This window comes from Rhyacophila brunnea, unplaced genomic scaffold, assembly GCF_057557595.1.
Source record: "Rhyacophila brunnea isolate RB1 unplaced genomic scaffold, BYU_Rbru_1.0 scaffold_9, whole genome shotgun sequence".
In the NCBI taxonomy this organism is placed as follows: domain Eukaryota; kingdom Metazoa; phylum Arthropoda; class Insecta; order Trichoptera; family Rhyacophilidae; genus Rhyacophila; species Rhyacophila brunnea.
Genome location: NW_028233361.1, coordinates 20,470,719 through 21,047,434, shown reverse-complemented (window position 1 = coordinate 21,047,434; position 576,716 = coordinate 20,470,719). Strand labels below are relative to the sequence as shown.

The following is a 576,716-nucleotide window of genomic DNA, read 5'->3' as shown; positions in this document are numbered from 1 at the left end:
AACATAATTCATTCAACCCGAAAAATATGCGTATAAAACCAAAACAATAAAAATATATGACGAAATGATATTTTTTTTGTCATTCAATGTAAATATATTAGATTAGAATAAATAGTTATTATCTGGCGATGCCGTAATATTAAGTAGGTAGGTTTAATAGCAAATACGTAATATGTTCTGATCACAGGGAAAATCATGACTGTAACTATTGGTAATATTTTTTGCTGACGTTTCTGACGAAATTTCAACTAAATCTAGGTTTAATACATAGGCGTCCCTTGGATAATCATCAAAAAAGGTTCTAATTGCTATGACTTATGTCGTTTTTTACTTATCGTTGTTGATTCATCGACTAAAATTGCTATTTTTTGTTTCCATAAAACAATATCGTTACATATTGATTTGTTTATTTTTGATGAAATGTGAATAGCAATGTCTGCACACGTTTTATCAGAATGCAAATTTTCCCAAGATGCATTCCATTCAACGTCTGTAAATCAACTACCACCGGTCGATCTGAAAATGGCCTCTGACGTTTAAGTATACAGTTCTAAATAATCTTTCGGTAGTAAAAAAGATGCTTGTTGTGCATTTTGTACACATGTAATAATTGCGTTATTATTAGAGGTTTGGATTATTTCCGATGCAGTGTTATGCGCTGCTGAAATTGTATGTTCATACTTATAAATTTTTAGATGATGTTGAATCACCGTTATGAAACACAGAACCTTGTTGCCACTGTACTGTCAACCCTGTATTTTATCGGAGTAGATTCTTAAGGTTTAAACAGATGTACATAAAATATCATCATCATCAACCGAGGTCAATCCACTGCTAGATGAAGGCCTCTCCAAATTTTCTCCAATTCTCTCGGTTTTGTGTCGTTCGTTGCCACGTATTTGCGCCGAACTTTACCAGTTCGTCAATCCAGTGGCTTTAAGGACGACCCTGTCGCCGTTTCATGCCCATAGGGTAGCACTGGATGATGGCATTAGTCCAGCGGCCGTTATTTTGGCGAGCAATGTGTCCCGTTTATCTCCATTTCAGCTGTTTGGCAACTTCTATTACATCGCGTACTCCTGTCGTTTTGTTTCCATTCGTTTCTCTCACGGTCCTTTCGCGTGATGTCCAACATACACCTCTCCATGCCTCGCTGTGTGACTCTTAAAATATACATAAAATATACACAACCTAAACCTCCCTTATTTATATATAACCAGTCATAATCATTTTTAAAACGATATAATTGTACTTACGACCGGCATGATGGTAAATCTATAGAATATTTTTCAATAGTTTCGGTTAAAACTTTGCGATCGTCTAATTATTTTTTTTTGTGCATAGATATTTTCCTGTGTAATGTTATTGTTTGCTGAGATTTTTAACCAACTTTTAAGAGAACCCATTTTTATTAATATGTAACTTAAACACAGGTATTTTTTTAAATTAAAACACAAAACTTTTCAGAATGTCGTACTGTCAGCACAAAACTAATTATTATAAACAATCAAAAAAAAATACTTTTAGTTAAAATAATTACAAAAAAAGTATAAGTACACAAAAATTAATAAATAATTACACGACACAACCTTTAAATATATTATAACCGCAATGAATCATTATTTCCGTTTATAAATTTAATATTTGTTAAATAATAAAAGAAGTTTTAAAAGACAAGCGATAATCACGAATAGGTATATTAATGGTGAAATTATTTGAATTCAATTATAAATAATGTATTATTGTACTAATTTAACACCACAATTCTTTCAACCCGAAAAAATATACTACTTATGTAGTATATTTTATAAGGGAAAACAAAACTGTATTAACTATTAACTATTAAATTTGAAATATTTCAACCCCTTAGAAAGTTAGTAGGTTATTTGAAGAATTTAAGCTTTTAAGTAAAATGTTTCGATGACACAAATTTTGTCTGTAATAAAACAATAAAATTTAGCTCACACCTGTGAAGATCTAACTAGGTTTTTTCATGTATGCAATATTTATTTAGTTTACCTTTTTATAGATAATGCACTTCTCGCCCGGAAGACGTAGGTACGTAAAATATTGGTGAACACAAAATTTTCCACATGCGCACTCTACTCATATTTTTTTTTAACACGTACCTACGCCCGTCCCTAATATTTCGGTGCGTGATATGTGTCGCTAGATTTCAAAATCAGCCAAGTCCATAAAAGATGAATAGGAGACTTAAACAGCTTTTTGTTTTTTTTTAATACACAGTCACAAGGGTGAAAGTTTGTATTATTTCGAGTATAGAATATTTAAATTTAATAAACTCCACATTTTGATAATGCAGAAATGTTAGAAAGCAGTAGTTCTTCAGCAATTCACAAAAAAGTCAAAAATACCTAAAGGTGGACTTGGCTGATTTTGAAATGTAGCGACAAATTTATTCTTTTTAAAAATGCAATATTTTTTCTGTGACTATAAATGAAAACAATTGAGAGAAAAATTAAACAACACTCTCAAGTACGTACTTTACGTAGGTTTAAAAAAAAGGCTTTTTCGGAGGCCCATTTTATTAAATAGATCATTTATTGTCTTGACCGTTAAACCGCACATTTTTAAGTACATGTTATTATGTATGCGGGTCACCCAGTTAAACCAGACATTCTAAATCAGTAAAAATATTCTTTAACAACAAAAACAATATTTTTGTTTTTTATTTACCTATCAATTCAGTTTCCTTCATTTTAATTAAATCTTAACCGGAACGTATTTTGTGAAGTATGACGCTTGAGGATTTTACGCTGTCCGCCGGATATTTCACGAACCGTTACGCCTTCTTCGGAGTTTTTACGAACAGGAACGGTATTCTCGAGGAATTCACGAACCGAAACGGCGTTTCTTGCATTTTGCTCCATTCCTAGCGCTGTATTATTATATTAATACACCCAAAATGGCCGTGCGGCTTAAACGTTGGCCTATTGCGTCGTGGGTCCCGTGTGAGAGTTTTTCAATTTGTGAATGAGTCAGAGTATGGACCTTATAGGTTGAGCAAGTTGCTGACATCAATTTCTCGTAAAAACAATATTTGTCAATACAAACCTCCACTATGTGGAGGCCCATATGATTCTTTTAGGATCGGACGTGGTTGGAAAATAAAATTAATACATAGTTATGCCATCAGGGTCAGTAAGTCTGCTAAGGCATATATCGACTTCTTTGTAACGTATAACCGTAAGTGGCGCATGAAGGGTTTTTCCCGAAATAGCTTTGAAAGAAAAGTTGCTGTCTTTAGGCGTCGACGTGGTGATATGGAAACTGCAATCTGAATTAGTATCTAAGATAGGCGCTTAGCAGCGGAAAATATTTAAGCTTGGAAACTGCTACTTCATTATGGCGCTAGAAAACCAACAATAGGAAGCAAAAGATGATCAATTTTGAATTATTTCAATATTATTAGAATGCTCTGCCCTTGACCTTAACAAAAAGAGATACTTCGATGGAGAGTCCATTCATTGATATCGATATTTTAATTTCCAAAAAAAAAATATGTTGCCACATAGAAATAATGTAGGAATAAATTTTTATATCGGCAAATAATACAAAAGAAAGAATTTCCTTTTTTCTGTTGAAAAATTGCAAAATGATAGAAAGTAATTCTAGACGCTATTGTATAGTCAAGCTGTTTCTCATCTTACGTTTTTTATGCAGGGACCTTTTATACCTAGCCATACAAATAGCTTGCCAATATTGAAAATTGGTTTTTCATATGATCTTCTTTTAAGAATGACGCGACCACCTCAATAGCTTCGGTGAAAAGATTTTTCATTGGCACAGAGAATAATAAATGATTTACGCATTTCAGCAAGTAATATTTTATCGTAACAAGTTATATAGTTATGACACCCCGGAAGTCTGGGTAGGGAGGAGAGTCGGGGCCGCACAGCCCGATCCGACCTCCGCGTTCAACTCTCCGGTCGACCTGACGTTATTGACGCCCTCGGTAGCGTGCCGTCAGTCAGTACGCGAGAGTCACACGACCAGCTTCCACCCTTGACTAGCTCAGTGATGTACATCGTTCAGGGCGGTCAATTGAAGCTGGGTTTTGAGTTGGTAGAGCACGTTCAGTGTAAGGTTAGGTCTTGACAGTTGATTATGGTGGATATTCAAATTAAAACACAGTTTAGGTTCACAAAAAAAGGTTACTTGCTATAAACACAGATACACAATATCAATACACAGGACACAATTATTAAGTTTTACACAGGTTATAATTTTGCAACAGCCCTAAATTTGTTAATGATGCCGTAGGCTGTGGCAATTAAAATTTAAGGATCAACGGGACACTAAGCCCTCTTTCAGACGGGATTCCGGTGTCGAGCTACCGACGTGGCTCGATTCCGCATTTACACATAACTAAATGGGAGCGTTCAGACGGAAGACACCCGTATCGCACTTTTTTTAAGCCACCTGTGTGGCGGAGATTCCGCATTTACACATAACTAAATGGGAGCGTTCAGACGGAAGATACTCGTGTTTACGAGAATCGCACACTTTTTCTTTGCCCGCCACAATGTCAAGCCGCTCGAACTCATTATTATTTGCGAGCGCGGTTTTTATTACCTTTTTTTATTCATTGCCTCGGCCGAAACTCCGGTGATCGTAATAATAATAATAATTAATACAAAGACCGCTTTGATGCGGCGACACGTGTGCTATTATTATTATTGAAATTGAATTTATCATTGAAACATAATTAATATTAAAAGGCATGTTTTTTAGCTAAATAGGAATTTCTTCAAAATAAAATGCATAAATAAAAACAGTGTTTCATACTGATCCAGATTCTGAAAAAAAAATTTAATATTATTCTGTTTTCAATAAAAAAGACAATTTACAGATGGTGGTGTTGGTGAGAAAATTTCTTACGATCTATTTGATGAAATTCATTATTGACAATAGTTTATAATCAAATAGATCAGTTTGGTCGAGCATCTTCAAAATACCTGCTTAAGTAGGTATGTAAAGAAATAAATACAAACAAGTTTTTCTCTCAATGTATTTGCCATACTTTGTCGTGTAATAATTTTTATTGCTAAAGCCAGCTCTAATTACCTATTGTCTTTTCATTGAACGCCTCGGCGCTATTTATTTTGTAAATTTTAATTTATCATTGACGCATGATTAATATGAATAGGCATCTAAAATATCTAAAATTATGTGATTAAATTATAAGTAGGTACATAACTTTGGTTATTTTATAGATATGATAATATTTTTTATTATTTGATTAGGCAGAGCAAAATGAGCAGAATAAATTTTAAATTATTGTTTATTGTTATTAAATCGTATTTAATATTATTCTGTTTTCATTTAAAAACACTACAATTTGCAGATGGTGTACTAAGTTTTTTTAAATTCGATGAAACCTGCGAAAACCATAGCTAATAGTATAAATTATGCGATTAAATTATAGGTACACAACTTTGGATACTTTATAGATAGGAAATATATTTTTTTATTATTTGGTTAGGGTGGGAATAATGAAGTTTGTATTTATCGAGCGTTCATAACTACAATGTACAAAACAAAATTTGTCATGGATAGGGAACCTTTTTTTAACATACGGTTGGTGAATTTTAAACACAGCAAATTCTTCTATGATAAAATTAGGCAATCTCACAATGTATATAAATCAGTTATTTAATAAATAAGTACAAATATCACCAACAAGTTAGTATTAATTTAAGTAAACAATCGAAACCGACGTTCTCTATAAATTTTTTTATTCAATAATATGAACCCATATTTTTTACTGTTATTCAATTGAAAATTTACGCTAGGATAAAAGCGCTTGTATATCAAAATTATAAAATAAAATAAAATGAGGGAAAAGTAAAAAAAATAAAAACCTCTTATTTTCTAAAAGTGTTTTTTGAATGAAATATGTAGCAAGGTACCTGCCGTTGCATGTCATGAATCATGTGTCTTTCCACGTTATATATATTTAAATCAAATAATAATACCTCAGTAGCGAAAAGTGGAGGTAGGCTGTTAAGATCCACTATATATAGTGCACACTAAACTTTATCAGGTATTAGTATTTTTTTCATTGAAATAACACCACAATTTACAGAAGCTGTTGTTTCGTTTTTTTAATTCAATTAAACCCTGCGAAACCAAGCCATAATAGATAATAGTAAAAAAATACCTATCTATAAAATATCTAAAATTATGCAATTAAACCATACATAACTTTGAATATTTTAAAGATAGAATATTTTTTTTAATCTTTTATAGTTTGGTTTCGACAAGGCTTAATGAATTTAAAAAAACAACCAACAAAATGTGTAATGATATTTATTCTTAATCCAACGAAAACAAATAAGTATGAATGAAAAGGTATGCACAATTTTGTCGTATCGCCCAAAATATACCAAAATTAGTATGGTTTGGTTTAGGCAGGGTTTAATTGATTTTAAAAATCTAACCAATAATATCTGTAAATTGTTCAATAAAAACAAATACGTATGACTAAAAAAGTTTAATGTGCACTAATTATGGCGGATCTTAACAGCCTACCTTCACCCTTCGCTCCTGTAATACCTAAATACATGATTGAATAGAACGGGCGTGTGTTCTTTTAGAAATGAACGTTAGCCTGTTAAAAGTCAATTTAAACCATGTGAAAATCGTTGACAAAGTTCATTGTTGGTGTAATAATATGTCGTATATTTCAAAGAATAGAGTTTTGTCACCAACGCCTTCCTAACCAATCGGGGAGCTCTATTTCTCATAGTATGCTGTATGTCTGCAACGTTAGGAGTATTAACTAGTAAAACTTGATTTTTGGAATATGTGAGTTATGATTCTAAGCGACTCAAATATTCTAAATCTAAATAAATTAACGTTTAGTATATTTAAGTTAGTTATAGTATTATTTTAGGTATATATTAGTTGGTATTTGTATGTATCTATATTAGTTGTAGGTACCTGCAAAAAAGCTATTAGATATAATATAATTATTAAACAACGTATTCTATACGCATTGTATAAAATAAATGGTTTGTTATTGCTGCATCGACTAAAGAACATTTTTATTGCGGCAAGTAATTTCTTTATGATTCAACGTCGTAATAATAATACGTAATAATAATAATAGTATTGTATTCGTCGACCAACACGTGATTATTATTATATTATTTTTAATTAGATGGCGTAATGAAACCGCACCATTTAAATTAAACCGCCTAACGCAAAATTGGTTTTACCTTTCACATTTTTGTACTGTGCTTTCGAAATATATTTAGAAATTGAACGATCTTTTGATTAAAAGATATGAAATTTTCGGTACATGTAGGAAAAGGGTGTACAAAATGGCATAGTGTTTAGTTTAATAAAAAAAAGAATATCAAAACGTATAATTTATTATAAAAACGGAGCACGAATAAAGTAAAACTACAAGGGTGGGTCAATAAGTCCTTAGAAAAGCCGACAGGTGGCGCGACTAGTACTGTAAGCGGTTTGTTTTCATGCAGCGGCACTACCGATTCAGTATGCTACGAAGTTTCAATCAGATTGGTCGGGTTGTTGTTAATTATTTTCGTACATTTAAAAAAAAAAATGCTTGTTTACAAAAATGGAGAAAATTGAGTTTAGAGCTGTTATTAAACATTTTAATATAAAAGGGTTAACAGCAGAGGAAATAAAAAAATGAGTTGGATTTAGTTCACGGCATATCTGCTCCTTCACTTGCAACTATTTATAACTGGTTAAATGAATTTAAACGTGGTCGTACATCAACAAAGGATGAACCATGCTCAGGACGTCCTGTAGAGGTGACTACACCAGAAATGATCAATAAAATCCACGATATGGTGTTAAGTGACCAAAGATTAAAGTTGAGTGAGATAATTGAGGTTACAGGGATCTCAAAAGGTAGCGTCATTTCTATTTAACATGACAAATTGGGCATGAAAAAAGTTTCTGCAAGATGGGTGCCGCGTTTGCTCACAGTCGTCAATAAACGCAATAGGGTGGTGGCCTCTAAAGCCCTGTTGTCGCTCATGCAACGCAATCCGGATGAATTTTTTCGTCGCTTTGTGACTGTAGATGAAACATGGATACACCACTATACTCCCGAGACGAAAAAACAGTCAAAACAGTGGATTGCGAAAGGCGAACCATGTCCAAAGAAGGCGAAAACCGTAAAATCAGCTGGTAAGGTTATGGTTACTGTATTTTGGGATGCACGTGGAATTATTTTCGTTGACTATTTGGAAAAAGGAAAAACAATAACAGGGGATTATTATGCATCTTTATTATTATTATAATTAAACTGGCGCTAGGGGCCGTTCAGGTCCATGGCCGACTGCACAACGTTTTTCCAGGCATCTCTGTCCAGCGCTCTCTCTTCCCAGTTGACTATCCCCAGCCTTTCCGCATCCCTTTGAATGTTGTCCGCCCATCTCCGTCGAGGGCGGCCAAGAGGTCGAGTGCCAGCTGGTGTGCCTTTGTAAATCCTATAGAGAGTTCTAGATCGTTCAGATCGTACAACGTGGCCCGCCCATCTGAGCCTTCTTGACCTCAGAATATTAGTGATTCTAGGTTGGTATCGGTCGAAGAGCTCAGCGTTTGTGCGGATGCGCCACCGGTGGTTCTCATTGACGGGTCCAAGTATTCTCCGGAGGATTCTGTTTTCAAACACTTGGAGCACCTTTTCTTGTTTTTCTGTTAAACCCCATGTTTCACATCCATACATGACGATTGGCTTGATGACCACGTTATACACCCGGAATTTCGTTTTGATGGACAGCATTTTGGACCTGAACAGACGACTCAGCGCGAAGTACGCTGCATTTCCACTTCTCAGTCGGTCAGAGAGCTCTAGGGACATTTCATTTTTAGAGGTAATGTTGGAGCCCAAGTACTTGAAGAGAGAGGTTCTCTCGAACGAGGAGTTTCTTATTCCAATGTTTCCAGAGGGTTCAATGCCTCTTGTCATTTTCAAATACTTGGTCTTTCCCACATTTACTCGTAGATTCAACCTTTTCGCTGTGTCCTCCAGAGGAGTGAAAATATCTCTGACTTCTTCTTCAGATTCTCCGAGCACCACCAAATCATCTGCGTAGCCCAATATTTTATGGGACCCATTCAGGGTAACTCCACCTTCTGCTTTCAGAGCTTCTCTAACGGCTTTCTCTAAAGCTAAGTTGAACAGCATTGGTGATAAGGAGTCGCCTTGTTTTAGTCCTGCTGTCACCTTAAAAGATTCTGATATACTACCTTGCATATGAATTCTACTTCTGGATCCGTCCATGCATACTTTTATTATATTTATAAGTTTTGACGGTATTTCAAATTCTTTCAATATATTCCAGAGAGCTTCTCTATCAATAGAGTCATATGCGGTTTTAAAATCTACAAAGAGACAGTGTACATCTTGGGCGTATTCCCATTTCTTTTCAAAGATTTGGCGCAGTGTAAAGATTTGATCGGTAGTACTGCGGTTTCGTCTAAAGCCGCATTGGTAGTCACCAAGAATGTTTTCGGCATATGGTAGAATTCTTTCGAGAATAATGTTCGACAGAACTTTGTATGCAGTAGGAAGAAGAGAGATGCCACGGTAGTTTGCACAGTTGAGTTTGTCCCCTTTCTTGAAGATAGGACAGACCAGTGATTCTTTCCATGCTTCAGGGATCTTTTCTTCCTCCCATATTTGTTGCAGTAGCTCAAGCATGGCACTAAGAAAGGTTTCTCCTCCATGCTTGAGAAGCTCCGATGGAATATTATCGTTTCCTGCCGATTTGTTATTCTTTAAATAACTCAGTGCTCCAGGGTTAACCACTCTCTCCCGTGAAATCACCAAAGGTTACTAATACTACACAATGCCTCGGATGCATCTTTATTGGACCAGCTAAAAAACAAAATTGAAGAAAAACGGCCTCATTTAAACAGGAAAAAAATCCTCTTTCATCAGGACAATGCCCGTGTTCACACATGTTTACGATCAATGGCTAAAATTGAAGAATTGAAGTTCGAATTGGTCGACCACCCACCGTATTCGCCAGATTTAGCCCCCAGTGACTTTTTCCTTTTCCCAAACTTAAAAAAAATGGCTAAGTGGAGAACGTTTTTTTTCAAATGAAGAAGTCATCGATCGGACAAATGCTTATTTTGAAGACCTTCCGAAAACTTATTTTTCTGACGGTTTAAAAAAAATGAGAAACGTCTAACCAAGTGTATTGAGCTCCAAGGAGATTATGTTGAGAAATAAAAAAAAAATACAAAAATAAAAACTGTTTTAATGCTTTTTTCTAAGGAATTATTGACCCACCCTCGTATTTTAAAAATAAGAAGTAAAAACGTGTAGTTAAAAATCATTTCACCCCTCCGGTTCTACAAAATGGCAAACGACAGAAATATTTGTCAAAAATAGAAACAAAAATATATTATCAAATAAAAATTTCATATTTCGACATTCAATTTCCACTGGAAAAGTAGTCATAAATCTTCCAAGATGTTTATCTCCGTTTTTATTGTTTTATTTCTTTTTAAAAAATGCCTTCTTTAAGTTCTTCCATTCATTTTCACAGCTAAAACTGCCTGATTTATTTTCATTGTATCCCATGTCTCTTACAGAGTTTTACGTAGGTTTTTTCGGTACATAATCTTTCAGAAACAATAAAATCATAAATCACATAATATGCCGTTTTAGCCTACCATAATGTAAGCCATTTTATCCCAATCAAATGAATTTGGCAAATTCGTTAAAAAATGCAGTTTACACTTCAGTAATTATGATAAATTTACATCGTACATGAACACTAATAACGGCTACTTAAGCTGGTTTATATATATATATATATATATATATAGATTTAATAATATAAAATACATGTAATATGTATTTTTTTCCTTCTCCCTTCCTTTCTTTCCTTCCTTTTGTCGACAAGCTGCAAAAATATTCGTTTGGTTCACAAATCTTTCCACTGTATCTTCTTGTACGGCTGTTTTGAGTAAACTCAATATAGCTGAATATTTAAAAGAAGGGGCATGCATTGTTCCTGAGCTAGTTGCATCATGTAAGACTGCACCATTTCGCCAGTAGAGCAAAAGTTTATTTTTCCCCACTGTGCCATTTTGAACACATTTCCCCTACTATGAATTATAGACTATTAATCCTTACAGCGCTGACAGCACAGCTGTTGTATCCTCATTTGGTGGCCATTATATATAATAAGCATGTTATTTAAACGTTGTATTTAAATAGTAATTAAATGTTCCGCGGTAAAGCGATTAAACGTAAAAATTAACTCAAATCATATAATTTTGCACTTGTGGCGGTTTAGTTGTGTAGAGTGGCTGGATTCTTCGGTGGCTCGACACCGGAATCTCGTCTGTGAGAGCTCTAAATCCGTCACGTATTGGAGGCTTTGGCTAACTAGCGAATTCTATCCTTCCACGTACGTAACAAGTGAACTCTCAAACTATTTTTGACAATCGGTGAAAACACTAGGAGTGGTACGCGGAGACACCCTGTCCATCCTACCCAACGGCCTCGGTTTTACTGACTTTCTTCTCTCTTTTTCGACCCCTCGTATCCTTAGATGGATTAGGCGCGAATCTCGCACCTCTCTGATTGGCCGATCAGATCAGGCGTAGAAACCTTGTTCCTCAATTTTAGACTAGTTGTAGGTATACCCCCGAAACGGGACTTACGCCATTCGATTATATGATATATGCTTGATATGTTGCTTTAATAATTCGTTTAGAATTAAAAGATCGAAAGCCAGAACTATTTATCTACAATAATTAGATTACATGCGTCCGACGCACGGTCACCCAACGCATTTCCCAGAAGTGCCGTTCGCAGGTTAACCCAGCCTGCTTATGCGCCTACGGCTACCGACTTTGCATTGGGCAGGGGTATAAAATCCTGGACTGAAAATTTCGCGAACACACTTTCTTTCACGACGTTTTACATATAACGGATTACAAACAAAAAAAATAAAATAATACCTATTATATTTGTTATGGGTTGGTTTTATTAAAAGATATTATTAATTATATTTAACGTTTTCTTTTATTCCGATTTATAACACAAAATCACATACAATTATTATTACTGAAGTTTTAATACAAAGTTGAATATTACAAGGTACACAATGCGTCTTTCTTGTGAGACGTCCAGCAGTAGAGTGTTTTGTTATTCTGGAATACTTCTAGGAAGAAAACAATAAATATGATGCAAAAAAACTTAAGAAACTAACAAGATGTAACATGTTTGAGTCGGTCGAACCCGTGGTTGACAAACTAACGGTACAAATTTGAATGGCACATAACATATTTAAAAATATTTATCAGAAGAACACTTTCGCAAGGAAATTCCGCGATACATAATTCGAGGTCCTTATTGACATAGGTACACAAATTTAATTTCACTTTTCACCAACAGTTTTACTAATTTTGAAATACCTAAAATAATAGTTATCATTACTACAATCGATACAGAAGGGCCGTCGGCTTCAATCGAAAGTTATAAAAATTAACATCGGAAGTATATCAAAACCAAATGTAAATAAAAACAATACCTTCCACGGGGGCAACATAATAAAACAATTCACTAGTAAAGTTTTGTACCCCTTGGTTACAATTAAGTACTTACAATTCAAAATTTTGTTAAAATTTTAATTTAAATTCTCGCGCCGTCGACATATTATACCTACCTAACTTACCCTTTCGCGTTACGGTATTGTTTGAAAAACAAAAAATTATTTCTTTAGGTGTCCTTTAAATACGTACTCATTACATTTTGTTTTGAATTATTATACATATCAATCTTGCGTGATCAGCCTCTATCTCGCGTATCTGGTAATTAGTATATTTATAGTTAATTAAAACAAAGCATCTTATTCATAGAGCGGCGATAGAAGGACTTTGGCTTGGCTGACTATAAGAACCATGAATGTGGCATCCATGTCTTTGCTCGTACTTTACCCTAAAGGGGTCCTCCATTCGCGTAGAAACCTGGAGGTATCAAGCGGCCCTATTCAGATTTGAGCGAAGTGCTCATTCTGTTTCCCGCCATCGTCCCTCTATCCTCGCTCGTATTACCGCGTCTCGAATTACCCATACATTGAAACACAATTTTGAACAACATAGCGGTGTGCTCCTTGTTCCGTTTACTTTATTGATGGTGACATGACCAAACTCAATAAGTTTACATATAATGGGCCCTTCTTAGGGTCAGTTTACAATTATGTTCTCGCAAGTAATTCATTACAATTCAACAAAGGCATCAGGGCGTCGCCATGACCTTTAAATCGGCCATGAGCAACCTAAGTTTACATAGATTTTTTCAGACATGAAATATTATTCGTATTAGAAATTTACATTACAAGACCGGATGTCATTGTCCGCCTCCCTATCCTGCCTGAAGAGCTTATTAATTATTCTTATTAATAACGATCCTCTTCCATTACAAAAATTTATTTTTAAACAATGCCTTTCGCTACATTTCGTGACTTCTATTTTAGGCTTACAACTTTCATGGTTATAAACAAACACTAAACAGCACTCACACATGGTTATTCTAGGTCCTCGCCATTTGGTCGCAACACCCAACCGTTTACCATTACCTTGGGCTTACCAACGAGACTATCCCCCACCGTTCATATCCCGAGGGAGGGTCGACAGACGCCCCTAGCTGAGGCGAGTGGTTCAGACAGACATTTGCGTGGTCGATCCCTCGCCCACATGCTCAGAGCGTGAACATCGCCCTCCATCGTTCAACCACCAGCAAAGTATACCTTGCTGCAGCGCCCTTGCGGTGGACAGTGATAATCAGCCTCAGTATATCCTGTCTAGGGAATCCAATCCCGAGCCAAATTTCTGATCCCGGGATTTCGGGATTACAATTTGACAATCCCGGGACCAGTCCCGGGATTGGGATTTTTTTCCATTGTTAATATAAAATTTTTATATTTACAAATAACATTGATAAAATCGGTCAAAAATAAATCTAGTATAATTTATACTATTTAAGACATTTATTGTTAATATTGTATACGTTAAATCTTGGAAATACACAAGTTTAATGGAGTTAATAATATTGTAATATAAATAATAATGTGAATTTAATATGAGATTGCTATTTCTGATAGTAAAGACATAATGAATAGATCAGCGAGATTTAAAATAGTAAAGCAAATAATCATGGCGTACTTATGGCCTTTCCGCTTCATAAATCTAATAAGTCAGCCAAATATGAAACTGCCGTAAAACGTATGATATCATGGTGGAATTACTAAGTGCGAAGCATTGTTTTTTTTTACCAATCTTTCTCCTACACATCAAACTTCATTCAAACTCAGTTTATTTCTAATGTAGTTATTTTGTGTTAAAAGTATTTTTTCTGTTATATTTTCCATAAAAATTGATAAAAAAATCAATCCCGAAATCCCGGGATTCATAGGTATCGAAAATAGCTCGGGATCCCGGGATTGGATTCCCTAATCCTGTCACCTAAGTAGCGGTTACAAAAACAAAAACATAATCATACAAGGTGGAATTTGGCATGAACGACATCGTTACAGGCCCATCACCTTCATATCGCTACCAATCACGCACACCGGTATCCTTACGCGGTGACGCTACATTCGCGAGCCCTGGATTTTGTTTTGACATAAATAATCACAAAGCAACATCCATTACACATTACAATAAAAGAAAAAAAAAGAAAACAATTTAACTGCAATCAACTTCTGGGTGGAACTCTTTCATTCCTGCCTCAGTACGCTAGTCACAACATATTTTTAAATTACAACAGAAATTCAAAATAAAACAAGGATGAAAACCACAATAACATTCAATAAACAAAGTATAAAACCTTAAAAACTCATCCCTCCGCCATGAAGTGACCCTGATGCACGCTACGTTTCTAACCATAAAAAGAAGGTGGGCTACTGAAGTACCCACATCGCTAGGTTGCGAGCAATTGCGTCAATGACGTTTTTGGCTTGTATGGCGGCAGTTCATGCTTTTATTGTTTCTACCTGTTTATTTCTACGCACCGTTTTAGGTCGCGTACGTTGACGGCGGCTATCTCCACCCGATTTCCGTGGTCTAAAACCTCCTCAATTTTTATACTTTTAGATGAAGGCCTCCCCTCGCACCTTTATAAAAATACCTTGAATTCCTAACTATAAGGGTAGATCCCGCACCACCCGTATCCACTCTTCTGCGAAAGAGTAGATGGTGGAGCATCGCCCGTTTTAACTCCGCTGAAGGCCTATCCTCATCGCCTACTTTAATTCTACACTACTGCACTACTTCGCTACTTCACCCCCCCCACTACTTATTTTGAGAAAAGATTTTTTTTTTTTTTTAATAAAATTAGATTTTCTGGTAATTCGGGTAGACACAACGACGCACGTTCTGTCTCGCGGCTAAGCGAGTAAACACTGAGGCGTCACTTTTTCTGACACGGCTGAAGGCCCATTGTTATCTACTAAGTTCGCTAAGTAATCACAGCAATGCTTTGGATTCACATCTGGTAGCTCTTAAAGATTCATCCTCACTCAGCGACATACAATTGACGAGAGGGTTGTGGCATTCCGACCCTGCATGTCGAATTACTAGAATATCCAGCCACCGATTGATAAGGGACCCTCAACACATAATAAAAATACACCTCAATACTGCCCTCCGCCAGTCGTATCTCGACGAAGACTCGACAAGTGACCCCTGCGGTGGTGAGAGGGTCTGTGCCGACAGAAGTTTACCAACAGACTCTCACACAAAGGGGTGAGGGTCTTACCGAAGGCATGCAAGCCGGCCTCCCACACACTCGCCGGAGTGACGAACGGCGCTCCTCAATCAATCACTCCCGACAGAAGACAAAACCAAGGTGCCACAATAAAAAAAAAACAAATTAAGCTACGCCTCGCTACCCATTCATGCACGGCGGAATCACTCGGCCGGCACTACACTTCGCGATCTAGGCTTCCTTGCAACACACACGCCACGTTAAGTCTCCCGCTCACGATCGGTACTATTACCTAGATGCAGGTTACTCCCACAGTGGGCTTTTGCAAGATGACGCGCGTAGCTAAGACTCACCTTGTCGACCCGCGGCAGCTCATTCTAACACATCTATTTTTACCTTACGAACGCCCACACTAAAAATCGTACCCTATTTTCATCACCCGTATCCACATGCGTACAAACATGCGTCCTTTCTGACACGGCTAAGGGCCTATCGTTATCTTCCACGCGCGCTAAGTTATCACAGAGATGCTGCGGATTCACGTCCGTTAGACCTCAAAAATATGTCCTCATCACACGACATCTCAACTCACGGGGCAGTTGTGGGGGACACACCATCCATTACTAGAATATCCAGCCGCGATCGACTATTGACTCGTGACATAAAGAAAATACAAATAAAATACAAACACAATTACGGCGTACCTGGTGCGAACATATTCATTACACATCGACGCTCTCCGCATCACTACTCTATCGCGCACACTGGCACTCATGCTCAGCGTCACTACATTCGTGAGCCCGCCTTAATCCTGACAGAGAGACGACAGATGCCTCCTCGATCAATCCCCGATCGAGTGACATGGTCCTACCTCAACGAGTCAACCAACCAACCGACGGCGCCATCATCTAGTCAACCACCCCGTAAGAATAAGCGCGTAGCTAAAACCTATTCCGTCGGTCCACGGCAGTTCATCCCAATACCTCTATTCCTCAAAAGTTCCTCGCTAACGACCGTTATTATCTCTCGTCACACGCTTATACATGAGTCGTCATTAAGTAAATTAAACAAGGCAAAATTTATGGGATACAATTAACAAAATGTGCTTACAAAACAAAATTCAAAATTTAAAATAAGTATTCATGGTTATCATACTTAGTACACCATTCCTCCGTACTAAATACGCAATACAGAGTCATCAACCTGGCCAAGGTAGATTTATAAATGATAATTAAGATCCATTTTCAACTTTTTCTACCTCAACTTAATTGAGTGAATAAGGTCATTGATATTTAAATAATCTATTTTATTCCATCGTATTTGATGACATCAGTCGGCGTAGTATCAAGCTACGGCATTTTCAGACATTAAATCGTAATGCCAGCAACATTACGCTACATCAATAAGACATACACGGTAATGATAATAATACACAAGCATTACAATACGAAAATAAACAACAATAATAAATATGAATTAAAATGAAAGTGTTTTATTGGCCTGGTCGTTCCTCCTTTGGGGGTCTCCTTCCTCCATATTCTTCAGTTAGGGCCTGACAGGCGCTAACCGGCTGTGTGGCGGTCTGTTACCCCGTCGTCCGCGCCGCAATGGCATACCACGCCTCTCCACGGACATTTCGTGGCCGGCATCCCTCCTTGTCCGCGCCGTCTTCTCGCAGATACACTGCACGGTACACTCAATAACTTCCATCAAGTTCGTATCCTAGTTATCCATCGTATAGTTATAAATAAAATTTATTATTAGTGTTGATCCTTATTTGCACGTACTGGCAACTGTTCGTATTGCAAAATTAACCGAAAAATATAAACTTGAAAAAATATGTCCAACTGTCAAACTGACAGATGACAGCTGTCAAAAGCAACAAATGACAACACTCACAGCCAATCCAAGATGGCGAATGTCAACAGACTCAGCTGTTTCAAGATGGCGGACTATCACAACAACACAAATGTCAAAGTAACGGTTGAAAACCTTCACAGCCGATCCAAGATGGCGGATGTCAACAGGCTAAGCCGTCTCAAGATGGCGGACTATCATCTTACCACAAACGTCAAAGTGACAGCTGTCAACCACAACAACTGTCTTCCCACTGTCACAAATGTCAAAATGTCACTGTCCACGTCAACTGTCAAACGCTTTAAGCACACTGTATTTATTACACTGAATTTAGCATTGACTATTTCTTAAGTTGTGGATCCGGCAAAGCTCCTTCAGTTCTTTACTGCCCTATTTCTGACAGATGCTTGCCAACATGACAAGTACTGTCAAAGGTCCACGTTGGGCTCGCCAAAGTTGACACCCCGGAAGTCCGGGTAGGGAGGAGAGTCGGGGCCGCACAGCCAGATCCGTCCTCCGCGCTCAACTCTCCGGTTGACTTGACGTTAATGACGCCCTAGGTAGCGTGCCTTCGGTCGGTACGTGGGAGTCACACGACCAGCTTCCACCCTTTGACTAGCTCAGTGATGTACATCGTTCAGGGCGGTCAATCGAAGCTGGGTTTTGGGTTGGTAGAGCACGTTCAGTGTAAGATTAGGTCTTGACAGTTGATTATGGTGGATATTCAAATTAAAACACACGTTGTTCGTAGCACCAAGTTTTATTTTAACAGTTTAGGTTAACAAAAAAAAGGTTACTCACTATACACACAGATACACAATATCAATACACAGGACACAATTATTAAGTTTTACACAGGTTATAATTTTGCAACAGCCCTAAATTTGTTAATGATGGGCGCCGTAGGCTGTGGCAATTAAAATTTAAGGATCAACGGGACACTAATTACACCGTCACGTATCGGAGGCTTTGGCTAACTAGCGAATTCTATCCTTCCACGTACGTAACACGTGAACTCTCAAATTATTTTTGACAATCGGCAAAAACACTAGGAGTGGTACGTGGAGACACCCTGTCCATCCTACCCAACGGACTTGGTTTTACTGATTTTCTTCTCTCTTTTTCGACCCCTCGTATCCTTAGATGGAGTAAGCGCGAGTATCGCACCTCTCTGATTGGCCGATCAGATCAGGAGAAGAAACCTTGTTCCTCAATTTTAGACTAGTTGTAGGTATACCCCCGAAATGGGACTTACGCCATTCGATTTTAAAAAAATAATTTCATATGCTGGATACGTTGCCTTAATAATTCGCTTAGAATTAATAGATCGAAAGCCGGAACTATGTATCTACAATAATTAGATTACATGCGTCCGACGCACGGTCACCCAACGCATTTCCCAGAAGTGCCTTTTGCAGGTTAACCCAGCCCGCTTATGCGCCTATGGCTACCGAATTTGCATTTGGCAGGGGTATGAAATCCTGGACTGAAAACTTCTCGAACACACTTTCTTTCACGAGGTTTTTTACAAACAAAAAAAATTAAATAATACCTATTACATTTAAAAATATTTATCTGAAGAACACTTTCGCAAGTAAATTCCGCGATACATAATTCGAGGTACTTATCGACATAGGTACACAAAATTAATTTCACTTTTCACCAACAGTGTTACTAATTTTGAAATACCTACAATAAAAGTTATCATTACTTCAATCGATACAAAAGGGCCGTCGGCTTCAATTGGAAGTTATAAAAATTAACATCGGTAATCAACAACGAAAATTCACGGAAAGAATGTAATCTATAATAATCAATAAATTATTAGTTAGTTGCGAAGTATATCAAAATCATATGTAAATAAAAACAATACCTCCCACGGGGGCAACATAATAACACAATTCACTTGTAAAGTTTTGTACCCCTTGGTTAAGCTTAGCGTTTTATTTACCTGCGCTTCCCAAGGTATATTATTTAAAAAATAACCTGCTTTTTCTTGCCTTAATAACGACGAGAGGTTTACTAAGTACTTACGATTCAAAATTTTGTAAAAATTTAAATTAAAATTCCCGCGCCGTTGAAATATTATACCTACCTAACTTACCCTTTCGCGTATCTGGTAATTAGTATATTTATAGTTAATTAATACAAAGCATCTTATTCATAGAGCGGCGATAGAAGGACTTTGGCTTGGCGGACTATAAGAACCATGAATGTGGCATCCATATCTTCGCTCGTACTTTACCCTAAAAGGGTCCTCCATTCACGTAGAAACGTGGAGGTATCAGTTAAGCACCTAATTTTTTGACAGAATCGGTTGCCTTACAGAAAAAATGATGAGTAATATATCATTTATTTTAAACATAGATATACCTACTTGTATAGAAAATACTCTATGCCTGTGGTTCCTTCCATTAAGGCGAGTGCTTTTTTTTGATTTTTGGAGAATAATTTACATATGGTAACATTGGTAATCGTGATAACTATGTGTTCTTTTTTTAAAGTTAATATTTGCTTGCCTCGCTTCTAGTCTTTGGTTGTTTTATGACAGGTACATAATAGTTTATATCAATATACGAAAAGAAGAATGACTACTGTCCAACAACATTATTTAGGCGACAACAGGAAGTCGCCCTTGTCGCGCATAGAATATTTCTCAGTGTTGTCATTTTTTGAGAAAACAAATCCCGCGAAATTAGGTTTTTAATTTATATCAATCAGTAAGTTCTCAGTAAGTAATTAATTTAGGAGTCCAATTATTGTTCGGTAGGTATCAATAGTAAAATTATTTTAAATAATTTCACCTCTTAATTATTACTATTATATTAGGATAATCAATACAGCGTTATTATTGAATTTGGAATGAAACATATCATTGAACCTACATTAACTGATAATATTGCTGCATGTATTTATTAATTAAATAATTAGGAGACCACAAATTATGACTAAATAAGTAGAAGTGAAAGATATAACATATTCAATATTATTTTGATGACCCAATCACATTTTTTTATAATTTACAAATGATGTCTTTTATATCGTATTTTTAGTAAAATTGTTGTCGAAACACATACCTACTATGAAAATAATTTTCTATAAACTAAATTATATCCACCTAACATTATAAATTTTAAAATAATATGTACCTGCTATCGGTTTAAAAATACAAGGACAATTAATTAACTAACCGTAAATACAAATAAGATTAAAATAATTGATAACGTCATAAGGTCATCAACACAACTTTTAACCAATCATCATGTGTGGTATTCTACACCAGACATATTGGTTTCATCATCACTCGATACTAATTCACTTTCACTACTGCTGTCAAAATCGACACTAAAAACTAAACTTTGGTCACTCATAGTCTCACAACGTCTATCTTTTACCGTATAATCCACTTCCAAATGTATTGTGTGTTCACATTGTTTTATCCAATCGTCCGGTGTTATCGTTCCAAAAGCATCTTCTGTTTGCCTCTGCGTGTCAGCTGTTCGGCAATCAACATTATTACTTGCAATTCTTCTTTTCACAAGTGACCAGATAAATTCTATTGGGTTAAGATCACAGGGGTATGGTAGGAGACGAACTACTGTTGAGCCTTTTTCTTTAATCAGCTTGTCGAATAAATACTTTGGTGGTGGTTTATTTCTATCAATTATTTCTTTGAATTTAGTTTTAACCATATTTTCTTCGAATATAATATTATTGTCTTTCAGCCATTCTTGCATAACGCTTTTTTTATTGGCCATAGTTGGCGGTTTATTTATTATAATGCTATGGTAAGGGGCAATATCCATAACTATTATAGAATTTGTGGGAATGTCTCCACGCAACTATGCTATGTCTTTCCTCTCTATGATAACATTTCTTTTAGAAATGCTTTTTTTTTAATTTAAACCCTAGCGTATGTAACCGTCACCGTAAAAAATCTTTGCTTCCTTGAAAATCCATGCACTCTCTTAAGAAAACCAGTAAGTTTTGCAGCGTCGGAACATGTTTGTGGACAGTATAAAACTCCTACACTTTTTGACGTATAGTACATAAATCCATACTGTCCAATGCAATCTTATTTTTTCCAGGCCTTACGATTTTTGAAGAGGAGGCACTCGCTGCATTCATTTCTTTCGTGATTCTAGAAACTGTTCTTGGGATATTCTTGTAAATTAATGATACACTACGTACAAGTATCTAGATAATATTAAGCATTTTTGTAAATTTTACATCTCCGTAATAATTTATTTAATGACAATAATGTTTATTCTTGAAAATATTCTTCTTGCCAATTTATTATTACACTACCAGTGTACTTAAATGATCATTTATACTTAATTATTATACGTCAAAAATATTAATAAAATAGATTACAATTCACACAACTATATAATATACAAACATAATTCCCAGTTTTTGGGGAAATATTTCTAGTATTACAACACTGAATTTGACATATCTGATAATGACAGCAACCCGTGATATGGTATTGTATAGGCTAGCCTTTTAAATGCGACTCTTTTTCTTCTTTACAATAAATCAAAAGTTTACTAATAATAATTCGAACATGACTTTGTATTGTTTTAGACATCTTTTGAATATAAAAAGCTTCAAATTACGTAAATTGATAGATGCGTCCAATACGACTGTCAAAAATGTAATAAATAATTTGGGGGCGTTCCTTTTTTGAAACCAAAAGTTCGATTAGCTGATTGTAGTTCACAGTTTTGCCACGTAGCCAAGATGAAGTTGCCGGACAATAGTCAAAATTCTTTAGACGAAACGGCTTAGGTAGGTATTATCTTCTCAGATAAAAAGGGAATAAATTAACCATTTTACATGGAGTAGACGTCGTTCTCTATGATTACCACTGGTCTTTTATTGAATATTAAGTTAGAGAATTCTGCACTTTGGTAATGTATCATCATCATCAGCCGGGGTCAATCCACTGCTGAATGAAGGCCTCTTCAAGCTTTCTCTAACTTTTTCGGTCCTGTGTCGTTCGCTGCCACGTATTTTCGCCGAAATTTAAAAGTTCGTCAATCCAGCGGCTTTTAGAGCGGCCTGTGGCCATTTCATGCCCCTTGGGTACCACTGGATGACGGCATTTGTCCAGCGGCCATCCTTTCGGCGAGAAATGTGCCCCGCCCATCTCCATTTCAGCTGTTTAGCAACGTCTATTACATCGCGTAATCCTGTCTGCATCTTAACCCATTTGTTTCTCTTACGGTCCTTTCGCGTGATGCCCAACATACACCTCTCCATGCTTCGCCGTGTAACTCTTAGCCTTTGGACATCTCTCGTGTTGAGGGTCCACGTCTCGCAGCCATACGTGAGCATGTACCAGCACACACGTACCAGTGAGAAACATGACGCTCCCAGATATCAAGAACTACACATGACCGCTCGAATATCCACTCCTTTCAACTTAAAATTGTAAATAATTAATGTTCGCGTACGCTGGCAATAAAAGATACACCAGCATCTTTCAAATATTGAACTCTTCCCGCCGCAATTATCGGATCTCAAAAATGGGCATCCTAGCGACATCTCGCGGCGAGTAGCGGCGAATCCTGCCAGCAACGCGAAGTTCCCGCCGGGCGGTAAAAATGCCCTCCTATGCAAAGGGAGGCGGCCGCCAAAAACAAAACTCCAGTACCAGTAAGGCAAGGTGTACGACATCCCAGAAGACCTTCGGCTAGTTTAAAAATCCCGCCGACATAGACATGCATCGTTCTCGAATGTACAAATCTTTTTAAACTAATCTATATCCATTGAACGAATCGGTTCCGTGTCACCAGGCGCTTATGCAGTTCGTCGTTCGTCTACTTACTACGAAAAAACGAAGGTGAGACTGGTGAGAGGACGCGCTCCTAGGCGAACTGAATATTTCGTTCAGCTGAACTAAATTGGCGAGAGTGCGCGCGCAGTATAGGAAGAAACGTGGGTGCGAAAGACACGCTGCCAAACGAACTGAATATTTCATTCCGTTGAACTAGAGTGCGCGCGCAGTATAGAAAGAAACGTATGTGCAAAGGACACGCTGCCAGACGAACTGAATATGTCATTTCATTGAACTAGAGTGCGCGCGCAGTATAGGAAGAAACGTGGGTGCGAAGGACACGCTGCCAGACGAACTGAATATGTCGTTCCGTTGAACTAGAGTGCGCGCGCAGTATAGAAAGAAACGTGGGTGCGAAGGACACGCTGCCAGACGAACTGAATATGTCGTTCCATTGAACTAGAGTGCGCGCGCAGTATAAGAAGAAACGTGGGTGCGAAGGACACGCTGCCAGACGAACTGAATATGTCGTTCCGTTGAAATAGATTGGCGAGAGTGCGCGCGCAGTGTAGGAAGAAACGTGGGTGGGAAGAGCACTGCCATAGTTTAGTTCGACTATTTTTTTCATATGTAGTTTCATGAAAACGAGTCCAGCAAACTAGTTACCTACCTAGTTTGCGAACTACCGTATTTTTTAACATATAATTTCATGGTTACGAGACGAGACAAGCGATCGAATCTTATTTCTTTGCCAACTGGATTGTGCACCTTTTTTATAGGTACGTTCAGGTTGAAGGTTTCATAAAATCTTTCCGTGCATACATTGCCAACGGTTTTTCGAATAAAAAATAAGTAGATTTGTAGGATCTAATTTACTAGTATGACAGTTTGGATCTGTCATTTTTTGATAGATTTATATTAAAAATTGGGTGTAATTGAATAAAATTAAGTTTTATAAAAATTAAAACTAATTCAATTTAATTATGTACAATGTTAAATAGGTATAACAACATGCACATTAATTATTTTATAACTAGCTACTACCAATAACGAATGTAACGATAATACAACGGTGTCGGTAACCCTTTTACAATAATAAAGTAGTAAAGTATGATTTGACCATTCATAAAATTAATAGAAGTCCAACACACTTATTATAGTTCAAACAAAAATGTGTACTTGCTAAAATAAATATTATCCACAATCTGTGTGGGTATAACGGATTTGTTTTTTATACAGGTTTCCACTCATCGTCGGTATAAGATTTGTTTCCCGAATAGACCAAATGTCAATTTAAAACAAAATAAATTTTAGGCAACGAGATTTCGTAATTCGTACGCGCTAGTACTATACATTTTATTTTGGCAACAAAAGACACAATTGACCTAATCTGTCCGAACAAATCACTATCAGTAATTGACTTATTCGGTTGGAGTCCTCATTAAGTTACTCATTTCCCATATCTACCGGCCGACATACCTGGGCAAAATAAAAACAGCCGGTACCTACCTCAGCGGTGGATAGCGGAATCTACGGCCGTCGGTAGAACAACCCCCTCTATTCTGGCAGCGCGAAAAAAGACTTTAAAGGGGCTTGCGCAACCGGAAGAAGCTCTCTTTTTCTGCCCCCCGACGTTTCGAGGACCTCACCTAGGTTCCCGCAGCACTTTCACCCGAAGGCCCCGAAGATCACACTCATCGGCCCACCATACAAACCTAAGTACCCAGTGTCGATATTTACTGTTGATTTCTTCTTTGCTTATAACATTGTATATTATTTAATAGCTTCTGTCTTTCCCTTTGATTTCATGCCAAATTTGTGTAAATTTATTTAAAAATAGTGCCTCTCATTGGAGTTAAACAATATTAAACCCATGCTCTGTTAGGGTAAAATTAATCCCAGTTGCCGTTGGTTTTGTGTTTAACTATTATTAATAGATGGAGTCACAGGCCAAGGTCTTGCAGTAGGTGGTGACTACATAAGTCACCGGAATAAAACTCACAGCAAAATTAAAAGGTCTCTCCTAAAACACTCCTGTGCAAACTTGCACAAATATATGATTTTGTATGCAGCTGATCAAAGCGCGCTCCGACGTGGAGACAACGCTGAGATGATGAAAAGGCTGGAAAATGAATCTAAAAATCCTGGGTTTTTATCTAAAAATGCAGATTTCATCCCCCTGGATCAGCGTTCTGTTATAATGAGACATCACATCTGTTTGATTTGCAATACTATTTTAGCATCACATAAATTTAAAGCTTTTAAAGTAAACAACGTAATATAACATAAACATTTATGTACCCACTTGACTTTGTCAATTTACGAAATGTTCAAAGTGATCTCACAGCATTCAAGTCACCATTTAAAAGCAGTAAAATAACTAAAATAACGTCTTAAAGCACACCTACAGTAATAAATAGAGTGATATATGTATCTTTTTATACAAATAACACTTTAAAACCAAAGTAAGAAAATCTCTCAACAAGTGCATCTTTCTCACCCCCTTTTAAAATACTGACACGAGTTAAGACATACACTTAACTAATATTATTTACGGGTCATGCAAATCTGTTCTCACCCTTTTGGAGTAAACAGCTGCATTCACCCTTATTCTAACTATGTTGATTTAAAACAAGTACATCATTACAAAATTGCTCCCACGCTTTTGCGTGTTATAGAAATGGACCAGAAAAAGCACTTAACTGGTAATTATCAGTTTTATTTACGAGCTTATGTTTTATACTTGAAGTAAAGCAATTTGTTATCTACATTAATTGCACAAATGTGCATCTTTTTGGGTTAGATATTCAGATCTTACACACTCTTTAACCTTTTGACCCGAACTAGAAAACTCACTAACCATTATTAGTGTTATTTATTGTTGATGTAAGTAGATGCGATTATGGACACCTGCACAGTCGAAATATGTCATAAGTGTTATTTCTTGTTAATGTAAAAGCATATATTATAACGGACACGTGCAGTCTGTTCAAGTCAAAAACCCATTAAAGAGAATATTATAAAACCTCAGGGAATGTTACCCCTGTTTGTCTTTAGTCTCCAACCATAGTACTGTATGTAACTTATGTCTGTCAAACACTTTGTACTAAAATTATTACTGAAATAAATAGTAATGTTTTACTTCGCGTAAAACCCTATTCTTCATCGTGTTCATAATCAATTATAAACGCTCACCGCTCAAAGCATCCTAGAAGGTAAATCCCCTGACAAAATTACCTTCAAGACGTACAGTCTATAACCGTACAAGAAAACTGTGAAGAATTACATCAAGGAGATTCACAGAGTGTCCCACTTCTGGTAAGAAACTTAAGGAAGGTTAATATCATCAAACCATACAGGACCTACCAACCCAGATCTCCTACTCCATTAAGCTACTCATCACTGGAACATAACATTTGGTGTCAGAAAATATGGAATGCTGATTTAGCAAAAAACAGACGCTCTCCGGAGGACGGATAACCGGGAATCTTAAACCAGAAGACCGAAAATCCAGGTCCAGAAGAAAGAAGAAGAAGCTACATCCAGGGACCTTGGAAGACGGAAAGAACTATAACCTCAAGATTCCAGGAGATCAGGAGAACGCGTCCCCACAAGGACAAATCTGCCAGAACTTCAAGAAAAGTCTTCACTGCTGTGCGGGACTGATCACCCTGCCTGACAGGCCTCTAGAAAACTAGAGCAACTCTAAGAAATTCGCCACATAATCGATAATGAATGCCTATTAATGTGAGTACTTATTGTTTTTGATTTTTTTTTATATATTGTATATTTGTTTGGAACACTAGACCTGTGCAAAAAAAATTTATAATACGAGGGTGGGTCAATAAGTCCTTAGAAAAGCCAACAGGTGGCGCGACTAGTACTGTAAGCGGTTTGTTTTCATGCAGCGGCACTACCGATTCAGTATGCTGCGAAGTTTCAATCAGATTGGTCGGGTTGTTGTGTGTTTCTCGTACATTTAAAAAAAAATTTGCTTGTGGAAAATGGAAAAATGGAAAATGGAGAAAATTGAGTTTAGAGCTGTTATTCAACATTTTAATATAAATTTTAGCAATAAAACCTGTCATAAACTGATGTTTTCTCCCCCTATTTTAAACTACTGATAATAATAATAATAAATGAAATGTCAAACCAATGTCTTAAAACATATTGAAGGGATCCATAAAAAAATAATTTATTACAAACACTTATCTCCCGTTTTCTCTTATAAATAATTTTTGAAAACATTTAATAATAAAAAAACTTAATAGACAAGCTTCTTTCACGGAAACACATATCAAACTTAACTTTAATACAGACTTTAATATATTTCATCAAAATGAAATCGTATAATTAACAATTTATATTATATTATATACACTTAATAATTCAACAACCAATTCGATAGTAAATAATATTTAGAAACGCATTCTAGTTGGTACAAGAATTCACTTAGTTAGAATTTAAAATAACTACAACAAATTATCAACTTAAATAAAACCCAAGGTTTAGAAAAATTCATAAACCTATTCAAATCATAACCTTATTGAAAATTAAATAAATTAACACTCAATATTATAAAGAAAATACATAAGTACATGAAATTAAAAATACTAATGATAAAAAGTAACCAATCAAAAAAAATTGAAAATAAACAACTAAATTAAAATTCATTAATATAATAATATAAATAATGAAATTATCTACCGGAAAGTTAACAAACAACAAATAAGTTTTTATAGTAACTTAATTAAATAATTAATTAATAATAACATTAAAATTTAAAGCAAATAAATTAATTAAAACGTCAAGAGAATCACTTTATGAGATGATTATAAATATACTTTCTATAAACAAAATTAAAATTATGCCGTTTACTATAATAACGCAATGAATAAACTTTCAGAAAATAGCTATCGTATAACTTCGTTATCAATAGATCAGACGCAAGTATTTATAATCATAATCACGCATATAAAAAATTATAAAGTTTCACTATTTAATACTTTATAGTTTCACCTATATTTTATATTTAACCTAAAATATTTCTCAGAAACAAACCCATAGATTATCTCAGAAGATAAATAGAATATATTTTAATACCTTATAAAAAAATATATATACTTATGTCAATAACTCCTCACTGTTTTTATGTAAAATAGTTTGTTAGTAACAAAAAATATTTTAGAAGATTAACACCAACTGTATAAAAAAAAACACCGTCATTCACCGCTCTTGTGTTTAATGCAGATAAACTCATAAGGCACAAAAAAAATATGCCTACTGAAGAGCGATAACCGCAGATGTTTAAAACGAAACACCTGTTCCCAATGTTTTGAAACTGAACTCATATTTAATAATAACAGGAAACCAAAATCAAATATTAATAATAACAAAAAAATTATATACATATACCTATATATAATTTCCAATTTTAATAATAAAATGATATAACGTATAATTAATTCCTCCTATACAATTGCATGAATTTAATTTAAATAAACATCTACAATTTGTATAAAACATAAAAAAATTCTGAATCTCCATTATACTAAATATCACTTCATAGAAAAATTATAATACCTATATATTAAATTACATCTTGATGAAATTAAGCAGCTATATAAATTACAAACAAATTTATAAAATCCGAAATAATCAATGAATATTTGTACAGTCTAATCAAACAAAATTAACAGTACAATTGTCAGTTAATTTAAATAGATAATATTAATATAACAACTATTATTAAATTGAAACCTAGATATAAAACTTATACCAAACTATTGAAATTCACTACAGATTACGATATATATATATATCTACCTCATCTTATTTTATCTATTACAAATCTAAAACTAAATAACTTTCGTGTATGTAACTACGCATAAATTTAATAAATTAAAAGACGATTTAGCAAACTTATTATACGCTATTCACATACGTTATAAAAAAATTATAAGAAACGTGATACGTCATTGTTGTAATCAAATTTCAATCATTATTATACAAGATACTTATGATTACAGGTTAGATACTTTAAATACCCTGCAATTTCATTATAAATTAACATAAATTCGTAAATTGGAAGTAGTATGGAAGGCTATCTAAAAGCTTCCAAAAGCCAAACTTCAGAAAGGCTTCTAAACAAAAACCCTATGAAATTGGGAAATAACACGTATACCTAAAATGGACATTAATAATAAAATTTATAAGCCTCAGATAAAATTTGTATTTTCACACATGAGTTAGTTTTCAATGGAATTCCTTGAGCTCACCATTATTTATTTTTGGAATTCATTGTTTGTGGAGTTCGTAAAACATATGTAGAATTCCGATATTTTTATATGCATATGGCAAAAAAGCCGAATTTTTATTGTATACAAATTAATCAGGAGACAAGCAGTAGACTTGATTTATCCGATTATAATTTAGGTACGTACCGAATAAATAAAACTTGGAAGTTTACCGAGTAAATACAATTTGGAAGTTGATATCGCTTACCGAATATTAGGAAGATTCCATCACTTACCTAACAAATAAAAATAGGAAGATAACATCATAACCTATCAATAAATAATGTTTAACTATAGTATACTATTATTTCGCAACTAGTAAAGGTATAACATCAGAAACTATTGTAATATAATTAATAAAATTCTATAACAACAGAATACTGTTACGGTACAATTAAGGAAGCTAACATCGCTTACTTGGTATTGAGATCATTGAAAAAACAACATCACTATACGTAGTAATAAAAATGTATCTTACAAAATACTATTTACTTTAATTTTAAACCTATTGTACAGTACAGTACAGGACAGTGAAGAGTTCACCTTACTAATTATTGCAAAAAGAAAATCGGTAATAGAAAAACATCACTTTAAAACCGTAAAATATGGATTCATTAAAATATGGTACCTACAATACCTAGTATATACTTTCGATATATTTTTATTATATAAACTAATGTTGCAACACAAAAAAAAGAAAAACAAAACAAATATATATTGATACCGGGGGGAAAGTTTGAAACTCACATGTCTTCTGGGTAGATGTCCTGATCCGGTATCACTTCGGGTTGCAGGTCATGTGTGGACATCAGGATGCATAATTCAAGATAAAACACGTCTTTAATTTGACAGTCCCACGTAGAACTACATTTATTTAAGCTAGGGCATAGGCAATCATTGATAATATTACATCATTTTTACATCTAAAGAGGTCTTAAATCAGTTACCGCACTGTCTTTATATTAGGGGTCGGTTTATTATTATTATCCTGCGCACTAAGCACTGATTCACTTCTTTGCTCACAAGGGAATTGATTAACTTTCGTTGAGTTTTTGCGCGAGTCACCGATTGGTATTACAACGATTATGGGTTATTAACGATCGATTTAAAAATGGGCCGGGAGCGTCATTAATTGCGCGGGAGCACGCCCCTCCGGCATGAAACTTATTTCATGTTATCGCTTTGGTAGGTAGGTCCGGACTGTCCGCAAAAACTATTTTTTCAAGGGACGCTTCCCCCTCGCGGGGTAAGGGATGAAGTTGCTTAACAAAAACTCGCACGAATTACGGTATTTTTCAGTGCGGAGTGAGCGACTGTAAATGCCCTTGGTCGTAGGCAGGTACTTCCTTTTGTGACCGTGGATACCCGAGATTCGCATCGTCGTTTTGAAAGATAATGTTTGTAAGGTAGGGCTGTGCAACCTTTTAGTTGGGGAGGTGTTTTGATATTAATGTTAAATCGTTGATCTAGAATTTGAAACTGTCACGCCGGGGCCTTCTCCTTTTTTTGTCTGGTAACAATATATATATCTTATTCCTATTATAATATAAAATAAAGTAAGTAAGTAAGAAAATATGTAAGTTATTATTATATAACCATTATATAAGAAGAAAATAACCTTAATTACATGTCACTTTCCAAAAATTTATTGGTTATCAATACTATAACCATATTATGAATTAATAATATTATAAAACATATGTTTGCATTATAAGGAAATACTATTTCAATATAAAGCAATATGTAAACATTACAATATGAGAAGAGAAACCTTCAGTTCATGTTATATTCCAAAAAGGAATATTGTTATCAATATATTCATTATATAAACCTCAAAATATGTTTATATTACAAGTGAATACTATTTCCATATAATTTATTAATAATTAAGCACTACTTAAACATTACATAAGAAGAAAAAAAACTTTATTTTCATGTCACATTTCAAAAAGATTTATTTATCAACGATATACTTATTGTATGAATTAATGTTATGAATAAAATAATGTGTTTTACATTATAAAGGTAAAGTTGATATAAAATAAACGTAAATTAAAGAAGAAAACCTTATGTGTCCTGTCACACATTATAAAAGATTTAATATTTTAAATTATTTAACACACTCATATAAATTTGAAATGTTAGTAGAAAAATATATATATGTATGTTTCATTACTTACCAGTAACTATTTGAATAAGAAATTCTATTCAATATAAATCATCAATTTAAAACACAATATAACCATTATTGTAATAAAAGGAAAACCTCATTTTATACTAAATTATAAAATTCTGAACTCATTAATATATCTACTTTATGAATTAAAAGAAATACCAGTAGCAAGAAAGAAAATACATACATAAATTTTATAAAACAGAAATACCTATCTCAACAAAGAGTACTCTCCAGTACCTACACAATAACATAATAACAACAAATCTTTATTTACCTGTATCACTTTAAAACAAATTATTATTCCAATTATATCAAGTAACAGGAGAAAAATAAATCCTTTAACCTTTCAAATAATTGCATGTTAAAACCTAAGCATAATTAAGATTATTAAGGTTAAAATAAAACCTTTTCTATATTTAAAACAAAAAAATAGAAAAAATGAATAATTGTACAACAACCTGGCATACACTACGTATTAAATAGAATATACCAAAATTGTATTGTGTAATTGTGAGCTGTTGATGATTGAATGTTTCACCTTTTAATTTAAATTTAATTATAGGGTTCAACATTTTTTTTGATGGGAGGTGTTATAATGAGACATCACATCTGTTTGATTTGCAATACTATTTTAGCATCACATAAATTTAAAGCTTTTAAAGTAAACAACGTAATATAACATAAACATTTATGTACCCACTTGACTATGTCAATTTACGAAATGTTCAAAGTGATCTCACAGCATTCAAGTCACCATTTAAAAGCAGTAAAATAACTAAAATAACGTCTTAAAGCACACCTACAGTAATAAATAGAGTGATATATGTATCTTTTTATACAAATAACACTTTAAAACCAAAGTAAGAAAATCTCTCAACAAGTGCATCTTTCTCACCCCCTTTTAAAATACTGACACGAGTTAAGACATACACTTAACTAATATTATTTACGGGTCATGCAAATCTGTTCTCACCCTTTTGGAGTAAACAGCTGCATTCACCCTTATTCTAACTATGTTGATTTAAAACAAGTACATCATTACAAAATTGCTCCCACGCTTTTGCGTGTTATAGAGATGAACCAGAAAAAGCACTTAACTGGTAATCATCAGTTTTATTTACGAGCTTATGTTTTATAATTGAAGTAAAGCAATTTGTTATCTACATTAATTGCACAATCTTTTTGGGTTAGATATTCAGATCTTACACACTCTTTAACCTTTTGACCCGAACTAGAAAACTCACTAACCATTATTAGTGTTATTTATTGTTGATGTAAGTAGATGCAATTATGGACACCTGCACAGTCGAAATATGTCATAAGTGTTATTTCTTGTTAATGTAAAAGCATATATCATAACGGACACGTGCAGTCTGTTCAAGTCAAAAACCCATTAAAGAGAATATTATAAAACCTCAGGGAATGTTACCCCTGTTTGTCTTTAGTCTCCAACCATAGTACTGTATGTAACTTATGTCTGTCAAACACTTTGTACTAAAATTATTACTGAAATAAATAGTAATGTTTTACTTCGCGTAAAACCCTATTCTTCATCGTGTTCATAATCAATTATAAACGCTCACCGCTCAAAGCATCCTAGAAGGTAAATCCCTTGACAAAATTACCTTCAAGACGTACAGTCTATAACCGTACAAGAAAACTGTGAAGAATTACATCAAGGAGATTCACAGAGTGTCCCAATTCTGGTAAGAAACTTAAGGAAGGTTAATATCATCAAACCATACAGGACCTACCAACCCAGATCTCCTACTCCATTAAGCTACTCATCACTGGGACATAACGGTTCCATGCGTCACAAAATTGCGTAACGGTTTCGCTATAAAATTTGCATTTAATTGCCGATTACGCGGGATCGCGAACTTGGAACGCTCTCAAAACAATTGTATTCGGTGCAAGCGGGCGGTAGGTACCCATAGGCCGATATCACGTCTCATTGCAAGCCTGGTTTGTGGGGTATGTGCCAGTACTGTAAGTACAATTTGTAAAATGTATTGTTATCTACGATTTTACTTAACCCCTCCCACGTACGGAGGTGTACGATACGTCAAAATGTTTGTCTTTAAAAACACTACCATATAAGTTCACCCCACGTGACGTGAGTCTCGTCATGGCTGAGCGGCACGAGTTGCAAGCTCGTACCTATAAGTGGGCCGCCCGCGCACACCGCATACAGTAGCAACAGAAATTAAAATTTTTAAATTACTAGGTCACCTTTGCTACGTATATGTATGTATCTTATATCTAATTACCTTATAATTACTGAGTGAAAATTAATCCTAGTCCTGAGCCATATATGATTAGATATCTCGCAAACCCTTGTTATGTACGAGGTTTAATAGTCAGTTAAAAGCTAAGAATTAAGTATAGGTGCCGGCTAGCAGGTATTAGAAGGACTCAAACCCCCGGGCCGCGGGTGCTTTGAGTGTCATACGGCCGTCTTAAAGCCTCACCCCTCCGAAACCTCATCCCACAAGTCGAAACATAATTTAATAAATGATGTACTGGGCGCCAGCTCCTAGATCTAATAAGGAAGGAATTTGGATACTAGGAGCGAAATAAAAGTAAAGGTTTAATTCAATTAAAGAATTTATATTATCGCCAGAGTTAGACATTGGATTTTACAGGTTAGAAAAAGAACTTTACGCAACGGATCAAACTGACTGGCAAGAAACAAAGAAAACCTGGCAATCTTGCGATAGGTCTAATAAATAATAGGACAAAACATGGAACGATACAGCTTACTATTGTCCGATGGCTAATGTCGATGGAATCTCTCCTATTTAGTTACGCGAACGCCATTTCTTCTTGCGGCGGACCGTGATTGCCAACGGCCCCCCATGACGTCCGTCCTCCACCGTGGTCACTAACGTTAGCCCCTTCACACCAGCCTCTCTTCGTCTTTATTGATTATTGATTGTCCATTTCCGCACAAATTTGCTTGTCACCCACCAAACAATGACAAACATCCGTCGCCAGCCGCCATCTTGCTAGCTCCTGCTTCTCGGTGTTGCCAGCGTAAAAACTTCGCTTGGCTTAGTGTATCGTGTTAAAATAACATGACACCCTTCTAGTTACGCAGGCTATGGAATAACTGAGTTCACCGCAATCTAGAGACGCTCACGTCATTACAAATTTCAATCTCATCGGATGCGTGTAACTCGAGTTATCGTTTATGATTCGTTACGGTTCGTGCGTATGGGATGGGGCCGTACGTGCGAGCGATAAAGCTGCCGCATTACCGGTTTGGAGACGCCGCTCTCAGAACGGCCCTCGCGGCTTGAAAAACCGCGAGAAAATCCGCGCTTTATTGCGCGCGGGATTCGTCTACTCCGCGTATGATATTTAATATGGACGTGATGAGAATTGAAAGTCGGGGATATTAGGTTCCCTGTAAAGAGTTTAGATATTACGTTGATGTTTTGTATGGGGCTTGGGCTCGGATTGATTTTCGGCTAATTAAATTGTTACAATAGTGATTAATTAACATCTAGCTTAACTCGAGATTTTAACTATGCTAATATTATGCTCTAATTCTTATAATGATTTTACATATCAATGCCCGCCTACAATTCTACACACTGATAATACTTTATCCTTGCAAACTATACAGTACATAGTTTATGTCATATTAATTACATTTTTTTATCATTAATCGAGGTCCAATACAAGATTATTCTATTCCTAATTTTAATATTTCTTATCACCTATTTATTTAAAGTTAAAAATACCTATCACTATTATCTTGTACATTCAATTTTATTCATTAGATTGTGTGTTTATTTATCCTTCTAACCATTGTATTTCTTGGTCTTTGTGACCGACTTACATCATCCACAGTTTACCCTGAGAAGTAGTGGGATCTGTCAGAGCGAACTGCGGGACTTCTACATATATTACATATTGCTCTGCTTTGTCGCGGGTCGTAAGCACATAACCGGTGGCACATTGACTACTAGGATCAGATCAAGCGGCTGGGTGGCACTATTCCTTATGGGAGCGCCCCCACAGGGGTACGTAAATTAGGTGCACGTCAAAACTCCCCACTCAAATCCAAACTCCGCCAGCATCTGATCTCAATGCCCCATCGACTTGCTCGCCTCGCTTTTGCATCGACAATTATTGACATTAATTATTGTTTCTTCTTTTTATGCTGTATATTAATGCCCCTCGGCGATCACTTTGTTTTTTGCTTCGATTCATCCAAGTTATTTCGAATCAATGCACTACATTGTGTTGGTTACCATTAAAACCATGCCCTGCTATTATTAAATCAATTCTAATTGAAGTTATCATTGTTATAATTATTATTATTTATTTAGCTCGTTATTCATAGCGTCCTCTTAATCTTTAATCGTTGTATCCCTGATTTATTTAAGATTATCCGGTTAGTGTGATGCATAATTAAGACCCGTAGTATTATAATATGTTAGATTGTGCCATATTGCGTTAATTAATATCTAAATTGAATAATGACTGTATTAAGTTTTTCCGCGTGGCATTCGTCTGATTTGAAATAGTCGCAAATATCGATAAGCGCACCGCCATCTATAAAAGTAAGATAGAGGCATATTTATCTAAGGCGCGACCCGCCCGCGTCAGTGTATCGATTTATATATTGAGCTATTCATTTAATATGTTTACCCATTTCATTGTCACACGCGGATAAATTGATCTTAATAAATAAAAAAACTATATTGGGCTAATTCTTGGGGTACCGAGCCTCTCCTCCCGCCCGCAAAAGGACATTTCACCGGAAACAATTGTTCTGTAATTGGCAAGTTTATGGCACAATATTTCATCAAACACGCATAGATATAGGGTTCCTTTTGTCCCTGGTTGTATTAACGGCCAATATAATCATATCCGTATGACTAGCAGGTGTTTGAAAGCTCCCAATCCTCGACTTTGAATTAATGTAATTTTATTCGCAAATACCACTGCCACCTGTGATCCCTTCATACAACATATTAATTCTTAAGGCGAAGTCTTTGGCTCAATTTACGATGAAATGTGACTTCAACGCCATCTAAAAGCATCGTACCATGAATTTCTAAAAAATATTACTAAATTAGGCTCGAGGATTGGTAAGTCGCTTTGCGTAGCCAAGTCTTCATAGGTTCGACCTGTGGTTTTCATACTGGGTATCTTAGGCCCAGTACTCTCAAACGAAGCCCTATATCGGTCAAATTGTATAGGATTAAATTAGTGTACAATTTTTCTTTATAAGAGTGAGATTTTCATGTGTTATTTGATGTGTCCCTATTGTAGTATATTCTATGTTGTACGTGTATAATTGATTCACCCCTTCAGGCTCCTACCATTAGCTAAGTAAATTTGTGGTGTAACTATTTGATTATTTTTGTTTATGTATAACTTTATAATTAAACCTGTCTTTGTTATTAAATAATATTGTAACCCATATTTCTATTGTCGATTGTATTAAACGGATCTCTGTTAAGACGACCGAGTGTTTCATTTCAACCACCCGAGTCACCTTCATTCACACTATATATTATTATATTGTGTGAATGAAGTAAATGTATTTATTACAAATATATTTACAAACATATTAATAAAATGTTAATTTCTTTTTAATAAATGTTAATTATCAATCTCTCCAGCAAATCGATACAGGTAAAAATAAAACATTTATAACCTAAGTAAAGTAAAGTTAGGTCAACGGCTGGTCGGCACCAAGGGGACACATTGACGCCAGTAGATGTGTTCATAGTAAAAGTTGGAAATGCCAAACTGCCAGCAAGTCCCATCTGCTAGCCTCCCCGCGGCGACCTCCGGGCAATGCAGCGCAAGCTGTGGCTAACAGCAGGGGACAAAGAGCGAGTGACTGGTACCATAAAACTGGCCTTCTGGCTAAGGGAAGGAAATCCCCGACATAAAAACCCGGTCGAGCCGACCCTCAGGGCTCTTGTGGTTCAGGCCTAATTCATATATAATAATAAATCAGGGCTAATCACCTTGCCTCCTTAAACGAAACAGATTAACACAACACCTACACAGCAGCCTTGGACGACAACCGGCTCTGTAAAACGACGACCTTGCATGGAAATGGACAATGAAACAGGTAGAGTAATCTTCTCTAACAACTCAAGTATGCGCATTGGGACATATAATGTTCGCACCCAAAAGAAATCATAGGTAGTGTAGTTACATTTTTTTTTTTAAATATTTTAATATTTTATCAACACATATGTAGGTACATAGGTGGTAATAATTTTATAAGTGAGAAGGATGCAATTGATTTTTAGAAAGAATTCTGTCAAAACCCGGTTGGATAAACAAACATGTAACTCCTCATCTACCATCTTTAACCGCTCTCGTTTTTTTGATTTGATTTCCACGAGCACTGAAAAACCAAATTTGCTAGATACAAAAATCCAAATGGTAGCAGAGATTTAATTGCTGTTGTAGCCAATCGAATGATATTGACTCAAAAACGATATTTAAAATGCTAACAACTCTACCTCAGAAAATGTGGTTTTGCACACAAGGTCGTTCTTAAATTTATTAAAATTTCTTCCTCTGTTAGTGTCAGGTGTGTACCGTCAAATCTTGCGAATGGATTAATGACCCACTGGTACATTATTCGATAATCAAGTAATGGAAATAAATAAATTTAAAATGTTTAATTTCTCAAAAAGATTATTAAGAAATGTTTCTTCCAGCCACTAATTGTCCTCGTGAAGAAAATTATAACTCATATTCTCAGCATCGAAGAAAAAAAATATTTCTGCTCGCTTCTTTGCGATAGTACATTAATCGTGATAGTACTTTTCCTTTTGAGATCCAACGTACTTCAGTATGAAGCAGCAAATACTTTAAATCAGAATCCATATTTTCACACAGTGAAAGTGAAGTGGCAAGTATTTATTTGAATATATTATGTAGATGTTGAATTTATTTAAAATTGAAGAAAATTTAAATGCTAATGCCTTTAAAATGAACAGTTTGGAGGCTTCTGCTTTTGCGGCACACCTAAAACTTCTTGACACACAGTTTGGCAGACACTGCTCTAGAGACCGTAATACCAAAATATAATATTAATACTTAAATTATTATTTATGCCAATATCCATAAGCCAAATTGGTTGCTAAATAGTACATAGTCTAATGGGTGTTTTTGATATTCTGATAAAATTCAATTAAGCTAATTATCACATTTAATTATCATGCTAATAGTATCTAATGGCTACGCGCCTAGCGCCTCTTTAGCGGTGAAAGATTTGAGAGTTCCTAGGGTCCACCCCACATCTCTATCATGTCAAAAATATACGACTGATATTTTTTATTAGAGATAATATGCAAAATACTTACATCATTACATGATTAAAGTTACTGGGGTATTTAATTTATTTTGTATATCTAAGCCCGTCGCTATTTTATAAAGATATTTATTATTACTATACAAATAAATAAAGCAATGCTTGTTAATTTAATTATGTAATAACATAATGATTACGAGATCACATCGGTTCCATCCCGCCTTCGCGGTACAAACCTCGCTCTACAAAGGATGTGAATGCACTAAGCGTTAAGTTAACCCGTATTTAGACCAAACGAGCGAATGTTTGTTCTTCCCCCACTCCATCGAAATTTTCTCGCTTTTTGTTGAGTGAGTATAAAAATTTCGACGGAGTGGGGGAGGAACAAAGATTCGCTCGCGTCGTCTTAATGTGACTTTAGTACCCGAGCTGTATGGCGTTGTTCAAAATCAGTAAAGGTAAGTCTATAACAATTATTATTATTATTAATTAGGTTAATATTTGTAAACACAATTTTTAGGTGTTATTTAGTAACTCAGATAATCATAGTATTTATTCTGTAAAATTACTCATTTCCCATTAACACAATCGTATAAAATGGTACATAATGTAAATTAATTATGAGGAAGTAGGTAGGTACCGGTAGTCCCAGAAGTACCCGACCTGACTTATAGATAGCAGTTGTTGTTTTAAAATATTGACCATGATAGAAAGTACCAACCTTATAAAGCCTAAGTTTGAAGTTTTACGACGCTACGTTGTTCAGTAATTATTTGTCAGCCATCAACAGTGAACGCTCTCAGTGAATTTGTAAACATGGAAAAAATTGGTCATAGTTATGTGATACAATACTTTCATTTGAAAAGCTTCAGTCCAACCAATATCAAAGCTGCGCTAGATTCTACTCTGGGGGTGTCTGTTCCTTTGTTTACAACATTAACATATTGGGTGGCTGAGTTTAAGTAAGATCAGACGAGCTGCCAAGATGAACATCGCAATGGACGACTAAATGAGGTGACCACGCCAGAAATTGTGACGAAAATCCACAAAATGGTATTGGATGAACGTTGACTGAAATAACAAGATAGCAGACATAGTAGACATTTCAAAAAGTGCTGTACATCACATATTGACAGAAAATTTGAACATGAAAAAGCTGTGCGCAAGGTGGGTGCCGCGATTACTCACAATGGAACGAAAGCAGCATCGTGAGGATATTTCAATCGAGTGTTGGGCGAAGTTTCACAACAATAAAGCTGAGTTTTTGCGTCTATTCATAACCATGGATAAAACATGGGTCCATCACTTCACACCTGAGATGAAAGAAGAGTCGAAACAATTGACTGGAAAGGGAGAATCGGCTCCAAAGAAGGCGAAGACAGTTCAATCTGCAGGCAAGGTCATGGCGTCAGTTTTTTGGGATGCGCGTGGGGTAATTTTCATTGATTATCTTCAGAAAGAAAAATCAGTCAACGGCGTGTATTATGCAAACTTATTGCAGTATTTGAGTGATGTGTTTCATCAGGACAATTTATCAGTTTACACATCCGTTATCGCGATGGCCAAAATCGATGAGTTAAAGTTAGAATTGCTTTCTCACGCACCTTATTTGCCAGATTTAGCCCCCTCGGACTATTTTCTGTTTCCAAACTTAAAAAAATGGCTCGGTGGTCAAAGATTTGCCAACAGTAAAGAGGTAGAGTCTGCGGTAGATGGCTATTTTGAGGAGCTCGATGATTCTCACCATAAACAGGGTATCTAAACTATTGAACATCGCTGGGAAAAATGTATCGACCTGAAAAAAGACTACGTAGAGAAATAAAAAAAAGTTTAGCAATATTTCCGTGTTTTCTTTGTTAGGTCGGGTACTTCTGGGACTACCCTCGTACTTATATTTAATTAATAATGGCTAAACCTCACCGCCTACGCTAGAAAGTAGTCGAGCTGCCACCTAGATTGCATTTAAACTTATTAAAACCACACATTTGTCGTTGCCATTTGAAATAATATTTAAATGCAATCCATTCATTTTTGTCCGGCCAAAGTATTGGTCACTGTCACCTGCTAAGGATCATGATAATTTTTAAAGAGGCACACTGCCAAATCTGTATAATTCTGACATTACTTGATATGCATGCAAAAGAAGCTTTCTTCTTTCCAGGAATTTGCTCTCAAAGGCCAAAACAGAATGATGACAATAACACCAATAATTAATTTTATTAACAAACAAGGCTTCAATTATTAATCAACTTTGTTGCTCACTTCAATTATTATTGGATTCAATATCAATCTTCTTCTATCTATCCGTTATATCACTGCCTTCTTGGTACAAAGCCTGAACCTATCTTTTTACACCAGCATATTCCTCAAACGAGTGGTTCGTTCAATTCATAGACTAATATACTATATACTTAGATACGCCACTTCAATGTGTAGAAGTGGTTCAAAATCATTCTATATAGGTAATATTATATCTCTCTCTAATTTGGACTGGAGGTCTTCGTTTTAAAAAATGGCTTGAATCTTGAACTGGAGGTCTTCGTTTTAAAAAGTGGCTTGAATCTTGGACTGGAGGTCTTCTTTTAAAAAAAAAATGGTTTGAATCTTGGACTGGGACTTAGTCGGGAATTAAAAACAAAAAAATATTATATGTTTGACATTTTATTTTTTGAAATACACAGAACAGCATATAAAATAATAATATAAATACATAATATTACAACAAAATATCATCAGATTATCGAAAACAGAATGTAATATGACAAATTCAATGGAATCTTAAATCAAAGTAAGGTTTAACATTTTTCAATTAATCACAAGAAATTTTACTGAAGGCTTTATAATTTATATTAAATGAGATAGCATTTAATTGGAAGAACTCCATTTGCAATGCAATATTGAAACTATGTAAACTGATAACTGAGCGGAAAACATTGCAAAAATAAAAAGGTACATTTTCATTATAAACGATTAACGCCATATTAATTTAAATACACAAATTAATTAATGTAGTTTTATTTTATAGATAATATAGAAAGGTTCAAAATGTTAAAATGTCATTTACTCTTAAAGAGTAGCATTTTTTGAGGAACACAATAGTTTATTTAAAGTACCCCTTAAAATATCAAATTTATCAAAAATTATGAGAATTTTTATCCTTACGCATAAGTAGGCTACCTACATAATAATATATTCATTAACTTTAAGTTTGTAAGAATACATTGAAAAAACAGTAAAGCCACAGCTGTTTTAATATTATTAAGGTTGAGAAATACAAATTAGTATTATTTATAATCAAGCTGCATTTGTGTGGTAACTTGCAAAGTGGATTTGATGTTTTGATATGATTATTGATAACTTTAGAAAATAGTAAATAAATAATAATAAAGAAATAGTAAATAAATAATAATAAAAAAATAGTAAAAATAATTATAAACTAAATAATACCATACAAATACAAACTTATTTCCTATTTTTGTAATTATATTTAGTAAAGCGATCCCTGGCGGCAGACTTAACAGGATCATTGCCATTATAACTGCTATTACTACCGCTCAGTAGTCGGCACACATCGTTACACCACCAGTGTAAGAGAATCCTTATGCTTAATGAAGATATATAATTTATAAAAACATCCTTATGATTTTGATAATTAATAAAATCAAAATTGACATCACGCAGTATCTGAAAATGAATTTTCTTTTTCAAACCTAATGAGTGGCATTCATTTTTTAAATAGTAATTAATAATTTGCTACATAAGGTTAAAGGTATTAATTAATAATATCCGCAGATGGATATCGAAGCCAATGTTTATGGGAATATTCGCGAGCAGTAATGATGGCCATGCCTGACGCATTAGGGTCGCCAAAAGAAAAAGCATTGCACAGAGAACATTCTTTAAAAAAAAAATGTATCTTTCTTATTACATAACTAGCAACGTAAGTTGAGCTGCTGGCTTCCAAAGATGTCATACTCTCAGATTATATTGTAGATTCAGAAAATAAAATGTTGTTTTCTGAATTTGTACATGTATCTTTCGCAGGGGTAATGTCTTGTCGATCACTCAAAAGTGCTCTTAGTGGTCGTAGACATTTTCCCGCATTATCTTCCTCACAATTCAAACCTACTGAGTGAGACGATACCATGTTGTTCATCAGTAACGTCTTGTACGAGGCTTCAAATCCTGAGCAGCTTATACGCACCCCCTGACTTCAAATAGATCCGCAAAAGTTCTCCAGGGAGTATTGGTAATTAAAATGCCGAAGAAGCAATGATTTGAAACCGCGACCGTTCAGTTCTCTCCATATGTCTCATAATGCCTTAATAGTAAAAATCCAGTTCCCCAAGGAAAAATGTAGGGCTTACTACATTTACCATTGTCATCAACAAAATCCATAGAGCTGAGTATGGCGATAGCCTCTGACCAAAATTTCAAATGGTTTGACGTTTCAGTCAGGGCGGCTCGTAATTCTTTATCTTTGACGGAAATTGTGAAACTACTGTTGACAGACTCAAAGAGTTTATCAAAGAAAAGTAAAATTCGAGCTGTTTTGCGTGCTTCGCGTGCTTCGCTCGGGATATAGTTGACATCTGAAAATAAATAAAGTCAATCATAGGTAATAATATTGTTATTTGGTATCTACTCGTTTCACTATATGAGTATGTCGCATTCGATTATATTGTTATAAGGAATTATAAGTTATTAAAATATTTATATTAGCTTAATTATTTTAAATTTTCAGAAGTGATGATTTCAGATATTTACATTCATAATATGAGTAATTATTTATCAACTGAAATGGCATAGGTATGCGAAAATCTTTAACATGTAGGTAATCAAACAAAATTAATCTGGGAAATCAGAAAGCACTATTAAATTTCAAACATCATTCAGTAATAGGCAAATAGGTACATACCGGCAAAATGTAGCATTATCGCACCCACCGTGTGACTAAAAATCTCACAGGCAAATTTGACTTTCATTTTGTAAATCTTATCAGGCTCTACATGATAATCTGTCAATTTTGGTAACACCCTCATATCATTTTTTGTAACATCACAATGATATACTTGCTGTAGGTGTTCCCATTTTCCAACTTAACTTTGTTCTCAATTTTGCACCTTATAGATTTACCGATCAAATTATTTCTCATTCCTTTAAGTAAATGAGGAGGATCAAATAATGGTATTACTTTTTTCCCCTCAACCTCAAAGAAACTATCCTCTTCCTTCCATAGTGATTTACGGTTTTCGTCGCTTAAATACGATCTTTTTGTCTGCTGGATGAGTTGCTTAATGGCAGACTCATTACTCTTGCCTTGATCGCAAACTGTTGCAATAACTCTTAGTCCAGTTGAGTTGACAGCTTTAATAACGGCTCTCAACTAAAACATGAGTCCAAGTGTTTTCGTTGACCCTGTACAAAATGTGTAGGCAACAGGTTGTTTAAATTTACGGCGTATGCCCCTTATCATGAAAACAATTAACATGAATTTGATTGCTCCTTTCATTATTGCCAAAGTCTTCAAAGCCTTCGATTCTGTCTTTCCTTTCATCATATAGTAAACGGGGAAGTCAAAGTCGAAGTCAAAGAACAATGTGCAATATCGATGGTGCGGTGGTATTCTACGCACCATCTGTTTGAGGTGGGAAAATAATTGATCATTTATGCCAGTGGAGATTGGTAGTCTGTTAAGGTGATGTCTCTAGGTAAAGTTGTTATCGAAAAATAGCTAGAAAAGTTTATTAATCGGTAAATATATATTCAAAAGTAATGAGAAAAATAAAATAAAAAATTAAGAAGTATCATGGAGTTCTATATACCAAATTACGTGTCAAATTCGGTACATTTCTATCGGGTGGTAAGAATAAATGACATAAGATTTATTATCAAAATTACGATAAAAATGTAGGTACGTAAATCTATTACCCAGGGAAACGCTAAGCGAAAATTGGAATTTATTATATCCTTATATCTTTTTTTTCAAATTTAAAAAACATCGATTTAGAGGTTAGAAAGCACGCAATAAAATCGAAAAATCTCGGCTTAGACGCAATTTATCGCAAATAACGCTTAGCGTTTCTATTAAAAATATTATTTATTAATTTTTACGGTAGTTATTTAAATTTAATCTTGTATTTTTGTATATTAACGAATCGATAGAAATCGAAACCATAATAATTGCTCAAATTGGCAACATGTTGACAACACTTAGCCGACGCTTGGCTGTATGGTGCAGCCGTTGTGGAATTATTTGGAAACAAAATATCTCCATACAAAACACACATACCATAACATGACGTTGAAAATGAAACTCACACATAGACAAGACAAAATAACATTTCTCTGCATTTTGACAAAAATCAGTTTATCAGTTTGAGGCGAAATTGCCATATGAATAAAAATAACTTAATAATTGAAATTACAATATTAACTTAATTTACGTAGAAACCTGCCTATATTCAAAATTTGAAACTGCGAATTATTTGCAATTAGTATTTGCTTAAATTACAACTGTTTTTTATCATTATTTATAATAAAAATAATCAACAAAATAAACAAATCTCGCATTTTAACAATATATAATACGTGCTCTCGATCGAAGATCGAATATCGGGTTTATGACAATTCTTCTTTATTTGGCCATTATTAGGTATATTGTTTGAAAACAGGAAGGAATCGACTCATCAGTAACATTTTTGTCAAGTAAGTAAACTTTTCAGTGTATAATAAATAATATTATTATCGTACATCAAAATGACAAACCATGTCACGCAGTTTTGATTGTCAAACAAACATTCAAAAATTATTGAAAAGAGTTACATATACTGTATTTTCAATCACCATCATGCATTTATCATCAATATATATTATTTTAGGCGTAGACTCATCGTTTTCGTAGAATTATAAAAACTTTACGTTAGTTTGAGGTTATGTTTATGACAAATGTCATCGAGCCCATCTTGTACGTTTTGTAAATTATCTAATAGATAGTGAATTTCTTTCATTCGCATAATATGATTGTAGAACCGAATTTAATAAAAAAAAATTTAATTTCATTCAAAATTACTGAAACTTGTCTCGAAAATGTATCTCATAATCATCATTATAATTATTCACAATGCTTATACAATGTAACCAATGATTGATTATAATCAAATATTTCATGTGCTTTCAAACACGTGTCCGTGTTTTTAATACAACATAATCGTAAATTGAAAACATTATCTACAGTGATAAACTGATAAGTTTGACACGAGTATATGACTGTAATTAGGTTATGTTTTTTTGTTTACATATAGATAAATCTTTTAATACTGATGAACTCGACGAAATATTGGACGACAGACTGCGAAGTCAGCGACGGTTACGAGTCCGACAACAGCGACGACATTTACAACCTTCGACATCACAATCCAGGGTTCTTCCCTGGCTCACAAAATGGTAGGTTTACAATTTTCTTAATAATATATTTATTGGTTTTATATACCATCCGGTCATACACTAGATTCATTTTCATTACATGCTTTGGCATAAAAACAAGAATTCATTACATCTTGTACACATGATGTAGCGATTGTCTCGAATGAGGAGTTGACATATTATTGCCCATCATTATTTGTATTTTTACTGCTAAATACTTGAATTAATGAGGAAATATGGATTATGTAATAATATTTTTTCCTATTGTATCAGTATGCCGAATGCTGGTCCGGAATTGGAGGAAGATTTGTTGGTGAGAGGGCATGTTGCTGACAATATCCTCAGCTCCTTTTTCGAATACTTCAACCTCACTCTCTTCGAAAAAATAGCTGAGCAGACAAATTTATATTCAGCACAAAAAAGGGACTTGTGGTCGGTGAATACGAATTCGAAATTCGTATTCACCGGCATCAAAATTATGATGGGTACATTAAGGTTTCCGCAGACTCGAATGTACTGGTGTTATGATCTAAGCATTCCAATCATTAATCAAGCAATGCCCAGAGACGGGTACTTCGAACTGCGGAATCACTTTCATTTTGCAGATAACACTGCTGACCGCACGGGCTGCACAGATAAACTTTGGAAGATTAGTCCCTTTTTAAGTGAGGTTCTAAAAAAATGCCAAACTTTGCCCAGACCTGCTCATAACTCCATCGATGAGCAAATGATGCCGTTCACTGGCCGCTGTAGACACAGGCAATTTGTGCTTAACAAGCCAAATTCTGTAGGCCTTAAAAATTTTGTTCTCGCGGCCAGAGATGGATTAGTGATAGATTTTCACATATATGTAAGGAAGGGAACGGTATCAGATGGAGATATGAAGCAGTTCGGTCTGGGCGCAAGTGTGGTCAAGTTACTCTGCCGGACTCTCCCCAATCCTCCTGTATTGTCTATACTGATCGTTTTTTCACTAGTTTGAAGCTCGCCGATTCGTTACTTCACGACAAAATGTTCTTAACTGGAACTGTCGGAAGTAATAGAATCGGCGATGTGATTAAGAAATTAAAAAAACGATAAGGCAATGCAGAGGGGAGATTGGGATGAGAAGGTTCGGTAGGATGACAAAGTCTGTGTAGTCAAGTGGAAAGAAAATAAATCCGTGTTATTATTTTCCACTTAGGTCGGCAGTACGCCTGTTGGTACCTGCATGCGATGGTCGAAGGAAGTAAAGAGGAAGATCAGTGCCACTCAGCCGGCCATTGTAAAGCACTACAATATGTCGATGGGTGGCATTGATCTTTGCGATCGGATAATTGCTTATTACAGGACTGCGATGAAGACATGCAAATGGCCTGTGAGGGTTTTTAACCACTTTGTGGACTTGGCGGTGGTAAACTGTTGGCTAATGTATATGCGGAATTGTAAACTAGAAAATGTACCCCGAAAGGATATTATGGGACTGTTGTCGTACAGAATCAGATTAGCGAAAGCTATCATTCGGTATGAAGATTGGGTAGCCAACATTTTAACACTGCCAGCACGAGGTCGGCCAAGAAACATGTCGACATCGCAGGTAGACACAGAGCCACCAGCTCGCAGGAGAACGGTTGTCCCCCAACCGATCGCTGAGGTATGTTTGGACAGCGTTGGCCACCATTCAGCATCCGTGTGCAGATACCCTGGATGCAAGTCCCGCACCAGGTATATTTGCATAAAATGCAATATATACGTGTGCACAAAATTTTGCTTTGAGCTGTATCACACAGTATAGGATGCAGCTCAAAGCAATTTTAAAGTACATATTTAGGATTTTATTTCATAATTTTAACTAATTTTAAGTGTAAATATATTTAATTATCCTATTTATAATGTTTTTGTATTATTTTTATTGTGTAATGTTCTATTAAAATTGACCACTCCTATGAACAAGTTGTTTTCTTTACCTTCCCTAAGTTTATAGAGTAGGTAATATTCATCTGCAGTGTGACCTGGTATGTGCATATAGTATATTTTACTTTATAAAATAAAAATAAAAAATTTGTCAAAAGACTAATACTTCTCTTCCATATTTTCATTCCTTTGGCCCTATATTGGCCTTTTGTATTCTAAATTTCTATTCAAAATGAAAAAAGAAGTTGGCAAGTATAAATTGATTTCAAACTTTTCTTTTAAATCATAAAAATGTCAATACGATATAATAAAATATTGTACTTATTTAAAAAAAATTATAATTATTTGAATAGGTATATATATATAATAATATTATAGTAGAATATATTATTATATTCTTATAATATGTAAATGAATTTTTGTCTAGCGATTTTTTTCATCTGGCAATTTAATAATACTTGCAACTTATTATGGTAACTTACTGCCATCTGGTTAGAATTGACCAAAGTTTTTAGTAACAGATTTTTAGTAATTCATGGTAGATGCCTTTAAATATAAAAAGATTGCGTAAAAGTCACATTATATGTGTTATTTAGGCCAAAGACATCGCCTTAAGAACTTTCAACAATGTTCGTGTGGCAGGCAACACAAATATCTTGGATAAAAATCTGTATGCTTTTGGGCTTTGCTTATAGATTGACAGCGAAAGTATTTTTTCGTCTTCTGTAAACCGTCTTCCTCTGGCCTTCTTACCAGACTGGAGCATTTGAAGATTAGTAAAGATCTTTGCAGAAGCTTTCATGTTCTCCGTAACTTGCATAAATTCTGTGTTTTTCCCTATTACTTTCGCTGCATGGAGTCTACTTCTAAAACTAGAATGAAGAGAACTAAACTATAATGAGAAGTCTGTAAGTTTTAAATTTTATATAATGAACCTTTAACCATTGACAAAAAACTAGAGATATCAGTTAGTAGGTATGTACCTATACCTAGAATGTTTTCCAGAATTTCTTATAGGTACCTAATCCTTCTCACACAATATCTTTAACATATTTTTGAATCTAACGAATGTAGAAAATTGTATCATCTTTACTTGGGGATAAAAGTTACAGCATCCTGGCTCCCAGAATGCAACATTGGTATTCATGATAATCTGGTTCCATTATTTTAAATTTTGTAAACTATCTACCTACCTATATAATAAGCGTTTTTTCAGTTGGCCTTTTATCTGATATAAATGTATGTCGCATCTTTCTTTTTAGGAGATATGGATCTTAATCACTTGCTGAACCTATTAGGTTCATACATAGGTAGGTACATTGAATAATAAAATGTAAATTTTCCAAACTTGGGATTCAAATCAAAGATTTTATGCTTACAAATAGGTAAATGTAAGTATTTATTTAGCGCTGATAATGTTAGGGTTAGAATCACAAAATCTTACTTACGTTTCTTGTCCAGGTTATTCGAAGTGGTAGAACTCTTCACTAGCGGTACCGGTTGTTCCTACCTTACCTGCTCCGGAAGCATTTTTTATTATTAGGTAAATGGGGTATAGGTGTATATTTCCATAATTATATAGACAGTTTTCAAAACTTTTAAAACTATTTGTTTTCTAACATTTGAATACGTATAATACATATTAAAAGTTGATAGAGCTAGAGCAAGTAATAGGGAGCGGTCCGCTCCAACCCCTTGGATTTCACCATCAGGGCTACCGTGGCAGACGGTTGCCTTGAGAATTTTCCAATGTAATATGCGCTTAAGTAAATGCCAAACATGTTTTCGACATATGAGAGTAATATAGACAGATTAATAATAGTAACATGGTCTGTCGGGTGAGAAAAAAATATGACTAAGAATGGTTCTGCTCATTAGAAGTGTAAGACAGTAAGCTCGATTGTGGCAGAAGTACTTCTGCTGACTCCCTGGACCGAACAAAACAATCCTCAGAACTTCGTTTCAATGGATCATCATAATGTGAAACTAAAATTGTGCAAAAAAATAGGTGGATCTAAATCGTATTTGTCTTTTATTCTACAATTTGTTTAATTTTATTTAACTTCTATTTAGTTTTAGAACCTAAAGTCAATTAAAGTCTAGCCGTATTGTTCCTTTTTCTCAGTGTATATTATCCCGCTCTCTTATATAACCATCACTGAAATTTGTAAAACCAAGACTGTGTTTATAATATGGTGTATGTTTAAGTTTTAGATTAATAGCAATTGCGACCTAGTTATATAAATTACTTTGTTTCTTTTTCTTGTTTTCTATTCTTGTTGGTGTCTCTAATGCCTAACCCTAAGAGGACATACACCCTCTGTAATGATTCTATAAGATCATTATAATTCTGTGTTATTTTTATAACCAAGTGTCAGTTATTGTTAATATTGATTGTTTAGTATTTTTGTAAATCACGGCTTCGACCTGCCTACTAGCTACATCTGCATTTCGAACCTTAATAATAATATATCAATTGTTTATTAATACTTACCTGGCTATCTATCTGTATTTAATTTTCCCAAAGGTAAGTAAGTAGATTTATTACCTTTTTTGCACATGAAATGTGGGTCTAGCTATGTAGTTAGGATTTGAGGAAATTTAATTTGCATTACTCCCACATAACAGGTTCCCTGATTATTTCAAACCAATAATAAATAATAAGGATAATTAATTTATTTGCTCTATTGCTGCGCTATGCGGTTGTTCTATTTTTTTGTTCGTACAAATATCTACTTAGAATTTGATCTGTTAACCGCGTAAAATTACCCGGTTTTCTTTTAGTTTAGAAATACGCGGTTATCCAGTTTGCCGGTTTAGGTTTGGAAGCGCTAGTAGGGCCAAGCTAGGCCATTCGATACGCCTTTTTCCATAGTTGAAACATTTAAATGCACATGACAACAATGCAATACCCTAGCCATTATTATCAGTAAAATAGAACGTATTTGTTTTAAAAAGAATATTAAATTTGTTGTTTACCAATAATAATTACGTAAATAATAAATCGATCAATAATAAATTAATACTAATACTGTTTTAAAGATAATAATTTAACAGTATCTGGGATTTGAGTGGAGGTGTTAAAAACATCTAACCCGCGTAGTGTGATCAGTAGGTAACATTACGTCGCTATAGGATTGGTTTCCCGAATATCCGTTTTTGTCGAAGTCGACCTTTTAATACAGAAAGTTTTTTTGTATCTAATTGTAGTAGAACCATCCCTTTCTTTAAATTACTTTGTAATGGTAATGAATACATCATTCATATGTTGTAAAAATAACAATTTAAATATCTCCATGTATTTAAATATAGGATTATGAAATTTGTTTTTCGTCTACTGAACATTTGGTCTATTCGGGAAACCAATCCTACAGCAACGATTAGCTATTTTTTAACGCATTACAAAGTAAATACTGATATGTAGGTACCGTAAAATGATATTAAATTAAGACAATACTATTTTTAAAACTTGTTTCACCCAATAATTGTTTTTTGCTGAAAAATTTGTTAGATAGTGCACTTACCTATACAAAATCATGAGTATTGTTTAATATTGCATTTTTATAATATAAGCATGTCATAATATGACGCTCTATAAGCATGTATATTTTGTTTAATAAATTTTAACTCTGTGAGGCCAGGTTTGCAGGCTGCAATTATTTATATTGTCTATATTAATTTATCTGATCGCCCCAACAATTCACTTAGAATTTTTTTGATTTAAAATCAGTATCGATTTGATGAAAACAAAGACTTGACAGGCTTTAATGCTTAATAGGACCACATTATTTTTCACAGTGCGTAAATACTGGCTGGCGTTTGTTACTATAGTTACTCACACCAGGCACCAGGGGTGTGCCGGAGTGGTAATGTTAAATAAAAAATATTATTAAAGTTTCGTGATTGTTGACTGACTCTACACAATAATATCCTCTTATAGAAAACGATTGGTACAGTACTTCCACAATTCAGCTTAAGCATACAGAGAATAATATATTATAACATGTCATAGACATAGACGCACCGATGGACTTACGGACTTTGGACGGAGAAACATTATATTATGTAAAAACATAAAATAAATACTTAAAAGGATTAAAATTATCCAACTTGCACTGTCTTTTATGTTGTAACATGGTTAATTACATATAAAAATCATTGTTTGCTCCATTATAGACACAATTTTATAAAAAAAAATATTATTAATCTAATATATAAAAATTAATATTTGTTTGTTTGTTTGTTTGTTCGTATTTTATGCGCTGCCATACCGTTCATCCGATTGCAATTAAACTGTGTGAACTTATTACTTGCACTTGCGCAAAGAGTATAGGCTATATCTTATATATAAAAATTAATGCCTGTCTGTCTGTGTGTCTGTCTGTCTGACTGTCTATCTGTGTGTCCCGTATGCGTTCCTATACCATTCATCCGATTGCGATGAAATTTTGGTAAATGGTTGTATGCACACCCGCAAAGGTTTCTGAATTAGAAAAATCATCATATTCTTCTTATTCTTCATTCTATTTTCTTTTATTCGTATAGTTCCTATACCATTCATCCGATTACAACGATACTTTCGTCAATTATTGTACGCACACCCGCAAAGGTTTTTAAATTAGAAAAACTATCTTCTTCTTCTTCTTCTATTTGTATGCGTTCTTATTCCATTCATCCGATTGCGACAAAACTTGTGTCAGTTGTTGTGCGCACACCTGCGAAGGTTTCTAAATTAGTATTGTTTGTTGTTTGTTTGTTCCATTAATTTTTTTTTCCCCAACATATTAATAACATTAATAACGTTTTCATATTTTGGATTCGATTTTAATTTAGTGTTCTTTTGTTAAACCTTAACTCCTATTAGAATTATTTTCATATTGCCATATTGTATTACACAGATATTTTAATATTAAAAAAATAATTATCTCTTATTGTTTTATAAATATCTAAGATAAATATAACCACGAAGCGACCCTGTGCGAAGCCGGGTACTTCAGCTAGTTATTAATATAATCAATATCAATAAAAATCCATTAAAAGAGAATTTAATTATTGTGAACTTTTGACGTTTTAAATTTTTATTTCTAAGCCCCCCATTTGTATTACGCTCTAAAAATAGATTTTTATTAAATTACACGTGCATATTTTATATCGTGGTAGCTGCCTTAAATAATGGGGAGCATTTTGCAAAACTTGAAAAAGAATTATGCGTACGTTTTAAAAAAAACGTTCTGGGCATTTTCATGACTTTATTAATTGATAATTTATTGTAGAAATAATACTTCTACATTAGCAAGAAATTTTCATCGACTGCAGGAAACATTATTCAATTTTAAATATATTTTTTTATTGTCAATTGTTTAATCTAAGCAGGTCTTGATGAATTAAAATACATGTTAATAATTAAAATCAATTAATATAAATTACCTAATAATTTAAGACATACTAAAATACTAATAATAAAATGCAAAAAAAATGCATCTGCCGAGAATCGAACACCTGATGTCCATGTGGCAGGCGAGCATTCTACCACCGAACCATTTAAGGATGTGGGTGATTGTTATATTTTATAATATAAAGGAAAGAACAACTCGCAATTTTATTTTCATATCACAGACATATTATTCACTTAATTATTAATTAGGAAATATGTATTAATAATCTATATACCTATATAAAAGTCGAGTTAGTTACACCATTTATAGCCCAAAGACGGCTGGATCGATTTTTATGATCTTTAATTTGTTGGATTTCCCTCCGCCCCGAATAGCAGAATAACTATTAAAAAATTGGATAAAATCACGAGGAAAAAAATTATGAAGAAAATTCATTTTCTCATACAGTTCTCACAACGGCTTTTGACTGACATCGATGAATTTGATCAATGAACCTCGCGCATTCAAAAACTAAGAAAATTACAAAAAATTAAATCCGTATACAACGCCATCTCTGATACATGACAGAAACAAACAAACAAAAGAAAGAATGAACATGGCGTTGTGTGCATTATCTTTTGACAGTTGATTCAGTTCAGCCTCAGATAATCCCGAAAGACTTTGTTGTAGACCCCGGCTAATTTTGGAGGAAGTAGTCCTGCCTGAATCTTCTCTGCTTCTTTGACTGCGTCCATCAAATAAATCAAACAAATACAAACGTCCCAAAATTTACAAAGTCGTGATCAAAGCGGATAAATGACTCACTGGAACACACGAACGCCTATTCAACGCTCCAACAATAGATGAAGTCGCAATTGCGATTGTTGGTCAAAACTTGGAAACGCGTGATTTTGTGCTTACACGTCGTGACACTGGACAACTGAAACAAATATACGAAACACACCATTCATACGATGCATTGCAATTACCCACTGATGTTTTGGCAAGGAGACGATGGATATCATTTCAATATCAAAATGATAAATCCATTGAGCGGTGAGTATCGATATCATAATTTTCATTTCAATATGACAATAAATTCACTGATTTCATTTCAGGTGTGGAAATCAAGAAGGATAGCTCGATGAATTACTACGCATATCGTTTGATGATTTGTCAACATGCTGATACCTATTTGCTGCGATTTTGTCAATAATGCTTCAGCAATATTGCGTTGACATTTCCGTCAAAATCGAGACAGAGCGTCTCACTTTCATTCTGTTGAACCAAGCCAAAGTGCGTTCGAAAGATTATATTTATTTACGCTAATGTTGGTCGATTGACTGTTCTGCCGGTGACGTACATTGGTAGCCCACGTCATATGCATGGATGTGCGCAAGTTGCTATGACATATTTTTGTCATTACGGTCGTCCAGTTCTATTCATCACCTTTATGTGCAATCCGAAATGGATAGAAATTGTTCAACTAGGTACTGCTCCCCGGATAAACATCAAGTGATCGGCACGACATCACCACACGTGTCTTCAAATAAAAAATCCTGTCGCTGATGAACTACATTGTTAAGCATCGCGTCATTGGGGATACTTGATGCTGGATGTATTCGATTGAATGGAAAAAACGAGTCTTGCCGTATGCACACATTCTTATTTAGTTAGTCGAAAGAATTCGACCAGACCAAATGGATGATATCATATGTGCCGATATTCCCGATCCTAAAACCGATCCAGACCTGCATGATGTTGTAATTACTAACATGATTCACGGACCGTGTGGTGCCATCAACCCCCAATCACCGTGCATGTTCGACAGCAAGTATTCCAAGCGTTATCCACAAAATTTGACGGCAGAGACTTATCACTGCCAACGATGGTTATCTACTGTATAGGCGTCAATCACCCAATGATAACGGTAGAACTATCACAACGAAAGTGAAAGAAAATGATATCGTGGTTGACAACACTTGGATTGTTCCGTATTCGCCACTTCTTTCAAAGACATTTAATTGCAACGTGGAGTATTTCAATTCAGTGAAGTTCATCAAATACATCTGCAAATATGTCACCAAAGGCAGCAATATGGCGGTTTTTGGCGTTCAAACTCCCAATACCAACGATAAAATCACGTACTATCAACTTAGTCGATATGTGAGTTGCAATGAAGCGATTTGGCGTATTTTCTCATTCCCCATTCATGAACGTCATCTCACTGTAGTACATTTGGCGGTGCATCTGGAGAATGGTCAACGAGTTTATTTCAACGCATCAAATGTTGTTAAACGTGCTGAAACACCTCCAGCAACAACATTGACCAGTTTCTTTTCGATTTGCTAAAGCAATCCGTTTGCACAAACGTTGCTCTACTCTGAAATGCCACGTTATTACACTTGGAACGCTTCATCGAAGAAATTTCAACGTCGGAAGCAAAGCGATGCGGTTCCTGATCATCCGGATGTGTAGTGTACCCAACATTTCATGCTGCATGTCAACAGCTCAATTTGCTGGAAAACGAAACTCAGTGGGACATGACAATCGCTGAAGCAATTGTTTCTGCATCTCCAAGTCAGATACGCCCATTATTTGCTATCATTATTTCGATATGCTTCCCATCGAATCCACCTGAACTGTGGAACAAGTACAAGGATGACATGTCAGAAGACACCTTAAAACGAATTTGTGTCAGTTCAGGGTATTCCGATCTCGAGATGAATGAGAAGATAAGTAACCAGGCTTTGCTTTTGAGCGAAGACATGTGTTACCTCATGTGTGGTAGTTTGTTAGTCAAGTTAGGAATGCCAACGCCTCATCGTGGAATGGACGACGCTTTCAATCGAGAATTGGAACGAGAACGTGAATATGATCGAGATGTATTGTTCGATCGAATGTACCACTGTTGAACTCCCAACATAAGGAAGTGTACGATACGTTAATGAAGGCAATAAAATTGATGATGGAAATGGTGGCTTATTTTGCTTCGCGCTCGGTGGAACTTGAAAGACATTCCTCATATCATTGATTTTGGCTACTGTTCGTGCGAGATCCGAAATTGCTGTAGCAGTTGCTTCTTCTGGGATAGCGGCCACGTTGCTATAAGGATGCCGAACGGCTCATTCAGCGTTGAATTTGCCGTTAAACCTTCAATTGACGGAAAAACCGATATGCAACATTGCGAAACACTCATTAATGGCCAAAGTTTTGGTAGCAAGTAAAATCATCACCTGGGATGAATGCACAATGGCGCACAAACGCGCATTGGAAGCACTCAATCGAACTATGCAAGATCTGCGCAATGACTCAAGATGTTTTGGAGGCGTAATGATTCTACTATCTGGCGATTGCCGCCAAATACTACCAGTCATTTCAAGATCAACCGCTGCCGATGAAATAAATGCTTGCCTCAAATCATCGACTCTGTGGCGCTATGTTTAACAAGAAACTTCAGCTGACAACAAACATTCGAGTTGTATTGCTAAAAGATCCATCTGCCGAAGATTTTTCCAAGAAATTGCTGACTATCGGTAACGGCCGTGTTCCTGTCGACGAATCGAACTGATTGATTTTTTCTTTTCCGCTGAATTTTTGCAATTTCGTCTTCCGAAAATTACCCCACGTTTAATTTTTTGAAAATGCAGAAAATTATTGGTCACTTAACGCGTACTATATTTTTTGCCAAAATACTATAATTTTGAAGGCACTGTACTATAATTCCACTTTCAAAATATGACAACACTGGGTGAGGAAGTTCTCATTCGGAGCATTCATTCGGGTGTAAACGAATTCAATGTCCGATTCGTTTTTCATTCGCCATGGCGATCAACAAATCACAAGGCCAATCCTTGAGTGTCTATGGCCTGAATCTAGAAAATGAATGTTTCTCTCACGGGCAATTGTACGTAGCATGTTCACGTGTCGGCAAAACATCCGCTTTGTTCGTTCTCGCACCTGACAACAAAACGAAAAATGTTGTATATCACAAGGTGCTTCAATGAAGGGAATTGATCCGAGTGCAACCCATCCAGCAAATAGTTTAACAGAAAGTAGTGCAACAATGCTACGCGAATCATTTCGATTCGCTTCAATAAAGCAAATACGTTGCTGCCACGTGAATTACATTCATTTCAATGTAATTAAAGTACTTTTCATTTTGCTTTGATTTTTGAATATTCATTTTGAGTATTCATTTTAACTTCATAAAAAACTGAATTTAATTCAGCTGATAAGTTAAGATAAGATTTATTGATTCTGAGGCGGTACAAAGTTTGCCGGGTCAGCTAGTAATAATATAAAATATAAAAATATTTGTCAGAAGTGTGATTCGAGCCTAAACCTTGGCAAAATTGTTGTATAATCCAGTTGTAAAATTTGGCTTTGTACAGTTAAATCGTCGTCACTGCAGTCTTGTCCCGTGGCGCGAAGGCTGAGCATACGGCTAGTAAGCGAAGATCGATGGTTCGGATTTAACTGAGTGCGTTATTTTTTTTTTTTAATTTCAACGAAATACAATGATTAGTGATTATTCAAAGTTAATTCAATGTTTCGACTGAGCGTTTTACAAATATAAAAACATTGAAAATTCCCAAGCGGTCACCCATCCAACGAGTATCCGCGCGCAATGTTGCTTAACTTCAGTGATTGGACGAGACCGTCAGCCACTCGTCTGGTAACGTTCTGCGTTAACATTTTTTCAAACTTGTGCACAGAATTTTATTTTCATAGTCACGGCGAGCGGTAAAACATATACATATTAAAACCATAAATTCCAAATCCCATTCCATAGAAAAAATAAGAATGTATCTATTATCTGATAATACAGTGATGGCACATAATAATATTGGTGGTTTATTGTATGATGATTACAATAAACCTTATTGATGTTAGTTGCAGCGATATTGTTACGCTTTGGATAATTTTCTATACTCAGATTTTGCTACAATTTAATAATTGTACGACTAGTTTGAACTGTTTCAAGGCCCCTTTTCAATTTTTTTGACAAATCTATTGAATTGTTTGCGTTAAAAAAAACCATCGCTGCATAAACATAACAAATATACATTAATAACAAAACATAATATAAAGGTTTTCAGATTATACACTGATAGCATGTGGATATTGTACTGTGATAAATGGCACAGCCTAGTTAGGTATACCATACAAAAATGATTTAGAATCAAAAAAAATAGTCGAAGAAAAGTTTAGAAAATAATCACCTAGAATATTTTAAAAACAAAATGACAAGTATAATTCCTGGTCCTTTGTAATTTCTCATATTTTTTGAAGATTTATCATATCTCGTTATTTTCTCATACATATCATTTATCTATGTAGGTGATATAAAAATAATACAAAAATACGACCGTACTGTAATAAAAAATATAAATTTTCTCTACAAGGTTTACTAAGAATTTTAAAATGTGATATATTTTTATTATAGAAACATACCTACCTATAACAAAAACCAAATAAAATATTAGTGGCTGAGGATAAATATTATTAATGACGCTGCATTTACTGAGTATAACTACTGAAGTTTCATTTATTTTAATAGTGAAGTGAGTTTAGGTGTTTAAGTATTAAAAAAATATTAAGAATTTGATAAAATTTTTATTAAAAATTATATTTTCAAGAAGTTATACATTAATGTCCTACATTGTCATGAAACCGTTTTATGTTATGTCATGAAGACAAGAAAATAGGTAGGTAAGTATATTTGACGCCCACGTTGGCCGAGCGGCTTACGCGACGGTTTATAATGTCATGGGTTCCTGTTCGAATACTAGGTCTGGCAAATACACATTTTTTTTTCAATTTGTGTTTGGAGTTAGAGTATGGACATAATAGGTTGAGGAAGTAGCTAACACCCATGTCTCGTAAAAAAATGTAAATACAAACCTCCACTCTGTGGAGGCCCATATGATCCATACATTTATAACGTATAATATACTATACATTAACATAAATACAATAATATATTACATTTATATAAATTTCTTAATGATTCAAAATTATGTTAGCAAATAGGTATATTATGGTATGATATTTAATACGGATGTCTTTTGTACCTATATATTACCAAGGAAGCTGATTATTTATTTATAACAAGATTTTATGAAACATAAATGATTTAATCGCCTTTAATTATTAATCGCCTGATTGTTGTATGTCCAATAATTTAGAAAAAAAAAAACTATTATAGAAATAATCAAATCGAAAATTGGTTTGAATAATAATATAATACATATTATGATGTATTAGGTACCTTGTAATAGCTTAGAAATAGAATAGTAGAAATTAATTAAAGTAATAGAAATTAGTAATAGAATTTGCAATATGAATCAATCAGCCAGCGTTGTTCTTTTATATAGGTACGACTCAACCAAATAAAATATTGAATAGGTAAAGGTAAAATGTACCTAATTATCTACTCTACTTACTCAGGGGATTCCTCCTCTCCGTTACTACTTTACTATCACGACGCTGTTTTTTATTTCTTGATGTGTAATACCTATATTATGATTGACGACTTTGTGTTTATTATTTTCTTCGAATACGGGAACTACCGTTTTTGTCGAAGATTTTGTACAAGATTACGACTTTTTTTTAAATATTACAATTCGAATAGGTTTTTTTATTGATTAATTTTTTTCTTTGTTGTAAAGTGTTTATCTTTATTTTAACTAGGTACTTATGCAAAATATAATAATGCTCTGGTTAGGCTTATTTAAGCATGTAATCCCGATGTGACAAAACATAATCTTTTTTTTAAATATTTTTTATTTACATCAACCAACATGATCAATACAATCACAGAACCGTAAAATAAGTATAAAAAAAGATATTGCGATGGTCCCAATATTCCCAATAAGAGGCGGACAGAAAAAAACAAATTTAGTTCAAATTAAATCAAATACTAAATCCAGTTATAAAGAATATTATATTAGACATTATTATTAAAAATTATTAAAAGAGACATTTTTTTCTGCAATCTATCTTATTTTCTTATCCTATCTGGCATATTCTAATTAATGACAGTTGACAACTCTGATCAAAACGGCGTTGGCCTTCGTATAAAAGCGGCGAGATCAACTCGAATTGAATTGAGATCAAAACCACGTGCGCGCCACTACTAGCGCTCGAAACATTGATACAATAGTAATTAAAATATTCGGAACTGGAAAATTTGAGAACTTTCCAAAAATAGTGGGTCAATAAGTTTTTAACTTTCTAACGATTGTAAAACTTGTGTTAGTATTTTCTTACTTTTATTTTCCATCTTTAAGCGGTGCATGATCTACGCCGTTCCTAAAAAAATTCCACCTTTACAAAGAGCCTAAATGGCTTTTGTTGTTCTGGAATATTTTGTAATCATCCTATACAATTTAATTAATATACTCATGTACTGTCATGTTATTTTATAACATAACACACTATTTTTACAAAGGCAACACTACGCAAAAGATCGACCGGATCACGCCTGCGCACGGGATAGTTTGTACGGAGTTCGTGATACTATTTCCGGCGCTAAACGAGATAGCGGGCTTTGTACATGAAGGCGAAGCAGGAGTCGATCTCTCAGTCTTGATCATTCGAAGGAAGCAGACGTCTTGGCCAGTTCCGAGCCTCGGACCCGGGGGCACAGGGCTTTCGATTTCCTGACGTTTTGGAGACAAGGACGATGGCCATCCGAAGGACGTCCCCCCCACGCCAGGAGATCGGAGGAACTCTACGGTCCCCACACGTTTGAAGACGCACTCCTCAATTCCGTCCTGGAAGGAATCAAGGGCAGCGAAGAGGCTGAAGAGCCCTTTGTGTAATCGGTATTTATTGTTCTTTTATGTTACGGTTCACCGAACTAACTTTTGGGTTTTTGTTCTAATTTGTTTAAATATTATATCGCATTAGGTGCTCGTGATTCACTTGAGTAATTATACATCTTTATACACTGTAGCCCGCAAGTTAACTTATTTATTAATGTACATTTGTTGAAATTTCTCTACTTGCTTTTCATTTAATTATCTTTATCACTATTGTCTCTATGCATCATCATAGAGTGGCGCTCAATCTGAGATTTTATTATTACTTCCATATTTATTATGCCTTTTTATTAATCTAGGAATATCACACGAATGAGTATAGTAACCGGACAGGTAACTGAGGTCATAGAGGTAAAAGTCAAACCATCCACGACCCTTCCTCCTATTTCCCCGAGTCTCATGCTATCCCCATTCCCTATCCCATATCCACTCCTCTTTTCCCTACGTGACAATCTGATCAATTGTCACAATTCCCACCTATTCCCTACATATTATGCTATACAGTACACTCTCGAGGCAGTGATATAATATAAGCCGCAAAGGCGGTTGACAGCCAACCGTCTGTTCTAGTAAATTAAATAGGTACTTAATAATAATTTAAGGAACCAAAAATAATATGATTTTGAAAGATTCAAAACAAAATATATTATGTGTGTTCAAAACGTTACAATTTTACATCTTTGTTTTATATTCAACATCTCTATAATAAAAATCTCGTGTCACGATGTTTGTGGTCGAACTCCTCCGAAATGGCTCGACCGATTTTTATGAATTTTTTTATGTATATTTTTTAGGTATGAGAATAGGTCAACAAGTATATTTCATACCACTAGATGATTAGGGTATCTCTATCCAGAAAAAAATTCTTTTATTTTTTTGACAATTTTTTTTTGTATTTTTTTTATTATTTGACATAAAAAAATACCTATAACCCCAAATTTTCATTCTCCTACCCTTACCCTCATATTTTTTAATCGCGATTTTAATATTTTTGTATGAACAAATTTAACCGTCGTTCGTATTTCAAACAGAACGAAATTATTTATGTTGTTGAATGACAGATGGCGCTACGTCCGAGAAGAATTCAAGAAAAGCGTCGCGTCATTTTGACATTTCATTCGGCATATCACAACGCAGTGCGTGCAAAATTTTGTACGATTTATTTTAATTTATCTATTTTTATGTGCGTGTATTACAGTGCACAATGCCAGCAAGACGCAAGGGGGGCTATTTGGGCCGTCGAACGAATAAAGCAACAAACATGCGAAATAGTAGAGCATAAAAAACAGACGAACAAATCCAACAAGATAACAAAAACGTGCGTGTAAGCATGTCGCAATTGCGTGCATCTCAATCGCAAGAGGCACGAGCTGAACGAAATCAACAACGACAATTGGAACGGATCCAAACGCGCCGGCTTGTAGTTAACACACGCAGAGATGACCAAATGACCGACAACGCCAACAAGTACATCGAACATTTACATCCGCTTCGTTCCTTCGTCTCGCATTCGAATACGAGCCAGATATTGAAAATTCTGCTCATCCGAAAGTGCTGATTGGTGCTATAGACAAAGAATATCCCCATTGTCATGCACTCAAATTCAAACATGAGTCAGCCGGGATGTGTTGCGCATCAGGAAAAGTGCAACTACCAGAAATTGAGATACCAGAACCATTGAACGGCTTGCTCATCGGCACGGTTCCAGATTCAAACCTGTTCCTGAAGTCCATTCGCACATTCAATTCATGCTTCCAAATGACTTCGTCCAGAGCAACAGAAATAGTTCACAATACTGCGGCAAATGGTCAACAATTCTATTCTACATTCAAAATCAAAGGCTGCCAATGCCAAACGAACCACATACATTTTTACAAATCTACTTCATGGGTGCGGCGGTGAGGACATCAATCATGTGGATGCACGTTGCGGCTACAATAGCTTCAATTCGCCTAATACCAGGCGCATCGTCGGCAAACTGGACGCCCTGTTGAATGAGCACCATGAATTATTGAAATTCTTCAAAGCACACATGCACGAATTGCAAAGTGACAATCACGCTATTGTCATCAATCCTGATAAAACACCAGCTGGAGAGCACATACGTTGATTCAATGCGACTGTTGTTGACGACATTGCTGGAATCATGGTTTGGCGACCGCACATCGACGCGAGAAATCGTGATTCGAAGAAGAAACAATAATCTGGAGTTCATCGCTGACACAAACCGTTCATACGACGCTCTCCAATATCCGCTAATTTTCTGGAAGGGACAAGACGGATATTGCATAAACATTAAACAACGAGATCCTGTCACAGGTCATTCATTCATTATGAACATCATTACTAATTTTGAATTGTAAAAATGAATGGTTGATGTTTTTTTGTTTTTATCGGCGGTTATCGTCTACAGCGCTCTATTCCTCTTTCTGTCATAGATCCCATCCCCACACACTTACGATACATTCGTTATTTTTTATTTAACAACCAAAATATTCACTAGAAACAGCGCTCTAAATGGAAAAATTTACAAACCGGAGCGCTCGACAGTTTTCTGAAGATTTTTACATAGTAAAGTTATCAAAGTTTATGTGTTTTTTTCATAAAAATAAGTGTTAGATTTTCTATTATATGGACTATCCAGCTCAGACGGTCAAATTATCTATTCCACGAGACGGAGCGAAAATTTTACCGATTTCACGAATAGGAACGGCGCTCTGGTGCGTTCCGGTTCATTTCGAGCCCTGACTATAAATAATTTATATCGCAGAACAACGTTTGCCGGGTCAGCTAGTATTATTATAAAAAGATGACAACACTGATTTTTTTGACAATTTAAAACTGTTTGACGTACAAATTTTATGTAAACAGTCGTCGAAATGCGTACAGCACAATCACAGGAATGCGCAAAACTATTCGGTGTTAAAACACAGAATTAAAAAGTTGATGCAAACTGGAGGACGAAGTGAACATGCGGAGACAATATATCTATAGACAAACAATGACAGTCCGCTGACAGCCTTTGTGTTTTTGTCTTGTCAGTAGGTATCTTCCTCGTTTTGGGGCGTGCGTTTGTTAACTCATATGCCTTAAGTATCCGCAATATGTAAATAACGTTTATAATTTAATTAAACTCGGTATTCTTTTTTACAGTTACTTGCGCAAATGATTGTGTGGCAGTATGTTTTCCATTAATGGGTTCGTGCACCGCTATTAATGTTTGCACGTGCACATAATGACCTATATTTCCATGGAAGATGAATATAATAATGCCAGAAGTTTTCTACAAGTACAATCTTATGCATACTCCATCGATTTTATGGTCAATTCTATAAATATTATGTGAAAATAAATGTTAAATAAAAAATATTAATAAAGTGTCTTGATTGTTCTCACCCTATACCAGGGGTCGGCAAACCGCGGCTCGCGAGCCACATGCGGCTCTTTGCCAAATTCCCAATTCACAATTTTTACAAAAACTTTTGCAAAAATTCCCAATTTTTATTTTTTATCATTGATTTGTACACTATACTATTTATACACTTATTTGTTATATCATTTATAATTACATTATCGCTAGACTAATTTTTCCTCCGTGATGTTTGATGGAAAAAGGTATGATTGTTGTTGTTTTAAATCCGCCCATTGCAAAAGTCGAGAAATTAAATTTTTCTACATTTGATATTGACACGAGCACTTTTGAAATAAAATTAAGCAATTATACAAGCAAAGAGTTATGGAGATCCAAATTTCTAGGTCTTGCCACCAAAATTAAAGATTTGGAGAGAGAAAAATGCAATTTAATTTCACAACACAAGTGGACCGCTCTAAAAGATTAACATAAGGTAGATACTACGATTTTTAATACATGGAATAGCTTTTCTAACTCAAATTCGAGTCTACATAATATGTATGTGAACAATCATTTTAAAACATGAACAATATAAATAGCATTTAGAGAAGCCAAATATCCAATGAGAATTTGGAGTCGCGCCTGAAATTAAAAACTACAAGTTATATACCAAACATACATAAACTCTCCAAAGAAATGCAAGGAAGGTCATTGTTCACATTAGTTTTAAGGAATGCGTGTAACTCATATTCTGTAAAAATTATATTTATACTTTCAACAATAAAAACATATATGTACGTTAGTTTTATTCGGGATGTAATTAATTCATTTAAATAAATCATATTTGACTAAAAATATATGTATGGTTCTCGAAATTTTTTTTAACCGTTGTACCACTCATATTTGGCTCCTTTGGTCCAAAAGTTTGCCGACCCCTGCCCTATACAATAATATCCTCTTATTGAAAACGATTGATACAGTACTTCCACAATTATTCAGCTTAAATATACAGAGAATAATATATATTTATATATATATATATATATATATATTTATATCCGACCACATTTAGTGGCTCATGTGTGAATAGACGACCTTCGTCGATCACTATTTCACATGTCATATATAATGACATGGATGAGGTAGCAACTTGCTGTCTTTTTCGTTATATTTAAAACATGGTCAGCTATCACTTAACTATAAATATTATGTTTATACCCAAAAAAATATCATCTATTTTTAATGTCTCTACATTGATCATTTTGATCAACACACTTGTTCGTTCATGCAACGTTGCCAAATTATCTTGAATTCAGAACACACAGAACTGAGAGCTAGCTTTGTTCAACTAATGTTTTACAGCTGTTGTATTGTTATGATGGGAGTTTTTAAGACCATTTTATATTTGAATGTAAATTACAAGATAATAATATTAGAAAAATAAATAAAATAAATTTATTATAAGTATTTTGACAATTACAAAAAAAATCAAGTTGATATATTATTTTGGAATGAGTTTGTTGCTTTGAAAAATGAAATTTGACTATCGATAAGAAAAATATCTGTTTAGTCGGTATCTTGATAAAATCATGAATAAAAGTATTTAGAAATGATTAAGACGATAGGTATTGTACCTAAATGAATGATTTACATGCGTGGTGTACGGTGTGGTGTACCTTAATTATTAAGGTAAGTAGGTACATGCAAAAAAATAATTCGTCCACACCAGGGATATGTACATACTATTGGAGAAGACAGATGAAGGTGTGAACTGTAATAATTCTAATTAGTTTTTCGGCAATTTTAAATATGTCTCCAGTGCCAGTGGCACCCATACTACCAAATAATATTTTGTATGAATAAAATTATCTTGTGAAGTGCATGTAAAAACAATACATAGCATTATGAGCACTGTACTGCTTGGGCTTATTTTTTTTTCCACTAAACAATGGCTACCTTTTTTTGTTTACTAATAATTGAAAAATTACTCAATTTACGAGATTCTCATTTTATGCCGTGTTTATTCATAAAAACTTTTTAGATTTTAGAACTGTATTAAATTTTATATTTGGCGTTTTTTAAATCATTCTGTTATTATGCCTACTGTTAATCTTTTCGATGCACCCCAACTATTTTATAACTTATTAATATAAATTCTCCACCTAAAAGGTACATATTAATAAAATAACCATACAATTTGAATTTGTGAAATGATACCATCTTATTATTAATTTTTATTTTATGGTTATGTTTTTCACCCTATGATTATTGGTTTTTCTCTTGTGCAGCACAAATTCAAATGATTTTGAATAATTCATTTTTTTGATTTTTTAGATAAATAAAAATGTGTATAACGCGAAATCCAAATCTGTACCTTAGCGTCAACTTGACCCAAGATTTTTTAATATTTGTATGTATGTGATGCAATTTTATGTGATATAATAAATTATCTAAATTTGATGATAATTCACATTTGGAATTTTATTTTATAGTTATCTGTAGTGTGTTTCCTGACTAATATAAATAGCTATTTATCCAATATGTAGAAGGGTCGCATGTTACTATGTTACCATGAAAGGAGGTCGCGATCAATGGTTCATAATAAGCCAACAACTCAATAATTCAAGTGGATTTATTTGAAAATTACAAAAAATACACAGAATACCATTCATTTTACCTCGCCAAACCCAGGGATTCTACGGAATATCATTTGGGGATAATATGGGGAATACTACTGTAGAACATCATACTGCCCTTAACCTCAGTGATATGTAAAGGGGCACGCCAAACATCCTGGCATGGGGCCCCGGTTCGGGATGTGGGGACCATGGCCAAAGCATAATAAAGCAAAAAAAAAACTGTCTACGATGAGAATTTTCACATTCAATGACTGGTGTAATTTTGTCAAAGAATGCGGAAATTCATTGTATCAATGACGTTTCAGGTTTTTAAATCATTCGCATCTAAATATGATAACCCAACGCACCATTTAATTTATATTACAAAAAAACATTGTGTGGTAAAATAGTTCCCATATACAATATGGCGTGGTTTCACGTTTGAAGAGATGATTCTGAGAGACTCTTTTTATATAAACATCATTTGAAGAAAATGATTTTATGGTAGTTGGTTAACGACGAAATATAGAAAGAATTCCTGTTATTGTTCCAGATATACCTATAATAATTAAGAATCCAAAGAAATCATATTTCTAAATTAAAATATCGTGATTTAGTGACAACGCTAAATACATACCAGAGGAATACCAAGAGTATTTTCGTGGGCTTTCCAGACAGTGAAGATTATGCCTGTTTTGTACTATTATTTTGTTGATAAATGCAAACCTAAAAAACAACGAAGATCTTAATGTTATCTAGCTTATGTATCTACCTACAGAACCCAAATCATTAAAAAACAAGAGATTATAATATTATTTATCAATAGTTATATTTTTTGTTATTTTAACCAATATGCAATATTTGAAAAAACATGAGAGCCAAAATTTCTTAAAAACCCTAAATACAGTCAAATTTACAGGTACCAAAACAAAACATTTTTCACATCATTTTTCAATAGTGCACGAACTGTAAAATTTTTGTTTTTTCAAGTGAAAAACAAAATACCTTTTTAGTGATGCGTGTGTGTAAGTAAAGTGATTGGTATTATTTTGATTACATATATGTAATTATTTTCGTCGGAAATAATTTTCGAAATTTCCATGTCGCGCCAAGTTGCATTAAATCCATTAACCAATGGTTATACGGGTTCAAATCTCGTCGAGTTTCGTATTTGTTTTCAAATATGATTTTTCTAGTGGGTATATATCTGAGGTGTTTTCAAGTTATGTATGTTCAATATATGGAATGTTACATTCTCAAAATCTTGTGAATTATTCATTGAATAAAAGAAATGGTTAATTCAAAGATGTTTATTTATTGAGTGTATTTATGTATTCATATTGGATCAATACAAGCAAGCAAAAAATAAAACATCTGGTAGGTCGTGCCATTTATTTCAACTTTAATAGTATGCTTATAGTTAAGCACATATCTACTAAAGTGTAGTCTATACAATTATTACGCACTTTTTTGCTATTCAAATCATTTGACGACCTCCGTGGACGAACGGTTAAGATTCTCGTCTACGAATCCGGAGATCGCGTGTTCGAACGCGGCGTGCTAAGTCAATTTTATTTGATTCATATGTGTTATTTTACGTTTAATTACTATAAAATATTATAGTATAGTATACTTGCGGCAAGTTCCGGAGCGGTGGATACTCTCAATATCGTGAAAGACAACAATTCAGAATCGAAACGTTGCTTGAAATGACTTCTAGTCCAAATACTAAACAAAAAAGTATCAAAATACTAAAAGTATTTTGATATCCATTAAAAACCCACTTAGGGTTTTCAAAGTATTTATAATATTACAATTAATAATAAGTATACAAAGTCATAATATTGTTTCAACGAATAAGAAAATGTATTCTGTCTTCATCTATACGTATAGTATTTAAGCAAAGGCAAACGGCCTATCTGAATAGTCTTGATAATGGTGTCACTTTATTCAGGTGTAAACAATGGACCCGTCTCCAGCACCTGTACCTACAGTAAAAAATATTTCTTATGCAGTTTACGCAAAGGATATTTTCGCATATCATTGAAATTATAAAATTTCACGCACCGTTCCCTCACCTCCCTCGTCTCACCTTCCTATCACCTCTTCCTTGCAGTGGCAACGTCGCACTCTCTGATCAGCTAAAGGCGATTAATAATGAACGGAAATAATCAACGAAGTCACGTTCTATATTCAGGGATAAAAAAGTATATAGGAGCCTATTTACTGCCTTCGAAATTATCACTTACCTTATCAAATTGAGTTATAGGTACCTACGGTACCAGCTCGTCGAGCTGGTCACAACTGCATATAAATCTATACCTGACAATGATCAAGTAAGTGACAAATGAGCCAATAAGTCGAAATGATCAGGTAACTCCGGTAATTTGTGGACGGTTTGATTCACTAACTGCCCTTAGACATACTTATATATATATATATATATATATATATATAATATTATTATAACATGTCATAGACACGGTGAGTTTAAGGACTTTTAGGCTCTGACTGATTTTGTAGCAACATTATATGTTAAAACATAAAATAAAAACCATACATTCCAACTACCAACGTACCTAAAACAAATAAGAATGTAACTTTTATCTATATTATTATTATTAAATAATATGACAGTGATGACGCATAATAATATTAGTGGTTTATTCTATGATGATTACAATAAACCTTATTGAAATTAGATAAGTATTAGGTACTCAGATTTTGGTAAAATGTAATAATTGTACGAGTGGTTTTAACTGTTTCGAGTCTTCTTTAAAATTTTCTGATGAATCTTTTGAATCATTCGCGTTAAAAAAACCATCGCTGCATAAACATAACAAATTCACATCAATAACAAAACATTATTATAAAGGTATTAGAATTATACACTGATGGTATGTGGATATTGTAGTGCCATAATATTATCCTATCTAGGTAAATTATAAAAATGATCTAGAAACGTAAAAAAAAGTTTATGAAAAAATTTGGAAAATAATCACCTTGAAAGTTCTAAAAACAAAATGAAAGTATAATTTATGGTCCTTTGGAATTTCTCATAGTATTCGAAGATTTATCATGTGCCTACCTAGTTCATATCAAAATAATATAAAAATACGACCGTACTCGAATAAAAATTATAAATTTCCTCTATCTATACGATTTACTAAGAAGTTTAAAATGTGATATATTTTAATTATAATAGCAACATATAACAAAAACCAAATAAAATATTAGTGGTTGAGGAAAAATAATGAACGCTGCCTTATTTTGAAATGAAGTTTCATTTGTTTGAATAGTGAAGTGAGTTTAGGGTAAGTGTAAAAAGTTTGAAAGTTCTTGACAAATATATTTTTAAGAGGTTACACGTTAATTTCCTATATTGTCACGAAACCGTTTCAGTCACTAAAAATATGCATACCTACATATTTTTTTGTCTAATAATTTTACGTTTTTTATTATTTTGTGTGTAAAAATCATACATAAATGTAGTTCACAGTTTACCGTATTGTATCGGAAACAGAATCGGGATTGGTATTTTTTTCAATAGTTAATATTATTTTTTTATGTATACAAATAACGTTGATAAAATCGGTGAAAAATAAATCAAGTATAATTTATACTATTTAAGGCAATTAATGTTAATATTGTGTACGTTCAATCTTGGAAAAAACATAGGTTTAATGGAGTAAATAATATTATAATATAAATAATGCTGATAACCGAACAGTACTAAATAATAACATGTGTTGACAATAAATAAAATAAGTAATTAAAACATTATTCTGTATAATATGCCCAAAGAATTAAGTGTTTCGTCATTTAATCTTTATTTAATTTTGGTCCCCAGGCAACCTGTGATTTTTTGTTGATTCGTCATATTTTCAAATTTCAATTGTTATTATTTTAAAAGGAGAGATAATAAATAACGTTTTTATGACAAATGCAATAATTATTTTTTTACATATATATTTATTATATATATTTTATATTTTACATATATATATATATATAGTATATGAGATTGCTATTTCTGATCGTAAAGACGTAATGAATGGGTTAGCGAGTTTTATAATAAGTAAATAATGGTTAATGACCTTTCCGCTTCATAAATCTAATTAGTCAGCCAAATTTGAAACTGTCGTAAAACGAATGAGATCATGGTTGAATCACTTTGTTGAAAGTGCAAAGCATTGTTTTTCCAATCATTCTCATTTTTATTAATTTATGTGAAAAAATAAAATTAATTGGCAACACATGGGTAATAAATCAAACTTCATTCAAACTTAGTTGATTTCTAACGTAGTTATAATTTAATAAAAGTATTTTTTCTGTTATATTTTAGTTTTTATTTTATTTTATATAAAAATTGATAAAAAAAATCAATCCCGAAAGTTTCGGGATTATGTTTACCAATTCCGGGATTCATAGGTATCTTAAAGATTTCGGGATCCCGGGATTGAAATCCCTATACTAAATAACAAATAATTTTCAATCTGCGATCGGTCCATATTTAGATTTTAAAACTAAAATGCATTTTTCACAAATAATTGCATTATTGTTTATTGCATGTTGCGTTATTTGATAAAATGCATTAATCAGATCGACTGACACACATACTTCATTTTATTTATTGATGTTTTTAATTGCTAATTTACTCATAAGATAGTCTCAAAAATTATACTCCTTTAACCTACAATTGTTTTGACAAAATGTATTCATTATTTACGTTGATTACTTAATAAATATTATATTTTAAATATCTCTTTAAAGGAGCATGACAAACAATCGTTATTTTTATCAACACACTTCTTTCAATCAAAAGGAATTGGGTAGCACCAAAGAGATTAAACTCTGCCATGCAATGTCTTTGGGTAGCACACTAATTTTAAACGAGCCAACTAAATTTAACTGCCTTGACGTTTTTTATCATTTTCACTTCGATTTTTAGAGTCCCTAACTTATTTTACCTTAAATCGACCACAACATTTAAAAACTTTAAATTATCACAGATATTATACCATTTTTAGAAACGCGTTTCGTATACATTTCGGTGGTTTTCTCTACATTTAAATCCGCTCTGTCACATTTGTTTTATGTGTAAGTACGATACATATTGTTTCTTCACAATATTCGATGAATTTATTTAAATCTAATAAGGCAACATTGGCATTGTATGATTCAATGATTATTTTAGGGAGAAAAGGATTAAAACTTGATATAAAACTCATTGATGAATCAAATCCTTCACCCAAAAATGTTACTTCACGGTAATGACGGTAATGATCATTAATTGACTGACTACATCGATTTCGTTTGTTTTTAGGCGTAATATTTTTTTACTTTCAAAAATCGAATCATTTTAGCTGTGAAAATAATTCATAGTAATGTGACATTATAGGTAGGTAAATTAAATTCATATGACGTTTTATTTAGTTAATTAATACACAACGTTTATATTCTTCTATTAATAGTAATACTTATATAATAATATATTTCTAGTACAAATATTACCTATTCAATGTTTATATTTACTAATCTGCAATTATCTCTCTTCTTTTTTTAGATTTTAAATATTTTATCACCTATTTAATAGTCAACCTAATGGTCAAGTATGACCATTTTATGCCATAATCAGTATGAGTAAGTACCTACACAATATCCATTATTTGCATTCGTGTGGTCATATAAAAGAAAAATTAATATGGGTCACTATGCTTATTAGGATTCTATTGCTGGATGAAGGCTATCCAAATCTGATTCTATTCCTCTCAATAATTCAACGAATTTTCATAAGTATCAAAATTGGTGATAATGTAATATCTATCTATTTATATCTTCACTCAAACCTGGATCAATCCACTGCTGGATAAAGACCTCTCTAAGCTGATTATACTTTTATCGGTCATAAAAATTGTTATATGTATCGACATTGGTGATTTTATTTCACATATTATCAGCGTCGATTGATCCACTGCTGAACGAAGTCCTTTCCAAGCTAATTCAACTCCTCTCAGATCTATGCATCGCTTCATTTATCCACATTTGTGTCGATATGAACGTCCGGCACCGGGAAATATTATATTATTTAAGGCTCAATTAAATGGCAAACTTTCTTCTATTACCTCAAGGGGACACGAGGGAGATTTATATTTACGTCATGGTGGTGTCAGCCAATAGATATCTTGAATGACAAAATCCAGACTAGAGTACACATATGACCACAAATTTATATCGGCAGTAATGACTTGCAAATCATAAAAGTGACAAATTAGCGAAATGTCAAACTGTCTTAGGTGAATAAAAATCAATCCTGAAGGGAAATCTGCGGTGCCATTAACGCCTTTTATTTTTCTAGATTTACTTCACAATTATAATAAAATTCACATCCACATAGTAAGGACACCAGGCTGTCTACACTCTACATGACCTAGCGTGAGAGCCGACTGTCGTCAGCTGGCTCTGCTATTATAGTTATTATTTTTGACATCGAATAATGCATTTAGAGAATTTGATTGTTCCGTTACAAAGATATACAAAATAAAGCAGGTAACTAAATATGTCAAAATGTTATGTGGAATACAGTTGTTTAATTGTTTCTCCTTCTATATATTTAGTAATAGTGTATGTGAAACTGAAAGGAAAATTATACATTTACAATTTTCAAAAATGTTAACAAAAATGTATGTGTATGTATGGTGGTTATCCAGAACTGAAATTTAGCAGGAACGTAGCCCTCATTAAATATACGTAAAATATGTTTAAAAGGTGAATATTAGAAGATATTATAAACTACCAGGTTATTGCATAGATTTTGTATAAAAGGTTAGTGTTTGCTAGGGAGATAATTAAAAAGAATATTTTATTTTTGAAATATATTATACTTAATCTAGCTTTTGTTTCACGAAATGAAAAAATAATAACAAATAATTATATACGAGTAGGTACATAACAATAGTCACAAGTCACAAGGATAGTTTTCCCAAAGCAAATAAAGTTATATTGTATCACATTAATTTAATATTTATTGAGGAATGTTTGGTTTTGTTGTAGGTACCCCAAGGTTATGAGTATGTTTTTTTTAAATTAGTGGTTTTTGCATGTGCAGGTGCCACCTCTGCAGAATCCTGTTGAGAATCCTTTGGTAAATAACAAATTTTATGTTATATTCGGATATACATAAAATCAAGATGATCAAGGTGACTCAGCGGCAGTGTATAATATAATATATATAAATCAACGTGTCGCGAGTTTTTTTATATATCCAGTGTATAAGCACACTATGTTGGGTGAGTGACCAAAAACTACTTCTCGTAAACAAATATTCTAAATACAACCTTTTTTTTAAGGGCCCATAATATGATCTAATTATCAGCGACAATGGTAATTATCTTTTTCAAAAATATATGTATCTACAAAATTTAATAGAATATTTACAATTTAGATACCAGTAAAGTGAACAAGAAAACCTAATATTAAACCCAAATTATTAATAACAATGCTTCAAACATTTATCAGAATGAGTATATAATACCTTTTCCAGCTCCTTAAAACCCATTTGCTGCTTCCAACGCAACTTGTGCGTTGCCCATCAAGTGGCCAATAGATACAATTAGCATGTTATTTAATTGTCGTAATTAAATATTAATTAAAAGGTCGACAGCGATTGGAATCTCGCTCAACAAAAAGCTTTACGTCAAGAAAATTTCGCTGAAGTGGGGGAAGACAAACATTCGCTCGCTTGGTCTAAATGCGGCTTTAGGTAGGTACGTCAAGTGTACCCAAAAAGGTACTGCGTCACCTATTTGAATGTCCAGATTTATTTGGTGTCTCGGGCATTCACCAAAATAGAACTCACCTGTTCTGTAAGCCAACTAGTGACCAATGGTTTTCATAATAACTAGGTAAATATATATGTATAATAATATATATTATGATGCATTTAATATATATAAATATATGGATCTAATATTGACAGAAAAATAAACAATATTTGGTATCATTTAGGTCATTAAAAATTTACCTAAAATACCATGGATACTGATCACAATAATAGGGATGCCAAAAATAGTATTCACTCCCTTTGATTACATTATCAGGGAAGCTGTATATTAATGTAGGTATAATAAAGTTTGATTAATAAGAAGAAAAAAAATATTTATACAATTTTAAAATTATGGTTATCCTTAGTATTATAATGATGTTTCAAGTATTCACTCAAAAATAAAATAAAAAGCTTTAAAAAATCTTATAGAATAATATATTATGTATTACCTTGCAATTGTTCATCGTGTGTAATATGTCCATCTTCCTGCTGCAGTGGAGATGCCCAGCAGACAGCAGCCAGGAGGAAAAATGCGAAGAAAAATAAGAATTTCATCTTAGTAGAGGATTTATTTCTGAATCACAACAAGAACAAGGAATGATTTCGATATGAATGAATTTGACAGCGCTGTTCTTTTATATAAGACTCAACCAAATAAAAAAAAATTAGTAACTACGTAGAGCCAAAGTAAGGCAGGTAGATACATACTTATCTACTTACTCAGGGAATTCCTTCTATCCGATTCCTTCTCTTCTCGCGATACTGTTTTAATTTATTTATACATGTGTCAGACTTATTATTAACCCTAAAGTGGATGCTTTTTAAATTAAAAGTAAATTATGTATACGAGTCTAATGCAGAAATGTTGTTAGAAGAAAGGTAATCATAAAAATATTTAATAAGTATATTTTTTATTAAAACACTATTAAATTTATGCCACCGTACATTAGAGACTTAAAATGTGATACGTATAACATTTATAATAACTTTAATATTCAAATGAAAGTAACACCATATCTATGAGGCTATTAAGTTTAAAACCTACATACTACAGTATAATAAGAAATTATGTAGAGTTGATTGTACCATAAAAACCTATGTATATTTTACAATTTTCATAATGTGTGTAGGTAGGTAAGATTTTTTTATTATAAAAAAGAATTTTCATCAGTATTAGATAATATAAAATTCATGTCAATATCTGCTACCGTCTCGTCAGACAGCTTTTATGAAAAGGCAGAAGGTCTCTAAGTTTAGTTGTTTTGAAAAAAATCTAATTATTTATTACAAACTAGATGCAATTGCAGTTTTCTAGCTGACTGAGACCTTTCTCATGTATGTGCATTATAGTATACGCCAAGGTTGCATAAAATAGATGCTACCTCAAACCTTATAAAATTATGGATATTTTAATATTTTGTCCAATATTTTAAATGTCCTATGTAATAGCCATGGATTAATGAATATAAGGTAGTAATGGAGATGAGAAAAAAAAAGAAATATTTTCATTTTAACACTTCATTATAGTGAATAATATGGGAATAAATTATTATTATTATAAACTTCCTCCGTCTAATGATTAGGTCTAAGGATTACCTAACCGATTTTTTTACGGTACATGTTTAAACACGCGCGTTACTGTGATCTTACTCCTTACTTCATTTATCGTTTGTCAATTTATGGCTTCGGCCGTATGTTGTAGCTTAGCCACTGGGAAATGCCAATAGAAAAATAGAGGCGTATTTCAAAAAAATACTACCTTATTTTTAGGTCAATAATTATCATAAGGCAAACATTATTCGTAGAATTTTTATCAAATTTGAATAGTCAAAGACATAGCTTAGAATCAGTATCTTCAGAAGTATCTTTAAAGGTGTAAATCTTGCCTATTTTTTGAATAATAAAATGCCTAATTCTTGTCAAATTTGGGATCACAGTTCACAGAGATAATCAATATATTTTTTTATTGTAGATATTTCACTATAATAATGTCGACATAAATTTTACTAATAGTTTTATAAATGCTTTTAAAAATAATAAATATAAAAGATAATAAGGCTTCAAAATTATGTAAATAGATTATCTACAACGTTTAAGGAATGTCCAGGATCATGCTTTGAAAATAGCATACAAGCTCCATATTGACAAACGCTGAGCATGTCCCCCCTTTGAGTATGCTAGATTCATTAGATACTCATTTTATTTTTGGATTTATAAACATATTATGCAAAATACTTTTTCTGTTCCACGTAAAATGCTACATAAAATTTTGTACTAAACTTACAATGTGCATTTTAGGGTTAATAATTATTCTGTGATTGATAACTTTGTATTTATTAGATTCTTAGAAAACCGGGGAATACCTTTTTTTATGTTGAAGATATTATGTACTTGCGACTTTTTTTTCAATATAAAAATTCATATACTATGTTTGTATTTATTAAATATGTCCTTGTTAGTACTTGTTAGTTTTTGTCTATGATTTTAACTATTTAGTATGACCAAGATAATAATGTATCGGTAAAACTTGTATTCAGGATTTAATGCGACAAAACATAACTATTTTAACATACTTACACAATTTAAAAACATGTCATACATATACTTGCTAGAAAAAAATCCTGTAACTTTGTGCTTTTCCAATTAAACTACAGACACCCTACTTAATTAGGATAATTTTAACTAGTAAGTGTTACATAAAATGCTTATCAAATTGCGTTAATAATGTTAACTATCGGTTTTTTGTATATTAAATAAAGATATGTATCGTTTTAATTCAATGCCATAATTCAAAGTGCAAGTCCCGTTGGGTGTCCCGTATTTTTTTCTAGTGGGTATACATGAGATGTCTTCAAATTACGTTCTTCCTGCCTTCCGACCAAGTCCGATCCTAATATATTCATATGGGCCTCCATAGAGTAGAGGTTTGTATTTTTAACAGATTTTGTTTTTACGAGAAATGGATGTCAGCCACTTGCTCAACCTATTAGGTCCATATTCTGACTCATACACAAATTGAAAAACAATGTGTACTTGCCAGACCCAGCGTTCGAACCTGAGACCCACGACGTTATATGCCGACGCTTAAGCTGCGCGGCTATCGTTATCGTTATACACTGTGATGTTCAAATTATGTATGATCAATATATAGAATGTTACATTCTCAAGTCTTGTGAATTATTCATTGAATAATAGAAGTGGCTTATAACATTTTTCATTCTTTATTATTTTCCATATATTTTCGGTGAATGGACAATGTTTTGCATTAAACTTATTAAATATTCCTTTTTCAGCTCATAAAATCTCTGTGCTTAGATGAGGTGGTTATTTTAGTATATGTATTTAAATATATCAAGCGCATGGCCCCCACAAAGGGGGGGGCTGACAGGGCTCTAGCCTGGGGGCCCGGGTTCAGGAGGGGCCCGGCGTGATGATTTGACCAGATAAGTGAGATCACAAATTGCCTCTTAAAGTATATAAAGTCGCCTGCGGCGCTATTTTCCTTCAATAATGTTATTTAAACCATGTGGTTGTAAAATACAATTTTTGATTGTGTATCGTTACTCAACAATTCCATAATTCAAACGGATGTATTAAAATTTACAAAAAACACTAAACATACTCATTAATTTTACCGCGAACACCATTTGGAAAACGCTAATATAGTGCATCACACTGCCTTTATCCTTAACGATAGGTAGGGGAGTCCGCCAAAGACATTAGCCTGGGGGCCCGCTTCAGGATGTGGGGGCCATGATCAAGCGTCACACTTCGCAATCGTTTACGTCATACTGGTTGGGAAGCTGGAAATTGGACCGATAATGAAAATTACATCCAATTTACTTATCTAGGTTCGTCTACTTCTAGAGCGGGCAGGAAGCGATGGAAAAATAAATAACACGGATAACTGGAAGTCTGTTGTTTTACACTAATTAGCGACAAACAGGCGTTACAAATGAAAGATGACACCAGAACAGAAAATTCGCAAGATATCCTCCTGATCAGTTCCGGATTAAAAGCTAAGTTAGTTTTATAGCATTCAATTAAATTGCGTAAACTGGTTGACGTGTGTAAGTTGTAGTATGTGTTTCTATATTATGGTTAGTATTGTATGACAGGTTTGTGGAGTGTGTGATACGCCTGGCAAGTCAGAAATATTTTTTAATTTTTGTATTGTATGCGTGTGGATCATAAGCTAATCTGAGTCAAAAATATATTTTTCCTTAAATTACTATTCCGTGATAGAAAATACTTAATTGAAAATAGCTCCGTCAGTATCTACTTATTGTACATTGATTTATGGCAGATTAGAATAATTCACGTACTACTCACATATTTTTACCAAAACTTTGTAGACCAAAAAATGCTATCAAATGGTTTTAAAAGCTCATTATTTGTGATAAAATTTGACTTATGCATATTTAACAAAATTAGATTACATTAAAAGACTAATATGGTAAATCTTTCACTACCTACTAACAATTGCATTCGTGAGCAAGAGGCCTTATGATAAGTTTTTATGTACATTAAATACAAGCTTTACAATTTCTAATTGACTATATCTTTTATTCAACGAATAATTCACAAGATTTAATAATATACCATATTAATTATTGAACATATTACATATTTTGAACACTAATAACTAACAAAAAATATAGCCAATAGAAAAAATATTTTTTCGAAAAAAGTAAGTGAGTAAGTAAGTGCGTCTCTTGGGTATCGCGCCCTGCGCAACACCACTATGCGACGACTGCCATGCTTAATTGCGACAAATTTTAACTATTAGTCTGTCATAAGCCTGACCAATACTTGCTCATAAGGGCTCTTCAAATTGAGTTACTATAGGCGATCGGCTTTTGTATTTTAAATGAAAGTGGGTATTACTTTAATTACTTACAAACATCACGGATCAGTCCAAGACTATTTTTTATTGCAACTTACTTGAACTTTGACACGCTGACAAAAATGTATGTAGATACCTACCCATTACATAATATGAGATAAGGAACTGATCTTTAGCAGGAACGTAGGCCTCATAAAATATACATCAACTGTAATCTTTTTTTGAATTTAATACTGAATATACAAAAGGTTTTAATAGGTAATGGATTTAATAGATAATTTTAGAAAAAACACAATTTAAAAAACCTAAGAAACATACAAATTAGAAAAAAGTTGGACCGAGCGTTGAGTGCCTTGGTTCCTAAACTATTGATTTGTGGGTATATTATGATTTATGAATATTATTTCTTAAATTTACGTAACTTTTTGTATAGGTAAATCATTCTACAGTGGCACCATAGGCGATTCGCGCGTGTATTGAATTGCTTGCGATAATGCCTATTTCAATGCTAGCAAACAATACCACTACAACTGCAAGGTGCATTTGCCGCACCCATGGTGCCACAGTAAAACGATTTACCTATACCTAACGTAATTTGAAGTAGGGAGGGACCTCAGTTAATTAGTAAATTTAAGAAATAATTCACATGAAACATAGATGGATCGAAAGTTAAGAGACCAAAGCACTCACACGGAAAGTGAAAGACGTGAGTTGGGTCCCACTCTAAGTCCTACTCGGTATTTTTTTTTCTAGTATGTATATATTATGTTACTGAGGTTTTTCAATATTGTGTTTTTCAGAAAATATAATTATCATATATATATAGATTAAAGGTTTTGTATAAACAAGTCGTTTTTGCCAGGTTGATAATTAAAAAGAATGTTTTATTATAAGTACACAGTAAAATTTATTTTGTAAAATATTATATTACAATGAAAAACATTTTAATGTTGTAAAATCTTGCCTAAATTGTCTGAAATAAAAGTATACGGTAAGTATCACATCACATAAACTTAATAATTATTGAGAAATGTTTGGTTTTGTTTCACCATTATTACTATGGCTATAAGTCGTTTTTAAAATTAGTGGTTTTTGCATGTGCAGGTGCCGCCTCTGCAGAATCCTGTTGAGAATCCTTTGGACCTGCAGTGAACCTCGCAAGCACTTGGGAACCAGGGGCATGTAGCTCTTCTGCTACGGTGCAGTATTTCTGAACCTGAAAAATTAATAAAAAAAATGTATGTTAAATTCAAAAATATACATAAACTCATGATGGTCATGTTGATACAGCGTCAGTGTATGAACCAACGTGACGCGAGTTATTTTATAAATCCAGTGCATAGGACGATCGTCTATGAAATACGGTAAAACAATGATTTATTCAAAAATAGTTTTGTTACATTATAAGAACTTATCTAACTACATTTTATTAATAAACATAATTTATAAAATACGATGCACTAAAATTGGACTTCCGAATAACAATTATTACATACTTAATTATTACTATATGAATGACATTAACATTTTTTTTATTAATATAAGCTTAATTTTTAAATAGAAAAATAAATGTTTTTAGATGAGTATTGATTATTTACGGCCCACGATAACCGAATGGCTATCGTGTCGAATTATAATATGGAGGGTCTCGGATTCGAATCCAAGGTCTGGAAAGTTCATGTTAATTTTCAATGTGTGTTTGGACGGAATTGGTTGAACAAGTGACTAATATTCATTTCTCGTAATAAAAACAAAAATCTGTGAATGAATACAGCCACCACTCTGTGAAGCTTCTGTTAGGATCGATAGGGTATAATATAGTAGGTAGTAGGTACTAATAATAATAATTACCCGAAATATCATATCGGTATAATATTTAATACGGATGTCCTTTGTATATATTACCAAGAAGCTGATTATTTATTTATAATAAGATTTTATGAAATATAAATGATTTATTCGCCTTTAATTATGAATCGCCTGATTGTTGTCTGTCCAATAATTTAGACAAAAAAAACTATTATAGAAATAATCAAATAGAAAATTGGTTTAAATAATAATATAATACATATTATTATGTATTAGGTACCTTGTAATAGTTCGTCGTGGGTAAAATGTTCATCTTCCTGCTGCAGTGGATATGCCCAGCAGACAGCAGCCAGGAGGAAAAATGCGAAGAAAAATAAGAATTTCATCTTAGTAAAGAAGTAGAAAATGTCTTACTGATTTATACTAAAGGCAATGAATTAATTTGCAATATGAATCAATCAGCCAGTGTTGTTCTTTTATATACGACTCAACCAAATAAAAAATTGAATAGGTAGAGGTAAAAAGTACCTAATTATTTGCTTACCCGGGGGATTCCTCCTCTCCGTTACATATTATTATTATCACGACGCTGTTTATTTTTTGTTTAATGATGTATAATATTTAATATTAATAATAAACAATACTTTATGATCGACGACTTCGTATTTATTATTTTCTTCGAATCCGGGGACTACCATTTTTTGTTGAAGATGTCATATTGTACAAGACTACGAGTTTTTTTTTAAATATTACAATTCAAATACAAAATAGGTTTTTTATTGATTATTTTTTCTCTGTTGTAGAGTGTTTGTCTTTTAATTTAACTAGGTACTTATGACAAATACAACAATGCTCTGGTAAGGCTTATTATTTAGGATGTAATCGTAATGTGACAAAACATAATCGTTTTTTTAATATTTTTTTATTTAAGGTCTTTATTGATCATGAATCACAGAAAATTACAATTAGTACATATTTATTATTAAAAAAATATGTGTTCGTCCCAATAACAGGCGGGCAGAAAAACATAATAAAATTAAATAAATCAAATATCAATCCAGTTATAACGAATATATTAGAGATAGTTATTAAAAATGACTAAAAGAGAAAATCACATACTTGATTAGTACTCCTGAGAGAATGAAAAATGGAAAAATACTAAAAACAAAAAAAGGTATTTTATGGTATATTATGAAGAGAAGACAAGACGTATAAGAAATAAAGCAATTGTCTAGTGACAAAGAGCCGTAAATTTTGGAGTAACTTAAATTAAAAGAGGCAAGAGAACAAAAGAGTTCTCCACTCGATCACTCTGCAGACTAATTATAGACTAATTCTATATTTTTTGTAGTGAATGGCTAATCGTGGGTTTGCTGCCAATAGTTGTTAACTCTATAATTTACGTATTTAGAGTTACAACGAATCATAATAATTATTGTGTCTACATTAAAAATAACTAGCTGAAATACCCGGCTTCGCACAAGGTCGCTTCTTGGTTATATTTATCTTAGATATTTAAAAAATAATAAGAGGTAATTAATTTCTTAATATTAAAATATCTGTGTTATACAATATGGCAATATCAAAATAATTCTAATAGGAGTAAAGGTCAAACAAAAGACCACAAAATAAAATCGAATCCAAAATATGCAAACGTTATTAATGTTATTAATATGTAGTAAAAAAAATCAAAATTGCAGAGAACAAACAAACAATGAACGTTGTATTTTATATAATACTAATTTAAAAACCTTCGCAGGTATGCGCACAACAACTGACAAAGGTTTCATCGCGATCGGATGAATGTTATAGGAACGCATACGAATAGAAGAAGATGATGATTTTCTAATTCAGAAATCTTCTTGGGCATGCGCACGACAACTCACAAAAGTTTCATTGCAATCGGATTAATGGTATAGGAACGCATACGGGACAGACACACAGACAGACAGACATACAGACAGACACACAGACAAAACAACTGACGAAGGTTTCATCGCAATCGGATGAATAGTGTAGGAACCATACGAATAAAAGAAGATATAATGAAAAAGAAAAAGAAGATGGTTGTACTAATTCAGAAACCTTCGCAGGTGTTGGCACAACAGATCACCCGATACATAGAATATGCACATAAAGTAAAAAGAATAAGCATAATGCCTGATTTTAGAGGGCATGTCAAACTTCAAATTGCAATTATGGGCCGTCCATATATGACGTCACGATCTACAGGTGTTTGATATAATGTGATGATTTGTGGCGAAGGGGGAGGGTGGTAAGAAAAAAATGCGATTTAAGGATAAACATTTAAAAAAAAATCGTTTAGGGTTTTAACGTTTAGGGGGTATCAAAAATGTGACGTAATATAGACAGGGTGGTAAAAGGTAATGTGACGATGGGAGGGGGGTTAAAAATAACAAAAATCATGTGACGTCATATTATATGGACGGCCCCTTACTCAAGAACATGATTTCGAGACTTACCAACTTTTGGCAGTAACCAAAGTGTTCTACATAAAACAAATGTATCCATTATTCTTTTTGCATCTTATAAAATCTTTAAAAATTTTTGTTGTCAATTGAGATGATTCAATTCACTTTTACTGTGTAATTATTTATTGGTACCATTAAATTTTACTGTACCTACTCAAGATTATTATGAAAGGCACTTGAGGTTATTAGTTTCAAAGTGGGTAACCTCCATTTTTATGCATATCTATATATTTTGATTCTAATTTTCAAAGTACTTTTTATTCGTATGTATATTCATAAAATATCTATTGCTGCTCCATTTATTAGATAAATAAAATTTAACCGGAGGTTGATTTCAAAGTCGATTATACCCATTAGCAGCCATTTGTTTTGGACTAACTTGAAACAATAAGATTTTTTATTAAAACTAGCTGAAGTACCCGGCTTCGCACAGGGTCGCTTCGTGTTTATATTTATCTTAGATATTTGAAAAATAATAAGAGGTAATTATTTTTTTAATATTAAAATATCTGTGTAATACAATATGGCAATATGAAAATAATTCTAATAGGGGTAAAGGTCAAACATAAGAACACTAAATTAAAATCGAATCCAAAATATGAAAACGTTATTAATGTTATTAATATGTAGTAAAAAAAAAAAAACTGGATGGAACAAACAAACAACAAACTTTGTATTTTATAAAATAATAATTTAGAAACCTTCGCAGGTGTGCGCACAGTAACTGACAAAAGTTTCATCGCAATCGGATGAATGGTATAGGAACGCATACGAATAGTAAAAGAAGATGATTTTCTAATTCAAAAATATTTGTGGGCATGCGCATGACAACTCACTAAAGTTTCATTGCAATCGGATTAATGTTATAGGAACGCATACGAATAGAAGAAGAAAAAGATGGTTGTACTAATTCAAAAACCTTCGCGGGCGTGCGCACAACAACTGGTCAAAATTTCATCACAATCGGATGAATGGCATAAGAACGCATACAAATAGAAGATGAAAAAGATGGTTGTACTAATTCAGAAACCTTTGCGGGCGTGCGCATAACAACTGGTCAAAATTTCATCACAATCGGATGAATGGCATAAGAACGCATACAAATAGAAGAAGAAAAGATGATTGTACTAATTCAGAAACCTTTGCGAGCAAGGGCACAACACTTGATCAAAATGTCATTGCAATCGGATGAATGGTATAGGAACGCATACGAATAGGCGTAGAAGATGATTTTCTAATTCAGAAATCTTTGTGGGCATGCGCACGACAAATCACCAAAGTTTCATTGCAATCGGATGAATGGTGTAGGTACGCATTCGAATAGAAGAAGAAAATGATGGTTATACTAATTCAGAAACCTTCGCAGGCGTGCGCACGACAACTCGCCAAAGTTTCATTGCAATCGGATGAATGGTATAGAAACGCATACGAATAGAAGAAGAAGAAGATGGTTGTACTAATTCAGAAACCTTTGCGGGCTTGTGCACAACAACTGGTCAAAATTTCATCGCAATTGGATGATAGGATAGGATTGGAGGATACGAATAGAAGAAGATAGAATAGAAGAAAAAAAAGAAAAAAATGGTTGTATCAATTCAGAAACCTTTGCGGGCGTGAACACAACACTTGATCAAATTTTCATTGCAATCGGATGAATGGTATAGGAACGCATACGAATAGAAGAAGAAGAAGAAGATGGTTGTACTAATTCAGAAACCTTCGCGGGTGTTGGCACAATTACTGACGAAAATTTTATTGCAATCGGATGAATGGAATATAAACGCATACGAATAGAAGAATATAGAATAGAAGAATATAGAATAGAAGAATATAGAATAGAAGAAGAAGATAGTTGTACTAATTCAAAAACCATTGCGGGTGTTACCACAACAACTGACGAAGGTTTCATCGCAATCGGATTAATAGTATAGGGACCATACGAATAAAAGAAGATAGAATGAAGAATAAGAAGAAGAATATGGTTGTACTAATTTAGAAACCTTCGCGAGTGTTGGCACAATTACTGCCGAAAATTTTATTGCAATCGGATGAATGGAATAGAAACGCATACGAATAGAAAAATATAGAATAGAAGAAGAAGAAGATGGTTGTACTAATTCAAAAACCATTGCGGGTGTAACCACAAAAAATTAAGAAGGTTTCATTGCAATCAGATGAATGGTATAGGGAACATACGAATAAAAGAATATAGCATGAATAAGAAGAAGAAAAAGAAGATGGTTGTACTATTTCAGAAACCTTTGTGGGTGTTAACACAACAACTGACGAAGGTTTCATCGTAATCCGATGAATGGTATAGAAACCATTCGAATAAAAGAAGATAGAATGAAGAAGGAGAAAAAGATGATGATTTTTCTAATTCAGAAACTTTTATGGGTGTGCATACAACCACTTACCAAAATTTCATTGCAATCGGATGAATGGTATAGGAACCATACGAATAAAATAAGATAGAATGAAGAAGAAGAAGAAGAAGATGATGATTTTTCTAATTCAGAAGTGTGTTTGTGTGTTTGTTTGTTCGTATTTAATGCGCAGCCATACCGTTCATCCGATTGCGATAAAACTTTGTAAACTTATTGCTTGCACTTGCGCAAAGAGTATAGGCTATACAAATATATATAAAAATGAATGTCTGTCTGTCTGTATGTCTGTCTGTCTGTGTGTATGTCCCGTATGCGTTCCTATACCATTAATCCGATTGCAATGAAACTTTTGTGAGTTGTAGTGCGCATGCCCACGAATATTTCTGAATTAGAAAATCATCTTCTTCTTCTATTCGTATCCGTTCCTATACCATTCATCCGATTTCGATATAACTTTTGTCAGTTGTTGTGCGCATACCTGCAAAGGTTTCTAAATTAGTAGTATATAAAATACAAAGTTTTTTGTTTGTTTGTTCCATCCAATTTTGATTTTTTTTACTTCATATGTGCTTGCCCTATGCCCCAATGTTGGGACGTGACAGGGTGGAAGAAGAAGAAGAAGAATAACATTAATAACGTTTTCATATTTTGGATTCGATTTTTATTTAGTGTTCTTTTGTTTGACCTTTACTCCTATTAGAATTATTTTCTCATTGCCATATTGTATTACACAGATATTTCAATATTAAAAAAATAATTACCTCCTATTACCATCTTTTTCTTCTTCTTCTTCATTCTATCTTCTTTTATTCGTATGGTCCCTATATAATTCATCCGATTGCGATGAAACCTTCGTCAGTTGTTGTGTTAACACCCACAAAGGTTTCTGAAATAGTACAACCATCTTCTTTTTCTTCTTCTTATTCATGCTATCTTCTTTTATTCGTATGTTCCCTATACCATTCATCTGATTGCAATGAAACCTTCTTAATTTTTTGTGGTTACACCCGCAATGGTTTTTGAATTAGTACAACCATCTTCTTCTTCTTCTTCTTCTATTCTATATTTTTCTATTCGTATGCGTTTCTATTCCATTCATCCGATTGCAATAAAATTTTCGGCAGTAATTGTGCCAATACTCGCGAAGGTTTCTAAATTAGTACAACCATCTTCTTCTTCTTATTCTTCATTCTATCTTCTTTTATTCGTATGGTCCCTATACTATTAATCCGATTGCGATGAAACCTTCGTCAGTTGTTGTGGTAACACCCGCAAAGGTTTTTTTATTAGTACAACCATCTTCTTCTATTCGTATGCGTTCCTATACCATTCATCCGATTTCGATGAAACTTTTGTCAGTTGTGCGCACACCTGCAAAGGTTTCTAAATTAGTAGTATATAAAATACAAAGTTTGTTGATTGTTTGTTCTATCCAATTTTGATTTTTTTTACTTCATATTAATAACATTAATAACGTTTTCCTATTTTGGATTCGATTTTAATTCAGTGTTATTTTGTTTGACTTTTACTCCTATTAGAATTGTTTTCATATTGCCATATTGTATTACCTACATAGATATTTTAATATAAAAAAAATAACTACCTTTTATTATTTGTTAAATATCTAAGATAAATATAACCACGAAGCGACCATGTGCGAAGCCGGGTACTTCGGCTAGTATAATATAAAATATAGATCGTAAAATATTGCAATTTAAAAAGAACGAGTCAATTTCAAACTCCAATGTAAAGTTAATCGAATATACTATAAATAGAAATACTATACCCGCCGCGAAACACCGAACCACGGTGCTGGGGTTCCAATATTCGACATGATAGAGCTGAACGTCATTCGATTTTTCACTCGAACAGAAGCTTTTAAATTTTTTTATTTTTTATTAGGGTTCTAAACCTGTATAAATAAGCGTGCATGTCTCTGTTTTGGGAGCAAAATAAACGTTAGAAAATCTCATTACATAATTTTAGAGTAAGTTGTAGACAATATAATCTATCTGAAACGTATTTTCTGTGCTAAATAATAATGATCTTGTTTGTTATTAACTTTATAATGGTTAAGTTGATGATATTGAACTTAAATATTCTTTAATAATTAACAATAAAAAAATATTTCAAAACTTATTATAAAAGAATAATATTCTCCGGTTCTGTCACAAATTAGTAGTGTTAGTGTTGGCTGCTGGTAAAAAAATCATCATTAAATACACGCTAAGATATTATGCACATGATTTTTGATTATATTATAAATAATTCTATGATAAAAAGAACTTTTTATACACCACGTTTTTAAATTTTCTGTTTAATAATATAAACTTGACAATTCCATGTATTAATAAATATAGAATACTGAAATGTCATTTTGACATTTCATATTGATTTCCATAGTAATGCTCGTATATATTAATAATTTAGTTGCTACGACCCCCTTAGCAACCAACTTGTGTTTTACTTTTTACGGATTTTTTCCGAAATAACTTTCCATACAAAACAGAATCAACTGAAAATGAATTCAATTCTACTTAGTGATGGCTAAAAGTATTAAAAATGCATTGATATATTCTAAAAGTTTCAAACGTCTAGGTAGTCGGGAAGTTAGTTAACAATCTTCAATCGTCCAATACAGATCTTGGACAAACAAGAAAAAAAATGTACTGGACAAACAAAATTATGAGCTAATAAAAACGTGGTAAAATACAGTATTATATTATTATTTTAATGCAATATAAATACAATGTCAATAATATGACTTATCAATAATACGTAATAAGAAAGTGTCATTCGCTACTGTAAGAATTGATAACTCTATTGACCCAGCAATGTTTACACAGTTTTTATAGCGTAAAAACAAGGAAGGAAATACCCACTTCTAATTGTATTATTAAAAGTATTTATTTGGCAATAAAAATAGGGAACTACCCCAGTTTCGCATTGAAAGGTATGTACTATATTATTGAAAATGTATAAAAGTGTGTAGAATTTATCATTCAAGACATTAATAACTTGTCTTTCCTTGACACAACAAGTGAAGATAATGAAGTCGTTTATTATATATTTTAGTTAATTAAATACTACCCAAAAATGAAATTCCTCTTCTTCCTAACTTTCTTCGTTCTGGCTGCGGTTTGCTACGCAGGAGTGGTGGGCGAAGAAGAAAATACAACTGCTAACCATTTAAAAGGTATACACTCCATTAATAATTTTTGTTATACTGATGTTAATATTGACTTAATAAATAATATTGGTTGACTTTATATTGCACATATTTCGCCTGTATTTTATCCGTCATAATTTCATGATATTATCGTTTTGTCGCTCGACATACTATAATAGTGTGGAACGATTTCCTGAAGCGATACGATGGGTCAGGGTTCAAGTACGATTGCTCATGTTGTGTAATAACTGACAAAACTTTACAATTAACTCCACAATACATTTAAAATCAACATATTATTATGTGTATATTCATCCAAGATGTGGAGATTAACGAACTTACAGTAGTTATCTTATTAGCTACTCCTCGTTTATCATCTTTAAAATGTACGCGAACGATATAATAAAATTATGCCCCGTCTAGAGATATCAACAAAAGTAATAATAAATGACCCGATAATGATTTTAACTCGAAAACTATCATGTTTTTATTATATTTAAAAATTATATTCTAAATGATTGTACCCTAAAGTCGATAATATTATTTTTTTATTTACTTAAAAATACTACTTACTATTGTTCAATTTATCGAAAATTGTGAGTTATGATCGAATTTGGCCGGTGGAAAAAACAGTTTTTTTTCGATCAATAAAAATATAATAATATATTTTTATTTAATGCATAGAACTAAAGGTTTAACAAATGTATACCAACCAAACTGTATAATAATCTGTTAAAATAACAATCGATCCTCATACAAAATAATCTATTCAGAAACATTTACATATTACCTGTAATCACATCGGAAACATATAAAAAGTATTTCTTATCAACAGGATCATCGCATTCCGCGTAATTTATTTTACCTGTTATTTAATCGGTGAAATCATAGGATAGATATTTTATTTGAGCAACCCTTGTGGTAGAGTACGTCGCTCTGTAGACTCTCAGCCCGGGCCTCCGGGCTCGATGCGATGAGGTCACAAATAATAATATTCATGTGGTTTCTCAAAGCCTGGATGTATGTATGTGAACGCTTCGCTTCTCCTAATGCATTACTGTATTATAGGTCTACTCGATCACCGTTCGGCCATCATGAATGTGTACCAATTATACACAATCCAAAATTATATGTATATTCAATACTGAATATTATATTGTTAAATCTTACATACCTACTATTAAATTTAATAAAAAAATGGTAATATTTAGAAGTCAATTTCTATAATATTAAATGGGATTATCTTTTTTAGATGAACATCATAATATGGAAACATTACATCGCGTAAGAAGAGCGACCTGCCCTTGGTTTCCCAGCGCATGTGAAGTTCATTGCAAGTCCAAAGGATTTTCAACAGGATTTTGCAGAGGAGGAACGTGCACCTGTCAAAATTATTAGCCTTATTTCAATTTGCAAAAACTATACTATGGAATTGTATAACTTTTTGATTATGTATTTTACATTAAAAATGTTATTATTTCCATTAAATACCCCTAGCTAGATTATTGTATTGATATTTATATACTTAGCCTATATTTTTGGCAAGCATCAACAAAATTTAAAAAATGTAATTTGTATAACATATCTTATTAAAAAATAAAAGTTTTCCAACAAAAATATGTTGATATTGGTAACACATAAACCTATTAAGCTTGTTTTGTCTTCTCTGTTCTCGCTTACACTAATATTATGTATATATTTCAATAATACCTGTTGCCGATATAGTATGTATATTATTATAAAAATGATACATTTTCATTTATCAATCGTCTCAATATTTCGTTTCAATATTTTTTATGTATTGTTCTTCTCCAATTTTATTATAGATTTACGATATATTTTAAATAATTATTATTTATATCATAAATGGAAACTTTACCGGTTACAACTGCATCTCTTTAATCGATTTTATACAAATTTATAATAAATGTAGGTACCTGTTTATTTCCTTTAATAAAATAAACTAAGTATGACAATAAAATAATATTACATTCTAAAACTTCGTTTTTTAGTTAATACATAGTTTTAATGTTATAATATTACAAAAGTAAAATAGCGGCTTACGCATCGGTTTATAATGTCATGGATCTCATGTTCGAATCCTGGGTCTGGCAAATACACATATTGTTTTTCAATTTGTGTTTAGAGTCAAAGTATAGACCTAATTGGTTGAGTAAGTGGCTGACATCCATTTCTCGTAAAAACAAAAATCTATTACCTCCTATCCTCCTATTACCTCCTATTACCTAAAACCTCCAATCTGTGGAGGCCCATATGACCCTATTAGGATCGGACATGGTCAAAAGAAGAAAGGAATCGGACATGGTCAAAATTTTCACTAATCAATGGTCATTCGGTTTATGTTCATGTGTTAACTGTATTATATAATTTATCAAGAACTAGCTGAAGTACCCGGCTTCGCACAAGGTCGCTTTGTGGTTATATTTATCTTAGATACTTAAAAAATAATAAGAGGTAAAAAATCTAAATTGGATGGAACAAACAAACAACAAACTTTGTATTTTATATAATACTAATTTAGAAACCTTTGCAGGTATGCGCATAACAACTGACAAAAGTTTCATTGCAATCGGATGAATGGTATAGGAACGCATACGAATAGAAGAAGAAGATGATTTTCTAATTCAGAAATCTTCGTGGGCATGCGCACGAGAACTCACCAAAGTTTCATTGCAATCAGATTAATGGTGTAGGAACGCATACGAATAGAAAAAGAAGAAGATGGTTATACTAATTCAGAAACCTTCGCAGGCGTGCACACAACAACTGGTCAAAATTTCATCGCAATCGGGTGAATGGTGTAAGAACGCATACGAATAGAAGAAGATAGAATAAAAGAAAAAGAAGAAAAAAATGGTTGTATCAATTCAGAAATCTTCGCGGGCGTGCGCACAATACTTGATCAAAATTTAATTGCAACCGAATGAATGGTATAGGAACGCATACGAATAGAAGAAGATAGAATAGAAAAAGTGGAATAAAATGGTTGTATTAATTCAGAAACCTTCGCGGGTGTTGGCACAATTACTGACGAAAATTTTATTGCAAACGGATGAATGGAATAGAAACGCATACGAATAAAAGAATATGGAATAGAAGAAGAAGAAGAAGAATATGGTTGTACTAATTCAGAAACCTTTGCGGGTGTGCATACAACCACTTACCAAAATTTCATCGCAATCGGATGAATGGTATAGGAACGTATACGGGACAGACAGACAGACAGACATTCATTTTTATATATAATATATAGCCTATACTCTTCGCGCAAGTGCAAACAATAAGTTGACAAAGTTTTATCGCAATCGGATGAACGGTATGGCAGCGCATAAAATACGAACAAACAAACATAATATATTGATTTTTATATATTAGATATTCCATGTAGTGCCATAATAAAATCCAAGTTCTTGAGAACGACGTGTAATAATTGATTGTTCTGGATTTTCATCTACAATTTGATTCACAACATCGATATTTTCAACAGCATATTTACGTATTGGACGGGTTTGATTCTTATCATTACAAATATTACCATTTGAGTCGTATTTTACTATTAAATTATGAATGGTAAGCTCTATAGATTCATTATGTTGACTATAAATTTCCCGTAATGCCCAAAATGCTGCTCGAATAGATTCATTATTGATATAATAAATTTGTATACAATGATACAGTGTACAACTGTATATTTCTATGATGATTTTACAGACAATATTGAAAACAAATTTAATGTCAATTTTGGTGGGAATCAGAAAAAAAACTGCTGCTATGACGTTCATCTAAAAATCAATAATACTAATTCGATAACCTCTATGTATGAGAGAAAATAAATAAGAAATATATACATTCCTTCAATCGATTCTGCGTTTGCAATAATTATATGACGTGGACTGTGGACATCAATATCCATAATAAATAATTATACGCTTTATTAATGAGAAGACATTAATTATGAAAAGCTCTACAATTTTCTTATGATGTATGGATATTTGCTTGTCGCTACGAATGAAAATTTAGATTATGTATCCTAATTAAAGTGAAACTTTTTAGGATGTCGATAAAAGATATTGATGATAATAATGAGAGGAAATGAAATGAAAACGCGACAGTCTATAATGATATGAATTTTAGATCAATTTACAATCAAGTCAAAAAATATTTATAAAAATTACCAATCTTGGAATTATAAATTAGGGGCTCAATCTAGAAACTTTTGAAATGTGGCGTTATACAAGATTAGAGATTTCATGCTTGAATAAACTTTGCAACAGATTGGCTGACGTCAATTAAGAATAAAATATGACTTTGAACATAATCCTAAAACCAAACCAAACCATATTAAATTAAATTGTTAATTAAAGGAATAATCAACAATATTTTACCAATTATAATTTTTTTTATTGAAATTATGTTCTGAAAATGTATGTTAGAAAAAATTTGCTATGTGCACAAAAACTATTCAATATGCACAAATTCTCAGTTTAAATACAAATTCACAGTACCACCCTTGGGCAGACTAAGAATGCCATTCCCTTTCAGTTGTAGTCTCAAATTGTATAACAATTCGTTAGGTATCTGCTGGTAATCTTTAAAAAAAATCACAAACACATCATCTACTGAGGATTAGAGCATTTCACGAAACCCACTCTCAAACAAAGATATTTTTAGTTACGTAGCGATCTGAGGCGCGGACAGGTTTGTAGGTCCCTTTGCGGAATTTTTACCTCTGTGATAAACCGCCATTGGGTATCACAAAACAAACATTCGATAGTTTACTAGGATTTTCTATGCTTTTATTATTGTTTAACGTATCGCCACTTTTTAAGGAAGCGACCGCATCACCAGCTTCATGGAAAACGGTCACTGATCTGAAAAGTTGTAATTGTTCCTTCATAATGAGCTACCCTTAAGCAACAAATGACGTGCCTACCGATACGGGACGCCACTGAAAATACATAATTATTATGTTATGAGAAATGGTATCAGCAGGGCGTGGAATCAGAGTATGAAAACTCGACCAATACAAACTCTTTTATTTTTAATTATTAAAAACGGAGTAGGACTCAGAGTCAGAACCGTGGTCGAATTTTCAATTCTTCTTGAATTCTGAATTCGAGCCAAAGTCATCTATAAAATAATCCATCGTGTACTATCAGCTTAATAGTTCGTTTATACGTACATGGGCTCAGCGGCTTCTGAATTTTTACGTGATAGTTGCAATTTGCATGACACATGCGCATGCACAGTAGAACGATGGCGGTGAACCTGCCGGTAAAAACACGAACTACACCGCGCAGAGTATTTTGACGTTTACCAATTTTTACAACTTGTCAAATAACGCCACAGAATGACAACACCGCGTCTAGCGTACACTTGATGGGTTTGGCGAGACAGTCAGAACTTTTGCTTGTTTTGTAACAGTTATTATCGTGACAGTTTAATTTACGCGCTACTGTTGGCGATAATTTCATTAACGTGTACTGGCACTATTATATTATGTACTCAACTTCACATAGCACTCCATATATTATAATATTATTTACTCCTTTCACGATACAGTATTTATTTGTTTTCTTCGTGTTGGTCTCAACTAAATTATTAATATTAATTAATAGTTATTATAAATGTACTGTAGTGACTATTATTATAGATATATAAAATATTTGTCATTCTGTATTCCGTTAAACAACATGCAATTTTATCGAAAAATAATAAATTCTAATATAGCGAAAATCTCCATTGAAAATTGTGTTTATACAACGGCACATAACTCAAATATCTGCAGTGTTATTTTGCTCGTGAAGCGGTTTTAATGAAAATAATTCATCATAAGTGTTTTGGCGCCATTTTTAAGCCTTTTGAAAAATATTTGACAGAAAGGCTGCGCATAAAAAATGCTCGGCATAATCATTTCATGGCCGTGCTTTTTTGAGTGTGTGATTATGTAGTAAAAACTAGAAAGTCGTATTATGGTAAGTACTTTTCATAGAAATTATAAAGTCTCACATAGGTAAAATTTAATCAGTGGTTTGCGGTGACTCTCACTTGTAGGGATTCTGTTAAAAATTATACACATTCCTAATATTTGCTACATATTATATACCTACTTAGAGTTTCATAATTTATCAAATCATGACGGATAATAAGTTACGTGGTATTATGGAGTCATAGCTCCGCTATATATTATACTGATCAGTGATCATTTAATATTATAACATTTGTAATAAAAATAACAATCAACCCTGTAAGTAACAATCAATGTGCATGTATTGTATTGAACCTTTAGGAGTAAATATAGTAACAACCTGTAATTGGATATGCCAATTGGGATTATAATAACTTTGTTCAACCAAATCCCTTCGGATAATAATATATTCCACTTACATGAGTATGAGTTTAGGTTTTATAAATAATTCATAAAATAGGGTCTACTTAGCTCATTCGGCAAACTTCCACTCGTGTCAATCTGCTTGATAAATTTTATATTTACTCTTTATACCCCTTTTAAACTGTTTTTTTAATACTGCTTCTTTTTCTTTGTTTTTTAATAGTGTTTACTACCGTTTCTTTGTTTTTAAATTTCATATCGTGAACGTCTTTAATTTGTGATTTGTAAAGTTCACTACATACTTATATGTAAATAAATAAATTTTAATTTAAAAAAAAATTGATCAATAAACAATTAATTATTGACCGAATATTATAAGAGGAGGTGTGCACGCCACTTGATTTGATAATGTGTGAAAACCGAATTTTCAGATGTTTCTCCTCAATAATAAAAATACTCAATTCCATCCCAGAAATCTCTCATCAGGATCATACTAAAAAATATATATATACAGTGAGAAACGGCTAGATATTATTTTTTATATTATAAGAAAGTAATATCTTGAGAATGGTATTCGTGTGACTGTAAAATAACAAGTGACTTTGACTGTAGATACGAGGAGTATGAGTGGTGCAATGATCACTTCATCGTCTCACATGTGAACGTGGGGCAACTCCGTTAGGACATGGTCTGTCTCAATGATGTTAAGCAGGTATCGAATGGAGGTCATCTTTAATATATCGAAATGCAAAGCAGAGTGGGGAAATAGGCATTAGGCTGCATACCTAAGACGGATGGTCAAAACTCCAAATCCCGCCGCCCAGCTTCCTCGCATTCAAATTTCCCTAGCATTAAATTGTAAACCTACGATTTCGTACGGTTTGTTGTCCGTTATTGAAATCCGTCGTAGTTGGTGGGGAAGGGGGCTTAGGTGCATTAGTTGGACTGTATAGACAGACAGGAGTAGATACATTTCCAGGAGCCAACCAAGTAACACAATGGATTATAATGACGAAGAAACTACAAGAAGTGCCCGTTGTATGTCGATCCTTCCATCGTCTCAAATGTGAAAGTAGATGATACTATTGAGCAAGCCATATCTCAAGGATAGAAAGCACTAAAACTTTCAATGTATTATCTTCAATATACCGACCAGTGGGTCTATTCTATACTTATCGATCGCTAAAGTGATAAAGACGTGATAAATATTATCAAACTTAGGGTAGGTTTGTATCAAAGTATTACCACGTATTATAACAATTACAATAAGTTGGATGTAATTGTTGCAATAAGTGTTATATTTTTACAGCACCTCTCTTGCTGCTGTTAAAATATAGCACTTATTGCATCAATTACATCCAACTTATTGTAATTGTTACAATAAGTGCAAATACTTTGATACAAACCTACCCTAAGTTTGATAATATTTATCACTTTATCACTTTAGCGGTCGATAAGTATAGAATAGACCCACAGGAATGGGAGAGAATACTAATTCCGAAATACCGGATTGAAAATTGTCTTCGAGAGTGCAATCTGTACGCAGTAGTAACTATAATTACTGTATAATAATATAATATATAACTGGTATATTATTTCTCTTGTTGTTGTATACTTTGCTGAAGTATATAATTATATGTTTATTAACTTTTAGTTCCATGCACAATAGCTGTGCACTTCTAACGATTTGGCGAGAAAGTCAAGTACCTACCTATCTCGTTTTCAGCGAGTCGTCGATGTAGCATTTAAAATTATACGAGGAAATCCTGGAAGTGACATAATATTGTTGAATGCACCTGTAGGAAACTCACCTCGTTAAAAGTTACCTTCAAAGTAATACGGGGCATATCATATTATTATTGACGGTTATAAATAAACAAGCCTTCATGGTATAATATTGCTGTGAGAAATATTATTACTTTGGTTTACTCTCGTTAAATTTTAACTTTATTTTAACTTTTATTTTAAAAGGATAAACTAGTAACGTTGCAAAAGCACTTTTCGAAAAATTGTTAATTGGCATGAAGCAATGTGTTATAGTTATTATATTGCTTAGCGCGCCACCTACCTAAATGGATGTCAAAAAAATCAAATTTAGGAATTTAGTTTTAGTCTAGATTGAAGTTTTAGTAGGTATAACAAAAAGTTAAAAACCGTTTCTACTACAATGGTAATATGCGCCACTTTTCAGAAGATATAATTAAAATTACTTAAAATTCGTTATTATTTCTAAACTTTGACATTCATTCATATTATTTATCATTCCTGCCTTGTTCACATTATGATAGACAAATCAATATATTAAGTAAAACGTTTCTAAAGAAATATCAACGATAACGATACAATAAACTAGGGCGCATTTCGTGGATGGAAGAACCTCCGTGATTGATTCGAGTGCGGCTCCGCCAAACTGTTTCGGGTAGAGTTAACATCACCTTAATGGTGGTTGTCGGCCTTCAATAAGGAATGGGACGAGAAAAACTCTTATTCCTCACAGTATTATATTTTATAAGACATAAACCTAACCTGTATTATACCTATATCCCAACAATAACAATTATCTACCTAAGTTATATTATGAAGACTTTTGACCAAATCCAAAAACAAGTACCTATAATTATTCGCCGTATTTTAAAATAATAAACTTAAATGAGTATCATCCATATATATATATATAAGTATGTCTAAGGGCAGTTAGTGAATCAAACCGTCCACAAATTACCGGAGTTACCTGATCATTTCGACTTATTGGCTCATTTGTCACTTACTTGATCATTGTCAGGTATAGATTTATATGCAGTTGTGACCAGCTCGACGAGCTGGTACCGTAGGTACCTATAACTCAATTTGATAAGGTAAGTGATAATTTCGAAGGCAGTAAATAGGCTCCTATATACTTTTTTATCCCTGAATATAGAACGTGACTTCGTTGATTATTTCCGTTCATTATTAATCGCCTTTAGCTGATCAGAGAGTGCGACGTTGCCACTGCAAGGAAGAGGTGATAGGAAGGTGAGACGAGGGAGGTGAGGGAACGGTGCGTGAAATTTTATAATTTCAATGATATGCGAAAATATCCTTTGCGTAAACTGCATAAGAAATATTTTTTACTGTAGGTACAGGTGCTGGAGATGGGTCCATTGTTTACACCTGAATAAAGTGACACCATTATCAAGACTATTCAGATAGGCCGTTTGCCTTTGCTTAAATACTATACGTATAGATGAAGACAGAATACATTTTCTTATTCGTTGAAACAATATTATGACTTTGTATACTTATTATTAATTGTAATATTATAAATACTTTGAAAACCCTAAGTGGGTTTTTAATGGATATCAAAATACTTTTAGTATTTTGATACTTTTTTGTTTAGTATTTGGACTAGAAGTCATTTCAAGCAACGTTTCGATTCTGAATTGTTGTCTTTCACGATATTGAGAGTATCCACCGCCCCGGAACTTGCCGCAAGTATACTATACTATAATATTTTATAGTAATTAAACGTAAAATAACACATATGAATCAAATAAAATTGACTTAGCACGCCGCGTTCGAACACGCGATCTCCGGATTCGTAGACGAGAATCTTAACCGTTCGTCCACGGAGGTCGTCAAATGATTTGAATAGCAAAAAAGTGCGTAATAATTGTATAGACTACACTTTAGTAGATATGTGCTTAACTATAAGCATACTATTAAAGTTGAAATAAATGGCACGACCTACCAGATGTTTTATTTTTTGCTTGCTTGTATTGATCCAATATGAATACCTACATAAATACACTCAATAAATAAACATCTTTGAATTAACCATTTCTTTTATTTAATGAATAATTCACAAGATTTTGAGAATGTAACATTCCATATATTGAACATACATAACTTGAAAACACCTCAGATATATACCCACTAGAAAAATCATATTTGAAAACAAATACGAAACTCGACGAGATTTGAACCCGTATAACCATTGGTTAATGGATTTAATGCAACTTGGCGCGACATGGAAATTTCGAAAATTATTTCCGACGAAAATAATTACATATATGTAATCAAAATAATACCAATCACTTTACTTACACACACGCATCACTAAAAAGGTATTTTGTTTTTCACTTGAAAAAACAAAAATTTTACAGTTCGTGCACTATTGAAAAATGATGTGAAAAATGTTTTGTTTTGCTACCTGTAAATTTGACTGTATTTAGGGTTTTTAAGAAATTTTGGCTCTCATGTTTTTTCAAATATTGCATATTGGTTAAAATAACAAAAAATATAACTATTGATAAATAATATTATAATCTCTTGTTTTTTAATGATTTGGGTTCTGTAGGTAGATACATAAGCTAGATAACATTAAGATCTTCGTTGTTTTTTAGGTTTGCATTTATCAACAAAATAATAGTACAAAACAGGCATAATCTTCACTGTCTGGAAAGCCCACGAAAATACTCTTGGTATTCCTCTGGTATGTATTTATCGTTGTCACTAAATCACGATATTTTAATTTAGAAATATGATTTCTTTGGATTCTTAATTATTATAGGTATATCTGGAACAATAACAGGAATTCTTTCTATATTTCGTCGTTAACCAACTACCATAAAATCATTTTCTTCAAATGATGTTTATATAAAAAGAGTCTCTCAAAATCATCTCTTCAAACGTGAAACCACGCCATATTGTATATGGGAACTATTTTACCACACAATGTTTTTTTGTAATATAAATTAAATGGTGCGTTGGGTTATCATATTTAGATGCGAATGATTTAAAAACCTGAAACGTCATTGATACAATGAATTTCCGCATTCTTTGACAAAATTACACCAGTCATTGAATGTGAAAATTCTCATCGTAGACAGTTTTTTTTTTTGCTTTATTATGCTTTGGCCATGGTCCCCACATCCCGAACCGGGGCCCCATGCCAGGATGTTTGGCGTGCCCCTTTACCTATCACTGAGGTTAAGGGCAGTATGATGTTCTACAGTAGTATTCCCCATATTATCCCCAAATGATATTCCGTAGAATCCCTGGGTTTGGCGAGGTAAAATGAATGGTATTCTGTGTATTTTTTGTAATTTTCAAATAAATCCACTTGAATTATTGAGTTGTTGGCTTATTATGAACCATTGATCACGACCTCCTTTCATGGTAACATAGTAACATGCGACCCTTCTACATATTGGATAAATAGCTATTTATATTAGTCAGGAAACACACTACAGATAACTATAACATAAAATTCCAAATGTGAATTATCATCAAATTTAGATAATTTATTGTATCACATAAAATTGCATCACATACATACAAATATTATAAAATCTTGGGTCAAGTTGACGCTAAGGTACAGATTTGGATTTCGCGTTATACACATTTTTATTTATCTAAAAAATCAAAAAAATGAATTATTCAAAATCATTTGAATTTGTGCTGCACAAGAGAAAAACCAATAATCATAGGGTGAAAAACATAACCATAAAATAAAAATTAATAATAAGATGGTATCATTTCACAAATTCAAATTGTATGGCTATTTTATTAATATGTACCTTTTAGGTGGAGAATTTATATTAATAAGTTATAAAATAGTTGGGGTGCATCGAAAAGATTAACAGTAGGCATAATAACAGAATGATTTAAAAAACGCCAAATATAAAATTTAATACAGTTCTAAAATCTAAAAAGTTTTTATGAATAAACACGGCATAAAATGAGAATCTCGTAAAATGAGTAATTTTTCAATTATTAGTAAACAAAAAAAGGTAGCCATTGTTTAGTGGAAAAAAAAATAAGCCCAAGCAGTACAGTGCTCATAATGCTATGTATTGTTTTTACATGCACTTCACAAGATAATTTTATTCATACAAAATATTATTTGGTAGTATGGGTGCCACTGGCACTGGAGACATATTTAAAATTGCCGAAAAACTAATTAGAATTATTACAGTTCACACCTTCATCTGTCTTCTCCAATAGTATGTACATATCCCTGGTGTGGACGAATTATTTTTTTGCATGTACCTACTTACCTTAATAATTAAGGTACACCACACCGTACACCACGCATGTAAATCATTCATTTAGGTACAATACCTATCGTCTTAATCATTTCTAAATACTTTTATTCATGATTTTATCAAGATACCGACTAAACAGATATTTTTCTTATCGATAGTCAAATTTCATTTTTCAAAGCAACAAACTCATTCCAAAATAATATATCAACTTGATTTTTTTTGTAATTGTCAAAATACTTATAATAAATTTATTTTATTTATTTTTCTAATATTATTATCTTGTAATTTACATTCAAATATAAAATGGTCTTAAAAACTCTCATCATAACAATACAACAGCTGTAAAACATTAGTTGAACAAAGCTAGCTCTCAGTTCTGTGTGTTCTGAATTCAAGATAATTTGGCAACGTTGCATGAACGAACAAGTGTGTTGATCAAAATGATCAATGTAGAGACATTAAAAATAGATGATATTTTTTTGGGTATAAACATAATATTTATAGTTAAGTGATAGCTGACCATGTTTTAAATATAACGAAAAAGACAGCAAGTTGCTACCTCATCCATGTCATTATATATGACATGTGAAATAGTGATCGACGAAGGTCGTCTATTCACACATGAGCCACTAAATGTGGTCGGATATAAATATATATATATATATATATATATATATATATATATATAAATACGGTGATTTCTATGTATTAATAATTCGTTTTAATCATGTTTAGAAGATACATCGACAAATGGAATGAAAAAAAAATGATTTTTATATAGATATCAGTGACGTACGGTCTATTTATAGATACTGTGGATCGCACCCATAAATTATTCCATGATAATTAAAATACATTAATATATCTTTAAGATCTAAATTTATAAATAAAATCATTTTATTTGCAATCATGTAAATAATCTATGATTATTATAACATATTATAGATAAAAAAATATTTACTATACATACTTAAAACACGTATGTTTTGCCAATATAGCTTTAAAATGTACATTATTTTTTATAATATCTACTTTCCATATAATATATCACGCATTGGGTATATATATAAACATATAGCTATATATGTTAAACGACTAATTTTCCGAGTAAGCACCCCTCATATTAAAAATCACCAACCAATCACGTAACTGGTAGGTATGTATTATAATTTACGTCATCAAAAAATAAAATAAATAAAAATAAATCAAGTTTTTTTTGATATACCTACAATGAAAAGCATACATACATCGACGCAAAACAGAAAAGCACTTAAGCCCAGCACTTTCATTGATAAAAACGTAAAAAAGATAAATACAGATCTACCTGGTGCATTTTCATGATTTTCAATTAGATTTTTTAGACTGAAATAATATTTTCTTTAAAACGGTTAGAAGAGTAATATGGAACATGAATATTCCATGACAGCAATTAAAACGTTTCGTTTGAGTGCTTCGCTCTATTTTTTTTTTGCTTGTTGGTTGTCCATTTTTTATATCCAGATGCCTGAATACCCGTATATCTGCAATATAATATATTAAATAGTTTTAAAATCCAAAGTCGCGATTTTCAGTTGCTCTTCCATATTAATACTTGGATAATCATGACAATCAGTATATTGAATGTATTATCATAAGATACATCAAAATAATTACCAGTATTGATTTAAAAAAAAAAAAAAAAAGATTTGAAGTATGAGGAATATACGGCCATAACCATGCGTCAAACAAAAATCAACTCACCTGTTATATCACACGTAAAAATGGGATGACTTATTTTGGCAAGATATCGACTCTTCCAAGCCAAAAAGGCGTTAGTGACAAATCGCTAGATTTGCTCGAAGAGCAAACAGAGTGAAAAAGTTCATGTTAATACGAACAACTTCTTTCTTAGTATTGGAGTTTTTTCTTTTATTTATGGTAGAATAATATTATTTTGGAGTATGAACGTAGTGTTAATCTATTTATTTATTTGCAATTAGAATTTTTAAATCACTTATAATTCTTTTTGGCTATCCAAGAAAAAATACAAAGTTCGAATACGAATTGTTTGTTCTTTCATTATTTTATTCTTGTTTTTGTTTGTATTTCTGTTATATTTTTTTTTGTTTAGGTATTATAATCATTTTAATTTTGGTACGTTACGTTAGTGGTAGGTTAATTCTTATTGGCTTTCTGTAGGGTTATCACTTACACCCAAATTGGAAAATATTAACTTTGTTAGCAATTATCTATGAAGAACACCCTTTTGCTAGTCTGTAGATATTTTTTTTTGTAAACCTAACCTCATATTCAACTCAAAATCTCAAAAATGTGACTTATGCCGGTTTGGCTTGGACCAGTCGATACCAACAATTCGTAGACTTACATTATGATGGTTGGGTCGTAGAAGGCTAATGCGATGTTGGGAGTTGTGGCAAATAGAGTGTAGGGGAGACGTTATTTTATGCAATTCTATCAACATAGTTATCTTGACGAGGTAATTTAGTTACTATATGTGTCGGGGATTATGTTACTTCTCTCCAAAATATTTAAGCACATATTATTATCTTGTCATTCGTTTTTAGCAATAATTTATCTTCGTTTCATATGAACCAGATACAAAGGATGACCACCGTATGATGACTGACGTACTGCACCTCTCCATACTCATAATATGAGACGTCACCGTTCGCAGGCAGACAATTAAATTATATGTTTAAAAAAACTTTTAATAACCATAACGCAAGAAAATTGATTAAATTTTGAGTAACGTGGGGTCACATTACTCAAAAACTGATCATCGTTAGACTAATCTCTTCATTTAGTGATACCCAATAGATATTAACAGATGTAAAAATAGACCAAGATGCCACTTAAAGACCGATATCAAGGAGAGACCTTCATACAGCAATCCATCAAGAGTGGTTAATATCATGATATTTTAAAATATATTATATTTAAATCAATGTGTTTGTATAAAGTTAATGGTGTAAAAAGAGATGTGCTTATACAGTAGCTTTCAGTTTTAAATTAGGAACATTCCGAATTGTTTTAAATGATTATATAACTCGATGTACTTTGTAGTGGCGTTAGTTGGGTGTTTTTCACCCAGAGAAATAATAAGAGAAAAACGTTTTGTATTTTTAAAGAAAATAAATATACACTTTCCGCATGGTGCGAATTTTCACTTAAACAGATTGCTGCCAGGTCTTTATTAATGCCTCAGTGTTTATACAATTTAAACAAGCAAGCAACGCGGTAAACAATACTTAGGAAAAATCCGCGAATTTTCACTTAGTAATTTAAACTTCATATACCCATAATATTTATATGGAATACAAAACAATATATATATAATATAATAAAGCGCTTTTATAGCTCATCAAATGAAAACAAGGTTTGACATTGTTTTTAGTTTATATTATATAACATTAAAAAGTAAATAGACAAGATCCAAATATTGACGTGAAATAATTAATGGATAATAACTATTTCTTCGTTAAAAAAACTTATTAATATAACCTCAAAATTGTTGAGTCTTATTTATACGCTATGGAGCAAAAACTGTATAAGGTTTTCTAGGAGGTAGATATCATATTATTCAAGTAGTATCAAAACTGACAGTGATTTACAATCTTCTACCTTTATCATTCTCCAACTTGAACAAACATAATATTTATATTTAGCTAAAGATACTGAAGCAAAAAAAATAAACAATTACATTGTTGTCGCCTTCACTATTATAAAAAAGTGCTCAAGTATCAATTATTCGTCATAAAAATGATAAGTTTTGGTCTTATTTTAAGCACACACGGCACTCATCGTCAAACTATGTAAAGATCCCACTGAGCGACGGCAAGGGGAAATTATTCTTTAGTTTAAAGCGAGGATTCACATCATCTCTTTTACTCACTCCTGCGATAGGCCATGAGTAATCCAATACGAATCAAGTGGTATGGGTAAATCAGTATACACACAATGGCACCTTGGGCATGGTAAAAGCGACATATTTTGCCACGTTTTTTCCGACATATACGCGGTGACATTCTTGGTAGGATTGACCTGGGCGTTCCTGATAACTATTTTAGAAATCGGGATCATCAGTTGTTTGTTATATCAAGATGCAGAACTAACCTGCCATTTGTAATGTCAATTGGGAGGACAATAACTCAACTCAAATTCAACCAAGTCGCTTCGGATGTGGACATATCCCACCTACGTGAGGATGAGTATAGGTGGGCATTGTTTTATAAATTTTAAAATACGCTTTACTTAGCTCATTCAGTATAATACTTCCTTGTATCTATATTTATAATGGGTGTATTTCTTTCTACTGTTTAATAACTTAATACTGCATGTATTTCTTTTTTATATATAATATGTACTATTTTACAAATATTTTTTTAATGTCATGTTGTGAACGTCTTAAATTAATAATTTGTTAAGTTCACTATAAGTAGGTTTACATAAAATAAATAAAATTTTATTGATTGATTGATTGCAGCAAACAGTTCTAATACACCTGCGAATTGCATAATTGGTTCCATTGTATACTGATTTACCTTTATGACGAGTCACGTGGGCTTCCGCGCGGTTCATTTGAAACGGACATTCACCTGAGGTGGTTAAAGAACTAAAAATAGGATTGGTTAACGCTTCCCCTTTAAATTTTTAATCACATAATAATATCTCCAAGTGATACGGACGTAGTTATTTTCTTCGCTCCAACTTTTTAAAAACCGTAAATAACGTCACATCCCTCGACCTCTACGCAAAGGCGGGAAATATAGTTTAAAAATCGAACACATGAAATGACGGCGAGTGCAATTTTGCCGCGTCATTTGCACACTTTTGATAAATTGGATCGCTTGGCCAAACAAAATAAAAACTGCAGGTCGAAAAGGTCAACAAAAAATACGTGTATTAAATTTGATTTTACAACGTGCAAAATACATATTGCACCGCAGTTTTACTGCAACTTTGTTCGTAAAAGTGTGGAGTTTTATATATATTATTTATTATTTTATTTAGCAAATGCATTAAACAACAATATACCTTGTATCATACGTTATGCAACTATGGTCGTTTAACCCTCTTTTTTGTCGTCGTCGTTGACCTTTCATCTGGGGGGTCCGGGTTCGATCACAATATGTATAGGTATGTGATTTTCTCAAAGCCTGGGTGTTTCATATGCATTACTACGTTTAATGCACTACTGCCATTGGGTTTAACGTCCTGTTGTAGTATTAAACAGAATATGAGTCATATATTAGAGATATTAAATTAAAACAAATATATATTTAGCGCATTAAAACCCTTTCATTCCACAATCATTGTAATATAGTCAATAATAATAAATTAATAATTCGTAAAATTTAATTCAAGCCACATAACTGGTGTTGGGGGGCCGTACCTAATATTTTTCTAATAAACTATGTGAAGTAGTTTTTTTTTAAATTGAAGGAAAATTTTGTAATAGGTAATTATTCTTTTAAACGGTATTATCAGACCGAAGGATACATGGCAAAAACAGGCTCATCGCATTTTTGAGATTTAAATGTCAATTTGTTCAACAGAGGAAGTGATCAAGAATAGTATTAAAACTACCAAAATCGATTTCATTGCTTCATAAATGAAGGGAGAAGAAAGTGTAGCCAAGACAAAAATTACCTCATTGTGTATGAAACTCCACAAAAACGTAGGATATGTTTTTATTACTTTTTTTTTTACTATACTTCAAAATAAATGAGATCAATAAAAATTATTCTTTTATTTAATATTAAACCCATTTTTCAACGAATAACGATTTTATTCTTCTTTTTTTCTCTTGGATAATTATCATTTTGTCGATGATCCTGGTTTTGCAGTGTACCTATCCTTTCTATTATCGAATGCTTAAAGAAATAGTTAATTCGTGAAATGTCAATCAGTATCATATTTTATTGACTACAGATTTATAATCTTAGTTTTTATGTGAAATTAATCGACTTCAGTTTCAATAAAAATAAATATTAAGAAAACCAGGTAAGTCCGACGCGTCGATCATGGGATGTATTTAGTTGGATCGCAACATATGTCTCTTTGTAGAAATAGAATTGTAAAAATATACAAAACATGTACCTATATTCAGTTGTAATATAATAATAAATGATGTCATTGAAATGTAAACTTAAAGTAGATGCATTAACCATTTTTTTACTATCTTAAACAGCTTACACGAAAGTCATTTTTAAATTATTAATCGTGATAAACCCCGTGTGGCAATTTCGTATCACTTGATTCGTATTATAGCATTGCCTGCCGAAGGAGTGATAGAAGACAATATGCAAATATCCCCGCTTTGAGCAGATTTACCAGCATGCAGTAGGCTCATTGCACAGAAAGATAAAGACTTAACAGTAAGCATCTAAAAGAGGACCAAAATTTATAATTTCCACGGCGAATGGTAAATTGAGTATTTCCTTGTGATGATAAAATACAAGTGTGTTATATAAAGAGTTTCGCGGTTGTTACTTATCGTAATACATTTTTAGGTTATCACTGTTCCTTCTTTCCTCAACGTTTAAAGCTCGTTTTACAGGCCATTCTTAAGAGATAATGTGTACTGTACGGTGTATCAACGCGAACCCCGCTCTAAGTACGTTAAAAAGGGATCTATTTAGCAAAGCAACAAACTTTGCTCACAGTAAAATGGAGATGCTAGTGTATTATGTCAATTGTGATGGCCTGAAATATAATATTGAATTAGGCTGAAAGCCACGATGTTTTAAAACGTAGTTCATCGTTTTACTATTACAATAAAATTACAATAATACATTAATACACCCACGACGGCCGCGTGGCTTAAGCGTTGGCCTATTACGTCGTGGGTCTCAGGTTCGAATCCTGGGTCTGACAAGTACACGTCATATTGTTTTTCAATTTGTGTATGAGTCAGAGTATGTACCTAATAGGTCGAGCAAGTGGGTGACATCAATTTCTCGTAAAAACAATATTTGTCGATACAAACCTCCACTATGTGGAGGCCCATATGATTCTATTAGGATCGGACATGGTCGGAAAATAAAATTAATACATAGTTATACCGTCAGGGTCAGGAAGCCTGCTAAGGCATATATCGACTTCTTTGTAACGAATAACCGAAAGTGGCGCATGAAGGTTTTTTTCCAGAAAGAGCTGTGAAAGAAAAGTTGTTGTCTTTAGGCGTCGATGTGGTGATATGGAAACTGCAATCTGAATTGGTATCTGAGATAGGCGCTAAGCAGCGGAACATATTTAAGCTTAGAAACTGCTACTTCATTAGGGCGCTATAAAACCTACAATAGGAAGCAAAAGATGATCAATCTTGAATTATTTCAATCATATTAGAACGCTCTGCTCTTGACTATAACAAAAAGAGATACTTCAACGGAGAGTGCATTCATTGATATCGATATTTCAATTTCAAAAAATACAAAATATGTTGCCACATAGAAATAATTTAGGAATACATTTTTATATCGGCAAAAAATACAAAAGAAAGAATTTTCTTTTTTCTGTTGAAAAATTGCAAAATGATAGTAAGTAATTCTAGACGCTATTGTCTGTCCAAGCTGTTTCTCATCTTACGTTTTTTATACAGGGACCTCTTATACCTAGCCATGCAAATAGCTTACCAATATTGAAAAGTCGTTTTTCATATTATTTTCTTTTAAGAATGACGCGGCCATCTCGATAGCTTGAGTGAAAAGATTTTTCATTGGCACAGAGAAAATGATTTTCGCATTTCAGCAAGTAATATTTCATCGTAACAAGTTATGTAGTTAAGCACCTAATTATTTGACAGAATCGGTTGCCTTATAGGAAAGATGATGTGTAATCGATCATAAATTTTAAACTTAGATATACTTACCTACTTGTATAGAAAATACTATATGCCTGTGGTTCCTTCCATCGGCGGATCGAGTAAGGCGAGTGCTTCTTGTTGATTTTCGGAGAATAATTTTGATATGGGAACATTGGTAACCGTGATAACTATGTGTTCTTTTTCAAAGTAAATATTTGCTTGTCACGCTTTATAGTCTTGGGTTGTTTTATGACAGGTACATAATAATTGATAGCAGTACATGAAAAGAAGAATGAGTAGTCAAAATTCTTTAGACGAAACGGAGTAGATAGGTAGATATTATCTTCTCAGATAAAATGGAAAGAAATTAACCATTTTACATGAACTAGGCGTAGTTACTACGATTACAGTTGATCTTTCCTTGAATATTAAGTTAAAGAATTCTCAACTTTGGTAATGCATTATGCAGTCGAAATAGGTACTTACTATAATATTATATAGTTGTCTGATTTTGTTGCAATGCATAACTTCCCAGGACTTTCCAATTGGTTAGATAATATCAACATTATTTTATGTCTCTCTGTTAGACATAATTACTAATAGTCCATGTCATCTAGCTAGATATACCTAGTTAAAAATAATTACAAGATAAAAAGAACTTTTTAAATACAACGTTTTTAAATTTTCTGTTGAATCATATAAACTTGACTTGACTAGCTTAAACGGTCAAAAAAATGTACTTGATAGAAATAATACTGAAATGTCATTTTGATATTCATAGTGATTTCCATATTAACACACGAATATATTAATAATGTAGTTGCTAGAACCCCAGACCCCTAGCAACTAATAATAGTGGATTGGATTACGGATTTCTTCCGAAATAACTTTTCATACAAAACAGAATTAACTGAAAATGAATTCAATTCTATTTAAAGATGGCGAAAAGTATTTAAAAAATGCAGTTTCAAATGTCTAGCTAGTCGGAAAGTTAGTTAAAAATCGATTGCAAGATTTGTGCCGGATAAACAACCACCGGACAAATAAGAATACGTCCTAATAAAAACGTTGTAAAACGTATTACAGTGTTCGGCTGTAACTGCAGAATGTATACTATTATAGACCAGTGGCGAAACCTCTATACTAGATGATTATAAAGCGAATCTTCAATGAAAAATAGACTAAAGACATTATAAAGTTAAAATAAACAGACCCATATGTCGTCATAATCTTTAGTATTGAATTTCAGGGCCATCTGTCTTCAACTATTGTATTATTTATACGGTTATTTTAAAATCGTTGATAAAACTTCATCAGGAGTCGGCTAAGATCCACAATGGATTATACTGATTATAGAGATATTGATGATGACAAAATTTATACTATTCGGGTTAATATCTATGTTTAGGAAAATACACAATTAAAAATTGCTCAATTTTATATCGTCAGTGAGCTATTAAAAAGTTACCGATTTTGTGGGTCGTTGTCATTAGTGTGTACCTATTCATCAGTAGTGATATCGTATAATCTTCTTATTCTCCCGTAAGTATACATGACAAGTGTGCTCTTTTTGATTTCCTCAACCAACCTCTTTCCAAAAATAGCCCTTCGCCACTGCAATAGACAAATGAATAGTACATATTTCAATGACAGCATTGGTTGTAAGTTTAAAAATTTAAGGGACCACTTATTTTGACTTTGTAGTGTTATTCTTCTTCTTTAAGTTCTTTTATTAGCAAATTTATGTGATTTTTCATCAAAATAATGGTAACTCATTGTAAAAAAAAAATTTTTTGACTCAGGTATGACACAGCTACACTGCGTATGATCTTAGAAAATAATAAAAAAATAAACCACACAAGTGAGCAGCCTAGTTCAGACTAATTAAATCTGTAGGTACACGAACAATGTTTTCCATCAGCGTTGGGATACAAAAATATATGGAAATTTGTATCACAATATATTATTTAATGTTGGTTAATATACGTAAACGGTTTTGATATAATATTGGAACATTGTTCATTAGTTCACGAACCGATGTATCATGGTATGGACTAGGCATGAAACATGTTACAAACTAATCAATGATGAGAAATGCACTCTAAGTTACGTTTGTGTTCTCCTTCTTATTTTTTTTTAACCCGCCCATGGTTATTTTACTTTATAATAAAAGTGGTGGGCTTAATTCAATATTAATTAATAAGTCATTTTTATTATGATAAATTATTATTTATGTACCTACCTATATGAGAAAGCGACAAATAGACGCACACCTAACATTAAATGTTATTGATAGATATTTTTTTCAACGAACGGTTTTTGCCATTATGTCTGAAGAATTATGTAAAATATTTTATGCTGAAAAAAAATATATATAGCAAATCTGTAATAAGTACTTCATTTGCTACGTATATAGGTACTAAGAGTACGAGACGTCAAAAATAAATTTATAGTTTTAGTATTTTTAATACCGATTGCAAACATTATTATCACACCGTAATAAATATTAAATTAAAATTACATTTAAAAAGAATTTATCAGTAGGTGCTGTTTTAACAATATCTTTTTTAGTTTTTTTGGCACTTAGCATAAAAAAGTTCGCCATCGCTGATAGATATAGGATAAGACATAGCTATATATTATTATATATATGTAGGTATTTATTACAAATATATTTACAATCATATTATTAAAATGTTAATTTCTTTTTAATAAATGTCAATTATTAATCTCCCCAGCAAATCGATCCAGATAAAAATAAAACATTTATAACCTAAGTAAAGTAAAGTAAACATAACATGGGTCACGAAAAATATAAATTCAGTTTTCACATAGTTTTGCCCCCGAATAATATTAATTTCGTCAGCATCATTGTCTCTATAATCCGCTGACTCCCGATGAAATTTTATAACAGATTTTAACCATTCGTCAAAAATGTCAAGTGCGTAGGTACTAACTCTAAATGCCAATATACAATGTAAAAATAATCTGTAAATTTTCCAGACGCGTGATTTGACACCGCAACCCACGGCAACAGAAGTGACCAATCGTCTACTTTAAGACGACCAAATTTATAATATACCTAATACAGGTTTGAATAGATTATATAACATTAGATTTCCACCAAATAAATAGGTGCACATACTAATAACTTACTATTTACTGTATAATACTATTGTGTTCTGTTTCTCGAGTCGATTCATAGCATAGTTTAATGTTAGCAGACAAGTTTATTACATAGTTTGTTGAGATATTTGGTTTTAAGTGACATTGTTCCTTATGATATTCGTACATTGTATGGTTTCAGCGTATTCGAACAAAATAGAAACGAATAAACTACTCATTGGTATATATTATACTATATTTTGTAACACAATAGCATTACTACAATATTATTATTTTCACCATTATAAAAATTTCAACAACTAGCAAAACTGAAAAATAGTTTGAATCAAGAATAATTAAATCCGTTTCATGAAAACGTTACGACGAGATTATGACAGACGTTCCCTCTGATTATTTAATTGTGTGTGGAAATCACTAATTTAAGCAATAATTTTGTTATAAAAATATATTTGCAATATTTACTATAAATCTTTGCGTAAATATATGAACTCTTAAAATTAATATGCCGCGAAAGAATCGCTTAATTCAAATTGTTGTTTTGAAGCATTATGCGTAACATTACAAAACAGGCGGCTCTCGTGGTAGAGTGGGTAAGGTGCTGGCCTTCGACCCGAGAGTTCTGGGTTCGATTCCCGGTCATGACAAAAACATTTATGTGTTTTTCTCAAAGCCTGGGTGTTTGTGATTGTTCAAAATTACTAACAACCACCTTGTACGAAAAAGCAAGGACATGGTTATTAATAATTGTAAAAAAACACATTACAAAACAATTATACATTATTTCCTGTATTTCAAATCGTAATATTGAATATTAATTATACTACTTTCAATGTGTGTGTCCTACTTGTGCTACGTATATTCTGTGAGAAATTAGTCTATTCCAAATGTGAAAAATAGAATAGTTTAAAAAAAATATACTTTCTTTTAAACTGGTTTCTCTCACTAATTTATATGCGCGGTGATGGAAACATTAATTTGTAAGGACATGTTTTTACAAGGGAACGTTGGTTGCCATCCTAACAAGTGGATTCATTGTTCATTATTGATAATATTTTTTAAATATTAATAATTGAGCTGTTCAATAATTTGACATTATCCAAATCATTATAGCACACATTCTACGTTTAGTGTAATGACCATAGCGATAAAATTTAAATGTAAATACTTATTATCATGCATGTAGTAAGACTGCATGCATGGATGAAAAAAGTTTGGCGGCTTATGAATTTTCACGCGATAGTTTCAACTTGCATGACGTATACGCATACAAAGTAGAACGAGAGTGGAGAATCTGCCGAAAAAATACGAACTACACCGCCAAACACCGCAATCTGCCAAATAGCACCATACAATGACAACAACGCGTCTCAATTCCACTTGAAAAATGAGACTGAAAAGACTGTCATCATTTTTGCGTTTAAACAGTTATTATCGCGATAGTTTAATTTACACATTATTAGTGCTAGTAAATCTATGCACATGTACAGGCACTATTAGTATAAACAATATTGTATTGTCACTCTTTGATGCGATAAAATCCCTTAAAAAATCTATTACTACTAATTCAACTACACTAATACTACCCTCTGAGAAGTGTGGCGAGAGACCAGAGTCAGTGGAGAGCGGTTGTGGAGTAGGCCGAATCCCACCCCGGGATGTAGCGCCGTGGAAGAAGAATACTACCCTCTAGTCATAACACAACAGTACAACCCCGAATCCAAAGTCTTTATTTCACATAAACTGAAATCTATTTTTATATATCTGATACGCATATAATAATATGTTATGTAAATGTAGGGCATATAACATAACAATATTGTGTATTCGAAAACTTTCTATCGAAAATACTATTTAACAATGTAACGCACAAAGAATAGCTGACAATATTATTCGTATTATTTAGTTAGAAATTATTAATTTAGGAGAATAAGAATGACAGCACTAAATATGAAGCCTATTGTGTTTCTTCATATTATTAGGAAAGCAGAGTGGTTATTTTTAGAAATCTTGTTACGTTATAATATTTAGACTATTTCGAGATGTAATATTCTTAGATATAGTGTTTATTTATAAAATATACTGAAATAAAATAATATAATGAATTACAGGAATATTTGTATCGTAAATAAACAGTTGTAAACAGCATCTCCTATATATTATTATCCTAAGAGATTTTGGAAAATACACCAACAGCTCATTTAAGCGACATTTTATTGTTATTTTTACATATTCACTTCGAAATGTGCGCTACCGAATTATCTACCGATTGAATTGACCAAATTTGAGAAATATCCGATGGTTTTCGAGAAACGTGACGTTTATAACCGATATTTTCTCATATAGCGTATACAATTCGCCATACTTCTTTTAACGCACAACAGAATGACGTCTTCGTCGCTTAAGACCTTCTAATCCTTTATTTGACAAACGAATTCGATTATTTTTATTCAAATATCGTAATGTAGGCATTGGCGCACTTTTTTCCGGTGAAAAAACCATAATCCTGGTACAATTCACTACGTATAATATCTTTTGACAGGAGCGTGCGCCACTGTCCGCCATTTCATAGATAACATGATATTCCAAATTTAATTTTTTTAAATACTTCTTTGTGGCTGTTACGCACTATTTTTTTTATTGAATAATTACCTAGGCTACTAATTTCCATAGATCACAATATAGTCATATTAAACTAACAAAGTTGCCATTGCAAACAATGAAAGAAATTAATACGAATTGTTATAGTTATCAAAATGAGTCATATTGTATAATATCTACCTAATATTATCGTCCCTATCATCATCAATCTTGACCTATCCACTGCTGGATGAAGGCCTCCTCAGCCTTATTCGACTCCTTACTTACACATGAATTGTTATATTTATCAAAATCAGTGATATTATATTATTACCCATTATATTACTACCCATTTATTATTACCCATATATACATGATATTATATTATTACCATTAGAACCCATCTACTGCTGGATAATGGCCTCCCAAGCCTGATTCTACTCCTTTCTGTCATTTGAATTGCTGTATTTATCAAAATCGGTGATATTATATTATATCTATTTATATTTCCATTATCATTATGAGCCTGAATCAATCCACCGGTGGATGAAGGCCTCTCTAAGTTGTTTAAATTTCTGTCGGTCATATGAATTGCTATATTTATCAAAATTGCTGATAATATATTTACCCATTCATAATATCGTCATTATCATCATCAATCAAGATTAATCCACTGCTGGATGAAGGTTATCCCAACCTAATTCTACTCTTCTTGGTCATATAAACTGCAATATTTTTTATACCTACCCATTTATATCGTCATTATCGTCATCAACCTGTATCAATCCACTGCTGTATGAAGGCCTCTTTAAGCTGATTCCACATTTTTAGGTCTTATAAATTCCTATTTTTATCAGATATAATATGTATTGCTTCATTATTTATCAACATTTGTCTCGATATGAATGTCCCGCACCGGGAAACTATATTGTTTAAGGTTAATTTTTAAATCAAAATATGATTTTTTAAATATTATTCTATGGCTCCGAGCATTTGTTTTTTATAGACAATGAAACAAAATAATGTTTAAATTAATTTTTTATGCTGCTAACCTTTTTCTATTATGTAAATGGGACCCGAAAGAGATTAATATTCGCGTTATATTGGATCGCTATTTATGATAATCACGATTGAGATGTATAATTATTTATCATATTTAAATGCACATACTCGTACCTACACATATATTGTATTAAAGTTAAAATGACAGTGGTAGCAATCGGCAATTGCCAGCTGTTCTGCTAGGCTTAGCAGCCTGAAATGGTGTCAGACGATATTGAGAAGGCCAGACTCCAGAATAGACTACGCACATGACTGCAAATTTGTATTGGCAGTGACGACATGCAGATCGTAAAACTGACAAATCAGCTAAATTTTCAATTGTCTGACGTGAATGAAAATCCATCCCGAAGGGAAAACTATGGCGCCGTCTATACACGCTTTACAATTTTTATAATAAAATCCCACACCAAGTCACTATGACGAAAAGCTGTCTGCAAGACCTAGCGAGACAGACTGGCGAGAGCCAGCTGGCTCAGCTAGTACTATATTATTGCGTATTTGGTGTACATATTGATACATTCATATAATAAAGACAATTATTTAGTTGTTAATACTGTGGGGTGGATGACTCCAGTAATCAAACTTGGATGGTGAATGGTTTATATTTTACAAGTCAAACAGATAGCTGTTTTGTATATATGTTTATATTTTTTTCTTTATAAATTATGAATGTTTATTTTGGTAGTGCTAGTTATTGATGATTACAACGTTTTTATTGGGTCGTATACTTATTTGTCCGGTGGTTGTTTGTCCGGTACAAATCTTGCAATCGATTTTTAACTAACTTCCCGATTAGCTAGACATTTGAAACTTTTAGAATATATCAGAACACGATGCCAATGCATTTTTTTAAATACTTTTAGCCATCTTTAAGTATAATTAAATTCATGTTCAATTAATTCTGTTATGTATGAAAAGTTATTTCGGAAGAAATCCGTAATCTAATCCACTATTATTGGTTGCTAGGGGTCTGGGGTCCTAGCAACTAAATTATTAATATATACGTGCGTTACTATGGAAATCAATATGAGTGTCAAAATGACATTTCAGTATTATTTCTATCAAATACATTTTTTTTGATCGTTTAAGCTAGTCAAGTCAAGTTTATATGATTGAACAGAAAATTTAAAAACGTTGTATATAAAAAGTTTTTTTATCTTGTGATTATTTTTAATCCAATGAAGTAACCTGGTCACAGTAAATAAATATTTCAGATTGAATATTTTTTTCAAATCAATTAATGTATCATACTTAATGTATTTCAATATGAAACAATCATCTTTTTCTAGTAACCGTTTACCGTATTGCACATCAAATATGAGCAATAACTAGCACTGTGATCAAAATTTACAGCTTCATGTTATAATGGGCGTTGATTAAAATCAAACCAATCTCCCTTATAAAGACGAGATGCGACGGCGATTTTTTCCTATTCCCCACGCATGGAACCTTGATTTCTCAGAATTGTGGAATCAGATAAAATGTTCGTTATAGACCTTATAATATTAATTGTCTACGTTACAGCCATTCCTTGTCATAAGATCGTAAAAAGCTGATTGATGTTAATATACATTAAGTAATTATTATTAATCATCTTTATAGACCACGACCCAGCCAACAAATCTGGTCGCCACAAAGCCCAATAATTTTATTGCATTAAAAAAGCGGCGTCATAATTCAAACATAAAGTTATCTTTACTTTGATCATTTGGCTGTTTATATTAGGATTCGATTTGTATTTTTTATTCATTTTTATCTATTCACCGTATCTAGTATGTACATGTAGGTACTTTTAACTTAAAATCACGTAGTTGCAACTATGGCGTGAAAATTTAGAAGCCACTGAACTTTTTTGACCAATGCATGCAGTCTTGAAACTTGCAACATAATAGGTGTTTATACTTTATTGATATTGTCGCGATAATACGTACTGCCAGCAGTAAGCCCACGTCTAAACGGGCTATAAGGTTTTTCAAAAAATATGTAAGTATGTATTATGTAACCTACATATAATAAATAACATGAAACTAATGAAAACATTATACAAAGTAGTAACAAGCACTGTGCAAGTAAAATAATTAGCTCCAGTACACTGTCAACCTTGTATGAATAAGGATATGACGTATTTGCTTTCAAATTGGACTGTATTTTGTTACATTATTTATGTGTGACTGCACCGAGTAAGTAAACAGCAGAAAATTACGAAGGGTAGTGGACAACACTGTCGTAATAAAATAGCAACAGGAAATTGCAACAACAAAGTCAACTATGTCCAAAGAACTTACTATTTTGACCACTGCTGCATTTCATACACATATTTCGCTGCGCCAAATTAAATTCTAAAAATGTTAACCACACTTTGCTAACTACAGTTCGCCCCTTGATATTAAAAGCTCAGGTACTGTAAACATAATCAAATGAAAGCTCCGAGAAAAAATATATTCGCTGTATATTCCGTAGTTTATCTACACTTTTTTTTAAATAGATAGTCATCCATATATTTTTCTGTGTTGGTACTTTTTTCACAAGAGTAAAAAAAAATATGTTAGTACCTACAGAAAATTGTATTTATTACGTTAAGCATACATACGTATATTAAGCATCGCAATAAACTAAACGTAATGTGTACCTACGTAAAAAAATATGGCTAATAAAACCATCTCACAATCGATCCGAAATACTAAAACAATATATAAATTAATAACAACTCTTTTCTTGACTGTAGCCACCTTTAAATTCACTCACATTCACACTTCTGAGCGACTAAGACCCACTCGATCCACTGCTTTTCTTCAGCAAAATCCTTCTCTTGATCGCTCCAGCGCGCCGACGGTCTGTCTTTAAGTTATTCATTACGCGACGAATATGTTAAAAAAAACTGCAGAATGCGTCTCAAATATATTGTCGAGAACCAGTCCTTCACCTAGAGTCAAGTACGAATTATTCGACGTTTACACCACATTTCGAAGCCATCAATTGCTTTCCGATTCCTTGCCCACAGGCTGCAAGACTCGATACCCTACAAAAATATGAAGAACAATAATGTATATACGAACATCATTTTCATTATAAATAACACATAGTAAAATATAAAGGAAGTATTTAAAAAAATCTATTTACGAAGATACTGATGAAGAAAATCGTTGACCAAATAAATTATTCATTTAGTTATTAATTGATTTTTTAATCGACAATAATATACTTTTGATATGACTGTATTTGCTAGTGAACAGTTAGTACATATCTCTATCTATGTTACTTGTCTTAATATTAATATTATTAAGTTAACTGGCTTCATAATAAAGCATGGTATTGTTCCTTAAGGCAGGTATGACACACCTTTTGAATTCTCGCCAAAATAATAATTAACTTTGGCGAAAATTAGTTTCGTGTTAATTCAAAGGCTGTATAAAAGCTCCCAAGAGATTACGGCATGGACAATACATTCTGTGATCCGCATAATGTGTTGACAAATATACTGGAACATACCTTTATTGTAAGAAGCTTTTGAAAATCTACCTTGATGGTAGGCTGGTGCTTGATAATAATAATAATAATATAGGTAAGTACAGTATTATTGACAATGTCAGAGTTGTCTACCTTTATCAGTAGTCAATAAATTCATAAAACATTATTATTATGGAATTATAATAATATAATATTTCTGTATGAATGTAAATGCGTTGTCGACTTACGAACGTGAAAGCCCGACGAACTGACTGATTACACGACCCGAACAGGTTTAGTCATTTATGTGAGTACATTGATTAGAAACTCATTAAAAAAAATTATTAAGATGGTTTTTTGTTAGTGACAAATATACGATAAAATCAATAAAATTCTCTCTTCAAATTATTGCTCTCCTGTAAAGTTGCTAATTGACAACTCACACACAAATAGATATAAATAAGTAATCACATAATATGTAGTTGTATAATCTAGTGTAGGTACTACATGTATATAATGTCGAAAAACATTTTCTTAATTGGTTATTTTATGTTTTTTTTTTGTTTTCAACTTTTTTTATTGGAATATCGTTTAAATTTTACAAAATTCCATGCATTATATAAAATAGTGTTAAATCATCTGTAAATGTTATATACAAGAAAACTGCATGGGAACGTTATGATCATTATTTTTAGGCTTTAGATTAGAATTTAGGCTTCTAAGTTTTATATAATTTAATCATTCAGAATGATATTTATTATTAGTATGTATGTGATTATTAAACATAAAATAATATAATAATTGTAATATTACTAATAAATGAAAGCTAGATAACACATAAAATATTTGAATTATTATGATGAATTTTATAATTACTATTTCGTAACCATAAACCCACACCCACGGTGGCCGCGCGGCTTAAGCGTACGACTATAACGCCGTGGGTCCCAGGTTCGAATCCTGGGTCTGGCAAGTACACATATTGTTTTTCAATTTGTGTGTGTCAGGGTATGGACCTAATAGGTTGAGCAAGTGGCTGACATCCATTTCTCGTAAAAAACAAAATCTGTCAATACAAACCTCTACTCTGTGGAGGCCCATATGATCCTATTAGGATCGGACATGGTCGAAAGAAAGAAAAAGAACTATAAACCCAGGTTATACAATAATTGACTTAATTATTTTTAACTATCAATAATAATTATTGCCTATCATTAACAATATTTTACTCGTTGCTCTATTAAATACACAAGGCGGCTATCGACAGCTAAAGTGATATTATCACTTTATCATATTTATATATCGCGGTGGATAATTGTTACAATAAGTTAACCGTCAAAACTGTCTATCGCGCTCTAAAAGTTAACACAGCCAAGAGATAAGCTGTTAAAATATATCATTTTTTGATAGTTTAGACGGTTAACGTATTGTACAGATTAACCTCCTCAATACATAAATATGATAAACTGCCGTCGATAGCTGCCTTGTGTATAGAAAAGCTTCGCAAAAGTGGAGCATCATTCTATGAATTATAGCCCTAATAGTAGTAGTAGTATCCTATAAATAGTACTAATCCTATAAATAGTACTAATCCTATAAAGTGGAGCATCAACAGAGCATCATTCTATGTTTACGTAGATCGGATATTCTAATTCCATGGCTGACAAAAATTCACATGATATTTTTCAATATGCATTTAGCTCTAAATACATAATAGGTACATTGCAATCACAGTCATAACTTAAACTTAATCCCTCGTAAACAGTATATTATTAATATAGCACCCTGTCTATAAATACTCATATACTCCACTTTGAAATGAAAATGGTAATTTTATTTTATTGAAATTGGGATTTGGGAATTGGTGAGATTTAATTTTATAAAACACAGTTTGTCAAAATTTCCGCTCTAAATTTTATTAATGCATAGCAATATGACCTCATTAGTTCAGGGACGTAGAATTATGTTCACAAACCTTTGCAAAGTTTGATTTATAGTTAAAACTGTTTACATGCAGTTTTTTGACATTAAATCTGAAAATATAACGGTGATTTTAGAAAGGCTCATCGTCAGCGGAATTATCTAGGATTCACGAGAGAGACAGCTGAGGTCTTCTACTCAATTATCCAATCAGCTGAAGGACGCATGGGCGTACCTGAATTAATAGCTTCAACCATATGGATATCGGAATACCCAGATATGCAATAACGGGAACTTTTGAATGAAATCACGATTTAAACATAAAATTAGAATAAGTCCAGTGCGATGGATCTAAACACACATATTTATTTAAAAAACAACAACACGTCAATTCGATCCAGCTTACAGATGTGTGAACATAGCTTTCTACAGTCGCTCCAATTTGGTCTGCCCGACATTTCACCTAGGCAAGGGAAGTGTTTCCTACAGATGACCCATGTTACTACTAGACTATTTTGATGTTTGTTTCCTAATCAAAACACACACATCATGCCTCCTCCTATTTTATCTAAACTCGAAAAAAAATGGGTAAACGCTGAAAAAGAAAATTACGTGCTTTTCTTTTTACTGCACGCCACATCTCCACACCCGTTATACAGGCATATGGACGTATCTTGACGTAATTAACGTTAGGCGTCCTTCAAAGCAGTACTGTGTTCCTAGGAGCAACTTCCCAAGATCATGGTTGGCGTGCACTAGAGCGTCCGTCATTCCTATTATAATGTAATAGAAAAGACTTTTTTGCTCGCCGTAAAATACCGTTGAAAACTTTTCCCTCATAGATACTAAGTCGCAATGGCCGACCGGTCCAAGTCTCTTCCCGTTCAACCAACATACAGGGATACTCCCAGAAGACGTGATCGGCATCTTGCAATTTCACAGAAAATTACTGGGAAAAGTAGCGAATTGAACGACAAAACATATTCATTACGTATTTTCGTAAACATATTCGTACCAGCTGATAGCAAGCCACCTGACAACGAAGCAGATAATATGATTTTGGTCAGGACCATATACACATTATATTACTAAACTTGTCAGAAGTATGTCTGACGACACGCATACGAACGACCTGCTATTACGTCTGATACAATCAAATCAACCCGACTGCCTGATCAAATCAGAGCGCTTGCAGCGGATGTAAATAAATTAATGTTATATAGCCACATACTACATTAGGTAATAAATAATATTTAGTTTACTTAATAATGCTTCTATAATGTACCAAGCTATAGGCATTCATTCAAGTCTTATTAATTGTATTACCGACTGAGTAAAATTATAATTAAGATTTTCTATTAAATGTTATCAAAATTGGTTTGGAAGAAATTCTGTGAAGTGAAAACTTCCCCAGTTAATTCGTTAAAAAGTTGACATTGAGTTACGCAAAATGCCCGTAAAATTCCCTTACATTTATATACAACCCGCATACTTACTGATTCAACAAATTTTAGACTAATCAAAGCTCTAAAGTCGTGGAATTTATTAGGAGCGGATTGGTGACATCATAAAGTATAGATAATATTTTTAACTAACAATAACTAAATAATTACAATTACAAGAAGTGTGACGTTATTTAGATCGATAAATCTTACCACCCAGATTGGAATAGGTGTGATAAAAAATTAATAGATGATAACTTGGTTTTTCCAAATTATGGTTGTTTAATGACATAATTATTTTGCATTATTATGCTACGTCGCTACGACATTGAGAATTTAATTTTTTTGAGCACGCGTGCAACATACAATTTGAAAGGACATTATTCTAAATTCTCTATGGTACCCAATGAAGTAGTGGTATTGAATGTGTATTCTTAATTCATTCACTCGTATGGTGGCAGAATATAAATGACAATATAATATAGATCCACAAAAACATATTCGGAGTCCCCAACACAAAATCTAATTTTCAATAAACAAAATATTACTCTCACTAGGAACTAGAGATATTCTCAATCAATATCAGCTCATTTCCATTAGTTTGATGGCTGGCGACAATCCTCCAGGAATGACATACATGATGTTGGTTTCCACAACATCAGTGATTTTCATGTATCCACTCTAACACACAAGAGAATAATTTATCATATTTATATATTATACACATCAGATATGTCCACAATATTATTATACACCTGTAGTGCACAACTTATTTGTGAGAAGGGCCAATTTATCCATTTTCTATTTTTTACGGGCCTCATTGGGTAAAGTTGTTGAAAAATAATGATATATTATAATACTAAATAAAACATACATTTTACTTTTTTTAATTTAAAAGTTACATTTATCAGCTAGGTACTCCAATCAGTCTCAACTCTGCATTACTTACATATTATGTATTTGCACGATAGAACTTAGTATATAGGAAAATACAATTTTGTCGTATTCAATGAAAAGTTTGGTGATTAAGTACTTGTTATTTCGGGCCGCGTTTTGTGTTACATTCTTACATCACTGTAAGTTATACTGCCCTGCTTAGTAAAAAGACAGTGTTTTTGATTTGAGTGAAATGAGAACGCGAGTTTTAAACTACTCTTTTATTATATTATATAAAAAAATATTGGATTGTTTTGAAATAATCTCTTAATAGTCAGCAGATTATGTCAAAATAATTCAAATATTTTACATAATATAAGAGGAAAGGAAGTTTAAACTCTGGTTCTCATTTCACCAAAATCAAAAACACTGTCTTTTACTGAGCAGGGCAGTATATACCTTAGGCCATGAGCGTACACGAAGGGGGAAGGTTTGGATCTGGAAGAGATGTCCAGTTTATTGACATTATATCTGCTAAGCGGTCTCTCTCACATCGCATAATTTTCTCTGAAACTGAGGAATAATATTTATTCCAAATGAAAACTTACACTCATGAAAATCTCTTTTTGGATGCTATTATTTAGTGGCGTGCGGTAAATTAATCATTTATTGTACAATTGTATGATAAACTTATAAACTAGATATCAGTATGTCGCGATACATAGGCACCTATATAATATATTTCACCCAATAGCTTTGTGCGTTAATCCGCTCCTGGTGTAAGATTGTATGTAAATTAATTGAAATGTGTCGCAGCCACAACACCGCTTTGTAATATCTTGTTTAGTAATTATGGTATGGAGGAGTTTATTGGAATCCTCGAGAGGCAGGTGTTGTTAAGCCGAAAATCTAATACGACTTGATTCAGCTGGTAGCCACAGAATATTAAACAGGCGAAAATAATACCGATAAACAACAAATATTGGCTTAATATACAAAACTATTAATAATATATTACAACAAGTGGCGTATTGGGACAATAATTAAAATTTGATATGTACTATATTACTATTTAGATTCTAGAGCTTGTTCCTTCGTTTAGCTTTTAGCTTTTTTTCTTTTTATTTTTTTAGCTTTCAAAAAATGTTTTGTATAGAAACAAATAATAGTAGATACTAACAAACCTCCGTCTGATAATTTCCTAAAATACTCGAGGCAGCAAAGGATTGGAAATTTTTCATTAAATGGAGTTTATCGGGATAAATGTTGGTGTTTTGGAGAACGGTTTTATTATATGTATATAAACACAATGGAAATATAATCAAAATATAAATATAAAATTATCATTTTAGATTGTTTTTTAGTTATAAATTAAAACGGTAATATTTTCAATAGTGTTAAAATCTGGACTTTCAGAGAATTAACCCTTTCGAGATGTGGTGCTGGTGTGGCATCAAAGAACGTATCTCGTACTTCTCGACTTGTAAAGCGATGCATTATATAGTGAAGGAGATAATTTGACCTAACCAGGCTAATTTTATTTTTATAAATTTGAAAATATGCGCTGTTTGTGTCGCAAATTGAAAAGTATATAAAGATCATTTGAGATGGCGTGCTAATAATTATAAGGCGACGGCTATCATGTAAAATTATTTAGAAAAACGTAATATTTAAAATTTAATGTTACCGATGATTTTTGTATTTCTCGGGGGGAGAGAGGCTATGTGTATTTTTGCGAATCTTTCTTTAATGTATTTAAAATCAATTATTACATAACCGTGTAAATACATGATGGTAATGTTTATGTTAAAATGTGAAAGCTGTTCATATATTATATAAAAATATTGTGACCGGACGGAAACTTTTGTTTTTTTTCATATACACCAAACCTCACAATCTCGCATTGTATTCTACTGTCTCCTATTCGAAAATAACCCCCCCCCCTCTACTCATGATGTTACACGACTTTACAATAATTTTATAAGACATCACGTCCTTCATTAAAATAGACTAGTACTGAAAATACATAATGTACATAAATTTTATAAATAAAAAAAATAAAAACCCATTACCTTCGAGTATGTATCTAAATAAATAATCTAATTTTATTTTACGACTTACATAATATCATACTTACTGACTGCCATTTTGAGTAAAAAGGAAAAACGTGCATAAGCATATTTTATTAAATCCTTGAAATATTGCCGCAATATAGCGATGAAATGTTTGACATATTATTTTGTCAAAAATAATCCCCATGACAGAAATTCCCCTCAAACATTTTTGTTGACAGAAAGTTTAAACGGCGACTAATGTGTCCCTTGACTAATGACGGCATAGCTGATGTTTTTATTGACAAATATATTATTTATTTAAAAATGAAAACGTTTCGAGAGGCCAAATTCAAATTAAAAATATATTAAAGATATTATTAAATAATACCCCAGGGTAAAATTCAAGAATATTTCTCAAAATTTTCTAAAGCCACCACGTCGCTATAGCATTGGTTTGTCGAATATCCGTTTTTTTCGAAAGCGACCTTTTTATGCAGAATTTTTTTTTGTATCTAAATGGACCAGAATCATAATTTTCTTTAAATTGCTTTGTAATGACTACAGCATTCATATGCTGTAAAAACAACAATTTAAAAACCTACATGTATTTAAATATAGGATATTGAAATTTGTTTTTCATCTCCTGAACATTTGGCATTAGATCTATTCGACAAACCAATCATACAGCGACGACCGGTCATAGTGGTTGTTTATAAATCAATACCGTATTTAAAATAAATAACGTGGTTATATCTTCTCTATATTATATAAAAATCTCGTGTCACGATGTTTGTGGTCGAACTCCTCCGAAATGGCTCGACCGATTTTTATGAATTTCTTAATGTATATTTGATAAGTATGAGAATAGGTCAACAAGTATATTTCATACCGCTAGATGATTAGGGTATCTCTATCCAGAAAATTTTTCTTTTATTTTTTTGACAATTTTTTTTTGTATTTTTTTTATTATTTGACATACAAAAATACTTATAACTCCAAATTTTCATTCTCCTACCCCCACCCTCCCATTTTTTAATCGCGATTATATTATTTTTGTATGAACAAATTTAACCGTCGTTCGTATTTTCAAACAGAACGAAAATATTTATGTTGTTGAATGACAGATGGCGCTTCGTCCGAGAAGAATTCAAGAGAAGCGTCGCGTCATTTTGACATTTCATTCGGCATATCACAACGCAGTGCATTCAAAATTTTGTACGATTTATTTTAATTTATCTATTTTTATGTGCGTGTATAAAAGTCACAATGCCAGCAAGACGCAAGGGGGGCCATTTGGGCCGTCGAACGAATAAAGAAACAAACATGCAAAATAGTAGAGCAGAAAGAACAGACGAACAAATCCAACAAGATAACAAAACTGTGCGTGTAAGCATGTCGCAATTGCGTGCATCTCAATCACAAGAGGCACGAGCTGAACGAAATCAACAACGACAATTGGAACGTAGCCAAGCGCGCCGGTTCGTAGTTAACACACGCAGAGCAAATGACCGACAACGCCAACAAGTACATCGAACATTTATATCCGCTTCGTTCCTTCGTCTCGCATTCGAGTACGAGCCAGATATTGAATATTCCGCTCATCCGAAAGTGCTGATTGGTGCTATGGACAAAGAATGTTCCCATTGTCATGCGCTCAAATTCAAACATGAGTCAGCCGGGATGTGTTGCGCATCAGGAAAATTGAGATACTACCAGAACCATTGAACGGCTTGCTCATCGGCATGGTTTCAGATTCAAACCTGTTCCTGAAGTCCATTCGCACATTCAATTCATGCTTCCAAATGACTTCGTTCGGAGCAACAGAAATAGTTCACAATACTGCGGCAAATAGTCAACAATTCCATTCTACGTTCAAAATCAAAGGCCAAGTATACCACAAAGTAGGCTCATTGCTGCCAATGCCAAACGAACCACATAAATTTTTACAAATCTACTTCATGGGCGGTGAGGACATCAATCATGTGGATGCACGTTGCGGCTACAATAGCCTCAATTCGCCTAATGCCAGGCGCATCGTCGGCGAACTGGACGCCCTGTTGAATGAGCACAATGAATTATTGAAATTCTTCAAATCACACATGCACGAATTGCAAAGTGACAATCACGCTATTGTCATCAATCCTGATAAAACACCAGCTGGAGAGCACGTGCGTCGATTCACTGTGCCTGTTGTTGACGACATTGCTGGAATCATGGTTGGCGACCGCACATCGACGCGAGAAATCGTGATTCGAAGAAGAAACAATAATCTGGAGTTCATCGCTGACACACACCGTTCATACGACGCTCTCCAATATCCGCTAATTTTCTGGAAGGGACAAGACGGATATTGCATAAACATTAAATAACGAGATCCTGTCACAGGTAATTCATTCATTATGAACATCATTACTCATTTTGAATTGAGAAAATGAATGGTTGATGTTTTTTGTTTTTATCGGCGTTCATCGTCTACAGCGCTCTATTCCTCTTTCTGTCATAGATCCCATCCCCACACACTTACGATACATTCGTTATTTTTTATTTAACAACCAAAATATTCACTAGAAATAATTTATATGGCAGAACAACGTTTGCCGGGTCAGCTAGTATTACTATATAGATTGTAGATATTTATTATAAAATATTTTTTTTGTAAAAATGTATATTTTCGTTCTTTATGAGTCCCAGTTCAAGGGTACCTACGTACAAAGGAAGTATAAATTCCTAATTGATAGCCTATAATTATGCCTAAGTAATATTATATTTGAATAGTATTACATTATATTATTATATATTTGTCTTAAACTATATGCAACGCATTAGAGAAAATATATGAAAATGTGTAAGAAAGAGAGAGACACGTATTAAATATACACGTATAAATGCAAATTCAAGATAGCTAATATAAGGTAAGGGTGCTGTAAGATACTGTAACATTGGGTGCCGGACGAAATCCCGAAGGTCGAAATCCCGAAGGCCGAAATCCCGAATGCTGAAATCCCGAATGGCCAAAATCCCGAAAGCCGAAATCCCGAATACCGAAATCCCGAACGCTGAAATCCCGAATGGCTGAAATCCCGAATGGCCGCAATCCCCAAGGCCGAAATCCCGAAAAATAAAAAAATACAAACATCAGTAATTTCGCAATCTCGAATTGCTCAATTTTTGAAAGAGAGACAAAACCCATTTTTGTGGAAATATAAAAAAAAATTAAAATACAAACATCAATAATTGCGCAATTTTTGCAAGAGAGGCAAAATCCACTTGTTCCACAAAATTGTCTCTCCTGCAAAAATTGCGCAATCCGCAAAAACCCATTTTGCGCATTGCGCAATTGTTGATGTTTGTATTTTTTATTTTTCGGGATTTCTGCCTTCGGGATTCCGGCCATTCGGGATTTCAGCGTTCGGGATTTTGGTATTCGGGATTTCGGCTTTCGGGATTTCGGCTTTCGGGATTTCGGCCATTAGGGATTTCGGCCATTCGGGATTTCAGCATTCGGGATTTCGTCCTTCGGAATTCCGGCCTTCGGGATTTCGACCCAAACCCGTAACATTAGGTAACATACAACATCAATCAAAAATTATTATAAAATGATGGCTGAGGTAGAGCCATCTGCTAAATGTCACCACTTGACAAATAAACGAGTTCAGCGATGGCACGGTTGGCAAATTCAGGAGACCCTACAAAGACTTCGCGAGGCTGATGCAGCAGCTCACAGACAAATTATTGAATCTGAAATACCAGAACAAATACAGTAAGACATAATGTACACGTAAGCGTATGAAAGAGAGAGGAAGAGGAATAACAATGTTGACAGGTGGTACTACTACCTGATAATATATTTTTTTTTGATAATTCAATCAATAAAAGGTATTTATTACAATAATAATTATCATTCATCTTTTATGTAGGTACACCATGCAACAGGCGACGAAGCTCAATTATATTTTCTAGTAAAATACATTACATCAATGCTAAGCTTTAAAAAAAAATCATATTTATTGACTACTTATACTAAGCAATTATTTAGCGACGATAATAAAAATACTATATATTCGGCAATAAAAATCTTTAACATCGACCTTCGATGCTTCACGTGGTCCAATTGAAGGTGATGATCCATAAAAAACAGCAAACAGTTAAATAACTCGTAGAGTAGAGCTTCAGTTGAGTTTAATGATATTAGAATGGTTGACAATATAGTATACAAACATGTAAATATATTTCGAAGACACTTCAGAAACAAGCCTATTAGAATGCATATCTATCGGATTCTGGCCAATGTGTTTTACCAATAATGTCACCTCTCTCACAGGATCCCTCAAAATTAGCATATTTGCACTTGCTAATAATTGTATTAAATATTTTTTTTATTCAATAAATAATTCACGAGATATAATATGAATGTACCATTATTTCAATTAACATAAGTAATTATCATTTTCAGCACTACCAAACTTATATTACATTCAATTTAATTTATCTACATTATTTTTCTAACAGGTAAACTATCAGTGCTGAATTAATCTTGATTTTACAAGTTAGTAGCCAATAGCTAGTTATCCAAAAACATTTTATCGCTGAGATCCAACATAATAATATGTACATACCTATATATTATTCAGGCATAATGAAAGCATTTTGAAATTTCTGTTACATTAACTACGTCCTTACTTCGGGCGAGAATAAATCTTGCAAATTTCTTGTTCGTTGAATCTAAATCATAAAATGTCTGACAACACATGCGTTACTTCAGGCAACACATGAGTATGAAGTCATGAAATTTATTGAATCATTGTATAGCTACAAAATTGGGTTTTCATGTAATATATTATAGTCTATCAATTCAATATTATTCAATTTACTATATTTCGGCAATATTATAGTACATACTATAACTTCCAAAAGAGTGCCTGTGAATAAACGTTAAGTAACCAAAAAAAAATAATACTTTATTTACGGGCAATACTAACAGGACTGTAATAATAATATTATACATATTGCTGTTGATCCATACTGTTTGGACTAGGAGTGGCAAATCTAGTAATCAACAGGTTGAGACAATGACGTATTAATTTTAAAACTGACACCCAACAACAAGAAATCGGCGATAACAGGAAGTCACTGTAGTCGCATAAAGAATACTTCTCAGTGATGTACCTGCCATGGAGGCAACGCGTGCTTAAAGCGGCGTGTTTATATAATGTATCAGCTCTCCTTTTAAATGAGACTTTTTTTCTTCTTTGCAATAAACTAAAAACATTACTGCTGATCGTTTTAGACATATTTTTATTATAAAAAGCTTCAAATTACACAAATTTATAGATCCGTACACTACGGGAGTGTAAAATGAAATGATGCATTTGGGGGAGTTTATCATTTGATAACGGAAGTGCGATTAGCAGCTTTGGAGGGGATTGTTAGTTCACAGTTTTAACACGTGGACAAGAACTTCTTGTTTGACAATATAGTGCAATACAATAATATTTAATGTAATTTTATAAATTTAGTCCGCACTGAGTGCCGCTTTTAAATAAACCTTAAGCGTGGGTGCCATGTTACATTCTCAGAATTTCGGTACGTTAACATTCAACTGAGAAGGTGATTATAATTGAAAATTCTTAAAGCTAATTAAATTTATACAGAAACATAAAATACAAATAATTAATCATAACATAAGTATTACGCCCGCAGGGATGCCCTAACACCCGCCGGATAGACAAACTCATAAAGTTGTGAAAGGTAAAAGGTGAATGTACGTGGCAGGAAATAACTAGGGACGCAGTGGAAGGAGCTACGGGAGACCTTCATCCAGCAGTGGATTGATCTTGGCTGATGATGATGATGGTGGTGATAAGTGTTACTACATTTAAATTAGGTAACTCTATTTAATTAGTAATATTTTATAAGGCCACCAGAATCTGATTCCGACCCAAGAAAGCCAATTTAGTGGATTTAATTACATACAGCCAATAAAAAAGATATACAAGATCGAAGAAAAGGATCACTGTTTGTGCACATTTTGTACCATATATTTTTTAGATAATATCGCCACTGTTCTGGCAGAAGACACTAATTCGAAAAAATGACATATTGAGTTAGTTGTACCAAAATGTTCCTTATTTCAAACTTAACCGTCTGGAAACCTTCTTAATAAATAAACAGTCTTTATTTTAAAGTCATCTTTTTTACGATTATTTAATAAACTCACATGATAAACTATTTAAAACATTTTAACAACTTTAAAGTCAAATTACTCAATACTAGTATTCTCCAGTTAGTATGTTCTGCCAGAACAGAGACGATATATAATTACTTCAAAATTTCTTGGACTGACCCGGACGGGGTGACAGAATGTTGATGTTGTCAATCGAACTTGTCATCCAAGGAAAGATCGTCAGTAAATGTAGAAGACAAGACAACTTAAGCACTTCCATGATCGGTAAGAGTGCAGTTTCACTGAACTGCTACGGGTAGCAGCCCGATTGTTGAAACGTGCAGTAGGTATCATAAATATGAAAACTTTCTTGAAAATGTGAAATAGCTTGAACAGTAGGTAAGCATAGCTTCGAACGCATGTTTTTAAACATTTATAATAAGCCAGTGCAATCCTGTTAAGGTAGGTATCAATAATTATTATAAACATAATATTATGGAGTAATTTTAAATATGAAGTCATGCTAAAATAAAATTGTTAATATTCTACTAAAGCTCGATCTTGTGGCGTAATTGAGATTTATATTAAAACTGCGGTGATATAAATATTTTCATCGGAAATTTAATAAATTGGGGTTAAAATCTGAAGAGGCAAACCGTGCTGAGAGTGACGGTAAATATTTTTTGGTTAAAATCCTTCAACTTTAATATTCTTGGAACAACATTGTTTTAAAAAGCTCGCGAAGGTCATTCAATATTTGGTTTCCCTTAGAAAGCGTAATTAAATATTTATCGACGTTCTGCTTTTTCCAATACAAATGATTTCAAATTAATTACACTTTGAAATATTTTTTTCATGTTTAACTTTGCTTAAAACGTCTCAATATATTATTATTTAATCAAAAGTCGAATGTTTCATCAAATATATTATAATCTTTCATTAAAATTTATATTGCGACTTCCTGCTAAAGCGAATTTATCTTAAAAAATATCATTCCACTTTGTTCACTTCGGGTGTAGCACTTAAACTGTTTAAAAATATATATAATTTGCCAATATAAAACTAATACAACTAACATAGATATATTATTTGGAAAATAATGATTACATAATGAATTTACATATATACACAAAAATAAAAAGAGTAGAACAGAAGGACCAAAAGTTACAATGTAAAATTAATATAACTATGTATATAAAATAATATTTATAAAACTATAATGTAAATATATCAAAATTAACCAAAACTGTGGATGTAATACCTCTTTGAATTTAAATGCTTATTCGCTGTTAAGCGGTACTCGCCTGTTTTCTCAGTCAAGCGACAACTGATCTCAGTCACTGTCTTTATAGTAAAGGATTCTTAGGAGGCGGCACATCAAGTCTCGAAACCCAAGAGGGAGTGATATTATAACTTGGTGACAGGCCGTCGTATTTATTTTATTTTGTTGACGTCAATCGAAACAGCTGATGAACACAATGATTCAACTGATTTATTCAGGTGAAAAGCTGCGGGTTCATTTTCATTGCCTTCGTGGTATCATCGTGATTTCATCAGGCTAATTGAGAAACACCAAGAGGGTCCTCCCTTTCCTGCCGTAACGTAACTCCATCTGAAACCAAAGAGCAGCAGACTTTATCACTCATGGCAAAATAACGACTGTCTTCTGGTAGCTTAATCCATGTACCCTTAGTGTCAACTCGACTGCTGCAGTTACATTGGTATATGTACATGACGCAAAGGCGAACCAAATCGGAGAGGAAAATAAATGGGTAATACATCATCATTCAGAAGGTTACCGAGACTAGGGATAAAAGAGCACCAATAATACGTAGTTAGCTTGATTCCATGACAGTGCCATGATCTCTCCGTTTTAACATATGTACTTTAATTTGATAATCAAGGTACCTACTTTATTGGTACCACGATTCAAACCTCAAAATCCAGTCACCAATATTGAAAATCTTTTCAGTTACATGACCATTAGTTAATTTTGTCACAATTAGGTAGGATGCAGGTGGCTAAATTGGTAGAGCATATAGACCGAAAACCGATGGGCGTGATTTCGAGTCCCGCTCGGCACCATATTTTTTTCTATTGGGTATGTTTCTAAGGTGTTTCAAGTACCTACTAACACACTCTTTTGATGGCGGCACCCATCTGGACGCTCCCCGCCTGCTCGTGGTCGTCGAAACTAATTGGCTACGGCTTAATTGATTGACGTTATCCTGCATACGCAGAGTTCATTCCTCCTTATTTACAAGTATTTTAGTATTTAATATCTGCCTTTCAGCTGCGGGATCAAGACGCGTTTTTGATCATACTCCTTTCCTGTACACTTGTACTTATTTCATTGTTACGACGCGAAGTACTTATGTTTATAATTTATACGATGTCGATAAATCCATTTGTAAAATCAGTATTCATTCTGAAGTAACTCATCCTACCAAAAACATTTCACCCCCCTCTCTCCATATTCGTCCGCATTCAAAGCTAAAGTATAACTACTCTATTAACTTTGTGGTAACACATACATAACGGTTACATGTATAAACAGAATATTATGAAGAAATATAACGGTGACAAAACAAAACACCGTTAAACAGAACTATGACATTCAGGAAAAATATAACATTTAATATTAAAATTTATGTATCTCTGTATTATGTTGTATACATTTTTAATAACACAGGTTTTGAATACGCCGTAAAAAATCAAATTATATAATTTCGGCATTCCTAATCGCTGGAAAGCCTAAATTCAACGGGACTCAACTCGGTGTTGCCGGCAAGCTATGTTAGTATATCTCGTCGTAATCAATCTAATATGTTGAAAATATTTGGGTGACTAGGTAAGACGAAATAATGAATTTAATAATTCTGTGAAGTTGTGCTTGATTATCAAAATCAAGCAGATAAATTGAAGTTTTTACGCCGAATGGCCAACATGCAATGATTATATAATATATTATATTTATTTAATATACTTGGTTTTTAATTAATAAATAAATACGACAAAAAAGAATGTTTTACTTTTCCACTGGCTGTTCTGTTTCTTCATGTCGTGCTAGTCACCGTTCTATTTACTCATGTTCTGTTTTGTCCGGTTACCACAATAAACATAATATATATAAAGTCCAAAGTAAAGTTAATATTAAAAAGTTAATAAAAATCGCTGTGTGTACTTCAGTAACAACTGTCACTATGACGTTTACGTAAGGAATTGCAAATGGCTGACAATAATAAATTCGTTGGATAAAATAAAACGGAACAATTCTACTATCAAACTTGCGTTTGTATACAGCTGACTGATTCGCAGCTAACTTCATACTGTCGCGCACTTTCGTAACGCCTACCGAACGCCCCAAAAGAAGTATAACTTCAAAAAGACATTCATTTTTCTTGGATCATAAATTCACACCTTTATAAATAACAGAGAACATATCAAACTTATAATAGTAACATGAGGTACCTGCTTCAAATAGTATGTATCATATTTAAAAGCTACTCGATCGAACGATAACGATTCAAGCACAATTGCGTGAGAGCTTTGGAAGCTGCATAGGTACTGTGATTGATTTATTACCCGAGTTTTGCTTCAAACCACTTGAAACATGTTTCGCTACATACTGAAACAAAGGCTCTATAACAGAACACAGTGACTCCCTGATAAAAAATACGGGTAGCAAAGTTGCCACAAATAATCTATAAGTACTAGAAATAAAACTGAAATGCTTTCTGTGATTTCATTTCTCTTTTGATCAGCGTTGGCTATATTATTATGAAACACACAATGTTACTTAATTTAATATACATTATATCTCAAAAACTACTCAAGCAATATTAATAAAACGTACACAGCTTATAGATTGTATTACTGTTTCAAATTAAGAACAGTTCCATATCTGTATCTCAAAACATTCTGATGCTTCTAGATAAAACTCATCGAATATAACGCACTTGAAAAAATCCATAACGAGTAGGTAAAGTAGTTAAATATCAGCGGTGAAGTAGTGAGGTGAGGTGTGGATAAAGGGCTGCTCGTAAATATTTAATTTTGCTTCCGCTGTGTCCGTGCGAGATATGCGCCTAGACTCTTCACAACCATACATTAGCCACGCCATTGGCTTCTAACATAATATCATCGATGGTGCGGTTAGTTGCAATAAGTGAACAGACCATCACGTCATGTTCTGCAGTTTCTTCGGTGCAATATTCTTAATTTGAAGAATCATCAAAGTATCCCACTATTATTCATTTTCTTTTGGTTTTAGTTACTCCGGTTCGTATTCGATTAATCTCCCTCCAAACTGCAAAGTACTGCATACCTCCAAGTGGCAGCTTCTCATCGGGCAACATTGAAAAGGCTGCGAAGTCACATTTGTCGTTTCACCTCGTCATCCTTTCCGAGCAGATGGCTCCGATATCTCCTTGAATGACCTAAGGAAGCTCTTCCTATATTTTAGGTGTGATTGCGCCCGTGTATGCCTACATATTATATTAGATGTCTTTCATCACACAATAATTAGGCTGTTTCGCAAATCATTGGGCCAGGTTAACTTCGAATCGATTGAACGATCAAATTAAACAGTGCTCCAGCTATTTCTATTCGGATAGCGAGTTCTCCTTGCGAAGTGCCATCAAGTACATCGTATACCCCCAAGTATTTAGCGCTGATTAACTAAGATATCGGAAAGTTCTCATTATTATACTCGTAAACAAATAAAATACTAAAAGATTCCTCTATGTAAGATATCGACAAATTGCTAAGCCGTGTATATTGGAGTAGAGAGACGTTGCGATAAAATGTGACTCCACAGACTTTCCATTTTTACCAGAAGAAACGCTACTGCTGGGTAATTTGCTATAATCTTGAGATGAGCATTGAATAAAAAAGTTCTATGCAAAGTTGTAATCTCTTTAGCTGGCATGTTATAAGACTTGACGTGGGGAAAACGATAATGACTAAATAGGTTGAATTGCTGCAAAAAAACATTTCCTTTTGTTAAAGTTTTAATTTTTTCTTTCAATATTTTTATTTCTTATCATCATATTAATCAGTAGCGGAGATTCAATGCCACTCAATTAATATTATTTTTTAATTAATTATTTTTAAATACTTACTAAGAAAAAAAATGGTAACCATGAGAAACCAATAAAAACTTTAAGTATAAAATTATTACTCAGTATTCAAACTAATATATTTTGTATGAATGGTTAAATAAGAAAAATTCTAAGAAAATTTAGAGCTAAGCCGAATATTATAAAACAAATTAACCCGCGTTATTTTACGCTATTAGCAACTTTAAGTAGGTACTTCTATTAATTTAACATACGGTCTTAGTATAATATTATGTTGTTATTCTGTTCATTGATAAAATTATTAGTGCTTACTTTCGTCGCGGAAGTCCAAAAACTGAAAAAATAATCGTGAAGAACCGGCTCTCCAAAACGTGTTTCCAGGGAGTTATGTAATAATTATTTGGCTACATAACCAGAAGAGAAAATAATAATCTGGAAACAATCGTTGTCAGCGGTAACATTGATGGTTGACACGGAAGAGGGAAAGAGAGAGAGAGAGTACACTTACATGATGGTCTGACCAAGTGAAGTACACTCCATGTGCAGAACGCAGATAATATTAGGTATGGGGTTTAAAATAGAGTGAATAAAATGAATAACAGGCAACATTAAGGGGGGACATGCTCGTCGAAGGTCAAAATTGAGTTTTTATTGTATTTTCAAACCATGATCCTAGACACTCCTTAAACGTTGTAGATAATGTATTTATATAATTTTGAAGCCTTATTATCCTTTATAGTTATTTTAAACATTTGATGACTGCATAAAGTATTTTTGTTACATAAAATAGTATTCTTTTAAACCTCTCGCTCTAATGTTTTAGAATATAGTCATATTTCGGTACATAACTGTGCAGTGGTGTTAAGATTTTTTACGTTTATTAATTTTTAAACGCATTTATGAAACCATTAGTATAATTTTTGTAAAATATTCATGATAAAAAATTATATTAATAATCTCTGTGATCCCAAATTTGACAAGAATTAGGCATTTTATTATTCAAAAAATCGGCAAGATTAACACATTTGAAGATAATTCTAAAGATATTTATTATAAGCTATGTCTTTGACCATTCAAATGTGATAGACATCTTATGAATAATGATTGCTTTATAATAATTATTGACCTAAGAATAAGGTAGTGTTTTTTTGAAATACGCCATTTCTTTTGTCATTCCCTAGTGGTTAAGCTACAACATACGGCCGTAGCCATAAATTGACAAACTATAATTAAAGTAGGGAGTAAAATTATGTTAACGCGCGTGTTTGAACATGTACCTAACCGAATTTTTTTTAAATTTTTTTTTAAACGGTACATGTTCAAACACGCGCGTCAATATCATTTTACTCCCTACTTTAATTATAGTTTGTCAATTTATGGCTAGGGCCGTATGTTGTAGCTTAATCACTGGGGATTGACAAAAGAAATGGCGTATTTCAAAAAAACACTACCTTATTCTTAGGTCAATAATTATTATAAAGCAATCATTATTCATAAGATGTTTATCACACTTGAATGGTCAAAGACATAACTTATAATAAATATCTTTAGAATCATCTTCAAATGTGTTAATCTTGCCGATTTTTTGAATAATAAAATGCCTAATTCTTGTCAAATTTGGGATCACGGAGATTATCAATATAATTTTTTATCGTGAATATTTTACAAAAATTATCTCGTAATAAATTATACTTATGGTTTCATAAATGCGTTTAAAAATTAATAAACGTAAATAATCTTAACACCACTGCACAGTTATGTACCGAAATATGACTATATCCTAAAACATTAGAGCGAGAGGTTTAAAAGAATACTATTTTATGTAACAAAAATACTTTATGCAGTCATTAAATGTTTAAAATAACTATAAAAGATAATAAGGCTTCAAAATTATATAAATCGATTATCCACAACGTTTGAGGAGTGTCCAGGATCATGGTTTGAAAATACAATAAAAACCCAATTTTGACCTACGACGAGCACGTGGGCCGTTAATATGATAAATAATGACAAATATTGATAATTTTTAAAACCAGTTGGCAGTAAAAATGCATTATAGAACATAACATATAATTCGGAAATACCTCAAATACATGTTAAGACCAACATTTGAGAGGATACTGAAGGTAGGAATCAAGAAAAGTACATAATAATAATTGATATCAAGATAATATCAATACCACAAAAGCTGTCGTCATAATTTATGGCGTAAATGGTCATTTTTTATATTCTTTATTATTAGATTTTTTAATGGGTGACGGGTGTACTGATTGATGTACTTCGAATTATGTATGTTTAATAATGATTGTTACATTCCTAATTATTGTAAATTTCGTTGAATAAAAAAAGTATACATACTTTTTAGTAGTTACGACGACCAAATATTAGGTACTTCATGTACGCCATAGGTTATAAATTTATCCTATCACATACCGACGCTCTGACAACGAAGCTAATGGCTGAGCGCCGCTAACGCCGCCCGTTACAACGCCGTTATCGGATAATTCCAGCCGCATCGTGTCGACCGCGCCATCTATTTTTCACTTTGTTAAGTGCCAACAAGGAATATAAAACTAACTTGATTTAATGCTAACCATCGCAGCCGTACGATTAAGGCATAAAGCCCACCAAAAAAGCGTTCGGTGCGCTCACTACTGAGTAGGCCCCCTCCCACCCGCGCATTACCCTTCACCTATGTAATAAGGGGCCCAAGAAGCACAAAATAATTATTATTATCAGCGTCCTCATAACAAAGCAATACAAATATTATATTATTTCTCGGGGCTTGTAATTACGCAATAACTAAACAATGATGTTATTAAATAATGACTTCTCGCTCGTCTATCGATGACGCTTCGAGGAGCGTGATTTTGCTTGCCGTGTTCAATGAATGGACTACGTTGTATTTTCGTTAATTCATATCGTTGAGAAGCTAAAACGGTGACTCATGGGGCAGGCGGGCACAAGGCGTCGTCACATCCAGTGTGCGCTGGCGTATTTGATTACGTTGTATTTTCGATGATTCACATAGAAAATGCGCGAGCGCCCCGTAAGCCTGCTTTAGTGGACTTTATGCCTAACGCGCCATAGCGTAAATTGCAATACAATCAAAGAACTTCATAATATATTCCTAATATTTATTTATTTTTTCGACCATGTCCGATCCTAATAGGATCATATGGGCCTCCACAGAGTAGAGGTTTGTATTGACAGATTTTGTTTTTTACGAGAAATTGATGTCAGCCACTTGCTCAACCTATTAGGTCTTTATCCTGACACACACACAAATTGAAAAATAATATGTGTACTTGCCAGACCCAGGATTCGAACCTGGGACCCACGGCGTTATAGTCCAACGCTTAAGCCGCGCGGCCACCGTGAGCGTTAAATATTCCTTATACATATTCATTATTAATTACATTATTTTTATTCAATACACATTAAATAGTAAATATTATGATATTTATAACTACCTAAGATTCTATTCTTTTTTTTGGTAATGACATAAATGGTAAATAATAATTAAATATTTTTTATTACATAATAATATTATAATTCTTTTTGTTGAAAATACATAATTCTGGTAAGGTAAAAATTAGTCGCGGTGTACGACAGGGGTGTATACTGTCACCTCTGCTATTTAACCTGTAATTAATGGAAGCCTTAAAAGATGAATCGGTGGGTATTTTGGATAATGGGAAACCTATTAACAATATACGGTATACCGATGACACCGTGCTGATTTCTGATGGCTTAAAGAGTTTGCATAAACTGGTAGAAAGTGTTAATGAGGTCACCAGTTATTATGGTTTAGAAATGAATCTCAAGAAAAGAAAACTATTATTAGTATCAAAAATATCGAAACCAAATACCAACACAAGTTTTGTCATTAACAGGAAACCAATTTTACGTGTGACCCATTATAAATATTTAGGTACCTACACGGGTCAATGAGAAATCGGACCAGTCTCAGGAAATAAAAACTAGAATTGAGATTGCAAGAAGTACCTACCTTTCTCAAAATGAGATGCCTCCTTAGCAATCGAGACCTTAACCTAGGTCTGAGACTGCGAATGGTACGTTGTTATGTTCTCCCAACTCTTTTCTATGGTATGGGCGCTAAACCAAGAGATGAGCACGTAGAGTTGAAGCTTTTGCGATGTGGCTGTATAGACGCATCCTAAAAATTCCTTGAACTAACTGGGTGACAAAATATGTTGACATTCTCAATCGAATGGGAAAGTACTGAGAAGTTCTGCATAGTATCTAAACCAGAAAACTACAGTACCTCGGCCACATTACGAGATGCCAAAAGTACAGCATTCCCTAATTTGTCATTCAAAGAAAAGTCAATGGTAAGCGTAGCAGAGGACGACGCAGCATTTCGTGGCTTGAGAACCTCCGTGATTGGTACGAGTTCAGCTCCACTGAATTGTTCCGGGTAGCAGATGACAAAGCTAAGATCGTCTTGATGGTGGCAAACTCCTGTAGGGGGTGGCACAATAAAAAAAGAAGACATAATTCTAAAAAACCTCAGGAACATACGTAGAAATATCGATTTTAATTAAAAGTATATATTATATATTTTTTTTTAATATTTATCACATTTTAAAGAACTTATGTAACTACATTTAAATGATGAAAATATTCAAAAAATACGATGTACCTACCTACAAATGCTCTTTTCTCTAAGTTGGAATTTTATTTTTTAATCATGTTTTTATTATTTTTAGAGATACGTTGACTACCTACTTGAAATGAAAATTATTAATAAAATGTATCGAATTGCAGTTTTAGTATTTTCTCGCAAAGCCGTAACATTAACTTCACCGTTAACGCATGTTGTAGTGTTAAATAAACAACAATTAGATATGAAATGAGATATTCCACTATTTGCAATAAAGATAAATATAACTGAAACATTACTAGGTATTCCAGGATGTTCACAAACATTTCTGTATTATTAACTATATTACATATTAATTAAAACACACAACTAGCGCAGTGAAATGATACAACCCCCCCCCCCCCCTTTCAATGTTGCAATTGAAGCAGTTTGCAAAATTATTAATATGTAACGGAATGCAATTTCAGAGCCGCCACGAGAAGCAGTCACCGGTGAACGAAGAAAATGGCGCCCGTGGTTTAAAATATTCCACTAATATTTAATAAAAAAAAACGTACTGATACTCTTTTTACACTATATTTTATTCCAGTACGTATGCATAGTCTAAAGATGACAGTAGCTAATTGGTTAATTGCTAATGATAGCCATTATCAAATTAATGTATACCAGATATTATTTGTTCATTCATTCATTTTAACACTACAACAGACCATAATAATTATAAATGGCAATATGTGGAACAACTTTACATTGAAATTGCGCAGATTGCGATTTCTTCTACTGAGCACGAACTACATAGGGTAGAGTATATTATGCTTCATAACTTTTCACTCCGGCTCTAGGATGAAAATAATGATGCAATATAATATATATTATCAATTTATATGTATTTTTTACTTTCTATTATATGAATACAAGAATATCATTTTATCTAATCGGGCAAAGAGGCGTATCAGTGTAGTAAAAAGTGCCAAAAAGAGCAAAGTTATAAAACGTAAACATACTCTACCTAAATTTAATTATTGTATTTGTGTGTATTATTAAAAAAATAGTGGCAATATATTTCTAACATGTGTACCTATTCAATTTATGTATGTACATAACTAATCAGTTGAGTCGCTAAGTATGATAATCATAATATGCCAGGGAACACAACATTAATGGGAACTAGCTTACCCAACTGGGTATAGTATATTCTGGCTACGGATGTCGAGTGTGGAAAAATATGGGACAAATTTAAACACGTGTTAAATAATACGTCGTTTTCAATAGTTATGTCTGTATGATAATAATACTATGCAGTAAAGTTTGTCAGGTAAATGTAACGTGCATTCAATATTGAGGCAGTCGGCACGATTTGTTATACTTAGAATTTATGACCTGACCGTCACAAAGAAACCTGCTTTATAACATTGGTCTATGGCGATGACTTTTACATTTATATGTATTAATCTGTTCTGTGGCCTATGCAATCTCAATATCAGTAAAAAAAAAGTAGTTTATCGGTCGTTACTTGAGAAAATACAAAATTAGTTATGTTTATCAATATCTACATTAACGTCACGTACTTCAATAACTCTTACGTTATTAATATTCAAACTAGTATCATTTTCATAATATATTGTAATTATATTACGAATGAATCATTCATAGGCGCAGAGGACAAATAATTCAAGTGGCAGCCTTGGACCGCTTTGCCGTTTGGTTCGGAAGCACGTATCTCTAGCATACTCATTGCCCATCAGGATGATTCGCCCCTGTGAAGGTTCACATTTGTAATTGGTATTGCACATTTTTATGCACTCTGCTAGTGTTGAACTAGTACAGAACTACCTGCATTGATAATTTGCAATAACGACAAGCGAGTGTCAATTTTAATTATAAATTTCTCTCGTTATCAACCTTCCGAATGACGTCACATTTGTTATTTTGTTTGTGAATTCGTAAGCATTACATTTTCCAGGGAGATGGAAAGCTATTTTTCCGCGTCTCTTGACAAAGATAATAGAACTTTATATCCACTCTAACTTAGTTTGAAAAAATACTTCAGTAAGTATGTCTATCGGCAACAGTGGTGAAGGGTTGCCTATTGAGGGTCGGTAGGCTATGGTAGATAACTGAAAAAAGGTCCTAGTACAGCCATATTCATAGTACCTACCCACTTGAATTTTCACTTTGTCCATCTTCAGTATTTTACTGAAAAAAAAATATTACATTTTACCTTTTTATAAAAGATATTAGACGAAAAAAATAACAGGCACTAAAATACATAATATTATAAAAAAATAATGCCAAACCGCAATTCGAACTTGGGTTATAAAATTGTACTGTCACAATAGTATAATAGGGTGTTTTGACCGCGAAATTACTTGGCACCGAATCCAGCGCACAATGAATATATATTTTGCAAAAATTACATCGCTGTATGCACCAGGGGTTCCGTTAGGCTTTAATACAAACAGCCTCAGGTATCGTGATAGTATGCCATTGGGTTGACATTGTGTGTGTATTTTTTACAATACGCCTATAATCGTGTGTATGTGTTGTATGCGTGAAATATTCGAATAGCTGGTTATGTATTAGTGCCACATACGTATCCGGTCGGTCTGATTATGCAAGAAGGCAATCACTTTATCATACATACCCTACATACTCTTCAGACAGATGTCGTTGGAAAAGTATATTATTTTTATAGGATATAAAATAACGAAGTTATTATTTAAATTCGTTATAGGCAATTAAAAAATATTTTTCTTAAGAAACTTTAAATAATTGCCTAGTATGGAGTTTTCACTCCGATCAGTAGGTAGTATAATATTATATTCCCTGTAAGTTACTCGGTTCTAAAACTCATTCCACTACCCCCAGAGTTCTCGGCGCATTATGATAACAATTAATAAAATATGGCATACTAATTATTATTGTAATGTGTAACGCACACATTATAATTGTATGCCAAATTTATTATTATTAATGGTGTAAATTACTATTTATTATGTATCAATAAATGAGTTGACAAAATTAAAAAAAAAAAAAAAACATATTACATAAGTATATTGATTTAAATATTTTAGTCACAATACATTTAAAACATTTATATAATTGACAGAAATTTCTGTCCATGTGAATATTTGAATCCAGAAAAAGAAATTGATTTTAGATTATTTTGACATTTGAAGGCGAAATTAGTTTCACGTTCGCTATCTTGTAAGACAGACAGGATGTATTATTTTGATTGATATGATAAGGAAAATTCGTTTTTGAACTGTGAAAAGTAAAGAGAAGCTTTAACATAATTTGAAATTTGTTGAGTATATTATTATAACACTATAAATTTCTTGGAGTTCTTATTCAAGGACTGTGTGTATATATGTATATCTTCTTCTTTAGCGTAATATCTACTGATGGAATTTGAATTTTTCTTCCACAAGCGTTCTCTACTGTCTCATATCTCTTGTTAGCCAACTCAAATTTCCAAACCTTCCCGTTGCTCATCCATACAGACAATCCACCTAAATCTTGGTCTCCCTACTACAAGTCGCCTCCTTTATGATGAACCTACACCTTGTCAGAATCTTGGTGTCCTATCATCAAAAAAAATATATATTTAGCAATTATTATTATTATACAAAGAACAAAGCATATTAATCATTTTTTTTTTATATTAGATATCATTGATAAACGTGCAGTAGTTAGGGAAAACAATAGGATGGTTTTTATTTTCGTTAAACACCTACATGGAATTGGGCTCGATAGTAATTATTGTCTAAACGCACATTATCGAGCAAATTTGGTTAGAAAATATCTGACTGAAAGGAAATTCAAAATAATGTTCCTTGTTCCTAAGGAAATTCTATGAAATTGATAGCACGCAGTGTCAGCGATTGAACTGGCTCTAACACTATGTTTCATCTTGTAAACAATACGTAAATAAAATAAAATGAATTTTTTAGAAGAAATATGTGAATTTTATTAAGATCGAAATTGAAACACGAAACCCACTTACAGTTAACTTATAGTTAACAACTTAGACATTATAACCTGAGACGTAATCGCTCGGCCATTATGGGCAAATTTCAGGGATACCGTTTTATACAAAAATCAGTAACTTTTGGCAGGATTCCGTTTCAAATTCTCTTTGCTATTTCATTTCTTATTTTTTCTAGTAATAATATAATTTCTTGTATTGTCGAATAATTGATAATTTCTCGAGAAATGAGAAATCTCTACATTTCTTAAAAAAATCTCGAGATTCGAGAATTATCTTTATTCCTGGAGAATTCTCGAGTAGAGAAATTTCGATCACACCCAATAGTCCTACTGAACAAAAAGGTTATGTCTCACTGCTTTACCTTGTCATATTTCAACATTGCAATGAAGAATAATACATATCGATTATCGGAAAAAATAGCTGTCTGTTATTTCATATTATTTGCATTAATTTTTTAAATATAAAGGATTGATTTTTAATATTTTTTTGTTGCAGTATATAATAGCTGACAAAGGAAATTTTAGTGTGCGTATAAAATATTTTTTTGATGAAATTTGCTGATAGTTGAGTGGAAATATGATATGTTCGCATTGAATGATTTCATATTTTTCATCAGTTTCCATTTTAATGGAAAGCTTTTGAGAGCTCAATGATAATATAATATGGTCTGTGAATTAGTGAAACAATATAAAATGTACTCAATGATTATTTTACTAAATATTTATTTAAATATATATAAATTTAATTATTCTTTTACTGAAAAAATGTCATTTGTTATCTGTTAATTATATTTTTTGATTTTGATTTATTTTAATAAAAAAACTTTAGTATACTTGCAATAACAATCGTTTACATACCTAATTAAAATTCAGTTAACAATGTTTGAATTTAAATTTGTAGCCAATTAAATTAAATCTCATTGGATAACTGCGTTTTATAAATTATCATTAATTATGAATACGTTGGTATATTACATCTTCTCATAATGAGTCCGTTGGCTAAAACTGCATTAAAATTCGTTAAATATTTTTCAAAGACCCGTTATTAGTTTTCATATCAGCACTGTCCACTCCTCACCAATTCTGTAAAATAATAATTAAAGCATTCAAACAAAACGTACGCATATCTCTGATCCTTCAAAACGCGTTTTTATTCGAATAATAATTCATACTAGATAAGTATATTTCTATGTTTGTATTTAACTAACTATTTTTATTTATTATATGGACCTACGATATCGGCATGGAGAGGTCTTTATACAGCAGTCGATACATCTGGATAATGATTACTTAAATAGTTTCCCTTGTAATAACACGAGTGATTATTAAAATGATATTTAATAAAATAAAGCATCTGTAACCATAATACAAAATGGTAGGTAACATCAAAAATATAGATTGTAACGAGCTTGAAGAAGACACATTACTTAACTGAAAATTGTACGCTTGATTTTTTCACTGCGCTCACGATGATCGTCCACCTTTAATTTGGACAAACCTGCATCATAACCCCATTGGCTGAATACCATTCCATACGATTCAGCCGATACCTTATTGGCTGCATACCATACAAATATGTCTACCAATGAACGGCTTGGATTTTATTACGATTAGTCGACCAAAACACAACAATTTCGGTTAGAGCAATAATAATAATAAAAAGATTAAAAAAAAAACTCAACAGTCTCTCTCAAAAATGTTCCAACATTTTAAATGTGCTCTATCAAGCATTGAACTATGATAGCTCCCAAGCTCTGTCAAGCATCGACCCAGGCAAATAAAAAAACGTCCGTCAATATGCAATTTTATAGCGTTTGTTGTTTTTATATAATGTATATTGGAATAATGTTTATTAGTATTGAAATCCTGTATTGGTTCATTTTTCCATAATGATAGTTTAAAAAAAACTGATGAGTATTCCTCCGTCTGACGCGAAACTATTATATTTTAAATTGTGTACCTACCGAGGCGCGAAAAGGTTTCGAACCGCAGAAAAAGAATAAGAAAATGAACACTTTGAGTACCTGTACCTGATTATTGAAAATCCGACTAAAAATTTCAAATTTCAAAATTATATTTTAATTAGCAATTAATATGCACTTTAAATTGTGTATTTACTTTTGATTTAGCTTGATGAATAAATTTATTACTGTCGATTGACAGTGGTTAATGGAAATTGACTTCGTATACGCTCTGAAGCGACAAGAGCGTACCCTGTAAGGTTTCGGTGGCTAAACACATTCACCATTATTGACAAACAAAACAGTATCACAACCAAGGCCTGAACAAAAACGATGCATGAGTGCGAGTGAGAAAGTATTCGGCACCCTTACGATCTCTGAGACACGCGCTAGAGTAAGATAAAAGGTCTACACATGTGTTGGTTAGTTTCCAACAATGTCGCTGGCAAATAGTGGTGAAACGCTTCAGAAAGCATCCATAACCGCGAGCTCGTGTTGCTACAATTGCATTTTTTTGTGGTAAACATAAAGTCAGTGGTAAATATTTTTAGTTAATTAAGTAGAAAAGATGGTTCTGTGTGTTGTCTTAAAATGTGGTAGCCGTACTGATAAGCAAGAAGATGGTATTACGTTTCATAGGTAAGTTGATACATGTTCGTGATAATTTATTTGTATATTATTATATATTTTAATATAAAGTGACCTAGTGTTTTTTTCGAAATAACTTTAATTATGCATATCTTTATCGAATGGTTGCATTTTCACCGCTTAACAATACTATATAATGTAAAAAAATAGAAAATTATATTTTAATGCTGAACGTCTAGTGCGAGCACTTTGGGCGAGCACTAGCGAAATGATTATTCATAGGCGTCCGCAAAAAGTGGGTATGTGGTTAAAATTGAAGTAACAAAAAACTGAAAAAAAATATTAGTAAAGATTACCTATAGTAGGCAATCATTTTATTGTTTTGCTAAAGAAATGGAATTTAGTATACATGTTGAAAAACTCCCGAGGAATAATCGATTTAGTGCCCTGTTTGTTAACATTTTTGCTTCGTGATTTCCTAAATGTAATTGGTTTATGAATGTTATTGTAATGTTGCTCCCTAATGGATTACAGATTCCCAAAATATGAACCAAAAAGGCAGAATTGGATAAACGTGGGGACGTTATTCGTTATCATGAAAAAAGAATTTCAACATAAAAAAATAAATAATTCTTTAACGCATTCGCTGCTGAAGAGATAATGAGATTTTAATTGCCCCCTTTAAAATGCACGTTAATTACATCGATCGGCCGCCTGGTCATTACGCGCCGTGTGCGTCTTCCGCGTCCAAAGTATTATAGCCAACAATTTAATGAGAAGAATGAATAAGAACTGTTTTATATTCTTCAGCATCATTTTAATTTCAGATGTTAATTTTTAAGATTCTTAAAACTGCTTGTAAATGTTTATCAGTGATGTTTGATTGTAAAGAGTTTGTATTGATAATCATCCTAATTGAAATTGTTTGTTCACATAATTATATAAGTTGATCTAGAAATGACCAACATTTTTCGATCAGAATCTTTATTTAAGTTGTTCTAATTTGTCCGAATTAAGAGTGTTGTAAAATTTGCAGATATCTTCTCGACGGTGCAATTTATGTATTTATAAAATTTTATTTTTAACAAAGCGTTTAATGTAGAAAAAAGTATTTTTTTTCAAAAATACGATTAAAACTCGCGGGTCCCGCAGAAAAACTTGGCGGGCCGCTTGCCCAGACCTGTTCTATATAATCCAAATATTATAATTTGTATAGGTTTTTTTTGCACGTCCTTCAACTTGTGTTTTAATAATCTGAATTTTTCAAAGTGATTTTCTTTGATCCATATTTTGTATTCGATTCGCTATTGTGCATGTCTATTTATATACTCTGTAGGTATATATTTTTAGATGAATTTGAATTATTGATACTTGTAAATTAATATGATAATTTGTCAGTTTAATATTGATTATACTCATGTACCTACTTAGTTATTTACTTTGTTAATTTTAATGTAAGTACCATATTATTATGATAATTAAATAATAATACATTTTGAAGTTTCTGTATTTATTATATTGAAGATATCCACCAATGAACATCAATGAATATTAATAATATTCCGTTTCTCCCGCACGCCTATGGTCTCGAACGTTTGTATTCGTATATGTCCACTCACTCACACAACCAAACACACGGCAAGCAGCTTCACGTACCAAGGCAATGTGAAGCGTCTATCTGTATCTATTGTCTAAGATCACAACGCAGACATCACGACAGTAAACTCTTCAGAATTCTGGCAACGGATACCTATAAATAATGTCATTGCGTTGATACCTAATTAGGGATTGCAATACCGGTATTCCAGTATTTTTCGATACCGAAACACCGGTTTTAAAAATCAGACAATACGGATATATTATTCGGTATTGAAAGTGGAAAGTATGTATTAAGTAACTCAACAGGACTGTAAGTTTTTTGTCTGGTTTACTTCCGTGGCTCTTCATCGTCAATGGTGACCAGCAATGATACGTGCTATAAATTATTAATATTTAAAGAGATTTTTATATAGGTACCGATATATTTATTGGTAAATACTTCTGTTATTTCCAGTTATTTTAAGAATACCAGTATTAATACCGGTATTCAATAAGAAATACCTGAATACCAGTTGTATCATTCGATATTGTAATCCCAAATCATAATATTATATAGCTATATATTATTATACAGATACATCTCTAGTAGAACAAAGGCTACATAAACATGGACTCTCCAACCCAAACCGCCCCACACCACACTCGGTATTAATCGAGCATTTTTTGTTTCCCTTGTAAAATTTGCGTAATTCAAAATAAGTGTCGATTGCGCAATTTTTTGCAGGAGAGATAAAAAACCATTTTTTTCGTGATTTTTAGTTTCGTCCGGCACCCCGATTATTATTAGCTAGTGCTCTTATAGGTTGCCTTGAAGTTATAAAGAAAAAGTATGAAACACTTAGTAATCGAGTGGCAATAGTCCTGCATGATTATCAAAATCAAACAGATAAATTGAGGTATTTACGCCAAATGGCCAATATGCAGTGATTACATTATACAATTTTATATACTATATAAATATCAAAAATGCATTATTTTCAAAATAACGGTATTGTAAAAAAAATGAAAGTATATATTATACCTTGATGATTTCACTTAAAAATTGTTTTATTTTTTAAATATTAAATTTATATATATAAGTACATGACGTATTTCGTTTAAAATTTAATTAATAAATAGATTCCACAAAAATTAATGTTTCATTTTTCCCCTGGCTGTTCTGTTTTGTCGTGTTCTGTTTTGTAATGTTCTGTTTTGTCGTGTTCTGTTTTGTCGTGTTCTGTTTTGTCATGTTCTGTTTTGTCGTGTTCTGTTTTGTCGTGCTCTGTTTTGTCGTGTTCTGTTTTGTCTTGTTCTGTTTTGTCATGTTTTGTTTTGTCTTGTTCTGTTCTGTTTTGTCCGGTCACCCTCAGGAACAGATACCCACGACTGAAGTCGCCAAGCTCTCAAGTGAGCTTTGACCGAGTTTGATGAAAGACATTAAAGCTTTAAATCAATCGCATCTAACCCCTTCTTCAGTCTTCACACCCTCAAGATATTGACTTCAATTCTTCGGATGACTAAGCATTCACACTGATGCACCACCTTTCGTTGTCTTTAACCGGTCCAAGTATTCTTCGGGGAATTTTATTTTCGAATATTTGAATAGCGCGCCAGATTTGACTGCCATTCCTAACAAAGCGATTGGTTTCACAGTAACATTGTATACTTATCTGGAACTTTGTCTTTTTGATAGTAACATGGACTTGATTAGAGCACTCTTTAATATCCGCTAGTGAGTTAGAGGTAGATAATAGGTACTATTAATTAGTAATAATTTATGTTGTTAATAAATAAAAATATTTTTTTAAAAACGTTTCTACCATAATTTTGACGACACTTTTCATTCGTTATTCCCGAAAAGTTATAAAAACATTTGATGGAGAAATTTGCAATCGGAACGAGACAGACTTATTATAATGCAGTCATAATTCAATGATTTTTTTAAAAATAATATTAAATGCTAAATGATCAGCGACAGGTTAAGAAACATTGTTTCCTGAGGCATCGACTGATTTTGAGGCCCCATACGAGAAAAAAATAAAATATAAACCATAAATTCCTACTTCCATCTATATCAAAAATATCAATGTATCTCTTTAGTAGATACACGTGAAGAAAATAAAAAAAAATATATTTGACAGTTAAGTAGTGATGAATTATTGGCATATTTTTATGTAGATACATCAAATGTGTATCTATTTTTGTACATACCCATTATTGTAGTCCCCGATGATGGGCATTAGTTGTAAGGATTTTTTTATAGTTTGGGTTATATTTTATATTCACAAATTTGTGAAAATAAATCATCTTTTCAATATTTTCGAGGTCCCCTTTTAAATCTTTTGACGAATCGATATGAAATGATACGATGTAAATAATAATAATATCGCTAGTTCTTGAAGTGATTTTCCACTTGCGTCGTCTCTCGGTTCATCATCACAGATAAACGGCTTTCGGTATACGGCTTCAAGTCTTCTCAGAGACTGCTAACTTCCCGTTTGTATGTTAACTTGTTCAATATGCTACGAGTGGGAAAATCCTTGTTATGAGTTTGCCTGCCGATGCGTTCGTTGCTATGTTATTTACCAGCAATCTATAGAGAAGGTTCTTTTACGTTAGATTTGGTAGTTATACGAAATTTATAATAATAAATTAGTCAATGTTTGGAGGGAAGCTTTTAATTTGAAACATCAGTAAAATGAAAAAAAAGTCGCCACCTACGCTTCTGTAAGAATGCGCAAATATAATATAGACAACTTCTTGACATATTTATGTTTACGTAACGTGAAAATTATTATATTTTCATTATTTCGATGCAACAACTGCAAAGAATTTTCAATGGACATATCCACTAGCGTAACTATATTATTATAATGCATTTGTAATAAAAGTAGACTTACCCATTCATTTATTTTATCAGCTGTCGAATTGCAAAAGCTTTTTGCCAATATGGTTAAATGCCGAACATCAATATAATTCTGACACTATCACAAAATATTATATTTTATTTTAGTTACACCAATTTCACCTCGAAAAAATAATGCACGAATGCTTTTGTTTTGAAGATAGGTATCATGTAGAATTGCCATGAAATTTAAAAAGAATGACATGACATAGTGACGTCTCGCAGCTTGTATGATGATTGGCTGGGCCATTTTTGAGCTCTGATTGGTCATTGAACTAGTCTTGTATCATTGCAGTTTCGTATGTGACCCATAGATAACAGACGTATATATTATATATATATACATATAATAAAAACAAAATTGTGACAAAAATGAATAAAAGTCTATATTTTAATTCAGATAGGTACATTTTATTGCAATGATAATCATATTGACAAATAATGAATAACAACATAAATTTATAAAGACATAATTATGAAATATTAATAATAGTAACGCACTCCCACCATGGAAATTATTTGTCAGCACTTCCTGTCAGATTGATGACTTCATTAATTATTTCATATTGTTTCATTATAAATTTTCATCGCTTGCTGTTATTCTCGCAATCAAACCCTCAACGATCGACAACATATTGATGTAGATTCTGAAACAATAATTTTAAAATGTACTTAATGTCAAAATATAAAATGACAATGGTCGTACACTTTTGTAAGAATGCGCAAATATAATGTACACATTTTATATAGGTAGGTACGTAATTTACTCAAATATAATCGTCTTTATATACCTACCTATTTTTTATGTTTGCCTTGGTAGATTTGCAAACGTGAAAATTACAATAGGTACCTAGGTATCATTATTTCCATGCCACGACTGCTAAGAAATTTCAAGGGTATACAAGCGTATATACCTATAAACATAATATAATAAAAGTAGACTTGCCCATTAACTTATTTTATCAGCTATCGGATTGCAAAACCTTTTTATCAATATGGTTTAAAAACGCCGAACAGCGATATTATTCTGACACTTGACATTATGTCAACTCGAAAAATATTACAAGACGGCTTTTGTTTTTAAAATATCACGGGGTACTTTACCATCTATTTAGATATGAACACAGGGGATCACGATAGCTGTACGGAAGATACTCCCCCCTGATACACCTTTATTGCTGTCAAAAAAACCCTACATAATCAACGACAATTATACAGTTAGTAATACTGCTCTCAGATTACAAAAAGTATAATCAAAATTAAATTATTAAAAATAAATTATTAATATACGTGGCGTTATTTCGATAATAGTGTATGAACGTAGCTAAGTCAAATAATGTGTTTTTCACAGGTAGGTACCTATTTCCACTTTATTTGTTTCTCTAGTAATGGCCCGTCACTTTACGAACAATCTGTTTAGACGAGCGTAAATAAAGCACTCATACAACAGAATCGAATTAGGTAAACTTACATGCAAAATAGATATAAGTAACTTATTTAGTATTTTTTTTCAGTATCAATCTTATCTTACCTATCCACGCCATCTCGTCGGATCAAATTACTTCATTTTTCCGTCCAATTTGGCAGTTGGTGGAGAAAGGAAAAAATCTTCTGACATTACTATCACGACGAAAACACTTTGAAAAGTGTCACTTGAAAGTAACAATAGTCGCTTGCACTGGCAGAATAATCTGATACCATTATACCTAGCACTTTTTATCCAATCTCTAAATAGTTTGTTTTGAAGTATGTACTATGCACTATTATAAAGAGCTGATTGAATCCACTATGTTTCTAAATAGAATATACTTACATTTTTCTCGCTGTCATTTTGTCTTACTCTATTATTGTAATTGTTATATATCTATTTATTAAATCCCCACGTACTTCTCTATCCAATCAATGATTTTTATAAAAAAAAATATAAAAATAAAAAATAGACGATTTTTCCATAACATATAAAATAGATTGGTTTGGTCCCGATAGTCGAAATCTTGAAGGCTGAAATCGCGAAAATGATGAAGGTATCCACTTTAAATATAGCTAGAGTGCAATCGATTAAAATGTCAATTTTCACAGATTTATTAAAAAATACGAAATTGGTATTCGCTGTAAAAAATAAATAAAAAGCGTTGTTGTTTTGTAACCAAATACCTAATTATGTAGATATGTAGATAATATTATTTACAAGTAAATTACAATCTCATTTTTGACTTGTATAGGGCCCATAATATGATGCTACTTAACTCAGTGGTGAACGCATTTTTTAGATTTTAAAAGGATACGAAAAAAAATATTTTTGGCATTCGGGATTGCGGTTTTCGGGATTTTGGCTTTAGGGATTTTGGCCATTCGGGATTTCGGCATTCGGGATTACATATCTGCAGCAGCACCTCAAATATATGAGTATTCACGTTTTTCATAAATAATATGGCAATGATACCTATATGTATTTAAAAACACGTATCCAACGCACTTTATACTGAAGGAGAAAATATTATAGGTACACTGAATAAATTATAATAATTGTGAGTATTGGTTATTAATTTCATTGAATCATTTTATACTATTTAGTATTTTAAATATGTATATTAATTTATTATTAAGATGAAAAAACAAAGAAATATTTCGAAACTAAAAAAAATTGATTTATTCAAAAGATCGAATACAATAATTATGGCTGCAGGTTTCCTACGTCCAAGATAGATTAATCAGAGATTATTTAAAGTAGGGTACGCAGGTAAAAATAGCTATCTCTCTAAAGTCTAAAAATTCACGTGCGTGAATTTGAAATATACCGAAATAATTAGTATAAATTGATTATGATTTATGAGTCATAGAAAGTAATTTATCTAGCACGAATGATGAATATCCGAAAACAATTCGGCTCTGTGCAAATCTCTATCAATCTGTTACGATTGATCCTCTCCAATAAACCAAATGCTTTGGCTGTATCTCTACTTGTTGAGCTGTAAAATTACATCGGAGCAGAAATAGAATACCAATACCACCAACTGTAATGTTTGTTTTATTCTTCTGACTCTTCTTCAATGGTTCTTCGATTCAGGTCGTGATCTCTTCCATTGACTACCTTCATCCATACTGGTGGTCTGTATTCTTGTCGTCCCAATGCATGATCTATTATTAATAACAAATGTCCAAATACTAAATATTATGTAATTCAATTAAAAGGATACGCGACTGAAACACAAACATCACAATGTTTCGAGATAATTATTTTCATAACAAACAGGTTACTTATATAATTCTTTTAAAAAAATGGACATATTTATGTAAGTAAATATTAAGTCGTGTAGTATTCTAATGGTTACCGAGCGGCTTAATGCGTCGGCTCATAATGTCGTGGGCCCAGGTTCGAATACGAAGACTGGCAAATTCACATATTGTTTTAACCTAATAGGTTGAGCAAGTGACTAACACATTATATTTCTCATAAAAAACAAAATTCTATTATTGCAAACCACTACTCTGTGGAGGCCCATATTGTTATGATCTCAGTAGGATTGGACATGGTAAAAAAGAGCTATTTTATTTTTTGATTCACTTAAAAATTATAACGATAATACAAATATTATTTTCATTATTCTGGATTATTTTTGATTGGGTATAGAATCCTGGAACCCCGTCCCATTTTTGGGGTTTTTACGATAACGCTCTATGTGGAATTGCATCAAATTGTTCATTTGAATTTTAATAATATAATTATAAAATCACGACAAAAAATTTTTGGTATTAAAAACGGCATTTCAATGAATATTTATCCCAGCATGAAAATAATGTATAATGAAAGAATCACTTTAAATCTACTATTGAACAAAAATTAGGATTTAAGAAATCATAATTTATTATTACATCGTGTGGCAGTAAATTTAGTCACCGCGAAGGAATTCTTTTTTATTTTAATTATCCGATATACTCCGCATTTTTGCGCTTTGTTCTTGTGCACAAAGATCATTTAAGTATTTTAAGTAATCACTTTATTATGTAGTGTCTCAAACAATAATTGTTGATGTACCTACTAAATCTAAATTAAACTTACTTTTTATCATTGCGAGTTGGGAAAACTATTGATTGAAACGAGGGCAGGCATAGAGTTTTTATTCATTTTACTATAAAATTTTTGATCATACAAAAAAAAAATAGCGCAAAGAAAATATGTTAGGTCTTTTTATTCCGACCATATCCGATCCTAATAAGATCATATGGGCCTACACAGAGTGGAGGTTTGTGTTAATAGAATTTGTTTTTACGAGAAATGGATGTCAGCCACTTGCTCAACTTATTAGGTCCATACTCTGAGTCATACACGAATTGAAAAACAATATGTGTACTTACCAGACCCAGGATTCGAACCTGGGACCCTCGACACTATGGGCCGACGCTTAAGCCGCGCGGCCATCGTGTAATTACCGTCTGTTTGGTCAGGCTGGCAAGGAGACAACGGTGAAATATTAAGGAGTTTTTTTAGTAAATCAAAAATATAACAGCTACCACATATATGTAAGGAATGCTACAAACATTCAAAATTGATTATTTAATATTAATTTTCCATTTCATCAGGTCAAAGGTTGGAGATAACGACAAATATCGTCTCTATGGACGGACCAAATTTAATCAAGAATGCCATGAGTTTACGTGCCGTTGAATGTGGAGGAAAGTCATAGAGAAGCCTGCCCGTCGCCTAAATCGTTCAGGTCGTGATCCGCATAAAATATAATTTTATTGTTTCATGGTGTTTTTATTATTTTTTTTTCTTCTCTCTTCTTATATTAATCTTTGATTTTCATTTTTATTTACCTTGTTTATTTTAACTAGTTTTTTTTTAAATGTTGTAACTACCTATAAAATGTTTTAAAAAAAGAGTTATCTATAAATAATATAAAATACAAATTATGTTTATTCGTTCCTTCCAATTTTAATTTTTTACCGAGGATGAAAACAAAGTTTGCTTATTTTATATTCGATTTTAATTTGGTGTTCTTTTGTTTAACTTTTGCTACTGTCAGAATTATTTTATACCTAGATTATACAGGTGTTTTATATTGAAAAAAATAATTATTATTGTTCTGTTTAGTAAGACAAAATAAATAACGCGGGCACTTCAGCTAGTTAATAAATCGAGTGCTTAAAGTCAGACAACGTTATCTACAAAAAAGTGTTTTTTTTTTTTTTTGAGATAACGTTATTTTACATTTACGGCTACATGATAGTCAAACAACGTTATGTCAATCTTTTCTAATTTCTTATTAAATCGTCAGTAAAGTTTAACGCTAATTACATAAGTTACCCTTGTTTTCATATTTTTTAAAAACTATCCCTATAAATTTTAACATCATCATAAGCAAGATAAATGTACAATACACAATTAATTTTAAAATATTAACATTAGGTTTTAATTAACATTTCCCTTGTTAAGTTACAAGAATCTAAAATAATGATTTTTGGCTCTCCTGTAAAGTTGCACTTTTGTAGATAGTGTTGTTTGACACTAAGCCCTCGAAATAAGAAAACAAATCCATATTCAACCGAGTAACGATGTTGCCTTTTTTATAAAATAATAATACAATTTTATTCTATAATAGTTATTACGTTCTTTCTACCAAGTGGGAAATATTCTGACTAACAATATAAGAATAAAATGTATCATGAAAAATCCTTCTTTGTTCTCGACGTTTTCATAGAAACAATATAATTATGCCGGATACATTTCTATTTTTTTTTTTGAAAAACTATTTGTTGTCAATTTATTGTTATCTTATAATAAAGGTACCTATTGATTGGTCTTAAAGGATTTAAAAACAAATAATAATAAACAATATGATTAACGATTTGAATTATTGCTGTAAAAAAAACATTAAAACGTAGCGTAGAGACCTCCGGATAGAGAAAACATGGTCTTCAAATACCTGGGGTGTGCAGTAGTGAGAGGTGGAGGTAGGCTATTAAGATTCGACATAAATAGTGCACACTATATATAAATCTTCTTTTCTTTTTTGCCCATATCCGCCCCTTAACTGGAGTATATGGACACCACGCGGTGCCTCCAAGAGTCCCTGTCGCTCGCCAGTTTTCTTGCTTCGTTCCAGGTCAAACCAGCACCCCGTAGCTTCGCCGTATACACTCTGTAGATTGTATTTAGTGGCCTCCCAGGACGCCGGAATCCGGTCGGCTTGAAGAACAGGCAAGCCAGGTTAAAGTTCTCTTCTGGCATCCGCAGCACGTGGCCGAGCCAGGTCCAACGTCGCCTCTTCACTTTCAGCGTAATGAGAGGCTGCTTGGTACGTTCTCTTATCTCCTCGTTGCTCCTAAAGTCATACCCACCGCACACCCAGTATTCGTCGCAAACATCTGTTTTCGAAGCTCAGTATACGGTTGCTCTGAGCCTTCGTAAGGTGCCATGATTCGCTACCGTAAAGCAGCACCATCAGAATGCAAGAGTAGAATAGGCGGCATTTGGTTTTGACCGAGTACAATCGTGAGTCCCAGACATTTCGCATCAAGTTGAATGTTGCTCCAGCCATTCCCATTCGGATAGCGAGCTCTTTCTGCAAAATGCTATCTCCCGTGGTGTGTACCCCCAGGTACTTGAAGCTGTCGACACTCTCGATGATTTGTCCATCGCTAATCAGAGGGAAATCTGGATCAGGACAGATACTATTGCACAAGACGTTGGTTTTCTTCGCGTTGATTTCCAAACCAACGCGAGAGGAGTTGTTATGCAACCTGTTGATTGTCTCTTGAATGCCCTCGATTGAGTTGTCGAATAGGACAGCATCATCGGCGTATTCCAGGTCGCATAGCTTCACCGTGGGGGTAACAGGTATGCCTCGGTCGGGTGGTATTGACTTTCGTAGCATGAAGTTAAAGAGAATGATAAAGAGAAACGGTGCAAGGACACAACCCTGTCTGACTCCGGTCGTGACCCCGAACCATTCCGTGACAGTGTCTCCAATTCTGACACAGCATTCGCTATTCTCGTGCAGGCTTTTGATTATGGCAATGATTTTGGGAGAGATCCCGTATGCTCCCAGTATCGTCCAGAGGGAAGGGCGGTGCGGACTGTCGAAAGCCTTCTCATAATCCACAAAGCAGCAAGCCATCGGTCTGTTCAACTTCGCCGATTTTATCTCGGTGTGCGTGGGCGGGCAATCGGAAATGTCGGTCGCTCGGGGAATGTCCAAAAGTAAAGCTTCCGCAGATATGTCAAAGGGATCCAAAGGGGGTGGGTGGTTCAGCACTCCGCAGAAATGATTCTTCTAAATCTTCTTGACGCATTCTGCGTCAGACTTTATTGCTCCACTGGGACCACGAATGGCTCCGGGAGTCGGTGGTCGCCTGCCGCAGACTTCACGGGTGATTCGGAAGAGTTTCCTGGTGTCATTTCTGCTTGCTGCCTCCTCTGCCGCTTCAATTTGCCGGTTCATAAAATTGCGCTTGTCCAACCGCACGGATCGTTTGACTACCCTGTCTTGGGGCTGGTAGTCAGTCCGGCGGTCCTCGGTTCGGTCGGGGTCTGTCTCCTCGTCTCTCAGGGATTTCAGTATGGCTCGTTCACCAATTTCAACCCACGTTTCGTCAGACATCCACTTTGGCTGCTCACTCCTTCTGGTACCAAGGACGGTACAAGCCGACGACACAATCGCACTCTTTATGAGGCTCCAATCCGCCTCAATGAGGTCGGATTCAGATTTGTGCCGCTCGTAGATACGATCTACACTATCTCGTACAGGAGTTTTGAATTGGATCCGAATTTTTTGGCGTCGGAGCTTCTCAACGTCAATTCGTTCGCGCTTTGGAGGCCTCGCCTGGCGACTGAGTTTTACTCGGATGTTTCCAATAAGTAACTCATGATCGCTATGGATATCGGCGCCTCTGTAAGTACGCACGTCGAGAAGTTCCTTTCGGTGCTTCAAGCTGTACAAGAAGTGGTCAATCTGCGTCCTCGTGCGTCCATCAAGAGACGTCCACGTATATTTGTGAATGTCTTTGTGGGGAAAAACAGTGCCTCCGATTGCAAGCTCGTTGAGAGTGGCGAATTCTACGAGCCGCTCACCATTATCGTTGGGGTCACCAAGGCCGTGTCGTCTCATCACCGTGGGGCCAAGCACCGGGTCTGCTCCTGCGCTCGCATTATAATCCTCCATTACAATCACGCGGTTTCTTCGGGGGATGGCGGAGACTGCCACGTGGAGATAATCGTAAAAAGCATCCTATGTCTGCGCGTCGGCATCCTCAGTGGGGGCGTAGCACTAAAAGACGGTCAAGGAGCTACCAGGCGTTTTAAAGGAGGCACGTATCAGTCTCTCCGTGATTGGTTCCCATTTCACGAGGCAACGGGCCGCTCTTTTTGACATCAATACTGCCACTCCTTGGCGATGGTATTGCTCCTGACCTGAGTAGAAAATAGAGTAACCCTCAATCAACTTTTTCCCGGCTCCTTTCCAGCGCAATTCGCTCAGCCCTAGGATGTCCACACCGTAGGTGTGCATGATGCGTGTGGCGTGTAGGTCCTTTCCGAGGGTACGCAGGGTGCGAACATTATATGTATGTCCAAATGCGCATACTCGAGTTGTTAGAGAGGATTATTCTACCTGTTTTATTGACCATTTCCATGTAAGGTCGTCATTTTACAGAGCCGGTTGTCGTCCGAGGCTGCTGTGTAGGTGTTTTTTTAATCTGTTACGTTTAAGGAGGCAAGGTAATTAGCCAGCGCTCCCGAGGCCTGAGCCACGAGGGCCCTGAAGGTCGGCTTGACCAGGTTTTTCTGTCGGGGATTTCTTTCCCTTAGTCAGAAGGCCAGTTTTATGGCGCCGGTCTCTCACCCTTTGCCCCCTGCTGTTATCTACAGCGTACGCTGCATTGCCCGGAGGTCGCCGCGGGGAGGCCAGCAGATGGGACTTGCTGGCAGTTTGGCATTTCCCAACTTTTTCTATGAACACATTTACTGGCGTCAATGTGTCCACTTGCGGCCGACCAGCCGTTGACCGCCAATATATTATTATTAATTATTTATTTTCATTTAACAAAGAATACAGTTTTCAGATGATGCTGGTTAGTTTTTAAATTCAATTAAACCAAACCATAATACTGCTGGTATTCTATGGGTGATCCGACAAAATAGTGCACAATTTTTCAGTCATACTTCATTGTGCACTATTTAAATCGTATCGTAATAGCCTACCTCCACCCTTCGCCACTGGGTGTGGGCCCTGGCATCCTCAAGTCCTCTTCCCACGTCCGGCCATCCTCCATAATCCTCATCCAATCCGGGATTCCAATAATTGATCGTGCATTCTGGATGACGCCATCTAACCACCGCAATTTGGATTTCTATTTCCGCCCAGATGGCTTCGCATTAAAACTTCTCAGACTGGTCGGCCCATGTAGGTACATTTGTTTCATCTCAGTTTACTCAAATTATTCGCAGACTTCGTGATTGTGACGTATGCGCCACACTTCATATTCATTATTTGCTCCAACTATCGCTCTCAACATCATTTATTTTAAAATCAGACGACAGTTTTCAGACTAGTTGCTAAGTGATGACTCTACATTCTGATCTATATAATATGAGGACTGACCTCATGAGAGATAGCACTTTGGATCTCAGATGTTTATGAATTCCAAAGTCACACGTCTGGTTAGCTATCTGTGCTCGTCATCTGATTTCTGCATCCATATCCAAAAGTATTTTGAGACTTTGCAGACGTGAAGATCTCTTCACATAGTTTTGTATGTTCATATTGTTCTACGTGTCCAGTCCATTTCCACTTTAGGCTCTTAGCGAACTCTATTACATCGCAAACCCTTGAATGTTTCCTTATCCACCCATTCCTCTTTTTGTCCTTTCGCGTTAAAAGTAAGTGTCTGGATCTCTCTTTTACTTCGGGTCCACGTTTCACTAATAAATTTAGTTTTATATATTTATTTTAATTTAATATTGTTAATTAAATTATGTCACCTTAAACACATTTGAGTACGTGGTGACCTCAGTCTTAGGTATCTGCTCCTGAGATATTCCGAGGCGTAAACAAGTAGGTAGGTACTGAAGTTTCATAACCAAACGTAGAGCCTAGTGATACATTCGATTAAGACCGATTATGATGCGAGGCGGTTGATTTGAAGGGGTCCAAGTTTTTTATGATATAAATAAAATATCACGTAAATGTTGAATCTCTAGAAAATTAGTTCGTAACTTTTGCCTTCGACCATTAGTAGATTTTGTAGATTTACTATGCGTAGAATATTACTTTACTCTACTCTCCATAAATTTAAGTGACCGCAGGGGGTAGCGCCTAGTTTAAGAACCGCGGTTCTATCATATTGTAAAAATGTACAATGTCGAGAAATATATTAAATTGTTTGTGCGTCTACAGTTTGTCTCCCTCTCTCGCCATAGCGGTATCTGCAGTCATACAATATTCTTTCCGCTGTTACTCGTTCACTTTGATACTGCATTTTCATACATGCAAGTAAATAGTATAGTATTATACCTCCATCAATTTTATACCGTTCATTTCGCTGCGATGTATCCAGATGGGAAAATAAGGCAGCCAATAAAAGCGTCCATATATTGGCTTCATATTCATTTTTGAACGTAGAAGAAAAGCATACAATTTTGCAATGAAAACAAACCAGCCATATTTTAATAACAATGTTCAGAATTGTATGTATTTTTCTCTCTTATATAGTCGGTGTTTAAATTAAATCTATTTTTTAGAAAGCAGCCAGTATATAATTTGGGCGAAAATAAACTATCATGTTATTTTAACATGTTTTTTTTCACGTTTTGCATAAATTAATTAGGATCCCTCGTTCATACAGATATAATTTTTATTGATACATAATGAATGATATATTATGTCATAATATTAGATTTGTAAAAACAATCCCACTACAACACTAAAATAACAAAACAATACACTAAAAAAATACTAAAACATCTTAAATATTTGTTTACTTTATAGGAGTGTAGTTTTAAATAATCACACCTAACACAAAAGTGACAGTTCCTCTGTTAGTGTTCTGTATGGACAGGTTGCTTTCTGCATAAATACTCTCAATTTCTTGAGAGCAATCGTATGCATACTGAGCTTCGAGAACAGATTCTTGTGGCGCAAATGTACCTACCTACAGTATGTGCATCGGTATAGTTTCACGAGTAACGAAAAGATTAAAAAATGGACAATTTTATTTGGATTCTTACCACATTAATAATGAAGAAACGACGTTGGACCTAACTCGGTCATATGCGACAGATACCTCAAGAGAATATCAATCTGGCTTGTCTGTCTTTCAAGCCAATCAGATTTCAGCGGCTCTATTCTAGGCCGCTATATTCCACCCTCATGATATATACGACGAAGATACGTGATTATGGTGTAACCTTGAAAGACGAAAAATGACTGATTCTTGGAAGCATAACATGGTATTCATATTCTCCAAATGTTGAGCGAACATGGATCAAGAAGAAGAAACATTAAATAAATAATACCAACGACTCTTCGTTACTGGGATTTATATTAAAAAAAGAAAAATTTCATTTTCTTCAAGAGGACCTAAAGCTCTGTAAACTGAAATAGCTTTTGATATTGATATTACTATACAATTAAGCCCCACCACTTTGAGCTTTATAAAGGCTTGAAAAAGTAAATATTTATTCAGTGTAAATAATTTCTAGATGAATATTGTCGACTGGATACTTGAAGTACATTTTGTACGAAAAGTATGTAGGTACCTATAAAGTTCTTAGAAATTCGAATATAATCACAACTTTGTATATTTTTTCGACCTGTTTAGATTTTTCTTTGTCTAAAAAATAATATACGTTTTAAATAGTGAAAATTGAATATAGCGCTGATGAAAAAATGTGTGAAAAATATAACACATTTCGCCATATTCGTTTACTAAATGAGTAGGTACATATACTTGTTACGAAGTCAAAAAAAATGGCTGTAAATAAAGATATATCAGCTTACAAATGTGATACTTTTTATTCAGAATGGGGTAAATGCTTTATCGTTCGAAAACCATTATAAAGTTACAAACGACGAACGACAAACCGGTTAAGTATATTTGCGAATAAAAATTTAAAAAAAAACAAGATAATATAATATAATATACATACTATTGACACCCCGGATGTCCGGGTAGGGAGGGGAGTCGGGGCCGCGACCTGACGTTAATGACGCCCTTGACAGCGCGCCTTTGATCGATACGTGTGAGTCACGCGACCAGCTTCCACCTTTCGACTAGCTCAGTGATGTAAATTGTTCAGGGCGGTCAATCGAAGCTGGCTTTTGGGTTAGTAGAGCACGTTCAGTGTAAGGTTAGGTCTTGACAGTTGAGTTAAGATGTAGGATTGACGATGGTGGATATTCAAAATGAAACACACGTTGTTCGTATCACAAACCTTAGCAGAAAGTTTTATTTTTAACAGTTTAGGTTCACAAAAAAGGTTACTCGCTATACACACAGATACATAATATCAATACACATGAATAATTTTACAACAGCCCTAAATTTGTTAATGATGGGCGCCGTGGGCTGCGGCAATTCAAATTTTAGGATCTATAAATCACTTGGTTCGTAACACTAGCGAATTCTTCCTCAACGTACGTAGCACGCGAACTCTGAAATTATTTTACAATTCAGCGAAAATTATCACTAGGAGCAGTGCGCGGGGACACCGTGTCCATCACGGATCGAAAGGCTACGGCGTACTGCCTGCCAGATTGGTTATGTCCCCCTTTTTTGGCTTTATCGCTGTCCCTCTCGATCTATCCTTGAACGCTCATCCCTCTCTGTCGTTCTCGCTTGCAGCAGAATGCTGGGCCTTTACCTGGGTTTTACCATAAGGGTCGTCCAAGTCATCTTTTTGCCAGGTAGTCGAAAGTTACAGCGATTTCGGAGGAATTGAGCCCAAAAGAAACAACATTAGGTATCTTAATACACGATTTAAAAACTAAAATTATTTCCTTCGAGTCTCGATCATACCAATTTCGCATGACCAACTTTTATCTCGCTATCTAGCAATTTGTACATTTTTTCAGTTAATAAATAAAAGTACAGAGCATTCTACTTGATCAAGCGGCAATGGACGGAAATTTGGCTTGGCGGACTATAAAAAACATGAATGTGGCATCCATATCTTTGCTCGTACTTTGCCCTTAAGGGGTCCTCCATACACGCAGAAACGTGGAGGTATCACTATTATATATGGACTGATAAAACGGAAAGTCACAATTTTATATTATGCCAACAGTGAACAGAGTATAGACATGAATTAAAATGCCTCGGGCATCTAAAACTTGGGGAAAATGGCTTTGGACGGAACTGGATATAGGCAGATGCTAGATGAACCTAATATAATATACACAATGTAGTAGCGCCAGGAAGACATTATAGCTCATTAGGCGCAATGACAATACCGTTGTGAAACAGTAGTGTATTCCAAGTGAAACGATCACAACTGAAATCGGGTCCGGAGCAGCTGGATGTGCAGTCAGTGCCTTCGGCATTGAACTACGAAGGCCGCACACGTTCCTACGCTCATGTGATCATATTGTCAGCGCTGCAGGCGAAAACAGCTCATTTATATGTCCGGCTATATACATACATCTCCATGGACACATAGCTCAAAAAAAAGACAATCTTTGCACAAATTTAGTCATCCAGTGGTATCCAAGAGGTACAAAACATCCGCAAGGTCTAGAAACCACTGGATTGATGAAGTAATAAAGTTTTGCGGAAGTACGTCGCAACGCAACGCACAGGACCGAGATAAGTGGAAGCAGCTTGAAGAGGCCTTCATCCACCAGTGGATAGATTCAGGCTGACGATAATGATACATTCATATCAAGCACAAGTGAAGTTAATAATATTATCTCTGCTTTGTCGTTTACTCATGGCTGACCATCCTGAAATGCAGTCATCAATATTATCTACCCCTCACGGTCTTCTGCTTTTTTCATGGCTGGGCGAAGGCTACCCCCAGTAAACTACTTTACTTAATAATAATAAAGATAGTTAGAACATTTATTTTCATTCGCGAAGATTAATGGATACATCGTCATTATTCTGTGCAAGCACTGCGGTGCTAAAAATTATACAAACTAAGCTTTTAAATCTTCAGTAAACCCATTTAAAGCGTATTACATAATTTAGAGTTTCCCGAGCGGAACCGCGACACATTTTCCATATACATTTATCAGCAACGCCAGATGTCGCCGGAAGATATTATTTTATTTCCAACGCTGCGCTCTGAGACGCCACGTAAAAATGCATTTACGAAGTCTCGAACGCTAAATCTAATAATCACCAATGCAAATTACCTCACAGTGTATATTTATGTAAATTCTGTTCGAGATCACTTCCCACACAGCGTCCATTTTGACAAAATGTTGATCAGATGAATAGATAGGCATGAGGTGACTCCAGTAGCGTCATGTAAAAAATAAATATGTGTGTGTATACGAACCAAGATAGTATTTTTTTAAATTCTTATACTTTTCGTATTTAATATTTGATTTATTATGATTTGTGTATCCACCTGTATGTGAGAACATATTATGTCTACGTTCTCATTTTTGAAAATATTAATACCACAGAACAGATTAATAAATAGAAATGCAACAAAGTTCTGAAACAGGGTAGCTTATGACCAGACAGCCATATAACGCAAGCAAAATAAACCGCATCGACTGTTCCCAAAGGTTGATACGAGTAGCTTGATTGATTAAATTAACGTGACAAACTAAAATGCATATTATGAACTATTTAAAATAGCATGTTCTTTAACACGTATTTAAGTTTATCCCATATTTTTTCACACTGGTGATATTTAGATTGTTATTTTACATCCCGTAGGGTAAGCCAGTTCCCATTAATTTTGTGTTCATACATTAAAATGAAGTTTTATACAGTAGTAGGTACCTATGTAAATAAGAACTGCCTGTATTATAATGTATCATTATTAACTTAAATTAAATACAAAACAATCAGTTTTCATTGCAAATCGATTTATATAAAACATAATAGAACCTACCCTTTTCCATATCCGGATACGGATGTTATTTGGGCGGATTACAAGGTGAAATATGTGACGAGAGGGGTATGTAGTTTTACAGGCCTGGAAATATGTTGGTAATTGAATCCAAGACTGAAGTTACCTACTCAAGATTTCTTTTACTGAATTCATTATTAAAAAAGCTCTGATAAATAGAATTTCGGATGCCAAAGCCGGCGCTGGACGAGTCTGGGAATACGTTGCTAATGCAGAGATCATTGAGTAGCATGTTGACAATAAATGGAAGTAAAAGAAGATAGGTAATATAGTTACAATGAAGAATACCGATTGGTTTTTAGACCCATTCTCAGGTGCTAAAGAACTAGAATTGCATTTACGAGATGTATTAATTTATTGAATCATCAACAATACAACAAATTTTAATTGAAATTTATGAAACGGGTACCAACAATTTTCGTTTCATTAAGAAATGTTACTTCCAGCCACTTTATTGTCCTCGTGAAGAAAATCATAACCCATATTCTCAGCATCGAAGAAAGAAATTATTTCTCCTCGCCTTTTTGCAATAGTACTTTAATCGTGATAGTAACCTTTTGAGAGCCACCGTACTTCAGTATGAATACTTAAAATAAGAATCCATATTTTCACAAGTGAAGTGACAAATATTTATTTGAATGTGTAGATGTTGAATTAATTTAAAATTGAAGAAAATTTAAATGCATAGGCATTATTTGAAATGATCAGTTTGGACGCTTCTTCCTTCGCGGCGCACCTGAGACTTCTTGCGGCACACAGTTTGGCAGACACTGGTGTAGACCGTCAATTTATTATTCTTGGTCAAAAATCATGACAATACACAACATAAAAATAAATAAAACATACAATAATCAAACCACATAATCTAATAAAGAGATCTCTTTACTGAGGCTACTCAATAAATTATATATGAGATAATTAAATGAAAAATTTCCTTGGGGCGCGCCACTGCCGTTACACACGAGAAAACTTTGAAATGTGTGTCAAAATGCGGAAAGTTTTCCGTCACATTGTTTCGACGCGTAACTTTTGAAGTTACACACATAAAACATAAGATAACGTAAGCAATAAAGAAGCAACTTACGCAAAAGACGTGTCGGTTCGCTGTTATCACATCATTGCCATAAAACTGAAAAAAATTTCGGAAGTTTGTCTTTGGTTTCGAACAAGTAACATGGTTTATACTCATATCAATGTCACTATGGATACTTCTATTTAGTTCTACCACATGAATCAGTGTTGCTTTTACCTTTTTCTTCTTGAAATAAAAATATTAAATAACACAAATTGTACGCTCTGCCATGATATGAAATTAAATTTAGAGTTAGTGTTTTTGGATACTGAAAAATAGCATTATTGGAATTTTCTAAACGCCACCATTTTAACATGCACTAATTCTCCACGCATCGTATCCAACGCTACAATGTTGCTACAAGAATGACCTACAAGCTATTGTTAGATGCTTCAGATACAAACTATCAATATGCTCTGATGCTGGAGCGTGATAGTGTATTTTGATCAAGGTTAATAATATGGTATACAATATAGGTCTCTCCGTCTGCGGAGTAAGATAATTTGTCGTAATATTCTGTATAGATCAATGCTTTTTGTATCTCTTGTATCGTTAAGTGACTGAATAAACAAAGGCGACACTGCCAAATATCGTGTTTTCATTTTATAACAACATTTGTACCTTCAAAACGTTTGGTAATGGCATTTGTAAAAAGGTATCGCCAGTCAGCCCTCTGTCAGGTCTGGGAGCTATCATCATAATAAGTATAATGTGATTACACCTTAGAAATGAATAATATATAGACGTCAAACGAAGAATCCTGGAAGATATTCTAATAAAAATATCTTTATTTAACATCCAAAAAAATAACAGAACCGATCTATATGACATTCATAATATTTTAAATAGGTTTTACATGGTTCAGAGTTGCAGCACAGTAATGAAGAAACTTGTGAATACGCTGGCTTCTTTTGGGAGAAAAGTTGTTCAAAAATTGTTTAATGAGATAATGTGTATGTTGACAACCCTAAAGTTTCAAAATAACATACAAATACATTGTTAGGGGAATAAAGAAGAATAATGCAAAGCTTTCGACGAATATCAAGAACAGCTAACGTCGTTTGTGAGAGAGAATAATATGCCAATAGAAACGTATGTATTTTTCGATAAGACATATCGCTATCCTGTAATGGTACTCATTATGCTACGATTGTATCTACAATATCGAGATGTAAGTAATATAAATAGACATAATAATAGATTGGATTGGAACGGGATTCCTCAAAAGGTTACGTATTTCATATACGGAATATTACTGTATTATTATTTATACCGGTTCTGTCTATCTCCGATTTGGTAGTTCACAAACTTTTTCTTCAAAGGGACAATAATTATTCTAAATTCAAAAATATTCGCTGGGACTTGATAAATATTGCGCGTACATATTTTTAAAATATAATGTAAGTAAATCTTAAATTACTGCATCTTTAAAAGTGTAAATTTGTATTTTTATATGTACCTAGGTAGGAAAATTAATAGTCTTGTAATTTTATAATTCATAATAAGATCTAATATTGTTGTTTAATTTAATAAAACGCAACTTCGTCTCAGAAGGACATTTTACAATAATTTTAAACAAATTATACAACAATACAATGCAGTTCCACCATGAATTGACAGTTAACAAAATAAAAGAAAAAAAAGATCTAATATATTTTGTTTATTAAAAGCATATTATATAGAATGTAATAAACTATTTCTTTTCTTCAACGAATAAGACACAAGATTTGAGAATGTAACATTCTATATTATTATACTGAATAATGGAGTGGTCCGCGACGTCGATTAGTAATTAAGGAATTAATTGATACCTACCTTAATTTAATATAATAAAACTGATAGCCAACATTATATCGCAATTCGATAGGTAAGCATTTCACGTAACAACTACTTGTTAAAATCGTCGTAGTTCAATAAGATGCCTGTAGCTTAATTGGAAAACCATACTGGCGCGAATCCAGCAGATACAGGTTCAACTCCCGTCGAGTGTCGTATTTTTTTTTCTAGAAAATGATTTTTTCTAGTATGCATGAGATGTTTTTAAATGATGTATATTCATTATATAGAATAAGTTACATATGATTACATAGAGAATTAACATAATATTATAATAAAAAGGGTAAAACACTATAATTATTTTGTATAAGATATAACTATATTATATATATTCTAGATGTCCATTAGGATATAAAATATTCCAATATTAGGTACCCAAATCAACGACTACATTATCATTTTAGATTTGTATGTTTGTTCGCTGTCTCTGGTACGCAGCTGAACTGCACTCATCCGTTCTGTCAGTCAAGTGACGACCGATCATAATCAGTGTTTATAAAGCAGAACAAATTATGTCTCAAAATTCAGGGGGTAGTCCGTATAATTTGATGACAAGCAGTCGTATATATTTAATAATTAATTTTCTCATTAATCCAATAAACAATGTTATTTAGTATTACATACGAAGAACCAATTAACAACAAAAATGTAATCGTAATTGAACCTCTTACTAGAGTATTACAAATTATTATTATATTATTGAAAAACAAATGTTTTGCTAAACCTATAACTGACAAGATAACCCCAAATCTTTGTATAACTTTCTGTACATTTCTGTCTAGTGTACTTGTTGAATGCTGTCATAATAATTATTATATAAAAGAAAACCAGAAGAAAGGTAACTCAATATCTTCTCTATATTTTTGTTAACAATTATAAAGTTTTCACTGTTGAGGAATTTACAAATTTATACAACGTCACAAAAGTCAAATTATTTGCCAGTCACGTGAAAAAGCATTCATTATTACGCCTTGTTTTACACGTGCATGGATTTACTGGCACCAATAGTGTGTATTTTAAACTATCGCGATAATAACTCGTCAGCTGAATGCATGCTATTCTAACTCACATTTGAAATATTTTACAGAAGTGTTCTTTGAAACATCCTATTTTTTAAGTTATTTATTATTTATATAGAAACATTTAGGCTTGAATAAATTAATAAGTATACTTTTTTACGTGAAATAATTGTTAGCTAAAGGTCCTTACTCTGCTACAAACACATTGCAAAGCATGTGATTTTTGCCAGGCGCATGATTCAAAGATGATAGACACTCTTAATACTCGTCAGTTGAGCTATTTATTTTATTTTAATTTAAAAAAGACAATACTATAATATAGTGCGTACAAATTGTCCATATAATTTGATAACAATTTGGACGCCACTTGACGTTGATAATTGTAATTTATTTTAATTAAAATAATATCTTTCCACCAAGAATAATTTACAGTTAACACCATTAAGTATTTAAAACTTAATTCACTGCTGAGCCATTTTCAATAGACGTAGGTATCAAGTGTTCGAAAAGTTTTCCTACATTTAAATTATCTTCATTGCAAAATGTCCCAAAGTTCCAACGGAATGTTGTTAGTCAGTCGAGATGACAAATTTATTTTATAAACCAATAAAAATAGATGAATAGATAGATGCCCGCGTACAAAATAAACACAGAAACGTAGAAACATTTCTTGCTAACAAAGAGACTTGAATTTATCGGAAGAAATTTCCAGAGTAAAATGTCTTTTTCAACTTAGGTACTGTAAACGTATTATTAATCTCTAGATTTTCCTACAGACTCGCCTTTCTTCTTTGTAACATTTTAATTGAAATAAAGTACCCATCTACATTCTAGAATCTAGATTTTTTTTTAAGTATTCAATAATCTAGGATTATTTTGTTCGAAGGCATTTAGATAACTCAGTTGTCATTTTCTAACGATCTAGAAACGTCGTTCTTCGGCTGCGTCGCACTATGGAACGCCCTAAACAAACGTAAGTCATAATTAATCAATAATGGTGAACACTTTTTATTAGCATCGTCATCAACGATCCACTGCTGGCTGAACACCTCCCCCAGCTCCTTCTACTGTTTTTGGTCTCTAGTTATTCGCTGTCATTAATATCCGTCAAACTTAGTGAATTTTTTAATCCAGGAGGTTTTAAGTAACTTTTTATGACCAGTTACTGGTATGAAGAATGAAGATGTCGACGCGCCAGTATACAACGCTTCGTTAGATTTCGGCGTGTCAAAAGTGCGATTCAAGACTCTCAGAGACTCAGAGAGGACGTAATAATATAATACATATTGGTATAATTAAATATAAATGATCGAAAGTTTCCAAAGTTTGTTGGTTTGTTGAAATTGCCATTCCTGCCAATTTCAAATTTTAATTTTTACGTAAGATCAAGATAAAGTTTTTATAGTTTGGTTACGATTTTAATTCGATATTTTTTAGTTTCACTTTGGCTGTTTATTTTAATTTTGACATATTATTGTATGCCTAGTTACTGATAGTTTAATATTGACCATGTACCATTTAAAAAAAAATCGGTTAGGTACATGTTCAAACACGCGCGTTAACATCATTTTACTCCCTGCTTCAATTATAGTTTGTCAATTTATGGCAACGGCCGTATGTTGTAGCTTAACCACTGGGAAATGCCAAAAGAAATGGCGTATTTCAAAAAAACACTACCTTATTCTTAGGTCAATAATTATTATAAAGCAATCTTTATTCGTAGGATATTTATCACAATTGAATGGTCAAAGACATAGCTTATAATGAGTATCTTTAGATTTATCTTCAAATGTGTTAATCCATCTCCAATGCCCATTTTTTGAATAATATTATGCCTAATTCTTGTCAAATTTGGGATCATAGAGATTATCAATATATTTTTTTATCGTAAATATTTCACTATAATAATTTCGATATAAATTATACTGATAGTTTTATAAATGCGTTTAAAAATTATTAAATGTAAAAAATCTTAACACCACTCCACAGTTATCTACTGAAATATGACTATATTCTAAAACATTAGAGCGAGAGGTTTAAAAGAATACTATTTTATGTTATAAAAATACTTTATGCAGTCATGAAATGTTTAAAATAAATGTAAATCATAATAAGGCGTCAAAATTATATAAATAGATTATCTACAACGTTTAAGGTATGTCCAGGATCATGCTTTGAAAATAGAACAAAAGCTCCATTTTGACCTACGCTGAGCATGCCCCCCCCTTAACGAAGACGGGTACTTAAGCTATTTTTATATATTTTTTGTTTAATTTTTTGTATGCAATATACATATTTTGTTTATTTAGTATATTAATAATAAATGTACTTACAACCATTGTCGTCATCACTATGAGTGGCTTAACAACCCAAGGCTTAGGTCCTAAACTCTAGCCCTTCCAAGAACTTACTCCATCTCCCCCTATCCTGGGCCAGTATCATCCAGATATCTGCACCGACCGCTCTAGCATCCTTGTTGACACCATCCAACCACCGGAGTCGCGCCAGTCGAATTCCGACCGTCCGGTCAGGTATCCAGGAATGTGCCGATCTAAAATTTCGAGATTTATATGTTTTTTTTGTTCTTGTACACTTAGTGGAAGTCAGCGGCAAAAAACTTTTGAAAATAGCCGATATACAGGATTATTTATTAGGTTAGGTTATCATTCTCGAATTCATGAATTCTGCTAAAATCGATTCCAGTAAACAAACTTGTACCTACCGTTTTTTTATATGGTAATAAAAATATATAATTCGGTATAGAATATAGATTATCTATTTTTCTATAGGATATTTTTTTTGTGCACAAACTGAGTATGTATCCGGGACCATGGTGCGCCGTGCCGCCCACGACTTTTTATTCGTTTGAACAAAAACTAATCATCGGAAATGTCTCTACTTTTTTTATATGTACTTAGTTAAATACGACATTATCTTGTGATTACGAATTTCTTTCATGACGTCTTCTACGGATGATCGGAACCGCAGTGCTTAGCCATATTTTGTGCTGATAATATTATAGGTAAGTATATCCGGATCACTTTTCCAACCTTCCAAAGGTTAAGTAAGCTAAATCTGTTTTGAGCAACCAAAATAACTTCTTCTTACCCGAGCATCTGCTACCTTATATCTTTACCTACATGGTCAGTCGCAATAGATTGTATTTTTAATTATTTTGTTATCTTAAATAATATATCCGAATTCCTGTGTATGCTATGCATGGCCTCTAGCCTGGAGGCCCGGCGTGGCGGATCGACCAGATAAGTGAGATAAACACACTTCACACATTTTCATCTAATAATAAAAAAGGTCAATTTATTGAGATGCTTTAACATCTTATTAAAACACGTGGTTTTGCAATGCAATTTTTGATTATTATGTGTCGATACGCGACAACATAAAGTGGAAAAATACAAAAAATCATTAAAAAATACTTCCTGACACAACATTTGGAAAACGTTACTTTAAACTGTCACACCATCTTTAATCCTAGCAATAGGTAGGGGTCCCGCCAAAGATCCTGGCCGGGGGGCCCGCTTTAGGATGTGGGGGCCGTGATGCTATTATCTAGCAGTTATCTTTAATTGTCACTTATCTGTCATGTCACTATCAATAATAATAATGTTCATAGATATTGTAGCCTCCACACTGATAAAAATGATTTTTAAATTTCACTTATGAGCAATGAACACATCTAGTTTAATATTTTTCTATTTCCTGAAGTAAGGAACCTTCCCAATTAATATTTGTTTTTGTGTAAAAATACATAAAGTACTACATGTACTTACTAAGTTTGTTTGATAACTAGCAATTTTATAAAATGCTCCTTTTAAAACAAGATTCAGATAGACACACTGATATCCGAGCAAATTTTCAAATGTTTGTTATACAAAACGTAAACTAGTTTCAACTAATAATACAGCTAGAAGTCAAAGGACATTTCTCAAACGCCAACTAAAAAGTACAAACAAACTGTACGATATTATAAAATCCAGAGTTTTCAGAACAATGAAAATATTCTCAGCTCAAAATAAAGAGGAAAAAATCAGAGCGACACGGAGTTTTAATGCAGTGATCGGGAACGAGCGGCGTGCGGGCCAAAATTACTTACTTTGACGATAGTTTTTAAATTTCTAAATGTAACGAAAGAATTCATCTAAAATTTCGCAGTTACGTCAAAAAGAGTACCACCAAACAATAACAATAATAAGTATTACCGTATTTAGATACAAACATTATTATTTTCATATAGCTTTCCTACAGTTCTGCGGAATTTTACATTCATTGTCTTCTTAAATTTTATAATTAAGAATATAAAGATAAACAGAGTAAAGACGCTCTGACTCCGAACCATTCTGCCACAGTACCTATAATAATTACTACCGAACAAAATTATTTATTTCGATAAATAAGTCACAAATCGATTGCCAAATTGCTTACTTATGAGTGAACGGCGTGATACTGGTCATTTGTGGAGCAACATTACAAAAATTGATAAGCTATTACCTACTAAATTAAAACATCTGAATACCTACTTACATCATTATAAATAAATAAATTATAAGAGTTCTTAATGATTATGACCTTGACACTATTGACTCCGTGTGCTATTATTCTAAAGTAATTAAATCGGAGGTGGAAAAGAATGGAACCGGGACTGAACCGTAAAACCAGAGAACCCTTCCATAAATTTTGAAACAGAGCATATGATTAAAAATCTTGAAACACCAATACAGGTCTGGTAACCCTTATAATATCGGGTAATATATTGTGTATTTTATTATCTTGGTTATCGACATTAACGGCCCACATGCTCAGCGTACGTCGGAATGGAGCTTTTATGCTATTTTCAAAGCATGATCCTGGACATTCCTTAAACGTTGTAGATAATATTATATTAATACAATTTTGAAGCCTTATTATCCTTTATATTTATTTTAAACATTTGATGACTGCATAAAGTATTTTTATTACATAAAATAGTATTGTTTTAAACCTCTCGCTCTAATGTTTTAGAATATAGTCATATTTCAGTACGTCCATGTGAAGTGGTGTTAAGATTTTTTATATTTATTAATTTTTAAAAGCATTAATAAAATCATTAGTAAAATTTATGTCGACATTATTTTAGTGAAATATTTACAATAAAAAATTATATTGATAATCTCTGTGATCCCAAATTTGACAAGAATTAGGCATTTTACTATTCATAAAATGGGCAAGATTTACACATTTAAAGATAATTTTAAAGATACTGATTATAAGCTATGTCTTTGACCATTCAAATATGATAAACATTCTACGAATAATGTTTGCTTTATAATAATTATTGACCTATGAATATGGTAGTATTTTTTGAAATACGCCATTTCTACAGGCATTTCCCAGTAGCTAAGCTACAACATACGGCCGTAGGCATAAATTGACAAACGATAAATGAAGTAGGGAGTAAGACCATATTAACGCGCGTGTTTGAACATGTAACGTTTAAAAAAATCGGTTAGGTACATGTTCAAACACGCGTTTTTTTTTTATTATATACTTTTGTTGGGGTCACTCGTGTGTGGTGTTCGATGTGAAGGTAGAGGATGATGATAATGACGAAGTCTACGATGTAGCGGGGTGAGATTTATTAGCAGCGTATCGGTACAATAGTACATTATACATGATAGTTACTAGCTAAGTACTCTGATTCGAGTGACATTGAGATAAATTTTTCTTCGTTATTTATACAATAAAAGTAAGTACATTAACATTAAATTCTGTTACATAATCATATTAAACTAAATATAGAATCAGCGTTTTAAATTGAGTAGCGAAAAGAAATATTATTTGTTAATACAGTTGTAAGAAAATACTATGAGAAATGTTTATTCAGCTCATACACCGTAATGATGTAATAATACACCGTCTCTGATTTCGCCTAATCGACTTGCTGTCTAGCTGACTTGTTTAAATGGATCGCTGGGAATACATTGCTGCAAAGTAATTTGATATTTTTATAAACAATAGATATCTGATCGCTTATTATTCTGCAGCTACACTTTTTTCTTCCAATACCTACAAGTTGTGCTGTCATAATACCGTCTGGTAAGAATGTTCTTGAAACGATAATAGGTAGACATACATAAGTTTATGTTTTTAGTTGTTAAATTAATTTAAGATATCCACAATCTACCTATAAATATGCAAATAGGTATATTGTTTATTTGTAGAACCCATTTGTAGATCCTGATTTTTCGATTTCGTTCGATTTTCCACTGGAACCGAATCGGAAATGGACCATTGAAAAAGATGGGGTTTCTGATTTAAATAGGTATTTTCAGATTTGGTGGATGTGATACCACTGCTTAGCGAAGAAAGAAAATGTCAAAAATCCTCGATATAAAAACATAAATAAATTCCCAATTTGGTTCGCGGCAGCAAAGAGTTGCCAATCACTGCTTCAAAGCAAACAGATGATAGTCAATTTGAAAATAACAGGACGGGTATAATTAATCTCTTACAAAACAAGACATTTTGTGTTTTTAATATTGCAATTTCCTATAGGAACTTTCATATTTATGACATTTCGTTTTCAAACGACGTGATTATGACGGTTTTTTTATATAATATCTACCAGTTATTTTCGTGCAGTGATTCTCAACCGGTTTCGCGGAACCCAAAAACTCCGTGAGATGTCTGGGGCTCCACGAGAATTCGGAAAGTTAAGCTTGTTTAGATTTACATATATATATTATTGAATTAGAGGAAATTCTACATGGGAAGAGAATTTTTATAGCACTGCGTAGCAGAGAACAGTTGTATGAAAGAACAAAAATTATTGAGAAATTCAGTTGTATCTATTTAAAACTGTCAGTAAATTCGGATGAATTGCTGTTGATAGGGACATGTCGTTCCGGTAGGTAACTTGTGTATTGCTTACGGCAAAACATTCTAAGAATGCTGCAGATTTAGGAGGAATGCAAATAATATAATTTTTGGTGCTAGATTACATGGAAACAACAATTACAAATTTTAACCTTATTGTATGTCAGTCGAGTAGGGGTTCCGCGAGATTAAAAAAAATATTCCTAAAGTATTCTGGCAAACAAAAATCGTTGGTGATCACTGTCTAAGTTACCAACCTAATACAATATATCACAGTTTATTTGTTACTTCTTCTTCGATGGCGCTACAGCTCAAGTCGAGCCCTGGCCTCCCGCCGTCCTCCAGCCGGAACGGTCCTCCGCACGTCTTTTTCAGTTCATGATTTTTAGCAGCTGGTTGGCATCTTTTGTAATGTTGTCACCCCATCGTGTGCGTGGCTTTCTCACTGGCCTTTTCCCCCCTGGGTTTCCTTCGAGGATCTTCTTCGGTATCCGTGACTCAGGCATGCGCTGGACATGGCCTGCCCAGTTCAGCCTCTGGAGTTTTATGAAGTTTATTTGTTTATTACACCGTAAATTATTTCAATCCAGTACCTATTGAGTAAGTTAATCTTTGTTGCCATTTTGTTGGAGGGCTTCCTTTTTAGCCACTACTCAACAATAATATTTTAAATAAACAAATATGTAGTCAATATACTAAATATATGAACATGTTTTTGCAATTTAATAACCCTTCATTAATCTTCATCCAGTAGTGTAGGTAGAGATATAGAGCCTCATCAAATCATGCAACGACACCCCTGTTTCTAAAAAATAATAATCGTCGACAATTAAATTCAAGAACTTTTTTTAGCTATGCCTTCCAAATATTTCTCCGATCTAATCGACTTTCCACTAACAAACAGAGATATAACAATGATTCATTCCTTTCAGATCCAGTGACTACAGTCATATAAGTATTCAGGAATCAAAATGTGTTACAGTGGCGCACCCAGGGGGGGGGGGGGCAAGGGGCCCTGGCACCCCCCAAACATAAAAATTATCACAATGATTTTAAAAATTGAAATTGAAAGCCAATAAACTATAAAAAATGATGGCAAAAAAATGATTTGTAATTCTCCAGCACCCTTTTTAGAAAAAATTCTTAGATTTTAATTTCTAACACAAAAATTTCGAAACACTAATGTTGGATTTTTTTAGAAACCCAATCCCAATCTAATGGAACTGATAAAAAATTCTCGGTGTCCACCCGAATTCCGAAGTGGTGTAGGTCATGGCTGGGAAAGGCTGACAGGGCTCTAGCCTGGGGGCCCAGGCTGTGGGGGGCCCAGTGTGTCGGGTTGACCAGATAAGTGAGATAAACACACATTAAATTAGCTTTAATAGTAAAATCGTAAATAGTAAAATAGTAAAGTCGATACTCCACAGCTCCATTATTAAAGTAGATGTATTAAAAATCGCTGATAATTCACAGTAGGTATAAGTACCCTTAATTTTAACGAAAACACAATTTGAAAAACGTTAATGTAGTGTTTCACACTGCCTTTAATCGTATCGGTAGGTATGGGGCCCGCCAAATATCCTAGCCTGAGAATGTGGGGGCCATGGTATAGGTACACCGAGTGCAATAGACAAAAGACCTATAAACGAGAAATTAGGCTGTGTTGTGTTGAGTAGGTTTGTGTATTAGTTAAATGTAATAATACTTTTTTTTGTCCATTTTCAATTAATATTTTGGGACTTTTTGGATATTAAAAAACCAAAAATCGTCAATAAACATTCGGCGAAAAGAACGACTACACCCACTACAGTCAGTAGTGGCGTAAATCAAAAGGACTTTTTTCAGTGGAATTGAATTTGGAAAATAAATATTGTAGCTCTCGCCTAGACCATGCAGGTAGCACAGTCGATATTATTTGAGTAATGTTTTAACATAGGTACTAGGCGCACATGTCCAGCATGGTTGCTGGACGGTTCAACGGTTACCGCCACTATGCCTCCAATTTAATAAAAACTAGGAGAAACTGTACAAATATGCCGCTGTGTATTGTGAAAATATCTAAAAATAATTATATGAAGAAAAAAAGCCTATGGGACTAGTTTATGTTCTCCTCCTTGGGCCCCCCCTCAATATTAAATCCTGAGTGCACCACTAATGTGTTCCATACACTATATCTCAGTAGTACGTAGTATTCTTGAATATGGGTCGCTTACGAGGTTTCATATACCTAAGCTTATTTTAGAACGCGTCCAGGAGAAATTTCTTCGATGTCTTTATTTTAAGACATATAACTATTTTCCTTTCGATAATTCGTCAAATGATTATTTTCCAACTGCTTTCTACAAGGCATGCTTACTTTTCACTCTTTTGAATCTCGTAGGTCTCTTTTGCTCTTGAAACACTTTTGCCTGTTATCGCGAGAGATGGTTTCCAATCCTGGTGTCCTAATGAATTTGAATTTACACGTGCCTGTCAATTATCTGCGTGTATATCGCAGCCAGGATTTATTCTGGATCAGAACCGTTTCCTCGTGTCAAGCCTATCAGGCTCCAATAACGAAGGGTGCAAGACTAGTCAATGCGCTCCCCAAAGACGTAAGTAGATATTTTCGGTGACGTGTTATGTATTTTGTATTCGAATTTATTTTTATATTTATATTTTATTTTTCTGTATAAGTAACATTGTACGAGGGTGGGTCAATAAGTCCTTAGAAAAGCCGACAGGTGGCGCGACTAGTACTGTAAGCGGTTTGTTTTCATGCAGCGGCACTACCGATTCAGTATGCTGCGAAGATTCAATCAGATTGGTCGGGTTGTTGTGTTTCTCGTACATTTAAAAAAAAAATTTGCTTGTGGAAAATGGAAAAATGGAAAATGGAGAAAATTGAGTTTAGAGCTGTTATTAAACATTTTAATATAAAAGGGTTAACAGCAAAGGAAATAAAAAATGAGTTGGATTTAGTTCACGGCATATCTGCTCCTTCACTTGCAACTATTTATAACTGCTTAAATGAATTTAAACGTGGTCGTACATCAACAAAGGATGAACCACGCTCAGGACGTCCTGTAGAGGTGACTACACCAGAAATGATCAATAAAATCCACGATATGGTGTTAAGTGACCGAAGATTAAAGTTGAGTGAGATAATTGAGGTTACAGGGATCTCAAAAGGTAGCGTCATTTCTATTTTACATGACAAATTGGGCATGAAAAATATTTCTGCAAGATGGGTGCCGCGTTTGCTCACAGTCGACAATAAACGCAATAGGGTGGTGGCCTCTAAAGCCCTGTTGTCGCTCATGCAACGCAATCCGGATGAATTTTTTCGTCGCTTTGTGACTGTAGATGAAACATGGATACACCACTATACTCCCGAGACGAAAGAACAGTCAAAGCAGTGGATTGCGAAGGCAAACCATGTCCAAAGAAGGCGAAAACCGTAAAATCAGCTGGTAAGGTTATGGCTACTGTATTTTGGGATGCACGTGAAATTATTTTCGTTGACTATTTGGAAAAAGGAAAAAAAATAACAGGGGATTATTATGCATCTTTATTGGACCAGCTAAAAAACAAAATTGAAGAAAAACTGCCTCATTTAAACAGGAAAAAATCCTCTTTTATCAGGACAATGCCCGTGTTCACACATTTTTACGATCAATGGCTAAAATTGAAGAATTGAAGTTCGAATTGGTCGACCACCCACCGTATTCGCCAGATTTAGCCCCCAGTGACTTTTTCCTTTTCCCAAACTTAAAAAAATGGCTAAGTGGACAACGTTTTTTTCAAATGAAGAAGTCATCGATCGGACAAATGCTTATTTTGAGGACCTTCCGAAAACTTATTTTTCTGACGGTTTAAAAAATATTGAGAAACGTCTAACCAAGTGGATTGAGCTCCAAGGAGATTATGTTGAGAAATAAAAAAAAAATACAAAAATAAAAACTGTTTTAATGCTTTTTTCTAAGGAATTATTGACCCACCCTCGTACTTAAGTATGTTTTTATTTTTATTTTATTATTATTTTATATATTCTCTTCTTCTCTCTTGTGAGGGTAATATTTGTTATAATGTAAATCCCATGTTGTGGACGTCTTGAATTTAGATTTGTTATGTCCATAATGTTTTGTTTTCTTAAATAAATAAATGCTCAGAAGATCAGTCCTATGCGACATTTTCTTATTCAACGGAAAAACGCGTCTATAAATCCCAGTTCTCAGGTTCACCATCTGTATCGACTTTAAACTCAAACTACTAGTCACTGTCGATTGATTCGCATAATCTAAAAAATTAAACACACAGTGACATCTGTTTGAATAATTATGAATTACAAAGCCACATATAATTATCGATATTACAGCAATTTTAGTAAGAGCTTCGCTCTACATTCAACGTGCGTCGTTAAGAATCTGCAGCCTGTGGGATACTGCCATAGTAATATATTGAGACATAGAAAAGATCTTGAAAAAACATAAGAAATGCTAGGATATGAAAGGAAGTTGTTGAAACCACAAACTATCTACAAGATGTATTAAAAATAGTTTGTCATCTTATTCGTGTCTTACAAAAGCACACCTACACTTAAATATCTATCCACATAAAGTATTATAACTAAATTACTAAATAATTACACAATATAATAAATACAAGAAAAATAATATTCGTACACTTCGGCGACACCTGTTGAATAAGTTTAAGCTTTCTTTACTTGGCCCTCTATTAATTTTTTCTTGAGTTAGCTAATACAACAGGTATGTTAGCTCTGCTACTACATAATAAATAATATTATTATAAAACATAGAAAATGAAACAGCTCACAGAGGGTACCTTCAGAATTTTTTATTTAAAAAAGTTAAATAACAAAGTTAAGTATTTTTGAAGGATTATTTGCAATAATCTGTCAATATAATAATGCTATTGTTCTCGTATGCTTGTGAGGACATGTGAATGATCAAAAGTATCAACAATAATTATTGATATTGATACTTTCATCCGATACAAGGTATCGATACTTTTTTTATATCTTATTGATTAGAAGATAACAAAAACATTATCACAGTGACTTCGACACGCTAAGTGAGATCTCTTATATTCAAGATTTCTATATTATATTCTTCCTAGATTTACAACAGTGAAAGTGAGAGAAAGAGATGGTAGATGTATTTGAAATTTGTTGCTGGATACGTATACTAAGTCTCATCAGAGAACTCCAGATTCAAACCAAATCTCCAGTTTGCCTTGTGCCGAACAGATCACAATATGTGAATAATATACAAATGAACGTACACACAAACCAGATAACTGATAAAAACTGTATAAGTTAGAGCCTGCCTGTTTATCAGTTGCACACTGTATTCTATGTGCATACACTATGATCTCACAGCTAAAAAAATATGTTTCCATCCAGAAACGTCGCTTGTGAACACTTTTAAAACTGGAGCGAATTACGAGCTCTCCCATGTAAAATTGCGATTATAAAAGATTTATATAAATTTTGAATTTATTTAATATACTCACCAGATCTTGATTTTTCAGATGAATTGAAATAGATTTTTTGGTGATATTCCCAGAAGAAGCTCCTGACCTCAGACAGCAATGCTAAAAAAGCACCCACATTTTTCTTAGCTAATTTTTTGGTTACACTTAATTTGTTCAAACAGACCTTAACATTTTTTTCTTCAACAAATTGACACCTACATAAATGGTTGGAACTGCATTTTTGGCTATTTTGACATAAATGCCTTAAGTTGTAAGTTACCATTATGCAGTTCCGACCTTGATGTCGAAATGATATTCATATTTTGTTTACCTTCTTAGGAATCATATCATTTTCCTGCTACTTAAGTTTAAGTTAAAACAATCGATTGAACAATAAAGGCCAACCCTACAGAAAAGATATCATTATCCATCACAATAACGACAGACCTAATTCAGTACAAAGAAGACCCTCTCAAAACTGACTCAGTTTAAATAGGAGTCATGGCACAATCCACCATATTCTACTAACCTGGCACTATCAGATTATTATCTTTTCTGCAGTCAACAAAACCATATTAATACTTTGGACGCGGAAGACGCACACGGTGCGTAATGACCAGGCGGCCGATCGATGTAATTAACGTGCATTTTAAAGGGGGCAATTAAAATCTCATTATCTATTCAGCAGCGAAAGCGTTAATGGGAAACAGTTCAGCATAAAAAAAAAATCGAAAGGGAGCTTAATTTATTCTTCAGCTTAAAAGTGCAAGATGGAAATAAATCTTAAATAATAATGTAAATTGGAATAAACTTGAAAAAAAACATTTTTATCCTTTTATTTTACTGCATTATTTACGAGATGACCTAATAAAGTTTTGACACTTAAAAACATAATAGATACATGCACAAAGAATTTTCACATTTGATGTTGTATTGGAGGTTAAAGATAGATCGCTAAATGGACAAACGCTTTGATTGTCACTGAGATAAATATCCGTGACAAGACTCCTCAGTTCACCTGCGCTACACTCTTCATTTTTATGGTTACATTACCCACAGAGAAGATGGCAGCTTAGAAAATCCCATGATATTGAAGGTTGTAAAGAACATGCAAGAACTGCTATCAGATTGGTAAACCAATCAGATTTCATGAATGTTGTGGAGTTCTGTGAAGAGTTATTCTTAGGCCCTCCGCCGACGCAGCAACTAAAATCCTGCAAACTGGCTGGTGATGGAACTCATAAACTGGTCTGTGACCAGTCACCAGTGCTTCGCACACAGCGCTACTGGAACTCATAACCTCAAATGTCAACTGAGTCAAACTGTCAAACTGAGCCATCAGCTGTTTGTTCACGATGCCTGTCTTGCAAATCGTACCAAAAATATGACAACACGCACGCTGACGCAATTATTAGAATACATCACAATCTACTGATATTGGGACCACTGTTTAATGGATGACTGGCAACTGAGAGACTGGGAGCCTAGCATGTCGCGTTTCCTCAATTTCAGTTGCGGATACTTTGAAACTGAGAGACTCCAGCTTACCGTCAGCGAGCCGCCATTAAAATACATTTGCTAGATACTGGAGTTTCAGTTCCGGCAGATTTCAGTTGCTGCGTCGGCGGAGGGCCTTAGGGGGAGATGAAAATCTCAGTTCCAGAAATCACGTTTTATACATTGCAAAAATGAGTTGCAACATGCACATTGCAAAAGTACTTTAAGGTTGGAAATCATTTATTTATTTAAAATCATAAACAGTACAATTGATTAAATCAATATAATTCATATAAAAATAAGGATAAAAAAAAGTTAAAAGGGGGTCCACTGAAATAAATCTCAATACTATAATTAAATGACAATAACATAATAATTAAGTAATTAACTTGAAAAAAAAAAGAAAATGACATCATTTTCCCATTGGCTTTAAAATTAATTGATGCCAGAGTAATAACTCGACACTAAGTTCTTAACACAGAACATCATATTAATTACACAGATGACACAGACGATAATGAAATAAAAAATAATCGACAAAAAAAAGTTCACTTTCCAAAGGATATCAAAACTCAATGTCACTCTTAGAACGAAAACCTTATCGATTATTATTAGGCGAGATCAACCCGACAGATGCCGGTTACTTTACTCAGTTAATATAAACTACAAACAAATTATATCTTGTTATATTATGGTTAAATTATGACAACATTAACAGATAGGTGAATATTTTAAAACCAACTGAGGCAATGTGGAGTGATTACGACATGGTGATATTAAGTCGTAGAAAGATATTTACGATAATTTCCAATCTCTTTTATAAATTTATATGTGACGCGTGATTTCCTATCGGCTGACGCGATTCATAACAAGAAGGAGGGATCGATTATTGGAGAGCACCACTCGTTTCATATTAGCTGACATGAAAGAAATCTACTAAGTACTATGATGTGAATGAACAATATTAAGGTATGCCTGATAATTATCTCCGGTTAATGAAATCCGGAGGACTCAAAGAAGGTAGAATAATATGTATAGAAATATAGAGGGATGCTAAAGAAGCGGGAGGCGCTTAAGAGATGAGGCCTTTGGCCCTGCAGAGGTCACGCATAAGCCCCTTGAGGCATTTGACTTCGCGGAGCAGGTCGTCGCGGCGCTCGGCACAGCGGTCGCGCTGGTCACGCAGAATCCGCTCCTCCTCAGCCAAAACCTCCACCTCAGCTTTCTTTTTCTGACGGTAGCGGGTGGCTGCGTTCTTGTTCTGCTCCTTCTTGCGCGACCGGCGGTCCTCAGGACCCCGAGTATAGGGCCCTGCCCGTGCCGTCCGCGATCGCTCTCTCGGGCTCCAGTCCTCGCTCTCGGAGTCCGCCGACACGCTCTCCGAGGAGGCGGAGCCAGACGGGGGCGATGGCGGGGACGGAGGATAGTTGGCGTCGAGATCGGGGACGACGGTTGAGGGTACAGGAGCGAAGGCATTGAGCTGTTCCCAGGAGAACTGCTGCGCAGCACGGTGGACGCACTCCTCGACGGCAGCCAGTTCCTGTGCCACGTCAGTGGGCTGCAGTTGCAGTAGGGAAGGCGGAGGGCTGCCAGGCGGAGTCAGGTGGTGAGAGGGCTCCGGCTGCCATTGCGGGCGGAGGAGTGCAGAAGGCGGACGGTGGCCGAGAGACCAGGTCTCCGGCAGAGGCAACGGTTGTGTGCCGAAGTCTACTGGGACGGCGTCGAAGAGGTGAAGATCGATCTTTTCGTCCAACCAGCTGGGGAATGGTTCTGAAATATGAAAACCACAAATCAAAAAACAGCTCTAAAATTGAGAAAAGTGACTTTATTATAATGACCATTAATGTAGAAGTATAACAGCACATAAAATAATAGATACAAACATTTTTTCTTTTTACTCAAAAACGTTTAGAGTGACATGTTTAGTAAGAATCGTGAAGATTCGGATAATTGAAATTGATATTAAATTAAGAGTTACTCACATAATGACACCACGATTCTTCTACTAATAAATATAGGTACCGTGGATATGTGATTAGCAATTAAATGTAAATCGGCATTTCCACTCCAGCCAGTGCATAATATAGAGCCCACATACATATTATAGAAGGTACCATAATCCCCCCCCATAGTCCCATAGGGGCGCGCATGTAGTTTAATGCGTTGGGTACATTTACTTCCCATCTGAGGGCTCTGGGTTCCACTCCCGGTGAAATCACAACACACCTGGCTGTTTCTGTGATTGTTTCACTGCTACAACTACACTACTGTCATTGGCCCTCATGGATGGTTGAGTGTTAAAATGGAAAAAAATAATGAGGAATTTCGCAAGCCATTTGTCAACCCCATCCCCAATTTGAGTAAGAGTGGAAATAGTCAAAGATAATCCCATGCCAGAATGAAAAAAAACATCCTAGTGTCACCTTTATGACGAGCATTACACGCAAACTCTATAGTATGGTGGCCAAAAACTGAAGTATCTGTAAGGAAATAATTCCTTAGATCACCACTATAAGGCAGGACTAGGGAATCCAATCCCGAGTCAAAATTCTGATCCCGGGATTTCGGGATTACAATTTGACAATCCCGGGATCCCGGGACTGGTCCCGGGATTGGCATTTTTTTTCCATTGTTAATATAATTTTTTTATATTTACAAATAACATTGATAAAATCGGTCAAAAATAAATCTAGTATAATTTATTCTATTTAAGACATTTATATTGTATACGTTCAATCTTGGAAATACACAAGTTTAATGGAGTAAATAATATTGTAATATAAATAATAATGTGAATTTAATATGAGATTGCTGTTTCTGATAGTAAAGACATAATGAATGGATTAGCGAGATTTAAAATAGTAAAACAAATAATCACGGCGTACTTATGGCCTTTCCGCTTCATAAATCTAATTTGTCAGCCAAATATGAAACTGCCGTAAAACGAATGATATCATGGTGGAATTACTTTGTTAAAAGTGCGAAGCATTGTTTTTTTGAAACCTTTCTCATTTTTAATAATCTATGTGAAAAAATAAAATGAATCGGCTACCTACACATGGGTATAAATCAAACTTCATTCAAACTCAGTTTATTTCTAATGTAGTTATTTTTTATTAAAAGTATTTTTTCTGTTATATTTTCGCTTTTATTTTATTTTCCATAAAAATTGATAAAAAAATCAATCCCGAAATCCCGGGATTATGTTTATCAATCCCGGGATTCGTAGGTATCGAAAATAGCTCGGGATCCCGGGATCCCGGGATTTGGGATCCCGGGATTGGAATCCCTAGGCAGGACCTCTACAATGCGGGAGGTACCTATCTTAAATACACTTTTTAGGAGGATTGATTCAATGGCCAAACACATGACATTGAATGAAAAAATAAAGTGTAAATTCGACTGCGTTGCAAGATTCGAACTTCGAACCCATATAACACAATATGTGCGTCCCTGCCCAATCAAATCGATACAACTGAAGTCACAAATTTCGATTATTTTACGAGTTTCATTTATTTATTTGACGAAATAATTTTAGCCTTATAATTCCTGACAGAGTTTCGTGGAGAATTTGCGAAACTTCCGAAAAAAAAATGTAACTTAACATCTTTTTTGTAATAATCGAGTATTAAACAAACAAAAAAATCAAGGCTTTTTCGTGACCTATTAATAAAACAACGAAGCATTGTGAAAGTCTAATTCGGTTGAATATTCGAGCGATGGTTGTTATTATTAAAAAATATATATATAACTCTACTTTGGTATTTTATTCTATATTATATAGGTTGTAATCAAGTAAGTATCCTGCCTCGAAAAAATTTATATCAGTGATTTCGAAATCTCATTTCTCGAAAAATTGATGAAGATGATGGATTCTGTAATCGGATTATTTGAAGGAAAACTAAAAAGAAACCGTAACTTTGATTAATTGGCGGAAAAACATACTTAAATCAATTTTTCGAAAATTATTTAATTCAAGTTCTCCAATCGAAAAAAGTCGAGATAATATCACAAGCATTATTATTATAAGCACACACACAATGTATGTTTGCAACTGGTAACCAAACGAAAAGTGAAAATGTGTATTTTTAAACCCCTCTAGAACCACGTATAACCCAGGCGGAGTTTCCCCGAGATACTGCAAAATATTTCAAAGATTCCCCTCAGCACAAAAAATGTTGAGAATCGCCGAGTTAGACATACCGCTCGGCGACTGGATAGCCACTTGACAAAGACAATCATACACCGATATCCAATGGAACGAAACGACTGTAAGGCCACCCTAAAAACCGCTAGATCAACGAACGAATCAAGTTCGAACTGATCGAGAAACTAGGTACTTACCAAGAATGGGTTCTAGGGGAGGTTTAAACGGATTTTATAGGACGATAATGAAACCCAATATTACAAGTGGAAATTTTAACAGGATAATATGACAAAACATTTATCACAAAGTTGCAATAAAAACACAGATATTTTTTCAACTACACACAATATTGTGTAACCACTGTAACCATAAAATATGCGGACGTATGCAGATACTTTAACAAAATCGAATAACAGTAATGTAAATACATGAATGCAGATTTCCAATAATGACCCCCTATTGCAGGGATGGGAAATAGGATTTGATCGGCGTGCCACAATAAGCAGATTTTTTTTTAAATTCGTGGCGCGTGCCAGTCCTTTTCAAGTGTACCTACACATAATATAATATAAATCATATTTATTGAATCTAAAAAAATGGGTACATTGGTAACTATAAGTACTTATTGTATATTGAATATATAAAAAATATACTCATAAAATGAATGAAAATAAGGAAATATAAAAACATTTAATAATATATCTACTAGGTCATTTTTGTTTGAGGTTTTTTGTTTCATGATATTTGCGAGACTTTTTATATCATGCTGATATGTCGTTGATTGGAAATTAATACATGGTGCTGAATCTTCCTTTGTCAACTTATTTCTAGCCTTTGAATGTACACGATTAAATAACATCAACTGTCCAGTGTTGCCACAATATACATATATATCAAAATCACATCGTTTGATTGTATATTTTTCCGGTATAAACATTTTGAATATTAAAAAATAAAAGGAATTTATTTTTTTGGCGTGCCGTCGAAAACTATCAGGGTGCCAAGTTGGGAACACGTGCCACGTATTTGCCATCGCTGCCCTATTGCAATGTATGTCTTCAATAAACAGTCAAACACAACCTATCTGTTTACAAAATAATGAACAAGGTTCTTTTATTAAGCTGTGTCCATAAGTAAGTCAATAAAATACTCTGGCGCAAAATATACACCATTTTAAGCAGACAGATTTCTCTTCATACATAATATTATAAATTAATGTAATATTATATCCACGACTCTACATTGTATAGGTCGGTCTACGTTTTGTTTATGTTTTAAAATAAGTATTCAAGGATTTCAACCAAAAGTGGTTGGCTTTGATTTTGATCAAAGCAGAGGGGGGGAGGGGATCAGTCGACGGTCAAAAGTCCAGCGCAATAATTTTGTAAATTAAATCGAATAACCGTGTGCTTGAAAAATAATCCAAGTCCCTTGTACACTTCTTACAAGGGACTTGTATGACAAGCAGTGTAGATAAAGTTTATGTAGGTGCAAAACGAAAAATTAAATGCCAGATTAGTCATTTTATATATCACGTAAAACCCCAAGCAAATTTATATCGATCTTATGATATGATTCGTGTTATACGTTGTCTTGTCATCATTTGAAATCGATATGTGGACAGATTTGATACAGCATTTTTGATTATAAGTACTCGTACCTTAAAATTCCATAACATTTCAAAAATATCGTTATATGCTAAATATGTATGTAGGTATGTACATGTTATTGCCAGCTAGAAAATTTAAAATACAGTGGAAAGACGAGCTAAAAATCGACACTGTATTACAGAGAATATCGCACAGAATAAACGGCGATAATATCTAATAAGTACAAAATGATAATATAAATAATTATATTCAAATCTACGGGTTGCTTTAGGTCAGGGGTCGGCAAACTCTTGAACCAAAAGAGCCAAATATGAGTGGCACAACGGTTAAAAAAATTCGAGAGCCATACGTATATTTTTATAAATATGATTTATTTAGATTTTATAATTGTTTATAACTGAAGAAGATTTCCCGAATAAAACTAACGTAAATACTTAATATTATACGTTTTTATTGTTGACATTATAAATATAATTTTTACAGAATATGAATTAGGTACATACAATTTTTACGCATTCCTTAAAACTAATGTGAACAATGACCTTCCTTGCATTTCTTTGGAGAGTGTGTATGTTTGGTATGTAACTTGTAGTTTTTAATTTCAGGCGCGACTCCAAAAAATTCTCATCGGTTATTTGGCTTCTCTAAATGCTATTTATATTGTTCATGTTTGAAAATTATTGTTCACATACATATTATTATGTAGACTTGAATATGAGTTCGGAAAGCTACTCCATAATATGTATTAAAAATCTTAGTATCTACTTTATGTAGATCTTTTAGAGCGCCCCACTTGTGTTGTGAAATTAAATTGTACTTTTCTCTCTCCAAATCCTCAATTTTGGTGGCAAGACTTACAAATTTTGAGCTCCATAACTATTTGCTTGTTAAATCCACCAATAAAATTGTATTTTAAAAGTGCTCGTGTCAATATCAAATGGAGAAAAATTTGATTTGTCGACTTTTGCAATGGGCGGATTTAAAACAACAACAATCATACTTTTTGCATCAAACCTCACGGAGGAAAAATTAGGCTGGCGTTAATGTCATTATATAATATAACAAGTGTACAAATCAATGACAAAAAATTAAAATTGTGAATTTTGCAAAAGTTTTTTGTAAAAATTGGGAATTTGGCAAAGAGCCGCACGCCAATACCCAAAGAGCCACACGTGGCTCGCGAGCCGCGGTTTGCCGACCCCTGCTTTAGGTCGATAACTGTTTCGGTTGTAACACCATTGTCAAATCAAGACTACAAAAATAAACGACTTAAAGTATAAAACTCAAAGAATGAGACGGGATGATCTCTACCCCTCATTTTGTGACTATTCAAGAATAAACGCGCACATATATATGACGACCCCTTTGTATCCCGCGCAGACATACCACACCGACCGGTTTCCACACTACCTGGCGAGAGCAGGGGGGGGGGGGTTGGCTGCATTGTGTGGTGTCATTAAAGTTTTTAAAACTAACTTTATAAAGCTTAAACTATGGAAGCTTTAGGTAGGTACTCTCATTATGTTGTTGTCCGTCTCCATAGAGTTGTAAATAATACCTACAATATCGTTATATTGTATCCGCAGTGGAATTAATAGGGGTCGTCTGCTTAAAAGTGAGATATATCCCATAGCTGGATCAAATTAACATTCTGTTCTTTCGATGTTTGTTTGGAGCCATACCATGGACTTAATCTTCAGAACGATTGGCCAACCATTCATCGCCAATAAGCCTCTTACATAACCTCCACTGGTGGAAACCTATAATTATGCCTTAAACCAAAAATGGTTATCTACCATAATGCTATACAAATATATTCACAATTTAGGAAACCATTAAAATACCTACCATCTTTAACTTGGTTTTAACATTAATTGTCATTCCTACAATAAGTTTTTTTACATGTCCGGTATTAAGATCGTATAGGCCTCCGCAGAGCTAAGGTTGTATTAACAAATTTTTGTTTTTATGAGAAGTGAACGTTAGCCACTTGCTCAACCTACTTGGTCCATACACACATTCCAAAACAGCATGTGTTTTGTCAGATCCGGGAATCAAACCCGCCACCCACGACAATGCCCAAAGGCCGACAAGTTACCAGTTTTTACGGTGTATAAAAGGTTTGAGATTTGCTGGTGTAGAAAATGTTGAGATTCGCGTTAATAATCGAAATTAACCTATATTGAAGTTTATATACTAATATTATGTATGAGTGTGTACGATGTTCTCCTATATATAAGCATCTCCGAATACAGCTGGGCTAATAAATCATTGATAGTCAATCAATAATATGCCAACACGTCATAACGCGTTAGCAATATGCTCCAACAGTGGGTATTTTCTATACTTATCAACCGCTAAAGTGATAAATATTATCAAACTTAGGTTAAGTTTGTATCAAAGTATTAGCACTTATTGCAACAATTACAACCAACTTAATTGTAATTGTTACAATAAGTGCTAATACTTTGATACAAACCTACCCCAAGTCTGATAATATATATCACTTATCACTTTATCGGTCGACAAGTATAGAATAGACCCACTGGAATTGTTGTTGAAAATGTATGTAAATAGGTACCTGATTAATTAAATTCATACAAAGGGTCTATAGCAGACGTGGGCAAATGCGGTTCTTCGTTTGGTTAAGTGCGGCTCCCAATATCTCTTGAAAAAAATATAGGTATTTTCTTTACCCATTATACTTGTATTTTTGTAAGTTTTTTTCTAAATGTTGCAAGTGACAAGATGCGCGTATATGAATGCAACAGTCAAAGACCGTGCTGCGAACGGTTGTAACAAATTTTACACCAAATTTATTTTAGAGATTTAGCTGAAAATGATAAATAAACTTTTTATTACGTGTATTTTATTTATAAACATGTTTTCTTTCTAATTTTTTTATTTCCTTATATTAATTGTATTTTTTATACTTTATATAGCAATTAAGATTTGTGTAGAAATGTAATTAAATTTTAATTTGTGCACTTAATACTATGTGAGAACGTGACTATGGTGTGGCTCTTTATATATATGAAAAATCAAGAATGTGGCTCTCGTTGACCTCATGTATGCCCATATCTATAGATAGGATGTCTCTGAACATCTAACTAGATTCTGGATAAAAACTATACAATGCTAAAAGGGTATCGAGTTGAACCTACTGTTGATCGCAGAGAATTGACAGCGGAAAATGTTTTATTCATTTCGAAATTACTCCGAACACAATGTAGGTACGGGGACCTAAGATTATAACGCCTGTCTATTACAATCAGTACATACGGCTTACTTTCCTTATAATTATCCAAGAAATACTTCGATAAGTTAGAGAAGAATAATTGTTTACTTAAAAAGTAAACACTAACAAGTAAAAGTTAATTTTTTACACTTTCTTTTATCACTTAGCCTTGTGCATAAGTATGGATTGAAATCATAATTATTGTTTTAAACTATAAGATACCTAGAGGTCCGATATAAGTATATAACAACGCGTTATGTCAGTCAGACACGGGTAGGTAACCATGGGCACGCGTACAAATTCGTGGTATGCAAAAAACTTATCTATAAAAATATTATGTTGATATGCAAACTTCACGTAGGTAGTGAGAAAATTTCTAAATTATTGCCAATAATAATAATTATCATTCGAATATTAAGTAGTTGGAATAGGGAGTCATGTAGGCAGGTACACAAAGGTTAATGTAGGTAGGTACCTTTTCTAATAAAATAAACGCAAAATATTGAGATTAAAAATTCACACATATGCTAGGCTAAATCAGGTGGGAGTAAAGGGGTTAATATGTATTAAAAATGAATTAGATATTTGCAATCTACTGAAATTACTCTCGCGATCTATGACCTATTTTTTCTGCGACGAACTCGTCGCACGATCAAAATCATTTATGAAGAATTTTCCATGAATCGCAAGGAATTGGGCTTCTTTTCTTAAAATTATTGTTTGCTAAAGGTGTCACGTCACATAAATGGATTTTTTTATTAATTCCTTTGCGGTAACGGGCATTTCATGTGACCCAGATGACATAAATGTGAAAGAAGAATTAAAAATATATACGAGTGCGACGGGTGACAGGCGAAGACAAGAGGTGACCTATTTCCAAACAGTGATAAGAAATCTCGGATAAGACGGCAGGCGGTCATACTAATATTATTTTCTCTTCTTTGTACTACCGAGCTCCATTTGCCGAGTTTGATACTTATAATGTAACTAACTGGGTGCATACATCCATCTAACTAACTAACTGGGTGGATCCATCTACCCACAATGCAGTTGTCGGTAGAATATAAGCCTTTACATTGTTTGGATACAAGTCACCTGAATACAGCAATTATTCTTCATCCCCCTTTATTCTGGGGTCACCTTTTTGTCAAGTTAAACGGTGGTCTACGAGCTGCACAGGTTGTTTTTATGACCTAAAGCCGAGAGAAGACGTACAGCGAACAGCAAGGTCATCAAGTTAATGGCTCACCAAACCACACCAGGTCATAATCGGGTGTATCACAGGATCCTACGTTTGGTGTGAAGTGAAGCATAATTTGTTATGACTGGAACTGTCTCAGGAGCAGTTACCCAAGACTGAGGTTGCCATGCAGTCAAGTGTGCTTTGACTGAATTTACATTACTTTAAGTTAAGTGCAAGGGTATCAGTGATGATGCTAAGTCGTACCAAACATAGTCGCCGTCATGTCGCGCCGAGTTATGTATCTTCCTCGAGCAGAAAGCGGAGGTTCCGCGGGCGGCCGGTCTCTCGGCCGGAGCGGAAGGAGCAGGAAGGCAAGAAACGTGTCACTGAATTCCTAGGAAGCAAAAGTCACAGCGGCCTTATTGCCGAAGCGAGCATCACAGTTCATGGGGGCACTGTAGTCAAGTCAGTCTTTGGGCGATCTGAGATCGTAGGGCGCCCGTCCGCGGGTCGCAGCCGGACGAGAGAGATGGGCTGCCCTAGCGGCCGCTTCGGCGTCTCTTCACCAGCTTTTGTGAGTTGAAGACGATCTCTCTGTTCCACTTGCACCGGTACACGAACTTCATTCTAGCTGCGACGTCAGGCAGAGGAACGGCGATTCCCGCCGCCGAGGGTGGCCTGCGGCCTCCGGAGCCCGCCCGGGGGGACCTATCGCCGGCCCGGAAACTCGACGGAGAAATAATTTTGGCGGAGACCGGTCTCCCGACGACGACCGTTCACTCGGCAGACTCGAACTGGTTTAGTGACACTACGGCCGGGGACAGGGCGAAGAGCTGAGACGCGGGTCGTGCGATAGCAAACGAGAGCGCGATACAGACACTGAGAGACGGACACTACAAGACAAGACGGACAGTGGGGGTTGTGCGACCGGCGACGCTCAGATTCGAATGCAGACTGAAGTTAATGGATCGCGCGCGGAGGCAACGTCTGCATCCGAGCGAGAAAATCGAGGCTGACCCGCTGATTAGTCTGCGGACAGAAGGTGTTTACTATTTAGTATCCGGCAACCGGAGAGTCATTTCAACATCAAAAGCGCCATGTCTTATTATTACGTTACAACATTTTGTTCTGATTTACAGTGCGATAATGCAAGTGTTGTACATATTTGCCGCCAACGCACACTACCGTCCGTGCACGGTATGCACGGAAATGTCGCAGGTAGCGCGGCACGTGTAATATTAACTCACACAATCAAATATGCGGAAATATAAGTGAATAACTGATAACAGTGATAACAAAAATAAAATTATGTACCTAATTAACATAATATCACCACGTTGTAAATTTATGAGATTAATTAGGGAAATAATTCATAAAGGCTCGCACAGACCAGTGCTAATTATTCGCAACACGTGCGAAATTAAACACAGCCGCTGACGTTCATATCGGTTTACTGACAAGCTCAAATTGCGACAGTCTAGCGTCGAGGGTGCAAATTCACAGCGAAAAAAGTCCACTACGTTTTTTTCGCTGCCACACGAATCCGCAACTTGAAAAATGATAGCAACGACGAGAAAGTTGACAAAAATATTCCCAAATTATGATATTTAAAAGATAACTGCATATTATTTAGTATGTATATGTGGGCAAATCTTTGTCAAATCTCAAATAAAGGCAAAGTATGATTCTGACAGTTCGAGACAATGCGATTGTCGCAGTCGTCAAAAAACGTTGTTTCAGTGAAGAGAAGATTAAACGCAGTGATATAATTTGGCTGCAATCGTGTTTTATCATTTTCAACATATTCGTCAATGAAAATAACGCGCCGGTGCAATGTTACATGCGAAATACGCTGCGCAAAGATTTCGCTGGCGGTGGTGGTGCGAACCTTTCGAGGCGATCTGAGAGGGACCTCAAATCTCCAATTGAAGTAATAATTTCGACTTCTGGATTTCAATGTACACGAAGGTTCCCTATCCTGGTCACAGTCGCATTAATTATTCAATAAAGTGAATAACTTGATTATAAATCGACCGAAATAACACTATTTCTTCTTACCGATGCCATGTATATAGAAATGTGTTTAATTTATTAAGCGTACGAAAGCAATATATTTTTCAGTACCTACCTATTAATTAATTAAAAGCTTTCAATAGAAATTTTATTCATAATTGATACTTGTGGCTTTCACTAACACAGTGTAAATAATATGTAAATAGCAAAAAAATACCGTCCATTCAAACAAATTGAAGTGTCACTATACATATTGTCTCAATTAATAATTGATAATAACCAGATTTTAGTCTACGTTTGTGACATATGCGGGCGATAACAGCGAGAAGTTTGTAACAAATAAATCTTTAATGATAAATTACTATTATTAAGTATAGTAACATTTTTTCCAGCTCAATTTAAATTTATTTACATTCATCGTATATAATAATATAGATAGGGTGTTCTTTAACGCCAAACTTATTTTATTTTACAACGTTTTTCTTAGCTCGTATTCTTATTTGTCCGGTACAAATCTTGCAATCGATTTTTAACTAACTTCCCGACTAGCTAGTCTAGACATTTGAAACTTTTAGACTATATCAGAACACGATGCCAATGCATTTTAGCCATCTTTAAGTAGAATTGAATTCATTTTCAGTTAATTCTGTTTTGTATGAAAAGTTATTTCGACACCATTATTGGTTGCTAGGGGTCTGGGGTCCTAGCAACTAAATTATTAATATATACGTGCGTTACTATGGTAGTATTATTTCTATCAAGTAAATTTTTTTTTGATCGTTTAAGCTAGTCAAGTCAAGTTTATATGATTCAACAGAAAATTTAAAAACGTACTTATATAAAAGGTTCTTTTTATCTTGTAATCATTTATTACTAAATCTTTACAAAATATTACTATGGGAACTCCAAGCATTTACTTTTAAGACACACGTAAAAGAAAACACTTATTTTAATTTACTTGGCACGTACGTAGAGTTACCCCAAGCGTGAAAATGCATCGCACGCCGCTGCGGCCGTGTTTTGACAAATCATAATATTTATCATTTTTATCACACGGGCCATGAAAAGCGGTGGAAAAATAAAAACCTTCGTACTGTTATTCGATAGTGCGGTCGGGGGGACGGGGGCGGTCCGAACAGAAGTCAACACTGCGAGCTAAGTAATGCGGCGGTCCCAGCCGGCACGTGACGGACTTTGTGGAGTACGTGATCGATTTTTTTAGGTCAACGTTCCGAGAGGAGAACCACTGATTCTGTATGCACATTTTCAACCCATTTCCAAGTGACATGATGCATACGGCGTCGTGGTTCTCGCATGTCGAACGACCGCCAACCATCTGAAAGTGGGCCGCCGTAGTTTTTCAGCAATTTCAATTAAATTAGGGGTACCATTAGCGACGTTTAGCAAAAATGTGACAATACACATTTAAGCTTTCTTTCTTTTTAAATATGTAAGCAAACTGACGCTACGGTGTTTAATAAGAAAACATTCAGACGTTGCGATTTGGTTGTGCGTATGGGCCAATCTGGATGGTATCATGACGTCTGTAGATGGGGTGAGGTGATATGATTCTGTTGAGTTAGGTATGTAGGGTGATGGAGCCATCCATCCAACGATCAGTCAGGCATGTGGCATGTGGCTACGTTTTTTTCCTTCGCTTACATTAATATCTATCCAGCTAAAATATAACAAACATCAATACATTCGTTTTATCCAGGAAGCAAAAATCAACTGATAAAAGTAAATGACTACTCATACGCCATATTATCTATATTATTATAGTCCATAACGTAAATGCATGTTTTAAAAAAACCTACTCAAATAATTTTTAATAAAAATAAAAAAATGTGACAATGTGGTAAATTGAGTTTTTTAAAACTAAGATACTACGATATCTCGCTTGATCAGCTGCCGTTTTTATTAATGTGACCTTAGGTTACTTTACGTTAAATAACTGTTATAAAACTACCCCAAGTGCATGGTTGAATCATTTCAGTATTTAGGTCAATATTTTTCTATAAATGGTGTATGATATAATCAGCAAAGTAATTTAAAACTCGGCACATGCATTGCAACATGTGGGTAATACAATCAAATTTCCGAATCGTCCATAACAAGTTAATAATTTAGGATTATCCGAATAGCCTCATGACCAGAATAGCCCCCAGTCAGCTCTCAACAAGACACTGTTCACAACATGTCGTATTCTGAATGAATTTGTGTAGCGGCGTAACCAGAAAGTCACGTAGACGTTTAATTACATAATCTCCGTCAACAATACGTCGACATTATAAATTATAACATTAACTCTATCGACAAACTCAAGTTTCGCATGTGCGTCCAACGCATAATTCGCAGCCGTATTTAATGTGTGGAATACCGTAATCACAATTTTCATTATTTCGTTGACAGATGAATATGATGGAAAAAATAGTTTACCAACATTTCAAACTCGCACCCACGTCTGTGACCACTATGTTACTTTTAATATTGAGATATAATGCAAGGGTGCGTTTTTACATTCAGGTGGAGTCGTTTTCGCTTACGCATACGGATTGCGCACGTACAAAATACCTTTGTGTTATAGCATCTGAGAAATTAGGGGCAGAACAAAAAATCTATTGACGTATGTAGCCTATATACCTACATAATTTAATGACGATCAAACAATTCATTAAAAATATTATAACTAACCAGCGATAGCTTGCGACTTTGTAAGCGTGAAATGCGTAAATAAAAATTAGACATACAAAAATTAAGAAAATTCGATACGACCATTTAACCTACAGGCGAGTCAATTTTAACGAGCGACCTCTACCTACAACCCACCTCACCACTACAACACTGCTATTTGATTACTTTACCTACTCGTGATGAATTGTTTTAAGTGCGTTATTTTCGAACAGTTATTAACTTTGGTGCCTTTTGAATTATATCGGTATATATTATGATATAACACACATTCGAACACAATTTAAATATATATATATATTGTGCTTAGGCAGCATGTCCGCTTATAATGACATGTATCTTGGGTTCGATTCCCGGGTCTGGCAAATTCACATGCTTTTCAACGCGTATTTAGACCCAGAACATGAACGTAATAGATTGAGCAAGTGGCTAACATCCGTTTCTCGTAGAAAAAAAATCGTCGTGATCCTCGTCGGATAGTACCTAAATACATTTATATTTTTATTAGGTATCATGGAAATAGTCAAAACGCTGATCAAAATTGTAATATTTCGAAAGCAATAATTGTATTATAGGTACATAGAATTTATTCTTACATATTATTAAGTATTTCTTTGTTCATTTACCAGAAACGTTTAATTAATAAAACAACTTAAAATGATAAATAATTTATCTATACTTATGTAGATTTGTGTCGCATATTGCATTGTGGAGGCTGTTAAACGTATGTATATATACAGATATTTAAAAGGCTTTTCCGATTGACGGTCATTCGCTACAAAGGCGTAAATCTGACGGTAAAACGAATCTTGTCCCACTGGCAAGTGGCAAGCCTCCTCGCACAAAATGCTGTTTCTGAAAGTGAAATCTTTAATACTGTGACGTATACAATTTTAATTCGAGGCAACTTATGTGTAGAATAATGTAATCGGAAATAATTTCGTTTCATAACACGACTGATTAGAACGTCGTCTTAAAAATACTTCATCATCTGTCGTTCGGTAACGGCCAGATAGATTTTAATATGTATTTCGATTTCGCTCATTTCGATAATTAAACCTTTCAAGCGAGAGGTGTTAGGTAGGTACTTTTATAAGTTGTCGACACGAATATTTTCTTACTAGTATGTATACCTATATATCCGTGTGTCTCTGATAACATAACTGTGTTAGAAATTGAGAACATAAATAATTATTGTTTGTTTTTCCATTTCCATTATGTTGCCATTGGCAAGGAAATAACAGTGTTCAATCAAATCGCTTCGGGTATTGATATATTCCACTTACGTGAACGCGTGTTCTTAAACTAGGATCTATTCAGTTCACTCAGCACACTTCTACATACTGATTTTATGATTTTTTTATGTAATATTTTCTTTAGAATTCCATGTCTTGTTGTAAACGTTTTACATGTTCCAATGTTCGCTTCGTGTAAGTAAATAAATTTTAAATACAATTGACATTTCTTCGAGTAGGTAGGTAACTAGGTACTTACTGGAAGATTTTTAGATATCATTCTCAAGAATAGCAAAGCTACGGAGCGCACACATGAACTGGAACGAAAGAAAAAGGCCAGCTCGCGATATTGATTCTTTTAGGCGTCTCGACACATGTACCCACTCTCATTCCCAGTGATATTTGGCACCGAGCTTGAGAAAACAGCAAAGAATATCCATTCTTAACTTATATCTAAGGCATAAAGCCCATTGACGCAGTGAGTGCGGCGCTCGCGCAAAATTTCTACAAGTGGCGCGTAAATCAACGAAAATACAACGTAATCAAATACGCCAGCGCCCACTGGATTTCACGACGCATTATACGCGCACGCCGCATGAATCATCGTTTTTTCGCGAATCACCGCTTCTCGGCGATACGAATGAAAGAAAATACAATGGAGTCCATTCATTGAACACGGCTACCAAAATTACGCTGCTCGAGGCGTTGTCGATGGACGGGCGAAAAGCAATTATTTAATAACAGAGAATCATTGTTTAATTTTATTGCGTGTTCAGTTTATCGCTGGTTGAATAATGTCGTCGTAAATTTTACAAGCCCCGAAATAATATAATATTTTTATTGCTTTGTTATGAGAGGCGCTGTAATAATATTTATTTTGTGCTGCTTGGGCCGCATATTACATAGGTGAAGGGTAATGCGCGGGAAGAGACGTGTGATTATGGTTATGAATAAACACTGCATTCGCCGACTTCGCCCGCTCGACGCGTTCTGTGAGCGCTATCGCTAACACTCAATCAGATTGGCCGATCATAATATTTGCAGTGGTATGCATACAGCAGCTGATAAAATCGGGTTATCTGGTATGAGGGTTTTTAGATATTTGCATCCCAATATGTCACGTAGTAGGAGACTAATAAAATCATTTCTTGGTTATTTAGAATTTATTTGCTGATTTTTATGGACATGAATTGTTCTGATGATTGGTTTCACTCTGATTATTAGGTACCATGTCCACGAAGAAAACAGTTAGGTACCGAAAGATACGAACGTACCGAATAGCGTCTTGTCAAACCATGCTTATTTATAATAAAGCAAGGCAAAAAACTATTTTCGCGCCTAAATCAATGTAGCTTTTGGCGACCGTGTGTTCACCCATGAAGTAGTCGATATGTCATTGTTTTGGTTGTATTTTTTTAAATACATCAAAACAGGTATCATCTAAGGATTATAATATTACGGTAATAATGGAATTATAGATAATACTTATTACATATTATGATCAGTTACAGTATTATTTTGTAAAAATGAAAATAAAAAAACCACTATCCAAGATTTTTTTGAGGTTGTGCAAGTGCCTACTTAGGTTGGGTTTGAATTATATTTAGTCATACATAGGGATTCCAATCCCGGGATCCCGAGCTATTTTCGATACCTATGAATTCCGGGATTGGTAAACATAATCCCGAAGATTTCGGGATTGATTTTTTTATCAATTTTGATATAAAATTGAAATAAAATAAAAACGAAAATATAACAGAAAAAATACTTTTAATAACAAATAACTAAATTAGAAATAAACTGAGTTTGAATGAAGTTTGATTTATACCCATATGTAAGTTGCCGATTTATTTTATTTTTTCACATAAATTAATAAAAATAAGAAATATTGGAAAAAATCAAAGCTTCGCACTTTAAACAAAGTAATTCCACCATGATCTCATACGTTTTACGGCAGTTTCATGTTTGGCTGACTAATTAGATTTATGAAGTGGAAAGGCCATACACCACGATTTGCTTTACTATTTTAAATTTCGCTAACCCATTCATTATTATCAGAAACAGCAATCTCATATTAAATTCACATTATTATTTATATTACAATAATATTTACTCCATTAAACTTATGTATTTTCAAAATTGAACGTACACAATATTAACAATAAAAATGTCTTAAATAGTATAAATATACTAGATTTATTTTTTACCGATTTTATCAATGTTATTAAAGTAAATATAAAAAAATTACATTAACTATGGAAAAAATGCGAATCCCGGGACCAGTCCCGGGATCCCGGGATTGTCAAATTGTAATCCCGAAATCCCGGGATCAGAATGTTGGCTCGGGATTGGATTCCCTAGTCATACACTAATATCAGTTTAATCAATACGGTTTGCGTATTAAATAGAGATTGCCTGGAATTACTCCCACAGTGCGGCGGGACGTACACTTTGGAAACGTCTGGTTTTGAGACTAAAAAAAAGGCCTATCTTACCTGCTACACATTTCAAGTACATAAAACAACTAATAAAACATGACAATTGAGCATTTTTTGTCATCACAACGCCGAGAACCTAAACAAAAGATAGAGCTATTTACACGACAAAAAAATGAACATGAAAAGGTAAATCCAAGTTACGTTACATTAATATGATATAAATACGCTGATAAGTTATTCCATGGCCGCCAGGCGAGAGCGACTCGCAAGTGTCGGTTGACGACAATCTCGCCTCCCCTCTGCTGGACACGTTAATCGATAGCGATATTATGATACTGATAAATGACCTTCAGCTCCGCATTGTAGACCGCCACTCTATACACTTTTAATTTATTTCATTTGAATTCTTTCTACACATTTGATTTGCTTTGACGTTCACAAGTGAATTTCCAATACGGAATCGAGAAATTAATGTCACTGCAATGTCAGGCTCAGCCACTATCAAAAGCCTCCACGGATAGATAATTAATTGGATACAGCAGCTAGAATAGTTTTGTGTGATAAGTAACATTATTCTTTACGAAGATCAACAATCATCAAAGCGATCTCAACTTGCAAAAGGTGGTGCTGTTACAAAACCACGTCCTTAAATTCTTAAGTTATGTTATTCGTCTTTAGCCCGGATCTCTCTTTCCTGGAGTTCTCCCCTGTAGTGGTGGCATGTTTTACCACATATCACCGATACTAATCATAATCACATGAATTAATTAGGTAGGTCATTACTATACTTATATTTTGTTGAAAACATTGATGTACCGACGAGTAACTCTCTAAACAGTCTAAACAATGGAGGAAAAGTATTTTTTTGCGTCTAAGTACTTAGTTCAAAATGCAAAGATATCAACGTTAAATTAACAAACTAAAGGCAAAATTCATAGGCATATATATGCACATGAGTGGCGCCACCACTAAATAGTGGCAATGTTAATTAATCAAGTCGGTCAAACAAGTTGTCGGGCGCATCGGTCCGTCAGATCTGGTCGCCACAAAGGCCAATTGTATAATCTACTTAAAAAAATTCGGCACTTTAAATTAAATAAGTGAATTTGAACTCAGTAAAAGCACACTTGAGTGCGTACCGACCTCAAGCTTGGGTAACTGCTCCTGAGACATTCCCAAGCGTCACAAACTGCTGATGCTTCTCATCAAACGTAGGGCCTCGTTATGCGCTCGTTAAGACCGATTGTGGTGCAGGCCAGGTTGCTTTGGTGGGTTTTTGTTTCTGTTATCCATACGTAGATCGAAATTCAAACGAAATATTATAATATGTAACTACTATTTGCTTAAATTTATCTATTTGATTATTTCGACATCTGACACTTGCGTTTCTTTATTCTGCCACCGTTTCGTGGCGTCTCTATTCTATAGATAGCCGCCTACCATTAAACGGTAGTTAAAGTCTGCTGTCTACGTTAGTATGACGAAACATCTGACTCTTGTCATAAAATCCGTTCAACCTCTACGCCAAAATCCAACAAGCAACACTGCTATCATCCAATTGAATCGAACCTATACTGTCTTTGTGGTGGAGGTGTTTCATTTTCTTCCAGCACATGTGTTTCTTATTTTTTGTTGTTTTCTTGTCTAAAAAGAGTTTGCCGTTAAGAATGTCGATTTGCATGCAAGATGTTATTTTTGAAAAGAAAACAGGCTGCGTACAAAATGTTTATAAATAATTCTCACGAATAACCGGTTATCTCCCATACCGCACGTACATATTGTGTCGTTTCATATAAAGTATTGCAAATATAGTAGTATTGATAACAAAGAAACACGACGTTAGCTCATTTCAATTACGCCAAAATAGGTTTATTTTAAATTTTCAAATTCAGATTCATATCAGACTGCAAATGGAGAATACGGCCTAGGACAGGGATGATAAACTTTCAGGCGAATAAAAAAACTAAAATAAAAAGAGCATATACCTACGAGGGTGGGTCAATAAGTCCTTAGAAAAGCCGACAGGTGGCGCGACTAGTACTGTAAGCGGTTTGTTTTCATGCAGCGGCACTACCGATTCAGTATGCTGCGAAGTTTCAATCAGATTGGTCGGGTTGTTGTTTTTTATTTTCGTACATTTAAAAAAAAAATTTGCTTGTTTACAAAAATGGAGAAAATTGAGTTTAGAGCTGTTATTAAACATTTTAATATAAAAGGGTTAACAGCAAAGGAAATAAAAAATGAGTTGGATTTAGTTCACGGCATATCTGCTCCTTCACTTGCAACTATTTATAACTGGTTAAATGAATTTAAACGTGGTCGTACATCAACAAAGGATGAACCACGCTCAGGACGTCCTGTAGAGGTGACTACACCAGAAATGATCAATAAAATCCACGATATGGTGTTAAGTGACCGAAGATTAAAGTTGAGTGAGATAATTGAGGTTACAGGGATCTCAAAAGGTAGCGTCATTTCTATTTTACATGACAAATTGGGCATGAAAAAAGTTTCTGCAAGATGGGTGCCGCGTTTGCTCACAGTCGACAATAAACGCAATAAGGTGGTAGCCTCTAAAGCCCTGTTGTCGCTCATGCAACGCAATCCGGATGAATTTTTTCGTCGCTTTGTGACTGTAGATGAAACATGTATACACCACTATACTCCCGAGACGAAAGAACAGTCAAAGCAGTGGATTGCGAAAGGCGAACCATGTCCAAAGAAGGCGAAAACCGTAAAATCAGCTGGTAAGGTTATGGCTACTGTATTTTGGGATGCACGTCGAATTATTTTCGTTGACTATTTGGAAAAAGGAAAAACAATAACAGGGGATTATTATGCATCTTTATTGGACCAGCTAAAAAACGAAATTGAAGAAAAACGGTCTCATTTAAACAGGAAAAAAATCCTCTTTCATCAGGACAATGCCCGTGTTCACACATGTTTACGATCAATGGCTAAAATTGAAGAATTGAAGTTCGAATTGGTCGACCACCCACCGTATTCGCCAGATTTAGCCCCCAGTGACTTTTTCCTTTTCCCAAACTTAAAAAAGTGGCTAAGTGGACAATGTTTTTTTCAAATGAAGAAGTCATCGATCGGACAAATGCTTATTTTGAGGACCTTCCGAAAACTTATTTTTCTGACGGTTTAAAAAAAATTGAGAAACGTCTAACCAAGTGTATTGAGCTCCAAGGAGATTATGTTGAGAAATAAAAAAAAAATACAAAAATAAAAACTGTTTTAATGCTTTTTTCTAAGGAATTATTGACCCACCCTCGTACATAGGTAAATTTACACACCGGTTTATTTTTGATTTGATAATAATTTAATTCATCGACGAAAATAGTTGTTTGGAAACACATATTTTAAATATTGTCAAAAAACGGTTGCTAGTTAGAAACATGCTTTTATTTTCTAATACTGTAGGTATATAATATGTGTATGTATATGTATAAATTAAACAAAATTACTTTTCCTAGTGAAACTATATTGAAATTCAACTCCGTTTCCAAGTTAACAACTTAACCTAAACTGATCGAATTAAATAATGATAGTTTGGGAGATACTCATGTTTTAGAATCTCATAATGAAAAAATGAGAAACTGCAAGTTCTAGTGAATATTTTTTTGTGTCTTTCACTATTGAAAAATACATTTTTATTTCGAAGTCATACGTTGTCAATTTACGTGCTTCTCCAAGCATTAGGTCTCTCACATCAGCAAGCCTATGTTTTACCGCATGTCATAGATTCCCCACCCATGTACAGTAAAAACGAAACAATAATGCGGTCGGTCGATAGTGCGCGTGCGTATGGGGAGCCGTGATAAATTCCTGGCAGCCGATGACCGCGTATTCGTACGTATACGTACATATACAATCGACGAACCGCATCATTGTTTCGTGTTTACTGTACCATAGTTTGCAATCCCGAATCCCTTGCTCATTTTTTTTTATTTCTAGCCCTCCGTATCGAAAATGTTGGAATTCATAGATAACTTTTATATAATTACATTTGAAAAGCCGGGTACCTACATATTTATCAAGTAAAGAAATGTAATTTAAAACTTGCAGTTAGTTGATAAAATATTAGATTCTCAGAAAAATATCTACTATTAATCTCATAATTCTCGCGGGAAAATCTACATTTATGAAAACTTATATAAAAAATCAGCAATCAACACCACTAAATTTATTGTATGGAATTTGCTTTTTTTTTTTAGAATTATTAATAACCATGTCCTTGCTTTTTCGTACAAGGTGGTTGTTAGTAATTTTGAACAATCACAAACACCCAGGCTTTGAGAAAAACACATAAATGTTTTTGTCATGACCGGGAATCGAACCCAGGAACTCTCGGGTGGAAGGCGAGCGCCTTACCCACTGCACCACGAGAGCCGCCTATGGAATTTGTGTTGGTATAAAATCATATCACGTCGGTAGGTAAGTACTAGTCTCCGTAGATTTATTGCAAGAATTGCTTGTCAGTTATTCACTTATCAGCAAACAGAAAACATAAAAACCAGCAAATTCAAAATATTAATATTGCCTCGATTGGCATGGAGCTCAGGAGATTCTCCATGATCGCTGTTGCGAAACAATCTTTAGTGATACAATATAATTGATTAAAATGATTATTCTAAAATAATAAGTCCTTTATAATAAATATTGTATCGATATAATATTATAATAAATGTCAAGCTACAGACTAAAAAATTAGATTTATAAAAATTGTTGTCTACTCTACTATACATCAAAAGGTTTCGGAAATACCCAGAGTCACCTATAGAACACGTAATATCATAACATTTGATATAATATACATAGTACAACTCCACTAAGTTTTTAGTATGATAAAATTAAATTGGTCACTATAGAAAGTTAGTAAGTACCTCACATTGTACATCAAGTGGAATTATAAAACCAATAACTACCTAACTACCTGCTGTAGTCGCTTTTGCTTTGGTATGCACTGCGATTTGAGATTTTACGCGATTGTCCATTTAAACAAAAATAATGTTAGAAAATCTAACATTTATTAAAAAAAAAAAAAAAATATGCTTGTATAAATAAATAAAAGGCATTTTTATCTGAATGCGGTCGTCGGAAATAAATCTTAAAGTACAAGTATTAATCTGGCTGCAAATTAACATTCAATGCGAAATAGCTCGCAGCTAATTTAATCATTATCGTTAGTAATACTGTTAGCAGCACACTTTCATAAATGTATATATAGACTGCCACCTCTATAACATCTTTCATAATATATTAACATAAATAATAACAATTGAAAGTTACGCATCGGACGCATATATCCAAAAACCTGATTCTACAGTAAGGCTGTTTGTCATTCAAGACAAGCGTAAGGTTCAATGGTAGGTATGTATATTATATTTAAACATGAATTCATGTTGATTGTTTTGATAAAATTATTTAAATAACTTAATAGAATTCTTTAAATTAGGAAAAACGATAATATGCACATATTTGAATTTCAAACAGCTCAATAATTATAAAATTTTTCAACTTTTTAGACATACTACTTTGTGCGTAGAATGTGTACCGCCTCCTGTCGTCCAGTGCCCCCTGAGTATTTTAGCGCTAGGGAATCGATTGCCCCATTTCGGAAATCACTAGTACCTATATATACATATTTAAAACAGTTAATTTAAAAAAAAGAGACCGATTTCTGTTGCATCATGCTAGGATAGCCTACGCCAGGTATGGCAAACCTATGGCACGCGAGATGATTTTACATGGCACGCGAATGTTTCATTTTGAAGAGAAAAGAAATTACTATTTTAAGTATATTTAAACAATGTTTTTTTTTTTTTAAAAAGTTTTACAAATTAATATATGAGTAAGTACTCACTTTTATAATATAATATTAAAAAAACATGACACCATGGCCATGCGTATTTTCTTCGATTTTTCATATTATGTTCACCAATCGATGCGCAAACGGAAACGTCAAAATACATGCATAAATAAATGACAAATCGCATTGTATAAAAAATAGCAGGCAAATCTTTTTCAATAATAATCATGCATAATGTAAATATACAATTGCATAGTCGGTCCTTAGGATCGGGCAATTAAAAATATTCAATCAACAAACCTTATGAAATTAATTATCGGCAATCATTCAAATATAATAACTGCCTGTTATTTTGCCTCAAATATGATCTCTAAAAATGGAAAACCGTTCAGTGATAGAGAATATAATATGAAAGAAGAGTGGTTTAAATGCTTCCACGATCTCTTTGAGGACTTTGAAAACAAGGAACAAAATATTCAAAGAATAAAAGATATGCCGTCGGCTACAAATACGATGAAAGATAGAATATCAAGAACTCAATTGTAATTTTAAGCTATTTTAATAGAATTCTTAAAAACTTTTTTTTCACTATGAAAAACTGCTAACACGTCAGACAGTCGAAAAATATTATTAGGGAAATTTTGGCACGCGTGCGTAAAAAGGTTACATATACGAAGTGCTAATTTTTCCCCGGCGTATTATACCAACTTAATGACAAGGGATACTATAACTGAAATTATCGGTGATCGACAGTCGGCTTATCGATTGCAGATTCGACCTACGACCTTCGCTATCTCTCAGCGTGCGACGACATTTTCCAGAACAGGGTAAAATATGCAACAATCTGCTTATACCAAGAGTGTTTCTTTGGTTTTGATGACGCGAACGTTGGAATTTTCCGCTTATCGAAAGAGGTCGGTCAGAATGAGCAAGTGTCCGCCTACTTACCCAACTGCATTGCGCACATACTTGTTATCAGTTGGCATTATTTATAAACTATCGAATCGTTCATAATCAATCTGCCGCCGTGCGCAATTCGATCTGTGTAATAATTTATCTCGATATACGTCGCACGCTCTTCAGTTAAACGAATGTTAAGTGAATAAAAAATAACTGGAATATTGCCAAACCCTACTTTTTACACAGCCAGAGTGGTCGCGGCACACGTCGATGTAGGTTTTGGCGACTTTGTTTCAATACCTCCCATACACACTGCATTGCCAAACCTTACTTATATGCCATCAGTACACCACTGCACGATTTGGCAAATACGTTTCTACGCCGCCTAAATATTATAATGTAATGCCAAATCCTACTGACTTTTCCTACATTTTCTTTTAAATGGAATTTAACTGGACGAATTTTATTATATTTTATGAATGTTATTTTTTTGTGATTTAAGCAATAACCTGATTTTAAAATCAAACACTCTCCTCCTGTCCAGGAAATGGTGACGATTTTAAACAGCACTAATAGATAATATCTGTAGAAAAATACAGAACAATTTCGATTACTTCCGATAGAAAATTATGTATTTATATAAGTATTGTTTATTGAGTCAGTACCCACCTACAAATAGCTGTCAGTGATGTGCTTATTATGTATTTATCCACTCATATGGCGGCAGGCTGTAATAAACAAAAAGTACAGTGTATGGGAGGCATTGTCGACAAAAACTACAACTGCAGTGAGATAAGTAGGGTTTGGCAATACTCAGGCCGTTGTATGGCCTGGTCGCTTCCAATAGTACCCCCTTACTTCGGGGTTAGGTTACGTTTTTGGAGGTCTTTTTCTACTACGCCTAGTCACTCGAGCCGTGTTCCCCCCTTCTCTATTAACACTAAGCACCTCGACGACGATGCACTTCGGGGTGTGAGAAGTAGTAAATATTTTGCAAAGCGTATAATTTGCCCTCGGTGGTGCAGTGGCAGAGCGTACGCCTCTAAACCTGCGGGCCACAAGTTCGAATTCAGAGCTGACAATTTATCATTGTGTTTTTTTAATGTCTGTTTGATCAAGGCCCAATTAGTTAAGCGAATGAGTAACAGATTATACCAAGTGCAAAGTCTAAAGCGAAAATAGTATCTCGCCTCGTTTATCAAACGAAATACATTATATGCAGACTCCAGATATAAAAAAGAAAACGATAACCGCAAACTACATCTAAGATATCCTCATATTATATTGTAAACTAAGAACATTTTTCTGCATGGTTTTCGTTTGATAAGACATGGGCCGAAATGCACATGCGGGACTGCCCGTTGATGGGATCTGACCGAGCGGAGCTGTTTGCCAGGGTCCGTCCACACACGACCCCGATTGGCCACGCCGACTTGGTATCAACCAAGGCCAACTTTGAGGCATTTGAAAAAATTGCTACGTCATATGGAGAACGGAATAATTTGGATCCCTCCTTACATGGGCGGCTGGCTCCTAGGGTCAAATAGTCAATGACCTCCCAAAAATAAATATCTTACAATCTATATACATTATACAATGTCAATTATCTCCTATATATTATTATCCTACGCCTTTTTCCGTTTTGGCGAGCGATTGTAACGTGACGCACGCTAATTTGTATGTACGTGTATCTAACCACCATACACACACACGTATCTCAACTCTCACAAGCGTTTCTCGGTCAATTTCATGAACGCCAAGATTCATATTTCTTAATAATATTTCTTTCTCTCTCATTTCCCATATGTGAGACGGAAAGAAAGCACAAAACACGCCTTTTTTTCATATTGTTTTATCGCTTGCATACACTAAATTTTGGACATTGCCGAAAACGAGACAGCTATACTATTTTCAATATGTAAAATGAAACAGAATGATATAAATTTTTCCTTAAATGTTTCAAGAGTTTTGTTCTGTGGTTTCAAGGTCTAATTTGTGCGGCAAACCTTTTTATTCTTATTTGTTGTCGCTTATTATTTCAAACTGACCATTGTTCTCTGAAAGTTTCATATTATTATGTTATTAATTTGTAGTTCAGTTTAATTCCAACCTTTGAGTAAAACCCATCGACTGCATTTTCTGTATTAAACCATTGTGTACAAGTTACCGATTAAAATGTAATCTGCTATATTAATCATAAAGTTACCTTCTAATGAGATCAGTGGAAATATAAAAAGTGTTTATATATAAATGATCCCGCCATTCCATAACACTAGGTATTATAACGGAGTTTTTATTAAATGTGTTTGATTGTTTTAATCTTATGTTCTTAAATAGTATAAAGTACAACAGTTATTAGGTGTATAAATAGACACACAAAGTTTATTTTTTGACCTAATTTACAAAAAATTATAACGTGTTGGGTGCAATTTCGGTTAACGATGAGTTGACAACGTGAAAAATGGAATTTTTTTAAGGGTAAGTAACCTACATATAAAAATTTATAGTACTTCTTCTATAATGTATAAAAAGCTAATTTGCAATACGTCTTTTAAGTATACAACGAAAAGGCAAATTAAAATAATATATTCATAATTGACCTACCCCGTTGCCAGGCTTAAGGCCGCTATTGCCTCCTTAGATTCATCACTTTCAACTCCTGACTCCGCTGTTTCGGCAGAGTTTCAGTACACGGGTACAGAGGACACTTCATGTCATTAAAGATAAATGACGGCAGAGCAAGCAAGATTCTTTTTATTTTCTAAAATTATTTCTTTAAGCACTGATGCATGGTTGCTACATCAGTCCCGTGCAGCATCGCTTCGAGACAAGGAAGTGTGGCACTAAAATATTTTCATTCTGACACGTTTATAGCGTCATGGAAGGCGGCCGTGCACAAACCGCGGCCGCATATACATGGCGGGTGGTGATGGGGCAACTCAAATCAATGTCGTGAAAATCATTCCGCAAAACTCCATATTATACTATGTGAAATATCCATATATGTATTTATTTATAACATGTAATTTTATATCTCAATTGCGACCCCGAGATTAATTTAAGTGAGTGTGTGTGCTTTACAAATTTATACATATTTATATAGTTGAGAATGTAATACCCGCTAGCGGCTAGATTAATGCTGACAACTTGGTTGTTGACGACGAAACATGTATTTTACAAAAATAAACGCGATCGAAGGCCGTAAGTCAATAATTCCTGACTCCTCATTTCTAGGCCAGCTACAAAACAGATAACCTCATTCTTATCCAATAAATTCAGTGGTGTGAGACCAGATTGACGAGACCCCACTAGCAACCGTAGAAATCAATGAAAGATAAGTGATGTTACATACAATTACCTAATAGATATCTATCTCATTTTGGGTGAACTCCTAAGAGATGGTTACTTTGGTCAACCCCATGGCCCCCACAAGGGGAGGGCTGACAGGGATCTAGACTAAGGGCCCGGGCTCAGGAAGGGCCCGGCGTGACGAGTCGACCAGATGAGTGAGATAAACACAGACCACACATTTGCTCTAACAGTAAAAAAAAGTCGCCTGCAATTATTAATAATTAAAATATTTGATTGTACGATGCAATTTTTAACTGTGTGCCGATACTCGACAACTCCATAATTCATATGGATGTACATATTAAAAATACAAAAATCGCTAAAATACACCTTAATTTTAACGCGTCCTCCATGGAAAATGCTAATGTAGCGCGTCACACTGCCTTTACCCTTAGTGATAGGTAGGGGGGCCCGCCAAACATCCTAGCCTGTGGGCCCGCTTCAGGATGTGGGGGCCATGGTCAACCCCCATGTATAAAATAAATAGTTAGTTCATGAAGATATTAATATACAGACGTTTTCACTTTTCCCCGATGACGGCGATACACGCGTAGATGCAACTAAGGAAAATTAGATGTAATATTATTATCTCTTTCAATTGAAGATCTTGGCATAAAAACAGCAAATGTCACAAAACACTTTTTTTTCAGGAGAGGGTAAAAACATAATATCTTGGTTGTCAAGTTTTTTTTATTAATTTGACAATGAGAAATTATAGAGATACCGTATATGCACTATATGAATGTAAAAAAAATATTAAATCTATTTCGGTTAAATAGATATTTAAAAAAGAATGAGTGTGACATTTGCTGTTTTTACACAATTTTTGGACATTTGTTGTTTTTATTGCAAAATTGAAAAGATCGAAATGTAAATAGTATGACTAAAACTATAATTTTATTAAATAAAATAAAGAATATATATTTCTGTTATTTTTTAATCATAATACAACTTTTAATAAGGTTTGGACATATTATTTACCTATTAACAAACGACTTCAATGTTTCTAAAAAATCAAGAATTAAATATTTGAAAAAATGTTTTTATCATGTGCGGGTTAATACTGATTAGCTTCATATTATTATTATTGATTTAATTTAATAAAACACATTTTTTAGTATCTACTTATTCCACTTTTAATAAATAAATCTGGACCGCCTCTGTTTTTCTGTTTTTTGCATTTATTACATTTATTGGGTTTTGTAAATTTTAAGCTAATTTTAAAATATTTTTTTATTTAGTTCCTTTCAATGGAACTAATCCACCATATGTTGTTTTAAATGCAATCGTGACTTGCATTTGATTTTTATTCACTACATTGAATCTATACCACAGCCTAGAGAGACACTGAAATGTTCGCAAAGCACTTCTCCCTTACTAGCCTGGTCTATTTTGTACATTATAACTAGCCTACAAATTTTTACGGACAAATGCCTAAGTTTTAACCTATATTTCATATTAAAAAAATCTTTTTCTCCGGTCTCTTTAGATTTTATAATGAAGGGCCCAGAATTTTCCTTATTGCATCCAACTGAACAATAATGAAAGTCACCGTTATTTGGTAAAAACGTTGCATGGTTTTGTTATTTTTTCTCTTTCGAGACGTTTCAGATGTCTATGCTAGTAATATCCATGATAAAATATAAAAACAGTCACAAGAAAACGTTATAAAAAGCAATAATTAAACGAATCAAGGATAATTTGACAGCTCAGACACTAAATTGTATTGAATGTATACTAACATTACTAACGCCGCCTGGTGATAAAAGTGTAGAACAACTGGACCCTTGCTGTTTTCACACAAAAATGCCTGGACTATTGCGGTTTTTAGAAAAGTGGCATATGTTTGAGAGCAGATTTGCGAGACTTTTTTTTAAAAATATATCCTTGCACAGTTGTATGTAATCATACACAGGGAATATAGAAATGCAATAAAATGAAAATGGAAAAAAGTGGACATTTGATGTTTTTATGCCAAGATCTTCAATTGAGAGAACGCATAACATAGATATCCAACCGTTTGACTTCACTGGGCTTAAACTTTTTTCAACTCTCCAAAACAAAAATCTTCAACAACTCAATGTGTAGGGCTTGTTTTAGTAATTCTTTCAAAAAATACTTTCTCCTCAATACGTCAGCTTTCCGCCCTGATAGATCGACAGCTCTTTTTTAGCAAAAAGTACGATTTTCAAAGAACAAAACTGGGCTTTTCAGAATAAGATAATTCTTCAGGACATCATGCTTGAAGTAAAGAACTGTCCTCTTAAATAATGGACAGAGGCTAGATACTTAAATCTTTAGAAATATCATTGGGAATATATTATTTTAAACGGATACTAGTGTCAATCCGAGCACGTTAGGCCTGTCTCGTATAGTACGTATTTTTCCTAAGTTCCGTCCCTCAGCCGCCAGAGCGTACATTTTCGTCCCTTCGCTATTCGCGCAAAACGACGGCACGCATAACTGGAGTGTTTAAATTCCATTATTTCGAAAATTAAATCGACATTTTTTCACATTTAAATGAGGAAACCGTAGAACCGGAAATATATAAGTGTAGGTATACTGTTGATCGATAACAACATTAACAAATATTTTTTTAAGAACATTGTAACCTATGATTGGGAGTACCGAATCGCTCCTTATAATAGAATATTTCGTTATAGCATTATCAATTGTGTAGTCTCTAAGTATATGGGAAATACGATAACAATGAGCGTGACATAAAAACGTTGCAGCTTTTAGCTTTATCTTTTTAAATTATTATAGAGTTCATTTTTCCATGAAAACGGTTTCGTTGGAATAAAATTATGGTCCAATTGATTATTAACTTTATTCATTTAGCTTAGTTTTGTAGTCTGCGTGAACAAACATTATTAATGAAAACACAAAATCTCACACAATAAGTGGCTGTACTTTTGCTATCGCTCCACGTTGTTTGTATGCAGAAATGGTCTATCAGAGGCGGACGGACAATAACATTTAATTGTAAAGTTGTCGCGTACACTTGTACAAAAATGTACAAGAGAGATATTTATAATTTTTGTATTTTTTTCAATTCGCCGTCATTTGACGAACATTTAATCATCGAGCGGCAATTAAATGCGAGGACATTCACTTGGCAGAGGTTATCACAGCCACCGTCTTATCGCTTTTGCGCGAAGAGTCGCAGCACAGGGCGGCGTGACACTGCACACAGCGTGACCACTTATTGACACTTCATCATTATATTATGATTGACACAATATCACAATATTGTTTTGTTCATTCTTTTTCGACACCCGAATATCGTCCAGGGATTGCAATTTCGGAGAGATCATTACCGGGTTAAAACATTTTATTTGCACTGGTACTAATACATACTTCACACCGACACACACAACACATCTATCCTAGAAACAGATTATTTTTTTAGAATTATTAATAACCATGTCCTTGAATTTTCGTACAAGGTGGTTGTTAGTAATTTTGAACAATCACACATAAATATTGTGTCCTGACTGGGAATCGAACCCAGGGCTCTCGGGTGGAAGGCAAGTGCCTTACGCACTGCACCACGAGAGCCGCCCCTAGAAACTAATTGTACCGCAAAGAAATTGTTGAAACAATACAGTTTTGAGTTACCTAACAATACAGCTTTTCTACACTCTATCTATGTCGTATTTATTCTGGAGCAATAAAGAAAAATACAGTTTTACTACCAAAAAATAATGGAAAGTGGATTGTCTTCCGAGTTAGACTGCAATATAAGGTTTAACTTTAAATCTTATGAGTGTGGAGAAATATGAAATAGTAAACATAAACACGTGTAAAGAATATATTATTTTTAATAGCGATTTTCAATAATTAACGTCTGTATCACAATATGCAATTAAGTTTGTCACGTGTACGAAACGCGCATTGATATTGGTAATATGTGTTTTGGTGCGTTTTATTTATGACCTGGCCGTCATAAAGTAATAAACCGAACCTGGCTTCAAAGTCAGGCAAAAATGACGACTGGCGTATTTCTATATTATTAATCAGTTATGCGCTTGGGTATTACTAATTATACATAGGTATGTACTGGGGTAGACTGTGGTAAAATAGTTACTACAGTTTAGCCGTGCTCACTACTGATTACTATTTAACTTGCTACATTGACACAACTGTAATACGTCAATTCTAAAAGAGTGGTCTCTGGGCTCTTTATTTGAGGCTAAAATCTTTAGATTCTATTATCTAACTAAAACTATGACTGTTCATATACTACTAGTCTGGTTCCGCCCGGAAGTCAATGTATCCGACGCTGGATATTATGTAGGTACAGCACTGATTTCAATCCCTTTTACTTTTTCTTTCATTTCATTTACATTGCCATAAAATATTTTCTCTCATTTTGTTTGGATGTGTATTAGCAATAATCACATTTCCTTTCATGTTAAATTATTTTCACGTAGCTCCAATGGTTTGCAGACAAAGTATTTCTTAATTTTATGATACTGAAACATTTACATCGGTTATGTCCCCATCTACAGAATACGAGAAGATAAGACGTAGAAGATGAAGAAAAACATACTAGTGTAATATTAAATTATCAGTCTACGGTTAGCTAGTGTAAAATTTTGGACTATGGTAAAATACTAATACACTACCTGATGAAAGCCACGACTAGATCATTGTATGCTCCCAATCCGTATTCTTTGAGAATATCGTCAGTTTGATGGACCAGTAGGTTTAAATCCAGATATTACATGTAAAGATCACAAAAGAAACAAGTGAGCAAGGCGCGATAAAATAGATGTCAAATCAGTTTTGTCAGATAATATTTATCGATTTTCCCATACAGAGATTTGATTAGGATTTTCTTACTATAAATCAACCACATCATCTGCCAAAGCGATTAGGTTATGTGTGTTTCTCAAAGCTGGTGGGAATTGAAAGATAATTTTCTTTATCAATATCATAACGCCCAACCCTTTTCCCAAGCTTTCGATGAATAAATACTTCGCAGCTAAAATAATGTCAAGGAAGTTTTATAATAAAATAATAATGCACCTAGATATTATGTACAACTAATGGTGCGTTTAGTGAAGCACATGCTGATTTTGAGGCCCCCAATGATAAAACAATTTCACGTCCACGAAAGTATAATATTCGCAATTTCTGTGTTAATTTGCTGTATCTTAGCAACGCATGATCTGCCTACTCTCACGGGAGGTAAATTTGTGAGAAATACGCATCTTTTATAGATTTCCGTATAGGTGTTAATAATTTCATGACTGGTTTCAACTAGTCTGTTGCGTCATTTGCGTCAAAGAATGTCGCCGCAGGGTACATGTGAGTACTGAAGGTCCTAATGTCTAATTTTAACATATAAAACGCGCAAAGCAACGAGACCAACAATTTTGAACAGTTGTTGTTGTCTCCCGAAATGGTTGGTCACACGTTTGTTTTTATTTATCTCACAAATAAGACAAGATAAATTTAATGCACCGCAATGACTTCGGATTCAGTCTTGCTGGAACTAGAACAATAAACAAAATATAACGATAGCGGGTTCTAATTTAGGAAAACGCATTAGTAACCTTAGACTTAGTAGACACTGTTACGAAAGAACCGCGAAAGTAGAAACAGACATAACACAGTTGGCGCTGCTGCGGAATTGCATTGACCCGATAACCAATGATTTTTCTCACCGAAAATCAAGTAAATTATGTCGTAGCGATGACCCCATTTTATAGTAGGTTTGCGGTGGGGTTACATTCAGTAACAGAGACCGTAAAAATGCAGTAGCAGTTGTAAAAGACCAACCCTAATTATAGAGCAAAATTGGATATAACAATACATATATCCACACAAATAATTAAAGGCAATTGTGTATTTTGCATTACGGTCTTTGTGCAAATAAATATTTGAAGGCTTCCCTTTATCAACATAATTATTTAATGATAAGGAGGAAAATGATAGAGCGTCCAACTATAAATCCGTAGGTGATTCAAAAGGTTGATTGATCATTCCCCATAAAAAAGTACTATTAGTAATTATTCACACCGCAATTTGCCACAAAAACGAGGCATCTGTGGCAGCTTGCGGTAACACGTGTACTTAACTTGGCTAGACTTGCAATGCGAAGATATCACCATTTTTGGACATACTGCGGTACGTGGACCACACCTTACGTACTTTAAATATCTAATAATGTTATACACAATATTAATTAAATCATCCATTCTAATGGAATCAAATTGATTCTATATAATAGGTAGGCCGATTTCCAATAGTAACCTTCTGCGGTTATATTATTAATTAATTATACCAGCTTCTATTATGATTATGCATGTATGCAAGAAAATAAGTAGTTGCATGCATACCTTTAAGATAAAGCTGCATTTACTCGTGCAGCAAGAAAATACCTGAGCTATATATTATAATTTATTTGCATTAAATGATAAAAATCAATCATTGCGCAGATACTTGAAAACTATGACCGAGTTACAAAGGTATATAATATTTTATGGAATAACACACCAAGTCAAAATAGTGTGTTTAACACATTCTTAGCTGTTTCGTAAAAAAACACATATTATCGATTTTTTCCCAAAGACAATTGAGACCTATACAATTTCAATAATTAGTAGACATAAATAGACTTATAATTATTGTTTTTTTTTTTAAATATCCATAGTGGAATAAAAATGCATTGATTGCGTTGACATGCCAATAAGAAGGTGACATTATGTTGAGTTTGTATAGTATTGTAGGTATTATATGCATGTCCTACACGTGAAATAAACACCAACATCTCAAATGCAGCATAAATTTTACAAAAACAGAATATAAGTACGGGAAAACATACTGAGTATAGTACAATAATTTTTATAAATATTAAATCTGGGTATAATATTTTTATAGTGAAATATAGCGTGAAGAATACATTTAGATGAATAATATCGAAAGTCGTGATAATGTTAATAATCTAAATCAGGAGTGCGCTACCTCTTCAGACTCATGGGGCACATCACATTCAACGTTTAGTTTTATAAGCGCAAATGGTTGAGTGAAGATAGGTGGTGTAAAACGATACTCTGGGTCTGACAGACCATAATACAATACATACGTCGGATTATTGTGACTCTTTTCACTATCTCTTCTTAACCAAATTATTTATATTCACTATATTATAAACTGCTGTGAAAATTTGAATAGTTGAAGTATGAAAATATTCACTAGTCTTATTTCTAAAACTCATTGCAGAAAATGCGTATTCGAAAATGCAAGTGCTTCCAAATGCGACTAACAAATCGATAACAATCACATAAGTCGAATATTAAGATCTTTTTTAAATTGTATTTATTATTGCATTATTTCATGTTTTGACATTTTTATGACATATTTTGAAATGATAATTTTTACAAATTGGTGAAAGATTTCTTTGTAAAAATGTCACCAGACTGCGCCCTGAAAAACGTATGTCGATTTTCTTCAGCGGGTCGCGTGGTATTTCAGTATGATCACGAGTAGCCGCGTGTGGTCCACGGAACGCCGGTTGCTAACCCCTGAATTATCGGCTAATGCAATATTTGTGATTTTTGCTAGACGTCTATTTAGATGTTTTTTGTCGGTGTCTTAATAAGAAGTTAACATTTAGTTGGATATTCCATAAGATAGTGTCGATATAAATAATTTTATGACGTCGATAATAAACGTATTGAAGGCGGTCGCACACAATAAATATTGCATCGGTCGTTTACAGGTTGTTATTATGACCGTAAATGTAGCGGAACGATATCGCGGCTGCAGTTCAACTATTTCAATTTGACTACCTACTCTCAATTATTATCGATAACAATAAACGAATCTTGTTATCGGGAATGTGTAAAAAATTGTGTGCATGCAATACAAAACACAATAATTCTGCTTGTGTGAAATTATTTTTAATTTATCAACAATATTTTATTCCAAAAATAAGGTGACGAAATAAAGAAGTTAAGTAAAACCATAATTATATTAGGTATAACCTAAATATACGACATTGAAGCTAAGCCGTCTAATTCGACCCTACATCAACATAGCAATAAATCATAACCAGCAATGTTGCAAGTATCTCCTGCGTACACAGCCGCGACACGAAATAGCTGTCATTGTACATCCGACAAGAAAAACAGTGATTTGTATTCGCGTTTAAGAAAATAGATATGCAGAAATATTGGATACTTTCATTATCAGTTAGAAATAAATGAAAGCGTCCAATTATTGTTGAAAGGATATTTCTTAACCTGAAATGTCATCTTTCCATTGTGATCGCTGCCATTAATTGTCATTTTTCTCTCCTGTGATCTGACATTGACAGGCCCCCACAGTCGCTGTAAAATAGTATTATGTATCGTAGCGGCGACCTTTTCAACTACACAAAAGCGACATTCGAGCAAAATTAAGATGTGTATTTATCTCATTTATCTGGTCGACCCGTCACGCCGGGCCCCTAGGTTAGAGCCCTGTCAGCCCCCCTTGTGGGGGGCATGATATTGATAGTTAAACTGAAAACGTGGTTACTAATTCCGATGATCAAATTAACTGCAACTCAGTTTGTATTCTGATTCCTTTATAGCAAAATAAAATTTCAGGTATTTTTGTACAAACAGTTTGAAACCCCTCATCTTGGAAATATATTCAATTCACATATTATGAGAAACGTTTTTAACCCAATCTATCGCAATCCGGACGAGTGCTTTTTCAATTAATCTACTCAGGAAATTTAAGGACACTTTAAAAATTCTTAACAACTACATATATGAGATGTTTTCAAATTCCATCAACAATGGCAGTGTTGTCAGTGGCAGTGGCCATACATAGCGGTCAAGATATCTCCAAATTTTAATTGTGATGTATGTACTTGCAATCAAGGCACTTAAAAAGTTACGTAATTAAAAATACATATTGTTTAACAGTCACCGAAACATGCATTTTTGAGAGAAAAACAAAGTTACGCCATATTTTTTTTTACATAACTAACTAGGGCTAAAGTTATCGAGATAGGTAAAGTCAACATAAATATAATCTTTGGTAAATATCTTATCTTTCGGTGCAATAATGAATATCATTAGTATTGCAATGTAAAATGATATGTTTTTGTTTGATCTGGTAGGTGGTAGTGCTCAAATGTATGAGAAACTTGGAACAAGAGTCAGAATTGATAAGAAACTGGTATTGCTGAGCAAAACCAAATCAAATCGGCATAATAACGTTCCGTCCGTTGCCGAGCGAAAAAATAATTTTATTTGTGCATCATTCGATAAATTAATAAAAAAAACCGTTAAATACGTAAACACAATTTTAAAAGATATTTCAATAATTAATTAAGTTAGATGCTGAGTATGGTATATTAGCTAGGCAACTGTGTGATTATCATTGTTTATTATAAAACAAATTTCAAAATCGCTAGAAACGCAAAAAATAAATGTACATAATATGTATAATTAATAATAAATGTGTTTATTGAACGTATGTATATTAAATGTTAAGCAGATGTTGAAATATTATAAGATATTAATGTCTCGTATGGACGGTAACCCCAATGCAGATGTCATATCTGTATTTTGCAATGATACCCTCCGTAATCTGTAGTAAATAGGTACCTACTAAGTTCATTATGCTCTTCTTATTTTTTTTCGTTCATGTCCGATCCTATGAAGATCATAATCAGGTTTGTGTTTTTCGAGAAATGGATGTTAGACACTTGCTCAACCTATTAGGTCCATACTTTGACTGATACACAAATTGAAAAACAATATGTGTACTTGTCAGACCCGGAATTCGAACCTGGGACCCACGCTTCAGCCGCGCGGCCTTCGTGGATGCTTAGAATACTACAAACTTGAATGTTAAAAAATATAACACAACGTATAGTCAAAACTAGTAGGTATTCAAAATAAAAATTAGATTAGGTCAGATGAGAAATACAAAGGGATGAATTTTCGAAGTGTACGTTGACATGATAAGGGATATTAGGCTTCCTGGCATTTGGGAAGCTGAGAATTAACATCGTACCCTCAATGAACCAAAGATGTTGAACAGAGAATCGCATCAGGGAACCGGAATCAATGCTACTTCTCGGCGAACTAATAAAATAACACTTGCAAAACCTGTACCTACTGACAAAGGGCTCAGTATCGACCACCAGTGTTGAAAGAAAAATCCTCCGACGTACCTATTCAAGATCCAAGACAGGAGGAAAATATACAGTGCTGAGCTCTAAGCTCTAAGGTAGATCGCGATCTAATTGTCAATCGCGGGATGGATTTTGATCGATCGTATGGTAGGCCGATAAGAATTGAGTCGAGAAAGTGTTCAGATTCAGTTGTAATATAATATGACTTCGTGGAGATTTTGAAGGGGAAGCATTAACCATTCACACGTTTATTTCCTCAATCAACTTACGTAGAAGCCCGCGTGACTAAAATGTTATCAGACTGATGCTCCCATCCCGTAGCACATTTTGAACCTTTAACCAGGGGTAGTCAAACTGGTCCCTACCGCCCACTATGGGCGTTCCAGCTTTCATGGTGGGCGGTAGGGGCTTTAAAAAAAATTTCATTGTTTTTATAAAATTACCCGTGACAATTTAAATTTAAGAAAATATACTATTAGTATTGCCCTCGTATAATGATACATATTCAGTTTATTGATACCTTTTCCTACCTCACATCTTGTGGAATCAGGTTTTAGTGCTGTTAGTCATATTATAGCCAAAGAAATAAACCTCCTGAATATTTCCGAAAGAAGAGACCTTCGTTTTTTCCTCACAAAAATTGAGCCAGATGTACCGTATCTAGTTTCGCAGCATCAGCCTCAGGGATGTCATTGATAATTTAATTAACTAAATGTAATTTCATCAGACTCCATGCTTCTGTGTATGCAAAGTATAAATAAAAAGATAGATTTAACTACAGTAGGTTGTTTTATAAATATATATTCTACCAAACTAAGCGAAAGTATGTCATAAAGTATTTGGTAAGTAATTATTATTATATGCTTAAACTTGCTGTAACTCCGCTTTAATTTTATAAAGTAAAGTTACTTCCCTACTTTATAAATCACCATTACTGTGGAACCGGTGGGCGGATAGAAGATTTTACTACTAACAGAGATACAAAAGTGGGCGGTAGGTATAAAAAGGTTGACTACCCCTGCTTTAAACTAACATTACATCGCCAGAACAATGAGGTCGCCTCACGTTGAACTGCACTGCATCTACACCTGCATGACTCAACGAACGTTTTTATCATCTTTTACATGCCTACACTTTTCGACTGTCATGTCAACATCACGTTTTTTTCAATTTTTAGCGGTTGGCACTATGTATTTTCTATAAGAATGTTGTCTATTATCTTTGGTGTGCAGGTTAGGTTCTGTTCAAAATATTATCTATGGATGTCATGTCGCGAGTAATTTTAACATACGCACACGTAGAAACTGTTAAAATTAATTGAAATTAACATGAATAATTAAATTACTAAAACATTACAGTTGGCACTCCTCATCAGTGTCATTCTTCAGTGAATTTACAGACATGGTGCTCGTTCAACATATTCTGCAAAATTCGCCGCGATTGCGTGACAGTAGGCGACATGCACCTCAATTTGATTCGTGCTTTAGCGTCGCGCAGTAGGATAATAGTTTGATTATAAGTATACAAAAGAAAGCGACAAGTTATAATTTTTACGACGAAAGGGAAATTGAGAATTTCTTTGCGATGGTGAAAGACATTACCTACGGTTGTTTAATTTGTAACACATAAGTATCATCAGCCAAATATAATACGTTTGTTGAAATTACATAATGAGTAATAACAATGGGAGTGTGGTCGATAACTGCCAGTTTTGAAAATGGATAATACATCACAGCCTACTGACATTGTTATTAGATGAGAGGCTGCACTGGGAGTAATCCAGCAACTTAACTGCAGTAGAGGCATGTCAAGAAAGCACCAGTTAGGTAGATGGAGCTAAGCTCAAGACGTAAGAATTAAAAAACGACAATTTCTTAGGCCGGTTGATATTATGACTTATGACTATCAAATACCTTTTATGAAGAATATTTTTATAAAATCTTTCACAAAAGATATTTTATAAAATGTCTTTCACAAAAGTTATTTTATACGATAATACCTTCCGTCAAAAAATAGTCTATGGTAAAGATTGTTTTCGGTCACGTCAATACGTCACATCGACGTATTCGGCACGTTGCCGACGAGATGAGTTTTGATATGAAAACCGGCGTATAGATAAAATTGGAAAGAGTTGTTAGAGAGAACCAGGACCCATTCCAGTGGGTCTATTCTATGCTTATCGACCGCTAAAGTGATAAAATGAAAAATATTATCAAACTTAGGGTAGGTTTGTATCAAAATATTAGCACTTATTGTAACAATTACACGAAGCCGGTTTTTATTGTTGCAATAAGTGCTATATTTTAACAGCACCTATCTTGCTGCTGTTAAAATATCGCACTTATTGCAACAATAAAAACCGGCTACGTGTAATTGTTACAATAAGTGCTAATATTTTGATACAAACCTACCCTAAGTTTGATACTATTTATCAATTTAGTGTTCGATAAGTATAGAATAGACCCACAGGTAGTCGTATCCCTGATGATTATAAAATATATTTTAAATACATTTAAAAAATAATTGATTAGTAAGAATGCATTCACGGTAGTTTTTTTTTAATAATTATATAAACATAAACACTACTTATTGCTTATATTATTTTGTATTATGAATCAGTGTAATTAACAAACAGGTGAACAACATAGCAGCATCATAATTTACGAGAGAATTGAGGTGAGCTACGTTCTTGTGCAAGAGTATGTTCAACAGACTAATTTATCTATTATTTATCTTACTTATTACTTATTATTTAAGACTACAACACACAGATACACGTGAAACAAGTAAACAACATAACAAGGTCAGTATTTTATCGATATTATTTAGTACGCAAGTCGCAAACTAAGTATTTACCTAGCTAGGTACTTACAATATAAATCACCTTCGTCCTTACAATATTAGGGCCAAGTGAACAAATACGTGTTCACTTTTACTTAATATTTTTTAAGCAATTACCTAAACGCTACATAATATTATAATATATTAAGAAGTATGTTTGACTGAAACAAAATCATGTACCAATAAGTATTTTTATTGTGTCTATAATCCTATGTGAATCTGGGCCTCCTGCCGAAGAAGTTTCTCAACAGATTTTTGATTTACGAAAAATGTTTACGGATGTTAGCCACTTACTATACCTATTAGGTCCGTGCTCAGGGTAAAAATAACAACATGATAATTTGCCAGACCCGGGATTCGAACCAGAGACACACAATTTTATTATACAATATCAATTTAGATAATTGTATTAATGCAGGATGCTTTCACTTAAATATATTTCCTATAGGTATTGTAATTAATAAGTACCTATATACATATAGCGAAAAATGTGTAAAATTTGTGCCTTCGAGGTATAAGCGTATAAGGCCAGCGAAAATGACTATAACTTCAGGTGCGATGCTTAGGAGAACTAATAGCTCTCAATACACAGACAATACTCATATCGTGACACTAGTATCAAGCCTCTAATTCAGGGATTTTCAACCATGAGTATATTAAAATCGAAATGTAGATCGCGACTCACTGACGCCAATTTAAATAACAGTTAAGTATATAAATATCAAAATACATTACTAACTACTCAAAATTTAATGAAGAAATCCAATGCCAAAGACCCCATTAATTAAAATGTCATTCTGATTTTTTATATAGGTACGACGTTCATATTATATATTGTTATTAATAATTACACATTTCTAATTATCTGTTTCATTATATTATTGAACAATGTTTTAAATAATATAACTAATATTTATTCGTCAAATATATGTAATATTAGTTTCATTATAAAAAAAATGTGCCCGCCATTCCATTTTTGGTGAAAATAGGGTTGGTAAGTAAATAATCTAATGTATCCATACTGAATGCAGTAAAGGTGAAGGAATGGGTACCTATTTAAAGTATGTCTTCAGAACCTTGTAATTCTTTGATTTCATCGTCAAAAGAGATTATAATAAATATTAAAAGAAAATCATTGTCAACGGAAGCTTCCATTTCGATAAGTAAAGGGCGCAATGGGTCACTAAATACATTCAGCAAACCTGCTAAGCTAAGCGGACCGCGGAATTTTTCCAAACACCATAAAATTAAAAAGTGCTGTTACTTGCGCAAATACCTTTACTGCCTACGTGTATCAAGTCACATAAATGGGTTAGAAGCAATGTAGTACCTACTGGGGATTACCCCTCAAAATGCACATTTCAACAATAAAAAAAATGTTTTGGTGTTCAAATTACAATACATACTTAAAAACTAATTCGACCAATGTAACTAAACAAGCCTACCGGTCCTGCTTTATAAAATTCGTGCTAAATAAGTAATAAAGTTTTACAAATTCAGCACTCCCCAGCATTTATACATAGGTTGTTATTGTTGCCCGAAGACGGCAGGTGGCGAAGAAGTCAAAACCGCGAACTTAATACTTTGTACAGTAACCACCCCCCAATCGTCTCACTTAGGAGGCTCTCGTAGTGTAGTGCGTAAGGCGCTGACGTTCCATCCGGGAGCTCTGGGTTCGACCCGGTGAAGACACAATATATTTATGAACTCAAAGTTTGGGTGTTTGTGATTGTGAGCATGGACATGGTTATTAAATAATTTAAAAATCACATCTCAAGGATGGAAAACGGTGACCACTCACCCTATTCTTTTTATTTGCTGTCTTTTATACTTAGACCGGAAGAACAAAGGGACGAATGATCGTAAGACATAAACTGAAACCGTTGAACTATGTAGAAAAACAGAAGCACCATCTTTATTAACTTGGCAATGAACATCATCCAGAGTTGCTAATTTAGCTCGACTTAAGCGTGTCTTGATCGTCCTAGCCGTAAGTTAAATGGTTTCATTCTGGAGCAATGCCTTTTTTCGTAGATTTACTACCTGTTTTATGAAGTATTATTGTGCATGGATACTGTAGACGACGCAATCTAAGTCGCCGATATTGGCCTCCTAAAGATAGGCGCGTATCTTAAGGACTTACGATCCTAAGCATGGTCTGTATCACGCTCTAAAACGATGGAGAGTTTGTGGCAGACCGAGAGAAGTGCAGATAGCCAAGGCCCAACCAAGATCCAGATTGGGTTGTAATGCCGATACGACCCCTATCCATCGATAATCTCAACGATCATAATTGGGAATAAGGGAAACTCAGTTTTATAATTACGTCATAGTCGTGTGTATGAATTACATTTGACTGTAGAAAAGATTTAGGTAATCCACACAAATCAAATTTTACAGGAGGCACAAAAACGTTTTTGTTATGGTTTTCGGTCAAAGTTAAAATACAAAATATACATAACCGTGAAGTGCATGATAATTTATAATTTGGTATGTATTTATATTCCTAATCTGATATTAATTATATATAGAGTTAATTAAAGAAAAACCAACAAAAATGATGGTAAAGTCGTTTCTTCCAGCTTTTATTTTAAATTGCCAGCTAAATTTAGATAATAAATCGGCATTGCAGTTTACCTACATCCTTTGGACACAACGTGTATTTAGTCGTGTACAACGTTATTATCCAGTAAAACTTATTTTGAAAAAACTGACGGTTACTTCCTTTTTCCTATCTAAAGTCGATACTATTATGGGTAAATATTAACAATGAAAATTATATTTTGCACCCAGGGTGGCCTAGTTAGTCGAACGCCACTTTCTGAAGCCGTGGGTCGTGAGTTCGATCTGGCAGTTAACAAAAACGCACTTTTTTCAATATGCTTGATCCAACGGTGACCCAATGAATTTGCAAATGTCTAAAACTTCCACTTCGATTTATCCACTCCCTAAATCTCTTATCATTTAAATCGTTAATATTCTAATAGAAATTGTCATTTTCAAAAATAAGTAATTTTCAAAATCGTGTTTGCTATCTGACAATATATACTTTTTTATACTTAAGAATAATAGTTTAATGTTTTATTTATCGATTATAATTATATTTTATAAGTGATACATACTGATAACAGTGATAACAGTAATAATGGTTAAAATATCTGGCGAAACAATGCCAGTGTTTTTCCTTCGTGTTATTGTTCTATTGTTTTTGGTTGCTATGGTTTCCTGCTCTCCTATTTTACGCCTGTCGCCGGTGTTGCCATCTTTACTGCCACAATACCTTTATGTCAATCTATCACAAATCAATAAATTGTACCTATCTATATCGTTTAATAATTCGTATATAATCTATATGCTATTACCGCACTTTAAACATCTGTCAAACTATTATGAGGGCATCATTTGTTTTCTTTCACGAGCCGATTTAAATAGACGATTACTATATTCCTATATTTTTTAAATTTGAGAATTTAGGTTTACGTGTATTTTTAATACATCTTATAAATAAATATAAGTAAATATATTATAGTAATGGACGTCGTCGTAGCCGGCCCTCTCTCACCCTGCAGCGGTGCTACAAAAGCGATATACGCGCTGCAGGTCCGGAATGGCGGGAGGCGCAAGAGTTGGCGATGGATCGAAGGAAGTGGCGCGAACTTGTGCTTGCCCTATGCCCCAATGCTGGGTCGTGACAGGATAAAAGAAGAAAGAAGAGAAGAATGGTCAAATTCTGTTAATAATTTCTTTCTATTTTAATTTAAAAAAATGCATGAGAATTGTATGTTATATTGTTTGATTTAAATCACTCACTTTTCGTGGATTTCGAAACATTATTACGTAAGTGAAGTGAGGCCAATGTTATCCGAATTTAGTCTGATAAACTTCTCTGAATATTTGGCAGTATCGAAAGAATTATCCATACATTCCAAAAATCAATAAAAACATCTAGAGACATATTTTATAAGTAAATAATTAATAAACAAGGAAGTAACAAAGAAGGTCGAGTGGCTGGATATTGTATACTTACTAAAGTAGTATAAAATATAAATAATATCATGGCATGGCATTGGGACTTATTTATGATGAAGTTGTAAATAAAATTGATACAGAATCCGACTTAGCTGTAACCTTTTAGCAAGCATGTATGGCTGTCTATTGACATAAAGCGCAGGGTCAAAAAATAGAATTACGCAAGTGTGTCTACTGGCTTATCGTAGCTACTTGGTGTGTTCTTGATTCGATTATTTGGGTATCACGCGAGATGAGGAACCACGGTCAAATGGACATCTAAGGGTCGAAAAAGTGGATTAATTGAGATGGGTCTTTTCCCAGATTGTCGCGTTTTAAAAATAAATTAAAACACACCAAACCAAGATCGATATTGTTTATTTCTGCTACTTAACTTAGATTAGATTTTTACAAAATTATACGTTATTTTTCGAATATAAAAGCAAGAAGAAAAAATACTCCGTCCGGATTGCGAGGGTTGTACCGAATGATATACGTCATGTTTTAATATTCTGTTATTTAAATTTAAAAATATATATATACTATTTATTAATACTAGCGGAGCCAGCTGGCGGTCGCCAGTCTGTCTCGCTAGGTCTTGCAGACGGCTTGGTGGTGTTGGATATTAATATAATTGTAAAGTATGCACAGACGGCGCCATAGTTTTCCCTTCGGGGTGAATTTTCATTCGCCTCAGACAGTTTGACATTTCGCTGATTTGTCAGTTTTACGATTTTCATGTCGTCACTGCCAATATAAATTTGGGATCATATGAGTAGTCTATTCTGGAGTCTCGTCTGACACCACCTCAGACTGATAGGCCTAGCAGAACAGCTGGCAATCGCCGATTGCTACCACTGGCATTTTAAGGTGACGCATCAGTGAAACGGCAAATAATTTTCAACTGTAGGCGCGACGAAGTTTTGGACTCGCTCGCATTCAGTGAGAGAACGTCGAGCTAGAAACACGTCACTTCGCTTCGTGATGGCAACGGGCCAATTAATTCTTAAATCGTGTAAAGATGACTAAAAACGTTACCCATTTACTTTAAAAAGAAAACATGTCAATGAATATATTATTATTGTTACTAATAGAACATACGTTAAAGTGCCCACCACCACCCGTCATATATGCACAACCGTGGATATGCACGGCCGCTTTCTATGACGCTTTAAACGTGTCTGAAAGAAGTGATTTTAAGTGCTCATTCCGTCCCGAGACGGAGCCGCACGGGACTGATGCTGCAACCATGCACCGTAGTGCTGAAAGAAGAAAGTTAAGAAAGAAAATGTTTGTTTTTGGACTGGCTCTGCTGTCCGCTGACGTTAAGCGCTTTGTGTACCCGCATACTGAGTGTCACGAATTGAAATGGATGAGTCTACAGAAGAGTCGGGACTATCCCGCTCCCCATACGACGCTGCAAATTTCTCAAATGCCGCAAAGTTGGCCTCGGTTGCTACCAGATCTCCATGACCAATTGGGCCCGTGTGAGGACGGACCCTGGCAAACAGCTCCGCTCGTTCGAATTCCATAAGCGGGCAATCCCAGAGGATGTGTTCAACATCTTGGTGGTCATGCCCGCAGGTACAACCCGGCCCATCTACTATCAAGCCAAACTCGTGGAGTCTGGCGGCGAAGTTGCCATGGCCGGTGAGGAACTGGCTAATCCAGTGCGAAGGTTGGAGTCTTCTAGTTTGGTGCCTGCAGAATACGTCTGGAAAAAAACGGTAAGTGTGCCGCCCCTTGGGGGAGGCGGTCCACCTCGCCTGCCATGCCGCAAATGCGGTCTTGTACACAATGTCACTTACAGTCTTCCTGTAAGGAATAAACAGAACATAAAATGGACGTATGTTGAATTTATATGACAAATAATATTTCGTTTGACAGGCGTCATTTGCACCCGCGACCCGCAATCCGCGCATCGCCCAGCCACGATCTTTTTAGACCGTGCCTCAACAGATGTACGGCCTTAATAGAATATACCTAATATGTACTTTTTCATTCATACTTATTTGTTTTCGTTGAACTAAGAATACAAATTACACATGTTGTTGGTTAGTTTTTTATAATTCATTAAACCCTGCCTAAACCAAACAATAGTAGTTAAACTATTATTCTATCTATAAAATATCCAAAATGATGTATGATTTAATAGCATAATTTTAAATATTTTATGGACAGATACGTATTATGGCTCGGTTTTCCCCGGGTTAATTTGAATTTTAAAAACTAACCAACACCATCTGTAAATTATTGTAGTCTTAGTTCTATGTAAACAAATACGTATAACTGACAAAGTTTAGTCTGTACTATCTATGGTGGATCCACCCTACCTCCACCCATCGCCACTGCAGGATAGTTTTATTTTTCATACATTTAGAGTATGGCGTTATAATACGTTTTATTTATTCATGTATATGGGGGAAGATCCCATTAGATTGAAAACATATAAAAACTATTTCTCATAATGTCTTTTAAGATACTCGTAATTGCCACCCTGAAAGGGTGTCCATATGCTTTGCTTAGGAACAAAAATGGTATTTTATTTTAAAATTCGTAAGTACTTAATATATCTACTAATGAATAAATTCCAACATAATAAATTTATTATTTAGCCAATTATCTGGGTGGGGAAATAAAAAAAATATTATTTTTATAATGTACAAAAATGGAAAAAGTAGTAGGTACTTACTTATTGTACCTAATTGTATCGTAAAAAGGTCATAATTGACTATATTTGACTATAAGTAAGTACATTATATTTCACGTATAAGTGATCAATGCTAAAATAGTAATAAGAAACATTATTGGAATTTAATTTTTATATTACTAATGATATAAAAGAAGAAGAAAGGTTACTGTAATTTTATATATAATAATTATTATTATAAAATATATAAACATCATTAATTTTTAATTACTTGTATTAAACGTTACATCAATTTCATTTACTTACCTAAATGTAAAAATAATACAATTGTTACCTACTGAATCACGATAACTACCTATCTATTTTATATGGAAGTATGTGATACTATAATATTGAGAAGAACGTACCTAATATGTATAATATATTGTAGTTTCTTATATTACTCGTAAGTCTGAAATTATTAAATTTATTGATAGCAGTATTAAAATTATCTTCATCGTACAATAAATGTCTTGATTGAAATTGATTATTTATGGGGGCTAATAGAAATGTCACATTTTTTCGATTATTCATGCAAATTCTAAATTTGAATTCTGACACGTCAAATGAACTTGTTATAGGCGGTTTGCGAAAGAAATCAAATGACAATCATTAGTCTATTAGTTTGACAGATAAAAAACAGTGAAGTGGTTTTAGATTATATTTTAGTAGTAATTAATGAGGAAATATGCATTTATTTCTTGTTAAAACTTACAGTACGCCAATGTGCCTCTTACAGATTTGAATAGTTGTGTGGAATTATCATTGTGATTTGTGAAATATCGATTATATAGAAAGTATTAAGCGACATTATAATCAATTTGCCGTAGATGGCTAGCAAGATATGAAAATGTATGGTGACGGATATAAAACCCGATTTAAAAATGATATTATCTGTGATTGTGTCGAGTTTTATCAGATTTGTGCCGGATTCAAATTGAAGTAAATTCGGGACTCTAAGAAATGAATTGAAATAGTTTGAAAATCAACAAAACAGTATTTAAATTTAAAAAAATGGTGCGTTTTCCAAAATCTCTTAGGATAATAATATATAGGAGATTCTTATCACAAACACCCAAACTTCAAATCACATATCTACTTAAATATATTGTGACTTCACCGGTATTGAACCCGGAGCCCCCACCAGTTGAGAGGCAAGAACCTGACGCACTGGATTACGTGGGCCAATAAATAATGCTACATTCTTAAATCTTGTATATTATTCATTGAATAAAAAGACTTTGTTAATTGGGCAGATATAGGTATTTTATTAATAAACGTTTTGGACCCACTGCATGCTTCCTTCAGCGTACAGACCTACAAACTTATCTGGAGAATGGCCAAAAATGGAACTACGAACTACCATAGGACGCCATATTGAAAAACGTCATTTGAATGTAAAATTTTGCCAGTTAAGAGTCGTGATTGGGTAGTTTTCGACAGTGGCTCCCTCATTTCATTCTCCAGATAAGTTTTGTAGGTCTGTAATTTTAGACCTGTGTAAGTAGGTCTACTTACTAACCAGCGGCTAAGACTGCCTGTTGGGGGGAGGTAAACGATTAGTAAACGAAAAAAGTAATTCATTGAGCATTAGTGTGCTGGCAAAACCGCACAAATACCTGCATCGCGCAATATGCAGTATTGCTACAAGAATGATATATTATGCACTGCATGTCTGACCGGACGATTAATGCTGGACCGGGGTAAATGGCACAACCTTATACTTATCCTATGCACTGATACTTACACCCTGTTTACACATGCATTGATTTATCGCGGCCATAACAAAAAGATCCATTGTCTAAACACATATTATCGTGAAAATTACAAGATTGCATGCATGAATCAAAAAATTCAGAAGCTTTTGAATCTTCACGCCACAATAAAAATTGGACCGTGCAATATCTGCGCCTGCGAAATAGAACGATATTAGCGAACCTGCCGGTAAAAAAACTAACTACACGCACAAAGACCCATTTTGAGGTTAACCGATTTTCACAACCTGTCAAATAGTACCAAACAATGATAACATCGCGTCTTGCTTACTCTTGAAGAATTATATTGGCGAGACAGTCAGCACTTTTACGTGTGTAAACAGTTATTATCGCGATTGTATAGACGCTATTAAGCGTGACAAGTTGAAGGAAGTCAGTGGATAGACAAATGTGTATACACAAATAAATTCATTCGAGTAAATGGTCAATAGTCAGCTTGTGGAGTTGTTTGCATACAATTCCTAATTACTAATTAACGAAGATTACTAAGTATAGCTGAACAATTACATAGTCCCAGAACAGTATCATTATAAATAACCAAAACAAGACGCCTACAAACCGCCACCATTTTCTTTTGATCTAAAAACATGCATTCACTGCTACCAACTCAGAGAATATTAATTTATCTATAGTAACCAATTGAAAAACATACAAAAACGTTCTGGAATCGTTACCAAATATTTCCAATAGAAAAAGTACATATTACTACTCTTTATATTACAGTATAAGATTTTAACTGCCTTGTAACCTCTTGACAGAACAAGGAGGCGTTTGTTTGTCAAGCAAAAGCAAAACTGCGCTAGCAAATAAAATCTGTCTTTTCACAAAGATAACCAAGTAATTTTCTCTTCATGGAGCAAATTAGATGCTCATGGCATTGATTATTATACCCATATAGCAGTGGCCAGTATGCACTGGTTCAAATCTTGCAGCGGGATAAGAACAATATAAAACTTTATAGTTCAAGTGAGTATTGGTCTTTTCGGTAACAACACATTTACCTACCTCCAGCAGGAAAACATACGTTAAAGAAAGTTAACCTCCTTTTAAGAAGGTACTTATTATAAAGACCAAGTTTATTTTGGCACCCTTACATGCTCAGAGAAACACAACCCCAATGAAAAGTATACTTACACGCTTATTTTTTTTTAGCATTATATTAAGCTTTGCTAAGGTTACCACTCTGTGGAAGCATGATCTTATTAGGATCAGACATGGGTCAAAAGAAAAAAAAGGTTACTGAGATCTTTACTATGTATTTGTTTTATTTCATATTTGGGGTTTCCCGATAACATTCTCATATCTTTAATCTTTTCAATGCTAAACAATGAAATTAGTATCGTTATCCATAACGCCAGCAAGAAATGCTAACCATGATCATTATTGATGTCACAATACTTAGAATGGTAAATTATTTTGGGAACATCTTTTAACTTATTCACCACTTCTTTTGCAGGTTAGATGATATATTTATTGTAAATTCAAGTTATTTATACAAGAGAAAAATCGTGTATGTTAAAACTTCTAAGTGACATTAAAACGTTATCCATTTTACAACATACCTAATATTATTATTGCGTCATATTCTGAATATAATACAATCTAAACATAAAGACTTAACAAAATCAAGTGTAAATGATTTGAGGTTATTGACAATTATTGAATCAATATAAATTTTAAGCTTTATTTGGCTCCGCTCACAAAACTAATAGAATAAACTTAGAAGAAACATCAAAATCGAGCAAAGGAAAGATGCATGTATGAAAAAACATAAGTGTGAACAGCAAATGTAGATTAATCTACCCTTAATTGGCAAGTTTTCGGGCAATCTTTTATTATTATATTATTTATATTATTATATTCTTTATATTACTATATTGGTATATTTTATTATACCAAAATGAGAGTAATTTTTGCTAGCATTTTGTTTAAAAGTTTCAATAGTTGAAGATGCAGACATAATGGCTGAGTTAAACGGAAAAGTTTTGATAGGACGCAAGATAAATATAGCTAATCTTGACAACACCGCACAATACAAATGAAGACCACAAGCAAATATAATTCTATGTGACATCTGTATCATTTTGAGTAAATCGATTTTTAAAGTTTCAAACTCTGAATAGTTAATAAACGATTTTTATAATTATTTAACATAAAAATATGATTAATAAACACTACCATTTATTTGAAAATTTACTCAAATGACAAAAATACAATACATATTCCCCAGTATTCATGCACATGGAATGATCTTTCCCTGACCACCTTTATTAGAAACACGTTTTTATAGGACACATTTATTTTTCCGAAAATGATATTAAACAGAAAAATACGTTAAAAAATTCTCCACAAGATAGCATTAACAGTTCATTTTATACAAAAAATGGACTTGGAATGATATTTGCTTGTGGTCTTCAAATGGGTACTACTCCATTGTGAAATAGAGAGTTCCATCTAGGTCTCGAGATCGATTCAAGACCAAAATCATGATAATTGACTGAAATCACCAAATAACAATATGCCTGCCAACTGGTGGAGAGTGAATTTGTCTATATGAGTTTTGTATTATCGATAAGGCTTTGTGTACCTACCTGAAATATGGATAATATGAGCATAAAATGACCAATGCTTTTTCGTTTTCGCGTATGTTGAAAACAGGCAAGCAGTGTCAGTGTTGGCAACCGTATTATAATTATAGTATGTACACTATGTACGATTTTAAAAAGGTATAGTACGCCCAAAATACTATAATTTTGAATATCGGAAAAATACGCAAAAGGTACAAAAATTTTGATATTTCCGTTCCAAGCCATGGTGCAAAGTACTATAATTTTGCAATAGAAGAAAATTTGGGGAGCCAAAAAAAAAATGAGGTAGAAAAAGGCTTTGACTTTGGTTTAAAATGAAATTTATTGAATTCATCAGTAAGTATTTTTGGTCAGAAGAGCTACCTAAATAAAAAAAAGCCTCAGAATTTTGAAATTCTGTTATTTTTTTTGGCGAAAAACCAAAATCCTGTATATTTTCAATAGGTGATAAGGCGTACTATCATTTTTGCGGAAATACTATAATTTCTTGGACCGTGTACTATAATTCAGTGACAAAAAAATGGCAACACTGAGCAGCGTACAAAAAAAACCACCCTTTAAGAAATAACAATTAAAAACATGCTCTCGAGACATACCCATCTACCTCGAGGATTACCCTTTAAGAAATAACAATTAAAAACATGCTTTCGAGACATACCCATCTACCTTGAAAGGATTTATTTAGTTAATAATTAACTAACTACTTAATTAACAACGTTTTTAAATTTTCTGTTGAATCATAGGTATAAACTTGACTTGACTAGCTTAAACGATCAAAAAATTTGTACCTGAAGAAATACTGAATAATGAAATGACATTTCATATTGATTTCCATAGTAACGCACATATATATTATTTAATAATTTAGTTGCTTGAATAATGAAATGACATTTCATATTGATTTCCATAGTAACGCACATATATATTATTTAATAATTTAGTTGCTAGGACCCCCTAGCAACCAATAATGGTATCGAAATAACTTTTCATACAAAACAGAATTAACTAAAAATGAATTAAATTCTACTTAAAGATGGCTAAGTATTAAAAAAATGCATTGGCATCGTGTTCTGATATATTCTAAAAGTTTCAAATGTCTAGCTAGTGGGGAAGTTAGTTAAAAATCGATTGCAAGATTTGTACCGGACAAATAAGAATACGACCTAAGAAAAACGTTGTAAAAATAGGCTCTTCATTAATGTCAAGCCCGTATCCGGTAATTTATACATATGCAGTTGGCCGTAACACAGTTGAGCATAATATGTTGTGATCAAATTCATGTCTAAATAAAACATTTAAAAAATATGTAATAAAGAAGAGAAAGACAGAAGAAAATAGGTAGATAAGTAAATCATAAATACAATCATATCATATACCTATTTTTATATAAAATTTGGTAGGTGTTACTTAGTAACAAATATCTGATAATATCAGATATTAATTGAAACCAATTAATATCAAATTAATGTTCTTATTGAATCTAGTAAAAATGGAACATTATTGTCTACAATGGATGCTCCATGAACACGCAATATTTTCTCGATGCTATACGGCAATCTCTTTCCGGTAAGATAGCTCGCGGTGAACTGAGATATAGCGAAATGTAATACGTACAAGTTCCATGTAACCGGTAAACCAACCACAGAGTCCCGGGACAACTAAAGGAGAAAAATGAGCAGAGCCGGAACTATTTATGACAACTACAAGCTGACATATACAGGACACACCCTAGCATAGAAATCTCAATATTTAAGTGGACACATAAAAAAGTTTTCAAAAGTTTAAACGCAAATATGTACTAGACATTTTTCAACCATATACAATATAAATTTTATAAGACATTATAGTCTGTGAACTCATTAGCAGAATAGGACAACACGCTGTAAAGACATGAACACAAATTTGTAATACACACCACTATTACAAACTAGGTAAAGATTATTATTCAATCACATCCATGTATCCATCTCTTTATAAAACAATGATATTTGTCTGACAAATCCCAGCTGTCCGGTGTGTTGGACCTTTCTAGTCTTCAGATGCTGCATCCATTAATAAGTCATGCTCTACTATAGTTTTAAAGTGTATACAATGGTGACAAACCTTCCTGGCAGTCGTCCAGCAGATTAAGCAGGGTGGATGCTAGATGGCTCCGCGAGGGTTTCTCCTCAGTGCTGTGGAGGGGGGAATCGGCGGGTGAATAGAGTGGGCTGCTGAATGTATCTTCATATTTGATGTCGAAAGTAGGTTCATCTTGAGATGAATCCGAATGTGTGTCATAAGATTTCTCTTGCTGGATTTCCGACAGTGGTAAAGATGGGAATAAGTCTGCAATGAAATGAAAAAGAATATTTTATTATGGAGGGATTAGGTACCACAACAATATTTTACAGGATGACTAAAGAAATTAACGTTTTAATTTCCAATCGGGTTAATTAAATGCAATGCGGCCTACCCAGGGAACACAAAAATAAGTGAGTTACGTTGTGTGTCTGTACAAAGGCATAATTCTAGAGTGTGGAGAAATATATATTGGTAATATTTGAGAACATTCCAAATAGTAAATAATGGTAGGACCGGACACCATAATCTCTACCATATTAAATGATCAACCGCAATTTATGCAGTACTATTCTACAAACAAAATGTCATGAGATTATATCATGTACATGAAAGAAGGTGGAGAATTTTAGTTCAACAAATTGCTGCAAATACCTAGTCCAGACCAAAATACATCAGTTCGGTGAACATTGAACACTGTATACAAACTGTTCGAAAGTTATATCAAAATTGTTTCCAAACATGTACATATATTTAATAATATGTTCTTATACAAATGACTTGTTTTCTGACGCAGATGGTAAACATTGAACATAATATGTTTTTAGTCTGGACTGTTAGAGCATAATGCGTATAATGTATATGCTTTCAAATATTGTTAAAATAAGATGATTTGGTAACTAGATTTACAGCTTCTCAAGACAAGAATATTTATTTACTATTTTGCAAGGAAGTATACCAGTGCAGTCATTTACATACATACAATACTCTGCAACTATTTATTGACAATAAAGTATATTCGGTATAACAGTAATTTCATATTATCAAAAGAAAATAAATTCATCTTTCGAATGATGCTGATGAGGTATTTTCTAAATTATCCGGATAAGAAAAATATTCTAAATATTTCAATTGTATCATATTATAAACATAAATGATTATTTATTTTAATAAAATGAGGTGAAGATAGACGTGAAACAAAACTGACCTCATTTAATGAACATAAGTGAATTTACTAGTACGAAATTTGACACAAATCATTAGCGAAACATTCCACAATAAAAATATAACAAATAAAATGTTGATTTAGTAAAAAAAAAGATAACCTTTGCTTGTCTACAAAATGATGTAAAAAATACAACGTATTTTAGTATGCTACAATATATGGTTGCAGCCATTACCTATTCTGGATCAGATCCGTTTCCTCATGTCAAACTATCAGCCATGATTATCGAGGGTATACAAGACTAGTCAATGCACTCACCGAAGACATATTTTTAGTCTTGAGTGATATGTGCTGTGTATTTTGTTTTTGAAATATTATGTTATTGAATAACATTGTTTTTTTTATTTTTTTCTTCTGTCTTGTGAGGGTAATATTTGCTATATTATATAAGACAAGTATGAATTTCTATTCAATAATCTCATGTTGTGAACATTCTGAATTTTGATTCGTTATGTCCAATGTTTTATTTTTAAAAACCGAAATGAATATTCAATAGACAATGTTATTGTTAAATATTTAATAAATAAACATTTAAGACTCCATTTTAAATATACATTTATGGTAGATGATAAACAGATTAATGCAACCATAGATGAGATATGAATTACAGTAAAACTTCAGTTTTTAAGACCTCGGTTCAATGTACAAATTTTCCTATTAAAATTCTCGTAAACAATGTTCAATGCATGATTAGCAAGTAATCACACAGCATTGCGCGCGGTTATTAATTATGTTGTCGCGTGGCGTGACTTTCTACAGCTGATGCCACCCAATGTCTTCATGTGTAAATAGGATTTTGTGTTTTTATAAAATTTTCAAGACCATTGTTTATTTAAATGCATATTTAGTAAAATCGACTAAAACAACTAATTTTTTAACGTAAATGCTTTCGGAAAACCTGCCTTATCATATAAGAGTATCTTGGCTTTAACAGACACCGCCTTGTCCAAATCAACTCATTACATTACATTCAATCAAAGATCTTGGACGACGTACAACTACAGGAATCATAATTTTTTTTTCTATTATAACACAAGATTTCACTAGGTTTTTAGTATGCTTAATTCTGTACTGTTGAAATATTAATATTCTGTATGTTGCCACACTGAAAGACTACGGCTGTAAACTCTTGTTTATTAGCAGTCTTTTTTAGCAAACTATTTTGACATGAATGTTGTATCATACAATGTATGTCATACTATGTATGATACAGTTACGATACGCTAGTGCCGCGATGTGAGTGTTGCCATTAATTCATTAACTCTCCAAATAGACAGAGTAGGTACTATTTATTCAAATTTAAAACCATATTATAAGCATTAATTAAAGATATTATAATATGGATATTTTCTTACATCTACTTCATATAAATTATTTCATGCTATAGTATCGTAGTTACTGCAGAATATTTTGTCTATTCAGCCATCTTTCAAATTAAATGATAATTAGAAATGATGAAAAGCAATCTAAAATGCAAACGATGATAACGGAATATTTTTAAGGTCACTAAGGGTCTTCATAAAAAAGAATAAATGTCTGATGCAAACACACTTTTATAATAATTAATAATGTACTTTACTTGAAATCACATAAAATACTTGATAATCCGATATCAAATTATAATTTTAGAAAATCACTTTGGATGAACAGAGCAAATTATTCTAGCTTATTGATACCATGGCAGATATGATACATTTGTAAAATGGGAGCAGTATTTTATGAGAGGTTTTGATATTTCAAGTCTTTATTGATTATATATTCCCTAAAGGGGTGCACCAGCAGACTTGCAGACCCAATCAAATTCAAAGATCGTTGGGAGCAATTGTTAACTTTAAACAGCAATCACACGGACCGATTCAGCTACCAACTCGATCGTGTTAACACTTGATTTGAATTTCATAATATACGCTCAGTTGTTAGGGTTAACAATAATATTATATTAACCAAATAAATTTATTGGTCAGCTTGGCGGTAACACTTAACAGTCTTCTCTCATTATGTTGTTAGTTTAAATACCAATTGGAGATGGCATTAAGAGAAGTAATGAGTTGCTGATTGTATTTACTGGGATATTATTTTTGTTTTGTATTACTATTGTTTGTTAAAATAATGCATTCATTTCATTATGTAAATTTGTGTTATGTCAAAATACAAACAAAAAACGCAAGACAGGACACACATGTGTGGTCACACGTGGAAGCTCAAGGTTAAGTCAGATATTTCCATACATTCTTGGTAATTATTAACGCGATCGTGTAAAAAAATTCGGTCACGTCACGATTCCAAGGAACGAATAAAAAGAGACTTTGTGGCAGACGATCGGCCTATCAGACCAATATAATTTGAGCTTAAGGGCCCACATGCCCCACGTAGGTAAAAATAGAGTTTTATGGTATTTTCAGAGCATAATCCTGGACATTTCTTAATCATTGTAGATAATCTATTTATATAATTTTGATCTATCAATATAGAACAAATTTTTTGACATACACCCACAGATCTAATTGCATACCACTGATCTCCATAAAGAAAAACCGCTCCAAATGAATACCTGCATTAATGTCGCACAAACAATATGAGGACTATATTTTTATTAATTGAACATAGACAGCCGGAAAGGATTTGAAAAAAATTCTTCAATTATTTGACTAGGGGGCTATTTTAACAAATTGCATGGTGCACATTGGTTGCAGTTCAAATTTTCCATATTGTAGTTTGTAAAGAGTCCTCTGAATCAGGTGGGTGCTGGTTTGAATCTCACATCTGGCAAATACTACATGTTATTTTTTTTCAATATGTGCTTAATTCAGAACAAGGACCAAATGGGTTTATCAGATCGTTAACAATCATTCTTCGTCAATATTTTAACATTACCTTAGCCCTGTACTCTTAAAATAAAATGGTAATTTACCTTTTTTTACATTTCAATGGTAGTAAATTTATGGCTGTATGAAAATTTATAAAGTTATTGATACTACACTCAATATTGCCTACGCATCGGTCGTCTGCGAGGGTAGTTGCATACAGTTGCATTTTTGTTACCACTGGAACACATTACGGCTTGCGTATATAATAAAAAAAGTGACAAGCAAAATAAAAAAATGTACCTGGATCATGTAAAAACGGAAGGATCAACCAAAATTAAAATCAATAATGCATTCGATGAAGTTACAATACGGACTTCAAAATAACGGTCGCCCTAGAGTAGTTTCAGCCATTTTACCCAACAGCACACTGGAGAAGGAGAATTTGTTTCGTGGCACACTAAATAAAAATCCCCCAAAAAATTTTACCTACCTACTAATATAAAAAAAAATTATGTATAGCTAGCAATAAAATAATATTGATTGTGTAATATAGACAATCTCTTGCGAAAGGAATGATGATCCAATCTAATATTTTTTGATTTTCAAATGATGGAAAATACTTAGAATATGATGTCTTCTGCACTTGTAACAAAAATAATGAAAGATTCACAGAAATCTTTTACGGCACACCTGTGAGGCTACTCTAACATACCACTTAACATCCAAAAAGAGCTACATGTGATAAATATATCACATTTATTACTTTATGTATTCAGGCAGTTAATTATTACAATAAGTTAACCGTCTGAACTATGATTTGAGTTTCCCCATCTCCACCCGCCATGTATATGCAGCTGCGTTTTGTGCACGGCCGCCTTCCATGACACTATAAACGTGTCAAAATGAAAAGATTTTAGTGCCACACTTCCTTGTCCGGAAGCGATGCTGCACGGGACTGATGTAGCAACCATGCACCTTAGCACTTAAAGAAAGAGTTTTAGAAAATAAAAAGAATCTTGACTTGCTCTGCCATCATTTATCTTTAATGACATGAAGAGTCCTCTGTACCCGTGTACTGAACTGTCAAAAAGTGCTATCTTTAAACAGCTCCTCTCTTGGAGATGCAAGATATGACTGTTTTGAAAAATAATTACGTCACGGCTGCAGCCTCCCGATCCAGCAAATATCGAGTGACTAGTAGTAACATAATATTTTACTACATGCTGCAATCGCAATGACATAATATTACGCGTAAAATATATACGCATAAAATTGAAGGTTATGCTAATATATTTGATATTTCAACACAAATTTTTGGGGTTCGGGTGGATATGCCAGCAAGAACATACCGAAACTTGACTGACATGTCTACTAACCTAAATTTTCGCCATATTACGAATTTACCAATTATTGTCGACAACCGCCCGGTACCTCTAATGCATGGGTGGCCAACCCGCGGCCCACTGGGTGTCAACTTGTGGCCCGTGGAGCAGTGAGAAAATAAAAATAATATCAAATGCTGCCGCTAGTTGTGCTAATTTCGCAAATTGAGATTCGATATTGGCTCAAGATTTTAAAAAGCACGCCATTCTCCGTAGATGTGAATTTATTACCGGGAAATTTACAAATGGAATATTGTGAAATATGTTGCGATGAACAGTTACAGGAGAAATTCCATCAGGTTGGTTTGGAAGAGTTTTACTAAACATATTTGGGCAAGGAGAAATATCCTGCATTTTACAAACATGCTCTATTTCGCTATTTGGAAACACGTGTGAACAGCTTTTTAGTCGGATGAAGCATATCAAATCCTGAGTGAGATCACAAATCTCTGATGTGCATTTGGAAAACTGTTTGCGTGTAGGAACAACCTCACTCGATATCGATATTAATGCACTTAGTTCTGCCACACAAAATCAAACTTCTCACTAGAATTATTTATTATTTTTATATTATTTTGTTTATTTTTTATTATTTAAAAAAAATGTCTAATGTAATAAATATGTTTGATTCTCATTTTTGTTTTATTAATATAGATAATATATATTTCTTTTTTGTTTTGTATAATAAAAAAAAAAACAGTTGTGCAGCCCGGTAGGAAGTCTCATTTTTAGAATTTGGCCCGGCTGCTGAAAAAGTTGGCCACCCATGCTCTAATGGCACACCAATGTGCCGCAACACAGTTTGGCAGACATAGCTCTAGAGTCAGAAGCTGAAGAAACAAACAATTTGCAAGCTTTAAAAATATAATCTAGCATGTTTTGAAAAGATTTTCATTTAAATTCTTAACCTGATCCGTGCCCCGGACGAGTTAACTCGCGGGTTCTTGTAAACGTCATAACTTCTGAATAAACATTCTGTGTATATTTTCTAAACAATATTTATCATTTTATTGTGACAATATTCAGGATAAACTCGATAAACATGTTGTGTTGGTAAGTTTTCACAAATATTTATCATTCTGTTCCGTTTTCATGTTTTTTAAGGGATTTATTTTATTCCGAAAATAGCTGGCCTACATGTCGCACTGTGAGTAAAATCAAGGCAAGTGCAAAAGACATATTTTGGATATATTAGGGTTTGAAGTCTTCGTTTTGTTTAGGACAAATAGAGTATCAAAAAAAAAAACAATATTTAGTTTATATCTACATTATATTGCATGTTCTTTCAGTTACTTCACTTTTACATTATCAAGTTTACGACTTTTGCAGTTGTTTTGCATTTAATCTCGAAATTGAAAAATTTGCAGATGCCTTGGTTTTACACTCACGGTGCGATGTGTCCACCTACTAAAAATTGGCTGTTGATTGATTTGTTTTCTATTCTTTTCTCTCAATCATTATCGATAACATAGTAGTGTTATATTCGAGACCATGTTATATTCACACTAACACGGTACTGAAGGGAGCAAAATTTCAGACAAACCTGTGTTAAAATCTAAGTTGTCATCGTTCAGCCAATAGGAATGGTCAATGAAGGGTGAAAGAGGTTCCGCCTTCGCGGAAAGACTCTGGAGTGATAAGTCCATTGTGCTTCTTTGTTATGCTCTGAAAAATCAACAAAACAGTTTTAAGTCATTTACTCCTGGTAAAGGAAGAAGATTTTCTCACACTAGATGCCACTATTGTGAAAGATAAAGTGACTTTGGTTAACGGAAAAAACCAAATTTATTTCTTAGTTTTCGTTCATAATCCGTTTAATTAGCATTGAATATTGTTGCACAATTTATATCAATATTTATGCATGCATTTTCATTGTAATTGTATATCTCAGGTACAGATAGGATGCCATAAACATCAGCTACTGATCGAACCAGTGTCGGATGATACCCACATAAAACTCTCTCCAAACATGTACATAATTTTACTGCTTCATACGAAATCTGCTAATTTCCATTTTCTTTGCAATTGTACACAATCTATGCAGAAACCATGAGACGTTTGGCCATCCAACATTAAACGATAATTTGTGTCCAGGTTAGCAGCAAAGAGTAGAGGTAGGCTGTGAAGATCTGACATAATCTTATACTGTACAATTTGTTCGTTATACATATATATCTGTACACTAGAGGATGAACCACGGAAGTCCAGTTTTTACCGTTTCTGAGTTAAATATGCAGAAAATTTTCTTTTATTTCATTACACAAATGAATGAAACACTGAAGTCCATAAGTAGTAAATTAACCGATATAGCTAATTAAAAAATCACTGAAGTCCAATTCACTTTAGTGCATAAACAACGGGTGTTCATTTTACGATATTTATGCTCTAAGAAAAATGTTAATAAACCATTATAATAATTCCATAAACACGGAAGTCCAACAAACGTTAGGTAGGTACTAGAGGTGGGAAAACTGGTCGATTTTGAAGACTAAGTATACTTACTACCAGTATAAAAAAATACTTGGTATCTAAACTTGTTCCAAAATACTTACTAGTATTTGAAATATCAGCTTTAATAGAATCGTTAAAAATACGTCAACTTTTTGAAATGTCCCATTTTCGAGACAGGTACAGCTGGAACTGTGGCGCTAGTCACTCATGTTTCAGTAGTTATCCATTTATACAATCACGCATATAATTTGAATTCAGTTTATGTTTACAAATTACAATTATAACACTAAAAAATCGAGAAACTTGACGTGACGAAACCAGATAAACGCATAGTCAGTTAGCGTTATCAGAACTCCGTTATTCCGGCTTGCGACTGACGTCAATTCGATGTAAATGTCTTACTCAACTAAAACTAAAATTAAAACCCGTCGCATACTAAACATACGCGAGTCGCGACGCCGAAGCGATGATTTCATACGTGGCAAGACTACGAACTAGCTAGCGGTCGGCGAGATCTCATACCATGCGTCGAACTCCTGGACTCGATAAAGTTTCATACTCAACTAAAACCAAAAACTCTTAAACCTAAAACCCTAAGGCAAACTCAAAAGTATACTATAAAACGAACACGTGACCATTTCTGTCCTTCACTATACCAACTTTACAACAGAGGAGAAAGGGAGAACAATGACAGTTGAGTATAATATCACGGCTAGACATACGTGTATCATGATATCTCGCTCGCGCGCATTTAATATCAATAGCGCTGAATAGCGAGTCACGGCGCATATATTATCGAATGCGTTCGAATTCGAACATCTAATACGTTTCAAGTTTCTTGAAACAAGTTTATTGGGCAACAAATACTTAGTATGGGTAGTTTCATCCGAAACTTAAGTACACAAACTTGTGACAGTATTTCCAACTCACCTCTAGTAGGTACGTATTATCTATACTATCATTTTTGTTTTTCTTTGTAAAAATCCACACGCGCGTTTCTGAAAACCATTCCTACGCTGAAAATCATAAATCACAAATTCCTATTACGAGGCCATACACACATGGAGATAGACACTGACCACTCTATAACATAACGTCAAAAAAGATGCTGAACGGTATGCAGATTGTTACTCCATTGGATTGGGTTCAGTTTGTAGGGACATGTAAAAAAAACAAGCCTTTAAAGTTATTAACATGGAGTTAAATGATATAAAAAAATATTGCTCTTTGTATGCATCATCATCAGCTCCTTTTGTGGCTCGAAAAAAGAATATTGATGGCACACCTTTTTTTCTTTTTATTTATATCTTAAGATGGCGCTGGTTATCTACGTTATAAGGCGAAGTTCTCCGATGAAGATTTCCAAACTGTGGACCTCCGACCTTTTCGCTCGCCGTAAAACGCCGCAAACTTTTTAAAAGCTGACAAATTTTCCCCCGTAGATACCAAGTCGCAATGGTCGACCGGTCCAACTGAGGGTCAAACCGACTTGAGAAGCTCTTACCTTTCAACCGACATAGTATGGGGACACTCCCAGAAGATGTGATCGGCATCCTGCAATTCGACACATAAGCAAGTCGGAGATTCTATTAGGCCAAGAGCTTCGAGGCAAAACCACCGTGTCCGGTTAATATCTGCAAACTATGAAACAATGGATATCTCCAGAATTTCAAGAATTTTATGATAGAATTCCACTTAATTCCTCATCAGCTGATGTCCCGGAGAATGACCAGGAATAATTCTCATTGCGTTGATTTTTTTCTAGGGCAATAATAAATTTCAAATAATCTTGTACTTATCTAAATTAAAAAATATATAATTCCGTTTCATATTTAGACTTACTGAAATATTTTGTGTATTTATAATAAAATAAATATTAATAATATGATGCACAGGAAATAAAAATAATTTATACCTACTTATATGGACTTCCGTGTATTATCTATAGGTGAAGTATTGCTTAGTGGTACTTCTACATTATATGTTAGAACATAAAACACGGAAGTCCATTAATTTATTAATTCTAAATAATTTGGTATTTCTATCTATACCAGTGGCGAAGGGTGACTTTTTGAAAGAGGTAGGCTGTGGTAGTAACCATGCATGTCAGATATATTTGCGGGAAATAAGAAGATAACCCAATATGAATAGGTACGCTAAAACGTAGAAATTTCAAAAGCTTAATTGGTTTGTTATAATTAGTTCATAAAACTAAGCAATTAGCTTGAATTACTTATGTATTTTCCTAAACATTAATAAACGTAACATACGCTCAAAATATATTACCTATCATGTATGAAAATATCCGTTGTTGTATATGTATTATGTTCCATAACAATTTATAATTTGACCCGTAAAACTAGACATTTTAAAATACTTCTATATTTAAAACACAGACTTAGGTAGGTACAATATCAGATATCTAAATTGTCTAACGAGTGAACTAATGAATAAATAAAAATCACGAGATAAATTATTTTTTATTTTTATCAATACATATTTATGTGATTTAATGGCATAGAAATTATTTTTTTAAATTATCTTTTTATTAATTATTTTGAATAAATGCGCTCTCGCGACGCAAGCGCTAACGAAACAGCTTGCACATTTGTATGCGGGACGCCAGACATTTTGAAATTATGAGAAAAAAACTTCATATTGAAAAACCCGTCGATTAACGCAAAAATAATCCTATACAATATGTGAAGTGAAACGCGGCGTGTTTTATTTTTTTAAACTTTCAAGAGATGCCATAGATGGTGCTTATTGAAATATGGGAAAAGATCGTAAAATTATGACAATTAAACGATAAATGTCTTTGGGGCATATTGAATATATTATTATTTGTGATTATATAAATAGTTAATATGAAAATAAAACTATTTTTCTTAAGAAGGTAGGCTTTAAATAATCGCCTAGTATGGAGTCTTCGCCACTGATCTATACCATGGTCAAAAATAAATTTAATTATGAATAATACCGTTTACAGGCCCTAATTACTATAGTTCTTTAAAAAGTTATAGAGTTTCAAACATTTAACATACACTAAAATCACTCTCCTGAACAAAAGTCCAAACGTGACTTCCGTGGTTCATCCTCTAACGTATTGATATGATGCACAGGAAATAAAAATAATTTATACCTACTTATATGGACTTCCGTGTATTATCTATAGGTGAAGTATTGCTTAGTGGTACTTCTACATTATGTGTTAGAACATAAAACACGGAAGTCCATTAATTTAATAATCCTAAATAATTTGGTATTTCTATCTATACTATGGTCAAAAATAAATTTAATTATGAATAATACCATTTACAGACCCTAATTACTATAGTTCTTTAAAAAGTTATAGAGTTTCAAACATTTAACATACACTAAAATCACTCTCCTGAACAAAAGTCCAAACGTGACTTCCGTGGTTCATCCTCTAACGTATTGATATGATGCACAGGAAATAAAAATAATTTATACCTACTTATATGGACTTCCGTGTATTATCTATAGGTGAAGTATTGCTTAGTGGTACTTCTACATTATGTGTTAGAACATAAAACACGGAAGTCCATTAATTTAATAATCCTAAATAATTTGGTATTTCTATCTATACTATGGTCAAAAATAAATTTAATTATGAATAATACCATTTACAGACCCTAATTACTATAGTTCTTTAAAAAGTTATAGAGTTTCAAACATTTAACCTACACTAAAATCACTCTCCTGAACAAAAGTCCAAACGTGACTTCCGTGGTTCATCCTCTAACGTATTGATATTTATATTGATCTTAGAATACAAATTAGTTAGTTTTTTAAATTTAAATAAACTCTCAGTTGGTAAAGCACATTGGTGTGAATCCAGCGGATGCGGGTTTGAGTCCCACCGAACATCATAATTTTTTTCTTGTGGTAGATGTTTTCAAATGATGTATCTGAAGCTTTGGCTAAGGCAGGGTTTAATTGAATTTTTAAAAATAACTAACAGTGCACTATTTTTGTCAAATTCTCAGACTACCTGTACTCTTCGCCACTTGTCCATGTTAATGTACTATTAATTATTTAGATCCTTTTCTGTGGAAATCGATAATAACAGCTATGTAATTATATAATATTTCAACAAATAGGTACTTAATCACATAATGTTATTTATTATGAACTACAAGTATCTTGCTTACATACTGCAAGCTATTTTCCTCTAGCAACGGAGCATACAATGTGTCTTTTTAAAATACAGTAGAGCCTAGCTTATCGGTAAAAAAAATTCAAAACATCTCATAAGTAAAATCACCAATCAAGTGAAAAATTATGTACCTTGTATGATGAAAATAGAACGTCAGGTGACAGCTCGTAGAGCGATGATATGATGCTGATGTCGAGGGGTATTGATGAAGTTTGAGTCGAAACGACTAAGGTTTTGGGTAAAAACGCCATGATGGCTCTGGAAACAAACAAATAAACATTTAGACACAATTATTCAAGCAATCACTAAACAGGTAACACAGTGCTGGATAGATAAATTTCAAAGCTCTTAGAACCCTCAATGTTTTTAAAGGTTCGATTCTATCAAATCAAACGTTGAAACCAGTTCCAGTTTTAAAGAAAATATATACTTACCAACTTACCTAGGTATATTACCTATATTATTATATTTTAAATTCAAAACACAAAACTGTCGTTACCTGGATATGAGAACACTACTTACAATTTATAATCATTCAATCACATTAATAAAAAATATAATACATATAACACTATGGTGGAATGTATAATATAATTAATATTTTCTTTAAATAATTGGCTCCAACATAAATGAACAAAAATAATAGAATATTACAAAATTAAAAATAAAGACGCTTTGCTTGATAAGGAGGCAGACAAAACTATGCAATGTGATAGAGGTCGCTAAGTAGATGACACAGCAATGGACTGGACATATCGCTCGGCGAGTGGACAACCGCTGGACAAATACCGTCAGACAGTGGTATTTTTAGAAGTATTTAATATTTTATTTTTTAATGCCGCACTGCGCAGTTAAAAATATTTTTTACATAATTATTTTTGTATTTACTACAAAATACCAACAAAATTTGGTCGGTTGATTGAGCAAAATTGACCAGTTTTCGGCAAATTTAGAATAGCGGGGTTACAGAATTCGGTTTAAACTGGTCTATTGAAGGCTCTGAAATGGCATGCTTTAATGAGTCAAAATATTTACTGCTTATTATTCACTCCACCAGCAGGGCTATTCTAAATAGTTAATACCCAACATGTTTTTGTAGAATCGAGTAAGACAATATATTGTTAACTGTGCTACTCAACAAAATTTGACAGCTTGCAGTAAACGCGGTACGAATGGCTGTGTTAAAAAAATATCACGCCCGACAGTTAACTTCCCTGGATAATTAACTACCTGAATAAGATATATCATATTATTAATAACATTTTTTATTGATTTTTGGAGTTAAGTGATGTTAGAATAGCCCTGCTGTCATATTTTTGTGAATGACAGTAGGCAAACACTATCCTGCCATATGTTCAACAATATATTATTACATGCATTTCTTACAAGAAATGGTGATTAGTTCTTCACTCAACTTAATAAAAAATAAATTGCGACAAGAAAAATTATAGAACACCGTTGGAAATCTATATAAAACAGCTAGCATATAGGTACATGAGCATGTCAACTATTATGATAGTAAACAATATAAAAGTAGGTCTTCATTTAAAAAAGTCAGCCACTCGTGATCAGAGTAGACAGGTAGATTTTGATCTACAATTGCAACTCGTTTCCTTGTGAAAGTAGGCCAAAGTGCCTGAGGTATTTGCTTATTATAATACACCGGAGAATGTAGCTGCCATGCCCATTTCTGTGGTATCCAATTATCCCGTATACAAAATAGATAGTACTATTATGTATGATTTTCCGCAAAAAAAATAATAGAGTTGAGATATTCCGTCGAAGAAACATGTGCAAAATCGATTTTGACGTATTATTGTGGACAAACAAATAACAAAAAGACATTGCCAGTCACGTGACATACTTTTGGTTTGACGTTTGACTTTTCTTCGCATTCGAAGATAGCGAATTGAAATTCGCTGTCAAGCGGGCGCGGGAAATTCATTTTTATCACAATTATACATAGAATAATGCGCGAAAACGTAATTTATCATACAAAAATTAAATTAATTCACCGAAACTATTACGTCATCAAGTCGAAATTCTCGGAATGCCAATATGGCAGACAATAATCCAGGCTGTGAGGATGGACGTAAGATTGATTGACATATTATTAGGTAGAAATCAGTTATAATAACTTAAAGCATTTGTACTTACTCCATGATTTTTAAGTTTGCTGGCACACTTGCGTGTGCAACGAAAGACACAACTAGTAATCCATGTTCACCGAGGTGATAACGAGAGAAAAAATTATATACGTGCTCTGTAGTAAAATCATGGATAAAGAATGAGTCAATTTGAGAAAATGACAGATGCAGTGTTGCTAGGCTAGGCGCTAATATTATTCCCGTCTTTTAAATTTGCCTATTTCTCTAAAAATATGTTAGTACAGTAGTATACATAAATAATTTTATTATTTATGTACCTACGATGTGATACGTTCTAAAATCTTGTGAAATTATTAGATGAATAAAATTTTTTTTTTTATTATAATAATAAAATTATTAGAAAGTGCAAATGTGCACCAGGTACATTATAACTAAAATGTATGAACTAGGGGCGGCAGGTTATATGAAGGTATGGTAAAGCAGGCATGTTCCCATAAAAGTATGGTGAGGTAGGCTAATAATCAAGTTGCGGAAAAAGTTCCACGTGGTACGTTATAATGACTGTCAAAAGGCCAAAGTAAACCCTCTGTGATGCCCAGCATTTTTTTTATCGCGTCGATATTATTTCTCGTAAGTTATCGGGTATTGTTGGCCTGCCTCATTCAGTTGTATGAGAAAGCCGATTGCTTGACCCTCTCTTTATTTATTATCGCTATGTCTATAAAGATCCTAATGTTGCCTAGTAATTATTTAGTAAGCACCTAATAAAAATATTATTGCTATCTATCTACCTTAATTATTATTCAAACAATAAAAATCGATTGACAAAATCAACGCAATAATATTAATATTTTAAGCGCTTCAAGATGTCAATACCTACTAACATTCTAGTTAATTTCCTCGTAATTGGATAGTACAAACGTGACTCAATCGGTTAAGCATATTGATGCGATTCTAATGGATCGATGGATGGATTCCGATGGAGCGAATGCTGTTTACCAACCGATACAATAATCATGAAAATGCATATTCTCAAACTACCTAGATACGTTAACATTAAACATATATTTTTTTAGATATTTTGAGACAATAATACATTGGAAATATATTACGGTTTTTCGTACGAAGGAGTTTTTATATTTAGCTGTGCCTGCATGGGTTTTTCTTTCAACACTATGGCAGCACTTCATGTTTAGTTTGAGCGCGAATTTTAAGTCTCGAAAATTGCAGATTGCATTATATTATTTTTATCTTTTAAATTAAAATAATAATTATCTGACTTGACCTGTAACCTAAATCCAATACACTAGCTATGAAACAAGACTTGTTACTTAATCATTTTTAATGTGTTTTTTATTACTTTCCACGATATGAATGAATTATTATTATTGTTTATCAAACGTAACACGTGTTGTATGATAAGGAATTTATTATGTAGATATTTATATCATATTATGCGAATGCATAAAGGTAAATACAATTTTATAAAATCAATGATTTATTGATAAACTCTGAGACTATCGAAAACTCTTTTTTGGTGGCTGTCCAATCCATAATGATCATTCAAAATCAGGTACCTACCACCGTCATAATATTATGCTAGTTATCAGCGCACGAACTGGAAAAGTTTACGAACCGGAGCGCTCGACAAATTTCTGAAGATACTTAAGATAGAAGAGACATACTTACCTATCAAATTTTATAAAAATAAGTGTGTTAGATATTCTATTATATGGCCTATCTAGCTCAGACGGTCAAAATATTTTTTCCACGAGAAGGAGCGATGATTTTACCGACTTCGGTCCATTTCGAGCACAGTATTATAATATTTATAATTAATAGGTACATTTTAACTTTTTTAAAGCCATATTTAGTAGAAATATCTATCATAATATGACCCTTAATAATTGTAAAGTGGTAAGCAACCAATTATTATTTATAAAAGTTTCTATGATATCCATATTAGGGCATTCAAAATGTTCGACATGAATCGGATAATATGTAGGTATGTCAGAATAAAGTAAACCTACTAAATAAGTTATTGAGTATACAATTGCATTAAACGTCATGATAAAAACCAGTCTCGCATTTTGTCGAAAGTAAAGATTCATACATAACAGACATACCTACATACATCAGCCAAAAATCAAATATACCTACATTGTATAAAAACTGTTCATTTTCCATGTTTGTTTGTATGTATGTGTAAGTGCACTGAAAATCATGCTAGTTAAGTTTGAAACGTTTCTGCACAGTATTAATTAATTATAGAGGGGGGAAAGTTTACAAACTATTGTATAATTATTTGTTTATTGGAATATATTACAATATTATATAGGCCTATAGGCTTCAGACCGTATACTGATTCAGGGCGCCGTATTGCGATGTAATATTCGAAGTTGATATTTAATTTGTTTTATATACCTATCGCCGAGGGAATGCAAAAATAAGGGAAACGGGTTATTTTCGGAGTATGGATGTAATAAGGTACGATTATCGTCTATTGAGTGTATTAAAGGTTATCACGTTAACGGAACGAGTATTTAATATTGGTGATATTTATGGATATTCAATTGGATTTGTAGTTCTTGCATATAATGACCTTATCATCATTAAGTCATAAACGAAAACTGTTTTCAAAGTCTTGGTGTATGGTGACTGGTTTTTGCATTTATATCTTATAAATCTGTTTTGTGATATCGCCAATACAATACTTGATTGAACATAATATGCTTTAAATCTCTAATTTTCTAATAATGGAGTGTAATAATTTATTTACTATAATATTTCATTTAAATAATGGCGATAATAAAAAATGGTTAAAAGACATTAGAAGACATCATTATTATCCTTATTCGAAGCAACCTTCGAATAAAAATGATCGGGGTGATTTGGTAGAAACCTACTTTACCTACTAAAATTATTAATATATGTTAATGAAACTAGCGTCCATTGGTTAAGGAACTGGCTTCCAATTAAATTATTAGTTCCATTTTTAGGTTTTATTCAATTCTGTCTACTACCAACTATTTTTCGTTTAATTATTTTGTATCACAATATAAATGCATTATAATATTATTATGCATGACTGTGTTCTCTATATAAATTCAATAAACTATTTTGAATTTAAATCTCTTTTGAAAATCCGAATTCTATAGTAAATCACTTTCAACTCGAACGTATAATATCTTTGCAAAAAAATATATTTTGGGGTACCTAACAGGTACTCGAAAAAAAATCTCGACCCCTGATGTAGTCCAATACCTGTGCAACTATGTGTACTTGTACATCTTATCAAGGGTCATCGACTTACCTCATTGAGCAAATTGAGATAAATAATATATACCTACACTGTAATAAAATCCAGAGGTGAACTTACTAATCAATGTAGATGTTAATCTCTCTTTAAGTCCTCTCTTAAAGCCTGTTTAATTATCAAAGAAAATTTATTTTGGTAGAAGTAAATCTTCCTAATGTAATTTATTATTATTATTTATATGAAAACACTGCCACGGTTGTGTGTAAGGGGGGAAACAAATAATATATTATGTTAACTTCTGTTTAACATATTATCTTAAACAGAGTACCAATATCCTCTCTTTTTGACATAATTCGAGGATAGATGTCTTTGGATTGTTCTGAGGATTGCTTTACAGCCCGAAACAACTATGGACATACATAACTCAAATTTTATACTGTAGAATATTAATTTAAGATTGTCTTTGAAAATTATTAACATTATTAAAACAAGTCTCTATCATTCTTACCGAATTTATGCATAGTTTTTGGAAGAGATACATTTATTGGCTTTTTGTAATCTGTTCTCTATCCGATTTATGTCGTGGCTTAGAGCAAGAAACCGTCGAATTCTTTAGTTACGGTTACCTACTGTTTGGATGTTTATTCTTTTTTCGAGGTTTTTTTAAGACGTGACGAAAATATACACGTTTTTAATGATGAAAGTTCATAACGTGAATCGGTTTTCATATAAATAACTTTAATATATTACTATTATTGTGTCGTTAGTCGGGTTGATGTTGTGTGAATAAACGATGTGGGAGCGCGAGCGGTTACTGAGGGAGGGCGCGGCGCCTGCGCGGCCACCCCGATCGGCGCGTGCGCGTGCGCCCCACTGCGCGTCCACCCCAATCCATACGTCACCCTCCGCATTATCCGAAAGCACAACACGAGCCGACGTCCACCGTCACAAGGCGCCGATTCTCCTCAGTCAGTCGGCGTCTCGCCCTCCGAGTTCGTTCATCGCGTCGCGGCGCCCCAATTCTCGCGAACGGTCGAACGATTTTTCCATTTTGGATCGACGCCGTAAGGAGCATGTCGTCGCGAAATATCGATCGCGCGATGACGCGCCGCGCGACAATGTAAATACGGTCGGTGGTGAAAGTGGTCACGGTGATTTGTTTACTTTACAGTAACTTGTGCTTATCATATTAAAACCACCCCTTTTGACGAGTGCTTTCAAAATATTACTCAAACACACCGTGAGCTTGTGGAAAATAAGGATTACCTGAACATAACATATTAATATTATTAGTAAAACACTAATCGATTCTTCTCTCGATATGATTACGTTGAACTGCAAAGAGTGGGTTTTGAAGAGATAGGCGGACGGGTTGTCGCACGCGACCGCAGGCGTCCGCGAAAGATGCGACCGCAGAGTCGGGTAACCGCGATCGGGCGACGGGGCCGGTGAACGTCTCCTCGCGTACCGGCGGCCGTGGGCCGCGAGCCACCATAAAGAAAGTAAAGGTAAAGATGTCCTCGATGTCCGCTCAAGGGGTGGTGGAGCGCGCCTCGGCGGAGCTCTCCAAGCGGATCAACGGCCTCGGGCTGAGAGGTAGTAAACACCACCCTGCGGCAAGCGGAGCGAGGGCCAGTGTCATGGAGCGAGTGACGAGCGCCTTCTGCGGAGGCTCCGCCGCGCTAGCCGCCCCCGACAAGCCAGCGCGGCAGGCCACGAGGCGCCCCCCTCCGCCGCCTGACAGGCCCGCTCTCGTACCTCGCAGACCTCGGGCTCAGCCTCCGCCGGGATACTTACCTTGGGACCGGCTGATACTCGACGAGAGATTCCTCAACAGGTTCTTTCTGTACTTTAGTCCGGGAGAGCGTCGTGCATTGGCGCAAGTTTGCTCGCGGTGGCGGGACACGCTGTACCGACCGCGCTGGTGGAGCGGGCTGGTCCCCGTACTGCGATGTCGGGAGCTTCGCGCCGCTCCCGCTGCTAGTAGAGCCAGGCTGTACGCCTCCTTATTGAGGAGGGGCTTCCGTGCCCTCAGTCTACTCGGGGCGACGGACGAAGATGCCCTGGAGTTGCCAGCCAGTTTCCCTCTGGCTTCAGCTCACGTTCACTCATTGAGTCTTCGTTGCTGTAGTCTCGGTGATCGCGGACTGGAAGCTTTGCTAGATCATTTGCAGGTTTGACCCCTTTCTATTTTTACTTAACTTGACAATCACCAGAAGTTTCATATAACATAACTATAAACAACCCGGTAGGTATATACTATTCACACAACGACCCATTTATCATCGTCAAATTTTAATCACATAAACACCAGCTGTCTCTCCAGTCTGACAGCTGTAATAAATTCAAGACATTAATCAGTACACCATTTAGATACAAAACAAAGTTTTTATAAGTGAATTTACTTTGTGTTAGCTATCTAAATGCACGATATATCATTTTCCTCGCTTATCAGGTTTTACTTACATAAAGTTTAGTATTATACGTTACTCTAATCTAAATATAAGGAAAAATTATTACTGTCACCATATTATTATTATTATCCTCTTCAGACAGAATATACGGGCTCTCCAATACCAATTTATTTCAATAATATTTCCAAAGGTTTTCTATGAAAGTAAGGTGTTAGAAAAATGTAAAACACCATGCTATGGATGTTCTGTATTTTAACATACAGTATAGTTAATATTCTGATATAAAAACAATAGGTACACAATACATAAGAGACATAATTTCCTTGTAAGGATTTGAACTCGATATGTGCGCGTATCCATATGCTAAACAAAACCTATTCAACATTAACTAATCTATTCGGGCGATAAAAAAAATGACCATGGATGTTCGATTATTGAGTCATCAATATAATTCAAATTTATTTATATACACGAAATAAACATTACAATGCATAAGTTTCAAACGTTCACAACATGGAATATATTAAAATGAAATTATTATAGGTACAGAAAGAAAAATATGTTATTATTTTGTAACCTACTATTGTAAATAGGGAATCCAATCCCGAGCCAAAATTCTGATCCCGGGATTTCGGGATTACAATTTGACAATCCCGGGATCCCGGGACTGGTCTCGGGATTGACATTTTTTTCCATTGTTAATATAAAAAAATTATATTTACAAATAACATTGATAAAATCGGTCAAAAATAAATCTAGTATAGTTTATACTATTTGAGACATTTATTGTTAATATTGTATACGTTCAATATTGGACGTACATAAGTTTAATGGAGTAAATAATATTGTAATATAAATAATAATTTGAATTTAATATGAGATTGCTGTTTCTGATAGTAAAGACTTAATGAATGGGTTAGCGAGATTTAAAATAGTAAAGCAAATCATGGTGTCCTTATGGCCTTTCCGCTTCATAAATCTAATTAGTCAGCCAAATATGAAACTGCCGTAAAACGTATGAAATCATGGTGGAATTACTTTGTTAAAAGTGCGAAGCATTGTTTTGTTCCAATCTTTCTCATTATTAATAATTTATGTGAAAAAAATAAAATGAATCGGCAACCTACACATAGGTATATATCAAACTTCATTCAAACTCAGTTTATTTCTAATGTAATAATTTTTATTAACAGTATTTTTTCTGTTATATTTTCGCTTTTATTTTATTTTCCATAAAAATTGATAAAAAAATCAATCCCGAAATCCCGGGATTATGTTTATCAATCCCGGGATTCATAGGTATCGAAAATAGCTCGGGATCCCGGGATTCGGGATCCCGGGATTGGAATCCCTAATTGTAAATCAATGATATTTTAAAGCAAACGCAGCGTAGGTAAAGTTGCTTATCTAATATAAGAATAATATAATATACAACATATATAATATACACCGAGTGAGCTAGGTAAATCGTATCTTAATAATTTCATTTATAAAATAACGTTCATCTCACTCACCACACACAAGTGGAAAATATCAATACCCAAAGTGATCTGATAAAACTATAGTAACATATCCGCAGAAAATAAAACTAACTGTCTCGAGCGACAATAAAGACACACGTCACCGAACAGTCAGTGCAACTAGACGTAGTCCATCCGCAAGTGATGTAAAACTAATTAAATGTATTTTGTTATATTATAATCAACGCAAAGAAAACCAACGTTTTGTACAAAAGCACCTGCCCTGATTCAGAATTCCCTCTAATTAGCGACGGGCAAAACATCGAGAGCGTCGACAGTTTCAAACACCTGTGAGTACACATCACGGGAGATGGCATTTTGCAGAAAGAACTCGCTAACCGAATGGGAATGGCTGGAGCAACATTCAAGTCGATGCGACTCGATTCAACCAAATGCCACTTGTATTATGACGGTGCTGCTTTACGGTAGCGAATCTTGGCATCTTACGAAGGCCGTATACTGAGCTTCGAGAACAGGTGTTTGCGACGGATACTGGGTGTGCAGTGGCACACACCCACATGGAGAACGCACCAAGCAGCCTGTCATCATGCAGAGAGTGAAGAGGCGACGTTGGACCACGCTAGGCCACATGCTGCGGATGCCAGAAGAGAATCCCGCTTATCTATACAACCGGGTGCTAAATACTATGTATGGAGTGTATACGGCGGAGCTACAGGATGCTAGTATGACCTGGAACGACGCAAGAAAAACAGCGACAGGGATTCTTGGAGGCGCCGCGTGGTCTCCATATGCTCCAACTAAGAGGCGGATATGGCCGAAAAAGATAATATTATAATATTGCAGTTCGAAATATGATTGACAAGGCCAAACTATGTTACATGATATGTGTATTATCTTAACCTTTCGTAAACGAATTTGTATACCTATTAGAGTATACTATTACGATTTATAACTTTGCACTTTTTTTTGTACTCTTTACTACACTGATATCCCTCTTTGCCTGATTACCACGCATAAAGTTAGATCAAATTTTAATCATATTCAGTTGTAATAAGAAAATAAATAGATAACATATTATGTAAAAAAAATATTTTTTAAATTTGTATTACACCATTTTCATCCTGGAGCCGGAGTGCGAAGTTATGAAGCGGCAGCTCTACCTGGACTTTTGGTTGGTGACAGCACTCAAAATGAAATTTAATATTTTAGCGCTCGATAATTTTACGAAAATATTATATATCTAATTGCATACGTATTTTATAAAAATAAATGTGTGATTTTTTCATTATAATAATTATTGTTAATATGTACCTAAATCTAGCTCAGACGGTCAAATTAAAATGTCCACGAGACGGAGCGACAATTTTGGAGATTTTACGAACCTGAATGGCGCTCCGGTCCATTTCGAGCCCTGGTTGGTGATATGAAAAAGGAAGTTATTACATAGTGTGCATAATATGCATTTCATATTTATTATTATCGTGATGAGTAGGCGGATAGGGGTTTTGCAGCGTTTCACAGTAATAATTGGGGGTAGAAGCACTGCTGACCAAAATACGAAACTATTATAGTGTTTTTAACACGGACATCGAATAAAACCTATATGTATAAGGTTCCCAACCTTTTCGATTACTCTCACCCCGTGATTTTTTTTGTTGATCAATGGTTGTACTCCCTATAAAAATAATATCAATCAAATTCGAAATTTTTTAGAGCTTTTACTTCGACAAAAATAATGTCTAATTTTAATTTTAACACCTGTAAAAAATGAAAATTGCTTTATTTTAATCTCACATTTTATTTTTATATGCAGATTAAAAATGGAGTCTCTGCTATATAATAAGGGTCAATTTCTAATCTAAGCCAATTTGTATATACGTCTATTTTATTGTTTCTTAAGAAAATAATTTAATTGTATGAAATATTTTAAAGAGAATTGTTATTCCTGAAGACATAATTGTACATACTTAAAACTAAACTTTACCTACATTGCAATAAGAGTGATTCTTACAAATTTGAGTCAGATGTACCTATATAACCTTTTCTTAAGTACCCACCTATATTCAGATTGTATTGTATGGAATGGTGTATCATTATTATTATAGATACTATTAGGTATATCATCGAAGCACATATTATTTAGGTTGAATAAGATTCACCTTTGATTTGAGTATTGCTAGAAGGTGATGTGATGACTGATGAATTTATTAATTAAATCTCTATTTTAAAGCCATTGGCAGTGAATAATTATTTCGCCTGTCACGATAACACATCAATAATTCCTTTACTCAGTATAATACGACAAACTGAAGGGAGATAACTGATTAATATTTTAGTAAAACATCGATCCTACATAAAATTAATACATTATGTATTATAGCAAGCTATCTTACCCATATTCTATAACTCCGTGTGAATTTTTCAATTAATTGTGCATCAGATCAGTAGCAGATTTAGACACTGGGAGGCCCCAGATATAAAAAAATTAAATATATTTCGAATCAAATCAAAAATCACAGTGCCGGAGACAATAATGTTTCCTTTCTTTCAAAGTTATGTGACACAGAATAATTCTGTCAGCGAGTTAAACTGGTTTTATTTTTTTTCCCTAAAATATTTCCCATGACTGTGTAAAGCAAATTTTTTTAAATGTTTATTTCTTCCTGTTATACATACATATTATAATATATTATTTTTAATACTACAACAGGTCATTAAGCCCAATGACAGTAATGTGGTGAAATAGTAGCTTAATTCAGAGCGTTGGAGCGGGAGCACGGAGCACTGGAGCAATGGGATTTTACCCGGAGCAGGAGCGGAGCCGGAGCACCAAAAATTTGTTGTGCTCCACTGCTCCGGATGTTTTTTTTATTATTAAATTTTCGTCCTAAAATCCAATGAAAATAGTATATTTTGACACTTTGCAACACTGGAATTATTTGAAATATAAACACTGCCGAGTGATAAATAACCTCACTTCTTTGACAGAAGAGGCAAATAATGAGAGACGATTTGCTGTCTGAAATTTGTTCAATAGAATTAATAATAAAGATGACGATTATTTTAAAACTACTTTTTTTATTTATTTTTTAAACATTTGTATACATATAATACCTACTTATTAAAACTTTTTACCTGGAGCGGAACCGGAGCAAGTATTAGGTCGCGGAGCGGAGCAACTCAAAAAAGGGTCCGCTCCAACGCTCTGGTTTAATTGGTAATAGAAAAGAAACACTCACAAACAGACCAGCTTTGAAAAAAACACGTAGCCGGTACAAGGTAGAAACACGGCCGTGCTGATAATTATTAATGTCCTTCGCCCATGGCCCCCACATCTTGAAGCGGGCCCCTCTACCCATCGCTAGGATTAAAGGCAGTGGGATGCGATACAGAATCGTTTTCTAAGTATTGTTTCAGGTCAGAGTAAGGATATTCGGTGTATTTTTAGCGATTTTTTCGTATTTTTGAATACTTAAATCCACTTGAATTATGGATTTGTCGAATATTGACACACACTAATCAAAAATTGCACCACACAACTAGACAATTTAAAATTTTAATACTCTTAAAGCAGGCGACTTTTTTCCCATTAGAGCAGATTTGTGATGTGTGTATATCTCACTTATCAGGTCAACCCGCCACGCCGGGTCCCATCATAGACCAGTCAGCCCCACTGGTTGGGGCCATGCCATCGACACCACGTGTTTTCAATCACACAACCCCGCAGCGGTGTAAATGTTTCTTTATGCAACGCATTTTCTGCTAACATTTATGAGTCACATGAAACATCTCATGGTGATGTTATCAATTAGGTCTGGTCTTACATTGAATGTACCGATTGGGTCCAATTGGACCTCACGCACCGGGTGGATTCGGGTGTAGCAGAAATAATATTATAACATAAAAAGATAGTTTTAAATTTAATTTGAATTTGTACGTGGTTGTGAAACATTTAAACAGTAGAATCAAATATCTAAGGAAAATTAGACCTCATTATTCAAAATTATTTCAAGATGTTTCTCATAAAGATATTCACTTGAGAAATACGTTCAAAACAATATTTGTAAGCAAAAAACGACCATATTAAATTTTGCCGTCATTCCTAAGTGGATAATCGATATTAACCACAGGTGATTAAAATTGTCATTGACAAAATTAAAATGAATATGTCTGATGTATTTTTGTCTTATAATTTGTATTAATATAATTATATATCATTGTGAAGTTAGTGCTATACCGTGGAAAACTTGTACACTGTAGGCATGTCACTGAGCTACGAATGTGGAAAAATGTGAATATTAGTACTTACAAGATTAAATGTCAGAGTACTTACGTCTCGTGTAGAAAAGATTTTTTTACGTATCTAAGGCATTCTTGTTTAGTTTGGCTTATTTTATTTGGATACATATTTCATTATTAAACACAGCTGTTTTTATGGTTGTTTATTGTTTCATGTCTATTTTAAAATTACACGATAGTATAGCTTTATTATTTTGATAGTTTTATGTCTATTGCGGGCAAACACAGCATGCGAGGAACGATTATTCATTTGAGAGATTATTTGTGAACTGCTTGATTGAAAGGTTTGATATTGACTGAGATCGTTAGTTCTATTTCATGTCGATAGATGTTATTATAGAGGAGAGCATCGGGAGACAAATTGTCACGGAGGCGAAGAATTCATGAATCCAGAGCTAGGGTTGGATTATAGTACAAGTCGAGTACCTAATAAAAAAGTTTGCTAGTCGTTCACTCAATCCATTGAGAAAACAATGCGCGAACTTGAACCCGCCTGCACTGATTTGAAGGCGAAATTTTTGCCTACTAATATTTTATTTATATTAGAGATGTGTGATTGATACTCAACTGCCACCGCTAGCGTCTCTACTACACAGCCTAAATAATGCACATCTACAGTTGAATGTGTAGGTAGGTACGTCAATTCTTAAAACGTAGATTATTCTTATTAGTTGCTAAATTTAAGCATACAATTTACCTACTGACACCTTTCAGCCCCGGCACTCTTTAAGAGAACGGGAGAGATCGGAGTGGCGGTGTCTCATAGCCAAGGTGGTTAGCAAACAGTTTGAGAAGACGGGTTGTTATATAATGAAAACACGATATTTCGCGGCGTCATCTTGGTTTATTAAGTCACTTGACGTATGTAATAATGAAAGATACAAAAAATATTGTGCTACATAGTTTAGGAAAAATTATTAATTATCCCCGTGTGCAGACGTGTATGTTTGAATCGATCCGCGAAGGAAGGGATGATCGACTGGCTTGGGAAAATAAAGTCAGTCTCTTCAACATTAAACAAACAAAGGCAGCAAAACTACTTGTGAGTACAAAGATGGGTTGTTATGATGGATGCAGAAAACGTGTCACCAGGTATAAATCTAGGTCCCTTTTTATAAATTACGAGTTACAGCATACACTTTGAAATAGGTACCTACATTACAAAATTTCAGTACATAATTATTAAACTGACTGAAACTAAAATTATATTGTCGGTGGCATTCTGATTTATTCATTTGGTGATACTACCTAGAGAACCATGCCGTATTAGATTTTTGTTCTCTTTCTCCTTCTTCATCTTCCGTGCGAGAGATACGCCTAAACTCTTTCTAGCCACCCGTTAACTACCGTGATAGCGACAATTTAAACATAATATTCGAAGATGCAGTTGGATGCAACGATTGGACAGATTATAATATGTTCTACCAAGAGACATAACTAACTAACCAATTGGAAGGGAAATAACTGACACCCACCAAATAATTTTAAATATTACCTACTTAAATAGATCACGTGCCGGTCGATCGAAAACGTGCATAGAATGTCGGAGGATATACCAACAAGGCAGGCTGTGTATGCAACCCCCGAGGGTAAGAGAATACCTGGACGGCTTAAATTGAGATGGCTGGACTGCGCCACAGGAGATTTAAGAATTCTCGGTCAAAGCAAGTGAAGAGTGTCAGCGCTGGATCGTCCAGGATGAGGGAAGTTTTTGAAGAGGACCAAGATCCGCCAAGGGTTGTAGTACTATTTATAAATGATGATAATGATATTATATTTGCTTGAGAGTGAGTTTCGATGGACTTTTATAAATTTAATTCTAACGATTGGGTGTAGGTACTTAGCGCACTCGTATTTTCTTGTACTTTTTATGTTGTTGTATACATTTTTCACATGATGTTGCTAAATTTATACATATGTAGCTAATTTGCGGAAAATTAACGATGACCCCCAAGGTTGAGAGAGACAGACAGAGAGGGTGGTTCAAAGCAGAACCCAATTGAGAGAAAACCCCTCTACCGGTTCTCCACAAGTGCCGGATTAACTTCAACATACCCTCAAACCTGTACACCTTCGTACAAAACACAAATAAATTCTTAAATTTATAACCTAAACTACCGATACTTAACCAAAGAGAATGGGGATAAGGGCATTCGTCCATGTGCCCCATAAAACAAGGAATATATAAAGTAAGAACAATGTAGGTATGTAAGGTACCCACTTATTTTTTCATATTATGAAGTAAATGCTTTAAACGTAAAATTACCAATGTTCTCTTCACGTGTGTACATCAGTCATTGATGTACATAGATAAAGATTTGAATTTGATTTTGAAAAAAAAGCACCGCAAGCGATATGTTTTTTTATCAAAGGGCCTCTGTATCCTACGAACATGCGTCGAATTTACGCTTCGCTGACGTACGGATAGAAAGCGTCGCGACGCGTGGTGTGCGAATAAATAAATTGTTGACATGTTTTGCGTCAGAAATAGCTTACCAGATTGACGTTTCTTGCGACATAGGCACGCAGGTATCTATCAGGATAGTTATGCACAACCTATTTATCAATTTTCGAATTCTTTGAGTTTTGCCTGAGGGTACAAGTATCGCGGTATTAATCTCTAGCGAGGATATTATTATTTAAATACGTATCTACTAGTGACGTGCGATCCACAGATGCTGCAGATACGGAGCATATCTAGCAATATTAAATAAATTACTATCAATAATATTATGAATATAAATAATCCAGAAGAAAAAATCATTTTTAGAAAAAATACGACACCCGACAGGTCGTGAACCTGTAACCGCCGAATTCGCGCCAGTGTGCTTTTCCAATTACGCTATGGGCATCCTAAATAATTACGACGAATTTAATTAGTAGTTCTTACACGAAATGTTTATTAAATCGCGTAAAAATATTGGCTATCGGTTTTTGTAAGTATATTAAATCAAGGTACGTATCAAAAAGTGAATTAGTTTTAGAAGTGCGAAATACAAATACGCCATGCTAGATGTTTTATCATGGAGCGGATGGAGCTAGACACCTTCGATATTTAGTATTGGTGCAGGATGCAGGAACAATAAAAATCATAGAACTCTTCATAATAATATATTGTGCTAAAAGGGAAAATAGTGAATTTCCAACATTAGATATAATTAACTATACCCACCTACGAAAAATTAAATAATCAACAACGTAATTTTTCGTATTACATACACACATTTTTTTACGATAAAACATTACTTTTTATCATAATCATACGAAGGTTCGTACCTCCATAATTTGATCGTTTTAGGATGGATTTTTCGTTCAGTTTCTATTCTGGCACGTTCACCGTAACTGCACTTCTACGGCCCTCCCCCGCTCACACACGCCTTGTTACGAAACTTTCTGAAGTAACCATATACGCGCAGAGTCACTCCAAATGGAAGGATATATTATGTACAAACCCCAGTGTTGCCATGTCTACTGAAATTTCAGTAGATCTAATGAAATTTTGGTCAGGAAAAGACGAAATTATGATATTTGTGATGAATAAAAGTCACTTTTTACACGATTTTTTAAATGACACTTGTAAGATTATGTCAATATACACGCTTTCACCAAATACAATCGTTGAATTTCATACATTTTTGTCATTCTACCGATATTTTCAAGAAAAAATTAAAAAATCTACTGAGTTTTGAAAATTCTAGTTGGCAACACTGACAAACCCTGTAATTTTGGTAGTCACTATCCTCAGTAATGAAACAAAAGATATTGAGACTAAAATAGGTATCAAATACTCCAGTCATTTTCCACCACTTATGTACAAAATGGCTCTCGTTAACTCGGAACAATGCATGCCGGGAAAGAGTCTTGAGGCCAGGCAGTAGCGCATTTAGTGACGTAAAGATCCAACGTATAATACGATAAAAATGACAATGTATTTTTTATTTTCCAAATAATAAATGTAGGAATTTTGTTATGGTTTGGGTAATATTTTACATTCATTTTTTTAGAAATGTGCATCTTTCTTAAATTTAATGACGTTGTGACTGGTTTTAACTCTTCGGAGGCACCCTTTTCAATTTTCTGACGAATCGGATTCATCATGTTCGTCAAAGACACGCGAAACTGAGGTCAGATTCAATTTTTATGGTTGCTACCATCAGTGTGAAAATATAATTCCGGTCATCGGTTTTTGTGTGATTGCTTACACACATAAATTAGCCTTAGTAGGAAGATTAATATACTGAGCATCAATATGAAACTTATAGAAATAGATTGTATCGTTTGGCCACAATAAATAACATGGCGGGTTATGCACAACTGTGCTAGGACATCCAATACTATTTGCAATCAATTGGATATAGGAACTGCGTCTCCGAAAGCACTTTGCCAAAGCTCATAGAAAAGATAATTGGCGGAGAGCAGTGTTACTCAAGTCGTCTCTTTTAAGAAATGACTGTGAAACTATAAGGACACATTTCGTTATACTGTATTAGGCTTTTGAGTTTACACCGTGTGGTCTTCCTCCTTCTTTTAATTGCTTTCGGATTAATTGCGGCGGCTATTCTTACGGCTTCTTTTATTTCTGCATGGCGCTGTTTTAGACTGCCAGGTCCGTTATATTCAGATTTTTGAAACGTCGAGTCCCAGGTATCTTTCGATCTTTCGGGAGGTCTGTCGAGAGGACAACGGCCGGTGGGGTTTCCTATTTTTCAGATTTAAGAATAAGTTTAAGTTTCTTGTATTTTGGCTGTTTGTTATACAATAAGGACATCATAATATCATAATGTTTACTATTCTCCAAATTACTTCAAAATACTATGAAAAACTTTAGTTAGGTATATAATTCAACACAACAAGGAGAGAAAATTTTTAGTTACTTAAGTATTTTTTTTATTCATGACTGAATATTCACATTATTGATACAAAATAATTAACATGGAATGCATTAAGTATCTATTTTAAAAATCTTAAACTCGAATTACATTGGCAGATTCTTAGGCCAACCGTTTGCCACGATCGCTCCCGATCGTGAAAAGTCACTTTTGAGTCATTCCCTGGAGTCGTGACCGAATTATAAGAATTCTTGCTTTTTGGGCACGATCATGTCGAAGATTACCGAGAAAGTATGAAAATATCCGAATTAACCTCGAGCTTCCAAGAGTGACCGCACGTGCGTGTCTTGTCTTGCGTTTGATATGCCAACACAAATTTTACGTTTTCATGATGAAATGAAGGCTGCCTGACTTTATTCATTATTTTAACAGACAATAATAATACAAAACAAAAATAATATCCCAGTAAATATAATCGAGAATGCGTTACTTGTCTAAATGTCACCTTCAATTGGTATTTAAAGTTATTATTGTTAACCATAGCAACTGAGCGTATATTATGAACCAATCAAATCAATCGTCAACACGATCGAGTTGGTAGCTGAGTCGTTCCATGATATTGCTATTTTTAAAGTCGACGATTGCTCACGACGATCGTTGAATCTGGTTGGGTCTGCGAGTCTGCTGGTGTAATTTTGCCTTTCGACAGACTGGGATTTGATCATACATCTTTCGCTTATGAGGCGATCCTTTTAAATTAAAGTTTATAATATCTCTTAATTTATAACAATTTAACTTATATTGTGCCGTTTCGCCCATTTCGGGCTCCATCTCGGACATAACGTTACAGATGTTGTCCTTAAGCGTGCCAAGAGTTTGCAGATTGTTGGTACCTATATACGGTCCTAATATCCTTTCGCGTAACCCCACAAAAATAAATCCAACGGTGGCAAATCGCACAATCTTCATGGCCAATGAAAGTCGCTAAATCTTGAAATTAAGCGGCCATCAAACTTTTTTACGCAGTGTTTCACGAGCAGTAATATGCCTTGTGGCCTCATCCTGCTAGAATCATATGTTTTCCAAATCAAAATATACCCGGCTACAAATCGTCAGTTAAAATTTTCCTACTGTGGATGCCATTGACGGTAACAGTCGATTTTTCATAATTTTGAAGAATTACGGCCCGATAACGCCTCCAGCCCAAAAACAGTACCAAACAGTAACTTTCGCAGCATGTAACGGCCTCTCTTAAATCACTTACAAGTTTTTTTTCTCCTCAAATACGCCAGTTTTGCGTATTCATACCCATTGATGTTAAAATATGCCTCATCTGGTATAGGTGTAAGTCTTTAAGTAAAATTCGCCATAAAGAACCGTAGGTATGAGAGGTCAAGTTGCTGCAATCTCCTTGGAATCGACATTTCTGGCTCTCCGGTTACACTTTCGTGTAGGTACATCACAAATGGTTTTGCGTAAATGGGCTGGACAAACATGTCCAAGTGTCAGTTGATCCAAAACAATGTCAGTCTTTACTAATTGTCAGTCAGTTTTTAAAAAACCAGATTGCAAATACAGCCTTCAGTTGTGCGATCATTTCTACCGAATTCTGACATTAGTTTTCGCTGTATGACTATCAAAGAGTTACCATTTTAGTAGAATGGTTGTACAACTTTTATGCGTTATGCGGTAGAGAAACAATCAATTGTGTTAAATGGTAAATTTTCAACTGACAATGTGTCAAAAAATACACGCAAAATATTTGACCGGTAACAAAATGAACTGTAAAAATCGTACGACGAGTTGAATAAGGTTGGATTAGGTCACAATCAACTGAAATGATTACGTGATGGCAAAAAAAGCCAAATGAGCAGCTTCGTTTGAATAATTTTGGTGCTTGCAAAGTTGATTAAAAGTTAATATTTAAACTATTAAATTAAGCAAAGGTAAATCGATAGATAAATGGAATAAGATTATTTTATCTTGACAATTGTGTAGTTTCAGCATTATTTAATAACCATTTTATATTCAGAATACAAAAGTAGCCTGTAATAAATTTGTACAGATTCAGCGCTAACTTTGTGTTAAAAAAAAGTTTATATTATTTATTTCGAAATGTGAATAATAATTCTGTATCTGAGAGTAATTCATGTAATGCCGTGAAAAGACTAAATTGTGGGATTTATTAAATAGGTGACGGGGTGAAATTAAACGTATGGACAATGGGCCAGGCCGCAGGTGGAGAGGATCCGCAATATAATATTTATTTATACGCTGCTTTATCCAACCAACTATGGTGAGCTTCTAAGTTGTCACAATATCTTCTTCTTCCTCCTATCTTGACGTTTTGGGCTCGTTGCAGAGGCCATTTTCAAGAGATGCTATCGCTTTAGAATACCCGCTGTAATGAGCACGAATTAATGTCAAGGAAATACGACAACGAAGATTTCACGGCGACAGTCAAGCTAAATATATCAACAAAATAAATGACTGTGGAAGTATGTTCCAGTGGCGAAGGGTGGAGGTAGGCTATTAAGATTCGACATAAATAGTGCCCACTAAATTTTGTCAGTCATACTTATTTGTTTTCGTTGAACTAAGAATACAATTTGCAGATGGTGCTGCTTAGTTTTTAAAATTCAATTAAGCTCTGTCTAAACCAAACCATGATAGTTTAGGTATGCTATGGGCGATCCGACAAAAATAGTGTACACTTTTTCAGTCATACTTATTTTTTTTCCATTGAATTAAGAATACATATCACAGATGGGGTTGGTTAGTTTTTTTAAATTCATTAATCTCTACCTAAACCAAACCATAATCGATAAAAAATATTCTTCTATCTATAAAATATCTAAAATGATGTATGGTTTAATGGCATAATTTTAGATATTTTGACTATCATCTACTATGGCTCGGATACTATCTATGCATTGTAGTATTAGTTCAATGAAAACAAAAAGGTTTGATTGACAAAATTTAGTCTGCAGTATTTATGTCAAATCTTAATAGCCTACCTCCACCCTTCGCCACTGGTATCTTCCATTGGGCCCCATAACCTGGTGTAGTATTTAAAAATAAAAAAAATACTTACATACTTCTAAAATATCGTTTTATGATAAGTAATTTTCCGACTTACACGATTACATACTATGCATGACATTTGTTCTACCAAGATATTCTCAATTAGGTATTGAGATTTGAGTTTATGATATTGAGTTTTAAATAAACTGTGTGGTTAAATATAGATGCTCGATGTTTTCATAGTACCTATATTCTGTAGATTCTTAACTATTCTCTGTATACTTACTCATTGCTCAGTATTATCGTATATATGCCAATCGTTACATTATTGTGTGTGTTATAGGCTCTGTTCGAGTTGGAGCTGGCTGGCTGTAATGAAGTAACGGAGGCTGGTCTCTGGGCGTGTCTCACTCCTCGGATTGTCTCCCTCACGCTCACCGACTGCATCAACGTAGCTGATGAAGCCGTAAGTTTTTCACTGCATTCCGTACCATTAATTCTGGACCCAAAAAAAAAACTCATTATTTAAGTTAAAACAAATTCGAACTACAATAAATCTTGAATTATTGGCATGTGCCAGATGTTGAAGAGACCCCTTTTTGAAAGTGGAGCGTGAATGTATGTAAGTATCGCTGTAGAAAAATCTTTTTATTATTAATTTAATGGCGATATATCCCGGTCGCCACCTGAAAAAATATTACTGAGGTAACTAAATTTTTTAATATTAGCAAGCTTAACAAGTTTATTCTGAGATTTATTTTCTTTCTAGGCCTGTCATGTACTGATACTAAAACGCCTTATATATTGAATCGATTTTAGTCGTGTCCGGAAATTTGTAAATATGCAGTTCGCCGTATCACACTTCACTGTGAAATGTTGTATCAGAAATATATGGTCGTATATTAAAGACCGTCCAACCTCTTTGGGACGTATAGTACTGAGATAAAATTCATGTCATAGAATTTTGAAAATAGCCGATATACTGGATTATTTGTTAGGTTAGGTTTTTATTCTTGAATGAACATTATTGTCTGCATTGCTCCACGAACAACGCATATTTTTTTCACCTCAGTGCTATAACGAATAGTATACGGTCATCACTTTCCGATAAGAAATCTCACGGTGAACTGTGCTACGGTGAAATATAATACGTACAATTTACATGTAACCGATTTCAGTAAAGATCAGGCGTGTCCAACTTCAAGTAGTGTGTGATCTACTATCCAGTATAAAAACTGACAGTGATCTACCACGCTCTCACATTGTCATTCTTCAACTTAAACAAGCGAATTGTAGCAGAGGACATCAAAGCATTACAAATTAAACAATAACACATCACCATTGCTAATAAATATTCAATTTTCCGTGATTCCTTATGAAAATTATAAGTTTTGGTTTTCAATTGGGCATTCATTGCACTCATCATCAAAATATTCTCATATTTGGCAAAAACGAATCAAATGATATAACAAAGTCACGCGGCATCTTTATGGTAAATTTGAAAAGAACTTTTACGTATAAGCTGGCGAATAAAAACAATTGAATGGTCAACATCTCAATGAAACTTTATTTTAATGATTAATTTAATAAAACGCAAAGTTTTTTAGTACTTATTCCACTTGTATTATATATTAAATTTTTATTTATATATGTATGCAATAAAAGTGGAATAAGTACCAAAAAAATGCGTTTTTTTAAATTAATTAATAATACAATGCAGTTCCAACGTAAATTTACAGTTAACACAATAAAAGAAATTTTATTTACATATTAAGATGCGATCGACGCGTTTAACATGTCTGGTATAGATAAACAATCACGAAAAATCGTAGAATTTAGCTTAAATCAGTAACCAAAGCGAGGTGTCAATTTTAGCAGTTCGCCATAATAATTTTACATTAGGTACCTACATATTCACGTTTAACAACATGGTCATACACGCACTCCGAGAAGTATAATTATTGGGTTTCCAATACGTAGAATAATATTATAATCATTTCCATAATCCGACCATACTAAAATCGTTGAGAAATTGCTGCCAAATGTTGCCACACAAAAAAATACCCTCCGAATCCCTCCTTCAGTCCAAACTATTACGTATAAAAACGTATTTTTTCCAGTCAAGGCAAAATAATAATTCTTTTGTTGTTTTCGCCCTTTCGTTTGTTTAACGATGAATGTTGGTAGATACGTCAGCTTATTTCAGCATAGATGATACGTATCTTGATTAAAATCAAATGCGTTTGAAATGGGACAATTTTTTTTTTGACTCGACCAGAAAGATTGCAAATTTTCGATTAACCCAGTTTACCTCTCGGCTGTGGCGAGGGGTGGAGGTAGGCGGATCTTAACGACATAAACAGAACACACTAAACTTTGTCAGTTATACTTATTTGTTTTCATTGAACTAAGAAGACAAATTGTAGATTAGTTTTTAAAATTCAATTAAGCCCTGCCTAATCAAACCATAATAGTTAAGGTATGCTATGGGCGATCCGACAAAAATAGTTCACACGTTTCCAGTGGTTCTTTAATTAAGAATACATATTATTACAGATGGTGTAAGATAGTTTTTTTTTTTAAATTCATTAGGCCTTGTCCACATGGCGCGTTTTGACTGGCGCATTCCGGGTACATGTGACCTCATTGAGCCGTTTTTAGACATTAGATAGACGAATATTTTCTGACTATTATCTATCTATATTATGGCTTGATTACGCAGGGTTTAATATAATTTTACAATTATTAACTAATGAACACTATCTGTAATACGGTGACATACATTGAAGTTAAACTCCCTCCACCAAACCCGCCCCGTACCACCCTCGGTCTTAATCGAGAGTATCACGGGACCCATCAATTGGTGATGTGAAGCATCTAAGAATTGGCCTGGGAGTGTCCTGGGAGAAGATGCCCAAGACTTAGATTGCTACGCTCAAAGTGAGCTCTGACTGAGTTTACTGAGTTTACTCTAATGCAAAGTGCCAGGGAGAGAAAAAGCACATGGAAATTACTAAAAAGAAAATGAACCTACTTGTTTATTAAATTAAAGAACGAAGCTAATCATACAGGCAGCAAAATTTATGTGAAGAGATCTTCACGCCCGTAGTAAGACGCCGCAAATTTTTTGAAAGCAAGATAATTGGCCTTAGTAGCAACCAGGTCGGACGGGCCGATGGGTCCAACAGCTGGTTGGACCGACCTGAGCATTTCCTCCCGTTCGGAGCACATACTCAGACACTCCCATAGGATGTGGTTGGCATCCTGTATTTCCCCTCCGCATGGACATGTCGGACGGCTTACAAGTCCAAGCTCGAAGAGCTTGCCAGCGAATCCACCATGACCAGTCACAAATTGACTGGTGTAATGGTCTGGAGTCAGATATTTGGTTATCTCCATTCGCCACTGTATGTTTGGAAAAAACGTATATGTGTGCCGGCCCTTGGTCGATTCGTCCCACTTTCGCTGCCAGGTCGTAATGGCCGCGTTAAGCGACATGAGTCTAATTCTGCGCCTCAATAATGCTACTCCTTCGCCAGCTAGCCGAGGGGGAGGGACGAGGTGAAAATCACCAACGTCGGCCTCCTCGCCCTTGAGGAGCAATATTGAAGCACCGCTGACCTGAATATGCAGGTCAAGTGGGAGAATGCCGGCCAGGACCGGGAGCGCGTCAGTTGAGGTAGTACGGTAGGCCTTGGTAATGGACAGAAGCGCGATGCGCTGTCCTCTTAAAAGAGAGATTCTAAGTTTGACACTTTTGGGAATGCGCGGGCACCAAGCACTGGCGGCATAAGCCGCGATTCCCATAAAAATGGCGCCGTAGGCGATCTTGAGCGCCCTTACTTTTAAGCCCCATCCTTCACCAGCCATGCGGCCGATCCTCTGGAAGGCCACCCCAGCCTTGTGGACTTGGGTTTCGGCATGGTGTAGGAAATTTAACATTGTGTCCATTTTGACGCCTAGATAGGTGACGATCTTCGACACTTTCACTCTCGTGTCACCGAATCGGACTGTGGGTAGTCTCGAACAGCTAAGTCGTCTCGGTCCTTTAAGGACAATGGCTTCTGTCTTGGAAGGTGCGAATGATAGTCTAGTTAATCTACCCCAAGCCTCAATTGATGCTAAAGCTTCGCCAACGGTGCTCTCAATCTTCGCCCTGCTGTCGGCCTCGACCAGCAGCAGCGCATCGTCTGCGTAGGCAATGACAGTACAGTCGGTTGGAAGCGGAATTCTAAGGAGATCGTCGAAGAGTGCGTTCCAGAGAAGGGGCCCGAGGACTGAGCCCTGGGGACATCCCATGCTGGTGTTCCTCTTTATTGTGGTTGAACCAACTCGAAACTCGATCGATCTATTGGTGAAATAACTTTGAATTGACGCAAACAAATTTCCTGATAGTCTCTTCAGCCGGAGCTTTCGAAGTATAAGAGGCCAAGACGCACTATCAAACGCACCTGCAATGTCCACGAAAACTCCTAGGACGTATTTACGGCGAGAATTTTCAGCAATGGCAATCACGTTCCTTATGGCGTCGACTGTTGATTTGCCTCTTCTGAATCCAAATTGCTTATCGGAAAGCGGCGAGTGTGTCTCCAGGTGGGCTTCAATCCTGTGGCACAGTAGCTTCTCCAGCACTTTGCCCAGAGCGGGCAGAAGTGTTAGAGGGCGGTAGGCTTTGGAGCTAGACGGTTCTCGGCTGCCAGTTTTGGGGATTACCTTAAGTAAGCCCCTCTTCCAGCAGTCGGGGAACGTGCCGCTTCTGATGCAGTCACTGAGGAGGGCTGTAATCTCTGGCGCGGCGATGGCCCATGTGCGTTTGACAAGTAAATTGTCAATGCAGTCCGGGCCCGGGGCCTTGCCAGCAATCAACGTTCGTATGATGTGGTTGATCTCCTGTTCGGAAGGCAACGATGAGTGATCCGTGTCGATGGGAAGAGAAGCCTCAAAGCGGGCCATCCTCATGGCGTCATCATCCCTGGATTCGTCATCCAGGGGGATGAGGGCCTCGAGTAGGACCGCAGCCGTTTCAGACTCGGTACTGGTGAATCCGCCACCCGGTTTCTCGATGCCGCACAAGAGGCTCGTCGGTCTGAGTCCCAGCCTCAGTGCACGGTATGGAGGACCCCAGGGGTCCGAACCTCCCTCAATGGTGACGAAGTTACGCCAGTAGTCTTTTTTGGCTTGAGTAATCGCTTTCTTGTATTCCATTCGGGTGGATTTGGCCATGGTTGCAAGGGGATCGATGGAGGCAGGTGGTTGCTTGCGCAGGCGTGCACGTTGATGGGCCTTGCGTGCTTTTCTGAAAAGGTCACGCAGACGCGAAACATGCTGCGTCCACCACGGCGACTGGCTTGGTGGCTTGGGCTTGCAGCGTCCGAGTGAAGCTTCGGCTGATCCGGTGATGTCTTCAGTCAGTCGTGAGGCGGCCGAGTGTAGGTCCGGAAATCGGGTTCTAGATGTCCTGTCAAGCTTTTTGGAAAGCACCTCTTCAAACTTTTCCCAATTCCCGTCGCGCGTTCTAAATCGCGTGGGCGGGGGTGGGGATACGTCAGAGACGCCATCGTGCGAGGAGTCAGAGGCCAGCTCAAAAGTGATCAACCGGTGATCACTCATGGAAGCGCTCTCATGGACTCTCCAGCCGCTGATTCGTCTCGCGACGGACTCAGTGGCCAGGGTGATGTCGATGTGGGTGCTTCCGGAGTTTGCGTGCGACACAAAAGTCGGCATGCTGTTGGGGTCGTTGAGGACGACCAGGTTGTGCTGGTGAACCAACTCCTCGATGACGTCCGCGTCGCACAGGGGGATATCCACGGGCGCCCAGAGGGGGGATTGCGAGTTTGCATCCGCACAGATGATGACATCCCTGCCACCAACTGCGCGTAAGATGCCGTCGAGCACTGATGCCACGTGTTCCTTTGTGCTCTTAAAGCTGAAGTAGGCGGAGATAACCACCACGCTGCCTCCTCCGGGAAAGCTTATATCTGCACACGCGACTAGCTCAGTTGACAGGTGCGAGAGCGACAGCACGCCAAGGCGAGGGTCAAGAGCGAAGACGCAGGCCTTTGGCTCTAAACATCTGGCGCTGACGACAAGGCCCGCGCACCCGAGTCCCTTTTCAGTGACCTTGGGGCCCTTTTCAGAGCCCCAGTGGTACGGTTCCTGCACCAGCGCCAGAGACAAGCCTGTGGCCCGCATAGTCTCAATTAGCTCCGCCGAGCCGGCGTCGCTCAGGTTGACGTTCAACTGAGCGAAGGCAATCATCGCGTGGCAGTGTAGTCCACCATCGCCCTCTCGCGCAGCTCAGCGTGTAGCCTTGCTGGGCAATCGAGATTGCCGGTGGAATGGTCAGACGGCTGCTTGTGTTTATGGCAGGCCACGCATTTGGGTGGGTTTCCTTTGTTGGGGCAGTCCTCGCGGTCGTGGCCGGAGATGGCGCAGTGGCTGCACGTCGGTGTTTTGTTTGAACATCCTTTGGCCATGTGTCCGAAGAGATGGCATATGTTGCAGTTTACTACCCCAACGTAGTCCCTGAGAGGGAAGGATTCCCACCCCATGTAAAGTCTGTCTTCTGCCATTAGGGCAGACCAGATGGCCGCCGGGGCGAAGACCACAAAGTGGCATCTGCCTGTTCTAGGCCCGGCTTTGTGACTCAGTCTGATATCTTGGTATGCCCTTTCTGGCAGGCTGGTCTGTTCCTTAGTGGAGTTGAAGATAGCTTCCCGGAGTTGTGATTCTGTGAGAGTCGACGGAAGGTTAAAGATAATTACACGAGGCTGCTTTTTCCCGGCGAGCTCGGCTCGTAGGGCAGCCTCCGAGGTCTCCAGGGCTTTCATAAGGGCCTTGGCCTCGACTTCAGAACGGGGGTGAACAATTACGCCTCCGTTCCTTATATTACGGATACCCGTAATTTGAACCCCAAGGGACCTGGGGTCGAAGGCCTTCTTGAGGATCTCCTTCGTGGTATCCGATTTCTTCTCCCCAGATCCGGTCGGGAAGAAGAGAACTCCCGGTCTGGGGGCGAGGGGAAGCAGGGACGGAAACTGTTGGTTGGCAGAGGCGGAGGAAGTAGAGGGTGCTGCATGTGTTGCTATCGTGGCCGTAGGAGGGCGGCTTTTCCTGCCCAATGCTGTGGCCCATGACATAAGAGCAGGTGTCGTGGCGGTGGGTTGGGCATTTGTGGGCGCTTGAGGCTGGATGGTCTTTAATATTTTAGTTTACGCGTGCAAGTCCTTAATAGCCTTCTTCTGTATTTTGAGGCCAGAGGTCCTATCTTTCAACATTTCTTCCAAGTGCAGTATTCTAGCCTCTTGGACGATAGATTTCCGTTCAAGCTTGGCCATGGCTAGATTCTGCCGGCTGTGGGCTTCCGATAGGCTCAGCAGTGCATTATTTATTCGTTCCTTGGCGCCGGCCTGTTTGCCGCGGAAGGCCGTTATTACCTCGTTCAGGCAGGTTGAAACGTCGGTATATATATCGTCATGCTGGTCGGGGTTTATCCTGGAGAAGTCCATCGGTATCTCAATGTCCTCACCAGAGGAGGAAGAGTCTTCGTCTTCTTGTGGGGGGGGGGGGCGCCTGATGGTTTCTTGATTTAGGTTTTTTTGCCTCCGGTTCCGTGATTGTGGTTGGAGAAGTAGTTTTTGTCGTTTTCTTTGTGGGTGTTTTGGGCGAACGTTGCTTTGTTTTGGCAGTTCTGGCCGAAGATGGTGCGTAGGCAGTGGATCCTGAAGTGGATGCCGCGAGGGTTGGGGAGTTGTCGGGGTCGATAGGATCAGGGTCCTCCTGGGGAGGAGTGCGCATCATTTTGGGCATGCGATAGCGTGATGGCGAGTAAATAGGGATAAAGAAGCGAACGGATGGAACCTGTATTGAGATGGATTGTCCGTTACACGGCCGGTAGTTTGGCGTCTATACAGTGTTAGTGTTTTAACACTTTGGCACTTTTTGGGATGGTGTGAGCGGCCGACGCGAGGCGGTAGTAATGCTATGTATATAACGCGGCTACCCACCTGGCTATCAGGGGTGCTCAAGTCGGGGGTCGGGGTCCAGATAGGGTCCCTTGACTTCCAGTCAGGGAAGGTCAATTTGGGCCCGCGGTCCAAAAATGGTCCCTATCCAAAATTGGACAGGGACACGGAGGGGGGTAGAGCGGACCTCAGAAACGATGAGTTGTCAAAATTGACGTAGGTATATCGTGTATAGAATGAAAAAATGGGGTGACGGGAGAAAAAGCGTGATTTGGCTAAGTGCGGTAGGTATTGAGATAAATGACTGAAAAGTTTGAGAAAAAAGTCCAAAGTGGGCTTGATGTAGGTATAGAGGTGAGGTGATGGATTGAGAAAAAATTGCAAGTCCAAATTGAGAATACGATGAAAAAAAAAAAAATACGATGCGCGTAGGGCAAAGTGACCGCCCGCTTTGGACGGCCGCCGAAATGCGACTGACGCAAGAAATTTAAAAAAAAAGGGCGTGGATTTTGGAATATGGATTTTTGTTGGAGGGGGCTTAATGATTTTGTTTACTTCTGCAGTGTTGGTTTGTCAATCGTTAGACGGTGATTGCTTGGTAATCACTCGGCGGTCTTGATCGTTGATTGGAGAACACTTGTAAGTTTTTTGTAAGTAAGTTGTTAGTTGTTGATAATTGTTTTTTAATGTGGTAGCGATGGCAGTAGACGGGGGTTCAAAGTTCAATGTTATAAGTTTTTGGCGGTGAATTACATGAAAACCGTGGAAATCCTTGTGGTTATCACACATTCACGTATGGAAAAACCGTTGCTTCGTTGGGCAGACGGTTGCTCACTCGCCATGCGAATTTACATTGTACATGTGACCTCATTGAGCCGTTTTTAGACATTAGATAGACGAATATTTTCTGACTATTATCTATCTATATTATGGCTTGATTACGCAGGGTTTAATATAATTTTACAATTATTAACTAATGAACACTATCTGTAATACGGTGACATACAAGGCTATACCTCAGTTGAGGCACGGTCTAAAAAGATTGTGGCTAGGCGATGCGCGGATTGCGGGTCGCGGGTGCAAATGACGCATGCCAAACGAAATATAATTTGTCATATAAATCCAACATGCGTCCATTTAATGTTCCGTTTATTGTTATATTAGTAACAATAATAATATATTCACTGCAATGTTTCATTTAAAAGTAAATGGGTAACGGTTTTAGTCATCTTTACACGATTTAAGAATTAATACTCCCGTCACCATCACGAAACAAATTGACGTGTTCCCAGCTCGACGTTCTCTCTCCGAATGGCAGCGAGTCCAAAATAAGTTGAAAATTATTTGCCGTTTCACTGATGTATCGCCTTAAGGCCATGCATTAGTCGAGACACGGTCTAAAAAGATCGTCGCTAGGCGATGCGCGGTTTGCGGGTCGCGGGTGCAAATGAAGCATGTCAAACCAAATATTATTTGTCTTATAAATCCAACATGTGTCCATTTAATGTTCTGTTTATTGTTTTATCAGTGACAATAATAATCTATAAAGTCATCTTTACACGATTTAGGAATTATTACGGCCGTCGCCATCACGAAGCAAAATGACGTCCTTCCAGCTCTACATGCTCTCTCAGAATGGGAGCGAGTGCAAAATTTCGTCGCGCCTATGGTAGAAAATTATTTGGCGTTTCACTGATGAATCACCTTAAATGAAAACAAATATGAATGACTGCCAAAGGCTTAGTTTGCACTATTTATGTCTGATTTTAACAGCCTACCTCCAACCTTCGCCACTGCCTCTTGGTCACAGAGATAATATAAACTGTAATATTATTTGTTCATGTTCTGACTATTGGATAATTATTAATAACATATTATATTTTATTGTTCAACCTTACTGAATAGATACCTATATTTTTTACAAAAGACAATTATTTATAAGTATCGTAAAACAGATGAGCATCGTATCCAATATTTACGTCACAATTGAAAGAAAGCTGTTTTAGCTGTACGATATTTTTGTCGAATAGAACTTTTCGCGGTCAGTTGAGATCGAAAGCTTATGTAGCTTATTATGATGAATTGTTTAGTTCTTAGATAACTTGGAAATATCTGAGAAACATACACCATTATAAAAATCCTAGAAAATATCTTGGGACAGATGGTTTTTGAGCATACATCATTCGCTTAACATTCTCACCTACTTATAGAAAAAATAAAAATATTATTTAAATAAATCGTCAATTAAAATTTTAAAATATTATTATTTCGGCATACATATCAAAATATAATGAGTAAAATTGCATTTTTAATACTTAGATGTACCTAATTTAATATATTACTGAACAAAAAAACACACTCACACATAAAAATTATTCCCACAGTTTTCAATCAAATCATCAATCAGGATCCATATCTTTACGAACCTATTCTATAATAATAATAATATATAACTATACATAAATGTATAACTAAAGAAAACGTCGTTTTTAATACCAATGTTGATTGGTAGGTATCCATTTCGATAAAGCCGGTGTATTTACGTGGGTAAACGTGCGAAAAAAATGAATATCCGTGACTAAGCGAGTAAGTGCAGCGCGCATGAGAGAAATGCAACGTGGCTGTTCTATTTATGCGATTGCGCATCAAAGACTCGTGCAAATTTATTTGCGTCAGAGAGAGACAACTCATGCGTTACAGACAGAGTGACAGACAGTCAGATAGATAAATCATGACAAATATATTACCTATTTGGCGTTCGCTATAAAACCACATTGCCACCAAACAAATCACAAATTAAATCAGATCTAGTCATACCTACATTAATCTACGCAACAGCTTCCGATTTTGCCGCGTGTATGGCTGAAACTCCTCCGGGATAGTCATACATGTTGCATGATACCACAATGTACTCCGCGGTCTGAATCTCATTACACTCGCAAAGTGGGGGCTCTGTCAAACCTCATTTATGCATCGTATAAGCATATGCCCACACCGGATTCGGTTCAGACATGCTATACTTGCGTGGAAACATAAAGCTAGAATAAAGGATATACACCCGATACTAGCGCAGGATTTTTCGAAAGGATTCTACGAGCGAAAACGCTTCTTTGCTGAAGACGTTGTGTTGCGTATTCCATGAAACATGTTATATAACTCACCGAAAAGAGTAGGTTTACCAGATAACACAGAAATAATATTGTAATTGCATTAATTTGTAGGAGTGGTTGAAACAAGTTTTAATTCTCGAGTGTAGAGAAATATGGGATAAACTTAAAACAAGTGTCAAAGAATTGATATTTTTAATAGTCACGTCTGTTTACATTAAAGTTTGTCACGTAAAGGAAACGCGCATTCAATATCGCTCATATTTGAGAACATCCCGTAGGCTTTATAATATGTCAATCATTATATGGTCTGACCGCCATTATCATAAATAAAATCCGGCTTTAAAATCTAGGTTTATACTTACTGATTTATTGTGTATTTCGATCTTATTAGTCTGTTCTATGGAGTAAACAGTTAAATATATTTATATTAAATAATGTACTTACATAACATTATTATCATTCAGACAATGACAATTCTAAAATATGTCTCAAATGTGCCAGACGTGATGAAATTAATAAATACTACGGCAAAATTTGATTACGGTGTATTTCGTATAGATATAGATCGTTCTACCGCGCATGCGCACACGTCACGCAAGTTACTAGGTACTATCGCGTAAGTCGCTGAACTTTTTGATCCATGCATGCAGTGCTGCAACTTGCACGTTTACATTTGCATTTTATTGTTATGCTCGTGATACTACGTACAGCCAGCAGTAAATCAACGCATGTGTAAACGGGCTATTAGTGGCATATGTTGCATACATTTTTCCACATATGTACATTATACACAAAAGCAGCTTTTAGTACTTAGAGTAGGTACCTACCTACAATATAATTTTATTAAATTGATTTTTCTGAATCAGTAATTGCCGTTGGATTGTATACAATTGTATCAAAATAGTTATAAATACCAATCCTAGCCGTGAAGCAGTGGCGAAGGGTGGAGGTAGGCTATTAAGATTCGACATAAATAGTGCACACTAAAATTTGTCAGTAATATTTATTTATTTTTATTGAACTAAGAAAACAATTTGCAGATTATGCCGGTTAGTTTTTAAAATTCAATTAATCTCTGCCTTGACCAAACCATAATAATTTAGGTATGTTATGGGCGATCAGGCAAAATTTGTGCACATTTTTCAGTTATACTTATTAGTTTTTGTTATATTAAGAATACATACATAATATTACAGATGGCGTTAGTTTTTTTTAATTCATTAAGCCCTGCCTATTCCAAACCATAATTGATAAAAATATTGTTCTATCTATAAAATATCTTAAATTAGGTATGGTTTAATGTCATAATTTTAGATATTTTATAAACGAATATTTTTTGACTATTATCTACTATGGCTTGGATTAGACAGGGTTTAATTGAATCTAAAAAAACTGTCTATCTACACATATTAATATTAGTTCAATGAAGACGAATATGTTTGACCGACAAAGTTAAGTGCGCACTATTTATGTCGGATCTTAATAGCCTACCTCCACCCGTCGCCACTGCCGTGGAGACGTTATTCTATAAAAAAAATCTTGCTACAAAAACATTTTTCAGGTAGTAAAGTTTGGTGAAAGAGGTTTCAGTAGTATGCGGTAAACAATCGTGGTAAAAACCATGTTTTTTTGTTAAAGTTTTTGAGACAGTCGATAAATTTAGCAAAGCGAAGAATAATGTCTCTCTTTTTGCGAATGAAATATTACAAATAGCCTTTGAAGATCTAGTCTGCAATAGAAAAAAGTACTTGCCTTTTCTATTTAAATAACTTTTAACAATACCTTCGAGTGAAAATAGTTTTGATTTATATTTTAATTTAGATATTGTATTTTAGTCTATACCTAATAATAATAATAGCATTTAAGCGTATGTCCTTGATTTATAAATATTTGACTTTCATGAAAATAAGATACTTAGGTACCTACTTAAATATAAAGTTTTTTCTAAAAATCCGTTCTGTCTATTAATTGTTTCATTATTACACAAAAATTACTGAAACAGTATTGATAAAACGTGCACAGCCAATAGACTACTTTACCGATTGCAATTTACTACAATTTGATATTTAGAAAAACGAATAGTTCCGAAGTTAAAAAAATAAAATGCCTCAAAAATAACGCACTTGCAAAAATTTATCATAAATTGGTAAAAGAATCAGATGGCAGCGGTGGAGTGGTGAGGTGAGGTGCGGATATAGAGCATGCGCATTATAGTAACTTTTGTCTTTCTTATTAAGCAATTTGAAAAAATATACATAAAATCGGTCAATTCCTAATTCTGTATCATAGTCATCACCAGCCTGAATCTATCCACTGCTGGATGAAGGCCTCTCCAAGCTGATTCCACTTCTCTCGGTCTTGTGCGTTGCGTTGCCACGTACTCCCGCAGAACTTAACCATTTCATCGATCCAGCGGCCTCTGGGTCTGCGGATGTTTTGTACCTATTGGGTACCACTGAATGACTAGATTTGTCCAGCGATTGTCCCTTCTTCGAGCTATGCGTCCAGTCCATTTCCATTTGAGGTTTTGAGCGAGTTCGCTAATTTCTGTATATTATGTGTAGGTATATGTCTATTTTATTTTTGCGTGTCAATATAATGTTCTTTTCTCATCGTATGATATAAACACTTTTATAGGACATTCCTCATTACGCCAAAACATTGCATTGCATCACCATGCTCGGTCCTAAGACGATCATATGGGCGTCCACACAGTGGATGTTGTGTTACATTTTTTTATAACAGATTTTTATTTTTGCAAGAAATGGATCTTAGCCATTTGCCCAACCTATTACATACCCTGGATCCAAACACACATTGAAAAACAACAATATGTGAATATACCCTATCTGGGATTCATAGCCGAGACCCACGACATTATAAGCCGACATGGTACCGAGTGTCTTTAAACATTATTACCAATACTTAATACGTGTTCCATTTACTTATACGATAAACTTGAATGCATAATATTATTAAGATATAGACATAACTATTAAAATGAACATTTTCTTTAACACGTGTTTAACTTTATCTCGTATTTCTTCACAATCGAAAATTATACCTTCTAACAGACTTGCCCAGATAGAAGGCAGTCCACTTTCCTTATTTTTGTTTTCCCTAGTTCAGTCCAGTAGGCACATCAATTACCTATGTACAATTTTGACACCCTAAAATTCTCAGATATTCATATTTTAAACTAATTATTGCTACTTAATGACAAAATATTTAAAAAAACAAATGAATATAAGTAAGTAGTGTTACTATAATTTTTTATATAGCTACGTGAATCTAGTTGGAAATGGTAATTCCTACACCACGCCACATTTGCTCTCATAAAGAGCTGTATCGAGCAAGTAGCAATTAATTTATACTAATTGTTTAAGATTAATCAAAAGTTTGGGGAACACTGGTCTAGAGAGCTACAATATTTATGCCGAATTCCACCTAAAAAAATGTTCTTTTGATTTACACCACCACCGTAGTGGGTGTAGTCATTCTTTTCGCCGAATGTTTATCGTAGATTTTTGGTTTTTTAATATTAAGATTCCAACATATTAATTGAAAATGTACAAGAAAAGTATTATTGCATTTAAATTATACACAACCTTCTCAATACAACACAGCCTAATATCTCGTTTATCGGTCATTTGTCTATTGCACTCGGTGTACCTACACCATGGCCCCCACATCCTGAAACAGGCCCTCAGGCTAGGGCAGTGGTCGGCAAACTGCGGCTCTTTGGCCCCTTGAGTGCGGCTCTGCCACAGATACTCTCTGCCATATTTGACATGGCTACAAAGGAGAAGCAAAGAAAATGGAAGAGGATAACCGTAAATTTAATGTTGAATAGACCGAGACTTCGCGTTTATTCAAAACGTAAATGACTTACCGACCTGTATGTCTGTGTCGGGAAAAATTGGCGCATTCAAATTTAGAGAGATACTACAACTAAAAACTCGTAATTTTGCGCTAAATATTCTGTCGATGATGCAAGGAAGAAAGCAGCTGAGGAGAAGAGTCAAGAAAAATAAAGTTCTGTATTTATTTAGTTACTGATTAAAACCTTTCAACAATGTTAATATTGCAAGCTTTGTGGTTAGTAAAAAGATTTCCAAGAGAGGAAATCAAGAGTAAATTGAGAAATCGATTTATTGATAAGAACCTGGAATCGTGCTTAAAATTAAATCAACAGCATACGAACCTGACTTACCCAAACTTTACAAGGAGATGCAAGGCCATTATTTACATTGAGTTTGTCAGTCATTGTCATGATTCAATTTTATGGATACCTGACTTAGAATTTAATTGTTATTAATAAAAAAGATCATTATTACGTATTATATTCAGTTTTATTCTGTGTACCTACTTATAATTTAATTAGGACTTAAAACTTTAACTTAAGTTTATTAAGTAAATTAGCAGTGTACCTACTTACTACCTACGTATATAATTTAAGTTTAAGAAATTTGGCTCTCAAAAGAAATCTCAATCGTTGTACTGTTGATATTTGGTTCTTTTGACTAATGAGTTTGCCGACCGCTGGGCTAGGGTATTTTACGGGCCCCCTATCCACCGCTTAGATTAAAGACAGTGTGAAACACTACATTAACGTTTTTCAAATTGTGTTTAAGTTCAAATTGAGGGTACTTATACAGTGAATTATTGGCGATTTTCAATACATCTACTTTAATAATGGAGCTGTCGAGTATCGACACATAATAATCAAAAAATATATTGGACAATTATATAACTTAAAATGTTCATAGTCATGAAGTATAAAAGCTAATTTATGATGTGTGTTTATCTCACTTATCTGGTCAACCCGACACGCCGGGCCCCCCACAGCCCGGGCCCCCAGGCTAGAGCCCTGTCAACCCTCCCCAGCCATGACCTATACCACTCCGGAATTCGGGTGGACACCGAGAATTTCATTAGGGAACGGGTTTCTTAAAAAACCTGACATTAGTGTTTCGAAATTATTGGGTTGGAAATTAAAATCTAAGAAATTTTACTAAAAAGTGTGCTGGAGAATTACAAATATTTTTTTGCCGTGTTGTTTATTGGCCCAAGGTATAGTTTATTGGCTTTCGATTTCAATGTGTAAAATCATTCTGATAATTTTCATATTTTGGGGGAGGGGCAAGGCTCCCTGCCCCCCCCCCCCTGGGTGCGCCACTGCTTATCACCATTATTTCGCATAAGTAGCCATGTTAAAAGGGTGACATTATTAGGGTTACACTATCAAACTCATTGTGAATATGTTTCGAAAGAAGTACGATGCGACCTTTTCAGAATCCCATGGAAAGGTTTCTCACCACTGAATTCATATTATATTTTAAGTGGCCGAAAACTTTTTTAATGTGATGTGTAAAGCCTTCTCTTCACTGACTACATTTTACGGCTAGTACATAAACATGACCGGTATAAATATACAGTCACAAGTTATTCTTGAATGAGAAACTTGTAGTAGGTTACAGCCACTGGATGATCGGTTTGATTAAACTGGCGATAAATATAAAATATTATGAATCACACTGAGTGTAAAATGCAGTGATTATATTACAGAAGTTTATGAATTACTTAATTGATGACATTAAGAGTGACCACCCAATACGACGGCCGGTTGGTGAGTACAACCACACGCAGTCTATCTAGATTGTGTACTGTCTTGGTATAAAAAAGAGATGAAGCGAGGAAAAGTACGCACAGGGATAAGAAGGCTAAGTCTGCGCGCCCATTACACCAGCCAGTCTCTGGAACTCGACACAACGGCCGGTCGGTAGGCTAACCACCAGACATTTTGATGCACCGTGATCTCACATATTTATAACTCATTTTCACCAAATGTTGTCTTATCGTAATAATAATTTATCTCTCGCATTCAGATTTTATAAATTGTAGCTGGTTATTCAATTTACATAATAATAATCATAATCTGTTTTATCAGGTTAGACATTGTCAACTTCTATGTTTTATAAACACAGATTTTTTTAAATCATTAAAATGTGCCTATTATAATAAATAAATATTAATATTTTTCTGAAATATCACCCGATATGTATGGGATGGTTTTCATCCAATAATATTTTATATCGGGTTTGCCCAAACTAAAGGTGGGCAACGTAGATTTTTCTTTATAATAACGTTTTCGTGAGCACAATGAAAAAAATAAACCTTGATGAGATAATATTTTTTCAATTACCTATTATTACAATAATTTACAGCATAAAGTTATGAAGCAAACTGGTGTACTAACCTTTTTTGGCATGTGTCCCTCTTTTTATCAAAATAGTTATCATATTCGTTACTTTGTGAAAAAAAACAAACATTACAAACTGAACCGTTTATTTTTAAATTATAAAAAGGGATTCATAATTAACATATTTTCTTCGTGACTTTGAAATGTGGTCGCCAAAATATACAACGATATAGGTGCAAATATTACCTCTGCCTTGCTTTCTGATAAGTAAGATTTGGCAAAACGCCCCCTGGTTCACAGCTGACTCACCCATATACATTGACAAACGCGTGAATTCACCCTATTTATTTTATGACGGTAGTACCTATTTCTTTGAGTTTTATCATCAATATGTAATATTGTACTTTATCAATAAGATTGAATTAATTATTTATCAGGTGGGAGCGGTCGCCCAGCTTCTGCCTTCACTGTACGAGTTCTCGCTGCAGGCGTACCACGTGACGGACACCGCCCTCGGCTACTTCTCTCCCAAGCAGAGTGCCTCCCTCAGCGTACTCCGACTGCACTCATGCTGGGAGCTCACCAACCACGGCGTCGTCAATATAGGTCAGTCGACATCACTTACTCTAATCATTCTGTACAGCCATGTGACAGTATATTATTTGACTTATCCAAGAGTACCTAATACAATATAAATATTGTAGTAAAAACAGGGCTCAAAATGGAACGGCGCTCCGGAGCGGCGTTCCGGTTCATGAAATCCCCAAAAATTATCGCTCCGTCCCGTGGAAAAAATAAGTGAGCTGAGATAAAAAAATCTAAAACTTATTTTTACCACGTTTTTATTAGCTCGTATTCTTGTTTGTCCGGTACAGACTTTTTCTTGTGCAGTACAATTTTTTCCTTGTTTGTCCAAAACTTTTAACTAACTTCCCGACTAGCTAGAGATTTGAAACTTTTAGAATATATCAAAACATGACGACAATGCTTAAAATTAATATTTACTACTCACTATTATTGGTTGCTAAGTGGGTCCTAGCAACTAAATTAATAATATATACGTGCGTTACTATGGAAATCAATATGAAATGTCAAAATGACATTAATTTCTATATTATATAATATTTATTCATTTATTCATATGTTTGAACATGTACCTAACCGATTTTTTAAGCTTTCACGAAAATATTTTTACATTTCACCGAAATAAAGGTAAAAGCTCCATTTTGACCTACGCTGAGCATGTCCGCCCTTAACTTTTACGGAATTTTATCGTTCAACTGCGATCTGATTTTGTATGTAGTTAATTTAATATAGAGACGTTGTTTTACGCATGTCCAGATAAAATAAATTTCAAATTTAAGTCCCGCAATTATGGCTGTACTTTTGTTCGAGTACCTACAACCTATCTTCCTTCAACAAGCACTCTTTGCCACTAGTATGTAGAATATGACTATGTACTATAGTTCCTCTCTAAGGTATACTAAAAGACAGCCACAGTTTTAGGCCGATTGGTCCAAATACTGAAAATGTTCTCAATTCTTCACGTTCTACGAATCTTTGTTTTCTAGGTACCTCCAAGTCTAAGTGTAGCAAACAAAGAATGCAATGATAAGAGCAGATATAATGCATCTCTGCAAAGAGTAAATTTGTTACAATTACCTGTTTGATTATAACTTTAAACGTGGGGATTCTTTTGCAGTGGAATTAAATAATTATCGATAGGTAAAATTCAATCGCAGCATTGACGTGTTTCTAATATGGATATTCAAGACCACTACATATTGCAATAGAAAACACAGTAAAAACAATATTATTAAGCGAATTATACCGGCCAAGTATTTTTCTGTCATTCTTGTTTGTACGCCTGATTAACTAACCAGGGACAGATAATTTACCTGGTAATTTAATTGCGCGTGTTCAACGGTAAGACTTGGCAGAATTTCAGTATAAAAATACAGAGGACACCAGCTAATAGATCCCTATCAAATAAAAGCACCTCAGTTATTTTTGTTGATTCATGATTCATTCATGATTCATTCATGATTTATGGTTGAGATGTAGTAATCGTGAAGTTGTCTATCGAACCTTATCAATCAAGGTACTAATAGTAGACACTTGTGCCTATTAGCGTTCTTCGTAATCCATCACGTAAGACGCTAGCCTTTCATCCAGGGTCTCCGGGTTCGACTTCCGGTAAGGTCACAGTATATTCATTGGGTCTCATGGCCAGTATATATTTTTATATAAAAAAAATAATTCTTTACCAACGTCAAGATGTCTGCAGTGCTAATAATTTAATATTTTTTTTTCGATTTAACGAATAATTCCCAAGATTCAAGAACGTAACAATCTTATTTTTTTCAAGATTTTTTTTTATATATAGGTAAGTTTTTGAGTTGTTTTCGAGTTATGTATGATGAATAAAAATGTTTCGATTCCCCAATCCAAAAACATTTTTAAAAAATATTAACTAAAATTGGATATACCTACAATAAAAAGTTATTTTATAGTATATCCAAATTTACTGTAATTTTGCTTCTTTCAAGAACTGAAAATTATCACAAATCCTTCATGAAAATATTGATATACAATGCTTAAATTAATGCATTAGGTACAAAATTAAATTTAGAGACGAGGGTATTGAATACGATAGAAGTTTTGAAAATTCACGTGATCCTCATTAAAATTGAATTTATTGAAAGCATATTGTCAAAACACTGGCATAGAACCTACGTGCCGATCACTAGTGCATATCAACAAATCGAGTGTGTCATAAAGTACCCTACATCTCTTTCCAATTTTCATACCCCCTACCTGTATCTATTTTCCCAACCTTACATTGTCATACTGTGGAAATACTATTATTAACTTATACGATACATATACAGCATCTGGTATCGCACACCTTTAGATTTTGCATATTATGTAGATGATTTACTGATTTTATTCACTGATTGAACCCATATTTTACTGGCGTGTTTTACATTAAAATAATGATTTTGTTTTGAATGTTTTGAGCGGTTATAATATTCTAATTTAAGTTAATCTTATCGAAATCTCTGAAATCTTGAAAAAATAGCTTTATTAAATGTGACCTCTAGCTTGGTGATAGATGAAGCTAGTGTTAAAAAACGCTGGGTTAAATTATGTTTCCTAGGAAGAGTTTCTGAGAATATTTCAAGAAAAATAGATAAAAATCTTTTCAATGTAACATTTAACAACACACAAAATTTGAATTCAATACTTGTGAATACTAAAGATAGATTAGATAAACTTAACTAAATTGGAATTTATCTATTAAGTTGTGACTCTTGTGATGCCAAATATGTTGGACAAACGGGACGATCTTTTAACACTAGGATCAAAGAACATTTAGCCTGTGCCAAAAATGGTAATGAATCTTCATCTATTGGAAATCATCTATGTTTAAATAATCACTCGTTTAATATCAGTAAAAAATTTAAAATCCTGCATTTGTACGAGAAATCTATAAAATTGGATAAACAGGAAATCCTAGAAATTAATAGGTATAAATTTTTGCCCAATTCTAATTTGTTAAATGATCAATTATATTTTATGTCTTCTCCGTTATTATACCCTATTTAATATTTGGGATTGTTATAACATTACTTTATTTATTGTACATTATTTATTATTTTAATTTTTATTTAATTTTGACTTATATTTTGATTGTATTTGTTTTTGTATTCGATCTTACTTCAATTGATAATATTGTTATTATTATTTTTTTTATATATTTTTTATTGTAAATTTTGACTTATCATAAATATTTGTTTAAGTATATTAATGTTATTGTAAGTGTTGATTGTTTCATATTTTGTGGTTTGTTAATATTTTCAAATAATTTGTTTAATGCCCCTGATGTACTCGTAGTATGAAATATTAATGTCCAACCTCATTAGTTTTAAATTAATTTGTTATTGGGAAAGTATTATTGGACGGATAATTTATGTACCTATTGTTATACTACTTCTGTCGCTTTGGATTTTGTTTGATAAATATTGTTTTTAAAAAAAATGTATTCAGTTGAAAATGTCCCTCTGAGGCGGATGAAACCGGTCCAAAACTATTGATTAAAAGTGGAATAAGTACTACAAAAAAATGCGTTTTATTAAATTAAAACAACAATACAATGCAGTTCCACCATGAATTGACAGTTAAAAAAATAAAAGAAATTTAAGTTTATCTGAAATCATACAAGTTATTGATATTATCGATCCATTTTTAGCATATTCAATTCGTATTTTTCAATGCTAATTGATTTAATAATTTCATATTTTTAATTATAATAATAATTTAAATGAATTAATACTGTTCCACATGTCAATTTATTTAAGTTTTTTTCTAAATTAGTTTTGTATTCAAAATGATGTATAAATAGAAAATAATTTAGAGTGTAATTTCCAGATAATGGTATGCGAGAAGAATGAAATTAATTATTTTAAATAACTGGCCATTATGTTTTCTTTCAATTCAGTAAATTCCATAAATTCAAACTAACTGTATGAATTCATAATATTCGATTGATCTTATATTTATTTATGGCATGAAAAATCAATTTGGTTTTATGTATAAATTAATCATAGTGGAAAATATTTTTTTAACAATAAGAGTACGAAATATTCTTTAGTCTTATTTTTTGAAAAAATATGTCTCTCAACAAATAATAAATTACATACCTAATGATATTATAATTTTCAAAAGTATAATATTTTTTATATAGGTACTAGCTCTTTTTAAAATTAGCCAGTCTCTTATTGCAATAACTATAGATTTAAATACTACTAGACTCACGCCCACGATGACCGAGCGGCTATCGCGTCAGGCTTATAATGTTGTGGGTTCTGGGATAGAATCCTGGGTCTCAAAAATTCACATGTTATTTTTGGACATTTGTTATGCTTAGAACCAGAGTATGGACTCAATAGGTTGAGCAAGTAGCTTACATTCGTTTCTCGTAAACAAAAGAAAACCCGTTAATACATCCTTCATTGTGTAGGCACATAATATTATGATCTTCTTAGGATGGAACATGGAAAAAAGCTTAGGTACCTACCTACATATATTTTTTTATAATAGAGTGAAAATAATATGGTGTATTTATATTAAATCTTAATATAATGAAACCAAGTGATGAAAATATACGTAGATTAGTTACCACAGTGTTCCTGAACCGTTTAAGACTTGCGGACCGGTAAAAATAGGAGAAATATTTCGGGGACGTTAACGCAGAAAAAAATGTTGCGTACACGATAGTATTTTGTTTATTAGTTTTTTAAATCTTATAATATATTATATACATATTAATCAGACACCGATGAGTGAATAAATTATTAAAAATAGTACCTACTTATTTCTGGAAATTTTAGAAGTTAGTTTTAAAGAATAGTGCGAAATCCGCTGTTGCAACTTTCTTAAGATAGTTGATAACCAATAACTATGGCTTACAGCATAATATTTCTATATCAAACTTATTTTGTTTCTTATTTAACAAGTGTTTTGACTTATTTAATAATCGTAGCCTGAAACTAATGAAAGAGTGAAAATATACAAGTAACGCAACCTAATTAAATGTCGGTAATACTCGTATATTAAACAAACAAAACTTCTAGATATATACTTCGGTAAATCGGAAAAAATATCGAAATTTTCGTACGTTGCTTCGGGTATTAAAATTCGTATTCTTCTTGAAGTGTAGTGCGTCGATATCGATCCACATGTCGTCCCGTACCTACATAATATGTATTATACTGACACTAGTATAGATACTGTGCCAAATTACGGGAGACCGAGTGGAGTCAGTTGCGAATGTCATATACCGGACACAGTTTCCACAATATTACCAACTTGCTTATCTACAAAATATGTAAACCACATATAATATTACTCATTTATTACTGTATCACTATATTGAAGTAGGAAGGCACACACTTGCCAGGTATTTATTTTTATTATATCTACAACTACAAACCCACGTAAAGTGGTGAATGTGGCCTGACTTGGGAGCACCATACGAGTCAATTATTGAGTAGTCATAAGAGAGGAGCTCGGAGCAGTGGAGCAATGAGATTTTACCCGTAGCATCGAACATTTGTAGTGCTCCACTGCTCCAGGTGGTTTTTTTTATAATTATTAAATTTCCTCCCTAAAATCCAATAAAACCATTATATTTGACACATTGCAACACTGAAATAATTTAAAATACCTACTGAAATACGGCAAGACTGCTGAGTGATAAATAACCTCAGAACCTTCCTTTTTTCACAGAAGAGCCAGATAATGAAAGGCGATTGGCTAGACTAGAATTAATAATAAAAATGACGAATTATAAACCTTATTTTAAAACAACTCTTTTTATTTTATTTTTGAACATTTGTATATAATTAATATTAAAACTTTTTACCCGGAGTGGAGGACCAACTCAAAAAAGGATCCGCTAAACTCTTTGGTCATAAAGTCATAAGGGCTTCACTGGTAAGCTTGATCTCGTACCATATAATATCATCTCTAATTCAAGAATATTGGTTTATTCATTTTCTTCATAATATCCGGCGTATTTAAGAAAATCCATTCCAGATTAAAAACGAGAGCTTTTTTAACGCTTTTCTTGCCAAAAAAATACTTCACCGGCGAATTAAAAAAAAACAGTTACGGATAAGATGCAAGAGCTTGTAAAAAGTTTTCTTGCCAAAAAATATTTCACCAGTGAATTCAAGAAATTCTGTTACGGATGAAAGTCGAGAGCTTTTTTATGGAATCTTGACCGCCGATTTTTCGGCTGTTTTGTTATTCCGTTTCAACCTAGGGGCGGCAAGTTATACGATGAAGCAGGCTGGTATGGTGCAATGGTATGGTAAGGCGAGCTAGTAATCAAGTTGCGGCAAATTTTCCACGTTAACATTATATAAGGTAGGTATATGGGTACGTAATAAAATAACTAGCGTACCAAGTCAATGGGTTTCATGTTGATTAGACTTTTTATGATTTTGTTAAAATTTTAGACTCTATTAGATTAGGACGCCAGCCGACCTGCTAAGTCTAGTGGGCAGCTGGTTCTGCGAGTAAATAATAACTGATAATACTTTTTATGTTTATTACGACTTATACGACGTTTTTAGACGCACGTATACCGAGAAGGCTAAGGACCGAGTAATTTGAGGGATCTGGGCTATAGTCCTTTTAACCTTATAGTTATATTCTATATGATAATATCAAAACATACAATAATATTTTTTAGTGAGTAGAACCATAAAAAAATCACACGGGGAATTTCGGAAAATACGTTAATATTTTTATTATACTTACTTTATAAATTCGTAACATAATAATGTGCTTATTCGTCAATTGTCATGTTTATGTGATCAATATTATAATACGATAATTAAAATTCTATACTAATAGATGGCTACTACACTGACAACAATAATATGTGTGCTTGGATGTTATGGAGTTATTGGCATTTTAAAGTTCGACGTCTTCTATAAAATCAGACTTTACGTACACCTGTTTGAATTCAGGTTTTTTAAATATATTATGGTACATCATTTCCTATATTACACCAGTATGTTAAATAACCCACATAATATTGGAACTATATATAAACGGTTATTTATTAAGAAACGTGTAAGTATACATATCAACATTTCGTAGAAGATATTTTACTCAATTATGTGCATTCCTATTGGAGCCATGAAGAAAATATTTGAATCGCTGTAATCCGTTGATAATACGGTTATACATCAAGCTATAAACTACAATTAAACTTGTAATTTATTTCTTCCAAGGATGGCAAAATATATTTAAAAATAGCCTTTATTACACAAAGAACATTTTATAACTATAGTTACAAACTTTTGACATAACATTTTTATAATCAGAATGATTTAGGTATTTTGACTCGTTTCATAATATACAAATTTCGTAAATTGTGCTAAAAACCTTTTACTGTACAACAATTTACTAAAGGTTCAACAATCGAAGCTCATTTACACCAATGTTTCTTAACTTTTTTACATCCGCGGACCACAAAAAAATCAAAAAATGTTTTGCGGACCATCAACATTGGATTAAAACAATAAATATTTTTATAATTGATTTATTATTAAAAAAAAAGTAATTTTGCAACACAGCATGCTAATATAACAATATATATATATATATATATATAGGTAGGTATGTCGAAATTACATTTATGATATTATGCCGGAAAGTAATGTCACCCATGTAGGTATAATCGCAATCTCTTGATGTTATGTTTTATTGTTGAGACTTTATTATAAAACACCTAAAGGCAAAGGGATTTTTTTGACATTTTATTCATTATCCACATACACATAGATTACCGTTGCAAGCTCCATTAGATTCTCTTTGGCCACATAACGCAACACACGTCGCCATAATGCATGGAGTCATAGTAGGTACGCATGGAGCTGTAAAAAGAATGTCGCATTTAATTAAATCATATTGTTTATTTACACTTATTGTGGATTGCAAAGTGCAAACTAACTAACCCGAGAACATGACCGATACCGACTATAATAAGCTCATGCGAATAGATTAATAGCCATATTATAATAATACAGTACGGGCATGTATTTTTAGTCGTATACCAAACCAGGCTTTACAGCTAATGTGGCACTGCCTTGAGAGTGTATCAGACGATACAAGATATTTAGTACTAGCCGAAGATTATTTATTTTAATACATAGTATTTATATAACGATTTCAAAATTGGTGTTGGCCTATATCAGGGTTAGCAGCTTTCACGTACGCGTGTCAAAATTTTCCAAATAATATTTTTCGACTGTCTTGACTGAGCTTAACATGCCAGCTGTTTTTCATGGCGAAAAAAAAAGGTTTTTAAATTTTTCTTCAAAAATAGTTTTTAAGAATTCTATTAAAATAGCTTATAGTTTACAATTTTCTAGCCAAAGGCATATCTTGTATTCTTTCACTATTTTGTTCCTTGTTTTCAAAATTCTCAAAGAGATCGTGGAAGCATTATTTAAACCACTCTTATTTCATATTATATTCTCCATCACTGAACGGTTTTTCATTTTTAGAGATTATGTATGAGGTAGCAGTTATTATATGTTGAATGACTGCCGATAATTAATTTCATGAGGTTTGTCGATTGAATATTTCTATTTTTAATTGTTCAATCCTAAGGACCGACCTATGCAATTGTATATTTACACTAAGCATAATGATTATTCTTGAAAAGGATTTGCCGTCTGTTTATTATACAATGCGATTTGTCATTTATGCATGAATTTTGACGTTTCCGTTTGCGCATCGATTGGTAAACATTATATGAAAAACCGAAAAAAATACGCATGGCTATATCGTCATTATTTTTATGATATTATATTATTTAAGTAGGTACACGTATTTTTATTTGTAAAATATATACATAGGCTCGCCATCTCCGGCCTATATAGTTAATAAAGCGTTACTATGCGGACTACTAACTCTCCTATATACTTACTTATTCATGAAATCAATACATATTATAATCTATGATAGAGATAGTAGGTCCGGAATACCTCAATTAAATTTCTTGAGATTTATGGTCCACCTGGATTCAGGATCGGTCCTAAAATATAACATTATTTAATAACAGATATACCCAACAGGTGGATTGCAATCGACTGGTCGATCAAGGAGTTTTGGGTAGAGCGCGGCAGTGTTGGTTTTTTTACACGGGTTTAGTACCCGCGTCAGCCACAACGTTACTTCAAACGCTGACTAGAGGAAAGAAAAAAGATATTTTTATTGACTTGTATTTCGTTAACTGAACTAAAACTAGCGCTCGAAATGGAAAAGTTTACGAACCGGAGCGCTCGATAGTTTTTTGAAGATATTTACACAGTTATCTAAATTTATGTATATTTTATAATTATTTAAGTGTGTTATATTTTTGTTTTTATAGGCTATCTACCTCAGACGGTCAACATATATTTTCCACGAGACGGAGTGATAATTTTACCGATTTCATTAACCGGAACGGCGCTCCAGTCCATTTCGAGCCCTGACTAAAACAAATGCACAATAATAATTGTGATACAATCAAAACGTTTCTATGGGCAGTTGCAAACAATGCATGTACCTGCAATGTAATTATCGCAAACAAATATTTCAGCCGGTAAAAATTATAAAATGTACCTAGAATTGGAGGCGATGATTGGATACACATAAGTTCACTGCCATTTATTTTGATAACATTAATTTAATTTTGATTTAAGCATGAAAAAATTGAAAATGAAATCATCTACGATAAACGCACTTGTAAAATAACTAGGTACCTATACTAAAAAATGACAACGTACAAAATTTTTATTTGGTACAAGTCGGTTATGGGGAATAAATTTTGAAAGCCGATATACTGTATTATTTGTTAGGTTGGGTTAGTTTATGTTAGGTTAGGTTATTATTCTTGAATTCATGAATTTTGCCAAAACCGGCTATGGTAATTTTTTATTACCACACATTCATAAAAAAGAGAAGGGCTTTTTACGTTTACACAAATTCAAACTATTGTACAAAAATTAGAAATACAGTTGACTATATTTACTATTATGTTAGTCGAATGTAAATAAAATGTATTTTACTTACGACATGTTGGAATCACAGGTGCCAAAGTAGTTTTTTTCCGATGAGTCGGATTGGCGGAGGCATTGCAAACTGCTGCCGAGACGGTGATTAAGGCAAAGACAAAAACAAATTTCATTTTGATACAGCCAAAAAAAATATTTACGCCAACCTACCTGGAGAAAATAAAAAAATATTTCAACGCAGCGATCTTATATACTATTAATTCATATGTAGTTTGAAACATACCACTGTTTTTCAATCTGAGAGGATATTTATTTTTTGATAGCATACCTAAGTACAATGTGAGTTTTTCCATAGGTACTTCATGTTCTTTTCATTGTATTGACATTTTTTGAAAGATAATATTATATTATACAAATATAGATAATAATTCAAAATAATATTAAAAATTATATTACACTATATAGGTTGTTTTGCTAAAATATTCAGAATCATGAAATATTCCTCATGAAAAATAGAGATCCCAGGTTAATGAGTGATATTAATGGTAAAAGAATAAATATTTGCTAGTATTTTAAAGGATTTTAAATGAACATAAGCAGATGTAGAATGAAAAGTATTAAAATAAAAATCGGCTGTCGGGTGGACAATGATTGTATTGATAGCAGCATAGCCTGAAAAAAACGTGTGGGAAAGGTTTTCATTATATCCGACCATGTCCGATCCTAATAGGATCATATGGACCTCCACAGAGTAGAGGTTTGTGTTAACAGATTTTGTTTTTACGAGAAATGGATGTCAGCCACTCGCTCAATCTTTTAGGTCCATACCCTGACTCACACACACATTGAAAAACAATATGTGTACTTGCCAGACCTAGGTTTCAAACATGGGACCCACGGCGTTATGGTCCAACGCTTAAGACGCTAATAATCCATCTGTGCTTGCATACATAAACCATAAATCTATTGTGGAGCTTTATAATGTTGATGGAGTTGTGAGGACACTAAATGTGTATACGAGAATAAGACAGTATAGTGTATCTTATAATAGGACGTTTTTTAATAGTTTTGAAACCCTCACAATTTAGACCACGTTTATCCACCAAAACCGTATACGGTGATATTACGCCAAACGGCATACGGAACGTATGATTTGGGTTCATGGAAATTTTGTACATAAATATACAGATATAATATTTATGAACTCGTTAATCCTGCATTTATGAAGAGCTTCTACATCAAATATTATGAATGCATTCAGAAAAGCTGGTGCATGTCCATTCAATGATGACGCTGTGTCTTTTGAAGCCTTGTTTCCTTCACAACTTACAGAAAGAACAATACTTAGTTCTCTTAAAGCTTCGCATAGTTTAGATCAAGCTGAAGATTTTGGAAACCTACTCAGAATACCAAACGCTCCAAAATCTGCAACTCGTCAAATAAAAAGAGGATTCATCTTCTAAGCGTCTTATTCTACTACCAGAAATAGTGGGCCTAAGTTCACATGTTCCAGATAACCAAGCAACTGGCCCGTCAGGACTTCAAAAGCAACTTTCTGCAATCATAAATGATAATGACTGGTTGTGCGGCTTTTGCCGTAAAAGATATTCTGACGATGCCAGAAAGGAAAATAGTGCGTCATGGATGCAGTGTTCATTACCATGTACGCTGCCAAGACGAGTCCACAGAAGAAGATATTTTCATTTGTGATATATGCAGTGAACCCATGAATTCGGATAATGGTGAATAGTACTTATAAACTAAATTATATTTTAAATACTTGTATACTTGATCATAGTGCCAAAATACCTAACCCCCTATTGCCAAATTACATATCATATTGCTAAATTATCTAGCCATTGATGATACATTAATAAGTTTAATATTACGTTTAAACAAATAAATTTATCAATATTTCGTCTATTCATATATTTTTAACATTATAATCTTTATGGCATTCGTTAAAAAAAATAAAACTTTATTTTAAAGTGTTAAATTTCTTTATTAAATCAAATTACTGCCAAATTACATTAACTTACCTACAATGTACTAATTAATACAGTTGAAATTGTAAATTATCAAAAAAATGTCTCAAATTGCCAGCTTCGTATTTTTTTGCTAGGTACCTTTGCTGGTATAACGAACCTCCTTAATGAAAACCTAACTAATATACATATGAATTTAATATTTCAAGTCATGTGTGATTACTTTATACATATTAAATGGGTATACTATCATGATAAGCATTTGCTTTTTATTTGTTTAGGTACCTTCCATGTTAAGTTAATAGTAGTCATGTAATTCTTAAGATATTTCCTATATATTGTAATAATTATAATATTCAATAACATTTATTCAGCATTCGGATTATCTGGCCATAATGATAAATCAACTTATAATGTAAGAAATAATAACATTATAAAATATTTATTACTAGCGACAAAATGCAAAAATTGACTCGTGCATCGTTTTTGTTTGACACATTATGTAGCTCCATAGACACCAAAGTTGTCAAAAAGTGACCGTAGAGAAAAATACTCCACTGTTTCTGTACAAGGAGTACTTAATCTAAATATGCGAGCATATCTAAATACCGTGATTTGAATGGAGCACTCGTACACAATTATTGGATGAACACTTTTTATAATATGGTAATAAACGGTTATAGTTATGGCTTAAGGTGACACGGTAATATAAGCAATTTGATAGCCAATTACTTACCAGTTCTAGTAGGTACTGGTGTCAAGGTTATGATTTTGTAATTCATTAAAATCTTTCGGCAATAACTGCATTTTAAAAATTAAACTTATTAAATTAAACTATATAAATTAGTCACAGTATAACTGTAAAGTTTAACTTTAAAAAAATCCAGTGGGAAGTTACCCGAATTTAAACGACGTATTTGAAAAAAAATATAAAAGACAATTTTGACATTATTTTTGTTTTAGAAGTGCTTTGTGAAAAATAGTGGATTTAGGAACTGTAAAAACTCGTTTCAACGCAACTTATAAGTCATCATAAACAGATTGCGATGAAACAAGTTATTACAGTTCCTAGAAACCACCATTTTTTACACAGCACTTCTAAAACAAAAATTAATATCAAAGTTATCTTTTATATTTATTTTCAATTATTTCTTTTAAAATCGGGTAACTTCGTAATGGAATTTTCTGAAATTTTATCACACAACGCTACATTGGATAGGACATCGGAGGATAGGTCATATTGTGTAGAAGATTTTGAAACTGAAATCTTTTTTTAATCAGCTTAAAACGTAATAATTAATAATCGTTTTACAAACTAAATAAATTGATAAATTAACTGAAGTTTATTTTAGTTAGCCTCAAAATCTGACTGCATCATATCATAGTATATGTAGGGGTGAGGTGGATAAGCATTGTTTGTAAATTGCGCAAAATACAATTAATAAATTCAGCTGGTAACATATCGATGGCTCAGTTCCATAGTATAGTGCTAAAACTAAGACTGAGTAGTTTTGAGTAATGGCTTATTAAAGTTTTGACTCACCTAAGCTGACTTGTAGAAAAGTGATAAAAACATCGGCTCTATGAGGACAACTGGTTATTTTTTCGAGTTTTTTTGTGGAACTGAAGAGGAGCGATATACATATATAATGGTTAACATATTATTATCTCAAATCTTGAAATTTTTGACTTATCGTACTATGAGACATATAAATCTTGTTTTAAATGCCAGCGAAAATGTTGTGGGCTTTAATGTAAATGCATAATAGGTAATATAAAATTATAACCGACAACACTGACAGTAACCGTCGTAAGAAATTGTCATATGCAATTTATCAGAATACCAATCTAATCTCCGTTAGACTAGTTACTATTTAGCAACTAATTTGGTTTATATATATATAAAAAGGTATAAGTAAATAATAATTTAGAAATATGTATTTCTGTATTTATATTATATATAGGTCTCACTAGAGCAGGGGCGGGCAAACTTTTTGGATGGAGGGCCAAATTCAAGATTTCAAAATGAGCGGCGGGCCGCAAGTAAAATACCATTTTTAGATAAACACTATTTATTATCACGAAAAATAAACATTACAAAAAAAATAATGAGAAGAATGAATGTAGTTGATATTCTCAAAACTGCTAGTAAATGGGCATCGGAGATATTTGATCGTAAAGAATTTTTATTGAGGTTCATGATCGAAAATGTTTGTTCACATATATAGGTTGATCCAAAAATAACGAACATTTTTCTTGCATACCTACTCTTTAAGTTTGTTGAATTTGTCTGAATTAAGGGCATTGTAAAATTTGAAGATTTCTTCACGACGATGCAATTCTCTTAGATCAGTGTCACACTGCAGATTAATAATCTCAAGTTGTAGCTCTGTCGGTACACTATCAATATCTATTGAAATCGATGTTCAACGTAGAAAATCGTGGTTACATAGTGTGAGACGAGACGCAAGGAATACGTACTGAGATAATACATTTACGAAACAACAAATTCTTCAAATTATAATCTATTATCAATATTTTTTAAAAAACTATAAAAAAGTTATTCGTAATCACAAGTACAATTATCGATGGCGGGCCGCGAAAAAATACCCGGTGGGCCACATGCGGCCCGCGGGCCGCAGTTTGCCCTCCCCTGCACTAGAGGTTCACAGAGATCAAACGTCTCAATAAATGCTACCTTCTGAGTACACGCTGTGACAATATTTTCTTATTGAAATTTGTTTTTATCAGATAATTAAACAGTCATATAACTACTAATTGCATCTATTAATTATTTCAATACAGACAATAACGCTTAATTGCGCCACCGGTTAATTGAAAGATGTGCTTATTTGAGTTAAAACTCAAGTAACGGAAACCAAATCATGGAGAAAACCATAATTATACTGATAATATATCTATGCCTGTGACTAACCAGGAGACGAAAAAATATAGCTGGGTTGGCTATATAGTCCTACATCTGAGCTCTGCTAATTTTGTAAAAGTTTGCAAACAAATAACAGATTTCCCACTTCTGAGTAAATATTTTATAACCAATAGAAAAAAATCCCAGCAGGAATCGAACCTGCATCTCTCGGGTTTCGCGCCCATTCACATATACCACTATGATATAGGCGTCATACTTAATTGAGACACATTTTAACCAATAGCTCTTAATACTCATTGAAGCGCTTTCCAAATTAAGTTACTAGTAGCGATCGGCTGTTGCATTGTTAATCAAAGTAGGTATTACTTTAATAATTACTAACCGACGTCACGGATCACTCCACGATTTTTTATTGTAACTTATTTGAACTTGCTAATAGTTTTAAACTATATTTTTTATTTAACGAATAATTCACAAGATTTTAAGAATGTAACATTCTAATTATTGAACATACGGGAAAGGTGTACAAAATGGCATAGTGGAGAAAAATGAACTTTTGCTCTACTGCCGAAATGGTGCGGTCGAACATGATGCAACTTGCTCAGGAAAAATCCATACGTCCTTTAAATATTCTTTAAATAAAGATTTTTAAACCATACGAATGTTTTTGCAGCTTGTCGTATATGTACATATAATGCAGCTTACGTAGTTGTTATTAGTGTTCATGTTTGATGTAAATTTATTACATTTACTGAATTATAAACTGTAATTTTTAATGAATTTCCAAAATCCGCTGGTTGTGGGGTAAAATGACATACACTGTGGAGGGTAAAACGGCATAGTATGTCATTGTCTTGGGTATAGATGACCGGCCCAGTATTCGTTATATGGCTGGAGCATTTTCAAAAATATGTTTGTTTAAGCCTCACAAAATGAGAATGTCTTACTTATTGTGGAGGGCACTGAGATACAAATACCTACACAAGACCTATACCTGGAGAAATTTGTTTAAGATGCATGAAATGTCGAAAATGTGCACATGTTTATTGTGCTGGTTTAGATTTAAAAAAAGCAAAATTATTTTTCTGCAAAGTTTGTTCTTCGTAAAACATATTCATTTTTATTTGAAATAATACTTTTTTCTATTTTTGACAATTACTTATGTGGTATGCCATTTTGTACATACAGCGGGGTAAAATGGTTTTTAGCTTCACATTTTCTTTCTTTTTTTTACTATCACTTAATATGTAATATTTTGTTATTAAAAATATGCAAATAAGTATATTAAAAATAGTATTACTTTACAGTCATGCTCTATTTTTATAATAAACTAGCTGAAGTACCCGGCTTCGCACAGGGTCGCTTCGTGGTTATATTTATCTTAGATATTTAAAAAATAATTAGAGGTAATTATTTTTTTAATATTAAAATATCTGTGTAATACAATATATCAATATGAAAATAATTTTAATAGGAGTAAAGGTCAAACAAAAGAACACTAAATTAAAATCGAATCCAAAATACGCAAACGTTATTAATGTTATTAATATGCACTAACAAACCAAAATTGGATTAAACGAACTTTGTATTTTATATAATACTAATTTAGAAACCTTTGCAGGTGTGCGCACAACAACTTACAAAAATTTTATCGCAATCAGATTAATGGTATTAGAACGCATACGAATAGAAGAAGATAGAATAGATGAAAAAGAAGAAGAAATGGTTGCCTCAATTCAGAAACCTTGGCGGGCGTGAGCACAATACTTGATCAAAATTTCATTGCAATCGGATGAATGGTATAGGAACGCATACGAATAGGATTACAAACAAAAAAATAAAATAATACATATTACATTTAAAAATATTTATCAGAAGAACACTTTCGCAAGGAAATTCCGCGATACATAATTCGAGATACTTGTCGACATAGGTACACAAATTTAATTTAACTTTTCACCAACAGTGTTACTAATTTTGAAATACCTACAATAATAGTTATCATTACTATAATCAATACAGAAGGGCCGTCGGCTTCAATTGGAAGTTATAAAAATTAACATCGGTAATCAACAACGAAAATTCACTGAAATAATGTAATCTATAATAATCATTAAATTATTAGTTAGTTGCAAAGTATATCAAAACCAAATGTAAATAAAAAAATACCTCCCACGGGGGCAACATAATAAAACAATTCACTTGTAAAGTTTTGCACCCCTTGGTTACACCTGGCGTTTTATTTACCTGAGCTTCCCCGGGTATATTCTTTAAAAATAACCTGCTTTCTCTTGCCTTAATAACGACCCAAGGTTTACATAAGTATGGTTCAAAATTTTGTAAAAATTTAAATTTAAATTCCCGCGCCGTCGAAATGTTATACCTACCTAACTTACCCTTTCGCGTTACGGTATCGTTTTAAAAACAAAAATTATTTCTTTAGGTGTCCTTTAAATATGTACTCATTATATTTTGTTTCGTTTTGTTAATTAATACAAAGCATCTTATTCATAGAGCGGCGATAAAAGGACTTTGGCTTGGCGGACTATAAGAACCATGAATGTGAAATCCATAGCTTTGCTCGTACTTTACCCTAAAGGGGTCCTCCATTCACGTAGAAACGTGGAGGTATCATCTATATATTCATATCAATCCACTACGAGCTCCGCAACCTGATTATACTCCTATTGGTTTTACAAATTGCTATATTTATCAAAATTTGTGATATTATAATATAATGTCTACCTATTTTTATCGTCCTCAACCTGAATCCACTCCTTTCTGTCACATGCATTGCCAGTGGCGCACCCAGGATTTAATATTGGGGGGGCCCAAGGAAGAGAATGTAAATTAGTCTCATAGGCTCTTTTTCTTCTTCTCGTTTATCGGTCTTTTGTCTATTACCTACACCATGGTCCCCACATCCTGAAACGGACCCTCAGACTAGGATTGGCGGCCTCCCTACCTACCGCTAAGATTAAAAGCAGTGTGAAACACTACATTAACGTTTTTCAAATTGTGTTTTAGTTCAAATTAAGGGTACTTATACAGTGAATTATTGGCGATTTTTAATACATCTACTTTAATAATGAAGCTGTCGAGTATCGGCACATAATAGTCAAAAAATATATTGCACAATTATATAAGTAATTGAAAATGTTCATGATCGTGAAGTATAATGGCGCCGCAGGTGACTTTTTTACTATTAAAGCTAATTTATGGTGTGTGTTTATCTCACTTATCTGGTCGACCCTACACGCTGGGCCCCCCACAGCCCCGGCCCCCAGGCTAGAGGCCTGTCAGCCCTCCCCAGCCATGACCTACACCACTCCGGAATTCGGGTAAACACCGAGAATTTTTTGACAGTTCCATTAAGGATTGGGTTTTTAAAAAGCCTGAGATTAGTGTTGTGTTAGAAATTAAAATCTAAGAAATTTTTCTAAAAGGGGTGCTGGAGAATTACAAATCATTTTTTGCCGTGTTTTTAGGCCCCAAGATATAGTTTATTGGCTTTAAATTACAATGTTTAAAATCATTCTGATAATTTTCATGTTTGGGGGGTGCCAGGGCCCCTTGGCCTACCCCCTGGGTGCGCCACTGTGCATTGCCATATTTATGTAAATCGGTGATATTATAATATGACTTACATCTATTTATAATTTCATTATCATCACACAGCCTGAATCAATTCACTGCTGGATGAAAGCCTATCTATGTTGGTTGTATTTCTGTCAATCGTATGAATTTATATATTTATCAAAATTGCTGATTACCTATTCATCTCATCGTCATCATCATCAACCAGGATCAATCTACTGCTGGATGAAAGTTATTCTCACCTAATTTTACTCCGCTTGGTCATATGAAATGCTATATTATTTATCAAAATCGGTGTTATTATTATTTATACCCTATCTTTTTAAACGTCATTATCATCATCAGGCTTCCTCAAATTAATTCTACTCTTTTCTGTCTCATGGATTGTTATATTTATAAATACCGGTGATATCATATATCTATCTATTTTTAATGCCATAATCACCACGAGCCTGAATCAATCTACTGCTAAATGAAGGCCTCCTGTATTCCTGCCGGTAATATGAATAATTGCTTTATCAACATTTCGTCGCTGTAGATTGGTTTCCCGAATAGACCAAATGTTCAGGAGACGAAAAAAAATTTCATAATCCTATATTTAAATACATGGAGATATTTAAATTGTTATTTTTACAGCATATGAATGATGTATTCATTACCATTACATAGTTATTTAAAGAAAGGGATGGTTCTCGTCCAATTAGATTCAAAAAAAAAAATCTGCATTAAGAGGTCGGTTTCGACAAAAACGGATATTCGGGAAACCAATCCTATAGCAACGATTTGTTTCAGTATGAACGTCACAAACCTGGTAACCTTGATTACGATAATAATTATATGATCGAGGACTAACTTTTAGTTCAAATTTGATTTTTGAAGTTATCAGAGAAAAACAGATCAGGGTGTATTTTTAGCGTGTGACGAAGTTGCGCGCGCCGATGTAACACGTAATTTATTTTTCCCACGAAAAAATAACGCACTCGAGTGGATTCGAACCACCGATTTTTCGGTTATCAGCCGGACGCACTACCTTTGCGCCACGAGATGGGACTGCAATAGTGACAATTTTACTGTATAATATAATAACTGCGAATTTCACAACTGGGAATAAGTTGAGAAATTATTAAAGTATTTTTCAAACGCAATAATAATAACTTCCAGTTTGGTGCGTAATTAATTGTAGTGTGTAAAATTCTAGCAGAGGCACCTAGCCGAAAAATACGAAAATTGCAATTTGAGACATTTTTTTGATAATTTACAATTTCAGCTGTATTCATTAATGAATATGTATCTGAAAACATTGAAAAGATTTTTTTTAAGTTTTACTTATTTTAGCAAGTTGGGGAAAACAGATCAGAGTGTATTTTTAGCTTATGACGAAGTTTCGCTCACCGATGTAACACATAATTTATTATTATGATTATATTCATTTCGGTCTCAAGGGTACATGTGCATGCGCATTGTGTCATTTAGTTAGTCGTTCAAAACAACCAAGTAAAGAGCACGTGTTGTAAATATAAATATAAAAAATATTGTGTCATAATAAATATACATGTTTATAAACAAATTTCTTTAGACTCACATTCTACGCTGTTAATTTATATTCATAAAAGTTTATTTATATTGGAGTGTATATTTATTTTTCATTGAAAAGATTGTGTATCAAGATTTGAGACTATATTTATGTAAGTATTATTTATGAGTACAATTATAAATCAATAAATAAATAAATTTTATGAATGTTGAGTTGGTAAATAATTCAAAAAATATATTATTTTTTTTACTGAATGAGCCTAATTAATATTATTTTTGAAAAGTTGATATAAATGTAGATATATTTATTTCTATCAATCTGTATTTTTTGTTTTGTTGAATTATAACTTCTAATGCGCGTACATAAAGTGCACACACCGATTTTTTAATATTATTTTATAGCTGTAAGCAGTTGCTTTTGTTATAGGCAATAAAGAAATACATTGTTTAATTTATTTACCTTTTATTTTACACGGCTAACCTTCTTCTTTTACCTAAATGGAACACGTGGAAGATTAATTCACGTTATATTGGAATTATACGAAAGATTTATATAGGTACCTACCTACAAATAGATTGTATTAAAATGTCAGTGGTAGCAATAGGTGATTACCACATATTCTACTAGAACTAGACCCAGCAGCCTGTGATGGTATTGAACGACATCCTAAAGGCCGAAATCCCGAATAGCTAAATGAATACACATATGACCCCAAATTTACATTGGCAGTAACGACTTACAAATCAGCAAAACCCGGAAAATTTTAATTAAGCGTATTGTTGGAATTTAAAATACAATAGAATTTTTGCTCCGAAGCAAGGCATATGAACCCACCCCTACATAGTGATAATTATTTTAAAAGACCATTTACGAGAAATATTCATTTTTTGAATCTAACGTGATCTTCCTCCATTGAATAAACAAAACTTATTATTTGTACTGCAATAATCTAAATATATGAGAAATAAGACCATCCTGTCAATTAAAATCCATTCTAATGAAAAAATTATGACTATCCAAATATCTACTATATGAAATAACTAGCGTACCAAGTCAATGGGTTTCATGTTGATTAGATTTTTTATGATTTTGTTAAAATCCTAGACTCTATTAGATTAGGACGCCAGCCGACCTGCTAAGTCTAGTGGGCAGCTGGTTCTGCGAGTAAATAATAATTGATAATACTTTTTATGTTTATTACGACTTATACTATGTTTTTAGACGCACGTATACCGAGAAAAAATCTCAGAACATTTCACGTGTTTAGAAGGCTAAGGACCAAGTAATTTGAGGGATCTGGGCTATATTCCTTTTAACCTTATAGTTATATTCTATATGATAATATCAAAACAAAACAAAAAAATTTTTAGTGAGTAGAACCATAAAAATACCACACGGGGAATTTCGGAAAATACGTTAATATTTTTATTATACTTACTTTATAAATTTGTAACATAATAATGTGCTTATTCGTCAATTTTCATGTTTATGTGATCAATATTATAATACGACAATTAAAATTCTATACTAATAGATGGCTATTACACTGACAACAATAATGTGTGTTTGCATGTTATGGAGTTATTGGTATTTTAAAGTTCGACATCTTCTATAAAACCAGACTTCACGTACACCTGTTTGAATTCAGGTTTTTTAAATATATTATGGTACATCATTTCCTATATTACATCAGTATTTTAAATGACCCACATTATATTGGAACTATACGTGTAAGTATACTTTATCAACATTTCATAGAAGATATTTTACTCAATTGTGTGCATTCCTATTGGAGCCATGAAGAAAATATTTGAATCGTTGTAGTCCGTTGATAATACGGTTATACATCAAGCTATAAACTACAATTAAACTAGTAATTTATTTCTTCCAGGGATGGCAGAATATATTTAAAAATAGCGCTTATTACACAAAGAACACTTTATAACTATAGTTACAAACTTTTGACATAACATTTTTATAATCAGAATGATATACTCGTACTTAATGTATTTTGACTCGTTTCATAATATACAAATTTCACAAATTGTGTTAAAAACCTTTTACTGTACAGCAATTTATTTACTAAAGGTTCAACAATCGAACCTAAAGATATCGTTTAAAAAACATGGCATTTGCACCAATGTTTCTTAACCTTTTTACATCCGCGGACCACAAAAAAATCAAAAAATGTTTTGCGGACCATCAACATTGGATTAAAACAATAAATATTTTTATAATTGATTTATTATTAAAAAAAAAGTAATTTTGCAACACAGCATGCTAATATAACAATATATATATATATATAGGTAGGTATGTCGAAATTACATTAATGATATTATGCCGGAAAGTAATGTCACCCATGTAGGTATAATCGCAATCTCTTGATGTTATGTTTTATTGTTGAGACTTTATTATAAAACACCTAAAGGCAAAGGGATTTTTTTGACATTTTATTCATTATCCACATATACATAGATTACCATTGCAAGTTCCACTCAATTGTCTTTGGCCACATAACGGAACACACGTCGCCAGCATGCATGGAGCTATAGTAGGTACGCAAGGTACGCATGGAGCTGTAAAAAGAATGTCGCATTTAATTAAATCATATTGTTTATTTACACTTATTGTGGATTGCAAAGTGCAAACTAACTAACCCGAGAACATGACCGATACCGACTATAATAAGCTCATGCGAATAGATTAATAGCCATATTATAATAATACAGTACGGGCATGTATTTTTAGTCGTATACCAAACCAGGCTTTACAGCTAATGTGGCACTGCCTTGAGAGTGTATCAGACGATACAAGATATTTAGTACTAGCCGAAGATTATTTATTTTAATACATAGTATTTATATAACGATTTCAAAATTGGTGTTGGCCTATATCAGGGTTAGCAGCTTTCACGTACGCGTGTCAAAATTTTCCAAATAATATTTTTCGACTGTCTTGACTGAGCTTAACATGCCAGCTGTTTTTCATGGCGAAAAAAAAAGGTTTTTAAATTTTTCTTCAAAAATGGTTTTTAAGAATTCTATTAAAATAGCTTAATGTTTACAATTCGTTACCTTACTTTGAAAAGGTTCTAATTGCAGTTGACCATGTTTTGAGCTATGAGCGTTTGAAATTTGGAATGGTCATATTTTGCATATAAAAAGAATGTAGATTTAACTCCAGAATACTGCTAATTCCCATATTTGACAATAGATAACTCTGAAATGAACGTATATTATAGAATATGGCCAATGGAACCTTTTTACACCAAAAAGTCATTTTAGGCCAAAATGTCAGTTAAAAACTTTACAAAGTTAGGTAACGAATTTTCTAGTCAAAGGCATATCTTTTATTCTTTCAATATTTTGTTACTTGTTTTCAAAATTCTCAAAGAGATCGTGGAAGCATTATTTAAACCACTCTTATTTCATATTATATTCTCCATCACTGAACGGTTTTTCATTTTTAGAGATTATGTATGAGGTAGCAGTTATTATATGTTGAATGACTGCCGATAATTAATTTCATGAGGTTTGTCGATTGAATATTTCTATTTTTAATTGTTCAATCCTAAGGACCGACCTATGCAATTGTATATTTACACTAAGCATAATGATTATTCTTGAAAAGGATTTGCCGGCTGTTTATTATACAATGCGATTTGTCATTTATGCATGAATTTTGACGTTTCCGTTTGCGCATCGATTGGTAAACATTATATGAAAAACCGAAAAAAATACGCATGGCTATATCGTCATTATTTTTATGATATTATATTATTTAAGTAGGTACACGTACTTTTATTTGTAAAATATATACATAGGCTTGCCATATCCGGCCTATATAGTTAATAAAGCGTTACTATGCGGACTACTAACTCTCCTATATACTTACTTATTCATGAAATCAATACATATTATAATCTATGATAGACGACATAAAGTAGGTCCGGAATGCCTCATTTAAATTTCATGAGATTTACGGTCTGCCTGGATTTAGGATTGGTCCTAAAATATAACATTATTTAATAACAGATATACCCAACAGGTGGATTGCAATCGACTGGTCGACCAAGAAGTAAATTTGGGTAGAACGCGGCAGTGTTGGTTTGTTTACACGGGCTTAGTACCCGCGTCAGCCACAACGTTACTTCAAACGCTGACTATAGGAAAGAAAAAAGATATTTTTATTGACTTGTATTTCGTTAACTGAACTAAAACTAGCGCTCAAAATGGAACAGTTTACGAACCGGAGCGCTCGATAGTTTTTTGGCGCTCCGGTCCATTTCGAGCACTGGCTAAAACAAATGCACAATAATAATTGTGATAAAATCAAAACGTTTCTATGGGCAGTTGCAAACAATGCATGTACCTGCAATGTAATTATCGCAAACAAATATTTCAGCCGGTAAAAATTATAAAATGTACCTAGAATCGGAGGCGATGATTGGATGCACATAAGTTCACTGCCATTTATTTTGATAACATTGATTTAATTTTGATATAAGCATGAAAAAATTGAAAATGAAATCATCTACGATAAACGCACTTGTAAAATAACTAGGTACCTATACTAAAAAATGACAACGTACAAAATTTTTATTTGGTACAAGTCGGTTATGGGGAATAAATTTTGAAAGCCGATATACTGTATTATTTGTTAGGTTGGGTTAGTTTATGTTAGGTTAGGTTATTATTCTTGAATTCATGAATTTTGCCAAAACCGGCTATGGTAATTTTTTATTACCACACATTCATAAAAAAGAGAAGGGCTTTTTACGTTTACACAAATTCAAACTATTGTACAAAAATTAGAAATACAGTTGACTATATTTACTATCATGTTAGTCAAATGCAAATAAAATGTATTTTACTTACGACATGTCGTTGGAATCATAGGTGCCAAAGTCGTTGTTTTCCTACGAGTCGGATTAGCGGAGGCATTGCAAACTGCTGCCGAGACAGTGATTAAGGCAAAGACAAAAACAAATTTCATTCTGATAGAGCCAAAAAAAATATTTACGCCAACCTACTCGGAGAATATGAAAAAATATTTCAACGCAGCGATCTTATATACTATTAATTCCTATGTAGTTTGAAACATACCACTGTTTTTCAATCTGAGAGGATATTTATTTTTTGATAGCATACCTAAGTACAATGTGAGTTTTTCATAGGTACTTCATGTTCTTTTCATTGTATTGACATTTTTTGAAAGGTAATATTATATTATACAAATATAGATAATAATTCAAAATAATATTAAAAAGTATATTACACTATATAGGTTGTTTTACTAATCGATTGCTATTATAACACCATTATCCAGACTTCTTCTTTTTCTTTCACCCTGTCACGATCCAGCGTTGGGGCATAGGGCAAGGACAAGCTTGCGCCACTTCCCTCGATCCATCGCCAACTCCTGCGCCTCTAAAATATTCATAATCATGAAATATTCCTTATGGAAAATAGAGATCCCAGGTTAATGAGTGATATTAATGGTAAAAGAATAAATATTTGCTAGTATTTTAAAGGATTTTAAATGAACTTAAGCAGATGTAGAATGAAAAGTATTAAAATAAAAATCGGCCTTCGGGTGGACAAATTGTATTAATGTATTGATGGCAGCATAGCCTGAAGAAAATGTGTCGGAAAGGTTTTCATTATTTCCGACCATGTCCGATCCTAATATGATCATATGGACCTCCACAGAGTAGAGGTTTGTGTTAACAGATTTTGTTTTTACGAGAAATGGATGTCAGCCACTCGCTCAACCTATTAGGTCCATACCCTGACTCACACACAAATTGAAAAACAATATGTATACTTGCCAGACCTAGGTTTCAAACCTGGGACCCACGGCGTTATAGTCCAACGCTTAAGACGCTAATAATCCATCTGTGCTTGCATACATAAACCATAAATCTATTGTGGAGCTTCATAATGTTGATGGAGTTGTGAGGACACTAAATGTGTATACGAGAATAAGACAGTATAGTGTATCTTATAATAGGACATTTTTGAATAGTTTTGAAACCCTCACAATTTAGACCACGTTTATCCACCAAAACCGTATACGGTTATATTACGCCAAACGGCATACGGAACGGATGATTTGGGTTTATGGAAATTTTGTACATAAATATCTGGCTGTGGCCAGAATGCCTCTACCATAAGTTGAAACCGATTGCCAAATTTGACTGATTGTTATACTTGTTTTCTTCCGTGTTTCATTATAATTGAGTGAATTATTTTGATTATTTTCCAATCGTATTATCTATTTTACTATTGATACTATAATAACTGCTTAATTTTATTCAATCATGACTACTTTATATATCCTAAACTTTGCTTTCGAAAATGAAACTAAACTATAACTCCTCAAATTTCGTAAAAGTGATGACGCTTTTGAAAATAAACAAGAGTTACATTAGAGTTTAGCAAAGACACATCAGATGCAGATTAATAGGGATCCTTATACCAGCAGAGACACCTAGCGGAAAAATACAAAGCTTGAAATTTGAGACATTTGTTTGATAATTTACAATTTCAACTGTAAATTAATTAAAACTGAAAACATTAAAAAGAAAAATTGTGAATTTATTACATATTTACGTACACTGTTAACATACGTTATTATTACATTATATTTTATGGTCATATTTATTATTTAAAAATGGTTTATTAAGTTTTCAATTTTTCATCGTTTAGATTTTTGACTAATTCTTCGTTTTATATTTTTTATAATTATTTTAAAAAACATCGATTTTAATAAAAATATAACTGTATACCTTGAAATTATTTTTATTTAAGTATATAAAATTTTATTTTAGGTACGGTCCCAATATTTAAGCTCAATGTCACTGTAGCTACTGTAATGTCATGACGTTTACAACAGAACTGAGATCAATTTATACTAGTGTGATTAAGAAATAAACGTAATTTTTTGTTGTGAAACTATTTTGAATGTAACATTTTAATGTTTTGCTGTGATTGCTTAGCTAATATTGTGAAAATATTAACTTTTTAACATCAAAATTATAAGTGCCCGTTATAGGAATTTTTAAAAGGTAAAATTTTATCGATTTTATTTAATTTCTAGATATTATAAAATACTTATTTGTAAATGTATTATGACATATATAATGATATTTCATCACAATTGAGTTAAATAAGACTATTGCCAAATAACCTATCATGTTTATACTACATAATATATTTGTTATTTTTTTCAGCATAACTTCACCCATACAATGGTAATTTTAATATGAGTGTAAATCAGAGAACTCAGAAATAATGGGAATTGAAATACCCAACCGGTAAGGCTACGCAAGCAACCGATCTCGAGTAAGGTAAACTTTAACCGCGTGTTCAGAAAACGTCACTCTAAGCTTGTGCGTCGGCCTGACAACTGCTCTCAGAGCTCTCGGTTTTATGTCCATTTAAAATTGAAAATGGCAATATATTCAATAAAAGGTTGTAGTAGCGATACAAATATGAAAAATAAAACAAATAGCGCAACTACATTTCACAAGAAAGCATATTTTTATTTTGAATATATATGTCAATATCTTAACATCCATTAAAATTTATTTTACGCATGGTATTTGACGTTACGCACAAGCAATATTACATATATTTGGAAAGTGGGACGCACACCATTGTATGCATATAATACGTGTGTTTTGTTTAGATAACAGGGCCGCATTTCAGACAGGGAATATTAGATACTTACTTAATATTTATTATAATCAATTATACATAACTGTTTTCATTTATCATAATGATTTCTACAGTTGCATATGCAATATTCATTTTAAACATAAAACGAAGAGATAAACACACTAATTACATAGTACAAAGTTTAACGATTTCAAATATTTTGTGAATAATTAATGATATTATACTATTGACTTTTGGCATAACAGATGTCCACGGGACCAAGTACGGCGTACGACTTGGACTTGGAACTCATCATCAGGGATGGAAGGCCAGTGCTTTATGCACTGCACCAGGAGAGCCGCCGATTATGAATTTAAAAAAACAAACACATGGCTAGCTATATTATTCCAAATTTTAAAACTACGTCAACATACCTTATCTCCATCGGCAATTTGACATAGCCATGATCATTTTATCATTCCAAATAGGTACCTTGTTTTGGATACCCATCTCGATTGAATAAATCGTGTATAATATTTTATTATTTATGTCCGTACCGTCGTTTTTCATATTTGTATACGAAAAATGAATAGCGTGTAAATAGATCTAGAGCTTCCAACCCTGTTTTCACTGAAACCTGCTAACCGGGTAACCGCGGATATGTAAACTAACCGAAAACCGGGTAAAATTATTAGTAGGTATATAAACAACTAAAGAGACAAACAGCGAAAATAGCGTGTGAAAGCTTTTTCATAAACGTCGCGTCGTAACAAATAATCAACAACTCAGTCTTACGCTCAAGTAATAAAATCGCCTGCCTAAATTACTTTATTACTTACTTACCCTTTAAATGGCTTACTTTTATTGTTATTGATATAGTGTTAGTCAAATTCCATAGAATAAATAATAACGCGGCGGTCTTTAAGGATTAAGCGTGGCTCAGATATCCCACGGCAAATCTGTGGAATATCGACAACTGCATTGGGTTTTTTGCTTAATCCCCTAAATTGAGTAGGTACACGTCTTGTCTTGCCCGTAAATATTTTTTTTGAATAAAAATATTTTGTAAATAAGCAACCTAACCGCTAACCGGATAGTAAGTAATTTTTCTCAGGTTAATAATAATTTGAAGCCCTACTACATGGAAACCATCATTTTTGTTTATTAGTTTAATTTTTCAACCCACACCATTAATAAAATGTGTATTTGATGGATGACACTAAGTAAGGTATAAGACAAAAATGTATACTTTCTGTTAATATATTATTATAAATGCGATTAATGTTATATATATTTAGAATTACCTGTTGTATGTAAATATTGCTGTACTTAGCTTGTTATTACTTAACCTTATAATATTATGTGACGTATAAGTTGAATGGGATTTTTATAATTATATTTAATATTTTTCATAATTATTCTGCACAATGTGTTATTTATGTTCATTCATTTCATATAAATATACTTTCTACAAAATCCAATTAATATCCTTTTTTCAATTTCTAGAAAGTATATTCCTAATTAATTGTGTGTGAAATTAATAAGTATGTATGTTAATTTAAAAACGCGTTAAAACACTTAATATGTAAGTATTTAAAATATCGTAGTATATTCTTGGGTTTTCACCGTGTCTCCTTCTTCCTTCTTTACTCGGCGTTCGGGCTCGTTGCAGAGGCCATTATCAAGAGATATGTTTTATGATGAAATGTAGTGTATGTATGTGAATGTAAACGTTGATCTAAGAATGTCAAAATGAATCCAATTATCTAAGAGCAAACATTGCTCGAATATTAGATTTTGCTGATAGTGCCGGAAGCCATGACGTTTTTAACCGTAATCCATCATCCCTATTGATATTTTCAGGGTTTCTGTAGATTTCAATGGCCTCCTTTACCAATCGTGCGAAATATCCTTTATTCCCACCCAATATCTTGGTCTCAAAGTCAAATTTGTGCCCTGTATCCATCAAGTGCTTGGCAATTGCCGACATCGTGTAATGTTTAAGTCGGTATGCTCTCTCGTGTTCACTCACACGCTTCTTTACCGTTCTAGAAGTCTGGCCTATATACTTTTTTGGGCATCCACGACAGCTTAGCTGGTATACACCTGCCAAGTCCAAAGGTTGTGAGTCCTTTACTGGTCTTAACATATTTCGGACCTTTGTCGACGTTGAGAATATTGTTTCAATATTATGCTTCCGAAGTATCCTGGTGGTGTTTTTGATATAAGGTAGATATGCTCGGCCTTTGAGCTGTATCTCTTCCTCCTGACTGACCGGGCTAAGGTTGATTATGCTTCTGGTGGCTTTTTGGATCATATTGTGAGAATATCCGTTTGCTTGAAGAGCCTTTGATACTTGAGATATCTCGGATTTTAAATACGAAAATTCGCAGATACGCCGAGCTCTTGTCATCAAAGTCGAAATCAGACCCATTTTTTGAGCAGGGTGATGGTGAGAAGAAGCATGTAAATAACGATTGGTATGAGTTGGTTTCCGATAGACTCTGTGTCCTAGAGAACCATCTAATTTTCTGATAACTTCCACGTCAAGAAATGGTAGAGCTCCGTTTTGTTCAATCTCCATCGTGAATTTAATCATCGAATGTAGATTGTTTAAATGGGCCAAAAACTCATTTAGAGCTTCTATACCATGAGGCCATATTAAAAAGGTATCATCGACATACCGTAACCACCACGAAGGTTTTAATCTACACGTGTCAAGAGCTGTCTGTTCAAAATTTTCCATGAAAAAATTCGCAACCACGGGAGATAGAGGGGACCCCATAGCGACTCCTTCGGTTTGTTCAAACACTTTGCCCTGAAAGCTAAAGTAGCTTGACTTGAAAAAGTCCAGTCATTTCTGCGGAGAAAACTTCACCTATTAATTTTAGGGTATCATCCAGGGGGACATTTGTGAATTGTGATTCTACATCAAAGCTTACTAAGAGGTCAGTAGGCTTTACAGTCATATCAGCTAATAATTTTACAAAATGTGTTGAATCCTTAACCCATGATGCGGTGGCGTTGGTATGTGGTTGCAAAAGGGACGCCAGATATTTCGAAAGTCTATACGTGGGAGAGTCGATTGCGCTAACTATCGGTCGAAGTGGGCAGTCAGGCTTGTAAATCTTGGGTAACCCATATATCCCAGAAGGCTTCAGCGCTTTAATGAATCCGTGAAATAGATAATCGGATTCATTTTGACATTCTTAGAGCAACGTTTACATTCACATACATACACTACATTTCATCATAAAACATATCTCTTGATAATGGCCTCTGCAACGAGCCCGAAACGTCAAGTAAAGAAGGAAGAAGGAGACACGGTGAAAACCCAAGAATAACTTACGATAAAAAACAACCGTGAAAGCCTCAAACATTGTATAACAAACCTTTATGGGGAGGAGGTTTACTTTTCAACACGCCGATTGGACACTCTTCGACAACGTAGAGAGCACCTTTTATGTACGTTGGCCTTTCTAAAACGTTGTCGAGTGGACCAAACAATACCATCATTTAATCACATCAAAACACATTTCTCATCAAAGAAAGCAGACAGGGTCTGCAGACAAGCGGAAGCTGCACTGCTTAGAGAAAGGATTCAATTCACTAGAAAGTAAATCTTTCTAATGAAAAGTAGTCATCAATAATGCGGCTCTGTGCGTGCTGCAAAGGTCATTTTTTGTGCGTCCACACATTTACTCACACTTCTAAAATCCTGCTTCACTTTGAACCGTTTGCAGGATAGGAGATGAGAGTTCTATTTATTTTCTTTTTTATTTTCTTTTCTGTGGTGTAAATAGTAAAATAAACGAGACAGTCAAACGCAAAGGAAAACCAAATTTATTTAATGACATTTCCTGCCTACACCAGTCATCTGTTGAAACCTTTTGACGTAGGAGTCTATGAATCATTGAAAAGTAATTAGGAACAAATTTTGGATCAATACACTTTGGACCATCCACGTGAAAAGCCCTACAGATATAATATTTATGAACTCGTTAATCCTGCATTTATGAAGAGTTTCTACATCAAATCATTCAGAAAAGCTGGTGCATGTCCATTCAATGATGACGTTGTATCTTTTGAAGCCTTGTTTCTTTCGCAACTTACAGAAAGAACAATAATTAGTTCTCTTAAAGCTTCGCATAGCTAAGATCAAGCTGAAGATATTGGAAACCTACTCAGAATAGCAAATGCTCCAAAATCTGCAACTCGTCAAATAAAAAGAGGATTAATCCTCCAAGCGTCTTACTCTACTGCCAGAAATAGTGGGCATAAGTTCACATGTTCCAGATAACCAAACAACTGGCCCGTCAGGACTTCAAAAGCAACTTTCTGCAATCATAAATGATAATGACTGGTTGTACGGCTTTTGCCATAGAAGATATTCTGATGATGCCAGACAGAAAAGTGGTGCGTCATGGATTCAGTGTTCATTTTACTATGTTCATTACCATGTACGCTGCCAAAACGAGTCCACAGAAGACGATATTTTCATGTGTGATATATGCAGTGAACCCATGAATTCGGATAATGGTGAATAGTACTGATAAACGAAATATTTTTTTAAATACTTGTATACTTGATCATAGTCCCAAAATACCTAACCCCCTATTGCCAAATTACGTATCATATTGCTAAATTACCTAGCCATTGATGATTCATTAATAAGTTTAATATTACGTTTAAACAAATAAATTTATCAATATTTCTTTTATTCATATATTTTTAACGTTATAATCTTTATGGCATTCGTTAAAAAGAATAAAACTTTATTTTAAAGTGTTAATTTTCTTCATTTAATCAAATTACTGCCAAGTTACATTACCTTACCTACAATGTACTAATTAATACAGTTGAAATTGTAAATTATCAAAAAAATGTCTCAAATTGCCAGTTTCGTATTTTTTTGCTAGGTACCTTTGCTGGTATAAGGAACCTACTTAATGAAAACCTGACTAATATACATATGAATTTAATATTTCAAGTCATGTGTGATTACTTTATACATATTAAATGGGTATACTATCATGATAAGCATTTGCTTTTTATTTGTTTACCTTCCATGTTAAGTTAATAGTAGTCATGTAATTCTTAAGAGATTTCCTATATATTGTAATAATTATAATATTCAATAACATTTATTCAGCATTCGGATTATCTGGCCATAATGATAAATAAACTTATAATGTAAGAAATAATAACTTTATAAAATATTTATTACTAGCGACAAAATGCAAAGTGACTCGTGCATCGTTTTTGTTTGACACATTATGTAGCTCCATAGACACCAAAGTTGTCAAAAAGTGACCGTAGAGAAAAATACTCCACTGTTTCTGTACAAGGAGTACTTAATCTAAATATGCGAGCATATCTAAATACCGTGATTTGAATGGAGCACTCGTACACAATTATTGGATGAACACTTTTTATAATATGGTAATAAACGGTTATAGTTATGGCTTAAGGTGACACGGTAATATAAGCAATATGATAGCCAATTACTTACCAGTTCTAGTATTGGTGTCAAGGTTATGATTTTGTAATTCATTAAAATCTTTCGGCAATAACTGTATTTAAAAAATTAAACAGTGGATTTTGGAACTTTATCTGGCTATATCTACAGTCACAGTTGACTGTAAAGTTTGACTTTAAAAGAATCCAGTGGAAAGTTACCCGAATTGAAGCGACGTATTTGAAAATAAATATAAAGGTTACTTTGATATTATTTTTTGTTTTAGAAGCGCTGTGTAAAAAATAGTGGTTTTAGGAACTGTAATAACTTGTTTCATTGCAACTTGTTTATGATGACCCAATGGAATTTTCTGAAATTTTATCACTCAACGTGACATTGGATAAGACATCGGAAGATAGGTCATATTGTGTAGAAGATTTTTAAACTCAAATCTTTATTTAATCGGCTTAAAACGTAATAATTAATAATCGTTTTACAAACTAAATACATTGATAAATTAACTGAAGTTTATTTTAGTTAGCCTCAAAATCTGACTGCATCATATCGTGGTATATGTAGGGGTGAGGTGGATTAGCATTGTTTGTACACATAAGGCACCCCCAGAGACAGCCACTACATATAACGGGGATGGCTAAACATTAGTCGGCGCCCCATAAATTTAGCCTATATCCAAAGCAAGCAAGCATTGTTTGTAAATTGCGCAAAATACAATTAATAAATTCAGCTGGTAATATATCGATGACTCAGTTCCATAGTGCTAAAACTAAGACTTAGTAGTTTTGAGTAATGGCTTATCAAAGTTTTGACTCACCTAAACTGACTTGTAGAAAAGTGATAAAAACATCGGCTCTATGAGGACAACTAGTTATTTTTTCGAGTTTTTTTTTGTGGGACTGAAGAGGAGCGATATACAAATATAATGGTTAACATATTATTATCTCAAAACTTGAAATTTTTGACTTATCGTACTATGAGACATATAAATCTTGTTTTAAATGCCAGCGAAAATGTTGTGGGCTTTAATGTAAATGCATAATAGGTAATATAAAATTATAACCGACAACACTGACAGTAACCGTCGTAAGAAATTGTCATATGCAATTTATCAGAATACCAATCTAATCTCCGTTAGACTAGTTACTAGTTAGCAACTAATTTGGTATATAATTATATAAAGGTATAAATAATAATTTAAAAATATGTATTTCTGTATTGATATTATATATAGGTCTCACTAGAGGTTTACAGAGATCAAACGTCTCAATAAATGCTACCTTCTAAGTACACGCTGTGACAATATTTTCTTATTGCTTTCTCCATAGTTTGCCTCATGAGATGGATGTGATCTATGGTAGATCTGTTTGGTCGGAAGCCGCATTGGTATTCTCCCAGGATTTCCTCACCATAGTTATTATTATAGTACTTGCATAATATTATAGATGCATGAAGATGCCTAATAAATTTCAGGGGTGAAACAGGCAAACTTCGCACATAAAGACGCGGGCGCCTCTGCTCCCAGGTGGAAGAAAATTTCCCCCAAAGTCACTTGCAATAAAACCAGTAGGTGTGTACTGCATTGATTCTGTTTTATATTATAAAAGGGATGTATATAACGTAAAGCGTGTATGTCCACATGAGTTGTTCTACAAATTCTAAGTGACAAATACGAGGGTTCGCCTGCCGTCTGTATCAGATCAACTAGAAAATACTGCAAATAAAAAGCTTTATGGCCACTTTTCCAGACAAAAAACAGACTATACCACATGTAATAAATATTTATCTCCATTTTCTACTCTTTATTTCAATATATTATTATTATTTAATTTAAAAAAAAAACATTTTTTTTATCAAATTATAATATTACTAGCTGACCCGGCAAACGTTGTTCTGCCATATAAATTATTTCTAGTGAATATTTTGGTTGTTAAATAAAAAATAACGAATGTATCGTAAGTGTGTGGGGATGGGATCTATGACAGAAAGAGGAATAGAGCGCTGTAGATGATGACCACAGATAAAAACAAAAAAACATCAACCATTCATTTTCTCAATTCAAAATGAGTAATGATGTTCATAATGAATGAATTACCTGTGACAGGATCTCGTTGTTTAATGTTTATGCAATATCCGTCTTGTCCCTTCCAGAAAATTAGCGGATATTGGAGAGCGTCCTATGAACGGTGTGTGTCAGCGATTAACTCCAGATTATTGCTTCTTCTTTGAATCACGATTTCTCGCGTCGATGTGCGGTCGCCAACCATGATTCCAGCAATGTCGTTAACAACAGTCGCATTGAATCGACGTACGTGCTCTCCAGCTGGTGTTTTATCAGGATTGATGACAATGGCGTGATTGTCACTTTGCAATTCGTGCATGTGTGCTTTGAAGAATTTCAATAATTCATTGTGCTCATTCAACAGGGCGTCCAGTTCGCCGACGATGCGCCTGGCATTAGGCGAATTGAGGCTATTGTAGCCGCAACGTGCATCCACATAATTGATGTCCTCACCGCCGCGCCCATGAAGTAGATTTGTAAAAATGTATGTGGTTCGTTTGGTATTGGCAGCAATGAGCCTACTTTGTGGTATACTTGGCCTTTGATTTTGAACGTAGAATGGAATTGTTGACCATTTGCCGCAGTATTGTGAACTATTTCTGTTGCTTCGGACGAAGTCATTTGGAAGCATGAATTGAATGTGCGAATGGACTTCAGGAACAGGTTTGAATCTGGGACCGTGCCGATGAGCAAGCCGTTCAATGGTTCTGGTGGTATCTCAATTTCTGGTAGTTTCACTTTTTCTGATGCGCAACACATCCCGGCTGACTCATGTTTGAATTTGAGCGCATGACAATGGGGACATTTTTGTCCATAGCACCAATCAGCACTTTCGGATGAGCGGAATATTCAATATCTGGCTCGTACTTGAATGCGAGACGAAGGAACGAAGCGGATGTAAATGTTCGATGTACTTGTTGGCGTTGTCGGTCATTTGCTCTGCGTGTGTTAACTATGAACTGGCGCGCTTGGCTCCGTTCCAATTGTCGTTGTTGATTTCGTTCAGCTCGTGCCTCTTGTGATTGAGATGTACGCAATTTCAACATGCTTACACGCACGTTCTTGTTATCTTGTTGGATTTGTTCGTCTGTTCTTTCTGCTCTACTATTTTGCATGTTTGTTGCTTTATTCGTTCGGCGGCTCAAATGGCCCCCCTTGCGTCTTGCTGGCATTGTGCAATGTAATAAATGCTCATAAAAATAGATAAATTAAAATAAATCGTCCAAAATTTTGCACGCACTGCGTTGTGATATGCCGAATGAAATGTCAAAATGACGCGACGCTTTTCTTGAATTCTTCTCGGACGTAGCGCCATCTGTCATTCAAAACATAAATAATTTCGTTCTGTTTGAAATACGAACGACGGTTAAATTTGTTCATACAAAAATAATAAAATCGCGATTAAAAAATGGGAGGGTGGGGGTAGGAGAGTGAAAATTTGGGGTTATACGTATTTTTTTATGCCAAATAATAAAAAAAAATACAAAAAAAAATTGTCAAAAAATAAAAAGAAAATTTTTCTGGATAGAGATACAATTATCACCTAGCGGTATGAAATATACTTGTTGACCTATTCTCATACCTAAAAAATATACATAAAAAAAATCATTAAAATCGGTTGAGCCATTTTGGAGGAGTTCGACCACAAACGAGATTTTTATATATATAGAGATTACATTTTAAAATATTCTCGTACGTTAACCATCCCTTTACGATACTAATATCTTCCGTCCATTCCAGTGATGCCAATATTACAGTAGTACGTAAAAGGAAAATGCTTTTATTGAAAACATAATTAAGTCTAATAAGGCTTAACATCATTATTTGCAATTTTTTATATCTATAAAATGATCAAACATGCATCAAAGCATAATTATTGTCATACGAATATTTCTATACATTCATACAGCCAACAAGCCATAATGCTATCTCGATCTCACGCCTTATTTTTATATCTCTCTTTTAAGTACGTCTCTCTTTGTCGCATATACTTTTAGATCTATCCCTTTTAGTTCGTAATTTGATGTATGCAATGCGAATTTATAAATTTATTACAGGTATCTATCAAATATATATATATATACTCAATAATGCTATCGATTTTGAAAATAATAACATTTTAATTAGATGTACCTAATGTTGATGATTCTAGGAATAGCAAACATAATATTATGAAGATGACGAAATTAAATACTTGAATTGTTGTTTTTATTAAATAAAAACAACAATACAATGCAGTTCCACTATGAATTGAAAGTTAACAAAATAAAAGAAATTAAATATTTGAAGGTGACATTACACATTACAGTAACGAGATTATTAAAAACAATTCGAAAATAATATAGGCTCACTAATAGAAAAACAGTGAACCTGGGATCTATAAACACTCAAATAGTCTGTCATATACCTAATTTACTCTATCAAATATATATACTCAATAATGCTATCGATTTTGAAAATATTAACATTTTAATTAGATGTACCCGATGTTGATGATTCTAGGAATAGCAAACATAATATTATGAAGATAACGAAGTTAAATATTTGAAGGTGACATTACATATTACAGTAATGAGAGTATTAAAAATAATTCGAAAATAATGTTATAGGCTCACTAATAGAAAAACAGTGAACCTAGGATATATAAACACTCAAATAGTCTGTCATATACCTAGTTCACTCTTAAAGTACAATATGTAAGTATATAGTTCATTCACATTATTCATAAATATAGTACACATTTATAGTTCACTCATGTAATTCATTCATATACAAATAAATGGTGTTATATTGACGAACTCACACAAATTGGAAAGTACCGAGAGGTTTGCGTAGTATTAAAACTACAGTAACTACAATAAATCGGCCATAATAGAGAAGACAATATAATATAAACCATTACGGAGCAAAACTTATTACGTATGTAGTACAAGAAGGCGCCGCATTTCTTGATATAAGAATTTTTTTAATTGGTACCTACAATTGTAGCTTAAAAGAATTATTTAGGGCAGCAGCCAAAAATGTGAACATCGCCCCAATTTTCTATATGTAATTTAAGTTGCGGGATTTCAATAAAATATAATCTGTACTACATACAACGGTACGTATGTAATTAATTATTAACATATTATTATTTACTGTATCAGAAGCAATAATGTTAACATTAGCAATTTATATATATACAATTTAATTTAATAGTATTAATTTATTTTAGTAATAGATATTCATACTATTATCGTTGACATTGCGTACTTTTTGTCTCACATTGAGAGCGAAATGGCAGGATCTTTACGCTCGATAAAATATTGTGTTCACAAAATATTTTCGTTTCACTGTTGGCTATGTTCAAAAGACGTCTACTAGTCTGGGCTATGACGTCAAAATTTTACATGAACGTAAGTACCTAATATTCCCAAACTTATAGCTCATCACCAATTGATGGGTCCTGTGATACTCTCGATTAAGACCGAGGGTGGTACGGGGCGGGTTTGGTGAAGGGAGTTTAACTTCAATGTCGAATGTGGACTAGTTGGCAGCATTGGCTTAACCTTGACAAGGAGTGAGGGGGTTAAGGGGGATGTAACCATACTCCTCTTGTTTGTTTGATATTATCTGTACTTGTACGGTAAAAAGTGAGATAACTTAATTAAATTTGTATTTAATCATTAGTGTCTACTTGGAAATTTATAACGTATTATTTAAATAGTTTTAGTATATACCTAATTTATTTATTGCTGGATCTTCAATCAAGAGTGGATCTTAACCGCCTTTTGTAGATGAATTTAAAAAAATACGAGTAATAATTATTAGCCAGTAACTGAAACAGAAAATCCATTAATATACTTATACTTACATTTAATACAGCCACTTTCGAAACTCGATTCTAAATATAAGTATATTTTTTACACTAATACTTTTACTGGCTTATTTCTGTTTATTCGTTTTAATCAGAATTTCAATTTTTTGATTATAAGTACTAGAATATATTTCAGCAATAGAACAGTTTTACATTAAAAATTATATGCAATTAATATATTTCCCTAAATAGTATAAGATCCCTCACACACTTGTATTGTATAGCGGAGATACTCAGTTCAGGTTTTTCCATGCATTAATACGAAATAATATATAAGTAATGAATATGTTACGGCGAACGTGCAAATTTGACTTTTACATGAAATAAGCAAAATTTTGCCTAATTCATGTAATAGTCAAGCCCGTTGGATTATTCATGAATTAGGTATATTATCTGCCGATTGCGTGAATTCGCCAGGGTGTGGAATTCTTAAAATTGTCAACATGGTTTTATTAGTTATAATTGAACATAATATAATATTATTATTATTATTGGGTAAGGTTAGGTTTTGTAATTCTGAATTCAACTGAATGTCCATTTTGAGGTTAGCTGACAAGTGTCAACAAACTACCAAATCATACTATCACAAACAAACAATCGACCATTGCACAATTAATACCCAAGCACGAATCAAATCGCGAAAATACCTTTTAATAAAATTCTTCCGTTATCATATTATAGTTCTAGATTTTTTAGGGTATAGAAAATGGATATTAACGTAATTGTAGTTATTAATTGGTTTATTTTTATATAGGTAATCAATGACATTTGACACATTTGGTTAGTTTGATTAGTTGCAAAAAACACCACCGGAGCGTTACTACCTAATTTGCCCAATGCATGAAATAGGCAGAAAAATTACTGCCGAATACACGCACTTATCAGATATTTTGCCTAATTCATGAATAAGGCAACGGGCTTGCATTTTTCATGATTAAGGTAAAATTTTGCCCATTTCATGAAATACTTGATCAATTTCGCACATTCGGCGTAACACATATAATAAGTCACACGCAATAAAGATGTGCGCTGAACGGTAAACTCATGACTGCCTCCGACTGTCGGCAACGTGTTTATTGCGTTTCACGTACATTTACACTAAACTAATCTAATTACCATGTTTCTTCTCACCGCATGCTAATAGCATCTGTCAATCGGCCATTACTTAAAAACAACAGTGTTTTAAGGCCGTCTGTATACTTAATAATTACTATTGGCATTAAGGGGGGACATGCTCGTCGAAGGTCAAAATTGAGTTTTTATTGTATTTTCAAACCATGATCCTGGACACTCCTTAAACGTTGTAGATAATCTATTTATATAATTTTGAAGCCTTATTATCTTTTAGAGTTATTTTAAACATTTGATGACTGCATGAAGTATTTTTGTTACATAAAATAGTATTCTTTTAAACCTCTCGCTCTAATGTTTTAGAATATAGTCATATTTCGGTACAGAACTGTGCAGTGGTGTTAAGATTTTTTACATTTATTAATTTTTAAACGCATTTATAAAACCATTAGTATAATTTATTACGAGATAATTTTTGTAAAATATTCACGATAAAGAATTATATTGATAATCTCTGTGATCCCAAATTTGACAAGAATAAGGCATTTCATTATTCAAAAAATCGGCAAGATTAACACATTTGAAGATGATTCTAAAGATACTTATTATAAGCTATGTTTTTGACCATTCAAGTGTGATAAAGATCTTATGAATAATGATTGCTTTATAATAATTATTGACCTAAGAATAGGTTAGTGTTTTTTTGAAATACGCCATTTCTTTTGGCATTCCCCAGTAGTTAAGCTACAACATACGGCCGTAGCCATAAATTGACAAACTATAATTGAAATAGGGAGTAAAATGATATTGACGCGCGTGTTTGAACATGTACCGTTTAAAAAAAAATAAAAAAAAATTCGGTAAAGTAAAACTCAATTTTGACCTTCGACGAGCATGTCCCCCCTTAATAATAGTTGATATTTACCATGCGTTGAAAAATTGCTTAAGTAAAAAGTGCCACTTGGCATCGCCGCCAAGTGGTGCTTCTGAAAACGATCATGTGAAATAGGTCTAAAGATTTTTGAAATCACTGTAAAATATTCAAACATTTCAACAAACAAAAAAATAGGTACTTATCTGCTTATAATAAGTATCTTTAGAATCATCTTCAAATGTGTTAATCTTGCCCATTTTTTGAATAATAAAATGCCTAATTCTTATCAAATTTGGGATCACAGAGATTATCAATATATTTTTTTATCGTGAATATTTTACAAAAATTATTTCGTAATAAATTATACTAATAGTTTTATAAATGCGTTTAAAAATTAATAAATGTAAAAAATCTTAACACCACTGCACAGTTATGTACCGAAATATGTCTATATTCTAAAACATTAGAGCGAGAGGTTTAAAAGAATACTATTTTATGTAACAAAAATACTTTATGCAGTCATCAAATGTTTAAAATAAATATAAAGGATAATAAGGCTTCAAAATTATATAAATAAATTATCTACAATGTTTAAGGAGTGTCCAGGATCATGGTTTGAAAATAAAATAAAAACTCAATTTTGACCTTCGACGAGCATGTCCCCCCTTAATAATAGTTGATATTTACCATGCGTTGAAAAATTGCTTAAGTAAAAAGTGCCACTTGGCATCGCCGCCAAGTGGTGCTTCTGAAAACGATCATGTGAAATAGGTCTAAAGATTTTTGAAATCACTGTAAAATATTCAAACATTTCAACAAACAAAAAAATAGGTACTTATCTGCTTATATTTATTAAGACGATACTTCAATGAAACGGCAAATAATTTTTAACTGTAGGCGCGATGAAATTTCGGACTCGCTAGCAGTCGGAGAGCGAACGTGGAGGTGTGAATACGTCAATTTGTTTCGTGATGGCGATGGGAGTATTAATTTTTAAATCGTGTAAAGATGACTAAAAACGTTACCCATTTACTTGACAAAGAAAACATTTAAATGAATATATTATTGTTGTTACTAATAGAACATGGTGTGTAAAACTCCCACCTCCGCTCCCGTTATGTATATGCAGCCACGTCATACGCGGCCGGCTAACATAACCCTTAGCGATAGTGCCCATAGAACGCGTCGAGCGGGCGAAGTCGGCGTATGAAGCGTTTATTCATAACCATAATCACACGTCTCTTGCCGCGCATTACCCTTCACCTATGTAATAAGCGGCCCAAGCAGCACAAAATAATTATTATTACAGCGTCTCTCATAACAAAGCAATACAAATATTATATTATTTCGGGTCTTGTAATTAATATTTACGACGACATTATTCAACCAGCGAAATATAGGACATGGAATAAAATTAAACAAAGACTTCTCTTTTTAAATAATTGCTTCTCGCCCGTCGATCGACGACGCCTCGAGCAGCGTGATTTTGGTAGCCGTGTTCAATGAATGGACTTCTTTGTATTTTCATTAAATCGTATCGCCGAGAAGCGAAAAACGGAGACTCATGCGGCAGGCGGGGCAGAAGGCATCGTCAAGTCCAGTGTGCGCTGGCGTATTTGATTACGTTGTATTTTCGATGATTTACGCGCCACTTGTAGAAATTTTGCGTGAGCGCCGCACTCGCTGCGTCAATGGGCTTTATGCCTTACGTGTGCCAGTTCAAAAAATTTAAGCCCTCATTTTGTCCCGAGCAGAGACGCACGGGACTGGTGATGCAACCTTGCACCGAAGTGCGAATGCATGATGTTAATTTATATGGCAACTATCAGAGTGACTTTAATTGGAAGAGTCGCAAGGGGAGTCGAAAGTGTCCCGCCCCCCGTACGCTCTGGCGAATTTAGTAAAGGCCGCAAAATTGGCTTCGGTTGCCACCATGTCCGCGTGTCCTATTGGGCCCGAATGGAGTCGGACCCGGGCAAACAACTCCGCTCGTTCGGGGACCATAAGTGGACAGTCCTACAAGACGTGCTCTGCGTCCTGCTGGCCGTGTCCACATGAGCAACCCGATCCATGTCCTGCCAAACCAAGCCCCTGCAGTTTGGCCGCAAAGTTTCCATGGCCAGTCATGAATTGACTAGTACAGTGGGTTGGCACCAGTCTCCTCGTCATGTGTCTCACCGAGACATCTGGAAAGTATTGAAAAGTCTGGCGGCCCTTAGAGGAGGCCACCCATCTCGCCTGCCATGCCGCATATGCGGTCTTGTAGACCAGCTCAGATACAGTGTTTCTGTAGCTCACGCCCTCCACCCGTCTTACTGCGGGCGTGAAGATCTCTTCACATAATTTTTGCTGTCCGTATGATTAGCTTCATTATTTTGTTTTATATACACTAGAATCATTTTTATTTTCATAATTTCCCTGTGCTCTTCTCTCCCCGGCACTTTGCAATAGAAAGTAACTTTAAACTCAGTCAAAGCTCACTCTGGGCGTAGCAACCTTAGTCCTGGGTATCTCCTCCTAGGGCACTTCCGGCCTAAAACTTAACAAGATGCTTCACATCGCCAATGTAGGGCCACGTGATACGCCCGATTAAGACCGGGTGTGGTGCGTGGCGGGTTTTGGTTTAATGGGATTAACTTCAATGCCCTCCACTCTCGATGGCGGTGTCAGAGGGACACCGGCGAGAGTTGTATTGATCCTCCTCATAAGGAGACTGATCGATCCTCTAATTTGAACGTGCAAGTCGAGGGGAAAGACCCCCGCAAGGACCACCAGAGCATCCGAAGATGTGGTTTTATAAGCCTTAGTAAGGCTAATCAGAGCAGCCCTCTGTCCGCTAAGCAGAGCTCTCTTCACAATTGTCAGCGAGGCTTTGGTGTGCCACACGCTGAAGGCATAGCCAGCGATGCCCATGAATATAGCCTCATAGGCGATTCTCAGGGCCCGAGGCTTTAGGCCCCAATTTTTGCGCGCCAGGCGAGCAATCTTCTGATATGCTGAGTTGGCTTTAGCCACAATTACTTTAGCATGCTTCGAAAAAGTCTGCTTCTCGTCCAGAACGACCCCCAGGTAGGTCACCTCTCGAGAAAACCTTATAGCAGAGTCGCCAAAGCGCACTGCGGGTGATCGCTTATTTATGTTTATCCTTGAGCTGCCCTTAAGGAGGATAGCTACCGTTTTGCCAGGTGCAAATGCAAGCTTATTAAGCTTACTCCATTTAAGGATTTTCGATAATGCATCCTTAGCTACGCGCTGGAGTGTCGGACGGCTCGACGAGCCAACTAGTAAAAGAAGGTCGTCAGCGTACGTGACGAGCGCGCAGCCCGGTGGCAGAGGTAACATCAAAACATCGTCAAAAAGTATATTCCATAGCAAAGGGCCAAGCACGGAACCCTGCGGATACCCTATGGTGGTCTCCCTTGTAAATCAATTCAGTGCTTGAGTCGTATATAACTTCCTTTTTATTAAAATAGCTTTGCATTAGGGCAAAGAGGTCCCCCGGGATCTGTCGGAGCTAAAGCTTAGATAGAATTAATGGCCACCATGCGGTGTCGAAGGCACCGGCTATGTCCAAAAAAAAGCCTGCCCACAATGACTCCTTATGAGTCCTCAACAAATTTCTGTGCAAATCTGATGGCGTCCTCAGTAGACTTGCCGGGTCTGAAGCCAAATAGCCTATCCGAGATAGGGTAGATTCTCTCAAGGTGGTCTTCTAGTCTTCTGCTGATTAACCGCTCCAATATCTTACCAAGCACTGACAGGAGAGTGATTGGACGATACGCTTTTGGGTCATGCGGTGGTCGTGTGCTCATCTTAGGCATAATCCTAAGGAGACCCTTCTTCCAACAGTCCGGAAAGATGCCCCTGCTCATGCAGTCAGCATACAGCCCGATTATCTCATGAAGTGCCCGAAGCCACGCCTTTCTGGCAATCACATTGCTGATCCCATCAGGTCCGGGGGCTTTGCCCGCCCTGAGGCCATCAAAAATTAATCCTACCTCTGAATGGGTAAGCTCAGGAGAATGGTGAGTCTCCAACGGCAAGATTGCAGATAGTCTTAGTTGACAGGTTTTGTTATCTTCATGTGCCGTAGGTATGTCCTGTGGAATTAGAGCTTCCAGCAGAATGGATGCAGACTCTGCGCTGTCCATCACAAAGGTGCCATCGGGGTGCCGCATAACCGCCATGACTTTACCAGACCTTGAGCCCAGCTTTATCACGCAGAAAAGCGGTCCCCACGGATTATAGCCCCCCATTTCAGAGACAAAATCCCGCCAGTGCTTTTTCTTGACTTAATTTAACTCTTTTTTGAATTTTGCACTTGCGGATTTATAAGCAATCTCCATAGGTTCGTCATTGCTGGGTAAGTCGTTCTGAGATCTTCTAGCTCTTCGTAATTTTCTTTGGGCAAGTCTCATGGTCCTTTTCAAAGACGTCAATTTTGGTATCCACCATGGCGCAAGGTTGGATGGTCAAGAGAGGTTCTACCCAGCGTGGACTCAGCAGTTTGAGTAATGAACGCAGTCAAGTCATTGGCTCTTTGGTGGAGATCGTCAGCCGACATGGCAGAGGCCAGTCCATCAATTTTGACATCAAAAGCATCCCAATTGACACCGCTCACCTAGGAAGCAGTACTCTCTCGGTTTGGCTCAATGGGGCCGCATGTCCCGCAACTCTGAACAAAAATGTGATCAAACGGTGATCGCTAGCCACCGCGTCCGTGTAGACCTGCCAGTCCACGGCGCGTCTGGCAACGCCACTGGATGTCAAAGTGACATCAATATGTGACTCACCATTTCTGGTGGAGAAAGTAGCCGGCCCGTCATTTAGCACCGTTAAGTCAAAGGCGCCCAAGAGCTCCTAGAGTGGCTCAGGACTGTCCTTGTTACGTCTGGGCCCAGAGGGGGGCCAGAGTAAGGACTGGACGCTTACGTCCGCCCCAACAATTATCTGCTTGCCTCTGCAAGCATATAAGATTTTCTCCAGTTGTTTTGTGCAATACAGGGTAGAAGAACTGTACTGAAAATACGCAGATATAACTACAATGGAGAGCTCCCTGTTATTAGCAATCTCCGCAACCGCGAAAAGCTCATTGGATAGATGCGAGAGGTGGAACACAGTCAGTGCGGTGTCAATTACAAATATGCAAGCTAGAGATTTCGGGGTAGCTTGTATGATACGGCCACCGCTTAGGCCCCGATTGGGACCAAAGGCGTATGGCTATGTCCGTATTATGATCCCGAGCAACCTCAAGCAGCTCGGCAGATGTGGCTCGACCTCTGACCATGTTGATCTGAGCGAAGGAGATCATTGCGGACAGTAATCAGTGCGGCTTCTTTCCTCCTCAATAGCGTGTAGGCGCGCGGCACAGTCGGGATCGGTGGCCAAGTGGCCGTTCGGCTTCTTGTAGCGCGTGCACGCAGGGCACTTACCCGGTTCGTCAGCGGTGGGGCAGTCTGCTCTGTCGTGCCCTTCTCTAGTGCAGTGGCCGCACGTTGTAACCTTAGCGTTGCAACCCTTTGCCATGTGTCCGTATAAGTGGCACTTTGCACACTTGACAACTCTGCAAAAGTCACGCACAAGGAACGAATTCCACCCCATGAAAAGTCTGCCATCATTAAACAGCGCCTCTCGAGCCTTTCTTGGGATTGACATTATCATAAATGACAACGTTCGGTCTTCGGTCCCGCCTTGTGGCTCAGTTTGGTTCCAGCGTAACCCTCAGATGCAAGGCCAGACGCCTCCTAGGTATTGTTTATGATTGCCTCCTTGAGCTGCTTTTCTGTCGTCTCAATAGGTACATTAAAAATTATGACGCGGGGAAGTTTTCTCCCCGCGACTTGAGCCTTTAAGCCGGCCTCAGTCAGCCCAGAGGCAGCCATGAGTCGCTTAGCCTCGTCGTCACTTTTGGGATGCACGATGATCCCGCCTCCCCGGATCTTGCGTACCCCGGTGATGTGCACTCCCAAAGTTTCAGGCACTATAGTTTTCATGACCGCTTCCTTTGTGGCAGTCGATTCTTGACCCTCCTTAGTCGGATAAAGTGAGCCATTCGGAGACTCTCGTTGATTGAGCCTCTCTACGAGTTATGTCACTCCAGAGAGCCCTGGGAGGAGCATTAGAAGAAGCCTGGATAATGGCTCTCGTTAAGGAGGCACGGTCTTTCACAATTGCCTTGTGCGCCTCCAGCTCTATCGCCATGGCCCACGTTTCAGTGATTGCCATCTCAAGTTCCTCGGCTACTGCGTTCACGGTTGTTATGGCAATACGACTGTCCTTCTCGAGGGTGGCAAGCGCCCTCTTGATGGCAATCGTCATCCTGGACGCACCCTCCTGAGACTCACAGAGAATACTTAAAGCCACCTGACTGATCTCCTCGCAAGATGCTTAAGCTGAACCAGCCCTTGACTTAACGCCCTTGCCCTTTGAAGTGGAAGCGCTCTGCTTGTCTTTCTCTTTTTTTTATCAAGCCTTTTATCCTTGACCTTGGGGGCCTGCTTGGGGTCACCAATACCCTCAGCCACGCCAGGCTTCCGCTTCCTAGTCAACATTCCTTTCACTTGCATGGGGTCCTCTTTGTGGTTGACCATGGCGCTAGGTAACACTCGTCACACGTTGCTCATTCAAACACAATTTATCGCACAATAAATATTATTGTTACAATAATTAGGTAACTATAATTAATTAAAAGTGACAATTCCCGGGAAATTCCAAAGGGAAAACACACAAAAGTTTCACAAATCGTATTCCAAGGGCAGGCAAAGGTATTAGTGAAGAAACGGGATCAAAAACTTGTGAATAGCAGGGTCAAAATTGAAGATAACGAAAGCAAAATAATAGCGATGCAAAAACACGTCCGCACGGCTCGACAGTTTGGTCTCTTCTTACTAATAGAACAATAAACAGAACATTTAATGGACGCATGTTGAATTTATATGACAAATTATATTTTGTTCGGCATGCGTCATTTTCACCCGCGACCCGCAATCCACGCATCGCACAGCCACGATCTTTTTAGACCATGCCTCAACTGAGGTATAGCCTTAATATTTTTGTTTGAGCCGTTAGTATAAAATACTAAACGCAGTTAAACAATGGACAATAGATATATCATGTAACATTCGATTTTATTTGTTTAAATTATCGTTTTTTGGTATAAATAATTGAATATTTATTTAATTCATCCCCTTATGTTTATCACTGGTTACGCCGCTGCATGTAAGAAAGCTTAGAAAAATATAGGAATCGCAAGGGAGGGCAACGCATTGCAATGCAGAGCAGAGTTTGGGTTAGTCCACCCTCTGCTTTCTGCCGTTCAACATTTCGTAGCAGCCGAAGCGATCGATATCCCACCCTCCGCCTTCTACCCTAATCTACTCAAGCTACGCTGTTCTTATATAACCGTTCTGATCAATCCGAAAAGCTTTACTTAGGGGTAGTCCACTTCATTTCACACACCGGTGCCTCATCTACATAATATTGTACGATAAACAACATCGACATAGATCCCTAATTATAAATACATTAGCACCTAACTAAATCTATACTTAATTATTAAGTCAAAGCATTAGATAAATGAAGAGTAAGTCAAAATAATAATAACAAACTGTGCACCAGTGGATGTATATATCAGTATACATCAGTGGCAAAAAATGTCTGTTGAAGATAATATGTAGGGTGTGGTAGATAACTGAAAACATGTACTAGGATAGCCATATTTACGGTAGCTACTTGAATTTGAATCTTATTCAACTTCAATATTTTACTGAACAAAAAATATTATATTTTACCATTTTATGAAGGATATTTATTACACGAAAAAAAATGATATTTAAAAAACATGTCCAAACACGGTTCAAGCTCGATTAAAAAATATTGTGCTATATGATAAGATAACATTGAGTGCAAAAATAACACTATGTAAATATCTGGTTTACCAAAGATACAAAAAGCACGCTTGTACTTCGTTTGTATAGAGATACATTTCAATAGTCATGTAAATCATGTAGGGTGTTAATATCTCTAGACATTGATAAATAGATCGTTGAGTCTCGTCAAAGGATATAATATATTATGTTATACAAACTGATTTAATTTTTCCAATATTACGAGTAAATTGAAAACTGTAATGGACAGTTTTACAGAATGTCTTTCAGCATTACTTGAACATTAAATTTAATTTAACGTCGAATATGCCTGTCAATAAAATAATAATTTGAAATTTTCTGTAATTACTGACGTCATAATATATTATAAAATTAAGACATTTAAATTAATCCCATATTTTTTTCCGACCATGTCCGATCCTAATAGGATCATATGGACCTCCACAGAGTGGAGGTTTGTATTGACAGATTTTGTTTTTTTGAGAAATGGATGTCAGCTCAACCTATTAGGTCCATACCCTGACTCACACACAAATTGAAAAACAATATGTGTACTTGCCAGACCCATGTTTCGAACCTGGGACCCACGACGCAATAGGCCAACGCTTAAGCCGCGCGGCCATCGTGGGTTTTATATATATTATTTATTATTTACCATAAAATTATGTAATGACGTAATAATTAAATAAGGATTTGTATTATATGGAACGGTTGATTTAAATTTTAATTCTAATAAAGTAGTTATACGGATTGTTAAGACATACTGATTTGACCCAACTTACCCTAAATTCTTTATTTTCAACCTTGTAGCATCACTCATACCCAGAGCACTCTTTTTTTTCTGTGCTCCTACCATTTATTGTTTAACAAAACGTTGAAGAAGAATTTGATTAACATCTTAAGGTGTTACTGATAGATATGTCAGTAACTAAAAAAGTAATTAGAATATCGGAAATTATGATATCATATATTTTACGTTATCTCTAAGGAGTGTGTTATTGATACACCTACCGATAAAGTACGTACTTACAAAATTTCCCAATGAAGTAAAATGTAAACACAAACTGAACACTATCAATAACATGTTCTTTGGCGAGACTCAACGATCTATTTATCAATGTCTAGAGATATTAACACCCTACTGAACATCTTGATTTACATGACTATTAAAATGTATCTCTATACAAACGAAGTACAAACGTGCTTTTTGTATCTTTGGTAAACCAGATATCTACATAGTGTTATTTTTACACTCAATGTTATCTTATCATACTATAGCACAATATTTTTTAATCGAGCTTGAACCGTGTTTGGGCATAGTTTTTAAATATAATTTTTTTACGTGTAATATCCTTTATAAAATGGTAAAATATAATATTTTTTGTTCAGTAAAATATTGAAGTTGAATAACATTCAAATTCAAGTAGCTACCGTAAATATGGCTATCCTAGTACATGTTTTCAGTTATCTACCACACCCTACATATTATCTTCAACAGGCATTCTTCGCCACTGATGTATAGGTACTGATATATACATTCACTGGTGCACAATTTATTATTATTATTTTGACTTACTGTTCATTTATCTAATAATTTGACTTAATAATAAGGTGTTGATTTAATTAGGTGCTAATGTATAAAATAATTAGGGATCTATGTCGATGTTGTTTATCGTGCAATATTATGTAGATGAGACACCGGTGTGTGAAATGAAGTGGACTACCCCTAAGTAAAGCTTTTCGGATTGTTCAGCACGGTTATATAAGAACAGCGTAGCTCGAGTAGAGTAGGGTAGAAGGCGGAGGGTGGGATATTGATCGCTTCGGCTGCTACAAAATGTTGAACGGCAGAAAGCAGAGGGTGGACTAACCCAACTTCTGCTCTGCATTGCAATGCGTTGCCCTCCCTTGCGATTTCTCTATTTTTCTAAGCTCTCTTACATACAGCGGCGTAACCAGTGAAAAACAAAAGGGGACGAATTAAATAAATATACAATTATTTTTACCAAATAACGATAATTTAAATAAATGAAAGCGAATATTACATAATATCTTTATTTAGTATTTTATACTTACGGCTTAAACAAAAATATTAATAAATATAAGTAGATAAGTACCTATATTTTTTTGTTTGTTGAATTGTTTGAATATTTTACAGTGATTTCAAAAATCTTTAGACCCCTTTCACATTATCGTTTTCAGAAGCACCACTCGGCGACGATGCCAAGTGGCACTTTTCACTCAAGTGATTTTTCAACGCATGATAAATATTAACTATTATTAATGCCAATAGTAATTATTAAGTATACACACGGCCTCAAAACACTGTTGCTTCTAAGTAATGGCCGATTGACAGATGCTATTAGCATGCGGTGAGAAGAAACATGGCGATTATATTAGTATAGTGTATATATGTACGTAAAACGCAATAAACACGTTGCCGACAGTCGAAGGCAGTCGTCAGCGCGCTTCCTTATTGCGTGTGACTTCTTATAGGTATGCATTACTTATATATTATTTCGTATTAATGCATGGAAAAACCTGAACTGAGTATCTCCGCTATACAGTACAAGTGTGTAAGGGATCTTATACTATTTGGGGAAATATATTAATTGCATATAATTTTTAATGTAAAACTATTCTATTACTGAAATATATTCAACAACTCAAAATACCTATAATCTAATAAATTGAAATTCTGATTAAAACGAATAAGCAGAAATAAGCCAGTAAAAGCATTAGTGTAAAAAATATGCTTATATTTAGAATCGAGTTTCGAAAGTGGCTGTATTAAATGTAAGTACTTGTAAGTATATTCATGGATTTGCGGTTTCAGTTACTGGCTAATAATCATTACTCATTACTCGTATTTTTTTCAATACACAGTAGATAATATGTTAATAATTAATTATATAGGTACCGCTGTATGTAGTACAGATTATGTTTTATTGAAATTCCGCAACTTAAATTACATAAAGAAAATTGGGGCGATGTTCACGTTTTAGGCTGCTGCCCTAAATAATTCTTTGAAGCTACAATTGTAGGTACCAACCAAAGAGATTTTTATATCAAGAAATGCGGCGCCTTCTTCATACCTACGTAATAAGTTTTGCTCCATAATGGTTTATATTATATTGTCTTCTCTATTATGTACGATTTACTGTAGTTACTGTAGTTTTAAAACTACGCAAACCTCTCGGTACTTTCCAATTTGTTTGAGTTCGTCAACATAACACCATTTATTTGTACATGAACTATGTGAATGAATTACTTGAGTGAACTATAAATGTGTACTATATGAATTATGTAAATGAACTATATACTTCCATAATATTGTACTTTAAGAGTGAACTAGGTATATGATAGACTATTTGAGTGTTTATAGATCCTAGGTTCACTGTTTTTCTGTTAGTGAGCCTATAAAATTATTTTCGAATTGTTTTTAATACTCTCGTTACTGTAATGTGTAATGTCACCTTCAAATATTTAACTTCGTCATCTTCATATTATGTTTGCTATTCCTAGAATCATCAGCATTAGGTACATCTAATTAAAATGTTATTATTTTTAAAATCGATAGCATTATTGAGTAAATATATATATTTGATAGAGACCTGTCATACATTTATAAATTCGCATTGCATACATCAAATTACGAACTAAAAGGGATAGATCTAAAAGTATATCCGACAAAAAGAGACATACTAAAAAAAGAGAAATAAAAATAAAGCGTAAGCTCAAGATAGCATTATGACTTGTTGACTGTAAGAATGTATAGAAATATTCGTATGACAATAATTATGCTTTGATGCCTTTTTGATCATTTTATAGATAAAACAAATAGCAAATATTGATGTTGAAACCTTATTAGACTTAATTATGCTGTTAACTACTACCGTAATATTATCAATCTCATACGGTAACCCTAGGTGACATCACCGGAATGGATGGAAGATTGAAACTGTAATAATATTTTACTTTGATAAAAACATGTTTATTTAAAATTAAATAATAATATTATATTGAAATGAAGAGTAGAAAATGGAGAGAAATATTTATTACACTTGCTATAGTCTGTTTTGTTGTCTGGGAAAGTGGCCATAAAGATTTTTATTTGCAATATTTTCTAGTTGATCTGATACAGACGGCAGGCGAACCCTCGCATTTGTCACTTAGAATTTGTAGAACAACTCATGTGGACATACACGCTTTACTTATATACATCCATACAGAGTTTTTTTAATATAGGTATAATTCATTAAATTGTCATATATTTACATATAGGCATTCTATAGGCACTACAAGTCCTCTAAATTAGCGGTGGCTAACCTATGGCATGCTTGCAGGTGTGGCAAAATATAGAAAGAGAATGGTTTAGTCTTGATAACACTTGTAGTATTTTGATATTTTGTTGGAGCTGGCCCGACGGCCGTCGATATAATATTATAAGCAATCATATTCTGAACATACATAATTTTGAAAACACAGAAAATATATTATTATAACTAGGCTTAGGATTCTTAGGTATTTAATTTTTTTTTTGAGCGGCCCCACAACCAAATATTAAACATATCTATCTGTTTCAGAGAATTTTGAAACATTTAAGCCATATTTGTTAGCACCTATTTTTAAATATTTTTGGATAATTACATATTTTTGGTTTCAGCACATATTTTCACATAAGCACAAAATTTCAATGTTCCCGACGAATGAAATAGTGTTTTAAATAAAAATACTGGACTTCAAACGCTGCAGAATATTAAAGCTGTTTTGAAAAATCCATCAGATTTCTCAGATGTTTCAATTTTTTCTACTTCAGAAATAGTTTCATTTACATACGCAATAATGACATCAGCTTTAGAAGTGGAAATAAGTTTTTCCGTGTACCTATACAAATTTGCTTAGATCAAATCGTCAAAGATTCACTTTCAAAAATTTGAAGGATTATTTTATTATTTATTGTAATAAAGCGTTTTCTGTTTGTGAATAAATCATAAATATTATGTAATAGGCACTTATTTAAATTTTTAGCACCTGTTTTTGTTTTTAGCACATATTCATGAAATTTTAATAACATATTTTCCAATTATATCTACATATTTTAGGTACATATTATTCATTTTTTAGCATCTACAAATCCTAAGCCTAATAGAGAAAATCTTTTTGAAAAAAGCGATTCACCCCGCAAGAGAAATCGAACCTGCATCTCTGCTCGAATCTGTACCTGTCATTTATATTTTCTCAGAAGTGTTTTCAAAATTATGAATGTTCAATAATTGGAATGTTTTGTTCTTAAATATTGTGAATTATTCGTTGAATAAAAAATAGTTAATTAAAAATCATATCCTGATTTCGTTATCGTTTCTCGTTTTTCACCAGTAAATTTGTTGGGTTTGTGTTTTTAAAATGCATATTTTGGTTTTCACCAGTATAATTTTATGTAATTTTGAGGAAAGTCTTATTAACCTAATAAAAAGTTTCGCATATTTTTATAATAAAAAAATTATACTTTTGTATCACTTTATGAGGTCGTGAATAAAATGTATATTAAATTCCCCCATATCTACTAACCGTTGATTCTTAGAAATATTTTTTTTGTCTCAAGAAAAAAAGGTTTTCCATCGTAGTAAAAAAAAAATCGTATAATATTTAAAAATATTGTTGAGATTATTATTGTACTATAGATTGGAGACGTGTGGATATGAACTGTCAGCGATTCCCGGAAGTCGCAGGTATTCGAGCGTGCAATCATGCGTACGATCTTTGGCTCCGTTTGAAAGAATGTCATCTGGTGACATCGCTTCACTCGTAAGATCTATACATTCACAACTAAAACTCGGAAAAGAAAACGGAGTGCAGGGAGAACTCATCGTCAGTAGGTTTATACTGAAGAATTGCAAACGATAGCGGTCAAAGCGGAGAAGAATGGTAACTAGAGCAAAATAGAAACATGGCACGTTGGGGTCACCAATTAATTATAAATAGAAAAAGTTATTTTCTATCCAAAATGTACGCTAACTTAACGTTTATTATATTTTTATCTGAAAAGAACGGGGAAATTAATAACACTACGTAACTTGTAGTTTTAGTTTGTTTATTGAATGCACTTCCAGTTGAGAAACAGTTTGATTTATATATACTTAGATATTTCAAGGTTAACAGTATCTTGTGAATTTAGTATTTGGTAGATTTAGCGATAATTCCGGACGTGCACTTTGTTTTAAACGACTGTTAAATTGGGCGTTTACTGATCGACCGACTATTATTGCCCAGTTTTTATACACAACTTTCGCATTATTTCCTTTCAAAAATGAGAGACAATTTTAATATAGATACTATTATTTACTGCATCAACTATAGAAAATTTTAAATGGCAATTTTACAACAAAATGGTAAATTTATTTATCTTTTTAATTGCACGCATTTGTAATTACATCAATTAAATATAACACACCCTCCAACCCACTGCGTATAACATCCAGTCTTTATCGGGAATACCAAGACGTACAACAAATTGATGTGCTGAATCTGCAGTAGTTGAGTCTGGGAATGTCTCAGGAGTAACTACCCAAGACCCATCTTGCCAAGCATTCAAATACTTGATGGATTTATTTTTAAACGACTTGTGAAAAACGAAAAAGTAAAAAAAGAAAATAAAACAAAAAAGAAATTCGGTAGAGCCAAGATAATAGCTTTTCTTTTACGGTTGGTACCATACATTTCACGATATTTCCGGAAGATATGGTTAACATTTTGCATTCATGTATCGATACAATTATCACACCATCATGACGTGATTTATTATAGATTCACTGATGTATGAAAGTTTCTCTTTGCTGTATCCCCTCTTATCGGTCGCTATTCTTTTGTTTCCATTGTTCCTTCGTTGCTGCGGATTTTTGGTCGCTTTTAGGACGCTTACTATCTCTTGGGTACCATTGAATGATGACATTTGTCCAGCGATGACCTGTTCTTATCACTTTAAAACTTTTACATATTCTGTTATGCCCAACACTTTTGTTAGCTTCGTTACATAATTTTCTTTTTTTATCACTGCGCGATATGCCCAACATGCAATCTCTCAATATCACGTTGTATTATTTGTAGTTTTTTTCAATTTAGTATCGATATTTTAAGCCTCTACTTATGCTTAAGTGATAGTAGGAAGTCGATCTTGAATATTTTATTCAGACGTCAAAGTCAAATGCTATTTTTTATACGCTCGCCCATACTCCTAGCGGTGACCCTGTCAGGTAGTATAATTCGCTAAGCTAAAAATGCGACTTACTTTTCGAGATCCCAATTTTCCGTTTGCAATCGCCCACCCCTCTACGCACCGTAGCGTAACCGTAGCACTCTCGTATCCTTGTAGTACCGCACCTGGCTATTGTAACAAAATCTCGCGAGGGTGTCGACTGTTATTATAACTTGCCACACTTACCCAATTAATGCTATTCAACAACTTGTAATAACTCCCCAGCATTTAAATATAAATGATTGTGATAGATAATAAATAAATACTAGGGTAGTAATAGAACCGATAATATAATTAAAATGTTACTTTAGAACTTATGTTTTTTATACTTAAAAAAAAGTATATATTTTAAATTAAGAATGAGCCTGATCAGTTTATAACATTTGTCCACGGATAATTAAAAAAAATGTTTACTTTTTATAAGTAGATTTAATAAATTAATATATTATTACAAGCAAGATCGGTTTCATACTAACGGATATTTCAAATTGGATTATAAAATGACGGTCGCGAGAGTTTTCATTTAAATATAAATGTGTAATCATTATTCAATTATTGCGTTCTCCATTATTTGTAGTCCTAACTGTTTGACATATTATTACACAAACTGTAACGCCCCGGCTCAAATCCCGCGCCTGATATATGTATTAGCATAGACCAGAAATCACTAACAACAATTTCTAGTAAAACACTTGTTAAGAAAAATCTTCGGGCGGCGTCCAAGATCCTCACCGAATTATTAAGTTATTTAAAAATTATTATAGATAATATCGTAGATCTCGGGTTCAAATCCACGGTCTGACAAATTCACTTGTTGTTTTTTAATGTGTGGTTGAACAAAAAGTATGGACCTAGTAAATTGAGCAAGTAGCTAATAATCATTTATCATAAAAACAAAAACCTGTTAATACAACCTCAACTCTGTGGAGGCCGATATTATCCTCCAAGTATCGATGCAAATTTTACATACCGAGTAGCATTATATTATAACTGTGTTTTATTAATTAAATTAAAATTTATAAATTATTAGTTTTTTAGTGTAGACTGTAGACTGTAGAGTGTAGAGCTTATGTCAGTTTTAATAAAAAATCTACTTTTGTTAACCTAAATAACTACCGATAAAAAACTAAGTTGTGGAATTTATTATAATTAATAATATGCTGCTGTTATAAAATGATATGCTTCGATAGGTTTAAAATACAGATATTGTATTTCTAATTTTGTAGATATGTCTTGTGACAATTGAATTTTAAACATTCAAATCGATTGAAAATCTAAGGCGAAATGGATATAGGTAATATTATGTATTTGAATGAGGAAATAATTTCTCAAATACCTTATTTAGATCTACAATTTAGTTACAACATAAATGTAATTATGATACCTTTGAGAGTTTTGTGTACAATAAGTAAATTTCGGTAAAAACTGAACATAAAAACATTTTGTCCATTAATCCATCGACAAATATTTTTAAATCACAAACACACAATCGATTACTTAAAATTTCCGCAAAATAATTATATTAGGTAGGTATGTTGTTCTAAATTGAAATTAAATTTGTAAAGAGTATTGTGAAAGCTGGCAACTTTGTCGAGCTGCTTCAAAATGTAGGTCATTGACTTGAGGAAAGCCGAAAAGTGTGCGAGTGTGCAGATAGTTTTGTGTGTGTGTGTGTGTGTTGTGTAGCGGAACGGAACAAAACGGGCGAGCGGAACACCGATTAGGTACCGATCACAACTTTTCCGTCCAGGGGCCGAAGCTGGAAAATTGATCGACGGAAACTTACTGACAGGAAAATTAATAGCTCCGAGGTATAATTAATCGGAAAGCAGGTACCGATGTTATACTCTTAATTTAAATATTAACAAACAGTTCAAAAACCACACTTAAATTGGGAGTCCAATTCACAAAATAAACAATTAATTATAACTTAAGAGAAATATTTGTTCACTGAGTCGATAGGTACGATTGTAATGATAGAATAAGTTAAATTACGATTAAAATATCTACATCTAAATTTGAAGAATCATTTTCCAAAGCGGATTTCAAAATTATTTTTTTTCATAATTTTATGAAACACTACAATGCATGTAAGTTGTGATCAAGAGTATCATTTCAGATTTGGGTAATTGTGCCGCATATGCCCGAATGAGCTTTTATATATATTTTTTAACGAAAACAGTTTATTCCATGTAGATAATTATATTATTAAATACCGTTTTCTGTCGGCGCAGATGCTTTTCGGTCTATAATTGTTAATTTAAAATTTGAAATTTTCATACATTTTGATACATCAATTTAACAGACTAAGAATATACGCCCACGGTGGCCGCGCGGCATAAGCGTTGGACTATAAAGCCGTGGGTCCCAGGTTCGAATCCTGGGTCTGGCAAGTACACATATTGTTTTTCAATTTGTGTGTGTCAGGGTATGGACCTAATAGGTTGAGCAAGTGGCTGACATCCATTTCTCGTAAAAAACAAAATCTGTCAATACAAACCTCCACTCTGTGGAGGCCCATATGATCCTAACATGGTCAAAAAAAAAAAAAAAAAAAGAATATATTAGCTTGAGGTAGTTTAGGTTTGGTTAGATTATAATAGGTTAGGTTACGTTAAATTTGTTCTAAAAAGAATAATATAAAATCTCATGCGGGCATCTGCGGCATATTTACCAAAATTTGACTTAAACAACAGATTTTCAGTCTTCTTAAATTTATTTTGAAGTAAATTCCTAAATATTATTATGAACCTACGTTAAATAATATATGTCATAATAAAAATAGAAATTATAAAAACATGATTATTTCTACATGATATTTTCAAACTTTTGGAATGTCACTTTTCAATGACAAGCCTATCTTGAATACAACATTGTCATGAAGTGAGCAGTTTCTTTGCTATTCTGAGAAAATAATATGATATTCGTATGAATCGTATGGGTTGATATTTCTCCATCCCTATTTAGAGCAACGACAGACAGTGATCCGAAGAGCCGAAACTATCGCCGAAAACCGATAACGGTTACGACATGACGAAAAGGAGAGAGGAATACAAAAATACGTCTTTAATAGCTTAGTTTTTCCGATATTTTTTTAGGAATTTTAATAATTAATCAAAAACGATCAGGTATATCGGTTTATTCCTATATAGTATTAATTATCGACCATGTAGAATTTCTTGAATAGATTTTACCGTAGGTATAAATTTTTAGAGCAATTATTTTTTTCCGCACCAATATCGTGTTATTAATGAGTTTTTATGTTGAAGACTTACACGGCATGTAAAAAAATAAAAATATACCGATGATCACGTGATCACGTAAATATATGAAATGTATATATAGGTTTTGTATGTTTAATTAAAAATATTCCTACAGTTTAGCACACGGTATATTATAGTAATATTTACGTGGGTCTACATATCCGGTTCCGTGGCCACAGATAACAACCTCGCTATTCTGACAAGATTATAGAAGACTTACTCTTGTAGGTTTTCAATTTTAATTCATTCAAATATATGACTTTTGCGCATTTAATACATTAGCCTAAAGTTCAGTTGTCTATTAATTGTTGATTTAAAGCGTCATACTGTAAACGTGAAGATCTCTTTCCTTCCTTCGACTGTTAGGTAGATTTCTATTAGATTTTGATATTTATCACTAAACATAGCCTAGTCATAGTGCGTGGCGACATATCCTGTCATTAAAATTACTGATGCTTCACATCAAACTAGGACGTCTCGTGATTCACCAGATTAATGGTGGAAAGAGATTGAGAATACATATACTACTCGTATTAACACCCGACGCGATGCTTCAAACAATACGGTTTATCGTGTTATATTAGTGGTAGGGGAAAACATGCTACCCGACGCATCTTGGGCAAAAAGTTTCTACTTACCACGTATTCCCACGCGTTAGCTGTCAATGTCATCTTTAATAATACGAATTATAGTGCCTGTACACGTGCATGCATTTACTGGCACCAACATTGTGTAAGTTAAACTATGCTGACAATAACTGTTTACACGCAAAAGTGCTGACTATCTCGCCAAGGTGAAAGCGAGACGCGTTGTTGTCATTGTATGATGTTATTGGACAGGTTGTGAAAATTGGTAAATGTGGTTACGTAGGTCGTATTTTTTCCGGCAGATTCGCGACTATTGTTTTACTGCGCATGCCGCTAAACTTTTTGAATCCATGCATACAGTCTTACAACATGCACGATTGTACGTGTTTACATTTGCATTTTATCGTTATGGGCGCGACAATGCGTACTGCCGCCAATAAATTCATGCAAGTGTAAATGAGCTATTATGTGTATGCGATTTGTCTACTCGAAAATGTAACTGAAATTGCTCGTTACCATTTGCAAAACTTTAAAAATGTGATGAAATTCACTAAATATATTTATTTTATGAACCTAATTTTATCGTCGATTAGCTTCTGATGTTTCATAGCGTCGCATGTGTATGATGTGTACGATTCGTTGGGGCATGTTACATGGCGACTGGATGTGATGAGGGGCCGAAGTGGTTTGTTGGGGTCATTAACTGTATTATATAATATATCCATGTTAAAAAGTAGTGGTTTGATAATCAGAACGTATGTATAAGCGCAAACTCAAAACATGTTAGTAGTAAAGATCAATGTGCCAAGTAATGGTAAACACATTATAAACACGTAGGTACCTAATACGTAATATACAAGGAGAAAGCTTTCTTAAGCCTTCTTAAGCTTTTCTCATTGCATCGGTATCGCCTCGTGATATTTTTATTACACTTTGTCGTCGCACTATCGGGAATGAGACAACTGGGCGCCAGAATAATTGGGCGCCGCATGGTTGAATGAAATAAATACACGTTCGTTACGATTTTATACAGAAAGTAGACCGGGAAATTTAATCAGTTTCTATCTACTACTTTGTGGTTTTAATTTATTTTGTTTTTAACATAATGCTTTTTACTGAGGCTCCATATAAAAATAAAAGAACTCTCTTCTCGTTGAAACTTAAAAATATGCACAATTAAATCATTATTTACGTGTGCATATTATTTAAATTCTCACCAAGTATTGAATAATAATAATAATAATAATTGAAATATAAATAGGTAATAACATTAAATATATATTTCAAAAGTACCTATAATTCATAAACGTCTAATTGTTTTCAAATTTCATTCGATTGCGTGGCGCCCAGTTGTACCGGCGCCAAATCGTCCTAGACCCAAATTTAAGTACCTACCTACCTACATATTTTTTGATTATTAAAACTAGTTTCGTCCGTTCCAAGGGCCGTTCAAAATATTTATATAGTGGTATCATTCAATAATACAAAGTGTAGATAGTGTTTGTTAGTTTTTAAAAGTCAATTAAACCCTACCTGAACTAACCCTGAAAATTGTATTCTTAGTTCAATGAAAATAAATAAGTATGACTGACAAAGTTTAGTGTGTACTATTTATGTCGAATCTTAACAGCCTACCTTCAGCCCTCGCCACTGGCCGCCTCTATACAAAGCATGACTTGCCTACCCGGACGGGACGTCACTGAATGTTAACAATTTATTTATTTTTGGTAAACAGTATTATTTTAAAACTATGGAAACAAACCACATACCGATCTTTTATCCATTTTGTCACAAAACAGAGTTATGGCCATCCATTTTAAGAGGGTATTATAAGTTGGCGGTTTAACGAAAAGGTATGTCGATATTACCTTATTTAATATAAAGCCCCACTGTAGTAAATAGACTGTTAGTGAAATGAAAATTCTTTTGTTAGCCCTGGCCACCGATTTAATGTTCTGACGGGCCTGTTTGTTTCGTCAATCGGCTTACTTACTATAAATACTATCAACATACTTTCTTCTATTAATTTTAGATATTTTCGCATTCCTAAGCATTAGAAATTTAATATGTTTGTCAGAATGCTCAAGGAATGTATTAGTTTGAACATACAAAACACCTGTCTGATTATCTTGATAATCCAAGTTGTAATCCTCCCAACGCTATTGAGAACTGACCTACTACTATCTACAAAAACAGCTGTGGGTATTTAGTAAAAAATAATTTATGACTGAGTATATAACAAGGCCGCCCGCTGTGGTCTAGTTAGTAGCGTTGCGGTCTGTACATACAGAGGGACTGGATTCGAATTGCGTCTGCGGGTTAAAGTTGCACGTTGATTTATTATCGTAAATATTTATTTTAAAAGTTCCCGTCAGGACGTATCATAAATGTGATACAAAACTGAAAATGTAGTCTTATTAAAATTTATTCTTAACAAGAAAGATATGAGTGTATGTAGGTATATCGCACCGTGCTTCGTGAAAATTTAAAAGCTTGTACATTCGTTATACTAACTTAATATAATATTATGATTTCTATATTGATATAATATTGTGATTTTGAAGAGGAAGTATTAACCGTTCTCATTTTTATTTCTTTATCGGCTTACGTGAAATTCATTTAGAAATTAACTATTAGGATGTCTCTTTAACTCATATAATTTCATTTGTATTCGTACACTCCTTCCTCCAGCACACAATCTGCCACAGGAGTGACAGAAAGAGAAGAAGTTAATACTTGCGCTTTAAATTGACTTATAGTTTTCTCTTACCGTCGCACAGTAGACTCTTTGCACAAGTAGAACAATAGTTTGACTGTTTAGTTTAGGTGCTCAAAAGAAGATCAACACTTAATTTTCACCACGAATGAGAACTTCAATATTTCTTTGTGATTGTGAAAGACAATAATTAGTGTAGTTTAATTTGTAACATCTGTAACAATAATATAGCACGTTTGTTCAAGTTGAATAATGGAAATGGATGAGTTTGGTACATCACTGCTGGTTTAAATACCTACTGGGTGGTAGATCACAGCTTACTTGAAGTTGGACATGCTTGATAGCTGGTAACTGACTCATGGAATTCATTTGTTTAGAAAAGTAACATTATTAATAGAACAAGAGGATAATCCTAACTTAGAATAACAAATATCAGTACATACTTATTGTAAACTAATGACATTAGGTCAACTTATTACAGCATTCGATCAAGCGAGATTTCTTGGAGAGGGTGGGTATGATGCATTTAAATAAGTAGTGCATTTAGCACGTGTAGACACTTTTATTCTTCAAGCAAGTAAGTTACATATGAGTATAATCAGGGCTTTATTTTTGAAAAAAAAGTGCCGGATGTCACTTCTTGTCATACTTCTTACCTAGGTACTAAAGAAAATTATAAGTATTCAAATATTGTTTAAAGAAACTTTTCCTATGCCACAAAGCGCATATAAATTAAACAAACAAACAAACAATAGGTACAAATAATCAACTAAAGTTGTAAAAAATAAAATTGTGAAAACCTATAATATATTTGAATGAAAGTATAATATAATATAATATAGTGACTTCCATGGCCCACACATCCTGTCACTAAGATTAAAGGCAGTGTGACGCTCTATAGTAGCGATTTTCAAATGGTATTCGAGATAAAATTAAGGGTATTCAGTGTATCAATAAATATTAACTAAAAATGCAATTACAAAAGCACATATCTTATACTAATACGCCTGAAGGAAATTCGCGCCGGCGATTTTTTTTTACGGTTAGAGCAAATTTGTGATATGCGTTTATCTCACTTATCTGGTCGATCCCCCAGGCTAGGGCCCTGTCATCGCCTCCCTCTTTTGTGGGGGCCATGGTGATTTCCAAAGTTTAGTCCAATTTTCGTTTGGCAAATCGTCTCGATTCCTTTTCCTAGTGTTAGAGTCTATAGCCGAATGTTTTCGACTGAGTAACCACCGATCAACGTATTTTGAAGGATCGAAAAGTGTCAAAGGTCATCCGACCAGTTTGATGAATAAAAGTGCCAAAACTGTTTTTGTCTTACGAAGCTCTTAGTGCGTAATAATTAAATTCATTTGCAAAAATTCGCGTTCATATTCACTTGAAGAAATGGTAATAGAATTCAATCCATATATCAAACGCGATAGTTTTTCAGGATATTATGTCTTTTCATATGAGATGATTCAGGAAAATTAGCTTGTACTATGTAAGCGCGAACGTTGTTTGTTGCTTAATTAATTGCTTTTGAAACATTGAAAATACCGAGAAAAAGGTCCCGGAACGCCGTTCCACCGCGTTACATGACAAAAAGCCCTGGGTATACGGTTACAAATAATTCTATCGCTATTGAATGGGCGAAGAGGACATCGCCGCCCGATTGCTAATATTATTCGATTACAATATGTTGTTTGAACATGACTTTACGTTATGGATTAGTAATAAAAATGACGTAGGTACTACTGCCGTTTTTCAAAAAGTCCTTACTGCAGGTACTTTATACTAGCAATCTAGTGATTGGGCGGCTAATGCCTATATTGGTATATTTTGAAATTTTATCCTGAAAGGGCGGGGATTTTGATAAATGAAATTAAATTTGAGCTATTTAGGTCAACCAATTATTTAGTTAGGTCATTATATCACAATAGTAACAGTATTTATATAGGTATATGTACTATAGTTAGATTTATTATTATGTAGCTATATACATAATATTTTACAATAGATAGAGCTTTGAAATTGTACACCTTACGTTATTTGATTCGATTGCCCGAATGATCGATTGTGATAGATTTAGGGGAATGCTCCAGATTTTCAACATCCCCCTAAACCAATCATTCAATCTCGATAACATTATGTTACACTATATCATACGTAATGATACTTATATTGAATAATAGAGGTGAATATCTATGACGTCAAACAAAACATTTTTCAGAAGATGGAGCCTAAATGGTTGAAAGGGAAGCTGAAAAAAGACTAATGATTGAATTACTTTTAAGTTATTATGCATTGAAGATTTATTTGAAGAAAACTTCACTTATTTTTTTTCAACGATAGTACAGACCAGGAGACCCAACTATTACAGTAGTGACACACGCCACAATCGAACCCGGAACTCCCGATATGAAAAGCCAGTTCCTTGCGCATTAACTAATCCACCAGAAACCACTAGCATAATGTTAGAATGAAGGTATATTAAATATATAGATAATATTAAGATACACATTGAAACTTTAATTTATTATGAATGGATGGTATTTTTATTAATTACTCACTTACGTTAAACATTTAAAATATGAAATATGTTCCACTTGAATCGGAACTGGAGTATTCACACTATTAGCCTTCTCCTATTACGACCGCCAGTTCGTGCAACTCGACCCAATAGCTGGTTGGTGGGCTAACCACCAGACGTTTTCGAAGCACTGCAATCCCCTCTTAGCCCTGTGTGACCTCACTTCGACCTATTACTTCCGCGCCGGTACTCTCGCTTCACCTCGCTTATCTCTATCTCTATCCATATTCAACAGTACACAATCTACACGGACTGTGTGTAGTAATGCTCACCCACCGGCCGTTGCGTCGGCTGGCCGTTGTAATAGGCAGAAGCTCCATAATACATAATAATACTATCGCTTACAAATCGACCGTGTTTAGGAAAAAGGGCGTAACTCACACAGATCAAATTTTACAGGAGAGGCAAAAAACGTTTTTTGAATGGTTTTGGTTCAATATTAATAAAAAAATAAGCATAGACATTGGGTGCATTATGATTGATAATTTGGTGTATTATCTTTTCGATCTACGAATAATTAAAGAAACTATTACAGAAAAATCAATAAAATTGAGGGTAAATGCTTTTTTCCTTAAATTAAAACTTAATTAAAGCTCAATTATAACCTGAATTTAGATAATAAATCGGTATTTGCGGCTTACTTCCTTTTTAAAGAACGTATATTTAGTTGTATACATTGTTAATATCTAATAAAAGCACTTTTCAAAAAATCGAGGGTTACTTACGCCCTTTTTCCTAAACACAGTCGAAATGTATGTGAAAGGACAGGCCGCGCCAATCATTGTACTGTTAATACTTTGGACGCGGAGGACGCACACGGCGCGTAATGACCAGGCGGCCGATCGATGTAATTAACGTGCATTTTAAAGGGGGCAATTAAAATCTCATTATCTATTCAGCAGCGAATGCGTTAATATGCATCTAAATACACAGAACAATCATTATTTAGAATATTAAAAAAAAAACTATTATAAAAAATTGCGTACAAATGGGATACATATAGGTAAAATAGAGTACCGTCATAAGACCGCCAAAGTTGACTGTTATAAACGAGCTTGTATATCCGCCATTTTCTAATATTGTGTCAAATCACACAATATTTTAATTTCATTGTGCCTACCAATTCAACCAAACTAAAAACTTGTCATCATATTCTAATAGAAAAAAGTTATCACTATAGTTATAATCAAAACTCCTAGGTAAATAAAATATACATAGGTAATAAATAATAATACCTAAATACAATTTAAAGCTTCGTAAATATTATTATTGTGAAATGTCTTTGTTAAAATTACTTTTAAAGTTTGTCAGTAGTCTGTCATATTGAGGAGTTTTGTTGTGTACATTTCGAATTTCGAGCGCTTGCCCGTGAAAATGACAGCAACTCAATTATTGTCAAATTTATAAATACCTGCTTTGAGCTTTTTAACAATACTGTTTTAATTTTAGAGACATAGTCATTACAAAGATGTTTGAAAAAAAATGTTCTGTGATGATTTAAATTAGCAGCATAAGTGTATTATTTTAGATATCGCCAGAGAAGAACTCGGCGGACAAAAAACGAAATTTTTAGCAAGAAAAAGTTATTATTCTCAGTCAATGACATAGTTTGTTCATTGTTCTCAGTCCGCCGCTGTCGACATAACTTGTAACATTTTGAGGCAATGCTAGTTTAAATTTGCCTCGGGGTCGTGCATTGAAAAGCACATACGAATACAATGACCTTTTAGCCAGAATTGTATTATTGTGTTATTTTATTTCCATGATAATTCAAATTTCATATTATAATAAATAATGTCATTGATAATATATAATACGTTGTCATATTGATCAATATTATGCCATGGCTTCCGCTAGTATCGTACACTTTCCTATGTATTATTTCATTCTGGGTTACTTCATCCAATTATCACAAATTGGGGATCCAAATACTCACTCCTTCAACCAGGCGGTTTTGAATTAGAATATTCCGGGCTGGACGATCAAAGTCAATTTATTGGATACGACTAGCCCGTGTGAGTCGGAAAGCTTTTATATTTTGGTTCATGTTCGCCTCATCAAATTTCCGTTTTCATTCTTGGCTCCAAATATCGTTTTAAGCATGCTGTGATGCTGTGAGAATATGTTTTTTTTTTAGAATTATTGGTAACCATGTCCTTGCTTGGTAGTCCATTTCCATGGTGGTTGTAATTTTGAACAATCACAAATACCCAGGCTTTGAGAAAAACACATAAATATTGTGTTCTCACCGGGATCGGACCCAGAACTCTCGGGTGGAAGGCCAGCACCTTACGTACTGCACCACGAGAACCACCTGCCGCCTGTGAGAATATGTTGTATTCGAAAAGAGTCGGACATTTCGCTGGTTGAGTAGCTAGCCGTTCGACAAATGCAGTCATACATTGGTATCCAAGAGTCATTAGACGATCATAAAGCCGTTCTAAGTCAAATCGAACGACGAATTTATCTCGTGCAGCAGATGTACGTGGAAGCATGAATAGTGGAAGGAAGGTTTCATCCTGCAAGTAGACGATGATGACAAAAACGGCGACATATGCAAACAATCGGTTCTCGTGGTGCAGTGCGTAAGGCGCTAGCCTTCCATTTTGGAGCTCTGGGTTCGATTCCCGGTGAGGTCAAAATATATTTACATAATCTAATATGTAAATTCCTCAAGCCTGGGAGTTTTACCACTATTATTGGGCTGCACGGCCTGTTGTGGTATTTAATATAGAAACAAATAATAATAATAATTATATTTTCGTGGTTTCTTGAAAGCAGAATAATATACTCGTACCTATTACAGTTTTTATTTTCTTCCGTAATGTGAAAATAGAAAGTTGGAAAAATGATTGCCTTATTTAATAGGAAGACGCCTAGTAACGGCGACATTGCGATTCATAGCATTGATTATAGAGACCGGGTACATTATGGTACATACCAATGGCGAAGAGTGCAGGTAAGCTGTTAAGGTCCGCCATAAATAGTGCACATTAACTTTTTTCAGTCAAATTTATATGTTTTTATTGAAATACGACTACAATTTACAGATGGTATTGGTTGGATTTTAAAAATCAATTAAACCCTGTTTTACCAAACCATAATAGTATTGGTATATTTTAGGCGATATGACAAAATGTGCACATTTTTTCATTCTTACTTATTTTTTTCGTTAGATTAAGAATACGTATTACACATATTGTTAGTTAATTTTTTTAATTCATCAAGCTATGCCTAAACCAAACTATAATAGATAAATTATATTATCCTATCTATAAAATATCCAAATTCATGTTAGATTTAGTATTTTTTTACTATTATATTATATTATGGTTTGGTTTTCGCAGGGTTTATTTGAATTTAAAAACTAACCAACACCATCTGTAAAATGTAGTCTTATTTCAATGAAAACAAGTATGTATGACTGACAAAGTTTAGTGTGCAATATTTATGGCGGGTTTTAACAGCCTACCTCCACCCTTCGCCACTGGTACATACGTAGTTATGTAGCTACGCGAAACTTTACTGGTTGCAATTATTTTCTAATTTTTTTTTTATATATTTTAGCACACTAGCTATATTATATTATTCAATATTGAATAATATAATCAATATTGAATAATATAATCACGGAAAGTAACAAACAATCGAAACAAATTTTGTATCACTCAATATGTGGGTATAAAAGAGCCAATGTGCATTTAACAAATAATTACAAGATAAAAAGAACTTTTTATATACCACATTTTTTAATTTTCTGTTGAATCATATAAACTTGACAATTCTATGTATTAATAAATACTTTTTTTTTGTACTTGATAGAAATACTGAATAAATATAGAATACTGAAATGTCATTTTGACATTTTAAATTGATTTCCATTGTAACGCACGTATATAATAATAATTTAGTTACTAGAATCCCCTTAGCAACCAATAATAGTGTTTTACTTTTTACGATTTTTTTCCGAAATAACTTTCCATACAAAACAGAATTAACTGAAAATTAATTCAATTTTGCTTAAAGATGGCTAAAACTATTAAAAGAATGCATTGTCATCGTGTTCTGATATATTCTAAAAGTTTCAAATGTCTAGCTAGTCGGGAAGCTAGTTAAAAATCTTCAATCGTCCAATACAAATTTTGGACAAACAAGAAAAAAATTGTACTGGACAAACCAGAATACGAACTAATAAAAACGTGGTAAAAATGAAGACTTCCGGAAAACGGTAATGTAAGATTTTTCATGTCGTTAATTTTAATGGGGTTCTTCTTTGAATATAATCAAAAGTTGAATTAGCCCTGAGATATAGAAATTAATGTGCACAATCATTTTCGGAAAAAGACGAGACATACTGGCTCTGAGTTACAGAAATAAGTTTTTATTGATTGGTTGCCATGGCTACTGAAAACGACGAGCTTAGAGAATTTCAAGAATCCACTATTATATAAGACACTCGTGAATTTAACCACTACCACACATTATTTTGTTTCCATAATATACATGCATAATACGAATTCCTACACTGACATATTTTTAGCTTGTTTGAAGAAACTGTTCCACTGACACGGAATTCCACAACTTGCCGCTTCCTTGTCTCTGCGCACACTCACATCGCTTTTCTCTGCTTTTATAAATCAGGAGTGGACTAAGTTACTATAATAAATAATTTGACTTACATCTCTTTAACTCGATTTCAATTCATTCATTGCAATTAAAGCTTATGACTTCTAGACTGTTTTCGTTTCTCTAGATTCGATAATTCTTGAATTTTAAAAAATCTCGAGAATTCTAGATCAGATTATTGATTGTTTTGGCTGGCAAATTAGGGTGTACATTATAGATCAAAGCCGGCAGCTTTGTTTTTCCGTTTCAAATTTATGACATTTTTTTATTACTAGGTGACTATTTCTATAATTCTCGAGACTCTCGTTAATGATTAATTTGTCCAAATATGAGAATTATTTATTTATAATAAGATTTCTCTATCACAAACTGTAATTACAATTCATTTTTTATTTATATCAGTCAATATTACATTTTTTATCATAACACAAGCGTCCGCGATAAGGTGGCCATATACGTACAGTTTTCGTAAGAGGTTGAACATGCCAGTTAATACGTAATGGCGGCCATACAGTTATCTTTGGTAGATAATCTGCTGCGCCCATAGACGGACAGTTTTCAACCTGTCAAATGTGTGCCATGTTCAAACTGCCAGCGACCCCCCACTCCCGTGTTTTTGTAAAACTGTTGGAATTTCAACTCACCGAAAGTTTTCGGGTGACGTTAGCTAGCTGTGTCGTAAAGTAGGAGTAGCTGGCGCGATTTGGCGACAAATTTTGACAGTTCTGTCATAATCTTCTAAGTTCGTTCGATAAGAAGTATATTATTTTTGTTGCGTATTCTTTTGCTACTCATATTATATAATTACGAATATTGTGAAGTGTCGACTAGGTTTTTTTATAGTTGCCCTTACGATGAAAAATGGCAATAGTAATAAAAATATATAAATTTTGGATGTAACAAAATACGATGTTCTTATTGTTGATGTAAAATAAATCTAGACAAAAGAAATATGTACGTAAATTTAGTATTATGCTAATGTTAAAATATGTCTGTACCAAATTAATATATATTATTCAAAACCAATAAGTAAATTAACTATTTCTTTTATTCAAACGAATAATTCACAAGATTTAAGAATATATCATTCTGATTATTGAACATTATATAATTTTAGAAAAACACTAACTGAGAGAGTATATCACAACCAATAGAAAAAACTTTTTTGAAAAAAGTAAGCCAACCGGTCGGGATCGAACCCGGCATCTCCAACGGGTAAACGCCCCAGACTCGTCGCATTCAACCATTATGCTACGGAAGACATACTAATGACGACAATATTTAAGCTATTGGCTTGGAAGTAACATGATTTCGAAGAGCGCTGAGTGGTAGGTATTTAATAGCCAATAGCTTAAATATTGTCGTCATTAGTATGTCTTCCGTAGCATAATGGTTGAATGCGACGAGTTTGGGGCGTTTACCCGTTGGAGATGTCGGGTTCGATTCCCGACCGGTTGGCTTACTTTTTTCAAAAAAGTTTTTTCTATTGGTTGTGATATACTCTCTCAGTTAGTGTTTTTCTAAAATTATATAATGTTCAATAATCAGAATGATATATTCTTAAATCTTGTGAATTATTCGTTTGAATAAAAGAAATAGTTAATTAAAAATTATTAGCAAGTACAAGAAGTTGCTTAAAAAATATTGGAGAAATTCCTAGACGTCGGTTAGTAATCATTTGTAATAGTAAAATAGCTACCTTCTTTGATTTAATAAACAAAAATCGATTGCCGAAGTAACATGATTTCGAAGAGCGCTGAGTGGTAGGTATTTAATAGCCAATAGCTTAAATATTGTCGTCATTAGTATGTCTTCCGTAGCATAATGGTTGAATGCGACGAGTTTGGGGCGTTTACCCGTTGGAGATGCCGGGTTCGATTCCCGACCGGTTGGCTTACTTTTTTCAAAAAAGTTTTTTCTATTGGTTGTGATATACTCTCTCAGTTAGTGTTTTTCTAAAATTATATAATGTTCAATAATCAGAATGATATATTCTTAAATCTTGTGAATTATTCGTTTGAATAAAAGAAATAGTTAATTAAAAATTATTAGCAAGTACAAGAAGTTGCTTAAAAAATATTGGAGAAATTCCTAGACGTCGGTTAGTAATCATTTGTAATAGTAAAATAGCTACCTTCTTTGATTTAATAAACAAAAATCGATTGCCGAAGTAACATGATTTCGAAGAGCGCTGAGTGGTAGGTATTTAATAGCCAATAGCTTAAATATTGTCGTCATTAGTATGTCTTCCGTAGCATAATGGTTGAATGCGACGAGTTTGGGGCGTTTACCCGTTGGAGATGCCGGGTTCGATTCCCGACCGGTTGGCTTACTTTTTTCAAAAAAGTTTTTTCTATTGGTTGTGATATACTCTCTCAGTTAGTGTTTTTCTAAAATTATATAATGTTCAATAATCAGAATGATATATTCTTAAATCTTGTGAATTATTCGTTTGAATAAAAGAAATAGTTAATTAAAAATTATTAGCAAGTACAAGAAGTTGCTTAAAAAATATTGGAGAAATTCCTAGACGTCGGTTAGTAATCATTTGTAATAGTAAAATAGCTACCTACTTTGATTTAATAAACGAAAATCGATTGCCGAAGTAACATGATTTCGAAGAGCGCTGAGTGGTAGGTATTTAATAGCCAATAGCTTAAATATTGTCGTCATTAGTATGTCTTCCGTAGCATAATGGTTGAATGCGACGAGTTTGGGGCGTTTACCCGTTGGAGATGCCGGGTTCGATTCCCGACCGGTTGGCTTACTTTTTTCAAAAAAGTTTTTTCTATTGGTTGTGATATACTCTCTCAGTTAGTGTTTTTCTAAAATTATATAATGTTCAATAAGTAAATTGTTTTGGTGATTGAATAAAACATAAAACATAAATTTAATGTATATATCCCTGATTTAAATAAAACAATACGTATGTATTTTATCTTAATTACATTTTATTAAAACAACAATTGGTATACTATGAATAATTTATTCAAAATAAAAGAATCTGGACATATATTTACACAAACAATAAATTGTAATCATAATAAATCTAACAAAATCAATATCGTTCAATATACCCTACTTAAAACTAATTTAACACTAGGTAGGTACCCCTGTGTATGATCTCCGCGAACATAACCTCCACAGTTTTTGACACTTGATCTGCCACAGACAATAACTGTACGTATATGGGCACATCTGTTGATAGTTCGACAGATTTAAATGGGGTAGTTAAACTGATCTGTGGTGTGGCGACTAACGTACAGTTATTGAACAGTTATTGTCTGTGCCATGTTCAACCTGTTACGAGAACTGTCCGTCTATGGCCGCCTATAGATTTTTGGTAAAGTTTTTGATTATGAGCGGTCCAGCGGTTGTCCATTCGCCAAGCGATATGTCCAGCACATTGCCATTTCACGTAATCTTTTCTGCTTCCTTATCCATTGGTTTCTTTTGTAAAATTTACGCGTTATACCCAATGTACCTTTCCATGCCACGTTGGCTACTCGTAATTTCTGGTAAATGTTAATGATATCATTTCAAAAGAAATACAAATTTACATTAAAATATAAAGCAATCCGTAAAATATCATTACAAATTAAAACATTCACATTTTAATCAATATAATATATAGCGAAGAATTTTCCGATATCATAATAGTTATATACCTAGAAGAATTCAAATGATATTTTCATTTTAACATTTTGATGATAATAACAGAACATTTTTAGTGTTTTTAAATTTTATTATTGATAGCCTTAAAATTAACATTTTATGTGATGGCTCATTGAAATATGATTGCCTGTTTAGACGTTTCGTTAGGCTGTACATATGATATCCTCTTATTTGCATTTTTTCTTAAAATCCATATTTAATAGATAATGCCCATAATGCCTGTGTCGGACCTGTGCAATGGCACTAATTTGGCGAAGTCGCTGTGATGCGAGGTATTATGGCTCCGGCCCAATTCGCCCAAGCCCAAATCCCTTTCCGCTCCCGGCGATGCAATGCTGCAGCTCTTTCATGAATGCGACGATTTTTGGTCTACTTTCATTTCTCTCACACTAAAAATACTCCACGCACCACACCGCAAACAGATACATAGGTGAAAATAATCTCACCACACCGTGTCGCATTTTAGGCCACATTCACACTGTTCGGTGAATCGAAAAGGCGAAAGAATACGACACCCACTCTGACCTCTTAAAATAAGTAACGTTAACTCTTTATTAAGTAAATATGAGTTAATTGGCTCCATAAAAATGATCATATTTCTGAAAATAAGTGAAACACAAGATATAAAAAGAACTTATTGTTAATTAAAATATAAATAAATTTATTATTATTATTTATAGTCTTGTATGTTGGCTTATAATGTCGTGGGTCTCAAATGCACACAATATTGTTTTTTTAATTTGTGTCTGAAATCAAAGTATGGGCCTAATAGGTTGAACAAGTGGCTAATATCCATTTATTGTAAAAAAATCTGTTAATACAAACCATCATTCCGTGGAGACCCATATGATCTCAAGATGGTACATGGACGACAAAAATATACATATTAATATTAAGCAGCAAACTTACAAAATATTAATATTTTTGGTAAACTCTAACAAAGAAACTATACGGTTTTTCACCTTTAATCAGTTAAACAAATACCTATGTGCGTTAAGAGGAAGTGGAATGGTACTATGAGTCTCTAGCGATAGAGTACAAAAGATACAATTCAATATGCTGTACTAGTTATTTAATTTAATTATTGTTTATATTCAATTCGTTACTAAACACATTTAAGAGAGAAATATGTTTTTTTGTTTCAACTTATTATTACATATTTTTCTCGAATGTGTTTTAAAAGGGTTTTTAAGTAATTATGCATGGTGTCAAAACTTAAAAATATGTTTATAACTTTAAATAGTTTTCATTATTTAAAATGAATCGAGCTTTGGTATCAGTATACTACAATACTAATATATTTGTGACGCTGTTATGGCAACGATTTAAATCATACATGTTTAATTAACTATTATTTTTCAATACTAAGCTTTTAAAATGTTCTTCATTTAATACACATAATTTGGAACAGCCTTATAAATATATATATAAAGAGAAATCTTTGATAAATTATTGTGCTATCTGCCGATAGTTACCAGCTCAAATATTTTTAATAGACCCTTTTGAAGTATTCCAAATTTATATACAAATTACAAAAATACTTTGTCTCTGGCATAATATATATTATGTGTATTAAGTACATAATATATTTTTATATTAATTATTACATTCTCATCGCACAACATGGTTCGTGCGGGATGGGTTTTGCTTCGTCATGACGCTCTGTTTAACAAAGGTCATTTTTCGGAATCATTTATAAAATGTAGGTCACGAACAGGAATGTGTCATTCTGAAGAGTTCAGGGCTATGACCTATTTATTGAACTCTCGCTTAAGTGCCCTCAGAGTACATAGTCGAATTACCGGTACAGCGTTTGCAAGGTTTTATGAAATTGTCATGGCTGTAGAGTGTAGGCACTTATATTCTACTCCTGTTTTGCTTGGTAGATTTTTCGCTGATGTAAATGTAATTATACAATATATTTTATCGATGTTCATTCGTAAAAATCCATAGACAGGTCATTATCTTAAAAGACAAGACCACGCCCGGTCAGCAAATGGTGTAGATACGAATTTTTCTTGCTCATTTTTCTCCCTGGATTATTTATACAGGTTTTTCAAAATTAAGTACTAATTCTACTATACTTAGTTAAAAAATACTGTAGAAAATGAAAACGTTATTAATTTAAAAATAAAATCAGTGAAACACGAACAAAACATTAATTTATTACTTGAACTGGCGTTTACAAGGTAGGCGACCTAATTAATTTGATTTTTATTTTTTGAATGGTTTTATTTTAAAATTATTTTAATAGGTACCTACCTATTAAAACACTTACACAAATATATTAAAACTTTTCAGTACTTATCTCTTCTCGTTAGGTACCAATCTCTTTATATTGAATCTTATATAATAATAAAACTGAAATATCACTTAGCCTATAATATGACGTGGCAGGGGCAAGGTAGATGGTTTCAGAAAAGCCTCATAACAAATATTTCTGATAATTTTTGGCTATAAGTACTGAATTCAAACCAATCGTAGTTTCTTGACAATATATTATTAATATGTTGATTAAAATGTTTTTTTCTAATAGGTACCTACTTATGAGCACATTATTATAATATTTTTGACCAAACAACATTGGATTAACATTGTATATTATTTAGAGTATATATATATGAAATTTGTATGGCTATATTGATTTATCAGCATGAATATTGTAACTTACACGATTTCGCGTTTACAACACGCAAGAGTACATATTATTAGTTTGTACTACATACCAATTTATCAAACGTGTAAGATGACATAATATCAAATTTGATGATTTAGAACTACCTACTCGTAGAATTAAATTTAATTAAATATTATAACACGAAACAAAAAAAAGCTCTCTTACGTAATCTTAAAAAGCGTTCTTTATATAAAATATAATATTATGGAGCTTTTGTCTAGATTAGTGATTCTTAACAGGGGTTTCATGAGCCGTTTCAGAGGCTCCGTTTTCTGTAAACTCTGCCTCTGGACCTGTATCTGTCGGCCAGGTAGCAAGCAATTCCTCGAGATAATTATTATAAAATGTCCCAAGGGTTCTGCCAAACAAAAAAAGTTGGAAACCATCGGATTAGTTATATATCTGAGAAATACTATAATTTTATACTACATTATTATCAGCGCTCGAAATAGAAAAAATTACGAACCGGAGCGCTCGACAGTTTTCTGAAGAATTTTACATAGTAAAGTTATCAAAGTTTATGTGTTTTTTTTTCATAAAAATAAGTGTGTTAGATTTTCTATTATATGGCCTATCCAGCGCAGACGGTCAAATTATTTTTTCTACGAAACGGAGCGATAATTTTACCGATTTCACGAACAGGAACGCCGCTCCGGTGCGTTCCGGTCCATTTCGAGCCCTGATTATTATTTTCATCTTCTTCGATTACGCTACAGTCAAATCGATGCATAAGCCTCCACGATACTCGGTGCATCACTGCTCTACTCTAGTACTCTCGTCGTCCACCAGCAACAGAAAGTCTTGGTCTTCCAAACAGGTATATTATCCTCCTTAACATCAGTCCTATATCTTATTTGGTATGCGGCCACCGATAATATAAAAATGAAACCATTTAACCTTGAATAATACGCGCATATGCTATTGATTTAAATTCTTCTCGTGCACAGTAAGTAATTACGTAGGGCTGTTTATTACTGTACTTACATCAAGTCAATTACATCGCTTTGTCTCGCTGACTATGTCTTGCATGGCCCCCAGGCCAGGATCTTTGGTGGGCCCCCAACCTATCGCTAAGGGTAAAGTCAGTGTGATCCTCTAGTAGAGTTTCCCAAATGATGTTTGAGGTAAAATTAAGGGTATTCTTTTTAGCGACTTTTGGTATCTCTTAATATGTACTTACATCCACTTAAATTATGGAGTGTAGAGTATTGATATAATATAATAATCAAAAAATGGAATCACATAAGTAACAACATATTTTTAACGATTATATTCTTGAAGGAAAACTTTTTTTACTATTAGAGCAAATTTGTGACATGTGTTTATCTCACTTATCTGGTCAACCCGCCATACCGGACCCCTCCGTAGCTCGGGCCCCCAGGCTTGAGACTTATCAGCCCCCTCTTGTGGGCGCCATGATGTCTTATTTCGTGTCACGTTGCTGTAATAAAACAATTTAACTTTGAACATGCGCAGATGCAATTTCTTCTCGTGCGCTAAAATGATGCAGGGTGAATGTGATTTTTTTATGGTTGATATTCTGGATTGCACTTAATATTATAACTTATTGAATTACTCAGCGCTCGCTCAGCGCGGCTTAACTGAATCTTGTTTTCTGTTCAAATTATCAATTGGGATGTAGAAGTGCCGTTCTTTCATTTTTAGTTTCAAATTTTGTTCAAATTTGTCAGGTAGGTGGACCTAGCTATTTTTTATTTGTGTAAGGTGTCACAGTCCGTTTGGAGGCCCCTTGGGAAAAGAAAAAATTTCCTGTGCGATAAGCCGCCATTCAATATAAGAATAGGATTGGTTGCCTGGACGTCCATTATTCTTTTAACTAAGATGCCGGCACTTTAAAACAACCACTTTTTAAACTACAATAATGTGCCACACCTAAGCAACGCATGCCCTGCCTACGCCTACATGATGTCACTGAAACTATTCTAACTTAATAGCGCCTGTACACGTGCACGGATTTACTGGCACCAATAGTGTGTAAATTAAACTATTGCGATAATAACTGTTTATATATAAAAGTGCTGAATGCTCGCCAATCATTGTATGGTGCTATTTGACTGGTTGTGAAAATTTGTAAATGTCAAAATGCTCTGCGCGGTGTAGTTGTATTTTTTCCGGCAGGTTCACCGTTATCGTACATCATGTAAGTTGCAATTATCATGTGAAAATTCAAAAGCAACTAAACTTTTTTGATCCATGCATGCAGTCTTGCAACTTGCACGATACGTACTGTATAATACATACTACCGCCAGTAAATCCATGCACGTGAAAACAGACTATACGCTAATGTTGATGTTAATAATTCGTTATTTCTTTAACAATAAAATATTTAAAATATTTTTTTGTTATTTTCCTGTTCACGAATTAATATAATATTATGAAAAAATATTTGTATATTGTCCTGCATAATTATGTTCGTTTTTCCAAAAGTATGTAGCTTGTGGTGTATACGACGAATACATATTTATTCGGTTTTGTTCTGTGATGGAAAATCAATATACTTAATACCTTTATTTTCACAGAGAATGTCTATAATTGGATATTTTCCTTTTATCTGACTGCTCGTATAATAATAACTAGCTACGCATAATGCTTGTGTGATTGAAAAGAATATTATTTTTCAATAAACCTGTCAATACAAAGAACGATGTTAGTCTAAATAAACCGATTGTCGAGTACAAACCCGATGTTAGACTAAATAAATAGATATTATTATTGTTTGAAAAGGTACATTCCCCGAGATAAAATTCATTTACCATTTTATTTTTGATTGAATGTTTTCCCAGAACGAAAATATTATGTAGGTTGTTTTCACACTGGCGTTGAATACAGAAACAATCAAATTTCCAGTCTCTATCGATAATAATTGGCAATCTATAATTAATAGGCCGCACATTATTTTTTCAGTGTGCCCATATAGAATAAAAATAAATATATTTATAATGGCGGCCCAGCACGAAGCTCTTTCGGATTATTTGAACTCGCGGGACAATAGACAGAAATCACAAAAGTATAGCTTAAATTTATTACATCGGCAGATTGTCAAGCCAACCGTCTGGCCCGACCATCTGCCACGATCGATTCCGATCGTGAAAAGTCAATTTTGAATCGTTCCCTGGAACAATTATGATTTTTTTTGGGCACAATTGTATCGAAGATTACCGAGAACCAACATTGAGCTTCCAGAAGTGGCCGAGATAACCATATTGTCGTTTACATAATGAAGACTCCCTGACTTTATTAATTATTTTACCAGTTAATCATAACACAAAATAAAAATAATACAATAGTAAAAACAATCAGCATCCCTTCTACTTGTATAAATTTCAACTGTTGTTTTACTTATAATTATCCACACTAACAATTAGTAACAACTAAGTGTATATTATTATAAAGCAAATAAAACCAAGCGCCAACACGATTGAGTTGGTAGCTGAATCGTTATGTGTAATAAATAATTGCTATGTAAAGTCGACGATTGCTCACGACGACCGTTGAATCTGGTTATATCTGCGAGTCTACTGGTGTAATTAGCCCTTACGTACAGTATAATACAGTCAACCATCAATTATTGAAGCTATGCTTATCGTAGTACATTAAAATTTAACTTTGAACTTGATTATTGTTACGGTTGCTATTTTCTCGACTGCACTTACATCGAGCCTGTTGCATCGCTTTTAATCTCATTTTTTCTGCCAAAACTACCAAATCTCATGTTGATTGTTATAGTAGTCGAATATCACGTAGGTATAATACAAAATATTTTAATATAGTGAATAAAGGACCGTCTCTCTGAAGCTGTTATTTTGGTCTAATTTGCTGGGTTTCCGATTATTTCTAGATAAGATAGCGACTTTCATTAGTGGGAATTATTGCGCCAATTTAGCTGCCTCGCAGTCTACTTTTTGGGGGTTTTCTACTTCTTGGATACCAAGATTTGTCCATCGGTTCTCTTTTCTTCTATAAATTGACTAAAAATCTAGACAGCATGATAACAATCCCATTACTATTCTTGAATATCTACTTAATAAAACGTATGTTATTCGTAATACATATTATTAATTTATTGATTTATGACACAAACTCATGCATTTTAATTAATAAGTCAAATAACTTTCATAATTTTAATAAATTCAATAAGTATTTATTTAAATATACATTATGGGCCAAACCCACTATCGAAAGAAATAAGGCAAGCGTTATAAACTCTGGTTCACGAAAGGTTCAATTTATAAAGATAAGATCCAAATGCGTTAGCCTCTATAGATAAGCCGTTTTTTGTCTGAAAGCTTTATTGAGAATTGTCAAAAAACAGAAATAGACGAGGCAAAAACAAACAAACGTAAAAAGACGACAAAAAACCGAAAAGGGAACAGGCTAAGGAGGAAAGAAAACTTGAGTTTCCTGTTAGTAGAATATTTTTTCTCTTTTATTTTTCAATCTCTGTGGCGGACGTCAATTCCGTGGAATGGGCATTTTTTATTTTACATAAATCGCGTGAAAAGTTTTCAAATGGCTTGTTACTTTCCGTAAATATACCGGCTCAAAAGAATGTATTATTTATCTCAAAAAGTTTCATCAGAAAGGCTTTTGATGATTTAAGTGTTTTGTTAAAATTTGCTGAGATGCTCCAGCATCGGAGCATGGGAATAGTTTACAGTCGCGCCACTTCATGTTACAGAGCAATATTTTAACGTCTGTAGGTATATAGGTATTTTAAAAAGTCCACTATATTAATCTGTTGATGGTTTGGTAGTAATGTAATTGTTAGTTTGATTATTTTCTATAAGATGGTGCCACAATTAATCAACATAAATTACTGCCGACTCTTGTGAGAATTTCAGTCAGATTCGATAAATTGTTAACATTTGTCAGCTATCTGAATCGCACACTTTCGCATTTGCCGTGGCAATAGAAAAAAACTGTGTACCGTCATTAAAACAGTCTTATTCAAAGAAAACAGTACCGTATATCAAGCTCATTAGAGCTTTGCACCAGCATTAAAGACTATTTAATTTTTGGATAAATGAGATTAAACATGGCCGTACTAGTACCGAAATTTAACCATTTTCAAAGTTTTCCATTCATCAAGTTTTGTAGTATTATAAAGGTAGATCGCCGAGTGAACATCTCAAGTAAATGGTTCTACAATATGCTTGACGAAAAAATTGATATGAAAAGCTGTTGTGCAGAGATTTTTAGCTATGGACCAAAATCAAATTTGGGTGCACATTATCAAGTGTTTGGCAATGTTAAATCGCATTATACTACAGTTCAAACAGACATCAAAAATGAAAGGAACGGTTGAAAATGCGTCGATAAGGGCAAACACTGTTTTAATTAATTAATTTAGTTTGTTTTGATTACTTAAAAAAACGCAAGACATGGCCAGTGGGCTATTATAATTCGTATTATCGAATCATTTGAAAGACAGGTTGAAGAAAACCGTTCTGGATTTGTACATAAAATGTTTTCTTATATTAGAACAACGTGTCATCCCAGATCCCAAAAATCGCCTATTGCAATGACGAAGTTGCACGAATTGGGTTTTGACTTGTTTTTTCACTCACCTTATTCCATGAACTTGACCACATGTGACTGTTTATCATCGCGAAGGTTTCATCTTTACCGGTATCTATTTCAAATTAAGAATTTCCATGTAAGTGTGTATGAACAGTTCATACAAATCAAAGAATACATATTATAAGGGCGGACGTGCTCAGCGTGGGTCAAAATGGAGCTTTTTTCTATTTTAAAAGCATGATCCTGGACATACCTTAAACGTTGTAGATAATCTATTTATATAATTTTAAAGCCTTATTATCCGTTATATTTATTTTAAACATTTGATGACTGCATAAAGTATTTTTAATACATAAAATAGTATTCTTTTAAACCTCCCGCTCTAATGTTTTAGAATATAGTCATATTTCAGTAGATAAATGTGCAGTGGTGTTAAGATTTTTTACATTTATTAATTTTTAAACGCATTTATAAAACCATCAGTATTATTTATATTGACATTATTATAGTCAAATATTTACGATAAAAAAATATATTGATAATCTCTGTGATCCCAAATTTGACAAGAATTAGGCATTTTATTATTCAAAAAATGGGCAAGATCAACACATTTGAAGATAAGTCTAAAGATACTAATTATAATCTATGTCTTTGACTATTCAAGTGTGATAAACATCCTACGAATAATGATTGCTTTATAATAATTATTGTCCTAAGAATAAGGTAGTGTTTTTTTGAAATACGTCATTTCTTTTGGCATTCCCCAGTGGTTAAGCCACAATATATGGCCGTAGCCATAAATTGACAAACTATAATTGAATTAGGGAGTAAAATGATGTTAACGCGTGTGTTTGAACATGTACCTAAGCAATTTTTTTTTTAACGGTACATGTTCAAACACGCGCGTTAACATCATTTTACTGTTTTTACTTTCTACTTACCTAATAGATTCAGAACATAAATGTTAGATTTATTTCTAAATAGTTGTGATTGCGACCGTACAGTCTAATATTACTGAGATTAGACCCGACGATAAATCACTAGTATTCAATAAAGAAGTCGGCGAATAAATTGGATTGAGCAATTGTAAAGGATCCCATCAAAATCTCTTTATTTGATTGGCCGAAAATATATGAAACCCTTCAAAAGAAATCCAATTGAATGAATAGAATATCGACAAAAGGGATGAATAATCATTTTGACGTAGTTTCTACCCTCAGAGACGTACTTCTACATCAGAGGTCGGCAACATGGTGCATGCGTCTGATTTCAAGTGCTCTCCCATTCGGTTCATGTTCGACTTAACGTTTTTTTCTGATGTTGATAGCCGTAGTAATTGTTTAAGCTAATATGCCCAAATTCCCACTCCACCTTCCAAACCTCAATGTCTCCTGGGTACATTTTAATTCACCATCAAATCGACCGTAGCCAGACTAATAACCAATGATTAAATAATTCTAAACCAATAACCTTAAAGTACAAGATCATCCGCTGTGCGAGTGATACAGTAACTCATCCCAACCGTATAGACAATATTATAAGGGTGCGAGTGCACCGAGTCCAAAAGTGCCATTATCAAAAGGTTAGTGCCTAGAGTCCTTCCGTCTACCCTATTCTACCCAAACTTATCATATCTAAATACAGTCCATTTAAATTAATATCGCCAGTAAGAAAAATAATAAATTCTATAAGATAACCAATCATAAAAAAGTCCTTTGACAATATTATGTATTATTGGTTATCGTTATGAATAAGGTGACAAACAAGATTATGTGATAAGATAAAAGTTGCCAAGCAGATATTGATAAGATATGCAATGAGCTGGACATATTGCTCGGTGAGTGAACAATCGCCGAACAAATGCCGTCATGCTGTGGTACCCAATGAGCACTAAATGACGACAAGGACGCCCTAAAGCCCCCTAAAGCTCAATAATTAACTTCGTTGTAAGTATATTTTTTATATGTTAAACGCATTAATACTCATTCGTAACACCCATACATCTAAGACTAAATAATATTAAGGTATAAATGGTTTGCGGCATAAGCGAATTTTAGTGTAATCCAAAAACAGCTGTGACGATTTGGAAACGGATTACAGGCGGCCCTCGACTTTCGAACGTTCTACTTTCGTATATTTCTTAAAATTTAGATTTTTGTTGACAATGCAAAAACAGTGCGCTTCCATGCAGTCGCTCCTCTTTTCCGTTCCCCGTCATTTTTTCCAAATACGTTAAAGGGTGGTATTCAACTATCTTTTGACAAGTTTATAAAGAAAACACCCGATTGCTAATAATACACCTCGATATCTTTAATATACCCATTGATAAATAAATATTTTAAAGTATAATGTACACTATTTTTTACATCTCTCTAATTTGGGACATTCAACATTCGGACACATTTTCAGAAACATATAACGTGCGAAAGTCGAAGGCCGCCCGTATATGTTATTTAAAATGGTAAAAATACATGTAAAATAGTACAACATATAAAGGCAGTGTCTGAGTCTGTTTTGATCATGTTTTATTCAAAACAGTGAAAAAAACGAGCAAATTGCACTAAAAAACATCTTTTGATGTAAGTAAAAAACTGTATTAAAGAGAATTTTTGTGAATGATATAATATAAAAAATATTGATCTTATTTTGGGTAATTAGGGACAATGAACTCTTCACAAAATATTTTGATTTCAAAGCCTTTGTAAACTCCCTTTATATGTACAAATTTGGAGCTACTTTCCGTTGGTATATGTAAATATTCTACATGTAAATATACTACAAAGGGCAGGTGTATAATACGTACCTATGATCAATTTATTACTACGACGTTGACGAGGTATTGTATAGGTCAGCGATACTCAATTCTCTGCGTCGTAGATCCGTTTTTTTCAGCTAATTGGTGAATATACTGATTTAGATTGGGGTGTTTTAAATCAAATAAATGAGATATACAACAAGACAATAATGTATGAAATCAACGCTTTTACTCCACGAAAAGCTAATAATACCGAAATTAAATTCGATATAAATAAAAAGGAATTCACATTTATTTTTTAGAAAAAATAAAATACATTAAAACTATGAATAAGTATTAAAAATATTTTTAGTAAAGAAGAAACTTAATAAATAAAATTTGAATGATAATGATAACCTTAAAATAATATTTAATAGTAAGATGAGATCGTTTAAAGAATTCACATTTTATAACGTTTTTTTTTACTATAGACTTTTATTGTAAGGTTTTTTTAATGTTTTAGAGACGTATTGATTCATTAAAACACTTTAAACTGTAAATTATTATCAATAAATTGTTTCACATTGCAAGCTAAATTTTTTCCGCTAGCTCTGGTAGACCATTCACTTTAATAAACACCGCTTATTTTTTACTTTTAAAAGCTGACATGAAGGTGTTGGCGGATGTAGGAAGGGGTCAGGTGTAGCTATATTAGGGGTCGATCATGGGGTATTATAATATATGTATGGGGCCGATTCATTTCCTGGAGTAATCCACCGACCGGATGACGTTCGCTCAACATTTGTTACGCACTTCCAATAAACGTAACAATGACTAGGCCAGTTTCCATTGCTTAACAGTATTGTTAGACATGCTCCATGCCACTCTATGCGACGTGTTGGTTGATCCAATATATCTACCCACATATGATTCACCTCATCATAACTGTCTATATTCATACAAATCAGTACACCGCTTGGGCCCGGTTAAAACATAGTTGTCCACAAGGTACAAGCCGTGTTTAGTGAGATAAAATCTATTATATTATTGATGAAAAACATTGCATGGTGATATTATATGACATTTAGTACGATTGGCAACACATACAGGAAATAACACTAATTATTGTTTTTGATATCTCAATGCTTTTCATCATTTTTGATAACACATAATATTATATTATACCTATTAATATAGTTTGATTGTTTCTCGTATTAGGTACTGCAACTGAACTTTAATAAGAAACCTTTTATTTTTAACCATACTTGAGAGTGATCTCAGTCTTTGGTATCTACTCTTAAGATATTCAAACGAATAAAAAACTGAATATACTTTACATAATATGTGCCACGTGCTAATATGTCCGTATGGTGCGGGGTCAGATACACGTATAACGGAATGCTGACGACGTTGTTTATAAACTGAATAAGGGTCCCACTGCTGCTTTTTCTCGTAGTACCCATCCCAAATCGTCACAGATAATATGTCACTGCGTCCAACGTCAAGCAAAACATAGCATTCAGAGTGGACTTTATTACTGGGAAGGCAAGCAGTCTATATTTATGAGGCGCACTGGTACGATTCAAAAGTGAAAGGTTTTTTTTATATGAAAAGCGTCATGAGAAATATTATGCTGTATAAATTAATGTGCCTGCAATATACGGCAACCATATAAAAAAATCTAGCACAGATGCCAACAAATCTTCATGTCTGAAAATATAAAAAAAAACACTTTTAAGCTTCGATAAAACATGAACCTCAGTACTATGTCGTAAAATATTAGAAAATTCAAGGGTTTTTATGATTAAATTTAGGATTTTCAAAAATCTAAAAATTTAGATGCATTATTAACTAAGTTATTAATGCAATTATTATAAATCTAGTAGGTATTCGTTTATTGCTATTATATTTGAAATGTATTTCAGTTATACAAGTCCCTACAAAAAAAAATAGATTCATAATAATCTTCAGTGCATAGTAACTAGGGTTGACTAGTATTGTTTAGGCCACTGGACTACAGATAATATAGTATCCAGCAGTATTTTCAAGGTATGAGAACAATTAACCACCTACCGTTCATTAACCTCCCGTCAATAACCCTCCGAACAACAACCTTCTGTTTAAAAAAATCCGTGTGAAACCTCCCGCCTCACCCGGGAATTATATCGTTATAATATTAAACGACTAACCTCTTCTCCACTTAAAAGATAAATGTATACTAAAATAAATTTAATAAAAAAGATTTTTTTCCGACCATGTCCGATCCTAATAAGATCATGTGGGCCTTCACAGTGTGGAGGTTTGTATCAACAGATTTTGTTTTTACGGAAAATGGGTATCACCCATTTTCTCAATCGCTTTGGTCCAAATTCTGACTCATACACAAATTGAAAAACAATAATTATGTGTACTTGTCAGACCCTAGATTCGAACCTGGGACCCACGACGCTATAGGCCGACGCTTAAGGCGCGGGCCATCGTGAGTGTCTAAAAATAAATAATACGTAGGTAAATAAAATGAGATGATACTAAAAAATTCTCTCTTTGACTGTCCTAATAGGTATAGAATTTTAACAACATACCGAAGAATATTTAACTATGTTTTCTGTTAGATTTGCATAATATGTTAAAACTTATAATTTTAATCTTTCTCTCTAACTCTATTCCTGAAATTAGCGTATTATGTGTTACCTAGTTTAATTTTATATTTATTTAACACATTATTTTGTCATAAAATTTTTTTATTGTTTGTTCTAGGTATTAATGAAATCCTATTTGTTGGGATAATGGATCGTTTAGAGGATGTTTAACTATGAACATGGTTTTCTTCATATGATTAACTTTATTATTATCATGAATAATAATATACAGAGTAATAGATTACATTTTGTTATGCGACCGTTACAATAGACCTTCGATTATACACTAATGTCATGCCGGACACTCAAGTGAACATTTAACTGTAATTAGTATTTAGTATTGGACGACAGCCAGTGCCGTAGTTAACCGTAGTAATAATATTCTTATATTATTACTTATAATATTTAGTTATGTTATTATATTAGACGGCTATATATCAACACGCCTCTTAGCCGTTTAATTACTTTTGTATCTGTACACTAGATTAACTTCAGTCTTTGACGATTTTCCAGGAAGCTCGTTTTATCCAATGCTTTGGTAAAGATGTCCGCTATATTATTTTTTGAATCAACTTTTACTATGTCAATCGTCTTGTTTTGGTAATGTTCGTTTACATAATGAAATTGAATTTCAATGTGTTTAGAGTTTTTTGTAAAATTTCCAAACTTTGCAATAGCGACCGCTCCGCTATTGTCCTCGTGAATTTTGATTGGTGTATTTACTTTTAAATCAAAACTTTCGTTACATATATTTCTCACAAATAAAATTTCTGTGACTGCTTCTGACAGTGCTATATATTCCGCGAAAGTGGAGCATTTTGTAACCACATTTTGTTTTTTTGACTTCCAAAAAATTAAATTTCCGTTTAGTCGAATAGCATAACCGCTCGTCGATTTTCTGTCTATATTGTCGCCCGCATAGTCCGAGTCGACGTAACAATCAATTTTATCGTTCTTTTCGTTTTTGTCATATCTTAATTTTAGATCTTTGGTCTTTAATAAGTATTTTAGAATTCGCATCGCATACTTGTAATGGGTTTTGTCGTAGCAGTTTTGAAAACGGCTTAAGTAATTAACGCTGTACGCGATATCAGGTCTAGTGCCTGAGCTTATGTATAAAAGTTCGCCGATCAAGTTTCTGTATTTTATTGATTCATCTGTTTCGCTCGCTTGATCGATTTTTAGGTTTGTCTCCATTGGAGTTTCGTATAGTTTAGAATTTTCTAACTGATATTTAGAGGCTAATGATTCGATATATTTTGTCTGGCTTAGCTTCATGTTGTTTTGATCTTTATTGTAATCAATATCGATGCCTATATAACTTTTAACCTCATTAAGGTCTTTCATCGTAAATCTTTTCATTAAACTTTTCTTAATTAAGTCAATTTTTAATTTGTCTTTCCCACAGATCAACAGATCGTCTACGAATACCAGGAGATATATTGATTCCTTATTTTCGGTTTTTACATAAAGACAATTATCGTATTCGCTTCTCTTGAAATCTAATTTTTTTACATATTCATCAAATGTTTCGTACCACGCAAGTGGACTTTCTCGCAAACCATATAACGCTTTCTCTAGTTTGCAGACTTTATTTTTTTCCTTTTGATAGCCTTTTGGCTGGTAAATATAAACTTCGCTTTTAACTGGTCCATTGAGAAATGCGGTCTCAACGTCCATCTGGTCAATGAAGAGATTATTCGTTGTGCAATAACTCACAAGAATTTTAAAAGTTAACATTTTTCCCACGGGGGAATAAACGTTTTCCAAGTGTTCTCTTTGTTGAAAGCCGCGTACTACTAGACGCGCTTTGTATGTATCATCGCTCTTTCTTTTAAATATCCATTTAACATCGATTATTTTCTTATCAGTCGGCTTTTCGACTAGACACCATGTTTTGTTTTTATTTAGACAGTTAATTTCTGAATCCATCGCCGCTCGCCAATGGTCAGAGTCTTTTGAGGTTAAAGCTTCCTCATATGTACTTGGCGCATTTGCGTTTATGTAATTAACGTATATACAGTGAGCTATAGGATTTCCGTAACGCTCAACTGTCTTTTTTTCGCGTGCGGATACTCGTCTAGTTTTAACTTTGACCGATTCGCTCGCCTGTTCATTTTCAACAAATACTTCATTATCATTATCATTTTTACGCTCATTTTCACTTTCGCTCAATTCGATCTCCGAGCCCTGCTCATTTAGATCAATGTTTACACGGTTTTGTGATTCGTTATTTCCGTCGAAAGTGTTTTCATTAGTCTGATTTTCTAGGCATATTAGTCTTGTACCTTTTTCGATAACCTGCACATGTCTTGCCTCGATCACCTTATTTTTAACCAAAACTCGGTACCCGAAATGTGTATATCCTACGAGTACTCCGATTTGTGACTTATCGTCCCATTTTTTTCTGTTTATTTCCGGAATTCGGACAAAAACTCTTGAGCCATAAATTTTTAAATGTTTGGCTTTCGGCTTAACCCCGAAAAATATTTCATAAGGCGTTTTATTCTCGCACGTATTTGCGATAGTTCGATTTTTTAAATAGGCAACTGTATTTATTGCCTCGGGCCAATAAATTTTACTTATGCGCGCCTCTTTAATTAAACATCTTGCTATGTCCATTGCTGATCTGTTATAACGTTCAGCGACTCCATTGAGTTCGTGTACGTTTGTCGGACATGGTAAAATTTCGATTCCCTTTTTGTTTGCAAATTCGTATATTTCTCGATTTAAATATTCGGTCCCCTTATCGCATTGCAATCTTTTTATTGATTTCCCGAATTGATTCTCTACAAAGTTAATGTGATTTTTGAGACACTCGGCCGTTTCTGATTTATTTTTTATACAATAAATTTTTGCACATTTGCTGTAATCGTCTATGACAGTCAAAAAATATTTTTCACCTTTATAGCCCACAATATTGTGCGGACCGTTTAGATCGGTGTGTATTATTTCGTTTATTGCTGTTGTTTTCGCGCGATGATTTTCAAAAGGTAAATTTGCCATTTTACTTTCAATACATGTCGCGCATTTCATTTCTTGTTTTTCAAGATGGTCTGGTAGTCCATCAAGTAACTTATCTTTTACTATTTTTTCTAGATATCTAAAGTTTACATGGCCTAACGCACGATGCCACTTTTCCTTTTTTGTTAATCTCGTTGTATTTGTGAAGGCTTCATTTGGATAATCATTGTATGTACTAATCTTGCTTGAATCTTTAGGATTTTTTACACAGCTAGTCATGTAGTATAAATCATTTATTTTATTAGCCACTGCTATAAGGTTTCTGGTTTTTTTATCAAAGATTTTGGCGTTTGAATCGCGCGCTACTATTGTGCAATTTTGTGTTATTTTTGAAAAACTTAACAGATTTTTCTTTAAACCTTCTACTAAATAGACGTTTTTTAGTTCTACTGGCTCAACATTGTTATGGTTTTTAAAGTAACTTACAATATTTCCCACTTTTGTTGCTCGCAACTTTTTTCCGTCGGGTAGGTTTACGTCGATTGGCTCTTTAAGCTCAACGCAACTTGAATAGAACTTATCGCTTTTCACTAGGTGATCTGTGCACCCGCTATCGAGTAGCCACTTTATTTCACTCTCACTTGTTTCTTCACTGTTTGCACTGAGTTTATGATGATTAACTTGAAGAGCCCACGTCTTCAAGTTTTGTTGTTGTTGCTGCTGCTCGATGCCTCTGCCTCGGCTGCCGCCTCGCTGGTATCTGGTGCCTCTGCCTCTGTGATATCCAAATTTCTCGTAATTGTTTTTGTTCGTCGGCTGTTGTGATGTATTGCCGCTGTTTCTGGTGCTGGGCCCATATCCCTGCTGTAGATTGTCGGTTTGATTTGCGAACCAACACTGTTGCTGCTTGTGTCCTTGCTTATTACATATATAGCACAGGGCTTTTGTTTTTGTTTTTGTATTGAATGTGCTTACATTCGTCTTTTGTGGATTTTCCGTGTTTGTTAGGCTTTTTTCCTTGATTTTCGATTTGACATATTCCATTGTTTGTTTTTCCGCCGGAACTATGTCAATGAAATCACCTATCGCACTATAGCTTAACGGTAGTGCCTTTATTAAATATCTTATCTGCTCTTCTTGTTGAAGAGTACCACCTGCATTTATATATTCATTGCAGGTTTTCTGAAAGTCTAAGAAGAAATCATCGACAGTTGCATAGTTTTTCATTTTAATTTCCTCGATTTTTGACCTGCAGATTATCTGCATCGGCGTTGATTTCGTTGAGTGTATTTCATCTAGTTTTTTCAGCATTGTCAATGTCGTGTCGCAGTTCTTGATAAATTCTAATTGGCTATCGGAAACTGCACTAATTAGAATGGTTTTGGCTTTTAAATCTAGTTTTTTCCATTCCGCATATTTTTCTGTTGTTTCCATTGTTCGGATTGCTGGCGCTTGACACTCGTTGTATTCTAGAATGTTCAGCAATCTGTATTTCCAGCTGTTGTAATTCCTTCCTTCGAAGATTGGTATATTTACCTCTGTGATCTTCGTTAGATTTGCCATTTTCGTAATAATAATTTTATTTATTATTTTTTTTTTTTTTTGAATTATTTTGCAGCCTTACGCCACCACTGCGTTTCACTTAATAAAGCGGTCGGTTTTCTGATCCGCTGTGATCGCACTTGTATTATTGTTACCGTGAACCCGCGGTACAATTTACGGAGCACTGGTTTTACGTTTTAAACCACGTTGCACTTGTTATATATTTCAACCTTTTGAATTTGGATCGCAACCACGTTCTGCTACCATGTTGGGATAATGGATCGTTTAGAGGATGTTTAACTATGAACATGGTTTTCTTCATATGATTAACTTTATTATTATCATGAATAATAATATACAGAGTAATAGATTACATTTTGTTATGCGACCGTTACAATAGACCTTCGATTATACACTAATGTCATGCCGGACACTCAAGTGAACATTTAACTGTAATTAGTATTTAGTATTGGACGACAGCCAGTGCCGTAGTTAACCGTAGTAATAATATTCTTATATTATTACTTATAATATTTAGTTATGTTATTATATTAGACGGCTATATATCAACACTATTTAATCAAGATTTATTTTTATATGGGGGGTCAATGTCCAGGGATTTATTAAACAATGTTTTTTTTATTTGGGGGGTAATTGTCGTAGAACCCATTTCAAATTATCAATTGTCTGATCACTTTTACTGATTTCACCTTCATACATTTCAGTTATTCTAATGGCTAATGATATCGTTATGGTGTAATTTATTAAATAGTATGTTTTTTCTATTGCAGTACATTCTCTGCCAAACCTGACGGTGCTATCACTGTCGGGCTGCAGCAAGGTGACGGACGAAGGCGTAGAGTTAGTGGCAGAGAACCTTCCAAGACTTCGTGCCCTAGATCTGTCCTGGTGTCCTAGAATCACCGACGCCGCCCTCGAGTACATCGCCTGCGACCTCAACCATCTCGAAGAGCTCACTCTCGATAGGTCAGTGGCATTTTTACCTATCTACCTTCAAGTACCAACACATTTTTTATTTATTTGTAGTATTATTATCTTTTTTTCAATAGATAATAGTCATTATAAATGATGTATATAAAATGTAATAATAAGATTCATGAATTTCTGAAAAGAACTTTTCCCAAAATTACCATCTATAAAACATTACCGAAATATACATTAAATATCTGTTTCATCCGATAGAAAGTTTTCTACGCCTCCAATTACAACGTAGATGTACATATCTATACGGATAGTTAGGCGATTTGTTTTGTAGAATATTTTGTAAGCCGTTTTTACAGTTTTTGCAAAAAAGGAAGCTTTTAGTGATGTACAACTTTATGGGAAAACTTTTACCGTACTTAACATATTGTTGTGCTACGTAACGTTGGAAATAAATCCACAACAATGGCTGCGAAAGTTTTAAGCACACGTCAAGCCAATAAAATTCTTTTGCGTGTTTTACAAATTGTGTTTGTCAATATTCAAAAGATTTAATACCTTTTTATACATAGGAATTGTATACAAAAAAATAAGGATTTCTTTGCTAGATAAAGTCATTAAAAGAATTTCACGGTTGTTTGTTTCATATATATTTTTTAGGTTTCTACTGTTGCCGTTTTCCCTGATTCCAAGCTCGTCCATGAGGTTTGACCAATATACTTAATCGGAAATTTGTGACAGCTTAACTCATATACTCGCTCCCTAATCTAAGAAGAATTGTAGAACATTTCTGAGAGACTATGTTCTATACACCATTCGGATCTCATGTTTACTTAGTTTTCTCTCGATGGCATCGGTAGTGATTTTGATGTATGACAGATTAGCTCACTCTTTGAATGCTGTATACTCATGCTGATTAACGGAATTATTATTTGAACTGGCCTTTAGAATAGTTTCGTTGGAGTATATATTTACTACCAAGATTTTTGGAGAATATGTTGATCGTCAAGCGATATGATTGTATGTAATTTCATGTTCACAGATCTTTTCAATCAAAATCCATTCCATTTTTAAACATAACCAGAACAACATCGCTATAGATGCCATAGATAATAGCAAAATACTAAAAATAATGATAGGTACGTAAGGTCACGTGACAAAATGTGTAAATTTCGTGAAATTGGTCGTGCGAGTGAGGTAACCAGTGTGTTTTTGATAATGCCAAATAAAACGACATCACACACTTTTGCCAATGTTTCGAGCTTATCGTGAACTCGAACGAGCTCACGTGACGTGAGAACAGTTTGTTTCTGCCTTAATTATCATAAAAAATCCAAGACACTGTGAAATTCTACCTCCGTATTTGAGCGAAATGATAATTTCTTTTTCATATGATATGATATATTATATAATTTTGATGGTATCATGCCAGCCAATTATGTAGTAGGTACGCTATCGTCGTTCAATTCACGAGAGTAGAATATTTTAAGGGTGTGTATAACTGTATTTTGCCGAGGTGAAAGAGATTCTTAAAGGAACTTAAATCGGATCTTCAAGGTATCTGCCTAGGGATGAATTTGCAAGCTGAATTAATTAATTAATTCGCTTGCTTCAATATGCTTCAGCCACAACGCACGGTCCCGCACAGTTACGACAAAGTTAGCAGCGATTCACAACATTCGATATCCATACAATGATTTCTTTATAAATAGTGGATGATTATTGTGATTAAATCGAAACAAAACTTTACGGAAATTTTGAAAATGTGTGGAGTTTGCCCAACGACAATAGTTGTGGAAATAGTTGAGACAATTAATGTAATAATTCTAGTGGTGGTTTTGGGGACGTGGATGCAATAATGCGATTAATCGTTATTGGGGTCTAGGACTATTCGGTGCTGGGACAACTGGGCGCCACGCAATCGAATGAAATTCGAAAATAAATAGTGGTTCGTGAATTATAGATACTTTTAAAAGATATATTTTATATTAAAGTTATTATACTCGTATTATTATTTAATACTTGGTGAGAATTTAAATAATCCACACGTAAAAAATAATGATGTAATTGTACGTATGTTACAAGTTGTTGTAAGTTAGAATGAAGAGATAGTTTTTTTACTTTTATATAAATACTCAGGCATGATAATTCAATGAATTTAAACTACTAAGTAGTAAATAGAAACTGATTAAAATTCCTTTCTACTTTCTGTATGAAACCGTGAGGAATGTATATTTATTTCATTCGGCGTCTATTTTTGTCCTGGCGTCTAGTTCTATCATTTCCGTTTTTAGGTATTAAACATACTTATTTCAAAAATACTAAAACTTAAATAAACATTGATTTGATTTTTTCCACTTCGATTATGAAAAATACGTACAATATTAATTACATGATGTCGGTACTTTATGGGAAGCAACCCCATTTGTTTTATGGGAAACCATCATTTGGATATAAATAATGTGTTAATTTGACGATATTTAATTTAAGTGTGTTGTCAGCTATACATCCACCCATCATCAGAATGACCCAAATATAACTATCTGGTATAAAAATTCAAATAATGTACGTTTTCGACCCGAAAGTCATGTCATAAAAAGTGTAGATACTGTGCTAAATCTACTTAGTTTTTTGTACATAACAGAGGCGTAGTTTATCTATTTTACTACAGAAATTGTACTATTATGGACTTAAGATAGCATTAATCTCTGGATTTTGTATAATATTTTGTAGTTGGTTTAACACAATACATCTGCCGCCCCCAGGCAGCGCCAAACTGCCGCCTCATTTTTTCTACCGTATTTTTTATCATCCTTTCATGACACCAATATCTAAGTAATGTATTGTATGGATACATTACTAACAAGACCTATAATATCACGAAATCTAATTTAAATGTCATCTCTGCTTCAATAGACAAATAGTGTGCGTCAACGGTTACAGATAGGTACATTTAAAAATACATGTAACAACTTCCAAAACTCGCGAGTGACTGGCAAAAATATTTGGATAAATTTTATATTAGGTTCCTAAGTATGTACCTACCTATAATTCAACGGTAGTTCGCAAATCTGTGCATGTCATTGCTAATCACCAAGGATGCGATGTCCAAGGATAATGGAAGTAAACTAGACATCATGTACCCGACAAAAAAATACAGTCCTGTTAATTTTTTTATAGTAGGTAACTAACACACTTACCAATTAGTTTCCAATCAGTGAGCTGATTTTGTTAATGGAAAGATATTTTCGTTATAACTAAGTTTAGGTAAGTAGTTATTTCTATATATACCTAATGATTTTCCTCGATTTGCCGCCCTTCGAGTAAGTACCGCCCCCAAGCGACGCTCAATCTGACTACCCCCACGGGACGTCACTGCTCTCTGATATTACCTGCGATCAGAAGTGTTCACTTGAAATGTATATTTCTAAAAGGTCAGGCTTGTCGAAACACCATTACAAAATTCAATATTGTGATTCTCAGAAATGAGAAAGTTCGTCACGTTATTTTATCATTTACCACTATGTACCGCTATAAATATATGTAAATATAAACGTAATGCACGACAATGGCATTCCCATATAATATTATTTATTATTGAACTATGTAGATCTTTCTGATACTCTAAAAAAATCTTTGGGTCTACAGTAGAAATTAGATTTTTCACCAGAAGTTTTAAACATCATTCATTTTACATTTCATTACACCGGTCATTTAATAACTCGAGATGCATTTATAATGTAGAGTTACGTTAAATCAAAAAAACGCCAATATAACATCATGTATACCAAAATACGAGTACAAACGAATGTTGTCATGATTGATTATTTTTAATAAATAATTCCATAATTAACGCATCATGGCATCTTATTTACAACAACATGTTATTCTTTACTATATTGCGTAGGTAGAAATCTAGATGGGTATAAAGAGAAGGCAAATGTCTCACTGCATATTATATCTATTTATTCAATTAATTAATGTAGATTCCAGGGGGTGTCGAGTATTTTTATTCTGAAAAGGGGGTAGTGAGACAAAATTCTGTGAAGGGAAGCTACATGTTTTTCGAATTTATGTTTAGTTACCAAATGGTTTTAGGAATCCACATCAAACTAAAATACCAAAAGCTCTCCTCGACATATCGAAAAAATTAAAGCGGAAGCCGACTGTTTTTTGATATTGATATTATCATAATATTATTTGAACTATTTACATAAGTATTTATTTTGTGATCAATTTAGAAATAAAATTATTGATACATTAGTAATTGTAATATGACAGCATTCATTCTGTGGCATTTTTTTCGTTCTATTGTATAAAAGATTTATATCTAGCATAATTTCAAAAACAATTATTGCAATCAATAATTGTCAAAGGACGAATAAAAACGATATTATAAAAAATACGTTTAGTTAAGATTTAGTAAGTACACTAAAAATTATTATTTAAAACATCCTAATGACTATCTAAATTTTATTCGTATGTTATCACTATATCCTTTAGCAAATATCAGACAGCCTTAAATCGCCAGTCTTTTCTATATGCAAATAATTATGTTCATAAAAACAAGAAAGGCCCATTAATTCTAAATGTATGTCACTTAACATTTTTTCAGACATAGTTAGTATAAAGGTATTGTTGGAAATAAATAAAAAAGCGGTATTTTTTATCAGCTTGTAAATAAAATTTGAGTGTTTGATATCTTTGTTACTGCTTGGAGTTTTGGAAATGTGCCAAAATTTTATTTGAAATTCGATATTTACGATTCTTTTGGAGACTTTTCTTGTGAATATTCGTTAAACTATTTTTTTCTTACACGTCGAATATAAAATATTAAGATACACGAGAAGCTGATTCAACACTTTCCATAAAACATTATTTTTATTGTTAGGCGTATTTTTTACGTTGGGTTGGGATAATATCTTATATGATATTACAAGGCCGTGATAATTTCAACCATTTCAAATATATGACATGACATGATAAATCTTACTAAAACTTTCGGGATAGGCATATAAATTTTATTTTTAAATAAGAACATATTATATTTGGAGTAGACAGTTAACAATAGGTACTTGTATCCGTGTGACCGTATAATAATGTAATGTCCATTCTTAAATTTGGTGTATATTCTGTATTGAATGAAAATATTATAATAATTCCATTATTCAAATACAAGAACGTCAATATAGTATAATCATCAATAATACCGCATCTGCGATTCTATACACAATGTGCCCATCGACGGTAGTCTATCATATTATTATATTGATGTATTGAGGTATTATAATTGCTACAATAAGTTAGCCGTCACTCTAAACTGTCAAAAAGTGCTATGTTTTAACAGCCTCTCTCTTGGCCATGGCCCCCACATCGTTTGACGGTGTTTGGCGCCCCCTCTGCCAACTTATCGCTAATATTCTACATTAGTGTTCTCCAAATGGTATGTATTTCTAAATAAATCCACTTGAATGATTGAGCTGTTAGCATTCGTATAATGAAGAACCGATCGCGACCCCCTTTTGTGATAACCAAATAACACACAACCCTTTGCCAAATTAGATAGTCATTTTTATTAGTCAGGAAACACATTAAAACTTATTTTAAAATAAAACACTGCTTGTGAAATAGCACCACAGGCGATTTTTTTGCTATTAGGGCAAATTTGTGGTGAATGTTTATCTCACTTAACTGGTCAAGCCACCATGCCACCCCCCCCCCCTAAGCCAGGTCCCCAAAGCTAGAGCCCCTGTCAGCCCCCTCCCCCCCCTTGTGGGAGCCATGCTCTTGTCTGTGTTAACTTTTAGAGCGATATCGACAGTTTTAATCGTTTAGTTTAGAGACGGTTAACTTATTGTCACAATTATTATAATACGTCAACACATCCTACATAATATAATAAATGGATAATATTTATCACATTAGCCGTCGCTAGCCTACTTGTGTATAGACCCCCAAGAGTAGGTATCTCAGATAAACGTGACGGTTCCGGGCGAAATCAATGGATGATTATTGATTAACGGTTCTATTGTTTTTTTGACATTATTACCAAATACACAGAACGTATTTCTACGTCAAAAATACCACAACCATTAATATCAAATGTTAAGTCAATACTAAAATTTATTACTAAATACATAACGACAAGCCATGGCGATATTATGTTTGCGTTGAGTTAATAATAGGTTTTCATTAAAAACCTATCATAATATTTATTTAATTTTTTCAGACAGAATTATTGTAGGTATATTCAACGAAGAATGGTTACTTTATAAGGTTTGTGTATAACCAGTGCTAAGTAGGCAAATAATATGTAAGTGGATATTGTATTCAATCAAATATTGTTCCTCGGCTCTACGATATTTTGTAAGTGTAGTAGATTCATTTTACCATATTATTGAAATTTGACTCTATTATACGATTGAACGCAATAATTGTACCTCATATAAATACGTATTATACAAGTGGATGACGTATTTAAAGGTAAGGGTAGAAATCCTTCTGCCGGTAGTGATTGCAAACACCTCGACCTTTCTGTCTGACAGCAAAAGAAATACGTCCTCCGGGAAGTGCTCTTTTTATAACAGTCCTTGACCTCTTTCCTTTTCCTTTTTAATCCTCGTTTCCATATTTTTATAACGACATGTCAAAAGTCACGAACAAATAAAAACCTATTTTATGTCTGCTTGATTTAAAAGCACACCTCAGTGAAACGGCAAATAGTCGCAGTACACATCATAAACTTACATAAAGCAAAGTCAACATTCTAATAAATACAATAAACAACGATGATATTTGGAAAGCTTTAAAGACTCTCTTGGATAATAACTATATTTTTTCTGAATTTTAATATACCTAGTCATCGAGTGAGAGGTTTTTAAAATCTCTGTCAAGGTACATATCAACATTTTGTACATTTAAAACGGTCTTGTTTAGAAATGAAAGCTGCAGTGGCATATTTTTTATACATAATAAATCCTTAATTAGTGTTGTACCTATGCTCTAAGCTCTAAGCTTTAAGCCTAAGTTAAATATTGTTTTGGTTCGAGTTGTAATTAGATTGGTAAAATATAATAATATAAGTTGGGTGACGCTTTCCATATTTTAATCAAAATACGGCAGACGCCGTCGTACAGCCGACGGTATTGGACGTTTATTCGAACCATTGATGAGAATCGCTGTCAGAAGTAGAGACATTTTTTTTGAAACCTACTATTACTACTTCTTCACAAATACAACAATATCATCGGAAAAGCACAAGTGCCCAAAGCAGTTGCCGTTAAGGGGCGGCTGAAGAGCTCCGTATTCAAATATAATTTAGTATGAAATCGACCTCGGCGTCGTACGCACGTTAATTTTAATCGATCTTTTGGCAAAAATCACTAATCATCGGAGATTTTATTTAAAAAAAAAACATTATTATTAGTATTATTACTATTGTCGACCTTCTACATTATTATTATTGTGGACAATCTTACATTATTATTTGATAAACACCACCTGCACGTGTCCGCTGATCAGAAAACAGGGCTGTCAAAATAATATAATATTTGTAAAATGTTAATTTCATCATAGTTTTTAATCAAACCTGTGCAAGTACATACTGATAACTTGGGTGGATATCGTGGCAAACATACTATTGATATATCTACGGGTATATTATTATTATAACCCAATTCAAATTGAACATATTTAGGACCTACATATTAAAAATAATAGGTATTGTTTAATTCTAATGCATATTTTTTAAAACGTAGAATTTACTGTCTGCCTATAAAAAGAAAGTGACTTTTTATTGCCTGCGCAACTTCACTTTTATACTAGTGAAACAAGTGGTAGGTAAAGCCAATGGGCGAAATTATATATTATATTAAGAGTGCCTAAAAATAATTATTAACATACAGTCACTAGACACATTATTTTTTTATTTATCATCGGACTGGCGGGCTTATAAAAAATGACTATAAAAAATGACTGTCCTAGAAAAAGTGTCTGACAGGGCTGCCGACGCAATTAATTATATTGTACTTTTAAATTTAATTTATAATATATTTTATTTAAGTTTTGTGCATCTAATGCCGGGTCCACACTGGCGCAAAACAATTTCGCGCGACAACCTCGATAAATTTTACGATAATTATCATAATGGCTTAAAAATTTTTACGATAATTATCATACTTATCGTAAAATTTAACGAGGTTGCCGGCAACATGTTGCCAATTTGGACCCGGCATAATATCCACTGTGGTTCACGTAGTGGCATGTACCTGTTTTTCTGGGGTCAACTAATTCAAAAAGTAAACACCCATAATAGAATTTTTCCAGTTTTGGTTGCATTATATTCCAACTCATTTCCGATATTATTAATGGAAATTTCTCGGTGTACATAGTAAACAAACCTACGAATAAAAAAAGACAGTAAGGAACACAGTGATTCATCGCAGTAAAAACTGGCAACCAAAATGGATTATATAATATATTCCATCGTATTATTTTCTCGAAATCATAAAGATTATAATAGTATTTGAGTATCAACCTATGTTCAATTTGAATTGGGTTATAATAATAATATACCCGTAGATATATCAATAGTATGTTTGCCACGATATCCACCCAAGTTATCAGTACTTGCACAGGTTTGATTAAAAACTATGATGAAATTAACATTTTACAAATATTATATTATTTTGACAGCCCTGTTTTCTGATCAGCGGACACGTGCAGGTGGTGTTTATCAAATAATAATGTAAGATTGTCCACAATAATAATAATGTAGAAAGTCGACAATAGTAATAATACTAATAATAATGTTTTTTTTTAAATAAAATCTCCGATGATTAGTGATTTTTGCCAAAAGATCGATTAAAATTAACGTGCGTACGACGCCGAGGTCGATTTCATACTAAATTATATTTGAATACCGAGCTCTTCAGCCGCCCCTTAATGGGGATCTCTCTGTTCTAGCAGCCAAGTAGCATTGATTGGTCACTTTTGAAAACACTTTCCAAACGTCCAAATGCGCTCCATGTCAGTCTTGTTCTACAATCTCGTCATTACCCATCACCTATCACCAGGGAACTCAGATATAATGGGAACTGAAATACATAACGGGTAAGGCGATAGCAGGTAACCGACTCGAGTAAGGAAGAATCCGGGTTAAACTTACACACGTGTTAAGAATACGTTTTACGTCGAATATTAAAAACTGCTCTCGGTTTATGCATTTACGCTCATTAAATGTTGGTGTATTACACACACTCTCGCACGTGCATAATGCGTGCTTCATTTTCGTCGGACACTCACACATTCAAAACCCTGCATCAAGATGCGGCGTATTGAATATAGTCTATCGGTATTCTATTTATTATCTGTTCTGTGCCTATCACCATATAGTATTATGTAGTGGCGAAGGGTGAAAGTAGGCTGTTAAGATCTGACATAAATAATGCACACTAAACTTTGTCAGTCAAATGTATTTGTTTTTATTGAACTAAGGTTACAATGTGTAGATAGTGTTTGTTAGGTTTTAAAATTCAATTAAACCCTTGCCTAATCCAAGCCATAGTACATAATAGTCGTGAAATATTCGTTTATATAAAATTATGCCATTAAATCATACATAATTTAAGAAATTTTATAGACAGAAGAATATTTTTTATCGATTATGGATTGGTTAAGACACGGCTTAATGAATTTAAAAAAAACTAACCAAGACTATCTGGAATATGTATTGTTAAATCAACGAAAATAAATAAGTGTGCAATAAATATTTTTATCGGATCGCTTATAGCATATATAAACTACGAGTATTATGGTTTGGTTAGGCAGGGTTTAATAGAATTTTAAAACTAACCAGCATAATCGGTAAATTTTGTGTTAAAGTTTAGTGTGCACCATCTATGTCGAATCTTAACAGTCTATCTCCACCCCTCGCTACCGGTATTATGTACACACGGTAATAAGTACTTAATCACTTAAAATTTTATGTCGATTTTCTGAAAATTATGATGCATACCAATAATTCGTGAAATTTTCCATATCAAGCACCGAACTCACATGAATTACTATATTAAGAATATACGTAATGGTAAAGATATTTTACAATATTTATACCTACCTACTCGTAATGTCAAAAAAAAAAACGATCTGTCATATTATCAAGTCTAGGAGTGTCGCTTCGATGACACTGACAATGACATTGGAAGTGTTACGTTTTTCTTTTATTAGTCAGATTCATAGCCCACCTTGTTGGCAACGTAGTCGTTTACTTTGTGATAATACTCGTAATATCAAGTATTTCACGCATTTTGACAACACAATTAATCAACATATTGGCAAGCCTTTTAAGTTATCACCGGCTAAAAGGAAACTGTGCAGATTACCAAATACATACTAACTTAATACTATTTTTACAATTTCTCACATAATATTATGTTTACAAGGCGTGCTAGTTTACCTACGACTCCGGCCCCAGTCTAATTCACAGGAAGACCACCATGGGGTGTCCCCAGGGCTCCGTCCTGGGTCCCCTTTTGTGGGACATACTGTTTGACGACGTTCTGTCCCTGCTACTGCATCCGAGCTGCACGCTCGTGGCGTACGCCGACGACTTGCTCCTGCTTGTTGGGGTGACGAGCCGACCGGCACTTGAGCGTGCAGCCACGGACGCCTTGGGCAGAATCCTTAATTGGGGGTTTGTTGGCTTAATTGGCCCGAGCAAGACAGAAACTGTCCTCTTCAGGGGTAGTTCTCGGGTGAACATAACTCGAGGCCACCCACGGTTCGTTTTGGCCAGACCTCAGTGCGTTTCTCCGAAATGGTTACATATCTGGGAGTAATTATTGATGACAAGCTGTCTTTCGTTCACCACGCCAAGACGGCCGTCTCTAAGGAAAATTCGGCCTATCAGAGAATGGCCCGAATGGTGGGCAGCAATTGGGGACCTAAGCCTAGAGCCCTTAAGGTTGCATACGGCGCAATTTTCATGGGAATTGCCGGTTACGCTTCCAGCATTTGGCATTCCCTAGTAAATTCCTTAACTCAAGTGAGACGCGCACTACTAAGCGGGCAGCGACTTACGCTGATCTCGCTTACCAAAGCCTACCGTACAACTTCTACTGACGCGCTTGCCGTACTCGCGGGGGTGCTACCCCTCGATCTGCACGTCCAATTCAGAGGATCGATCACCCTCCTCTTGAGGGGGATCAGCACAACACTCGCCGGTGTCCATCTGACACCAACGCAGAGATCCGAGGACGTTCCTTACAGGAAGACTGTAAGCGACATTGTGTACAAGACCAAATTTGCGGCATGGCAGGCGAGGTGGACCGCCTTCCTCAAGGGTAGGCACACTTTTTTTTCCAGACGTATTCTGCAGTCACCAAACTAGAAGACTCCAACCTTCGCACTGGATTAGCCAGTTCCTCATCGGCCATGGCAACTTTGCCGCCAGACTCCACGAGTTTGGCTTGATGGTAGATGGGCCGCGTTGTACCTGCGGGCATGACCACTAAGATGTTGAACACATCCTCTGTGATTTCCCGCTTATGGAACTCGAACGAGCGGAGCTGTTTGCCAGGGTGCGTCCTCACACAGGCCCAATTGAACATGGAGATCTGATAACAACCGAGGCCAACTTTACGGCATTCGAGAAATTTGCAGCGTTGTATGGGAAGCGGGATATTCCCGACTCCTCTGTAGACTCATCCATTTCAATTAGTGACACTCAGTATGCGGGTATACAGGGCGCTTAACGTCAGCGGACAGCAGAGCCAGTCCAAAAAAAAAAAATATTTCTTAACTTTCTTCTTTAAGCACTACGGTGCATGGTTGCAGCATCAATCCCGTGCGGCTCCGTTTCGGGACGGAATGAGCACTTAAAATCACTTCTTTCAGACACGTTGAAAGCGTTATAGAAAGCGGCCGTGCATATCCACGGCTGTGCATATATGACGGGTGGTGGTAGGAATTTTAACGTATGTACAACAAGAAGATTTAGGCAACAGCCGGAAGTCGCTGTCGTCGTTCACAGTTTTAACACGTGGACAACTTGTCGCTAACCGGAAGGCGCTATAATCGAAGTGCGGTTAAAAATGGGAGGAGCTTGATAGTTAGCTCACAGTTTTAACACGTAACCAAGAAGATCTTTTCTACAGTAGTAAGTGGTATGCGTTTTATAACCATGCTGGATTACACTGCCTACCACTCCAGAAAATCAAGTATCCAGTATTATGGACATATTCCTAACGGATAAAGTACGCATGGTGACTAGCACCGTGCCGAAAAAAAATTAACCCAGAATTTGAGACTATTTAGATTATTCCGTTTAGAATCAAAGTCGAGAGTTTTCTTTAGGTTTTCCGGCCAAAAAAAATTATAGTTATGCCAGGCACATTCGATAACCGCTTGTAAGTGCGTCATTTCGTAATATCTCGTAGGTGAACACCCTTGGGAATGGGACGATTTGACACCGCGAACTGGCCTCCGCCGATTGGCCTCCGGTTATTGGCCGCCGGTACAATCGGACACCGACCCAATTGGCCTCCGGGACGATCGGACGCCGACACAATCGGGCGCCGGCCCAATTTGACACCGGCCCAACTGGCCGCCGGGAGATTGGACGCCGCGCCGCTGAATAAAATGCGCAAAGGAAAAGACCTACGTAACGACTTCGTAGAGAAAGTAGACACGACACTTTAATAAATGCTTCTATCTACTTAGTGGTTGTACCTAATACATTTTGCGCTTAATATATTTTTATAATGATAGATAATAATTATTATTCATGCTTTATGCTGTTTATAAAAGAAAAGAATTCTTTTCTCGCCAGAACTTGAAGATGTGCATAATTAAGTGATTTTTGTGTATACCTACCTATTCAAATTAAAAACAACAAATATTTATAATGAATTGGTTAGTTAAAATATTGTCTTTCGGCGTTTTCTCGATTTCATGTTATTATAATTGAACTTTATATGTGTATATCACCCGTAAATAAGTATTTTGAAGATTATGAAATTACAAACAATATAAGTAGGTAAACTACTTGAAAGGTATATACATATTACATTAGATATTATGTTGACAAAGCGAATTTGTAACTTTATTGGAAGTTTTAGTCATTTTTATTTAAGTATAGTATATATGATGTTTAAAAAAATAATGGAATTCTTTCCTCGTCTTTTAAAGATGTGCACAATTAAATTTACGTATTTTTATTTATATTTACGAATCTGTAGGTGTCCCTATAAAGGGGATAATTAAGTATATGTTATGCGAAACTCAACTTTACAGAAAGCGAGGAAAAACACCAAATAAAAACAGTAAGTAACCAAAATATATTTATTTGTATATGGTATTTTTTTAAAGTTTATTAAATGTATATGATTTAAAATACAACCATAAAACACTAAAGCTTTTGTTATTTATTTCGTCGTGTGTTTTTTAATTTTTTTTGCCTGTTTGTAGTTAATAGATAATAAGAAAATAAATAATCTGGGAAAAAAATTATATTGACTGGTGAAACATTTCACCAAGCATGGATTTATATTTTATGAGTTGTATTGTTTTGTGTAACTACGTCGAAATATATAATACCTATTATATTAATCACTAGGAAGCCGATGTTTGTAATAGGGAATTATTTTTAATTTATCTGTGGAAATACCTGGGTACGTGGGAAAGCCCCAGATATTTAAAAATAATTTGATCTAACTACCTCATTAGCTCGATCAGGGGTTAAAAAATGATTGGCCTTTGTCATGAGAATTATACAAAATATTATAATAGCGTTAAAAATATTTTTAAAAGGACAAGAATTTCTAAAAATGTCTAACTCATCGGCTAACAGTCTAAGAGCCGGCTGTCCAGTGAATTCGTCCAAAAATATCAGCAAAATATAATATAAAACATTGGAGTGATCCTGAAATCGATAATTCAATACCTACTTTGATTTAAAATACAAAAGCCGATTGCCAATAAGTAACGCAATTTAGAAAGTGCTTCAGAGAGAATTATAAAAGCATTAGCTCACTTCGATACAAGTAGATAGGACTCGTATAGCTTAGTGGCCAGAGCACGCATCTGGGCGCGAATCCTGTTGGATGTCGTATTTTTTTAGTTAGGTTAAATAATACTGGGTAATTATTGAGTTTGGAAGAAAATAAATCATTAAATCGACATTGACTGATTATATTGCAGCACGTTTTTATAAATTAAATAATTAGTATAACACAAATTATGACTTAATAAGTAGAATTGAACAGTAAACATTATTATTAAATATATCGATGACCCAATCACATGAACCTTTTTTAACTGCAATCGGTTTCGTCCACCCAGAGGCTAGTCTAGTCAGTACGATAAAAATTGCGTTTTATTAAATTAAATCAATAATAGAATTCATTTCCACCATGAATTTACAGTTAACATAATTAATAAAAGAAATATTATATTAAACAGAATTATACGAGTGATGACAGTTTGAAAACCCCCTTTTTTGAGAAAAAATAGGTTTATTAGTATTATTTTGATCAGGGTTGGCGAACCTTTTTACGTATCGTCGCTATAGGATTTGTTTCCCGAATATCCATTTTTGTCGAAATCGACATTTTAATGCAGTTCAATTTCTTTTATCGAACTCTACCGAAATCGTTTATAAAAACAATATATTTTTATCTAGGAACAGAGATATTTTTTTGAAAAACCCGAATACGCCATGTTAAGTTACAATTACCCCGAATGTCCAAATATTCGCACCTGAATATCCAAGTTAATTTCGGTCGAAATAAATCTCTGGCTGAGTTTTTATTTCCCGAATATGACTTTTAGCCAATCAAACCGCGCTGACGCCGTGCATCTCGCTCCCACATTCACGCTGTCCAGCTCTAAAACAATCATGCCCACTTTCATATTTTTCGGCCGTCCGGAATGCTCTTTCAAATTTCGTCTTATTGATATTGTTTTTAAAGTTACTATTGTTTTAATAGTGAATTCATCAAATTTGAAGAGATCATTTATAGCTGATACATCACCAGTTCGCCCTGAACTTATAGTAAAGTTATGGAAGTGAGTATTTTAACCTAAATAACTGCATTTTGTTTTGATAAATGACACAAAATCCCAACGGTTATATGAATTCTACAGTGTGACCTGGCAACTACTATGACGTAAAAATAATTATTATTTCAAATTATTATTAATTAAACATTGTTTGTCTTTATTTTACTTTTAAACTAGGTATTTCTATGAAAATAAAGGCGATGCTATTATTTTTTTTTGAATGCGCTGATAGTTAATTTAATTTAATATGTATGCTAGTGACTATTTATTTGGTAAATATTATATACTTAGGATATTGGTACCTACCTAATATTAGCAGCCAATGGTAATTAATTTATAGATGCTAATATTTTGTATTGTCATTCCAATAGTTAATATATAATATTTATTTGGTGGTTTGTAATAAGTTTAATTGTTAATTATAGAAATATATAGATATAATAATATACAGATATATATACATAGATTTTTTTTTTTTTTTGGAAAAAGTATTAATATAAAATTGTTAGCAAGTACGAGTAAGTACCATCATAAAATATTGGAGAAATCCGTGACGTCGGTAAGTAATTGAAGTAGTAGATACCTACTTTTATTTAATAAACCAAAACCGATCGCCGATAGTCGCTTGATTTTGAAGAATACTGATGAGCAGGTATTAAAAGGCCAATAGTTAAAGTTTGTCGTCATAAGTATGTCACCTCGTAGCATAGTGGATAATTTGTGGACTGGGTCGTAAACCCAGGAGATGCAGGGACGATTCCTGCCGGGTGTCTTACTTTTTTCAAAAAGATTTTTTCTATTGGTTATAATATATTTTCTCAGAAGTGATTTTAAAGAATATGTATGTTCAATAATTAGAATGGTACATTCTTAAATCTTGTGAATTATTTGTTGAATAAAAAAAAGATTATTAAAAACTATTTTATTACTTATTACGAAAAAAACCGAAAAAAGCGAATGCCGCATGTTATTATTACCTACGAATTTGGGTTATTACGATCATTAGGTATTAAAATAGTAAAAGTAATCATTAAAAATTATCGTGTAAATAAATATAACATTTGAGGTGCGTACTTTTTGACCACTCAGTAATCCGTGGGCCGTGCAGCAATACGCTACGGTCTTAAGTCCCGAACGTCCTTGTTTTGTCCCGATTATCCATTATTCTGAGAGAGCGCTAAAAATTTCCCGAATATCCACAACGAGTACTTGTAAATAAAACGCATTTTCTGTGCATTTACTGATTTATACCAGTATATTATTCTTGGAATTTATTCTTAGATAATGTTGCAATCATACAGTGTAGAAAAAATGATTGATACATCTACTGATATTTCATAATACGACAATGAAATTTGTTTTTCGTCTCCTGAAAAATTGACATTTGGTCTATTCGGGAAACAAATCGTATAGCGACGGTATGTGGGCCAAAACTTCCCTATTATAATTGTTCGACTGTCTGACATACCGAGATTCATGAGAAAAAAATGAAAAACAGTTTTTAAGAATGCTATTGAAAAAGTTTAAAGATTATAATTGAGTTCTTGCGATTCTATTTTCACTGTGTTTCTAGCCGAAGGCTAATCTTTTATTCGTTCAATAATTTTTTCCTTGTTTTCAAAATTTCAAGGAGATCGTGGAAGCATTTTAGCAACGCTTCTTTCATATTATTATATTCCCTATCACTAACTAAGCGGTTTTCCGTTTTTAGCGATTATATTTGAGGTAAAATAATAAGCAGCTGTTTATATTATTTGAATGACTGCCGATAAATTTCACCAAGTTGTCATCATTGTTGGATGAATATTTTTATTTTTAATCTGTCATTTTTGCCTGACTTTCGTTGATTGGTAAAAATAATATTAAAAACCGAAGAAAACATTGCTCTGTCGTCATCATTTTTTAATATTATATACTTACTTATAAGAACATTTTATTTGCAAAACTTTCTTGTATATTATTAAATTATTGTAGATTTTTTTCTCTTTTCAAAATAAAACATTCGCGTGCCATGAAAAATCATCTCGCGTGACACTAGTGTCACAGGTTCGCCATAACTGATCTAGATTCATTCGGCTGTAGGGTTAATGCTTTTAACTTTTGCATTATCTACTTAGTATTAATATTTTGTGATGTTTAAAAAATACCTGATGATTATTTACCTTTGTATACATAGACCATAATTTCGGAGTATATTTTCGGGGCAAATTTTCATAACAGCTAAATATGGTAAAATAAAAAAATGTATAATCCTCGTCATAGACATTTTCTTTGATCATTGTAAGTGGCAATATGATGCAAATCCTTACTGTTTATTTTAATAATAATTTAGTTTATATTCTAAATTTAATTAAACGTTTAATTTTTTTTTGAATTAAAAAAATATACAGGATTATGGTTGTAGAAATCCAATTGCATATTAAAATGGACTCTTTTACAACTACAAAATGTCTCAATACGTCCGATGGTTTTTGTATTACTCCAAGTAGGCCTACTACTGAATAACCTATATATTTATAAGAATATAAATACATTACTTACGAGGTATTAGATACAGTAAATAGTATACATTATATTATATAATTATTTGCCATACAAAACCAATGATTTAAGAATTCTATGCGAGAGTTAATTGGCTGGACATCAACCACCAATGAAATTAAAAAAAATCAGAGATGCTGATAACCGTATTTTAAAAATTGTTCGGGAGTATGGTAGTAGAAACCCAATAGAATATTTAAGTGGACTCTCTCACAACTACCAAATGCTGTAATCCTTGATATATATTTTAATTATTAATACCTATCAACATTTTTTTACTATTTTCTATTTTCGACATACTTTTCTTAATATTGATAAAATGTGAGAAGATTACATAGGAATTGATAATATTATGAAATTTTAGTTCTTAGTTGTACTGTTTTTTAAGAACCCATTCGCTGTGGATCTTTTAATTAAAAATTAATTACCACATTTAAATAACATGCTAATTATATCTAATGGCCACCTGATGGGTAACGCACCAGTTGCGTTGGACGCAGCGAATGAAAATATATGTAAGCATATTTTTTACAATATTTTTAATTTTAAATATTTTGGCTAATTCAGTAAATAATCCAAGAAGAAGTACTTAATCAAAAATATAGTGTTGAAAAATCCTACTACGCTTGCTGGGCGAAAGACGTGTGTTTAAACATTTAATATCTTTATGATTTAAACCCTACTCGTTTCAAGATTTTTAGTTATTGCTAGGTATATTTTTCCAATTCTGTATTTACAGTGGTACTTTCTTAAAACTGATTTATAGTATGTATTGATTTAAAAGGGATATGATGTCATAGATAGTTAATAAATAAAATTGACTTCCTTATTTGTGTAATAACTTGATTACTTATTAAGTATATCATTGTGGTATTAAAATTGTATATTTGTAATTAGCATCAAAGGAAAACAACCATTTATTGTTATCCAATTAATTTATTTTAAATAATATTGTTAATGTAAAAATGAAGGTAGTCTAAATTTATACATGCATTTTCATTTATCTGCATTTACATTAAAGTTTAATTGTTACGTCTAGTAAATTAAAAAATACATTAAAATTGCATCTAAGTTATTATATTATGTTCTTTTAGAACCAAACCGGCTTTGAAAACACAATTCATTATTCGTAAAAAAATGTATAAGACAACTTCCATCATTCACTATGTGCAGGCATATTATATCTCAACTTGTATTATGTACCTATTTTTCTATTATTAAAATTATTTTGTGTCATACGCTTTTTCCTATAGTATGGTTCTGTTGTTAGTAATATTACATAGGGCAGATAATATTATTTCTTTGATTCTGCAAAAAACTTAAGTCGATAATTTTGAGATTTGAACTTTAGTTTTGTTTGATTCATTTGTTATTCAAGATTAATCTTTGTGCTTTATCTCTTTATAATATTATTACTATCGATCGAGGGTACGTATCAAGGGACGACCCTAGTTTTGCCTTTCGGCATCTTCAAGCACTATGCGCACTCACCAATGGTAAACACACGCTGACAACGAATGCAGTCAATTTTAACTTATATAACAAATTCATACAATAAAGTAGGTAAAAACTTTATCACCTACCTATTAAGTCAATGATCACAATAAAAAATATATCAATAAATAATAATAAAAAATTAACAAATAAATTATGATTAGTATTTGAAGTGGAAAAAAGTAGCATGTAAGAATAATATCGAATATTTGTTTCACAAGATTGATATCATTGATATAGGTATCTCATTAGTAACCTCCGTTAAATTCCCAATACGTTGCTATGTTCCCAGAATTGACAATTTTACACCTCTTGAGTGTAGTAAGTATTTTTATTGATTACATTTACTAATGATCTATTATTATGTTTTGACGATTAATACTCATATCGAATGTATTATTAGTGAGAAGGTAGGGTTTTTTTACAAACACTTCAACTATTCATAATTTGTTTGTTATATTTTTATTGTGAACTTAATGGTAGGTGATAAAGTTTCACCTAATTCATTGTATTACTTTATTATATAAGTTAGAATTATTAACTGTGTTCATCGACAGTGTGTATTTACCTTTTGGTAAATGCACATAGTGCCCGAAGGTGCCGAAAGGCGAAACTCGGGTCGCAAAAAACGACTCAAATGGAAAAGTACAAAACTTCAATCCATTAAAATGTATTCGTTTAGTTTACTTACATTCAAATATATAGGTATGTTGAATTTTTGAGAGGTTATTAAGAAAAGTAGTAAAATATTTGGTTAGGTAGAATATATTAAAAGTGTATTTACATTACAAGTTTTAGGTAGATAAGTAGGAAGGTACCTAATATTGTATTATTAGGTTCCTCCATTTATTCCTTTATTTTTATGGAAAGTAATAAATATTTTGTGTAGTTTTCGTATGTTATTTTGTTATGATTTTTTTTGAGATGGATATGTACGTATATTATGTTATTTAAATATCATAAGTAGGATTATAAAATACCCATACGATGTGTATTTATGAACTGCATTTTGTTTTTTATATTATTAAAATGTATTGTCTAAAATAGGTTGTCATTGAAAATAAATGTATTATTATAATTGTCGTTTTATTTATCAATTTTGCTTAGCACTGCATAATATTGTGTTTTATTTTATTTTATTATTTAATATAGGTACTGTCTTTTCATCAAGGCTTCACTGTGAGTTAATACCTCTAATATATAAAAATATGACTTAGCAAATAGTGAATATTATTAATTACTATAAGGTTACTTTACATATTTATCCATCAACCTACTGAAATATTTACAGCAGATTATTTTCTTAAATATTTAAAGATATTTTTATTTACCCTAAAACACACTTTAAAATGTATTGTTTTAATTTAAGAAAAGTCTGAAAGAATATTATTTACATTCAAACTGGCTCAATTTAACTAATAAACTAGAAACAGGCAAAAAAATAAAAAACACACGACGAAATAAATAACAATAGCTTTAGTGTTTTATGGTTGTATTTTAAATCATATACATTTAATAAACTTAAAAAAAAATATATACGAATACATATATTTTGGTTACTTACTGTTTTTATTTGGTATTTTTCCTCGCTTTCTGTAAAGTTGAGTTTCGCATAACATATACTTAATTATCCCCTTTATAGGGACACCTACAGATTCGTAAATATAAATAAAAATACGTAAATTTAATTGTGCACATCTTTAAAAGACGAGGAAAGAATTCCATTATTTTTATAAACATCATATATATACTATACTTAAATAAAAATGACTAAAACTTCCAATAAAGTTACAAATTCGCTTTGTCAACATAATATCTAATGTAATATGTATATACCTTTCAAGTAGTTTACCTACTTATATTGTTTGTAATTTCATAATCTTTAAAATACTTATTTACGGGTGATATACACATATAAAGTTCAATTATAATAACATGAAATCGAGAAAACGCCGAAAGACAATATTTTAACTAACCAATTCATTATTAATATTTGTTGTATTTAATATGAATAGGTAGGTATACACAAAAATTACCTAATTATGCACATCTTCAAGTTCTGGCGAGAAAAGAATTCTTTTCTTTTATAAACAGCATAAAGCATGAATATTAATTATTATCTATCATAATAAAAATATATTAAGCGCAAAATGTATAAGGTACAACCACTAAGTAGATAGAAGCATTTATTAAAGTGTCGTGTCTACTTTCTCTACGAAGTCGTTACGTAGGTCTTTTCCTTTGCGCATTTTATTCAGCGGTGCGGCGTCCAATCTCCCGGTGGCCAGTTGGGCCGGTGTCAAATTGGGCCGGCGCCCGATTGTACCGGCGTCCGATCGTCCTGGAGGCCAATTGGGTCGGTGTCCGATTGTACCGGCGGCCAATAACCGAAGGCCAATCGGCGGAGGCCAGTTCGCGGTGCCAAATCGTCCTAGACCCAACACCCTTAGCTATATATGCAAGCCAAGTATGTCTGCGTCTGTCTGAGAAGTGGTCTGGGTACGAGGAATGTACCTGTAAAAGTGCGTTATTCCTCAATCGGAGCGACTAGAATCTGTGGGTAAATATGGAAGTCAGTGTCACCTTCAAGCGTTTGTGAACCCCCCCCCCCCCGCGGTCTTTAAAAATATCATGATTTCTTTTAAATGAACCCCCCTCAAAACTACTTTTTTCTGTGTGTACGCCTGCAACAGAATATGCACGCTTTTTACGTCTCATGGCTTAATTCATATGGGCCTAAAATGCTATCTACCAAAATCTATCCCGCGATCGATGTGTCGGACATGCTTGTTTTAGTCATGATAATACTTAATTACTCACATAGATAATTAATTACCTGACCTTCAGCATCTGATAATGGGGCATTCAGAAGGTGGCGCCATTTCTCCAGGCCAGCACCATGTCCTAAACGCCTCATCTTAACAGATATGCAGCGCATATTTATATCATTCTTGTAGGAACTTTTTAGGGTGACTCGAATGATAAAGCTACCAGTAATTAATTAGTATACTGAGAATTAAACAGCTATAAATACGTCAGTGGATTGAACAAATCGACTTAAATTTTAAATATGCAAGTGTTGTCTCTTGTTTTCAATAATAAAAATATATTGATGGAGAAAGAAGCTTCCGAATTGAAAGGTCTGGAGGACAAAATACTGCAGGTAACTATAGACCTAGATGGTTTTTAACGCCAGTTAAAATGTATTAAGACACATACTTAATGGTTTTTGAATTTGAGTGATTTTCCTGTGGCTCTAAAAATTACACTGTGTATGATAAAGCTACTCGTACCCTCGAATGTATTTTTGAAAGATTCCGTTACCAATTCCATGTTTATTGAACAAATTATGTCAAATTTTGTCGTCACGCAATTTCTTCCGCTCAATTTCCGACCTGTCAGAGCATTCTGGAAAGAATAATCTTGATACACTGTGACGTAAACCAAATGGAACCAAAAAAATGTGTTTTCACTTTTTTCTTTCAGTAAATTTTTATGTTGATTACCTATGATAAAATATGTGGTTTCCATAATCTGAAAGTATTCCCATATGCCGATTGAAATGAGAGAATTTCTGAAGGTAGCATGACCCTCGATTGCACCGGCCAGCCACTGAGACTCAGTTTCTAAGAGTGAAGAGTAATAATAGTACTTTTTATAAATCCATGTAATATCCTAGTAGGGCTCTGTTTCACATCAGGGGATGGGAAACGAAGCATACAGGGGAAAGAGAATCACAATTCGCCCCATGGTTGCCTTCATCAGTGTTTGTTATATCACTTTTTTTACAAAGTACCTTTTTTTCGCTTAGACCATTCCCAGAATATGATTAGCAATCTGCAATTCACCGTGTAAGCATATGGGAAAGGGAGGGAAGCAAACCCTACGGCCTACAGCATGATAAGTCCAATGACTCCAGTATTCAGTAGTCGTACTGACGATTTCTCATACTATGATTTTTTATCACGAAAACCCGGAATGGTGATTATTGTTTCAATGATAGTTAAGGTAAATTTACCAATGTCAATTGTAATTTCAAGAAAATGGTCTCTTTAAAAATACAAATATACAAATGTTATAACAATCTCATTAACCCTCTCTCCAACTTTCATTTACGTGATTGGAAAGTAACATATTGTAAGTATTATTATAAAACTACTAAATATACAACTAAAATTAGCCTAATCCTAATGTCGAATCCCGGGATTAATGATTATATTCGGGAATGCAATCTATAGTGTTCATGAAAATATCATAAACAGAGTGATTGATTGTACACCCATAGTCCAATGACAATAATAATGACCTTTTTGATAAAAAAAAGTATTACTCTAAAGTTTCTGCAACGCTCTGTGCTTAACTTCTTCCAAAACCTACCGAAATATTCGGTTCAATGTCAGCAGCCACTCACTTATCTATTTAATATGACAATATTGCAAACTTCACAAGAAAGCGCTTTTTGATTCGAAACTCTACTACTCGAGATATTTCATAACAACAAATTTGTAGATAGCTTCTTCAGTACGCAGGTACTTGACGTAACGTTTATCATTTTAATATTTATATTTTTAGTAGATTAATAATAAAATACCTCCTACCATGTGGCGTAAGTGTAAATTATACGTATTATATTTCACCGTAGCACAGTTCCCCGTAAGCTGTAGAGCCGAATAGAGATGACCGTATAGAATTGAGATCAAAAAAATACGCGTTGTTCGTGTAGCATTGCAGACAGTAATATTTCAATTTTTTTAGAATCAATATGGATATTAATTTGATATTGATTGGTATCAAATATCTGATAAAACGATGTCATTATTATTAGATATTTGATAAGGACGACTTGATACTTACGATCACCTACTTGTTAACCTAATTTTGAATCATTAAAAATTGTATATATTTATATATATATTATATATAATATATATTTATAATATAGATTATATTATAGATATATATTGTACATATTTTTATAATATAGATTATATTTCTAATTTACTTAACTTCCCAACAACGAATTTTCCTTGTACCTATTTCGGTGGTTTTTATTTCGACATAAATTAGATTTCAATGCTATACAGTGATCGGTACAGTCACCGCGTATCACAGTTGTTGTGTTTTTAATTAGTGGGTATCTCGTTCGAATTGGCTGTTTAAGTAATATTCATATAGGTACATACCTACTATTTAATAGGGATGTCGATTCAAAATATCGATTGGACAAAAAATCATTTAGAAATATTGATTTGTTATCGTGAATTTTTCACGTTCGGCATAAGAAAGTTTCTGGTAGAGTGAATTCGAGACCTTTCGATTAGTAGTCGTATACACTTTCAACTACGCTATTCCGGCCATTGTGCGATTGATAATTTTTACCAATATTATATTCCTTCAAGGCATATCAAGGCACGACAAAAAAAAATAATAATGGTCTGTTATCATCACATCGCAGCATATTATCCACAATTTTCAAAACTCGCATGTATGTATTGAATCAAAATAGCAATATAAAATATCATGGGGAAATTCAGCCAGGTTAACCGCTTTGTAGGGAGATAATAATTGTATAACCCTTATCAAGTTATCAGATATCGCTCGTAAAAAGATAATACAGTGCAAGTGATGTCCCTTTATGACTGCCCCTGGTTAGCGATGGAATTGTAAAAATGTACAACGTCGTGCCCTATCGGTTGAAGGTTTATCATAAACCGAGTTTGTTTCATTAGATGTTTAAAAATACAGAATTATGACTATGATTTCGATTCAGATAAAGTTCCAACCCTTTCAAAAATGCTTTCTAGGTCTTTGTCTCTTTGACATATTTATGCAAAAAAAAACTTTTCAGACAAATTCAGCTATTACGAGTAAATCTATAAAGTTAGTTACTCAGGATAACAAAATATTTAATTAACTGCACGTCATTTTGCATTAGCAAAATTAGGTATTAGGTAAGTATCAATCAAGCTATACGTAAAACAAGTTTTGAAAAAGAGTATCCTAGGTAGAGAGACTGTAATCAAGAATTCTCGAGAAATGATGTGTAAAGAAGAATAATTGGTTTGTCGAAGATTCATCAAAAAGAATCCAGAGAATTCGGATAATTGTTACCAGGATCGTAAAAAATGATTAAAATAAGAATTCCTTGCAGATAAAGGAAAGCGAAAACGAGACTTTGGTTTGAAATGGAATTAGATAAATTCACGGGTAAAAAAATTGGGGAGAAGAGCTAAAAAATATACTTACGTAATTAGTTAAAAAAAAAATAGGGCAGTTAAAAAAGCTATTGAGTTTGAAAAAAATACCACAAAAGTTAAACAAAACAATTCTCAGCAGGAAAATTTCATGAAGAAGAAAAATCATAAAAAATCTCTCAAGAAATCAATAAGTAGGTACATCAATCTTAAATATTTTAAAATCAAAATAATATACTTGAATCGAGAAAATAGCTGAGAAATCACACTATCTAATCATTGGAATCCATAACATGAATAATCAAAGTTTTAATTATTCATGTTATGGAATCATAAAAAAATGCAATAATTCTTGAAACTGCAGAAAATGATTGATTCTTATTTTTCAGTGTTGTTTTAGACATATTATGACGATTTAAAGAAAACCTAAATAAGCAGGTACCTATTCAAAAACTTCAAAAGGGATTCAGTTTATATAATAATAAGTAATTTTACTTCAAAAAGACCATATTTTGATTCCGAATTTTTGTATAATCAATGTTTCGATTTCAAGAATAGATATATCAATGGCTTGAAGTTCAAATTTGCGAACTCCAATTTTTGCTGAAAATGACTTAATGGTGCTATTTTGTTGCATTATTATTCTGCTTACTTTATGTATTTAAAAAAAGAACTATAGAATTGCCACCCAATGATCAAAATCACTAATTACATTAGGTGGTTAATGGATTCTTATTCATACCGGCGACTTTACATAAAAGATACTGGAGAGGTACTAAAAATTAGCGAACCGGTTGATAATTATTTTGAGGGGCATCACTGCAAAGGACCGCTCGCTGCTTATAAAAGAGTTTCATTACATTTGATGGCGCGATTACACTGGAAAAGAGTAATAGCGGAAGACTTAACGGCCAGGTAGATGTGCAAAGCGGACAGTGACCACCACCTTTTATCTGATTATTCATTTAATGGTTACCGGACCGGAAAAGTCGACCCATCCGACCGAACTCTTTGAAGAAGTCTATTTCCATTCAAATAAATACTACACAGAAACACTGACCGTTCAAATATAATATATACTATTTTCGTTTCAAATAAATTTAATAATAGCTCAATATGTATATTATACCTGTAGCACAGAATTAGGTTTTTTTTAATAATGGTTTCAGTAGTCGGCAACCTTTTGAGAGACTGGGTAAAAAAATTCAATTTTGAAAAATTTATTTGGTTAGTGGGTAAAAGTTTGAAACAATCTCTTAATATTTTTAAAAATAAATTGATTTCTATAAAATAAAAAAAATATTATATATGTAATATAATACGTATATTTCCATACGTATGTGTCGAGTTGGGTTTCTTTTCGAAATTTTCCATCCCGAATCTCGAGAATAGAAATTTTTAACATTTCGGGAAATCCCGGATCTCGAGAATCTTTTCTCAAGATTCGGAATTTCTTTATTATCAAATATTAATTGAAAAAACGATTCTCTATATGAAAAAAGTGGACAGAAAACACAAAACGTTCAAAGACTGATCGGGGCATTTAACACGATTAACCCAATGTCGACTCAAAATGAGCGCAATTTTTGCAACATCTGGGAATTTTGTGTCTCAAAAGCGTACGCGATTGTCAGACACCGCGATTGACAGACTGTGTTTTTTGATATTCCATTTTAATAAGAAATGTTTTTAATCATTTTTGTTTTCTTACTTCTATTTTGTTAATAATGCCATTGGTCTTAAATGACATAAATAGAAACAAATCATATTTTTTTGGAAGTTGTCTGTTTTTACACTGATTTTAGGATTTTTAAAATTTCCCGATTTCTCGAGAATTCCCGAGAATTCTTTCCATGAACTCCTGAATCTCGAGATTGAGATTTTCTCGGGAAATACCCAACTGTACGTATGTGTAAATCCAAATTTATTTTATAAAAACATACATATAATAATATAATATTTTTATTAAGTGGTTTCCATGGTTTTGATTTTTTTAGTTTTTCAACATTATTTTCCAACGTAAGTCAAAATGTAGATTTTATGATATTTTCAAAGCATTAACCTGAACATTCCTTAAACGTTGTAGATAATCTATTTATATAATTTTAAAGCTTTATTATCCTTTATATTTATTTTAAACATTTGATGACTGCATAAAGTATTTTTATTACATAAAATAGTATTCTTTTAAACCTCTCGATCTAATGTTTTAGAAAATAGTCATATTTCATTTCATCCATGTGCAGTGGTGTTAAGATTTTTTAGATTTATTAATTTTTAACCGCATTTATAAAACCATTAGTAATATATTTAAATTAATATTAACATTATATAGTGAAATGTTTACGATAAAAAATTATATTTTATAATCTCTGTGATCCAAAATTTGACAAGAATTATGCATTTTATTATTCAAAAAATGGGCACGATTAACACATTTCAAGATAATTCTAAAGATACTGATTAGCTATGTCTTTGACCATTCAAATGTGATAAACATCCTAAGAATAATGATTGCTTTATAATAATTATTGACCTAAGAATAAGGTAGTATTTTTTTTGAAATACGCCATTTCTATTAGCATTTACAACATACGGCCGTAGCCATAAATTGACAAACGATAAATGAAGTAGGGAGTAATATCATGTTATCGCACGTGTTTGAACAATATGTACCGTTTGAAAAAAAACGATTTTTTTCGGTTAGGTTAAATAATTTATAAAATAATAATTTAAATAATTTGGTTGTTAAACTGTTTTACAAGTTGTACTGTTTTTAAAAGTACAATTTTCTGATGAAAGCTTCAATAACTTAGTAAATAATTTATCTCCGTCTCGCTATCTACAAAACGTATTTTTTAAAATTTCTCTAATTGCCTCTGAAAAAATGTAAAATTCTCTTTAAAAAAATTAATTAGTCAAATAAACTTTTATATCCGTTGATAAATTTGTGACAAAAAATAATGAAATTTGATTTTTTGTGGGTGGTTCATTTACGGGGGGTTTATGATTCAGGGGGTATTTGTGTTAGAACCGCTTGACATTAATTCAAAAGTAAATTAGGTACCATGTTCGATCTTAGGCAGATCACAATATAGTGTATATTATATAAATAAATATCAGATTTGATTTTAAAGAAGTTTTATATATTATATTTTCACCAACAACTATAATATGTACCTACTTTTTCATTCTTCATATATTTTGGTGGGTGAAATTTGTTATTAGTGACATTTCTCGGGAGCAGAAGCCCCACGAATGGCAAGGACTGTATTATATTATTATAAATATATAGGCCCAGTATTTTTCTATGCTGATTATAGTACGAAAGTATAAAAAAGTTACCTACACGAATCATTTATTTTTTATTTTTTTCGGAATCAAAATTATAGTATTGTACTATTATTATAGTACAGGTTAGCAATATTGTATATGCCCCAAGTGAAAGTAATTTAAACCAAGTAAAAAATGGTTTCATTAATATGCCATGGCACAAGTATTTTAATATTATTACTGTGGGGTAGATAGTAGATAAGTATCTGGGCTTTCCATCGGGTTCCCACTAGTCGTGTCGCAGGCTCTCAGAACCCCGGGCCCGCAACCTTCGCAGTCTGAAATATAAATATATCTATCAGAGCTGCCGCCCTCCCCGGGCGCTCAACAATGTTTTGTTGTCACGGGTTTCCATAGTTACTCCGCCCCCGCGTATTTATCCATCCAACAAAATAATCAAAAATGTACAATATTAATGACGGATAGGTAAATGTAATCTACCTAGCTGTATTTATTCAGATACACGGGTGTTTTTTACTTCTGCCTTTTTTTTGCAAAAATCGTCGGATTTTAAGCATTCGTTAATGTCAAAGAGTATTTTATTATTTACAATACACAAGTGTGTTGTCTCATCAATCTGTCCAATAAATATTGACGAATTCCACGAAAGAAAGAAAAAACGATTAAACATAATATTACTAACAGACTTTACATATTTATTAACTATGTGGAAAGCCGATCTAAATACATGTGAAAACAATCTATCCTACTTACTAATAATAAAATTGTGTTATCGACTCGCAAAACCGCTTTATTATAAATTAAATGACATTTTGACATTTTCTTTCTAATCACCGTTTGATATCAATAAATATGATTAGAAAATAAAATTATAAATAGACGTAGTAGTTATGAGATGAAAATATTTTTTTTATGATTTAATTCCAAAGTAGAAAAAGTTGCCAGAGCAGTTTTTACGACTCGACGACTCAATTGGTGTCTGTTTGTTCGGTTATAACTCAAATATTTCTAGTCCAATATAAATACAAAGTAATTTATTGGTACAACTTTATTAAATATTGCAAATAAATCTTTTGAAAAATTACTCATTTGCAATAGTATAAGGGGAGGTTCGATTAAAGAATAATTAATAATATTATGTGTCTATGTATATTTTCTTCTCGTATTTCACGCGGACTGAGTAGGCATAGCCATTAACTAAATACTTAGATAATTTATTAAGTATGTATCAATTGTTCTGCTGTGTTGTGTGATCCTGAAATATCGCCATCTTGGTATCATCATATGAGCATCCAATTTCTAATGTAATTGGAATGGCCATTTTGGATTTTATGTTGCTGGACTATTAATAACTAAATATTTTTAGTACGTATTGATAACGTCAGCAAGTGTTTTCATTTTTGTATTCATCTGCCATCAAGATTTATTATTATAAATATTCCCACCATTGTATACTCAATTATTATATCCGCTATATCTGTAGACATTAAGCAGCATTTTCTGCCCTCCCGCAAATCTTTGACAATAATTTTATTATAATAAATACGTAAAATTATAACAGGTAGACAATTTTGATTAAGATTACCAAGTAAACGAAACGCATGTCGTAAAATAATAATTGTTAATTGTATTAAATATCAAACGATCGATACAGTTTAAAATGTGTACGTAAGATTGTGACAATAACTTTGACAAAGTCATAATCAGGACAGATTTCCATAGGGCTTTAAACTAGGGCCTTCATATTGGTAGGGGCTCCGAAGGCCAAAAAATAATTTTTAAAAATCCTTAAAAAAACTTTGATAATCACAGAGGAAGCAACCGCTTCCGCACTAAGCTCGACAAAATTTGGTACTTAGGTACTTCCATTAAAATTCAACAATATTGAAATCTATTACAATAAACATACGGCACCGGAAGTAATTTTAATAATGAAAAAATATATCACACACAAAACATTAAAAAAAAACACTTAAAATCTGTGAGCGAAAAAATACCTTTATCGAGAATGCCTCATTACAACTTTTAAAAACTTGAGCATGCGTAATAAAAATTATGATTAAGTAAAAAATATATAATTAGGTAGGTACTGTGAAATAAACTTTTTTTTTAAATATGGCGTATTATTGAGTTGGGTATTTGGGACCCTCAATAATTAGTATTAACCCAACTCTTCGTCAAGTAGTGTGAATCTGGTCCAGTTCATAAGTGAATATAATAATATATTATATCACATTTATTCGATAGTGATGAAATGAGAAGAAATGCCCTCGTCTATGACGATGGTGTATTTACGATGGCGAATCATCGTTTCATGTTATTTAAAGTGTCGATGTAACTTATTCTGAGATCATAATCGTATCTGTCGATATAATGAGCGGATATTTATCTCGGGAATGGGACAACTGGACGCCAGGACAATTGGGAGCCGCGCTGTCGAATGAAATAAATATACGTTCATTACGATTTTATACAGACGAGGAATTTCAATCAGTTTATATCTACTACGAGGGTAGTCGTTTATATTTCGGGAATAACAAACAAAAACGATTTTTTATCAATGAAAACAGTTTTATTGTTTTTCAAAATATTCTCCACGACAATTTATACACTTTTCCATGCGTTTGAACCAATCTGAAAAGTATTTTTGCTACTTTGTAGAAGGTAACCCCTAACATGGTTTTTGAATGCATCAACCTTCAACATCAACATCTTCTGGTGTATAAAATCGTTGACCACGCAATTTATCTTTGACTGTCGGGAATAAAAAGAAATCATTTGGTGCCAACTCGGGGCTGTGCGGCGGATGACCCATCAATTTGATGTTTTGAGTGCTCAAATAGGTGCTTGTTTGAGCCAATGTGTGAGAGCTCGCATTGTCTTGATGAAGGATGATTTGACGCCGACGGTTGCTTTTCCTCATTTCACCAAAAACTTCTGGAAAACAAATGGTTGTGTACCATTCATAATTGGCTGTTCTACGATTCTCTAAAGGTACAGTTGCGACATGGCATCCGTTTGTTAAAACGTTCTGAGTACTTTTAACTTCAAAATACAGAAGTCAAATTGCACCTAGCAACACCAGTGTTGCAAATTCTCGAAATATAAACGGCTACCTATGTACTTAGTAGTTTTAATTCATGTCACTCTTAACATAATGTTTTTTATTGTGGATTGAGAATTATCATGCCTGAGGCTTTATATATTATAAAAAAAGAACTCTCTTCTTGTTGGAACACAGCACAATTAAATCATTATTTACGTGTGCATATTCAAATTCTCACCAAGTATTCAATAATAATTTAAACATAAATAAGAATATTAAATAAATATTTTTAAAGTACTTATAACTCACGAACGTCTATTTATTTTCGAATTTAAGGCGCCGAATCGTCCTAGACCTATTTATCTCAGCTTAGACATATTTAACTTTCTGATATCTCATTCGTCATACAAGGTTAGTTTTTTTTTTTTAATTCTAAACATTATTTTCTTTATGCACAGTGCATGATGAGTGAGAGACAGAATTCAAATTCAAAGTCAAAATTGTGACGATGTTGTATCTTAATTGTGTGACATAGATAGAAGTTGGACTAATTATTATTATTGTCATCTAGCATTTAAATGGATATATTATAGTCTTAAATGTGGATATTATTAGACGTAAAGCAATGACAATTAGTGTCGAGATTTCTCAGAACGTGACAAAATGTCAGTGGAGAGTGTTCTCAACTGTAGTATCTGGAACAAAAGTCCAACCTGAGTATTACAGCTTTTATAATTTCAAGGAAAGTAGCTACCTCCTAATTGGATGGCATCTACGAACTCCACTCGAAACCGCTACGCCATTGAGGCATGCTACGGTGCTACGCAGAAGGCAATACATCATTATCGCCAAATCTACAACACTAAAGTTTCTTTTACAACAATCAGGTAATTTACCGGAAATATATTTCCCGATAACTCGATAGTTATAATAAAGTAACAATGTTTTAAAAATAAATTAACTACTAGAACTTTAGCAGGTCATTAGTAAAGTTTAGATTATATGTCTGTATATTCGATTTTTTACCACGTTCGATCCTCGGATTTGTATTAACATATTTTTGTTTTGACGAGAAATGGATGTTAGCCATATTCTAGGTCCAAACATACATTGAAAGTTTTGTGAGACCCCATATTCGAATCCGAGACCGGTGGCATTATAGGTTGAACAATGGGTTGAGTAATAATTTGTGCAATCACTGTAGTGTCAAGGCTAATATAGCTAAGAATCAAATACGTTTAATAAAACCTTTTTATATAGGGACGGAGCTTAAAATTATGACAGTGAAGCTGAAAAAATATTGTTAAAGCTAATGGACCTTTGTATTTCAAACTCATTTAGAGACCACTTGCAATAGCGTTAGAAGCGTAAAGAGCCGGCTAGACGCTCATACTTTGCCACAAACTTACATGCGCAAACCGGTTTGTATCGGGATGCCCGTGTGTATGGACGGGAAAATTGTAGCTCGCACAAACCGAAAAACGCTGTAAAAGTGTTTAGTCTTTTTTACACAAACTATATCGCACAGACAAGTCGCTGCCATCCTGCTGCCATCCTGCTGCCATGATTAACAATCAATTAAGTATAACAAAATACCGCCACGTTTAAATGCTGCCAAGGTATTGAGTACCTATTAATATTTCTATGGTTATCAATTTAACCACACTACCATGGAATCGCACGTGGAGTATTGTAATTTAAAAAAAATGTATAAACCCCTCTAGGTATAGTTCAAACTCTATATAGGTATTGGCTAAACTTTGATCTTATATCGATTATCTATCCAAACAAGGCCTGTATAATAATTATAATTTAAAGCATTGAAGATTATGTCGCATTAACGCAATAGTCTAAAAATTTACATAATTTTTTTAACAATGTACTTATTACTATTTTTATTACATAGTTATGTTGTCCGGAGAAGAACCATCCTTTTTCAAGCAAGCTGCAATATTGAAGCTTCCATGGTTAGATAAAACATATATCTTATAAACCTTGTGCTTTTCTTGCAAAAAATATCATCGTAGCGATATTGCGACAGATCAAAATATTTTTTGAGGAACGGAAAAGCTTTGGTACGTGTAACCTGTTTTATCTATACTGAAACATTGATCAAAATTAAGTAGGGAAAAGGGTTGTACCTTGGGACGATTTTACATTGGGACACTTGTTCTAGTACACCACTACATAATAGTGGCGACTGTTATATTGGCAACTATGTTCTATTTTTGTTCACCAAGCCATTTTAGTTTCTGCTATTCTTCGAAGCGTCAAGTCGCAATTATTTTTTGTGCTACCTTCAAAGTTAAATTTAGCTATCATTAGTCAAAGCATATTTATCGATATTTTCTTATGTAGTACTATCGCAGCATTGTTTAAGTAAGCAATAAATTCAATAATTTGTTAAAAAATTATATCTATGTTTCTTATAAAATTTACTTCGTCAAATATATGCTTGGTTGTACCTTTTAGGTGTACCTCAGTTGTACCTCATTTTGCATTCCCCGTGAATGTTGATGACATCATCGTTGGTCGCAATGGTATAGTCACAGTGAAAGACGTGTCGCCAACTCCAACAATACGCCGTGGATGTCATTCCTTCAATATTATATTCTCCCAAATGATCTTATTTTAAAATAAACTAGATATAATAAAAAATGTAACATATTATTTACCTAATAATCAAGTTCTGGTTAATTTTCACATCATAAAAACTACAATGTTCATACCTATATACCACTATGTTCCAAGGTAGAACCATTATTGTCCCAAGGTACAACCTGTAGTAGTACCTTGGGACAAAAATAACCAACTGATTCAACGGTGAGTAGTGATGTACATATTGATGATAGCATACATAATAATAATTGTTAGCTAAAAGCTACCTGCAGTTACAGCATATGCAGGGCTAAAAGGCTTTCTTACTCGAACAAAAGGTGGATGTACATTAATTAAAAAATGTCCCAATGTACAATTCTTTCCCCTACGCGTTATTTTTTATATCATCTACGTCTGCACCCGTTTTTCTGTTATATAATAATATTATGCTACACGAAAGTATATTTGCTATTGATAATAGATAACTTACATATAATTGAATACCAACTGTATCTATAGTTTGTTAAACAAATTCAATGGCGTATTGGAATAATAAATTACTGATTATTGCAGTACGTATGGTCGCAGAGAGACATAAAAATGGGGTCACGCGATCGATTTCCTTTTTAGGTTACGGCCATTCTGCATTATTATCTTTTCTTCGTGTCGAATACATTTTGCAACAGTGTTGACATGTTTCGGAATCACATGTGATGTTTTCTCTAGGTCTTCCCATTTCTATGACGTAAATGAGAAAGTTGGAGAATGATCGTACCGTATCACCACTATTCCGTTCTATTATTCACTAAGGTTATGGGTCTTCGGACGCTACGTCGCCCATGCCCATCGTCGTTCAGGAGGGAAACAGCGCCGCATTTTTTTCTTTAATTAGCCGCCATTTTATAAGCCCTCCCATGGGCCAAATAAAACAAGTCTGTGAGTGCACCTTAGTACAGTTTTCGAAAGCATTTAGTTACAATGATATGAGTGAGATGTAATAAACTGAAACATAAGCGTCGAATTCACTGCTATGAAGCCACTTTACTGGTGTATAGCTACCCTACACATTAACCTTTATTGGCGTGTCGATTAGTTTTGGACAATGTGGAAATTGATGGAAATATGTTGAGGTAAGTCGTATATGAAATAAATATATTTTTAGATTCCAGGGAGATCGCAAATTTTTCGTCTGCGTTAAGAAACTATCTTTTATGGATGTTCATACAGCTTGAGAATAAAAATAGTAAACTACAAAATTTTAAGTCTACTTATGGGATTTATACGATTTTTCACCGTATATGTCAACCATGTAGGGGTTCCCCCATGCTCCACCCACGAGCGAAAAAGATTATTTACTTTCTCTTTAATAATACTTAAAAAATATTATGTCTCGAGAAAAAATAGTACTATTTTGATGACCTTTTTAAAATGTAATGATACTCGATCTAATTTGCATGTGTTTGAGTTGTCTCTGTTTTCCTTGAAGCTACAAATTTATGTAGGCATATTCTGAATCCTAATTACCAAATTACATTCTGAATATCATAATATTATGCAAAATCTGGTTACGGATGGATTACATAATATAACTAACAAATCATGTTCGTGTTCGCACTATAAATAGTTGGTTATAATATCAGGGCTGGAATTGTACACGGGTCGTGCGGTATGGATAGACGAATCCATGATAAACCTATAATTATTACCTTTCCACTATGCTATGTAACATAAGAGAAAATAATTTTTATATTCACTTTGCCAGTGTAGGTATGACTTTATGGTAAAGTGGATTCAAAGAAATTTACTTTACTTAAATTTAATTAAACAAGAAATTAAAATATAAATATATTAAATTCTACAGGTTTAAAAAAAAGGTTTTATCGATGGCTATTGTTTGTTGTATCGTGTTCGCACTATAAATAGTTGGTTATAATATCAGGGCTGGAATTGTACACGGGTCGTGCGGTATGGATAGACGAATCCATGATAAACCTATAATTATTACCTTTCCACTATGCTATGTAACATAAGAGAAAATAATTTTTATATTCACTTTGCCAGTGTAGGTATGACTTTATGGTAAAGTGGATTCAAAGAAATTTACTTTACTTAAATTTAATTAAACAAGAAATTAAAATATAAATATATTAAATTCTACAGGTTTAAAAAAAAGGTTTTATCGATGGCTATTTCGGCTATCATATAATTGCTGTCTACAAAACCTTTTCTTAAAAAAAACCTGTAGAATTTTATATATTTACTAGCTGACCAGGCAAACGTTTTTCTGCCATATAAATTATTTCTAGTGAATATTTTGGTTGTTAAATAAAAAGTAACGAATGTATCGTAAGTGTGTGGGGATGGGATCTATGACAAAAAGAGGAATAGAGCACTGTAGACGATGACCGCCGATAAAAAAAAAACATCAACCATTCATTTTCTCAATTCAAAATGAGTTGTTCATAATGAATGAATTACCTGTGACAGGATCTCGTTGTTTAATGTTTATGCAATATCCGTCTTGTCCCTTCCAGAAAATTAGCAGATACTGGAGGGCGTCGTATGAACGGTGTGTGTCAGCGATGAACTCCAGATTATTGTTTCTTCTTCGAATCACGATTTCTCGCGTCGATGTGCGGTCGCCAACCATGATTCCAGCAATGTCGTCAACAACAGTCGCATTGAATCGACGTACGTGCTCTCCAGCTGGTGTTTTATCAGGATTGATGACAATAGCGTGATTGTCACTTTGTAATTCGTGCATGTGTGCTTTGAAGAATTTCAATAATTCATTGTGCTCATTCAACAGGGCGTCCAGTTCGCCGACGATGCGCCTGGCATTAGGCGAATTGAGGCTATTGTAGCCGCAACGTGCATCCACATGATTGATGTCCTCACCGCCGCGCCCATGAAGTAGATTTGTAAAAATGTATGTGGTTCGTTTGGCATTAGCAGCAATGAGCCTACTTTGTGGAATACTTGACCTTTGATTTTGAACGTAGAATGGAATTGTTGACCATTTGCCACAGTATTGTGAACTATTTCTGTTGCTCCGGACGAAGTCATTTGGAAGCATGAATTGAATGTGCGAATGGACTTCAGGAACAGGTTTAAATCTGGAACCGTGCCAATGAGCAAGCTGTTCAATGGTTCTGGTGGTATCTCAATTTCTGGTAGTTGCACTTTTCCTGATGCGCAACACATCCCGGCTGACTCATGTTTGAATTTGAGCGCATGACAATGGGGACATTCTTTGTCCATAGCACCAATCAGCACTGTCGGATGAGCGGAATATTCAATATCTGGTTCGTACTCGAATGCGAGACGAAGGAACGAAGCGGATGTAAATGTTCGAAGTACTTGTTGGCGTTGTCGGTCATTTGCTCTGCGTGTGTTAACTACGAACCGGCGCGCTTGGCTCCGTTCCAATTGTCGTTGTTGATTTCGTTCAGCTCGTGCCTCTTGTGATTGAGATGCACGCAATTGCGACATGCTTACACGCACGTTTTTGTTATCTTGTTGGATTTGTTCTTTCTACTCTACTATTTCGCATGTTTGTTGCTTTATTCGTTCGACGGCCCAAATGGCCCCCCTTGCGTCTTGCTGGCATTGTGCACTGTAATACACGCACATAAAATAGATAAATTAAAATAAATCGTACAAAATTTTGCACGCACTGCGTTGTGATTTGCCGAATGAAATGTCAAAATGACGCGACGCTTCTCTTGAATTCTTCTCGGATGTAGTGCCATCTGTCATTCAACAACATAAATAATTTCGTTCTGTTTGAAATACGAACGACAGTTAAATTCGTTCATACAAAAATAATAAAATCGCGATTAAAAAATGGGAGGATGGGGTTAGGAAAGTGAAAATTTAAGGTTATGGGTATTTTTTTATGCCAAATAATAAAAAAAATACAAAAAAAAAATTGTCAAAAAAATAAAAGAAATTTTTTCTGGATAGAGATACCCTAATCACCTAGCGGTATGAAATATACTTGTTGACCTATTCTCATACCTAACAAATATACATAAAAAAATTCATAAAAATCGGTCAAGCCATTTCGGAGGAGTTCGACCACAAACATCGTGACACGAGATTTTTATATATATAGAGATATTTTCATTTCTTGTAAAATGGATTGTACCAAGTAAATGCTAACTCAATTATTAAATTTAATTCATTTCATTTATTAGCATGAGTGAACATTACACAGATTATGTTTAAGATGTTCACAACTGACTTTCTCTTAGATATACCTACATGTATATTATAACTTTATTAAAATATTAAAAAATACTTGGTGTAAATGAGAACCCTGTCATTCTTGCTAGTATTGATCTATCTATCCCTGATAACAATCCGCAAAATAGCTAATAATATATCAATATATTCCACTTACGTGAGGTGAGTTTAGCTCTTTTGTATTGTTTTTATCATTTGGTGTAGGTATACTACTTGTGGGTATATGTTATAGATAGTTTTTATCATACTTATTTTTTCTAATATTTATACATATTTAACTTTTATCGTGATAGATTTTTTTCTTGTCTCAGCGTTTCCGTTAGGTTAGGTTAGGTCTTCTCTAGACTCTTGGGATTATCCTCTGCAACGAGCTCGAAAGTTTGAAGAAAAAAGAAGGAAGTAAAACAAGTAACCCAAAATTCTATTACGATAAGAAAGTTTATAATGTGTAATTTCACGCATGAAAATAAATAAATGAATTTAATTGAAAATCACCGCCGCTGGCCGTTGATTGTATTGGTAGGGTGCAAGTGTCCAAAATTGACAAAAAAATGAGATGGGAAAACGAAAAAATAATAATCAATAATAAAATTGATTTACATACTATTTTATACATCGACAAAATATACAATTGATTAAGGTATGTATAAGTACTATATTCTTCTAGTATTGCGGCCACGACGAAATTACTTTGTAACGGTGTTAGTGTTATTTGAAAGTAGTGATACCAACACCTGAATGAGTCACCTGTACTGCTTTAAGAATCTGATAACATTCTACCTACATATTTAATTAAAATGCCTACGGTAAATATATTGATTTGTTTATAATACAATACATGCATCGACGTCGTATAGTTAGAATAAATCGCTGATATTAATGAAGCGAATTTATTCGAGTATTCTCGAGTTTGTATCTTGGGCCGCAGAACGTAAAACATTTACCTACTATTTGCCCATTACAAAAAAAATGTTTTTCAGCCCTGTAAATACTGGTAGTATATTCTATTTTTTTTACATAACGATGTTATTATAATCGTTTATAGAAGTATCTAAGAAGAAAGATGATAAAGTATACCAGTACATCAAACTTCATGATTTTAATAAAAAATACTAAGCTTAAAGTACCTACATAATATTTGCAGTTGCATTTCGCTGGTATTCCAATTCGAACGCTGTAAGGTTTCTGTATAACCCAACCCAGGAGTCAGAGCTTTCCTCCCCCTAATTTTCCTTTCATTGGTGATTTTCACAGCGGATAAACCTAAATGTGATTAAGCAAAGGGAAAGGGTTCGTGTGCTATCTTTAGCCTGATTAAAATAAACGCAATATTGTCGGCTCGCCTGCGCTCATCGTCCTAGCATTTGCGTTTTTATAACTCACATATTTGCTCACATAATGAATTTCAATTAATTATAAGTATCTATTTACAGCGAACGTGTTAAAAATATTAAAATAATATTTTAATAACTCCTTAATTTTACACGAGCAGCTATTAAAGTTTCAATCACGAGTCCCATTTCATTATTTTTCCAACACTTTAACTAAGTACGTCACAAACTTGATTACCCTAGATGTGGAGTCTACATATTACGTCATGTGAAATAAAAATTATTCTTAACGTTTCTTGACGTGAAGCCTAAAATATCTGCATACAATAATATGCTAACCGTCTTTACCCACTTCGAGTAGTGGTTAAATTTACATTTTCACTCAAAGATGGAACATAATACGAGTCTTTTTGTATCTTACAATGAATAGTTGACCATTATTTTGCTTACGATAATCTTAAAGTGTCCATATACAATAATAATATTGCACCTTCTTACTCACTTTGAGCACTGGTTATGTAATAATTATACCTAAGTATAAGATATTATTTTAAAACCGAAAAACAATTTGTCTAACTGGCATTATTTCAAATCTCCATCACAATATTACGAATTTCGAAATATAACGAATCGTTTTTGAAATGGAATACAAAAAAATCCAACTATACATAAAAAAACAAGTTTGCCATTTTGCTTGTTGAGGTTTTCAAAGTGTACACCGTAGAATACCTATTCGAATATTTTAATAATAATTCAATAATCTGATGTACGGTCATAATGGTAGGTCCACGTCATCATGACCCCCACAACGGGGGGCTAACAGGGCTCTAGCTTGGGGGTCAGCAGTTCAGACTTACAGAATCAGAGTGTATTTTTGGCGTGTGACATGTAACACATAATTTATTTTTTCGCAAGAAAAAAATCGCACTCGATTGGATTCAAACCACGATTGTTCGGTTCAGCCGAACGCACTGCCTTTACGCCACAGTATGACAATGCAATCGTGACGATTATACAATATAATATTATAGTTTAGAATTGTTCCGTTCCCTAGGCAGCGAATTTATTATTATATGTACGAAAAATTGTTGCGTTGCATAGGAAACGAATTTATTATTGTTGGTCAAAATAAAATAAAAAACAACGAGAAATAATTAAATAAGTCATTTAGTGATGTAAGTTGTATCATACTTTATTATTTGACAGATCTGAAACATGACGTTTCGCGCAATGATGTGATCATAGCCGACCATAGTGACCATATTATTATAGTAAGGATTATGGATTATTTTTAATAGTCTTCCAGATTTAATCGTTTTCCTCTATTATTAATTGAGTAAATAAGAAAATAATAATAATTAATAATTATTCGTTGTGGCAAAACTATGCTTATTGTGGCGCCTATATGCTCCGCCTATAAGAGAAGTACTAATTTTATTATTGCATTTTATAATTTTTGTTAGTTCTGTAAGTAATACTAAGATATTCAAGGTAAAATGCTGTAATTATCGAGGAATTTTTTTTTTTTGAGTAAAAAATACCCAAATACGAGGGTGGGTCAATAAGTCCTTAGAAAAGCCGACAGGTGGCGCGACTAGTACTGTAAGCGGTTTGTTTTCATGCAGCGGCACTACCGATTCAGTATGCTGCGAAGTTTCAATCAGATTGGTCGGGTTGTTGTGTGTTTCTCGTACATTTAAAAAAAAAAAATGCTTGTGGAAAATGGAAAAATGGAAAATGGAGAAAATTGAGTTTAGAGCTGTTATTAAACATTTTAATATAAAAGGGTTAACAGCAAAGGAAATAAAAAATGAGTTGGATTTAGTTCACGGCATATCTGCTCCTTCACTTGCAACTATTTATAACTGGTTAAATGAATTTAAACGTGGTCGTACATCAACAAAGGATGAACCACGCTCAGGACGTCCTGTAGAGGTGACTACACCAGAAATGATCAATAAAATCCACGATATGGTGTTAAGTGACCGAAGATTAAAGTTGAGTGAGATAATTGAGGTTACAGGGATCTCAAAAGGTAGCGTCATTTCTATTTTACATGACAAATTGGGCATGAAAAATATTTCTGCAAGATGGGTGCCGCGTTTGCTCACAGTCGACAATAAACGCAATAGGTTGGTGGCCTCTAAAGCCCTGTTGTCGCTCATGCAACGCAATCCGGATGAATTTTTTCGTCGCTTTGTGACTGTAGATGAAACATGGATACACCACTATACTCCCGAGACGAAAGAACAGTCAAAGCAGTGGATTGCGAAGGCAAACCATGTCCAAAGAAGGCGAAAACCGTAAAATCAGCTGGTAAGGTTATGGCTACTGTATTTTGGGATGCACGTGAAATTATTTTGGTTGACTATTTGGAAAAAGGAAAAACAATAACAAGGGATTATTATGCATCTTTATTGGACCAGCTAAAAAACAAAATTGAAGATAAACGGCCTCATTTAAACAGGAAAAAAATCCTCTTTCATCAGGACAATGCCCGTGTTCACACATGTTTACGATCAATGACTAAAATTGAAGAATTGAAGTTCGAATTGGTCGACCACCCACCGTATTCGCCAGATTTAGCCCCCAGTGACTTTTTCCTTTTCCCAAACTTAAAAAAATGGCTAAGTGGACAACGTTTTTTTTCAAATGAAGAAGTCATCGATCGGACAAATGCTTATTTTGAGGACCTTCCGAAAACTTATTTTTCTGACGGTTTAAAAAAAATTGAGAAACGTCTTACCAAGTGTATTGAGCTCCAAGAAGATTATGTTGAGAAATAAAAAAAAATACAAAAATAAAAACTGTTTTAATGTTTTTTTCTAAGGAATTATTGACCCACCCTCGTATATAATAAAGTAACGTACGTATTGTGAGAGAAATTCTACTTTTCTAGCAAATTATTTCAAATTATAAAATTTGTTAAGTAATACTAAGATATTCAAGGTACGTGAACGAAATGATGTAATTATCTTTGAAAAAAAAAATGAGTAAAAAATACCCAAATATAGAATAAAGTTACTATAATGTACGTATTGTGAGGGAAATTCGACTTTTCTAACAAATTATTTCAAAAGAAAATCAAAACAGCTGTCGATATACTAAATATAGTGTGCTACGATATTTTATAGTGTGGAAATGCGCATGCGCGGATTTTTTTGGGCGACCATTTTTTTTTCATAGAATGTCTTTTGTTTTCGATTTTCCTCGGAGTGGCTGTCAAAATCGTTTTCCATTTTCAAATAACTACGGGGAGATTTCATATATTATATCGATATCACATTTGCAACTCTTTGGTCGAGGAATAATATTAAAATTTGTAATTAAAAACTTTCTTTAATGGTTTTCATATCCCAATATAAAATATTATAGATATTGCTCGTGAGTTCCAAGACTGCCAAGTGAAATTCAGATCACATCGATTGTCGACCAATATATCGCTATATCGCCAAATATCAAAATATCAAATAACAAAAGATCGTGGTTGCATTAAACATTGCATTATCTTGCTAAAGTTCTGTAAGCCCGAATAAATTAATAAAGTTAGATCAGAGTGTATTTTTGGCGTGTGACATGTAACACGTAATTTATTTAACTTTTAATTTATTTAATTAATTTATCACACGAAAAAAAACGCACTAGATTGGATTCATCAGCCGAACGCACTACCTTTACACCACAGTATGATACTGCAATCGTGACGATTATACAGTATAATAATATTAGAGTTTAGAATTGTCCCGTTGTATAGGCAGCGAATTTATTATATTCGGCCATTTGCAATTCCTTACGTAAACAAACTATTAAACGTCAAAGTGACTGTTGGTACTTTAAAAATAAAAACAACGGGAAACCATTAAATAATTTAGTAATATAAGTAAAAGTGTATAGAAATAAGCCAACAGCGTTCCAATAAGCGGTCCCTTTTCTTGAGTGTGAAATTTTACAAGATAATTAAGAGCTAGTCAAAGAATCTAGTTTATCACAAGTTTTGTTTTTGTTTTATTACGCCAAAGAAGTATAACTTCTAACGCGCGTACATAAGTACACACACCGATTATTTTTTGTGTGTTTCCTAATAAAAATGATTATTTATCCAATATGGCGAAGGGTCGCATGTTACTTGGCTATCACAAAAAAGCGTCGCGATCTGTGCTCAGTGACGTCCCGTAGGGGTAGGCAGAATGAGCGTTGCTTGGGGGCGGCAGTTACTCGAAAGGCGACAAATTGAGGAGAATCATTAGGTATATATAGAAATAGGTAGGTACCTAAGCTTAGCTAAAATTCAGCTCATTGGTTGGAAATAAAATGTATTAATTAACATAATAAGTTTAACAGGACGGTATTTTTTTGTCGGGCTCGTGATGTTACTTCCGTTGTCCTTGGACGACACGTCCTTGGTGAGCAGCAATGACACAATATGCAAGTTGTCAGGTGTAGTCTTTTTAAATGTATCTGAATCCGTGGGGTCTCAATGTTGTCTATTAAAGGATGGCACTTAAATTAGGTTTAGTGGTATATTTTGTTAGTAATGTATCCATATAACACCTTTCTCAGATATTGGAGTTATGAAAAGGTGATAAAAAATACTGTATAACAAAATGGGGCGGTATTCTGGCGCTGCTTAGGGGCGGCATTTTGTCTAGAGACGTCACTGTCTGTGCTTCATATTATTATCATGCCGAGTGCGGAGTGAATATCCTTTATTTTACACGGAACCCTGGAGTTCCACGGAATACCAGTTGGGTAATACTACTGTTTAATAATACATTTTTACAATATGGAATTTCCCCAATAGCGGAAATATAAATAACGTATGTATTGCTCAAAACGCAGCAGGTACAATATAATGAGAAACGACAGTAATTGTAACTAATTTGTTCTCAATATTTGAGAAACTGTTTGATGAAAAGTGGTTCACCCGTTCCACTGATTGAAATATTTTTTAGGGCGTCGTAAAATACGTTGTTACCTAATACGAATGCCGCAGTGATGCGAAAAAGTTTGAAAACTACCGAGTAAACTGTAAAGGTAACCAAACGAAACAAGTTACCACCGGATATTACAATATTTCGAGTGGGCGTTCTGACCCACAACAAAATGAGAAAATACTTTTGACAAATCCTAGAAAATTAACTGACGACCGACTTGTTCTTGTCACGTGTAATTTTGTCTAATTTTATAATGCAGGTGTTTACGACCTGTTAGTATTTTGCATACGGTCCAAATATTTTCATCTCAGATTATTTATTCGCTCAAACGTTTTATGCATATATTATTATTATGTAAGTACATACTTATATGTACACTTCCGTAAGGATGTGTTTAGCTTACCCTTATTTTATAAATTCTTAAAATATGGTCTACTTAACTCATTCGTTGTACTTTCATCTGTATTTTATAATTTTTGTATGCACTCTTCTTATTACGCTGGTTTTTTGTTTACATAATATTACTAATACTACACAGATTAAGTTTAATAAATGGATGTAGTGTTTCTATACAAAAATACTACGACACCAGAAAATTTCAGCCAATTCCGAGAATCAACACAATGGTTATACCTACCTACTAGTGGCGAAGGGTGGAGGTAGGCTGTTAAGAACCGACATAAAATGGTGCACACTAAAGTTTGTCAGTCAAACATATTAATTTGTTTAAGATCTTATAACTTTGGCATTCAGTGCAGATAGCACACTAAAAGTTACCTACCTCATTTTCATTAGATCTATTCTCAAGTCCTGTAATACTGTTAAATCTTTCATTCATTTTGTATGCCATGTTTGTAATTTTTCGTGAATTTATAATTTGTAAATTTCACTAGCCGCCCGCGATGACCGAGGGGTAGCATGTAGCCTTATAATGTCGTGGGTCTCGGTTTCGAATCTTGGATGTGTTTGGATCCATAGTATGGACCTAATAGTTTGAGCAAGTGGCTGATATCAATTTCTAGTAAAAACAAAATATTGTTAATACAACCTCTACTCTGTGGAGGCCCATATTATGACCCTCTTAGGATCGAACGTGAATCATGTGGTAAAATAAAAAATGTAAAAGCTCACAAGATAAATGAGGGATACCTGTAATTATTTAAAGTTAACTTCCACTTAAACAAATTTAATTTTTGCAAACGCCAAAAAACTGTTTGCGGTACCTATTGATGTTACTTGTGTTTTTTTGTATTGAAATAAGTTACTTTTGTAACACCGATTTTGTAGTTGACTTTTCTACTGGATTGAATGCTATTAGGATCTTCTACACAAAAATACTTGTTCAAAATTTTATCCTTTTAATTCTGGTATTCATAACTTACTCATTTTCGTCAAGTAGTGGAATAAGTTCACTTTGTAATGCACCCCTCAAATGTAAAATAAATTTAATAAAAATTGATGTCGAAAATATACCGAGGTATCGATTTTTTTTAAATCATTTAAAATTAATATGGTTATAGCAAAAAGCCTTATAACTAACGACCGTATATCATGTAGTGTGGCAAGGCCTACAGTATAGCGCCATGTTATTAAGAACGATGTGATATTCATAATTCCTATGACCCACTTTAAATTTGTGAATTTCAGATGTGTCCATATAACAGACATCGGGGTGGGGTACATAAGCACGATGCTGTCTCTGTCCGCCCTCTTCCTGCGCTGGTGCTCGCAAGTCCGCGACTTCGGCCTCCAGCACCTCTGCGGAATGCGAAATCTTCAAATTCTCTCATTAGCCGGTAAGCTTCACATATATTTTATCATGAATAAGAACACAGCAAATCTCTGCATATCAAGTTAGCCTTCTAAACAGTCAAAACTGATTATCTCGCTTTGAAATTTATCATAGCCAAGAGAAGTACTGTTAAAACATAGCACTTATTGTAACAATTACAACTTAACGTATTGTAATTGTTATAATAAGTGTTAATATTTTGATACTTTCCTACCCTATATAGCTGTTTTAGCGGCCGAAAGTAGTCTTGTGTATAGAATAGATGAGCAGGATTGATTATATCGAAAAGAGACTTTCGCAATATTTTTTTATAGTCTATCCGTTGTAAGAAGTGTATTGGTATTAGTATTTCAATTCGGTATGATGTCTAACTAAAGTCTAGCTCGGTTATTATGATCGCAGATATAGCAAGATCTCGGATGTAACTAGGAAACATTCGTTGACATTTTAGTTTATGATTTTCTCCGTACATTTATTCACTTTTATAATGACCTTCTTATCGAATATACCGAGCTAAAAATCGTCAATTATTTCTTAAAACTGTTAATGTGTCGATCGTTTAAAAACATTTCGACCCTAAGCAATAAAATCCGACCGGACAGGATACCGCCGGGATCGAATTAGGTTTATGACACTAGTTAAGTGTCTAAGTACCTACCTAATTGGCGTTTTCGCCGACAATATTGAAAAAGTTTCCATGCATATGTGGGTCTATTCTATGCTTATCGACCGCTAAAGTGATAAAGTGAAAAATATTATCAAACTTAGGGTAGGTTTGTATCAAAATATTAGCACTTATTGTAACAATTACACGAAGCCGGTTTTTATTGTTGCAATAAGTGCTATATTTTAACAGCACCTATCTTGCTGCTGTTAAAATATCGCCCTTATTGCAACAATAAAAACCGGCTTCGTGTAATTGTTACAATAAGTGCTAATATTTTGATACAAACCTACCCTAAGTTTGATACTATTTATCAATTTAGTGTTCGATAAGTATAGAATAGACCCAATGGTTGAAATTGCATGTGTTTGTGAAGTCAGTAGGTACCTACCAGCGACCATTACAATAAACAACTTCTTTTATAATTTATGAATGCCATGCTTGTTTCGGGGAAAAGTTCTAATTGTGTATTTTTGTTTGAATTGCGACTTTGTGTGTTATATGACCGCTCATTTAAAAATACCTATTCTCTGATATTACGAGTAACGCTTATAACGAGCAAATTCAGTTGGTCCCATCTTCCTCGTAATAATCAACTTCGACTGTATAATATACTAAGTTTAATTTTATAAAATATTCGATTTAGCTGATTTAGAACTGTTTTTATTGTTATTATACTATATTACTCTTTGACGTACTATTTTACATCCATAAATAAGTCAATTGCTCAGATCATGACACTGTTCTTAAAAAACATTTAAAAAAAAAACTGTTGTCATTATCAAAACATGACACAAGAACATTGCAAACAAATATCGTTGGATAAAAACTAATAAAAATGTTGATAGAAATTGTTTACAAATGTTTGAAATGTTTAAACAAATGACCACGTTTTTTGCGGATGATAAACATGACGTGCAAAAAGAGATTCTGAGGGAAATTTTCACTGTTTTTACTAAGTAAAGTACAAGTCTTGTGGAATGTTGTTTTTATTAAAACACATAAATGTATACCATGTGGACTGTCCAAACTACATTTAATTTTATATGAATGTTTACAGGTGTGGACGTTGTTGAGGTTTAAGCAAGTGATTGTGTTCAGACATATGTATATTTTAGATTAGGCATATAAACTGTCTCATATAATGTTAAAATATGATGAATCAGAATCATGTTGCCATATGTACATATGTATGTATGTATAAACATCCTGCGCGCAAATGAGTTTAACGAATTGTGGAAAATGTACATTTCTGCTTCCGAATTAGTCGGGCAACTTTAAGCCTGAAGCCATTATTGATAGATTCTGATTCTTTAAAACCATTAAAAGTTTTTTTAACTTATTGAACAATATAGTTTGCAGAATATTTTCCCGAACGTGTCGACAACCGAAGTGTTCCGAAGTACCTGTCGGTGAACATAGTTTCAGGAAATTGAAACACATTAGAACTAATAATTGACCTCCCACTATGTGGCATGAAAGGCTATCAGATCTAGCAAGTTTGTTTGTCGAGAATGACATTGCCCAGGTACAAAAGTATTTTGACTTAATTAATAAATTTGACAATGTCAAGAACAGAAAGGTACTTATTGAATGATCTTAAATTGTTAACCAAAATATTAATCACACAAAATAACAAATACTAAGTCTACCCCTGGAGTAGGTAATCAAGCTTTATTTTTAAATTACTCTGATTGATATAAAATGTTTATACGTTCCAGGTTGTCCATTGTTAACGTCGAGTGGGTTATCAAGCTTGATCCAACTGCGGCACATGCAGGAGTTGGAACTCACCAACTGTCCCGGTGCGTCCAGAGAGCTATTCGACTACCTCCGAGAACATTTACCAAGATGTCTGATCATCGAATAGTGCCACCTGTCACAAACTGATTGTCCAAATAATCAACTACTCACGAAGTGCGCGCGTAACGTGAAACATGTATATGCAGTTCGTGTGACGACGGGTCGAAACCTCCAAGAATGCTATTGAAGATAGCAACTGAAGTGGACTACACGATTATAGTGATTTTAATTGTGAAAGAATTTGAAGTGTTGTACAAAAATGAAAAACTATTAATTACCGGCAAAAGATAATCTACTTACCTATGTACCCATAAAACAGAAGTGAATTTTGTTTTCCGCAGACCTTATATACGAGTTGTACTTTCCTATGACACAAATCATGTCAGTTTTACTGGTGTAAGCTTTCCTGTTATACATACATACATTAAGATTGTTTTATATGCAGATAACTCAAGTGTAATGACATCTACGAACCGATTTTCAAAATGGGTGGAAAACAATAGGTATTATTTTAAATTTAATTACATATATTTATCATCATTCATCACAGCCACTGTCGATACACTGCTGAATAAGGTCTCTCCTTGATGTTTCCACTCTTCTTGGTCCTTACGTCTTTCATTGATATATATTCGCTAAACTTGGTTATATCATCAATCTAACGGGCTCTTGGTCGCCCTATAAGTCTATTAATATCTTACTGGATTATGAAATTTGTATAACCAACTAATGTCGTTTAACAAAATAATTCAAAATGAAACAACAAAGTTTTAAGTTAATTCATCTTTTTCTTTCTTTTGTCCGATCCTAATAAGATCAAGGTTTGTATTAACAGATTTTCGTTTTTACGGGAAATGGATGTAAGCTCGCTCAACCTCTAAACGCAAATTCAAAAACTATATATGTGTATTTGCCAGATCCAGGATTCGAACCTGGGAACAACAACATTATAAGCCGACCCAAAAGCCGCTTTCTAAGTAATTTTCTTATAGGTCGAGTAATATACTATGCCTTTTACAAAACAATATTTTTGGTCAAATATGGTACTCCTGTTGATATTTGCAGTTTGATTTTTTCATTACAAAAATATTGTGTTATGCAAACCAAAAAAATGCATAATATTATAATATAATATAATATTAGCGCCTGTACACGTGCATGGATTTACTTGCACCAATATAATACGTACTGTCAGCAGTAAATCCATGTAGGTGTAAACAGGGTATATCTCATGAAGTCATAAGAAGCTATCGCTGTATGTACAATGGTTATACACTCCAGTGTAGCTAGTCTCATTTCCAGCGGTGATTTTCTTTGATGCAGATGCTACAATTGGATCGTCAGAAGATTTTAAAGGGGGCCTCGAAGCAGTTCATACCAGCCATACAATTATTAAATTATACCAAAATCTTAAAGATACATATTTCATAAGTAAAACTTATTACCCAAAGCATAACAAAATCTCTGCAACTAAGTCATGACCTATCAAAGACGTACATTTTTGTACACACAAAAATAAAACACTAATATTATTATGTGTCATCACTGTTAGTTATCTTCAATAATAATTGGATTGGAAAGAAATACATAGTTATTTTTACAAGGTTTGTTGGTAGTTGAAATTAATAGTTTTTATTTTATTGTTTATGGTGGGTTGCTCAAAATCTATGTTCAATTATCGCGTGATACATTACTCATACCTACTGTAAAACTTCATGATTATTATCAGAGATATTTTACTAGACACCTAATTAAAAACTATACAAGTAAAATGTTTTGGAAGTTATAATTTCGACTTGGTGTTCAACGCATGCATTTTTTCCGACCATATTCGATGTCTCATATGTCATAGTCTTGGCTTATGCGGAAGCCCATACAAAATATGGTTGTGTTTGACTTTATAGTCGACACCACACAGAGTTATCTGAGTATAAGACAGTCTTACTTAGCATTGAGAGATATATTATAACATTATATTATTGCCCTTTTATAAAATAATATGTCTTCGTCTGCTTGACAATATTCAGATTCTATATAATATAAAGTTTCTTGCAATGTAATATAACAAAGTATAACGTATTAAAAAAAATTATAATATTCCATGCCAAGGAAATCGATGGGTAATTTGTTACCTATGAATTTATTTAACTTCAATTTTGTAATTGTCATGTTACTCTATTACTATATAATTAACCGAAACTTTTACCTCCCAATTATAGCAGATCACAATTGACCAATTGGATAAAAGTAATGGTAACTATTTTTTTCTTGGCCTAATCTCAAAAATGAATGAATTTCAAAAATATAACTTTTCAAAATGAATGAATCCTGAAACCAATCAATAATTGTAGTAGAATTCTATGCCTTGATTGCATAATTAAGGAACTGAATGTACAAATGAACTGTGACATTATAAGTCAGTTTGAGTGTTCGTAGAAAAAATACATTCAGTGGATAGTAAATGCCAATTGCTTTACTGTGAGTGAAAACTAGCATAAATACAAATTTACAATATCTAAGTAGTCACAATAAGGCAGATGGTATTAACTAACCGGTCTTTTCACAATGTTAACAATCTGATATATTTAACTGGGATCCAATGCACTTTATTTTGGGATATCTAACCCAAGACTGAATCAACATTTGCGGTGATAAGAATTAAAATTTATTTAACAGTTTTTAAATTTTTGATAGGCCAATAAAATATTAATTTTCTCCAAGAACAGATATTGTAGAATATCAGAACTCTGTTCCGTAAAAACAATATGAAAATCAGCTAGAGATTAATCACTATTATTCTGGCATGCTCAAGCACCTAAAAAAGTTAATCAAGTCTCAAATCATCATTTGAATTGGCAGCTCAAAAAAGCAAAAATTTGTCAGCTTTTTTCAACTTTTTTGAGAGAAATCAAAAAAACCAATTCCAAATTCTCGAACATCAAATATATTTTAATCGTCGAATCCTTGAATACTGAGAATCAAAAAAGTCAAAGAAAATCTTAACAATAATTATTCACTTGCAGATCTTTGTTAATTTCCATTATATACAATTGTCAGTAATTAAATTAATGGATATATATGATTTTGATTCTTATTGCCTCAATTTTTCACAGCAAATTTATTTTTTACTATATCGCCTGAACACTTTGATTGACGAGTACCTATATAAATGATACCATTTATTAGTCAAATTATCTACAAAATCAAAATGAACCAAATCAGTATGCGGTCACATTAAAGGTATAATTTGACGATTATTATGATCCCTGCAAACAAAATTACACGGCAAAATAATAGAATCATTATATTCTGAGTGATATAACAGAAGCATTCCAATAAAAAGAACCTTATAAGATAATATATATTTATTACAATATAATAACATATAACTTTAGGCAAAAGACCGTGTATGTTCTAAACTTTAGACTCTAAAGAATATTAGACCGATATGATTTTTCAATAATTTATTTATCAGTGCTCAACGTTGAATAGTTTTAAAATTAGTCACCTTATCGATTGATGGTTGAAATTTATTAATAAAAAAGCACATTTAGTATAGGCAGTGCACTACTCTATTGCACAAAAGGCCAAATGAATAAAAACAATATTTTTTTAGATACTTGTTTTTTTAAGTAACTCTGTAACTACTGTCCCTTGTAGCATTTATGATGACAAAAAAACACTTATTTTTATTCATTTGGCTCATCATCTATTTATGGTATACTGTATTCATTCGATAATTTATAACTAAGGCCATGAGTAAACACAGCCAATAACCACAGTCACCAGTGGTTGCCGCTCACTGTTTATATGATATTCCATATAAACAGTATGTGAAAATTGTGTGTTTGTGCCCCGTCTAACTGTCCAGGTGTAGCAATATTATATATAACACTAATGCAACATTTGAACAGTCATTGGATATACGGACTTGTATTGTTTTTAAGTAAATGCTTCTTTCCTATAAGTCAGCTGTAAGCATTTACTGAAAAAAATTACAATTTTATTAGAAAATACTTATTTGATGAACTCATTGAAGAGTCTTGTGGAAATGCTAAAACCGCTTAAGACTCACTCATTGTTAGAGAAAATGTAATCAGTTTACATGTTTGCAACAATATTACTGTATCATAGAGCCTTACAGTTTCCTACCGATTATCATTATTGTTAAAACTGCATAAATAAAATAAATAATATAACTGTCCGTAACAAATAATGGATGTCATAGTATAGAATCGCGATTGACCAGCTGACAACTGACAAGCCTTTGATACATTTAAACAAAATAAATATTTCGTTTTATTTTAAAAACAATCGTATTATAAGCAGAACTTATTAAATAAAAATATAATCACATTTTAAAAAGTACCCACCTAAATAATATTTTACTCACATTTACAAATTATTGTGTGATTCTATTTACAATTTGTTTGATTTTCATGTACACAATGTTTACAAATTTGTGTGTTGGCTTATAAAAGAGGGATTTGTGACATTAGCGAGCATGACAATGTATGATTGAAGTCACTTTTTTTTTTACTTAATTAACAGATATCTTGTTTGATTTTAAAAAAACCTGTTGTATTCATTTAGTCCACCCATATTTGGAAAAATTAATAATCATTATGTGGAAATAATTACCCTAAAATGGAAACTCAGTGAATAGTGCTAGTATCTAGTAAAAATACCGAAAATCAACACTCTTACATGATGTTTTATAGCCGCCATATTGGAAAACAGTGTAGTGTTTTTAGTTTTTAAGCCATATCTCATTAATGGCTGGAGATATCAACAAATATTTCAAACAAAAGTTGTAGGTATATAAGTCAAACTAAGTGTTTATTTTTGTTACTAAACTTATGTTATTACTCGATACTAGCACTATACATAATATGCAAAGCCACCCCTTTAGAGGAATTATTTCCCAGTATAACCAAAATAATATGACAGGACTAATTTTGTTATGGAAGATAAACTATTTTATGACATTCTTCTTTTCACAGAGATCTAAATTATTACAAAAACATACTTATTTTATATGGAGAATTCAAGGGAATAATTATTTCTTCTCCTAATTATCTTCGTAAACTCTGTACAATATACATCTAATCGTTTAATCGTTTACTATTGTTACGATACGAAATCCAATTAAGTGAAACAGGGTACTTTGCCTATTGAAGATAGTTTTATCGTTTCAGTATTTTACTTGATGATAAAGAATGGAGATTGTCTGGAATAATGACAGGCAATCGAATGGAATGAGAAAAGAAGAAGAATACAATAGGATTGAAGTGTCTCACTGGGTGGCGCTGCAAATAAGGGATACTCGATATTGCGATGTCGTGATTTTAAATAGAATAGTAGGTTAACAAAAATGTGAGTAGTATTAATTTATTTTTAAATATGAAAAGTTTCCGTGTATATAATGTAATATAGATATTTCGTCTTGTGATGTTTCATGACCTAGCTTAAAAAAAATGATAAAAAACCTATTATGTAATATTAATTTGACAAATGAAAAAAACATGTTAATCACTGTGCCAGTTCAATATGTAAGTTCCTTGTAAAATTATTGTTGGAGTAGATAAAGACATCAATGAAAAATCACAATATTCATACCTGAATTTATTAAATGATTACATATTACAATCGCGCTAACAGATGTCATACATAAAAATATAATAATAATAATGTAACACTCGTCAGTAGGGCTACCATCATCACCTTTAGTACCTATGAGATGCTGAGCCTCTCTTTATACGGTCCAACCACCGCAGTCTAGGACTGGACGTCTTCTGCCCTTGAGACATGGCCTTCCCATCAGAGTCACCCCACTTTCATGTATAATTTGTGGTTATATCTTCTTCGTCACATGCCATCTTCATCGCATATGACTCTGAAGACCATTTTCAGAAGAATCCTTTTAAAGATATCCCGTTTCCCCTGACCTTTTTTTCTTATATGGCCCAGCATTCCAATGCATACTTCAATGTGAACTTAATGAGGATTTTGTATAACTTTATTTGAGTTTTCCTTGAGAGGCGTCTTGGTCTGAAATATCTCTGTAAACTATCTAAACTTAATTCTAAAGGTATCTGTTTGATCAGTAGGGCTGCCACAAACAAAAAATTAATTGCAACTGCATAAAAACTATTTACCCGACATATACTTATTTGAAGTGCAAAAATGATGATTATCACAAAAGTTATTGTCTCTAGATTAAACCACCACTAGGTTAATACGACCCTGGTAAATTGTGAGGCAATTAATTGTATGTATAAAATCTGCATATTAAGACTTAATTCAAAATTTTGTTGCGTAACGTTGATAAATAATTTTGCATATTATTTTTTTTCTTTTTTAAATTGTATATAAAAACAACAGCAGCTGGCTATTATTTGATAAGCAAAATAAAATCTATGTTGACTATGAACTTGTTGTCAATATCTGCCAACTCGCATTCTAAATGAAAGTCTTTTTATTGCCATCTGGCACATGTTGTTGAAAACATTGTTTGCCAAAAGATCTTAAATCATCAAAAAAATGCAAATAACAATATCTCATAAAGTCCTAAGCAGTGCTAAATACATTATAAAAGAAATACGGTTTGTTTTTTCTTTTGTAAAAATTACTTTTATGAAGTTATTAGATATTTTGATATACCTAAGCATTGATTGCCATCTATTGATAAAATTTTTGAGTTAAATGGAAATAAAACTAATAGGTAAAAATATTTATCAATGACACTTTGAGGGTTTTTAATAAACCACCTTTCAACTGATTGTAAGTAAAATAGACAACATAATAATGCATAGAGTGGACATTTAACTGCAGAATAATAAAATAAAAAGATGGAATTTGAATAGGAACATTACCAATAATATTTATTGCATTCTCGAGACCAAATAGGCGGGGGTTTAGAAAATATGACATCACAAAATCAACTCAATATACACCCTATTTTCCTAAGAATAAAATATTCTGTGATAACATTTTATTGAAATCGGTCATTTTCAACAAATTATGTGGGTGGGTTCACAAAGTCACGCTACTTATGGACGAACTTTTATGTACAAATTGAACTTGCACAGTGGTATAATAGATCAGTACCTACATACAAGTAGCTATTTAATTACATTGATAAAAAATTGTGTATTAACAAATTTTCAGCTAGCAAGCTTTAATTAAAACATATTTAAAATCAGTCTTTAGAAGTCGCCTACCGGACCCATAATATAATAATCATTATGAAGATAATACTATCTATTTCATTTTAATGGTCCAAATGAATAAAAATAAACATTTATCATCTTTGCAAGTGTTTAGTTAACCTTTTCTATGCCTCACGATATTACTATGGCAGTAACTGACAGGCCGCAGATTTTTAATGACAAACGTTGAATGTAGAGCGAATTCTTACTACAATCGCTGTAATACCAATAATTTGTGGCTTAATATTGCATAATCATTCAAACAGATGTCACTGTGTGTTTAATTTTTTAGATTATGCAGATCAATCAACAATGGTAAATAATTTGAGTTTAAAGTTGGACGAGATAACTCGCGAAATTTGTATGTGACGCCTTTCGATCACGGCCTCAAGGAGCGAGATAAATCGCTGAAGGCATAGAACCAGTTAAAAAATATAAGTGAATGTTTGATTTTATTCATTGATTAGGCCCAAAATACTATTAATAATTAAATTAAGAATGTCAGATGACTACCAATGACGTCCACATTGTCCAGAATGATAAAATGAACGACATTTAAAATTACTCGACTGCTTAATATAAAATTCAACTTAATTATAACAGATAATTTTCCCTTTTAGTAAATAATAGGATTGTGTAATTTGAAGAACTTAAAAAAAAACACTTTTTATACGGCTTTTGAAATACAGTTTTCGTACATTTAAAACATACTACTTTATTATATTTCATGAAAAGTACAGATATAATTTCTATAGGCACAAATTACTGTATATTTGTAATAATAATCGCCGCGACTTAAATGAATTTAAGAAAAATGTAATTATTAATCATTAAGCATCAGTATTAACAAAAAATACTAAATAAAGCTCCATTTACACGTCTCAGTATCGGTTCAGTGATCCGTACTGTCATGACGTCATGGTATATTTTAGTATTTTAAATGATTGAATTATGTACTAATCAATTTGATCAATCAAACAAACTCTTTTTAACTGTCACGGTACCGAGATGTTAAAACAGATGGCTAATAAACAGTTCCAACTGAGTGTCGTATTGAATAAAATTATTATAGGGATAGGTAAAGGCAAGAAAGAAAAAATAAAAAATGCGAATTCATGTTAGATTCCTGTGAATGTGAATAACTTCAATACATATAAATAAATTGTAGATAGATAAAATAAATGTGAAAAAAAATGAAAACAGATTATTAATTGTATATAAAAAAAAGCAATATGAACTCTATTTAATTTTTTAAAGACTCTACGCCTATATGTATTGTATTGAAGATTTCTACTTACTGATTTAATTACAAAAATGACGTTGAAATACTTTGTCCTTTTGATCCTATTTATTGTCTTATCATTATTTTGTTTATAAGTAAGTCCTGTATGCAAAATTCTCTTAGATATGTCCCCCATTATGTACTAATAAAAAAAGCATTCGACTCGTTAGTGTTCATTTAAAAGGTATTAATTATACAGTTATACAACATGTACCTATATGTATTTAAAACAACACGAATATAAGAATTAAAAAAGAAACTTGTTTTAGTCACTGCTGGGTTTCACACTTATAAAGTCTTTCCGGAAGGTAGACAAAAATTTGATTTTTTTGAATTTTTTGAGGGCATTCAAGAGACAATCCAACGTTTTGTGCAATAGTACATGTTCTGATCCAGATTTCCCCCTGATTAGCAACCGGTGAAATATCGACAAATGTAAAATATCTGTGATGCACATCACAGGAGATTGCACTTGCTATACGAATGGCAGTGGCGAAGGCTCCATAGTAGGCAATTATTCGAAGCCTACCTTCTAAGAAAAATAGATAGAAAGTATTTAAATTTAAATACTTAAATAAAAAAATGTGCGGAAACCAATTGAATATATCGTCAGAATAATAATTAATATTTAAAAAAAAATATATAAATGAGAGCCATCTATCGTCAGAATAATGTATAATAAATAAATAATAAGTGACAAACCAGCGCCTCCAGCAAGTATTGAATTAATATCGATTCACTCAATAATTTGAGGAACTTATCATATGAACTGCATCTCAAGGGCATCGGGGCAGTCTGCATTTATTCATACGAATCTATAGGCTTATAAGGCAAAGCTTATATATTTAGTGTCAAGGACTGTCGCTTTGGCGCTTTATTCAAATATTAATTATTAATGCGATAATTAAAAAAAATAATTTCTATTTGTTCAATCACGTCATATAAAGATAGAATATTTTTAAAAATAATTAATAATTTTATCTCGTGATTATCATTTATCATTTAATTCAGTCATAGAACATAAATAAACATATTATTTTTTGTTTAGTTGTTTGTTATATTGGGCTGTTGATAATATTTACCGATGATATATCTTTAGGCATATGTTACGTGTAGGTATAGGAAAATACATAATTTATATTCATTGCTCAATTCTATGTCGTCAGTGAGCTATTAAAATGTCATTGATTTAGTGTGACACTGACATTAGTGTGTACCTATTCATCGGTAGTAATATTGTATTATTGTCTTATTTCCCGTGAGTATACCTGACAAGTGTGCTCTTTTTCTTTGATCTCCACAGCCTACCTCTTTTCAAAAGTCACCCTTCGCCACTGATGAATGGGAGTGGTTGGAGAAACATTCAACTAGACTGGGACTCACGACTGTACTGGTTAAAATCAAATGCCGCCTATTCAACACTTGCATTCTGATAATGCTGTTTACGATAGCGAGCCATGGCACCTTATGACTGGATGTTTGCAACGGATACTAAGTGTGTTGGTATAAATTTAGGAGTATTGAGGTGATAAGAGAGCAGACCAAACAGCTTCCCGTCAGACTGAGAGTATTAGGTTCCACAGGACACATAGATTATTAGCTTCGTAGTTTGGAAAAATATGAAACACCATATTCATACAAAAATAATATTCAAAATAAACTGGACATAAGTAATATTCTGTTTATTCTGAAATTTTTGATTTAGCAAAATAATACTATGTAACGAACGTATGTCATGACACATTATTCACTATCCATTGTACTTGTACACACCAGTGTCCAACAGGTAATCTTCACCACTGTTGGGTATATAATGTTCCTTGCTAACTAAATCATCATCAGAAAGCATGTGACTCTCCTTCCTAAGCACATTTAATGCATCATAATTATTATGATAAACCACGTTAGTTCTGTTCTGTGGGAGGCAACATTTCGGATCATTCTTGTTGGGAGGCTTGATCAGGATCGGCCTCTTCTTCTTCCTCCTCTTCTTCGGGTGCATTGTTCTCCCACCAGGTGAGCAGTCCCAGGCCGGGCTCATTGATGCCAGCGACGAGGCGGTACGGAGCTCGGCCTTCGTTGAGCGCAGTGGACCGTTCAGTGCCACCAGGAGGACCCGACGGGGAAGTCTCTTGGAAACTCTCCGAAGTGACCCGAAACCGGATTGTTTCACCTGAGTGGAATTTAATAATATTACACAACCAATTAAATAAAAGATAACAAATTTCAATCCCAATTCAATCTTTACGGATATTAGGCCCCTGGCATTTTAAAATGGTAATATTTTTGAAAACAAATATGAAAATTAATGACAATTATTCTAGATATACAGTGGAAGTCTCATTTTACGTGTCCGGAATTCACGTTTTCCCAAAATACGCGTGTAGTTTCTGCAGTCTTGTTTCATATTAGTACATTTAATTCATGATTTGACATTTTTATTTCTCGCAATTTACGTCTGAAATATTTAAAATTAAAAGTCAAATTTATTTAAAGATATTCAATTCTAAACATGGCAATCAATGAAATAAATTCCAGAGACATGTTTATACATGTCTACAGTGCCTAAGACTTGGGTTACAGAACACGATTTATGTAAGTTGTTTTATTGTTTTGTATTTACTTACACCCTTTCCAATAGTCTCAGTAAAGAAAAACATTAACAGTTGAAGAGAAAAGGAAAGGTTTCAAAAAATGAGAGAACAAATTTGTATGGCTTTTAAATAATGCTATTTCTTAAACTTGCAACAAACTTCCGCTGCAATATACTTTTGTATTAGTTTTCAAATGAATATTAGCAAATCAGTGAATAGCGAAAGTACAGTAATATCGTTTTATTGATCACCTTCTATGTGAGCATGGTGTATCTACTTATCTATATTATCTATATTATGAATAAAAACAACTAGATGATAATGTCATTTTAACATTTTTTTGGTAAACATGCCAAGCTAACTTAATAATGCAATAAACAATAACCATTTATTTTTATTGACTTGGCTAAATTTTCTAAGAATGAGACTATTTGAACCTGAGTCCATGAAGAGATCATGTTTATCGCCATCACCAACTGGATACTCCCACACCCACGCCTGATCAGTCTCATCAAATCTTGAAGGATGTTGAAGTCCGCTCACAGGAATCAGAATGTCATCAAAAAATCCCAGAGTAACTGCAAACCGATGTATAAATAATATATATTACAGATGGTGTTGGTGAGTTTTTTAAAATTCAGTAAGCCTTGCCTCACCAAATCATAATCGATCAAAAATATTCGTCTATCTATAAAATATCTAAAATGATGTATGGTTTAATGGCATAATTTTAGATATTTTATAGATAAACGAATATTTTTGGACTATTATTTACTTTGGTTTGGATTAGGCAGGGTTATATTGAATTTTAAAACTATCAAAATCTATCTACACATCGTAGTCTTAGTTCAAAGAAAACAAATACGTTTGACTGACAAACTTTAGTGTGCACAATTTATGTCAATCTAAACAGCCTACCTCCACCTTTCGCCACTGGCAGGTGGATATAACCGGATATTCTTGGAATTATAGAATAATAGCGCCTGTACACGTGCATGGATTTACTTGCGCCAATAGTGTGTATTTTAAACTGTCTTGATAAAAACTGTTTACGCGTAAAAGTGCTGACAGTCTCGCCAATCTCATTTTTCCAGAGTAAGAGAGACACGATGTTGTCATTTTATGGTACTATTTGCCAGTGGTAAAAATCGGTTACCCTCAAAATGAGTCTCTGTGCGGTGTAGTTTGTTTTTTTCCGGCAGATTCGCAACTATCGTTCTACTGTGCAGGCCCAGATATCGAACAACTCCCAACTGTCGGGTGAAAATTCAGAAACCTCCGAACCTTTTTGATTCATGCATGCAATCTTGCCACTTATGCATGTTTACACATGCATTTTCTCGTTATGGCTGCGATAATACCTTCTGTTGGCAGTAAATTCATGCATGTGTAAACGGAGTATAATACTTTGTCCCACTGTCCTAATGGGGGTGCACAGGACACATAAATGTCCTGTATATACGTATTTATTATGTTGCAAAGTGTACAAGCTAAATTTAAAATATTCGATTTACCATGTACGCCATCCCGACTGCAACTTCGAATTTTTCCTGTTAAAATTTCTTCGACCACCGGCCGGAATACTATATACCTAAAGTTAACCTCTGTATGTGAAGCTCCGTCGCCGGGAAATATGTACGAATGCCCCAGTTTTGTAATGTCAAACAGAGCGATACATAGTCCTACATTTAATACTACCTGAAAATAAGAAATACATTGTTATAACAAAAAAATACTTGCACACTATAATACCTACTTTAACAATACGAAAAGCTTACTTTGTTAGCTAATTTTTTATTAAGTTCACTCGTGATTGCATCCGTTAACTTTAAATGAAAGAGATTTGGTGGAATCCTAGTAATGTGTTTCATTTCTGCTAGAACAAACATCGTGAATATGTATATATTTTATTTGATAATTATTACTAAGTTATATTATCAAGATTATCGTTCAATGTTTTGACATTTTGTGATTCGTCGCACATGTCATTCGGTCCGTAGTCTATGGCAATATCTGACGTTTCTGTTTTTTGTTGCTACAGAAAATAATAATTATCTCATATTTATAAAATAAATGTTACAATTCGATTGATTAAATAATAAATGGTTAACATATTTATTTTTTAAAAATGCGTATTGGTGGTGGAACAATTTGTAGCCTACTTCATGTATATTATTATTCTGCAGAGATATTATTGTCTATGGTTACCCGGTTTTCCGAAAGACGGACTTTTCTGTTGACGCTGTTTGACGTATAAAGGAGCCCTGGGTTACGAAAAATATGGCTTCTCAAATATCGGTAGTCGTCCTAACTCCAAATGGTAGACGGAACACTGTTAAATGTAATCCAAACACCACCATTTTGCAGGTTAATAATATTTCATAACCTAAAATGTAGTAGGTACTCATTGCAATAATGTCAAGTCACTGCATGAAATGCTTATGAAATACATAACAAGCGGTTAATGCTGTCATAAAAACTGTATTGGGTTACTGATAATAATGATCAAAACAATAATGGCCCACTGTAATTGATTTACTGCGATTATGAAAAAACAAGCAATTTGTATTCATATGAAAGATGCCTATGCCTATATTTGACAATATTACTTCCCCATTCTTAATTTTTCACCGTCCCCCAGTTGCTTGCTTATGGCAGAAATATCCATCATTGAATAGGAATCTAGGTCATGGAAAACTTGTCCTGTTCAGGCGTATAGGCTTATGATGACATCACTACCTACAGAGTTTATAAAATATTTTTTTTCAATAGATTCTGGAGCAAACTTGTACAAAGCATGACTTTAACCCTGAGGAATATGACTTAACCCACCACAATCGAGTGATAGACGCGTCCACCATTCTACGCTTCTCCGGACTGCCTAATAATGCATTCCTCGAAATGTCTTCCGCCAAACAGACGAGAAAAGAATCAGAGGTGGTCATCGGCTTACAACTTGAAAATGGTAAATGTTCCTATGTTTAAAAGTTATTTCTCAACTGTTTGCTCAAAATCCATGTAAGTAGTTACTGAAAGTATGATCATTTTTCTACCTAAAATTGGTTGTGCAGCTAATTCATTACATGGATGCACATTCACTTGAGGAAAACTGATTCGCTTCTCTCAATGCAATTTATATCCTAGCATATCTGTAATTGTAAAGTATAGGAAAATGCTTAAATTCTTAACTTTTAAGAGGAGAACGAAATGAAACATAAAAAATCACGATGTTTCATGACACTTATTTTCAAAACAAATAGCATATGAATAAAATAAAATATGATTCTTTCGAAAAATTTATGTTTATGTGAATGTTGAGTATTTTTTAAACATATATTAAGTAAATTTGTTTATTTAGTCAATCTTCGGAGGTTATTTTATAACCCACAGCAAACAAAATACAAAAGTTTTGCATCAAAATATCTAAGAAATAAAAGCAATAATTGTCTTGTTTCTTATACCTACTGATACATACCTGTTATCAACAGGCTTTTGTTGGTTTCTGTAAATATTAAATAAAAAAACTGGCCGAACCGCTACCCTGATCTCTATAAACAATTGAATAAAACACCTGATCTGGTTCCCTGCTCAACTACGTTAATATTTTATTCATGAGTAAAGGCCTTCGTCCGGTGCGTGAAAATCACTTACTGGGCGGAGGTGTAATTAAGATAAATTTTTAAGTATAAATGATAATGGATGAAAGAGATAATTTTAAGACTAAATATAATATAAAAAAATGTAGAATTCAAATGTTGTAAATTTTGCTGCGCATTGCGCAACGGTAAAATCTTCGCGCGCCGGCGCCAGGGTCAGGCTCGTGATTCGCCGAATCCAAAGATCATCCGATCAGATTTGGGTAATCACGGGGGCTTTTGGTAAGTCGGCGTGGGCTCGGAGTGATTTCAAAAAAAGGGAACCCCGAGAAGAAAAGTTAGTGAGCGTCTGGTTTTCAAACCGTACGGACCTGACGACTACAACTGTAAAAGCCCAAATATAATTTGTAAAACTAAAAATTAAAAAAATATAAGACACGTCACGAGCACGAAAGACCCTGCTTTATTTCTATTCCAATCGTTTAATTTTTTTTGTGAATCCGGGGTTCGATCGACACCTGAGCTAGCCCCTGGAACCCTGGATATCTCACTACCATATCATGATAATTATTATCTACTTATTGATACTTTTGCTGTTTCGTTTCGTGATGGGTTCAAGTCCTGTTGCGTTGTCTTTTTTTTAAAAAAAAATTCTTATTATGTATGTTTAAATAGAGAACGCTACATTTTCCAATATTGTGAATTATTCATTCAATAAAAAAAAATAGTTTATCAAATTAGATAACTTGCTATGAAAATAATAACATTTTTTACAAAGAAATTTCTGGAGTGTGATCCAAGGTTAGAATGCGAATAACTCTTTATACATATAAAAGTATGTGGTAATGTGAAAACTGCTCATTGCTAATTTTTTTACTTATGCCTTTGTCACTTATACTCCTTCAATCCCTAGCACCGAAATCATTTGTTACGTACAAAATTCATTTCATGGACCACTGTTAGTACAGTTTGCTAGATGAAAACTTATTTGTCTCCTATATCTGTTAAAATAGTAAGGACTAAAGTTTTTTATTTTTTAATTATAATGATTAGGCAGCCGTGTCATGGGAACATTCAGTCCTTCAACAGATCTGTTGGCCATTTTAACCGAACTTGCGCCCACGGAGTGCGATCCTGAGTCCAATCCCGTAGTCATCTACATGCGGAGAGAAGTTTTTAGTATCGAAAACCTAAAGGCGACAACGCTTAAAAGTTTGGGACTCACCGGAGGAAGAGCTATTCTTAGATTGGTTCACAGAACTCCTGAACAATTAAAAACGTTAGTATATAACATTTTGTGTTGATCCAGTTTGTTTCCTTATTTTATTTGCTACACCATGATATTTATCGTAACAAATATAAGTTTTTGAGTGATAGGGATAGATTGCCATCTGCTCCAAGACAGAGCATATAGACCTCTACAGGTTGAAGGTATCATAATAAATTATTTACGAGGATGTGTTAGCTTTTGGGCCAAAGGCCTTGATCGAAACGCACATATTAGAATAAGAAGATGTGAGCAATCTAGGTACCCAACGATAACTAGATTACAAATAGAAATTAAGTAAAAAACCCATTTTTATTAAACAGTGATTCCCAAAGAGCGCTGCCGCTTAAAGGCCAGGTGGTGGTAGATTGTTCATAATGGATTAACAATAATACAGATCTAACCTCAGATTTTTCATATTTTATAATCACTCATGTATTTGAAGTAATGTGGCTTTATGTATGTGTTACGCCGAATGTGCGAAATTGAATATAAATGAAATGGGCAAAATTTTGCCTAAATCATGAAAAATGCAAGCCCGTTGCCTTATTCATGAATTAGTCAAAATATCTGAAGAGTGCGTGAATTCGGCAGTAATTTTTCTGGCTAGTTCATGTATTGGACAAATTAGATAGTAGCGCTACGGTGGTATTTATTGCAACTAAACTAAATGTATCAAATGCTCATGCATTGATCAAAATGTACATAATATATTATCTATGGTCAAAATAGATGATCGCACTCCGGTGGTGTTTTTTGCAACTAATCAAACTAAACAAATGTGTCAAATGTCATTGATTATAATATAAAAATATACCAATCAATAACTATAATATGATAACGGAAGAATTTTATTGAAAAGTATTTTCGCGATTTGATTCGTGCTTGGTTATCAAACGTGCAATGGTCGATTGAATGTTTGTGATAGTTTGTTGACACTTGATAGCTAACCTCAAAATGGACATTCAGTTGAATAATTTAATTCAGAATTACAAAACCTAACCTAACCTAATAATAATAATATTATATTATGTCCAATTATAACTAATAAAACCATCCTTATTAAATTTACTTTTTCTTCTGTCATGTTGACAGTTCAAGAATTCCATACCCTGGCGAATTCATGTACTCAGCAGAAAATTTACCTAATTCATGAATAAGGCAACAGGCTTGACTATTACATGAATTAGCCAAAATTTTGCCCATTTCATGTAATAGTTAATTTCGCACATTCGGTGTAACATATGTAAAAGAACAATTATTCCATTTATATAAATGGTTTTTCACCAGTATGTGTTAATTTATGTATTTTTAAGAAGTTTTCGATTTGTATACATTACATTTATATGAGCCAGCCACTTGCTCATCCTATTAGGTCCATACTCTGACTCATACACAAATTGAAAAACAATATGTGTACTTGCCAGACCCAAGATTTGAACCTGGGACCCACAATGCTATAGGCTGACGCTTAAGCCGCACGGCCATCGTAGGTGTTAAGACGTAGCACATGATTTTTGTCAGCAATTGTACTTATTAACGTATCATTTTTGGTTGGTTTTATGTAGCTACCAACCATTTGGGACAGATATTCAATGTCTTATGTTTTCTACTTTGTAAAATTGTTAAATTTGAATTAATATTTTAGACAGGCCAATGTATCCGCACCTATTCTGTCTAAATTAAAAGACATAGATGATATACCAATCACAGTTGCTGCTAATAAATCTGTGATTCAACCAATAGACACGCAACCGGTTCCGATCATTCCTGAAACAACTGCAAACACTGAGGAGATGAAAAGTATACCAGATACATCGAAAGATACGAATGATGTTTCAAGTAAACCGAACGAGAAGGTTGACCAAATTGAAGTTGTGCAAGGTGTACCTAATACGAATTCCACAGGAGATGTTGCCATGGAAACCGATGCAATATCAAGTCCAACACCAACAGAAACTATTGAGGAATCTAAAGAATATAATTTTGAAGAAGATATTATAATTGTAAGTAATGTTTCTCTTTTATATGCAAGTAGTGCATTTTGTGTTTGATTTGATGACTGTTTATATTTTATTGGTCTAATAGATGTGTATAAACCTTTGAGACTCTGATATCATCAATTCTCAATGGCAGAGACCACAGAATGCGGTGTGGAATTCGCAAGGAGTCTGCAAGGCGTTACTCGGTATACACAAAACAGAGGTTGTGCAGAAAGCACTATCAAAATGGAAAATAGTGTCGCTTCTGTCTTATGCGCTCAGCGCACGCACTCGTTATTTTATCCACTAGTTGTTATTACTATGTTATTTTCTTCACAGTTGGGTGAGAGAAATGCGTTGGTGTTTAGTCAAAATTTGGCATCTCATTTTTCATACGACGATTTACCTGACGATTTCTACGATCTGTCTGTTCCGGAAGTGAAGAAATTATTTGTTGAACTTAGTCAAAAACGCGCTGAACTCGAGAACATTCCATTGCAGACTGCCGCTCTGAGAAGCTTGGAGGAAGACAAAAGGGTAATCATCTTTCATATTATTTTATTTTATCATACCAATTGTTCCACTATTGGAACAATAAGTTCAATCCAGACGATGTGCAGATACGATTTATTCTAGTGCGCAGGAATTAGGCAGGGCTAATGTGATTTTTTTATGGTTGTTAATGTCTACTGTACTTACATTAACAATATCGCATCACTTTCGCTTGGCACCACTCCGACTATGTCTTGTTGTTATGTGTTATTTTAACTTTTAACAATGTTACATAAATTAGAAGCATGGCGGATTGGCCCAGCAGTACACTGGCAGAAATCGTTGTAGATTGATGAGCCCCTTTGCAAATCATGAATAATGCATGTATAGATATGTACTTATCACACACCATATTATACAATAATTATTTATTGCCCGTCGAGCCGTTCAATATTCGACAATATAAAGCGTCTAAAAGCAAATCCCGATAAGTCCACATTTTGTCAAAATCGTACAAAAAATACGTACATGATCTATAAATGATTTCACACAGTATGTAATGATATTTATAACTGGCAAAACCTGGCAAAAGCATACGAAAAAAAATGTTTAAACTCTAATGAGATGCAGAATCCGATAAGTCCCGTGCATTGAATATTCAAATCCTGGATGATTTCACGCGAATTTAAACACGCCAATCAGAGAGTGCATAAAAATTACAAAATAGCATCGGTCGCTAATTTTAATTATTCTCAGAGTGACAGTTGTTAGTGTTGATAACTTTGATAACTTGCTGTATTATTACAATTAATAATGTCTGACTTAGTCCAAAATATATCAAAATCGACTAATGGAGTACAATCTAGAAAGCAGAAAATAAGCAAAGATTCGTGGAAAAGAAATTATTTATAGTCTCAATAATATGTATAACATAATTAAATTTTCAATATATATTTCCTAACCACCCTGCAGTAGCATGTCACAGAAATGACACGCAGAAACCGACAAGTTCAATAGTTACATGCAAATGCCGGTATCTCCCAATTTTCAATAGTTACATGCAAATGCCGGTATCTCCCAATTTTATTTCGCTTATATTTATTGCAATTATCGGTTTACTCTCTAATAAAAATATGCATATTGTTCTTAATTGGAAATACAATATGATGGAAAAACTAAATTATCGTTAAAACTAATAATTTAATAGTAAAACACAAAAACGTCATTTACTACTAACATTGCATATTGGACATATCGGTTTTTGCTTTTAGACGCTTCATATGTTCATCATTCGTTCGGTCTCATAAGTATAATTATGTATATTTTAATTTTGTATCTATTGACCTACCAATCCACCCCTAGAGGCATATAATATTGCAGTGAAAATCATTTTAATTTTGTATTGCAGAATAATTCAAATTGAGCTTCTCCTTGTTTTTTCAGATTATCAAGCAATTGCATGATTACAAGAAGGTTGTTTTGAGAATACTCTTTCCCGATAGGATTGTCCTTCAAGGAGATTTCAAACCTTTAGATGACATCCAGACTGTGAAGGACTTTGTCAAAAATTATTTAGAAACTCCGGATGAACTTTTCGACTTATGTGGGTTTGAATAAATATTCCTGCTATTATGCATATTTAAAACTGTTGTTACTTACATATTTATCAATTCAATAATTCATTAAAGCTTTATCTTGATTAAAATATTTATATATAAATTTTCAGATGTAACACCGCCAAAACAAATTTTAAATCCGGAAATGAGCTTAGTGGATGCCAATTGTGTTCCATGCGTCCTTATTCATTTCGGTCCACAGACAGAGGATAGAGAAATGGAAACCTCACCAGCCAAGCAATACCTCAAGGATGAGATTCTTTCAAAACTTACTTCCCCGGAAGCTGCCCTATACTCCGCTTCACAAATCAGGTGATGTTCTAAACTGATTCTATTTGAGCTAAATGAATGAAGAAGTAAATGATGATGATTTTTGCAACAATTTATTTGCAGTTACATACAGTAATTAATTCGAAATTCGCTGTGAATTGAAATTTTTGCGAAAATTCATAAAATCTATTTATAGCGATTACGAACAATTCTGCAAAATTGGTAGAAGAAAAGAACTTTTTTTTTCAAGTTTTACTATGTTTTTGCCATAAATTTTGTATTTCATATTTTTTTTCGATTTCGAATTAACGGGGTTTTACTGTACTTTCAAGTGCCAACAAAAAATTTTACCTACTGACCCCTATATACATAAGTACCTAGATTTCTTAATTTTAAACACTATATATTCAAGTTATTATTGGTTAGGTTGGAACAGTAATGCACAACCCGCGGCCCAGAATCGGTATCTGATATGTAACTATAAATTAAAAATAATTAGAATGTATGTCTAGTGTGGTATAATATATCATTATTTTTCAACACTTGCACCCACTGCGGCCTCTCTGTCAAATAGGTTGTGCGCCACTGGGTTAGAATGATTAATGATGTCACCCAATTTCAAGTTTTTTTTAATAATACATTCATTGTCTTCCAATATTTCAGAGGACTTAGAAAATTAACCAAGCCTTTCACTGCAAGAAATCAAAATGAAAGTAAAAATTCGTCGAGCGAATTGTCAAAACCCAAAATCAACCCGGGTGCCCGAGATCCACCACGACCAAAAGACCCAAATGTCCCAAAATGGTTTAAGCCAACATAATGGTATAAAACCCAATAATTTATTACATGTTAAAATATTTTCTTACAATAATATACAGATTCAGTTATGATGACATTTGTAATGCTCAGATTATCAATTTGATTAATAAATAGAGACTATTTCTTCTATAAATACCCATATTATCGAATACTATGCATTTGTAATTATTTTGTCATGATTTAATTTAAATACAACTTGTACCATGTACGCACATAATATTGTCTTTGTTTTAATTTTATACATCTTTTTATTTTATTATTATTGAGTAATGCAGTATTGCCTGGATAAACATTGGATGATAAATATTTACAACAAATTCTCATAAAAAAACTGCTCAATACCCCCCCCCCCCCCACATTTGTATTATATATATGAGCCGTATAATAGCAAAACCCGATAAGTCCACACTTGGCCGTAATCTAACAAAAATAATATATACCTATTCTATGTGCAATATTATACTGTAGCTATAACTTCTAAAACGCCCCAATATCACATGAAATACGATTTATAGAAACTGATTTTTTTATGTGATGTAAATAGATGTTGACACATCTGATTTTATTTTTCGATGTATTGTAAATGGGGGTTAATCAGATAATAGAAATATGCCAATTTGTAAGTAAAATATCAAAGAATAAAAAAACTAACATTAAAACCAACTTGTGAACTCCTATTGAATAGTGAACATTCATCGTAGATCTGTTTTTGTTATTAGACACCTCATATTATATGCTATGTACCCCGTACGTATGGAATATGGCATCGATGGTGAACTAACTTTATATAACTAATCTAACTAAACTAATGTATAAATGACAGATCTTTTAAAAATTCACACAACGTGAGGGTTGACCCATCACCGGAGTGTCTACATTTTTATAATGAGGGACTCGAGGTGAATTTACTAGAACAGCTTGAAATTAACAAAGAATTATTCAAAAACAATAATCAGATAATAATGAAAATCTTATTTTATTATCGACGCTTTATTAAATATAGCATGAAATTCAATATAAATATTATTGTCAAGTGGGTCCAATTTGATAATGTGGCTCTATGTTACGACCGTACACCCTAGATAAACGTCAAATTTTTTTATTCAATACTTGAAAGCATCTAAGCGAGATTTTTTGAGCATAGACAATCATCGAAAAAACCGCTATTATATGGCGAAAACGCTATTATAAGCGTAGACAATAAGTAAAAATATAAAATTCATTTACAATGTAAGTATAAAATTAAAACATTTTAAATTAACAAAATTCGCCGTTTTCAAAAATCAGTATAGCATAATAGAGTTCGCCAATGCATTTCATAAAATTTAAATAATTATAAAGTAACCTAAAACATTCGTGCACACACCAAAGCGAATTATTCGCCAATCAAGCTCGTATTGGCTTACGGGAAGAGCACGCGATTTTCAGATTTCCGAAGGGAATTAAGTTATTATCTTACAAAGTTCAATATGCGGCGCTGCGATTGTTTGACGTTTCGGTATCGAGCATTCAAATAATATATCAATAATTTTATATTATCATTGATACAATTATTTTCTCCGACACTGCCATCGATTCGCATTTACCACGTCAAAATAACCCGAAAAAAGCACCCGCATCGATATGGAAGGTCCGGTCAAAAGAGTCTCAAAAAATAGCCAAATATATGACAAATTGATGGCTTCATTGTATCTTTTGATCCCCTGCGTGAATAAATGTTACGTTTGTTCATTAACAACAGGTAAGTAGGGAGCATTACAGCGGCATTGGCTTTTTTGAGACTCTTTTGACCGGACCTTCCGTACCGATAGCGGGTGCTTTTTTCGGGATATTTTGACAGGGTACTTGGTGAATATTCGCGTTGGTTTGTGCGAGCCTTACCTTAACATAAAAACGGTCTAAATAGATAAGTAGGTATGCGAAAATAAGGAACATTTTTCAAAATAACGTTATAGATAATAATATTTTATACATAAAATTGAGCCGTGTTAACTAAACGACATTGTTATAATTTCTTTAATGGCTTTTATTTACTCTTTGATTAGTGATTGTTCTTATAAGATTGTAATATTTATATCCATAGTCAGTATTCCGTATTAACGCATAACCGAGAAAATAAGATTAAAAAAAAATACGAGGTTAGTTTGGTATAATATTTAATATGAAAGATAACACGCTTCATGCATATTTATGATATGTATATTATGCCGAAAGGTAAGTTTTAAGTAGGAAAAGTGGCATTTTAATGAAAACCAGTGACGTTTAATTTCAATCAGTGTGAGCCGTTTTATCGAGGCTATTTGACCGGGCCATTTGTTTGTGGAAGCGAAATGTTAAATATCATAAACTGGAGCCTGTTTTATTTATTATACATTTAATTAAATGAATGCAAATTAAATACGGAATACTGACTATGGATAAATATTATTATCTTATAAAAACAATCACTAATCAAAGAGTTACGAGGGTGGGTCAATAAGTCCTTAGAAAAGCCAACAGGTGGCGCGACTAGTACTGTAAGCGGTTTGTTTTCATGCAGCGGCACTACCGATTCAGTATGCTGCGAAGTTTCAATCAGATTGGTCGGGTTGTTGTGTGTTTCTCGTACATTTAAAAAAAAAATTTGCTTGTTTACAAAAAATGGAGAAAATTGAGTTTAGAGCTGTTATTAAACATCTTAATATAAAAGGGTTAACAGCAAAGGAAATAAAAAATGAGTTGTATTTAGTTCACGGCATATCTGCTCCTTCACTTGCAACTATTTATAACTGGTTAAATGAATTTAAATGTGGTCGTACATCAACAAAGGATGAACCACGCTCAGGACGTCCTGTAGAGGTGACTACACCAGAAATGATCAATAAAATCCACGATATGGTGTTAAGTGACCGAAGATTAAAGTTGAGTGAGATAATTGAGGTTACAGGGATCTCAAAAGGTAGTGTCATTTCTATTTTACATGACAAATTGGGCATGAAAAAAATTTCTGCGAGATGGGTGCCGCGTTTGCTCACAGTCGACAATAAACGCAATAGGGTGGTGGCCTCTAAAGCCCTGTTGTCGCTCATGCAACGCAATCGGGATGAATTTTTTCGTCGCTTTGTGACTGTAGATGAAACATGGATACACCACTATACTCCCGAGACGAAAGAACAGTCAAAGCAGTGGATTGCGAAAGGCGAACCATGTCCAAAGAAGGCGAAAACCGTAAAATCAGCTGGTAAGGTTATGGCTACTGTATTTTGGGATGCACGTGGAATTATTTTCGTTGACTATTTGGAAAAAGGAAAAACAATAACAGGGGATTATTATGCATCTTTATTGGACCAGCTAAAAAACAAAATTGAAGAAAAACGGCCTCATTTAAACAGGAAAAAAAACCTCTTTCATCAGGACAATGCCCGTGTTCACACATGTTTACGATCAATGGCTAAAATTGAAGAATTGAAGTTCAAATTGGTCGACCACCCACCGTATTCGCCAGATTTAGCCCCCAGTGACTTTTTCCTTTTCCCAAACTTAAAAAAATGGCTAAGTGGACAACGTTTTTTTTTCAAATGAAGAAGTCATCGATCGGACAAATGCTTATTTTGAGGACCTTCCGAAAACTTATTTTTCTGACGGTTTAAAAAAAATTGAGAAACGTCTAACCAAGTGTATTGAGCTCCAAGGAGATTATGTTGAGAAATAAAAAAAAAATACAAAAATAAAAACTGTTTTAATGCTTTTTTCTAAGGTATTATTGACCCACCCTCGTAATAAGAACAATTCAAGCCATTTTCACTCGTATTTCTTATTTTATTGATTAAATTTGAGTCGAAATTATCTGAAATAATAACAATATCGTTTAGTTATGGCATTTTATACAAAAAATATTGTTATCTATAACGTTATTTTGAAAAATGTTCCTTTTTTTCGCATACTTACCTACCTTTTCAGAGCGTTTTTAGACGAAGGTTTAAGCACGAGTGTCTTTGTGTCAAAGGTTACTTTATAATTATTTAAATTTTATGAAATGCATTGGCGAACTCTAATATGCTATACTGATTTTTGAAAACGGCGAATTTTATTAGGTAATTGAAAATGTTTGAATTTTATTCTTTGTAAAAGATTTTTATATTTGTTCTCATTGTCTACGCTTATAATAGCGCTTAAGCCATATAATAGCAATTTTTCCGATGATTGTCTATGCTCAAAAAATCTCGCTTAGACGCTTTCAAGTATTGAATATAGAAATCTGACGTTTATCCAGGGTGTACGGTCGTAACATAGAGCCGATAATGTGCTTGTACCTAATTTGTGTTTAATTGTATTATTTATAATGGTAATGCCTTATGGCAGAACTGGCGAACCTGCCATCTTTACGTGCACATGCCAAAATTTCTCAAATATTTTTGAATAAAAACGTGAGTGTTGTAAGAATTCTATTGATAAAGTTTAAAAATTACCATTAAGTTCTTGCGATTCTATCTTTCCCCTTGTTAAAATTAAATAAAACGCATGCACTTGTCTTCACTGACATTTGCTACAGTGGATGTCAGCTGGGTCTAATAATAATATTGTAACCAATAACAAACATAACCTCCAATGATAACAAAATTTGTTGGCTACATTGCCAGCTTAAAAAGTATATAAGTATACGGAAAGATGAAATATAAAATGAAGAGTCAGGAAATATGCTTAAAAAAATTGTAAATCGTTCACATGCCACCTATAGCATATGTGTGTCATAGGTTCGCCAAACATGCGTTAGGGGATAGAAACGAAACTGTTTTGAAAATTAAATAATTGTTTTTAACGAATACGGTTTCCAAATTACATATTATGTATGTATGTATTTTTCTTGAATAGTCCCAAGGTGAGGGAGAGAGACGATCATGTCTCATTCTTTGAGGTTTTTTTAAAAAAGTGTAGAAAAGTTATTTATTTTGGTAGTCTTGATAATGGCTATCGACTACGGCGTGATACCCGAAATAGCTGCTGACTAATAAAACAGCCAGTAAAATTTAATATAGGCGGCTCTTGTGGTTCAGTGCGTAAGGCGCTGGCCTTCTACCCGAGAGTTCTGGGTTCGACTCGGTGAGGACACAATATTTATGTGTTTTTCTCAAAGCCTGGGTGTTTGTGATTGTTAAAAATTACTAACAACCACCTTGTACGAAAAAGCAAGGACATGGTTATTAATATGTAATTCTAAAAAAACATAAAAAATTTAATATAATTTATAATATTACTAAATTGTATTGCAATGAAAAGATCTAAATGATGTTTTGATATTTGTTTGTTGAAAGTTTATATTTAAATATGAAAGTTATGTAAAAAACAAAACATATTCAACTAGACATAAAAAATTAAAAGCCCCTATATCTCTCAAAGTTACTGTGGAAGTGTGGAAAAGATCATTTCATGACCAATGTGACAGTATTCCTTTGGAATATTTATTTAGGTTGTGTATGCCTTCATTTGAATTAGAATAACATTATATGTAGCAATGGCCCCAAAGAAACCTCTCAAAAGGCTGAAGTCCACGTTGAAGAGACGGCAAGCAGAGAGTTGCATCGGCCTTTTTTCCACCAGATGGTAGAATTGGAAAAGGTCTTCCCGGGCCTGCCGACCTAAGAATTTCATAATACATAGTTTATAGTAAAATGAAAGATGGTAGCCATTTGCCCAACCTATTGGGCCCTTGCACTGGATCGAACACATGTTGAAAAACAGCATACATTTTTTGCCAGTTGCATGATTGAACACTTGACTCACTACCAACTTGGCCACAGTTAGGGATTGCAATACTGGTATACTCGATTTTTGAAAATGAATTAATAGTTGTGTGATGCTAAAATTCAAATATATTGAAAGCCATGTCTTTTGTAGAAATACATTAAAAGTATATCATAAAGACTTATATTTCACCATGATTTCAAGAGATGGCAGTGTGCACAGTATATTAAAATATTTAAAACAATCGGCCCAGGCTATAGTAATAAGTAATGTACAGCATGTGTACATGCTTATTTTCTACGTTCAGCCTTACGCGCATGGAACTGTGGAGCGCATAAACCAGTGGACCATTCTGTATGGGAACTCCAATATTTCTGTATGGAATTTAGTAATTCAGAGGCATGATTTGACCTATAATTTTTCTCATTTGTGTATGAATTATGGTTTATTTGACATATTTAACTCATTTTTCGATTTTGAAGACTTGTAGCCCTCTTTCGCTCATAGAAATAACTTATAATATTATTCAATTGGGGGGGGCTTACTCATTCAGTTATGTATTGATAATATAGATAAATATTAATTAATGATGTTACCTACTTAATGTTTTGTCTATCATGAGCTTCGTAATGGCGACTTTCACTCTGCCTGCTTCACTAGATAAAGCTTCCGACACAGTAGTCAGAATTACCACGACACCCACAAAGTGTAGAGTCCAGTATATCATGGCGCCCATGGCTTCCAAATTCTATAACAGTATTGACAATAAGTGGGATGGATTTACAACATTAATTATTATAAAAAGTCATTTATAATTGGCCACCGTTGGTAACCACACGCTGTGATATGTGTATGGGATGTCCACACAAGCTTTGTAGTGTTGTTACACCCCCGATTTGGGGATGTCTCTTTGGATCTAAAGAGGCTCGAACCATTATCAAGCCGACGCATAGTAAGGGTTGATTATGAAAAAAAAAACGACTATATCCGATCCTAATAGGATCATAATATGGTCCTCCACAGAGTAGAGGTTTGTCTTAACAGATTTTGTTTTTTACGAGAAATGGATGTCAGCCACTTGCTCAACCTATAAGGTCCATACCCTGACTCACACACAAATTGAAAAACAATATGTGTACTTGCCAGATCCAGGATTCGAACCTGAGACCCACGGCGTGATAGTCCAACGCTTAAACCGCGCGGCCACTGTGGGTGTTTGTATAAATGCCATAAAAAATATATGAATGACAACGCCGCATTTTGTACTGACTGACAGGTAACAATTTTCTCGCGCGCAGAAGCATTTTGACAGCAAACAAGTATGTAATGTTAAGCTCGCCCTCCGCCAAAATTAAATTGAAAAGAATTTGTATAAAAATGTAACCATTGGTAGATATTTATGTAATAAAATCTCGCTGTTTCCGACCAAAATTCTGGTGTAATTTTTTCACTCCCAAGTCCATATGACAGACGATCCAAACACCACCATACTGAGCAAGAACAGGAAGCATCTTCTCGCTCGTGACTTAACGGGAGATGGCAGTGTACATATGGTGTGCAATGATGGGATGCGACATGGAGTTGAGAAACTAACTGTTACTACTGTCTATTACTGCACTCCGTCGCTTAATTTTAATATAAGTCTCCATCTTAATAGAAGAAGGTTTTCTTCAGCATCTTTGAAACATGCCCATAATTCGAAATTTACTGTAATTCGTATTTATTATTTAACTCAACAAATTAATTTAGAAACACAAAATTCTATCTGTAATTCGATTGTGTGTTACTTTAAAAATGTAAATGTGTACTGAAGGTGTCTTACTCCTGTACCACCCGTGATGACTCCACTTGAGCGTAGAAATTTCACTTGGATGAGTCCATTCAATCCTGACAACGCCGACGTAAAACAGCTTAGAACTGTTAACACTATCTAAAAACATTACATAATAATGCCGTAGTGCTTCCCAATCTGTTAACATCATGACATTATTCATATCATAAAATTTTCATGGCACACCGAGGAATCTATCCCTGATTATGGTATTTTAATGATGATTTTTTTGAATTCCTGATAGAGAGAGCCATTGACAAGACTACTGAATATCTTTGAACTGAATTTCAAACATTCGATCAATCGTAATCTAGGAGTTCATCCTTTTGTTTCATTGAATAATTGAACTACTTACGTATAACAAACAACATTTCAAAATTATATGTTTGTCAACAATTTTTATACAATGTTTATATGTTTACAGACAGATGTCTGTTGGTCTGGACTAGGTATATATTAGAACTGCAGTGATTTGCAATCATGATTTATACAGCCAATGCAATAAAGAAGTTCATTTTTCTATTTGTCTTTATATCTACATTTAACTTTGAATTTGGATCGCCATCTTTTATCAATACATATCATACCATTTTTTGTAAAGCCACATTAAAAGTAATGTTATAAATATAACTAGAATAATATATTTTTACCTGTAAGCCATTTGTAGAATTGATAAGAACTATGTTGTCCGCGATTTTATCAAATATAATCGACAAACGGAGTGTGTTGTCATTTCTGTTTCTCCAATCGTCTTTGTGTTTCAACGCGAATGTTTTGAAATGATTTGAATTCCACAATCGTTTCACGATAAAATCATTATTTCCATAATCCACATTTTCATGATTTTGAATTTCATCCACAAATGTCAACTGTTCATTAAGAATTTTGATTTGCATCAGTGTCGTTAACGTTTCAATACAGTATTGTAGAATTACTGCATCCATAAAAAGAATACAAAAATGATTCAGGAATAATGCAGCATTTCCACTAGTATACCACATATAACCGTCTGTCATTATCATTACAGATGAGAAAATAAACCAAACAAAAAAAGTTTTGACGTAGCATTTAGTAAATTTTACATAAAAATCGGTATCTAAATAGAGTTGTTTATTGACTTCATCAAATTTAGTGAATATTTTGATATGTAAATCTGTGTTGAATATCAATGACATAACAATGGCCCCGGCCACCACAAAATAGAAACTTATATTGATGAATATTTCAGTTATAACTACGGTAAAACTAAGTGCTGTAAAGTAACCGTATATATTGACATAAAAACCGTATATATTCAGGAATGTCATTAGTATCAAAGTACAAATGGAATACACCTTGTGTATTTTATGTGAAACTACAAATTTTAAACTGTAATCATTAGTGTTGTGAATTCCATATATTGAAATATACATATATAAGGGTTTTAAGATGTTGTACATTTTCACAGAAGTACCCATTTTTCTATTCCACAACCTTCAATTCAATTGAACAGAAGGAGAATGTCTCTGGAATTATATTTCCTGAAGAAAGAATCTATTATTTGATTAACATACTCGTACTTACAGCTATGATAAAAGTGTGGCTCGTGTTATTCTGTATGTAAGTATCGATTTTTCAAGTTTATCATCATGATACAAATTTATTTATTTAACAGCCGAACAAAAATGAAGATCATGTTTAACTGCTTTGCTATCTGAAAAAGATCCTAATCAATGCCGTTAAGCTCAAACAGGTGAAGAACTACATACATATGTCTGCAATAATTATAAATGAATGTTTATTTGATAAATTAATTGAGTTCTCAAAACAAAGTTGGTTGGAATGTTTTTATTTGGCTGCTCTTCAAAAGTGACCTCCCATTGTGTCTAAAATGCAAATATTCAACCAGTTCTTACGTCCTGTGATGACATATTATTAAATTATATGAAACTTGGACCCTCAGTAAAAGAGAGATCCAGAAACTTACTTACAGCACAGTGTGGAATGGTAGATGTGCATGGTGGGCATAATGCTGAATAAATGAACAAGGTGTAATCGAGTTAAATAAAAACTTCAAATGAAAATGGGCTGGTATGCAACTCGAAGAAGAGACAGTCATTCAATGTGTACATTCAGTTGTAATAAAATAATATTTCATTGAAATTTTGAAGACGAATCTTTTAACCATTCCTATTTTTATTTCCTTAACCAGGTTACGTGGAAGTTATTTTTAAATTAACCACGAGGATCATTCTATCACTTAATTTATATTGCACCACTCAAGGCCTGCGACAAGAGTGGAATAAAGAGGAGGTGTGGATCTCTGCTCTTTAAACCAAGACATCGTTTCCTCTCTAATTTTTTACACCTTAGTGACTTCAGCCAAATATAATTATTAGTTTGTACCTATTCGTTGAAGGGTAATAATGGGAGAGTCCGGTAGATCACTGCTAGTTTTGATACTGGCTAGTAGATCAGTCTATTTGATTTTGGACCTAACCTAACATAAGGTAACTTATATACAGCTTATTTGTTTAATTTAGAAATTGTAAATTGACAGAATATTCTCTACGGGTATCTCTACCCAATGAAAATTATGCTAACCCTGATAATATTTCTTACCATTTTTCAATATTTAGAACCACTATTATCCAATACACTTAATGTGACAGGGCTGAATCGGTCACACGCAAATCTTCATTCACAGAGCATTATGGATAATTTGCTACAAGTACTGCTTGGTACAATATAATATGACATACACACAAAATATAATTATAACTATTTTTTTTTATTCAAGGAATAATTCAAAAGATTTAAGAATATAACATTATAATTATTATTGAACATACATAATTTTGTGCATAACTATGTGCGTGGGCGCGATACCCGAGAGATGCAGGTTCGATTCATTTTTTCGAAAAGATTTTTTCTATTGGAAGAGAAGAGAAATACTAGAAGTATTTTCAAAATTATGTATATGAAATAATTATAATATTTAATACAAATTAATTGTGTGCAATGTCAACAAATTGCATTACATAGATAATTACATGGATAATTAGTGTAATATTGATACACAATTGTAATAACAATAAAATAAGTAAAACAAAATAAGTTTGAGTAAATGACGGTGTAAAATTAAATGATAATCATTATGTAGGTACATTATAAATAATACATATTATTTAAATAAATATTTATAAAACTCTTGATATCCTAGACTTTCCCTTGCATATAAAAATTCTCCTCCAGCTCCCTGGATACCTTCAGAGTACTCAAAACAGAAACCACTACCTCTTTGGATTTCTATGTTTATTCGCTGTCTCAGGTACTCAATGGGGGGTAAAAGGGCTCTAGCCTGGGGGCAAGATCTCAAAGGGGGCACGGCGTGGCGGGTCGACCATAGTTATTGACATTTGAAAATGTGACAACTCCATACTATAAATGGGTGTATTCATAAATATTAAAAAAATGTAAAAAATATACTGAATACTACTTTTTCTTTGAATACCATTTTGAAAACGCCACTGTAGAGCGTCACACTGCGTTTAATCTTAGCGATAGGAAGCAGGGGCCGCCAAAGTTTCTAACATGGGAGCCCGCTTCAGCATCTGAGGGCCATGATATTATGATTCATATACCTACCTACCCTGGATTGAAAGCACATATTGACAAATCAATGTGACGGGATTCAAACCTCCCACATTGGTACCCATGAATTAAATAAGAGTCTGAATTTATTTCACTTACTAACCTACCTATATAAATAACATAAAATAAAATACTTATGTAGTTTTCATTTTACCCAGTTCGCCCCAAAATTACCAACCGGCCCACAGTATTATGATTATCAATAATGTAATCTAATAATGCCCAATAGTCGGCTGTTAATCCTCCATAAATATTTTATTGATTTCGACACATGCCTACCTTCTTGTATTAATAAATATTTAATAAACCGTTATGGATTGGCTTGCTATAAAATAATATTTGAACCAATTACATTACAATATTGACTTATCTAAATTTTTATATAATACCTAGTTACTTACATGCTTATGACGTACCTACCGGTACACACATGGCAGGATCAGGTCCTTTTAGACGTCGTCAGTTCTGTTGTCCGTTCAGTTGAGGTTTCCGTTTTGGAACGGCGGTGTATTTAGAGTTTAGACCAGGGGTAGTCAACCTTTTTATACCTACCGCCCACTTTTGTATTTCTGTTAGTAGTAAAATTTTCTAACCGCCCACCGGTTCCACAGTAATGGAAATTAATAAAGTAGGGAAGTAACTTTACTTTATGAAATTTATAAAGCAGAGTTACAGCAAGACAAGTTAAAGCATATACTTAATAATAATTACTTACCAAATACTTTATGTCAGACTTTAGCTAAGTATGGCGGAATAAATCTTTATGAAACAACTTACTGTAGTTAAAATCTATCTTTTTATTTATACTTTGTTTATATATTATTAGCATGAAGGCTGATGAAATTACATTTAATTAATTAAATTAATAATGAGATCCCTGAGGCTGATGCTGCGAAACTAAATACTGGATATCTGGCTCAATTTTTATGAGGAACAGACGAAGGTCTCCTCTTTCGTAAATATTCAGGCGGTTTCTTTCTTTAGTCATAATATGATTAACATCACTAAAGCCTGATTCCACAAGATATGAGTTAGGGAATGGTATCAATAAACTGAATATCATTTTCCACATATTTTTATATAACACAGGCATTTTTTTTATTTTGCCATTGGTTTTCATTTCCACCACTATAGAATTCATGTTTACTTTCTTCATCATATCTAATTTCTAAAATCCCTACCGCCCACCATGAAAGGTGGAGTGCCCACTGGTGGGCGGTAGGGACCAGGTTGACTACCCCTGTTTTAGACGATCAGTACCTACCTATTCAGTTTCAGCTGACAGTTCAGTTGGGAAACGGCGATGTTTATTTACGTATTTTTTATCCACTAAAAATGAATAAGTATTATTTTTTTAAATAACTTTATAAACTTAACATACCTACCTATTGGTTGGTATAATGCAGTACCTACCTACCTATATTTGAAGAAATAATAATATTTCAATCGAAATTAGAAAACAATATGGCAACATAGTAATTTACACGTTAATTTAAATATAAACTCTCAAAACGGATATGATAGGTAACTAATGGAAAATCTATTCTGTCTCCGCATGTGGCCGCTTCGTTTAACAACTTGACTGAAACATAGACTGATCGGACACCACAACTAATCGTTTAAAAGCACTCTTTGGATTATTTCATTATCAATACCTATTGAGTTGAGGAGGCATATGTAGGTACATAATTCACATGGTTATTTGCAGTTGGTATAAAAAAGAAAACAAGGGTTTATATTTTATATTCCCATACAGGATTGTATTATTATTTTAAAATCAGTTGAACATTAGAAACGGGTTCTAATTGTTATTATGGTTAGGTACATCAGTATTTACAAAGAGGGCATACGGATACATTTTTCGACGACGAGAAAATGTTTTTGGTTCTCATGATGGGGCACATAATATTACAGCAGGTTACTTACACTTACATAATATTATATTATTATTCACTAGGCTATTTTTCCAGTCTTATCATTTATTTGATTACACACTGTACTACTCTTACTTAGATAATCTTGGTGGGGGGTACCCTGCCGTAGAGGCGTCTACCTACCTCGTCTAGGGATTAAAACTGACTGTTTTATTATTAAAATTATGTTTACTCCATGCCTCGTTACTTTTAAGAAAACACCGCTAGGAACGTGACATAATTACACGGACGCCAATGTGCTTTGCCTTTATACATACGATCAATTCGGATAATCAAGGTTTTACTGTAAATGGCCTTTGAACAATAATATTGGACATTCAGTATTTCATTTCCCAACTTGCAGGAACGTTGCATTTGTGGAATATATTATTATGTATGTTCAAATAGTATATTTCCGGGTGACATAATCGATTCGTCAGAAGATTTGAACGGGCGCCTCGAAACAGTTCAAAAAATCCATACGTCATACAAGTATTATTAAATTATACGAAATTCTTAAAAAGATGTAAAAAGTAGGAATGAAATGCCCAAAATATAACAAAATCTTTACAACTTGTACCTACACAAAAAACCCTAATTTTAGCCCAGACGGCCGAGCGGTTTAAGCGTCGGCTTATAGCGTCGTGGGTCTGGCAAATTCGCATACTGTTTTTCAATTTGTGTTTGAGTACGAGTATGATGCACCCTAGCAGGTTGGACAAAGTGGCCAACATCCATTTTTAGTAAAAAAATAATCTGTTAATACAAACCTCCACTCTGTAGAAGTCCATAATATGATCTTATTCGGATCGGACATGATCAAAAGAAGAATAAAATAGTCTCATCACTGTCTTCTTCAAAAATAGTTGGATAGGAAGGAGAAAAATTATTGTTATAATTAGTAGATACGTTGTTTGTTGAAATTTATAGTCTTTTATTTTATTTCTTATCATCAGAGGTCTCAACAACACTAAGTAGGGCAACCCAGGCGTATACCATGGCGTAACGAACGTTAGGCACTCTTCGAATTTGTGCTGAAAGTGTCACAGGAGCAACTTCCCAAGACCTTGATTGGCGTGCACTAAAGTGTGCGTGATTCCTACTTCGATATAATGTATTACGGTCAATTCTCGATGAGAAAAGACATTCTCGTCGTAAAATGCCACAAACTTTTAAAAGATGAGAAATTTTCTCTCGTAGATACCAAGTCGCAATGGCCGACCGGTCCAACTGGGCCGGACCGACTTGAGAAGCTCTTCCCTTTCAACCGACATATGGGGACACTCCAGGGGTTATGATCGGCATCCTGCAATTCGCCACATAAGCAAGTCGGAGATTCTATTAGGCCAAGCTGACAGAGCTCGGAGGCAAAGCCACCGTGTCCGGTTAAGAAGTCCAATGGTCTGGAGTCAATCTGGTTATCTCCATGCACCACTTTATATTAGGAAAAAAACATGCCACTGTCACTTCTTAGGTGTGATAAGCCTTCATCTGAATAAGAATTATGTTGTATGTAGCAATCGCTCCAAAAAAACCTCCCAAAAGACCGTAATCCACGTTGAAAAGCCTACAAGCCGAGAGTTGAATTGGTCTCTTTTCAATCAGCTGGTAAAATTGAAATAGTCTATTTCTCGCCTGGCAACCTGAAATAAGTAATACAATAATAATACCTCCATACCATAAGACATAAGTACCTAGTGATTTCTTACTTTTTAGTGTATTTGAATAATAATTGTAGCCATAACAATATTTTGTATATTGGCACATTGAAACGTAGCGGCTATAAACTGTTCATAACTGCCATTTTTAGCAGTCTGATATGACGTTTCAATATCATCCATGTATAATATACAATTAATTGATAATGATGGTAATCATGTAATGACCTGTGTGCAATAATTGACAAAGTCTGTCATTAATAATTGCATTAAAATAAATTATAGAAGTATTATAAATTTATGAAATATGAATGCTTTAGTTCCGATACAAGTCAAGAATCTGTTGTATTCGAAATGATCAATGTGTAGGTACCTACCTACGGTAAAAAATATTTTTTTTCCATGTCAGATCCTAAGAAGATCGTATTGGCCTTCACAGAATGGGGTTGCATTAACTACTAACAGAATTTTGTTTTTACGGGAAATGGATGTAAGCCACTTTATTATCACCAACCTGTTCGGTCAATACTTTGTGTACAAACACACACTGAAAAACAACATGTGATTTTTTTTAAATCAGAGCCGGTATTTGAACCCGTGTATTATAGGCCGACACTTCAATCGCACGGCCACATTGGGCGTAAAATATCTTCCATTAATAACAGTGTATCTTGGAAATATGTGTAGGATTAAATTACTAAAACTAATGATTAAATTAGTTGTAAGTCATTTCACATCGAATATTCGTATCTAATTTCATCAATTATAAAATGTGAAATATTCTGTTGCAGTATTCAAATCCATATAAGGCTTTATATACAGACGCTCCAACTATTCCACCGTAAACTACATACATTTTATATTAATAAGTACTCACTTAAGTTTTTGTTCATCATGATTTTGGTGAGAGCAACTCTAACTCTATTTGCTTCACTAAACAGAGCTTCCGATACGGTTGTTATGATTATCAAAACACCCACAAAATGTGCAGTCCAAAACACCATATTGAATATAATTTCAATAATCTGAAAATAAAAACTGAACAAATTTATTATTTTAATTGAACATTAATATATTCTTCAAGGCCAAATCACACAGACAGATTCTCAGCCGATCGTTTGGGCCGATTGAAGTGATCACTGAAGTAGTGGCCAAAATAGAATTAATCCCATTTTTCACTCATGACGCAAGAAAAGATCGGTGACAGTTGAGTCGAAATGACATTTCATGAACGGGCGCAATCAACGGTCTGCTGGTGAATCCCGCAACATGATGTGCAACATAGAGTCTACGTGACGCTGCAATGTTGCGCACTGACCCCCAACGTTGCACGCAACATAGAGCCACGCGTCTGTCGCGCGTCAGATGTTGGCGAGGAGTGTAGACGGGTGCTCAATATGAGTCACTCGAATATCCACTCTTCTTTCTCTTTGTAGTAAGTAGTTCCGCACCCGCCATCTTTTCTTTCTCTTACGTTTCAATAAACTACTCATTTGAATAAATATGTACGCAGCACTGGCCAACACAACATCCTCGGGCGACCCTTTTGCGACACCTGACGTGAGTTCTGGTGTGTACTAGTAAAATGTTCCGCGACATGTTTCACCATTTGTCCCTTAGTGAATACATGGCTTTATAACTGATACAGCCAACATGCAGACCCATGTTAGAGTGATACGTGCCGTATAAAAGTGTGAGATCTTTGGGAGCTAAACCTAAAAAATATATAGACTCTTTAAGAATGAATACGATGCCATACCCTTTCTTAGCCCTTTATTAAGAAGTTAACACAATCACTGCTAACCTTTTAATTACCACATTTAAATAACACGTCAATTATATTTAATGGCCAACTACTCCAAACGCGCCAGTCGCGGTGTTAGCACTAAATGAGTTAATTATATTAAGCCATCTAAATTATGGCAAATACAGAACGCAAAATGTTTCAATTTCACCAAATTTGTCAATTACCCAAATATAATATAATATTTTAATATATACTGCTACGCAATAAATAAATTAAATGTATAATGTACACGTCGACTAAAGACGATTTACCACGATATCTCATGTATCAAAATATGGCATTATTCTCAATGAAACGACTACGTTTACAATAAAACTAATTACTATTACCTACTATTTTATGTGCTCATTAAATTCTAATTGATTTTAAATTTGTGGAATTCCATTTGAGTCATTTTTTGCAACCAGGGTTTCCCCTTTTGGCATCTTTAGGCACTGTGCCAACTGCCACTGGCCAATGGCAAATACACACTGACAATATAATACAGTTAATTCTTGTTTATATTGTAATTTGATACAATAAAGGATGGTAAAATCTTACGACCCACTAAGTAAAGAATTAGATATAAAAACAATTTTTGAGTGTTTGTAAACCCCGTAGGATTTTTTTTACTGTGTCCGATCCCAATAAGATCATATGGGCGCGTCCACAGAGTAGAGGTTTGTATAGAGAAATGTATTTTTGCCACTTACTAAGCCAATTAGGTCCACTCTCTGACTCGAACACAAATTAAATAACAATAGTACTATGTGCATTTATTGCCAGACCCAGGATTCGAACCAGGGACCCATGACATTATAAGCAGACGTCTCAGTCTTTTAGCTATCCCTAGTCGAATCCCGGGTCGCAAAAAAATGACTCCAATGGAATAGTACAAAACCTGGGAACTCAGAAGTAATGGGAACTAATATACCTAACAGGTGTGGAGAAACAGGCAACCGATCTTGATTGTGGAAGAATATGGTACAAACTTAAACACGTATGAAGTATACGCTTGTATTTCATTCTGACAACTGCTATTGTTATATGCACTGAAGCTCATTCAATATTGGATGCAACACACACAACATTTTCGTAGGACACTCACATATTGCGTCAGAATGTAGTGTATTGGGATATAGCTTATCGGAATTCAATTTATTAATCTGTTCTGTATACAAAACTCAAATCAATTAGAAAATTCTAATTTTAAATTCGAAGTTCTAGTATGGTCAGTTGATAGTATTAATTTTCTAATACTATGCACTTAAAATACAGGGGATCATAATGACGTATACGTCATCATTCCTTCAAATACCATTGATTACATATTGTTTAGAATATGCTCCCAAAGATACATAAAGCAAAATTTATCAATTAGGTAATATTGATGGGTAACTTCACTCTTTGTTCTCCATTGATGTCGCTATTTTGTATGATGTTTACTTGAATAAGACCATTTAATCCTGATAACGTTGACATAAAACAGCACAGGACTGTTGAAAGGATCTAAAATAGAAAGCAGAATAAAATATTATGTCGTAGGCATAGCGAGATAACACACACATTTTTTTTATAAAATAGAAATGAAAATATTATCACAGGCACTAATAATGAGTTTACCTGTAATCCATTTGTAGAATTGATAATAACTATGTTATCCGCAATTTTATCAAATATAATCGACAGACGTAACATATTGTCATCTGTATTGGTCAAATTCTCTTTATATTTTAATGCAAACATTTTTATATGGGTCGATTTGGACAAACTTTTCATGATAAAATCATTATTTTGAAAATCGGTGTTAATACGTTTCTCAATTTGATCCCCGCTGTCACAATAGGCCAGTTGTTCATTGAGAACATGTATTTGTAAAACTGTCGTTAATATTTCTACACAATATTGTATAATAACTGCATCCATTAGAAGTAGAGAGAAGTGATACATAAATAAGGCAGCGTTTCCAGAGTCATACCATAGATAACCATCTATCACCACCAAAGTTACAGATATTGATAGCAAAATAACGGATATTATAGAACAATATGTTGCAAATTTATTAAAGAAACCGTTATCCAGATAAAGTTGTTTGTTAATTTCATCAAAGGTGTTAAATAGTTTGACATGCAAATCGACATTGAATATTAGTGACATGATAATAGAACTCACTACCACAGTAAAGAATGTTAAATTTAGAAATATTTCGGTTAGAAGAACTGTAAAACTCAATCTTTTAAAGTAACTGTTTATATTAACTTTAAAAACATTTATATTAAATGCAAAAACGACAACAAAAATACATATCGAATATATTTTGTGAAGCTTATGGGTGAATTTCATTTTTTCACTACTGTCATTGGTATTATGGATTCCAAATATTGAAATATATTGATATAAATGTCGCAGAGTCGAATGCATGCTGGGTGTATACGCTAAGATAGGTAGGAATAAAATGATTGAGTACCTATATATTGAATTTACTTTCTTAGTTTTCACTTAAATTGTATTACGTGAACATACTGTTTCACAAACTTGGTTTCGCGATTATAATTATATTTTAATTTAATTTAATTTAATCATTTTATAACAATTATGTATAACAAATGTTTGTTGCCCAATGTGTATTATTACCATTGTGTATTTTGATTAGGGTCGTATAAGACATACAATTTAAGGCTGGAAACCAGGGGCTCCACCACTTGGGATTGCAATGCTGGTATTTCAAAACCGGTATTACAGTATTTATCAATACCGGAATTTTCGGTATTAAGAAAGCACACTCGTTTATGTTTTTGAAAATGAATTATAAGTTATGTGCTGCTAAAATGCAAATATATTGAGTGAATCCAAAAAAGGTGAAAAAATAATAAAACAAATATCATCAAATATATTTATATAAGTAATTGTCGCGATGAATTATTATTATAATATTATTTCGAAATAGAAAACATTCGAAAACATCCGTGACAAAAATGTTCAATTATTCTATAATTATTATTGATGACTGTACAAGCGTTGAATTTAAGAAGCTTTTCCTGCTTGCTTTATTTGCACTTCATGAACTTTTGAGGGCTTTAGTTAAAATTATCAATATATTCAAATTATTTGTAAAAAAATCGCTAGTTCTACAATTATGATCAATACATATTTTTAAATGTCAACAAATTAAATGTTGGTAGGTATGTAGGTTTTTACTATAAAATAATATTTTAATAGCTATATTTATTGATAAGCACCTACTTCTGTTTTTTTAATGTTTAAAAAATACCGGTATTAATATCTACCGGTATTCAATAAGAAATACCGAAAAATCGGTATTAACATTGCCATTCTGTATTGCAATCTCTATCCACCACATTTGTCTATTATCTTACTGTAAGTGTCAGAGGTGAAGGGTGGAGGTAGGCTGTTAAAATCCTAAATAAATAGTGCACTCTAAACTAAACTTTGTCACTCATATCCATATGTATTAGTTTTCATTGAACTAAGGCTACAGTATGTAGGTGTATTATAATATTATTTCGAAATAGAAAACATCCGAAAACAGTGTAGAGTGTGTAGGTAGTGTTTGTTAGTTTTGCGAATTTAATTAAACCATGCCTAATCCACGTCAACGTAGGCAGGTAATAGAAAAAAATATTCGTTTATCTATAAAATATCCAAATACCTACATGCCATTTAACAATACGTTTTATAGATATAATAATTTGTATTGATTATATTTTGGTATAGGCATGGCTAAATGAATTTAAAAAAAACACTATATATTTTACATTTGCAGACGGTGCTGGTTAGTGTTTAAGATACAATTGAACTCTACCTAAACCAAACCATGATAGTTTATGTATGATATGAGTGATCCGATAAAAATATTGCACAGTTTTCAGTCAAACTTATTTATTTTCATTAAATTAAGCATACTTGAGTCGCTTAGAATCATAACTCACATTTTGCATTTTTGTCGTTTTTGAGTTAAATATGCCAAGTGATTCTAAATGCATTAATCTATATACAGAAAATAGTTGGGTATCAAAAAACACTTTAAACTATGTGAAAATCGTTGACAAAGTTCACTGTTGGATTCAAAACTCACATAATTCAAAGAATAATGTGAGTTTTGACTCCAATGCCTTTCTAACCAATCAGAGAGCTCTATTCCTCAAAGTGTCATGGCGGATTTCGCATCTCAATAAGAAGTTGCTGTTCACTTGTGCAGTCATTGTGTTTGATAATTTCGGCGTTGTTTGTTAAAAATTGACTAAAAATAATATAGAATTATTCAATATGGATATAAATGTATCCACAGTCACAGGTGGAGTCGTAAGAAAGTGAGGAAAGTACATGAAACTGTAAGAAAAATAAAGCCAAGACTGACAGGTCAGTACCAAAATGTGATATTGAATTTCCATTGATAATAACTTGTATTTTGTCATTGTCATTACTTATACCTTCTGTATAAAATATAAAGTTTAATAATTATTCTTAGCAGTCTCAGTAACTTAATTAAGCCTTTTAAAGAATTTGTCATTGGCTGTTGCCAGCCAATTTGCTCTGGATCTATAGGCTCTATTGTTTGACATGACATTACTCACATGAGTTTGTAAAAGTTGTTTTCAACTAGTATACACATTGAATGAAGTTATAATATTATGTTAAAATAATTTGGTATGTATTATTATATATTTGTTATTTTATTACTTTGCACAATGACACTGTCAAAAAAATTCAGCTCAGTGCTTTATTGATATATTAATTATAACCATGAATACCTATAAAAGATTCCACTGAGTTATCAAAATAAACTTTACAATGAGTGAGACTTATTTTTTCCAAGACCCAATTATATTTTAGTTGGTATCTACGTATTCCTTTTGTTCCACAATATAGGGCAAATACTTCCAAGGGTTTATTAAGTTGGTTTGTTTTATTTTGGTTTCAGATACAAGGCCAGTGGAATGCCTATAATATCCCTTATGTACACATCAGAAAGGAGCTATTCTTTGCAAATCGTTGTCAATCAGAAGCATGCAAGAATTTGATCATAAAAAATGTGATATCAATAAAATTCAGTGTCTGGAGTAACATTAGGACGATGATCTGATATTATTTAGAATAAAATTTTTGATTAGTGTAAATAATTATGTAAGAACAAAATAAAATATGACAAAATGTCCCAGAATAATTAGTTTTATTCAAAAATCCAATCATTCCTACCAAATTCATATAAAAAGTATGATGTATCTACAATCTACATCTATTAATATTTGTGTAGCTTGGAATCAAAACTCACATTATTCCTACACCTTGGGGTCATAACTCACATATTCACAAAGTTGGTGTCAAAACTCACATTATGAAAATTTTAAATGCTTCCCGTAACCTTACGAGCATTATATATAAACAAAAAATAATGTCAATCGACTCAGTCACTCATTAATATTCAAGTGTGTTCAATACTTTTCTTCTAATTACTAAAAATAGTGCTCTGGTGGTTTTTTGCGATTATCTCAAAACTCAATTTTTGGAATATGTGAGTTATGATTCTAAGCGACTCACTTACACAATATTATTACAGATTGTGTTGGTTAATTTTCTTCAATCCATTAATCCCTGCCTAACCAAACCATAATGGTTAAATACTATTCATCTATCAACAAAATATATCTAGAAGTATATATGATTTAATGGTATTATTTTAGGTAAGTATTTTATAGATAGACGTATATTTTTTGACTATTATTAGGGTTTATTTGAATTTTAAAAACTAACCGAGAGTATCTGCAATTTATAGTCTTGGTTAAATGAAAACAAATACGTATGACTGACAAAGTTTAGTGTGCACTATCTATGTCGAATCTTAACAGCCTACCTCCACCTTTCGCCACTGATATTTACAGTAAGATATATTTATTATTATGTATAGTTCTAGTTATATACATTTATTTTGACTCTCATAAAAACATATATAATATAATACATGCTACAAAATAATAATACATGATGTATCCAATTAATTTGTAGTTTTTAGAAGCGCTGTTTATTATTTACATTTCTATACTTTACTTTGTGATCGATGAAATAAATTAAAGGGGGGGGGGCTATTTTTGGGGTGTACTCAAATAAATTTTATTGAAATTTGATTGAATAGGTATACATATGTAATTATTAGGTATATTGAAATTCCATTATGTTTGTGTCATATTAATAAAAACTACGTTTATATGTAGAAGGTAGTTGTTTTTTTAGGTTACCACGTATATTTTCCATTAAATTCTCGCTAATCTTAGTGAATTAATCTATAACTATTTTTATAGTTTACATCGGTGACCGGTGATAGTAATCATAATAATTAATCTAATATTTAAAAATTAATATTTGTTTGTTTGTTTGTTCGTATTATATGCGCTGCCATACCGTTCATCCGATTGCGATAAAACTTTGTCAACTTACTGCTTGCACTTGCGCGAAGATTATAGGCTATATTTTATAATAAATAAAAATGAATGTCTGTCTGTCTATCTGTCCCGTACGCGTTCCTATACCATTCATCCGATTGCGATGAAACTTTGGTGAGTTGTTGTGTGCATACCCGCAAAGGTTTCTGAATTAGAAAAATTATCTTCTTCTTCTTCATTTTATCTTTTTTTATTCGTATGGTTCCAATACCGTTCATCCGATAAAACCTTCGTCAGTTGTTGTAGTAACACCCGAAAATGTTTCTGAATAATTAGTACAACCATCTTCTTCTTCTTCTTCTTCTTTTTCTTCTATTCTATCTTCTTCTATTCGTATGTGTTCTTATACCATTCATCCGATTGCGATGAAATTGTCTCCAGTTGTTGTGCGCATGCCCACGAAGGTTTCTGAATTAGTAGAACCATCTTCCTCCTATTCTTTTTTATATATTCTTTTATTCGTATGGTTCCTATACCATTCATCCAATTGCGATAAAACCTTCGTCAGTTGTTGTGGTAACACCCGCAAAGGTTTCTGAATTATTACAATCATTTTATTCTTCTTCTTCTATTCCATCTTCTTCTATTTGTATGCGTTCCTATACCATTCGTCCGATTGCAATGATATTTTGATCAAGTGTTGTGCTCACGCCCGCAAAGGTTTCTGCATTGGTACAACCATTTTCTTCATCTTCTTTTTCATTATATCTTTTTTTATTCGTATGGTTTTTATACCATTCATCCGATTGCGATTAAACCTTCGTCAGTTGTTGTGGTAACACCCGCAAAGGTTTCTGTATCAGTACAACCATCTTCTTCTTCTTCTTTTTTATCATTCTATCTTTATTTATTCATTTAGTTCCTATACCATTCATCTGATTCCAATGAAAATTTCGTAAGTTGTTGTGCCAACACCCACGAAGGTTTCTGAATTAATACAACCATCTTCTTTTTCTTCTTCTTTTTTATCTTCTTATATTCGTATGTATTCCTATACCATTTATCCGATTGCAATGAAATTTGGATCAAGTATTGTATCCATTGTACAACCATTTTCTTCTTCTTTTTCTTCTATTCTATCTTCTTCTATTCGTATGCGTTCTTATACAATTCATCCGATTGCGATGAAATTTTGATCAGTTGTTATGCGCACGCCCGCGTAGGTTTCTGAATTAGTACAACCATCTTCTTCTTCTTCTATTCGTATGCGTTCCTATACCATTCATCCGATTGCAATTTAGAAAACCATAATTTTCTTCTATTCGTATGCGTTCCTTTACCATTCTCCGATTGCGATGAAACTTTTGTCAGTTGTGCGCACACTTGCAAAGATTTCTAAATCAGTTTTATATAAAATACAAAGTTTGTTGTTTGTTTGTTCCATCCAATTTTGAAATTTTTACTACGTATTAATACTAATAATAACGTTTGCATATTTTGAATTCGATTTTAATTTAGTGTTCTTTTGTTTGACCTTTACTCCTATTAGAATTATTTTCATATTGCCATATTGTATTACACAGATATTTTAATATTAAAAAGAAAATTACTTATTATTATTTTTTAAATATCTAAGATAAATGTATCCACGAAGCGACCATGTACGAAGCCGGGTACTTCAGCTAGTATTTTATATTTTCCGAAACAGTTGGTATTTTTGACTCCTCTACAAATCAAAACTATTATGAAGAAAGTTATGCTAAGTCCATTTAGTCGATTTGGCTCAGTTTAGATCGTAGAAAGTTTTTAATTATTATCAGTAATATATAGTTTTTGTGCGAAATATAAAGTTAGTTGATTTAGTAGAAAATATGGTTAACTCTCTATAGCAGTGGTTTCCAAACTTTATGTTACTACGCCTCCCTTTTAAAAAAAATCTAATCTTGGCGCCTCCCCCGCTTTATTTCATTAAATAATATAGACACCTTTTTAAATAGTCAACAATGTATCTATTAAATATTATATACATTATGATTTGACCCTTTTATTTCATTTTTCACAAGATAGCCAGCGCTCTTCACAGTAGTATTGAAGTGACGTATTATAAAATTAGTCTCCATATTTTCAGACTGGTTTGCAAACAACCTTTTATAGGTTTGTTTTTTATGTAGTTTATAACTAGGGACCGTTTTATAAACTATGCATTTGCAAACTGCAAACTTGTGGCTACATTTATTGTGTTAAGCTTTTCGCGCCTCCCTTTACAAGACTCCGTGCCTCCCAGTTTGGAAATCACTGCTCTATAGTATTAATGAGATAATAAATATTTTAAATATGTGATTGTGCGTTGCAATTTGACGTGACGCTTATACGATGATTGATATAGGTGCTTAAATGATTACTCCCGTGTATAATTTAGAATTTAATAATTAATATAAGTAAAGAAGTAAGTAAAACCTTGTTTATTTTTATAATTATTTTTTTTTCATTTTTGTATTAAGTTATAGATACATTGTTGACTATTTAAAAGAGTGTCTGTATTATTTAATGAAATAAAGGGGGGGGGGAGTCGCCAAAATTAGATTTTTTTTAAAGGGAGGCGTAGTAACATAAAGTTTGAAAACCACTGTTCTAAGTAATAAAACCCATAAATAACTCATTATCGCCCAAAGTCTCCTAACCCGTCATGGCTTAACATCCTCGATAATACACTGACATAATTATTATGTCATTGTTAGTGGATTCCGGGGAATACCAAAATAAGTTAAGTGTATTTGCCTTTTGGGTGAGGCTGTAATAATTAATTAGGTGTGTTTGTTATGTAAACGAAGACCTCGTTCAATATTGGTAACATTTGAGGATATGTCTGACCTAAGTCGTCATAAAGTAAAAAAGTGAATCTGGCTTCAAGGCTTTGGTGGCGACTGGCTTACACATTTATATCTGTTATGCGGTAGACATAGTGGTGATTTTTTTTTATATAATTGCCATTTTTTTGGATGGGATAAAATAATATACCTAACCAATATGAGACCGTTCATGCCAAAATTATGATTTGTCATATACATGCTAACTTTTGCCAGGATGGCGGCGATATAGTTTCAATTCAATGGACGGCTGCCGTAATAAAATGACAATATTAATTGATTCATGAATTGCGTCAGCCGTGTACATGTAATTAATTTTGATTTTTTTTTTTTGTGTAATATAGGTACTCGAAATTTAATAATGTTGGATGGCTTACAGAAAATACAATGAAATAGCAACATAAAAATATATTTCAATGTTATATTCTTAAACGCTGTGTACATACCTACTTACATAATATTATAATATTCAGTATTCAATAAAAACAATCAACATTAAAAAAATGTTGTAGGTATATTCACTTAACTATTAAAATTTGGTTTTCCCACTCCACCCATGATAACGACATTATCAACGAATCTAGATTGCGTTGTAATCCCATCAATTTTCCATTATTATACTATGTTATCGATTATTTTTTATTTACACATCGACGACAAAATTGGGTTAGCGCTAGGATAATGTTATATAAATTAATCCATTGTACTTATTATGTACTGTGTCAATTACATAAATATAACTTCTTATATTTCTCCTACTTTCTCCAAGTGGAATTTGGCGATCATCAGATTTTGTGGAAAGTAATAATACTAGTTATAGGCATAGATACAGATACGTAGTAGTAATTTTGGTTGTAGTAACTTGCATTTTCCTCCTACAAACACCCCATTACTACACCCCGCTACGAATATGTGATTGCTAATGAGCTAAAGTGATGCTGCCATCCAGCAGATCTTACGGCACGCGGTATATGTTAATTAAATGGTCACCTACCCAATCCTGTTTTTCAATCAGAGTCCAGTTTCATTAACATAATATTTTTTATCTTGAAAAATATATTTTCGAGTCAATAAATAATGTAACAATCTTAAATTTCGTGAATTATTCGTTGAATAAAAAAATAATAATACCTACTATTATCAGATTATACACAAATATAAAAATGTATATGTCAGTTAGTTACCTACTTTATTCAACATTTTTTTAGATACACTACTTATTTTTGTATGTTAATATTTCACTTCAGGTAAGTAGAAAAGTTATTTAAATTAAACTAAAAATCTTGACACATTTTCAACTTCTAAAATTAATCAATATCCGGAAATACAAATATATGTTTGATGTACTATACATAGATACGGACTATCGTATAATTATAATAGTACTCAGACTAATATAGCAGTTCAAATACTATAATGCAATAAATTATAGTATGGACAGTATTAGTAACACTGAGTGAATCACTGATAAGCTAGGTAAAAAGTTCAACCAGGGGAAAGTTTACCATAGTTTAGGAAACACCATCAGTGTTTCTCATACTCATGAGTGTCCCCCTTTTCGGATATTATTTTTACCTACTTACCCTTATTCAAACAAAAATAATAATAAAATTATTGTACAAAGAAAAAAATATGATAATTATTATTATATCACATTCGTAATGGATGTGATCAATATCACACGAGAGCAGTTTCGGCTCTAGGGTCTTTTATATAGTGGGAACAGATGGTTTAAAATGTCAAAAGATATATTTTTATTAATATTTTAATTATAACAATGCCTACAAGCAGTTCATTTATTTTTTATAGTGGCTGTTGATTTAGTATTCTTAAATAACTCAAAGAAAACAAACATTTAACAGTTATTAGGTTGGTACTTCATATACCTCCTGCGTTATAATAGTACGAGACGAGAATAATATGTAATTTTAAATTGCATTTGTATATAAATAAACTCCGTTAAATATGTATATACCTATATAAAAGGTTATAAACTTCTTTATGCGCGATAACGACTCAATCAGATTCAACTGCTCCACGAAAAGTGTCACAATTTCATTTAACGCTTTTCCGGTTAAAACTTAAAAACCACTTGACTGATATTGATGAAATTTACACAGCTTATGTTATAAAATTATGGTTTGTATACAGTGGAAAACTTCTCGATAATATCGATCGAAATATATTATATTTAACGATTCAGAAGTGAAAACATCACTAGGAAAAGTAACCAAATAGTAGCGGTGAGTGCTGAGAACATTTCCATTAAAAACAGGAAAAAAATCACTACGATCGCCTGTTTATTAATGAAATTGGAATGGGTACATACACAAAACAATATAATTTGAAACAACTAAAATGTTACGTATTATTATTACAGTGTAACACTTTACTGATGACTAATAAATACTCAATTTTATCTGAAACTAGAACTACTTACTTAAGTAAAATGCTATCAAAGAACTTATTTTCGAGAGTTGAATGTTTTTAAAAGTAACACATTTTTCACATGTACGTTGAATAGGTAAACACAAACAATCAATCTTTTTAATTTGCATGCTGCCTCCGTGTACTAAATTATTGATACGATGGCTTTCTGTCCCTATGGGATTTTCGCCACCGCAACTGTAGTTATTTATCACTTCCTTCGGGATCACCATTTGTAGTTGCTTGGTGCCGTCCAACTACTAAGGTTAGTTTTTATAATGATACAAATTTGATTAACAAAAATACAGAACTGGTTTAATGGTGTTTAATGTTTCAAATCTATTTTAATATAATATGATAGCAATAGCGAAAGTGGAAGTACGCTGCTAAGATCCGCTATAAATAGTGCACATTAAACTTCGTTAGTCGTACGTATTTCTTTTTATTGAACTAAAGCTACAATTTACGGTGTTGGTTAGTTTTTATAAATCAATTAAGCCCTGCCTAAACCAAACCATAATAGTTTTGATATATTATGATGGGCGATACGACAAAATTGTCCACACGTTTGCATTCATACTTATTTGTTTCCGTTGGATTATGAATATTGCACATATTGTTGGATCATTTATTTAAATTCATAGTTCTGCCTAACCAAACTGTAATAAATAAAAAAATATCATTTTACCTATAAAGTATTCAAAGTTATGTATGATTTAATTGGATACTTTTATATATTTTATAGATAAACGAGTATTTTTTGACTATTATCTATTATGGCTTGGTTTTCGCAGGGTTTGATTGAATTTTTAAAACTAACCAACTCCATCTGTAAATTGTAGTCTTATTTTAATAAAATCAAATACGTATGTCTGACAACGTTTAGTGTGCACTATTTATGGCAGATCTTAACAGCCTTTCTCCACCCTTCGCCACTGCATACTAGTATGAGTTTATTATTTTGATATTTTAATGTATATTTCGGATAAATACAGTATAAGAGGAACGATTATTTAATTGAGAGACTATTTGTGAACTGCTTGATTGAAAGGCTTGACATCGACTAATCATTATAATATCTAATACAATATAATATTATGATCATTTCGAGTGATGAGTACCTAATTATTATAGTCTGAAATCGTTAGTTCTATTTTATGTCGATAGGTGTTACTGTACTTTCCAAATGACAAAAAAGCTTTTCAGATAAGATTGATTCTTGGTATTCATTTTCCCTTAAGTAATGACGTTATATAATAATATATTATGTTTACATTTTCGAAGGGAATTTAATACCTAATATGGGAAGAGGTTTCATTTGCCCCGCATCCCCTCACCATTGCCTCTAAGTCGTACAGTGACTCAGTGAAAGTTTCTTTTACATGTGAATAGAAAACATGATTGATTATGATGGCAAGATTTTATATTATTTTCTTAAGAAAATTGTTGAAAAGAAAACCAAATCGTAAAATAATGCGCGCCAAAAAATCTCGGGATTTCCGGAAATCGAACAACTTATTGGCGCCAATTATTAGTAGGTACAAAATATCGTAGGTTTACTTTTCATTGATTTTCGATTTGTGTTAAGTGTTTGGGTAGATTGTTTCTATATTTAAGCGCAAAATACTTCATAGAAATTTCTGACATTTTACAGGACCGATAACATGGCAAAGGTACATATTTTTTTGCGAATAATATTGTGTATAATATATTGAGTATTTAAATTTTAGTTTGGTTAGTATTTTGGTAGTAAATATAGAATTTTTATGACTAAGTGCTTACGCACAAAATTGAATTTCGGGCATTTGCCAGAAAGGAACCATCCCATACATTCCGAAAAACGAGTTACGAAAACATAACGAACATAAATGGTATATTTAAAAAAAAAACATCACAGAAAATTCCGGTGCTCAACTTTACTTTAAATTATACCTATTCAAAATTATTCAAATCCGTTATTCCAAAATTCGAATACTTTGTGTGCCTATAATATTGGTATAAATAAATTGCACACGTCATCTCAATGGTCATTTTTGTGGGATAGCTTCTTTTATTCATAACACCACCATATATTAATGTATAGTTCTAGTAAAAAATAACCTACATATACGAAGATTTTACATAGGTCCAATTGTGAATTTTGCGAGGAAAGCCGACTTTTGAGGTTGGTCAAAGATCACCCTTTACTTTTTATTCCAATGCGTAAAGAACTGGGTTCTCATTAAGGTTCGATCCCGATGAATTTACTCTGTATCTATAATATGATTCTAGTTTATATAATTGTTTAACTGCAAGTGCTACATTAATACATTACTATAACTAGTGTCATTATGTCTTATATTATCCAGTTGTTGTGTTAAAACAAATATTTAAATATTGTTTTTTGCGCATTAATGATTTTCATCATCATCATTATCATTAGTTAGGGTCGATCCACTGTTCGATGAAGACTACTTCCACTCTTCACGTTCCTTAATTATTTGTTCTTCCATTACATCCTCCAAGCTTGTCAATCTAATAGGTTTTAGGGCGTCACTGCGGTTGTTTAGTTCCCTCGGGTACAGCTGTATGATGGCATTGTCCAGCGGTTGTCCACTAATTGGGCGACATATCCTTTTGATCTGTTTGGCAATCTCAAACTGCATGACCTTGTTTGCCTCCGTGTATATTGGTTTCTTTTGTGGTCTTCTCACGTTATGCCCAACATGCACCTTTCCATGCCAGCGCTACTCGTAGTTTTTAACGATAATATCGTTGTGTAATATGTAAAAAATAAATTGGAATACATTATGCATTCCTAATTTATTGATTTTTCCATGATAATATTAAAAATTGGCAAGCCAACAATTAATTCACTTGCAAAATGGATCCACTGATGACTGTCATAATATGAGAGGCTATTCTAACATATCGATTAACATCAAAAAAGAGCTACAAATATTACTTACGTATTCAGGCGGTTAATTATTACGATAAGATAACCGCGTGAACTGTCAAAAAGTGCTATCTTTTAACAGCCCTTTCTTGGCTGTGTTAACTTTTATAGTGAGATAGAACACGTCAATTTTAGAGATTTGAAAATTCTGATGCAAGATCCGACTGTTTTGAAATATAATTACGTAATATTTGTTTTACTGCAATTACGTGTGTGCTGTAATCGCAATGACATGACTAATAAAATTTTAGGTTATGTTGATATGTCTGACGTTTCAATACAATATCCTTGGGTTCGGGTGTATCCACTAGCATGAACATACCCGAAGTTGACATGTCTACCAACCAAAATTTTCGCCGTATTACGTATCTATTTACTAATTATTGTTGATAGCCGTCGATAACCGCCTTATGTATAGATGCCTTTCGTATTAATTTGGATCAATGAAAATAACGGAAACGTGCTAAAGTGATAAGAATAGTTGCGCTGCTAACGAATTGGAAAGCGGTCACTTTTGACAGGCACAGATGGGGTGAGTTGTTGGAGGAAGTCATAACCTATCTAGGGTTGTCACCCTCATAATGATGCCTTTGAAAACTTTAACATGTACTCACTTACAAGAACTCAGCTAATGACGCATCTTGGTATAAAAAAGCTCTCGTGCGCATATTTTTATTTTGCAACAGTAAGTAAGTGCGAAAATAATATTTGGCACTGTCTTGTATTTAATGGATATTTTTAAAATCTTATTCATTTATAAAAAAAATGTGAAATAAAATTCTGTCTAATAATATGATGTCTAAGTAAATTGGCAAAATGATGACCATTTTTTATACTGCCGCGAAAATATTTTGGCAAATGTTTATTATTGGTAGGTACCAACCCACTTAATTTATATTTTCGACTACGTGCAATGCATAATATTATTAAACTACTTAAAATAGCAAACATCAATCAAGGTCAACTGAAAAATCAATAAACTAATTATCGCATTATATTATAGAAATTTATTGTAAGCTAAAAACAAATATTAAAAATAACATGCATTGAAAGTTTATTATTTTTCGTATTTACACAACATAATATTATGACATTACAACTGACATTAAAATAACAATATGTATTGTGCAATAAAAATATTATGTTCCTAGTGACGTCACTAGGCGAAGTGCCGCCCTAGAACGCCGTCCCCTTTCATTTTTAGTTTCAAATTGTCTGAAATTTGTTAGGTAGGTACCTACTTACCTAATTACATAGCGGCTCTCGTAGTGGAGTGCGTAAGGTGATGGTCTTTCATCCGGGAGCTCCGGTTTCGATTGGCGGTGGGGACACAATATATGTATACGATGTTATCAAAAATTGGATGTTTGTGATTGTTTTACTTCTATTAATAAAAACACTACTGTCATTGGGCCTCTAGAACTATGGTAATGTTAAAAAAAGAGTGTAAGTATATATAATATTATATAATTTTCATGTACGCCATATACTGAAAATTAGAACATTTTAACGAGACCAACTCTCAAACGGTGGCGGCTGTAGGTACGTGGAGATCCGTGGTACTGACAGGTTAGAAGGCACCCTTGTGATTTTTTTTTCCTGTGCGATAAAACAATGGTTATCTATGTTGTCAGGATTTTTCTGCTACTTATTTTTTAATGTTTTCATTAATTTTATACATAATATTATTATAATACCTATATATTAAAACTTTTTACCCGGAGCGGAGCAGACCCTGGAGCGGAGCTCAAGCAAATATTAGGTCTTGGAACAACTCAAAAAAGGGTCCGCTCCAACCACCTGCTTGGGACTTCTTACAAAGTGGTGCTCTCATTATTTTTTTGAAAATAACGTGGACCAATATTAGTTTAAGTACAATGTTTATACATAATATACACTTTGTTGAGTCAGCGCACTGCCATAAGGTACCTATTTCTTAATCGAAATAGCAAATACCTACCTGACCTATGTTATGACTAGACGGAGTCACGTGGTACCATTATAAATATCTTATAAGTAACTTCCATTGTATTATTCCTTTCCTTTGTATCAAAATGTCAGACAAGACAAAAAGCTAAATTTATATGTCAATATCTAAGAAGGGTAACCAACATTTTTATAATATGGTCAACTGACACCGTCGTCGATTTCGCAAATGGTCTATTTTAGTCATATAGTCGCCCCGGTTCCAACTAGGGTAATTGTAAAAATAGTAATTATAGCAACAAAAAATATCTCAGTAACAGGGAAAATCAGTCAAGCTTCTGCCCGCCTTTACAGTTTCTTGTACCAATTTCATATTAAATCTACGAAGATCCTCTCGTATTGCGGAGGGTTTGGCAAAGGGTAAAGTGTTCATAATCGTTAGCAATTTGAATGCGACTCCTTGCTTACCTTCGCTGCTTCATTAGCTTTAATGTATTCGTTGAAAGCTTTCTTGGGGATACAGTTTCTGACATAACTTCTGTTGCTTTTGCGGACCCTATTATAATGCTGGTAATACTTTCCGCATTCGAATAAGGGAGATACCATCATTGTCAGTCTGGAAATCCGCAAGTCTATCTTTCAGCTCATTCTGAAATTCAGCCTTATCTTTCAAGTGTATCCCAGTAGCAGGCCCAATTCACACGCTGTGTCTATCATAACAGAAATCCATAACACGTGGAACAGAAGAATCCCATAACACAATCTTCTTAATCTATGGGCCGCATCCCAAAATTGGGACGATTGATATATTGACTGAATTGAGAAATATTTTGAATACAATACCTACTTATATTTTTTAAATATACCTTCTAAAGAACACACTCAGTTACGTAGGCTTTGATATGGTGTATAAGATTCCGTCATTATTTTCATAGCGACTATATAATTTATTTTTTAATTCAACGAATAATGATTATTCACATGATTTGAGAATGTAACATTCTTTATTATTCCACATACATAATTTGAAATGTGTAAGATACTTCAGTTTCGTCACTGTTCACTGGTTCATTTCGTCGTAATTAGATAGGGCGCAGGTGGCTAAATTTGTAAAGCAAATTGCCTGGAATCCAATAGATTCAGTCCTGTCCAGCGTCATATTTTTTCAAGACTTCTTTCTGAATACTTTGGATTTATCTTGTCTTACTTCAAACACTAAAAACATTAATAAACACCAATAAATAACAATATTTTTAATGGAATAATAATACATGATCATTCGAGAATATTTAAAATATTATTATTCTGAGTATTTAAAACAGTTATATTTAATTGATAGTCGCATATTTTAAGTCGATTTAACTAGGTACCTACTCAACTTAGTGGCCAATTCACTTATATTCGTTTAATTTTCAGCGGTTAACTTTATTATGGTATAATTCTTGGTAACGTACTTTTGGGATACACAATATGATATTCTAAGACGACGAAATCTAAGCCCACAAATAACTATTTTTTTTGCTAAAATGCCTATGCGGCTTAGTAGCCCCGTAGTTTATACCTCGTAGTTATACTTATATGACAGAGTGAACCTTTCTTCCCCTGTAGGTATTACTGGTAGGTAGCTTTTACATTGCCTCTCTACATAAACAGGCGGTCGGTCGTGTAGACAATAATATTCCTATTCCAGTTCACCCTTATTAGTATTTTTCCAACGTAGACAGTGCCGCCTTAACGAAAAACAACAAAAAAGCTTATTCGCCGTCACATAAATCTTTCAACCGCAACAAAGTCGGAAAATATAGGCATCGGGAATATTATTGTGATTTAATATCACGTGACATCGGTTAACTGTGGTGAGCAATCAATAAATCATATTCAATCTTCGTATACTTAAACCAGCGATTCTCAAATGCGGTTTTGTGAGGATTATTGGTTTTGGTTAAATATTATTTTTACAAAAAGAGATCGAAGAAGATTACATGGCCAAAATAAACTTGTACAAAATGAAGCATTACAGATTTTTAAACCTTTACAATATAATATTCCGACCATGCCCGATCCTAATAAGATCACATGGGCCTCCACGGAGTGGAGGTTTGTATTAACAGATTTAGTTTTTACGAGAAATGGATATCACTGATAGATTAGGTCCATACTCTGACTCATACACAAATTGAAAAACAATATTATCTGTACTTGCCAGACCCAGAATTTGAACCTGGGACCCACAACGCTATAGGCCGTCGCTTAAGCCGAGCCATAATATACGATTTTTTAGTGATTTCAATGATATTATAATCATTATTCGAACTGGCACAAGAGTAAGTTGTTGGCATATTTTCTGCATCACATTTCGATTAAATAAAGGTTTGTATTTATCTAAAATTGCATTATTGCATATCTTGCTGACATCTTCACAAAATTAAATGAAGTATCTACGTATCACTCCAAGTAAAAAAACGTAAACATTTATAATGTGAGAGATACAATATTTTACTGTCTAGTCCGTTGTATTTCTGGATCTCAGTTGTGAAAACTCTTTTACTTACGGCTTTCAGATTGTCTCATAGAAGTTCGAAGTGAGAAATTTTTTTCGTCTGCGGCGCTAAAATGACGAGAGTTTTATGACTAAAATTAATTCGAAAATGCTACCTTAAACACCAGTCAAGCCTAGAACTGCACCTTTTAAATAAAAATTTAAATTAAAAGTCAATATAAATTGGTTTTTATTGAATTACCAACATCATCATTAGCCGGGAACACGGTTGGATGAAGAGTCGAAGTTTCACACGCATACATGAACACTGTTTTTCACATATTCATTGAACACTCTACGCTTAAGACATAGTGGGAAGTCACTTTTGAAGATACTATTCATAAACACAAATACTATCTACACTAAATAATTAGATTAATTTATTTTGAATATTATATCGGAGCTGGTTTAGGACATAATAAAAATCACACAGTTGTCTAGAATTTTACATAATATACCTACAGAATTAATGAGGAGCAATGTGTGAGCAAGCAAATTAAATTAATCGGTAATATTACCGCATCATACAATATTATGTTTGTAAAATCTGCATGACGTTCTTTAACACAGCTAAGAAGTAATATTTTCTGTATGAATGACTCTTTTACAGATACCTACGCCACTGGTTCGTTACAGAACTGGCAAGAGTACGGTGTTCTTATATATTTCGAGTATGGTTAACATTATGCCTATATATCTACATGTGAAATGTATATATATAGTAAGTGTATTATGTACTTGGTATAGTATTGCTCCCGTGACATTTTCCACGCTCTACTCTCTGTTCTGTTAATAATGCACGCTCATCGCCTTAACCCTTTCGTGCCACCACACTTTGCTCATAAAAAGAGGCTAAGAGAATATAAATTGGTGCATTGGGAGATGTTTGCCTTTGTTTCACATTTTTTACAACTGAAGACAAGACGTCGATACTCTAAGGTGGTAAAAAAAAACACTCCAAGTTAGATAACGGGTTAACTACTACATCGCACCGTAATACAGATAAACTATTCTGTACGTTAGAGCATTCAACGATAGCCTGCTTTGATGTGTTATTATAACGCACGTATAATACACTTTTGTTTACTATAAATCATCCAAATAATGACAGTTCGTTGTATTTGGCTGCGTAGGCATAATAAACGACGATGTTCTGACTGAATTTTTCTATACTTATGTTTTATTCATTTTGCGATTCTGGTACAAGTCGAGCATTTTTCGTGTTCAAAATATATGTAGTATAAATCGTATATTTAAATATTTATACGAGTGAATCATGACTTGGTGTTGAAATTATTGCAATTTTTGACAGATGTGAATGGTAGTGTGAAATTTGCTATGCTTATATTAATCTAAAATGCGGAATGATCTACAGCGAATTTAATTATTAGCCTGAGTAGGTTTTTTTCAAATTTTCTTGCATATATTTAGATACCATTTTATAAGAAATATTTTTTACAAACGTCTGATCGGATCGGCCTTAAATAAGTTGAAACGCTAAGTAAAATAGGTTTATTTCATAAATAAATATATCACATACATTTGAATATTATAATCAACATTTTAATGTTTATAAATTTAATCTGATGAGAATATCAATTTCTTAAGCACCTATTGGATAAAATGTTCATTATAAATACCTTATTACAGGGGTTTTAAAAGTGTGCAGTGTAGATACGGTTTTAATTCCCGGCGGAGCCGTAAGATATTGATAAAATTTAATGCGCTGATGAACAATATCAATGTTATTATTTTTTTTTTAGAATAATAAATAACCATGTCCTTGCTTTTCCGTACAAGGTAGTTGTTTGTAATTTTGAACAATCACAAACACCCAGGCTTTGAGAAAAACACATACATATTGTGTGTCCTGACCGGGAATCGAACGCAGGAACTCTCGGGTGGAAGGCAAGCGCCTGACGCACTGCACCACGAGAGCCGCCCAATGATATTAATTATATTCGTGACTGCTTTCTTCAAACTATAACCGAATTTCAAAGTATTATACTGCTCTTCCCTTATCGTAGTAAACTATGGAGCTTAAATCGGGTATTATTTAAATTTTCTCTCTTTTTCTGTTTACTGAACGGTCAATCGCCGATTGACACATTTCGATCGCTCCACACCAGCTCGACAAACAACAGTATGTCTAAATATCAGCACCGTAGTGTGTCCCTCTCTTTGTTGGCGCGTTACAGTTGCTATAATATTATTACATTGTTATCGTTTTTTAAATGAACTTTAATTTTTTTTTAAATATCCCCTAAAACTCAGCGTGATACGGGAAATCGGAGGAATTGTATCCAGTTTAATTTAAAGATAATAATATGACAAACTATATTGTGAACAAAAAGTTGTTATGCTAATAATTCAGTTTGAAAACTACAGCCATATAAGTTAACACATAAGTCACCCACTAACCGATGTGTACACCACTTTTAAAAATTCGGTCGTTATTCGAATGATAAAATACTCTATTAAATAATGCTATATTTTCCGATTTTTTTATCAATTTAAACACAATTTTTGTTTCTACATAACATTTCAGATATAATTATTTAGAAGAATCTATTATAGAGAATACAGGAAACTATTGTTGTTCCAAATATTGTAATATTTAAAATGTCAGCAGATGTCGGTCACGTAACCTAGTTTGTTTAAAATAGTTTTTGCATTTTACGCGAGAGAACATTGTAATGTGCGAGGTATGAAGTATACATAAATTACTATGTTCACCTACGGAGTAATAATCAATACACTACAAAACTACTAGATAAGTTACGTGAATGTGAGCAATTATTGCATTCTCTCGTGGCATTCATGCAGTGCACGCGGCGCTGAGGGGTTAAGGCGCAGGGGGAGGCGTCGGCGTCGCGCTACAGGCGCATCGTTCCGGCGCCGCCGCACTCGCTCACTTTACCGCCTTCCCCGCGACGCGATGTCTCCCGCCACAATGCCAAATCCAGTGTTGCCAATTGAGCTTTTTTCGTATCACATCGAGCTTTTTTAAATTTCTATATAGACAAAGAGAAACACATTCGACATAACTCCGTTTAATCTTCCATTTTGACATATAAATGACTTGTAAAAATGTTATAATAATATTCTTCGAAAAAACCATTCTCTCTTTTCTACACAGCAGACATAATATTATATTTACAATAGTTTTAGTAAAGCTCAAACTGTATATCAATATTTAACATAGATAATTTTGAAAACACTCATGAGAAAATATAACCAATAGAAAAAAATCTTTTTTGAAAAAAGTAAGACATCTGGCAGGATCGAGCCTGCGTCTCTTGGGTATCGCGCCATGTGCATTACCACTATGCTACGATTGCCATGCTTAATTGCGACAGATTTTGGCCTTTTTAATACCCGCTCATAAGCGCTCTCCAAATTGAGTTACGGTTAAAAATTATGTATGTTCAATAATTAGAATGGTACATTCTTAAAATCTTATGAATTATTTGTTTAATAAAAGAAACAGTATATCAATATCTTCTTAACTGATGCGTTAACATACATACTTGCACATGCTAATAATTTAATAAAGTATTTTTTATTCAACGAATAATTCACAAAATTTAATAATGTAACATTTTTCATTGAACATATAATTTGAAAACATCTCAAAGTATTAATTATCTAACCACCAGAAAAAATCTTTCTGAAAAAATACCATACTCAGCGGGATTCGAATCCGTGCCCCCTGGGATTCGCACCCATGTGCTTTAAACGATAAGCTATGTGTGTTATATCTAATTGCGATGAAGTTAACTAGTGCTTTATATAATTCTCACTGAATCGTTTTCAAAATTTCAATAGTTAAAATTAAATAGAAATTGAATGACAAAAGTGATGTCGAGGATAAAAAAGACAAAAGAAATATTCAAATGAATGAAAACTAGAAAGTCTCCTTTGGCCATATCATGCAGCATTCTGAAATATATCAACCTCTGCATCTTATCATTCAAGGGAAGATTTCCAATAAGCGACGCCTTAGCTAGAAGAAGAAGAACGTTCTGGCCCAAGCACTCTATCCCTATTAAAAACAGTGACAGGTAAAATGTAATTTCATTGTTGAAAATACATAATCGACAAAATCCCTTTAGCAATTCTATAGAACACAATTTGCTGAATTTAGGTTGCTTTTAGAGACATCGCGCTACAATTATTAACAGGTGACGCAGAGAGTAATAATAATTAGAGAAATATAAATATTTGAAACTTTTAACTAAAGACATGACTCAAATTTGAAGTTCTTTATAAATGATTTGTAATAAATTCTACCTACGATAGATTCTAAAATGACATTTAATAAACGAAGATGTTACCTCTTTTAAAATATTTATTGAAGCTAAAATATAAAATATACGCATCTTTGTTAAAAATATAGTATATTCACACGTTATAAAAATATCAAAGAATAATCTTTAATAATATGACATTGCATTCAACTATGAATAATACAAAATTGAAGTCGAAGCAGTGGCAGATTTAGGGACATGCAGGCCCGACGAGCTAACTGCTTTGGAAGCTGCCATTATAAAAATAAAATAAGAACCATAAATCACATAATTTAACTGAAACTAATAATAATTGAGGATGTCAGCGATGACACATTATATTAATGGTTTATTTTTGGTATATATTATGTAAGTATCCGTTTGAATGGTTATTTTATAGGTGTCTTTGATGTTAGTAGTATTTATTTTCTTATAAGTACTTACTTATTATTTTCCACTCAATTTTCGCGAAATCAATATTTGCTTGAACTGTTTCGAAGCACCCTTTTAAATCATCTGGCGAATCGATTGCGTCATCTGCGTTAAAAGAGATCGCCTCTTAGTATGACAATTGGGGCGAAAATGATCTCTTAGATTTTAGATTATGATCTAAAAAAAATAAACAGAAGCAGATTACGTCGAAAATGAAACCACATTTTATAAATAAGTACATTTATGTTCTCTGCTATTAAATTTAGTTTATATATATATATATATATATATATATATATATATATATATATATATATATATATAATATTGCAAACAAAGAAAGTGCGAATATTAAGATTTTTTTCTGCTAAATTATTTATTTTCCTCTGCGTGTGGCAGATATTTTCCCTTTGGCTGTCGGCAACACTGCTGACTTCAGTTCTTCAGTTCGCATCCAAAAGGAGACCCGCGAACGTGCTCGCGACCGCCCGCGTCACGCCGCGCATTTCAACCGCAGTGCCTCTGTCAAACGCAATTTAACTGTCATCCGTGACAGGTGGGTGTAAATCAAAAGCTACGATCGCCTCCATTGCCGTCTTTAAAACAAACCAACCCACGAAGGCTTCGACGCCATCCGCCGGCACAGTGGCTAAGTGGGAAAACTAAAATGACCCCGCAATGCCACATTTCCACGACGCTGCCAGCCTTTAAGAAAATCGATCAGTCTTTTCTCTCCAGAATACACTTTACAGCGGACAACAATATTTCAGTTGGCTGTAATATTCTCGGCTTGTGATCAATGCGCCTTTGTGTGTTGTTAGTGGGCGTACGGTGCACAGGACTCGCGCATACTTCAGTTGAATGAAACGAACCTATATAACAGGACAATATAACTATCAAAGACTAAACAGATAACCAGACATCTAACAATTATTACTTATTGAAGATTATAAAGAATACGTTATTTATTAAGAAAAACAGCTTTTATCACATCGCATATTATCCAAATGACAGCAATTTAATGTAACTTTCATTTAACTAAAGATTCTATTATAGTCCTGATTGAAATATTATTATTTATTTCGTTTTGTTTACATTGATATATCTATTATTAATATTGTTTTATGATAAATAATTAATGTATATTAAATAAAACACGACATGTATATTGTGTCGTATGTGTATTATAAAAGTAGTTGTCTGATGCATTTGTCGGTATTTAGTTGTCGGTCTGAATTCAAGTGTCGCTGGCTGGTGTCTTCGCTGTTACATGATTAGAACATTATTGAGCGCAGGTTTTGTTGTGTGATGCCAGTTAGGTCGCCAACGTACCCGCACACTTTTCCGATTGTGTTTATTAGGTCAGGTTTTCGATTGCATAGCACGGCTGACTTTTTGTGTGTGTTTTGTGAGAGGTGGAAAGTTGACGGGCACATGCGCTTTCCTTTCGTGCTGCGAACCAGTCTATTTAGGTAAAAACGCGACGCGCCAACCAAGTGTCAACGCCGTTTCGCTCGCTTATTATTTTGTTTTTTTATCATTTTTTTACGTGCCAAATTACGAATTCCTTCGACGCGCGTCTAGAAAACGAAAACAAAAACAATTTAAATCAAGTCATCTCATTTAGACGTCACTCGCAACACGTACTTTATAAAATTAAATATTAATACAATAATCTTAAAAAAAAATCAAAATTTGATTCAACCAATGCGAAAGGCGTTACAAGATTATCGAAATAATTTGTATAAACAAATATCACTAATATTGACAGCCGATTCTAAAAAGCTTGACACAATTTAGTTATTTTAATTAATATACCTCAAATTTTCGACGATGATTCACATAGTCATTTGAAATTTGATGAGTCACAAAACATACATATAAAACTACAACACATTCCAGACATTTGCCATTACAACGAAAGCTTCATATGGAAAGCTTTAGAAAATGACACGATATAAGTTACAGAGCTTACGATATTTAATAAAAGGATAAATGTGCCGCAGATGCCGTTATGAGATTTTATAACTTTCTTTTTAGACCAAACCAAACCTAACCTACCCCAACCTAATATTACCTAATATAATCTTAGTTTGTGATAATGATGCATCAAAATGTATAAAATTTCAAATTTTTAATTAACAATTATTATTGGATCAAAAATCTTATGCGCCGACAGAAAAAGGGTATTTATTATAATTGTCTACATGGAATAAACCGTTTTCGTAAAAAAAAATATAAAAGCTCATGACGGCATCTACGGCACAATTACCAATAAAAGTTATAGGTATGTAACTAATAACTAATTAATATATTGTCAGTAATAATATGTTCAATTAATAAATAAATAATATATTTAAAAACTGGATCGATTGTTAAAATCAGTGATATTTTTAAGGTGACTAAATATTTAAAGTGAGGTGAGATTCAATCGTCGTTTTAGTTGTTTGAACAGACTCTAATCAAATCATCGTAAAGCACCTGATCGATGCGTTCCCGACGAGCTTCGATGTGAACTTCAGGAAAAGCGATAAGCAAGAGATAGCAGAGAAAATTCGACGATAAAATTTCCACTGACGTAAGTTTCCATCGCCTGCGTTGTTGTTATTGCAATGATAATATTGATAAGGTAATCCATACACAGAATTTCCCGTGTCTGCAATCAAACAATACGACAAAATTAAATATGCCACAATATCGAAATTACGTCTTGGACTTAGACTAATCGATTATTGATGTTTATTTTCTGATCTCTACAATGTTGAACACGTCGTTATCGCGAATTAAGAAAGAGTCCACTATCTGTGTATGACTATCTTGCAGTCGTAGCTGTACAATAATTACTTGCCTGAACATATTCACAAGTTAATTGAAATACCGTTATTTACACGGCGTTTTTTACTAAATATAAGATTATTAAGAGTGATAAGTTAAGATAACGTACTTATAGCAATTTTAAATAAGAAATTTCTTTGTTTCCTTATAAATTTTTAACTAATTACCCTACCAAAATAATTCGTTACAAAATGACCTTTGCTGACGCATTTTTTAGATATTCAAGATGACATTCAAAACAATATAACCAATGATTTTTTCGGATGTCTTAAAATTGTCATAACATAGTTATTATCAAGTCTGTAGAGCGATATGCAGTGGCGTAGATAGAAATATTGATTATCGATGTAAAAATCATACAATTATGCAAGCTTGTGGTAATAAATTTTAATATCCATGCAGTTTTTGTAGATATTCCGAGAACTGTAAGTTTCTGCATTTCGATTCAGACGTGAGTTCTTTTATTTGGATCCTTTTCTGATTTGTATGCGAAAGTTTTTTAGGTCATAACAAAATTAAAACGGAAAAAGAAAGCTGCTGACCAGAATCTTAATTTTAAAAAATCGTCGGTTAAAAAAATAATGACATAATGAAAACTAAAAAAAGCCCTTGACTTTAAAATAAAATGGAACTTCTTAAATTGGCCGATGAATTTTTTTGGTACGAAAACCCATCCGAAAAAAATCTTGGATTTGATGTCAAGCGGATTCGGCCGGCAGATAATATATGCAGCTTGAGTTAAAATAAAGATAAAGATATTTCTCGAGAATTTATAATATTTTTCAATTTAAGAATTATCGAATATCGGGAAAATAAAAAAGTCGACAAATTAGTGTGTTCAAAATGTACGTCATCAAAATTTTTTCGAATTCTAAAGAATGAAATTTCACAATTTCATTGTGACGATTATGAAATTCTCGATTACAATCTCTACACGCGATGCCGCTGAATACAATACATCGTATACGGCTATAGGCTGGTAGGTACTTGAAAATGATTGCGTAAATTTGAAAGTATGAAATAATATACAAAATTTGTTGGTTTAGTTGGTTTACAATAACGTATTTGTATTTAAAATTTGAAAATATCTAGTTAAAATAATGAAAAATGGTAGCTGTATTTACATTTAATGTAATTTTATCACCATCATGCGTGTCAGAAGTTAGAAGTGTAGTCTTTGCATATTAAATAATATTGGCAACTGTTCAAATTACCGAGATGTAGCTCATATAAAGTAATGTATATTCTCTCTATATGTACATACATTATTATTATCTTTATCATGGTTGCGAAAGATAATTTATTGCGATGGAAGTTCGACAGTTTGGATACATTAATTCATTTATGGATTAAGCAACAAAAGATGACTAATTAATGAATTACTACTAGTACACCTTTTAAGTGAATTCAACAATTTTAAACAGGGAGAAATCCCGTTTCTTTGAAAGAGTTTTGAGACTATTGTGCTGATATACGTATTATTTATTATATTATATTGAAGGAAGTACATAACGTCACCTCAATACTACAACTAGACAACTCTGATTTGGTCAATGTTGGGTAAACTTTCTTGATTATCATAAATCTAGGCTAAAATGATTATTTAAAATAAAAATGGAAAGTTGTGCTTGCCTAATTGGAAAAAAATAAATAATGTTCAATTGTATGAAAAAATATTGTAGATATATTATTATATGTTAATGCATTTATGATTTTAAAGTTAGCTCATATTTTCAAACAACAAATTAATATAATTCCCATTAAATTCTGACCTAGTTTTATCATTTTGTAGAGAAGGAAATGTAGAATCATATTCAATAGCTAACTCAAAAACAGTGAAAATCAAGTTATCTAGTTGTAGATTTGAGGTGACGATAAATTAACTATAGACAGCTATTATTAAGCTACACCGAAACTTAAGAAAACGCATCGTTTCCGATAAATAGATATATCGTGATTTAATTGAATATATTTTCAAATTTCCGTTTAGTTATCAAATTAATGATCACAGTAAATATGAAAAGTTTGAGAATAAAATGTTAATGAAAATAATACTGTAATCTTATATGCGTATAAATAATTAGGTAAGTACTACTAGTGGGCTTCCGTCCCCCGTACACCGACTCCCTTCCACAGCCCCAAACTTCCCTTCGTTAGACGTGAAAAACCTGACTGATGTAATGTCTAAGTTACATTATCTTGAAAAGTAGACTGACGACATCCATGTTTCTCTCAACATTTCAATCTGGAAACCCTATATGAGGAATCGACTAGTAAGGGTTTCAGATAGATACAATCATTAATATTTAGGACGCACGTGGCTCAAATGGCAAACAAGATTGGCGTGAATCCAGTGGTATTTTCAAATTATGTTTAATGATACGGATAAAAATTTAGTATTTTTAATATTAAATGTGTACAGCCAATTTAATGTGTTACAACAGTTGATTTTTTAAGTAATTCCTAAGTAATACAAACAACCATAAAATAAACAACAAAAAAACGTAAAAATCTAACCTACTTAACTTACCTAAATATTTTACTTGTGGTAACTCTTTCATAATAAAACAAGCTTATAATGTGAACATATTCGTTCAAATTGAAGTTCTTATTTGAGTTGTCCATTTCCAAAAATCATCTTGTTCAGTTTTGACCAAATATGAACTGAATATGCAATTTTATTCCTAATTTAAAGTGATATAATAACATGTTCTATATATTTCCAAAACTAGTCTTTTGCAGACAGTATAAAGTATAACGGTTGAAAAATATCATCCAATTTCAAAATGCATCTTGTCCGTCTGGTACTCGTAGCAATTTTCAAATATCATTTTTTCTATTGTTCATATTATCATGTTTCCCAAAATTTTCAAGTGTTTGATTGGATAAGCTCTGTAGTTTAAATACTAAAGCACCCGCCCAATGGCCCAAGAAAAAGGTTATTTTTTCTATGTAGAGGTTCGATATTCGTTTTGTGTGAATATCTCAAAACAAAACAAAATGGACAAAGTGAATTTGTGACTCATTTATATACTAGCAAATATTAGCCGGTGGTAGTACCGCCTGACGACATTCACATAATTCTTATCCATGTCTTCCTCTCCCTCATACGTTTACGTGTTTGTTCTCTCGTACTATCTTTGTTCCGGTATTTCACAATCAATTATTTGTCTGGGATCTGCTGCATCAGCCTAGCGGAGTCTTTGTAGTGTCTCCTGACTTTGCCGAGCACGTCATCGCTGAACTCGTTGATTTGCTAAGCGTCGTCGCTAAAGCCCCGTTGCCACGATCCAAGTACGATCCGAGTACACTCGGACCGAGTGCCATCCGAGCGCACTCGTACAAGACAGCTTCATACTAATTACTCATATCCGAGCTAACTCGGAAGAGTAGGACGCGGTCCGAGTAGCTTGGATAGGAGTAGTTAGTATGAAGCTGTCTCGTACGAGAGCGCTCGGATGGCACTCCGTCCGAGTGTACTCGGATCGTACTTGAATCGTGGCAACGCGGCTTAGGTGGTTTTTTCTCATCCATAATGTTTATATTTTCGAATGATTGTGTAAGTCCCCGAGGTCACAATAGGTTACAGCAATCTATACATATTATAATTACTCCTAAATCTCTTGGGTAGCAAACTAATTTCTCGCACTAAGATGTCAAACTATTATAAGAGTTTCATTTGATTTTTTTCACGACCCGATCCTTATAATAAATAGGTACCCTTTAATTTTCTTGAATAACACACCAATTTCTCGATACTCTAATCACTCGATATGCTTTTACCCAAATGTAAGCATCTGTCAAACTATTATGACACAATCATTTGTTTTCTTTCGGTTCCTTCGATTTTTTAAATTCAGAATTTTTGTATATTTAATACGTCTTCTTCCTGTCATGTCTCCATTTTCATACGCTGTCTGTTATACATTACAGACAATTCAAGAGAAATTCAATATAATATAAGGTAATTTAATATTAACAACAATGCACAAAACTTCAAAAATCTGGTCCCGAAAGCGTACATAAGTATACTATATAGGTAAAGGTAATAAATCCGGTAATAAATCAATTCATGTCACTCTTTCTATTCGCAATTCATTTGTTTGACGATGAAAATGAAGAGCATATGGACACCACACCGCGCTTCCAAGAACTCCCGTCGCTCGCCAGTCTTCTTGCGTCATTCCAGGTCACGCCAGCATCCCGTAGCTCTGCCGTATACACTTTGTAGATAGTATTTAGCGGCATTTTAGGACACCGGGATCCGGTTGTCTTGAAGAACAAGCCATGTTGCTTTTGGTCCACTCTCTTATCTCTTCGTTACTCCTAAAGTCATCCACACGGCACATCACACCCGGTATACGTCGCTAACATCTATTCCCAAAGCTTAGTATATGGTTGCTCTGAGCTTTCGTAAGGGATCATTATTCGCTACTTTAAAGCAGTGTCCTCGTAATGCAAGGCATCGAATAGGCGGCATTTGGGATTATTTAATCACATTATGTATTGTAAGATTTTTTATAAAATATATTTTTAAAGTTTTAATCAGCTCAAATCAACAGATAAATAAAGCAGGTAGGCAGAAAAACGACAATAATTAATTCAAGTTCATAAATTGGAAAACTTCAGAAACATAACTATTAGAAGAATAGCAAATAATAATGAAAGTCGAATTCGTATACATTTTTCAGTTTTTGGGCGAGGTGTGTATCTATTAAGGCTACTGGATCTAACCATCTTCCTTGTGAATATTTGTCTGAGGTGTTTAAATGCCTATTAGCTTTTCACTTCAGATAGGTACATCTCAGCGTAGATATTAGGCGTACGTTCTTAAAACGGACAATTAAATCAGTAGATTAATGAAGAGACCCCTTACCCGTAAAGTAAAAAGAGGTGTATTCGATCGCGCTAGATACAAGATACAAGGGTCAGTCTTTTAAATAATAATAATTACTTTTTATTTTACATTATTGTGAATTAGTTGATTATATATATCATATTATGTGGGTTATTAATTATTATAAACGATCATAATATTTGTTACTCAGGGCCTCAGTTAATTATTAACTCTTATTTATACATTTCCCAGTAGGAAAACTCATATACCTACTGGTACATAAGAAAACTAACTAACTTGTGTTGGCACAATATTGTTCTCACAGCGTGAATTTCGTGTCGCCTAGCCAATCGCCGAACCGTGCCAAGCGGAATTTTATTACTCGTTTTAGTTTTTCTGGGAATTAAGTAGGAATTTTGTTAATAATAACATAGTATTACTGAACATTCATTGCCTAGATACCTAATTTTTTAAACGTCAAAAGGATAACAAACTCTCGGCAAAATGTATCGATTGCTCAGTAATAGATTAACCCATTTTCTACTAAAAGGATTCCCTTATTAACATATATTTACTAAATGAAAAACACAAATAAAATTACAAAGACAATAATTAGTATCTTTTACCATCTGTAATTATTGCGGTGCTTTGGAAGATGTATTCGAGCCACTTAATAAAGAGAACGGTGGAGTCACCATTAATGGCGAATATTTGCAAATGACCCAGATTACCTTCAGAAAAGGATACAGGAGCTTGCAAATGAAAGCCTTAAAGTAGGTTTTAAGATAAATGTCTCTAAGAGAAAAATAATGATTTACTACTTTGTTGATCCAAAAGTGACCCTCATCAATAGCACTCAAATCGAACGAGTCAACAACTTCGTCTATATTGGACAGCAGATTTCAATTGACGATGATCTGTATCCAGCAGTGGGTGGACGCCGACTGAAGATTATTATCTTCGTACCAGACAGTCTTTGGCAAAAAAGGCGATCTGTATTGGCGTTTTCCTTTGTTACTTACTCACTTACCTTACAGACCTAACGGCTATTTACGAAAATCTAAATTATTCAAAATAATAATACCTCGACCAATATTGTACGTATAGTACAGTTTTTGTAATAATTATTTAATTATAATGTAAAATTAAAAATTCGACGAGATACAGTGTCGTAAAAGATATGTTTATCATTGATCTTTCCCTGTATAACGTGTTGAGGAATATGAAATTACGTGTCGCTAATTTAATCGTAAAATTTAGTTACTTTTCCAGCATTATTTTATACATACCATATAAAAGCTTCATCTTTATAAAAGCTTTTATATGGTATGTAATGGTATGGTACGTTTTGTAAAATATTTTTTTCTACGACGTCGTCTATCATAGGGTTGGGATCAAAATACTGCCCAGACAGGTCGGCGACATTTTTTTTCATTTCGTTTTTACTTGCCAACGAAATAAATTTCCATAAAAAAATGCTATGAATGAAGCAAACGTGAAATGAAATATTCGTGTCTGTTTTATTATTTATTATTTTAATATCATAATGACAATGAAGCTTAACCGTCACAGTTGTATATTTTGGAACGTAATGCAAGAAGTGCCTATTTCACGTTTTAGTCATTTTAACTTTGGTAAGTATCAACAATTACTTTAAAATCTTACATATATTATGTCAATGCTAAAAATGAATGACAGCCAAAATTTAAAGCCTACCCTAATAAAAATAAATTTTATATTACATTATATCAGTAACACATAAATAGACGCATCGATAAGTAAAATAATTATAACTCGATCAATAGTAAGTTGTCGCAATATTTACCTACATATTAATATGCACCTCATCGTATATTTCGTTCATTCAAAGGCAGGCTGTAAAAGGAAAAGATGTTTAAAAGCTGTAATAATTAGTGTATGTTTTATATATTATAATAACGTGACATCTACTGCAAAGTTATCGTTACAAATCGGCAAACTGCACTATACTTTAAACGTTTTTTATTATCAGCATTCAAGCATGCAATTAAAATCACTTTATTCAGAATTTACGTACCTATGTATATTTTGAACACTAACTAATATTATCTATGCTCTTAATTATATGATATTATCAGCGACCGTTTATATTATTAAGTCCTGCAAATAAGACTGACAAATACCTACCTGTTCACTATGCTTACATTAATAAATTAGTGCAAGAGCATGCATTCACTTAGAAAGCTATGGTACAAAAAATCACCACTCTACATGGTGATATAGATTGTTGATGAGAAATTAACAATCCTTTGTACTGAAAAATTAAATAACATAGGCATTTCTAACAGATTCCAGTTATTATTATCACAAGCCGAGGATAATAAGCATCCGCAAGAAAGCCTCTCGTATGTTTTCCTAGTACTCACGATCCTTTCGCTGACGCGTATTTACGATGAATTAGTTCGTCTATCTATACCCATAGCGGATTTTAAGGCGTCCTTGTTGCCGTTCAGTGCTCCTTGTGTACCACTATATGGATGCATTTATACAGAGGTTATTTCAATGTAAAAAAACCCTTCAATATATAGATGGGGCCCAACTACATGAAATTGAAGGCTAATGTTTAATTAGCTGCAAGTCATCACATATTGCAGATTCATCTATTGCAGAGATATTAGACACTATTACTGCTTAATTTCAATATAATTTTAGATTCACTCAGCAGTCAATTCCGTCAATTTTATTATTTCACATGCGCAGATTTTGCCAAGATTAAATCTGAAAGTTGTGATTGTTATGAATGGATGGTGAGCCGATTTTTTTAGTTGAAAAATCACGTAAAATCGCAAAACCATACATAAGATTTGATCCATGATGGTTTTGATCATCGCTTTGATCCATGATACCTAAGCACAATATATTGAAACGGCAAATAATTTTCAACTGTATGTAGAACGAAATTACGGCCGCGTTGTCATTCGAAGAGCGATAGTCGAGGCGTCTGCACGTCGATTCGTTTTGTCATGGTGTCGGATGAAAATATTCTTAAATCGTGTAAAGATGACTAAAAAACTTTACGTATGTACTTAAAAAAGAAAACATGTCAATTGAATAAACTATTATTATTACGAATATAATAATAAACATAACATAAAAAGGACGCATGTTGAACTTTTATGACAAATTATTTTTCGTTCGGCTTCCGTCATTTGCACCCGCGACCCGCATTCCGCGCATCGCCTAGTCACGATCTTTTTAGACCATGCCTCAGCTGAGGTAAAGCCTTAATAAAGGCTGCGGATACTTTTTAGTAGTTTTTCAAGATCAAGAGTAGGCAAAGTGGTCAGATAGCAGCGGTGGGGTGGTGATGTGAGATGAAGGTAGAGGGCACGCTCCTGTATCCAACCGTTGTCGATCGCACGGGATCACTCGTGCTCTCATCCGAGTGTAATACTAGATGTATCAAAATCAACGACATTAATATGGAGGAAGCATCTGGAAAAAAAATGACACTCACTTTTTTGTCGGGTCTGCCGAATGGCATAATCTGTTCTAACGCCATTACAATAAAGGTGATATTGCTATAAATTCCCGATGCTTTTTATCGGGTCTGCCGAATGGCATAATTCATATTTTAATATCAATATAGCTCGCTCAAATAAATATTGACACTAGAAACACTGCTCTAACGCCATGACAATAAAGGTGATATTGCTATAAATTCCCGATGCGGGATATCGCATAATGGAAATTGCGAAATTTCGTCACGTGACGTCTACCTATACATGTGCGAATGTCGCTATACGCGAATTTACTTGCTAGCTTCTGTACTGAGTGCGTTGTCCGTTAAAAATGTCATTGGTCAAAATGCGCTGACTTGTTATTTATAAAAACATATTAAAGGCTCTGTAAAGGGGCGCACTGCATAATATATCTCATTACGAATCGAATCAGTCTATTCATTCTGTATATCTGTTTATTTACGTATTTCACGCGAACCATGTCCCTGTCTATCGCAAGTTTTTCTAATAATTCTTCTTACTTATTTTTTCGTAAAATCCACCCGGAAATAATGTGATTGGTATGATATGCGCATCTTTCTAACCATGAAGGATTTGGCTAATGCGTGTAAAATGGATTATGTTTGCGTGTTCTGACGCTGAACATGTACAAGTCTGGCATCTGAAAATATATAATATGTGGACTGAATATATTTTAATCTACGGTCTTATATTTTATTGAAAGTGTTTGAAAGAAGTTGTTTAGTCACTATGTACTTGACGTGTCAAGCTTTTTAACCCCCCAAATACACTATTGCTGAGGTAGAGAAAAATCTACATATTCAAATAATTTTACTGATGGTTTATAAATATTATATATTCTCAGCATATGTTCTATTTTTAAATAAAACAGTTTAAAAATATAATTGATTAACTTTGTTGTGAAATAGCTTTTCTAGCTTATCCTTTTGACAGGGCTTGTAAACAATCACTCGTAACCTCTGGGTAAAAATAACAACGTCATCAATCATTTGGTGACTTTGGAGCGGATGCGATAAGCGAATCACTGCTTGGTAAATTAACCAACCTTGCACGCAGCGGCGGCTGGTCTAACATCATACAAGTGCACCGCACTGCTTGCATTGCTATGAAACATCGTTCAAAATCGTAAATCATATTTTTTCTTCATAGGTTTTTAATATTATCGCTCACTTATTGTAATGCAAACCACAAACCGATGTGCCCACATTTCCAATCGGCGATAATACGGGTACTATGCACCGTGTACGTCATCCTCGCTGAAATCGTTTGCGCTCCGGCAATAATTTTGTTTACTTAAAATGAGCCCAAAGCTTAGTTTTAACTAAAGCCATTATAAAACAACTTAAACCGTGCTAATCACTTACGCCATGCGTAAATTCCAGAATATCGAGCGCCGACCGGGTAAAATGACATCATATTGTTCTGAGTAGAGAACAATTACAGATTTGAATTATGGTTTGTTATTATAGACGCCGCGACTTCACGCTCAAATTATGTTTAGTATCATATTTAGCAATCTCGTATGTAAAATGCCTGTTAAACTTAATACAATAGAATTCATTATTTTATAAATTTAAAATGGATAAGGAATATAATAGAATGTCGGTAAGATATTTTGATTTATGTGTACTGAAAATTAAATCAATGAAGATAAAAATAATTTTGGTACCTACCGAATTTCTGGAAAATTAATATTTCATTATCCTGTGTGCACTAAATGCGAAATGATGTCGGTTATTTATAATAGGTATAAAAATTATTAATTCATGAATTCTAGTGATAAGCTAATAAATCTTAATACTATTTCACAAAGTGCAGTTTCATAATAATCATTATTCATACAGTGTACAAATTGCTAAGGATAATGTACTTATATAGAATAAGATGGCTTACGTTGAAAGTAAGAGGTATTTATCTACTATAAGAGATGAAATCGTTTCTTAAAATAAATCCAATAAAGATTTAAGTAACTCGCAACATGTTTTATTAAAAATATAAAATATACAGGTAATTTCCCAAATGTCAATAACGTTTTGTCAAATCAAAAATAAGGCCAAATTGATTTCATTTTTCAATAAGGTAGGTTTCCAGCGCACCCTCAAAAATTACAATCCAAAAAATCACCGGCCGCCACTGCTTGCACGTAGTGGAAAAATTGTCTTGTGATAAATTTAAAAAAGAAAAACTGTCTCTGGGAAACAAATGGTTGTATGTGACTGACATTTTCCACTTAGAACATCCGTGATAATCTAAAAAAACCATAATTGAATATTTTCTATCAATATTGGATACTTATAGAGTTTCAAAAAAATATTATCAATGCCTAAACGTATTATATTATTGTGTGATTATAATAATTATTATATTATTATGCGAAATGGATTTGTGATTTTTTGCCAGATATTGTATTCGAATCAGATGCCCACAACTACATTTATAGATAGGACACTTTCCAATTACTTCACCGTTTGTGTTTATAATATCTGCAATATAATCTAAATAATAATTTATTTATATACACATAATTTTAAAATACACCAGATAAACCCAATAGATTTTTTTTATGTACGACACCTGACGGAACTTGAACCTGTAACCAAAGGATTATCACCAATGTGCTATAACCAATTAAACAGGTACCCTACTTAATTACAAGGGATTGAACTAGCAGCTCTTATATGTAATGCTTATCAAATTGTGTTAATGTTGACTATCGGTTTTTGTGTTTTAAATTAAGGTATCATTAATAATTATTGCCCTAATTACAAACCGATGCCTGGATAATTTAGTTTATTAGTTAGTTTTTAGTTATAGCGTACTTGCACTTGCTAATAATTTAATAAAACATTTCTTTTATTCAACGAATAATTTACAAGATTTGAGAATGTAACAATCCAATAGAATGATTTTATATTAAATTTAGTTATCGTAATAGATTTTTGAGCCCAAACGTCTATTAAGATGGTAAACAGGCGTGAAAGTCTCCTATATTATGTTACATGACGTACCTATAATTAAAATGTGTATCGTGATTATAAAGAACAGTCATTGAAATGAGTAAGTCAAGTGGTCTATTCTCGAGGATCTAAAAGGGTATGAGCTATATTTATAATACTCGTAGTTGGTCGCTTTTCTTTCAAAGTAGGTATGCTAATTTTAGTTAGCACACTCAGGCCTTAGTGATTCAAGAGATCATCGAGCTGTTTACAGTGTCCTCTCCGATATTTTCAATTTGGCACATCCACATTTTCGGGCGTCAACTTTTAGGCTTCAGCCAGCGTTTTTCAACCTTTTCACTAAAACCGCACAACAATGGAAAAGGTCATAGAACAGCCATGTTTACAGTAGGTACTTGAATTTGAGGTTTGTTCATCTTCAATATTTTACTGAACAAAACATGTTATATTTTATCTTTTTCTATCAGATATTACACGAAAAATGCAACAGACACTAAAATAGATTTAAAAAAAAAAGAAATACCCAACCACGATTCTAACTCGGGCTAGAAAATTTGACTTACACGATAGTTGGGCGTGCTGACCGCAAAACTAGTCGGAATGGAGTCTTCATATTTTTACAAAAGATACATCACTGTATACACCGGAGGGCCCGTCAGACTTAAATAACTACAGCCTCACGGCACGTGATAGTGGTTAGATGCGATACGTGATAGTGATAGAGATACGTGATGGTGGTAGCACTGGTTTTGACACTGTGTGTGTGTTTTTTTTACAATACGTATATAACGTATGTATGTGTTGTATGCGTGATATTTTCGTAATTATTTTCCTCTTTTGGGCCTCTTTTGATTGTATTGTGTCATATCCGGTTACCTATTGTGCGATATACGTTTTCGGTTGGTCAGGTTGTACGAGCAGGCAATATATTTATATAAAATAATAAAGTTATTATTTAAATACGTTATTAGGTTTTTTTTTATTTTTAGAAAGTAGGTTTTAAATAATGGCCTACTATGAGGTATTCGCTACTGCCGCATACTCAAACTTCTCTAGCATACCAAACACCGACATTATAATAACAACACGTCATGATGATCTCCTAATATAAATAATCTGAATTCATTTTTTTGAAAATTACATTTCAAAGTCTTTTGAATTATACGTAATTATAATTATTATTCAAATTTTATTAGACTTGATCTAACACCTTTTTAAGTCATAAATTTACAGTAATACAGTGTAGCTAATTAGTTTGTTGTAACTGGGTTATAAGATATTATATTATTATGCTCTTTAAAGGTAAAACTTGAGAAAATTTAGCGGCACCCTCGGAGGAAACTTGCGGCACACACCAGTGTACTGCTGTAAACCGGTTGGTAATCACTGGACTACACCAACTTTACTGTTCGCTTTGTGTTTACACTCTTGCTAAAGCTAAATTTAATTAAGTACATTCTGCCCAGCACTTTTCAAAAGAACAAAAAAACAACCTCGTAAACTAGTATGTAAACAAATCAAAGCGATTATAGTTGTAGTAAAAATGTTTTACGAGCGGTAGTCAAATACAAAATTTAAAACGATTTTAATTGATGATTAATTGATTTGTAAATATTTAACATCGACTCAGGCTTCCGAAAGTTTGTTTACCCATAAAACAATATTTCACACGACGGACTGTTTTATTAACTTATCTATCAAATTCATATTTACTAAATTTAGGGATCACTGTGTATATTATCTACTATGATCAATAGATACGGTTCAGTGGAACGCAAGAAACCACAAAATTTCTTGAAATTTATGACGGTTACTTTGCGGCTCCTTGTGGTATCCTGCGGTAGTGATTAATAACTCATGGCTGTTGACAATATTGAATTCTACATAATATTATATTATTATTTATGAATCCGTTGTTCATATACAAACCGCGAGAAACAAAAAAATGCTTTTCATTTATAATGGCTATTTTATTGGATTATTGTGGCATCCTGCTGTTCTGATGGTTAACCTTTAGCCATTGGCAATATAAATTCTACATAATTACATATTAAATTTATAGATTGGGGCTTACCAGTGGCGAAGAGTGGAGGTAGGCAGTTAATATCTGACATAAAAAGTGTACACTAAACTTTGTTAGTCATTCGTATTTGTTTTTATTGAACTAAGACTACAATTGACAGATGCTGTTAGTTAGTTTAAAAAATAAATTAAACCCTACCTAAACCAAACCATAATGGTTTTGGTATGTTTTTGGCGATACGACAAAATTGTGCACACTTTTTCATTCATACTTTTTGTTTTCGTTGAATTAGAAACACATATTACAATAATGTTGTTAATTAATTATTTAAAATTCATTAAGCCCTGCCTAAGCCAAACTATAATAGATAAAAAATATTATTGTATCTATGAAATATCCAAAATTATTTATGATTGAATGGCATAATTATAGATATTTTGTAGATAGACCAGTATTTTTTGACCATTATATAGTATAGTTTGTTTTCGCAGGGTTTAATTGAATATTAAAAACTAACCAACACTAAGTGTAGGTCTTAGTCCAGTGAAAACAAATACGTATGGCTGACAAAGTTTAGTGTGCACTATTTATGGAGGATCTTAACAGCCTACGTCCACCTTTCGCCACTGGTGCTTACTTACGTGTCCGTAAATTTGTACCTATGCAGTTCGCCGTATCACACTTCACCGTGAAATGTTGTATCGAAAATATAATAATATAGCCGTATATTAAAGACCGTCCAATTTCTCTGGGTCGTATAGTACTGACATAAAATTCAAGTCTAAATAAAACACGGTTCTTGTCGGTTTACACTTTATAGGAAGCCAGCAGCATACAAATTTTGAAAATAGCCGATATAGGTACTGGATTATTTGTTAGGTTAGGTAAGGTTTTCATTCTTGAGTTCATGAATTTTGTCAAAATCGGCTATGAAAATTGAATTAATGTTCATATTAAATCTAATAAAATTGGAGACTGTATAGTATACTCTACGGCTCACGGCGAACTGTGCCACGGTGAAATGTTTTACGTACAATTTACATGTAAGGTTGTTTACTTATCTTATAACAGTTTATCAAAAACATCTTTTACGCGTCCATAGTGGAGTATTAAGAAGTTAACTAGCTTTAATTTCCATTGTTCGCGGGTTCGAATCTTCTCATGTCTTTTGCTATTATTCTTCCATTATGTTCCGAACCCTAGCCGTGCCTCATAAACCATCTTTTACGGTCTGTCGCTAGCTTCCATTGGGTTACCTATGGAATCTTTGGTGACCTGACTTTTTATCCATTAAAAATGGCCCATCTATCGCTGTCTTTGTATTCTCAGTATATAATCTACCAATGATTCTAATATTTTTAAGTTGATCGAGTTATAAAATTGAATCCAAATATGTATATGCAAAGTTGAGATATATTATAGCAGATGGCAAAAACTTCAGCTGAATGATAGAATTTGTCAATTCCTACCGAAAATAAATGAAAAATACATAAATACATTGTACCTGAAAGCAAAGTAATGTAGTTGACATTTTCTTTTATTTGGTTTAAAATAAAAATACAAATTCTCCCGACCCTATATACAAATTATATGTCACGCATGCGCACCGTAAGTGCCACGGTTGCCGCAAGTTGACTCATTATTGCGGCAACTTGCGATGCGCGTGTCGGCTGATTCCCAATGTATTGGTGAGATTTTATTGAAATGATTTCAGGAAAGGCGAATAAAGACCGCCCGAGCTGAGGACAGGAGTGCTGTGAGGGAGTCAGCCATCACTCAACCATCGTCAGCAAACAGACGTAAATAACACAATATGCATTAATTTCACCTAACATAATATATAAATACAATATCAAGTATATATTTTTTTATTAATTGCATGCCAAAGAAAATGTTTTATGATATTAAACAGGTTTAGATATCCGAAAATACGTATATTGAAATCATAAAAGAAGATTACCTATTGTTAACTTCATTTAAAAAAAACAATGTGACTTATTACAGAATAATTAATGTCTAAAGTAATTGAATTATTAATAAAACTAATAACACATAAAATTAGGTATTGAAAATTATATCTCGTATGGATAGGCAAATAAGGTACATGCTATGGGCGGTTCATTTTTAAGGGCGGAAAATCAACGAAGAAATTGCAATTGCAAGGTTATTTCTATTTTTTATGTTCAACGACTAATTAATTCACAAGATTTAAAAACATGACATTCTTTATTGACGATTTATAATTTGGAAACACTTGAAAAACATACTTATTAGAAAATAATCTAGAAAAAATATGGTGCCGGACAGGACTTGAACCTGGATACCGGATTCTCGTTAATGATTCAAATCTACAAAAAACAGCCTCAAATATTAGCGAAATTTGATAATCGTTTTAGTAACTGGAGTTAGTTAATGACTATTAGTTAATTTCGTCGTGATTAGGTAGGGTGCTTCTTTTTCTTATGTATACTTTTTATTATAAAGTCTCTGTAAACTGAGTCAATTGGGTATCGACTCGCTCCAAGTGTAAAAAACTGCTGATTCTTCACACTAAATACAAACGCTCGATTAAGACCGAGTATGGTACGGGGCGAGTTAGTTTAGATGGGTATATGCTTGTGTTGGTCGGAATTCGATGGATGTTTGAGCCCTGTCTGTCACTATATTTTTTTTTCTAATACGAATGTCTCTGAGGTATTTCCAAATTATGCATTTTTTTAGTATACCTACCTATTATGTATTATATGACGGTATTTTGCACAATAAATTATAGTATAGCTATAAGCTCCATAGATGCTCCACTTGCATTATTTAGTTTTAGTATATCTTATCGAAAAGGGTAGGTAGCAAATGGGGCTTGAGAGCGGTAGTGCTTCTGAGGACGTCATTGACTCTTGGAAAAGATTGTTAAAATCATCACCAGTATTCTCAAAAACGCAAGGTTAGGTGGGTTGGTAGATACGATATTAATTTTACACCGTATGTAGGTTTTCAAGAAGCTTGATCTTGAGGTAGCTTAAGAGGACATTATATACCTACCTAACTGGTAAGTGTCAACCTATGACTGAGTAAAGAATGAAAATGAATAATGTAATTTTTTGTGGTTCCAGATGATCCTGAGGCGCACTCGGGGAGGGCGATGGGGTTGGAAATGAGGGGGGCGACGGCGAGCTGATGCAGATGCAGGGCGGCACCTGCGCCTCCAGGGACGGCGTGCGCTGGGAGACGGGGGAGCCTGACGCCCGCCCCGTCGACATGTCCTTCCCATTCGCGGAGGACGACCTGCCCAAGGACGGCAGGTTCTTCGGGGCGCCGCCGCCTCCGCCGTCTGACCTGCACCGGGCGCACTCCAGGTTACCACACTACTTTTCTTTTACTGCCCGTTCTGACAGTAAGAATAAATAATATATTTTTTTTCGACCATGTCCGATCATAATAAGATCATCCACAGAGTGGAGGTTTGTATTAACAGATTTTGTTTTTAGAGAAATGTATGTCAGTCACTTGCTCAACCTATTGGGTCCATACAGGACTTTTACACAAATTGAAAAAAAATAGAATATGACTTCAGAATATCGATCAAAAAGAAGAAGAATAGCGGACTATTATCCGGATAACTTTTGGGTATACAAGTTTCTATGAAAACCTTTAAAAACAGGTTATCACTAAATTGATGTATTATAGACTAAATCCCTTATCTTAATGACGCATGACTTATGAAGGGAAGCTGTGAATTTCTTTTTTAAATAATGTCACAAATCTTTATAGTTTCCTACATTATCCTTAAAAAAGCTCAAACTCATACATTTTAAACCCATTTACATAATTGTTTCAACTTTCATTACAACCACCTTAAAAAGGTTAGTAATCATAAGATAGCTTTAAAACAATTTGATTTAGTAGATAAAGAGATAATTAGTGAAATTCCATTTTACAACCTACAATATAATACAATAGAAGTTAATAGCAATTTCGGTTATCGCATCAATATCAAGTCTACGCTAATAAACTATTTAACCCTGCTTAGTATTATATTTTCAAAAATAGACCTGATATTCCTTCTTGTTCACTCTAGTATTGTATTCGACGTTTATATATTATATCATATATTATAATTTCGGGGGTTATATTAATGTAATTAACTTATTTTTCCAGAATAATAATGAGATTTTTGTAAAGTTTGATAAATCATTTCGTTAATGTTGTCATACAATGTATGATTTTGTACATAATGAGAATTTGATTTTTCAGTGGAAAAGTCAATGACCGCTTTCCATTATTAATTGTAAATGTGTGTGGATTTGCTTCAGATCGATGTCGTCCCTGCCACCGGAGCCGTTCATGATAATGCGGTCGAAGGCGCTGAACCGGCGCGTGCTGATCAACGTGGGCGGAGTGAAGCACGAGGTTATGTGGCGCACCCTGGAGCGCCTTCCGCACACCCGCCTGGGCCGGCTGCGCGACTGCAACACCCACGACGCCGTCACCGAACTCTGCGACGACTACTCTCTCGTCGACAACGAGTACTTCTTCGACCGCCACCCCAAGAGCTTCGGGTCCATCCTCAACTTTTACCGCACGGGGAAGCTGCATCTCGTGGATGAGATGTGCGTGCTGGCCTTCAGCGATGATTTGGAGTACTGGGGCGTGGACGAGCTGTATCTGGAGTCTTGCTGTCAGCACAAGTACCACCAACGCAAAGAGCACGTGCACGAGGAGATGCGAAAGGAGGCGGAGAGTCTGCGACAGAGGGAGGAAGAGGAGTTCGGGCAAGGGACGTGCGCGCAGTACCAGAAATGGCTCTGGGACCTCCTGGAGAAACCTACTACCAGCATTGCGGCGCGGGTAACGTTCGCATAATACTGCGTATTCCCCTTTCTTACTAATACGTCATATTATTAACATACATTTCGATACGTCATTAAATAAGTATTCAATCAATTACAAATCATAACTCACCAATTCTCCTTTGTTGACAGAGTTTTATACTTTATATTCTAAGTATGTTTAATCGATTAATGATAGCAACTTTTAAATAATATAGTAAATACTATAATAATATAATATTATGTACTCCGGAAAATAACAATAATATATTTATTGTATTTCAATCCTACTCCTCTATGTGACAATACAATTATTATAGTTTCATTCTTGCTGGACTCTGCAGCACTTTAAAATTTGTTCAGAGGATTGAAATCCAAAGTATTAATGAAAAGCTCATAAAACTATTAGAATTCCAATGGTTCCATATCGTATTCTGAAAAACTTATATTACTCGACATATTTTATTCCACCAACAATACGAACGTAATAATCCATTGTGTATCTGCTTACTTAATATAATATAGTTATTTTCATTCAATGAAGGGCATTTGACTGTTTCTCCGTAAGAGAAAGATTAAATTCAATCAAAGCGAACTTAAAACTAATAAAAATATACTTCGGTAATTTAACCCCTGGTTATACTTTGACATTTATTCACAGTTTTCTAAATCAAAGGCTTTAATAAAATTGTATCTCTAATTATTATTCAACAAAATATATTTGCAGGGAATTACTAACTTATAATGGGTACTGGATACGTCACAATACGTTAAATACACTTAATTTTGAGAGGGGCATTTATTTTATATTTTATTCAATTCAAGCTTATAAAATACAATCATATTAGTAGATACGTCGTTAGGTAATTACTCATATCATATTTTTCTACATTCATTTCCAATATCATTAGGTAGGTACTAATCAAATAGATATACTCCAATATATGTATGTATGCTTATATTTTATTAATTATAATCTTATCATGCTCCTTTTTTGTGGATTTTTAAGGGATGGAAACTTAACAACTACTACCTACTTATATCCCGTAATAAATATTTAATAATGCTTTGAAGACTCTCCACGAAAGAAAAAACCCAATTTAATAACATAATTTTTGATACTTAATCATTTATTTCGAATTGTTTTTATGTAATTTATTCCAACATTGTCTTTATTTCTATTTATTATGTTTTGCTAAATTTATTTCACTATTGTTTACTTATCACAAAAATATGAATGAATTAAATTCAAATGTAACAAGGTAAATAAAATAAAAGATTATTATATTTTTTCATGGTCCTCACAGAGTTGATAATTTAAGTAGGTAGGTACAAAATTTGTACGCACAGTTGGACTTATCGCCTTGGAGATGTATATATAACGACAGTGGATATTATATAATATATATTATACATACTTTGAAAATGTTACATTCGAAAGTGATTAATTCAAATATTATTAAATGTTGCTTCTTTTTAAAGTAAACTATTACAATAGTAAAAAGGCATGCACTGACTAAGGAATGGAAATTTAACAATTATTCTTTGTAGTTAACTAAAATAATCATAAATAGTTATATTATATTTCTGTATTTTTAGCACATAATATACGACTGACTGTACATAAAGCTTCAGTGTTCACAGATAACTTAAGATTTGTTTATTTTTATATCAGCAACATATTAGACTGTTAGAGTGTAAATAAATGTTAATTATAATTTATTAATAACTAAAACTATTTATTTTATTGCATGATTAGACAATAAATAATAATATTACATAGATCTTACCTTATATCTTGAAGTAGAAGACACATTTTTCAAAATCAATTATAGTAACGACCTAGAGATTTTACTCTGAATTATTTTTGATTATTAAAATAAAAATAGAATAAGCAATTTAGAAAATAAAGAACTTTTCCATGTAAATATAATACTAGAAAAAATATAATTCTAGAACATAGTGAAAATATTATGAAATATAATAATACTAGGTATAGAAATAACTTTAATTATACAAATTTTATTTCGACGTAGAAAGATTTTTCTTGACTAGAAGAAAGCATAAAAAATGTTGGGAATAAATTATTAATAATTAAAAAGCTATCTACAATTTTTGGAGATTGACTATTAAAAATATAACTTAACATGATCAATCCGAAAGAAAAGTTGGTTTAATTATACTGTTATAATAAAACTTTTGTTATTAAGATATTGTGAAAAGGATTAATTATTACGAAACATTTGTACCTATTTTAGCAACCTGAATTTTGCTTTTCAGACTTTATGGTATGTACACAACTGATAAAATAAAATGATTATATTGATAATATACTATGAAATAAACAATTGTCTAATTAGATTCTTTAGGTATAATTGATTTTTACAGTAAATATATAAGCTACATCTAGTAGGTATACGTATTATAACATCCACTCTGTAAATGCTTATATTATTCTCAGCGTAGTGGTAACAATGCTAATTTACTTTTATAAATGAAGTGATTTCAAACGAATACGATATTTTTTTTATCATATACCATAGGTATCTAAGTACCTGAGGTGAAACCAGGGTTGCTGAAATCGATCATTATGGAAAAATCAAGTTCTTATCCTCATTTTTGGTTCATACAATATTCTCTTTGAACGTTTGGGCTAAATATGACAACTGAAAAACTGAAATTTTCCTTTACAATTCTTAAATAGTATATTATAAATTCAATGAATCAGAAAATGAAAAATGGACAGTTTAATGTATGAATGGGAATGATTCGTTTTAAAATCAGTTAACTCTTTTCGATCAAAGCTTTTTAAACTTTTTCAGGTTCTTCGAGCTATTATTACAACAACTGTATAGTTCTTAACGTGATATTATATTATAGGTTTAACAGTAAGTATACAAGTAAAAATATCAATCTGCTATGAATTTTATATATTAATTGATTTAGTTTTTTCTTCTTTTTCTTTTGTGAAACTACCGTTTAAGGTGGACATTGGCCGTCCGAAGCATATTCCCGCATTCTACCTCATAAAATTCAATCACTACATAATTTCTTTTATTTCCAGAGTAATTCCGGGGTTTTAGGCTCGGTTGTATTACATTTACTTAAATCAAGTGTCTAGTACAAATATCAGTAAAATATATACTGCTTGGGAGTTGATGTATTTATAATATGAAACATCATAGATTAAAACATATGATCCTCTATTTATTATTAAAATCAATACTTTATTATAGTGAATCCCAACCTTTTTTGGTTGGATGAACCTTTGAACCTGGATACCTGGCTGACGAAAAAATGTATTATGTACTCGTAGTAGTCTTCCGGACGGTTTTTGTAAATTCTCACGAAACCTTGGTTGAGAGTCACTGTAAGGACCTACGTAAAAATAAACAAGCAACGAAATGAAAAAACAAAAATGTTGAAGAAATCCTTTTTCTATGTGCAATAGAGATGGAGTCTACACAATATAATATGAAAGTCAAGAAAAACACTATCGATCTACAAAATTTCATACAAACTCTGAAAAGGGAAGAGGAAACATTGTTTGATACATATACAAATGGAACCTACGTGACAGGGAAACTACAAGAGGCTCCATTTTACATATGAAACATAATAATTGTGTTTTATTTTTTACCATCTTGATACCCAGAAGAGTTTGGTAGATATGCACTAGTACCAATCATGGAGGCTCTTAAGCCACGAAATTCGGCGTCGTCTTCTTCTTTCCTTGGATAAAATATAGATTTCATTTTCAGTTGTCGTCTTTTGCCCAAACCTTATTAATTTTTATTGCAGGATTGTGTTCTCTAAATGGAGACTTCTTTTTTTTAGATTTTTTGAATATTTAAAAATATGAATGACATGTTATTAAAATTTGGCATTTAATTGGATCAATGTATAGAAACATGAAAATACGTTGTATAGAAGTGCTACTTGATAAACAATTTATATAAAGAAATGATTTTAATGATTATTTTGGTGGTATTTATTATTAAATTTGCATTTCATATTATGCAGGTACTTCTCATTCACAGGTGTGTCTTGTGCTTCAAGAAATAACGGTATCTGGTCAAATTTTATTATGTTATAATGTTAACTACATTATTGTTACAATTTTATTTATAGTTTAGTAGAAGTAAATCTTATATTATTATTATGTGGGTTATTTTAAACAAACTGTTGACACATTATCGTGAAATATTAATATGATCACCTCTTAACTATTTGATTATTTTACATCAATGCTTAGTTTAGACTGTCTACTCGATGTTCTACTCTTTTATATAATTTTATTTATTTATACATTTTCTAATTTAATTTATTCATATTATCTTAAATTCTTAGTTTTACAGTTATTTAATTCTTAATTAATTTTATGTTCATGTTGTTTGTTATAAGCATCAAAATTTTTTCAGATTGAAATATAATATTTTAAATAGATTGATTATTTAAAATCGTGAATATTTATATTATATTACTTAGGTATACATAATAATATTTTAATAAGAATTTTAGATATTTTTTTTTTAAAATTTAGTAGTTAGTAGTAGCTATTTGTTTTAAAGGAGCTTTAAAAAAGGCTTTTTTGATAATGAAATCTTTTTAAGAAACCTACCACAACAGGGAGATGGAGAGGTCCATATGTTTCACTAGGAGCAGAAAGTAGGATGTACTTTTTTTTCGAAATGCGTAGTTTTTTTAATACTTAATTTATTTAGTAGGGTAATTATACAAAACATTGTCTTGAGCTTATATTAAATTATGTTGATTATTTAAATGTTTTAGTAGGTTTTTAATATTGAAAAAGTTAGTATGTTCCTACATACTATCTTGTTTGAATTTTAAATAATTAATTGTGTCGCATTTGGCTTTTTCAACATTCAAGCATTCGTAAAGAAATGTATGTAATACAAAAATATTGTAGAGCGCCATTGAATCTGTGAAATTATTTTACGATTGATGTAATATTATATTGATGTTATGTTTAATGTCTTGCTTAAAATTTTCATGTTTTATTGAGAAAACGCTTTGCTTAAAATGCACCCTTTTCTGACTTGTATTCACATTGGTGTTTCTTCAACTCAAAAATGCTTTATAATCAAACAATAATTATATGATTATCTTTCGTTTACTACTTACATTATTAAAAAAAATGAAAATAAAAACAGACACCTGCATTATCATTGGTAATTAATGAAACTAACCTGCAAATCGTAGTAATATAATAAAACGGTCACCGAATACGAATAATATCATTAATTTTCATCCCGTTCGTTATAACAATAATACAATAGGTAATCAGTATCGATGCATATTAATATTCTAAAATGAATGCATGTATGTGTAATGTTAGGAGTAACCTGCACAATGAATTAAATATTAATTAGTAGCCACCTGATCGATCGTAGCCATTAAAAAAACATAGTGATTGATTGCACGAGCATGTGACAGACGAAATCTATTTTCAAACTTAAAAAATATGTTATATTTTCATGTTTTATTATGATTCCAGCAACTAGTTTTTTTAAACGGTAAATATTATATTGTTTCCGTAATGGTTTAAAGTACAAAATCACGGCGTAACAATGATTATAAGTAGTGGTTCTGGCTAAATTGAACGGCATTTCAAGTCAGTAACCCAATGGTATGGGGATGGGTTAGTGCAATATGACCAGTCGCCATAGCGTGCCGTGTTTTTCCGGGGCAGCTTTGGTCGAACACTTCAAACAGCTGTTCGATCAGAGTCAGCCATCTTCCACAAATATCTTCTGTCTATAACCACCTGCTAACCGATTAAAAAACCGCACAAAGCAGCGATTGTATATAATTTTATATTTCCCACTTTCCTTCTGTCTGTACTCTTAACTCCTACTAACACATAACACATACATACCATTTATGCTAACTTAAATATTTGTGCATTCGTGCTTCAGCTTTCGTCCTTTTAACTACTTAACTAACAATATGACTCCGTACATTTGACACTGTTTACATAATGCAAAATAAACGCTAAATACATAGCGCTTCTCACTTTGTTATAATACCAATCAACCGGTATTGAAAATACTTAATCTCATCCGCTGCAAACATTCTGTAAGTTGAAAAAGTCTCATTTGCCATTAAATTTATTAGAGTAGTTATTAATAATTGCTGTTAATATTCGGAACTGTACATAAATGTCTGTAAATATTTATGTTTATTTTGGAGCAATGCTCAGTAAATTAATGTTATTAATTTTCGCATTTAGTTTTTTGTATCAAAATTGTTTTAGTTTTATTTTCAATTTAATTTTGAAAAACAATATAAAAACTGAGGTAAGTTAATACTTAAAATTGAGGAGTGCTACTTAGTTATAATCTCGTTGAGAAAATTCACAACAAATAGTATAAATGTGTGAATTAAAATAATCTTAAAAAGAAATTAGTAAAGACGATTTTTTTTAAAAACCATCTAAACCGATAACACAATTTTTGTATACCTACTTTCGATAGTGTGCTCAAACTTATTGCTAGTTTGAGAACACCGTTGTTCGTAGAGGCCTGAAGGCGCTAAATGGCGAAACTTGGGTCGTCATCGACACAATATATTAAATATGCAAGATTTGTATAATCAGTTGGAGAATATATTTTTTAAGTTACGCCGAGCATCCTCACTATTAATAATAAATTAATCGTTAAATAAATCTCACAAATTAGATATATGAAAATATTATTTTCACTAACAAAGAGACTTAATATCAGCGATGAATAATTGAATAAATTAATATTCTAATGGCTCTTGCTGATCATTATTAATAATACTTCTACTTACTAAACCTTTATCGAAACGGAATTCAACTCTACAACATAAAATAACACATAACATTAGAATACCAACCACTCAGTTCATACACAGATTGCCAACATATTATTATGGGTGTATGTACATACGGTGTCGGATCAATGGATATCGAAGCTTTGAGCAAATTTTAAATCTTTGCCAACGTTTGTACATAGCACGCTTTTCAAATGGCCCGTTTGAATGTCGAGTGTGTTTAGTGAGAGGGTGAGGATGATGATGAGGGATAGGGGAGAGGGTTGAGCTGTAAGAGCGTGTGGGTTGCAGGTGATCGCTGTCATCTCCATCCTGTTCATCGTGCTGTCTACGATCGCGCTCACGCTCAACACCATCCCCCAGATGCAAGTGTACGACGACAAGGGCGCCATCACGGACAATCCGCAGCTTGCCATGGTGGAAGCCGTCTGCATCACGTGGTTCACGCTAGAATACGTCCTGCGGTTCAGTGCGTCACCTGACAAGTGGAAGTTTTTTAAGGGCGGTCTTAACGTCATTGACCTCCTGGCCATATTGCCTTACTTCGTATCCCTGTTTCTGCTGGAGACCAACAAGAACGCCACGGACCAGTTCCAAGACGTCCGGCGCGTCGTGCAAATTTTTCGGATAATGCGCATTCTCCGCATCTTGAAGCTGGCCCGACACTCCACCGGCCTCCAGTCCTTGGGCTTTACCCTGCGCAATTCGTACAAAGAACTCGGGCTGCTTATGCTTTTCCTGGCCATGGGGGTCCTCATATTCTCCTCTCTGGCCTATTTCGCCGAGAAGGAGGAGCCTGGGACCAAGTTTATCTCGATCCCAGAGACGTTTTGGTGGGCGGGGATCACGATGACGACCGTGGGGTACGGTGATATTTACCCAACGACTCCGTTGGGCAAAGTCATCGGATCCGTCTGCTGCATCTGCGGCGTGCTGGTGATTGCCTTGCCCATCCCCATTATCGTCAACAATTTCGCCGAATTCTATAAGAACCAAATGAGGAGAGAGAAGGCTCTCAAGAGGAGGGAAGCCCTGGAGAGGGCCAAGCGAGAGGGATCCATCGTGTCTTTCCACCACATCAATCTCCGGGACGCGTTCGCCAAGAGCATGGACCTCATCGACGTCATCGTGGACACAGGTCAGATTTTCTTCAGTTTATTCTTGCACCCGTGGTAGTACTAATCGCCTGCTCTGTTTTCAATTGACCGTCCGCGGCACCCGTAGAACGCCTCACTCGCCCGACATCCTTGGACTTGTAAATTTCAATGCCGCTTTACTAAAGCTTGCAATGAGAGCATGCCGATCGCGAAAATTCCACCGAAGGTTTGTCGCGCGACATTCGCCGGCGGCTGATCGAATCGAACCCACTTTAGTAGAGCGCTCCGAGTCGGTCGGCGGGACGCGATAGTCCGTAGCCGCATTCGCATCATCACCAGCTAGAAGCATTCATCCATCACGAGCGACATTTTAGTTGACGCTTTCATGAACGTTGGACGCCGTGGAGGCGCACTCAGACTGTTTTGTTCCTTCCCTCCAGGTGACAAGTGCGCGCTCATTGAGGACGGCGAAGACATCGGGGCGGCTTAGTAAACGCGCTTTAGAGACGTATCTCCGGACTCCGGTCACAGTTTGCGTCGGAGCGTTACATTACGGTTAAGAAAATAATAGAGAATAATGACCGAATCGAAATCGGAAGTTACCGCGCGCACCCTGTGTATTATTGGCTATGTGTTTTGTGCTTCATTTGTTTGTTCGGTGTGGTGGACCGTAATATGTTTGTAGACTCGCCGATCGGATCTCTGGAAACGTCCGGACCGTAGTCTCCGCCGATATTCAGTGTAATTTTGAACACGGCCGCCATCCGACGGGTCGCTTTTGCTATAAAAATCTATTAGCCTCCGTCAGCGGTCGATTCCGAGCGGCGCAGTCCTGTGCTGTGCTGCCTGCAAATAAAACGTGGGCCGGCAGAGGTATCCGAGCGAGTTTCAAGATTGCACGGTTTAGCGGTTTCGCGGCGGTCCGGGACGTACGGATCCGACCGAGGGACACTGACCGAGGGTTGTCGCTTGTCGCTGTCGCAGGACACAACATGTCGCAGGGGGATGCCAACAGTCTCGAAGGCGAGCCGCCAGCTCCGCCCGCCGTCGGATGCTTCAGAAATTACGACCATTTTATCGATGACAAAAACGCTCCGTCAGACTACCCGCAGGTTAATCACTCTCCATTCGCAATCGTACCTATCTGACTTATTCCCCTGCCGCCGGCGTCTGCATCGTTTGCTTTTTGAATTACAGATAATGGAGGCGCTCGATAGGGATTTTCCGGAAGAGACCAGTCCCGAAAAGTGTCTCCTGATCGATCCCGACCCCGCTCCAGTAAGAGGACCATTTTTACAACGCGCCGCCCTCTGATGCTTTTCAATGATTTTTGCCCATCGCTCATTTTACTTACTGCCATGAATCATGATACCTACCGCTATTATCGAGATATACCTACTAATATGATCGCCCCCGCCTGTTCCGCTGCACGATTACTAACAGAACGGTTTCTTTTAGGAGAAAAAAGCTGCCGATAAGCAATTAGACTTGGATCAGTTGCCTTCCGAGTTTGAGTGTTGTTTTTGCACATTTAAGGTAAAGTACCTAACAAATTTACATTATTCAATTTATTACTTACCAACGAAATAATTAATACGTACTACATACTGAAGTATTTGACTTCAGCTGCGTTAAAGAGTGAATCTGAATGTGTTATCGTTTTCAGGGATACAAAGAGTTCATAGACGCTGAGCATATAATGCCTCTGCCGACTTCCGACTTCAAGCGGCCCATCTGCGTGGAGCTGGCGTGCATGCACCGCGAGGGTTCGGCCCCGAGGGCTCTGCCCGAGACGGCACCCAGTCTCGACAGTTCAGGTATTTGCTTTTCCATCGTGTGTAGCAGTCAACGGCAGCCATTCCGAGGGTACAGTTTACGATTATATTCCAGATACATTTGCATCATGCCTTACGCACCCTTTTCCTTCAGAGGGAGACATGACGCGAGAGAGCGACTCCAACTTGTATGTGAATCCTTTCCATAACAAAGCGTCGGCTGACCCTCTGGGAAGGTACGGGGGCGTCAAAAAGAGCACATCGGGTGACAGCGCCCTGCTGAGCGGAAAGAGGGGCAGTCTCGTTCAGTCTACGGAGCGCTCCCTGACGGGGTCGAGGACCAGCTTGTCGCAGCCGAGCAAAGACAGGGGAGGGTTCCCGCAGTTGCAGGCGCCGCCCCTCGCTCCGACCCTTCTTCAGCCGCAACCCATGCAAGGATCCCGCGCCAGCCTTGTTCAGCAAGACTCCAGAGGAAGTCTCAACGAACCGCTTCCAAAGCACAGAAAGACAAGATTTCAACAGGTATGGAGTTAAGTCTCCTTTCTTAGTTCCTATTGCAATTTTGACTACTGTTTGCCTTTCGATACTGCGATGCGGAATGTAATTTAGCCGTAACGTCTTTCTAGTTTTCTCAGATTATCGGCCGGCCATACCTAGAGATTTTTGTAATTAGCATCGATCGAGCTTCACTCTTCAGAGTTATATTTACAACTTCGAAGTGTACATAATATATATTGCTGAACATGGTTATGTACCTACTGAACAACTTAAACATGAAAGTCCCATAAGTAGGCAACTACAGAGTTGGGCATTACACCATATGAGGGGAATATAACCAAAGGCAGCAATCTTGGAAAAATTGGCAAAATAATCTATGCATGCAGATAGAGATGCTCATTATGCACATGGTAAAACAATATTTGAGGCGCAAACCTTATATTCTTTCATACAAAAATCACTTCACATTAGAAGCAAAGGCTGCATTCTTCTATATTCAATATTATTCTCATACAAAAAAGCCACGTGACAAAATGGCCGCTCGGTACAATTTGGGAGCAAACACAGCAAACTTTCAAAATCCTCGGAATGAAGGAGTCGCGACATTGCTAGCTGTGCACCAATGAACAAACTCACCTTTTCTTGATATCCATTTCACTAAACACGAAGACCAGCTGACTTTCATACCTTATTTTTTAATAACTGCACAAGTATTTATAGGCAATAACGGCACTGTGTTATTTAAATGTGCGGGAGTTTGAAAATAATATTTGCAATAAATTAAAATATTAGTAAATTTTAATGACTGAAATAGTTCACTGCTCCCTAGACTTTTATGACCATATTATAGTGGACTACGCCTTTCAGTTTGAGAAGCATTTGCCTTATGCCCTAGTGTAGTGCTTCTCAAACTTTTTCATACCACTGCCCCCGAAATCAGAAAAAAAATCCAAGGCTCCCCTTCCAAAAAATTTTAGTCTTTAGTGACCAACATTACTTTATTTACCATTAATTATTATTATTTGGGATCACGACCGGAGTCAGACAGGGTTGTGTCCTTGCACCGTTTCTCTTCATCATTCTCTTTGACTTCATACTACGGAAGTCAATACCACCCGACCGAGGCATACCTGTTACCCCCACAGTGAAGCTATGCGACCTAGAATACGCCGATGACGCTGTCCTATTCGACAACTCAATCGAGGGCATTCAAGAGACAATCAACAGGTTGCATAACAACTCCTCTCGCGTTGGTTTGAAAATCAACGCGAAGAAAACCAATGTCTTGTGTAATAGCACCTGTCCTGATCCAGATTTCACTCTGATTAGCGACGGACAAAACATCGAGAGCGTCGACAGCTTCAAGTACCTGGGGGTACACATCACGGGATATGGCATTTTGCAGAAAGAGCTCGCTATCCGAATGGGAATGGCTGGAGCAACATTCAACTCGATGCGGAATGTCTGGGACTCACGATTGTACTTGGTCAAAACCAAATGCCGCCTATTCGATGCTTGCATTCTGACGGTGCTGCTTTACGGTAGCGAATCATGGCACCTTACGAAGGCTCAGAGCAACCGTATACTGAGCTTCGAAAACAGATGTTTGCGACGAATACTGGGTGTGCGGTGGTATGACTTTAGGAGCAACGAGGAGATAAGAGAACGCACCAAGCAGCCACTCATCACGCTGAAAGTGAAGAGGCGACATTGGACCTGGCTTGGCCACGTGCTGCGGATGCAAGAAGAGAACTTCAACCTGGCTTGCCTGTTCTTCAAGCCGACCGGATTCCGGCGTCATGGAAGGCTGCTAAATATAATCTAAAGAGTGTATACGGCGGAGCTACGGGATGCTGGTTTGACCTAGAACGAAGCAAGAAGACTGGCGAGCGACAGGGATTCTTGGAGGCGCCGCGTGGTGTCTATATGCTCCAGTTAAGGGGCGGATATGGCAAAAGAAGAATTATTATTATAGGTTCATTTTTATTAAAAATTTAAAAACAAATTAATGAGATGGGGGGTGTGATTGCATATTTTTACATAATACATCAATAATCGGTACAATGTTTGAATGCTAATTTGCAGCGTTAGCTCCAAAGTCTCCGTTGAAAAACACAACTTATGTTCACTTTTTCTATTACCAGTAATGATAAAAATGCCGTTTCACATAGGTATGTTGTCGCAAAAGGAATTATGATCAACAATGCTACTTTTGCAATTGACGGATATTCTTGCTGTCGCCTTATCCAAAATTCTGCAAGACTTCCATTAAATTCGACTTCAAATCCGATCTAATATCAATCAATTCTTCTTGAGATGCCCACGTTATATTATAACCATATTTTAAGGATTTAGCGAATGGTGTTCTTATCCAATTGTACTTTGGTCTTCATTTAAGTTTGGGAAATATTATCGTCCAGTGATCACGTTTTTTATGTTTTTTTTTCAAATACTGAAATATTTCGCGGCTCCCTGGCAAGAGCTCCAGGGCCCCCTAGGGGGCCGCGCCGCCCAGTTTGAGAAATACTGCCCTAGAGTACAATGATACTTTGTCGTTAACATCCTTTTTTTAATATTTCGTTTCGTTGACCAGTTGAGATAAACAAAGACAAAGGAACTTTGAGTCATGAAGGGTTCATCTTCATCCCGAGTAGTGTTCAATTAATTGTACATTCAATATTATGTACATATTGCAGGACAAAAAAAATGCAAGGATTATTATTTATTTTGTGTCTGCATAGTGTGGTCGGTCCAGATAATTTTTAGTGATGTGACTGGTTCTTAGAGCTGGGCTCAATAATTATTTTTATAAGTTTAGTGATTTATTGTTAGCATGCATCTGGAACTAACGATAAAACTCTTGATTTGACAGGAATGGAGCGATGATGAAAAACGACCACCAAGAGGTATTGCCACGAGAATAATAAATCATCACATTTTTGGAGGTACATGCGTAAAATACAACCATTATTAAAATTGAATAAAAATAAGTGCCACAGATATTTCACTCTAAAGGTTTGAGTCTAAGCTAATTATTAGTAGGCAGATTTACAATAAACAATGCATTAGCAATAGAATTATATGGTTTTATTTTATAAATAAAGCAGGTATATGTAATAATTAATCTCGCTGCTATCCTGTCGTTGATCATACCTTATGGATCAATGGCCAGCGGCAAAATAATGTCAATCTCGTGGCATGTAGTTCCCTACAAAAATAAAAATTGAAGTTTTTCTGATTACAATAGAAACTCTATATAACTGACTTTGCGGGTGAGGAGGTGTCCGTCAAAGCCGAAAGTTTGTTATATAAAAGTAGGATTTCCGAATGTGTTTTTGTTATTAAGAAAATACAAGGCACGTGCCAATTTTATACGTTTTCTGGGATTAATGTTCGCACATACATCAGATATTATTGCAAATTTGTGTAATTTGTCTTTTTTTAGTGTTCAAAAGAGTTTGCTTTCTTATGCCCTATTGCTCATATACGAGACACAGACACTACAAACTCCAATTTTTGTGAGACTTCAAGTTTTCGATTTAACGTTAAATTAATTCTTTTCTGTTTGTCCTTATTTTAAGGTTAGGATTACGACGATGTGTTTGATTGTAATTAACAATTTAAAAGTATTGAATGGATTAATAAATGCATCCATTCACTTAAAGTAATGTTGTGCAGTTGTGTGAATTAGCGGCCGGCGTTGCAAACACCAGTGCTATGTTCAGTCCACGAGCAGGACGGCATTATGACTCGAATTCAAGTGGTATGACGTCATTATCATGCGCAGAACATTGTTTATGGTGGCACTTGGATTTAAAGGTGTATAATATTAACAGGTGTTTTCAACAATTTTCACATTTGACCGGATATTTTTGTGTTATATCGAGGTTTTACTGTACCTACATATTACAAAATTGTGTCAAATACAAGTCAATATGTACCCATCTTTTGTAAATGATAATACAGAAGGTATTTCATAAATTTTTCGTAATCTAACTTCTAGAGAACACAATTGTTGACACAATAAATTGAAATAATTCCATTACAAAAATGATATGGAAATAATCTATTTCATTCGTCTTCCAAGCTTAAAACTTTTGGCGTATTATGAGCACAAGTTTGTAAGTATCCGATAGATATGAAAAGATAATTTTTTGTAACTCTTATGTCTGAAAAGGTTATATAATTATTATTATAAAATCCTTATAGAATATTTTCATGACAGGTTAGGCCAATAAACATTGTATAAATTGTTTATTTCCGGTTCAGGCAAAAACGGCAACAAAAGAGGCGGTTGGTCGACAGAAGCTGACAGTGTGAAGGCCCGCTCGATATTGAAGAACAAGGAGATGCGGGGTACTGACAGTGAACTCCTCATCCAGGACACCATCTCTGCGGGAGCCAACGTAAGTTATTACACTACCTCATATATATTTTAAAGAAGAATGATCAGTACCTACATAGTTGTTATGATTTGTATATTCATTTACTTCCACTGCAGTAGAAATAAAATGAAAACACCAACTTAGCGATATACAAAGATTAATAAGATATTTGTCTTTAATGGTGTTAACTACCAATTAGTGATGAAAATACATTCCGTCAAATAAAATAAAACACAATAGGTAAATACTGCGCAGTAGTGAAGAAATTGAACCAAGAATACAAATTGCAGATGGTACTGGTTAGTTTTTAAACCATTATAGTGGAGGTAGACTGTGGAGATCTGACAAAAACAGTGTACACTTTGTCAGTCAGACTTAATTACTTTTATTGAATTAAGAGTACAAATTCCAGATGGTGTTTGTTAGTTTGATAAAAAATATTATTACATTTATAAAATATCTAAAATTGTGTATGATTTAATGGCTTATAATTTTAGATATTTTATAGATAGAATATTTTTTTACTATTATCTATTATGGCTTGGTTGATGCAGTTTAATTAAATTTTAAAAATTAACTAACGCTATCTGCAACTTGTAAGTTTTTCAATGAAAAGTAATACGTATGACTGGCAGATTTTAGCGGGCACTGTTTATGTCGGATCTTAACTAACAACCTACCTCCACACTTTACCACTGATACATAATACTTATTCCACATTATGTTTAATTTTTTTTTTAATAATCAGGGGTTCCTCGATTATACAAGTGAACATGTTTTGTGTTCAAAATGGTATTAATAATTTCTTGGCAATATCTGCCCAATTGAGTGAATCTAAACCTGTGTTGAAATTGCTCAGGTATGATTTTTGACAGATTCTGTCAATAACAGTGTGAGTTTGCTATACATTTATCTGCAATACGGAGTAACTTGCAATTAATTGGTAACTTTTTTCAGTTTACTTTCATATACTTAGGTTCTGCCTATATAAGTTTTTGTCTTTCCACTAAATAGGTAAATTCCATGTAATGATGGTAAAATTGAACAAATCATTTCAGTTCTTCTCCGTCAGAATGAAAAAAAAAAAGTCTTAAATTATGTTACTAAACTTTTATGTGTACCCACTGTGGTGTAGATGCTAGAATGTTCGCCTTACAAACCATTTTTAAAACCCCGTTGCTGGGTCATATTTACATGCTATTTTTTCAATAGTTATGTGTTAGCATACAAATGATTTGAGTGAATGGTTGACAACCAATCCTCATATAGACAAATCCCCGTTAAGATACCTCCACACTGCGGTGATCCATATCCTCTGCTTTGGAGTGAAAATGGTGGTTAATCTTTTTTTTATTTTTTGCCATCATTTTATGTTCAGTTCTGTATGGAGAAGTAAATTAAACTATTAGCAGAAACATTTTTGACATAATATTATCTCTAAAAGTTTAAAGGTGCAAAAAAAAAATTAAATTTTTGGCATTTTTGCTCTTTGATCAGTCAGGTTCAGTGAATAAGGCTCGTTAAAGAGTTTTTTTGGTCAAAATCATTTTGTATGTTTAATCTACAACAGGCATTTCTGGCGATATTGACTATTTCCTGAACGGTGACGATATATGCTTTAACTTGTTATTCTATCAGTATGTACACACTGTAACATTTTTTTAATAAAATATAACTAAAGGCTCAGGGACACAGAACGCGATTTATTGCGCGATCAGTGATTTAAGAACGTCACAAAGGACGTGATACATTTATGAGCGATCCAGTATCATGGTCGCATACTAGTGGGCAGATGTGTATTCTTTTTTAACGGTTTTTGTTCGGAATGAATAATGGGTATGAGGAGCAACTACCTTTTCTATTAGTCCTATAAAGTAATAGAAAAAAAGATGATGTTAGGTAGATGATATCAATACGAAAAAGGAAAGATTTGGGGAGTACCACCGCCTCTTTGAGCTTCAATCTTGTGAAGAAAGATTTTTCTATATTTTCATATGTCACGTGTAAGTTTCGAGGAACTATATGACCTGATAAAATTGAAGATTTTCGATAAATAACTCCGTTTCTTCCTCCATCGCATAAACCGCGTGGTCGATTTTGTAATTTTATACAACCATATCTCTGCCTGTGATCACGACTGGCTCACTGCGACAGATTGTCCTGTGTGTAGCGGGGATGAAGCAATCTTGTGTATACAACTAAATCGCTGCCCGCCGCGACAGATCGCGTTTTGTGTGCCAGAGCCTTAAAAGTAAACTTTCATTTCAATAGCCGGGTGTAAAACTACATAATGAAATTGCATTTTACATTTATTACTGGTTTAATAGCCAATAAGATTTTACACAAGTCAAATTAATATTGTTTGTAAAATGTTGAATCACAAATAAACCTATCACCTATCTATCAACCTATACCTATCACGGAAGTTATCTAACTTTCAAAAGAAGGGCGAAAATACACATGTAATACTTTAAAAGAATATTCATTGGAATGTAGCAATTTTCTAGTTGACTTGTATTAATAGTTACTGGATGACAATTGATTTTATTCTGTTTATACTATTTTTGTCACAAAAACATGTCATACTTATAGTATTGGTAATTATTGTTGATAAGGAAATTGACTTGCAGGGCGATTCGGGAAGCGAATGCTCACCAGTAAGGAAGAGTACGTTGAAACAGAACCACTGTGGCGGTGCGGGCACGCACCCCGAAGCGGAAGACGACAGGAGAGACTCTGCGGCGGACCAAAGCAACGTGGACTCCTCCAATAATTGAGTGCAATAATTAACGACATGCAAACATATCAACGTGTGATTGTGACTATTTGAAGAAACCCAAAGTCAATAATGAGGTACAAATCGGTCGATGTACCGCTTTCATTCCATTATGCCGCAATTAAGTTTTAGACTTGTTAAGTTTTACACCAGACTCTTGAACTTTTTTCGTTCGATTTAGTTTCTTATAAAGACCCCACGCTGTGACCTTTTATGAATAAAAATGATCCATATTGAGGAAGTGTATTTTGAAGTAGTGAATATGTTTCGTGATAGACGTTTCCGCAGCTGATTTATTTTTGTGATATAAATATTTAAAGAGAGAGAGCAATTATCACTTTGCCTTTGAGGAGTCGGTGGGGATCCGCTCCCTCGGATCGTTATCAGTGTTTTAACGAAGCGGAGACGCCTGCCGGGCGGCCTCTTCCGGTTGTTATTTTTACTTTTGATTCCATTATTAGAAGGCATCCATTGTTATTTCTTATGCTTATTGTTAAAATTATATAAACTCAGTATTTTCAATTACTTGACACATAATAATTATAAGAGTAAAATAATAATAATATGTATGCTGTTTCAAAAACTATAAACGAAACATTTAACGAGATTATATTATATATTGTAAAGCATTTAATAAAGAAATGTATATGTACAATTGGGGTTGTTTATTCATTTCACTTAGGTTTCACATTCTCCGAGTATACTTCCTTCTTATATTATTTACAATAGATAATAACAGCACCTCTACTCCATGAATAGACAATGTTCCAATACATTCAAAGGGGCATCACATTGTTTTTATTTTATACACAAATTCATTCTTCTTTTCAAATAATATTGATCAATTAATAAATAATTATAACATTTAAATATTCCTCATCGATTATTACAACATAAAAAATAGGTACACTTACAGGGCCAGATTTACACTTCTAAGACAACTGGACTAATATATTTTTTGGGGTACAAAAAACCAACTTATTGAAAACATTGTTAACAAAATCATCCATTTTTCAAACTCCATTAACATTACTGTAGGTATGTGAACTTAAAAATTTTGTCAATGATAATATGATATAAAAAAAATAGTTCATGGCAATGTGGAAAATAATCTTTTACCTTGTCAATAAATTAAAGATAATATAGTTTAGAAAAATTCTGAAAGCGATTCAAACGTTTAGGTAGTCGGAATTTGGTTTTCATCTGAATATCCAGATTAGCGCATTTTTTTTTATTCTTCAACATCCTTTTGAATTGAAATATAAAATTGATTATTTTTCAGGCCTAGGGTCCCTATAAATCTGGGTACCCTGATCCAACCTTGTACACTTATAACATATTATGTCAATGAAAAATTAAAATACCTCACTAATATTAAACTATTGCAACAAGCATATTAATATGAATATGATTTGTGGCATTAAATGTGTTTAATTCATTTGTCAAAATTTTTTGAGATAAAACAACAGTTAAGTTTTCAATAAAACAATAGAATAAGAAAGGTATATTAAAATACAATTTATCATTGATAAGCCAGAATACAAATCAATCTGACGAAGATACATAAAGAGTCTTTAATAGCCTCGAATTAATACATACAATTTAATATATGTACTAACAAAACCATTACAATAATTACCATCAAGATGCTTTTCATCTAACGTTACAATTCATTCACAACAATGATTGGTATAAAATTGCATGTATGCTATTGGAGATGTCATAAAATTGATTATAAATTTGTAACATTAAACATTTTATAATTGTCAAACTGACAGTTTCGACAGATTGCTTTTCAATTGCGTAAGTTATTTTGATTGAACTGTTTTCAAATTAGTGTGATATGAAATCGATTCAGATTTCTAATAATATACTTGCACCGTGGAATGTATGTATGAAACCACTGTGAAGCAATAGTAAATGCAGAAACACATTATTATCACGTCATGACACGCGAGGACTTCACGGTAAGCTAGCACCATGGGCAAAAAGTGTGAAAACATATCACAACCACACTGAAGTCACCTCACTCGTATCACATCGGATTACCAACCTCACGTGTGATAGAATGTCTTTTAAATCTACATATTTTCGAGTCACATGATCTCACATATCTTGTCAGACTGGGATTGGAACTTACGACATTATAAGCTGACATGTCACTGCTCGGTCATCGTGTTTCCAATCAATATGTGTTTAAATCCAAGCAATGGGTCGAACAAAATGGTTATCAATCATTCCTTATCGAAAAGTTTGATAAATTAACCCCCACTGGAGGTCCATGTTTTGTTTTGAGGTAGCTTTAGCCATTTTTTACCCGTAAAAAAGAATAATATAAATCCCCAATAGCATATCAAAGATCATTTTTACTGATTATCAAATGATGAAATAACCTAGTCAACATAAATTTAAAAATAATGGTGTAGCAAAAAATTAATTCTAAATATTTATATCGATTTAAATATTAAAAGTCTCATAAGCAGAAATAAAATCATTATAAAAATGAAGCAAGAGTCGTGCATCTTTTATAAAAAAAATACCATAAAATATGATTAATTACAAAAATGAATATATAAATAATTTTTTATAGATGAACAGATTTTGGCTGAATATATATTTACTTAGAATCAAAAAAAAAAAGATTTTAATAAATTGAACAATACAAAAAAGTTTTTTTTTAATTGTATAAGCTCGGCTACAAGCGAAATTTTATAGAAAATAAAACATATTTTATTCTTCGAAATAATCTGCTCTCAATACATTTTTCTAAAATATATAATAAGACAATAGTTTTTTTAAATATATATATATATATACCTATGATAAACTTCTATTATAAATTTAACATTAGGCATAGAACTTGTACTCGGAATATTTATATCTTTGGCTTTTAAATTAAATACAACAATAATGATATTGATTGTTAAAAATATGATTAAATTAAAAATAGTACGAAGTTCCAAGTCAAAAGATTTTTTTTATACATACAACTGGTGTTTGGTCAGGAAACAATTTATATTTTAATATGTTTTAAAGGACATTTTTATACTTAAATGTACATACAGTAATAGATTATAAATTATCCATTCAGTGATACAATAATTCTGCCTTTCTGCCAGTACAATATTTCTGAAAATGTTTTTCAGAATGCATGCAACACACTGTCCTCGGTGGTAAGTCTGTCTGCGACGTTTAATGATTCAATATACTGAAAATGTTTACATCATCATTTGAAAATCGGCCTTAAAAATAACACATAATATACATGGCAACATTGAACAGGATTTTGTATAATATGAGGCAGTTAGTGACCCAACTCCAAAAAGTTCATTTGGACATAATTAAGGTGTATAAAGTAACTGAATGCTAATCAAAGTATATGATTCAAAGAATCACTTTAAGCTCGTCGAAGGTCAAAATTAAGTTTTTATTGTATTTTCAAACCATGATCCTGGACACTCCTTAAACGTTTTAGATAATCTATTTATATAATTTTGAAGCCTTATTATCCTTTATAGTTATTTTAAACATTTGATGACTGCATAAAGTATTTTTGTTACATAAAATAGTATTCTTTTAAACCTCTCTCTCTAATGTTTTAGAATATAGTCATATTTCGGTACATAACCGTGCAGTGGTGTTAAGATTTTTTACATTTATTAATTTTTAAACGCATTTATAAAACCATTAGTATAATTTATTACGAGATAATTTTTGTAAAATATTCACGATAAAAAATTATATTGATAATCTCTGTGATCCCAAATTTGACAAGAATTAAGCATTTTATTATTCAAAAAATCGGCAAGATTAACACATTTGAAGATGATTCTAAAGATACTTATTATAAGCTATGTCTTTGACCATTCAATTGTGATAAACATCTTATGAATAATGATTGCTTTATAATAATTATTGACCTAAGAATAAGGTAGTTTTTTTTTTAAATACGCCATTTCTTTTGGCATTCCCCAGTGGTTAAGCTACAACATACGGCCGTAGCCATAAATTGACAAACTATAATTAAAGTAGGGAGTAAAATTATGTTAACGCACGTGTTTGAACATGTACCTAACCGAATTTTTTTTTATTTTTTTTTAAACGGTACATGTTCAAACACGCGCGTCAATATCATTTTACTTTCTACTTCAATTATAGTTTGTCAATTTATGGCTACGGCCGTATGTTGTAGCTTAACCACTGGGGAATGACAAAAGAAATGGCGTATTTCAAAAAAACACTACCTTATTCTTAGGTCAATAATTATTATAAAGCAATCATTATTCATAAGATGTTTATCACACTTGAATGGTCAAAAACATAGCTTATAAAAAGTATCTTTAGAATCATTTTCAAACGTGTTAATCTTGCCGATTTTTTGAATAATAAAATGCCTAATTCTTGTCAAATTTGGGATCACAGAGATTATCAATATAATTTTTATCGTGAATATTTTACAAAAATTATCTCGTAATAAATTATACTAATGGTTTTATAAATGCGTTTAAAAATTAATAAACGTAAAAAATCTTAACACCACTGCACAGTTATGTACCGAAATATGACTATTATCTAAAACATTAGAGCGAGAGGTTTAAAAGAATACTATTTTATGTAACAAAAATACTTTATGCAGTCATCAAATGTTTAAAATAACTATAAAGGATAAGAAGGCTTCAAAATTATATAAATAGATTATCTACAACATTTAAGGAGTGTCCAGGATCATGGTTTGAAAATACAATAAAAACTCAATTTTGACCTACGACGAGCACGTGGGCCGTTAACATCTACCGTGTATGAATTAGGCCACCGTAATACTCACGGCCTCATATCGAGAGTTAAAGTCCAACATAACATATTGAGAAAATGTTCACTAGATGTAATTGTATTAGAAATTATATTATAAACATACCACATAAACGTGAAGTTTGAAAGTTGTTGACAGAAAACAAGACATAGTCGAAAGGATACGGAGTGAGGCAAACTGATGCAATTTTGTTGAGGTACGTGCAGTCGATGCTAGCAACCATAACATAATCTTGCCAAGGTTCAATTGCTCGAATAGAATTGATTTTTTCCTGTATTACAACTACTACTATAATATAATGGCTATTATCAGTGGCATGCGGTGACTTTTGCTTGTAGGGATGCTGAAGAATAAAAATCATGACAGACACCTACTATTTGTACAATTATTTATCTATTTTGTAACTAATTTAATCTTGGCAAATGAAGTATGGTGTGTGGCATTGCAATATAGTAGATCTGAGATATTGAAAAAATATTTGAGTGATATAAAATTATTGCTTGACAGGGGCTATATACTGGGAGGCCGGGAATAGGGCGCTATTTTACTTTGAGAATATTAGGATTTTAAATATGTGTTTCATTTGGGACATGCTACTGTAGAGCATCACACAGCCCTTAACCTTGACGATAGATAAGGAGGCCCGCTTCAGGATATAGAGGCCATGCATAGTAGTCAATTGATTATTATTGGGGATGCTTTGTGCCTAAAGCATTCATGGACCGCACGTTACTCGTAATTATTAGCTCAGAAAGTAAGGTACGATACTTGAACATTTTCTAAGTAGGTATGTCATTCTAGTCGTTAACCCTCAATATATAAATGCACCTCAATAATACTATCCACATTATGTTTGTAGTGGAAAATATGAACATGAATACTTTCCGTAATTATATTTATAAAGGTTTAATAGGTAAAACAATTTTTCTACAATAATTAGTGAATTAGCATAACGTAGAGATAAACGATCATAAAAATACTGTATTTGGTGGGTTTGATCAATTCATAATACACTAGTGTTCTTACGTTAAAATGTTATCTAGTTTCTGCGATAACTACTCAAATATTACCATAATAATAATAATTAATAGCACAGTATCCTAATGAATGTTGAAATTTATAATATGCAACATAGTTTATGAACATAATATATTTTTATAATACTGACAATTTTGATGATTTTTTAAAAATACAATGGGTATGTTACATAATATTTTATATTGAAGTTGTATGTTACTTTCCGAATCAGTCATAAATACACGAATACGATATAATATTCATTAATTCTAAATAATCGAAATCATATATTTTTTTTAAAAATGGAACACAATGGGAGAAGAGTTCTAAATGCTAAAAAGTAATTAAATAATATGTGTTTAAATTTATCACATATTATTTATAATAAAGCAAAATTACCTAACAAAGGGGAAACAATATGAACGCAGTAAAGAATGTGACATTCGCACGATTATGAGGTAAAAAGTTGTTAAAACTCATTAATTAAAAATATTAAAAAAATTAATAAAAAACTATTCAAATATATAAGTAATGTATAAATGCGTAAAATGAATGATTTGTTTAAAAATACGTTTCTGACATTTATGTCAATAAAAACTAAAACTGAACTCCCATCTGTTGTAATTATTTTCGTAAATACAGTCCGATAGTATTTATTATAATACGTCATTTTAAATTGTAAAGCAAATCTTGTAAATTTTAATATTCCTATATAAAACTGATGAAAAATCGACACGGCATCATTGTAGAATAAATCTGTGTCAAAAAGAGAAAGGGAGATAAATCTGAAAAACTATTTGATTAAATGCCAAATGAGAAAAAGAATCGATCGAATCAATGTCTCCAAATTATTTAATTACACAAAGAAGCATTAGAGTTCTGGAACAAAGTTATCAAAAACTCAATCTTCTTTTGGTTTTACTCTGAAGTAGTGATTTTAGACTTATCTCCCTTTTAGGTTCACACACATAAATAATGATTAATTTATTTCACATTATCATTTCGCTAGCCACAGACAATTTCTAATGATATAATAATTAGTATGCATTATCGTACCCAGTCTTGTATTATTAGTGCATGGCTAGTGAACGACACATAAAATTAACATTTACAAATATTGAAATATTATGAGTTAAACAAATTATTACAATGTGAATCCAAATCGTGGGCCTATAACAGTGCCACATTGAAAATAAGGTTCAATAACTCGGACGGGTAAAAAGAAAGAGTGGAAAGGTACCAAGCAAGATAAGCTGAAGCGACAGGAGTGTTGAAAACACTTACCGCTTAACACACACCGCCGCCTACTCCTTGCCGATGAAAAAAAAATGGTATTTTGCACCTTACTTTCACTGTGTTAGAGTTATAAAACCGAATTTAATAAGACACCAAATTAGGAAGTCGATTTTATGATATAGGTTACTTAAAAGTTCTAACATAACACATTAAGCATTGGATAGACATGCTCTAAATAGTTAGTATATTGCCAATTTTTTCTGCATATGATTGGATATTTCATCAATGGGCATTCAATATGATTACGCTATTTTAGATTGGGTCTATCAATAGCTCTAGTCACTATTAGTAATCGATTCTTAAACTGTTTCATGGTAAATGCAAACACAATAAATAAAATTATGTACTGACTTTGTTCATCACTTAAATATTCTACTATTGGACTTCTTTGATACAGTTAAGGCCATAAAAGAAATTAATAAATTAATAATACATTCAGTTATTCAGCAAAACACGTCTGAGCAGACTAGATACTTTAGTTACTTACTTTTAAAATTGATAAATATTTATTACGAGAAATCACTATCGACAGAAAATGTATATTTGAAATTAGTTATTTTGTATTGCACTTTGCAATACTACAAATAATGACGAAACGGATAGGCCTTGTCAAAATTAGCAATTGGCAAACATTCACGTAATTATGCAGTCTATCCGGACATCATAGAAATTAATACACATAAAGTATTATGAAAGAGAAAACAGTCTTGAAATTATGCTTATGCCTGGCATGCGTCAAGACAGCGTTCATGAAATCACTACTTTTCTATGTGACACTTTATCACTCACTGTACAAGGGCACATGAACATGTTTAACATGATATTGATAAAAGAAGATGCATGCACTTAAAACAAAAAAAAGATGCATTATACAGTGTTATTTTTCAGCGGGAATACTGTTGCGTAATTACCTCCATGTAAAGTACCACAATATTATAGATAAAAATATTTTTTTGGTCAACTTTAAAATATTAATAAATATTACATTACAGTACCTACTTCTGCTATACATTTACTTGATTTACCATCTTCTCAAAACATAGGACGATTTGCAGTAAAATATGTAAATTTACAAGCAGCATTTAAAACAATGGTTAAAAATGTAACTGTTCATATTGAAAAATCCTTACAGTTTCAATCCAGTTTCTAAATAGCTACTTTCCTAGAAGAATATCACTGTATAATAGCAATAGATTACTAAATTGGATAACAATTGCGACAGATGAAGATGGAGTGGTTCAGTGATGCCATGCAAGGCTGAGAGCCGACCGGAGCTTCCCCCATAGCCAGGGGCAGACGCCGCCTCCACGTAGAGCCACTCCTGCCCAGTATTTCACATAGTCAGTGAACATAGCAGTCAAGGAATATATTTACAAACCAAGTAATAACATAGTAAAAAATAGCTACTACTAATAAAATTCTTAGCTTCGATAGGCATTTTGAGTTTGCTTAATAATAGCCATCACCATCATCAGGAGCGGGAAACCTGGTGTGGGACCTGATCTCCAACAATTGTCTCCACCTGTTCCTATCCATAATGGCTGCTTTCCAATTCGATACCCCAAGTATAAAGCAAACTTTGGTAGCTGCATCTAGTCAGCAAATTTTTTATATCTTATTGGATTGCGCGACAATATTTCTCCTAATCGTAATTGATTGAACAAACCCAAAAGTTCAGCATTGTATCTTCTCTTTCAAATGTTGTGAACTCTGATTGGCCCATAAATATAATGAAGAATTTTTCTTTCAAAAATATTCAGAGCTCCTTCATTTTGCAGAGTTAATGTATAGGTTTCCAAAACATGGGTGACCATAAGTTGTACAAGTGTCTTTTGTTACGGCAAGATAGTAGGTGGGACTTAGCATGTCTTAATAGACTAAAGTAGCATCTGTTCGCTGACATGATTATACGCTGACCTGTTAATTTCACCCTTTGATATGTGCTTCAAAATGCTATATTCTTTAAAACAAACCATTTATTTGCATACATAATAATATACGTACTACATAAAATTTATAGAAAAACAAAATACATATCTCGCTCAAAGCAACTGGTGGTTCAGATACGTAGAAAAATATTGAACACTGAAATAGTATTTAGTAGTTCCTATTAATTCCTGTCCGATAATAAAGTCATGTTTCAGTTTCAGTCGTACATTTTAACAATGCACCGAACTCTTCTTTAGATTTAGATTTTAGATAACAAAACAATAATAATTACAATCGTGAATATTAAAATATCTGTACCTATCTAGACATACATGTCAAAATAAAAATAAATCTGACAGCCAAGTCGAACAAAAGAACATCAAATTAACAAAATCAAATAAAATCATGAAAACTTATCTTGACCTGTTGTGAAAATTTAAAAATGGAATTGGCAGGAAAGGATATTTGAACAAACAAACTTTGTATTTTTTTGAAGATGTCAGTTGGAGCCAAGTAGGAAATGCAAATCAAACAAAATATATTCTGACTTTTATATGTATCAGGGGTAGCCACACTTTTTTTTCTAGGATCCACTAGTTGAAAAAAATTATTTATGGCGATCGACTGATATTGCTTGTAATTATATCATGCGAGAACAATAAAAACCCAATTAAATAAAAAAATTAAGTAGGTACACATTAACTGTAATTTCGACATAGTTACACACAGGGCTTTTTTTTAAAAAAAAAAGGTGCCGGAAATCACTTCATGTCAAGCTTTTTACTAAATAAAATTATATTCAAATGTCACTTAAATGAAATTTCAAGGAGCTATGCCACGAAGCGAACAAAAAAAGGTTGATTTTTACGATCATTTTTTATTTTAGTCAAAACAAAGCTACAGAAACAATAAAATACATACATTATATTTGAAATATATTGTACAAATAAGACTAAATTTAAAATATAATTGTAAATACATATGTAATGTATTTATTTATGAACTTGAATAAAAGTTTAGAGTGATTTCCAAAGTTTTTTCCAATTCTCGTCTGATACATCATCTCGATTCCTTTTCTTAGTGTAAGAGTCTAAGGCCGAATGTCTTCCTTTAAGTAACCACCTATCAACATATTTTGAAGGATCGAAAAGTGTCAAGGGTGGTCCCACGAGTTTGATGAACAAGAGTGCCGAAACTGTTTTAGTGTTTAACGAAGCTCTTGTTGGGGTAATAATAAGATTCATTTGCGAAAACCCCTGTTCACATTCACTTGAAGAAATGGGAATAGAATTCAGAGCATATACCAAACGCAAGAGTTTTTCAGAATATGTCTTTTCGAGAATGTATTCGCGAAATCCACGAATCATTTCTCGTTCATCTAGTTGTAGCCTGATCGAAATGTTTCTAATTTCCATCTCTCCAAATGTCAACCGATTATCAATGTCTTCAGGCCAATATTTTTGGTCAAGTACGCGAGCCCAAAGTGCAAACTCAACATCTTTATTATCTAGCAGCCTTTTTTCAATTGACGTTTTCAACGTGGAATAAAATATTTTCGGATCAATAGGAGGATCATTTTTAGAAACTTTTTCGTGAAGTAAAACTCCACGAAAATGCAGATTGCTTATAGCAGCTGTAGCACATTTATAATAGGGTCCAAAATTCTGTTTTCTTTCTTCAAAAACTTGAACGAGTTCATTTATTTTTCGATTTGCAATGTAAGGGTTGCACTAAATCTAATATATAAAAATTAATATTTGTGTGTTTGTGTGTTTGTTTGTTCGTATTTAATGCGCAGCCATACCGTTCATCCGATTGCGATAAAACTTTGTAAACTTATTGCTTGCACTTGCGGGAAGAGTATAGGCTATACTAATATATAAAAATGAATGTATGTCAGTCTGTATGTCTGTCTGTCTGTGTGTCTCTCCCGTATGCGTTCCTATACCATTCATCCGATTGCGATGAAATTTTGGTAAGTGGTTGTATGCACACCCATGAAGGTTTCTGAATTAGAAAAATCATCATTTTCTTTTCCTTCTTCATTCTATCTTCTTTTATTCATATGGTCCCTATACCATTCATCCGATTGCAATGAAACCTTCGTCAGTTGTTGTGGTAACACCCGCAATGGTTTTTGAATTAGTACAACCATCTTCTTCTTCTTCTTCTTCTATTCGTATGCGTTCCTATTCCATGCATCCGATTGCAATGAAATTTTCGTCAGTAATTGTGCCAACACCCGCGAAGGTTTCTGAATTAGTACAACCATCTTCTTCTTCTTCTTTTATTCGTATGGTCCCTATACCATTCATCCGATTGTGATGAAACCTTCGTCAGTTGTTGTGGTAACACCCGCAATGGTTTTTGAATTAGTACAACTATCTTCTTCTTCTTCTTCTTCTTCTATTCTATATTCTTCTATTCGTATGAGTTTCTATTCCATTCATCCGATTGCAATAAAATTTTCGTCAGTAATTGTGCCAACACCCGCGAAGGTTTCTGAATTAGTACAACCATATTCTTCTTCTATTCTATCTTCTTCTATTCGTATGCGTTCCTATACCATTCATCCGATTGAAATGAAATTTTGATCAAGTGTTGTGCTCACGCCGCAAAGGTTTCTGAATTGATACAACTATTTTCTTTTTCTTCTATTCTATCTTCTTCTATTTGTATGCGTTCTTATACCATTCATCCGATTGCGATGAAATTTTGACCAATTGTTGTGAGCACGCCCGCAAAGGGTTCTGAATTAGTACAACCATCTTCTTCTTCTTCTATTCGTATGCGTTTCTATACCATTAATCCGATTGCAATGAAAATTTGATCAAGTGTTGTGTTCACGCCCGCAAAAGTTTCTGAATTGATAAAACCATTTTCTTCTTATTTTTCTTCTATTCTATCTTCTTCTATTCGTGTGCGTTCTTTTACCATTCATCCAATTGCGATGAAATTTTGACCAAAGCCCGCAAAGGTTTCTGAATTAGTACAGCCATCTTCTTCTTCTTCTATTCGTATGCATTCCTATACCATTCATCCGATTGCAATGAAACTTTGGTGAGTTGTCGTGCGCACGCCTGCGAAGGTTTCTGAATTAGTACAACCATCATCTTTTTCTTATATTCGAATGCGTACCTACACCATTCATCCGATTGCAATGAAACTTTGGTGAGTTGATAAAGATTTCTGAATTAGAAAATCATCTTCTACTTCTATTCGTATGCGTTCCTATACCATTCATCCGATTGCAATGACATTTTGATCAAGTGTTGTGCCCTTGCCCGCAAAGGTTTCTGAATTAGTACAATCATCTTTTTCTTCTTCTATTTGTATGCGTTCTTATGCCATTCATCTGATTGTGATGCAATTTTGACCAGTTGTTGTGCGCACGCCCGCAAAGGTTTCTGAATTAGTTCAACTATCTTTTTCTTCTTCTATTTGTATGCGTTCTTATGCCATTCATCCGATTGTGATGAAATTTTGATCAGTTGTTGTGCGCACGCCCGCGAAGGTTTTTGAATTAGTACAACCATCTTCTTCTTCTTCTATTCGTATGCGTTCCTATATCATTAATCCGATTTCAATGAAACTTTGGTGGGTTGTCATGCGCATGCCCACGAAGATTTCTGAATTAGAAAATCATCTTCTTCTACTATTCGTATGCGTTCCTATACCATTCATCCGATTGAGATGAAACTTTTGTCAGTTGTTGTGCGCACACCTGCGAAGGTTTTTAAATTATTATTATATACATTACAAAGTTTGTTGTTTGTTTGTTCCATCCAATTTTGATTTTTTTTTTACTACATATTAATAACATTAATAACGTTTTCATATTTTGGATTCGATTTTAATTTAGTGTTCTTATGTTTGACCTTTACTCCTATTAGAATTATTTTCATATTGCCATATTGTATTACACAGATATTTTAATATTAAAAAAATAATTACCTCTTATTATTTTTCAAATATCTTAGATAAATATAACCGCGAAGCGACCCTGTGCGAAGCCGGGTACTTCAGCTAGTAATATATAAAATAGTTGCACAACACGTAATCGTAACACAAACTGACTAAACAAACGTAAATAACAATATACGCAGATGCCGCCATGCGATAAACGTCAAACTGTCAAAATCATAATACGCAAAGACATACGTATGAAGCTAGTTACATACGCAGGTTTGCTATTTAAACTATACGGTTACTTCACTAACACTAACACGCCAACATTCAAAATGGCTTTCACCTGTACCTTATTTTATCATTTTAACGAATTATTATTGTAATTACTTAAGCGCAAATATTTTTTCGTTTAATTGATTTTGAAATAAAACCGTGAAAAAAGGTGCCGGAACGCCGTTCCACCGCGTTAAATGGAAAAAAAAGCCCTGGTTACACAATTTACCTGTAAGTATATCGAATATTAGAAATCTTAAAATTATTTTTTATATTCACCCGAAACTTTAGGTGCATTGCATATTTTCAGCAAATTTGTCTTATTGTACGTGATATGAAGTTACTGCTAGACGTAAGCACGCAGTCAAATTATCATTTGCACAGATATGTAGAACCAAAAAAGCAAGTTAAATTTGCTGCAACTTTCCAAAGATTTGGATATTTGTTTTCATAAATTAGACTCAAAATTATCAAGACTTAAAGCTCTGGCTTTCAGGATCACATCGCATTATTTAATAAAACACTAATTTTTATGGCTGTTTCTTCCGTGTTTATATTATCATTAAATGGGAACGACATAAATGTAGCAACATCTTCTAATTTAGAGAAATCCTTACTCTGTTAGCAGCGTTGATAATATGTGATTCAAATACTGACTAACCATTATATTTTGCATATCTTTACACTCGGACCTCATGTTAACAATTTTTTTTAAATCACATTCCTTCAATTATTGTTGTTCATACAGTGAAAGTTTGGTTTTAAATGTTTTCACTGCACTAATCAATTAATTAATGACTTTTTCCCCCTTGAAGTTGTAGATTCAATTGATTTAATTTTTCTGTAATGTCACAGAGAAAGGCAAGATCAAGCAAACACGTTTTGTCATCTAGTTGAAGATATTCTGTTCCCTTCTTTGTTAAATACTGCTTAATTTCAGGTAACATAATATATCTGAATCTTTTCAAAAACTTAGCTTGACTAAGCCACTTTACATCTGTATGCAACAAAAGTTCGCCATTTTCTGATCCACATTCTTCTAATAATGAAAGAAATTGTCTTCTTTGTAAAGCTTTACCACGAATTGAATTCACAATTTTAAAAGCAACATCCATCACTTGATTCAGGTTTATCACTTTTGAACATAACGCCTGCTGGTGTATAATTCAATGATAACTGATAAAAGTGGGTATTGCTTCATCATTTTTAATAAACACAACATGATTCCCAACTATAGCAGGAGCTCAATCAGTCGTTACCGATATTAGTTTATGAATAAGAAATCGAGTACGATTAATATACGACTTACATGCGTCAAATATATTTCCTTCTCTAGTTCGTTCCTTCAGTGGTAAAACTAACTGTTCTTTCGTAAAAATTCTTCTGAAGCAGACATATCTTCAAAAATTTCTTCCAAGTTTAAGCTCATCATTTGTGTTCTTTGCATGACTGTATTTTTTGATACCTAATGATATGCCATTGATTGAAGACATTATTTCAGTTTATATTTATTATTATGTCCGCGATCTACCAAAAACACCTTCGCGATCGACTGGTGGATTAAATATAATATAGATATTGAATTTGTAGATTTCATTTTTCAATTTTGTTATAGTGAATGTTTGTTAAATGTGAGTTAAATAGTGTAATGCTAATTCTGATCTTATCAAGTAACTAATATGGAATAATGATGACATTATACATATTATAATATGAACACCTTTGAAATTAGATTCTTACATGTAAGGTAGCTTCCTGGAAACTAGCTTTTGTCATAAATATGAAAATATTCCTAACATGTTAAATTGCACTTACATATTGCAGCATTAAAATAGCATAATAAAAATTGATAAACGTGTTACCCTACACCCAACAAATACATGTAGTCAACATGTCATGTCAATGTGTTTCATGGTGTCAAATTTAAAATGCACACTTAGGTGCCATATGATAATTATTAATACACAGGCATCCATCTTTTTGTAACTTGATAGCTCAGTGGACAGAACTATAGTATTGTTTTTTTTTTTTAAGTAGATCCATTGAATAGTATAATTATTATTCAATAAATAAAATATAATTGTATATAAATAATTAGTAATCCACATGTATTTGGAATAACATTATCACAACATACATTTAAATATCACAGATTAGTCATTTTAAACACTATTAAGTCTTTTTTAAGATATGATAAGAACTATAATATTAGTCATATGAATTTTAATCTCTATTTGATATCTAAAGTGAGTAAGTAAACTTTATGTACAACTTATAATATAGATTAGGAATTGGTTAATCACTGATATAACGTGTAGGTATATTAAATATATAATAAACCATGAAATAAATAGTGGGTATAATATTCAAAATATTATAATATAGGTACTAGGTGAAGAATGATAAATATATCACATATCAATTTCATTGGTCTTTATGGTTTAATAATAAACAGTTGGAAAATCTATAATTAGCGACCCTCATACTTTGCAAATTTATTGCTTGAATGTTGAACGCAACACAATATAAATTCACATTATTACTAAGCAGAAAGCCTATCCGAGGATGTACGAAAACATATATAGATTATTGCTAATTATTAGGAACTCTAATATGGCATATCGACCGTGTTTCGGAAAAAAGGGCGTAACCCTCAAAGAACAAATTTAACAGGAGGGGCGAAAAACAGTTTTTAAATGATTTTGGTTCAATATTAAAAAAAAAAAATCACAGACATTGGGTGCATGGTGATTAATGATTTGGTGTAATAACTTTTCAATCTAATAATACTTAAAGAAGTTATTACAGAAAAATCATTAAAATTGATGGTAAATGCGTTTTTCCTTAAATTATAACTCAATTAAAACCTGAATTTAGATAATAATTTGGCATTTGCGGCTTACTTCCTTTTTACAGAACGTGTATTTAGTTGTATACATTGTTAATATCTAATAAAAGCACTTTTCGAAAAATCGAGGGTTACGCCCTTTTTCCTAAACACATTCGAATATAATTTAGAAACATGTCTCAAGTAAAATAACAAAAAAAGATTGTGATGGTTCTTTAAAATAATGAAGAACCAACACAATGTATAATTTAATTAATAAGTATTTTTTCAGTGCGTAATGCAAATGACAGCAATGCTATTTTCATTTGACATCGAATTCAAAATAATGTTTTTAAAATTGTTACTGTGAAAAGACCCGTACATAATTCAAGCTTCAAAATTTGGAAAATGTAAAATTATATATAAGATAATGTAACACAATATTTGACGCTAAGGCTGGCCCCTATAAGGCGAGGTGACAGGACTTAGCCTGGAAGCCTGGGCATAAAGAGGGGCCAGCGTGATGGGTCGACCAGATAAATGAGATAAACACACATCACAAACATGCTCTAATTGTAATCGACATTTCAATAATTAAAGTGGAATTGTTGAAAAATACAATTGCTAAAACAACTGCTAAAAATACACGGAACACTATTAGGAAAAAGTTGCATGGTGAACTTGGTTTCACTTGGTGAAAGGTAAAGGGGCTCACTTCAGGATGTGGGGCTATGTCCCACTCCCACAATTATATTGCAGCCGAGTATTTGCAATATAATATGTTTCAATATTGCAGTACAAAATGATTTTTAGCAATAATTCATTTGTAACTGTTTTCGGTCTAGGTCAAACGAAACCACACCTGGTTTTCTAATCTGGTTTGGTATTTTAATCTACATATTATTTAGGGTACCGATCGTTATTATTTTATTTTTTATTTCACTTTGATATTTTACCAAGAAAAATATGCAATAAGTGAATCACCCCTGGGTATGCCTTGTCGATCCAGTTCGAAAGTGTATCTATAATTGAATCCCATCAATTCCGTCGTTGTGACTGTCCCTCCTTCACCGCAGCAATACTACAAGAGCATTCTACACCATCCACATTTGACTTGGTAAAAGAACTGGCATCACCTTACGCTTGTCCTATGCTACAAGGCATGAGATCATGATTCAGCACATAGACTAAAAAGGAGATCTAGTAAAAGGAGTGTGAGTATTATAAATATTTCAAAAGGATATTATACTCCCCAGGGTGGATGACCTCCATTGATATAATGCACGTAAGTGAAGCCGTCTTTACAGCGCCCTTTGATTGAATAGTAATATGGCAAAAACGAATGCAAACGGAATCTGAAAATATTTCAAGCATATCATACTTTACTACATAATATACATACATAATATAATACAGTCGAACTCGGTTATTACAATCACGGACATAGCGAAATCTCGGATGTAATGAAGAAACTTTCGTTGACATTTTAGTTTATGATTTTTCTCCATACATTTATTCACATTTATTCACTTTTATAACGAGCTACTATCGGATATATCGAGCAAAAATACTGTCTAAAATTATCTTAAAATCTGTGTCGATCATTTAAAAACATTTTCGACCCTAAGCAATAAAATCCGACCGTAGACCGATGCAGCCGGGATTGGATTACGTTTATGACACTAGTTAAGTGTCTAAGTACCTAATTGGTGTTTTCGCCGACATCATTGAAAAAGTATCCACACACATGGTTGAAATTTCATGTAAAGAATCCAAGCTGAAGTCAGTAGGAACCTACCAGCATTTATTACAATAAACAACTTCTTTTGTAGTTTATGAATGCCATGCTTGTTTCGGAGAAAAATTCTAATTGTGTATTTTTGTTTGAATTGGGACTTTTTGTGTTATGTGACCGCTCATTTAAAAATACCTATTCTCTGATATTATGAGTATTGCTAATAACGAGCAAATTCAGTCGGTCCCATCTTCCCCGTAATAACCAAGTTCGACTGTATATACAAAATCATTTGATTTAGCTCAGTGATGAGCGACCGCAAAGATTTTTTAAAACAGATGAAATTAAGAATGAATTAGAGTTAAACTTTATTGTTTTATATTATGAGTTCTTATGATTATGCAGTAAAATATACACTTATGTACCTACATATATATGGCTCCCAAAGATTTATTGGTATTTAATTCAGCCTTCATCTTCGCCTTGGCATTCAGGTGAGATGAAAATTTCCCTCTTTCAATGATACGCAACATTATTTCTACAGTCAGTCTAGACTGAATGCCTTTATTAAAATGCTCATACAGAAATAGCGAGTATACTACATCCACAGAAGACAGCGAGACGCGTGTCAATTTGTGAGTGGGATGATCGCTCAAATAAAATACAATATGATCTAACACTGTAGATTCCCACTAAGTTAGACAGGACAGAAGGGGCCCGGGTGACTCAATTTAACTATTATTGGTCCTATCGATCTGAAGATTTCGCCAATTCATTATAGGGGCCAGGTTCAAGTAATGAAAAAGAAATATGTCATAGATCTAGTTTTTGCGATAATGGAAGGCAAATATTTCACAACTTAAATATGTATTAAATATCGCAGTGTAGTGAGCGTCTCCTTTTGTGAGTGTAGAGCAATGCCATAAGTGGCCTCACAAATTCCACATTTTTTCATGCCTTCGGGATTCAAAGAAATCCTCATGGGTAAATTATTACGAAAATCGGTATTGTTGAGAATTTAGTTTTATGATATAGTCCAACTCAAACAAAAATGTGTTCAGTGAAGAGGTGGCAATTACAGAAGGAAGTTACAAAGCGAATGATCCGTAATAAGTATCCCCACATAAATCTCTGAGGTAACCTAGTCGATATTTAATAAAAAGTATACTCACTTGCGTTGTTCATAGAACAAAATAGCTTCTGAATTGGTCAAGAGGACGTGAAGAAACAGGGCTTTGACGCGGTGCTGATAAGGCGGGATGGGCGTTGGTCCGGCCACGTGAGAGATCAACGTCTCCAGCAGAAGCGATCCCACTCCCGCCCTCCGGTGAGTTCTCGCCACTCCCAGAGAGAGGATGTAGCCCACCAGAATATTTCCATTGGCTCCGAACCAACCTGGCAGGATCCCTCGGTCCTCCGCATTCAGCTTAAGATATGGTTTTATCTCGGCTACGATGAGGCCTATGATGGCGCCCTGGTGCACGGCGGCCAGCGCAAAGAAGCGCTCCGATGACGTTATGTCTTCATACCATGAAAGAGGATATTCGATTGGAAACCAATCTCGACACAACGTCCTTACCTGAATGAATACAAAACAATATAGATTATGTGTAGTGCGCATATGCAATAGAAGTGGAATTTTTGGTTTTGCTCCCAATTTTTGATCTCTTGATCATTGACTCCGACGATGTCGTCCACTTTTAAATGTTTTCTAATTCTGAAGTCTTAGTTCAATAAAAACAGAAATACGTATGACTGACAAAGTTTAGGTTGCACTATTTATGACAGATCATGACAGATCCCACAGGCGTTGAATGATTGGTTGGCTGACTTGAAATCAAATAAATTCATGTCAGATTTTTATATAAGAAAATACTTTCTCTTCAACTTTCTTGTTATATTGGTTGTTATTAGTGATTAAGTCATTTTTATTATTTGCATTTAAGTATTATGTGTTATGGCAAATTGGTCAATCGATTTAATGCCACAATTGTACTTTCTAAATAAATAAATTGCTTATTTTTATCAGCGTTTCCAGACGTCGGATTTTTGCGAGACATCCCGTTTTTATGCAAAAATAGATTGTCCTGCGCGGGACAGCTAAATTCTCGATTATTCAACAAATACAAATAAGACGTTTAAAATTCTATGAAAACTGCATATAATATTATATAGATCAGTGACTCGATATTTCGGTATGGAAAGATATAGTTTGGAACTTAGTTAACAAGGAAAATATTGGCCCCTTTGATATTTTTTGTACAAGTCTTAATATAAGATCAAGCCATTGTCTTCCCCTTCTTGTAGTATATTTTGCAGTTTACATTTTTACAGTTTATTCTACCCAATTTTCTACTAAGTAAGTTCCACTATGTGATCACAATGGTAGTCAGTCATATATTATGAACTGATGACAAACAAGTAATTTTCGTATGCCTTTGTAGTGCGTCATAATCACCATGTCCATAAGGTTACCCTTATATTATTAACCCGGCACCTGCCTCAAAAATCGTATGACGCACCATAACTACGCATGAATTTCATTATCGTCTTTGTTCTATACTAAAAAAAGCAATAAAAAATATGTCACAGCTCCAGTCGAGAACCCAAAACCATTAAAATAATTTCGACACACTAAAAAACCGTAATAAATCAGTTATAATATCAGAAACACTCGAACAAACGAATGCTATCCAAATTTGAAAGAACTCACCGTAAGACGCCATTTTGTAGCCAATAGTTAGAGCTCTGCGCGGTGTGTACTATTTCGACACTTGTGCATTACATTCCCACGAATTGAAGTGTTACTAATTTTCAAGTGCATATCGATAAATCACATATTAATGTCTTCGGGTTGAGTCGTAAACAAATATAAAGGGGACCCTTTTAATATATTTAAACTACACAAACACTTAACTTATTGAATATTATTGATAAATTAACACGAACTCAGATATTAAAAAAAAAACAAATACAATAATAAACCTATTTTAAAATTCTTTTGACGTGTGATATATTTTAAAGCAAGGTGACAGACATAACGCAACATCACACGTTGGGCACATATAGCGAGAGAGTTTTGTTTTTTTCGGATTTTTTTTAGAATTCCCGCATACGAAACATCTCCTTCTAGGCTTATCGGTATTTTGTGTCGGTAAAATGTATTCTGGCAAATGTCCCGTTGCACTTTTGGGCAATAATCGTACGGGATTATCGCTAGTTGACGCTGTCGGCTTGGGCAGGGGTGCATTTGAAATTCTCACACAATATTTGTTCACTAATTGTTTTATTACACAGAGTTGAAAATCGCCCAATGTTTTTTTGTCACATTTAATAAATTTATATAAATAAAAAGCATTTAATAAATATAAGTCGATCATGTGGAATGCGACCTTTTTATACCACTTGATCGACTTTCTCATACACGACAAGTTGCTAAGCATCATGTCGGACTTATCTACCGTACCCATATTTTTGTTATAATCTATAACACATTTTGGTTTTTCGATGTTTTCGCCAGTTCTATAGTTCACTTTTCCCGTTGGTCCAAATGATGCATCGTGGAGGGTGGATAGCATGTGAACATCCCTCCTATCGTGCCATTTCAGAGCCAAAAGTGGACTATTGTACTTAGACTCGGTATCTCCCTTTTTCAGTTTGCTGAACTCTGGCATATCTTTACGATTTTTTCTCACTGTACCGCAAGCATTCGTTTTGTGAGAGTGAAGGTATTTAAAAAGCGCCGGACTCGAATACCAGTTATCACACCATAAGGTGTGACCTTTCCCGATGTAGTCTTTCATTAGCGTTGTCACTACCGCACCGGAAATACCGAGATTTTCATTGTCTTGTATGTCAGTCCCTTCCCCACAATAAATTATAAAGTCAATAATATATCCTGTCATTACGTCACACATCACAAACATTTTTATTCCAAATCGATGTCTTTTGGAAGGAATGAATTGTTTAAAAATTAATCTACCCTTAAACACGATTATGCTCTCATCTATGCAAAGATTCTGATACGGTATCATCGTTTCCCTAAAAATTGTTCTTGTGTGTTCTAACAGTAATCTAATTTTAGCTAGTCTATCATTTGAGGCGGTCACACTAGGATCAGAAAAATGAAGCATTTGTAAAATAAGTTGGTATCGATTTCTAGCCATTATTTTCCCAAAAATGTCTGCATGCAGGTAAGGATCGGTACTCCAATGTTCCTCTATCGACGTGTGCTTATTTCGAGTCATCAGCATTGATACGGCAAAAAATGTATACAACTCCGGCACTGACGTGTCTGTCCAATTGTGTGATCGCGATTTCGGTCCAAGGTCTCCCGCACTGTACGAATGGTTAAAAAATGTATTCGTTTGGTTCACTATTTCCGACATTATATTTTTATTCAAAAAATGTTCAAAGAAAAGACATTCGGGAGAGGATTCGTTCAAGTCGTTCGATGTCACGCCAGATCGACAATCATTGAATTCGTGAACTATTGGAATATACGGGCCAGTTCTCCACGACCGCAAAAATTCAATTGGCTCGTCAGAGTCCGTATCGTCGACGTCATGATCAGTCTCATGCTGTTCCAATTCCTCTTCCGACATATCATAATCTGAGTCCAATTCCTCATTAGTACGCACATTTTCTTCCTCCATATTTACGCACTATAAAACTATGAAATGTTTTTAAAATGTTTAACTACAGTATTAGGGAACGCCAAATCACAGAAACCATTAAACTCACACACAATAGTTATTGATATCAGTATTAATTTTCACATTCACTAAAATGGGACACGGTAGACAGTACAAAAAGTATTTTAAAAATCGCGGTAAAATAAAATCATACGTTCAATAGTTAATCATGCCAGTTTTAATGTGATAAGTACACCAGACAGCAAAAAAAGTATTTATCAACGATTGCGGTAAATATTCAACTTGTATGCGATAAATACAATCCCGCGCAATGGCCCGCTCGGTTGAAAGTCTGTCGTATACTGCGCAGTCGCGGCGCGCAGTTCAAACTGATTTCTGTCGACCGGCAAAACTTGGCCGTACGAATTGGTTCGAAACTTTGGTGATTATTTTATATTTAGAACCAATGCTTTTAAAATATGTCATAGGTGGCAGGAGAAGGACAAATCAGGCCAAATTTACGTGAAAAAATCAGTCCCGTATGATAAATATGGACGCGGTGACATCGATTTATACACATGCGCATTGCGAATTTGGCCGATTTGTACAAGGTGTGTGACATCGGCGCCGGCCGGGTTAAGTAGGTCATACATAATTTTGTAAAAATCGTAGGAATTATATTGTATTTTCAATAATTTCACACATTCTTAAATCTTGTCCATATTAAATGATGTAGGTACCTCTTCCAAATCATCGGGACATAAGAATCGGAGTTGAATGTCTTGCAGGAAACAAGGGTATGGCGACGGAGGTCCCAGCACGGATGGAGTTCCATCAGGTTGATACCTGTGCGACATTACATTTTCTTGGTAAGTTGTAAAAAAGGCTTTTCTTAAAAAAGTTTTATATGACCATGATAATGTCAAAAATGATTTTAAAATATCTATTTAGGATTTTTCAATATATTTCTTCAATATCATGTACACATTAATGACACTATTATATATAATAAAATAAATAATATTGTTACAACAAAATAGTCCCATGGAAGTAATAAATTAATGTTTAATTAATTTGAATGCAGTAAACGTTTTTCACAATAAACACTCCAGTGGCACTTTCAAAAAATTTAGTAATCATTTATCGTTTCAATTCAGTCGGCCCTGACTTTAAATGAACTGCACAACTCCACAGATTACATTAAAATAAATAAGTCAGCGACGACTTCAATGACAATTAAAAAACTATCCCAACTTCACTAAAATATTTTTGTGGAAGATTAATGAACAGTAGATATTACCAACTAAATCCTGCCATTCGTTTACTGATTTGTTTCTAATCATCGAATTGGAGTTTCTGAGAAAAAGTTAGTTTTCTCGATTCATGATGATAAAGAATCTACACAAATTTGACATTCACAGTCAACACAGGACAGCCATTGCAAACAAATGTTATTGAAAAATGAAATTCCTGAAAGTGTTGTCTGTCTTCAATTTATATCGGGTGAATATAAATTAATATAAAATAAAATGAAAAAATGTGAAGTTAAAAGACATTTGAGTATTTATTATTGTGCTTCCAATCATAATGTTATGTTTTTAGTCTATTCTTAAAAAAAAATAGGTAGGTAGGTAGGAAGGTACCTAACTATAAATTTAGAAGTACCTAGACCAAAAATTAATAGTTATTAGAATTTTAATTATTTGTGATAAAATATTTTTTAAATAAATATGTCAATTTAAATACTATTTTTTATGATTATTAGAAAATTTTAATATTACCTATCGCGTCAAAAATGATGGAATAAAAATAAACATATAGGTATAATTATTTAATATGACATCACTGATAATTTCGAACTCGTAAAAACCCGCGCTGGTGAAATGTGACGTATAGAAGTAGAAACGTCAGATTGGAATTTTGCACTTTAAAAGTATATTAGTCTGACTTTAAATACGTTACAAAAAATCACCGTGAAATAAATTATAGATAATACTCCTTGAAATACGCCATGAATATTGCTCATCGCTTGGAAAAGTCTGATAGAACGGAGGATGTTGTTATCAATGAAAATGTTACCTTTGAAGGGCTCTTACTTTCTCCGAATACCCTCGATGGATTAAAGAAATGCGGTTTCCAAAAGCCATCTCCAATACAACTGAGAGCAATTCCTCTTGGAAAATGTGGTTTCGGTAAGGAATTTAAATTATGTACTCAGCATTCAATAATCTTAATTGGGTACTAAATTTAAATATAACATATAGGGGCGATCCATAAATACCTGGCATAGTTTGATCCCCCATTGTAAAAATCTTTTACTCCGTCGGCTAACTTATGTCATATGCCTGAAGACCCCTATTCTTAAAAAAACGTTATTTTGAATCGCGAGGAATGATCAATTTCAGTATAATAATCTCATGGAATGTTTTATTCTCAGATTAAAAAAAAATATTTTGTTGGTTTAATGACGTCATATTTTATACAAGTCCCACTACCTTCTCATCACAAATCATTTCATTATGTCAGATCCCCCTCCCCCTGACGGGTGTGCAATATTTCCGCATCACCTTGCAAAATATGTCTGAAGCATCCCAGAAATGCTTACATAGACTGCTACTTCCTGCAATTTGTGGTTGTGTCTAGCTGCCGTAATAGACAAGTGTCAGAAAATAATATAGTTGTTTTTAAAATCCCTCTTCTTCTTAAAGTACCTACGTCATATAACTTATAGTTCATTATTATGGATGAGCTGGAAAGCCTATCCAAAGACGTGCTTCAACAATCAAAATACGTTACATAATTCATCAATTGATCCAATACTCAAATAAATGAATTTTGCATGCGAATGGCAGCAGAACTATTTTCATTTGTTTTAATCTGTGGAAGCAGCTCTACAATCCGATGTAGATCTTGGCCGCCTTACTAAAAGGTTTTATTATAAAGCGACATTATAGGCTGACACTTTATACCAGGGGGGGGCAAACTTTTTGGATGGAGGGCCAAATTCAAGAATTCGAAATGAGCGGCGGGCCGCAAGTAAAATACCATTTTTAGATATACCTACACTATTTATTATCACGAAAAATAAACATTACAAAAAAAATAATGAGAAGAATGAAACTGTTGTACATTTTTTTAAATTCAGGTGTTAATTTTGTAGTTGATATTCTCAAAATTGCTTCTAAATGGGCATCGGAGATATTTGATCGTAAAGAATTTTTATTGAGGTTCATGATCGAAAATGTTTGTTCACATATATAGGTTGATCCAAAAATAATGAACATTTTTCTTGCATAATCTTTAAGTTGATCGAATTTGTCTGAATTAAGGGCATTGTAAAATTTGGAGATATCTTCACGACGATGCAATTCTCTTAAATCAGTGTCACACTGCAGATCAATAATCTCAAATTATAGCTCTGTCGGTACACAATCAATATCTATTGATCTACATACAATATCTACATCCAGAGCGAGATTACAATCCAAAATTTCTTTCCATTCATTCCCAATCGATGTTCAACGTAGAAAATAGTGGTTACATAGTGTGAGATAAGACGCAAGGAAGACGTACTGAGATAATACATTTACGAAACAAAAATTCTTCAAATTTTAATCTATTGTCAATATTTTTTATAAAAATTATAAAAAAGTTATTCGTAATCAGAAGTACATTAATAATGGCGGGCCTCAAAAAAATACCCGGCGGGCCACATGCGGCCCGCAGGCCGCAGTTTGCCCACCCCTGCTTTATACTATAAATAATGTATTTCAAAATTGGAACACTGCACAATAGTAATGTACAAATTCTTTACTTCGCCACATTAATGTAAAATATAATTATAGTATTATATAAGTATAGGAGACAAAGGGTTAGTTATGGTCTCAAAGAAGTATACTATGCCCATAGGTGTATTTCTATATAATGATGAGACGCCGTAATATAATGAACACCAACAAATCTTATCTCTAGCCGCCAGGCGGCGTCCAGGTGCAATCCAGGGGAATGCAGATGGTGTGTGTCTTAAGACAGTGTAGCCCACCTGTAGCTAAGAGAATAATAAAAGGTGAAACTTTGGTGCTTCAAAACGAGAGATATTAATTGTCTACTGGAAATAAACCCCAGAACTACACACCAATTATTTGTCCGGACAGCGTGATACTATGTCAAAACACCCCCTATGAGAAGCCCGAGGAAGCCGTCATCTATAGATCTACCATCATAAATTGGCATTTCAGCGAGGGCGCTAGTATGACATTGAGAATATTACCATAACTAACGAAAAAATGGTAATTTATAATTTTTTATTGGTAGTAGATTTCTGTACAAATATTATGCAATCCATAATTCGAGAAACATGTTGTAAAATTAAATGGCATTTGTAACAAATTTATCCTCGATAGACAATTTTAGTTTCAAATTCGACCGGCTGCCAACTAACGATGGTAGATCTTTAGCAGTGGATCGACCCCGGCTGATGATGATGTAATATTATTATCCTACAAAAATGACTAAGCATTATTTCAATAATAATTTACAGATCTGATTGTTGAGGCAAAATCTGGAACAGGAAAGACCGCTGTTTTTGGAATAATTGCACTTGAAATGATAAATCTGGAAGTTGGCTGCCAAGTTGTGATCCTTGCTCCGACAAGAGAGATTGCTTCGCAGATTGCACAGGTGTTAACAGCTATTGGCTCAAACTATGAAGGTGAAATATTTTGAGTGTCATTTTTTTAAATTCTATATTTGTATTGGCACCGCTTTAGAGAAAGGTTTAATATGTAGTGTAGCCATGGCCCCCACGTCCTGAAGCGGGCCCTCAGGCCAGGATGTATGGCGGCCCCCCCTACCTATCGCTAAGATAAGGGCATTGTGATTTTCGAGAGTAGTGTTCGTCAAATGGTTTCCGCGGAACCCCAGAGTTGAGGTTATTCCGTATATTCTTAGCGATTTTTAAATAAATCCAGTTGATTTATTGAGTTATCGGCACTCATCGTCATATTACTATGAAGCCACTGATCGCGAAATCCTTTTGTGGTAACCAAGTATCATATCATGCAATCCTTCACCATATTAGATAAATAGCCATTTTGTAAATCAGGAAACACACAATAATCATAAAATACAACTCTACACATGAATTATCATTTGTAATTATTTCAATCATCATATCGCATCAAATTGCATTGCACAGCCACATATTTTTAATGGTAATGTTTAATTGAAATAGCGACGCAGGCAACTTTTTTACCAATAGAGCAAATTTATGGTGTGTGTTGTTCTTACTTAACTGGTCGACCCGCTGCGCTGGGCCCTCCCTAAGCCCGGGCCCACAGGCTAGAGCCCTGTCAGCCCCCCCCCCTTGTGGGGGCCATGAGTGTAGCTGTTGAAAATATATGATCGCCTTATTGTCATTGGCTGGGTTCTAATACATTGAAGAAAACCTTCTACGGCAGACATGTCCAACTTCAAGAAGGCTGTGGTCTACTAACCAGTCTCAAACCTTCTACATAGTGATCTACCACCTCTGAATTGTCATTCTTCAAGTTAAATATAATATGTTTTATATTTGGCTGAGATTCATTTGTAGCGAACTTCATACTTTTGCGCCCTGCGATTTATTTATCAGATTTATTATACTATAAAATTAATCAATGATTTGAGTTTTTCCGTCTCCACCCGCCATGTTTCCCTGCTGACTATATTCATAGAATATAATTTTTTTATATTGAATTCAACCATACTAAAATCTTCTGCAATCACTATCAAATGTAATATACAAAGTTCATGTGAATCCTAGTAGGTGTAGTCTAAATTCTTGTTATAACAGTAACAAGATAGTTAATTAAAAAAAAATGTTTGTTCCAGGTCTAAAAGTGGAGATTGTTATGGGAGGCACCAATTTGAAAGATGACGTACAACGATTAAAAGGGAACAAATTTCAAATCCTCGTGGGAAGTCCGGGGCGGATGAAGCATTTGATAAAAGAAAACATCTTCCCCACTGATGCAATAAGACTGATAGTCGTAGACGAAGCGGATAAACTGATAGAAGACAGTTTTCAAAAAGACATTAATTATATATTTTCAAAACTTCCTCATCGAAAGCAAGTAATAGCAGCAAGCGCTACTTATACACCACAAATAAGGGATTTCTTAAGTCATTACATGAGGTCTGCGTCACACGTGAGACCTAATTCCTCCAATGTGTTGCTTGGAATCTCACAATACTCCGCAGTCGTATCTCTGCACCATAATAATGTACGCCAGAAATCAATCATTTTTGACGAACTTCTGAAACTTTTATCAAGCACGTCTTTTAAGCAATGTTTGGTGTTTACCAATCATCAAATTGTTGCCAAGAATTTGTGCAAATCGTTGACTGAAAATGGATGGCCTGCGAGGTATTTATCGGGAATGCAGTCCCAATCAGAAAGATTGGACAGCTTGCACGCTCTGCAGACATTTTCCTGCAGGATTTTAGTCGCAACTGACTTAGCCGCTCGGGGTATAGATGCGGCTAATGTCGATTTGGTTATTAATCATGATCCTCCGTATGATCTTCCGACTTATTTGCATAGAATAGGCCGTGCAGGACGATACGGTTCTAAAGGTACTGCAGTTACAATTTTACCTGCTGGTAAAGAAGAAGAAAATTTTCAATGTCTACTTAAAGACATTGGCGCTCTACCTAATGATATAAATCATGTTAAACTCAATATAAAAGCCAGTGCTGCCGATTTTAAAGAAACCAAAGTAAACGTTTCAAATCCGGATATATCAAAAAGCGATATTTTAAGCATAATGATTTCTTCACCAGTCAAAGACACACCTATTGAGTGTTTTGATGATATACTAATGGAATATCATAATCAGATCAGCGTTGAAACTAAACACAACTCTTTAGAAACATTCGATAGTTTAATGGATTCACTCAACGCATGTTTGGAGACAAACGAAACTCCCAGCAGTGAAACAAGTAAATCTCAAATGGACTACAGTATAGCAAAATTTTTGCATTCGAATAATATTGATTTCAATAATAAACAGAACGATACTGGAATCTTAGGTAATGTAGTCGAAAGTGAACAAAACGATTTACAAAATCAAGATGACTTTCTTTTGCGAATTAAAAACCGTTGTACTGTTCGGAACAGTAAAAATGACAGATCTTCCGATAATTCAAAAAGAACAAAAACTGATTTGAATAAATCTAAGAAAATAGACAGAGATAATAAAAATGTTAAATGCGATGATGAAGTGACAATTGATAAAATCCCAAACCGTATAAATCAATATGTTAAACGTGATAATCCATATGATAGAGAAGGAAAAACAAGGCATAAACATATGCCAAAAAACCATTTATATCAGTTTGATTACAATAATTTCAAAGCACAACTATCACGTATTACCCAACAAATTGAAGCCTCCGTCTATATCAATACTTTATTCGAAATAAACCAATAGTGGGTGCAGGTGGATATGATAGTGGTACCGAGGGTACATGATACATAGATAAGGACATTTAACAGATGATACAAGATAGGGAAGCTATCTGTACGATGGTTGTAAATGTCAGATGGACATTAAAAGGTTCGCAGAAGAACAAGAAATTTATTACCCTATTGCAGCGATGGTGAACCTTTTTACGTACGCGTCCCAAAATTTCTCAAATAATATTTTTTTGACTGTCTGACGTGCCGAGCAGTTTTTCATAGGGAAAAAATATATTTTTAAGAATTCTGTTAAGAAAGTTGAAAAATTACCATTGAGTTCTTGAGATTCTATCTTTCGCCGTGTTTCTGACCTTTTTATATCTTTTATTCTTTGAATAATTTTTTCCATGTTCAAAGAGATCGTGGAAGCATTTTATATTCTTCCATTTTTAGCGATAATGTTTGGGGCAAATCAGCTGCTTGTATTTGAACGACTGTCGATAAATTTCATCAGGTTTGTTGATTGAATATTTTCATTTTTAAATGCCTCATTGGTCTCAAGCATTGTAAATCGATCAAAATCAGAGGTTCACGAGACGGTTTCTCCCGCCGCCTGATGAGGACAGTGCGATAATATTATGTGTGACGCACAAAGCCTAAGGACCGTCCTATAAAATTATATATTTACATTAATTTTACAAACATAATGCTTATTCTTGAAATTTGTAGTATTTGCATGCTATTTTTTATACAATGCGATCTGTCATTTACGCATCGTTGTTTCTGTTTGCGTATCGATAGGTAAATATTATTCATAAAAATAATATTAAAAGCCGAAGAAAATACGCATGGCTATGTCGTCATTATTTTAAAATTTATTTGTAAAACTCTTTTGTATTTTTTTAATAGGTCATTTTTTTCTCTTCAAAATAAAACATTGGCGTACCATAGATTCACCATCCCTGCCCTATTGCATTGATTGTAGGACACCCCTGATTATGTAACACACCCTAACATTTTTAAATACCTATCAATTTTAAAATTAATATTTCAGATTAAGATAAATAAACAGATGTATTGTTTCTATATAAAAATACTATGTAAAAGTTTGCTAGATACTTTTAGTCAATTCTGAGAATTACACGGTTCTATCTACTATTGTATTTTTTAATGATGGATAATAACGTCCTATGTACTCTACCAGTCGGTGTAAGTGTAATAATAAACAAAAGTCAGTAGATATAATTATTATCTCCTATATATTATTATCCTAAGAGATTTTGGAAAACGCACCAACAGCTCATTTAAGCAACATTTTATTGTTATTTTTACATCTTCACTTCGATATGTGCGCTGCCGAATTATCTACCGATTGAATTGACCAAATTTGAGAAATATCCGATGATTTTCCAGAAACGTGACGTTTATAACCGATATTTTCTCATATACCGTATACGATTCGCCATGCTTCTTTTAACGCACAGCAGAATGACGTCTTCGTCGCTTAAGACCTTCTAATCCTTTATTGACAAACGGAATCGATTATTTTTATTCAAATATCGTAATGTAGGCATTGGCGCACTTTTTTCCGGTGAGAAAGCCATAATCTTAGTACAATTCACTACGTAAATTATCTTTTGACAGCAGCGTGCGCCACTGCTATTCCAAATTTGATTCTTTTTAAATACTTTTTTATGGCTGTCACGTTTACACGTTTGTCACAATGTAGTACTAATATACTTTTGAGTACGATATTTATATTAAAATGCATTTTGACAGACTATTCCTAATCGGATCGACTGATACACACATCGCATCAAAAATTAAATAGGTACCCATAACCTCAAAATAAATGTAACGTCATCATAAATGTATACACACATAGTGTTCTTTTTTTATTTTTTAGAGTATCTCCTATATATTATTATCCTAAGAGATTTTGGAAAATTCACTAACGGCTCATTTAAGCGACATTTTATTGTTATTTTTACATCTTCACTTCGAAATGTGCGCTACCGATTCATCTACCGTTTGAATTGACCACATTTCAGAAATTTTCAATGATTTTACAGATACGTGACGTTTATATCCGATATTTTCTTACATACCGTATACGATTCGCCATACTTCATTTAACGTACAGCAGAATGACGTCTTCGTCGCTTAAGACCTTCTCATCCTTTAATTGACAAACGGAATCGATGATTTTTATTCAAATATCGTAATGTAGGCATTGGCGCACTTTTTTCCGGTGAAAAAACCATAATATTGGTACAATTCACTACGTATAATATCTTCTGACAGCGGCGTGCGCCACTGTCCGCCATTTCATAGATAACATGATATTCCAAATTTTATTTTTTTTAAATACTTCTTTGTGGCTGTTACGCACTATTTTTTTTATTGAATAATTACCTAGGCTACTAATTTCCATAGATCACAATATAGTTGCCATTGCAAACAATGAAAGAAATTAATACGAATTGTTATAGTTATCAAAATGAGTCATATTGTATAATATCTACCTATTTTTATTGTCCCTATCATCATCAATCTTGACCTATCCACTGCTGGATGAAGGCCTCCTCAGCCTTATTCGACTCCTTACTTACACATGAATTGTTATATTTATCAAAATCAGTGATATTATATTATTATCTACCTATCTATATATTATAATGCCATTATTATCACGAACCTCAATAAATCCACTGCTGGATGAAGGCCTCTCTACATTGATTGTATTCTTGACAGTATTGAATTTCTAAAGTTATTTATCTACATATTCATATCGTCATCATAATCATCATCATCATCAACCAGGATCAATCCACTGCTGGATGAAGATTCCGCAACCTGATTCTACTACCATTAGTTCAACGAATTTGTGATATTATACATATTTCAATCCATCTTATCATCATCGACTTGAACCAATCCACTGTTGGATAATGGCGTCCCTAGCCCGAATCTACTTTGCTAGTGCTAGTTAATTGCTGTATTTATCAAAATCGGTGATATTATATTTATCTACATATTTATATCGTCATTATCATTATCATCATCATCGACCTGAACCAATCCACTGCTTAATAAAGACCTCCCATGCCTGATTATACTCCTTTCTGTCATACGAATTGCTGTATTTATCAAAATCGGTGATATTATATTTATCTACATATTCATATCGTCATCATCATCATCATCGACCTAAACCAATCCACTGCTTAATAAAGACCTCCCTAGCTTGATTCTACTCCTTTCTGTCATATGAATTGCTGTAGCTGTATTTATCAAAATCGGTGATATTATATTTATTTACATATTCATATCGTCATTATCATCATCGACCTGAAACAATCCACTGCTTAATAAAGACCTCGCTAGCCTGATTCTACTCCTGTCTGTCATATGAATTTCTGTATTTATCAAAATCGGTGATATTATATTTATTTACATATTCATATCGTCATCATCATCATCATCGACCTGAACCAATCCACTACTTAAAGACCTCCTTAGCCTAATTCTACTCCTTTCTGTGATATGAATTTCTGTATTTATCAAAATCGGTGATATTACATTTATCTACATATTCATATTGTCATCATCATCAACCAGGATCAATCCACTGCTTAATAAAGACCTCGCTAGCCTGATTCTACTCCTGTCTGTCATATGAATTTCTGTATTTATCAAAATCGGTGATATTATATTTATTTACATATTCATATCGTCATCATCATCATCATCGACCTAAACCAATCCACTGCTTAATAAAGACCTCCCTGGCTTGATTCTACTCATGTCTGTCATATGAATTTCTGTATTTATCAAAATCGGTGATATTATTTTTATTTACATATTCATATCGTCATCATCATCATCATCGACCTGAACCAATCCACTACTTAAAGACCTCCTTAGCCTGATTCTACTCCTTTCTGTGATATGAATTTCTGTATTTATCAAAATCGGTGATATTACATTTATCTACATATTCATATTGTCATCATCATCAACCAGGATCAATTCACTACTGGATGAAGAGTTCCGCAACCTGATTCTACTACTATATTATACCTATTTCTATCGTCCTTATCATCATTGAGCTGAACCCATCTACTGCTGGATAAAGGCCTCCCATGCCTGATTCTACTCCTTTCTGTCATTTGAATTGCTGTATTTATCAAAATCGGTGATATTATATTATTATATCTATTTATATTTCCATTATCATTATGAGCCTGAATCAATCCACCGGTGGATGAAGGCCTCTCTTAAGTTGTTTGAATTTCTGTCGGTCATATGAATTGCTATATTTATCAAAATTGCTGATATTATATTTACCTATTCATAATATCGTCATTATCATCATCAACCAAGATTAATCCACTGCTGGATGAAGGTTATCCCAACCTAATTCTACGCTTCTTGGTCATATAAACTGCAATATTTTTTTAAATTTGTGATTTTATATACCTACCCATTTATATCGTCATCAACCTGTATCAATCCACTGCTGGATGAAGGCCTCTTTAAGCTGATTCCACATCTTTAGGTCTTATAAATTCCTATTCTTATCAGATATAATATGTATTGCTTCATTATTTATCAACATTTGTCTCGATATGAATGTCCCGCACCGGGAAACTATATTGTTTAAGGTTAATTTTTAAAACAAAATATGATTTTCAAAATATTATTCTATGGCTCCAAGCATTTATTTTTTAAAGACAATGAAACAAAATAATGTTTAAATTTATTTTTTATGCTGCTAACCTTTTTCTATTATGTAAATGGGACCCGAAAGAGATTAAAATTCGCGTTATATTGGATCGCTATTTATGATAATCACGATTGAGATGTATAATTATTTATCATATTTAAATGTACATACCTACACATCGCACCCCCAGTAAAATACTGTAGTAAGTCAAAAATTGGCATTTTGCAGGAGAGCCATTTGAAGTTTCAAATATTCTTTGTAAATACAGGAAAAGTCTGAATGTAAAAATTATTACTCATTTTTATGGAAAAACATGATCTATTTTCAACTGTATTCATCATTTTTCTCTAAAACATATACAAACGGAGATATTTGAATATTTCTGAGTTACGACTGTATTTTATTAGGATATTTGACAATTTCATGGTAAAATTTGTTCTTATTTTTATAACTGTAACAATGTAGGTATTTCTAATAACTACCTAAGTATATACTTTTTTATATCGGCCCAATGTTTTCTTATCTTGTTCGTTTATATTAATATGTTTTTGTGAAAAAATAATTAATTAATCTTTCCACAAAAAGTTTCTTTTATTGAATGATTATACAAAACTCCTTTTGCTACATAAGCATACCCACAGGTAGTCAATTTCTGGAGCATGGGTTGAGGGTTTAATCCCTCGGCTGGCAAAATATGCATGTTATTTTTTCAATGTATGTTTGATCGAAAGCGAAGACCCAATAGGTCGGGCTGTTGGTTAAAGACAATTCTCCTAAAAAATCTTAATAATATAACCACTACTCTGTGGACACTCTGACTTGGCACAGAAAAATGGTGACTTATTTTTTAATATTTTTTATAAGTATAGGTACACCAATAATATTATAATAATATCACACACAATTTTCGTTCATGCTTAAATGCACTATTCTAATGTTTAGATGAATCTATTTTAGTATGAATTCTAACAAATTGTGTCAGTATAAAATAAATCGTATGTGCACAAAATGATGCATAGAATAAGTCGTATGTGCAAAATAATCGGAAAATCGCGTATTTTATGTTGAAATAGTTGTTTTTTTTGTTTTTCCAAACTCAAATAACATGTGAAATATTAAGGTCGAATTTAAAAAAAATAAAAAATGTATAAAATATTTTTAGTTATTTTTTAAAACAGTTTTTTTCGATTATCTCAGAATGTGTCAAATGACACATACGATTTATTGAATATGCAGCGACGATATGTATGATTTAATAAATATTTATTTTAACCATTATTTTCTACATTTGTATAATTTGACTAGGCGACTCGCGGACACCCTAGGCAAAGCCATCTAATGTAAAACACTAGTGATATCGACCATAGACAAAAGACAATATACAAGTTAACCCTGTCTACTTCTTCGCTCCGAAAGAAATGATATCTGCCTGGTGTTGCTACAATATATTTTTCCCCTCCGAAATACTATGTCACCATGTGGTCACCTGAAGTATTCTTTGTGTTCTATGTTAAAATGTTACAGATGACTTACATGAAATATGAGTAAAAACGTAATTTGGGCGCTTAGTCCAATATCATGGGTGTTTTTATTTGTGGACTACGAAAAGTAAAAAACGAAGAACGAAGTTCCTCGGTAGTTGTGGTGGGATTATCATGTTCTGCTGTAAAATGCTATTCAATATTTTTTTACATGTTCCTGTCAATACTTCAGGCTGCCATTTTGCTATTTAGCCATTAACTATTTTAGCTGATTTTGGCTAGCTGTTCAATGTGCCATTCTGCAATAGAAGGATTTCTAAAGTTTTTTCCCATCTAAAACACCGCGTATATTTCTACTTAGTGGATGTAATTTTGATAAATTTTAATATAAATCAATCTTCCTAATAATTTTCAACAAATTATTAAAATTACTATATTATCTTCTATTGACCAATGTTAGTTTAAAACTTTTTAAAAACAATATGTAGTCATTTTTATCATTTATTGCAACCTCTCACAGCAGCATCAAGTTGATGCCGATTGTCTTCATGACAAAAGCATCCACATACATCCACATGTGGAGTATTCGCGTGTGTGAATACCCTTGGTAGTCAATTTAATGGAATTTAATTTCTATGGAATATCCTTTTTGATGACCTCCTGTCGATCACGCTTCCAAACGACTGTAGTATTATTGCCTATGCGGATGACGCGCTTCTCCTTGTGAGTGCGAACAGCCGCAATGCTCTTGAGCTAACTTCTAACGAGGCTTTGGAAACCATTATGACCTGGGGTTTTACTAACAAACTCACTTTTGCTCCGCATAAAACAAAATCCATCCTCCTCAAGGGAGCAGCCAACCTCACTTCAAGGTCGCCCACCATCCGTATGGGTAGTACTTTAGTTAAAGTCAAAGATAAGGTTACATATCTAGGCATTTTATTGAATGACAAATTATCATTTATACACCACGCCAAAACTTCGGTGGCTAAAGCCAAAGCAGCTTACCATCGGGTCTCCTTGCTTACTGGAAGTAATTGGGGTCTTAAGTTCAGATCTCTTAAAATAGCTTATGATGCAATCTTTATGAGTATCGCTGGATATGCCGCCAGCACGTGGTATCATAGATGTAAGTTATTGTCCATCCGGAAAACTCTTCTCAGCGGTCAACGCTCAGCATTACTTGCCCTCACTAAGGCTTATAAGACGACTTCTACCGACGCGTTGCCTGTCCTTGCTGGAGTGCTTCCGTTAGACCTGCACATCCAGGTCCGTGGTGCCACGACCGCCTTGCTTGGGGGTCTGGGGGCGGAGGTTGGCGGTATTTTTATATCGCCGCCTTTAGGTCTTGGATCCATGAGCCGGTGCGCTCGAAAAGTTATTGTACGCGACCTGGCGTATGACACGGCGCTGCGTGTGGCAGGGGCGATGGACCACTTCTTCCAAGGGCAGACAAACGCATTTGTTCTTTCCTAATATTAAGTGGCGCATGGAGATAACCAGATTGACTCCAGACCATTGGACTTCTCAGTTCTTAACCGGACACGGTGGTTTTGCCTCCAAGCTCTGTCAGCTTGGCCTAATAGAATCTCCGACTTGCTTATGTGGCGAATTGCAGGATGCCAATCACATCCTCTGGGAGTGTCCCTATATGTCGGTTGAAAGGGAAGAGCTTCTCAAGTCGGTCCGACCCTCAGTTGGACCGGTCGGCCATTGCGACTTGGTATCTACGAGGGAAAATTTCTCAGCTTTTAAAAAGTTTGCGGCATTATACCGCAAGCGAGAAGGTCTTTTCTCATCGAGAATTGACCGTAATACATTATATGGAATTAGGGATCACGCACACTCTAGTGCACGCCAACCAAGGTCTTGGGAAGTTGCTCCTGGGACACTTTCGGCACAAATTTGAACAGCGCCTATCGTTCGTTACGCCACGGTATACGCCTGCATAACGGGTGTGGAGACGTGGCGGGTGGTGGAGGGAAAAGCAAGTCAATTTAAGAGGTAAGCAACATACAGTCAAGCAGCAAGTCATTAGAGCAGTCATGCACTTGACCTTGTGTGGGAACCTACCTTTAAATGCAATTTTATTATGAATAATTTATTAACTTATCTAATACTAGAACGGTTGACTAACCTATATACTTAATTACATGATAATATGTAGTTATGTATTATATCCGGCATGTTATAGTTCCCATTGTAGCACAAAAAAATAATGTTAAAAAGTGTCACGGGTGCAGTTTTCAAATTATCCCGTTGACTGAATGAAATGGTAAATATTGTTTTAACATAGAATTCGAAAGAAATTGTAACGCCTTTATTGTAATCATATTTGAATCATTATAATTATAAGTATTATAATTCTTTCTAATCCTTTTTTATCTATATTATAATTTGTAATCCTTTCTAATACTACAATAGGCCATGAGGCCTAATGATAGTAGTGAAGTGAAACAATAGTGTAGCAATAGATGTGAAACAATCGCAGAACTTCACAGGCTTTGAGAAAATCACCTAAATGTATTGTGACCTTACCGGGAATTGAGTCCGAAGCCCCCGGATGAGAAACCAGTGCCTTATGCCTAGGACTACAAGGCCCACATAATGTTGTTCTTTACTCCTCCTATTTAAGAACATCCTCAGTAGGTATACAAGGGAAAGGCGTATGTACTAATCCCACTCAGTTCAGGATATTTTCTAATCAAGATTTTTATTTTATTTTAGTTGCTTCTAAGGTCAATCTGTGCATTTATTGACGTGTTGTCAGAGTTTTACATGTACGCGATATATGATATGAGAAAAGCAGATGTAAATATAATATTTTTCTTTACTAATAACTAAAAATATCAAAGAAACATTTCTTCGAATTTCCAGTTCCGAATTCTGTGGTCTCTCTATCAAAATCTCTGAAGTAAGTTTCATATTGTCATAGGTAAGCCACAAACGCAGCGTTGCCAACGAAGATTTCTCTTGTCAGATCTAACATTTTTGACGGCATCTAAATAATTGTAACATATGCATCCGTCATATGGCGTTGAATCTATCGTTTTTTGACACCGCAAAACGCTTATAATTTCTCATAAAAAGTACCTTACAATATCTTACTAGGTACCTAGTTAGTAGCTTATAATATCTCACCAATATATTAAAACTAAAATTCTTAACTAATTAATAGCTTCTGTTGGCGACCTCATTTATTAATAACGAAGCAATTAATATGCATCTATAATATTAATAATTGTTCTATTGAAACAATGTTCAAAACGTTGACGTATCTTTTGAATTAATGTTATTTTCTAAACATTGTTTCAATTTTGCGGAAATCTAGTGTTTTTATCTCGCCAAGTAGTGTATTTTCTTGTTACATCTGGCATGTTTTTGTCAACAGTCTAGTAACACTGACAGAAGTCTATTTTTATTCATTTTCATACATTCATGGTGTTTTTCCATGGTTTTCCGAATTCATCATTCCAGCGTCCGACAATAGCTTGATCGGTCCAAGCCTCATACTAGATTATTAAGATAACAATGCGAAGCTAGTCACCATAAATCACGCCTTTGAAGCCAGATTTGGTTTATGACTTAATGAAAATATTATATACAAAGCTTCCGGAATGTCTTCAAATATTACCAATATTCTTTACTTGATAAACTTTAATACAGTATGTAATGTAATGATACGAATGTAACAGTTGGAAATAACATATTCTTTAACACGTATTTAAGCATATCCCATATTTTTCCATGCTCAAGTACTGTAGCTTATTACAGCCACACCTAGAAGGTAACGTACTTCACATCTTATTCTTGTGTTACCTGGTCCAAGGATTTCTTGGTCGGCGTCGAATACTCATTATATTATTTTGTCTATGGCATATTGCAACATAAATTTTGATATGTATGTATAATATTATAGCAATGAATGTAAATACCTATTGTTTACAGTTATATTTTCTACAAGTTCTATAATCTGTAGAAAGTAAGTCTTGTTTGTAGGACAAAACAACATTATTGGTAGGTCCTAGATACAATTGTATGCCAAATATATCAAAAATAATACGTAGGTAGGTGTATGTTGAAGAATTTAAAATGAAAAATATTCCATGAACTATAGTTTTCCAGAAATGCTATACATTTTAGTTCATCATGCTACCTATAATCAACACAGAAAAATATGGAAAAACTGTTTAGTTCCAATTATTATTACTGGTTTACCATAGTCAAATGTATTGGACATCCTACCTATTGTAAAGTAAGCGAGCGATAAAAGCGAGATTTCTTGAAGAGGGTGGGTTTGATGCATTTAAACACTGCATTTAGCACGTGGACACACTTTTATTCTTCTAGGCAAGTAGGTTACGTTTGGGTAGAATATTACATACGGTCAGTGACGTCCCGTGGGGGTAGGCGGATTGAGCGTCGCTTGGGGGCGGCAGTTACTCGAAGGGCGGCAAATCGAGGAGAATCATTTGGTATATATAGAGATAGCTACCTAAACTGAGTACCTACTTGATTCCGCTCACTGGTTGGAAACAAAATGTATTAATTAACATAAAAGGTTTAACAGGACTGCAATTTTTTGTCGGGTTCTCGATGTCTAGTTTACTTCCATTGCCCTTAGACGTAATTGGTGACCAGAAACGACACGAGCACGGATGATAAAAAATACTGTATAAACAATGGGGCGGCATTATGGCGCTGCCCAGGGGCGGCATTTTGTATAGGGACGCCACTGCATACGGTTACAAAAATTATATCGCTATTGAATAAGCGACACCACCCGGATATAAAAAAATTATTCGATTAGATGTTGTTTGAACATGAGTTTATGTTATGAGCTGGTAATAAATAATGGAGTACTCACTTACCCGGCCTCATGGGGCGGCTGATGCCTCTATTGGTATATTTTGAAATTATGTTCTGAAAGGGCGGGAATTTTGAATAAATGAAATTAAATTTGGTCTGTTTTGGTCAACCAATTATTTAATTAGACCGTAATATCTTGATGATAACACTATCTACATTGTCCGCCATCCAGTGAAAACCCAGTCATCCTAACTCGAATCAGACCGTGGAAAAATGCCGTTGGGGTTCATCTCAATAGAAGAAGGTTTTCTTCGACATCATAATAATAATCCATAAATTATAGTTTTTTATTAACTAGTAAAATTTTATTATTCAGAATCGGACTTTAATAATGACGACTCTGGGGGTATGGTTCATGCGATACTTGTGGAAGACTGCTGTCGCAATCCTATGAAACGTCGAACATCGTTAACAAACTAGCTACATATACCTCAATAGGTAAATTTTGTATCATCTTTACTACCTCTACTATTGAATGATATACATATACATCATTAATTATTGATATATCATATCGTCACTGTTCTGGCACTAATTCGAAAAAATTACATATTGAGTTAGTTATACCAAAATGTTCCTTATTTCAAACTTTACCGTCTGGAAACCTTCTTAATAAATAAACATTCTTTATTAACTAACTGAAGTTAAAAGGAAGGTTACCGAGACCAATGAGTTCAGAGTTCCAAGCCTAAAGAGTGGTTGTTATCAATATCTCATTGGTCAGCTGGCAGAAGGGCCCATCTGAACTTTAGTTTTCTTCTACAAAAGTTTTTAAATACATTAATCTTCAATGTGGCAAAAGGGGTAACTGAACAAAACAGAACATGAATAAACAGAACGGTGACAAAACAGTATGAAAATTCAGAACAGGGGAAAAATAAAACATCTATTTTTGTCGCATCTTTTCATTAATTACAATGCTTATAAAACTTAAATTTATAAAAAATATATAAAAATATTTCACTAATATACTTATTCTTATTATAACCGCTGCATATGTAAAAACCTCAATTTATCTTTTGATTTTGTTATTCTTGCACAACTATGTAACAGCAAACTATGTGCCTATATAATTATATTTTTTGTTCATATTCCACGGAAAATCTGATAAGGATTAATTATTCATTCTTTTTTGTATGCGAACGTTTAATTCAAGCTTATTCAAGATTACTCAAAAAAAGTACCATTGGCCAAATAAATAAATATTATGATGTTAGGTTCTAGATAGATTAAAATACATATTATTCAAATACTTAGTTAAATTTTCGTTTTTTATCTTCGCAGAATTATTAAACTCTTGATTAAGATGAGATATAGCTTACTGGCAACACCGAGCTGAGTCCCGTTTAATTGAAGCTTTCTAGCGATTAGGGAATGCACAAACTACTTATACCTATCATTTGAATTTTTACGGATTTTGCATGTGCGAGAAACCGCATAATATTACAATTGATACAACAATAGTTATGATGTCAGAATTATTAATGTTTCGATTATTTTTTAAACTAAGATGTCAATACTTTTCTAATAAATCGACTGCATTGTCTACTAACTACTACATGGAAAACCGCCATTGCTCACAATATCTCTATAATATTTTATATTCTTTCCTTCGTTTACCGTCCTTTATTAATAATTGGCGTCCCAA

At 33.7% G+C, this 576,716-nt stretch overlaps 8 protein-coding genes and 1 long non-coding RNA gene across 17 annotated transcripts; 4 read left to right on the top strand and 5 right to left on the bottom strand.

Annotated features, from left to right (window-relative positions):
- Window positions 1-81,233: 81,233 nt before the first annotated feature.
- Window positions 81,234-82,558, bottom strand: LOC147063383 (defensin-A-like). The gene is made up of 2 exons (XM_085960061.1): window positions 82,406-82,558; window positions 81,234-81,532 (listed from the first exon to the last, which is right to left on the bottom strand). The coding sequence occupies exons 1-2, from the start codon at window positions 82,509-82,511 to the stop codon at window positions 81,399-81,401; spliced, it is 240 nt and encodes a 79-aa protein (XP_085816187.1). The 5' UTR covers window positions 82,512-82,558; the 3' UTR covers window positions 81,234-81,398.
- Window positions 82,559-186,831: 104,273 nt separating this feature from the next.
- Window positions 186,832-255,676, bottom strand: crc (bZIP transcription factor crc). The gene is made up of 5 exons (XM_085960062.1): window positions 255,545-255,676; window positions 253,519-253,645; window positions 248,300-248,421; window positions 241,385-241,609; window positions 186,832-188,379 (listed from the first exon to the last, which is right to left on the bottom strand). The coding sequence occupies exons 3-5, from the start codon at window positions 248,400-248,402 to the stop codon at window positions 187,682-187,684; spliced, it is 1,026 nt and encodes a 341-aa protein (XP_085816188.1). The 5' UTR covers window positions 248,403-248,421; window positions 253,519-253,645; window positions 255,545-255,676; the 3' UTR covers window positions 186,832-187,681.
- A 4,592-nt stretch (window positions 255,677-260,268) lies between these two features.
- Window positions 260,269-435,164, top strand: LOC147063380 (uncharacterized). Its single transcript, XM_085960064.1, has 6 exons — window positions 260,269-260,928; window positions 275,145-275,267; window positions 292,515-292,683; window positions 385,136-385,331; window positions 431,674-431,822; window positions 434,204-435,164. Exons 1-6 carry the CDS (start codon window positions 260,269-260,271, stop codon window positions 434,350-434,352), a joined length of 1,446 nt encoding a protein of 481 aa, XP_085816190.1. The 3' UTR covers window positions 434,353-435,164.
- LOC147063381 (uncharacterized) lies at window positions 314,887-317,695 on the bottom strand. Its single transcript, XR_015072150.1, has 2 exons — window positions 317,541-317,695; window positions 314,887-315,239 (listed from the first exon to the last, which is right to left on the bottom strand). It is a non-coding gene; the product is annotated as an uncharacterized LOC147063381 (long non-coding RNA).
- An 8,595-nt stretch (window positions 435,165-443,759) lies between the features above and the next one.
- Window positions 443,760-447,363, bottom strand: Polr3H (RNA polymerase III subunit H). The gene is made up of 4 exons (XM_085960065.1): window positions 447,151-447,363; window positions 446,887-447,070; window positions 445,810-445,950; window positions 443,760-444,951 (listed from the first exon to the last, which is right to left on the bottom strand). The coding sequence occupies exons 1-4, from the start codon at window positions 447,259-447,261 to the stop codon at window positions 444,716-444,718; spliced, it is 672 nt and encodes a 223-aa protein (XP_085816191.1). The 5' UTR covers window positions 447,262-447,363; the 3' UTR covers window positions 443,760-444,715.
- Window positions 447,364-447,572: 209 nt separating this feature from the next.
- On the top strand, window positions 447,573-455,631 carry LOC147063378 (tether containing UBX domain for GLUT4). The gene is made up of 8 exons (XM_085960063.1): window positions 447,573-447,739; window positions 448,145-448,337; window positions 450,022-450,247; window positions 451,884-452,241; window positions 452,557-452,754; window positions 454,153-454,312; window positions 454,436-454,637; window positions 455,259-455,631. Exons 1-8 carry the CDS (start codon window positions 447,653-447,655, stop codon window positions 455,413-455,415), a joined length of 1,581 nt encoding a protein of 526 aa, XP_085816189.1. The 5' UTR covers window positions 447,573-447,652; the 3' UTR covers window positions 455,416-455,631.
- A 40,583-nt stretch (window positions 455,632-496,214) lies between these two features.
- Window positions 496,215-534,773, top strand: Shab (potassium voltage-gated channel shaker cognate b). Of its 9 annotated transcripts, none has more exons than XM_085960138.1 (14): window positions 496,215-496,325; window positions 498,168-498,347; window positions 513,657-513,741; window positions 515,053-515,295; window positions 516,253-516,787; window positions 523,879-524,725; window positions 525,669-525,796; window positions 525,882-525,962; window positions 526,143-526,220; window positions 526,351-526,501; window positions 526,614-526,981; window positions 529,830-529,902; window positions 531,227-531,363; window positions 533,973-534,773. In XM_085960138.1, exons 4-14 carry the CDS (start codon window positions 515,117-515,119, stop codon window positions 534,117-534,119), a joined length of 2,724 nt encoding a protein of 907 aa, XP_085816264.1. In that variant the 5' UTR covers window positions 496,215-496,325; window positions 498,168-498,347; window positions 513,657-513,741; window positions 515,053-515,116; the 3' UTR covers window positions 534,120-534,773. The 9 variants fall into 9 exon arrangements, 5 of the variants coding, with proteins under 5 accessions (XP_085816264.1, XP_085816263.1, XP_085816267.1 ...); XM_085960137.1 differs by having other exon boundaries at window positions 526,575-526,981; XR_015072168.1 differs by lacking the exon at window positions 529,830-529,902.
- Window positions 534,774-542,379: 7,606 nt separating this feature from the next.
- Naa60 (N-alpha-acetyltransferase 60) lies at window positions 542,380-557,986 on the bottom strand. Its single transcript, XM_085959752.1, has 5 exons — window positions 557,849-557,986; window positions 557,289-557,394; window positions 553,087-553,493; window positions 551,424-551,534; window positions 542,380-542,585 (listed from the first exon to the last, which is right to left on the bottom strand). Exons 1-5 carry the CDS (start codon window positions 557,863-557,865, stop codon window positions 542,480-542,482), a joined length of 747 nt encoding a protein of 248 aa, XP_085815878.1. The 5' UTR covers window positions 557,866-557,986; the 3' UTR covers window positions 542,380-542,479.
- A 403-nt stretch (window positions 557,987-558,389) lies between these two features.
- Window positions 558,390-565,229, top strand: LOC147063375 (uncharacterized). The gene is made up of 3 exons (XM_085959941.1): window positions 558,390-558,740; window positions 561,089-561,259; window positions 562,420-565,229. Exons 1-3 carry the CDS (start codon window positions 558,560-558,562, stop codon window positions 564,018-564,020), a joined length of 1,953 nt encoding a protein of 650 aa, XP_085816067.1. The 5' UTR covers window positions 558,390-558,559; the 3' UTR covers window positions 564,021-565,229.
- The last annotated feature ends 11,487 nt before the right edge of the window (window positions 565,230-576,716 follow it).

Bases quoted from the DNA above. Each gene is read 5' to 3' on its own strand.
- LOC147063383 (XM_085960061.1), bottom strand. From the start codon at position 82,511: ATGAAATTCTTATTTTTCTTCGCATTTTTCCTCCTGGCTGCTGTCTGC. The intron at 81,533-82,405 runs GTACCTAATACA...TTAATTTTTCAG, and splicing joins CCACGACGAACTATTACAAG to GTTCAGAAATACTGCACCGT.
- crc (XM_085960062.1), bottom strand. From the start codon at position 248,402: ATGGACTTATCACTCCAGAGTCTTTCCGCGAAGGCGGAACCTCTTTCA. The intron at 241,610-248,299 runs GTTTGTCTGAAA...ATTTCATTGCAG, and splicing joins CAACTTAGATTTTAACACAG to ACTTATTCCCATCTTTACCA. The intron at 188,380-241,384 runs GTTTGTCACCAT...TTCATATTTCAG, and splicing joins GCTGGACGACTGCCAGGAAG to AACCATTCCCCAGCTGGTTG.
- LOC147063380 (XM_085960064.1), top strand. From the start codon at position 260,269: ATGTCCTCGATGTCCGCTCAAGGGGTGGTGGAGCGCGCCTCGGCGGAG. The intron at 385,332-431,673 runs GTCAGTGGCATT...TGTGAATTTCAG, and splicing joins GAAGAGCTCACTCTCGATAG to ATGTGTCCATATAACAGACA. The intron at 431,823-434,203 runs GTAAGCTTCACA...TATACGTTCCAG, and splicing joins TCAAATTCTCTCATTAGCCG to GTTGTCCATTGTTAACGTCG.
- Polr3H (XM_085960065.1), bottom strand. From the start codon at position 447,261: ATGTTTGTTCTAGCAGAAATGAAACACATTACTAGGATTCCACCAAAT. The intron at 445,951-446,886 runs GTAAATCGAATA...ATCGGTTTGCAG, and splicing joins CAGTCGGGATGGCGTACATG to TTACTCTGGGATTTTTTGAT. The intron at 444,952-445,809 runs GTTCAAATAGTC...AATTCCACTCAG, and splicing joins TGATCTCTTCATGGACTCAG to GTGAAACAATCCGGTTTCGG.
- LOC147063378 (XM_085960063.1), top strand. From the start codon at position 447,653: ATGGCTTCTCAAATATCGGTAGTCGTCCTAACTCCAAATGGTAGACGG. The intron at 447,740-448,144 runs GTTAATAATATT...TTTTTTCAATAG, and splicing joins CAAACACCACCATTTTGCAG to ATTCTGGAGCAAACTTGTAC. The intron at 450,248-451,883 runs GTTAGTATATAA...TTAATATTTTAG, and splicing joins ACTCCTGAACAATTAAAAAC to ACAGGCCAATGTATCCGCAC.
- Shab (XM_085960137.1), top strand. From the start codon at position 515,117: ATGCAGATGCAGGGCGGCACCTGCGCCTCCAGGGACGGCGTGCGCTGG. The intron at 526,982-529,829 runs GTATGGAGTTAA...TTGATTTGACAG, and splicing joins GAAAGACAAGATTTCAACAG to GAATGGAGCGATGATGAAAA. The intron at 529,903-531,226 runs GTACATGCGTAA...TTTCCGGTTCAG, and splicing joins AAATCATCACATTTTTGGAG to GCAAAAACGGCAACAAAAGA.
- Naa60 (XM_085959752.1), bottom strand. The intron at 553,494-557,288 runs GTACCTACATCA...GTATTCATTCAG, and splicing joins GTCCCGATGATTTGGAAGAG to GTAAGGACGTTGTGTCGAGA. The intron at 551,535-553,086 runs GTGAGTATACTT...AAATATTTTCAG, and splicing joins TTGTTCTATGAACAACGCAA to ATTCCGTTTGCATTCGTTTT.
- LOC147063375 (XM_085959941.1), top strand. From the start codon at position 558,560: ATGAATATTGCTCATCGCTTGGAAAAGTCTGATAGAACGGAGGATGTT. The intron at 558,741-561,088 runs GTAAGGAATTTA...AATAATTTACAG, and splicing joins TCTTGGAAAATGTGGTTTCG to ATCTGATTGTTGAGGCAAAA. The intron at 561,260-562,419 runs GTGAAATATTTT...TGTTTGTTCCAG, and splicing joins TATTGGCTCAAACTATGAAG to GTCTAAAAGTGGAGATTGTT.